Consider the following 524463-nt stretch of genomic DNA (forward strand, 5'->3'; position numbering starts at 1 on the left):
TATTGCAAAGCATACTCAGATTTCACAGCACTGTCGATTGGTTTATACATAAAAAAAAGTAATAAGTACTGTATGAACTCAATCCCATTCGTAATAAATGGGACTCAGGATAGCAACTCTACAACTACGCATGTCTAGTAAAGTTTTGTATTTAATTTTCCATAAATCTCGGTTAGATTTTTAATAGTTGCAGCCGCAATATGGCAATCGCATTGTTTGCTGATTGGCTAGAACTATTCTACTATTATGAAAATTAAGCTTAATTTACTATAATCCACGAAAACTTTTTTGTTTAAATCAAGCTTAATTTTCATAATACCATGGATCAAATCTCCGAACATTGGGGTGTGGAAAGTATCCACAGAAATAATAGCACTACTTATGCACCCAAGATTTGCGGAGTGAACGAAATTAGCACCATTGCATACTATCACAATATTGCACAAACGCGTGCATTAAATACATTAAAATGAACGTTTTAAAATTCTGGACAATATGAAATAACATTATTTTTAAATAAATGTGTAACAACAAACTTGAAAAGTTGAATTTAAATTCTGAGAAACGTTAGGGACCTGACCTTGGGCGAATACAAAAAAGAGTTAAGACTTAATTATTGCAAAATGATTAAACGATTGTGTTGGTCTTTCCAATTCAGTAATTCGATGATTGTACGACTTTGTAGGTCCTAATTTGGGATTTATGTTTATTCCTATTTTTATTATTATATTATTTAAGTCAAAGTCGTCGAAACACCGTGGTAATTATAAGGTCATTGAAATTGCTATGAGAGAGGTGAACTTTATTACCTTGACTATCATCGCTTAAACCAGTTTTATTTCAATATGGTTGTCGTTTTTCCTCGAAAATTGTAACACTTTTTTTAGGACGTCAAGGGCTGTCAAATAAACTCATTTTAAAATAACACTGCTATAAGCGTAGTAAGCAGTTGAAAATTACTGATGATTAACGAATACTTTGATTAAAATAACTTTAAACTTTACGAGTGTTGGAATGGTAAGGTAAAAGTATATTTTGTCACCTAAATTAAAACGAGAAATACATAAAGGACAGTCTTGAATGTCGATATTATAATAAAGAAGTAAAGATTTAGGATTCTTATCACATCTGTGTAACAGGTTGGTCAATATGTAGGTTTCAGGAATTCAAAAGTCTGAGGTGACATGTGTATATGGTTCATTGTCTAGCGTCTCTGAGACTTCAGCCTGGCCGATTAAGATTGTACGAGCTGAATGGGCCTCGGCTATAGTGGCCAGGAGATATTTTTCTCCCTGGGAAAGTAATAAAGGACAAAATAATTATCTTCTCCCACAGCTTTATGAAATCTCCGAGCAATAATATAAATAAACTTCGTAAATACACACATAGTCAAAATTATATATAATATTCATCAGTCATCTTAGTAAACATAACACTAGCTACGCTTAATTTGGGGCTAGAAGACGATGTGTGTATTTAAGTAGTTTATTCATTTATTTATCTCCTGCATATGCTAGCCGAGCAGCACCTTTTAAATGTCAGAATTTAAAACAAAACGCCGCGTAGATATTCCAACGTTATGCCGCATTTTTAATCAGGCCCTGTATGTATTATTTGGGATAAGAACCTCTGCCCAAGCATGGCTACACACTTTGCATTTAGGCGGAAGCTATCGTTCACTTAAAAATTGTGGTCACGTGTCCGACGGTCTTTCCTCGTGATTGTTGGCGTCAAGCTCCTCTAGGGTGTCGCTGGACGAGTGGGTTAAGTCGCTGAGTTCATCGATCTGTTTCTGTTTCTTTCTCACGTTCCAGTGCAGGCATTCGCCGAGGGAGTCAAACCAATCCGAGATTTGATCCTGAGCGCATATCGAAGGCACAGGGTACACAGATGTCGTCACGTACAGACTATAAAACAATAAAGTTGACAGGTAAGTTTCTATTTAATCTTTGGTGTTATATAAGAAGATAATTTATAACCAAAATTCACAGAGAATTTACTAATTTATAATATAATAGATTAAATTAAATTTATATATGATAAAATTTAAAGATTTTCACTATCACAGACTAAAATAAAGAAAAGAGTTTTAAATATCGACATTATAAAGGTAAAGAAAAGGGTTTTGCTTCAAGAAAAAAAAAACAAAAGATGACTCTGAATCAAATCTGAAGCAACGATGCTGTAATTTTATAAGCAACGTTTGTTATGACAAATATATTAATGCAGCTGTATCAGTTTGGGAGTTCATAATTTTTAAGTTACGCGTCAAAATTCCCGTCAAGCATTAAATTATGATCGAATAAATTGTAATAAATAAAAAATAAACCAGTTTAACTAATCAACCAAAATTAATCATCACATAACCTTAGAAAATATACCAAAAACCAAAAACTCCCAATAACCAAGTAAAAGCAAAGCGTGCATAAACAATAAAAAAAAAACATACAAAACGTGCAAACAGAGCAAACAACCGTTTAATACACAGCATTTATTTTTTGCGAGGCTACGATGTATAGAATAACATGTAAAGATCAAACCACTCAATAACTTGCTTCTGCTGGTATCTACATGCCTGCGCCATTAAAGAAAAAATGTGTACAAGGTTGCCGATGTCATGCTATCTCTTTCGCTTGATATTCAATATACGGAGTTACGGAGATTTGGACTTATATTTATTGTAAATATTCATTTTAGTTTGTAATTATTATTGTCCTAGAAAAATATATTTCTCGTTGGTTCATTATATTAATAAAAAAAATATATATATATGTGTATATATATATATATATATATATACATATATATGTATATATGGAGTGCGAATATTGTACGAATGTGATGTAAATCTTATTATATAAAGGCGCGGGCTACAAGGATGCTGTCATTCTATAGTACGCAAATACTGAACCATACTGAATTTACAGTTCTAAAACTGTATATATTTATTATAGTTATAAGTAACAGACCCACGGCCCACTTGATGGTAAGTGGAAAACCATCGCCTAAAAGCAAAATGCATCCATTTCTTACTACACATGTTTTAGATCGAACTAACTCGCATTTCTCCTTTTTTTGTTAAGCATCGTAGTGGATTCAGCCAGTATTCAGTCGACTTTATCTACAAACTACATGCTCATATTAAGTCAGTGGATAGGAAGACTCAAAGGTCGCAACTTTTTACTTTTTGTAGATTTATTATTATCTGTGTATTTCACGGTATAAACTTGGTATGTCATTAATGGGTGGTTGAGTAAACTTTTTTTTTTTTTTACACAATGATTTATTTTATCGCTGAACAACCGTAATTTTGAGGTAGTATTTTTAAAATAGTATGACTTCTAGAGTATTAGAAGATCTTGCGTTTTTAGAAGGTCACAAAAATAACAAATGTAACAATGTTTACGAATGTTAATGCGAATTTTTCACCAAACAACCATGCCCATCGTTTTGATGTTTCGTAAAATGAATCTTTTAGAACCCGTGAATGACAACACTTAGATCAATTGTTATTTATTACCTATCACCAGCCGTGAGTATCAATTGTGACCGTCCATCAAACGAGACGCTCGCCTTGTTATGGGCTTCTAGGCTTAGTTTTATCTGAAACAAGCTCGCGTATTTTAGAAACCTTGGTATAGTGGTGAAATGATGAATAAAATTATTTTTGCTCTGGCAAATCCAACAATCCAAAGTAAACTGAATGCAATGGTAATTCTTGGTTTGAATGCAAAAAAAGAAAAAAAAATGTCTACTCGATTGATGTAAACAACGTTTTGAAAATATAAAAAAATACTAAACCTATAAATTCAAGATTACTATATTTATTTTTATTTATTTCAACACATTAGTTTAATGTCTGATTTTAAAACACACTTTACATTGAAAAGTTATGAAATAATGATGTTTACATACTAAGAAAAGTCAGAAAAAATTGAGTTTACATGCGATCTTTGTATGTTTATTTATTAAAATTCTTTATTGCAAAATATAATCAGAAACATGTACATAGGCGAAACCTAATACCTAGAGGCAATTTCTACCATTTTACCTTTGGTAAAGTGGGCAGGGTTATTATTTTGCGTAAATAAAGAAGACGTAAAGAATATTTTTTGTTTATCTCTTGGGCCTAAAATGAGAGATCTTCTGTCCTTTTTTTTGACACGCACTTTGACATTATTCATGCAAAGCTATAACGCGACAGATTTATGTCAGACCAGAAGGTCAACCTAGGACCTAACAAGGACTCATGTCTCCATTTTACTGAGATACGGCTAAGCAAGCGTTATAGATTTTATCCTACATAGGTAGCCGAAAGAGTTATTTAAATTGAATGTTTTGATCTTTACAAATTATTGCGAATCTGTTCATTGGCAAAAAAATAAAGTATATCTAAAAGTTCTAAACACATTTTAAACTAAATGTCAAAACTAAAAGTAGTCATCAATCTTTTGATAATATTCCATGCTTAAATATTTCTTGATTTAAAAAGGCAAAAAAAATGACTTTTGATGCGTACACTACATACAAATATTTAGGTACGTCGTAGTGCGATGTTGGTGATAAATACATACGTTCACTTAAAACTAAAGCTAAGATTGTTCCAAACGCGCCCTGGGCTAATAAGAAGCCCACAACAAACGAATTGTCATTTAAAACTGTTTAAAAGCAAACTGTTACACTCACATTATTTCTTACTTGTCTTATAATGTAAACAATCTGTTTAAAAATCATAAAAACACAATTATGATAAAATAAATAAAAACACAAAAAAACAAAAACCTTTTCTCTATATGTGTTTTTATTGTCATCTTAGCAGTTTAAACTATTGAAGTTAACACAAAAAATTAACAAAAAGATTGTTTACATTATAAAACGGGTAAAAAAAAAATGACCGACCATAAATCTACGAAAAGAGCTTAATTTCTGATTTATTTAAAAGCATTGCAAGCTAGCTAAAGGGTTAGAATGCGTTATAATTGTATGCAATATAACTGCTGGTAACAAGTACCTATCTCCGTGTTGCAATGCTTGTCGATTGCGGCCGTCGAAAGATACCCACATCGCATTTCTGGCGTCGGGCGATAAGGCAATCTAAAAGGTCAGTTACTGTATTAACGTGATCTGGTGCCGGAAGACCAGTCTTCGGACCAGTGCCAGTGTGGACTTATGACTCCGAAACTTGCTCGCTAACTATGGTCTCATAAAAACGCTCAGGATTCACTCAGCGGGCGATGGAGAGAGCTATGCTTAGAGTATCTCCACATGATCGAATCAGGAATGAGGAGATAAAAGTAGCAATGTGCTGGGCAAAGTTCGGAAAACCGATGGACGACGTCAGTAGCGTGCACTGGGCTTCTTACCAGGGTATGCATACATTGGAAAGATGGGTAAAAACGCCAAAAATTCTGCTACTATACGAGTGATATATAAATTTTAGGGTAGGAAGTGCTTTTGTGAATGTACGAAGTGCACGCCACTGACGTTGGTGTCCCAAGCCGCTGGACTGGCGACCTCAATTAGAGATGGACGGATGATAATAAGCAAGTCCCAAGTGGCAAAATACCGTGGTATTTGGAACTCCATATAAAATACCTAGATCTTTTTATTTTTTACTTTTAGACCTAGATGTCCAGTAGATTGGTTGACAAAATGATGATGGACAGATTTACTGCCTCGGTGGTCTAGGTAAGCTTGTTCGAATGAGGATCCTCGAAAGAGGTCTCGGGATTTTTTTTTCCCGTCTGTCGAAAATGTTCGAAAATATTTTTTCATACCATCTTCGTCTAGAATTAGATTATACTAATTCCTGCGGGAACTTTAAAAATTACTATATAACATTTGTATTAATGCGGACGAAAGTCACTATAGTCGTAAAAATGTAATAGGCCCGTTTTGACATTTGTCATCGCGACGTAACTAGTTATGGAACCATAAGACTCTGTACTCGATACTCACGATAAATCAATTCAAGTTTGTATCAGTACTGGATTGATATTATTATGAATTGTAAAGTGTTCGTTCGTTCAAAGTATTCCTTTAACTTCACAACCAATACGCGTGACTGGCTGTTGATTATACGTCCACTTTTCAACATGTTGAAACAGAGTTAGTACTATATAACAACAAACACAAAAATCGAGTCAAATCACTATGTTTAAATTAATGTCCAAAATAGAAGAGCCATAGTTAACGTAATAGTAAACAATATATATCAAACTTAAACGAGCGCACAGTCAACTTTACAAGATGAGGAACGAAAAACTGCGCAGTGCGCGCGGGGACGCTTCAGTCATGTGCCGCTTGGTCAGATACATCAACTCAGACTCATTATTTAGAACCCATTTTGAGAACCAAGCTCATTCGTTGCAGTAAAAATAACTACACAATATTTAATTTCGATATTCAGTAAAAAAATGGTTACAGCTCTAGTATAAAAAAAAAAAGACTGAGAACGTAACTGTTTTCGGAACGTGTCGCAACAATTATAAATTGCATGCTACTATGAAGTTAGCGTAAAAAGAATACTCGCGATATATTCTTTCGTATTATTTAACGTCCCAAAAAAATTTACGTATTTTTTAAAACACTTTCTTCTTTTGTTTCTTTCAGTTTCGTTCCAAGTTACATTCGTCTTGCACAAATGTCAAAACGGGCCTATTACATTTTTACGACTATAGCAATCTCCATTTTCGAAATTTAGTTTTTTCGAATATAATAAAGAATGCTCCATAAGGGCCTTATAAATAAACGTGACATAACGTCGGAATAGTATTGCAGTGTTTTGTTCACCTTCAATACGCAGTAGGTACTTTTCAAATGACAGAGGTTAAAAAAAAACACGTGATAACGATTTCGACGTTATGCCACTTTTTATGATAAGGCTTTAACCCTATACCAATTAACGTGGTATAGCGTTGTGGTAGTAATGCGGTATTTTAAGTATGTAGTCTGTAGTAGTGCTGCTTTTTTTTATGCTCTGACATTTCATAGGTGCTGTCAGTTGAAGTGTGACAAAACACTGCGTAACAATTTCGACGTTGTGCCACGTTTATAGATAGGATAAGACAAGGATTGTATACGAGCGCAGTTTAGTTACCTTGAGCTCCACTCCAGCCGGTACGACTATCGGCCTGAATGAGAGTGAGTGCGGGCAGATTGGTGTCACCATGATCGCGGGAACTGACGGATGGATCATACTGGCACCCGCAGCCACGGCGTACGCTGTGCTACCCGTCGGCGTTGATACTATTAAACCTGTTAACAAACGTTGCCTTTTCAAAATGAAGCATTTGTTGATAAATTGCTAAGCAAACCTGTTATGTTTTTTGTTTTATTTTTTTTAGGTCTCTACTGAAAATGAGCGTTGCAGTAATCCTTGGCGGGTACACAATGACGCAACGTACGTGTTTTTTTCCCGCCTCTTTTTAACGTTTTTCGTGGTCAACCTAATTGCTTACGATGTTAATAATCGCTTACTATGGGCCTCGTAAGAGGGCTTAGAGTCACTCAGCGAGCGATTGAGAGAGCAATGTTGGGAGTATCTCTTCTTCTCTTCTTGCAGTGCCGACTACGGAGTATCCTTGCAGTATCGAAGGTTGGCAAACATTAAAGCTATCTGGACAGCTGCACGGAACAAAGATTTTCCCGAACCATTGGCGTACATTTCTACTGTAGTATCTCTACGTGATCAAATTAGAAATGAGGAGATCCGTAGGAGAACCAGAGTTAAGCGAGTCGGAAAGCAGAAACGGGAATGGACGGGCACATAGCTCGGAGAACCGGTTCAAAGGTGCTGGAATGGCGATATAAAAAATATAGTTTCGAGAATGTACCAAATACGGTTTATTTCCAAAGGCAAGACACTATTTTTGTTGTCTATGGCTGTCACTGAATGTATTTAGTTACTCTTAGAGACTATATAGTTTTTTTTGCATGCATGCATGTAATTTATATCTATATATTTTTTCATATCTTCTTCTTTTTCCCTTATTCCACGCTATGTGTACACAACACCATCTCAACGAACAATCGATCGGCACAAAAAGTCTTCTGTAATATGTAAACAAATTTTTATAGTGTTTTAACTACATTTTGAGGAAATATCAAATTAATAATATTTTTTATGAAATTTATAAATACTATATACTATAATTCAAATTCGAATTCAAAAATATTTTCTTCATGTAGACCTTATTACAGGCACTTATGAAGCGTTCATACATTTAAAATATTACACTAATGTTAGTGATGGTGATAACTGCATTCGTTAACTTAAAACTAAAGCTAGGAGGGTTCCAAACGCGCCCTGGTCTAAGAAGAGCCCACAACAAACTTAGCCAGGTTTTTTTTTCTTGTTATCACCATCTCACAGTCTAGTTAATGTTGAGCTATGAAGTTATATGTAAAACTATCTATACAAATTTTATATGTCGTTTCTTTTTGACTCTTCCTGCATCATTACTGTAAGCAACAACTGGGATTTTAATTTACTGATTATAGGCTAGTTAAAAAAACTCACCGTCGCCCTGTACAGACGTAATGTGTTTTCCATCGAGGAAGAGATCAATATTGGAGAGGTAGGGGGAAGGCCCTCTGTCCACCACCACCTCATTGAGCACGAGTATCGTTGTGGGCTTCTTCTTGTCTTTACCGTCCTCAGTTGTCTTCCGGAGCACCACGCATTGGAGACGCGACCTTAACGTCAATGCTGCGTGACCTTGAAAAGGAGAAAAATCAGTAAAAATTTGGTCTGGTGGGAGGTCTTGGTCGAAAAGAGTTACTACCCTACAGTAAAATGCTGCATACAAGACGATTAGTCTTATGGTTTTAATATAAGAGAGCTAACACGCGAGCCGATCCAATCCGCCTTCCGAGAATAGTGAATAGTTATTTAACATTTAATTAAACTCAGCTTACCCTCCAAAACATTCATAACTTGATCCTGGAAATTGTTGAACTCGAATGGGGTGAGGAAACCCAACGATCCCAAATGGAATGCCATCACTGGTGGCACAGATTGCTGGAAGAATAAAATCTATCATTAGAATAATAGGTTACATGATGCATCGTGCCTCTTGACCGCCTTACTTTTTAAACTAATAGGTAGCTTGTTTGTTGTTGAATTTAAATTGCCTTTTCTTTTTGACACTTCCAGGGATCGTGATGATGATAATGACTGGCGCTTTATATCTCAATTTACATTAAATTAAATACACAAATCTTTGTCAGACAAATCTTTTACACAAACAATTGTCATCTTCAGCAACACATACATACGTACATATTATCCTTGGATAATAGATATTCGAAAACCAAAACAAGTCTATATTCGATTAAGAAGAAAGCATGATATGTGAAAGGTATTGTGAAAAGGAAAAGAAGTTCATACCTGGAATAAGGAACTGGCATGTAACAGCGTGCCGTCCCCTCCGAGGCAGATTATAAAATCAATCTTGTCAGTGAGATCATCTGTGCCGGCGCGGAACGTCATAAGACGTTCCCTCACCGATGAGAAGTCGCCGTACTCCTTGAGCAGCGTGTCATCTAAAACTGCCGCTTCGACGAACACCACCATGCTTTTGTCCTGGAATTAAGAAATTATATCTAAGCAATGATAAGGTGCTGGAATGGCAGCCCCGAACTTGTAAGCGCAGCGTTGGTCGACCCTCAACGAGGTGGACAGACGACATTAAATGCGTCGCAGGTAGCCCCTGGATCCAAGCGGCACAGAACCGTGTAATTTGGAACTCTGGAGATTGGAGATTGGAGTCTATCGGTTGATGATGAAGCAATGATAGCCTAGTAGGCTTCGGGCTCCCTTTTGGGAGACCAGTTTCGATCTCCGGCACACAACTCTTAACTTTTAGGAGTTATGTAAAGCTTTAACGGTGAAGGAAAACATCGTGAGGAAACAAAGGTACTGAGAGTAATGCATAACGTTCTTAAAAGGCATGTGAAGTCTGCCTATTTGCATTTGGCTAGCGTGGTGGACTACGGCCTTAACCTTTCTCTTTCTGAGGAGGAGAACCGTGCCCTGTAGTGGGCCGCTAATGAGATGACGATGATGATTATCTACTCAAATTTGACGTATTGAGTGTCCTATTTATTAATTTTGAACTACACAATGATGAATTTCCCAATGATAAGGCTACTTAGAAGCAGACCGCGCCGCTCCGCTTTAATCTCTCAGATGATAGAAAAATGATTGTTAAACTATAAAATTATGTTGTTGTAAGAGCAACAGCTGATTTTCTCGCCGGCTTCTTGTCCTTCTTGAAATAAATGAATTTTGAATTTAGTATTGTGGAATAGATTAAGGTTCGCAACCGCATCTGATAAAAAGCAACGTAGAGGTGTTCCTTGATGGTGGACATTAGAAAGTAGGATGTGATTTTATGAGTTTCATAAGAAAAATGTTATTTATAATGTGCAATAGAAAGTCTCATGTTTTTTGTAAACAAATGATGGTATGTAGTAGGAAGGAAAGGTAGTAAGTTTATGAAGTTAAAAATGTATGACGATAAATTTAATAAATTACCTGTTTTGACGCAACTTTAATAGGTACCAGTTCTAGGTGCCACAAATTAGCACAAAAATATTTTTTTTTTGATTATTTTTTACTACACTATACGGTACTTCTGAATTGTTAATGTGCCACATAAACCTAACTTTTTTTAAATCGTAGAGTAGCTTTTTTGTAATTAAATACTTCATTGTTGTGAATAAACATTTATAAAAACAGCCTTGTCTATATAGGATTCTTTGAGCCGTGTTTAGAAACAGCAATTTGACAATCGGAAACCTACTCACTTTGTTCAACTTTTTATACTAATTTATTGTTCGCAAAATCGCGTGTCCCATTGAGCCAAATTTAGTCGACGCGTCATACTATTCTTATGAATTACTTTTGCTGTCAGTCGATGAATTTTATATACTAATTGTAGCCCCCTGACTTCATCTGTTGTTTGTGTTTTAAAAATTCTCCTTCAAAGTAATCCATCTATTTGTCCCCAGAGTGCAATCTATCAGATTGAAATTTTTGGTCTCGGGAATCGTTATTGATACATCCGACGAGAATGCTTCTAGGTCGCTTGCTCGCGGTAAAAAATATCGTATGCCCGTCTCTAGAACGCAAGCTATCTCAGTTTCAAAATTGTCATACAGTGCAGTGCAGTGATTGAGACGAACGTTGGTTACATATAGGTTAATAAACAAACGGACGCACCTTCGCATTTATAGTATTAGTTGGTAGATGTTTTTTTCATGAAAACGGTCCAGGGTCGCTATTTCGGTGTAAAAAGTACCAATCTTTGCCAAATTTTGTCACACAATTACCAGTTGCTGAACAGAATATTGGTTATAATATTAGCTATTGCGGAATCCATGATATATTATGAAAATTAAGCTCGATTTGCTATACTCCGTGAAAACAGGAGTGTATGTATGGTGTAATTTGTAATTTATAATTTAATTTTAATGAATTCAATCCTTTTACTCCAAACCAAACAGATTTTTGGCAATGTACCCTCTACACACGTTTCGCTCCGAAACCGGAGCATCCTCAGGAGATCGATCCTTCTTTAAAATTGAATAATTATTCACTGTAGATGAATAAGAGTATAGCAAAATAAGCTTAATTTTCATAAGTAGCGATTATAGCTGTTTCCAAGGTAAGTATCTAAATCTAACAATACCATATTAAAACGAGTAGAAATAAATATGGTGAAAACGGTAAACGATACGTAAATTACTTATAATAAAATTTACAACGTTGTGTTAGATTGGAAGTGCCGTAAATTTTAATAACAAGGCGCGCCCTCTCTCCAATGAAATATTGATACGGAATTTATTGGGCTAATGGTTTGGCTCGAGCTCGCTCAATTTTGTTTATTTCACAAGCACCGCTAGGATAAATTGCCTTTTAATCCTATATTATGTAACATAATTTATGTTTCCCTTAATCAAGGGGCAATATCGCCTCTTGCGTAATGGAATCGATATTAGACTATAAAGAAAAGAGATTATTATCAACCTTCAGCTATAACTAGGCGAATGATCACCGTAGACGTGTAATAAGAATGTTTTTTTTTTTTTTTATATTCTTAGAAGCAGAGACAGTAGGCAGATTTAACAGAGGAAGATTTTTTCCAGTTATATCCATGATACTGTGTATTTAAGCATTTGGACAGCTGTTTTTTTTGCACAAATGTCCTGAGATATGAGCGATACCAACTACTCCAGCTCATAATGATAGGCAAAGTAGAGGACAAACGACGCGTTTGATGGCGAAAGAAGTCCTGGCTGCGCAACATCCGTGAATGGAGATACATCGTTAGAGTGTAAAAATGGTGTCGCTTGGCGCACGACTGCGAGAAGTTCGCTGGACTGACAGCAAACCTCAAGTAGTGGACATCACAAAAAGAAGGAGAAGAAGACAAAAAAAAAGAAACACGTGTTTTTCAGTTTTTAAAAATAATTGAAACCTTGACGGGTGGAATGGGGAATTAAAGTTCTCAATTAGGTTAGGTTTTAGCTTTCTTTCTGGAGACAGGCATAGGCATCGGGGCAAAGTTTCAAATTCAAATTATAGAACGTGTAAATGAAAACCGAAATTTATGTCTGCAAAGACCAGGACTTCTTTCGCCATCAAACGCGTCGTTTGTCCTCTACTTTGCCTATCATTATGAGCTGGAGTAGTTGGTATCGCTCATATCTCAGGACATTTGTGCAAAAAAAACAGCTGTCCAAATGCTTAAATACACAGTATCATGGATATAACTGGAAAAAATCTTCCTCTGTTAAATCTGCCTACTGTCTCTGCTTCTAAGAATATAAAAAAAAAAAAAAACATTCTTATTACACGTCTACGGTGATCATTCGCCTAGTTATAGCTGAAGGTTGATAATAATCTCTTTTCTTTATAGTCTAATATCGATTCCATTACGCAAGAGGCGATATTGCCCCTTGATTAAGGGAAACATAAATTATGTTACATAATATAGGATTAAAAGGCAATTTATCCTAGCGGTGCTTGTGAAATAAACAAAATTGAGCGAGCTCGAGCCAAACCATTAGCCCAATAAATTCCGTATCAATATTTCATTGGAGAGAGGGCGCGCCTTGTTATTAAAATTTACGGCACTTCCAATCTAACACAACGTTGTAAATTTTATTATAAGTAATTTACGTATCGTTTACCGTTTTCACCATATTTATTTCTACTCGTTTTAATATGGTATTGTTAGATTTAGATACTTACCTTGGAAACAGCTATAATCGCTACTTATGAAAATTAAGCTTATTTTGCTATACTCTTATTCATCTACAGTGAATAATTATTCAATTTTAAAGAAGGATCGATCTCCTGAGGATGCTCCGGTTTCGGAGCGAAACGTGTGTAGAGGGTACATTGCCGAAAATCTGTTTGGTTTGGAGTAAAAGGATTGAATTCATTAAAATTAAATTATAAATTACAAATTACACCATACATACACTCCTGTTTTCACGGAGTATAGCAAATTGAGCTTAATTTTCATAATATATCATGGATTCCGCAATATGGATTTATGGTCTCTGCAACTTATCTGTGAAACTGAAACGCTAATAGTTTGTGAGTAAACCGTTTCCATAGTTTTTGCTGAAAGAAATCTGATACAGTCCTAACATCACATGCAAAAGTAAAATCAAGTGACTCCTATCACTTTATCACGCGTCGCATAGCGTAGGTACTATGCACGTGTCGGTCTTTTATCTTCAAGAGGGTTTTCATAAGTAAGCACTTAGAATGTTGTTGAATTAGTTTGTAATGGAAATAAATATGCTTCTTTTGATATATTTTTGATATAATGATTCCTTCTGAATAACTTATGCACCCTTTAACAGTATATCATAATTCCGTTACACGTTGTATATTCATGAGGGCCTACATGCATGCACTTATGGATCGTTCATAAATACATGTTTCCATCACAACATTCGTTAACTTAAACGTAAAGCTTGGAGGGTCCTGGACGCGCCCTGGTCTAAGAAGAGCCTACAAAAAACTTACCCGGGAATTTCTTCGCTAAAACCTCACGAGACATCAGAAAATTTACGCGGACGAAATATCTGACATTCGCTATAGTAGGTAGTAAATATGTCATTGACAATTACCTCATTCGCTGCGACCGCAAGAAGTTTCAAATTACACACACTTGCTTGTAGCTCATGACTTATATTCAAGTACGGGCCCTTGGCGAATGAGTTTAACCGTGTCATCATTAAATCATTTACGGTCGAAGATAATAATAATATAATCAACCTATTCCAAAATCTTCATATTAGGTAGGTACGTAGTCGAACATTAGGTAACAAAGAAACAAATGAAACTTTTATCTATTCGAAGTATTTTTGTCTGGTGGGAGGCATCAGCTGTGACCAGTTACCACCCTACCGACAAAGACGTGCAACTAAGCGATTTAGCGTTCTCGTACGATGTCGCGTTTCAACCGATAAGGGGTAGGAGTTTAATATAACTGCCCTACTCCTTAACAAGTTAGCCCGCTGCCATCTTAGACTGCATCATCACTTACCTGAAAAGTATAAGAGTACCGAGTATAAATTATGGGATCCTCGTTTTCCGGATGTTTTTTTTTATGTTTTTATGTACACATTTTATGTATACATTTTAAATAATTAGTAATTTAGAGATGCGATATGTATAATTCTATTTTTTGTTCGTAAGGGGTTTATTTTGAAATGGTCCAATAGATCAGATGAAAAGTTTGAGAGACAGACAATGGAACTCTACAAAAAATGATAGCAAATCAACCGCGATTACTGCTATCGAATAAATATGCATTGTTTACGCAATCGCACAACTGTAACATCGCGCTTGTACACTCGAAAGGGTTACGAAGTTGCAGTGGCGTGCAGAGGGTCTTCGACCAGGGTATGCATAAAGCAGGTACATGGAAAAATTCCCTTCCAATACGAGTTATGTAAAATCATTTGGTTAGACAGTGCTTTTGTGCACATATGAAGTGCACGCCTCTGCGCAAATGAATTCAGTATATCGGGGTACATCATTTCTATCAAAGTTAGTAGTAGTAGCATATTTTTCGCATATAGCACATAGTACCTATTCAAACTTGATTTATACATTACTAGCTGTTGCCCGCGACTTCGTCTGCGTTTGATTTTGTATTTTGATGTGGCATTCAATTTAGTTGTAGTTCTAAAAAAGTTTAAAGTATTCAGTATCGCTAAGCCTTAAATGAGGGGTTTGCTGCTGTCCGCTGAGGAGTTCTGTCCTCTATCTCCAACCACATTCATCAGATATTCACAAAGTTTGGGCAAAATTAAACACATATTATAACTTCTATAGTACAAAAATAATTATTTAAATCGGTTATAATTTGTCGGAGTTATGGTGTAAAATCGTCAAACACTTTCATCCCCTCTCCCAAAACAACCGAGCTCAATGTCGGGATAAAAAGTATCCTATATTACATCTAACACTTCCAAGAATATGTTTACAAAGTTTCATGAGGATCGGTTAAGTAGTTTTTGCGTGAAAGCGTAACAAACAAACTTACATTGACATTTATAATTTTAAGTAGGGATTTACTTTTTAATTTGTAGAACATTTATTTCATATGTCTGTTTTAAAAAAAAAAACTGCAATGTTTATGGCCATCATCATTGATAGGTCTACTGCTTTTATATAAATTTAAAATGCATATAAAATTTGTTTTAAACGTGTCTCATTTTAATATGGACCTTTGAAAAAGTAGATCGAATCTGCAACGTTTCCTACTAGATGACGCTACAGTCGCTATAAGACTGATGTAAAAGGCATATACTAATTTCGGCATCGACGGTAGGAGAGCCGTAACTTAATTGGAGAAAACGCTCAGGCCACGATTGCCTGAGTGTCGCAGATTCAAATACTGTCGGTTCCGAAAAAAAATTAAATTTATAAAATTGATAATTTCTCCAAGTTTAGGTAAAAACACTATTAAAAATAATAAAATTATAGGTCTACTGCTACTACTAATTGTATTGCTAAGGCTAAGTACTTAGTTGGGATATCTTACGTGAACAAGCCAATGTACGAGCTGGACGAATGGCACTAGTATTGTTGCGTCGTGCACCTTCTTGATGACCAACACCGTCAGCGGTGGCTTGTACCACGTGAGCCGCTGCGACGCCGGGTCCTGGATCTGCCTATAAAAGTATAACTTATATTATTTTAGTTCAGAGTCAAGTCAAAGTCAAATATTTCTTTATTCAAATGGGCACATAGATGGCACTTTTGATGCATACATTGCATGTAGCATTGGCACAGTGTGTATTGGCGCAGATTGCAGCGACCCTGCTTTCTGAGCCCAAGGCCGTGGGTTCGATTCCCACTACTGGAAAATGTTTGTGTGATGAGCATATGAATGTTTTTCAGTGTCTGGGTGTTTATATGTATTTTCTAAGTATTTATGTATATAATTCATAAAAATATTCGTCAGGCAGATTAGTACCCATAACACAAGCTACGCTTACTTTGGGGCTAGATGGCACACTTTACAATATAATATGTTACAAATTTATAAAATGTTGGTAGCTCCTGCATTTTTAAATGAACATTTTGTTTAACTTGGGTTTTCCCGATTTAGGAATAATTAAAGTTTCTTAAGGCACATACGTATCTTAAAGAAATACAGAGTAGGTACATTTAGTTTTTTTGCATCAAAATGTAAAATAAATTATCTATGCCTATTGAGTTTTTAGTAAATAATTTTATTATAATAATGAACATTAACAGAACCGGACACTGGAACGTAATAAATAATGCTTATTTAAACACTGATTCCATTCAAGGAAATACTATTACACTTTATGGCGTAACATTTGTTAACATAAATACTATAACAAGCGATAATAATGCGAGAATTGGCCATTGTGTTGAAGATATTGAAGTTTACTTTTTAACGGGTTTCTCTTACATAAAGACACGAGTGACAGACCTTAGTCATACAATCGTGTTATTTTGAAAAGTAAAACGCTAACCCAATATACATTCTCACCACCACTGAATTTTAAGATTTATAATTTTCATTATTTTTTTTTGCGTTTCCTTAGGGAGGAAACGTATTAAGATAAACTTAAGCGCACGGAGGTTTTAGTAATTGTCTGTTAAAACTATCAAATTAAATAGCATAAAAAATATGTAAGGTATGGTAAGTTCTATTTCTTTTTTTAACCGACTTTAAAAAGGAGGAGGTTCAAAATTCTTTGGAATCTTTTTTTATTACGTATGTTACCTGATTATGCGATGACATGACCTGAACCGATTTGAAAAATAATTTTCCTGTTTTAAAGGGCATACTTTCCAGGTGGTCCCATATTAATTTTAAATCGGTCGAGCTGTTATTAAAAATTTAACAATAATGTAACCCAAAGTAACAATTTTTGTTTGCTATTTATTTCCTGGGCGTAGGTTGAAGTCGGTTTTTTCATTTATAAATACTTTATATATTATAATACATATACTTAGATAATAAAGACAACAAATAAGGATTTTAGACTTGAGAGTGTATTAAGGCTTAAACGAGTTAAATTACATACTTAGTTAGACTTGGAAGGTTTTTCCGTAGACCGTAGTTAACTTTTAACGTCACGATGTTGCACGTTTCAAATAGGAGAGTCTTATCGGAGAGTTATTTTTCATATTTTTCTCAGTATTCTTAATTCCATCACCGAATTCATGGTGGCTAGGTTGAATACCAACAGACGGATTTAGACGTTCGAAATTGAAATTATGAAATGTACTTATAAATAACTTTGATTGGTCCACAGCATTCGTTCATAGAAACTTTTTTCAGATTGTTACTTTTTGTTACTGAGTTTCTATCTGATGAGATGTAATAGCCAGTGTTTTGCGTACGCGCTAAGTAGTAAATACGTTTATTCTAGCACACTTTGTCAATACTATCATTTCAGTAATAATCTTATTATCACTGAAATAAAATTACTTCTCGATAAAATAGCTTTGCAAGAATTATTAAAATCAGTTTCAGAGTTTATTTTTTTTCTTTCATTTTAAAATAATTAGGATCACCGGAAATTACAGGGAGAATGACATAAAAATATATACTTACATAACCATTGCAGAGTTTTTCATTATTCTGCCGCATGGTCCAAACTGTTGTATTGGAGACGGTGCGTTCAGAGATCTTGTTCTCCTGTAACAATGAAAACCATATTTGATGATTTGGACTAGTCTCCACATTACTAAACTAGATGGCGCCACAGGCAGGAATAACGCACAGCCCCACAATGCTCTATAGGAATTGTCATGTATGGGTGCAATATACGTTACTTCCAAACACGAATCGTCGGATCTTGGTCCTCCGACCACAGCACCACTCAGAGGAAGTTCTTTCTATTTTACGGTCGAGCACATTCCCTAAGCTTCTTAGTCTTTAACTGCTGTTTCCGGGGAATTCCCGTCGCATTGATACTTTTTTCTGCCAATCAATCAATATCTCATATGGTGATACGAGTGACGTCAGTGGCAAACTTAGCCTCGGGTTAGATATATCGTGGATGCAACGCATGCTTTTCCAGTTATTTGCGTAAGCAATATGTTAGGTGCTTTAATTTTTGTTGTTCATACCAGCGCATATTTCCAGTTTTGTGCTTGTGATTCAAGTTAAATTAACTGCCTACGGTCTTTCTGCCTTAGGTATTAGAGATAAACTGCCATTTTAAATGAACTTCAATAACGAATGTTATTGATAATACTAACTAACAAATTAAGGTAAATGGGAAAACCTAATTTAAATAACGCACTTAATGATCCAAGAACAATGATAATTTCATGACAATAATGTTAAGAAAGTGGGTCTTTAATGTCTTTAAGGTAATAAACATGCCGAATACATGTATATGGAGTGTTTGATAGCGTTATAATTTAGAACAAATTCACGATAACATCCGGAACATGAAAAAATACAATTATGTACGGCAGTGAATCAACAACAAAAACGTATATTTTTCAAATTCAAAATTCATTTATTTCAAGTAGGCCTAATATAAGCACTTTTGAAACGTCAAGTCTGTCTGTTTGTAGTGATTCTACCACCGGTTCGGAAGGCAGATTCTACCGAGAAGAAGCCGGCAAGAAACTCAGCAGTTGCTCTTTTCCAACATCAACAATTTACATTTTGTATTTTAACATTCATTTTTCTATCTTGTGAGAGCTGAAAGCGGAGCCAGACGCTTCCTAGCAACCTTGTCATTAAAAAATTCATCAATTGTATAGTAACCTCGCTCTAATAAATGTGTTTTAACAAATTCTTTAAACTATGTATATTTACTCTATTATATATCTAGTAGGTATGCCAGTTTTTTTAAAACTTTTTTTTATGGGTTATTATTAATGGAAAAAGCAGATAACCCACCAGGTGTTAGAATATAGTCAGAGATTATAAGAAAGTATACTTATTTCGGTACTATAATGATTATTTCGTAATCACCGTCTTTAATTTATTTCCTACTAGCGTACCCAGCCCGCTTCGCCGGGCTAGATTTTGCTTTATTTTATTTAAACATCAATCAATTTTTAATTTAAGTCTCATATTATATTACATCATTTATTTCTCTCCGTATTCATTCTCTTCTGTTCTCTTCTCGAGCGGGTGAAGATCATTATCTACACCCATGTAAACCCAACAATAGAATATCACCATAGTAAATAAAAGCTTACATTGACATTTATAATATTATAAGTAGGGATAGGGATAGGGATAGAAGATGTAGGAAAACCACGCCCTTTTTATTAAGTCTTATTTTCCTGACAACTTTGATGTGAGAGTCTAGCTCTGTATCTCTCTTTATCTCTACCCTAAGGGCCTTTTTAACACAGGCATGAAAGGGGCACCTGCAAAGTGTACCCCTTTGTCCATCAACCCCTGAGGCGTAGATGTGAAGGCTCATGTGCCGGTAATGACACCGACAACCACGCCCTGCAGAGCGGACCCACAGCATTGCAATTATACTGTTTAGCGGCAGAAATAAGCATGGTGGTATTACTTCCTCGGAACAGCTGTGGCACAAAGAGCTCTACTACTACAAAATGATTGTATAGTTCTACATATGAATGACATCACGAAAAAGTGAACACAGCGCGGTAGGATCTGTTTTGGTTTTAAATAACATACAAGTCCTACTGATAGCAAATTGTTTCCACATATATATAGTTACGAGCTGTTGCCCGCGACTTCGTCTGCGTTTGATTATGTTTTTGAGCCTTAAATGAGGGGTTTGCTGCTGTCCTCTGAGGAGTTCTGTCCTCTATCTCCAACTACATTCATCAGATCTGCACATAATTTGTCGGAGTCTTGGTGTAAAATCGTCAAACACTTTCATCCCCTCTCCCAAAGGAACCGAGTTTAATGTCGGGATAAAAAGTATCCTATATTACTTCTAACACTTCCAAGAATATGTGTACAAAGTTTCATGAGGATCGGTTTAGTAGTTTTTGCGTGAAAGCGTAACAAACATTGACATTTATAATATTAGTAGGGCAGGGAAGTAGGGATAGGGATAGTTATAACACTTATAGCACTGTCTTAGGTCACAGGCCGTCATCTGTAACCACAGACAGATCAGAATATACCTAGTTGTTACCATCCCACCTCTTGCCGCTGATGTCGTGCGAGGCGACTAAGGGAATATAACTTAGTACGGCCAGCACCGTCCTCTGTGCTAATACTACTATTTATTTATTTATATTCCTTATTTGTACATCATTCAGAAAAGAAAAAAAAAAAAGACAAACACTTAAAGGATGTATAAATATTAAGCGATAAGGCCGCCTTTGGTACCCTACCCAAAGGCGGCCTTATCGCTAAGTAGCGATCTCTGCCAGGCAACCTTAGGATTAGGAAAACTAAAAAGGAAAACGGAAAGGTACTATCTACTGCGATCACCAACCCGTCTGCCCAACTTCATGATTATTAGCAAACTTAAATTGATATTTAACAGAATTATTGACTTTGTAGTTTTAAAAAAAAAAATTAAAATTGTTGGATAAAGTGACATCGTCGATATATAGGTTTTATTCGCGATTCAGCTTAATCAAATCAATACAGCCGATAATAATTAGCGAACAAACAAACTGATCTCTGTTTAGGCACAATAACTTGTCAACACTTTACTTTCGTAAAGTTAGACTGGATTAAATTTCGCGTATGTACATGTTTTGTTTCTTATGTTTAATATTGTTTAAACAAAGTTACTTGCGCTTTATAATATGAACTAGGTATTAGAAAAATACAAATCATACCTGAACGCACATCACCCACACGTCTGGCATAAAACCATGTCAGGAACCAATGGTCGCTGATTCCAACGATTGGTGTATTACCATATGCTACGCTTTGACACTGAATACATTTACAATACAGGCTGTTGTTCTATTAAAATTTTGTTTCATTTTCAGCTCAAAGGAGCTCAAAGTTTGATAAGCATACTTATAGTATTTTAGCCAGCGACTTAATATATTACTATCGATTTTCGGTGTAATTTCAGAACCTATACCTAACCTATAGGCACAATTCTCATGACATGGTCTTTTTGCAAAAGCTTGTAAACAAACTTATTTATTTATTTAAACATTTTACTTGTACACCACAAAAAGAAAAAAAAACTATGGACACAACAAGAGGAAACCTAAAAAGTGGGATACAAAAGGCGGCCTTATCGCTTAGTAGCGATCTCTTCCAGGCAACCTTAGGATTAGGAAAACCAAGGGAAACCGATTGGTGGGGTATTATTATTATATACATACTATAATTAGTAAAAATAACAAAGTTGTTAGACGAAGTCTATTTTTAAGTTCCCGTCCAAACACCGCGCTATCCTGTTTCACTTTTCACTCACCGATTTTGAACTATACTTAAACTAATCTTGGTCGCCACTCATTGATCTCCAGATTAAGCAGTTGATACAAATATTTTACAGTAAAGGATAAATCAGTATTTTTTCAATCCTTTGAGAGAAAAAGAGCAGCCACCTTCCAAGCAGCCTTTTTATTGAGAATATCATCAATCGTGTGAAATCCATTGTGTAGTTCAAAATTTTAACTAGACCACTCGATGCGAGAATATTTTTTAGATCAGCACCATCGTAAAACCATTAGCGACTTACTACAGGGCACGGTGTCCTGTCAGAATCAGAAGGGTTTAGGCCGCAGTCCACCACGCCAGCCAATTGCAAAATAGTAGTTCCTTCACGAAGTTTTCCTTCACCGTCGAAACTGCCTCCCGTAGTGAGGTCGAATTCCTAACCATTAGGCTATCGTCGCCTGTGCAATATCTATTATTAACAACTAACTTAACTATCTCGCACATTCTTGGCGGAAACGCAGACTCGAGGTAGTAGTTATTTCCTCTGATTACGTTAAGTCACGATGACGATGCAAAATAATCACTAAGTATTTTATTACTGGTATTTTATTACTGATATTTTATTTTTATTTCTAATTCGTGAATAGGATAATAATGTATTAATATTTCAACTAAACTTTACAGCGATAGTCGTTATAAATTTATAGACTATTGTTTGCGGCTTTTTCTCGTTTCGAAGATGGCGGCGGCTTTCAATTATTACTATCAACGTCGTCATTATCAACCCCTTATAGGTGCACTAGATAGAGAAATCCTTACAAAGTATAAATAAATGTCCAATTAAATAGAAATGAAAGATCGACTACTAGTTCATGTTCAGACAAGTTTATGCTGTAACCTAGTTTAGAGCTTCGCGAACGATGATAATGTTTTCATCTTAACTGTGATTTCATAGTATAATCATGACGGTATACATCTTAATCACGCGAGCTATTAACATATGAGTTGTCTGAAGCTCAAAGTAAAAAAAAAAATTCAAAATAACCGTGTTATGTATTTGTAAAACGCAGTAATATTCAGGAGGAATTTTAGGGTTCCGTACCCGAATGGGCCCTAAAATCTTAGCTCTATCAGTCCGTTCGCCATTAATTTAATTATTTAATTACTGATATAATTTCTTACATTTTTTATTTTAGTGTTTTTATCTACACTCGGAGGAAATAAATAAGAATTGCATAAATTACTACTAGTAGTAGATATCAATCATAGCATAAATCCGTTAACAGCACTTTTAACAGTAAAAAAAATAAAATAAACCACAATTGGCCGACAGTGTAGGCAGGACAGGTTCTATATTCAAACACCTTGTTCATCATACACGCTTCGTTGATGTCTGATGATCGATATACAAGCATAGTGAACAAGCAATTTTGAATCCCACTGTATAATAACCAAATTAGTCGGCAGCCGTGGCTATGTTTTGCATTAACCCCTCGAACTTACATACGAATAAGCAAAAAGTGAATTCATGCTTAACGACCAGACCAAGAATAAACGGATTTATGGTTTTTGTACGAATTGTAGATTCTAAACTTTGTCGGTACTTACTGAATTACGTTTTTTATAAAGTGTAGTTTTTTTGCTATGCATACAAGTTAAGGATGTATTATAATATGAATAGCATTATTTTATCTTGGCTTACTTTTATATAATTTATTTATTATAGATAATCAAAAGAGTTAATTAGACTATGTAGCGGTAAGCTGCGTACCGTAAATTGCGTGGGCGAAGCCACAGGGCATATCTAGTACATTAATAAATCTATAATATGTATCAAGGTTTGTTCTTTGCAGAAGCATCTTTACCGGCCCCGAATTTGGACGAATGTCAACACCTTGACACCTTTCGAATTTACAAATTCTAGTAAACAGACGCAAAGTCTTGACCCTGTCGGAATCATTGATCCGACATAATCATTGGACCATACAAGACTGATCGTATTCAGTTGAAATTTGATAACCGACCTGTTGGCATAGTACGTATTGAGTATTCATTCACAGACCGTTATACCTACGTTTGGATGGCATAATTAAGAATGATCAATGAATGAATGATTGAATTCTTTGAATATATAGAGTAGGTCAACTCGCTTTGTCTCCTGTCTCTATGCACCTTCAGAACACCGTTTTTGGATATTTTCCTTGCGATACTTGCAGTTGCTTTCACCTGCAAAAGTACCTATGTTTACGATTTATGTTATGCAATAACTCATTTCTGAGGCAAAACATGTTTACCTATCGACTGTACAAAATTGGCTTTGTGAGCATTTAGTTTTTTCAGATTTATGTTCGGAACTTTCACCGAAGTTATTTAATCGTTGTAAATACTATGCCCGACGGTCAATGAGTATTGAAACTTAAAAATTCATTATTTCATAACACTATACCTCAATCTTTCTTTACATAGTATAAAACAAAATCGTAACGAATTTTAGTGAAATTTTAAGCAATAGATAGTGTGATCTAATAGGAAGCTATAAATCTAGTATATTAAATATGTGAATCGAAAACTTAGAACCCTTTTTACGAAAATTGCGCGGATTTATATATTATACTATAGAGAAGAACGAATTTTAGTGAAATTTTAAGCAATAGATAGTGTGATCTAATAGGAAGCTATAAATATAGTATATTAAATATGTGAATCGAAAACTTAGAACCCTTTTTACGAAAATTGCGCGGACTTATATATTATACTATACTATAGAGAAGGAGTGCAGAATGCTCATATTCCTGAATCATGAAGGAACGTACGTTTTCGGGAATTTTAAAAAACTGATACAAATGCAGACGACCACGCGGGCATAAGCTAGTCGTTGACGAGCAGTAATATCTGTCTGGATATTATCACATATATAATATGTAATAACAACTTTACGCTGCTCGTTATAAGTACCTACACACTTGTGTAATGGAATTTATCTTATATCTAAGTATTCATATGCAACTTAATATAACTAACGAAGTATATGTCGCCATGTTTTTTGTTCATATAATATTTCGTAATATTAGCATAATTATTGTATATTTTCACAACTGATAAATGCCGCCGGTTTCGGTTTTGAGCATAATTCCATTCATAAGATTAGTAAAATCAAACAGATCTCTTATGATATATATATGTATATCATATCATAGCTTCGAACCAGTGATGACCTATGGCTCGGAAACATGGTCGCAAACTATGGGCCTCATAAGCATGCTCAGAGTTACTCAGCGGGCGATGGAGAGAGCTATGCTCGATATATCTCTACGTGATGAAATCAGAAATGTGAAGATCCGTAGAAGAACCAGAGTTACCGACATAACTCAACGAGTCGCGAAGCTGAAGTGGCAATTGGCAGGGCACATAGTTCGGAGGCGGGATGGACGTTGGGGTCCCAAGGTGCTAGAATGGCAGCCCCGCACTGGTAAACGCATCGTTGGTCGACCCCCGACGAGGAGGACGGACGACCTTAGGAGCGTCGCAGGTAGACGCTGGATTCAAGCGGCACAAAACCGTGGAATTTGGACTCTCTACAAAAGATCTATGTCCAGCAGTGGAAGTCTATCGGTTGATATTTTAAGTTTTATAATTTAAGTTTTAATTTTAGTCTTAATATTCGTAAAACTGTGTAAATTATTTGTAAATAAGTGTTTGTTCATTAGATAAATAGTCATAAAAAGTGTAATCAACTCAGCGAGCACAAAAAGCGAACTATCCATGTGACAGGAGGTTCGTTCGGCGAGAATTCAAAATCCAACGTCTGTAACGACGTATGATTTACGTTCAAAGGATTTTACTGGGGAGTATTGCTTTTATTTTCTTTATCGTTCTCTGTTATCACGTTATAATATCCCGCTAGATATTAAATACATTACTCCCTACACAGTACATTCTCGTTGATCACGAGACACGTCCCTATATACACTCTGACAAAATCATTCTTGCTTTACTTGACGGAATTGTGGAAGTGAAGAAAAAGAATTATTGAAACTGTCTCAGACAACATTTACAGCATCTACTCATGCACACCTTATGATATAGGTCACTGTTCTAGTAATCTACTTTAGTAATTAATACATTTTAGAAATAACTTCAATAGTCAGCGCAAAAAATAGTATTTGTAACTGTTGGATATGCCAAACTAGTATGTTTTTATATTTCTAATCAGATCTTTAATATTACTCTGTTTAATACTAATTTGAATCCTACTTTTATTCCTTTGGTCTCTCTCTTCTGTAGGTCATCTATTTTCCTTCACTTACATACACTGTTTGGTGTGTTTCAGAGACAAGTTCTATAAAATGGCTCCTCCAATGTTAACCAGAAGAGCGGCTGCATTGGAAGAGCAATTGAAACTAAAGAATGCCCTCCGTGAACTCAAGTCACTCAAACAAGTAAATGCTGACTTGGTGAGGGAACAAGATGACAGTGAAGTTGAACTGAGAGCAATTATAGCCAAGAACTCCCAACTGAAAGGTGAACTAGCAGAGTTGAACAGTGCACACAATCTGGTCATAGAGGAGCGCGACCAACTCCAGAAGGCAGTCAGCTCATTTGAACAATGCATATCAACCTATGAAGAAGCTCTAGGGAAAATTTCTATGTTGGAGGGAGAATTAAGTAGGGCATGTTCAACAATCAATGACCTTCAGTCACAATTACACAGTGCTGAAATACTATCAACAAATAATCTGTACGATGAACTTGTTGCTTCATCCTCAACAATGCCAATGTGTATCGATCTGACTTGTGATAGTCCTTGTATTAAAAACCCCAAGCCTCAGCAACATTCCTGTTCCTATTTAAATAGCCATAACAAAATAAAAAATACATTAAAATAAGTAAAATAATTAAAAAAACTCAAACCTTAATAAAAAACAAAGGGCTGGCACAAAAAACCTGGCATTAAGAAAGGAACGCTCAGTTTTAGTAAATAAATTAAACACCCTTTCATTATCCTCTCAGAGAAGTAGAGAAGACTATGAAAGTGAAATTCAAAGCCTCAATGATGTAATTAAACAATTGGAGGACTCACTTAAAACTTTAACCATTAAATATGAGCTATCACAAAGGCAGATTGATGAACAAATTCTGGCAGCTGATGAGTTGTTAGCCCTAGGTACCTACAACATGGCTCGCTTTGAGTCTTTAGCAAATAAATGTAACTGTACTCATGAGATACCTATGACTAACCTAAAATTATGTGATACAGTATCTTCCAACCAATTAGAAACATGCCTGGAGCAGTGCACAACTGTTATACCAGACCCTTCACCTTTATTAAAAAGTATGCCTGAAAAACAGACAATTATATTTTCCGACATGTTAGGTAAAGGTTTTGGACCTATTATGAACCATTACCTTGATCACTCAGTGACTAATAGATGTTCACCGGGGGCTAGTTTCGATTATCTTATTAATAGTTTGAATAGTGACTATTTAGATGTAAATAAAAATGTTGTTCTCTTAATAGGAGACAGTTTGAATGTCAAAAAGCATCAAATTATAAGATGCATTGATAAATTACTAGCTTTACATAGTAAAACTCAATGTAAATTCGTTATGTGTGCCTTTCCTTACTGTGGCACATTTAGTTCAAAGCAGAATGAACATATTTACAATTTAAATTTATTAATTTATAACCTGACATGCCGTCATAGTGACGCAGTTTTTTATTTTGACATCAATAAATCCATGTCATCCCTATTGTCTAGAGATAGTTTAATTTTATCTAAGAAAAGTAAGCATCACTTGGCATCTTTACTAGCTTACAACTTAAATGATACTGTTACAAGTATTGTAACTAAGTCTATTGACACCTCTACATATTGTACTTCAAGTACCACCAATATTTCTAATATTGACCCTAGTACTTGTTCTAGTACTATAATAAATAGTTATTTAAACTAGACAGTGAGACAACGGGGAAGCTCTGTAATATGAACATTGTACATCAAAACATACAGAGCTTCACCGGCAAAGAATTAGAAATAGAACTGTTTGTTGAAAAATTAAATATACACATATTGTGTATAACTGAGCATTGGCTCACTGGAGCACAAATAGCAGTTAACATCAATAACTTCAAAATGTCAAGTGTGTTCTTTAGAAAGACTGCTATTCATGGTGGATCCTTAATTTTTGTACGCAATAATATAACATGTAAGGAGCGAAAAGATATAGTTAGTCTTTCTGTGGAGCGCATAATTGAACTGTCTTGTGTGGAGCTGGAGCGTTTTATAATAGTGTGTGTGTACCATCCCCCCTCAGGTGATTTCAACCAATTCGAGGATGTAATGGAAGATGTCCTTAAGCGATTGTGTATGTCTACTAAAAATGTAATAGTATGCGGGGATTTCAATGTTGATATCTTATTACATAATAATACTACGACTAGGTTGTTAAACTTATTTAAATGCTTTAATTTGAATAATGCTTTCGATGAACCTACTAGAATCACAGCAACTTCAGCATCTTGTTTAGATAATATTTTCTTTAACTGTGACATCTTAGGTAAATCGATATTAAACAATTTAAGGTCAGATCATTGTGGCCAACAAATTACTGTTGTTGGTACAAATAGAAATAAACATATTGTTAAGTACAGGCCGATAACTCAGAGTAAACTGACGCGATTCGAAGGTGAAATATCAGCCAAAATTCCTGCTCTCTTTTTTGAAAACTGTCATCCCGACAATATTTATCGTACGCTTTTCAATGAAATAGAAAGTGCATTTAATAAAGTATTTACTTTTAAATACATAGATTCTAATAAAAAAATGAGGTTTAGTGATTGGGCGACAATAGGCATTTACAAAAGCAGGGATAAGTTGTATGAGCTATATGATGAAAAACAATACAATCAGACTCCAACCTTCCTTGAATATGTAAAAAGTTACTCCAAAACATTTAAAAATGTTTGTAGACAAGCTAAGTCGCTATACATTAAAGATCGGATAGTAAAATCTGAAAACAAAATACAAACAACCTGGAAAATTGTTAATAATGAATCTGGGAAAACTAAATCTCGAGACGGAAATTTTGAATTAATTATTAATAATAATATGGTAACTACTGATACAGAAGTTGCTAGTACTTTTGAAAACTTTTTTCAGAATGTTCCTATTTTGTTAACAGATTCACTAAATTCCTCACCTACTGCAGCTCAGAATTTATTAAGAGGCAACATTAATGAGTGCAAAGTTTTATTTCATTTCAAACATATAGATGCATCGGATATCAGTAAAAACTTCAAGTTGTTAAAATTAAAGAAAACAGGTGATATATGGGGAATGTCGGTAAAGGTAATATCTCAAATTATTGACATCATTGCTCCTCTTTTAGCCATAATTTTCAATGAATGTGTTGATTTAGGTACTTTCCCGAACCTAATGAAACATAGTAAACTCATTCCTCTATTTAAATCTGGTAATAAAAATGATATAAACAATTACAGACCTATCTCAATCTTACCAGCTCTTAGTAAGATATTTGAAAAAATTATATTAAATCAACTCTTATATCATTTTAATGTAAATAACTTACTACACCCTGAGCAGTATGGCTTCACTATAGGTCGTAGCACAACGGACGCAGGCGCTAAACTTATAAAACATGTTTATGATGCCTGGGAATGTTCACAGAACGCCATGGGTGTTTTTTGTGATCTATCTAAAGCTTTCGATTGTGTTGATCATAAAACCCTGCTTCTTAAGCTAAGCCACTATGGTATCCAAAACGTTGCACTAAATTTGGTTGCCTCTTATCTCAGCAATAGAACCCAAAGAGTTTGCATAAATGATGCAAAGTCTCAGGGTTCAAATACCTCAATGGGTGTCCCACAAGGCTCGATTTTGGGTCCCTTTCTATTTTTAGTGTATATAAATGATCTACCGTACCATGTCAGTGGAACATGCGACATTGTATTGTTTGCAGATGATACATCTCTAATTTTTAAGACTGATAGGAGTAAAGATAACTCTGACGAAGTAAACCGTATTATGTCGCATGTGTCGCACTGGTTTACAGTTAACAACTTACTATTAAATGCAAAAAAAACAAAGTGTGTCGAATTTATCTTACCAAATGTAAAGAAAATTGATAAAAATATAATGATAAATGGTGAATCACTAAAAATAGAGACTTCCACAGTTTTTCTGGGCGTGACCTTGGATAATAAGCTGCAGTGGGGTGCCCATATAGATTCACTAGCGGGTAAACTAAGCTCGGCTGCCTACGCAGTCAGAAAAATTAGACAGATTACTGACGTTGAAATAGCTAGGCTAGTTTATTTTGCGTACTTTCATAGTGTTATGTCCTATGGAATCTTGTTATGGGGTAAAGCAGCTGATATCGAAACTATATTTATATTGCAGAAAAGAGCTGTACGGTCAATATATAAACTTAAATCACGCGAATCCCTCCGTGAGAAGTTTAAAGAAATAGGCATACTTACTGTAGCTTCACAATATATTTATAACAATATAGTATTTGTAAGACAACATATAAGTCTTTATAAACAAAAAGTGGACATAAACAGTCGACTTACAAGAAATGGTCATAAATTAGTGTCATCTGCATATCGTCTGCGTAAGGTACAGGGATCATTTGTGGGATTGAGTATACGCTTTTATAATATGATTCCTAAGGTGATTTTGGACCTGCCAATGCACAAGTTTAAAGAATTTGTTAAAACACATTTATTAGAGCGAGGTTACTATACAATTGATGATTTTTTTAATGACAAGGTTGCTTGGAAGCATCCGGCTCCGCTTTCAGCTCTCACAAGATAGAAAAATGAATGTTAAAATACAAAATGTAAATTGTTGATGTTTGAAAAGAGCAACTGCTGAGTTTCTTGCCGGCTTCTTCTCGGTAGAATCTGCCTTCCGAACCGGTGGTAGAATCACTACAAACAGACAGACTTGACGTTTCAAAAGTGCTTATATTAGGCCTACTTGAAATAAATGAATTTTGAATTTGAATTTGAATTTGATATGATGATGATGATGATATCATAGCTCAGTATTAATATTGCACCATTTTGGTAAAATCATAATATTTGACATTACTAAGATACGAGTATAACCACCAATTGAAAACCATTCAAACCTCTTGAAAAATAATTTAAGTTCTACCACTGTGTTAACTCAAATAAAACCCATTGAACATAAATGAGTTCTACCATTTCGTAAACTCAAATATAACCTAATTAACATCATTCGGTTTTACTACTTGCTCGAACTAACCCACACTTGCCCAACAATTTTTCATAAACCAGCTTAACTTTCCTACAATAAACAAAACAGCCGTACTCAATAGATGACGAAGAATCGAAAAGGTCCGTTAAAAAAAATTTGAAAACATTGTTTTCAATGTACATTCTCTGCACTTAATAAGATAACAAATACTCAATGAAATGTTTCTACAAACCTTCTATCGAAATATTCCTCTCGGGCACGATCCAATGCGGTTTTACCGGATTCGTGAGAAAATTGCCTTCTCAACATTTTTCGATCGAACCTTGACATACCTGATACACTATCGCACACTTTGCATATTAATAATACATTTTATAACATTATCACGAATTTAACATAATTTCCACGAAGGTTGCACCAACCGGAAGAATATATATTACAAATAATAAAAAAAATATATAAACAAATCGATTCAGCACGTGTTTAAGTGTTCTATCAATATAAAACCATAATGGCAGTTATTTGAATAATTTATTAATACTTGTATCTGTAGTAAACATTTGTTTCGCGGTATATTGGATTCGAGTCGGAAGCCACGAGCGACTAGTCGGCTGAACTGCGCATGCGCATCACGGCCTCTTGGCATTCGCTTGTTGAAACTTAAGTGACATTCGTGACCTTGACAATTTGCTTCACAAAGGTACGGCTTTGCGCACTGTTTTTTAATTCCAAAGACGGTCAAAAACTCTACTGAGCAATGGCCTTATTTGATTTGTGCGTCATTTTATATCGAACTATCAAGTCTTTATTATGTCATTAATAAAGACTTGATAGTTCGTTAAATTAATTTTGTAAGAAAAAAACGAATAGCAAAACAAAACACACGCTTTAATACATTTACGAAAGACAAAGGTCGGATGGTACTTAGTATAACAAATTCTGTGGCGCGAAATTTCGAATTTAAGACACGTGCCACGTCGCCAAAATATATAATCAACAGAAAATTGATCTGCCAATTAAAGTTAAGCTTTAATTGGCAGAGTTTTAGGTATTTTTTCTCAAATAGCGTGTTTTAACCAACCAGAAACCTTTGTGCCATTGTCTGATTCTAAAGTCAATTTTTCACTACACTTAGTAGGAATCTACTTTTTCTTCTTCTTACTGGCCTTTAGGTGTTCCAAATCAACACTCTGCTATGTAAGTGCACTAAGCTAAAACTAACTTTTGTTTCTAGAATCTCAAATTGAACCACATCATTTGGCTATAAAGGAATTTTAGTCGTTTGTTAATTTTATAAGTTATTTCAATATCGGGCATTGACATTAAATGGTATCCATAAATAAATATTATATGTAGACCAAGAATATACCTTCTCCTTTTAATAAGAATGTAACCAATGTCTAGATATGAATTCAGACACCAACACTTGGCTCGTTTTAAACTCATTGTACTCGTATCGTACATCAGCATTTCCTTTCAGACGATCTATGAATGCTTTGAATAGAAGATATTGACCGATAAAGATTTTCCATAAATAACTATTATGTGTAAATGAGCGTGGTGCCTTTTGCGTATCAACTACCTATAAATAATGGTACAAAACATAAATAATGGGATCCTAAATCGACCGCGTGATAAAAAAATTAACCATTAATAGGACTTAGCACTAAAATGATAGCGGGAGATACCAAAGAATACAAAGATAGAAAGATCTTCACCAAGCTTATATGGTATTGAAATGATGAACATCCTTTCAAATACGAAATAATAATAATCGAAAATTTAATTGTCTTATATACTTAATTTTAATAAAAATCTGCGTTGATAGAGAACTGGATTTAATTTATTTTTTCCCACAGTGTCTATCCGTCTATGCCTTCAGAAAGCAAGCTGAAGGTAAAACTAAAAGCAAATATTGGTCTACAAACTTTTGTCTTCTATTTAGGACTAGTACTTCTAGAGTGCTTTTACTATGTTCAGCAGTTGGAGCTGTAGGTTGTCTGTAATTTAGTCAGGACAAAGTATTTTATATATTTTGAAGTCGGCTTAGTAGTACAACACGTTTTTCTTTATTGCAACATATTGCACAACTACTAAAACTAATTTAAGATAAAATGGAAGTTACTTTAAGAATTAATTATTATCTGAACTGCATAATAATAATATAAAATATCATTAAAGTACCATGTGCTTTGAATTTTATACGTGACTAAATTTCAAACAACCATAAGCTATCGCATGTCATTCAGCATAAATTATCATAACAAAATAAAAATTCAAAGATCGCAAAAAATTATTTTTTTTGATACCTTTACATGTGTGTCATGTTAATAAGAGGAAGTTAGGAGAACATTGACACGTCCCGCTTTATCGCGTCGCGTCTGTCACGTTTTATGATGTTCAAATTTTGAAACAATTAAATTGGTATATATAAGGTAAATAGACCACTTGGCGACCTGGGTGGCCTGCTAAGCTTCTGAAGTGAGCTCGGCTGGCTGGAGTGACCCAGCGGGGAGCTGTACCAGTGGCACTACGTACAACGGAAGGTTCCGGCCGACCAAGTACGGAGACAAGCCCAGAGAAAGAAGATGAAGAAGGTACATAGACAGACAGAAATGGTAGAGTTTATTGCGCAGGAATGCTTTAGAATTACCTAAATTAGGTAATATTTCAAGAACAATAACAATTATAAAGGATATTATATAAGTATACATTATATATAGGCTGTTTAAAAAGTTATATAGTTTAGGATGTTGCAGTTTATTTATTGGATTTAATATAACTAACTGCTAACCTGACGCCGTTTGATCTTACTGAACCGACGTGAGACGACTCTCGGAGACGTTCCATTTACATATCACCCTTTAATTCCTCAAAACTTTTTCTGCGTAGCCTATTTTAAACGCGCGAAACCATTATAAAAGCCTTTACCATATACACTACAAACCATAATAAAAGATGCTTTATTGTCCAAAAATAGTATTCCGATAAATTGTTTGAAAGACACCCGTGTAATTTCGTCAAGAAATAATACCGGTAATATTAACTGAATACAAGTTGGTTTAAAATTCAATCGATAAATTTCAAGAAAAAATGTTTTTGTAGGGCCGTTCAGTAAAATGGTCAAAAGAGTACTTACATCTATATATATAAAAATGTTATGTTGGTTTGTGTCCGCTTCAAAAACTCAAAAAGTTCTGCACCGATCGAGCTGCATGATATATAATACGCATCAAGGATTGTTTTTATCTATTTTTCTCAACCATTCAATCACAATATGCCACAGCGAAGCGTGGCAGGGTAATCTATATACATATATAAAAGAAAGTTGTGTTAGTTACACCATTTATATTAGATTTTTTGGATTATTCTTAAAAAGTATTACAATATAGTATTCATAAAAAAATTCTTTGGCAGACGAAGTTCGCCGGGACGGCTATTTATTAATAAAGTAAGTTACGCGGTATGTATGGGCCTAATCAACGACGATGTCCAAAACGAACAAGGAAAAATTCGAAAGTGGTTACGTCACTGGTGTGCTGGCTAATTTTCCTACGCAGCAAACTCAAACAAGGCTGGCCATATCGATCGTGTAAGGTGTCAACGCGACAGCATTGACCGACATCACGCGATTGCGACATGGGCAACCTAATCGTAGAGTCAGCAGTGATCATCTAGAGCTAAGCGGTGATAGCTTAGTGGGTAAGGCTTCGGCTTCCCATTTTCCTTTAAGATTAATAACTATACTATAGATAGTGACATAACGAACTTATTTAGTAAAATATTGTTTTTGTTTTAAACATTGTAAACGGTATCTTAGCCGTAGAAAAGTAGGTACCTATAAAATTAATGTTCGACATTGCAGTGTAGATTGTTAAACATTTATTTCGTAATAAGTATATGTAGTAGGTAGAGAGGCGATAACGCACTGGGCAGGAGCTCGTTTTCCCTTTCGGAGGGCCAAGTTCGAATCCCAGCACGCACCTCTAACTTTCTAAGTTATGTCCGTTTTAAGTAATTAGAATATCACTTGCTTCAACGGTGAAGGAAAACATCGTGAGGAAACCTATATACCTGAGAGTTCTACATAATGTTCTCAAAGGTGTGTAGAGTCCACTAATCCGCACTTGGCCAGCCTGGTGGACTAGGGCCCCTATTATTGTGGGAGGAGACCCGTGCTCTGTAGTGGACCGGTAATGGGTTGGTCAGACGATGATTATACACACACAGTAAAGTAAAGGTGTGAACGAAGTATGGGAAAATTTTAATAATCAGACATGTACCAGAAAACCGCTAGTATAAAATAATAACAATGGCAAAGCAATGCATAGGCAATGCGTTTTGTCTACTGTTTGCAAACGAATGTAATAATGTCACGCCATACTAACAACTTCACAATTCCCACGGATACTATGAAGCTCCACATTGCGTGTAGTTTTCTTGGGATCCTTCATTATTATAAAACAGGTAGGTACTAATCAACTTGTATTGCTAATTTGTATTGTTACCTATTACCTTTTGCTCGCTATATCGTCCGCTTTTGTTTCAGATTTCTTTAAAATCCGAACCGTTTATTATTTTGCAATAAAAAGTATCTCTATGCATATTTTTCCGCAGTCGGTTTAGCTGCCAACTCGTACACGTACTCGTAGGTAAAACCCGCACCTTTTATTACACGATGTAGCGTTCTCCTTCGCACAATGTACGGACGTGCGAATTTTGTGAGAATGAGATAGCATGATATCGATAGCCTTTTATTAATCTATTCTTTGCTGGCTAGCATAACAATTTTAACCTTTTTTAAATCCAGATTTTTTTTTAAATTGCTGCAGTGTCAAAACAGGACGGACATCGGTTACAAACAAACAAACAGATACATCGTTGCATTTATATTAGTATGGGTTATTCTATTCGTGGTAGATAACGATCCCCTTCGTTTTTTGTTCATACTGTTATTCAAATGCATTCAATAACGAGCGAGCAATAGTTTACACACTTTGAACGCGCTCTTAATTTTTCACACAATTATTTTGTACCGAGTTTAATCTCAAAAACGGCTTTATATACGTTGGTACTCAAATTCAAATTCAAATTTTGTTTAAACTGCAAGTAGAACTACAGAACTTCTTCGATAACAAGTAAGTTAGTATAAGTTCTGTAGGTTACTGTAGATCTGGTCTACATGAAAAAAATAGCCGGTTGAAAGATAAGCCACAGGTAGAGACAGGTAGGTAGCCCATCAACCCGCGTAGGAGCGGCGTGGTAGGTCAACGCTACGATAGACGAGGCCTGGGCCAGCAGTGGGATGGCTGCGGATGATAGCACGTAGTTTTATAATTTTACGGTAGGTAGCTACTTACTTATGTATATTAATGTTTTATAGTCATAGGCATAAGCAATGGAAATAAACTCGTGTTCCAGCGATTTGTCGATAAATAATTAATGAAATCTATATACGAGGATCACAATGTTGCATTGTGTTAATTACCAGTGGACTCTAGAGCATTGTAATACTCAACTACTGTTGCTTATTATTAGCTAACAAGTAATATTACAAAGATAAATACAAACTTCCTTAGCACTCATGTTAGCCTGGTAGCATTATGTTCAAACATATATGTTTATATAATAAATACGTATACATTTTTTTAATTTTTTTTTCAACTGCAAGTTACCTCTTGACTGTAATCTCACCTGGTAGTTAGTGATGATGCAGTCTAAGATGGTAACGGGCTAGCCTGTAGGCAGTAGCGTGCACTTCATACATCCACAAAAGCTCTGCATACCCTAAAATTTTTGTCTAACTCATTAACGCGAAGGATTGTTCCATTTTATGGCATCTGCCTTCTTTATGCATACCCTGGTCAAAAACCCTGTGCACGCCACTGCCTGTAGGGTATAAAAGTTAAGGATAAACGGTTAAACTTGGAAGCACAGTTTTGTCGGTAGGGCAGTAACTAGCAATGGTCGTAGTCTCCCACTGCCTCTAGTGCAACTCATCAAGTGGGAACTGTTGGAACTGCTTCAACTCTTGAGGACTATAATATATATATAATATTGCATTATTGTTAAGATTACTTCAGCTGATGATAACTTTCGCAGTACTAGTGGACTATAAATTATCTTTAAACATATCTATCAAGTGCAAAATACGCCCAACAAATCCGTTGTAAGTTATCGAGGAGTTTGATAGTACACAGACTGCCTTGGTCGGACCATTAGGTCAAGCTATGCGTCACACTCGAATCAGCGCTTGAGTTTAAAACGACCAATCACAAAAACTTACCGGTTTGAGCAAGAACCTTGTGATTGGTCCGCAAGTAGGTCGCAAATTTCATAGGTGAAGTGGAGAAAATTAATTTTTGATTAAGTCTGAAGGTTAGCAATTGGCCTTTAAAAAGTTTGATAACCTATCTAATCTTATAATAATGACCGGTGTGTGATAATCACTAGGTCAAGATTTTTGCATTCGCGGAATAATTGAAAATGTACGAATTCAACTATACCTATAACTTACACTCTTCCGGATTTCATTACTGTGTGTCTTGCCGAGCAAATAACATTTATTGAGCACTACTTCCTGCTGTTATGAAACTACTCTACGTGACTAATGTGTTTATGAGACTGATGTATACTGAAACTTAGCGCTAGGTCTTCAACGTCACGTTAACTTCATGTTAATTAAACGTTATCACAATCTAGTGGCGAAGCGTGGGTGACCCTGACCTCTTGCATGCGGCAGATTTCAGGGGGCGACATTTCAGAAACAAATGTCACCTGTCGCAATCTTAAATACGAATTAGATGCGTGTTCGACAGATTCAATGCACTCTCCTCCCCACCACAATAATCTTATTACATTTTTATTTTATTACTAGTTGTCCCGGCGAAGTTCGTACCGCAAATAATTTTTTTTGAAGAATGTTATATTCTAATACTTTGTATCCTATTCCGGTCCAAGAAGAATCCAAATTATCAAATATGTGTGAAATATCATGGTACTTTGTTACGTCCACGCAAGTCCTTATTTTATTACAAGTAAGCAACACGACAGTTTTTAGAGTTCTTTACTTCCAGCGATGAAACAGAACCCTTGCAATGCACTCGCTTATCAGTCTGTCCAAAAAAAAAAAAAATTCAAAAAATTCAAAATTCATTTATTTCAAGTAGGCCTAATATAAGCACTTTTGAAACGTCAAGTCTGTCTGTTTGTAGTGATTCTACCACCGGTTCGGAAGGCAGATTCTACCGAGAAGAAGCCGGCAAGAAACTCAGCAGTTGCTCTTTTCCAACATCAACAATTTACATTTTGCATTTTAACATTCATTTTTCTATCTTGTGAGAGCTGAAAGCGGAGCCGGATGCTTCCAAGCAACCTTGTCATTAAAAAATTCATCAATTGTATAGTAAAAGTCCGTCCGTCTCAGTATTATTCTTTAAACTTTTGGCCTTGGTCTTGGACCTTGTCAGTCAGTCAGTCAGTCAGTTGTAGTCTAAGTCTATTCCATCTTAGACTGCGTCACCACTTACCACCAGTTGTCAGGTGAGATTGCAGTCAAAAGCTAACTTTTGAAGTAAAAATTAATTAAAGAAACTAAGTTATACAAAATTTATTGATAAATTTTGGTATAGCATCGGTCGACGAAAACATGAACTATGCCACCACAAAAGACCTACCTTATGCGTAAGCAATGTTTTATCATATCAGAGCAGTCTAGTCTTTTAAGATAGCGGTTATAGTATAATGTTGATGACTCTCACGCAGTCAACATATTTGTTTTTGCAAAGAATTCAAATTTTAATTCAAAAAATGTTTTATTCATGTTGACCTTATCATAGGCACTTATGAAGCTTTCATACATTTAACATGTTACACTAATGTTAGTGGTAGTGATAACTGCATTCGTTAACTTAAAACTGAAGCAAAAAGGGGTCCCAAACGCGCCCTGGTCTAAGAAGAGCCCATAACAAACTGAGCCAAGTCTTTTTTTTTTTTTACGAAAAAAAGAGTAGTACATTAAACTGCCCCACATAACTAAAATTCAAATTCAAAATTTCTTTATTCATGTAGGCCTATCACACGCACTTATGAAGCGTTCATACATACGAGTATATTTTTACATAATTGTAAGGGGATGGTGGTAACTTCGTTCGCCAACTTAGACCTAAAGCTACGAGGGTTCCAAACGCGCCCTTGTCTAAGAAGAGCCCACAACAAACTTAGCCGGGTATTTTTTTTGTTATCACCATCTCACAGTAAATTAATATTAAGCTATTAAGTCAGAGCAATTCACACCTAAGATTTTTTATCGTTTAAGTGATCCTTATAATTATAATAGGATTTTTCTGTAAGCTTACGTTTTATATAAACTTTGAACTTATTGCACACGCGTACTATCTACACTGCACACGTGCGAAGCAATGGCGTATCGCTAGTATTAATATAAACAATGTAATCTCCATGTTATAACGTAACATAATAATATTATGATTGAATGCAAACATGGGGTAAAACATGATTCGCATTATTGGACTTTATTCACGGCTGCTACACTAAATAATATCTTTTGAACTGTCAATGGACAGACAACGTTTCACGTGGAGAATGAAGATAGATAAAAAAGGTCAGAAGTCAAATGTTGGCACCTTTGAGCACACTTGCCAGTATCTTCTATAATATAGGTACAAATAAATAAAGTTAAAGTGTATGTTTGTTATTTTGTACTAGCGTCGCACGCGAGTTCTTACGCGTTTGTTTAGTTTTTAATTTGGGCAGTTTGAAAACAACACAAACGCGGACGAAGCGTGGTATTATGACTCTACCCTTTGGAGACTCCTTTAGTGGACCTTTACAGGCTATTTATTATGATTATATATTTTGAAGTTTAATAGAGACAAGACAGCGTACTGGAACGCTAAATCACGGAAAGGTAGTAACCAGCCACGGCACACAATATTCTGGTGTGGTAATAAAAATAAAATAAAAATTAGTAACTTTTTGGCCCAATTTGAACCTTCGTGATCCGTAGATGAACCTGTTCACCACTAGACCTACGAGGCGTTAGCATCAAGCACAGTGCAAATCTTGCAGGTTTCAATTATCGACTGCACTGTCACTTACGATCAGGTGTGATCGCAGTCACGCTCCGTCCCCAATAAATAACTAAAAACACGAATTGAGAAGCTCAATATTATATTATTTCAAAGGTCATATGGTGGACGTGGAAAGGTGTTAAAAATAGACCTCAGTTCAGGTTCAGTAAAAAAAACTATGATTTCAGCAATCTTTGCATACCTATGGTGAAGGTGTGTGAATTTGGCCTTGCATGCCCAAAAATGGACGGGCGGGCTCCAAATGGAAGGGACCGGTTTCAAATGAGGAATTATTTTCATCACGCATTCCTTTGGAATTTATACTTCAAGGGCCTTGCAAATAAACGTGGAATAACGTCGGAATTGCCTCCAACAGAAGCCGACGGAGGCAATTTACCTACTCGAAGCTGAGATCTCACCAGTACGGCTGTCCTGGACAGGCAATTATTTCCCCGGGGAAAGGATATAAATTTATCTTCTCCCACAGCTTTATCAACTCTCTGAGCACTGGCGCACAAGTGGAAATAATATCCAAATAATATATGTGTAAAAAATAAACGGTGGTAAACTTAATTACTATAATTTTTCCTCTCTGTGCTAGCCCTGCTGAACCACGATCTTCATTAATGTAGTAACGACCATAGAGAGGAAGAGGGAGAGAGAACGGAAACTTTTTCAGTGTTTTATCCCGCTCGGACATTTAAAAGGTTCTCTCTATTGAAGTGTGATAAAATACTGTATAATTATTGCGACTCTACCAATAATTATACAGTACGACCATAGAGAGGAAGAGGGAGAGAGAACGGAAACTTTTTCAGTGTTTTATCCCGCTCGGACATTTAAAAGGTGCTATTAGTTGAAGTGTGATAACACACTGTATAATTATTGCGACTCTACCAATAATTATACAGTACGACCATAGAGAGGAAGAGGGAGAGAGACCGGAATACTTTTTCAGTGTTTTATCCCGCTCAGACATTTAAAAGGTGCTCTTAGTTGAAGTGTGATAACACACTGTATAATTATTGCGACTCTATACCACGTTTATTTGTCAGGAACTCGATTTATATCTTTATTAAATTAATAATATTCGTCAACATCGACTTAAAGTTATTTCCGGGACTTTATCTACAACTTATACTTTTTACGAGTAACGTGATAATGATATCTTCATAACAGCCAATATGTTCCAATGACTTCGAAGTTGGAACCGCATTTACTATTTAGAAGTGTATTTAAGTTGGAAATTCTGTTTTTAAAACGGCGCGTTAAGACTCTCCTATAGTATATTTAATATTTTCGAGCGGTAGTTACATTATTTTTATTTAAAGGAAATATTTTGTTACCTGCCATAATGTAAACAATTTTTTCAATGAACTTTAGACTGAATTTTATTATAAAAATAAATATAGGATTTACAATAAATAAAAGAATTTTAAAAAGTGGTTCTCATACGTATGGTTTTTTGTATTTTTAAAACATTTTTTTTAATGAAGGAAAAAATAGACTATAGATCATAGATATTTTATGCACAGTGTTGGACGGGAAAAACATTTACGATTCATAAAAACCTTTCTAAACCTACATGCTTCCAACCTTTCTAAACATTCATGCTACATAAATATTTCTTTAAAACATGTTAATAGCACTTTATATACATATGGTGGCGGTATGTATATACATTATATTACCATGACAACGCAGTATCAAACAAAGTTCTTTAGTAAGTACCTACGGACTGAAGTAAGTATGTAGTTCAAGGATGGAGCATAATGCTAGGCTATAGTAGTTGATATTTTATGCAAATGACTATATTTTAGAAATAAATAAGATATTATTATTTCGACTGCAGATCACTGGGTCCTGGATCCCCGGGTCGGACCAATGAATAGTATAATATAGTTTTTCCTTCTTCCTCCTGGACCTCTGCAAGGTGTGGACGTGTTAATCATTTAATACATTTATATTTTTATTCATTAATTCAAAAATAATTTAATTAAGAATAAAATTAAAAGGTCATCAAATACTAGGAGTAAATGAAACAGTACGAAGCCGACTTCGCCGTGTGTTGGTTGCGTGAGTACATCACCTACAACACCTGCTACCCTGGTACATTAAACTCACGTTGCCCTAAATAAAAAGACGATTTTCTATCATCATCATGATCATTTGCTGCCATCTTCAAATTGAAGTTCGGAGGTCAGCCGGTGGAAAATCGTACCATGATGTGCCATCTTCTCTAATTCCGAATAGGGATGCCCGGTCCACTCTTCCACTCTTCGGTCCCGGTCGAACCACTTCTTCTCGCAGCAAGGCTAGCATGGGCAGGAGACAATTATATCCCCGGGGTTAGGATAAAAATGTATCTTCTCAAACAGCTTTATCAAATCTCAGAGCATTTGCGCTCATGTGGAAATAATATCTAAATAATATCGGTATGTGTAATAATAAACGGGAGTAAACTTCTCTTATACCATCTTCCCGTGGTTTAGCAGATGGACGCGTTAATTATATCCCCTAACAGGGGATATCATTAATCGGGGGATATAATTTTTGTGCACCTTCAAGGATCAACCTTGGAAACTCGTACAGGGATCCTCTCTGTAGGTGACTGTAAAACGGATGGCTAGAAGCAGGCGTTACTTTGCAGAATTCCATGATATGTTATGAAAATAAAGATTAATTTGCTTTCCTTTTTGAATTTACAAAGTAAAGTCAACAATTCCTGAGGATGCGGAACGAAACGTGCGTAGAGGGTACATAGCCGAAGATCTGTTTGGTGTGGAGTATAAGGATTGAAGAAACTATAAATTACACCATACACATTCTCCTGCTTTTCGCGGAGTAGGTATAGCAAATTAAGCTTAATTTTCTTAATGGCCGAAAAACGTTTTCCGTTTTTCTATCAAGAAACTCTTAATACCAGAGGTACCCAGAGTTTTAAAATTGGCGATGCTCCACACCCGTGCCTCGGAGATCAAGTTAAAGTGTCGGTTCTGCCGTCCTATCGGACTACTACAGTGAGGATATAGAGAGTGCACCTGTGTTTGCACAAACTTATGCACTATCAAAAATCTCCTGCGTAGTTGTAAAACCCTCGGGAGATTGGCCACCGTGGCCGAAATCTGTCAAGAAACACCGTAAAAATTAGAAACTATGGTCGAAAAATGGTCTGAATATAGTTCAATTTTATTTTACCCGTTTCCCTGTTTCCGACGCAATGGTTTCCTATAAATTTGATCTGGTTTGTCTAGTTAAATCTGGGTTACAGTTATAAACCGATGATGAATTATTAATACAGGGAAAATTCTAGGCTGAAGGTAAATTGTCGGGTATTTCCTATTAAGTTTATTTTGATAAACTATTTATAGTAATTATTTACAGTTAACTATAAAACAGTAAATGTAAGATTAGTGTTAATAATAAAGTAGTTAAAAATACCGTGATGTTTCCGGAATTAAGCTGCATTGCAAATTAAATACATTTGCGGTATAAAACCGGATATAATATGTTCGCTTATCTCCGATTTCACCGAGCCAATTTTCATAAACGTGAATATACCATTTTAAGTACTGCAGCTGCCTACTTTCATATAGAACTAACCATTAACCTATACCTACGTAGTGCAAGCAACAGAAATTGAAACAAAATGATCATGCAATCCTGGTAGCTCCAAATATTTCAGATCATGGAAAAATAAAGTGTTTTTATTCTTTTAATTCTTTATTCATTCATAATATCCACTAGCATTGTAATAACATTTATAATAATAATTAATTTAAACTTGAATTAAATAAAGCTCCTAACTATTAATATTATAAATGCAAAATTGTGTTTGTTTGTCTGTTTGTCATTCTTTCACGTCCTAACTAAGCAATCCTAAATAATACAACTTGATTTTTGGCATAGATGGTTGAAAAGACGGAAAGTAACATAGGCTAATTTTTATATCGGGAAAATAAAAGGCTCCCCCGGGTATTTAAAAAACCTGTTCATTTTGTTCATAACTATGTTAAAAGCTGTGTACTTCCTACGCGCTTTTTATTATCTACACCTGCATGTTTGTAACCAACTCCCTAACTCCTTCGGACTTGATTTTGACCCTCCACAAACTTTCTGATTTCGTTCAAACTTTGTAGATATATCAGGACCGACGACAATACACTAATTTGATAAGATTATTCCATTTTTCAATTTGCAACATAAGATTTTCGTTTATATAATTTTCATACGTACTCTATAAGGCAGGAACGGTGTTAATTTTTATTTCTAAACATTATCTTTAGCCGATTTCTCTAATATTAACAAATTTGATAGTGACTGACTAATTTTGCTCTAATAAAAATAATATTTGAAGAAAAAGTAAAAAAACACGCTTTCATAAATAAATTAAAGTAAAAGGTTTGGTTTTCATACTAATTATATGTATTTCTAAAATAATAATTTTAAAATCAGAAGTTCTGTGAGAAGAACCAAACGTGGTATAGTAAACGTAAGCAATTAATGCCAACTGATGCTTCAAAGAACAAAACGTATTAAATACATGATTAGTTAAATGATTAAGATTATTCATCGAAGGATTTCCTCACAATAATTTTAATGGCCCCATAAATGGTTTCATTAACTTGAACCGAGACGTTACTGTCAGGAATAAAAGTGTAATTTTTTTTAACATGCTTGTATAAGTTGAATAATAGATACCTAATGATTTTGGAATGAGTTCCTAATTACTACGTACTTTTACACAGGCGATACTATTATGATGAACGTGTTTTTTTCGATCAAAAATGTACAAAATATTGCTGGGCAAGTGTCGGTTTTTATTAATATTTACTGATATCTGTAAAAATATTGAATACACAATCAATTTTGATGTATTATTAATACATTGTATTTTTTATGGTAAACACAAGAATACATTTTTTCCTTTCTTACATACCAAATAAGTCACGAGACGAAAAAACCATCGGACGGTTTTTTTTTCTAATTATTGAAGCACCAAGCAGGCGGTCCACCTTTACAAGGCATCCAAGGAACACGTCCTGCAAGGTCCTGCTCTGTACCATCGATATTTAAATAATATTTAAACCAACAGATAAAATATGGAGTAAATTAATATTAATATTATTATTGTTACAAAAATTAATACTCTCTATGGTATACGCGCGTTCACACACATAAGATTTGAGAGCGTTTTTTCTGTTTGCCGTGTCGGCATACAGGTCGATTTTATTGCCAAGACGCCCCAATAGATGTTTCAAATCAAAGTCAAGGCTTGAAAGCAACTTTAGTATATTATTGATCGAAAGTTTTTAAATATATTTAACGCCAAGATTCGTAGTAGGTTGACCGAAAGTTTTTTAAATATATATAACACCAAGATTCGTAGTAGGTACCTGCGCATAAGTGAATATTATACTATTCTACTAAGTACTTATTATATTATAGGGAAATAGTTTTTTCATTCGCATTCGCTAATTAGCAATTTGGCAGAACAAATATTAGTACCTTCTTTATGGCATTAATTGTATGACTTGCGATGTATAATCGTTAAGTAATTGATTTAAAATGGTGCAATTATAATATTACATGATGGACAGTAATAATTAAAAAACGGTCAAGAATGTCCTCTTCTTTTTAAGATACAGATAGAAGCGTTAGGGAAAAATGGTGAGAGTAAATTTTTACGATGGGCGCGCACACCGTCACAAAAAACTGACACCGTGTAGTTAGTTAACAACATTTTAGTTTTTCTAAAAAAGGTTTAACAGTTAACTTTCAATAATTTAAACAATACCTTTTTTCTATTGTTAGTGTCGTTTTTTCTACAAACTTAGAATAAGGCGAAAGATAAAATGTTGAAACGATTTTTATCTTGTTACGCCAAAGAAGTATAACTTCTAACACGTGTACATAAGTACACACACCTTTTTTATGGCAATAACAAACAAAGTTTAAAGCCTAAAAGAGATAATCGATGTCAAATTTGTTACTTAAAAGTTCCTGAGTATTATAGCGTTCGTGTATGTGAGTTCCTCGTTTTTATAACGTCGTTTTAGAACAAAAATGTGGTTTAGGAGTGCTTTTATTAAAATCATACTAAAATTATATACGTGCTAAAGTCAAAATGGCGGTCACAGAGTAGGCCCTGTGCCATTACCCAGTGCACTGTATAATTTGACTAAAGGAAGTTATCGACTTCAGACTTCGCATGTACTCGAGTTAATTTTGCATTCAAAGGAGCAGGACGCATGATTTAAGTTAATACAGGAAGACAATTTGCTGCTATTGATAACATACGCATGAGATAGACTATTATGTTGTCGAATCGTCTATCTCATGCGTATGTCGCATCGTCTCTTTGGATGAGGAAACATAAATAAAAGCATGGAGTATCTACGTTCCAGAAGTGTCTGCGAACAATGTTCCTGTAATGAAGACTAATATTTGACGACCTTCCTGGCGTGTAGTCTTCTAAGTGGAAGGTTCAGAGTTCGACTCACGGCAGGGGCAATTTCATCATATCAACCCACAACGCTGGCCCAGTGCGGATTGGTGGACTCCACAAACCTTTGAGAACATTAAGGAGAACTGTCAGGCATGCAGGTTTCCTCACGATGTTAACCTTCACCGTTGATGCAAGTGATATTTTAATTAATAAAAACACATAAAGTTATAGGTTCGGGCTGGGAATCGAACTCCCCCCACCGAAAGTGAAGTCGAAATCCTAACCACTGGGTTATCAGCGCTTCTCAATAGGGGCAATTTAGGAATTAATAACTTCAAATTTTCTCTGGTCTATTCTGGTGGGAGGTTTCGGCCGGGGCTAGATACTACCCCACCGACAAAGCCGTGTTGCCAAAAGATTAAGCGTTGCTGTACTATGCCGCGTAGATAGCACCTAGTCTGTTTCTACGAGTGTTGGTATGGGTAAGATACGATGCGATACGATTGTGTACGAAGGGGTTTCGTTAAAGGCAGCTAATGAAATTCATCGTAATTCGCGTCACTTGGCATGCTAAGTGACACCGATTACGTGTACGGATTAGTAGTGATGTTAAATAACTACTACGTACTTATTGGTAATGCAACATAACATGTGGAAACGTAAGCCCATATTAACTGCTTTAAACAGCTTGTCGATGACCTTGGTCGATAGAGATTTTAAAGAGAGATTGATACGAAAGTTCTGATTTGCATTATAAATAAGAAAGAGCATGCAATGAGCAATGAGCAATGAGCAACATCCCCACGCTGTCTTCCAGCCTTGGGGCTCTTCTCATGGCAAGCTCTCGCGCTCGCCCTACTCTCCCAGTGACGTAACAACCCCTCAGTAGGGCTAGCACAGGCAGGAGACACAAATTATATACCTCGATTTATATCCCCGACAAGGGATAATTAACGTGTCTACGTATGTATTAAAGTCAAATTTAAAAATATCTTTATTCAAGTAGGCCCATAGGTGGCACTTTTGATGCGTACATAAGAATTACACGGTAGTGAGATGATGGCGATAACCACATTCGTAAACTTTAAAACTAAAGCTACGAGGGTTCCAAACGCGTCCTGGTCTAAGAAGAAGCCCACAACAAACTTAGCCGGGTGTTTTTTTTTTGTTATCACCATCTCACAATGTAATTTTAAATTATTAGATGAGCAACCAATCGATTACGTAGTCCTTTATACTATAATAAAAAAAGGACTTTTCTATAAGCTTACGTTTAATACAAACTTTGAACTTTTTAAGAGACATCTCCTAGAAGACAATTAGTAGTTTATTGTAGAATTGTATGCAATTTACTTTAAACGAATTATGAATTTTACGAGTATGTAACCTAGTATATTGCACTGTAATTATTTCCACTTGTGCGCCAGGGCTCTGGCAGTTGATTAAGCTATGAGAGAAGATACATTTGTATTCTTTCCCCGGGGCGATGATTGTCTCTTTTATCTTTATTTATTTGGGACTTTTATCCAACATGGATATGCCAGCCCCATCATCCCTTAAGTAACTAAGTATCAAAAAACTTAACTATTGTATTAATACCTACTATAAGAGAAATGTAACATATACAATCTGTTATTGCTGCCTACGCAAAAATATCTCAACAGCAGACCTGAAACCTTCTGTGGTCGGTAGAGAGAGAAGGCTCTTTAGAGCACCCACGTCAAATCTGTTGATGTTGTATCGCCGCATAACACCTAGTCGCTCCAAATTGTATCTGCTACATTCCACCAGTACATGCTGGACATCATCGAGCGTACCTCAAATATCGCAGTTGGCAGAACTAGCTTTCTTCATTGGAAATGCGAACTTATTAGATGGATAATGTCCAGAACGCAACCTATGAGCTAATACAATACATTTTCTACTTAATGTAATACTAGAAAACCAAGGAAAACGTGCTGGTGGTTATAGAAAAGTTTCCATACGAAAGTTGAATGGGCAACCCTGATGCATCTTATATTAAAATATTCGCCGAGTTACCTACTCGAGTCACCTATTTTCTCATAGTTCAGGGTGAGCGCTTCAGAGAATTTTTGGGTCACTTTACTATGAAACTCGCAGAAAAATATCCCGATAGAAAATTTAGAAACAGAGGCGTTTCTTAAAGTGGATTCGAGTGTAAACAGTAAATTTTTTTACATGGAGAGAAAGGTGATTTTGTTTTTAATTATACGTTTAAGTATAAATACTATATTGGGAATACCCAATATTATATTGGGTATTTCATGCTAAACGAAACACAACAATAATAACTTTAAAAGTTAAGAATATTTAATCCTAGTTCAGTTTCAGAAGAACATTTCCTGTTAATTTATCCATTAGTTTCAAATTTCATTGACACGCGTTTAAAACATTCAGTTACCGATGAAAATAAAAAGCAAAGCAAGTAAGATCAGATAATATTACGCAAACAGTATTAGATTACAAAATCTTATCACTATTAGATAAATATCGGCACAGACAAAGGTGCATTTTTGAATTCAGGAATTATAATAAGAATGAAACTGCGAATGAGTTTGTAATAGCTGTGCCAATAAATATTAGTCTGTGCAATGAATGAAAGAACCATATCGTATTGCGGAAAGCGTTCAACAACTTTAAGTACCTAATAATCACCTGACAACAACTTCGTTAAATGAGAACAAATTATCAGGTTGCTGATAACGTAACACTTTCTTTAAAAAGACATCCGCTCAAAGCTCAAGACAAGGCCATACGGTCTCAGATTCATCTGTGTTTTCTTGGAACAGTCTCTGATCTTGTGAACATTACAGCCAAATGTATTACAAAGGTAGTAGGCATAGACAAACCGCAGCAACAAAGAATTATTCATCGTCAAATTGGTTTCAAACTCATTTATAGATTTGCGATACCTAAGTTTAGAATCGAATAACCACAAAGTGTCAGTCTTGTAAAGCAGTGATTAGGGTCAACAACCGGCTATTACCTGACACTGAAATCCAATTATGTTTGCCCCAGTAAATAGTCCCAGTTAAGGCATCTGGTTTCCCAGAACACGTCTGATTAATTTTGGCGACTTCGTTTTATACTCAGACAACATACACGTTTTACTCATCTAATTAGGTGTTTACTCACTTTAAATAATAGGAAATATACCAAATATCATAAGCCATTTTAAACTAAGATAAACATTTGTAGACGTCAAATTAACGTTATTATAATCCAAGATAAACTTCAATTCTAGAATTAAGAAATCATGTTAAAATAATAATTTGCTAATATACCTAATTTGTCTTTAGTTTTGTGTCTGATATACCTACGACTTCTTCAAATTTAGAGATTTATTTCGTATTTTGTTTAATGTATAGATATGTTGACACTTACGGCCACGTGCCAGAACGTCGCTGCCGGTGTGACCGCACCTGTGACTCCGGAAGGGCGTGGAGCAAGGCCTGAGGGATGAGACTCTTTGAAGATCTACGTCTGAATCTATACTCTGATCTTTCTGAACCCTTGCATCCTCTTAACGTTGACAGTTCCTCCGCTGATCCGCACCACAAAGAATCAATTGACAGCATCGTTCTTGATTTCTCTTGATGACTTTAGCACATCACAGAAACTTTAAAACTAGTTTAGCTATTTAGTCAACTGTAGAGTTGACTAACAATGCATTTTTGGAGCAAATATAGAAAACTAACAATGTTCAAACAACCAAAATAAAGTTTCACAACATAAACGGACAGGCACGGCCTTCTACGCAAAATCGCAGTTATTGCAAAATCTCACATACGTGAGCCAGGTTCGGTTAGATTGTTAAATATTGCAAGGCTAGGGACTTGCAAATTGTTAGTTATACGGAAACGGTCAATGCGGCCAAGCGCACGTTAGCGCGCGCCTGTGGATACTGACGGACTGACAGCCCACAAAAGAGCATGCCGGCGAAGCATGTCAAGCGAACAAGGCACCTATATCCAAAACAAAAGCTGACGATAACGAATATAATAAATTACTTGCATTTCTTTTTAAAAGAAAGAGTCATAAACAATTACTTTTGTGGATATCGCATAGTTTCTTGAATGTCTTTTTACACTCATAATTTTTGATCGACTAACAAAGTGGCTAAAAATGTAACCATGGTCACATCCAAATATAATTCAAAACCAAGCTTGGTGCTTAATATCGGAATTATCATACATTTGTCATTTCGCTGCAGTCACATAATATTAACAATTTATCTATAGCTTAGATACTACGACCTAATATTCTATTAATCTATTTTATGTTATGTGTTATGCAAATTGACACAGATTTTAAACGTGTCGCTAATTATATTGGTACCAGTATTGAGATAGCTGACGATATGGCAACGCAATCGTTTTCAGTGAGAGTAATTAGAAAGATGAAATTTTTCAGTTATCTGGAAATGAAAGTACCGTCTGTGAAAGTGTTAACAAGTATAGAGAATGCAATTCACAAAACCACTCACTGAGAACTAATTGTAATTAAAACAGTCCATTGTCCTGGATTTAAGCTTAGTGAAAGTAGTTGAAATTATCTTATTCAGCGAGTGACTAACCAGTAACGGCTGGATTAGAGTCACATAAATTTCTTTTGTTAGTCACTCCACCTAATAACAACAAACACACTTTGGTGTTGTCATATACGTATGTTTATTTGGTCATTCTCATCCTTCTATGGGATTTTATATGGAGAAAGCTTATGTTATTTATGCTATTTTTAATGTTTTATTTCCCTGTGACATCAGCAGCGTAGTTACTACGTAAAATAAGTAACAGTCCAGTTTGATGTCTGTTTTAATAGAACATACCTACGTTTATGTATTTTACGTTTACGTTTATAAAATCTTGGAAAAACGGTGTCCACAAACTAGTTGGTTAAATAGTGAATCAACTAGACTTGTCGGTAGGTCAAAAGTCATCGTCCTAAAACTGGTACATTCCTGTCACACCGTGAAGCACGGTAGCCGAAAGGCTCTGCTGTTTTTGGGCCTTCAAGAACATGTCGCATGCGTGGGCTGCGCCAATTAATTTGATACGAGAAATTGTTGAACCAAATTGCTATAGCTCACAGCATTAATGGATGAACAAGTTAGTCTATATTCCGCGTCCTTTAACCGTCCAGTAGTCATATTATCTTTGATGAAAAGTTATCGAAGATTTACGAGATTACGACTATTTAATTGTAATGACCAATGACCATAAGCAGATAATAAAAGGTTGATAAATGCTTATTACCTTTTAATTAGGTTTAATGACTAAAGGACAAAGTTTCAGGAAATAATTTACAATTCATTTTAAATTTTAATTTATTACTTTAAAGACGTAAAGCGATTAATGGTTTACGCATTTATTTATAGAAGTTGCAGGAAATCCAACCCGAAGATCGGAGAGATCGAAATGATCAAGTGGTGGGTGTGTATCGATATTGGAATGACCTGGCCCTAAATTGAGCAAACGTTTTCTACGGGAGAATAATTAGTTTGACATAGCCAAGGTTCGCCCAGGTTTGTTAAGCTAAGACAATATTCACTTATCATTATTTTTTATTTAGTCTACTAAAGGTACCGTCCTTATATTTATGACGAAAGAATATGCCATAAATGCTGATGTAGTGATCATTAAAACCATCTATGTAAATTGCAGTTTTGAGAGAGAAAAGAGAAACTTATAATAGCCTCAAAACTATTTAGAAATCTAGGATGAGTCAACACATTTTATCTATTAAGTAACTCTGTTATTATTTTCTAACTTATAGTTTACCTGTGTGAAATCGCGTTTTGTCTGTTAGTCTGTCTATCGGTCCTTTCGCTCAACAGCCCTAAAATTTTTAAATAAAAAACTTAGTTATTCCAAATTCACTAAGGAATTAAGTGGAATGAGGCCGATTATATTAATCATCATTATCATTATAAACGCAATAGTGGCGCACCACAGGGCTCCATGTGATGGGTTTAGGCCGTAATCCACCACGCTGGTGCAGTGCGGATTGGTGGACTTTACACACCTTTGAGAACATTATGTAGGATTCTCGGGCATGCTGGTTTACTCACAATGTTTTCTTTCGCCGTTAATGCAAGTGATATTTAAATGCATAAAACGCACATAACTTCGAAAAGCTACAGGCCAGAGAAAAATTAGGCAGAAGAATCTAACGAATATCCCTAGGGTATCACTGCTTATAAAAAATCTTGCTGAGGGGGGCCCCCTCAAAAGAGAAAATAGGGCACAAAATAATGTTTTTGAGTTTGAGTCTTTTTGGAAAAGACTTTTAAACAGAAACAAAACTATTGTTGGTCTAAATTATTTTGATAACTGATGTTTTAGACTTATTTTGTCTAGATTCTATTGTAAAACTGCTCACACGCAAAGTCTTAGTAAGTTTTGTATAATATCTTATAGCTTGGAAAAAACAACTAACTGACAATATTTCATAATAATGAATTGATTTTCTGTTCTAATAAGTTTCTAATATTAACTTTCGTCCACTATTCCTCATACTCTACCCTTATACAACATGTTGTTTGGTTCATGCTAATACTTTGTTTATTTGTCTCATAAGAATCTAAGCATGATTCACATCATCTTCATCAGCCTATAAAAGTATACTGCTGTATTAAAGGCCTCTCGCAATGGGTTGGTTTGCCCATAATCACCATGGGGTGGTGATTGGTGACTGCAGTAGATTGTACTAGTAGCACAGGAAATGCTGCTGCCCTTTCTCTGTTATATTCCCTAAGTTGCCTCTTACAACAACCAAGTGGATCACCTGATGTTAAGCGATCACCACCACCCATAAATGAATGGATGTATACACTTTTATTGAACACCACATAAAAATTGTAGATAAAAAGTTAACACAAAGTATACAATTTGGCTACATAGCGATCTCTTCCAGATAATCAATGTTAACACCATTGAGCTCAAACCACACAGCTCAAAAAGAGTGGTAGTAGGACATATAAATCTTAATATATATAAATCTCCTGTCACGATGTTTGTCCGCGATGGCTCCTAAACTACTTAACCGATTTTAAATTTAATTGGCACACAGTGAGCAGTCTGCTCCAACTTAAGAGATAGAATAGCTTAGATCTTTAATTATAGTCGCAATTTTATTTTTTTGCAAATTATTTGTCTATAATTAATTGACAGTCACATGTTATACATATATATAACTACTATACTCATTTAAGGCTTAGCGATACTGAATAATTTAAAAACATAATCAAGTCGAAGACGAAGTCGCGGGCAACAGCTAGTATATATATATATATATATTATTTGAATGCAGCAGGAGCTACCAATACATTACCAGCTTTTAAAGAATTTGTATATACGCCCCATTGAATAACCCTGGTTCATAGTTTTAGGACCCACATCAGATGGGATATTGTTGTGCAATTTGCAATTGGTCAGTAGAAATATGAAATTGCTGAAATCTGACAAAACACTGCTTAATGAACTATTGCAATCATAAACCATATTTATAAGCCTTTTGTTGTATCCTTTTTATTTAACAATATCCAATTGTTACTGGCTAGATTTATAGAACTCAGTACTGTTAGTATATATAGTGTATTCGTATGTTTTAGTATATTTATTTATTATACCACCAAGCATCTACACCTTTTTTCTTATCACCCCTTTGGTTGGCTGGAAGAGATTGCTATACATTTTATATTTTTATTTTTGTTTTCTCTGGTGTGTACAATTTCAACTCTTGATAAATATTACATATTTTTACTAGTGGAATAGTCAGCCAATCCAATCCCTATATACTTGGGTCAATGGGGTTGGAGAGAGGCTGAGAACACCTTACGAAGCTGTACTGAGCCTTAAACTCTCCGATCCCATTATATACTGACAGATATAAAGGGGGCAGGTGAAGTTTGCTTTTGGAATGCTGAGTTGATACGCTTACTTTCCCTCTAATGTTATTTTAATGATCCTTTGATTAGTTAATCTATGCCTACCTTTCCTCGTCCTCTTCGGTGTCCCTGCTAGTACCCTGTTTATGCTTAACTTTGCTATCCATCTTCATAACACTTATTGATAAGTAGCCACAAGTTAACTATCATACTTATTTAACTCACAGTGCTTCATTCACTTGATTTTTTTTGGAAAAAATGAATAGTTAACTAAGTGAGACTATATTGTATTTTATAACTTCAAAAATAACGCAACTTTAGCCTTTTATTTTCGAAATTCGAGGTTAGAAAAAGAAAAACATTAATTTCTGTCAGTGTCAATGTCACTGTCATAGTTTTTTTTATGTTTTCATTCCCATATGGGAAAAAGCAAAGGTAGATAAATGTACAGCCTTGTTTTCAGTATTTAATATTCATATCTTATTTGATTGTAAGGCATCAAACCATGTCTTTAGTGTTTAATATTCACGTTCAATCTCATATCCTTAGTCCTAAATATTATATGTCATAATTTATGCCTTTCAAAAAAGGCAGAAGCCCTTTTCACACACGCGTTCCATTTTTTGTACATTTAAGACAATGAGTATACGAGCACTATGATGTAAACAACTGACTCCTTAAGCTGTGTGCAAGCGGTTCAAGCAAACCCCTACGAAGAAAACCGCTTATCTCCATCATCTTTCAGATTAGGTAAGTCCTCTTGCCAGCAAAAACGCCTGTCTGTCACTTTGGCCTGGAAAGACTGTTTATGCGTGTGCGAAACTTGCCATTGAGATAGGTTCCTTAGTCCATCAAAAACTTCCCCCGAGATCTACGTTCTCTCGTAAATACTCATCTTCGAGCTTCCTGAAATGCGTGGACTGAATCGCACACTATTAAAGGTAAATTCATCAGTTCAACCAGATATATCACGCAAACCATGGTTCTTTGTGTTCCGTAATATGAATCATTGGGTGTCGTCCACAATAAGTCGGCTGCGTATCGGTCATGCCCGCACCTGGGGCATGACCGATACGCAGCTCTCAGAAAATTGAGAATAAGGGACCACTCCATGTGTGAATGTGTGCTTGACGAAGGATCGGTCGCTCATATTTTGTTTTCCTGGCCGAAACTTCTTCGTAACTTTACGACGTTCATTAAATGTCCAAAGTTTTCTTATGCTCGTTTTTAGTCGCTATGTAAAAATTTTATATACATATATTCAATCTAACAAAATTAACCTCTGAATATCCTATTACGATTTATAATATAGATTTTCTTTGTGTTATAACACTAACCAAAGACCACCATCAATAGCGAACGCTTTATTTTGGAATACTAAGATTTATAAAAATTATAGTGTGTTATTTATTAATTAATTATTATATTATTAAATTATATTTATTATTTAAATTATGTTTTTATCTCCTTTGTGGATCTTGGATACGTAACATTGGCGAAATACAACGTGCTGATTTGGCACACCTAAAAGCCAAAAAAAGCAAAAGAAGAAGAAGATGATGTAAGCAACGGAAAAGAAAGAAATATAGAACTATGTAGGTATGTATGATGCCATGTATCATTGTATGATGTATCGCAGATGTCAACAATCATTCACGCGCCCGCTACCTTGATATGAGAACAAGAGCGGGGATAATGAGGCGTACAATTTCAAAATTCGGGCCAGCGCACCGGGAAATCCCTTTAGATGACTTGGGGTCGATCTCTAAACATTAGAAACTGTATCTTGTTAACACTAGCTAAACATGAATGTCCGTTGGGTAAAGATAAAAAAAAAAAACGGCGATGGACAATACGGTCATAAGCCCCGTACAAATATCAGTGCCATCAAAAAAGTCCAACCGGCAATACTATTTTAAAATCATATGAGTACTCGTATTTACCTGAATGTATTGAGTTTGTCGACTACGGACTTAAGTGGGTTCTTCCTAAGTGGTCCTGGTGAACCTCCTGGTGAGTTTTCCCTTGATTCAGCGGCCATGGCGCGAGCCAACATTAAATCTTGTTCGTTCAACATTCTGTAAAAAAAATAAAATTTTACATTTCGATTATTAAATTGTTCTTTATAATGGATTGCTATAAAAATACGCGCAGGAGTTAATTATGGAATCTTACTTAAAGCGACAAAATTACCTGCGTAATTTAACCTTTATAAATTTCCAAAATGTACATATTCATCGTTCAAATTGCATAGAGACATAACGCGTTTTCCTTACGTAACAATTTCTAAAATATACTTATGGGTACGCGCTAAGAAACTTCGGTCTAACATTTCGAATAAGGAACCGAGAACATCTCTTTGGAGTAGTTCGGAAATGAAAATAAGAAGTTAGGCACATGACTTATTGCAATAACACAAAATGACCTATTTTTCCAATGTCAAAACAAAAACTGCTTGCTCTATAGATCAACCTATCAAGTCTAATAGACCTTTTAGCCACTGACTTAAACTTTAATATAGATCTTACTCCGTTGCATTAAACGATAAATATCTGCAATTTTGGAACGTGGCTGGCAAGTAAGATGAAAATTATTTCGATCATGTTCTCATATCAAGGTAAACAACTATGGCGTTGCTTCGATCACGAAATAAGAGCAAACTCTGTCTGACACGTAAGTATTACTGTAAGCATAGTTACTTATCATTACAAATGTATCTATCCTTGTTGAAGTTTAAAATAAGTTCTGATAGTTATCAGGCGGAGGGATAAAAACATAATAGTCTAAACTAATATTAGTTATCAATGCGAAAGTTTGAATGGATCTATGTTACTCAATCACGCCAGTTGAACGGATCTGGATGAAATTCAGCACGAAACAGATTATACTCTGGAATAGCACATAGGCTACTTTTTATTCCGGAGAAACGTACAGTTCCCGTGAGATAGTTTTGTTTTTGTTTTTCGCGGGGCAACAGAAGCCATGTTTTTTGCAAAATAGTAGTTCAGGGTTCAGAGAATAACATAAGCTCACACATCAAAATTTCTACATAAACGAAGTCGCAGGAAAAACTTGTAACTATACCGCTATATATACTAATATTGTACAGCTGAAGAGAGTTTGTTTTGTTGAACACGCTAATCTCAGGAATTACTGGTTCGAATTGGAACATTATTTTTCTAATATCATAACAAATTATTATTTGTTTGTATACCTACCCGCGTTTTGTTATATGTTTATTTCTTGTTATGGAAGCGGTGTCTTGTGACACAGGGGTAGTAATACTACCCTTAAAAGAAGGCTCCAGCAATTAGCGTTAACAGTAATTTCATTTACCCAAATAAACTATTTTTATTTTATTATTTTTGTGTTGGATAGTTCATTTATCAAGGAAGGCTATATAGTTTGCCTTTTTAGTGCTTCCTGCACGTTAACGCTTACGTTACGTCAAAACAATGTACGCCAGAATTGTTCATCTGTAAAAGTTAAAAAAGACCCAAAATCGCGGATGAAAGTTCCTTTGAACGCGCTTTTCTCTGGGACGTCGTATATCGGATTTGCAAAATCTTTTTTCTACCTATCTGATAGCCGGAAGGTTAAAGGCAATTTAACAAACGATCGAAGTAACAGTGCGGGCGGTCGACGAAACGCGGTCGGCCGTGGTAGGTATATACGTAAAATTGCGCTGGATAGTGGACAACCACAAGTGCCTACAACATGTAACTTTGTGCCGATAATAGTCTTTATCAATGGACGGATATATAGACGTGTCAAAATCCTACAAAGCTGATTATCCCACCTACTTGCCACAAAAAATAATTTGTTTACTTTATCTCTATAAATAGGAAGACACGTAAACGGTAAGAACAACGTCTTAATGCAAATATTGAGAATGCAAACGAAACACCTATTGCGATTTGATGATTTTAGATTGGTTGTGTGTTATTTCACACTTTTAATGCTTACAGTCACAATATAAGTACCTACCTAAACTTAGTAATCAATAGAAATCAATGTGGGGTAGAAGCATTATACTTACCTTTACGGTAATGAAGATTTATTATTTTAGGCATTAGACTGCGTCATCTCTTACGGACCTACCACCAGTGAAATGGCAGTGAAGGGCTAGCTTGTAGTGTAATAAAAAAAAACTTTCTTTTTTATATCGTGTGTTACTATAATTAACTACTGAGACGATTATGATAACCTAGTAGCAGCGGCGTTCTAACAAGAATCTAATTGAGTTCGAAACCAAACGATTTATTAAGTAAACGATAAATGAGGATTTTTGCGCATATATAAAGAGGATATACTATATTCTAATCATAAAATATTATAGCATAATCAGTTTTCTTTGTTATGTATATAAAAAAAACATAATTAAGTACTTACTTTAATTATTTTACTCGAGTGTAAACATAGTATAAACAAATCACATCTTTTGTGGCAATTTCACATATTAGATTGGTTCGATTCCATAGCGAACCAGATTTCAAAAAATAATTAAAACACTTTTGAAAATAGAACGCGAAAACGTGTTAACAAGAGCGCGATTTGTATAACAATGCACGATGTCTTGATCACGAGACATGAGTATTTTCGCTAGGGGTCGGTGGGTTATGTACAAGCAGTGAACAGCATCCGTCAATGAAATAAATAAGCCACGGTCGCACGGAGCCTCTCACTTCATCAATGGGTCGCGATCGAACTGAGATAGCCTGCGATCTACGCCATGGTGCCTCTCAAACCACGTAACATAGCCATGTGTTGAGGCATTGAGTAGTCTTATAATAGTATTGTTATGGTTAATTATCAGGCTACGAACCCGGTAAGCTAGCCATGATTGCTGTAATAAACAATTTAAATGGCTATGTAAATTACTTCTACTAGTCTGAGAGACGGTCGTCACAACCTGTTCTGAAATGTAACAGGAACACTGGTATATTAAAATAGAAGTGCTAGTGGTACGGTATCTCTTGGTCCTCACGGCTCCCTACTGCTTGAAATGCGAAACATTTTTGGCCTGGTCTATGGGAGATACGAACAGTACATTAAAACGGGATTAAAATCCTTTAATGTGATGTGACTCTCTGGTCAATGGTAAATTATCTTTACGCAAAAAATCACATTGAGCCATTATCCTGCGTTGCGTGATTGAAGGACATACTAACATATCAAGAAAAACTCTTTATTTATCATTTTTATAATTTTCAATATCTTTCGTGCAAATCTTGAACTCCGTTTTTGTACAATTACCAACCAGAGATAGGGCGCTATGCGCATTTTCTCCTGAATACGGGTTATTATTAGTGGAAAAGCATCCTACGGTGTTTTTTCATAACTATGAATATTAGGTATGACATGAAGGTTTTAGCTTTACGTAGGTTTAAACACTTGTTAAGGCTCGAAATCATTCGAGGATGATATTAAGACTCGAAAAATAATAACATGTTTTAGAAACCGTGAATTAGGTTTTCAAATCAAAATAAGACAGAAATATAACAGATATCTAACTTATTATCAATGGTAGTGTTTCGATAGGAAAATCGTTACTTCGAAGGAAATTAGTACGTAACATACCTACGTTAAAAAAATATGAGCTACCTATGTAGCTGCAACCTTCTTGCGTCATAAGTGAAGGCAGTCCTATCCAGTAAAGCTGAAATTTTGAGTAGTTACCGAAAGTTGTTGCCGTTGCAAAGGAACAATTAAGGTAGGGCAGAACAAGGACTGTTGTGAAACTGTTTACGTAACAGCTCTCGATTCCAAAGGGGTTGTTTATGTAGCCTGATAAATTTTACACCTTATTAAAATGCTTAGGATTAGTAATAATTGTCTAATTAATATTACATAAGTATTTATAGTTTATTTGTGGAGTTGTATCAAATAGCTGTTTTATTTCATGGTACCTACCCTTGGATGGTGAGTAGGTAACACCCTACCGGCAAAGACATGCCGCTAAGCGATTCAGCGTTCCAATAAAATGCCCCGTAGAAACCGAGGGTTTTTGGCTTAAAGTACTGCCATTCCCATAACAGGTTAGCTAACTACCAGGTTAGATTGCCTTCTTGGGTTAACTTGTAATTTATTATAAAACCGAATTGTTTATATTTTAGAGAATGGCTTTATGCGTGCACAAACAAAGCACACATATTTTATCTATTTCACGTTGGGAGGCTATACAAAGATCAAGCCAGAGATCGTGATACTGTATAGAGTGAACTGACAGCGAAGACATCTCCTCCAAACACGGATGTACCTATAGAAAATACTGATGCACCAAAACCAGCGATAATATTTTTCTTCGACAACCAAAAAAAATAGCTGTGATTTATCGTGGTCGTGAACCACAAAAATAGAGTGAGATGGAGATGTCTTTTAAAAAGTTCAAAGTAAATAAGAAAGATAATAAACGTAAGCTTATAGAACCTAACTTAACCGGCTTGCTCTTCTAATAATTTTAAATGGTGATGGTGATAAAAAAATAACACCCAGCTAAATTTTTTGTACTTCTTCTTAGACCAGGGCACGTTTGGAACCTTTGTAGATTTAGTTTTATGTATACGAATATAGTTGGATGGCGAGAACCATCTTGCCTATTTATTATTATTATTATAATTTTTGACCTTGACTTTAAATATCACCAAACGCATTTTAGGATTTTAATTCTTACAAAGAAATAAAAAGTAGTTATATAATACTCATATTACTACTGCAGAGCAATATATTCGTTTATAGAGGAATTAAGGTCACATTGAACCACTTCGAGTGAACTACTTAGGTAGAAACAACATTCTGTTGCGTCATAAAGAGAAGGCACAGCTGATTGAGTAGGGCAGCCAGTAAACTGTAGCTTGTTGACACAGTACCTACCACAAAATATATTATCCCTAACTTAACAACTACAGCTACCAAAACGTATGACTGTTTTCACTAAATCTAGGAAACACTTATATCGGATGCCCAATGATTTGGGTGATGCGTAGAAAAAAAAAAGAAAAACGACGTCAGGTGCCATCTAAAATTACGACACCTATTTGGCGGTGCATAATATTTAGGGAACTCTTAAACTGACACTTGACAGATGAAAAACTGATAAGTTCAGTTTTTTTAATAAAATACAAAATCAAATCGAAATCAAAAATTGTTTATTTTCAAACTTTTACAGTAGTAATCAGATTGTAAGTTTAAAACCTTCTTCAACATTTATTTCTTCACCGTTAAAGCAAGTGATATTTTAATAGCATGTGCAGTTAGAGCTACTTGCAACAGTTAGAGGTGCGTGCTGTGTTACGAACTCGGGGTCCGAAAGAGAAGCTGAAGTCCGAACCACTAGGCTATCCACGTTTCTTTTCCTTACATTGATATAGATGGGTAATTAAGTAAATGAAGCTACGTTAACGTGATATTGTGTTAACTTGTGGTATAATTTTTAATCGTTACTTTAAATCGTCTACCATGAATATAATACTATCAATATCCTCAAACTATAAATATCCAACGGCAGGGCTCCTCTCTGATATTAATTAGAGATGGATTTAAAGCTTGCACCCTCCACATGAACTCATCGTCGTGTAACCCGTCATAACCCGGACTGAACGTACGGGGTTGGACCGCGCAAAAACCTACAGGGTGATAATGAATTCCGTAGTGCTGCAAGATATCTGTGGGTGGGTTCTTGGTCTAAGTTCAAGATTAATATAACAAGAAACCCATACTAACTATAATAATAATTTTGATAACTATTTGTAGCTCTTTTAATGTAACCGGTTTAAAATTGAGTTAATCCAACAATACATCTATTAAAAACTGGAATTATTGCTTTTTTTATAGTATTACGTCATTATCATGTTTTAATTATTAAGTTTAGGTGAACAGGACGGAAAAATTCGAAGATATCAACATCGTTCGAAATTCAGTACTTCTGTTCATAATTTTTCTTCGTCATCATAATTCAATCGATATACCGCGGACGCGTACGAAGCGCTTCGCATCTTCGTTTCTGATCCGCACCGCTAGGATCTGGAATGCTCTTCCAGCTTCCATTTTCCCCAGTTCCTACAATATGAGTACCTTCAAATGAAGAGTGAATAGGCATCTTTTAGGCAAGCGCGCTCCACCTTAGGCTGCATCATCGCTTACCATCAGGTGTGATTGCAGTCAAGCGCACGTCTAAAAACAAAAAAAAAAAAAGAAATTGATGGTACATGGTAAAACTATCGTCTTTAAACAGAGCAACCCTTTGAAGAGCATGCAAGTAACACGTCCAAAAAAATGCCGCCAAAACTGAGGCGTAGGTGTGGGCCTGTTATTACACCGGCAACAATGCCCTTCAGAGCGGAACACAGCATTGCGACATTGCTGCTTAGAAGCAGAAATAAACATAGTGGTAGTACAGAGTACTTCTTCGTACTAGCACAAAAATCTCTAAGTATTACTACTAAAATAACATAAGTGCTTTGTTCTTGTCCATGGGATATACAACGAATAAAGGTGCAGATCCTTATGATCGTAGTCTTCGAGGGAATAATATGAAAAAGTTCCTAAGCAAACACTCTGACATATATCTTGTAAAACAGGCGACCTAGCGAAGTGTTTTAAACCTAATTAAATATTTTTGAAATGCCTATGCTTTACGAGCATTGCACTTTTTTGGTCCTTCGAGCCGGATACTTTTATGAAAGAAAATTATTATCATAAGTTACAAGAAAATTAATCGCTGTCATATTTCAAGGTGAGCTTTACCACAATATTTATCTAGCATCAATTTTTATGGCAGCCTGTTTACCCACACGACACTGTTATTTTTCTTTATCTACCTTGGAGGCCATACTACTGAAATGAAAATGATGTAGTGCTTCATTAGTAATTAAAAAGATTAGATCTTCTTTATTACTAATGCCAAATTGTATACTTTGTTTTTTATGCTTTTTTTAAGTACGTTTGTGGTATACAATAAAAGTTTATTCCTTCATTCATTCATTAATTTAACAAGACATGTTACTTTTAGTTTTACTAAGGAATCTTTGAATAAATTGATTATTTATTAAAAACTTTAACTAAATTGCATATTTTATAATATAATTGCGATATAAAAAGGTTTTTAGGAGGTTCTACCCTAATTTTACATTAACTTTAATACTGTAGAAAGTCCTAGACAATCTTCCCGTGGTATTTTTTTTGCCTTGGAGGCAAGGGTGTTTTCAATAAATAAAAAAAAGGAATAAAAGTTAGAACCCTTTTTGTTTTCCTGGGATAATTTCCAGGGGATGCAAAATATTCTTGCGAAATATTTAAATCTCTTTAGTGGTATGGACGCAAAGGTAGGTAACAGACGAACTGACTTACTTTCGAATTTGTAATATGAGTATGGATAATAGGTACAGTGATACAAAAATAAAAAAAAACTTTTTTTTTACTATTTTATTATAAAAAAGAGTCTACGTGTCTACAAATCAATTCCACTTTGTTTGTCATCTATGAGCGTAATATTTATCGATATTGTATGATAGGCCTATTAAATGCGTCTCCATAAATAATATGATAGTCAACTCCATTTTTTTATATTTCTTTTATATGACAAAAATAAGTTTTCTTAATAAACAGTAACATTAATTACAAACACCGAAGCATGGTATATTAAGAAAAATCTCGAGCAGTTTCTGATTTTGCAAATCAGAGTTCGTACGTATCAATGCAGGCCTATCTTAACCTTTTCATGAAATTTTGACATTTCCTTGCATATTTTATAATATAATTGCGATATAAAAAGGTTTTTAGGAGGTTCTACCCTAATTTTACATTAACTTTAATACTTATCATACCAATCATTAATCACCGATATAAAGTAGAGACGTGTAAAACAATCTAGCCACCAAATTTATGCACCCACGTGCTTTGAAACAATACTCTATTTACCACCTACTGTTTGACATCGGTGTTGTTTTAGGCACATTGTTATTCTTGTCAATGATTAATAAGATCAGTAAACTTATTGTTAGAAAATTTCTATTCTTACGGCTTGGCATTTTAATTCTTAGGAGTAAACTTAAATTTATAAAGACACTCCATCGTCTTTCACATTAAAAATATCACGTATCATTCTATTGTCACTTTTATATTGAAAAAGTGTATAATTACGTACTTATGTATTACATTTTTAAACTGAGTTCTATTTTCAACTGCAAAAGATGTATATTAATGTATTTTTTTTAATGATTTTTACTAATTTTACATCAATGCACGTGGTAAATTTAATAAAAAATAAGTCGACCACGTGCGACCCTGATTTTTCGAGTTACTCATTTCTACTCTTTCCACTTTCCAGACACAATTTTGGAAATTCACTAGAGCTACTTAATTTAATTTTTGTGCTAGTATAGTTCTAGTACATTGCTTCTACTTCTAACTATTTTCAGAGTAGACATAAAATTCAACAAAATTTGTGTTCTCATTTTTTTTTTAGATATTTAACTTTACAATAATTACTTTGTTTAAATGGAAATTGACATAACGATTTTTATTATTCTTATTGGATGTAGATTATTGATTTTTATTTGCTTGTTGCTTGCATAGAACAAAATCTATTCATAATAATTTGACTATTGTTTAAATTGACTATGTTTTAATAAGTGGCTGAGCCTATAGTCTCTGCAATATAGCTCCCAAGTCCCTTTTAAACCCATCGCATCCCATAGCAAACTCACGGATTAAAATACGGATATGCTTATTTGCCTAATTTTTCTTTATTCAAATTGCTCCAAATATTCTGACTTAAATGAGACTTATTAAAATAAGATACGTGAAACATAAATGAAAATTAAAAATATGAAAGAATCTTACGTACCTACTCATAGTCTAAATATCATAAGACAAACATTCAAAGATTAAAATATGTAAATTAAACCAAATGGCAGTAATCTGTCATGATACAACGCTAAAAACTTTAAAAATAAAAATCAATTTTTACGTACGTTATTGATGACAATGATTAACTATTCAATAAAAACACGATTAAATGTGGATGTAAAAGTAATAATGATAATTCATATCTTATGAAAGATTTAACTTACTTTTTTTAAAGATAGATTATAATGTACGTACCTAACTACCTTTTATAAAGTACAAATAATATGGAAACTAACTTTTGTGAACTACAAATAAATTCCAATATAAAAAATTTAAATGAAACGATAAACATTTTACGACGATCGTACGAGTATAAATGATTACGACAAAAATACACTATTCATAATATTATATGATATGGTAATATAACATTTTCGAAATTACATTATAAATCATAATAATTTTACTCTTACTAACATACAAATGTAACTTAATTTAAAAGATACAGTCTACAAATTATGACGTGTAGTAATAAAAAAAAAGAAAAAGATTTATTGACGTGCCAGATTTATCCTTCAGTCTTAAAATGTTTGGAGTAACAGCAATACACCTGTCACTCTCACGCATACAATGAAGACACGAGACGCAAAAAAGTTCTGTATCCGTCACTCTCTAGCACACATTGTAGGAGCGAGACAGCGAATGTTTTCGCGGATCGCTATTGTGGCGCCTGTTATACATCCATCCGTGGTCTTTCACAACCTCGATGGGCCTTCGCGTTTCACACTGGAATTCCAGTGGTAATGCTGATTTGGTAGTGTCGGACCGTGGTCCGAAGGCCCGTTGCCTAAAGTTGTGCTTCAGAATTTTGCCACATGTTTGAAGGCAGCGTGTCGTAGTGCGATGGTACCGTTACCAACGCGTCTGCTGTAGTGCGGTTGATTGAGCAGTTCTGCAAACAAAATGTAAATTAGTCAATAAAACTATTAACATATTACTTATAGAAAAGTCCTTTTAAGTACCTATAGTATAAAGGACTACGTTATTGATAAAAAAACTTGGGTGTGAATTATTGTCCTTCTAATAATTTTAAATGACAATGTGATGTGGTGATAACAGAAAAAGCATTCGGCTAAGTATGTTGTGGGTTTCTTCTTAGACCAGGACATGTTTGGAACCCTCGTAGGGTTAGTTTTAACTTTACGAATATGGTTATCGCCATCATCTCACTACCGTGTAATTCTCATGTAATGTACGCATCAAAAGTGCCTACTTGAATAAAGATTTTTTTAACTTTGTCTTTATTAAGTCACCATCTACCAATACTGGTGGATTTTAATTACACTTATTGATTCTACAAAGGAATAGAAGTTTAATTTGCTATGTTCCGCGAAAAGCAGAAGAATCTGTACGGAGTAATTTATAACCTCTTCAATATTTATACACCGCACCAAGCAGATGTTCGGTAATGTAGGTACTCCTCTACGCACGTTCGCTCCGAAATTGAACACTGACAGTTTCTACTGTTTTTGCGGAGTATAGCAAATTAAGCTGGATTTTCATTGAATTCTGCAAAGTAATGCCTGCTTTTACGCTATATTTATTTATTCGTTATTCGGGATAACATCAGGTGAGTCTCAGGGAGCCGTTGGACCCAAGCGGCACAAAACCGTGGTTTTTGGAACTCTCTACAAAAGACCTATCTTCAGCAGTAGACGTCCATTGGTTCACATGATGATAATGATGTTTTAACGTCTTAGTATTCTTGGGATATCACGATCTATACTGTACGATCATTCGAGACAGACTTAATAATATGGGATCTTAGAATCTTAGCTTGTAATAGGATTTTATAAGCAGGTACGCCATTACTCTTAAGTTCATGACGTAGATAGCTACACAAAGTATAGGTACACCTACCTAAGTGTAAGTAGATGTATAATAATAATGTTAAAATAGAATATTATATTGTAAATAACAGTCTCATCGTAAACTGAAGTGTTAGATAATTTCAAATGATAATATCATTATTTAACAATATAACTCGTGCTTCTTGCAACAATGATTTATAAGACACTTTACACAATTATAAATATACAAGAAGAGAATACAAAATAAGGAAGCATGTATCATAAGTAAACAATCTCAAACAAGATGTAAAACGTACGAGTGAAAGCAAAACTGAGCGATAGACAGATTTTCAAAGGTTTTTTAAGAACTCAGCAAATTTAGCAAACCGAATTTAGCAAAAAATTATAATCTCCAGTCACATTAAGATGAATTATATTTCAGTTGTATAGAATTCTTATACAAAAAAAGGGCGTTTCATAACAGAAACCTTTTGTTAAGACTGAGCTAGATTTATTTTCTTAAATTAGGATCAGTTTGATAAAAACAGAAAAAGTGTCTTCTTTTATATTAAAATCGTAATAACTTGGATCATCTGACGATGGAATAGTAGTCAGGTACTTTATTCATACAGCACAAAAAGAGTAGGCATGTGGTATTTTACACGCAGATTTTTTTCCCATGACAGAGCTAAGTTTAAGTTGTATAAAAACGGAAATGCAACCTCTTTAATTATTAAAACATATGATAATCTAAGTAATGATGGTATGGGTATGTACTTTATTTATGCAGCGTCAAAAATAAAACATTATTAAGGCATATGCGGACAAGCTTATCATTATCTGGCATAACACCACGTTTTATTACACGATAAGCTATCTATGGTGTAATCTAGTCAAATATTTGCTAATATCTTATAGACTTATGTGCCTCGCGCCTATGCGCTTTGCCTTGGATTACGTCCACAGTTTTCTGATTATTTTTGTAATTTAATGCGTGCGCGCGATAAAATGATAGATCGTAGACAAAATTAAATCCACGCATATTGTGACTACTTATTTATTTCAAATTAAAAAAAAATATGTTTTATTCATATAAGTAGACCTTATCACAGACACTTATGAAGCGCTCATACATTTAACATGTTAACATTAATGTAAGGTTAGGTTGATGGTGATAATTGCATTCGTTAAATCAACAGCTATCTTAGTACCCATAATACAAGCTACGCTTACTTTGGGGCTGGATGGCGATATGTGTATTGTCGTATTAAGAAAAAAAAAAATTAAAACTAAAGCTAGGAGGGTTCCAAGCGCGCCCTGGTCTAAGAAGAGCCCACGATAAACTAAGCCAGGTTATTTGAAACGGGGCTAAATGTTCGTATGCCAATTAACTCAATAATGTATACAGTATTGTGTGCTGTACATGAAAGCAATAAATAAATGTAATATCCTCACTAGTAATTTTAAAAATGTTAGAAATAACCACGCTTGAATAAGTAATCAATTAGAAATTTTAAAAATTAATTAAAATAAGATCGGTGTAAATAGCGTTACTAACTGCGTTGAAATTTGTTGTGGAATGCGGGTAGTTTTAGGACTTTGCCGTTGTTGCGTATTTAATTTTGTCTCCAATCTTTTCGGTCCCTTGAACCACGCGTAAGCTCACTTTCTGCCCAAAAGTTTGGCACTTTACGTTAAAGCCACATTATTAAGAACGAACAGAAGTCGTGTACACGACTAATATTGATCAAAAACCACTCCACTCTAGATTGGTTTAACAGTTAATACCTTTTAACAGTTGACAGTAATTTTTTTACCTCTAATGTTAGCCGTCACCATCGTGAAAATGGGTAAAAATTTGTGAGCTAGCAAATATTCCGCGGGTTCACTATATTTTGACACAATGCACTGCAAACTATAATTACTGGATGATTCTGTATGTTGTTAATTAAATGGTAAAAGCGATATTTAACTATCTAACCTCTATCACCGCATACTTAAATAACATCTGCTCCATTTCAATATTTAAAAAAAAATACCTTCGGTTGTTTGCGGTGGGTGTCCACGCATTCAATGGGCAGCTTGATCATTTCCAGCTTGTATTTGTAACCGTAGGACGTCAGCTTCACAATTGTATGTAAAGGCACGTTCATGTATGGAAGTTCATCTGCAAAAGATCAGAAGCGTATTTAAAAAAAAGAACACAATGAAGGCAAACAATCAATTCAAAACCTATGAATTTTCGCACTTCAAAATGGAACTGAACAACTGATTTTGACATTTTTCTAAAAAAAATTTACTAACTTCAATGACTCCAAAGCGTTCTTTTAAATAAAAAATGAAAACTAGTGTTGGATATAAAATACTTCTTGGATCCGCTCGTAAATGGCATTCTACTTGTTACAATGTACTTAGGTTATTTACAATTGCCCCCAAAAACATTCTATAAAACATCTTGTGATCTTCTACAACAATAAATGAAATCACGTTTCGGAGAAAAGAGATAATTTAGGGCACAATGTCAAGTTACTCTAGATAATTTTAGTAGGTTAGCTAAAATTAAAATGTAGGTAAGTCATCACTTCTTATTTTAGAGAACATGTTGGTGTTGCTACTTTTACAGACATTTTTTGAAAATGACGAACGCGTTATTAAAAAATATTAAATTCATTTGTAATATAATGACGATAAGGCTTTTGTTAAGTAGAGCTCTGATTTGAAGAAGAAAACAAAATAGATCGCAATGTATCGGCGATCGATCTATGTGATCTAACATTTTACCGAATCATAATAAAACTCAAGCTCTTCAAAGTTAATTCATTTAGCTTTTTAATGTTAATATTTATAGCAATTATGTTTTGAAAAATTGAATATTTGATAAAACACCGCTAAAAATAGTAACTTCTCTACCACGTACTTGTATCGAAGTACTTGTATCTGATAATGGTATGTTAACTTACCAAGCTCGGCATCGAGGAAGTATCCCAACATGCAGCGAAGAACTGCTTGGTGGCCCACGACCACAACGTTATGTTCGTCCTCTAAAGCCGAAAGCACTGGGCGAAGCCTGGTCATGATGTCTATGTAAGACTCGCCCCACGGGTACCGATAACGCAACTTGTCCTGATCACGCCAGGCGAACTCTTGTGGAAAACGCTCTTGCATCTCTTCGTAGGTCAGACCTTCGCAAATGCCCTGGTAAAGAAGAAAACAGACAATTGTAATGACATTGAACATATATCAAATTACATGTCTTTCTTGTATTTTTTAAGACCACTTTATATGCAACCACAATCACAGATTAACTTTTCTCCTCAAAGCAGTGTGGTGACGGCAGATCAGAAAACAGATGGTACTATGTGACTACGGGAATATAACGGAGAATGGGCAGCAGTGTCTTCTGTGCTACTACTACTAAGTAGTCTAACCAGCGCGGTGATTATGGACAAACCCTTCCGATGAGAGAGTCCTTTAGTCCAGCAGTAGACTGTCACAGGCTGTAGATTGGTGATCCCAATAAAATTAATAAATACATTTTTGACAACAGTGCCTTTCAATAATTTAGATAAGTTTAATTTAATGTTTATCTCTATCATTTATTCTTTGCTTAAAAATAAAATAAAAAACACTATTAAAAATGTATTAAAAAAAACATCCACCCTCCGCTTGCGGGGCTTTTGAATGCCCAAGCAACCGGCGGTCAGGGCTCCAGAGTGCTGGCCCAGTGCGGATTAGTGGACTCCGCACACCTTTAAGCACATTATGGAAAACTCTCAGGCATGTAGGTTACCTCACGATGTTTTCCTGCACCATTAAAGCAATTGATATTTTAATTGAATTGAAAAAGATGGCTAAAGAAAGGTAAACTTTGGTAAATTTTTGACTAACCCTACAAAATAAAGCAGAAACAAATTACGGAAGTTAAAACAAGCACAGTGGTTTGGGATTTAAGGAAATCTTTCTTAAAAGACTGCGACGGGCTATTAGTGGCATGACCTGTAATGGGAAAATACATTTCGGGGAACAAGCAACGTCACAATGCCCTGGGTTTTCCTTAGAAAAGTTAGGTATCATTAATGGATCATAATGATCTGTCTTTTGCGAGTAAGTTTCCACGAAGTGAGCATTAGAATTTATCGTCTGTCGTAGAAAATTTCAACACGCCTTGATGTAAATTGTTGCGATCGTATTTCTTGAAGTCTTGCCAGCCGACCGAACAATTTATGGATCCAAAAAGTGAATGAACCAGTCGAATTTAACTGCTGCTCAGATATTTTTATATTATCTTCGTCAATGTCACGATGAGGATTATTAAATCAGAAACGTCATAATAAGATCGTCAATATTTATAGTTGAAATGCAACTACTATTATCTCAATAATTATAATAAGATAATCAGATTAACTCCATAAGTTTTCCATTTCGTTGTAATGCATGACTACTTTGCATAATATGTTATTGATCTAGGTCACTGCTTAGTCTACATATTTGTAATATAAGTACAATGAAAACACATATAAAAATAAAAATGTGTGTGTACTTATGTACCTACACGCGTTAGAAGTTATACTTATTTGGCGTAACAAGCCAAAAATCTTTTCAAAAATTTATTGAAAAACAAAATTGTTGACTATAGCTAACTTCAGGGTGTCGGTTTTTCGTGAAGAAAAAATCGCATCGTAAAAATTTACTTTTATAAATATTTCCTTACGCGCCAAAAGAAGTATAACTTCAAAAATCTTTTGTATGTTCTATTTTCTCCTATTTCACAATTTTTATAGTTATTTTTTTACTTGTGTATGGTACAGCTTTATTTCTATGAACTAATTTATTTTTGGAAAATGTTTATGTACATCTGTAATAACACTGGAAATCCTTGTTTATATTCGCAACGTAATCTAATCGCTCTTAATTAAACTCAGTTGTTTAATGATAGTTTCATAAACAAAACCACGTTTTCGAAGAAGGAGTTTCTCTAATTGAAGCAGACAAGTTAACAAACAAACCAATTAATATTATCATCACGACATTCGACGTACTATCATTTATCTTTCAGAATTAATAATCTGAAGACCGACGTACAAGATAATTACAAAAACGATAATACTTGTCAATCTAGTAAAAATCATTTTATATCAGGAAGTTCATTCACGGCAATAATTTTAACTCGCATGTAAAAAGTAAATTAGAATACAAACAACTTTAAGTTATTTTTCTAAATCATCATCAATTATCAAAGCTAGATTTTTATATGAACATCACCAGGGTCAATGAATAACAGGTTTAAATTCCTATCAAAAACTAAGAAAGTGCCTTCTTCTTTACTTATTTTCTTTACTTTAAAGATTAATACTTCATGAATCTTTTGTTAATAGAATCAGATAGGTAACATTTGACTTTGAATACTGTACACCACAGAGAATATTCTTTTCCTTCTTGCGGTGCCTCTCCGACTAGCGAAGGTTGGCAGTCAGCTTCGTAAATTCTTGTCTATCTTTCGCGAGGCGAAATAATTCTGCTGCACTCGCGATTCCAGTCCACTCTCTGATATTACGAAGCCAGGACTTTTTTCTGCGACCAACGCCTCTTCTTCCTGCAACCTTTCCCATCATAATAAGTTGAAGGAGCTCATATCTCTCGTGCCTTAGCACGTGCCCCAGATATGCAACTTTTCTGATCTTGATGGTGTGCAAAAGTTCACGCCGTTGGTTGACGCGTCGCAGAACTTCCTCATTGGATACTTTGAGAGTCCAACTAATGGCTAACATACGTCTGAATGTCCACATCTCAAATGCTTCTATGCGTTTCCTGAGGTCTTCTTTAATAGTCCAAGCCTCGCATCCATATAGCAGTATGGGCCAGATGTAACAATGCAGGAGTCGAATGCGCAAAGGGATCTTAAGTCTGCAGTTGCAGAGTACTTTTTTCATCTTGGTAAAGGTCTAGCTATTTCAATCCGAGACCTAATTTCCTGATCACTGCTCCAGGTATCATTAAGCCACGTACCTAAATATTTATAATTTCGCACTCTCTCAACTTTTTGGCCTGCTACCGTGATGTAAATGTTATCAACTTTATTTTTAGATATGACCATGAACTTGCTCTTCGAGATGTTCATCTTAAGACCAGCGTTCTCACTACACATATTAACTCGGGTGACAATTCTCTGAATATCTTCCAAAGATGATGCTATTAGGACTGTATCGTCGGCGTATCTTATATTATTTATGTTCCGCCCATTTATTTTGACTCCGCAGTCTAGGCCTTCGATAGCTTCTGCAATTATTGTTTCAGAGTACAAATTAAATAGCGTAGGTGACAAAATACAATCCCTGCCGAACTCCTCTCTTAATTTCGACATCCTCAGTCTCTTCATTACCAACCCGAACTTTAGCTCGTTGATTCCAATACAGATTCTGGATGATACGTATGTCCTTCCCATCTAGGCCTATATTATGTAGTATGGCAATAAGTCGATCATGCAACACTCGATCGAAAGCTCGATCGAAGAGAATATTCGCTAAAATATAAATGCAATAGAGCGTTAATGTAGAAAGTACAATTTGGCGGTCTCCTTCATTTCTTGCACGTAACCAAATACAATATTAGTTCTACTTACGGCATCTAGTTCATTCAGTGCACGGACTGCTCGCTTGGGTGCCATTATTTCAGCCGCAGTTTGCTTGGTGCGACGCAGTTCAGAGGTCCAAACAGTAAGAGGCTCGTGGGCAGCCAGTTCGTTCAAATGTACAGCTAGTCCATGAGCGTAGCTTTCGCCCCTTGGGGACAGGACTGCATCACCGCCTATACGTCCGACTACGTTGTATTCACTCTCACCGTGCTGTAAAAACAATGTTAATATTATGACTGCTCTCGAACAACACTTAGATAGCGAGCACGCTAACAAACAGACAATGTTTTACTTATTATTCAATGAATGCTATACAATGAAAGCTTTAATCCCCGACAACCCTGACTTATCTTGGGAGTGTAATTTGTGTTGTTTACACTTAACAGATCCTCCAATATACGCTGTTGCTAATACGCAGAGTTCGCCTCGATACCGGATCATCGGCGTTTAAAGAAACATTTTGGTTTATCTGATTGACTCGGATTAAAGAAAACTAAATTCGATGTTTATTGCCGTTTTTATAAACGAAAATGTTTCTGTCTTGTAGTTCTCATTAGAATGAATACTTAGGTTTCATTCTATCCCAAATTTAAAACTTTGCGAACAGATACCTATCTAAAAATACTCGACGAATCATTTACAATATCATACGATATTAATTAAGGCGATACCTACGTGTTTTAATGATTGTATTTTTATGAAAAGCGAAACTTTGTTTATCGATGATCGAATAACTTTATTTATTGGAGTAATTGGATTTCGTTGTATCTCGCTAATGACTAATTGTAAATCATTCTGTAACCGATAACGATAGAAGTATTGATGTACAATCCGTTTTTCAAACTTATCTTATAATGTAAACAATCTTTTCATTACTTTTTAGTGTAAAGTATGATTTAAAATTTTAAGAAAACAAGTGTTAAAATAATTAAAAAGATTTTCTTTATGTAACTGGAATTTTTTGGTTTCTTAAAATTTAAAATAAACTTTACACTAAGAAGTTACTAAAAGTTGTTTACATTATAAGACAAGTTTGAAAAACGGATTGTACATCAATACTTCTATCGTTATCGGCTACAGAATGATTTACAATTAGTAACACTCTTAACAGAAAACCCATGTCATAAACAAAAGCATGTTTAGAAATTTGACGGCCATTTAATACCAGCTTTAGATAATGCTCACGTAAAGTTCATAATTACGCCATTTACAGCTTTTATGCTTAGGAACCTACGTAGTTTGATATAGGTATTCGCAAAGTCCTCAAATTTTATTACGATAATACAAGTTCAATTCATGTTTTGTAGTCATAAATTGACGCTAACATATGTTATGAGTCTAACGATGATTTATTACGCGATTACGACTACTGATTCCAATTTCAATATTATGAAAAACCAATTTCGTTGAAGTGCATTTTCAGAGAAACATAAACATTGATAATAATAGACCGTTCTATGTTGGAAATATCTAGTATGAAATATATTTAACCGGATTTAAAATGTTGCTAATTCTTATTTACCAAACGCAACTAAATTTTTTAGTCTAAAAGTTTCATATTTTGGACGACTCAATTTAGTTTACTTATTTTGCTAGAACCAAATTAGCACCGCTGACCGATAACATGTGAAATTATTGACGTACGTTTCGAATGTTAGGATGACTGGCGTATCTTTCCACACATGTTTACACAGAGAATCTTCTCGAACATGTTTACGTATTCAGACTGCATTATATTTTCCTACTGAGTCAAAATGAAAAACAAGCTTATCGCGCCAATTAAAATTGATAAATAGTATTTATCGAGAAAATGATTTCACTGTTTCACTCACCCGTGTAAAATATAAGGTCTGCGGTAAAGCCCTCATGCCAGACAAGTATCCGAGTATCCCTGACTCCTTTTGACCTGATACTTTGTGCGCTGTTACTGTATCGCCCATATTCTCTACGCGTACGAAACTTAACGCCTCCAAACTTGCATCTATGGGCTCATACTGACGCATGTAATGCTCAAGTTTCTTTCTCAAATCGTCTATAGCTTCCTCCTCTGTCATGGTCTTGTAGTCTGCGGAATAATGCAGGATCTCTATGATGTTCCGCTCCAGCAATTCTTGGTCTTCACAGACGCATTCGATGAACAGTATCCTGAAGCCCATGTCGGTGATACATTCGTTCAGTTCCCGACGCTGCTCCCTTGTCACGTTTGTGCCATCAAATATCTGTGCAAAAATGGAAATGGATTTTATAATCAAATTTTTGTACCTTTTGATATAATGGTGTCTATTTAAATGTTTTAAATATTAACTAATTCGCTCGTTCTGTATCCACACAAGATTATTGAGAATAGTTATTATAGAACTCTTTTTTCTATTTTTGTTAGTTAATTTTGTTTGAATGTTGTTTTTTTCTGATGTTTTTTTTTAGTTCGTATTATTATAAAAAGGGTGTTTTTTCACTATAATTTTGGTTAACTAGTAAGTACTTTATACTTATGTCGGTTAATAAGTTTTCAATTATATTTCTAGCACTATTCCAGAACATAAAACAATACAATACAAAAACAAGGTATTGATAATGCTACTTTAGAATATAAACTAAACGCATTATGCGTATTTGCTTCTATACTGCGTATTCCGTTCACACTTGGCATCGTTTAATAAACATCGTAGGTATATTTACATAAGTTTCTATAAATATCATTGTATAACCAATATAGAACCATGTCAGTTTAATTTACAACTTAGAGTGTTGCAACGAAATAATACCGCAAATATCTTACGAGTTGTACCTATTCCATAAATCTTAGTGATACATAAAGTTCTTTGTGTCGCGTCGTGGTGATGTTATCAATGATCTTGCCAAGGTTCTGGTTATTAATTCACTGTTTACAGTTTGATTATTAATTAGTCATGTTTTAATTTTTTTTTTTAGTTTGAAACTTACGATGCGTATTCGTTGTTGAAAAAAGTTATTTTCCTTATCAGGGGATTTAATCAGGGGATATAATTCTGTTCTCCTCTTTATACTAGCCGTGCAGGTTTAGTCAACATATTGAAACTACACGATAATTATCAGTAGCATAACTATAAGCGCGGAGTCGTTTTTGAATATGGAAATACTTGAACATCGGAGTGAAATTGATCTTATCGGTAATGCATTAAAGTTCAAAGTTGCCTACAATTCTTTAGCTCAGGCTTTTGACAGAACGTTTGTAAAACAAAAATCAGAAGTACAGGAATTGAGGCTCCAAAACGATTTATATTACGTCCATTTTACTTTGGCGGTGCATAGTTTGCTATGCGAAAACGACTCGTGTACTAAGGTTATAGGACAGTTATTGGGAGTCCTTCACTCACAGCAACACTGTTTCCATCCTTCAGCCACAGCACGGCGTCCTGCACGGCCTCACGAGCGCTCTGACTGCGGATCGCGGAGCCGTGCAAGTTGTCTGCGCGGAAGATGTCATGGCTGCCGTATAGCGCCATGTGGCGACGCCGGTACTCGCTGCAGTCGAAAACTGAGACAAAAACACTGTATTAAGAAGAGATACAGTACTTCGAAGAATTTGATGAAACATCCCGCATCCGAAAAAAAATCTGTTGCTGTAGTACAATGTATGCTATTAAATACTTTTCGATTGCGAGCGAGCAAATCTTTTACTTACGAAGTCTATTTGCCTAATATTGCTTTATCATTTCGAATGATAGCGTCCTTCTCTCTAACGTAATTTGAATATTGCTATCACGATTTGATGACTGCGACACTTCCAATCTCGAGGGCACGTGTAACCATAGAGTAAAGAGTATCTATAGATTTTTGAAAATTCTTTCCAATACTTTCATCTTATCCGAAAGGTCATATAAAAATCATTAGCAATAGTATTCAAACGGGTATTATCGTCGTCTTGGGCCGCTGTAACACTACACTCAGTAGTATACGCTCGGGAGTTACTCTAAACTACCTCGTTTCGTAACATAAGACTACCTAACTACCACCCTATGTTGAACTACTATTATTATTATTATTTTATGACTTTCGAAATTTGTAAACCACTCAAAATAGGTAATAACATTTCCTGGCCTTCGAGAAGTAGTTTCCTCGTGTAAAACTAAAACAAGCTAACTGATATGAAAGGCAGACTACATAAAACTGTCATAGGTACCTTGACCCGCTTGAAAGCGTCTGTTAATCTCGACATGTCTGCCACTTTGTAGCTACTTGTACTTGTATTCAGCACTAGGCCGATAGGCTGTCCTAGATAATAATAAATACATGATGCGAGCCCACATTGTATAGCCATTTCAGTGTATCTTGTGTCAATAGACCTAGAAAACATGTTTACATACATTACCTACCTACAACTTTATGCATAAATTATATCTAGGCTAGCTAGCTTAATGTAATGAGTGTCCAAGGAAGGAAATTTTAGCAATTCTAAACTATTTTTTTTATAGTTTTTATCGCAGTTGGAAGCATCCAGCTCCGCTTTCATCCTTCACAACTTGTGAAGTCATAAGTCTATGAAAATGAATGCTGAATTACAAACTGTTAATGTGGAAAAAGAGCAACTGCCAAGCTTCTTTTCGACTTTTTCACGGTTAAGCCTGCCTTCCGAATCAGTGGTAGTCTCACTACAAACACAGAGACTTAACGTTTCAAAAGAGTCTTCAGGGCTTGCAGAGTAAGCCTTCTTGAAATAAATCAATTTTGAATTTTAGCAGTAGCAAATCGGAAGAACGTAGAATAGCTATCGACCATAGTTAGGTAGTAATAATAATACAACTATTGCCGCAACAAACTACTAATTATGAATAGAAGATAAAATAACAACCCATACACAACTAAAATACTATCGCCAAAGGTTGTCTGGGAGAGATCGCTTTAGCGATAAGACCGCCGTTGCACACCTAAACTAGTTTTTTATTATTTTTTATTTGTAAATGTGTTTCTTTGTATTTAGTTTTTGTGTGTGCAATAAAGAATTTAATAATGATAATAAAATGTACGTTATGTCATTGCGTTCAATGGGTCACCTTCTAAGCTCTGTGTTGCAGCACCATGGCAGTAGGTACCTGCCAAGGGATACTGCAACGCTGATTTTCAGAAGAAACCCAAATTGTACAATTACTATACAACGTGTAAAGTAAAACCAAAATAATACTGAAGTATTATTTTGGTTTTAGAGGCTTTAGAGGTACTTTATTTACTGTTTTATACAAATAATATGGGCATTATTACCTTTAGTGCTCTCCCCATTCCAGTTGAGGTGCCTGGACAGGCGGTGAGCAAGTTGGCTCTTCCCGCGCGCAGGCAGACCAACCAGGGCAATCAGCAGTGGCGCGAACTGGCTGATGCGGCGCCGGCGCATTGACACTGCAACAACAAAAAAAAAGGTCAAAGGAACACTCAAATCTGTATGGTGTCATTTCGATATTTTTAATTGCTTAAATTCAAAACGCCCATAACTCCAGTTACGTAAGTCTCTTGTCTGGTCTAGTCTGGTCTGGTCTGGAGGCTTCGGCCGGTGCTAGGTACTAACCATCCGACAATGATGTTAGGCTGGATACCGTATACATTTTTAGGAGCTGGTTTCTTTGAGTAGGCATTGTGAATCAAACAATTGAAGTGATTTCAAATCAGTGATAAATAGAACTGAAAAGTGAATAAGTACCAAAACTTAGGTATCTTATTTCTGACGTAAAAACTTATGATGATTTTTCGGTACATAGTTGGTACCGAAAAATTCGGTTCCCAACCAGGTAAAAAATAGAGCTAAAAACTGTTTTAGCATAAATTCGTTTCATATATTCGTTGCATATTTAGAAAACATTGAATTAAAAAAAAGATTAACTACATTTAAATACCAATCAATGTTATCGGAAATTCACTGCATTATTAAAAGTATTAAAAGAACTTACGGGGATTGTAAACGTAATCCATTGTGGTCAAGCACATGTTGACTAGAGATATGTTTATAACCAAGAGTAAATTTTATGAATATGTAATTAAATAACTTTCTCACTAAGTTAATAAAACAACCTTCAGTTATATACTCGGCAACTGGTAATGAAAATAATTTTCCGCGCGATACTATTTATAGGGGTAATCTTAGCAAATATTTATTCACATAAACTTCATATTGTCTTGACCTATCGCGGATATCTGGGGGTCAGTGCGTTATATAAACAGCTTTTCATTGGAATCACAAGATCCGTTTAATCATAAATTATTCCGTCAATGGATAAACGCACACTTGCCAATATCACGCTTCGAGCAAGTGAAAAGTACAGTCAACACCGTATTGATAATTGATATGAATTCGAACACTCAACTATCTTGATTTAGCGACTGTGCGACATCTGAGGATCTACCTAGGTACGTTACTTATTCGATCGTCTACAAGTTTAACTATGACTTATATAGATTCGAAAAAGCGCCACCTAGTGACAGTACGGTTTCTCAATATTGTAACTAGATGGCGCTCGATCGATACCATATAAATCGTAGTTTTTTTACGAAATGTATAATCTTATCTTAAAATTTAACAGCATTCAAAATCGTAGTTGACTTTCGCAGGATTGAATAAGAAGAAGAAACACTTTATTGTACGTATAACATATGGGAAAAGAAACAGTAAGAAGTTTACAGTAAAACACAAAATAGACATGCAATGTCTTCATTGTGTTGTGTAAGTGAATAAGAACCTAATCGAAGGTATAAATAAATCTCACACTTGGCAATCTTATCGACCGAAAATTTCGATCAGCCGAAACAGGTAAACCTGGAGATTTGACAGCAAGAGTTTAAATTCTTAAAAAGGTATTCTAAACGATCACTAAGGATTTTAAGATTCCATCCCCACAGGCCACATGCTTGAAGTCGATTTTAACAAAAGCACATTTTTAATGTTTTAAATGTTTCCAAAAAAAACATCGAACAGATAAAAAAGTTGCTAACGACACCAATATTTCTATAATGTTCGAAAGTAAATAGTAGTTTTATTTCAATTGGATTAAGAAACGATAGAAAAGAGTCATGTCGGCCAAATCTGATTTGGTGAATGAATATATTATGTATTGTCGCTAAAGACAAAGAGAGGCCTCTTCCAGAGGAATTTCAGACTAGAATTACAATGAGAAACTATAAATCTGTGGATTTCGTTAATCAAATCCTTTATAGTTGGTTCCAATTTAAATGTTTGACGTTTGGTTTCAGAACTAAGTACAACGTCTAAAAGTTGTTAGTGATATTTTTTTTTGGTCGTATTTTTACAAACTTATTACATTAAGACTGAAGAAGAAAGATACCATTCTCTTTTTAAATATAAATCAAAGAACATAAAATAATTATTGATATATAATCAATTATATGCTTTTATTATACTCGTCCCACGTATTGCTTAGCTCTGCGTGACCTTAATCAGTAACCTGTATGATCGGCGTGAAAAACAAGTCTTGGTAACACAAACGATCGACCAATAAAAATGGTTTATAGCGGCGCGCCTTCGGAGTTCGAGTGTTAGTTTTTAAAGCAAAACAAACGGTTACGTCAATAGAAACGGCCACGCCTCGATGTGGCAACGTAGCGGCGACAGATAAACATTTGCATAGCTTTTTTTTATTTTTATTATCTGTAATTTTTTCGGGAGTTTCGTCTGACAATAAGGAATATTAAAGCTTATGTGGGCCCATACGTGATTTAAATAATCCCATTTCGTGAGAAACCGCCACCTAGCTGATGGCTCTGAGCCATAGCATTTTTACTACTACCTACCTAACAACTCTCCTTTCTTTTAACCAGTTAGCCCTTATATATATATCTCACACCCCTAAACGGTTTCCATGCGAAATCGTAGCGGAACGTTAAATCGCTAAGCGGCACGTCTTTGCTGGAAGGATTATAACTAGCCACGGCCAAAGCCTTCTACCAGACTAAACACTAACAGCCTGACCCTCATACCTCCCCTAACCCTGAGCTAAGAAAAGGATGTAAAAGATGTCTACTCAATTCCCACAACATTCCAGGACTTAAAAAAGTAGTTCAGATCTAGATACATAGGCGTTATTGCAAGATTATATAAACTGATTATCTTATGTAGAGAAATAATCATGTTTTGAAACACGTGGCTCCTTTGCCACATGTTTAGATGCCCTAGAACGTAGAATACTGAAACCTTAAAATAATGTTTAATCGTTTTGAATTTTCTATGGTCTACCACCCTACCGACAGAGAGCGTAGCTTTCCGCTACGGTATCGCTTAGAGATCCATTAGGGGTCAATCAATCAATCAAAAATACTTTATTGCTCACAAGAAAAAAGAAAAAAGAGAACAAAGGTACAAGTCAATTAAATTTGTGTAACAAAGGCGGCCTTATCATTTATAGTGATTTCTTCCAGGCAACCATTATGAGGAATTGGGTGTCATATGAATCCTTATGGGTATAGGTTTGATACAACTGCCACCTAACAGGTCAGCCTGTGACCATCTTAAATTGCATCTTCAGCAGGTGAGATTGTTGACAAGGGCTAACTTGGAGTAGAATAAAAAAAAAACCTAGAGAAATAACCACGCTTAGAACTACGTGGGAAAGTGTAACTCTGCATCCTTGATCAACTAACTCTATGCCAAAAACCTCGTTGATTCGTTGCAGAGTTGAGCGTGAATGCAAGAACAAACAAACAAACACGATGTTGATAATATAATAGGTATTAGTTAGAATATTGCATGTTACGTACGCAATTGAAGGTATAACCTTCTAACAGAACAATTAAAATGTCAGTAAAGCATTTTAAACATCTAGTATTAGCAGCTTCAAATATTATTTTTCTTATTATTACTATCAGCGTTTTCTTTGGTGTTACTAATAGAAATGGGTGTGTCTACTCTAATAAATTAATAATAGGTAAGTTGGTACATTATGACACAGCAAAAATTGGTTATCTTAACTCTACTACATGTACATAGGTACTTTATAGATATTTCCTTATCCTACTTTAGATTTAATGGCACGTGTATCCAAAAATGTACTTTGTCCGATGACGTAGACACATTGGGTAATTTGGCGTTTGCTATGTCGAACACATACCTAGTGACATAAAATACATAGACCTAAAGCTGTCGATTAATATAAGAAATCACTCTTAAATGTATAAATTATGTTACCATAACCTAATCTTAATTTTAAATTTACAGGAAGCAATAAGGTTAAGAGAATGGGGCAGGCTGAAAACCATCGTAGCGCTTTTTAGTATGCAGCTATATTATACCAGCTCCTTTGTCACTCATTTTTTTTTTAATTCTTTAACATTTTACGAAAATATGTGACAATAAAGACGATTTTTCTTTCTTTCTTTCTTTCTTTAAATTTCTCAAGAATCATTAAAAGATAACAAGCTGTTATATCCCAGTGTGTAGGATCTCGAAAAACCCAGCACGCTCCTCTAACTTTTCTAAGTTAGCCCTTCTCATTGTGGGAGGAGACCTGTGCCCTGTAGCGGGCCAGTAATGGGTTGATATGATTATGAAGATTATGTAAGAAAACAAAATTATTCTTATGTAGCTTACATTAAAAGCTTGTCTTTTAAATATCCAATAACAACGATTCCCTTAGAACATTTACGGAATCATAACTACATTCAATATTATTGAGAAACCGGCGTGCGAGGTTCGAAGGTGTACAATAAATTCAAACAATCCTAATCTATAAAAATAGCTACATATTATAATATATATTTTTAAATAACAGATTCTCAATAACAGGTTGTATTAAATCTAGGATATTGAAATCAGATTTGTTGGCAACATAAATAGCTGTAAGGCAGAGGCCCGAAGCACGGTGAACGTACGCGTGCCAACGCTTGTGGACTTTGGACACCCGTTCAAGGAAACGTGCATCAACTCAAGATCGGAGACTTGAGCAGTTAAACGCTGCAACTAGACCTATATGGGTTAAGGCGGTTTATTTACAAAACATATACGCGTGATGTAATCGTTGATTGCATCTTGTCCGGTTTAGAACCACGGATTATACACTTACGACAAACATTTTGATTGAGATGATTGAACTGTTGCCTAAATCTCCAATGTAATAAACCAACTCATCATCACTCCTCAGGCCAGTGTCAAAAAAGGATTGGAGCATCTTTTCGGCGGTACCCATAGTGGAGATAATAGCTTGGCAAAAAAATAAGTAAATCTTCAAAATGTGAGAAGTAATTCGAGGGTTTCAAAAGTGCTTTTACACGATTTTAAGCTAAGTATCAACCTGTTAATATATTTTTTTAAATATCTTACTAAGAGCTGGTAAGATTGAGATATGTCTGTAATTGTTTATATCATTTTTATTACCAGATTTAAATATAGGAATGAGTTTACTATGTTTCATTCGGTTTGGGAAAGTACACAAATCAAAACACTCATTGAAAATTATAGCTAAATGACTTCAATAATATGAGATATTACCATTACCGACTTAAGTACTGGTACACTATAAAGGTGTATTATAACTTTTGATGGTATAGACTAAAAAAAACAATTGTATGAAGATAAAACTGCCATAAAATAATAAAGATTCTTACTATTTGGACCTTTTATTGGAGCAGGAAATAATACCCTAATTTGATTATATTCATTTTAGGGACTTTCGGATTAGAATGATTGCTCTAGAGAGCATGTAAAAGACTATTTTCTTGATAACAACGATCACCAGTAATTTTTTTTCTGGTTTTTAAATGATGATACTTTTAAATGGGAGTAGATAAATGTTACGTTGATACTTTATTATAGGTACTCGTAATATTCCAGAGCGAGTTTATCTCCGAATTAGAATTCTTAAAGGATCATTTTGTTATGAAATTATAACGATTCTTTACGCGACATACTTATTAAATAAGCAAATTTAAGTCGGGTCTATTAATGGATCCCACGACAGATGACTTGCTATTAATAGTTTAGTGATCTCAGTGTTTAGACTGAAATGCTATTGCAAAAGCGGTCGCGTTGCGATGTACCAACTTCAAAATAAAAAGGTTAGTGAGAGTTAAACTTAACAAAAACCGAACTAAAGGCATTTCCCATCGGGAGGGCCCATAAACCACGCTGGGCACACGGGTTAGTAATTTCAGAAGATGGTGCAGCAAATTTGCTGTATTCAAAACAAATGATGGAAAAATACTTCTTATATCTGTTTGAAAGTTGCCTAAACAAGTCTTGAATTGAATAATAATTGTGCTGGCCCAAACAATATTTTTATCTTTGCGTTACGTCAAATCCGGCTTGAAACCGATCGGACGTAGTGTTTTAATGATATTTTTTATATTTTTATCAAAGTTAAAAATTTAAACTTTTGACACCTTTGGGCGTTATTTAAAAATCGTAATCAATTTTCGAAAAAATTAACCAAGGTCAATATTAAAAAATATATATCTTCCATCTAAATGATATATGACACTTGGTATTTGACACACAAAAGTAATGTTACTACATTCAAAGTCAAAACTTTTACCGTACCGTACACACAAATTTTTCCAGTTTGTCTTGTACTGCAGGTATATTAAAGCCATACCTCTACGCGACATCGTACCGGAACGCTTAATCGCTTAACGGCACGTTTTTATCAGTACACCCTAATGGCCACCGCAGAAGCTTCCCGCCAGACCAGACCAAAGAAAATTCTGTAATAATAAAATCCCAAAAATCCCCTGCGGGGATCGAACCCGGGCCGTCCAGAGCGCTGACCGCTGCGCCAGGGAGGTCGTTAAAAATGCTCAGGTTGGTCGTCAAAAATGCTCTGAGAGTTCCATATACATATATTGCAACCTTATCCTCATTCTCCAAACAACAATAACCTAACTCCTTAAAGTATTTAGATTTATTGCTACCAGGGTTTCTGCGGAAGTTAGCTTTATCCCTGATTTTGTCAAAAGTTATCACTACAAACTAAATAAAAGCGTAGATTTATCAAACAGTAGGCATGTTTGATCCGTCCGTCGTGTCGTTTCATTATGCAATACCAGGTGACACAGTCTAATGGGGTGAATAAATGACGTCAAAGTTCACGCGGGCGCGGCGTGAAAACACGTGCACCAGGCAATCATCATAGTTCATTGCATAGGACAAAAAAAAGTTTTATTCCGCAGGTAAATATACAAACCTCGGCCACAAGATATGAAACGGTTATTGAGAAACTATACCTATTTTTATTATACACCCCTATTGGCGTACCTGAACATAATTAGCATTAGGGTAGTTAAGAAGCTCAACATAAGTTGTAACATAATTACCAAGTTTCTTTTTAATAAATCCCTATGGAAAGTAAATACAGACGCTATTATAATCGTGTGTGCATTTTTCTTTCATATTCTCGTAACTTAGGGTTCATATTTTATTTTCAAATGTAAATTATTTTAGTGAATCCCATCTGGGTAATCATTTCTGTTTTTGCCTAGCCCCAAACGGTTATAATTTTTTTTTATTTTTGTTTATTTGTGTACCTGTGTACCTATTAAGACAACTTGTCGGCTTCTTCTGAGTAGAATCTGCCTTCCGAACCGGTGGTAGAGTCACTACAAACTGACTCACTTGACGTTTCAAAAGTAGGCCTACTTGAAATAAATGAATTTTAAACCGAAAACCTGGATTGTGAGTGCCTCAAGCCAGGAGTCTGAAAGATCTTAATAATTAATATTTCAAAATTAATTTTAACCTATTACCCCTTGTCAATAAACGTGTCATAACGTCGGAATAGTCATAAAATAGTCTAGCCCACTGTGTTCGCGGCCTTGGACCTTGAACCTCGGCCGTGGACCCTCAATGAGCATAAGCCCCTGGCATTTAGTCGATAGTTGCCACCCTATTGTTTCGTCTCTCACCTAACCTATACCTACAGTATAATAAATGCAATAAGTACTTATGCACAATCTCAGAAGTTAAGAGCAATAAACCGTTAATGTTTAATTTATTCAGCATGTAACAATAACACTAAAGTTGTAATCGCTATAACAATATTAAACAAAGCATTATTTGGTTGAATATTCCAGATAGAGACCACACCCACTGATTAAACAAAGGGCGCGATAAAATAAAGCAAACATAATGTTATCGCCACATTAATTGAACTCTACAAACCTGGGAGGCTATTGCGTAATGCAGTCACATTCAAAATACTTACTTAATTAATATTAGCAGTTAAAACTGAAAATTGAGTAAGGACGATTTCTAGAGTAGGTAGGTACCTTATATGTAAGTTTGAAAATCGAGAGCAGATTGACGACTACACCGATAAACCTCCTTTATCTTTTCTCCAAGGCTTTCTTTAAGGTAACGCTTAAATTTTATAATAGGGTCGCATTCGTTCTAAACTTTGTTTGATGAATAGCTTGGTGAGGTGATGTAGGAATTTGAGTTATGCAGTTGATTTTTAAACCACTACGTATGTAAAAATTTCGGTACACAAAGTGGGCAGTTTAGTTTAGTAGTAATATATTGTGATAGAATATACAATTGAATACTATACTATACTAGACCATTAGAATTACTTAATGAAAAAAGTTGCTGGGAAATAGGACCGACAAAAAATATTGGTAAATTTTAAAATGATGTTAAAGAACTGCTGAGTTTCTCGCGGACTTCTTTCTGCAGACTAGCTCGACTACTTCCAGTAAATGAGTATTAGTGCAATAATTGATAATTGGTAGTAATCACCTACTTTGACTCCATTAATATTTTTGGTTATCAAAACTTAATAGTGTTTTTGTAGTGTCATTGCATATTTAAAATTTCGTGTTTGTGTTTTAATAACAGGTAAGTTTATCATGTTATGTACAACGTAGGTAATTAGTGCTCGCATTTGCTTATACATAACTAAATGTTCAGGTTAGCTACAACAAGAAACACACATAATAAGTAATTTATAAGCCGAAAGTTCGTCTAGTGAGGAGACAAATATTCATCCAAATACGGCCAATTTTACGTGTATATAAATTAATTTGTATAACCTTGGCTGTCAGTGGGTTAAATGTATAACTAATATATGTACTTATCTATATATATATATAAATATATAAAAAATAAAATAGCTTAATATAAGCCCCTTGGTGGTCTATAATATTTAGAATTTAATTCTGAATTCTATGGTCTATAAATATTGAAACAGTAATACTTAAGAAGCTAGTATCGTTGGTAAGTGTTTAATTTTCGAATTCAAGATATATTAATTATATATTCCCTTTAAGACCATAACAGACTTTCTCGAATCTTCAAGCAAAAGTTTGAATTGAACAAAATGCTAATAAATTATTTATTTAATACCTACGTGCAAGTTCATGATAAGTTAGTTATTATTGAGAGATTGCTTTATAACTTAAACGATAACATCAATAAGTAAATAGATAATATTATTCAATTTTAAAGACGTACTAAATCAGCCCACTCTACGTAACAAGTTACTTTACAAAAATATAAATCATTATCAATGAAACTCATTACAAATAATTCATTGGAATCCTGACTCTAAACAACGAAGGCCCTTATCTATAGGGCCAGTGCCTTACCAAACATCAATAACTCTTCTTCATCATCAACATTATCGTCTGTTCCACTACAGAGCACGGGTCTCCAGCTCCAGCTCGCATAATTCGAAGGAATTCACACGGCTTTTAGAACGTTATGGTAAACTCTCAAGCATGCAGGTTTTCTCAAGAGGCTTTCCTTCACCGTTAAAGCAAGTGATATTAAAATTTCTTAAATTAAAAACGCACATAACTCCGAAAAGTTAGAGGTGCGTCAATAACTAGTGTACCTTAACAAACAAAATTTGTAATAAGTCGAGTATTCTACGGTAGTTAAATATAATAATCATAGTAAACTAATTTCTTTAAAATTCATTTATTTCAAGAAGGTCTACTAAATGGTATAGATAATATTATTCTAAAATAGGAAACAGAACATAAATTTTAACGTGGTTACAATAATAACGCGATAACCACAGTTTGGAGACGGCCTTGTTGCTGGGGGCGTGGTCGTGACGTCACACGCGTTTCATAATGGCGCATGAGTATGAGGCCTGTGTTGTTGAACTCAATTTGTTTCAATAGGATCAACCGTTTTGACATTCTATTTCTATTTAAGTGGCTTTAGACGCGTATTAATTATCTTACTTATAAAATTATTTAAGACTTGGGATTGTGATTAATTAGGCATTTCTGATGTTTATCTATAAGCGATGATAGCCTAGTGGGTAATGTTTTGGCTTCTGCTTAAGGGGACCGAATTCGATCCCCGGCACGCAGCTCAAAATTTCGGAGTTATGAGCCTTTTTAATTTGAGTAATTAATGTTTTTCACATGCCTGAGAGTATCTTTATGCCTGGGCGGTCTCAATAATGTTCTCAACGGCGTCTGAAGTCAACCGATCCGAACTTGGCCAGCGTGGTGGACTTAGCCCCGAACCCTTCTCATTGTGACACGAGAGCCGTGCCCTGTAGTGCCCGGCGGGTTGATGCTAGATAGTTGCCAGTAGTTGTTGAGAAAAACAGTAATAAAAACGCACACAAACTTGTATACCTGAAACGCACGCATTTTTATTTTATTGCACAATCTACAAAAAGGTGCAATCGTGAACCGAATGCTACGAGGCATATTATTCTAGCTTACCTGATTTTTGCGGTAAAGCTATAGGTAGTCCAATCAACAAAAAAACTACTTATTTAAAAGAAGAAACAAGATTAAATCATGGCTGGTTGGTCGTGGTACGAATAAAGCTAACCGACCTGTCTCTATGATATAGTAGATATTTATTCATATTTTATCTTGTAAACGACCAAAAATTTCTGTAAAATACATTTTTACGTACATAGACCTACGTGCATTTTGGTTTGATGATACTAGGTAAAATTTCAAAGTGGGAAATAACACTGAAGTCATATTTTATGTCTACGACGATGATATAGCAAAAACTTAAAGACTTTTTCCTGTAGCAGACAGTGTTATCAGTACACATAAGTCCACTTAAATTTTCTAATTATAATTAGAATTTAGTTCAAAGGTTCTATCTAAATTAGCATAAATTAGATTTTTGCAGACAAACTTAGGTCTTGCCACGGTAGATATTTATTCGGAGTTTTAAATCCTGCCCCAGCGTCAGTTTCAGATTCTATGCATTCTCAGTCTCAAACCATTTGACGTTTTTCTACCATTTGAGCATTAGTATACATGGTCCGTAAAACTGTAAATATTATCTTGCGAAGAAATTAGAAGCACGAAGCTTTCTCATTTGTGCTTCATCTTAATTTATATTTATTTGTAAAGCTCCAGATGCTTTTCGCAAAATGAAATCATCGTGGGAAAAACTGCACATTATTAAATTATTTCTGGAATATGAATCACAAACTAACCCGGTTTGAGAAGATGGATACTTCCTCCAGTGTTTTTCGAATTAATTTAAATGCATTCTAATTTAAATAGTTGGGACTAGTTAGAATGTTTCAAAAACAACTATATTGTGTGGCTTCTTTATGGATTTTTATTATGGAAACAAATACATCGCTTAAACCCGAAAGTAAACTACAGGTTATTCGACCCAACCAAAGAATTAGCCAGACTCTTCTATTCAGTACTAAAAACTATCTTCGAACAGTCTTATAAAACTTTTTGGTAATATGCTATTAATTTATATTCCTAGGGCACGCGGAGAAAGGGTGTCTTCTTTGGCAATCTGCCATTTACATTGCACGAAACTTGTGTCAACCTAGGTTAGTATAAGTTGCATTCAATTGGAACGTGGACAGCTAGCATAACATTACAAAACCATTAAATGAATGTTATGCACTAATAGCGCTGTGATGAAACTTAAGAAACGGTTTATTTTAATAAATCAATTAGTAGAAAAAGCCAACTTAATTAAGCATTAATAAACGATTAGGTAGCTATTGAGGTCAAAGTGACCAATAAAGCCAAGATGTATATGTATATGGTATGTATCGCGAATTCAGTAACTCAAGGGAACGAGGTGAACTATAGGTGAACTGTTTTTATTTATCTCTAATTCTGTGCTTGGTATCTAGACCTTCCGTTATCACATAAGCAAGTAATAAGTGAAACAGGATTGTATCTTTTGACGAAGTGATTTCTTCAGGCGTCTTCGAAAAACTACTTTATTAACTTAAGTTACAATTGTTAAACTAAAATTGATAAATGTGCCGCGATATATTTCGAGCAATATACCTAGTCTCCGACAGACACTTGTTATACATATTTATTTCTGCACAACGATATTGTTCAGAACTTGTTCCGCATTTAGATAACCCTGAACTAACTTATTCTTTTCAATCTTCAATCAATATTTTTCTACAATCTCTTTGTTTTAAAAGTATGTATTTTCGATATTGTCGAATAGGTACCTACCTACTATGTTTTATTTGCTGTTGTACTGAGTGGGTGGAACTGCACTCACTAATGTCGTAGTGAGAAAATGAAATGATGCAAAATCTGGGATTGGAAGATTTTGTGCGAAATTTGGTACAACGCCAATTTATGTGGAATTGGACTTTGATATTATGATTTATCCTATCTCATTAAGTTACACGTGGATAAAGACGGGGTCGCATTAAAGAGGCTTGAATTTCTTAACCTATCTAATGAGAGGAGGCCTGGCCCCGTTGTGTTAACAACAAAAAACGTTAACCTTTAAATCAGCTGCGATAAGAGTGTCATACAGATAATTTTAACTGCTGATGCTATTGATATATTGCGATTTTGTCCTGATTCTCTCAGTTAATGTCAATAGGATCGGAACTATTAATTTGTGAAAAAATCACACAGGTTTTCGTTTCCTCTACGCCTCAGTAGATACACTCTGGTATCTGTTTATAAATTTTGGTAATACGTAAGTATTTGGACACTCCAACAGTACTATAAATAACTTCATAATTACAACCTTACCAAGCGTGAAATTTAGACAGCCTTGAAGACAAAAACAATACTGAAACTGAGAAGTTCAAAATGCCAATTCAGTCTGAAAGTGTAAAGTATTTATTAACATTAAAACTGATTTGGATAACACATATTTTTGAGCTTTTACTGAAGCAGTTGGCATGTTTAACTTCGCCGGTTTCCTTATTTGCATGAGATTACAGATAAAAAAGACTTTGACTTACCACTGGAAAGTGCTTTCTCCTTGTCCTCCATCATAGCATGGGCAGTGCTAGCTCCTGGTGCCATCACTATTCTCCTCAACGAAGGTCTCCTCACTAGTGCGACGACGTGCTTGTTCCGATGCTGCTGCGGCTTCCTGCGGCGCGTGCGCACTCTGTGGAGGCTTGCGAGCGACTGGCCGCCGGCACCGGCGCTTATCACGGACCGACTCTTATCACCTCGGCAGTGATTGCCAAGCAACCATATGACAGCGGAGTAGATTTTGCGATATATAAGCCAAAGATACAAATACCAATCACCACGGATGCTCAGTAACGCCATCAATAGCGATCTGAAACAAACAAAATAATTATTTAATGGGTGTTACTTTTTGCACGATTAAGTAATTCGACACTATTGTGTATGAAGAAGTTAAAATAGTTTTTATACAAACAAACTAATAATTTAATGGGTGTTAACGATTAAGTAACTCATCCCAAGTATAACCTGTGAGAAATAGGTAAATAAGATTCCTATAACTATTGTTATGAAGAAGTTTAATTGTTTTTACTTTATAGCAACTCTACCACCGCCGTGCTGCCGCGTCGGAAGGCAGATAAAACACAAAGCTCATGTAGTTGTGGCACTAAAGTATGGTGCTAATTGGTATACCAATATGTGGACTAGTCTAGTATACTAAATAATATTATTGAGCTATTAATAAATAACTAATTGAAATGAGTCTGCTACCTGGGTTCCTTGTGTGAGAGATCTACCTAAGTTTACTTATTCGATCGAGTGAAATTTAGCTACGATTTGTATGGGATCGAAAAAGCGACATCTAGTGACAATGTTTTCCAGCATAATAATGAATAAGAGAAACGTAGTTAGAATACTGGTCACACTGGTCTCCTAGATCGAGATTGATTTAAAATTAAGGGTCATGATTTGAATAAAAATGCCTTTTATTATAAGAGATTATGATTGGAGTCTAAATGCAGACTGAATGTGTCGATAAAACTCTCAATTGAGATCATTGTTCGATTAAATTATTTGACAATGCTATTGTTATGGAGGTGCCTTCATCAGGTCAATATCATAAGAGACAATGGATGCAAAAGCAAGTACTTTAAATCATATCACACATTCATCTTTGGATTCATTTATTTTTGACATTAATGCTGCCAATGCTGAAGCACACGAATCTCAAAACTGAACTTTATTGACAGATCATAAAGTACGTAATGCCATTTTTTCACTACATTCTTCGTCGAGAAAGCACTATTAGACCTGACAATTAAGAGATTCATGTACAACAGAATTGGCACCACTATTTTTATCTAATCTAAGGGGTAACTTGTAGTAGAATAAAAAAAAATGTATCTAGTAATCGATTTGGTAAACGTTGCTTACCCCGCTATACCTATTGCTTCGCACTTTTGTTGCTAGGCTACATCGACCTCAGAACTTGGGTCACTCACAGAACTAATTTAAAATAGATCTATGTGAAGGAAATGTTACTTGCAAACCTTGAAAGTAACAGACATATAATATAGATGTTATATTTATTATGCGCCTTCTTAGTTAATACAATATACAGGTTTAGGACGATGAATGTAAAGATCATACTGATCTGCGGCTGTTGGCTTTGTTTTTCTGGTAAGCTGCGCAGATATTGTATAAACAAAGAGTTTATAGCCTCTAAAATAAAATTAAAAAAACGTAGAGTAGAGAATGTTTTGTACCGTTCAACTGTTTTCTCGCTTGATTTTTAACCCAAAAGAAACGGCCAAGGTTCTATCCATAGATAAGTAATTCTAATGAGTATAAAATAAACCATAGATAAGTAACTTCTAACGAGTATAAAATAACGAGCTGTATAGGAACGAAAGTATTAGTTGATCGATAAAAGTCATTGACTTCACTAAAATCTAGTACTAAAAACTAGTACACTATTCGTAGTATATCCTGATGATATTCCGGCCGAAATTCATTCTGTTGCGCATGTCTTTGAATTTTGTGCAATGAGCAACCTGTGGATTTTTAATCCCGATACTGCGAATTAAAAAAAAACGCTCAAACACGAACCATATTCAAATTCTATGGAATCTACGACAAAGAAAGCTTTGTTGGTCTAAACAGATATAAGGCACGATAAAAAAATAAATCGACCTCACCTGGACTGAAAACACGCCAAGAGGAGTAGTGAGGAGAGATTTCAGCCCTTTGTTTCTAAGTGGACAAGCGATTATTCGACAATGGTAATGACGATAACGCCTCCAGTTAATTCGGTATCATGAATCCAAACGTAGCGTGCCAATGGTAGTTGATTATTAAAATCCTGATTACCAGAAAATCATTTTGTAATTCTAGCAAATTACCTCTCATTTTCTAGTATAGCTACTAACTACGTAGGTAAATACTCAAATTACAATGTAAGTACTGTACATTAATAGGTATCAAAAATTCACACAAAATAGTCATTTAATTTACCATTATTGCTTTGGCATTCAAGTATAACTTTCCACTCATTAGCCTATAATTTGATTTAAAATGTTGAATTACTGTTGTAGTTTCTACTTTAGGTTTGTGTTTTAAGCCTCACAAAATTTTAAATAAACCAATTCGAGAAATAAGGAAATTAAAATTATTGTTGTAGGTAATTCAATGGATAGCGGCGTCTTCGGTGTGACCGACTCCCTCCAATACAATTTTATCGAGAAACGTAATGTAGGAATACTGGTTTTGCTTTTAATAAGGGTTTAAAGAACGAGTTTCGAAAGTACATATGTAATACATAAGTACAAAATTTGCAGATTTCTTTTTAATGCGAGGAAACTAAAATGAAATTGCCTTGACAAAATTACAAATAACATATCTATATTTATCCCCAGAAATGCTTCAATTAGCAAATGCAAAAAATCTTTATCCATGTAGGACTATCACAGGCATTTATGCCTTTACTTTCGTTAGGCCAAGTTCGAATCGCACCCCTAACTTTTTTAAGTTATGTGAGTTTCAAGCAAATAAATTTTCACTCGCTTCAACGGTAAAGGAAAATATAGTGAGGTAATCTGGCCTGAGAGTTCTGCATAATGTTCTGAAAGGTGTGTGGAGTCCACCAATCCGTACTTGACTAGAGTGGTGGACTACGGCCAAAACCCTCCTCAGGGTGTCTGCCTCGAAGGAGACTGGTGCCCTGTAGCTTGCCGGCAATGTTGATATGATGATGATAGTTAGGAAAATAATAGTCGGTGGCTACTTTGTATCCCCTAGAAACCTCTTAGAGACGAATGCCCGTTGTTGAGTGTCTCATTGTAGGAGACCTGTGCCCTGTTGTGGGCTAGTATGTAATTTTAACCTTGAGCCTTTGCTTGAAAAGGCGTTCCTAATACCTTATTTATGTACGCGGACGCGTCCGAAGCGCTTCGCATCTTCGTTCCTGATCCGCACCGCTAGGATCTGGAATGCCCTTCCAGCGTCCATTTTCCCCAGTGCCTACAATATGAGTACCTTCAAATCAAGAGTGAATAGGCATCTTCTAGGCAAGCGCGCTCCACCTTAGGCTGCATCATCGCTAACCATCAGGTGTGATTGCACTCAAGCGCTCGTCTATGAAAATTAAAAAAAAATTAAAAAATATGTTTACCACCACTTATTTTTGCTCGTCGCTCTGAAAACTTGATCGAAGCCACTATCACCCTTTTTTAAAACGATTCTAGTTTATACTAACTGCATGATTTGTATGCAAAATTACGTTCATTGAAATTAAGTACCTAATGTTTTACTATTTAAACAGTATAATTCAAATTAACGTAATTTACATATGTATATGTAAAACTAACTTATTTATCGGCCTATTTAGCAAAATATTTTGTTTGGACGGACGTCTTTTACTTAAGAGCTAAGCCGTTAACGCTGTAGCCCTCTCAAACCCTCCCTGTGCATGGATGGTCCTTTCTTTCAACTCTCTCTAAGTGCCTACTATCTATATAAATGGGATAAATGAAACGAAAGGATATCTAGTACCCTACATATCCTTTCGTTTCATTTATCCCCATAATTCAATCTTGGCCGTCCACTTCCCCTTTATTTTTCCCTCAGTTACATTCGTGATAAATTTATCATGACTTATTAGATGAGTAATAATTTTCTCTCTTCTGATTTGTATAGTTTTAAAAAGCAAAAAAAAAGTACTCCAAACAAAAACAAAGAAATGATTTGCCAGTTCCATTAGTTCTGAAGTCTCTGTGCGACTAGTCTCTAAATGAGCGGCATTTAAAGTTGGCATATTTTTTGATTATTATGTCATAATTATTTAATTCGATTTTGTAGCTATCTACATTTTTCAGTATCCGCGTGTCTTCAATATGACATTGTCATTACGATTTTAAGGTGACCTTTAACTGGTTTGATAACATTGATTCCGTATGCCTGCTGTCATACGATACTTTGGATATACCTAAGGATATACGATCGTGAATTGTCACTTCTTTTTCACCTTTTTTCTTATCGCTTCAAGTTATTGCTTTAATTAAAGTTTTAAGAATAAAAAGCTGTTCGTACTCCTAATATTTTTAAGGCACGGACCTTCGCCCCTTTTGGGAGAAAATAATTTAGAGGTTAGAACTCAAAGACAATTTTTACCATTTTTTAAAACATAAAGTGCTTACTATACTATATAGGTACACCAGCAGTGGCGTGCATAGAGGTTGTGCAGATGATATAAAATGAAGAAAATCTCCAGTACGAGTTATAAAAAACTTAAGGATAGGCATTGTAAGAGTTATAAAAAGCCTAGCCTTAAGTATTTTAACTCGTACTGGAGATTTTCTTCATTTTATATCATCTGCATACCTTGTGCATACCCTCTACGCATGCCACTGTACACCAGATATCCCGAGGATTTTATATCAGTTATTTTTACTTAATATAACGGAAAAAGCTTTTGAAAAGGTTCAATTGAAGTATCTTAGGAATAATTTAATCCTTAACAAATTGTTTTTGTGGTGAAAGGTGTGGAGTGTGTGTGTGTGAAGGTGAAGCTTATTGAAAGCATATATTATATTATTTAGCGCTAAACCTCGATACATCAATATTATTATTTGAGTAAAATAAACTAATAGTTTTGTTTACGTATTTTTAGTTGCACGATCGAAAGTTTCTTGATCTCCTGCTGAATTCTTTAGTGTTATTAGATTTCTACCAGCTTAATTTTACAATACGCAACATAGTTTCAACTTTTACTTCAATAATACCTTTTATAACTACCTACCTGGATTGAAGCCAGATGGACAATGCAACAAGGTAAATAATGCATTATTCATCAGCCTCGGTTGCTCGTTCAACAGGCTTCTCTTGTTTTATAATGGACAACGCGGATGTTAAAAGCGCCTTATGTTGATCCTTTTTCAAGACAACAGTAAACCTTAGGCCTTTTGTTGCCTATGGAATTTGAAGTTGGTGCCTAGAAGAATACGATGCCGTTATATTATCACTAATACTGCCTACCATCCTGATTATTATTGCTAAATTTATAAAACTTGGTAAAGTAGCACGAGCTAGAATCGAAACGACCTAGGTGTAAACGTTATATATTATATTTCCTATTAATATAGGTAAAGAAGTAAGTTTCAATGATCCAATTACTTCAACATCTATAATGATTTTATAATGCAATATTTTATCGATGTTACTAAAGCGATAAAAACGAAGGCAAGGTAACCGTAATTAATGGCTGAATGTTTATATTTGCATTTGTAGTTTATGTTATTGAATACATTAAACTTTTTTGATAAAAATGCAAAATTTTAGCCTATCTACAGAATTCATATAAAAATCTTGGGTTACCATCATTACCTATTTCTATTGAATTCTATGGAGCTACAAATTTTATACCTGCGTAAAGGTGGAATCGTCTCACTTAAATCGGATGCTTCAATAATACATTACTTTTCAACAGCAGAGGTTGTTTAAACATATGATCCAATTAGCATTTATTTGCCTTCCAAAAACCTGATAGTGTGAAGCAATGTGAGAAACCAGTATATTTCAAATACATTTCCACTTGTTATTGCCATTGCAAATATCTTGCTATAGAAATCGGAAAACTTTCTGTTGGGCATTGGAAATCAGATATATGGCCTGATGGAAGTGATTTTTCTACCCGCATGTGTTCAGGCGATAAAGGGTCATTAAATGTCGGGGTCTTATCTCTATTAGTTATAAATATTCTGATATGCTTGGAAACATAACCGAATATCATGAATTGTAGATGCTACTATGGTAAGTGTATCCCTTTCTGTTGTTCTTTTGTCCCTTTCTTTTATATTACCAACCTTCACCTGTGTTGTTAAGGTTGGCGTTTTGTATGTTTTTAATCGTATAATTTTATAATTAATTACAAATTTATTCAAGGCTAAGAACGAATTGTCTGGTTGCATTTCACCGGCGCAAATGTGTGACTATTTTGTAAACTAAGCTAATTTTAGATCAGTACTCGACTTTCCAGATGTTAATCCCCACTAGAGTTGACATCTCTGCTCAGGAATTCCTTTCAATACTTCAAAGTTTTCATCAAGGATCGTCTCATCACCCATTATTTTAACTTCCACATGCATTTTAATTACGTGGCTTGTAAATGGAAGCTTTTGATGACATTCTCAGAAATTGCAAGACTTTATCTTTAGCACTAATGACGGATATAAGTTACGCTTACCTGCCTTAGTAACTAAAGTCTTCCTTCGCAGTAGTGATCAGACGAAGTATGTCTTATAAAATGCACTAAATCGTGGCGCATAGCAGTGCGCCCGTGAATCGCGATGAACGTTTCAATACACATTCGCAATAAGTCCCAGTTGACAATCAAATCCAATTTGTTAACCAAAACTTTCCCCCAACATCGCACGGGGAAGATAACACAGTAATTATACAGTTTTAGGCAGTCCTTCACCGGTTTGAGAAAAAAAAAACTATTATTCTGCACGCCTATTTGACTCCGGATCGTATTTTTCTCATTGTAAATACGGATTGCGCTTCTGCAGTCGACAAATAGGTTACTATTTATAATCACAATGCGTCTTTTAGCTTACGATGTGGCAGCACAAAGATAAAGTGAACTGTTGACTGAAGCTTGGAGCTTAGCGAAAGCAAATATGAATAGTAGCCGTAGGGACGTAATGGTTGCTCAGAGCGACACGGGCTGTTCGTGTGACATCGATTCTCGTTCGGCTATCTTCGTTTACTGGTCGATGCACGAGGATATTTGTATCTCTTTCGAACGTTTATAATATTATGATGAAGTTTTGTTTGCGTGTTGTAAACATAAATAAAAGCAGTTATTACAAGGAAAATGGAATGGTTTTAGGAATTAAATACCTAGTAAGAATTACAATTTACAGCTTGGTTTTTTTTTTTGTTATTAAGTAGAACCGTTAGCTGGCAGTACTTTGGAAGTACAATGACCAATTCTGTAACTTAAGAACAATTTTATAGTAAGTGAAATTGGTACCTATAATTTCAAGGGTTTGCGGTACCTATCAGGATTTCACGTACGTAATTTTAGACAGGTAATTTTAATTTTTAATTTAATAATTCAATTCTGGAAATAAGTTTGTTGACAAAAATCCTGAATTGACATCAGTAAGCAAGCACAATTATACGTTATCATATTGAGTACCTAAAGTAAGATATACAGTCAGAATTGGTGATAGCCTCGCCGCTAAGACCTTCCTTTCTAATACCAACCATGTTCGATCTCTGTACTCACCTGACACATCACTTTCGAGTTTTGCATCATGTTCTCAAAGGCAAAGCTAGCAATTCGCACTTAACCAGCGACGTGGACTACGTCTCAAACCGTCTCACATTCATTCTTAAGCCAGACCCATGCCCTGTAATCGGCCGGTCATCTTCATCATCTTCATATCAACCCATTACCGACCCACTACAGAGCACGCGTGTCCTCCTACAATGAGAAGGGTTAAGGCCGTAGTGCACCACTGGCCCAGTGAGGATTGGTGGACTCACACACCTTTGCGAGCATTATGTAGAACTCACAGGCATACAGGTTTCCTCACGATGTTTTCCTTCATCGTTGAAGCAAGTGATATTTTAATTACTTAACTACATAACTTAGAAAAGTTAGAGGTGTATGTTAGGATTCAAACTAAGCCTCCAGAAAGTGAAGTCGAACGCCTACCCAATGCGCTATCACCGCTTCAATAGGCCGGAAATATTTTGATAATGACGATGATGTTACAATCAGACTACACTAACTTATAAATTAATCAAACCGAGAAGGAAAGGAGAAATTGACTAACCACTCAAAAAAAATCACTTACAAAAAACATCACTTAATAAAAAAATCATTTAGGTTTTCCCGTTACCTAATTTTCGTGTTTGTAATGAGAAAATCCCTGACCGACTTCCGGAAAATACCTATAAATAAAATGTCCACACCAGTTCAAGAGAAATCTAATTTGCCAAGTTGTAATCTGCCAAACTATCAGTCAACACCACACTATGTCATATTCAAGTATACATAATCTATTTTGGCTAGGCAATAATTATCCATATTTATCCTTGTTCTGGCTCGTGGTGTTAGGGTTTACCATTTTGTACTCTACGGTTGGTCGGCCTGGGTTAGATTTTCAGTTCGGCCAAGATTTATTTCTGATTTTTATGTTTATTCTGTATAGATTTAAGGTTTTGGTATGAATGAAGCAGTCGCAAGCACGTCTGTGAGCACACAAGGTCTCCCTGAAAACCAGCGCCGCAGCTCGCTACGGCTTTGTGCTGAGGCGGAACCTTATTTTATTTTTTTATATACTTATATATTTCTTTCTTTCTCTTCTTAGGTCTTAACTAACAATATATAACTTTTAGGGTTTAGTCGCATATCACTCTTGAGACCTGAGTCCTGTCGCCATTTCATCCATCCCGCATTACATAAAATTGCTCACGTCTCGGTCTTTACCAATAGTGACAGTGTCCACCCGGAGAACTCTCTGTCCCGATTTTTATCAATAACATTTTATAGTAATCATTATCGCCCGCCCATCGAGGACGCTGATTGGATGATGATGACGAAGATAGTCGTTGCAATGCCATTTACGGCATGCGAATGAAAATTTTAGGTACTGGAAGACACGTGGTAAAGAAGTATGTTTTGTGTTTTGCTTTCAGGAGTGCCTCAAGTCCGGCGGCTCTTTTTGTGTTGTATTGTTTTACGTTTCCTATTCTACACTTTGATGTTTGGCAGGATAGCTATAAAATATACTCTGATAAGACATTAAACATGATCTTTAAATAAGAAATAAATATACTACGACAATACACACATCGCCATCTAGCCCCAAAGTAAGCGTAGCTTGTGTTAAGATTATTAAGATGCCTGATGAATATTTTTACGAATAATAAATGTTATACATAAATACTTATAATATGCATATTACCACCCAGACGCTGAAAAACATTCATGTACATCACACAATCGGTCCATACGGCATTCTCTCGGAGGGAGGCTGAAATCGTAACCGCCTTACAAAGGTAATCTTAAAATAAATAAATGGCTAATTTCGGTTTCATCAAAAGATGAAATCATCAATATCGTAAAGACCTTATTGATATTATAGAATCTGCTTGACGTTATATATTATTTAGTTCTTCGGCGAATAATTAGTTACATTTAAAAAAGGCCTTGCGTTCTACAACGTAGGCCTTTAATTTACTTTATATCAATTTTTTGCAATAAGGTCAAACAAATGCGACCTCCAATGTTCAAACTCGCGATGCTCTGCAATATTTGTAGCGAGTAATTTAGAGCACTACTTCCTGCACAAATTGCCGTGGTTACTTAGTGATTAAAACACGCGTAAATCTGATTTTAATCTATTTTTTATTTACGAGTTTTATGTTTATATTCCCATGATAATAATTAAAAGAATAAATAAATAAACTACGACCCTCAAGCTTAGCTTGTGTTATGGGTACTAAGATAGCTGAGTCAATAACATGAAGAATCATGCTACGTAATAATACTTCCATATGTAATTACTGAGATAAATTGAAATCCTGCTGCCGAAATTTGCAATGCGTCACCTTAATATTTTTATGATTATAATACACATAAATACTTATAATATAAAGATAAATACCCAGATACTGAAAAACATTCATGTTCATCATACAAACAGTTGTTGGAATCGAACCCGCGGCCTTTGACGCAGAAAGCAGGGTCGCTTCCCACTGCGCCAACCGGCTATCATGATATCCCCTTAGTTTAGCTAACTAAGGGAATATAATCGAGAACAGGTAGGCCTCCTCTGTGCTACTACTACCATTTACCTTAACAATCTGTCTGCCCAAACCTTCCGCTTGAGAGAGTCCTTACCTTAAGTCCTGCAGTGCAGCTGAGAGTGGACTGTTAAAAGATATTGATTATGTGTTAGTTTGACCGAGTAGCCCAAACATACGATCCAGTTATGGGTTGGTAGAATTTAGAGAAGGAGTGAAATCCAATAATCCAACTTTTCTAGAAAACTTCACGACATAATATAACGCAGTTTCTTGTCATAATATGTCTTGTAAGTAGGAGTACCTGATTTCGAACGTCGGCAGAGACAATTTGGGAATTTATAATTTCCGATTTTTCTGTGATCTGATGAAGGGAAGTTTCAACCGCGACCAGTTCTCCTCCTACCGACAAAGACATGCTGCTAAGCCATTTAGCGTTACGGCACGATGTCGCGTAGAAACCAATAAGGGGTTAGGGTTTAAACTAACTGCCATATCCAAGCCCACATCGGCTGCATCAACACTTCACATTCACCTCAGGTGAGATGTAGTCAAAGTCCAACTTGAAGTTGAAAAACACGGCGTTCCGAGACCGTCGCTCATGATGCTCCACGTCCCCTACCCAGTCACTTCCCGGATCGTCGGTCTATCGGGCTGAAAGTTGTACTACGCTGCGCTTATTCACGCTCCAGCGACCATCAGTTCTGCAGACATGACCTGTCCTCTGCCACTCTAGCTTGCGAATCCTTTGTGCATGGCAATAAGTATAAATTTAAACTAATAAAAAGTTTTTTTGGGTGTTTATGTTTGTGCTAGTTAATTATACTCAATTAAATTATGTAAAAATATAAAATTAAATTGAGGCCAATCTGTTCTTCTGACTGAAAATCTCTGTACTTGCTCACAATCCTCCACCTTCCCTATCCAGCCATTTCCAGCCACCTTTTTAAGGTCGTCGGTCCATCGGGCTAAAGGTCTTCGCACGTTGCGCTAACAAGGTACCTGTTCTCTAGAACAAATCTGCCGCTGGCCACCGGTTCTGCGACAGACATGATCTTCTGCAACTTCAGGTTGCTGATCATTTGGACTCGGTTATAACTTTATAACGATAAATCTAAACCCACCTTCACCAAATTTTAAATACTGTTAAAAACCGCTGAAAATCGTATTGAAAAAAAAATATCTGCATTAAAAACAATGCAATACATTACTTTCTAAAATTTTACTTCTAAGGTTGTCAAATATGGGATAAATATTTGTATGAAAATTCGTCATTTTTATGATATCAGGATATATGTATATAAATATAATATCAAAATGTTTGTTGCTCAACCACGCATAAACTACTGAACAGGTTTAAATGGAAGTTACCTTACAGCTCACCTCCAGGATATTAATTATATATATTTTTTTTAACATTACACAGACACAAAAATAGCAATACGAAATAACAATAAGAAGTGTGACCTGATGCTAAACAGACCCTCAGCGTGATTGCTGTATGACCTAGCGCTGAGCTTCCATGAAGCAAGGTTTAACATTAGTTAAATGAAAAAAATTAGATAAAAAGTTTAGTTACCTCTGCATGAATTCACAACTAAATCTATTTTGGCAAAAAAAATAACATAGAGATAGCTTGTATACTTAGTAGCTACTTTTAATCCCGAAAAAAATACCTACAAGTATCCGCAGGAGTTTTAAAAAAAAGGCGAATTAAGTCGTCGAAACAGCTAATCACACTGATATTATAAAGGCGAAAATTTAAACGTAACTATGTATTTTGGTACGGAACAACTACGGAACCAATTTGACTGATATTTGGAATGTAGATATATATTATACATATATAGGTATGTATAATATATTGATTTACATATAGGCTACCAGGTCAAAATCCATGGTTCCCGCGATATTGTTTTTATTGACACCTCGATGTTCTATATAACTAAGTAAAGCTATAATTTTCTATAGCAAACTTCCTCGAAATTAGTCCCCACGTTAAATAACTCTTTACACGTAATTGCAATAAAAAAATTACGTGAAGTTATTCGACGCGGGTAAAACCCCAGAGTGCAGCTAGTAGGTACTAAGTAGATAAATTCATATCCTTGAATTATGTTTAAGTCTTTCAGGACATTCCACACGGATGAAGTCGAATTGGCAGCAAATTAATGATTAGCGATGATTTGACAAAATATTCGAGAAAAAGCAAGGTTACGCGAAGTAATATACCCACCTAAAAAATATGCGACACCTTATCCTTTCACCCAATCGGCAAAATATTCTGCATCAGTTGATTCAAAGTTCCGAAACAAAGCAATCGCGATTAGGACAATAACATCCTTAAACTTTTTGCATTTATTAATCTCGAGATATTTGCTCGCTGTATTGCACGCTACCTCATTCCAAGTTGTGTATCGAGTCAGGTTCTACCCGTATCCGTATGTTTATTAGAATACTTAATTTGCTTCGACTTAGATAACTTATCAGTTATAGCGGTCACATTCCATGTGGAAAATCTCGTGAGAATTGAATAAGAAAATATGGAAATGCAAATTATATTTATTCTCGCCTTAGGTCGGTAAGCTTTTTTTATTGTTATTGGTGGTAATGTTGAGATGTGGCTTTCGAACAACGTTAAGATTTTAAGTTTTCTTTGTAATTTATTTCCAACTTATGTAACTGTAAAATATGACATAAATATATTATTAAAGTTAATATGAATATATAATGAACCGTTACAAGTAACACTTGTATTCAAGTATAGAGGCAAGCGTCAACTTGTAATTATCTACAAGCATATTACTTACTGCTCTTTACAAATAAAATGCAAAGATGAGCTAAGAAAAAAATCTCTGAACTGAACACAGGAGCTTTCGTTACAAATTTATATTTTGTTTATGAGGCTCAGTTGGGAAGAAGTTACTAAAAATGAACAAAATCTCGCGAGAATATTTTTTTCAACAAAATTACTTCTTTTTAATTACGACTAGGAATATGATGATAATGAAATCTTTTGTATTGAATTACTTGTTTTTTTTTATAATAATTCCACGAGAGTAGAACTTTTAAAATACTTGAATAATTCTTATTAAAAAACGTTATTTATACTGTCGCTTTGACATTGACTTCTGTCAACTAAAGGAGACAACATATGTTAAATGTCAAAACGTCTAATAATGTTGTTGTTGTGGTTTTAATTATTTTGTTTTTAGACTTTATTTTGAATAAAAGAAATAATATTTAAGTTCTAAAAAAATGCCTATCAAACAATAGTTTAAAAAAGTGTAGTTATTAGACATTGATTAAGAATTAAACTGGTAAACCGTTTAACTTGCAGTAGGCCTGTAGAATAGGTAAATACGACAAGTACTTCTACTAGATCTAAGAATGTTTTTAGAACAAAGGTCCTTCTAACTAACTAGCACACCGCAGAACGATGACGTGATTTAGTTAATTTGATTGAAAAATGCGTTTACGACTCCGTTAATACAAAGTGATTTGTCTACGTTGTTTGTACTGCCTCGTATCCTAGTTACTTAGTATATATTGTGTTTTGGGTTTAAAAGCTTTCCTGTCCCTTGAAATTCGTAGAAAAGGTTCTTAGTTTTATATAAGTTGAAGTTGTAAATGGATGGTTGCTCAAATATATATGAGGAAATAGGGACAAAGACTGTGTTTGTGGTACAAAATATTTCTTTCCAGGTACAATAATGAGCGACAATGGAGCAGCACAAAGTATCGATCTTGAAAACTGGATGAGAGATCTTCCTGAGCAATTGAAAAATATTCCACTGATTTATTTAGCGATACCAGGTATAATAATTCATTTTTGCTAAGTATTTTCAATTAAAAATTATAAATGGCTTGGTTCTTTTAAGTTTCTTTTGTTACTGATAATTGATGGAATAATCAGCCTGTACCTATAAATCTGAGGTGTAGATGTGGAGCCTTGCCCTTCACACAAAAGCAGTATTGCAAACAATTATTTAATTAATTAAATTATTGCTTTGAGGCAGAAATAAGCATAGTAGTGGCATCTCCCAAGACAAGCTCTGTCACAAAAAGCTCAATAATATAATCACTAATTTCAAAGTGACATCATAAATATTTGAATGTGTTGGTTAGTATAGTAAAGTGGTTGTGAATCTTTAATTAGATGGGTTAACTTAAAGACCAAATACTTTTTCTTTCCTCCATGCCTCTGAGAGCATTCATACTAGGGTAACTTAAGTAATTACAGCTATAACAAGCCCACTAACCTTCATGAAAGTAGTATATTAAGATTTAGCTTGATTTCTCTATGCCTATGAGAGGCCTAGACTGTGATTGATATATTTAAGCATGTATGTCATGCCATGTGGTGATAGTAGATCAGAATTCAGTTGTCTTTTGTCACAGGTATCATAGAAATCCTGCTACTTAAATAACCTCCTGCAATCTGTCTGCCCTGTGTGGTGATTATGGCAAACCCTCCTGTTGGGAGAGGCCTTTATTCCAGCAGTGGACTGTTATAGGCTTTTAGTGATATTTACAACATGCTTTATGGCTTTTCTTGTAATTCCAGGCAGTCATGATTCAATGACATATGGGATAACAAGAAACAGTAGCCTGGCGCCAGATGCAGAGCCTGTTCTAAAGAGACTGTACCCTTTATTCCAAGGTACGATTTTACGGTGGACAATAACACAGGCTATTGATGCCTTACAGCAACTACTCATTGGCATTAGGTACTTCATTGACTGTCTAAAAACAGGCTAAATGAATAAGATAGATGCAAACAGCCGATTAATAATCAATCACACAACAATTCTACAAAAGCCAATATAATTAATTGCTATAACTTTTGTTTGCTTTGGCAACTTTATAATTTATATAATTTACTTCAATTTTTATATTTAAAAACACGATTCATGAAGGTCCATCTATCTTTTTCTTTTAATCTGTAATGATAACTATTTAATAATGTAAGCAGAGATAATATCAGTAAATAAAGTAACAAAACCTTTAAAATTTATTTCTACATATTCTAAGAGTGCTTTATTCTTAACTGAACCAGAAACTGAATATTTTGAGGAATGCCTTGTCTGGTGTGAGGCTTTGCCTTGGCTAGTTACTTCAATACCAACAAAGATTTGCTGCCAAACAATTAAGCATTCCCATACAATGTGATTTAGTGTATGGGTTTAATTTAACTGCCATACACCTGACAGGTTAACCAGTTACTAACTTAGACTGCATCATCACTTACCACCAGGTAAAACGGGTAACTTGTGGTTGATTAAAAACAATAGGTCTAATGGCTTGCTTATGTTTGTGTATTTTGATATAAATTTTAACTTTCTATTTTCATCTGGTTTTTCTTCTTTAAATATCAATAAGGTATATTTATCCTTTTAATAATATATTATAACTTTTCAGGTACTTTGATCTGAGGTTAGCAACCAAAACAGGTGTGGACCAGTTTTTTTTCACCCATGGGATGTACGCAGGTGAAATATCTCAACCACTAAATCAAGTAAAGGAGTATGTTGAACAACATCCACATGAGGTTAGTATTTATCTGCCTATAAAAGGGACCATGTCTCTGATCCGTAAGTCATCATGCTCATTGCATGACCCCGCACCGGTAAACGCAGCATAGTTCGGCCCCAAACAAGGTGGACAGATGACATCAGGCGAGTAGCTGGGAGCCGTTGGAGGCAAGCGGCCCAGGACCGTGCATTATGGAACTCCCTACAAAAGACCTATCCAGCAGTAGACGTCAATTGGTTGAGATGATGATGATAAAAGGGATATCATATGACATATCAACCCATTACCTGGCCCTATGCTGTAGTCCACCAGGCTGGACAAATGCAGATTGGTACACTTTACATCCATTTGTGAACATTATGGGGGACTCAGAAAGGCAGATTGCTTGTGCTTCACGTTGTTTTTCTTTACAGTTAAAGCAATGGATATATTAATTGATTAAATTAAAAACTCCGAAAAGTTAGAGGTGCCGGGATCGAATTCCTGAAAGGGCGATCAAACCCATAACCACAATTTCGCTAAATAAAAGAATAATAATTATTAATAGACCAGCAGTTTAGCAGTGATTTTAACCTTCAATTAGTGTAGTTAGTCATAATCTTTAATAAAATGCTGTCCCTTTGTTAGCACAATATAATATAAATGGAATTGTTTTGAAAATCAGTCAATTTCATTGATTTCATATGTTATGAAAACCGAAATATATCTTCACAGGTTTTATAGGTTACATTATGTACTGTCTGTAGGACTTATATGTGAAATCGAAACACTAGTAGTTTCTGAGTAAACCACTGTGATAGTTTTTCCGCATGAAATCAGATACAGCCCTAACATCGCATGCAATATTAAAATGAAGAGACTACTGCCAATTCATTAGGTACGCGTCGCAGTGGTGTAGGTACTATGCGCGTGTCGGTCTTTTATCTTCAGTAGGGTTGTCATAGGTAAACACTTAGAATGTTTTGAATTCGTTTTTATGGAAAAATAAATATGAATCTTTGGATTTGATATTTTTACATGGGTGATTTCTTATGAATTGCACTCTGCAACAGTATTTCGTATTTTTGTCACACGTTGTATATGGCAGGTGTAACGACAAAAATTGGAATTGATGGAAATGGATATTTGTTTCAGGTGGTTATATTAGATTTCCAACATTTCTATGGATTTAGTACAGAAGACCATCAGAAGCTCATAAGATATGTGCTCAACTTGTTTGGCCCTCAACTTGTACCGAGACAGCCTGACTTAAATGGTGTGACGCTTAATTCTCTACAAAGATTAAGACAACAGGTGATTGCTATTATTATTTCTGTCTTTTTTAGCCTCCGATGCAAAAACGGTGGGGTGTAATGAGTTTTTTTCTTGCTTTAAAGGTGAATAAGTTGGGAGTGTTCTTAGCAAGGTTTCATCAAAATCGGTCCAAGATGGCCGCCGTATAAATGGCGGATTACATATTTTTTTAAACTTCTTGAATATCGGTATCAAATGAAAGGGCTTGACTAGTAAAATACAGATCATAAATCCAAAATGGCCGCCACTATAAAATGGCGTTTAATATATTTTGTCACAACTCCTTCAATATGGGTATCTAATGAAAAGGTTTGACTTGTAGGTATGACTCTATTTGTATTATTTAGTGCCGGGGTTCTTTCTCTCAATCATATTATAATGTATGAATTTTATAAATTTACCGACACCAAATACCAGAGTCGCAGGTTCAAATCCTGTAGGTTCAAAAATTTTTATATGCATTTTTTAATTTATAAAATTGACGAGGCCTCCAAGAGTTGTTTTTACACAATTATAATGTATAGTCTAGTAGTCAGTATGTTAACAGCCCCATTGGTCTAGTGGTTACTATATTCAACTGCAGATCACAAGTTTCACAGATTGTTATTTTATTCCTCTGCGTATCACCAAAATTGGCATCCGAATTAATTGTTTCTTTAATGATTTTCATTAATTGATTGATTGTTACCAACTTCAGGTGATAGTTGTGTACCGACACCCTTCGGTACTGTCAACAGGCGAATTCTGGCAGCCGCAAATGCTACCGTCCCCGTGGCCTCGGCAGGACAGCATCCGGGGCTTACTAGAGTTCCTCAAAAATGTCAAGCGACATCCCGGCATGGGTTTTGTTCATCAAGCCGTTTTAACGCCTACGCCTGGCTTTATTATATTTAGGTAAGTAATTTTAGCATACATTTTTCTAACTTAGGGCGCCAGCGACCTATAGTGACGCTTGCAGTTGTCCGTGTTTTATAGGCATGCTATTTTTGACGATCTCCCTTTTCCTTGCGGGTAAATCCAAAGTCAAAGTGAATAAATAATAAATATACTAGGACAATACACATATCGCCATCTAGCCCCAAAGTAAGCGTAGCTTGTGTTATGGGTACTAAGATGACTGATGAATATTTTTATGAATAATAAACATAAATACTTAGAATATACATATAAACACCCAGACACTGGGAAACATTCATGCTCATCACACAAACATTTTCCAGTTGTGGGAATCGAACCAACAAAGTCAAATAATAAATAATAAATAAATATATTACGACAATACACACACCGCCATCTAGCCCTAAAGTAAGCGTAGCTTGTGTTATGGGTACTAAGATGACTGATGAATATTTTTATGAATAATATACATAAATACTTAGAATATACATATAAACACTCAGACACTGGGAAACATTCATGCTCATCACACAAACATTTTCCAGTTGTGGGAATCGAACGCACGGCCTTGGACTCAGAAAGCAGAGTCGCTGCAAACTGCGCCAATCGGGCGTCAAAGTCAAATATTTATTTATTAAAATAGGCACATAGATAGTACTTTTGATGCGTTGAGCCTCATGGATACCACCGTGCCTACCCGTGGCATCTCTTATGTCGGACTCGCACGGGGTAAAACCCCACGGTGTTCCAATTAGTCGCCAAAAAAAAAAAAAAACAAAACTTATTGACCGCTTGGCGCAACTGTGAGCGCTGTGATTTTAAGTGGGAGGTCCCGGGTTCGATTCCTAGCATGATCAATTTGGCAATTTAATTTTTTTTTAATTTGCTCTGGTCTGCTCTGGTGGCTTTAGCCGTGGCTAGTTACCACCCTACCGACAAAGACGTGCCGCTCAGCGGTTAAGCGTTCCGGTACGATGTCGCGTAGATACCGATTGTATTAAACAATTATTAAAGTTAACAAATATTCATTGTAAAGTCAACATCTCCTGAGGATGCTCCGATTTCGGAGCGAAACGCGCGTAGAGGGTACATTGACAAAGATCTGCTTGGTGTTGAGTATAAGAATTGAAGAAATTATAAATTACACCATACAGATTCTCCTGCTTTTCGCAGACTATAGCAAATCAAGCTTAAATTTCATAATGACAGAAAAACATTTGCCACTTTTCTATCAAGAAATTCTTTCAACCCAGAATATTAAAACTGGCGGTGCTCCACGCTTGTGCCTCGGAGATCAAGTTTAGGTGTCGGTTCTGCGCACGTGTTCAATTACGATCACGAGGTAGAGGGTTCAACTCTGGGCCCATGGTCTTCGGACACGAAAAATTTTATTATCATCGTGTACCAAAAATTTGTCTCGACGTCTGGTGACCCCAAGAGCTGGCGCTTATTTACCTACGGGCTAAGTCTAACAATTCAACGGGCCAGCATTTTGGGTACCATGCCCTTAAAAGAACAGTTTTGCTTTGCTTGGCTTTGTAAATATTAATGTTAGTTTTTGATTATTAGGTAGGCCTACATGAAATAAATGAAATCAATTTGGTAGTAAACTATTGATTTTGTGACTGGGTCGGTAACGTAAACGATATGGACCCTAGCTGGCAGAGAATTGGTGTAATTTCAATAATAACCTGTTTCAGGTGGATTTCCAGCTTAAGAGAGAGATGCGCTAAGCCTGTCAGAAACGAAATCTACCCTAGACTAGCGGAATTTTCTCCAGGAAGGCCCACAGACAGAGATGGGATGACACCTGTCAATGTCATTATTGCCGATTTCGTTGAAATGAACGATGCCATATTCTCCAAATCAGTTATTCACCTTAATATGAAACTATTAAGAAAAACAGATTCCATAACACACACCTATGGGTAAGATTAATCGTAAATCTAATTATTTTACAATTTTATTTAAGTTTGTCACAAAAAGAACCAAAAACTTGTACCTGCATTATCAGTCGTTTACAATTATTTGCTATTATTATGTTTGTTAACGATTTTTTTATTTTTATACAAACCAGATTGTGTTGCCTGTTTTGTAGTACAAAGGATATGTAATAAAAAGTGCCTTAATTATATAATAAACAATATTTAATATAAACATCGCCTTTATAATTGCCAAAATTTCACACCTTTGCTTTACGTTGGTCCAAACACACTATTACAAAATTCATCGAGTTTTAACCTTTCACACAAATCTTTAAAAGACCACGGTTTCTGTTTTGTATTTATATCGTTGTGGTCCAATACTGAGAATAATTTATCAGACATTTCGTCGGATATCTCGATGATTCTGCAGATCTTGTCCAAACGATCTAAATCTTCGGTGGAGCTAGTCAAATCTTTTATATCGATAACTTGAGAGGTCTTTTCATTGATTTGGAACGAGTTTTCTGAATCTGTTGCACTTACGCTGTCTATTTTATCATAAATGTCTAAACTTTTATTAGCCTCCCTGGTGCTTATTGTTGTGTCAGTGTTCACGAGACTTGGAGGCATTTTGTCTTCCATGGAATCTGCTGTCAGTATCTTTAATATTCCTTCTATAATTTTCTTCCGTATTTCGTTCTTGTTTGTAGATTTATTGGTTTCCAGTTGAGAGGATTCTGGATTAATATAAGTTACTTTTAATTCTCTATCGCTCAGGTCACTCATAGCTGGTTTTTCAAAATCTTCTTTAGTATTAATTCTCACTCGATCATTTTCTGAATAATTATTTAATTGTCTTTCTTCGTCATGCTGAATATCATGTTTAATTAATTTCTTACAAGGATTAATACTCCCTAAATCAGTTTTATGAGAAAAATAGTTCGGTTCGAAGTTATCATTGCACCCTGTAATAGTACATAGAGATTTTTTGAGGTTACTGATTGTATTTTCAATTCTAAAATTTCGTTGAACTAACTCATCATTTTTTGTAGGTTTATCTTTTTCGGTATTTATTTCGTTATCTTGTCTACCTGTGTGGCGCAGTGTTAATAATTTATCTGGTATTTTGGCATTACATTTAATATCTATTTTCTGATTCGTATCTTTAAATTCTAGTTTAGTTATATCATTTAGCGTATTTGTATCCATTAAAGTGTTAGAATTTTCTGTTTTGTAAGTTTTAAATACATCTGCATAAATTTTGCTAATATTAGTATGGAAATTCATTGAAATACTCTTGCTTTCGGGAGGTAATCTAGGTCTTGTGTTGTCAAATTCGAGTTTCATATCTTTCTTTTCTTTTCTATTTTCAATTCCCTCATTTAATATAATTATTTCTTGACTACTTTTCTTTAATAAGTTTTCAGTCATATCCACCATTTTGGAAAACTCTTTCTTCACTTGGTCTAAACGTTCTTTAGTCTTAGCGAAATTGTTCTTTTGTGATTGCGATGCATTGGTGCCACCCAACGTCATACAACTTTGGAATAACGACTTTTTATTTTCTTTTAGCAAATGCCTCGAGACTGGTTCTTCATCGTTCCACACTTTAAAAATTTCGTTGCATTGTTTAATTTCGCCTAAGGGCGCCTGATTTGAGCCCAAGCTTATATGTGGCAAAGGCCTTTTAATATTTATTTGTTGTTCTAAAGATTTAGCTAGAATACCAGTTTTTTTAGATGCACTAAATAATATTTTCTGTCTTTTAACTGCGTGGCAATCAGAAATTACATGTTCTGTTTTGAAATCTGGTATAGGTTTTGATGAAATTATGCGATCAAAAGGAATTTTGTATCGATTTTCTTCGGAATATTTTATTGATCCTACTACCCGACACGCGTACGAGTATTCATTCTCGTACCAACAAATCAGTTTAAAGAATTTTTGATTCAATTGTAAACTTGAATTTACGTCTAAGATGCAAGAGTTTTCATCGCCCAAGAAGTCCGAAGACACCTCTTGGTCTTTCGATATTTTAATGATACTCCTCATTGTTAATTTACTTTCCATTTCTACACACTTGATTATATCTTGCATCGTTGTATTTTTATTCAACCTAAAAGATTATTTTCTTTATTTTATTCCCAAATCTAAGAAATACGAGATGCATGAGCAAGAAAATTTTCTTTCTGTTGTAACTTTTAGCAGATACTATTCCTACTATTTAATGGACTGGCCATTCATATTTCACTAATAAAGTATTTAAATAAAACATTATCTACTAAGGACTGAAGAAAAGTTAAAAGTACTACATCCATCTACGCAATTGAAAAACTATTTTGGTTTTCATTGCATATGGTTAAATAACGAGTATCATGGGTCAGAACTCATCATGAAATAGGACGTATCATGTAAAAGGACTTATCATGAAAAATACCAATCAACATTAGTCTAGTTTCCGTTATATAAAAGTCGGTTACGGTCGGTATATGTTGATGCCGCTTTCTTATGAAACCGTAGCTTAACTTACCGCACAGTGATATCCAGTACTGAAACATTGACTATGGGCACTCTGAAAGCAAGTCCTGTCAGTTTGTCCTTCACCGATGGTATTATCTTACCTAGGGCCTTACAGGCACCTGTGGCTGCAGGGATTATGTTCTGGTGTATGCTTCTGTGATCACGCCAGTGCTGAATAGAAAAAAAAACTTCTATACGCTTCTGTGATCACGCCAGTGCTGAATAGAAAAAATACTTCTATACCCCTATACTTTTGGAGCCTTAATAATAAATATGGCAAGCCCTTAAATGTTGGACTTTTAAAAGGGGCTGTTAGCTGAAGTTTGGACGACCTCCACGGCGCAGTTTCACTTCTGTAATTTTGGAAAAGTAAAGCACTATTTATATACCTGTTAATTTAGTTTAACTTACGGAATTGGTACAACTATCTATGATTGTTATGGGCTGGAACTTGCCTAACTTAGTCTTAGTATAAGAACTGTGAAAGCTGCTTTATAAGCGGGGGTACCAAGTTCAATCTCTGGCTGGAGAAATTTGGTTGGGTTTAGGCCGCTGCTGGTTACCAACCTGTCGGTAAAGACATGACGCCAAGCGGAAAGGCGTACGATAATTCACTTACCACAAGTAAGGATTGCAGTCAAAGCTAACTTGTAGTGGAATAAAAAAAATAAAAAAATGCGATAAAATACTGCATAACTCTTCCGACGTTATACAACGTTTATTAATAGAAGGGTTCATGTTTGCTTTAAGATTACCTCAACCGCCTGCTCGCTCATATTGTTATTTATGTGTTTTCTCCTTGAATATTTTGTTTTTTTTACGAAAATCAAAATTATTTAAAAAAAACGTTGAAAATCAAGAAATCAATAATTGCCAGCGTTGCTGTTTTTTTATGGAGATAACAGATTTCGTGAAAGTTACTTAATTCAGCTGAGTATGACGGCAAATTGCATAATAATTTATAATCCTTTAACAATATAATCATTACATTGTTCATTAATTAATTTATAATCTTGATTTGAAGGTATTTTTGTAATATAGCACTAATGAGAGGTTGACCTTGAGTAATGCTTATTTTACCTTTCCCTTTAAACACAAGCCGTCCAAAGGTTTTAAAGATGGCGTCATCGCGTGTATGCTCGTAATGAAGCCCTCCGAGACGCCGTAGTTGTCCTCCAGTATTTTGACTATTGGCGCCAAGCAGTACAGCGTGCTTGACGCGCAGGATATCACTTTATGTTCTGGGAAATAAGACACTTTTTTTTTTTTTACTTTCTTTGGATATAAGTATTATATTATTTGTGAATAATGCTTCTTTGCGTTTAAAGGGACAACTTATAGCAGCGATAGCCTATTAGTTATGGTTTGAGCCTTCTTTTGGGGCGACCTTGGGATTAAGATTTCGGAATTTTCTCCGGTTTTTTCTGGTGAAAGGCTTCTCTCCGAAGTTATGTGCATTTTTAAGTTAAGCAATTAAATTTCACTTGCTTCAACGGCGAAGGAAACTTGAATGCCTGAGAGTTCTTCACAATCTTCTCAAAGTCGTGCGGAGTTTACCAATCCGAATTTAGCCAGCGTAGTGGACTAAGGTCTAAACCTTTTTAAATCCTTTATCTGATGAGAGATAACTTGAACTTTGTCCTGACCCCCTACCGGTTTGTGTAACAAAAGCAATATTCATCATTCAAAATTCAAAATTCACACCTTTGTGAACATTATGGAGAACTCTCAGTTTCTATACGATGTTTTCCTTCACCGTTGAAGCAAGTTATATTTTAATAACTAAAATCGCACATAACTTAGAAAAGTTAGAGATGCGGGCTGGGATTCGAACTCGTTCCCCGAAAGTGAAGACGAAGTCCCAAACACAAGGCTATCACCGCTTCTTCAAGCAATATTACGATAATAAATTATTTTTATCCATAAACTGTAGTAGGTACGAAAATATTTTTCATTTTTCTGACCCTATATCGTAATTCGTAACCCATTCAATAATCTTTTGAATATGTAAACATTTTTGGATGTTGATATGTTATGTTTATACTAAATTTATACCAACGAAAAAGATAAGAGGTTAAAAAATTAAAGATCTGTAAACATTGGTAGGAAAGTTTAACAAACTTCACAGAACTCAGAAGGTCTCTAGAGGTCATTATTATACTATCACATCGCATTCTGTTGTAACAAATCTCTAAAATCAACTAAGCTGGCACATATTAATTTGGTAATTTTCTTGCTAATACTATTTTTAAGCCAGTCAATTTAGTTTAGCTTCGAGATTTGTGTAAAGCAGAATAGGCATCGCTATCTTTGAATTTTTAAGACAATCATGGCGCAGTGGTGCATGATGTAAAATGGCCGTGAAGATGAGAAGAGGTTACTACTTATGCCCGCGACGCGATTTAGCATTCCAGTATGATGCCATGTAGAAACAGATTAGATAATAGATTAGGGTTGAATGGAAATGCTATGATAACAGATTAGCCCGCTACCATTTTAGACAAAATTATTTATTTTTTATACTGCGACAGTACACACAACGCCAGTGGCGTGCACAGGTTCTTCGGCCAGGGTATGCATAAAGGAGATATATAGCATAAAATAGAAACATTCCCCTCCAATACGAGCTATATAAAATAATTTGGGTATGCAGTCTTTCTGTGCTTGTATGTAATGCACGACACTGCACAAAGCCATCTAGTCCCAAAGTAAGCGTAGCTTGTGTTATGGGTACTAAAATAACTGATGGCTATTTAAAAATAATATACATAAATACTTATAATATACAGGTAAATACCCAGACACTGAAAAACATTCATGTTACACAAAAATGTTCGTGTCATAAACATTTTCCAGTTGTGGGACTCCCAATGCCTTGGACTGAAAGCAGGGTCGCCGCCCACTGCGCCAATCAGCTGACAAATTATAACTGTAACTGAAAATTGGACCTGCGTGAATTTGCTCCATGTTAACTCCCAATAGAAGCATAGGAACGTCGACGGTTGGTGCTGTAACTATAACCCTTTTAACGTTGCCGCTTGCCAGGTGACCCTGAAATTGTATCGATGGAAGTTAAGTCGTTGCTATCCAACACATATTGAGGTCATGTGAAGTACCTAGCTAAAATAGGTCAAATCTTGCTTTAACAGTGAATGCAAACGTCGTGAGGAAACCTGTATGATTGTGAGTTCTTTATAAGTTCTCAATGGCATGCAAAGTCTTCCAATCAACACTAGGCCAGCGTGGTAGACCCTTTTCATCATGTAAGAATCGCTCCGCCACCGCTCTATATCTAGTGGGCTGGTAATGTCAACTGTCCAAACTGCGTCAAAATTGGTGGTGTTCAAGATTGCGTCAAGCGTAGAACCAAACACGAAGCTCGCCTTTAACCAAGACGTCTTGTGATTAGTGGCGCCTGAGGGCCACTTAATACTTCTTTTTTTGTGAAAAAGGAGGCTGTGCTCATTTGATTTTGACATGTGATTTTTAGGTACTAATTAAAAAAAGAATACCGAAGCCTTTTCGAGGTTAGTGAACATTCCAGAAGCTTCGACCACATACTGCACATCGGCGCTCTGCCAGGGTATATTGGAAGGCAGTTTCTCGCAGAACACCTTGATTTTCTTATCTACGGATACGTTAGGAATGGTAAGTTAGAGTTACTGTTGTTTTCCAAGCTTATCGTCGGCAACAGAGCGCAAACCACATAGCTATCGTGCGTGCTCGCAGCGGTTTATTAACAGGGACAGTGGACTATGGCGACTGTTTCGCTAAGCACACGTATTTGGTTAAATAAATTAATACTAAAATATTAAGAGCGCGTTTGGTACCCTCATAGCTTTAGGTTTAAGTTGGCGAGCGAAGATATCACCATCCCCTTACAATTATATAAACATATATGTATGAACGCTTCATAAGTGCCTGGGATAGGCCTACATGAATAAAGAAATTTTAAATTTGAATTTAATACTGAATTTTCTTTTTTAAATCTTAGTACAAAAGTTGTTAGGTTACATGTTAGAAACGACAAGGCCGAGACCTTTCTGGTATTTTTTATTTAACCCTGTATACTGCGAAAGACACTCAGTTAGTACTTAATCAGACACTCAGTATGTGATGATGCAGTATGACAGTTATATTAAACCTATCTGCCTAAGGATTCTACGCGATACGCGTTTGGCGGTACAGTGGTAACTAGCCACAGCCAAAGCCTCCCACCAGAGCAGACCAGAGAAAATTCAGATATAATGAATTCCCAAATCTTTAAAAACCACGAGAGTCGTCATTTTACTGCTAAATATAAAATATTTTTCTTATGTCCAACAGGATTCCTAAAAATTTCCTATTTAATATAGAAACGGTCTGTTTAAATGATTGTATTACTAAGTGGAAGCGTTTAGGCTCGGCGTTAATAAGACAGCCAGTGAGAGATTAAGCTCTATTCACGTAATGTCTATGTCCGTCCTTAGAAACCAAGCTACAAGCATTGGCAAAATTAAAAAAAAATCAGTTCAGTAGTTAATACGCTTTACGCCAAAAACAGACAAAAAGACGCACTTAGGCGCCGATAATATGCCTTCGAAATACCTACAAAATAGAGAATAAAGTTTTAAGTATTTCTGAACTGAACTACAATAACTAAGGTATTTAAGTCATTAAAATTCCTATGGGAAGGAAATTCGAGGAACCCAAGACTAAAAGAACTAATAAACCTTATGTCCTCACTACCAAGCCCTCACTGCATAATAAAGCTAAGAATGTAAGTATTATAAAACTTATTTCAAGTGAATTAAAACTACCATTTATAGAGATTTCACCATCGGAAAATGTTACAGCACTTTTGAATTTTCCGTGAGTAGAATCAAACTTAATCAGATAGCAAATGTACTCAATATCGATTGCGGGATCGTTTATCGCTGTAACCTGTTAGAAATTTAATAATGAATTTATAAATTAATATCGCTATAAAAATATTTCGTACAACGGTAGATAGGTTGCATCTAAAGTTACCTCTAAATCTTTACTTTCCATACAAGTTCTAAATATCACTCTGCCTATCCGCCCAAATCCATTAATGCCGATTCTAGCTAGCATTTCTATAAACATGAAAAATAAAACCATACGATAATTTAATTAAAATTATTGCTCAAATTAAATTTTTGACCGCAACGTCATTTCAAATCTGGCGCACTTTATTGATTCAGCCATAGACAAGAATTTAACTTTTGTACTGGATATTAGCAAAAGTTTCAGCAGTGTGAACTTTACATTGTTTTTTAATTATCAGTTTCAAATATAAGATACATAATTATGAGATTAAGAAATCGAACTTGTTGCATTCAATAGTAAAGTATTAAGGCAATGTAATGCAAAATAAAGTGTCATAGAACACGTAAAGTTTAGATAGTCAATTATCAACCCATTGAACTCCTAAGGTTTGCAACCGCTTATATTCAGTGACCACTTAAAATAGTGATTTAACTACCAACGGCCAAGGCTGCTGACATTTGTCACCTTGGGTCCATCAGCCGTTTTAGCAAAACAAATGCAACACTTCTTAATTTTTTTTTTTTTTTTCTAATTACTTAGAGATAGTCTAACCATAGCTCTCTCCACCGCTCGTTAATATTAGAAAATATATTATGTTGTAGGTAAAGAATGCAGAGAGCAGCAATAATACCGCTTACACTTTCAGTAAAATGCGTGTTTACAGCGATAGACTAAGCCCATCTTGTTCTTAGCTGAGCAACATAAATTATTACTGGCTATCGGCCAGTGACTGTATATTGAAATTTCTGGTCTTCCAATTTTGTTCCTGCCGTGCTGCCTTGTATCTTTAACTTTGTGTTTGTATACACTTTACAGACACCTTTCTCTGCTGAAACTATAATCTTTGACAAAAACTCTATACTTGTCTATACCTAAATTTCAACCTTCGTCGTTTCGGGTTTGTCCTTCAGCTGACATTTCATTTCTCCATCTTGCGGGCGTGAGACGTGTGTCGTTTGAATTAACTTTCATCTTATTCCGGTATGTATTTTCGTTTATTACAATATTTTTGTTGTTGTTTTAATTGATTGTGTTTAAGTTGCGTTATATCTGACAAATACCGCTGTAATCTAGGTATTTATTACGTCATAATTTGTCAAAGTACTTGTGGCTAGACTACGTGCCGTGCTCGACGTAGTTTTTCGCCTTATATGTTAAATTAACTATGAAATGAAACAAATTGTCACGTTATTTGACATGCTTTTTAGCTATAGTATAGGTACCGTAAGTTTTGACCTTAAAATTCCACTAATTTCGAAGTGTTTGCATATGACCTTCGTTTGACCTCCCGATACCGGTACATCCACAGGGTGAATTCTAAGTAAAAGTAGACTGTTTCATAGAGAGATACGGTCAAGGTTAAATGAATACCGATTAAGAAAAATTATTAAATGGATTTATTTCGGATTGGAAGGAAATTTTAAGTAAAATTTGAGAATGCTCAGAAGAGCCTACCTTTTAAAGGCCAACCTTTACAATATGACCATGGTTAAGCTACAGATTAATTTTAAGATGAACCAAATAAATAGTTATTATTTTGAATAAGCTGTTTCATAAACAGGTTAAGTTTGGTGAATAGATGTGCCATACAATTTTGCCTGTGTTATATTATAAATATAAGAAAATAAGCTATGTAATTAACATAGCTTATAACCTTCCTCCATATGGAAACTTATGTTCACATAACAATATTTTAATGAATTAGGACCCTCAATACTGTTACGCTACCAGTAGATTACAATGTTCAAAGAAATAAACTTGTTAAAGCTAGCTGTGCCTGAAACAAACAAAAAAATAATTAGGATTAGCTGGCAGCCATTAGGTATAAGTTGGTGATTTAAACTTTTTTGGTGTCTGCACTGCTGACTGCTCCCATTGTTCTAGGCATGATGTTATATTAAAGAACTAACTTTACCTATGAACTGTTATAGTAAGCAACAATAAAAAAAACAGTACTGGATAGTTCTATTGCATTTAAACATGCACACAAAGTATAGGTTTCAAATGTGTTTGCCAGCCTACTGTTATGCTAACTGATGATAATTCTTGTTTCAGCTACAGCAAATATGTCCAAGATTGGTATCAATGGTTTCGGCCGTATTGGTCGCCTGGTCCTCCGTGCTGCCATTGAGAAGGGTGCGCAAGTAGTCGCCATCAATGACCCCTTCATTGGCCTTGACTATATGGTCTACCTGTTCAAGTATGACTCAACACACGGCCGTTTCAAGGGCACCGTCGAAGCTGGTGATGGTAACCTCATTGTCAACGGTAACAAAATTGCAGTATTCTCAGAAAGGGATCCTAAATCCATCCCTTGGGGCAAGGCTGGAGCTGAATATGTTGTAGAATCAACTGGTGTATTTACCACAACAGACAAGGCATCTGCCCACTTGGAAGGTGGTGCCAAGAAAGTAATCATCTCAGCACCAAGTGCTGATGCACCCATGTTTGTTGTTGGTGTCAACCTAGAAACCTATGACCCATCTTACAAAGTCATCTCCAACGCTTCCTGCACAACCAACTGCTTGGCTCCACTTGCTAAGGTCATCCATGACAACTTTGAGATTATTGAAGGTCTCATGACTACTGTTCATGCCACAACAGCAACCCAGAAGACAGTAGATGGGCCCTCTGGCAAATTGTGGCGTGATGGCCGTGGTGCCCAACAGAACATCATTCCTGCTTCCACTGGGGCAGCCAAAGCTGTGGGTAAGGTCATTCCTGCTTTGAATGGAAAACTGACTGGTATGGCATTCCGTGTACCTGTTGCCAATGTATCTGTAGTGGACCTCACTGTTCGCCTGGGCAAGTCTGCAAGCTACGATGCTATCAAGCAGAAAGTTAAGGAAGCTGCAAATGGTCCTCTTAAGGGTATCCTTGGATACACTGAAGACCAAGTTGTATCAACTGACTTCATCGGTGACACTCACTCTTCTATCTTTGATGCTGCTGCTGGTATCTCGCTAAATGACAACTTTGTCAAGCTTATCAGCTGGTACGACAATGAGTATGGCTACTCTAGCCGTGTCATTGACCTCATCAAGTACATCCAGACCAAGGATTAATTTAAGAACAAGAGATATAATTGTAATGTTGAGATTACAGATTCTTATATTTTAAGTTTAAGTGTAGATGTGTATTATTATTCTAAATTATAATATTATGTTTAATTAAAACTACTTTGATAGTAGTGTTTGTGCTTGTGTAATTTTATTTAAAGTGTACATGTGTAAAAGAAATGCAAATGTTTAATGAAAAGAAATAAAAATTATTCTCTAAGAGCATTAACTCAGTAATTTATATTTTATCAATATATATATTATAAACCTGTCATGTTTTTATTTTACTTTTACTTTCCATTGCGCATTGTTGTATTATTTTTATTGCATGAAAAAAAAAAGTATTGGAAGAAGTTTTATAATGAAACAAGTAGGTACATATTTTCTTATTGCCAATGATGTTTTAGAGGTATTCTTGAGAACCTAAATTAATCTGCAGTTTACCTAGAAAGTACAAAGTAATGAACATACAAACTATTTTGATTTGCTACATCAATGAGGATACAAGCACTTTGTGACAATATGAATAAAATGTTGATGATAATAATTTTCACAGCTCACAGTAGGGATAAGGTACCTATTGTTTACTATAATTATTCTTTTTTCGTACAAATTTGAATAGATAGTTGCATGGCAATGCTGTATGGTCAGATTTTAATTTTTATTATAAAACATTTAATATTGAAAAATACAAAACATCAGCTGCAAAGTTATTATCATCCTAAATTAGAATTCGCATAGCTACGTTTTAATTTTAAGATTACGTAATTAAACTAGTAACTCTTGTAATTCAAAGTAGAATCTTTAATCTAGGAACTGCGTTTTTTTATTTAACTACACGTTCGCGCCTGCCGAGCCGGACTGTCTGGTATAATGAAATTGCAGACAAGAAGGCAGCGCACTAATCTTTTAGGACTGTGCCAGTTTTTATGTAACTCAGGAATTATAATTTACCAAATTGAACCGAACGGTTAATAAATATTCTAAGTTTTTTTTACTCCTCGATGATTTTGCGACCATGAAAATTTAACACATAATAGCTCCGTTATAATACACAATTTGAGATAGGGATTGTCGATGGGGATTCGTGGAACAACCCGACTAACCTATCATCATCGCCTATACAAATAAATATGACTCGTGGGAGATTTTCTTTTCCAATCGAGTCACACCTGTTTTTCGCTACTACCTTTTTTTTCGTTTCCATTTGGTTGAGAAGTAGCTCTTTGGCAACTCACCTCGTTAACTTTCTAACTTTTTGTTCTAATTACTGACTGTAAAGTAAAAAGCATAAACAGCCAATAAATATATTACTTTTAATAAATTTAAATGAATACTGTAAAATGTACTTTGTAAATATGAATTTATGGTTCACTGATTTGGCTTTAATGGTTTACACAAAAAAGGTAGGCAAAAAAAGTCCGGGACAGCAGTCACTGACTTTTTTTGATCTATTTAAGAGAAACTATGTTATTGTATAGTTTTATAAAAATCTGTTCAGTAGTTTTTGTGTGAAAATGCAACAAAACATCTTTAGATTTTATATACATGATTTACTACAAAATTATCATAAAAATTTAAAGTTGGTAGGTAAATGGTTAGTTACCTAGTACTTAGTAGGAAAATTATAACTAATGCCTGAGCGCGAAGATTGGTGTTACTTTGAAGTGGCGAAGAATGTCGCATTTTTTCAACAGATTAACTATAGAAGGCCTAATCCAAGCTGTTCGACACTGGCGAAGCATTTAATGCTGTGTTTTTGTCCTAAAACAGCATAATATAGGTACATATTTTATAGTAGTAATAGCACTGCATGTAGGAGCTATGCTTTTGTTGCATCAAGTCTAGTCAATGAGGAATGAGGATAATGTATACTTGGAGGATACGAACACTTTTCTTCGATTCATATTATATTTTAACTGTATTTGTAATCAAGTATGGCGGCTCGTTATCGGGCAGCTGTCAATGACATATTCGTTTGCTTCGTGTAAATTTTGTGATGTTAAAATTTCAAATCCGTCTGTTTATCAATGAATATGGTTTACACTAACAGATAATGGTTATACGTGTTTTTTTGGCTATTTTACTACAAACTATAATAGTGATTTATAAGTAAATTATAGTGTTTTTTTGTTATAATGGAGGATCTCAATTTGACAGAGACCGAAATGAGATATTTCGGTGATTTGTTTTTATGTTGCGACGAGGAATCGAACGGAAAAATACCTATATTAAAAGCTACAGAGTTATTTAGATCTTCTAATATACCGAACGATGTATTACGACAGGTAAATATTGTTTTGTTGATGCTAAAAACAACGTAAATTTAGAATGATTGTTGATAGTGTTCATTATTATCTTGCAGATCATGGATATTAGCGTAGCGCCTAGCACTTGTGCAGCACTGAATCATATGAATAGGAAGCAGTTTTATTCTGCCCTCAAATTGATAGCTGCACATCAAACTAACGTGACTCTAAAGCCCGAACTTCTCTCTACTCCTCTGGACCTTCCATTACCTAGGTTTACATGGACTCTTAATTCAGACGCTAATGCAGATCTTATTCAGTTATCTAATTCCCCTAAAGAACAACACATTTCTAAGAGGGATAGAAATTTTGGAGGAAATGTGGGTGCCTATGAGCCAATACGAGTACCCTCAAACTTGTCTGACAGTGATGTTCCACAAGCTCTATCACACGATGCTACCGAAGCTTTAAGCACAGATTCAGAAATGGAGTCTGAAACTATGTCACAAAGATCAGGGTCAATTGGGGTGAGTAAATCCTGATTGTTTACACAGTTGCATCTTTTGTTATACATTAATTTGATAAGATAACCAATACAGATTTAAATTAGTGTCATTGTTATACTGTCTGTGTAAAAATACTTCCTTTAAAAACTTTTATAACATGATCCTGAATGTAGTGTTGGACCTGGCTAAGCGTAACCTTTAACAAAGTCATAATTTCAGCATATTAGTAGCTCACTTATGGCCATAGGCCTAATTTGTCATGGAAAAGTGTCAGGTGAACGCTATCTAGCTAAACCGCTTAAGAATTTATTTTTTATTATATAAATCATAAGACAAATAAGCAATATGCAGTATAGTGACAAGAAATTTGAAGTATAGTGATGATTATATTATAAGATGATTTTTTGAAATAAGCAAAACTAACTTAATGAGCTGTCTTTTCCATTTTCTTTTGATTCTATTTTCTTATTCCATACTAGTACTTTTAGCAAAACCTGCTACCTACTAGGCAATTGAGTCAAGAATGGATTAAAACACAATGAATAAGTTGAGTTTACACTTGATTAACTGAATAAAATATTCTTGGAACCAATTGGCTCTATTTGTGAATGCAGTCAAGATAACATAAGCTGGTGATTTAATTTAAAATATGTACATTGGAAATAAGGAACGGTAGAGTTACTTACAAGCTTGGTAGAATTGCTTCATCAGGCAATATCCACCTGCCAACAAGAAGCAGGCCTTCTAGCTGTCTCTCCTGTCTAGCTGTGGGGAACTAATAGGCTGATGATGATGGTGAAATAGATATCTTCATGATTGTTGAAGAATGGAAGATCAGAATTATTGTAAAACTTGTCAGCCAAACTTTCACTTTTCTATGATATGGAGGCTCTGCAATTTATCTTTTTTCAATAAACTCATAATTAATAGTTTATTGATAAAGTTATGATTTCTAGTGGTCAAGGTCATGTGGATTAATATCATCATGGCCCACTACAAAGCAGGGGTCTCCTCCCACAATAAGAATTGTTTAGTAGTCAGTCATGATGAAGCTGTAGAGGTTTCTAGTTTAACTGCGGAACCCTAAAACATTATATCAAACATTTATTATTCAACTGATTACTTCTTGTGCCTGTTATCAGTCTTTCAATTTGCTCTTGGCACACTAAATTGGAATTTGATAAGACAAACTAAGTGACTACCAGGCGACATTATGATTTGTACATTCTTAAGAATATAATTGGTTTGATATGTTGTATGGTTTGTGTACATATATTCTGATATTAAATAATTAATTTTAATATATACTCCTAATAAAAAACACATTTATTACAGTGAGATTTCTAAACAATTGATAAATTTCTTAATGACATTGTTGCTTGGAAGCATCCGGCTCTGCTTGCATCGCTCTCAACATAGGAAAATTAATGTTGCAATTTGTAAATCATCAATGTTGAAAATAGAATGGTGGAGTATCTTTAGGCTTCTTCTTGGTTGAGTCTGCCTATTTAATTGGTGGTAGTCGCTACAAACATACTAGACATCTCTTTAAATAATTACATTTTGAATTTTGAACAGATGGAATTCAATTAAATTAGTTGTACGATTCTTAATGCCAATGTTGCTTGGAAGCATCTAGCTATTCAATTTGTAAATTATCAATGTTAAAAATAGAATGGCGGAGTATCTTTATGCTTCTTCTTGGTTGAGTCTGCCTTCTTAACCAGTGGTAGTCGCTACAAACATATAGACTTGACATCTCTTTATATAATTAAATTTTGAACAGATGTAATATAATCAAATTAGTTATCCAAATAATACTTCAGTTATACTTAATAGTAACAGGTGTTTCTTTGACAAATTATTAATTTAAATGAACATATATAAGTGTAAGTTTGTGTACTTGCGCAAACAGTAGCATTTTTCACAGATAATCTGATGTATCATTGAGCAACCTTATCACTGTCAATAATTAAAACAATTAGTAAACAGACTGATTCACTTGTAACAAATATAGTTTTAAAATAGTACCTTGAGAAGGTAGTTTTTATTTAGTTAATGGCGCAGTTGGCAGAAACCCTGCTTTCTGAGTCCAATTTATCCAGCGTGTATTGTCATAGTATATTTATTTATTTATTTAATTGATTCGCAATAATAATAGTTATTAAGGATTGAGTCTCTCTGTCAAAGAAATTCATAGAACCATCTTGGAGTTAGGACATTAGCATGATCAACATCCGTACCTTGGAGTTAGGACAGTGGCATGGTCAACATACGTACCTCGGAGAGCACGTTAACGCATCCCGGTTATTATCACTAAAATTGACTGAATGAAAATTAACATAACAGCACAAAAAGTACATAAAAGAAGAAAAATATAACAAACAACGTATACAATTTGACGGCCTTATCGCTTCATAGCGATTTCTTCCAGGCAACCAATGAGAAAGTAGGACTCAACATCAACCTATTACTGGCCCACTACAGAATAGGGGTCTCCTCCCACAATAAGAATTGTTTAGCAGTCAATGACGATGAAGCTATAAAGGTTTCTCGTTTAGATGCAGAACCCTAAAACATTATATTGAAGATTTTGTAGATAGACATTGATAAGCTGTGGATAAGGATTATGGTGAATAGGATCTAGGGAAAATTACTTTTTTTAATTTTTTTATTCCACTACAAGGTAGCCCTTGACTGCAATCTCACCTGGTGGTAAGTGATGATGCAGTCTAAGATGGTAGCGGGCTAACCTGCTAGGGATTATGGTAGTCATACTCCTAATCAGTTTCTACGCGACATTGCACCGCAACACTAAATCGCTTAGCGGCATGTCTTTGTCGGTAGGGTTGTAAGCAGCTACGGCCTAAGCCTCCAGACCAGAGAAAATTTGGAAATTATTAATTTCAAAAAATCGAACCGGGACCTCCTAATTAAATTCACAGCACTCACCGTTGTACCAGGGAGGTTATCAAAACTTGTACTTTGTTTAACAATTCTACTTTGTTCCATTAACAGAGGAGAGTAAAAGCCGGGTCACCTTGGAGCACCGCGAGTGAAAGCCCCACTCCCACCAACAGTGTAGCGGAGCGAGTACATCCAGCGTGGGAGCACAGCATCACAGGACGGGGGGTATGGCCGACTAACACTGCTGAGGAACATACAAGGCTATTAGGTAAACGTGAATTCCAATTATTATGCTACAAACCATTAGGGAATTTTCTAGAATTACCTAAAGGTGCGCCGGCAGGGTGATTACGTATCTCGCGACAGGTTTGCGTCAGGCGTAAATCTTGCAATCACTGCTGTCAAACGTAACTTCTCCTTTTTTTTTTATTAACGATAGACCAGCGTTTGACGACAATCATGCCCGTTAGAAACCAATGATGAGGTCTAGGTTGGAGCACGCTTGCCTAGAAAAAGCCTATTCACTCTAGCCTTGAAGGTACTTAAATTATACGTGGCAGGAAACACAGTTACCGGGAGGGCGTTCCACATCTTAGCGGCACGTATCAGAAACGTGGATAAAAAACGTTTCGTGCGTGTTGATGGAATATCAACCACAGAAGAATGCCACCGCTCACGGTGTCTCGCTGTTCTTTGGTAGAACGGGGAAGGAGGAACAAGATTGATAAAATGTACAATAAATAAACAAAAGTGACGTTTGACAGCAGTGATTGCAATATTTACGCATGCCGCAAACCTGTCGCGAGATACGTAATCACCCTGCGGTTGACTAGAAGCCTTAACTCGTGATCTAAAACTGATAGGAAATGTCGACGTTAATAGTGCAATAGTTTAAAAAAAAGACAATGAAAATTAAGAGAAAGCAACGGTGGAGCAACTTGACTGTATAGAGACTACGTATGCCGAAGTTTCTGTTCTAAATAAGGTAGGTACCAGTCTAAACTTCTGCGTAGTTATTCCAATCTCCGAAGACGTTCGTATCAACTATTTTATAATGTGCATTACTGACAATCCTACCTGTAATGCATATAATTAGAACGAAGGATATAATATGGTGCATTTGCTATATGAATGCGACGGGATATCCAGAAATGGATCTTCCCGGAGTGACTAAACCTGGACCTGAGGATAACTGTGCCTTCAACTAAAAGCTGCATGCAGCTCTTGGTATGGATACTCTTAGCTATTTAGGCTACAATTAAACGACAGATTAAAATTTTTGACGACCTCCCTGACGCAGTAGTGAGCGTTGTGAATTAAAAGAGGATGTCCCGGGCTTGATTCCCGGCAGGCGCCATTTGGAAATTTATAATTTCTGGATTTTCGCCGGTCTGGTGGGGAGGTTTTGGCCGTGGCTAGGTGCCACCATTTCTTTTTTTTATCGGCTTGGTGGAAAAGCTTTATTGTTACCTGCGATCCTTGGGCAGGACGGAGTACCACCCTACCGACAAAGACGTGCCCCTAAGCGATTTAGTGTTGCGGTGCGATGTGACGTAGGGGTAGAGGCGTTAGGGATATGACTACCATAATCCATAACAGTTTAGCCCGCTACCATCTTAGACAGAATCATCACTTACAACCAGTTGAGATTGCAGTCAAGGGCTAACTTGTAATTCAATAATATAATAAAAAGATCCAGAAGGGTCGCTGTGCATCTTGCGAACGATGATTTTTCCGAACGAATGTATTTAAGCGCTTTTCAAGAAGAGGTGAACGCGGGGAGGTAGACGCTCGTGCCTATTGTGTGCCAATTATCTCGCATGGACGTATTGAGATTGACGCGAATAGTAGCTCAATTGACGCAAAACTGCAGCGGTAATGCATCGAATCTGCGCCTCCGGATTTATACAACGTGTAACAGAATTACGAAATAATATTGAAGGATGTATAAGTATATTTCATAAGGAATCACCCTGTAAAAAAAAAAAACAAAAGAAGCATATTTATTTTTTCATACAAACGAATTCAAAATCAACTCTTAAGTGTTTACTTATGACAAGTTTAAGGTGACGTGGTATCGTATTTCCCGAACGAATGAACCAATTTAGTTTTTTTTTCTTAGTCAGAAGTGTTCTTAGCTAAGGTTTGATGAAAATCCGTCCAAGATGGTCCTCAATGCGTGTCAAATTAATGGGCTTGACTAGTAGAATAATGTACACTATATTGAAAGTCGGGGACAATTTTCTTATGTTGTATAGCCGTTTAAACTATCACCGTTCCTTCCTTGTCGACAGGTACGGAAGAGGAGTCTTCGGACCGCCACTCGTCGGAAGAGGACGGCGAGGAGGGTGACAGCAGTGAGGAGATTTTCGCCATCAGCGAGGTCCAAGCGCGGCACTATGCGGCACAGTTCGCGCAACTGCGGCCCGAGCTTGGCCTGCTTTCCGGACAGACGGCCAGGTGTGTTTCCTGGCCATTTCATATATTATATTTTCGTTCAAACTATAAATAAATATACTACGACAATATACACATAGCCCCAAAGTAAGCGTAGCTTGTGTTATGGGAACTAAGATGACTGATGATTATTTTTGTGAGTAATATTCATAAATACTTAGAATAAACATATAAACACCCAGGCCCAGATACATATAAACACACAGACAATGAAACATTCATGCTCGATATTGGATAGAAGCAGGTGTTACTTTGCGGAACATAATACATTCATGCTCATCACACAAACATTTTCCAGTAGTGGGAATCGAACCCACTGCCTTGAACTCAGAAAGCAGGGTAGCTGCAAACTGCGCCAATCGGCCGTGAACTAAAGCTGCTTAAGCCAAAATTGTTACTTCCTTTGTTTGTCCTTCCTTTACGCCCCAACTTAGCAACCAATCAACTTTAGTTGAGAACTTTAGTTTGAGTTAGTTTAAAGAACGGAGAGTAACAAAGGCTACTTACTTATTCCGGGAAAACAAACGGTTCCCCACAGAATTAAGGACGTACAGATTCAGCCTTTATTGTATGTAGTGTCCAAAAACAGTGAAAACTTCCCGCGCACCTCTCACTTAACACCCGCGGAATGTTGCTAGCTAACAAACTTTATCTAATTTTCCCGTAAACGTTTAGAACATTAGAGGTAAAATAACTTTTAATTGCTAAATGGTATGAATTGACTAATCTTTTGTTTGTGAAACAACTCTAAAGTGGAGTGGTTTTTGATGCTTCAATACTAGTCGTGTACACGGTTTCTGTATGTTCTTTAATTCTGTGCGGTTCCCAAGGGATTTGTAAAAAACCATAATAAAAGCGGCCTCGACTTGAGCGACTTAAGCTCGATTTAAGCTAAAGTATGACCTAAGTGCGAACAAATCGAAAGCTTGAATTAAATTAATTCGGCAGATTCCGGACCAATTCAAGGTTCGAACTATGCCTTAGTCTTACTCTTGTACAATCTTTGTTGTTAAGTGCGAAATTACATATATTAATAATACATACATTTTGAAAATATATTGCAATAGTGGATTGGAGATTATGTAATTTTTTTTTGAGTATAATCATAAATAATGGAGAAGCGGGGATAGAGTTCGAATCCCAGCACGCACCTCTACCTTTTCTAAATGATGTGCAGTTTAAGTAATTAAAATATAACTTGTTTCAACGGTGAAGGAAAACATCTTGAAGAAACTTGCATGCCTGAGATTTCTACATAATGTTATCTAAGGTGTGAGGAGTCCACCAATCCAAACTGGGCCAGAGTGGTGGACTACGGCCTTAACCACTTCTCATTGAGGGTGGAGACCCGTACGGGTGTAATGTGTTTATGTGATGATGATGATCAGTGCTGTGCACAGAGGGTATGCACAGGGTATGTAGATGATATAAAATGTCTTCATTTTATATTATCTGCATACCCTGTTCCATAAATCTCCAGTACGAGTTATAAAAACTAACGAGTAGGCTTTTTATGACTCTATTATATCTTCTCTTACATTGGCTTAGTGCATTGTGCGTGCATACACTGTATGCACGCCACTGATGATGACGACTCATGAATGGTTAAGTTCAATTCTTTGTACTGTACATAATGTTTGTATTTTACTTTCAGATTGTTTTTCGAAAAGTCGCGCCTCTCCGTGCCGGATCTACGGAAAATTTGGCAGCTCTCCGATATCACTAAAGACGGTATGTTAACGCTCGAGGAGTTCAGTATAGCCATGCACCTGATCGTCCTAAGGCGAAACAGCATCCCCGTTCCAGACGTGCTTCCCGCTTGTCTGGTGCCACGAGTCGATTCACATTTCTCCCAGCAGGCTGTCACCACTGATCTAGTTGATCTGGGCTCGGATATGTTTGGCTCCGGAACCTCGGCCGACTTCAACTTCGCGCCCAAACCCGAAGTAAACGATCCATATGAGAGCAAACCTGTCAAAAAGTCTGAGGAGCGGCAGCCCTCCCTTTCCCCACCTAAACCAGAGCCGCAAATCAATAACAAGGAGTGGACGAAGTTCGTGGATTCGCCCACATCGAGCGTCTCGAGTCCGGGCCCGAAGCCGGTAAACTTCGATTTTCACAAGTCCGCCCTCGAGAGGGATCCCAAGATATTCCATCCGGTAGCATTACGCGTTACACCCGACGCGAACACCATTCCGCTCGACGGCGATTTACGATCCAGTACGTCTCCTCGTCGAGACGATTTCTCGCACGCGTTCGAACTCGCGAGTCCAAAACGGCTCAACTCCCAACCTCCCCCCGACCAGCCTCCAAACGGCACGTCGGAAATAAAATCGATTCAGCGACCGCAGCCTAAAAAACCAGTGAAGAACGCTGGGGTTTTACCTCCACCGCCCGCTCGAGAATCTTCCGTTCACGCGGAAGACGGACCGCAGTCTTTACAATACGCGCCAAAGAAGGACCCACCTCCTCCACCTCCGCCGCGACCTTTACGGAATCACACCCGCTCGAGTTCGCTAGATCTGAATCGGTTCAAAGGCGCTCCGGCTCCCCCGCCGCAACCGCCTCCAAGAATGTCTCCTTCCGCCACATCTCCACCCGCCCGTCGCCTCATCAACCAACGAAGTGAAGGTGAACCGGCGTTTCCGCCGGACGCGTTCGCACCACGAGAATACGAAGGTGAAGGCTTCGGATACAATAGGGAGGACGCACCAAAAATGCACGGAGCTTTCGAAGTCTACCGTAAACCCTCACGAGAATCTTCCTGCGAGGCCGATCCAGATGTAAAATCCCTTCAGGAACAGAACGCGGTTCTACATCGTGTCTGTCGCGCTCTTTGTGCGGAATTAGCCGACGTACAGAGGGAGCGGGAAGGCTTGCGCGTTAGGCTCGATACGAATTCGACCCCAGTCTAGTCATCCCGTTTGCATTGAACCCTTTAATGTATTTGGTATAGATCTGGTCAGACTATTTGATCGTTCTAATCCGTGGTGTTAACGTGTAATAACTCTGCTTACAATCAGACTTCACTTATTCTGGTTTAAATCGATCGATCGTGTCGTGATCTTTGTCAACTTTGATGGCAATTCGACTTGTATATTAACTGATTTTTATCGTCGTATTTAATACTTTATACCGACCCATTTGTGTAATCTCATACGAAAATTTTCATTTTCTTCTCACGATTATACTTATTATATTTAGACTCATTGTGTTGTATTCGAAAACGGCTTAAGTGTCTCTGGTCCTAATCGCTAAAAAGCTATATTATTAAGTAAATGACTTTTGAAATATTCAATGTTATTAAAAAATATTATCGACATCGTTAATTTTAAGATCGCGAATTTAGTTTTAGTGATGTGTAGAGATTTAAGTGCTTAATCGAGTTCCGTAAAATTTTTGAACGCGTCGATTATGAGCTTCCTACGAGAAATTGAAAAAAAATTCTTTATCAATGAAAAGAGGCTATAGTATTTTTCTAACATTTTGTATTTTAGCTTTTAATTTCCTTCTTGAATATTCGTAATGCATGAATTGATATCATTTGTAGCTCCCAACTATTTTGCTGATCTGCCTGCGTCCTTCTGTACCCCTAGTGCGATTTTAGTTCCCGTAAACGTTTATGCGTGTCAATACTGTGAATGGTCCTTGCTGTGAAGTCGTCGTTATGTAGTCATTATTGTCATTCTCAGCCTATAAAGGTTTCACAGCTGGGTACAGGCCTCCTTTCATAGTAGAATGGGTTTACGTGTGCATAGACCCGTAACGCTGCTCCTTTTTTTTAACTTGCTTTACGGCTCTGGGTTCCAGTGTATTCGTATCATTTTAATTGGACCGGAGTTCTTGGTAGCTTATAGTAATTTATTGAAAAAAATATTATAAAAAATCATAATTATTATTTATTTTTAAAATATATTAATGGATTGGTTGAATGAAAATCTACCTCAAAATTTTTACATTAAAATTGTAATGCCCTTCGTAGCTACCGAAGCTTTGCTAAAGATTTCCAACATTTAATAGGTAGTTACAGGGATTTATATACTCTTATTTATTTTTTTCCTCATCTTATATAAACAATCTTTTCCTTTCTTTTGAATGTGAACTTATGTGAACTTATGTTTTAAAAATATTTAAATAAATTGAAAACATACATACATACACTCTTGTTTCATTTATTTGTTTTTATTTATTATAACACACTTTTTTTTTCTATATTTTAAAACATAATTAACACTAGAAAGTAATTTAATGATTGTTTACACAATAAGAACTGCTAGAAAAAATAGAGTATGCCTATCTAACTTTCTATTATAAACAGTTCATAAGGCTCAAATATATATGATTAAGAATCAACGTTTCACTTTTTTATTATAGTATAAAAGAAAGTATAATATAAATAAATGAGTTTTTTATATGGTTGGTTCTCTTTACAAAAATAATATAACATAGTATTGATATATTTTGTTATATTGTAGAAATTCATAAAGCGCATGCGATTTCGCGTATTTGCGATGCATAATTTATGTAACATAGTATAACAAGAATTTAAATAATTTATTTATTAACCCCGTATTGGTACATTCAGGCTTGTTGGAAAGGGGTACTACGCCGTTGGGATATAGGGCATACTTATTTGCTTATATCAACACTTTTAGAGAAATAACTATCCATACAAAGTTTTCATAAAAAAATCCGCGATGACAACCATTACATCAGCAGTGTTTGCATTTAACTTCAAACGGAGTCCCGGATCGCTATAGCAACTGAAAAAGTTTAAGCTTCTAGATATGATTAAAACAATAACAATATACACAATATTTTCATTTAAAAAATACACGGTCTAAAAAATAAACATCAGATGTTTCATTTAAGGTCAAACGAGGTGGCGAATTACTATGGCCACAGAAAAAAGATTCAAGATAATGTTAAAATTACTATACACACAAAGTTTTCTTAAAAAATACGCGATGACAACCACAACATTAGCTGTAACATTTAAGGTCAAACGATGTCACGGGTCACTGACAACTGCAAATGACTGTAGTTGATTTTTTACAATAATACTGGCTGCATTTTTGAGCAGAAAATCTCGATCCTTCCTCTTTTCTTGAAATTTTAATTATTTCCCTAAATGTATTAGTGAATCTTTTTATATGTTATGACCTATTAACCCCTTTCCAAATAAACTTGAATATACAATATATTAAAAATATTAAGGTCGAATCACACTGCGTTATGCGCCCGCGTACAGCAGTTCTTTATAACGCGAATAGTGAATATGCGTGGCCGTTGACTAGTCTGTTTTTTCATACACATCAAAGGAGACAAATACGTGGAATACGCGGATAGACTGCCCACCCCATATTTCGACCATTCATTTAATTGCAGCGATCTTATTTGTGAAGTAAAAATTCAAACAGTTATATTCCCACTGGCTCAGATAGTAGTTTGGAAACATAAAAAGATCTACATATTATGATTTTTAAAAATATTGAAGTGAATACTTCATAAGGCGCGTTGAGCACTTTTTGGTTCCATGAGCTGTATGACATACCGTGTATATATGTTTAATTTTTGGGTGAGCAAAAAGCGTGAAACTCGCGTCATCGTCACCGAGCAAAATGTATATAATTACATATATTTGGTTTTCACTTCTATCGGAATTCCACAAAGTTTTTTATGGGTTAAATGTATTGACAAAAATAATTGGCATACAGCGTCTGATTACTGAGTCCGAGTACTGTCATGATTCGCAACATCACACTTATTTGAAGTACTTGTATTATTCATTGATCCTAGGGCATACGCACGTATGGCACGAAGTATGGATGCAGTTAGAATAATTCAAAATTCAAATTCATTTATTTCAAGTAGGCCTAAGCACTTTTGAAACGTCAAGTCTGTCTGTGTGTAGTGACTCTACCACCGGTGCGGAAGGCAGATAAGGATAGGAGTTTGTTGCTCGCACACACAACAAATATTTTTGCGAACACGGTGTTGTCGCATTACGTATTGCGCGTATAATGCAGTGTGACTCCGCCATTAAATAAATTGCTTTGTTGTTTTAAACGTAAGTAGTTATTTTTATAAATATTGGATAAAAATGGCGCTAGTGTTGCTTGAATTGCATTCCTTGTTTATTTAATATATCCTTTGTTGTAAAAAAAAACTACGATCTAATAAAAAATTTGAATTAAAAAAAAAATATGTGAATGTTGTATATTATGGTTAGAATATAGCTTATTGTAAAAGATGGAAAGACTTAAGATTTTGAGATGCGGTTTACATGGGATTTGTAATTTGTATGTAGATAGGTAAAGTTTGACGTCATTGCCATTATGAAAAAAAATCAATCTTAAAAAAATATAAGAACTCAAGCTGGCAACTGTTTTTCGCTGATAGACTATTCAGCTTACAGGTGTAACAGAAGATATAAAATAATAACTATGTTAGTATAGTAAAACAAAGTGTGAAAAAACTTGTATGATATTAAGATTATTGTAAAAGTATTTATCTTTTATTTTAGCCGTATTATAAGAATATTATTCTTCTTTATTAAAGCGATTTATCGAAGCCATGTAAATAATTTGTTTTGTCCAATTGCGTATAATATATTTCTTTATGTACTAAGGCTTTACAATTTCACAAATCTGTATTTCGGTCCAATTTTTTGTGAGACTAATAATGTTCACCATTATATTTACTTATTTATGTTACAATATACAGTAATGCATATTATTGTAGTAAATTATGTACAATAAAATAATTTCAAAATAATGCCATGTTTTTGTTCCTTACTCTCTCTTTAGTCGCTCCCTCATGACTGAGGATCGTGATCACTGGTATGGCGAGTAATCTTGTCATATAAGATCTCTCTCCATCGGGTCCTGTCTTTGGCCATTTGTATTGCGTTATAGAAGGTACGGGCACCAGTTTCTCTCAGTTGATCTGACCACCGGGTTGGAGATCTGCCACGGGGACGTTTGCCTTCTACATTTCCAACCACTATCAACTTTTCAATGCTCTCGTTTCCGCGGCGTGTGATATGTCCAAAATAACTAAGGATGCGCTGAAGGCAAATGGTAGAAAGACGTGTTTTAATTTTGAGTTGTGAAAGAATTGATACATTTGTGCGCTTGGCAGTCCACGGTATGCGTAGCATTCGCCTCCAGCACCACATTTCGAACGCATCAATTCGCTGTCTTTCTCTAGCGCGAACAGTCCAAGTTTCTACGCCATATAGGAAAATAGGAAAGATTAGTGCTTGTACCAGTCGCAATTTGGTTCTATTCGTTATGCTACGATTCTTCCAGATATTTGTTAACCTAAGCATCGCATCCTTAGCTATCGCTATTCTTCGTTTTATTTCGGAAACGCATGAGCCATCACTAGAGATTAAGGAACCCAGGTACGTATAAGTCTCTACAGTGTCTATATCCTGAATGCTGCAAATATTGGAAAGTTTACTCGATCGATCTACCACCATGAGCTTGGTTTTGCTTCGATTTATAGAAAGTCCTAGATCTTCGCTTTCAGATTCCAATTTTTTGAGCAATATACTCATATCTTCATAGGAAGTTGCGAGAAGTACAGTATCGTCAGCATACCTTAAGTTTGCCACTTAAGGTTACACTTTTCATCAGGTCAACTAGATTTCGTAATCTCACTATCGTTATTATCGAAAAATCGATATTTCGATAAATCGAAAGATATCAACGGTGACGATAAAGCTGCGTACACAATCAATGCATTTTTTATCAGTTTTATGGGACAAAATATCTGTACATATTATCTAAAGGAAAGTAACCTATTTACTTTTGTTAGGATAAAATATTGGAATGTAAGGAAAGTGAAGGTTTTTACTTCTTACATCTCTTAATATTTTTTTTTTCTACGACTAATTGTGTATTTATATACCTAACGTAAAAAACAAAACTAATCCGGAATGGCAATTCCCATAAAAAGTTACCAATTACGATTCTTCTGATTTTCAGGCTGTTCCTTTGAAGTTTTCCGTTTATCTTTTTCCCCAAACAATCGCATCGAGGTCAAGACTAATAAAACATTAAAATAAGTAAAATAGGTTTTACCAATTTTGGAACGGTCGGTGACACACGGCAATTCAAGTACAGGTCTTCTTTTTAAATGAAGATTATCAAAACCGAATTAAAAAAAATCATCATTAAAAATGCCTAAGGTGTAAGCTTAGGTTAGTTTATCAATGTCATAGGTTAAGTATACAATTGAATAAGATTAACAAAGTTAATTATACTTACTTATACTATTACTATACCTTTATTCTTTCCTATATTCAAACAACAAAAAACACCCGTCCTGTATCAAAATTGAATTTGAAAAAGCAGGTATCTAGTTTGGTACATAGTAAACCATTTACTGAATTTTTATGAATCTTATCTAGTTTCATAAAAATTCAGTAAATGGTTTAAAATGAATTGGATCATCATCTGAGATGCATGCATGCCTACTGCTGAGGTATAAAGTTACAGTTTATCAATGTAACACACATGTCTATAACTTTATCATACGATAACAAGTATCGAGTAAGCCCCGAGGATGTGGACAGTCGCTCGGATAACGAGAGTCACGCCGCTGCGGACACCGACCGTGTCGAAGCTCCTCACAAATTTCCCTCCCTTTCCTTCACTGATACTATCGCCTCGCGCATACCTGCCGACTTTTTGTTTGTAGTTTGTTGGGCGCTCTCCCCGCATCCCCGCCCGGCCACAACGTCTTGAGACGCGCTCCGCAGCGCACTCACGTCTCGCCGAAGCTGACGCGCGCGAAAACATTCACGATACAATGAAAACATTGTTGTGAGTCCGTGCAATCATCCAGAATGAAGTGTTTTGTTGCGTTATTTATAACTGTGACCCTCGCTTTCGAAATCACAGCCGAGGCGTCGGTGAGGACATGTGAACCGATAAAAGTGGCTATGTGCAAGAACATTGGATACAACCAAACGGGAATGCCCAACTTGGCTCGGCACTCTCTTCAGGCTGATGCTGATGTGACTCTCCAAACGTTCAGTCCCCTAGTGCAGTATGGGTGCTCGTCTCAGTTGCATTTGTTTTTATGTTCGGTTTACGTTCCAATGTGTACTGATAAGGTGGCTTTACCGATAGGGCCGTGTAGAGGTTTGTGCGAGAGTGTTTACGGCAGATGTTATCCCGTCCTCCGAGGTTTCGGGTTTCCCTGGCCTGCGGAATTGGATTGCTCCCTGTTCCCAGCTGAGAATAATCATGAGCACATGTGTATGGAAGGTCCAGGGGAGCGTGCGCCGCCTTTAGGGACGATACCTTTGGATGCAACGAATACAATTGGCAGAGGTGCTTGTCGACGTTTAATAAAACCGAATAGCTGGATTCGGGTTCGGGCATCTGGTCGCTGCGCTCAGTTTTGTGACGCTGAAGTGTTATGGGAGTCAGGGGAGCGTCGAGCGGCGGAAGTATGGCTGGCTACATGGGCAGCACTCAGCTTCGCGTGTACTCTAGCAGCTGTGGCTGCACAGCTAGCGTGTGGAGACCGCGGTGGAGCTGGGGAACGAGCCCTGGTTCTTGTAGCCCTCTGCCGATGTGCAGCTGCCGCGGGGTGGGGTGTGAGAGCCGCAGCAGGCAGAACAGCAGCCGGTTGTGCTAAGGACTCCACATCTCCAACCAGGATGCTGTTAGCACATGATGGATTAGCTAATCCTAACTGTGCTGTCGTCTTTTTGCTGCTGTATTATTTCGGACTGGCTGCTTCAGTTTGGTGAGTCTACAAAATCTTCTATTAACATTTCACTTCATATTATCTCATTATTTGTGGTGCCTTATATAACTCATTTAGGGACCTGAAGATGAAACAACCCATGTTTAGGTAACTTATAGAGACACCATAAACCGTTTACGTTGCTACACAATACTTGTAATATTTTGCAATTCTAAATAATAAACATTTCTTTGAATATTGTTAGGACTGCAAAATTTTTTAACAATAAACAATTTGCAAAGCCTTATTTGTATGTAGGTACCCGAACAAATAAATCGTGTTTCGTGCAAAAAAAATGGCATTATTAACAATTGAACTGTCCAAGTTTACCTATTCTATTTGGTAAAGGTAACAATGGTATTTTTACACCATCCGATTTTCGTTACCTGCCAACTGTATTTACCTGCCATTGTTATCGTATCCTAAGCCCTAACTTTTGTCGCCAATCAATTTTGTTTTGTCAAGTCACTTCTTTTAGTTTCTTTTGTGAAACAAAAAGTGTCAAGAAATGCGTTAAGTCGTCGGTACTTTACAAGGCGTACATTCCTACCTACTTAGCAAGGCTGTTCTTAACAATATACTGGGTAGGACCCTAAAAGAAAAGAGCCCTGAAAGCAATTTTTTACACGAGTTATTTTCTGATTAAATAGTTTTAACACGACAATAATTTTATTTAATATACCTAGGTACGAACTACGAAAAGCATATGTCTATTATAATTTTTTTTTTTATATATTAAGATAGGTATTCATATCAATTGAAATGAGAAACGTCATTTGGAATGAAAATATAATTTGTTAGATATTGGAAATTGGTTCAGTTTTGACGGAGACTTTCAGTATAATATTAACATCGTAATGGAAACATTATGAAATAAATAAACCATTTTAAAAAACCACCGTAAATAATTAAAATTGTTGTTATTCATTCGTTTTACACTTTTTTTAAACATACTTTAGATACACCAAAAAGTACTAAAAGATAAAATTGAGTACTCTTATGTACATCATAATGAAGCACGTAGTTATTGCGGTTATATTTCTAACACCGCTTCATTTAAATATCAATAGTAAAGCTCGAAATTTCCTAAAACGCTACTGGAGCTTACCTTTTGTTTTCTCAGCAATAAGTCACGCTCAGTAAAGTAGGTAGGTACCTATTACAGCGAATAGCTTACCTTTAGCTTAGTCAATGTCCAGTTACGTTGCCTCAGCCATTATTTTAACAATGAAATTTTAACATACAAGAGCGGCGTAATTTTTTAAATGTTTGCACGTTTTTTCTTTTCCGTAAATGTATGTCTCGTGTATACGGAATTGGCTTAACTAACATAAAACCAACAGTTGATTTGAATTGGCGGGCGTAAAAAAAAACATGTGATATTTAGACTACAACCTTTTCGCGGATCTTGTTTGGGTTCTTAGAGTTAATATACAACATATCTTACAAAGTTTAATCGATTTTGTATCTCTAATTAAAACATAGCTCGTTATAAACTCACTCATCAATCTATCTGAACTACTTAATAGTATACTGTATACTATACTAACTACAAAGAGATAACTTTTTCAATCTTCCCTTGACACTTCTGTCTCTACTCCTCTGCTGTACCTCTATTTCCCCGCCCTTTTATATGACCTTCCTTTTTTATCTGTGTTCCTGTCATTTCGAATTCCTACTCCAACTCATACCGACCACAGATAATGAATAACTTGATATCGTATATCGTTATTTGGAATTTTTCTATAGTTGCAAGGAAACCCTAGTGGAGTTCCACACTAGGGAATCCTAGTGTGGAAATTGGGAATCCTAGTGTGGAAATCACGGACTTTATCTGTATTCTTTGGATTACTTTTTATGTGTTTGTTTGAAATAAATAAAAAAAAAAAAAAAAAAAAACATTTGGGTAGTGCGAAACACATATTCGTACATATTCGTAACAATAAAAACATGGAAATTGCGACATTTAAACATAGGCATGCCATGGCATCTTTAACAGTAAGTCGTGTAAAATTGTCGATAATCGACAATACACAACCGTCCCTGGAAAATTCAATTAATGGACATTCATGCGACAAAGTTACATGGAAATTCTGACATTTAAAACCGGTTCTTTCTCTGATCTTTATTTATTACCTTCTGCGTCGCGAGAAATTGCTTCACCTAACCTATATCGTCTCTAATGGAGTATGAAAAATATTCTATGACATAATTATTGTGTGGGGCTTTGTCACCTGCCATAACTTTATATCCCTTTTAAACCTATCGTGTCAAAATATGACTTTGTAAATGCCACTATCCTCCGCAGCCTATAAACGTCCCACTTCTGGGCACAAGTCCGAAAGTGGGACGTAGGGGCAAACGGGTAGAAGACCAACAACGCTGCTCTAAATCGGTTAATGGGCTTTAACAATTATCACCACAAGTGTGTGATAACCACCGGGATCGACACAGCTCTCTGAAGCACGAAGGGCTGACGCTACCAATTTTCTGACTCTGGGCTGGTACTGTTTTTTTGTCACAGAAAATACTCCTAAAAATTTTTTGGCCCGACCCGGGATTCAAAGTCAAAGTCAAAAATATCTTTATTCAAGTAGTCACATAGGTGGCACTTTTGATGCGTACATAAGAATTACACTTCGAACTTAATCGGAATTAATATTCGAACGCAGTACCTCGTGATCCGTAGTTGTACGTGCTAACAACTAGACCAACGAGGCAGTAAAAATAAAAGTAGTATTTATGTGACCAAAAAAACCAGTTAGGTATTCCTACAGGCAGTGGCGTGCATAGAGGGTATGCACAGGCCCACAGGGTATGCCGATGATTTGAATAAAGAAAGACTCCAGTACGAGTCCTTAAAAACTTAAGGATAGGTAAGAATTATAAAAAGCCTAACATTAAGTTTTTATAACTCGAACTGAAGATTTTCTACATTTTATATCATCTGCATACCCTGTTTATACCCTTTATGCACGCCACTGCCTACAGGAATAAGTTCACAAACTTAACACACTTACTCTTCAATAATACCACCACATCCACTTTATAGATCCTAACTAATATTATAAAAGCGAATGTAGTTTGTTTGTTTGTCCTTCCTTGTCGCCCCAATCAACTTGATTTTTGGCATAGAGCGAGTTGAAAGGTTTTTATTTTTTTTACCAGGATAACATACGGTTCCCTCTGGATTTGTAACAAGCCGTAATAAACGCGGACGAAGAACGCGAGAAACAGCTAGTAATAAATAATAATAAATATACTACGACAATACACACAATGCCATCCAGTCCCAAAGTAAGCGTAGCTAGTTGTGGGTACTAAGATGAATGCTAAATATTTTTTTGAATAATAAACATAAATACTTTTAATATAATGTACACTGGAAAACGTTTATGTTCAATGCACCAAGATTTTATCAGTCGTTGGAATCGAACCCACGACATTTGACTAAGGAAGGGTCGCTGCCCACTGCGCCAGTCGGCCGTCAATAAGTAGTAGAGATAATAATAATACTTCGGTTCCAACATTAACATTTTACAGTTCTTGTTGTCGACTATAGAAATAAATCATACTGGCTCTTTGAAAAGCAGCCCGTTTCCGAACGGCTTGGAGAGGTCGCTGGTCGGGTCATAAAGGATAACGAATTGGAAACTAAAACGAACGAGGTCCAATAAATCACTTCGATGGCGACTATTCTAGTCGAAGGAGTATAAATAAAAACCGGCCAAGTGCGAGTGGGACTTGGGCACTAATGGTTCCGTACTCTTCATCATTTCTTTTGTATGGCGGCCCCCCTTAAATACCCAGTAGTTTCATTTTAATTTAATTGTTTATTTATAAAATGAATAATCAACTAAATATTCTGTGAATATTTCAAGCGTCTTCCTGTTGCCGTAATAAATATCAAGCAAGATGGAGCTAAATATATGTATACACATGTATACATATTTATTTATATGCACCACCTTCCTCTCTTCTTCATATTGCGTGAACTTGTAATTTACGATTTTCATGTGTTTTATGTGGTACAAAATAACATTCATTCATTCATTCACGAATGACGTTTGTTGTATGGTAGCCTCCTCAAATTTTTATTTTATTATGCTTTTTATTGTTTTTGTTATAGCTACAACAGAAATACATAATCTGTGAAAATTTCAACTGTGTAACTATGACGGTTAATGAGATACAGTCTGGTGACAGACGGATAGCCATACAGACAGGTGGAAGGACAGCGGAGTCTTAGTAAGAGCGTCCTGTTGTAACATTTGGTTGCGGAATCGTAAAAAACGTGGTACGCGTTGCATTGCTCGTTTGAATTCTAAAAAAATAAGTAAACTGAAGAAGGGTTCAAAATGTTCATAGATTTAGCAGTTGCATAAAACATTCAAATTTTTACTTAATAATACTTTTACTTTTGGTTAAATCTACTTCTGTGATGCTATTATAATGAAAATCTATTCAAATAAAAGAAAGTTGTGTTAGTTACACCATTTATAACTCAAGAACGGCTGGACCAATTTTTATGATATTTGATTTTTTGGGTTCCTCTTAGACCGGTATAGGATAATAAGTATTAAAATATAACATTCATCGGAAAAAAAAGATCCGCGGTACGAAGTTCGCCGGGACAGCTATTTAATAATATATCGGTATATCAAATTGTCAAAAATATTGTATATTGCATGGCCTTGTGGTATAGTTTCAATAATATATGAGAACACAACTTTTTTTTCTGTTGCCATAGTAATCCGTGAACGATTTGATCAAAAATGTAAACCCAGCTTATGATCGCTTTGGAAACTCAGAAAGACATTTTGCATTTATAAACCAACAATCTATAAAAAAAACAAAAAAAAAGCTGCGTTTAAAAATGCGTTTCTTATTTTATTCGTTTAGCTTAACTCATGTTAAGATTCACATATTTGAGTTGGAACGTCTTGAACAATCAAAAATAACAAAAGACTATAATAATATACATAGTAGTTTAATAGACATTTCTTGGAATGAACACAAGAAAACGAGTTAGTGAAATGGTGAAACTCGGTAGCTAGTAGGTACTTACCAATATTTTCCAAAGCTTCGCCATAAAACCTTAGGTACCTATACAAAAATGTACATCAGCATTAAAGTAATTTGAAATATTGTCGTTAACTTTTAACGTTCGACAGTTTTAACTATGAAACATAATTTACAGACTATAAAAATAAAAATTGGTAATAAAGCAGTCATAACCTTACGCAGCCGCTTATTTTTCGTCTATGTTATATTACACCAAATACGCGATATCTTTGAATACCCGATTTGTTTTTCGATAAAATTCACTATGTTCAAAACTGTAATGGGACGTGCTCTAGAGACTCCGAGGTGCAGGTCAATTATGGGATATATGGGATAAACAAATGGTCGAACTTCGCGCCTTTTCATCCGGCCAAAATAATGGTATAGTGGTATAGTATACTCTACATTTGCAAAAACACGCCATTTCCGACTATTTTATAAATGGCCACACATCTTTCGCTAGGTCAGTTTGGGATAAACCAATAATCGAACTACCCGTTATTGTATCCGGCCAAATAGTATTGAGTTACTCTACACTGGCGACCGCGCAAATCTTATGGTAAAGTTACCGTACTCGGGTTAAAACATGCCATATCTCTTTGACCTCCCGATTCGTCGTTAAGAAATGCATTTTATGATGCAGGCGGATACAGGCTTTAGGAACAATGCAATTGCATGTCGGTTTGTTAATCAGGGACACAAGTGTAGGGAAAATATCGACGTAAGTAAATAAATTTAAGCATCGAATCAAAACTATCGATAAATAAAACTGTAAGTATAGTTGATTTTTAGGATAATATTTATCAACATTACGTGCAAACGCAGCCTTTCCGAATATTAACACAATGTTAGAGTAAAATTCAAACGTCAACAGCTCTCAGGCCAGCGCTCCCAGTGGAGTGTTAAAATCGGTAGTAAAGTTTTTGCAAACATAAAACGACGTGCATTAAGTCCATATTACTTGGAAGTTATAATTTTTCATCCAAATCTCATACTTCCTTTTTACTGTTCCAGGAATCTGGGTGAAACTAAACAGCAAATTTAAAAAAAGGATCTAAATATTTAATACCCCTATCCAAGTATCGCATGGTACTTAGGTAGAACCCTAAAATCTATTGCGTTTCTTAGATATATTGAATAAAAGCTGTTATAAAAAATATTGAATAATTTTATAAAGTATCGTGTAAGTTATAAAATTATCGATACTGTTCAGGTATCGATTGTTTTCTCGGATCCCTAGTCCCCGCCGATGTGGCTGTCGGGTCGGGAAAAAACTCGCCGTATTGCATTTCTACATAAATATTTGTACAATTACAGGGAACTTACTGATACCCTTCGAAGCTGCCGGTTCCATCGATGGTCCTGTAATTTTTATGTTTTTCTGTTTCTTCGTACGTATGTAGAATTTAAAAGTTTCTCTGGAACATCATGGCTCTTTGTTTTTTTTAGTACAAATAACGACAGACAGACCTTTTAGGTTAGGTTAGGTTATGAAACTTCTTTTGGAAACTCGATGAAACGAAAATGCGTAACGCTAAAGAAAAGACATATAAATCATTAAACTCACTTTTTTTACTTGTCCTAATATGAAAAAAATCTTTTCATTACTTTTTAGTGTAACATGTGTTTGAAAAATAGAAAAAAGAATAGCGTTAGAATAAAAATAGTAAATGGAACAAACAGAGATTTTCTGTCGTAATGTGTGAATTATTTATTTTAAAATAATTCAAAAACCAAAAAAAGGCAAGTAAGAAAAAAAGAGTTTAGGTTTAAATCGGAGAGAACGTGATAGAATTTATGTCATATTTATTTAGCACTAGCTGTTGCCCGCGACTTCGTCTGCGTTTGATTTTGTTTTTTGATGTGGCATTAAATTAAGTTGTAGATCTAAAAAAAATTAAAGTATTCACTATCGCTAAGCCTTAAATGAGGGGTTTTCTGCTGTCCGCTGAGGAGTTCTGTCCTCTATCTCCAACCACAGTTTGGGCAAAATTAAACTCATATTATAACCTCTATGGTATAAAAATAATTTGTCAGAGTTATGGTGTAAAATCGTCAAACACTTATCCCCTCTCCCAAAGGAACAGAGCTTAATTTCGGGATAAAAAAAGTATCCTATATTACTTCTAACACTTCCAAGAATATGTGTACAAAGTTTCATGAGGATCGGTTAAGTAGTTTTAGCGTGAAAGCGTAACAAACAAACTTACATTGACATTTATAATATTAGTAGTGATAGGGATAGAAACTATATACATAACTATAACTATATCATATGTAATAGGTATACCGTATATGTTATATAATATTTTTATTAAAATATTAAATACCTTGTAAGCTTGGTAAAAAAATAATAACCCTTACATTTTTCTAAATTCTCCTGATACTCTTAATCCATCTCAATTTCTCGTAGGCTACTTTTCAGAAGTTTCACTTCTGCCGTGTGTGAGCTGCACAGGATTGTTTTAATGTAATGTACGCATCAAATACCCGTGATACAATCTATATACTTGAATGAAGAAATATTTGACCTATGTCCAGCTGTGGATTTATTATCCTAAGTAGGTAGATACTGAATTCTTAACGCTTCTGATCCGCGCTTTAAGCTGTATAAGAGACATTTTCTGAAATCATAACACGTTCGCAAAATTGAAACCGGTTTATTAATTTGTCGCTAATTATTTCGCGTCATATCACATGATAATTACCACAATTAACTGCTTCTTTATGATTGAGATATTAACAGTTACGCATATTACTGTACATATTTATTATATAGTACCAATTGCCCCTAACTTCGTCCGCCGTAAAATTTAGATTTTCCCTGAAATTAAAAGAAATTCCATAGGGATAGAAAAGTACAAATTCAAATATTCAAATTCAAAATTTACTAATCTTATATCTTTAAACGAGCAATTCTTGTATCTCGGAATCGGCTCCAACGATTTTCATGAAATTTAGTATACAGGGGGTTTCGGGGGCGATAAATCGATCTAGCTAGGAATCATTTTTAGAAAATGTTATTTTATTTGTGTTTTCCGGTAATCGGTTATTGGTGCAACGAAGTTGCACGGGTCAGCTAGTGTAATATAATGTACCAAATTGCACTAAAGTCCGTTCAGTAGTTTTTGCGTGATTCGCGTACAAACCATCAGACAAACAAACAAGCAGACACACAGACAAACAGACAAAAATTCGAAACTTACATTTTTACGTTCTATTGCTTATAACTATCTCCCAGTTATCTTTTTAAAGTACTAATGAATTTATTACTTAGAAATAGAACAAATTTCGTTTTTAGGTTTTATTTTTGCACTATTATAATATATGAAGTGCTATATATGTATTAAATTATTAAATTGAAATTTAACATTAATTGGTACAATTAAAATCTGTGTTTTGGTAATGACTTGATATGGTAACCGAAACTATTAAGGAGGACTAGGAAGACATAATCTCTAGTGCGGTAGATATTACAAAACCCAATACTTTTGCCCGCACCGGGAATCCCAACTAGGACCACGTAATTTATTTATAATACATAATCATATTACAGACACATCGGCTTCCATACATGCACTACAAATTCGCAGCAAAACACATCCACTCACATCCAAAATACACAAACTCATACATGAACAACCAGAACTGCGTTACAAAAATAAAAAATTTAGTCTATTAAGAATACTGTGGCAAAACAATAAACAAATAAAAAAACAGTTAGCATTCGAACGAAAGCTTGTTTTTAATTACCGCAATGAACATAATATGTTTCGAGTTTCAACGACTCGTTCTATATTTAAATCGGCAATGCCTCAAATGACACCCACTTTATGGCGTCAGCTAGACCACGGGAAGACTTTATAGCGGATGTTATTAATATCCAAGAAAGCGACCTTTCTATTCAGGACTGATTTGTTATGATAATTTCATGTGAATTTATGTTTAGTCGGTTCTGTTGCGCGGGTATCAACGGGTGTCAAATTTAAATGTCAAATTTGACAGATATTAATGTTAGCTTAAAGGTAAGTACCTTCTCGGTTGATACATATGCATCCGCTGTTCTAAGTTGTCATCAGATTCTTAAACGCTTTCTCCATCTTAAATGTTTGTTTCCAGTCACATAATATTTTTTTGTTCCTCTACAAGTTAACCCTTGACTGCTATATTATCTTATTGTAAGGTATAATGCAATTTAAAATGGTAGCGGGCTAACCTGTGACAGATAAGGCAGTTATATTGATGCCATACCATGCCCATATGGTTTCTACGCAACATCGTACCGTAACGCTAAACGTGGCGTGACGTGCAACCTAGTGGGTCGGGTGCCACATCTTAGTCCCTAAGTTGGTAACTAACCACGGCCGAAGTCCCCTACCAGACAAGACCAGAGAAAATTCAGAAATTATAAATTCCTAAATCCCCTGTCTCGATCGATCGGGACCTCCGACGTATAAAAACCAATGCACGACGGAGGTCGTCAAAAATGTTTTTTCCTTCCTGTCTGCCACTTTATTTGGGATAGGATAGTGGCTTTTATAGTTTGAGATTTAGGATGATGATAGTACATTTTTACACCATACGGAGTACCTATCTGCCAAATAGTTTAATATCTCGGAAATAAAAACACATCAGGACTTGGCTTAAGAGTAGAAGAACTTTAAAAAGAGTTGGGTTGAGTTTAAAATTAGCAGGTAGTTACTGATTGTACTTTTTAAGTATCAAGGAGTCTGAGTAATACAAACTGACTGACGAATCCCGAATGAGAAAATCCAAGATTAGAATTACCTCAGAGCTTGTTTATGGAATAGGTAAATTACTGTAATGACAGATCACTAGTTAGCCGAGCGGGCTCTGTGGTCGGCGGCGTAATGAGAAATATCAAATTGGTTTTGTATTCATGCGCTCGCGTCGACAGGAATGTTGGCCGAGTGATGATGCGTACACACTATTTTGCAGTTCCGGATTAGTCGATAAGTTAATTAAGTATTTTTTTTTGTACCAAGATGACTCGCCTTATAATTAAGTGGAGACCCATCGCCTACAAACAGCTACACTTTGCAGGGTATGCGAGGGGCACGTCTGAAAAAGTCCTGCTCTTTACTTTACTCTTGTTTTGTTAAGCCTCATGTGCCTATAATCGCCCTTCAGATCGAAACACAGCTATGCTGCTTTGCGGCAGAAATACGAGCAGACGGTTGGACGAGAACATGGTGTTAGTAGCACACATCCCTTCGTCGCCTCGTACGATACCCGCGGAAAGAGTGATGACAACTGTATACTGACCTGCCGTCACCTACTAACAGCTACTTTATTGCAGTTCTGGAACAGTTTTTGTGTTATCAATTCGTTTAAAAATATACCATTCTACATTTAAGTGAATATTGCGTTTTGAAAACTTTTTAATTTATACTTACAAAAACAAACAAAAAAATCAACAAATATGTATACTAGCCTTAAGCGTAGAGCATAATCGTTTGAGCATAGACAATTTAAATCTCTGGTCTTGTAATATTACGCTATTCGTAAATAACAGTAATTTTATTTTCATTTAGACGGAACACCGTAGCTGTGGTTCCAGCAATAAAATATGTGTTACGTTACATCTGGCTGTAGCAGTAAATATTATGGAAATGCCACAGACTTGCACGAAAAAGCTAGACGAGAATACAGGCTGAGATGAGAGATCTATAAAGCGTGCCAAGCTTTTGTCCAGCTTTTTATGTGGAGTACAATCGACTCAAACCCGGCACTAGATTTTTCGAAGAAGCTTGAGGCTTTAACGAGACGATAAGCCTTGAATAGTTCACTCGAAATAAGTGATATAATTAACATATGCCTGCAGTGGCCATGTTAAAAAAAAACGTTCCATTTTTAATTATATTTTAGGTGTCACGTTCGTCTTTGCATTGACTGTGTAATTCATTCGAAGTTTAGTTCTAGACTAGCTATCAATTGCAGCATGAAGTTTAAGAATAGACGAAGCTACTCCACACTGATAAAATGCAGTGGGCTGTTTTGGCACTAGGAAAAGCAAAACAAGAAGAAGATAAACAGATTATTATTTCAAAATGTTTCATATTTCGCCAGCATTGTCTATTTTTTACCGTCTGAGTGTACCTAATACTTTCAAGTTTTTTTTTCTTATATTTACGCAAGATAATGTTGTGTTGATTTAATGATTTGAAAGACGGTGTTGATCGATAAAGAGATGCGAAACTAGATTTGAACGAATGAAGTATGGCTGTTTACTCGAGTGATATATGTATGTGCCTGTTTTGATGTTTGACTTGTGTTTGAGTGGCTCTTGGATTGCTTTCTTGTAAGAGCTTTAAAGTTGAGTTTTTATCACATGTTTCCACTCTGGCAAAATGTGCTGTTTTGGCAATACGATAGGCCACTTATTAAAACAAGAAGGAGAAAAAAAGAATTATTCCTTCATAGATGGTTCACATTTTATGAGCTTTAAAGTTCACACTGCCAGACGCGTAGAATTTATAGAACTGTTTTTTTTTATATAAACTAGTGAATGAAGATACAACCACTAAGGCTTATCTATGGTTCTAAAAAAACTTCTAATAACATCGGATTACAAGCTTTTCTGCGTTAAGTTATTTTTAATACCGATGAAAGTGTTTGTTCTTCCAAAATAAAAAGCGTGCACATTAGGCTTTAAAAGTTCACAGACAAACAGTTCAAATTTATAATATTAGTATGGATACCCATTTAAATACGGTATGCGATCTTGGTGGTGTTCATAATATGTTGTTTATTTTAAGTTTTCTTGCGGCTGCCGATGCAATCTTAACACGAACGCCCCGCCTTGTACCGAGCGAGTCTCGTTAGTAGGGCTTCACTATAGTATCGAATGAAGTATCGATAAGAATATTTACAACTGACGACCATATTAACTTAGGTTTTATTTCACAGTTTTTTTATTTAAAAGCATACTGAAGTAAATGTCTAGTAAGTCGAGTAGGTAGATTCCCTAGATATCCTTTTAGATAGAGTTGGGTTACAACCCCTGGTCCCTAAAAGAACGTTACAGTCTCGCTTTTATCAATAACGTGTGCTAAAAATTCTTAATACCCGCCAAGCCACATTTGATTAGCGTGGTGGATAGACCACGTCCGAAATCACACGTATAAGAGACGAGGACTGAACTCATTCAAGATTGTGATGATAAATTACCCAATTCGAGCTTATATCCTTTTTGTTTATTTTCTACAACGATGAAGAAGTAAACGTAAATCTTCATCAAAGATCCTAATAATGACTTATGTATAAAAAAATTGTATTTATCACTTGCTCGTAATATTCAAAAATAAGTGGATGGATTGATCTGAAATTGTTACACGGCGACGTTGCATTTTGGACGGCTGACTGGTTCAGTGACCCTGCTTTCTAAACACAAGGCAGTGAGTTCAATTCCCATAACTAGAAAATGTTTGTGTGATGAACATTAGTGTCTGTGTACCTATGTCATAAAAATATCGACGTAACCTATTTTTTTATTTCTTTGGAAAATCTGCTTTAAGTTATGACTTAAAGCAGATTTTCCAAAGAAATGCGCCCTAGAAATAGCAGGGCGCACCTAGTTAAATACTGACGTTTTATAGGAATATACACAAAAAATTGTAAGAAAGATATTGGTACTCAACTACATAGTACCTTTTTTTTACTAATAACAAGAGCACCAAGTTAGAAAAATGCAATGTTTTCGATAAATCTTTATTAAACAACACTACGTAGAGGGATTCGATCCCACTGCGCCCGCACCGTAATTGGGATGCTAATCAGATGCTGAGCTATTGCCATCTCTGCCCAACACACAGAACATGTACAATCCATCTCATTCTTACGAGGACCGCTTCGAAGGCGGAGGGTCTTCAATCATCCGACAATAAGCACTGACGTGGTTCCCTAAGGCTCGCGCTGTAATCACTGTAGTTTGCGCCGGCAGAATAATTTTCCTTCGTAACAACCGGGGTACCGAACGACTGCGAATCCTCGTTTGGGGCAATTTGCAGATCGAACGTTGGCAATTTTATTTTGAATTCGAAATTGGAACTGAGGTAATAACGACTGGTCCTGACTTTGTGTTAGTAAACAGAAAAGAAAAAGATATCTTCGCTCATACTTGACAACATTATTACGTAAATAGCGCGTGAGTTTGAACACTTGAGCATTTTGCAAAACTTATTACTTATATATCTCTTAAACGAACAGTCCCGAGTAGTAGAATTCCTGGTACTTAGTTCTTTCAAAAAATCACGGTATCGTTTTAAAACTGTTCTGTCAGCAATTCTTAGCAGAGAGGGAGCCGGTTGTCAGTCTTGGAATTGGTAACTAATGATCAGGAAATTTAGCTTAACTACATTGGCCTACAGAAGAGCATATAATATGTTTTTTTTTTATAAAAACGGAACAAACACATGCTCCAGATGAGCATGTGTTTGTTGGTAAGTGGAACACCTTCGCAAGGCATGCAAAGAGCACATCCTGTAAACTTCCGCCCCGTGTACATTAAGCGTCAGCCTCATGTGCCTTTTATAACACTGGCAACACTCTTATAATACCAAAACACAGCATTGCGACAATGTTGCTTGGCGGCAAAAATAAGCAAGGCGCTTCTTCTTCCCTGGACGAGCTTTGTCGCAAAACGAGAAAAAAAGTACGTACCTCATACATCAACGTAAGGGGAGCCGCGTGAAAAGCTATTATAATAAAAAATACTTAAACATTTCCAGAAAAGTACTTAGGTTGCTTAGTAGAAGTTGAAATGAGAAGAAATTTCTTATTGTTGAAAAATTACATTCCTAAAACGGCAGTGAACTTCTTATATGGACTGTGGTTACACAGGGCAGTAAAAGCAAGGTATAAAACTAAAGTCCAGGTCGGTCGTGTTTACCCGTAGAAACACAAAGGCGCCGAGAAAGGATTCCGCATATCTGGCGCGGGGATCGACTCCGCCCGCGATGCTATCGGGCTCCTCTCATTATTGGAACCCGCTGAAACCTTTGTGGTCCTGGTACACCGAATATTGGGAGACTCAACAATGAATTCATTTATAGCTCTTGTTTAAAATTTATTGGTGGTGGAATTCCGGATAAAAAAAAAAGCTTATATGAGATGTATGGAGTAGGTAGCTTTCGTTAGTAATTCAATACATAGTTCATAATCTCTTGGTCGGTTTTTATTTAGCCTAGGAATCCCGACAACGATTTCGTTGCACACAAATTTCTATAGCAAGCAATATTGTTAACAGCATATACTAAAATATGGATGCTCAAAAATTCAAAATTTGTTGGTATATTCCACTTATTTTTAATAAACGTTTTATACTTTTGGTAATACAACGTAATATTCTCCATTAATTTATTACCCTTAATATCATTCTTTACTAATTTATTATAATGTTTATTAAGAAATGGTTTGTTACATATCATGATTAATTATTAGATAGATTAACATTACGTGGATCTACAAGGAAAATGTTTGTATACTCATTACCTACAAAGTATGTTTCAAAACACTATTTGTCTGTGTTTTGTTAGTAGGGATAGGAATGACGTGGAAGTTAGATGTTGATCTTTGTACACACTTCTTAATTAATAGACAGTAAACGGACCACGATTCATTACTATTTTTTTATTCCTACCCTCGAGGTATCAACAGTGCTAATAAAAATTACACCTTATGTTACTTTTTCTTTTTTTGACTATCGTACTTATTCTAAATACATTTATACGTATGAATAATTATTATTTCTGCACATGGGTACCTTAATACAATCGACTAATAAATAATGCTATCTTATAAGTGTTTCCACCACTCATACCACACGCTCTGATGCTTGTGTCCTAAAACTCTGGTCGTTTGATGACGTGTTTATATTTAAAATAGGGTCTACAAACTCTGCGTTTTTCATCCCAGAGTCGCATTTTAGCACTCCAACGTCCATCCTAATGGTATTACTTCACAGCTATTGATCTTCTCATTTTCGATATAATCACATAGTTCGTTATCTATAAAATGTTTATTTATTTAACATGTTGCTGTATGGAAAAAAAATACATATAAGATCTATTTTGATAACAATAACACGGGTCCAGTCTTCTATATTCGAAACATCGTTTGTGTTCCCAATGCGTACTGCTACGTACTCGTTAACCACGATGCACGCTCCAAGATACCCGCAACACGATGGAGTCTGGACCGGGTGATACGATCTAAGAATATCCATTGTTATATTACGGCTCGAACATGAATTACTCTATTTATCACTTTCTCTATCACATATCTGTACAATGATACCGTAATCTATAATAGGATCAGGTGATCGTTAGTACAATTTTGACGCAGACTTGATGTTGATGGGTTTGTCACGATTATCTAAGAACATGTGTTTGGAATGGAATCTTAGTTTCATATTTAAATATGCTATAGATTCCTATTCTGTACTTAGAGTAGAAAAAAAATATGTAGATAGTTAATAGAAATATTATTCATATATATACATGTATATATTATATATAGTGAATAGAATTACCTATGTTTTGAAATTCATAAAATTAATTAATTTATAAAAAATGGCTGCGCCCAAACTGGGTGTACATGCGTTACATTATATGCTTCGATTTATTTTTAATATTGTATTATAAACGTAACATTATGTATAGTGCTTAATAAATTGAAATTGAAATTAAATGTTTTTCAGTGTCTGGGTGTTTGTCTGTATATAATAAGTATTTATTTATATTATTCATGAAACCATTCATCAGTTAGCTTAGTACCCATAACAAAAGCTACGCTTACTTTTAGGACTATATAGAGTCGTAAAAAAATAATACTTGTGGGGTGTTGTGCCGTGTCGGGACGGCCGATCAGTATGTGTGGCGTGGCAAGATATGCACAGTGGCGTGCATATCTTGCCAGGGTATGCATAAAACAGGAAAATTGTATGAATTTCAAAAATCCTCCTCCTATACGAGTTATATATAAATTTTAGGGTAGGCATTGCTTTTGTGCATGTATGAAGTGCACGCCACTGTCAGTATACATATGTCACTATATCTACTCTTCCCGCGGATGTCGTACGAGGCGACTAAGGGAATATAACGGAGAATGGACAGCAGCGTCCTCCGTGCTACAACTAACACATATTGCGATCAGCGACCCGTCTGCCCAGCTTGATGATTTTGGGCAGAGCCTCCCGTTGAGAGGAACCTATAGTCCAGCAGTTTAGTTAAAGGCTGTTAATGACTATGATCATGATCATGAATTAACTTGACTTGCAGTTGAACATGAGAAGCAATAAACTAACAGTTTCTTAGTTAGTTGTTATCATGCTTAACTACGTCTGCATATCGTCTGCGAAAGGTGCAGAAGTCATTTGTGGGACTGAGTATACGTTTTTATAATATGATTCCTTAGGTAATTTTGGACCTACCAATGCATAAGTTTAAAGAATGTGTTAAAACACATTTATTACAGCGAGGTTATTATACAATTGATGAATTTCTTAATGACAAGGTTGCTTGGAAGCATCCGGCTCGGCTTTCATCTCTCACAAGATGAAGAGAAAAATGAATTTTGAAATGTAAAATGTAAATTGTTAATGTTGGAAAAGAGCAACTGCTGAGTTTCTTGCCGGCTTCTTCTCGGTAGAATCTGCCTTCCGAACCGGTGGTAGAGTCACTACACACAGACAGACTTGACGTTTCAAAAGTGCTTATATTAGGCCTACTTGAAATAAATGAATTTTGAATTTTGAATTTTACGGATTGGGAGTTTCTAACAATAATATTTTATTTTACCAACATCTTAAGAAGCTTTCGCTTGGTCGTTGGAACAAGGGTCGGATACAGAAGGCAGTAGTCCTTGAAACTGCGCGTATTGTGAGGAGGTTCCTCACTCTGGAGCCCTGACCGCCGGTTGCTTGGGCATACAAAAGCCCCGCAAGCGGAGGGTGTTTTTTTTTTCTTATTTTTGTAAGCATTGTTAAGAATTAAAAAAAATAAATGAAAATCAATAAATGATAGAAACAAAAATTTTAGTTACCATAATTATTGCACTGCTACCACCAGTCCAGCGTGCTTAGTGTGGTGATTATGAGCAAAGGCCCCCGTTAAGAGAAGCCCATGGGTGAACTGCTATAAGCAATATATAGGCAATGCCTGAGTGATGATTTGTTAAATCTACCGTTACAATTATAACGCTTTATTTCAAAGACTCTGTCATTATACATCTAAGCTTAAGATTTAATAATTTTATTTAAATAATTTTATTTTATAAATTTAAGGCTCATCACCAATTAAATTTTATTTTTCACTTTTTATTGCGACATTGAAGATAGAGAGTTCAGACAAATAGGCATTGGAGCGACATTATGTCATGACCCTCGTGTTCTGTGCGGTATGCTTATGTCCAACCATGCGTCAAACTTAGGTGTCCTATGTCTTCGGATATCCTTCCGTTAGGGCTAACGGACTACTAGCTTTAAAGGTTTCCTATAATAGTTAAGTATAAACAGTTACCTTATTACTTACCTATTTCTTTAATCGAAGCCGACAACCATTTATAAAGGCAAACATAATTATCTTGTTGATTGATTTCTAAATATGCTCATAACGTAAAACAGGTTCTCATTATTTAACTGGGTAGGTATTATCTACCTTTTTAGTTCGTTCGAATCTTGTGCTCCGAAGGTCATGGGGCAAATTACTTCTGGCAGTGGGTGGGCTACACTGTGAAACATTGATATATATAAAAGGACGGGTCGTTCAGCACGTGACAAATGTGTACCAGGCATTCAAGTTGGGTTCATTTACACTATGTCTTAAACATTAATTTAGATGTTTTATTATTTCTTGAAAGCTTTTCAATAAATTTAAATAAGAATGAATAGCCGCAAACAAAAAACAAAATTTATGATAGGATTTTTAAGTGGCAAAAAATATCATATATGTACTTACTGTAATTTATAAATACAATTTTATTATTTTATAAAAAAGTTTATAATGTTATATATTCTACCGAAGTAACTAGGCTGAAATTAGCCATATCCTTTGTAAAATTGCTAATGTCAGTATAATATCAGGCAGATATTTAGTAATAGTTGTCAAAATTTTAATTACTCACCCACTTTACAAAATTACAGTAACAGTGGTTTTTAAAAATAGGCAGCGTAGGGTTATGTATGTATAAAAACGTCAGGCGAAGAGCCGCAGCGCCATATCTGGATACGTATATCTAAGTATAGTTTCGAAAGCACCTCGTTTGTTGGTTTTGGATGATGTATAGCCATGTAATTATTAAGGGCTGGCATAACTTTTACCTACGTAAAGCCGGCTCGAAACGCGTTGCTTGACAGGAATTTCGAAATTATCTCTAATTTCTAGGTAGACAGCCATGGGCAATCAACTCCTTATTATCTCTGGCACTTTGCTTCAAGTACAAAATAAGATCATGGCATGAATTACAAATGAAATGCCCGCGCAATTATGTACTTACGCGTTATTTTTGTATTATTGGAATAGACTGGCAGTCGGTTATTGGCGGTTTAAGTGCTTTATTTATTGGGTTAACGAGTTACCTGTGGCGGTAGCTATAATAAAAAGCTACAGCTGAATGTTTAATTGTATGTTGTGCAATCTATGGGTTTAATCCGATTATACTTCCGATTGACCTACCTTATACATATTATATCAATTCTACCGATTTTGTTTTTATGCCAAAATGTCTCGTGTTTTTTGTAGTATCTTATGCTGCCGGATTCAATTTGCTGGTCGGGCCCAAAAATGTCGTGTTGAATATAAAACTATACTCAACACGACCAACGGTTATCAGCATTATCATGTGTGATGTGATAATATTCGTTTAAAGCTTAATTATAAATCCCTTTGCTCACAAAGACACAAGCTAAAATCCCGCACTTCTTTGGCTATTCGACATCAGCATTTGTAACCAACGATTTCCTAATTATTGTTTGTTGCCTATGTTGCGACATGTTTTTGTTTATTTCTTTATAATTTTTTTTATATAAATATTCCTCCCGTTGCGTAGGATAATAGACTCTTCTAGAACAGTCAACTATTTTTAAAATTCTTGTAAAAACTCAAATGCATATGTGTAATCGTAATGAACTAGCTTTAATAATATCAGGAACGCTATCGTCTTAGTATAACTGCATTCATTTGTATTATAACCGGACACATGTGTTCATTTGAAAACAGAGGCACTTCTGTGTACAACAGTGTATTGTAACCGCCGCGCCGTGCTGCGCTGAGTCGAGCAGAGCTCTTATCGTGAACAACACTGAGTGGGCTTGCTCAGCGTGCGTAAACTTAAGGACTAGGGTGGCCATGGAACCAACAAAGCTAAAACTAGTCAGAGGTTTCTACAATGAAAACCCGCGGCAGCGTTCCAAGTAAACCGACCACCTTCCATATATCTATTTTCCTTTTTTAAGCTCCCAGTTCAAGTCAAAATTTTCGGAGTTATGTGCATTTTTAAATTAAAGCAATTGAAATAACATTTACTATTAAAATGTCGTGCGAAAACCTGCATGACTGAAAGTTTTTCATAACGTTCTTTAAGGCGTATGAAGTCTATCATCCGTAGCATCAATCCTCACTTGGCCAACGTGGTGGACTACACCCTTCTCATTCTGGGAGGGGGGAACTCGTGTGCGTTGGTGGCAATGGATCAATGATGATGATACTCTTTATAAATACACCACCCCTGTATTTCCCCACCAGGTATTTCCCTAACTGGGTAGTTCTGTATGGAAAAAGGGAATACAACATGTTCCACAAACATGAACTAATTTTTTAATATTTAAATACAGTGGTGTTACCGAACATAAGTAAGAACAAGATAGATTTTATACAAACTCCTAACCCTTAGAAAAAAAATCGTCTTTTTTGACGACAGTCGGTTAAAAAATTAACTATAGACATCATAGCCACCCTACGAACGCGTAGGCATCCGTTTAGCACCTACTTAGTTCAACAAACGGCCAATGCGTTGTTTTAAAAGCTTTCACAGGTCATTTCAATTCCTTCACACTGCGGGTAGGTAGCCTATCTTCACCAGCTTACACAATCTCAATACATTACAGCTTTTTTATCGCAGTCAATACCGTTGTAGTCGATAATTACGTTTATGCAAATTATATGTGTTTTTACAATTTGACACCTTTTCCAGTATCTACCTTTTATACTACATACAACCCCAATAGCAGTAATCTTTTAATGCTTCGTGCATGTATGTAAGTTTCTTTATTTCATCGAATTTTATTCGCGCTTTATTCGGTTTTATACAAATTCTGCGGGCGTTAGTTAGTAATAAAAAATCCCATGTCCGTCTCAAGAATGTTCAGAACCGATCTTGACATTTGCATTGAGATATCACTCACTCTACTCACTCTATACAACATTTCGTCAAGATCGGTTAGACTGTGAAGCTAGGAGTCTTTTATTTTCTATTTTAATTTAGGTATCCTATGTCCAGGATGCAAGCTATCTATTCGCCAAATTTTATCAAGATTGGTGAAGTGGTTTAGCCGTACATAGGTAACCAACAATGAAAAAGACCCGATATTAAGCCCCGTATACGTTATAGGGACAATTTGACCATAGCAAAACTTTGTTATTGTTTAAGACCATGGAATACGCAATCAAAGAGCACATATGTACGTACATTTAATTCAACAGATCACAATAATATTGTTAATCGCAATATGATGACAACAAGTTTTATGTTACTAATCGAAAAGTCGAAGTACTAAGCCTGCTTACCTGTATTAGAACAGCGTGACGGGTTTAACTTATATATCTCTCTCCTATAGAAGACGGCCGAGTGGCGCAGTGGGCAGCTACCCTGCTTTCTGAGTCCAAGGTCGTGGGTTCGATTCCCACAACTGGAAAATGTTTGTGTGATGAACATGAATGTTTTTCAGTGTCTGATTGTTTATCTGTTTATTATAAGTATTTATGTGACTTATATTCATAAAAAAATATTCATGAGCTATCTCAGTACCCATAACACAAGCTACGCTTTGGGGCTAGATGGCGATGTGTGTATTGTCTTAGTATATTTATTTATTTAGTATATTTAGTATATTACCTATAGAAGAGGGCAATGTGACTGTATTCTCAAAATAAGCTCATAATAATCATACTACTAACCGAAAATGAAACCATACTTTTTGACTCCTTGCTGTTCATTCATCAGAAAAATAAACAAATGCGAAATAACTGCCTTATCGCTAAGCAGCGATCACTACCAGACAGCTGTTACTTTTATGTTAAATTAAAATTATAGGTTATACTGACCCACTTATTTATCCATGGACCTATACAAATAAAATCAAAGCCACCGAAAAAAACGGCTAAAAAATAAAGTCCATTGTCTAATAAAAAATAAGATACGAACAAACCTATCCTCCAGCAGCCGATTTTCCATTTCAGATGCGATTCGCATGGTAAATATAATTCTGAGAAATCGGCGATCTTTGTGAGTAAAGTTATTCGTTTTTGAACACAAGTTAAATGTTGCGACGTTCGACCAAATAAATTGGGTTTTGGAAGTTAGGATGCATTGTGTGCCGCGGCGCGGTGGAGGCAACAGGTATCCTTTTTTTGCTCCACTTTTGGGGTACTGGCGGTGAAAAAAAGCCTTATTTATCGTTGCCGGCTGCTTGAACACAGGCTTATGTATAACTGCCACGTGGTTATGTTTAAAACATACGGGAAATATATTCAGGAATATCGCCTGTTAATTTACATTTCCATTCGCGGGATATAAAATATTTGTACTGAAGTTTAAATTTTATATGTTTTTGTTTTATTGTATTTACAAGGAAAACTAACCTAAGAGTTGTAACCAGAAAGCAGACGGATTATTTGAGTATTATGCCTAGATTTAGTTTGCTTTAGAAAAAGGTTACACATTAGTACCAATAGGCATATTAGAATAGAAAGTGGGGGTTTAATTAGTAAGTATAATTAAATCAAAATTCTTCATATCTAATTCAGTGACGGGCTCTACTTATCCAGCTTCTACTTTGTTCATTTTTTGTAAGGTTATGGTTATAACTTTTAACAAAAACATAAGTCTTACAAATTTAAATGCTTCATTGCAGGTAAACTATGATCGTATAATGTTCCGCGCTATGCCAATTAAAACAATACCATAATGTTACAGATAGGTACATATACATATTATCAACCTTAACCAATCGAATAAAATAAACATTAGTTTATAGTAGTTTATAGTAGAATATAGTTTATAAGTATCTTATTCGTTCTTGTGACAAGAATCTATTTATGAGACAATATGAGCTTGGTTGGTGATGTAAAAGATGTATTTGAAACAACTTCCATTATTTTCCAAGGAATTTGAATTAAGATATTGTAATAGGTACTGCGGTGTGTTTTAAATGTCTAGTTAACAATTAAACAAGGAGTGGGACGCATAAGTTTTCATGCCATATAAGCCTCTACCTAGCTGAAATTAATTTTATGAAATGGATGTATTTAGTTCATTCCACTATTTCAAAATGGCTCCCGTTAAATAGCAGTGGGCTCGGTTCGTCCTAAACAAACAATGATTTCCATTAATGTCCGACAGGCTGACGGACACTGCCGCATATACTTATTGATTTATTGATTGTAAGCCGAAATCCCCAGTCGTAATTTAAACACGGTACCAAAACCGACGAATAGTTTTGAAAATGCGTCGGACAGGAATGTTTAGACAGGTTTATGATAAAATGCTCTATCATAATTATAATATGTTTTTTTAAACTAAATAGTAATTTATTGGCAAACTTATTCGCTATTTTTTCTGTAGGTACTAATATTATTCTGTTAATGATAAGGATTACTTAAACGATACAAAACGATAAGAAAGCTTGGTTGTGAATTGCTCTAACTTCATAGCTTAATATTAATTTACTATGAGATGGTGATAACAAAAATAGTTACCCAGCTAAGTTTGTTGTGGGCTCTTCTTATACCAGGGCGCGTTTGGAACCCTCGTAGCTTAGTAACTTCGTTCACCATCCCGTCACAATTATGTAAACATATATGTATGTACGCTTCATAAGTGCATGATTTGGCCTACATGAATAAAGAAAATTTTTATTTAATTTGAATGCGAATATATTGTGTTGTTGGCCTTCGAGCAGGTAACATCTGACAAATAGATTGACTTGATTTTAGGCCTGGGCTGACCTAGATTTATTTTTACCCCGGACGAGTGCAGGCTTTCCACGGGATAGGTCTTTTGTCGGATTCTATTAGCGTTATACCAGTTTAATTTCCTGATACAAAAAATTTGATGTCTAACTCCAGGTTGCAAATTGTATATTTCATCAAGATCGGAATAGCAGAACAGAGAAAATTTACAGACAGACAAGCTTTCTTATTTGGAATATTATTGGTACTACTTTGCTACATTATTTACTTTTGTGTAATGTGTAGGTATGTGAATGTGTGAGATTTCAATGCATTATTTACAGTTACATGCTTCTACTGAAAGTATTAATGCATTATTTTTATTGTACTTACGTTTTACCTCTTACGCAGATATGAATTGAAAAAAAAATAAGGATCTAGGTTAAAAAAAGTTATTAATTGCTTAGCACAAGCGGCACAAGACCGTGGAAATCCTACAAAATACCTGTGTCAAGCATTTAATCCATCGGTTGAAAACATCTAGATAAAAAAAGTTATCAAATAGGTAGCATACTTAAATCTTAATTTACATGACAATAAAGCTTACTTTATCTAAATTTCATTATTTATACAAGAACAGTGATAATATCAAAAAAGCTGTCTTTTAATTCTTTGTACACAAAAATCGCTCCATGGAATCTTTGTTCAATCGCTTCTACGCTTGTTCTAAGCAGATGCACATGTCTGCGCCACGGGATCTCGCTATCTATGCTTTTTGGTTATCTCCGTCCTTTTCACGCTTAACTACATCTTATTATGTTAATAAGGGACAACAGATCCAGTCCCACAAATTATATTACTTTGGAGATATATTTACGTCGCTCCCTACGATCTCGGATAGCCGGGACTAACAAGAATTTAAGTTTATACAAATGGTTTCTGTCATGTCAAAATAATTACGGGCATTTATTTTACTACCTGTTTCCCGCGTTTTCACTCGCGTTAACTAAAGGTGGTTGCATTGCACCAAGCTTTTAGGTAAGTTTAACGTTTTTTTGAATAAAATCGGATTGGGTTTTCAAACGTGTGAAAACAAAATGCCTTTCATATATGATGGCTACCTCATCCAAATAACACATCCACCAAGTTTCAGGGTTCTAATTCGATCAGCAGTTTAGGTTGTGCGTTGACCAGTCAGTCAGTCATTCAGGGCATAGAATATTATGTGTATAGATTAAAAAACCGAAAAATGCGATTGTACAACAAGTAAATTTTCATATTTCAAAGACTTCCCTAAAGTAACAAGTGAAGAAGTACCATCGTCTCATTGTCATATCCCGCTGAAACCGTTTATTTTCCCAGGGCAAAAAGTATTCAATCTCCGGAATTCCAGCTATTTTTATCCCATTTTTATAGTTATTACTAGCTGTTAGTAGCTTGCGGCCGCGCTTGTTTTTGATTTTTAAAAATATTTTGGGATGCTAAATGATATAAAAATAAAAACGTAAAATGTGCTGATGTGCGAACGTCAATGTTTTCGAAAAACTAACCAAAATATTTAGGGGTTGAAAAAATATATTATGACCGTTTCTCTGACCTCAGAATATGAAAAAAATTTGCATAAGAATCTGTCGAGCCGTTTCGGAGGAAGGTGTACCATCAATTATTACTTTAAAAAAAGCATATGACATTTGTGTTTGTCACACAGAGAGACGACAAAAAAAGACTCATTCCTTGGTCGCACCTCTATGTCAAAGCAACCTTAAACCAACATGCCTGATGCCGCCGCCTGCATATAAGCATATCTGATATAGGCACGATTAATATCGAGGCCCACCTTTTCAACAATGCAAACCGAAAACCAGTTTATTAAAATACAACGAGGGTAAGAAATAACAGGCAATTGTATGTTAAAAGACGGCTAGCTCATAAATTTTGTTATAACGAGCCAGTTTACATAGGCTACGAATGCATTCGTGTAGAGTTGGCAATTCAATATATTTACTTGGCCAATCCAGGGGCTACTTATAATCTCTTGTAACTTTTTTATTTGTATCAGCACAACTAGCATAGGTAGGAGACAGAAAATATATAACCCGACTCCCAATTATATTCCCTGACATGGGCTTAACAGGGAATCGGAGAAGTTTACCACTGTTTAAAATTACACGAATATTATTTGGATATTATTCCGACTTGTGTTCGTAAGGGCTATCCTAACCCCAAGGGGGTATTACTGTAGGCTGCTACCTATTCATAATAATGAAAAACTTTGTTCTACGCATTTTACTAAGATGTATGTGCGCAAAGATGCATCCAAATTCGCAGTGACAAACAAAAAATCTGTATTTTATATTATAGCTGTAGTCATAAAAACGGGTCCCGGATTACTTAGGCAATAGAAAAAAACAGGCTATGTGAGATTTTTCTTTATAGTTGTAACTCTTGTTGAATGAGAGAAACACTAAGTACAATGTATATTAGGCAAAACGACACGTTGCATTTTTCCAATTTCACAGGACATGTCGCAGATTAAACGCAGATCACCGTTTTCGAAGTAACGTAGTGTTTGCATCTTCATTGAGTTGTTTTTTTTTCTTTGGAGCTTTTCCTTAAAATATAAGCCAAGTGCTTATTTATCAATGTGTACCGAAAGTTTTGCAGTAAATAGTCTCTAGTCAGTAAGTATATAATCCTTCGCTAGAAATGGTTTCGTTCGAATTTAGAAGAAAATGATACGTTGATAGACACGAGTTGGGAGGTTAAATTGTCTAACCCGTCAGTCGTGTTAAGAACGCGTAAAATCTGATGCCCGTAGCGAATTCTGATGTGCGAACTTCGCATGCCTTGTAATATACCGACTCACGAACGCTGTCATCGGTCAGCAATTATAATTTGATTGGATAAAGAGAAGAGAGCAAAAAATATAAATACGTACAACATAAATTTTTAACTTAAGTACAAACTTGACCTTCCTGGCACAGAATTGTACGCTGTGTTTTATCAACGGCAGGTACCGGGTTCGGTGCCCGGCTGCGGTGGTTTGGGAATTATAAATTTCTTATTTTCTCCGGTCGGTCTGGTCCTTAGGCTGTGACTGTGGCTAGTTACCTCTAAAACGTCAGCGTTCTAGTACGATGTCGCGAGGAAACCGTTTAGGCGTGTGGGTTTAATACAACTGCCATACCCCTAACACGTTAGCCCGCTATCATAGACTGCATCATCACTAACGATGGTAAGATTGCAGTCCAGGGCTAACATGTACCTAAAGTTTATTAGATATTAGATATTTTTTTATACCTGGTGGTATAAAAAATACCTGTACCTACCTACCTATGAAAGTTCTACAATCTATACTTTATTTTGTAATTGCCAAAGTCCACTCTCATAAAAGAGAGGTGGTCTGAGCTCAGCACTGGGACGTTATTAGTCTGATGATAATAATGATGCTACGATATGTAACAGATGTTTAAATAGAGGGCCATAAGTTTGTTCATAAAACAATAACTTTACTGAGAATCTTAATCATGCTTTTCCGCCGATATGGTGCTCGGATACTGTTTTTGGTTTATACCAATAAGAACAAACCGAACGTGGTCGATTACTATGGGCCCCATAAGAAGGCTCACAGCCATTCAACGGGTGGAGAGTCTCTACGTAATCAAATCAGATATAAGGAGATCCGTAGAAGATTAAGAGTTAGCTTTGATCGGGGATGAGGTGGACAGACGACATCTAGCTAGGCGTTGGGAGCCACTGGAAGCAAGCGATCCAGGACCGTGGATTTTGGAACTTCCTACAAAAGACCTATGTCCAGCAGTTAACGTCTATCAACTGAAGTGATGATTACGATGACGATGATAGAAACACTTATGTGTGATTTACTTAGTATTGGTTTTATTTGCCTCCTTACTATTGAATTATTTCTTCTTAGTCACTTCTCTTCACTTAGTTTCTTCTCAGTCTGACAAAAAATTAATCCGTGATCTAATTGGCTCGCTTGACATCCCGTCTCCACTTTTCCCTGAATGTTGCCTTTCTTGTTCATTCATATATCGTAGTGTTAATCCCTGAATCACGGCATATTAGTAATTATTAATTTATTTGTATTCTTTGACATGTGCCTATATTAACTTAATTGTAATTTATTATGTATTATTATATATAAACCTTATTTCATAATTTTAATTAATATTATTGTAACATCAATTAAAATTTAAATACTACCCTGACAACAATTTGCATGTCAATTTGGCGCGGTACAGTTATTACATCTCCATATGTATTTTATTTCTGTAACACCTTTTTACCTGTATCAGCAAATGAATAGAATTGAAATTGGAAATCGTTTAAATACAGAATCAGGGATTAGGGATAAAAAACAAAGCTCGAATAGGCAGAAGCCTTATAAATTCTAAAGACTATAAACTGTGCCCACAGAGTAATAAATAACAGCTAAGCTCTATCTAATCTGTACATATCACATCATACGCCGTGCACGCCCATAACAAGTTCGCGACTCGGGTTATTAATTCAAAAGCAATTTATGTTCCGTGAATTTCACATGGCTACAGGCTAATGCAATCTAACAACGTGGCAACAATATCACACGTTTTACATTGTACATGTTTGATATTAAATATTATTTTTGATGTATTTGCTCGTAAAGTGGTTCTTGTGAAAAGTTTAGAGTCAACTACTAGGCATGGCTGGCCGCGTTATAAAATATTACCGTACAAACTGAATAATTTAGTAGTACTATGTATGATATGATATTCCACCTGTGTGCAATATCATATCCATAGTATAAAAATAGCAAATAAGTAATATTTAATAAATACTATACGTTAAAATAGTGCTAAAAATCAAGTGCATCAAATCTGTAATTAATGAAATCTGTAAATAAAGTGGTATTTTTGTCGTGGTAATGCGTAAGCAACATTATGTGTCTGGTTGAAGGCTTCGGCCTTGGCTAGGTACCACTTTACCGACAAAGGCGTGCCACTAGGCGATTTGTTGTCCGGTACAATATCGCGTGGAAGCCGACAAGGGTGAGGGTTTAATATACCAGTCCTTTTTTTATACTATACAATTGATGAATTTTTTAATGACAAGGTTGCTTGGAAGCATCCGGCTCCGCTTTCAGCTCTCACAAGATAGAAAAATGAATGTTAAAATACAAAATGTAAATTGTTGATGTTGGAAAAGAGCAACTGCTGAGTTTCTTGCCGGCTTCTTCTCGGTAGAATATGCCTTCCGAACCGGTGGTAGAATCACTACAAACAGACAGACTTGACGTTTCAAAAGTGCTTATATTAGGCCTACTTGAAATAAATGAATTTTGAATTTTGAATTTTTTGAATTTTGAATTTTTTATTTACCTTTTTTGTTGGCTTTGTAAGACGCCCGGGGAACAACGCTGCCTACCATCACATTTCATATAACTGGCAACAAAGTAGGATTTTGGCGTTTTGTACCACTTTAATACTCTACGCTTACATTCAAAATTCCTGTGCACGCCACTGCTTAAGGTGCATGCAGCGTCACGGGAGTTGCTAGCTCACTTTGGTAATTTCCTAACTCCGGGCTAGAATGAATTATTTAACCGAAAACTACAATACTTAATTTTTAACCCGACCGATTCGGGCCGAGGACCTGGCGATCTCACACCACCACAGTTAAACATGCTAACACCAAGACCAAAGAGGCAATTACTGGCACGGAAATAATTGTGCACTGGCATGGAATTTATTAACTCACACATAATGTAAGTTATACACCACAAACAAGTTGTTCCAAAACATCCATGTAAAAGTCACTCGAGCCGATGTTAGGCCCTCAAGAGTCACCACTCACCGTCACTCACGTCAAACCTCATTTCACAACGGCTCGTTACTCTATAGATGAAAAACGATAGCAGAAAAAACCTTCGGGGCGATAAAATGACACAGAGCCTAGTACAAATCTTTAGTTAGTTTACATATAAACAAGGTTGGGTCTAGACAGGATACAATGAAGAGACTTAAAAGCTTGTGTAGGTGTGCAAAGGCGGTCTTATCTCTCCCAGCCAACCTATGGTAAAAGTAATTCCTACAAAGGTGTATTTCATATAAAAATGTATGAATTAAAAATTTTAAGAACCCCCTGCCTTTCAATATATTGTACATAATTCAACTAGTCAAGCTCTTTCATTTCTTACCCAAATTGAGGGAGTTGTGAAAAAATATGTGATTCGCTTTTTTTTGGCGGCCTTCTTGTACCGATATTAATCAAACATAGCAAAAACCACTCACGAATAACTCACCTTTCAAACAAAATAAAACAAAATCGGTTTAACGTTCGGGAAATACGATGCCACAAACAGACACACACACAGACACGACAAACTTATAATACTTTTTTGCATCGGGGGTTAAAATATGCATTTAGCAAATCCGATAATGATGTTAATGACTTACTCAAAGTTCAATCAAAATTTAATTTTGTTGATTTCTTATATACATGTAATATTGTCTAAATAAATATATATATTTTTTTTATTTATTTATTTCATGTCCAAATTTTGACCTTTAATAAATTACAGATCGTAGATATATATATGACTTAATAGCCTTGAGGCGTGTAATGTATGGATATAGTATAGATTTATAGCTGACGGCTTCAAATTCGCAACCAATGATTTAAAAAAAAATACTCAGTGTAATAACTTTTATACACAATATACTTTCATATTGAAAAAAGAACGAACCAAGATTAAAGAGTTAGCTTTAACTAGTATTTTGTCTTTCATTTGCTAATTTTAGCTAGTTTCTGGAAACGGGACTTTCCACCCTTGGATATTCCTTAATCTTTAAAATAAAAAAAAATATGAGACCTGTTGCCTAAAATAAAGATCTCAGAAATCTTGCACAATCAAATACAAATTCACATCTCATTTTTTCAAGTAGGCCTACTTTATAAGCTACATTTTAAACACTATCTGCTAGTAGGGACTCTACCACCGCCCAAAGCCTATTGATGTTAAAATTGTTTTGTTAACAAGCAGCATTTTATACAATACTATGTGCTCCTCAGAAAGTTTCGTTGTAGATCATTGGTCGGTGATTATAGCTTTGATGGTGCCGCCACGGAATGCAAAATACAGTTCAAAGTGGCCGACTGTTACGAGACGTGTTTAGTGTGTTATTAGGGTCATATTTTATCCTGGCGATATGAGACTTTGTGAAGCAATTAGCGATTGTTAATTATTGGGTCGTTGACATTTCGTCTTGCAGATAACTTTATGGTAGAAACACATGTGCTACATACACCTTAACGCGCTCCCTACACTCGATATAGGAGGCTCCTTAAACACCAATATATTTTTTTTTAACTTCTTGATATTGTTTTTTTTTTTCATTACATACTTCCTGAAACCTGCATATCTGATGGTTCATCATAATGTTGTCAAGGGTGTGTGAAGTCCACCAATCCTCACTGGGCCAGCGTGGTGGATTACGGCATTAACCCCTTCTCTTTGGGAGAACCCTGTGCCCGGTAGTGGGCCGGTAATGGGTTGATATCATGATGATGTTTTAATCATCTTCACCTTATAACTTATTATTTCTTCTTTTGCGGAAATACTTGCACGTACGCTTAATCATTCTAAGTAACATAATACAAAGTGAACATTATTTTTTTTAACAAAAACATCATTAACCGCTAGGAAAACTTGAAAAAGATAATTCCCAAGAGCATTCAACTTAACTAAGTATGCAGTTTATTGCAAAATTATACAAAACAATAGCATATAAAACTAATATATGTGTAAGCATGGTATTTCAGATAAAACATCTCTACAATTTAATAAGTTATTATTCCACTGTTGTTATTATTATTTTAATATGAGAGGTAACAGCAACATTCATAGGAAATTTCCATCAAAGGCTTTTTTAATATTAATTAATAGTAAGATATAATAAATCCATAAAAAAACTTTACGTAATTTTTAATATATGCATATACATTATATTAGCATCTCCACTGATTAGTCTATAGTCTTTAATTTTGTGTATTAACAGGCACATGAGTCGTAATACCTAATTTGTTGGATACAGGGCTGCATTTTGTGTGTGTTTCTTGCGTGCCCTTACGAAGTGCTGCTTTTTTTATAGGTGATACAATGGTTTTCTACTTAGCAATGCCATCAGTTGCGCCATCTAGCTGGCCCACGTGATTTGTGGTATAGTAAAATAAAAATTAAATCGTGTACCTAGACAGTGCTCAAACCATTGCCCCTTTTTGACGGCCGATTGGCGCAGTAAGCTGCTTTCTGAGTCCAAGGGACAATGTTTGCGTGATGAACATGCATTTTTTTCTGTATCTGGATGTTTATCTGTATATTATTAATTCATAAAAACATTCATCAATCGTCTTAGAACCCATAACACAAGCTTACTTTGGGGTGATGAGTTGTCATATATATATTTATTATTATTATTATTAACTTTAACTTTTACCTTAAAAAAACGCATATAACGCCAAAAAGTTAGAGGTGCGTACCGGGGATCGAACTCGGTCGCCTCAGAAGGAAGGTCTAAGCTTTAACCAGTAGGCTATCACCCATCCGAGTCTTCTTATAGACGTTATAAATTTTAAGCACCTGATTAATTATACAGATAGAGCCTTACATAACCATGGCGCCCGAATCATTAACTGTAAGCTTTAGTGCGAGTTTTGTTCCCTCGCAAGCGAGGAGTTGTTTTCGACTATTAAACTACGTATCGTCAAAGTAGAATGGACCAAACTTCACTCGTTTTAGAGCCGCAAATCCTGAACTTCTGAATTTGTTTTATAAACGTTCCTTCAAAAACCCGAACTAAAGAATAGTAGGCAAATTTAAGCTTTAACTGAATAAAAATAAGAACCATTTTAACACTTGAAAACGGCTCGTTGATTGCGAGCGAGAAAATCTTGTATTAAGACTACAGACGCAGCGGGAGTTAAGTTTTAGTTCAGATTAGTTTTTCATTTGCCTTGTCAGTCTAGCGGTTACTATGTCCGAGGTCCGGATTTTTATTTAGAAGTCGGTTTTTCTATTGAGGAATTCTCAGCAGGTGCCAGATTGATTTAGTTTTCCACTTAGCCCCGTCGTTAAAAGAGGGATGTTATAAGGCTGATTGCTGTTATAATAAATAATAATAAATAAATACTACGACAATGCACACATCGCCATCTAGTCCCAAAGTAAGCGTAGCTTGTGTTATGGGTACTAAGAGAACTGATGAATAATTTTTATGTATATTATTATACATAAGTAATTATAATATATAGATAAACACCCAGACACTGAAAAACATTCATGTTCATCACACAAATATTGTCCAGTTGTGGGAATCGAACCCACTACCCACTGCGCCAATCGGCCGTCAAATGCATGCTGTGCATGCCCGTCTGCGTTTGGTCTTAGAGCTCAAAGAGATTGCTCAATTTGAATGCAGTGTCATTTCTCGAACTTATCACTCGAGGATATAACGGCAACAACGGGGCGTCAGAAACTGCATAAAATTAGGCTCATAGGTTAATTTGGGAAATTGACGCTAGTAAAAAAACACTCGCACCATCGTATTACATTCACACATCAGGTGCTACGTTGCTGCGTGAAAGGAAAACTAACACGCAAACATAATGACAAACATCTAATGAGACTTATTTCGGGCACATATAAAAAATCAGTCAAGTTTCGTAAAAAGTTCACTTAAGTTAGTATCCTATAACTAGACTAAATTAAGCTTTAAGACAAAGTCAAAGTCATAGTCAAAAATATCTCTATTCAAGTAGGCCTATATGTGGCACTTTTGATGAATACATTACATGAGAAGTACACGGTAGTGAGATGATGGCGATTACGATATTGGTAAACTTAAAACTACGAGGGTTCCAAACGCGTGCTGGTCTAAGAAGAAGCCCACAATAAACATGGCCGGGTAGACCTTATCAGGCCTGTCTGTCCACTATTGCAAGTGTGCACCATTCGAGTACCTCCGAAGGGGGTGTCCAGTTTGCCAGCCAATAACACAAGAAAAGATAACATTATCGGTAGCTTCGGCGTTGGTGGTCTGTAATAAATTTAGATTTTAGAATCGGATTAGGGAGTGCACATTAAAGTAACCATTTATGAAAGCGACTTGTTAATCGCAAGTGATGTCTTGCTGTGCTCATTCATGCAGACGTTGGGTTTAATTGCAAAATTAAAACTAAAATAAGGCAGATGCCACAATGTATTTTCAGTACTTATTCTCTAGTTAGTTAGTATAGTGCAGAGCAAGATGGATGTTCGCCCATGCGATGCACTGATCAAATCATGCACACTCATGCATCCCTTACATGACTTTACAAAGCTCTCTACCAGTAGGGAGAAGAAGCGAAAGCTCATAAAACTAATAACATCTACTCCAAACTATGTTAAAACACTTAGAAATCAAAAAAAAACAGTAACATAAAAAAGTAAGTAGAAACCCTAGGTCAAATCAAAAAGGCAGCTTTATTGCTAAGTATTTTCAAAACCCAATGCCTAAAGATTTTGCGTTGTTTGGTAGCTAGTGAGTCATTCACAGCTGTATTTTATGATTGCAATGCGCTAAAATATTAATAGCCTACAAATAAACGTGTTATTCAGTGTTTCGTCATACTTCAACCTACAGTGCTTTTCAAATGTAAGAGTGGAATAAAACCTGATAAACTATTCCGACGTATACTTACGTAAATTTTTGAGTCTATTTTCTGTCTTATATTACGCAGGACTAGGATTTCCGCAAAATAAAACGAACAATTTCGGGCAGAGTAACACCCTGGTTGAATCACACACGTATAATGTCAGCTTATTTATTCTACTACCCTATTTATAGTATTTTCGTCAATGTATCAAATCAACATTTAATATTTAGATAATTCATACCCAAATGATTGATTAGTGTAATAATTCATGATTATAATTATAAACAATTATTGCAATATAAATCATATTATAAAATGATCATAAAACAGTATCTTTTAATAATCATGCGCAAACTACGTAACGTCCTTTTGTCCGTCACGTCCGTCAGGTGCCTTTTGGGTACTTGTTAGCACTATAGAAGTACTTAAAATATTGTATGTTACCTACGTTCTTGTCATGATAAACTCTACTTTAATTTCTCGACATGATAAACTTAAAAAAATGCATATATCTAGAATAAATATCACAGTCCTTATTTTATTGAAGTTTGTAACCGCCCTATAATGCACAGACATCATGCTCATAAAACCAACACAGCAGGGATTTATTTGTAATTTATAGAAACAAGCATTCGGTCTGACAGGTGGGGCGATAGTTTTTGTATAGCTTTCGTGTTTATAAATAATTCACTGGCATACCATTTAACATTCTGTGTGCATATAAAAAAATTACGAATATTTTTTTTATAGGGGTAGGGTAAGCAATGAGTACGCGCGTTGATGTCTTTTGTACCGACTGAATGAGGTGTTTTTAATATTCTTTTTTATTAATTAATTCGTTGTCAATAAGTAATAGATCATTTATACCGGTTTGAAGGAGTTCGTAACTGGATAAAAGAAAGTGGAGTTTTTTATACTTATAAAAAAAAACTTGCAAGTAGGTACAGTCATTAATATGAATTATACCATGAATTATACCATGAATTATACCATGAAATTGAGTACGGCAATACAGGTACATCTAATAACTATTTCAAAATCTAATTTTTACTTGTACTTAGTAGTTTTATGTGAGAGCTCGTATGGGGCAGTACTGCTGCCATGCTTATTTCTGCCGCCAAGTAGCTTGTTCCGATTGTTTGTTATAGGTCTAAAATGTGCCCCACAAGATTCTACTAACAATACAAAATGGTTAGACATCGTAGTCCTATATGGTATATCTAGATAAAGGCTTTTTACCCAGATAAAAATATAAAGTATAGATGTTATAAAAGCTGTCCTTTCAGGTGGACGAGGAAACCAACGCTTAGTAAACAATAGTTGTAGTCTCAAGTATCACCAGTGGTGCTTTTAACATGGTAAAGTACACATACAGGAACAAATACGACGCACTAGATATACGTAAAGGTATGCTTTACGTTGTTTAATGTGTTTGTTTCTACCGTTCCCTTGTTTGTAGAGTCATTTGGAATAGGATGTTATAGCTGATGTTTACTACCGAAGATCATTGAACACATTCTAACTTACCGTTGAATTTAATTTTTTTTTTCTGTAACCATTGAAGTAAAAATAAAATTAATTAAATAATTAATTAAGCTCCAAAGTAAGCGTAGCTTGTGTTATGGGTACTAAGATGAATATACGAGTACACTTAAACACCCAGACACTGAAAAACATTCATGCGCATCTCTAAAACAATTTCCAGTAGTGGGAATCGAACCCACGGCCTTAGACTCAAAAAGCAGGGACGCTGCAAACTGCGCCAATCTGTCTTGTATGGTATTCGAGCTAAAAAAAATCACTTTCTATACTAATATATGTTATTTCATGGAGACAATCTAACAAAAGCAGTGATAGTTCAGTAGTTAGGCATGCGACTTTACTTTCGGGGGGCCGAGTTCGAATCCCAGCACGCTAACTTTTCTAAGTTATGGGCGTTTTAAAAAAATTAAAATGTCACTAGCTCCAACGGTGAAGGGGAACGTCGTGAGGAAACCTGTTTTCCTGAGAGTTCTCCATAATGTTCTAAAAAGGTGTGTGAAGTCCACCAATCCGCACTGGGCTAGCGTGGTGGACTACGGCCTTAAGCCCTTCTCATTGTGGGAGGAGATCCGTGCCCTGTAGTGGGCCGGTAATGGGTTGATATGATGATGATGATTGTTAGAAGCTGTTAACTACACCGGGTGCGGTTAGGTTTTATGAACCTCCCTCGTAAACAGTTGGTTTTCTCGGGATTAAAATATTCTATATCCAAATTTAAGATTTAAGTTATCACATTTCGCTAAGATAAATTTAGCTGCTGTTTTTGTAACCAAAATTGTTGTTAGTTAAGACCATTTTTTATGTGCTAGTTGCACGTAAAAATAGTCTTAACTAACAACAAAGTTGGATTTACGCATAAAAAGTAACTTCTATTTGAATACGAATTTATTTGACTTTGACTTCAACGGATTCGATTTCAGAATCGAACCAAGAATTCCTTAAGTTGGTTTTTGCTAGGTTGTTCTGTCAAGAACTAAGTCGAAGTCTAACTAAGTTGGAGCTACAAATGGTGCTGTGCAGTTTTTTAAATACTGACGATATTTAAAAAAGCCGTTAAGTGTTATTATTTATCCAACTGAAGGCGATGTTTAAATTTATTTACTTTTATCTAAGAATTTATTATATGGTATATAGTTTTTTTTTAAATATTTATCATATTTTAGATGCATTTGTGTATGATATCAGTATTTTATATATATGTAGTTATTTTATATTTTGCATGACCTGTAGTTAGTTCTCTTCTTTTTTCCCAATTCTAAGGTTGCCTGGCAGAGATCGCTACTAAGCGATAAGGCTGCCTATGGTATTCTGTTTCTATTTGTATGTTTCTTTTTTTCTTGTATAATTCTTCATGTGGTGTACAAATAAAAAGTAATAATAATAAAAAATGAATAGCAGTGAATGGTAAAAGTAAAAGAGGTAGGTTTATATTTGAAAAAGAGAAATCTTTTCCCTAAACGAATACTTATTGACCACCACCTGCTGATTACGTGTCTCTATATTATTGTCTAACCATAAACTTTCTCGAAATAGGTCATAAAATAATCCTTAAGATACCGTGCTATAAAATGCCCTAGCGTCACATAATTTATCTGAATTTATAAGAACCCCGCCACGAAAACTAATTTAAATAAATTTCAGTAACATCTTTCGAAAACCTGAATATTGTGTGTTCCAAAATGAATTTAATCACGATACGCCATAGTTTAGTTTTCAAAAGCAAACCCTGCACTAACGCCTGAGTCATTCTCGTTAGTTCGAGTTAACAGCTGTCAAATAACTACTGAATGTTTATTTATTAGAAATAGGGCCTTAAATAAACACAATAAGTTTTATTATTCAGTGTCTAATTGTGGCGTTTAAGATGTTTTCGATTCGGTGAATTCGTCTTGTTAGTCGGATTATTGTTGACCGCGTGGTGCTCCGTCCCTATCTAACATAATATGGTAAATTGTATCGTTGTCTCGTTTCAGTCGTTAAAGCAAGGTCGGCTCGTTAAAAGCTCTTAACGAGAGTCGAAGGAAAAGCACGAGCCTTCCGCCGGTTCCCAAACTTTTGAAGTATTATTGTGACGAACTTCCTCACGCATTTATGTTCACCATTGGTCTTTATATTTAAGGTTACTGGTTCTTTGCCCAAGTCAGGTCAAATTGGAGAAAAGTATATTACAAAATATATGGGTGAGACACATAGCTCGGAAACTGATTGAAGTTTGTATCCAAAGTTGCTGGAATGGTGTCCACGCACCGGAAATATTCGCCCGTTGGTATCCTAGCTTTAGATTTTAAGTTAATGTATGAACTGTTCATAAGCGCTTCTGGTAGACTTTACTTGAATTCATACATTTTGATTTCTTAATGGTAGGATAGTAAGTCATACCTTGGATAATAGATTAAATTTTGATCTCAAGTCATTGGGAGGACAACTACACTCCGGGAAAAAATCATCCATTTAAAACCTCAGTTTCGAGTGTTAAGGTAATGTACCTATGTAGCTATCACAACCACCACCACCTTAATATAATGCAAAAAATATATGTACGAACGATTCAGTTACACTTTTGGTTTATCTATTTGATTTTTGAGTTGAGTTATGAAATATTCTCGACGGAAAGTTTGAGAATCTCTGGATAGGCTGTATAGCATGTATCACGCGTGTCTCTTTCACGCGTTAAACCCATAGATAACGCTATCTCTTTCACACCGTATCTCTATTCTACGCTCCTACAGACACCATTTCGTCACGATAATCGGGATAATTGACTGAGAAATTAGTACCTCAATCTAGATAATAAAGATAGGCCATTGATTAGCGAACACATTTATAATCGTGTTACAAGTCTATGAATAAACAAAAAACATTCCTACGGAGGTTTGATGTCCAACAGGCGCTCGGTCGAGAATATGTGCCAAAAGCAGAGCAACGCATTTTTCTTTAAGTTTGAAGAAGAAATGTTGTCCTAACCCGACTGCTTGACGGCCGATTGGCGCAATTTGCAGCGGCCCTGCTTCCTGAGCCCAAGCCCGTGGGTTCGATTCCCACTACTGGAAAATGTTTGTGAGATGAGAAAGAATTTTTTGCAGTGCCTGGGTGTTTATCTGTATACTTATTCTAAGTATTTATGTATATAATTCATAAAAATATTCATCAGGCATCTTAGTACACATAACACTAGCTACGCTTACTTTGGGGCTATATGGCGATGTGTGTACTGTCGTAGTATATTTATATTATCATTATATTATATTATTAACCCCACTCACCGTGAGAAAAGGGAAAGAAGAAGGAGAAGCTACGAGTACATAAACTAGAATTATTTCATAGAAACATTAAAAGTCAAAAAGCGGCAATAGCCTAAGTTGTTAGGGCTTCGGACTCCCTTTCGGTGTCAGTACTACTCTTAGGCAACAGAAGTCATGTAAAAAGTTAATAGATATTTTGCTCACAAAATTAGACTTTTTTGAGTAACTCAGATTTTTTTCTGACGGAAGTAACGCTTATGTCATACGTCTGTCTAGTTTACGCTATTTTAAAACAATAATTTGTATTGGTCGTAAGTTTATGTCATGTACTCCACGCTTCTTGACTAATACGCCAGCTAGTGGCAAATATCTTAATGAATTAGGATTATTTATTTCCAATATTTTCAAACAGATCAATTCTGAATAGCGAAGTGAATAAAAAGTCAACAGTTTTTAAAAAAACTATTTTAATTGTTTTTTTTTATTTATAAGTAATCCAACAGCGTTAAAAATCATTTTGGCTTAACTTAATACTAAAATAAGGCAAAATCTAGATTGAAAAGCTTAACTGTGACAATGAAGTAGTAGGTAGAATAAAATTCTTTAACATACTTATCCCTAAATACCGATAAGCAAGCATGGCCAGCGTACTTGCTTATAATGGAGGCAATGCTCCCGTGAGCCGAACAAAAATAAGAAGAAAAAAGTGGTATTTCTGTGGAAAACGACTCTCCATCGACTCGTTACCGATCAATTCTAGACACCATATTTGTATCATGTTTAATATTTTACGCGTAATTCGATTAACACGTGTTTTGATTACAATTAGGTTCGCATCGTAAGGTTATACGTATTTAAATCAAATAGCCAGATAGATGGTTCAGACAAAGAATAAAATTATGGTTCCCTTTTATTTTTTAGAAAGGATGAAAAAATAGACATACACATACAAAATCGATTATAATACGGAGTTATATTTTACGGGGACGTTAAATAAGTAACTTATATTTCTAGCGAGTCGATAGTCTCTCTTCGGAAAGCAGATTTTACCCAGTTGAAGCCAGCAAGAATCTCAGTAGTTCCGAATTAAACAGGAAATAAATTTATTTTTGCTGCTTTGGATTGACAGTATTCTCAGCCTCTGTATAAGTACTATACTCCTCCTTGTAGTTTCCAAACATGGAAAATTTAGATACAAAAATTTGGTAATAAGGTACGGAGGTAGGTACTTACGAATTTTTTTTTATGTGTAAATAATTACATAGAGATTCCTTGTTTTATTGGGAGCTGAAGTTTAAAAAACTATACCCTCTTTTCAAATAATGAAAACTATCTTTTTGTTCCTTTTCAGTAAAAAGTCTATTTTAAAACACACTTTCCTTAAGACAATCTCTTTTATTTTGTTTATTTTTATTTATTGTATCACACTGGTTTTTATATATATTTTTAAAACATACTTTGCACTAAAAAGTACTTAAAAGATATTTTACATTATAAACAAGTTAGAAAAATAGAGTTTAGGTAGAAACAGATACAGTAGAGACAACTCATATTTTCGAGCGTAGTGGCGGCGTCTACCAATAACAAATGAAAAATAAAAAGGCTCCAAAACAAGTCTCGGACATTTTACCCAACACAAACAAGCACGAAAATATTTAAGTGTACAATAAAGCTGAGCAATAAAAGCGGTGCCGGTCAATCCGTCAAACGGTAATCACCTATTATAAACCGGTAACGTCGTGCCGTCTGTAACTAGATGCTTAACGCCTACGTTCTTGATCAATCTTGACATCGATTGGGAGTCCCAGTGGTATAAAGGAGAATACGGATTGTACGTAAGCGTCGCATCGTAGAGGAAAAAAAAGAGGTAAAGTAGGTAGTACCAATCTTCTGTGACTGTCTGTCGACCTCCCCCGCGCTGCGTTGAGCGCTGTGGTTTTAAGTTAGAGGTCTCGGAATCGATTTCAAAGTAGATGAGATTTGGGAATTTATTATTTCCGAATTTTCTCTGGTCTGGTTACCCCCCACCATCAAGGACGTGCCGCTAAGCGTTTAAGCGTTACGGTATGATGTCACGCAGAAATCGATTAGGTTTATAGGTTAAATATAACTGCCATACTCCGGAACAGGTTAGCCCGCTTCCAACCAACACTGCATCATCTCTTACCACCAAATGAGATTGCAGTCAAGGGCTTACTTGTAGTGTAATAAAAAAAATGTAAGCGACTGCTTGCCATATTACATTATGTAGTTAATACTTATATAATGGTTTTCGAGGGAGTAAGTTTTAATGTTAAAGGTTTATGTAAATTTGAAACCCGAAACTCAAATGTCTCGATTTCTCTTTCTTCCAACACTGAACGGAAGATCGCGCTTTATAATTCATGTCAAATGTGTAAGCTTCTTTAAGCATATCATGATCGTTCTACTCGAAGCGTTCAATTTTGGCTTTCGAAAGCTTTCTGACTACGAGTACCTACTAGTACTTAACAAATTTTAATAAAAGCCTAGTCACTTTTTATCCGAAATCGATGGCTTCAGAAACGAGTACCGACAATAATTAGAATTTCTTTAAGCTGATTGCTTTACATGTTTTCATTCGAACCAGTTTATTGTGACAGTAAAAAGATAACTTGTCTTATTAAGAGGTGTCTCACACACATTGTTAGATATTCAAATATACTTTGTTTATTACCCAAGTTGATTCGCTTATCTTATTAGATAGGAATATATTAGTTTTAAGTATCTCTAATTAAACTCTTTTGTTTATTTTTATTTTTTTTGGTTAGCATATTCAAGTACGAATCATTAATACTAAACATGGGTCTATTGTCACTTTGGTAGGATCAATAAGTCATGTTGTATGGTACACACCGCGGGGTAATTGACGCACATCAGAAGTGGGAATCTCGGTGAAAATTTTCAAAGGCAGGCCGCTGATGTCTTCTTTTCAATGACAGTGGGAATTACTTCTTAAAGTCGTTTGCCGCAAAAAGTATTCGTAACACCGCGCTTGTGATTGCTTCGGTAGAAAATAGCTTGTTTTTGCTACACTGATGATATTCAGTTTAATCTTTATAGTTTAATGAATATATTTTAATTAACCGTATCAAATATTATTATTTGATACGGTTTTATTATTTATTTATCTACTCAAACTCATATTTAAGTATTTATGGTATATTAGGATATGTATTAGTATATTTATTTTTTTTATATTTATCAATAGTATTTTTAATTTTTTTTTTATTTGTGTAGTCTGGTTTATGTATTAGTATGTAGATATTTGTATGTATGTACTAAATAGTGTACCCCACCTATTTGTTTTCTTTTTAGTTTTCCTAATCCTAAGGTTGCCTGGCAGAGATCGCTACTTAGCGATAAGGCCGCCTTTTGTATCCTGCTTCATTCTTCATGTGTTTGTTCTTTTTTTGTCTTGTTTCTTTGCTTGAGTGGTGTACAAATAAAGAGTATAAATAAATAAATAAATATTTTTATTTTAAGTTTATTTTTATTTTTACTAGCGGTTGCCCGAGTTCTTCGTTCGCGTTTATTTATAGTTTTTTTACAAAACCCGTGGGAACCGTTTGTTCTCCAGGGATAAAAAACCCAGTTACTATCGGTCTATTTAACTAACTCCACGCCAAAAATCCAGTTTATATTTTAAGTGGTTCAATCTAATTAAGGCGTGAAGTAAGGACAAGCAAACAAACACACTTCCGCCTTCTAAATCCTTATTTATAATGAATAATATGTAAGTTCCGTAAAGTTTCTCAATAGAAAATAAGAAATTAAATAGGAAATCTCAACTAACTGTCAAGAATGAACCGTATCCACAGACCATACACAAAATAAAGCCAATCAACATAACACAGCCGCAAAAGAAAAGTTGTAGAGCGAGCTAACGAGCCACCTATAGCTAGAACTGGTTGCCTTCTATGTATGAAAGCTACTTAGTTCTTGGTACTGTGTCCGATCAATATTTATTAGTTCAAAGGAAGATTGTGGAAAGGTAATTAGATACGGTTAGAAACGCAGCGAAAAACCAGAAGAAGGCAATACATCAGCGTTGAATACTTTGTCTTTTACCGCAAATAATTAATTGTTCCGGTCTATTGAAAATACTTAACTATTTTTTTGATCGATATAGTTATACGACGTGCAAATGAAAACCGGAAAAATCTTCAGAGGCTTTAGAGATACATTATTTACTGTATCTAAGACTTGATCTGTGGAACCGCAATGTTTTTAGTTTATGAGTATACCATTGCCATAGTATCAACGGAAAGAAATCCGATACAGCCCTAACATCACATGCAAAAGTAAAGTAGGTACGCGTCGCGTAGCGTAGGTATTATGCATGTGTCGATCTTTAATATTCAATAGGGTTGTCATAAGTAAACACTTAGAACGTTTTTAATTAATGTGTATAGAAAAATAAATATACTTCTTTTGATTTAATATTTTTACAGGACGATTCCTTATGCACCCTTCAAAAATGTTTCGTAATTCCTTTACACGTTGTAAACTCTGAAGTTAGTGAACTGATATTAATAATTATTTTACCATTATAATCATATATTCAGACTGAAATAAAATGTCACTGTTTTGTCGGCTTGTTCGTCACCAGTTTATTTTTCTTGGCTTAATCTTCACATGAATGAACTTATAAATATTTAGTGAATGCGTGTACTCATTAAATAATAATCAACAACTCATAATCAGCACAAAATCTAAAACAGGAATCCTGTTTGTTAATTTTTCAACGTGTGTACGTTCGTCGTAATCCACCATCCGTCATTTTTTCCCCCTACTTTATCATCAATCATTTCAAAATCATCGATCCCATATCTAATCTACGGACCTAAATTTGACCAGCATACCGGAGCTGCTATATAGGTTAGAGTGTGGTTTTTTGTAGATAATAAAACTAAAGCATCAGTCTCCTAACGCAGGCCTCATAAGATTGGTTAATAAAACGTGGTGGTGCGTTCAACTACATCCATATTTTATCCACCTGCTGTGAACTCGTTCGCCATTTTGGGCATACTTAAAACGTGCTTATAAATGTATCACGTGATTGCATTCGACATAATGTATCAATATTCATGTGTTTGATTTCCATGGAGCTAAGGTTCGTTTATTTTCATTATAGTGTTTTTATCTACATTTATAGAAATATCAATTTTAGAAATTTTTATCAACATTTTGGAACCCGCAGGATTTGAACCTGCGACTCTCTGGCAATCGCTGCCTGAGCGCTTTCCCACTAAGCTACGTTTCCCATACCACCGATGCCCAAATTAGCATAGGCCTTTTATATCAGATTAATAGCAACTTTAGCGCTATCGAGTATTAAGCATTTATTAAACTGGGTAAAAATAAACTTTATTCTTTTTAATATCAGGACGATTTCTTCTTACTATGAATTCATCTAGATATCTGTGACTGCATTTTTTGACGGCCGATTGGCGCAGTGGGCAGCGAACCTGCTTTCTAAGTCCAAGGCCGTGGGTTCGACTCCCACGACTGGAAAATGTTTGTGTGATGAACATGAATGTTTTTCAGTTCTGGGTTTTTATATGTATATTATAAGTATTTATGTATCCTATTCATAAAAATATTCATCAGTTATCTTAGTACCCATAACACAAGCTACGCTTACTTTGGGGCTAGATGGCGGTGTGTGTATTGTCGTAGTATATTTATTTATTTATTTATTTATGCATTAACTGTATTACTTCACTATTAATGAATAATACTGAAACAAATTGTTACGAAACCAAAATAATCTTTCATTACTCATACTTAGCCTATTATTAAAAGTTTTATGATCTTCTCATCAGTCCACTATTACTCTTAACTACGAAGTTATAAAATTTCCCTGTTTCTATACTGCTCTTTTATTTCTCATTGCTTTGTGGTTAAAGTAAAGATATCACACGGTCCTAATAAAAACTGCCGTCTGTCCCAGTAGTTTAAAATATGGCTTCAAGAAAAAAGAAAACGAAACAGGTAAGTAGATGGCATAATTTATCGTTTTCCTGCACCCAGTAAGAAACGGGAATGTCTTCCGCATGCAATAAATATTGTGTGCGCCTATAAAATCTTATGTTACAAAAAAATAGCCATGACAAATAAATAGAAAAACATCCATTTCGTTTGAGCTGCTTTTTCTCTGAATATGTGCAAGGGGTGGCCAAGCGGTGCAAGAAATTGTAACTGAGTTTCATTCAGTCACCTTTCTCATTTCTCTCTCAGTATCGTTTACTAACTAGTTTAACTAGTATTCTGTATTAACTAATAGTAGGGATTTTTTTCCAGACTCTTTAAGATCTTTAATTTAAGACACTTACTTAGTATTCCGAAATATAATTAAAGCACTACTACTCATTACTTAATATATGAAGTTCTTCACAGCGAAAAAAATATGATTTTATTATTCTTTGCCATATTTCTGTCAGTGGCGTGCACTTCATCTATGCGCAAAAGCATTGCCTACCCTACTTTGTTAACATAACTCGTAAAGTATAAGGATTTTTCCATTTTATGCCTTTTTGCTCAGGGTATGCATACCCTGGTTAAAACCCTATATGCACGCCACTGCCTACTGTACACGATAAAGTATTTTTTTCTTGACAGAAAAGAAAATCTAAGTAACCTTTAACGGCAGTACCTACTATTTTCTTAGTTATTTATTCAATTATGAGGATTAAATAAAAAACTGTATTATATGTGGGCATTATTGATTATTTTGGTTAAGTTTTATTGTATTTAGGCAACGGAAAATAGCAAAATAATTATTATTAGGTTATCGTTCTGAAATTGGAGCCTAGCAAACGTTTTTGTAATACTTTCACGCCTAGTGCGGCTTTTGCGGAAGTCAGCGGCAACCTTTAGAATCAGCACATTAATATCATACACGATCCCCGTCAAAGCGACGCGTAACAGAAATAGTGCATCCTGTTGAGATGCGTTGCAGACGCTGTTCGGGGACGTACACGAATTGAACGGATAATCGATTTTACGAGCTCCCGAAATAAACCGGGTCCCTCGGCACGGCGCATGCATCATCAACGGGCGTGTGCCGACCGAATTTATTTCAAGTCCGTAATAAACTACGTAAGTCATAACAAACGCCAAAGAACCGGGCGATATATAAAATGGGGATATATAAAAGCCAATTATTAGCTATAATCAACGTAAACACAGTTTTAGTATCCGCTATTTCTCAGACGTCCGCGATAAAACTGGGTGAATTATAGCTAGGTATTCGGGTACTAAAATCTTTCTACGATGTTTTTAAAGACATTATAAATATCATTAATTGTTTACATCTTTTCATTTCAATACGTTACTATACCTATTCGTTTTCTTTTTAGTTTTCCTAATCCTAAGGTTGCCTGGCAGAGATCGCTACTTAGCGATAAAGCCGCCTTTTGTATCCTGCTTCATTCTTCATGTGTTTGTTCTTTTGGTTCGGAACCTTATAAAATAAAAACCGGATACCATAATGGATCAATCTGTTTTACGTCTGTCCGTTAGTTCATGTGTCCGTGATCATTTCATTAGCAATTTTGCATCTTCAGCTGTATTTTTGCGCTAAGCCATTGCTGACAATGTGTTCTGTTCTTCTGGTTACTTATGCTTTACTCTATTACTAATTCGTATTTCTGATCTTTGTTAATAAATTGAATCCAGGAAGACCGTGAGTAGTGGGATACAGAAGTACAAACAGTCTCTAAACTTTTTTGTCGCTCAAAAGAGGGCTTACAGGACGTCTTTACAAAGTAGTCTTCGAACATTTGGTTTGCCTTGAAAAGAGCTTTCGCAAAGTTCAGGGCTGCCAACTAGATTGAAGACTATTGTAGATTCTTAGTTAGATACATACAATATAGATACGAATACTTAGTTAGATACATACCTATACTTGGATACCTATTCTAAGTTAGACGCAACGAATGTAAATTGACAGGCCTGCGGCGTGAAAAATTATATAGAATATTTTTAGACTGACAAAAGATGGCAATTTCACGAATAATCCAAATATACAATAAAATTCTTTGCAATTGGGTATTTGTAATGAAATAGCACCGTATCCCAAGTAGTAAACGGGCTTGTTCACGTAAATAGTGCCGTTGGTGTTACGTTTTATTATTACGATTGAGGCGAGTTTTTACGAGCCTGCTTTATGCCCTGCTCGTCTCGCCTGCATCTCGGGTCTTTTTTATTATTGGACTAAGGGTGTATCCAGATATATGAGGGATTGGGTTGTCTGGATCCGGCCCGGAACAGTGAAATCCGTTAAAATTTTATATTTCAAAATTAATTTTGACTCTACCACTATTGTTTTCCCAGAAATCTGCAATAGTTTTAGCTCAGTAAAACGAATCCAAAAAAATAAAATTAATACTGTAATACTAACTTCGTAGCGATCAATTTTAAAGAAAATGTAACTGTTTGATTACTTTGCTACTGTGTGGCGTTTTAGCCATATTTTATAAAAATTATGTGGAGAAACTTGTTTGTGTTCAACTAAACCAGATGTTCTCGCAAGTTTACAGTTTCTTGCGGAAAAAAATTGGTAATATTTGCCATTTTTAGTTGCCTTTTCTATTTAGATACAAAAATATGACATTACAGGGTGTTCAGTTATACTACAATACTAAATACTATAAGTTATAGTTACTTTCTACTATAAGAGATCGTAAGGCAGGAATTATCTGCGTGAAAATAGACTAAATAATCTGTAAATAGGATGAACCTTAAATGGAAATACATTCAAGAAGTGAAACGGAGCTGAGACCGAATGTAACTCAACTCATCTAGACATTTATGAGGCTCGACAGATTTGAAATACGACGACTGCCTACTTGTGTGGCTAAAAAAGTTACTGGCATTTTAATAAAAAGCCGAATAATAAGTACTTTCTACTTACCTATGCCAACTTATCATCATACAACTGTATTTGTTCCAGTTCCATTGTTCCCAGTTCCATACAGTGCTTTAGTTCTCTCCTCGCTTAGTTATAAAAATATACAAATTTAAAACTTAAACCCCCGACTTTTAATACAGTGTACTATATTCCAGTAGTCAAGCCCTTTCATTCGATACCCATATTGAGTTAGTTGTGAAAAAAAAATTAAATTCGGCATTTTGTGGTGGCAGCCACCTTGGATTTGAAATTTGCCTTAGTATATTCACTAGTCAAGGCTTTTAATTTGATACCCATATTGAGAGAGTTGGGAAAATTTTGTAATCCGCATATTGTGGCAGCGGCCATCTTGGAACTAATGTCGTCAAACTAGCTAAGATCACTCCCACTTATTTACCTTTCAAACAAAAAACCAAATCAAAATCAGTTCATCCGTTTGGGCGCTACGATGCCACAGATATGAGACAGACACATAAACACAAACGCACAAACATGAAAGTTATAAAATCGTTTTTGCGTCGGGTTTAAAAATGTTGAAACACAAAAGTTCGAATTTACATTCTGTATTTGTAATTTTATAGCGTGAAAGGATCGGTACTAGTAAGATAATATTATCAATTAATGGCCGATCGAGGTGCTACGGCGAAGGTATTTAAAAAAACGAAATTTTTAAAGCTCCTTCCATCCCACGCCTCTGTCGTGACAACGTTTGCATTAAGATTCATTAACATTCTGAAGTTTGATTGTGTAATGTTGTTCATTGATTGGTAAAACGTTTTTGTAGTTTATGTTATGACCATAGATACTAGAAACGTCACTTACGTTAGCGACTTTATTGTCATTTATAACTAAAACTAACTACATTGCCTCATACTTTCGGTTCTTAAAAAAAAGAAATGTATGACTTCCAGCGCCTGCGCGTACGCGTAGTGGTATGGCCGCCGAGAGACATTTATCAGCGACGAGTGTTTTCTTATTTTAAATTAAATTTCTAGAGTCTTGTTAATTATATTAATAATGTAATAAATCATTCTATGCCTGACCAGTGAAGCGGTGATAGCGGTGCTTCCCTTTGGGGGGCCGAGTCGAATCCCAGCATGCATCTCTCAGTTTTCTTTTATATGTGCGTTTTAAGTAATTAAAATATCACTATCTTTAACGGTGAAGAAAAACATCGTGAGAGACTTGCATGCCTAAGAGTTCTCCTAAGGTAATGTGAATGTGTGAATGTTCTCCTAAAATAATGTTCTCATAGGCGTTTTTAAGTGCACCAATCCGCACTGGGCCAGCGTGGTGGACTACGGCCGTAACCTTTCTCATTTTGGGAGGAGACCCGTGCCCTGTAGTAGGCCGGTAATAAGTTGCTATGATGATGATGATGATGATAACTGATTGACCTATTAATTAAACTTTCCGGGATTCCCTAAATGCAAAACCCGACATACATTCTGCGTCCTCATTCTGCGTGCAAGAAACAAAAGTTTTGTGATGGGTTGTGTGTAGTGGAGTGGTGTAGGAGTGGCCTAGGATATAACCGCTTCGAGTTTTTTTTTTAATTTCTGGTTTTATACTTTAGTTTATAACTTTTAGCTGTAAAAAAATCTTTATTTATCTATCCACCTATATAAAAATTATATTATACACAAATTGGTATTATGGTATAATTTCAAACATAATGCAATTTTTTGATCTAACTTATAAATTTCAACAAAGCCATATAAAGTGGCAACAGTGTTATTGTTCAGTTTAGGTCATGACCATAAGTGATTATTTGAACGGCATATATTTTTCCTAATAAGTACCTAAGTTATTCTGGTTCATAAATATTTTATTATAATTTATGGTGCAGAACAATAAAATGTATTCAACTGTTACACCATAAAAATTTACGTTTATATTTGAAACTTTTAATGCTATCGCAAATTATATGCAACTTTTAGTAACCAATCTCTCCCTCTGGACTCATCGGGTTAGTTAACTTTAAGAGAAGTCTCCAAGTGAACCACAAACAACACGTGTTGGTAGGATATAGATAGGATAGGCAATTTAAAAATTAGAAGTAAGAATAAACTTACAGTGCAATATACTAGGTTACATAAAATTCATAATTCGTTTAAAGGAAATTGCATACAATTCTACAATAAACTACCAATTGACATCTTGGAGATGTCTCTTAAAAAGTTCAAAGTTTGTATTAAACATAAGCTTATAGAAAAGTCCTATTATAGTATAAAGGACTACGTAAAAGATAAAAAAGCTTGGGTGTAAATTAGTGCTCTAACCAGGTTGCTCTTCTAATAATTTAAAATGACATTGTGAGATGGTGATAACAAAAAAACACCCTGCTAAGTTTGTTGTGGGCTTCTTCTTAGACCAGGACGCGTTTGGAACCCTCGTAGCTTTAGTTTTAAGTTTACGAATGTGGTTATCGCCACCATCTCACTACCGTGTAATTCTATTGTACGCATCAAAAGTGCCACCTATACTTGAATAAAGATAATTTTGACTTTGACTTTGACTTTAAATGGCCCTTAGATCAATTTGCCATTACCAAATATTTGTCATGCGCACAGTTTTCCAGAACTTTATTCAGAAAAAAACTGAAGACTTGGTTTGTCGAGAAGGCTTTCTACAGTTATAATAAATTCTTTGAAAGTAAAATATTGTGAAGATTGACTTTACTTATTTGTTATTATAGAATAATATTATAATGAATTTATGAATTCATATACATTTGCATGACTTGATAATTTATTATTTAATAATGACTATGTGACGTATAATATTAATATTTATGAATAAATGACTATTGACTATTGAACAATAAATTTAGATTTAAAATAACACTACACTCTTAAAATCAAACATTTAAAATACTCTCTGTTCTCTCTATTCATCAGTACATGAAAATTTTCAGTTAGGCGATGGGCGAACGATACCAAAACCTACAACTTTCAGCGACAGTTTGCATCTACATTCTTAGAATCAAATTTTACAATAGCTTAAAAGCACTTTATTCATTTGATCAAAAATAATTTCAAAACTACCTACCTACCTTGAATCCATAGAAATGTCCTTTTACTTTCTTTATGTATTTCTTTATTTCAGTAGTAGTCGAGCTTTTTGTGATTGAGCTTGCCCGGGAAAGCACTGCCGCTAAGCAGCATTGTTGCAATACTGGTTTCCGGTATCAAGGGCGCGGTTCACAGTTTAATTCCAGGCCCATGAGGCTCAACACCTACCCCTCAAATTCATGGACACAGGGCGGCAAGTTGCAGGACGTGCTCCTTTCATGCCCTGTAAAGTGTTGCTCTGTATATAAAAAAATAAAACTATACCTAATTATCACAATGCAAATCATACAAATAAAGACACCCACATTGTTAGTCGACATGTGTTGGTCGTGGACAGTATAAACACGCGAGCGCAGTGGAACAAACATGGGTGTTTGGACTATCGCCACTTTTGGATCTGTTCAAATAAAAACCGCTGTTTGTTCAAGTGCCAGTGACACGCCACTGCGTGGAGCGTTAGCCCAGCTTAACCGTACCCCTAGGGATCCGTAAGCCTCTCCTTAATCCCGTACAACAAAAACTGTGCTCAAGATACCGACAGCTCAAGTTATAACGGTGTCGGTAAAACAAGGCGACACCTTTCTTGTCCCTTCGGGAAGATTTACCTGTCAGAGGCTTTAACGAGCTTAAGTAAGAGCCCTCTAGCGACTGTAATTTACATGAAATCAAGCTGCCAAGTTGGATTAAAAGCTCGTTTAAAGCGATGTGCACAAACGTAGATCTTACCGACACGTAACAAGAATTGGCGATTAGAAATGAATGTTTTGTTTTCATGCCATTTCGCATCCTCTGCAATCACAATCAAATTAATTATTATAATTTTAACACTTTATTTGAACACAACTATGAAGTTAGGGAAACAAAAAATGAAAAGAAATACAAAGACGGAAGTTGAGTACCAATACTTTTTAGTCCAGAAAAGCCGAATCGTTTTCTGCTGTATTGGATAGAAGCAGGAGTTACTTTGCGGAAATCAATAATATATTATGAAAATTAAGCTTAATTTGCTATACTCCGCGAACAACAAGAGAATCTGTATGGTGTAATTTATAATTTCTTAAATCCGTATACTCCCCACCAAACAGAACCTCGGCAATGTACCCTCTACGCACGTTTCGCTCCGAAACCGGAGCATCCTCAGGCATGTTGACTTTACAATGAATTAAGTTAAGCTTGTTCTGTTTTATTTAAAAAAAAAAAACAAAGCAAACGCGATCAAAGTCACGGTCAGCAGATGCTTTTTCCATAAAGAAAAATATCTACCTAGCAAATGTAAAAAAAGTTATTCAATGTTAAAATTATTTGATTTCTCAAAAGATTTAGCATCTACATTTAATAAAACAAATTACAACGTAATAAATGTGTTCACAAATAGCGGTTGACAAGTTACATTTAAAATTCTGCATTCAGTTTTAATTCTTTGCAATTATCTGTAAGCATTAAAATTAATAATGAACTCATTCAAACTGAATGCGCTTTTAAAAGATTGCACCGGTTGCTCTGAGTTATGCTTTATTTTATTTTTAGGACAGGGCAATGCATAAAAACATGCCTAAAATTAGCTTTTATTTTAATTCGTGTAGTTTTCTTAGAAGTTAGCAATCTAGAAATATAAAACTACTGCAGATGTTTCACTAATTTTATTATTCTGTTACGAGAAATGCTAACAAAACGATTTTTAAAACTATAAATGTTAACGTTGTAATTAATATGCATTTCCGACCTAAATAGTGTTTTTATGATCTGGTCAAGGTCCTATTCAGCCCAATAATTACGTGGTAAATAAAAACTAACAGTTTAGAAACTTACACCGTAACTATAATAAGGTCATCCCTACTTAGATAGACTAATTTGCTATTTATATGATCATATCAAGGTCTTATAAGGCCATTTAAGATAACAATTTCCATTCACAATAGTATTTCTAAAATAATGCTTAAAAAAAGGTCTACGCTCTATGTCGTAAATAACATTAAAATGAGGCAACACTTCCAGTTCTCATTAGGGTTGCCTCATTAGCTATTTTAATTATTCTCTAAACATTTCATGAATATGCTAGATTGTTTAAAAAAATACAATTACCACGTTTAACTTTCCACATATGGTTGGATAATTTTCTGAAACACTTACCACTCCCACCTGCTTCAACAGCTGTATTTTTTTGCTTGTATCAACTGCTTAATTAATCCTGTCTTGAATTTATAAGCCCTCTTAATATCATGCAAAAGTTTCAATGCGAAACTTATTTTGCTAAGCCTCATAATAAGAGCGAAATAGTGTCGTGGGAACCTTGTCTTTCGGTTACGAATGCCTTTTGCAGGGCTATCCATATTCCATACAACTTATTATAAAAAAATATTTAAACTCTTTCTCTTGCTCTCTTCGTAAAACATTATGTTGTCACAATTAGATAATAAAGTTATTATGTTTTCATCATTAATAACCTATGACAGTCCACTCCTGGACTAAAGGAGTCCCTCCTTTTGTCACCCCTCCCCCCTTTGTCTTCTCCCTTAATCACCAAGCTGAGCAGACGGGTTGGTGATCGCAATTGATGGAAGTAATAGCAGCAGGACGCTGCTGCCCGTTCTCCTTTATGCTCCCTTCCCGCGGGAAGAGAAAGCGTGGTGACAACTGTATTCGGATCTGCCGTCACCACACGGCACCGCGGCATTATTTTTATTATTAACTAGGTGCTATGTTCTTGGTCCGCGTTTTGGTACTACGGCTTTTAACAAATGTCGTGGTAACGGTATAAAGTAACGGTCCTTGGACAAAAAGCCTATGTTAATCACCATCGTTTTAACTAACTCTATGCAAATCAAGACGATTGGTTGCTTAGATATAAAGTAAAGTAAGCACAAACCAACAAACGCATTTTTATAATGTTAATATAGATTAATAATAAAATGTATCTTTTCCAGGTGGGTGGTGGTAACGGGCGCGTGGCGTGCGAGTGTGTTACGTCCACCATCCAGCAATGGTGGCGTGAGGAACGATCAACACTCTTCGCTGTTGCAATTAGCTGCTTGGGGCGTCCCTGCGGCGCTGGCTGCAGCAGTACTGGTCACTAGGGATGTCGATGCTGACGAGCTTACTGGTGACTATCTTTTTTTTTTTTACCGTAGGGAAATGGCAAAGGTATGTCACCGAACAGCCCTGGTAATTATCCATTTCTCATACATTATAAGAAAATTAAGCTGGATTTGTTATAATAGGCAGCGAAAAGCTGGAAAATGAGTATGGTGTCATTTATAATTTCTTCAATCATTGTATTCCACACATAACAGATCTTCGGCAACTACTCTTTACGCACGTATCGCTCCGACACCGGAACAATCTTAGGAGATGTCACCTTTACAATGAATATAATTGTAATTCTGTTGACAACTTTCTTCAAGATAAATCAAAACTTTGGCCGGCAAAAGTTGTATGAAAATCCATAGATCTGTCGTGCGTGTTAGCGACCAAATAAATTATATAGTAAACTTATATCTGCCGTGTAACAAAAATGGTACGATCGTTTCTGTATAATAAGCACGGATTCAGAAAAAGTCTACTAACATTTAAAAAAAAAATACCCATCTGAACTGCAGTTGACTTGACGCACGAAATCGTAAGTTGCAAGTGATGCAGCTCACAGGTGCGATGGAAGCTTTTGATTTACTGCCAGGGTAGAACTATTTTCGATTTATAAATCGATACGTACATAATACACAAACCTTTAGAACTGAGTGCGACTTAAAAAATATACACAAAAGAAATGAATGGACCGCGATCCCATTATTTTAGCGTACCGAATCAATACCATTCTAATACACATCCGTATCGGTATATCGCAATCGAATCATAACGATGCTCTGCTTAATACGTCCTTTGATTGTTTGATCTGCGGCGTTTTCAAAGAGATTAAAATCTTGTACAAGCGTACGGGAGCACGCATTCACTGTACAGTATTGAAATAATGAATGTTTTGTGGGACTACTGCTCCATTGTAGTTATATAGTGCTAACATGTGGTCTGATGTCCTGAATGAGATGCTGACGTAGTTACGAGCATTTAAGATCCGGTCTGATCTGGATTTGCATTTGAACTCCTTTAATATCAGATTAAGATGGTCATAGTTAACCATCAGAGACCAAATGCCAATTTTTATTTATTTCATAGACAACGAAGTTTTTTTTTGAATTCACTCTAAGTTAGACCTTACCGCAATGACACCAGGCACAGCTTGCTAGCATAGGCAAAAGACAAAAATTGTAACAAGGGATAAAATGTACCTGCCAAAGCACGGCAAACGGGGAAAAGGGAAGTTTATCAACGTTTGAAATTATAATTATTTTGATATTACTTGCATCCGTGTGCCCATGCTAGAAGAATGGACAAAACTGTGGGTGGGAACATATTGTACTCCTTTCCCCGATAGACAAAATTGGCTTCCACGCAATATCGTACCGAAACGTAGGATCATTTGGCGGCACGTCTTTGTCGGTAGGATGGTATGGTTTAGCCTTAGCTTAAGATAAGTTGCCTTTGGACTTTAATAAAAATATATTATAATTGGAACTTCTTAACAAAACTAAATTCTTAATTTAAACAACTTAAGCAACTAATTCCTTTTTCTATTTAAAGTACGGCGGTGTACACTGTGCCACTAATATTATCAAGCGAAACCTCTTATCGCGTAAGCCCGTGATTATTAAATCCTTTATTTAACGGATACGGATATTTGAAGAACACCGCTCTGATAAAATGTTTGGTATTAATACAGCAACACGCAAATATAAAAAAGAACCGACTTTAGATAACTGGTATCAACTTTATGTACCTAACCGTTTCCACAGTTTCTAGAAACAAAACGGTTACATAAATGAATGCTCTTAATCTAAAGTTCACGCTCTTAAAGTTAAAGGAAATAGGGAATTTTAAATTAAATTATTTAAATTACATAATGATACCAATCTGTTGTACATACTTGAAATACACTAAATTTGCAAGTCTGAAAGCATAAACAATGTGGTACTAATAAGTAGAGTAGTAGAGCTGTTTGTGCCTGAGCTCTTTCGGGAAAGTACGACCGCCATGCTCATTTCTGTTATGTTGGTATGCCAAGCAGCATTCTTCCGGTCTGAAGGGGGTGGTTACCGGCGAAATGGACTTCGCAGTTTGCAGGACGTGTTCCTTGCATGCACTGTTTAAGTAGAGGCAATGGTTTTCAAGTTACTATCAGGCGGGCCATCTGTTTAGACTGCCATTTATTATTCCTATAAAAACGAATACAAAAATATAATAATAAGCTTAGAAATGTATGTACAACAGATATGACACCACTTTCTAAAAAATGCATGATTTGGCAAATTTACAATTGACAATCTCCAATTTACTCCAATGTCCATGTAGGGCTGCCTTGAGGCAGAAATTCGAATTTGTAACTGTTTTGTATATTTATATCTCATAGATATTTTTTTATTTAGTTTTTATTATTACTGTTTTTAATTATTCTGTTATATAGTTATTCTGTGTAGATGGATCAAATAAAGAATTATTATTATTTTTTGGGCATACATGAGTCAACGGAAGTATGTGTTACAGGAAAGTGAGATGTTAAAATAACACCTACATCTAAATTATTATTTATAATCCCACAATTTAATTTATAAATCCAGATTAAGATTCCATTTGAGCTGGCCGATAAGACGTCTTAGGATTTCGTGATTTCTGTCAGTTGATCTCTCCAAATTAATAAGTTAGAGTTGTAATCCTCGCATTTTATTTTGAACCCTTCTGAAGCGGGCCGAGTGAAGTGCCACACGGTCCGATTCTCAGGCATATTGCAGTTTCAATCACGCCATCTTGAGTATTGTTGTTTTATTAGGGTTCGGTGGTTTAAATAGGCTAGTAGGAACGCTTCTTCATACCACCGGGCTAATTCTTTTAGTTCAATTTTGTCCAGAGGTATACCAGTATGCCTGCTGGAATTCACTCTTACTCTCTTAAATTTACTTAAAGATTCTCAACTAACTTTTGAGCATTTTAACGGGTTCAAATTCTAGCAATTTTGCATTTAAACTTTTTGGGATCACTCAACTTTATCCGTTATTCCCGTAACTCGTTTAAGAACATAAACGACAATTTTTTATACTTCGATCCACTCTTAGATGTTCATCTCTTACCCACATGATTATGTATTTACAAATATCTTATTTAAATAACCTAATGATTTGTTGTGACAACGTTGTAAAATCACAATCTAATTTGAGATCAGGCTACTGATAAAGTGGATTTGAACCCTATTTGTGCAGTTCCGACTCACACTTAGCCCATTTTTTTTATTATTATTTCCACTTCCATTATAGCGACCGAAAGAAATGCGCGACCATTATTCGAGCCGTTAAATACAACACCTTTCCTCTTCGCACGCTCATATTTCAATTTTAAATCGGTCCTTTTTAACCACTGCCTTATTCATGGATTATTTTTTACCCTTGCAGTCTGTTTGGGTAGGTGTTCACTTTGAGGACCGCTTTATTGGTAAATCGGAATGTTATTCAGCTCGGGAAAAAGAATCCGTATCCGCTAAACACTCGCCGTTTTGGGGCACAAGATATTTTTTTTATTTCTTTTTTTTTAAATCACGCAAACGTGAACATACGATTTATCTTTATTTTTTTATACCTATAAGTTTTTTCTGAGTACCACGATCACATTGGCCCCCAAAACGTAACCCGAGAATTTTTTGTTTCATTTTAATAAATTGATATTTTCTTTTTTCCAGGAACATGCTTCGTGGGTAATCAATCCAGCAAATCATTGCTAGCGTTGGTGATTGTTCCCGAAGCAATATGCTTGCTACTGGGCAGCGTTTTCCTCGCTTCCGGCCTACGTGCGGTGCATCGAAAACCTATGCCTCTACCAGCTCCAGCAACGCTTCTGAATTCTGCACCCCCAGCGCATCCCGATCAGAGTTTACTGAGGCTCGGAGCATTTGCGGCGTTATATGCTGTGCCATCCGCGTGTATACTTGCGACATGGATTTATGAATATATCCTTAGAGAAGACTGGTTGGCTGCACCCGTTCCTTCAACAGAACCTTCAACCCAACCGCGGCCTGCGTTTTGGGTGTTCCTGTTCAGAATATTCGCGTCACAAATACTTGGTGTCATGGTCGCTGTGTGGCTAGCCACTCCACGGTTAAAAGCATTATGGAGGAGGATAAGTGGACCCAGGAAACCAGCGTTAGCGAAATGCCCGTCAGGTCCCACACCTACGCCTTTAACATTACATTGCTACGCCTCCCATCCGCACACGTTGACAAGACATCCACAAAAATATGCTACTTACCGACCGCCCCAGCAACAGTCCTATAGGAAACCGAGACATTACCATTATTCTGCTGGCGAAACAATACTATGACCTAGTAATAATAAGGTGGTTCCTAATATGAGACTGTTTATACAACACATATGCGTGCTTTTTATAATTCCAGTGCAAGTCTGACGTCATCAGAACATACCTATTTATAAGAATGCAAAAGTGCAGATGATATAATATGAGTGCCATTAATTAACTATGAAGAATTTGTTTGAGTAAAATATTTAAATTCTTCTTTAATTATCTTTTAACCCGTATTTTTAATCGGACATCCGGCTAAGGTTTTTCGAATAACGGTCAACCTATATATCTATACTTAACACTGAATTGAGGACCTGTTCCTTGATGACGGTTTAATAATACAGGGCGTAGAAAGCTAAAACCGATAACCTGGTGTTATCCAAACTATGCAGGGTGAAATACATTTCAAACTTAATTAGTCATAATTGATCTTACCTTATGTATATTTTCATATTTTCTTATAGTAATAGCTACATATCATAATTTACAGTTACAAAAAGAAGATCTCGTAATCGACGATAAAGAACTTGCAGCAACTTTGTTAACATACAGCAAATAAAAGTTAGAGCTCCTATAGACAGAGTTTTAAATCAATAGTGAAAAGACTCGATATTTTTTTTAATTGTGGCATGTATTTCGCCCTAAAGTGCATATAACCTCGCAAACTAATAATTTTAATACACACAAATATTTATTTAAATGTATATAATTGTAGATTATGCACAAACTTAAGTTTCTCCAAAAATATGTCATAGATAAAAAGTTGTCTCGCTGTATCTATGACTTGCATGCATTTAACGTTCCCGCGCAAAAGAAAATAAATAACGATAACATCGACCTCTATCAATAATACGGAGATTATTACCTACTTTTGTCACTTTTTTCTTTTCATCTCAAATTACTTCACGCCATTTTGGCGCTGTAGGTTGTGAAGCTGTAATACGAGTGTCCAAGGAACTAAACTTAAACATTGCAATATTGTGACTCTTCAAATGGGTACAAGATTTCAGATGTCATGTCATGTTACTAGTGCAGTGCAAGTATGGGTGACTAAACTGTGGGATATTGCTGTACCTACCTAACTATTGCGAAACAAGACTTTTAGAGCTGGATTACTACCTATTTATGTTTTAATAAAACTGAGGCGAATCCCGTGCCAAATGTGGGAAGCGATTTCGCAAATTCGCTGCCTCTTTCAGGATTTCAAGTTGATGCAACTTTGTGTGCTATTTTTGGTATGTCAATTTGTGCGGTCAATGGGAGGAAATCTCTTAAATTTAAAAACGACTTTTTTTCTATTTTTAGTAGCGTAAGATTCAAAGTTGTTGTATGTAATGTACCTACCTACTTAATTTACTAATTGCGTAAGAACGTATATAGTAACTTCTTAATAAGTCTTAACGCACTGATTACATAAATTAGATAATATAAATTTTATAATAATGTTAGGATGTTAATATTTAAAAACGATGATACTGTAAGTTTGTTTTGTACATAGATAGGAAAGAATTATTATAAAATACTAAGTACTGATATACCTAATACTTAATTGTAATAATTGTACATGATTTAATTGTAAATAGATCATTTTTATATAAGTATTTACTTTTAGGAAAATGTAAGTTACGTGTAAATATAACAATTAAATATTAATAATATTATTTTATTTTTATTTTTGTTTACCCACCCTTGCCTTGCTACTTCTGGAAAGATTAATGAATAATTATTATAGCTGGTAGAAAATTGTTATTACCTAAGCACTATATCCTCTGACAAAAGACGCATCGCTTCGCATCGCAGACAAAGATGCGGGGAACCGCTAATATACTGTATATAAACCAAACTGAAGCTTAAGGGGCGGATAAATAAGTGTCTCAAAGTCTGGCAAAGCATTTGCCGATCCTCTGGTGCAGTTAATGTTCATGGGCGGCTTTGTTCACTTATCATTAGGTGACTCGCTTGCTCGCTATTTATTAATTAAGAAAAAAAAAAACAGCAAAAACTTTCTGTTATTTGTATATACTTTAAAGGATTTCATAAAAAATGTCAGGAATTTTCTTCATTCACATGTTCTTTAGTTGCACTTAGTCCATTGTTAGAAAATCAACTAACAATGCGATTTCGATTCTTAGTGAACGAAAAAAAATACTTTTTAGTTTGATGGATTCTTACTCTAGCAATTCAATGTCTATTTGTAGACTGTGATATTTACAAAATAAATCGCTTGACGAGCTAAGAGACTCATTCAAGCCTCTAAAGTCTGCGGCCCGTCTATTTACAGAGGTCGTCGTATAAAGGCTAAATTGCTCTAAGGCACATCCTTGTCGGTAGGGTGATAAGTAGTTACGGGCAAAGCCACGACCAAATAAAAATCAAAAATTTTAAACACCCACATCGCTCCCGCTGAAAATCGAACCGGTAGGCTTATTAACTATCCCATAACAATTACGTTATCACCCTGCCGGACCGCCACTTGTAAGACACCAGCGCTCGTGAATGTACCAGAGACGTCGTCAAATCTATTTGGTTTACGAACGTATGTGCACATCAATGAAAATTTTAACACTATGTCAAAATGCCCTGATGCCCAAGCTTAATTTTAAGTCAGTAAAATAATTGAACTGTCAAAAGCTGTCAATTACTTTTGACGTTTTTAATTTTATAACAAAGTTGGTGCCGGGGAAGATTTCAATTTTAATGGAATTTAATTAATAAAAGGAATAAAGATAGTCTTCTGAAAAGAAAATGTCGCCAATAAACAATATTTTTCGGCTGAACAGCTGTTTAACAGGAAATTTTAAAAACATTCTACTAGGAAGGTAAGTTTTAGGTTATGACGCCCGCGTATGTTTATTTATGTGCCATAAACAGGTTAAAACTTTATTTAAAATCTACATTACATGAATTTGAACTTAAATAATCACCCATCTCTGTACGAAAATAAAACAAATGATTTGCTCAACTAAATCAATATTCAGTGCACTTTCTACTAATGGATTCCACGATTTTATTTTATTTATAACTGATAAAACAATAAAATAATACTTAGTTAAACCTATTTTATTGAAGGACGAATAGGCTTAGCCCAATACAAATATGTACATACACAAAAAAGTCGGCTGAAGAAAAACTTGGTATAGAAAAGCCAAAAAGGCCTTTGACACCATTTTTTAAGTTTATGACGCAGATGAGGCCTGCTCTACTAGCTAAGAACCCTGGAATTAGCTCTAAGGAAGCTATAGCATGGAGTTCTAAACATTGGCAACAATTAGACAGTGAGGTAAGTCCAACTTTTCTCTATTTCTTACTTACTACTTACAAGTTAAAAAATTACTGATTTTTTTAATGTGACAAACCATTTAGTATTCCCATCACCATGATCAACCCATTACTGGCCCACTTCATTGCACAAATTTCCTGTCTGAATAAGGAGGGTTTAGGCCATAGTGCACCACACTGGCCAAGTGTGGATTGATAGACTTCACACACCTTTTTTTAATGTTATGGAGAACTCTCAGGTATGCAGGTTTCCTCGCGATGTTTTCCTTCACCATTAAAGCATGTGATATTTAAAATTTCCGAAATTAAAAATGCACATAGCTCTGAAAAGTTAGAGGTGCATGCCAGAAATCAAATTTAGTTACCTAAAAGGAAGGCCAAAAAAGGCTCAAACCACTAGACTATCACTGCTTCCTTTTAGTCAGAATAATGGACCAAAATAACACATCTTTATCATTCATTATTACTTATCTATGTAATTGAGTAGTATGTAAGTTTATAATAGCATAAATATATATCACATATATCTATCATAGTATATATAAATTTATGTTGGTATTTGTGTAGTTAATATGTAAATGTAGTATATATGTTCATGTAAGTTTATATTACATTTCTTTTTTTTTGTTTTTTTTTGTAACTTACTTTATGCATCATCCATTTTCCACTCTTTTATCGGCTTCGTACGCTCAGGTTGCCTTTAAAAAATCACTTTTAGTGATAAGGCCGCCTTTGCACCCTAGCACTAAGTACTATTACTGTTTTCCTTGTATTTTCCTTTTTTTTTTTGTTGTGTTGCAATAAAGTTTTTCTATTCTATTTTTTCTATCTTTTTTCACTGTGAAGAACTACATAGATTATTACTAGTTTCTGTTCCCCCAACATCAATTAGCACTGTTTGTGACATTATATATATATCTGAACCAGTATTCACACAAACGAAGATGAAGACAGTCATCTAAACCAAACATATGACTAATTTAAAAAAATCAATATGTATAAAATTTATTAATTTCAAGAAGGCTTACTCTATAAGCATTTTTGAACCATCAAGTCTGTCTTTTTTATTATATACTGGGTTCTTAGATGAAATCATCAATGCCCTTTAACAGCTTGAGTACAGGCCTGGCTAAACAGGAAGGTTTGCCAGTAATAACCATGCTATGCAGACAGGTCGGTGATTGCAGTAGATGGTAATAGTAGCACAGATGAAGCTACTGCCTGCTCTCTGTTATATTTGTAGAAGGTGACCACTTAAATCAGATCTTCAGTCACCACACAGCATAGATAAAAAATGATCTGCATCAAAGAACCTTACATTGGTTATAAGCAGAGCACTGCACTAAAAATAGTGATATTTATATTCCAGACAAAGTTGCAAATGAATAAAGAATATGAAAAAGACATGGAGGACTACAAAAAGATAAAAGAAATATATATGTCATCACTCACTGATGACCAGAAAGAAGATATCAAACGTGTGAAAGAAGAGATGGGCGCTGCCAAAGAAAAACGAAAATTGAAAGCTGTAAGTGGTTTCCTTTTTTTTGATAAAAAGCGAAGCCTATTGTATGTAATACTAGTGTATGGCCATGGCCTAAGTATCCCAGCAGACATAGTTGTCTGCTGGGATACTTAGGCCATGGCCTGGTTACTCTATCAACAAAGATATGCCTCCAAGCGATTAAGAAATGTAGGATCATAGAAAACAATAGGCAAACGGCAGTAATTCAAAATAATTTAAGATGTTCATAACAAGTACGATGTCCGATTAATATTTTTATGAAATAATTATTTATAATTTCAATCAACAAATGAAACTTAAAAATAATCATATTTTTAATCTGTAGCTCACTCCCAATGAAACACAAACAGGTCTGTGATATCATCTGTGTGTAAAAAACTCTTTTGTCGAAGTTTTAAAAAGTATAATTATAACTAAATATATACAACATATTTTTAGGAATATAAAGAACTGGGTAGACCAAAGAAACCCATGTCTTCATATTTATTATTTACCCAATCAAGAAAAGATACTTTTAAAGGGAAACAACTGAAAGAATACCAAGAAACAGTCAAAACAGAATGGTTGAAACTGACTGAGACTGAACGTGTCAAGTATGAAAAACAGGCCCAAGAGCTTATGAATAAATACAAGTAAGTTAAATTACTGATAGCACAAACTATATTTTTTACAGAAAAACAAGAGAAGGATAAGTTTAAACTGCTGTCAGTCTGTCACTATCTGGTGTTATAAAAACCTACTACCCACCATTGGGTGACCACTGTGGATTTATAAGTGGGCAGCCATGGGTTCAATCTTGGCAGGGGAATTGGCTGGTCAATTAGGGAATTGTATAGTATACAGAATGAGGTTTAGTCTGGTATGGTGGAAGGCTTTAGATGTATCTAGTTACCCTGACAAAAATATGTTTTTTCAAGTGACTTAGCGGTTCCCTATGGTACACTAAAATACTGTTAAAATTTTCCAGTAAAATACTTATCGGATTTAGATTATTTGAATTTCAAAAATATGTATTTGATGAACTTCCTAAAGGTGTCACAATATATGTCCCACAAAATGTTCTGTGAACTTGATTGAATAGAAATGTAATAATAAAAATAATTAAGTAATTTAAAAAAACCAATTGGTGTCACACATACATAAATATATAATAATTAATAAATGTATTTCTTGTAAACTAATTTAAATGTGAAAATATCAAAAAAAGTAAGCTATCTGTGTAGGTTAACACTGGAAGTAATACAAATAAATTTAAAATGCATTATTTTGCTCACAGAAAAGAATTGGAGGTATGGGAGATGAAAATGATATCAATTGGACGATCAGATCTTGTCCAGCAAAAAACCTTGCGACTGAAAACACCTAAATCTGAGAAGAAATCACCATAGGAACTCGGGTGCTCTGGCTATGAAACTGACAAATTAAAACTTGAATTGAAAAATAAGGATAGTAAACTTAGTGTACAATATACAGATAAGGAGTCATGTAGTATGAATACTCCAACTGATTCCAAGCCATTTACTGCTAATAAAAGTAAGATACAAAGTCACTCCTTAGTGTCAGAAGAATGTCAGAGCACGGGTGAAAAGAAAATACCTGATAAAAGTCAGAATGAGTCTAAACAAAATGTAAAAATACCTTATAGAAATCAAAACGAGTCAAAAGAAACCTTACAAGAATTGAAAATATCTAAAAGAAATCAAAATGAGTGTAAAGAAAACTTACAAGATGTAAAATTAATTCATAAGGAGCAGAATATATTGAAAGATAACTCTCAAGATGTAAAAAGTAAGACAATAATGAGTAGTATTAAAAGCTTTTTTAAATTTTAGTTTTTTTTTTAGTTTCTAATATTATTTGTAATGCACTGTTGACATAGGTAATTCTTTTTAAGTACAAAGCATTTTCACTATGTATTTTGTGTTCATAAAACTGATACTTAATTATCATTTTTGTTTTATTTCTTTCAGTAGTATTCATCCTGTCAAAGTACAACATGGTATTAATAGAAAATAACCTGAATGATATCAGGTTTATTTTTGCCACATTACTTTTTCAAACTGCTAGTTAGAAAAAAGTTCAGTACATGCGACACCCCATTTACGAGTAGAGTAGAATTGCAGACTCAGACCATATGACGGCCGAGTGGCACAGTGGGCATCGACCCTGCTTTCTGAGTCCAAGGTCGTGGGTTCGATCCCCACAACTGGAAAATGTTTGTGTGATGAACATGAATGTTTTTCAGTGTCTGGGTGTTTATCTGTATATTATATGTGTATTATATTCATAAAAAAATATTCATCAGCTATCTATTACCCATAACACAAGCTACGCTTACTTTGGGGCTAGATGGTGATGTGTGTATTGTCGTAGAATATTTAATTATTTATTTATATTATTTTTTTTAGAAAAAATATAGTCTGTATCAATTCTGTTTTACATGTCTAAACTAAGCTACTTTGACAAGTCCAAAAGTAATGCTATCCTTTTCACAATGTCCTCATAGAAAAGGCCAGCACTATTTTTACACCTGTTGATTTCATTTAGTTATTTATACAACAGAACTAGCATCAATAATAACGGAATACAATAAAATGTACTTTATAAATGCGTAACGGCCATCACGCGTCTTAAATTATACATTATAATCATCAACCTATTATGGCCCACCACAGGAAACGGGTCTCCCTCTCTTAGTATGAAAAGGGTTTAAGCTGTAGTCCACAACACTAGTAAAGTGCGAATGGCATCGGACACACTTGAGAATATAGGGAGAACTCTCAAGCATTCAGGTTTCCTCACGACGTTTTCCTTTACCGTTAAGGCAAACCATATTTAAGTGCTAAAGTTAAAAACGCACATAACTCTGAAAGTAAGAGGTGCGTATCGAACTTTGTTCCCCGGAAAGGGAAGTCGAAGCCTTGTCACCACAAATTAAACATCACCTGCACTCTAATTATAGCATTATAATAGTACCTTACTAAAACCTTTTTTAGTTATTGCACAAATTCCATATAACCACTGACTTAACATGTTAGTATGGTAACATAAAACAAAGTATAGTAATTGACGCAAAAATAATGAAAAACTATTTGCTTTATGTGACATAACATAGAGCTCATATTCCAATGTTTGATTGATGTACCTATCTATATTATTGTTCGACACATCAAGTTTTTGCTAATAGGTATTAATTTATTCGCTCTCAATTCAATGAGTGAAAAATATTAAATTTTGCAGTTCAACTTCTGTGACTGCAAAATTGTTTTTTTTTGTGCTTGATATATCTATATTACTTTAATTTTGATATATTGATACAATTTAAATACGTTGTGATACGATTTTAATTAAGGCACTCCTGCAATGACTAATCACACAACTCGCCAGTTCGAGCCAGTTGTAATTTATTGATTCAAGAGTAGGATACAAATTTGCACGCAATATCATAACTGAGTTAGACTTCAAAAAACAATACTTTTTATTACAGCTCACAAATGGAGGTTGATGGATGTAATGAAACTCAAACAGGAACAACATTAGAGCCATTTTTTATTCAAAGTTTGTTAAAAAATATAATTATAATAAATCTTTATACCTATTTCATTTCATGATTTTACAACAAAAATTAAGCTGGTGTTATGTATGAATTTGCAATAAAATCAAATATGTTATGGACTTACAGAATATAAAAAAAAAAAAAGTAATTTATATTGATGAATTAGTTGGTTAGTTACACATAACAATAATAAATTATAAATACAAAAATCGATCTTTGGTTTGCTGCCAGCTTAATTATCTGTTGTAATTATTTTCAATATGAATTAAACATGATGATTAACACCAAAGACAGAAAGAGAGACAAGACAGCTTAGGAAAAGATAGCCATAAGAAATTTATAACATTATACTTTGAATATATGGGCCCATCTTGTCTCTTATTGCAGCACATCTACAATTAAAACCCACCCATAATAAATAACAAAGGTGATGTACATGTTCTAAAAACCATAACAGCTGTGTTATTCAGAGTCAATTTTTTTAGCAAAAGAAGCTACAAAGATCTCATAATTTAATATAATTCACTGAAAACACTTTCAGTCACAAACTGCCACAATACACACATTCAATACATGTTGTGATTTTAAGAGTCTATAGCAGGTGTAGACAGCTATACACCTAACAACTTTGTTAGGTCTAGATTAATGTACATATAAAGTACCCAGCTTACATTTTACAAATATAAATAAAAGCAACAACAAAATAATTATTATAGTAACAGATGAATTGTTTGAAACACCAAAATAGTTAAAGAATTTGTTGTTTTCTGTTGTTGAATTTGTTTGTTTGATTATTATTTGTGGCTCCAGAAACATCAATACCAATGATTTGATCAATCAACAATACCAATGTGGTAAATACTGATTGCCAACACTAGAGAGCATCACAACTGTGTGCAGAGACTTAAGTAGGTCCCTCATTTCTGCAGCCCGTAAAGTTAATTTCCTTGCCCCACACGTACCACAACTTGCTTGGCCTACCTCTGTATCACTATTCTCCATGCTGGTGTTAACAATACTTCAAATGGTCTATATGTATAACAAAATATTAGAAAATAATCCTAGCTGCAATACTCAACAGTGTAATGAACTTTTATTGGTATAGACATTCAAATGAAAGTAAAATTAGGATAAAAATATGTTTTTAATAAATTGTGAAAAAAGATTTTGATAAATGCAGAACGGAAAATTAGTCACTTATGTATGCTAATGGAAAACATTAGATCACAGCACTTATCATCATTACTAAAAAGAATAATATAGATAACATTTAGCTGGCTGACAGAGTAAACTTTAAATAGAATTTTTTACAAAATTATCTATTTCACTATGTACAAAACATACAAATTTAAAACTAGAATGGCAATATGTGACTAAAACTCACACTTGTCACATCTCACTTATGTATTAAAGGCACAAGCAATCAAAACATACATTCCCAATAACCCTAGCATGCTAAATTAGAAACTGCTCAGTCATTGAAATGCCCTTTAATAATTTCATAAACTACTAAACACTGTCTTCTATAGTTAGCAATAGAGATTGTAAACAAATGGTTGTAAAGAGATAGATGCACACATCTTGGAATAAATCACTAACATATTGTGTAATGGACATAATTTTCTGTGCCTTACTAGGGGACATTCCATTTAATAATAAAAGAACATTAGTAATATTCGAATTGTGCTGCTTTGGGAACAGGTAATTTTTTGTTGTGACATACAAGATAAGGGGTAGAAAAAAGTAGGCTCCCTGAAAGGTTATTAGGGAAAAATAATAGAGCAGTTGGAGAAAACATGACAACAACACTATGTCGTACTTGCAACTACTATAAATAGTCAACATTTCCCAATGTGTAGGTCCAGTCAGCTTTGATTCAGGTGTGGGCGCCGTAGAATTTTGAGAAATAAAAGGTTCATCGTTATGACTCGATATTGTGACATCTCCGTCACCTAAAGCGATACTTTCATGGTTTGTTGACAAGAAACTCTGTGGAGAATCTACACCAGCATTTATCACACCATTGTTCAGAAAATGTTCGATGACACTGCTACTCTCTTTTGGAACGGAATTGTCAACAAATTCGGTAGGTATTGGAGTGATATTGGAAGACTCTGAAAAGTGTGATGGTTATCTTTATTGAGTGATATTTATTATGAATAAATAATTACATGAAGTAGCATCTTAATATAAATACCTTTACATATTTCGTTAGCACTTTTCCCAGAAATTATTTGTAGTCTATTATGAGAATTCTCCAGTATTTTTCTTCTTCGTGCTTCTCGACGTGCTGATGCTGCCTCAGCCATATTAGCAATTTGACAGATATGAAATTGAAAATGACAACTTGAGAAGCGACAGACTGCCTTTGTTGCAAGTTTTTAAGAATTGAAGGTAGTTTTTGGAATATTATCTAAAAATTAACAATAAAAAAACTTTTTATAAACCTATTGTACATATATTGAAATCTCCAGTAGCCGTGCAAATATTTAAAAAAAGAGTGCGTGCTTAAGACCGTGCTAAGTTAAAAACAATAACTGAATGAATGAAATGTTTTTTTCATTATAGAATATTATTATTAGCACGATAAACCGCTTTCTTCACACACTAACCTCACAATATAAACCAAAAATTGGTAAAAAATAATTTTTATAGTTACTAATAATGACTGTTACATACAAAAATGAAATATTTACTGTTTTTTTTTACTCACTACAACTCTTACTTTAATATATTTTGGTTAAGATTTTTACTTGTTGACAATGCTGCCACTGATAATGTTTGAATTATTTATGATATTCGAACATTTTTTAATAACACTTTATTAACATTTTTGCGGTGCAAATAATATTTTTTCAATATAACATAACAGGCAGGCGTAAAAGAAATTTTCCATCTGGCAATACTAACGTAACGCTAGAAAAGGGTTGTTGTTTGGCGCCTTTACGGGGCCGGTTGGGTTTTTGTAATAAATTCACTTTAAATTTGCGAACTAAAGTTCGCAAATTACGTTAAAATGGGTGACAAAGGAGACGGCGGTAAAGTTATTTCTGTTTTTCCACATTCTAGTGAAGAATAACGCTCTAATGGACTGGTTCTTGACTGCTCGTTTTTTTGTTTTTTTTTTGGTTATCAGAAGAGATATTATCTTCTTTTACAGTCTATATTTGTGTCCTTTACTGTCACAGAAACCTTCGATGATGCGGTGGAAGAGAGAGTTATAAACGAAGAGTATAAAATATGGAAGAAGAATACACCATTCTTGTATGACCTGGTAATGACACATGCACTGGAATGGCCTTCTTTGACTGCTCAGTGGCTCCCCGATGTAACTAGACCCGAAGGAAAGGACTACTCTGTACACAGGTAAATAATATAAACATTTAAAATTTATCAAATTAGTGTGGTGATTGAGTAGCCCTGTAGCCTTTGTAGTGCTGGATCACTACTGACATAAGTTTATCGAATTATTTTTTGCATTCATGGGTGATATCACAACAAAGACTTGAGTATAAACTTAAATATCATCATCCCTCTTCGAAGATAAACTTTGCTTGCTAGTGTTGAGCGGAAACGTTTTAGAAAACCGACTTACTAATTTCAGAATAACTACTATTTGCTTACTTGTTTTCTGATTATTTGCAGACTTATTTTGGGCACACACACGTCAGATGAACAAAATCACCTTTTAATTGCCAGCGTTCAACTTCCAAATGAAGATGCACAGTTTGACGCCAGTCATTATGATAATGATAAGGGTGGTAAGTAACATTGACTTGTATATATATATTTTTTTAATATCTTGACAAATGCTTGGCTGCAATCTCACTGCTAAGTGATGATGAAGCCTAAGGATTGCCTAGAAGATTACTATTCACTCTTGATTTGAAGGTAGGTCAATGGAAGTTGGAAGAATATTCCATGTCTTTACAATGCATTTTAGAAAAAAGAAAATTATGAAAAGCTTTGTACATATCAACTATCTCAATTGTCCGCATTGAGAGAGCATGGGGAATTGTGGCTTTGTCTATACTTATCAGATGAGCTTTGCCATATAAAATTTTGTTTAGGCATTCATTATTATTTAGTTAGTTATACTTACAGCTAGCCAAAACATATACTAAGTCAGTTACAGATGTACATTACAAAAATATTAGTTAATTTGTCTGAATATAATTTAGGAACTTAGCTAAACTTATATCAAATATGTCAATTTGTTGGACCTGAGCAATCATATTATTAAGACACGAGAGAACTCTCATAGAGCAGGGAGCTGCAGATTATAGGTACACCATACTGCTCCAATGCTGGTTAGTGGTTATAACTTATAACATGTTAGTTATAATAATGAAGAACAATGCGGTAATGTGCTAGTATGACTTTGCACTGGTACTTTTACAGAATCCTTTTGATCCATAGTTGCTAACAATTAGACATACAAGTTGCCATCATTATCATCCCATGACTGGCCCACTAGAGGGAATGTGTCTACTCTTAGAATGAGAAGGGTTTGAGCAGTAGTCCATTACCTTGACCCATTGCAATTTGCTAGAATTCACAAACTCTTGAGATCATTATGGAGAAGGCTCTAAAGCTTCCTCACAACGCTTCTTCTTCTTCTTCTTCTGTTCCTGGGCCTTTTCCGCACTTGGTTGGTCTGGGACCGTCCGTTGTACGTATGGCCACTGATGCGGCTCCCCGCTGGATCACTCCAGCCAGCCGAGCTCGCTCCAAAAGCTTAGCAGGCCGCCCAGGTCGCCGAGTGCTTCATGGAGTGTTGCTGAGGAGCCAATGTGTGCTGCGCGTTGTTCTGCTACTCCGTTGCATTGGAGTATTACGTGTATCGGTGTTTCCTCCGCCTCCATGCATGCTCTGCAGAGAGGGCTGTCAGTTATACCTAAAATGGAAAGGTGTTTGTTTAGTGGGCAGTGCCCTGTTATCATACCTACAACTGTCCTTAGTTTAGGTCGATTCAGTTGCAGTAATTTTGTTGTTAGTCGTGGGTTGAGAACTGGTACGGCCTCCTTCGTGTGTTTGCACTCTTTTGTTTTAGACCATAGTACCGAGTGTGATGCTTGCGTCTGGTTGTGGAGCCATGTTTTGTATTCAGTGAAGGGTATGGGTATGATGGGTTCCGGTCCAGCTACCCTTAGTGATGCTGCCTGACGCGCTAATTCGTCGGCTGCGTCGTTTCCTCTGTTTCCGTTGTGACCTCGTATCCATTTTAGGGTTACTCTGTTGGATTTTGATAGGGCTTGTAGGTTCTTGTGACAGTCAAGTATGAGTTTTGATGTTGTTGTGTGTTTGGTTAAGGCTTTTAGTACAGCTTGACTGTCACTGTTTATGTTGATGCTGAAGCCTTTTACCTTTCTGTTTAGCATGGCTATGACTGCTGTTGTTATGCCCACGCACTCCGCTTGGAAGACGGAGTTGTTCTTACCAAGCGGCTGGGCAATGTTTATGTTAAGCTCCGGGCAGTATATCCCCGCTCCAGTGCCTGAGTTTGTCTTTGATCCGTCGGTGTAGACCTCTATTACGACGGTTTACAAAGCTGACGCTTTGTCTGTTTTTCCTCCTTCAGCGGCTACTTTATAGTGCCTGTCTAGCACATAGTGTTTCCGCGTCTTGTCACATATCCAGTCTAGTTGTGGGCATTTATTAATTTCTTTTGATAGTATCCTTGTATGTCCTATGTTTGTATCCTTCCACAGCCCGTAAGCCCTCAGTCTAAGGGCTGCAAGTGTGGCTTCCTCTTTGATGTGTAGGTGTAGTGGTGGTATGCATAATATAGCTTCCAGCGCAGTGGTTGGTGTTGTGCTCATGCAGCCTGTGATAGCTAGGCACGCTTGACGTTGGAATTTTTGTAGTTCTAGTTGGGTTGTCGCAAGGAGTGTTCTCGGCCACCATATCAGTGAGGCGTAGTTTAGTGAGCTCCTGACGACTGCTAAGTACAACCATTTCATGATGTATGGTTTAAGCCCCCAGGTTTTTCCTGCCATGCGTTTGCATTGGCTGAGGATGATCGTTGATTTTTGGATTTTTGTATCTATATGTGTCTTCCAGCTTAGTTTGGAGTCCATCGTTACTCCGAGGTACTTTACCTCGGTTGATAGTTTTAGGCTTGTTTTAAACAGTGTTGGTGTTTTTGGAAATTGTGGTTTCCTTTTGTTGGTAAATAATACGAGTTCTGTCTTTTTCGGGTTAACCGTAAGTTCATTTTCCCTGCACCACTGTTCTAGCAGTTTCAGTGCGTTTTGCATTATTGAATTCAGGGTGTTTTCTTGCTTTCCACTTATGAGGATGGTGATGTCATCGGCATATCCTATGGTGAGGAAACCGTTTTTGTTCATTTTTGTTATTAGGTCGTCAACTACCAGGTTCCATAGGATGGGGGAAAGGACCCCTCCTTGTGGGCACCCTTTAGCTACAATACCCTTGGTTGTTCCATTAAAGTCCAGTTGGATGACCCTAAATTCTAGTAGGGCTCTAATCCAAGCTCTTAGTGTGTCCGGTACTTTATGTCTCGCAAGAGCTAAGTCTATGCTCTTGAATGTTGTTTTGTCGAAAGCTCCTTCTATGTCTATAAAAGCCCCGAGAGTCGAGAGTTTGTTTTCCAGGTCGTGTTCTATTTTGCTTACAACAGAGTGCAGAGCTGTTTCTGTTGATTTACCCGTGCAGTAAGCGTGTTGATTTTGGTTTATAGGTATGTGCTTCAGGGTTCCGTCCCGGAGGTATCTATCTCCGAGTCTTTCTAGGGTTTTTAGTAGAAAAGATGTTAGGCTAATAGGTCTGAATGATTTGGGTTGTGTGTAGTCGCTTTTACCTGGTTTGGGTAAGAATACTACTTTTACCTCCCTCCATGTTAGCGGTATGTATCTATGTGCTAAGCATGCTCTAAAGATTTCTGCTAGCCATGGTATGAGTTGTTCTTTGCCCCATTGTAGGAGGGCGGGGAAAATGTGATCTGTACCTGCAGATTTGAAAGGGTGAAAGGATTCGATAGCCCAACGGACCCTTTCATATGTCACAATGTTGTTTGCTATTTCCCAGTCTGCTTTTGTTGGTGTCGTGTTGTTTTCTTCCCACACTGGTTTGTCGACAATCTTACAGCCTGGGAAGTGGGTTTCGATAAGTGTCTCACTCACTTCTTTGTCGTTTTTAGTGTAGTTCCCGTCTTGTTTCTTTAAAGATCCGATGGTGCGGATATTGTCCCTTGACAGGATTTTCCTTATGCGGTTTGCATTATCGTAGTTTTCTATGCTCGTGCAGAAATGTTGCCAGGATTTGACAGTTTTCTGTTGCACAAGTTTTTTGTATTGAGATTGAGCCTCTTTGAACTTGTCCCAATCTGCGTCTTTCCTGGTGTTCTTTGCTCTGTTGAAAAGGTGCCTTAACCTTTGTCTTTTTCTCTCCAGGTCGGGGCCCCACCAACTGTGTTTTGGTGCATGTTTTGTTTTTTGTATTCTTAGTGGGCATGCTTTTTCGTAGCATGTTGTTATGTGTTTTGTTATTTGTTCTACATTTTGGTCTATTTGCATCGTTCCCTTTATTTCACAACGCTTACCTTCACCATTAAAATTAAGTGATAAACAACACATTGTACATATTAAACAGTTTATACAGTACATTAATTAATGTCTCAGAGACTTAGCTTAGCAACCAAAACGCTAATAGTTTTTGAGTAAACAACTACCGAAGTTTTAACTCAAAGAAATCAGATACAGGAAAAATATGCGAAATCAAAATCAAGCAACCCCTGTTATTTATTAAAATTAATCTTTAGGGAAATCATATATATATTATATAAGTATAAATAAATAAATAAATAAATAAATAAATATACTACGACAATACACACATCGCCACCTAGCCCCAAAGTAAGCGTAGCTTGTGTTATGGGTACTAAGATGACTGATAAATATTTTTATGAATTATATATACATGAATACTTAGAAAATACATATAAACACCCAGACACTGAAAAACACTTAATACTCATCACACAAACATTTTCCGGTTGTGGGAATCGAACCCACGGCCTTGGACTCATAAAGCAGGGTCGCTGCCCACTGCGCCAGTCGGCCGTCAAAAGTATATTATAAGTGGTTCTTTTTTGTTTCAAATTTAATTTTATCTTTACTTTTTGCTTAATTTAATTCCAAGTTCTGTACACATACTTTGAGATGTAGCTTAGAACAAAACTTGTTGTTACTTATATTTAGATCTACTTTTTGTTATTACCTGTTTTGTGTACCTAATAACAACAGATTTGTCAGTATAGGCACAGTCATAGGCCGACTAGACGCGCGCGAATTGCAGCACAGCTATAACACAATAGAATGTATTAAATTAGTTTGTATCAAAAAATAAATGTGCTTCTTTATTTAATATATATAAAGGGTGGTTCCTTATGAAATATACTTATGCTCTCAACAATATTCTGTAATTAGGTTACACATTGTATATATAAAAAAAATGTAGACTAGCTTTTTGTGACAGAACTTGACAGAGGAAATACTACCACCATTCTTATTTCTGACACCTGGTCTGAAGGGCCACATCCTGCTAGTGTAGTAACAAGCATATAAAAGCATAAGGTTTAACACCTAAGCCTCAGCGGGATGTGTTCATTGCATGCAGGCGGGGGTTTACAACAATGACGTGGGCCATGTCTGGTCCGTCAATTACTAAATAACTAAAAAATTAATAATGTTTGAATGTCATTCTTTGTAGAATTTGGCGGTTTCGGCTCTGTTTCGGGCAAAATAGACATAGAGATAAAAATAAATCACGAGGGTGAAGTGAACCGAGCGCGCTACATGCCTCAAAACCCGTGCGTTATCGCCACCAAGACACCCTCCTCCGATGTGCTTGTGTTTGATTACACTAAGCATCCTTCCAAGCCGGAACCCTCTGGCGAATGCACTCCTGATCTCAGGTAATAAAGATTTTTTTTTTATTCTCTCATAACATTTTCTCTTACATAAAGTTTTATTTATTCCATCTAAATTTACACAAAATGTTTCAATCCTTACAAACTACTTGTGTTAGTAATTGGTTATTTGGATTTTCAATAAATTCCAAGTTAGTGTTAGTATGTTAGTCCTTATGTTAGATGGATCCCATTGGATAGGTGAAATCCTCCTCCATATCTTTCAACTCCTCCAGCTCGAGGGAAGCCGGTTGCTTAGGTCCAAGCAACCAACAACCTCAATCAGATGAGATTCGTAATGAATTTATGCTCTCCATGCTCAGTCCACCTGCACTGACGCGTTCTTACTGTATAACATGTAATATTCTACTGCTGATTGATTTATATTTAAATAGCTTAAATAGCATAGATTCTGTCTCTTGTTAAAGCTCTAATCAATACGAGCCTTTGAAAGTAGATTGCAACAATATTGTACATTTAGAGAAATCACTTTTGTTAAAAAGAGTAAACTGGTGTCCATGATAAAATTAAAATTGTATTACCTATAGTTTAATCATAGCCGTAGGTAGAGCTAGAGCTTTCTGTGGCAGAGCTTACTTGCTTATTTTTGCCACCAAGCAGAAGTATTGTTGTGCCGGTCTAAATGGTGAGGTTGCTGGTGTAATTACAGTCATTTCTTTTTCACTTCAGGGTGATGAACACATAGTGGTACTAGGAAAGTCATTTGATTATCATGTTTTATATTTTGTTACAGATTGCGTGGACACCAAAAAGAAGGTTATGGCTTATCGTGGAACCCTAATCTGAATGGCTATCTTCTGTCAGCTAGGTAAGGCATAAGTTTTACGTCTTGATGTGAGTTTTTCTTATTACCCTCAATAAAATATATACTGTATCTGTGATGTGTTTGTAATTATATTGTGATGTTAAGTGATGAACTGATTTTGGTTCTGTTTCTGCATTACATACAGGTTTCATCACATCCTCTATTGATTGATTGTTGTTTTTGTCCCACCTGTTTTGATGTTGTATATGATAGTTCCTGGCAATTTTTTTTACTTTGATATGTTAGTTTACCCCATATAAACTAGCGTTCTCAAACAACAGCAACATGGGCTCGCAAAAACATTTTTTAAATCCGGCTGGAAGCATCAGAGAATAGCATGTTCAAACTAGTTTTGTAGTTTGAGGAGTGGCAATGGGCGGGGCACATGGCTCGGGAACCGATGGCCGTTGGGCTCCTAAAGTGCTGTAGTGGTGATTCCGCACCGGTAAACGCAGCGTAGGTCGGAGCCCAATGAGGAAAACAGACTACTCGTCAAATGGTCAAGAGTCGCTGGAAACAAGCTGTCCAGTATCGTAGATTCCATACAAAAGACCAATCAATCGGCTGAATTAGTCTTAGTATCCTCACAAATACATATATCAAACTTTAATATGTTAAATGATTGCATTTTTTTTACAGTGACGATCACACAATCTGCCTATGGGACATCAACGCTACTCCCAAAGAAGGTCGTGTGATCGAAGCCAAGTCGGTATTCACGGGCCATACCGCTGTTGTGGAGGATGTGGCTTGGCATTTACTGCACGAATCCCTGTTCGGATCCGTTGCTGATGATCAGAAACTGATGATTTGGGATACTAGGTAACCTGCCACTTCATTACTAATTCTTAAGAGCCCTTTTTGTTTTAAAATTTACAGATTCTATATTAACAGAGTAAATCTGTCAATTTTTGTTATCACATTCATAGTCATCATCATAGGTCTTATAGGAGACTTAGATCCACCACGCTGCTTCAATGCGGGTTGGTGGTCATTAACAACTATTATAATATTTAAGTGACAGTAACCGGGACCGACGGCTTTACTTACGTCCTCTCCAAGACACTAACACATTTTCTAACTACGGCCTGGTACCAAAAATTCTTTAACACAATACTCCTACGACTGACATGACACTGACGGTGACATCCTTCAACCACGTCGCGGGTCTACCAACGTTTACCGGTGGGAGATCGCCATTCCAGCCCCTTGGGTCCCCAACTTCCATCGGTTCTCCAAATACAATGAACAACTTCTTAAAATAACTTATGTATAGGAATATGTGTGAAATGTTTACAATGGCTTTTTACACTGCAATACATACATTTAAATTTTCCTATGCTCGCATCGAGCTCGAATCGCAGCACACACCTCTTAACTTTTCTTAGTTAAGTGATTAAAATATCACTAGCTTCAACGGTGAAGGAAAACATAGTGAGGAAACCTGCATGCCTGAGAGTTCTACATGTACTCAAAGGTGTGTGGAGTTCACCAATATTGTAATGGGTTGATGTGATGATGAAGATGATGATGCAATGTGACATTTGACTGACGCTTCCATCCACTTTGAATAACGATGTTAAGACTGGTGTTTGTTTTTAGGTGTAACAATACATCAAAGCCGTCGCACACAGTAGACGCCCACACTGCCGAGGTCAACTGCCTCAGCTTCAATCCTTACTCTGAATTCATTCTGGCCACTGGCAGTGCTGACAAAACGGTGAGTGTATGTATGGAATGTGATTTATGAACTAGGAATAAAAAAAGTGAAAAAAGTCAATAACAAAAAGTGAAATTTGATCTCCTCAACACAACAAAATAGCATGAAGTTGGAAAATAAAAGTTTTATAAGATAGCCTTGATGATAAACTGACTCTTCTATTTTTGTAAGGTTTCATATTTTATGCCTAAAAAAGACGACTGAAAAATCGACCAGAAATGCGATATTGTCGCTTAATTATAAGAGATATGAACATCGCTTTGTGTTCTTTTTTAAAATGTATTACCATTTAGATATAGTACTATTTCTAAATGCACAGATCGCGAATGTTTTTTCTTCTGGTTTGTTTTACAAATACCATTAAAATTCAGCCTTTATTACTGAAATACAAAAGTTCATTTATCTCAAGTAAGCCTAATTGGTACTTTTAAAACGTCAAGTCATTCTATTTTTATTGATTTTACCACCGGTTCGAAAGGCAGATTCTATCAAGAAGATCCGGCCAGAAACTCTTTTTCAACACCATTTTATATTTTAATATCTTTATAATTTTTCTATCTTGTGAAAGATGAGAGCGGAGCGGACTGCTTCCAAGCAGACTTGCCTTTAAGAAATCCATCAATTTTATATAACCACGATTTATTATATGTGCTTTTTTAAAACTTATGCATTTGTAGATCCTTAAGGAAACATATACTCAATCCCACAAATGACTTCGTCAATATCTTTGCCGTGCTATTATTATGTGATGTTTATAAATTTATGGTCAGAAAAGTTTATAAATTTATGGTCTGTGAAGTTTATCAATTTATGGTCAGTGAAGTTTGTATGCACTTGTCACCAGGTGGCGCTTTGGGACCTGCGTAACTTGAAGCTCAAACTGCACTCGTTCGAGTCGCATAAGGACGAGATCTTCCAGGTGCAGTGGTCACCGCACAACGAGACCATCCTCGCCAGCAGCGGAACAGACAGACGGTATGTGCCAAATGTGTTTATGTGATCTTGGGGTTACTTTGTATAGCTCAAAGCAATATTATTTTAATATTGTATTAGAAGCGGTGAACGCGTGTTTATGAATGTTGTATTTTTATTCCACTACAAATTAGGCCTTGACTGCAATTGGTAACATGTGATGGTGCAGTCTAAGATAGTCTTGGGCCTAACCAACCAGAGAACGCTCAATTTAGTTAATAATCCAAGGATGAACTAGTTCGCTCTAGTTCATTTGTTGTTATGATTTCATATGATTTGATAAAATTTTAACCATGGGGATGTGAAGTTGTTTAGTATCGATATCGAAATATCAAGGCGCGCACAGAGTAAATGACTCGGTTGGTCTCAAAGCGCCACTGTCTAGTAAAGTGGACGCTAAAAGAAATATATAAAAAAATAAGAGCAGGATTTTCAATGAACTAGTTCGCATCGTTCACCTAAAGGAGCGATCTTCTCACTTAGGTCGTTCGCGAACTACCCAAGACTAGAATAAGTTGGTAACGGGCTAGCCTGTTAGGGGCGTGTGGCAGCCATGTTAAGGTTTTCCATTAAAATGAAAGTTGGTGTAAAATTTATGAAAAATAGGTAAGTGTAGGTAAAAACACTAAAAAAAAATATAAAATTACTAAAGAGCAATTTGTCATCACCTGTTTCAAACGTATCTCATTGTAATATGGACCTTTGAAAAAGTAGATCGAAACGGCAATGTTTTCTACTAGATGGCGCTACAGTCGCTATAAGACTGATGTAAGAGTAAATACAAATTTTGGCATCAAAAGTAGGAGAGCTTAAATGGTTAAAGCGCCCAGGCCGCGATTGCTAGAGAGTTGCAGGTTCAAATCCTGTCAGTTACGAAAAACATTTATATGCATTTTAAATTTATAAAAAAACTTAACTTGACTTAACTTTTCTTTGTTAGGTTACACGTTTGGGACCTGTCGAAGATTGGTGAAGAACAAACCGCGGAGGATGCTGAAGATGGCCCTCCAGAGCTGTTGTTCATCCATGGAGGTCACACAGCCAAGATATCCGACTTCTCCTGGAACCCAAACGAGCCATGGGTTATCTGCTCCGTCTCCGAGGACAATATTATGCAGGTAAGCTTCATAAACAATAAATAAAGGGTAATAAAAAATCAACCTTAATCACCGCGTATTAAATTCGTGTATGCTGTAAAACCTCTTGGCATTTTTAATTTTATCACATTTCATCATCTGAACCATGACCGCGTTCAGCTTCCGAAAAGTAAATATTATCCATACAAACTGCTGTGCTGTCCTACATAATGAACATAGCCTCAAGTATTCAAAATTGGATGCAAAAACTGTTTTTGAAGACTAGCGACTAGGATTAGCGCATTCAATCAAATAAATAAACTGCTACGATTTCCAAGAAAATAAAAACCACACTTAATTGCAGCTAAAAATTCAATTATTTTCTTATATGCTTCTGTCATATTGCCATATGTTTTGCCATGCAAATGTGGCATAGCCATAAAAGGTAATTTTTTTCTAAAAGGATATTTTATTATTCTATTCTTATTAATGAGCCTCGCTGGAACAGTGGTGAGCGTTGTGTTCTCATAAGTGGCAGGTTCCGATTTTGATCCCCGGCAGACACAATTAGGGAATCTATAATTCTGGAATTTTCTTTTCTCTGTTCTTATGGACCTGGCTAGTTACCACCCTAATGAGAAAAACGTTCCGCCAAAAGATTTAGCTTTTCTGTACCGCGTATAAACCTACTAGGGGTATGGGTTTTAATATAATTCCTATACCCCTAGCACGTTATCTTGCATAATCAGGTTCCACCTGTATACAGAGAAAACTTTTATCCCCCGATTATGACCACTCACAAGGGATAAAATTTACTTGTGCACCCGGCAAAGTATGGCAACAGGTAAATAGAGAAGTTTACCCCGTTTACGCGTAGTTTTATTCTGTGGATATAATTATAAATTATAAAATATTTGAATCCTTGAAGAGTGGATAAATCTGTAAGAGAGAAGACATTTTGTCCTTGTTGAGAAAATGTCTCCGGCTCATGCTAGCCTATTAGGTGAGATTGCTGCCAAGTACTAACTTGTAGTGGAATGAAATAAAATGAAATGTATTAAGGTTTGCTGTTTATTTTGTCAGGTATGGCAAATGGCAGAGAACATCTACAACGATGAAGAGCCGGAAACGCCGGCTTCAGAGTTGGAGTCAGGCGTCAACGTCAACCACGGTTAGGCCTCCGCCCCCGGGCCCGCGACGGAGCCCCACGCACGATAGTTATACTACAATACGGTGCTCTGGCAAGAATAAACATTGTTTTAAAACACGTTACTTTTTGTTGCATGTTATAGTAGACTTCTCAAACATATTATGTTGTTGTAAAACATAACAACAATTTTAAACATTGTTGCAAAGTGTAACACTGCTGTTTCGCAACATTGTTTAACTTCTGTGAGCACCTTACGGATGTTACGACGGTCCCTATTTGGAGTTAAGATAAGTGCAAAATTATTTAAACCAAATAAAAGCTCATGAAGTTATCATCTTTCTTTTGAATCTTTAAAAATGTTTCTTGACCAAAATATACTTTTAAAAGTAAAAGCTTAAAAACAACTTATTGATTACAAATGATCATAATTTTTGTGGCGGAATCCTTCTCCTGTCTGACTATTATAATAACTATATGACTAAAGTCAAAGTCAAAAATATCTTTATTCAAGTAGGCGCCATAGGTGGAAATGAGAATTACACGGTGGTGAGATGAGGGCGATAACCACATTCGTAAACTTAAAACTAAAGTTATGAGGTTTCCAAACGCGTCCTGGTCTAAGAATAAGCCCACAACAAACTTAGCCGGGTGTTTTTTTTTGTTATCACCATCTCACATTGTCATTTAAAATTATTAGAAGAGCAACCTGGTTGGAGCAATAATTCACACCCAAGCTTTTTTATTGATTACGTAGTCCTTTATACTATAAAAGGTTTTTTTCTATAAGCTTACGTTTAATACAATCTTTGAACTTTTTAAGAGACATCTCCAAGTCAAAGTTCAAAGTATAAAAACTATCGAGCGTCGATGAAAATGATAAATGTTTTTTTTTTTAATTATAAGTGTGCACGATTGCACGACATTATAGTGTCAAAGTACTTCAATCTCTATGGCGGAACTTCTGTGACCCGGCCACCATTTATTAGGAATCGCTGACTTAGTACATAATGGAATCTCTCTGTGGGGCCCATAAACGCAGCGTCTTGAACTCCGCACCGCCCCGAAGTGGACAACGAATTCCGCCAGGGCTTTTATTTAATTAAAATATATTATAAAACGGTTTCACTTGAAAATTCCTCGGATCCGATGATTTCTGAAAGTATTTCGATTGCTTTGTGAAGTCGTACGAACAAGCTCATTAACAAAATAGTTATATGCTTATGTATGATGAAGTGATAAAATTATAGGCTTCGCTAGAACTGACTGACTATTTTTTATATATTATTAAAATAGACTCATTCGCAAAGGGCGAGCGAATATCGTGCGAAAGAGATAGCACGACATCGGTCGCTGTTTATAAATCGTACTCTTCAATGGCGCGGGTTATAGTTTAATGTGTAGTTTCAAAATAGTATCTAAAGCACATCGAATGTTTCTATATCTAGACTGCCATCAAAGTAACATATATGTTTGTGAGATATATAAACTGCTGAATTCACGTACTTCGCTGCAGTTAGCCGGACTAAGTTCGAAACAAAGTTCGCTTTTGTGTCGAACGAACTCCGAGCATCGAACGGGATTAGAGAAACTCGGACATACTCCGACGAAAGTCCACGTGAGTTCAGCTATTTATTTCTAGTTTAAATCTTTAACGCACTATAACTTATCTGTATTACTTTGATATACGTAAGGTAAATATACTTTATATTTATTTGTGTTATATTTAATAATATTTTATAAAATTATATATCTTTGGATTTTAGTTTATATCCAAAATCCAAAGTCTTATTTTGCGACGCGTATCTTATCATTTAAATAGGGACTGTCTGTTGTCATAATGGCATTTTATTAATGTATCCGAGGCATTGACGTCTGTTAAAAGAGGTCAATGAAACAAGGTCAGTTTTTAAGATGGGTTTCATAATATGGCAACTGCTCTATCTTTACAAAATCCGTTTAGAGTTAAACATTGTGCTTTCTTTTTTAAATCATTATATTACCCAAATATATTTTCCAACGGTTATGCTATAGCCATTCCACTCTATTCCTCATATTGTGTCCGAAACAGCATCCCCATAAACCCTACTTCGCTTTTTTTTTGAACCTGACTATATCTTGTATGTAGAGGTTTGTTAGGTCTTCCTTACTTATGGTATCCTTAAGTTGTAGTTCCCATCTTACCAGCACCTATAAAATGAAATTTGCTAATATCTCTCTATTTTGTTAATAGAGTTTTTAACAACATGATGAAAATCAACGTTTTTGTTTGAAAATACTTTGTATGATATAATAATAAGATAGACTCCTCGAGGATAGAGAAGGGTATTGGCATCAATAACCATCTCAACAGCTGACCATATAAAGAAATGCAACTCTTAATTTGTATTGTTCACATACATATAATCTATACTTATAACAATATCATAATACCGGATGTTTGGTGCATCGTGTGCCAAATCGAATCTGATGATTGGAGGGGTCTTTGGCTATCTCTTCAGCCCTCGTAAAAAAATCTTGCTCAAACGGTTTTTTTTATACTGATTTTAAATTGTTTTTTTAAAAATTGTAAAAATTCTACATTTAAATTTTAATAAAAAATAAAGTTGTTAAGTATTAATTAATTTTCTTTTTAATCTTTAATTTGTAACGTTTTACGCTTCTTTTGAAACTAGAATTACACGCCAGCAACATCTAGTTTTTGTTTTACAGCCCCGCAAAGTTTTTTTTACGTAAAAAAATAAGCTTGAACGTCAACTTTCGGTTTTAATAAAAAAAAAACTAAAAGTGATCATGTTCTTCCAATTTTTTTAAAACATCTCTGGACTGTCCCCTTTCTAATGGTGTGCAATATGCCATGAAAAGTAATTAGTAACATCACTAATTTTCAAATTTTCTAAACTTAGTCACAATTTTCTAATATTCAACAGATGAAAGAAAAACAAGTTTTTGCGTAAATAAAACTCACAAGCAGGTAAAATTTTTAAATTTCGTAGGTTTTACTTGAAATAAAAATAATACATTGCATTTGAAACATTTATTTCATAATTTTTACAAATTCTGCTCAAATTGTTCACCCCTGTTTCGAATGCAGGCCCGACATCTTTGACGTATTGTTACAGTTGTAGTCCGAAGCCGTATTTCGTTCTTAATTGTACCGAAGGCCGCTTCTATGCGTTGTATTAGTACCTCCCTCGTTGGGACTTCTGTGGCGTATACTAGCTCTTTGGCACGTCCCCAGACATAAAAATCTAACGGAGTTAAGTCTGGGGAACGTGGAGGCCATGCAATAGGCCCATCGCGCCCAATCCACGAATTGGGGAACACATTATCGAGGTATTCCCTCACAGTTAAACGCCAATGCGCGGGACAGCCGTCATTTTGAAATACTATGGGCACATCTTCATTAAACACGGGCACCTCGGCCAATAATTCCGGCAGATCATTTTGCAGGAACTCTAAATAATTATCGCCATTTAAGTTATCAGGCAGGTAGTGCGGTCCAATTACCTGATTCCCAATCACTCCTGCCCAAACGTTCACACTAAACCGTCTTTGAAAAGATTGCTGTCTTTTGGCATGTGGGTTTTGCCGTTTCGGTGCCCAATGGTGTAAATTGTGCAAGTTAAGAATCCCTTCTCTGGTAAATTTGGATTCGTCAGTCCACAGTATTCTTTTTAAAAAATCAGGATTATCCACATCTGTGTGTAACAAAAACCGACAAAAGTGCATTCGTCTGTCAAAGTCGCCACCCTCAAGACCTGCAACAACCAAAAATCTTTTTAATTCCCCTTGAGCAGTAATTAATTGCACTAGAAGATTATGGATACCTGCTAAACAAAGGCAACGTCAAACAAAGGTTTTAAATTACGTACCTTGAACCGGAGTCTCGTGGAATGGATATTTTTCGTTTTGTCGAAGGACTTTCCACACTTTCCATATTGAAATATCAAGTTGTGCCGCCACATATCTAATGCTTCTTGTGTCGTCTTCCTCAAAAAGTGCCAGTATTCTCTCGTCCACTTCAACATTATGTCGCACAACATGTCCCCTTGGTTCATGAAAATTGACACTCCCAGTCTCGCGTAAACGTCGGTATGTGTCTTGGAAGACTCTGCGGCCAGGTAATCGTCGACCAGGAAAGCGTTCCTGGTAAAGTCGTTGCGCTGCACGAGCGACACCACGGGCTGCACCATAAACCATTATGATGTCCGCATATTCCTCGTTAGAGTATGTCGTCATTGCAACAACAAAAAAGTCAACAAAGTTTAACAATAACACCAAAAGTAAATAAAACGTAACAAAAAACAACAAAACTTAACGAAAACTAAATAAAAGAATCGTGGAGTACAGTAAGCTAGCACACACGTTAGGCAGCAGAGGCAGTGATGTCTCGACTAAAAAATAAGATGGCCGCCGTGTCGACGCGACGCGGGGCCCGTTCGCGATTGGTTCAAACAGGTTTGCACTATGCAAGAAAGGAATAGAAGATAGATTTCGCTTCACTAGAGTGAAAAAACTATTTTTGCCTGTTTAAACGAACAACGGGCGTATAACTTTATGAAAGAGACAGAAAATGTCATCTGCCTTGTGAATTGTGAGTGTTATTTACGCAAACCCTTGTTTTTCTTTCACCTGTTGAATATTAGAAAATTGCGACCAAGTTTAGAAAATTTGAAAATTAGTGATGTTACTAATTACTTTTCATGGCATATTGCACACCATTAGAAAGGGGACAGTCCAGAGATGTTTTAAAAAAATTGGAAGAACATGATCACTTTTAGTTTTTTTTTTATTAAAACCGAAAGTTGACGTTCAAGCTTATTTTTTTACGTAAAAAAAACTTTGCGGGGCTGTAAAACAAAAACTAGATGTTGCTGGCGTGTAATTCTAGTTTCAAAAGAAGCGTAAAACGTTACAAATTAAAGATTAAAAAGAAAATTAATTAATACTTAACAACTTTATTTTTTATTAAAATTTAAATGTAGAATTTTTACAATTTTTAAAAAAACAATTTAAAATCAGTATAAAAAAAACCGTTTGAGCAAGATTTTTTTACGAGGGCTGAAGAGATAGCCAAAGACCCCTCCAATCATCAGATTCGATTTGGCACACGATGCACCAAACATCCTGTATATTTAAGTAATAATTAATTATTTTTTATAAGTATTGATTTTATTATAACAAAATGATTTGCTCGGCACTACTGTCCTGTCTTAAGAACGATTGCATCTTTTATTAAAAGGAGGTGTTGTTATTTTAAATTCAATGTCATTCAAAATTTATTTATGTCGAAACTTTTATGAAGGATTTTTTTTAAATATGCGTTATAGTAAGATAAAGAAATTTGAGAAAATTCCAAATATTTTGATGTATTTATTTTTCGGAAAAATATTTATGATATTATTAAAACAACATTATTACCTAGTGCATGACGTTTTATTACGATTGCAGGAACATTGTCGTCATTTATCCAAAAATAACAACTTTGCGGCGCCAAACGAAGTACTATGCGGGTGCAACACCTAACCATGTACTGCCGACTTGACAGCTGGTTTTTGTTCTACTTTATCACATTTTAATATTATAAAAATGGAAGTTTGCATGTGTGTTTTGATCTCCTCTTTGAATTTCATTTACTGATAATCGCTCCGAAATTATTGTAAGCTTCAAAATAACTTTATGGTTCATTTGAGACTAAAAAAAAGCAGTCAAGTACTCTATTGGTACGTAACCTCCTAATGTGACCAATAGGATCGAGTGCTCCACTGAATCTACTATTTCGGGATGTTTGATTGGATGATATCTAGTTATTGCAAAATGGTCTGAAGGGTGCGGTTGCCGGTGTAATTACAGGCGCATGAGGCTTACCACGTACGCCTAATGAAGATTAAGGCTGCCAGTCCACCGGATCGGAGCCGAGAAACGGAGAAATATTAACCAATAGGATTGCACAAAATCTCCGCTGCTCTTAAGTGAACCAGACACAGTACGCAACTACGCTCCGCATTAGTCCGTTTCTCGGCTCCGCTCCGGTGGACGGGCAGCCTAATAGTGGGTGGCACTTTTAGGGCGTGTTCCTTGCATGCCATGTGAAGTGCTACTATGGTTACAAGCGATGTTTTTCCAATTACCATCATAAGCCATGTGCTTGGTCCTACAATTATTTATATAAAAAAAGTTATTATAACTACTAGTTCAGTCAATTGAGACGCTTTACTCAAGGTCATTTCAATATATTTAACGTAGTTTAAAAACATGTCAAGAACGACGTCTTCGAATAGCATTAAATTTGTTTTGATATATCTATACATTAGTAACAGTTAGTTAGCTTTAGTACTAATATTATAAATGCGAAAGTTTGTTTGTTTGTTTGTCCTTCCTTCCATGAGCTAACTAAGCGAGCAATTAACTTGATTTTTGGCATAGAGTTAGTTGAAAGGAGAGTAGCATAGGCTACTTTTAGTCCCTGGCAAACAAAAGGTTCCCACGGGATTTGTAAAAAACCTCGGGCAACAGCTTATTACCTATAGGGTTTGTTTTCCTTCTTACCTTTTAATAACAATGGAACAGCGAGGTTATAGGAAACTGAAATTCTAGAACATTCCTAAAAGTACATGTCCTAGAACTCGTTTTTTTTTCTTTTCTGGCTTTACACACAGATTAGCCAATGTCAGATGTCTGTATGTTTAATAAAAGTAAGGGAAACTTAAAATATATAACATCAGGAGAAATTGACTGACGAAAAGGGCGGAAAACTCTCTTTATAATTTTTTAGAACTCACCCATACAAACAGCCAACCACTATGAGAACGACACCAACACCGCAATATGTAAAATACAAACAATACCAATTCTCCCCAAAAAAGCCTACAATATCATCTAAAGAAAAATCTTTAAAAACCGTGTCCGCCAGTCACGAAACCTCCCGCTCTTTTTTGTGGTTTGTTTTGACTTTACACTCTGGAACTCGTTATACATTCGTAACTGGAATTTGTGACGTCAAGCTGAATTCTTGTGTGAAATGTCAGATAGGACGTCACGATTCCCCTACGTCCATGAGGCCGGACTTTGTATTTAATATGATTTAATATGTTTTATTAAAAGCTTAAAATTAAAAAAAAATGGTTACATTGGAAGACGCATATCTGACTATCGCGGCTAGATTGCCACATAACGTACCTTTGGAAAAAGTATATAGAAATTCACAAGTGCAGATAAAAATACTTTAATAAACATTTAAAAGCATAATGTCTTTTATAGTCTCTTGAGAGCGACAAAGAAGCCATGTATTTCGGCCTCCGGTGGCTCAAATTCCGCTGCTTAGTATAAAGTATAAAATACTTGATACTAGAAGCGGTGATAGCTCAGTATGTAGGACTTTGACTTCATGACACTTTCGAGGGGGCGAGTTCGAACCTCCTACTTTTCTAAGTCAGCAATGAAAATATCACGGTGAAGGAAAACACCGTGAGGAAACCTGCATGTTCAGACATGCAGGTTCTCCATAATGTTCTCAAAGGTGTGTGAAGTCCATCAATCCGCACTCGGCCAGCGTGGAGAACTACGGCCTTGACCCCTTCTCATTGTTGGAGGAGATCCGTGCCCTGTAAAGGGCCGGTAATGGGTTGACGTGACGATGTAGATTATAAAAACTTATTCAATTTTCAATATGTAGAAATAGTCTTGATAAATTGAGAGCTTAAGTTATTTAAGTCGGTTTTAAAGTGATTCCATTATTATTAATTAATTCAACAGATAACTACAAATGAGTATGTAAAAGTCAACGACTGAGTGACGTATACTAGGTATTTATATGTTTGTGCATTAATGGAATGTAATTTTAAGTTCTGATAATCATTATAATAAAACTATCTTACTTGTATGCTCGTTTAATTATTGAGTCCTTGTATTTCATATTAAGAAGGTAGCTTTAGTAGTGCTTTTAATGGACAATCGTGTTTGTCTGTGTATTTAGATTTCGGTGAATCTAACGTGAAGCAAAGAGATATGAAAATTTACATTTCTCAGAAACCATTCTCTTATTATAAAGTTAATATTTACTAACGGTGCCCTTGAGCGTTACTTTTACGCCAATGCCTTTTCTACACATGTTCGGCAAAGTTTATAGTTTTTAAAGTGAATCTAATTGAATTTAATTGGTTCAATCGCTTGTTAGCAAATCAACATTTTGATAATTGTCTGGTGGAAGGCTTTGGCCTTGGCTAGTTACCACCCTACCGACAAAGACGTGCCGCTAAGCGATTTAGTGTTCCGGTACGATGTCGCGTAAAAAGCAATTCGGGGAATGAATACCATACTGCCCAACCGGTTAGCCCGTTACCATCTTAGGTGAGATTGCAGTCAAGGGCTAACTTGTATTGAAATAAAAAATAAAAAAAATGGTGCCCTTGCCGCATCGCCTTGCAAATAACAGAGCTGTGAAATAAAAAAACCGATTTCATAAGTAACTACAAAGTGAAAAAACCTGAAAAAAAAAACGTATTTTGAATCGCCTGCTACTGATTTTAAAACTATTTACTGAAATAAGAATAAAAACTTGTTTCGGCGGGATTTAATAAAATTTTAGAACGCAATAGCTGCTTTTGCGACTTAACTATGATAGTGAGATAGATATATTCACCCGGCTAAGTTTGTTGTGGGCTTCTTAGACCAGGGCGCGATTGGAACCCTCGTAGCTTTAGTTTTAAGTTTACGATTGTAGTTAACGCCATCACTACTCACTGCTATGTACACATTTTGTATATAATAACGCATCAAAAGTGCCATCTATGTGCCTTTTTGAATAAAGATATATTTGACTTTGACTTTATATTCCCTCGCGGACTTTTTTGTAGGCAATAATGAGTACCTACTTTGATTCGGCGGAAACTTGTGTACAAAATAGCTATGTCCATATAATGAATTTTATAAGCAAAAATTGCTACGTTACAGGCAAATAATATTTTAGTTCCGACTTCAGGCACATAAATACTCACTTGAACTGCGCGCGTCTGCTTGCTTGTTAGTATTGATTAAATGAAAGCATGTCAGAACCCCAAACCAAATGGGTATCTGCTAGTACATATTAGCCTTCATTGCTAACATGCGATGTTAATAATTAATTTCAGTTCATAGAGACACATTCGTGGATGTCAGCAACATTAAATTTTATGTTTTTCACCCACGTTTCTGACCCGTTCCTACCGCTATGGTTTAGAGCCCTCTTCCGGCATGGGTTTTTGTCAAACGTAAGCCTAACAAATATAAAAAAAGCATTTAGGTTTGAGAGCTAATAGAAAATGTTGTGGCTACGGAGTATATACAGAAACATTTATATTATTATTATTATCTGGTTTTCAATTTTGGTATTAAATGATTAAATGAAATACTGTGATGATAATAATATTTTGTTCCCCTGTACATGTTTAGTAATACAGGGAAATATTTGTCAATTTTATGACCATTCTGTAGGTAATCGATAATTTTATAACTTCCTCGTATCTACATGTGTATCAACATATGTATCTCATTTACATATGTTTCACTCAACACTATTAGGTATAGCACTAATGGACGGCACGAGTTCAAGAAAAAATACCATCTCAAATAAAATGGAAACTAAATGGAATTTAATTAAGCTAATTGAAGGTAAACTTTTTGCGTGCCGATTTGGATCGATTCTAATCATTAGGGATCGGTCCATTCCCATTAGCTTTTACTCGTACCTTAAAATAGAAACTGTCCTTTTTTTCAATAAGCACCACCCTAACTACGTCACTTAGGGTCTTCTCACAAATATTAGCATGAATTCATAAGTGAATCGTTCATTTTAGCATACGCTCTGTATTAAAAACGGCCATTTTTATCGGAGTGGTATCTGCGCACAAAATGCATTTTGTAGCGTTAGCTTTGACATCTACATACAAGGACTGTCACAAATTGTAGTTACGATTGTTAGCGTTGGTTGATTTGTGTACTAGGGAATGTTTACTAAGCACATATAGGCGATTTAAAGGCAAAAATTATTTTGGATGGATACGTCACAATAGATATTGCGAAAGGCGACGGAAATTTTATAAATATTACTTTTTTTATCGATGTTTCGGAATGAAAGTATTGGCGTGTTCATGGTCTGTGGACTCGTGATATTTTTCATTAGTTGTTTCTCTAATGCTTAGGAGGCTAGACCATAGTTGCGCTTGAAAACCTAGCGCGATTAAATCTACCTTTTCATCGCTGCCACTTAATATACCTAAGTTAAATAGGAAAAGCTTTCCCACAAGCTTAGACTATCGGGGGTATATGTTATGAACGAATAATTAAATGCAATCCGAATGAAAGCTAACACGTGTAAATAATCCCTGCAACAGGCGAGAAAAACATTAGTTCTAGCTCAGAGACATCAGTCGAGTGCAGCTTATTAAAGCACAATGTCGCGTTTAAGTTTTCTTTTAGTCATTTGTTTCTTCGCTGTAGTAATCGCGAAGGGTGGTCGTGGACGCGGCGGCGGTGGAAGCCGCGGTCGCAGTTACAGTAGAGGGAGTGGGAGTCACACCTACCCATCATCAACAGGTTTATCCGGAAACTCCGTAAGCAGTCAACGTGCTTCAAACGCACACACCTACCCCGAGAGCAGCGGGAAATCGGGCAACAATCAAAAATCAACGAGCTACACGCAAAATAATGTGCATAACCATTATCATTACTCCCCGCCACAACATATAAGCTACGGATCCCGACAGCATCCAGTCTTCGTTGGTAATCCTCCGAGCTACGTCTACGTATACAAAAACTCGGGGAGTAGATATAACAATTTATTAACTGGCCTCGCTTTGTATAACTTGGGCAGAATGTCCAACAGTCACAGATATTATGGCCATCACAGCGACTACAGTAGCACTCCAGGCGAAATATGCCTGCTGGGCATCAGTAAAACCAACGGAGATTACGAAGAAACTCGCATAAACTGCAAACTTATGTCGAGTTTCATTTGGGATGCAAAACGTGAAAATGAACAATACGTTACCAACGTAACCAAAACTAGCATCATAACTGAATTAAATGACATCGGTAATTCAACTGTTACTCATAAAAATACCACAATAGTAGAAGCTTGGAAAGCTAAAGGACCTTCTATAAAAGTCAGTCCAGGTATGGAATGCTTTATGATACATAAATCGAGAGATACTTCGACGTTGAGGAGGAATGTGGATTGCGGTTTGCTGCAGGAATACGCTTCGAAATCTTTACGCTATCAACATTACGCTGCTAGTTGTGCACGAGTGGTTCCTGTGATATCAATTCTAGTGCCCGTTTTAATAACACTACCGGGATAAATTAGTTTTAGATAAGTGAAAAGTGTTTATCCTAAAAAGTTTCTCTAACAACAAACGTCAGTCTTGTCATCGGACTTATGAGGTAAAATTGCTCGATAAAGAATTAAAAATAATACCTGAGTCTTCAGTGATTTTTTATTACTTACTTAGAACTTAATTACTTTAATTTTTACGTCAAATACTTAACTGTATGTGGCGAAAAAACTTACAGACGTTTAATAAAAACGTGCCAAAATTTGAGCCACTAAACGACCATTCGTCATTTCCCGTTAAACTTTCAATAAAGTAGATAATCTAGAAACATGCTTTAAAAATGTATAAAACTAGTAGACGATAGAGTAAAGTGTGCTTTTGTTTTCATACCGTTATAGAAGCAACAGGTTAAACTATCAGTGTGCAGCAGGCAAAAAACCTGTTGCATCTTGTTTAAATATGGTCGTTGCGACTTCCAACCCGCGATGCAGAATCGTGGATGGTCTAAGCTCTTAATCTTTCTTTCCTATACCTCTGCTTAGCTTCAAGACGTTGATGGGCTCAGATTTATAATCTACACTAATATTATGATGAAAGCTAAATTTATGATGGATGTTTCTTACTCAATTAAGCCATTAAGGCCGAACGAATCTGGACGCCATTAAGGACAGAGAGAAATAATATTTAGGAACAGCAATACTTTTTATCCCGGAAAATTAGTTATCGTGGGATAAATTTGTTTTTCCCAGACCATGAGTTCGTCATTTTTTCGCTTAGTGGTATTATAGGGATCAGAGGTTATCATAGGCATACGAAAAACACGCGTACGAGGTCGCGGACAACAACTATTCTTGTATGTATGGTACAAAAAAAAAGAACTGGTCAAAAATTAGTACTGTTTTTTAGACATGTAAGTAGTATTGTCTGGGTCAACGATTTCACCGTATCTATCCAACGAGTAGGTGACCGCCCTCTTGCCCTTTTTCCTTCAACCTGTCCTTGCACCACCAATCGTTCAATCGACCCCTCATTCCTTGAGATGTGGCCAAAAAACTTGAATATGCGTAACTGCACCGTAGACGAAAGTCGTTCCTTGATATTCAGTTCTTTTAAAATGGAATTGTTGGTGCGGAATGCAGTCCAAGGGATCTTTAAAAGGCGTCTCCAGCACCACATCTCTAGGGCATCGATTTTTCGGCGGTCTTGTAGTCTAAGTGTCCAGGTCTCCGCTCCGTATAAAAATATTGGAAAGACAAGGCACTGTGGTAGAATGTTTTCGACATGCTACCAACCGCCAAAAGTGGAGAAGACTCGCGCGTGAAGCCGTGCAATCCAGTGATGCCTAGCGCCATGAAATTCATCTCAGCAGCCACGACCACTCTGCCAAGAGTGCACGACTAAGAAGAAAGTAGTATTAGCATTTCTGATGCAATAAATTATCTTACTATTTGAGGTACATTATTGTTTCAGCGATTTTATAATCGAAACATAATTTGGTTTACAATTCTTTGCTAACTTAGTGAGAATAAGCTCTTCCTATTTCGCTTCTTACTTAATTATTACTGTTCCACTGCTTGCAAAGATCTCCGGTCTCATAGGAGTAAGTGATCTACGCGCTTGACTATGATGACACGCCTCCGAAAGACAGGGAGGGATACGCCGACTTCCTGGTTCCCTAACGAATCCCACAAACTAGAAAACCTGATTTCTAACAATTTCTTGTCTGATCTTGAAATAATCTATCAATGTTTAGTAAATATTAGACCTTCATGTCTTATTTTTTATAAACAGAAAATTCTGAAGCATGCCATTCCTTTCCGGGGACCAACAGTCTGTGTGATGCTTGCCCCACTAAATTCTGTTGACTTCGACGAACCCATAGCCGAGAATACTGGATAAACTTGCGTTTTCACAGCACTCTCGCCAAAAGTATCTCAGGCTTGAATAAATAAAACTAAATTCATACATAAACGAATATTTATTATTAATGGATCCAGTCTTTACAACATAACCTTAAATATTTATTTTATCAGTGAACAATTTGGGTAAATTCTGCCAGCACTCGTAATATTTCGCGTCAAGTTTCTGGCAAGTCTCGACGCCCCATTTCGTGATCGCCATACTCAGTGACGATTCGAACATGAAAGCCTGGAACAAATAAATAGTATTAAAATAAAGCTAGTATGAAAGGATGCTATGGCCATGCGATATTTTAGTATTCGTAATAACAAACAACTTTCGTTCTACAGCGTTTTCCGGGATGATTTTAGAGAAACATCTGCAAATATGCTAACATAAATACGCTGTGACAACCTTAACATCAGCTGTGTTTAGATTTTAGGCAAAATGGGGACAAAGGCCAAAAGGTTCTAGATGTCGTGGCCAGATTTGTTGTATTAACTTACATATTAAAAGTTACTGTGAGAGATCTAATCCAAAATTATCAGATTGCACATTGAATTTAGTATTACTATCCTCATCAACAGGGATAATCATCATAATCACTTTCAAATTCAAAATTCATGAATGAATGAATACACTTTTATTGTACACCACAGAGAAAATTTACAGAGATATAAATACTATAGCACAATAAGGTAGAACGTACAATTTGGTGGCCTTATCGCTAAATAGCGATCTCTTCCAGGCAACCAAAGGCATACAAGAAAATGTTATATGAAATAAGTAGGTGGTACAACAAACATTAGTAAATATTCATTTATTTCAAGTAGGCCTAATTAATAAGCACTTTTGAAACGTTGTGTCAGTCTGTTTGTAGTGACTCTACCACCGGTTCGGAAGGCAGATTCCACTGAGAAGAGCCGGCAATAAACATCATTTTAAAGTTTAACAATCTTTAGAATTTTTCTGTTTTGTGAGAGATGAGAGCCGAGTGGCCTGCTTCCAAGCACCCTTGTCGTTAAGGAATTCATCAATCGTGTAGTAACCACGATTTGTTAGTAAACCGATTGATACCCACTGTTATACATAGGTCTTTTGAAGTAAGTTCTAAGATGCACAGTTACGCTATCCTTGCTCAGGCAGGTTTTGATTATTATAATAATAATAAAAATATTTATACACCACAATAAATAGATAAATTACAACATACTACAAGAGAACAGAGAAAAAGAAAAATATATATATATATAATAATTTAGGCGTATGTTGCTACGTTGGTGTCAACGGGTCACCTACTCAGCTCTGTGCCGCAGCACCATGGCAGTAAATGCCAAGGAATTCTACAACGCTGATTTTCAGTAGGGACCAAAGGTCACGGGTTTTCGCGGACCGGCAGCGACATGGTCTGACGTAGTGTTTGCATACTCTATTGTTACAAAACATAATATTGGTATTATCATACCAAACTTCAAAGTCCAGTTATATTTGTTTGAAAGTAAACAATCCCTACTTCAATTTAATTGATTCAGCATTATCATGATTGTACCAAATTGTACTCTCTTGATATGTATTTATTTCTTTGTAACTACTTTTTTTTTCTTTGTTGTACAATAAAAGTGTATTCATTCATTCATTCATGATTAACCCATTATCGGCCTACTACAAGGCATGGGTCTGGGTCTTCTTTTAGAATGCGGAGGATGTAGGTTTAGTTGAACCACTGGCCAAGTTCTGATTGGTAGATTTCGCAGGCATTTCGGAACATTATGGACCACTTTCAAAAATGCAGGTTTCCTCGCGGCGTTTTCCAGCACGATTAAAGCAAGTGATATAAATTATAACCAAAACCAAAACGTACATAACTTGGATAAGTGCCTGAGGGAAGGTAGAGGAGCGTTATATTTTGACGACCTCTCTAGCGTAACGGTGAGCGCTGTGAATTTAAGTAGGAGTTCGATTCCAGGTAGAGGTAATTTGGGAATTTATAATTTATTTTTTCTCCATTTTCTCTGGTCTGGTCTGGTGGGAGGCTTTGGTCGTGGCTAGTTACCATCCCACCGACAAAGACGTGCCGCTACGCGATTAAGTGTTCCGGTGCGATGTCGCGCAAAATCCTATTAGGGCTACAATTACCATACTCCTTAACAGGTTAGCCTGCTACCATGATTGCCGTCAAGGGCTAACTTGGAAAAGAATAAAAAATATGGATCGAATTTGGTAAACATAACATACATTCCTTCTTTCACGCAGCAAAGATATAGGCCCTAAAAAATTTTGGAAAGTCACCATACACGGTTACAGACCTGTGTTCCCACTGCAATCTTCTGCGGCACCAACGCGGCTTTGGAAGCACCTTCAAAACAACGATCGTCAGGCCCGTGGGGAGTCATCATCGAGTGTAACGACGCTCCGCCTGGCAAGAACCCTCCCTCCTTGGCCTCGTACGAACCCAGGATCAAGCCCATGAATTCACTCATGCAGTTTCCTGGCGATAGCAAATCGATAATTTATTCACTTACCAACAATTCAAACTAGAAAAAGGGGTTCGAAAATTTAAAAATCGCACTCGGCTAAAAATTAAAATTGCGGTCAGTTGTTTTATTTTTATTTTTTACTATGGTCTTTTTATATGGGTTTCATGATAACACATCAGTAACACACCAGTTACACATCATGTTGCAAGAATTTTAAAAGACTTGCGATTTTTTATTGGATTTACAATAATTGCAGATTGTTCATTGATTTACAATATTGTAGATTGGATTTTATGGAAGAGTTACACACTACTTTCTATTTTAGGTTCTTTTTGTGGTGTACAATGAAATCACATTCTTTAACTCATTAATATATACATTTCACTTCGATAGCTAGGAAAAATAACTTCTAATATAAAATAGCTATCCCACAAACTAAATTTTGTAAAAACTTTCTACACGCGGCTGAATACCGAATCATTGCAAAAGGTTGCAGACATATCCACAGAATAAACATTATTAAAATAAAGTTCTTATAGGACAGTGTTTGTATCCTCTTTGGTACTACTACATCCTATTATTCTGCTTAATGTGATTTTAAGAAAAGGCCAAGTATATTTCTTGTTTTACTTACGGTGGTAGTACGGAGGTCTAAACGTATTTTCTTGAACGGACCAACGCGGGGGGAATATTACGAAGTCCGCGATGGCAACACCGGGTCTTACGGACGGACACGTAAGGACAGTAAAAATGGAAGGATCCTGTAATAAATAATATGAATTAGTTTTCTACAATAATGTTATTGGTGTCGATAGCATAAGTACTCTATTATATTATTGTGAAGTTATTTTTGATACAAAGGTTTTTTCGTACAACCAATAAACACTCTTTCGCATTTATAATATTAACCAATAATAATAATGTAGCGGTGATAGCCCAGTGTTTCCTAACGGTAATGAGAATTGCAGAAGATCCATCCTGCCCAGAGTGTGGCGAGATGGAAACCAGTTTTCATTTCATAGCTGAGTGCCCCATGTACGCGATGGTAAGATGGGAACTACAAGGTAAGGACAGTTTTAGTGTAGAAGACCTAGCAAACCTCTCTTTAGGGGACATCCTGAGGTTCACAAAAGAGACTGGTAGGTTGCAGGGGGGGATGCTGCCGGGACACCAGTAAACCTGTGTCCCAACATGGGGAATAGGGTGGAATAGTCCTTACAGAGGACTGATCACCCGTCTGGCACTGGCAGGCGTCCCCTCTATAAATAATAAATAATAATAGCCCAGTGTTTGGGACTTCGACTTCACTTTCGGGGGGCCGAATTAAAATCCCAGCACCTACCTCTAACTTTTCTAAGTTATGTGCGTTTTAAGCAACTAAAATATCACTTGCTTCAATGGTGAAGGAAAACATCGTAAGGAAACCTGCATGCCTAAGAGTTCTCCATCATGTTTTCAAAGGCGTGTGGAGTCCACCAATCCGCACTGTGCCAGCGTGGTGGAAAACGGTCTAAACCCTGCTCATTGTGGGAGACCCGTGCGCTGTAGTGGGCCGGTAATGGGTTGATATGATCATGATGATAAAACACTTACACAATGATCGAAGGATACCGAATTGATGACCATAAAGTTGCTGAGTTCGTATTTATATGGCACGTAGTTCCCGTGCCACGCTACCACATCGAACGGCGAGTGGTTCTGTTCAGCCTCGAAGATCGCGCCTTGGTACTTGTTTATGATCTTAAATCCTGTTTTGAAATAATTGAGAAACATGAAAAAACTGTATTAAGATTTTAAATTTTTTATATTAATATTAAGCGAAATTTATATTTATACAGTGCCTGCCAAGTGCAAGATTGTAATTCTACGTTTACTTGTTCGATCGTGTGAAAGTTAACTACTACCATATACTATACTACTACTAACCATATAGGTTTAGAAAGGGCGCCATCTAGTGATAACATTCTTTCCCAGTATCTTCTTAAGACACTGAAAGGGTTTACAAAATCATGAGATCCATAGTTTAAAGAACAAATAAATGCCTCGTTTCTTTAGTAGTTGTTATGGTTCTACTACGATCTATCACGATCAGTAGCAACATTGTGGTTAGGTACTGAATATTTCTAATAGATGGCGTTATTTTGTATTTTCTATGTAATGAGCGCCATCTATTTTCAATACTGGGAAATAGTAATAACTTGATGAATCGATTGATAATGATGAAAGATGAATAAAATATTCAAACGCAGCGCTTCTTTAGGTGATATTATAAATTACCAGGAATTTCTCTGTCCTCGTAGTGAGCAACAGGTGTCAGGAAGTCACGCGGGTTGGCCAGGCCGTTGGCGCCGATGGGCCCAAGGTCAGGCAGCTTAAAATGGCCGTCGAAAACCTCCAAAATATAACCTCTGCAAATGATATAAACATCTATCATCTAACATCATCTCGGAAGAGGAGGTGTGGTATATAACTGTATTTAATCTGCCGTCACCACACAGCACGGAGTTTAGGCTATTAAGTTTTACGATGTGATGATTTCTTCTTTTAATGGAAGCAGTGAAAGCCTGGTGGTTAGGACAGGGTCCATTTTGAGGGACCAATTTTGTTCCCGGCACGCCCCTCTTAACTGATTCTTCTTTTATATCGTTCACTCTTGGCCGAGTGGCTATGGGTTATGATCCCTAAAAGTGTATCTTGTTATCTCCCTCTAGCGGCTTCTATTTATTGCATTGCGTGAACAATTAGCCTAACTGATTTACGGAACTAAACGGCTGTACGGTGATATACCTTTGCCTTTTTCATATGAGAAAAGAAAAAAGATACAGAATTAAAAATACAAGCTTTACCTTGTAGGTCCATCTACTGCCACGGAAAATCTCATTCCTAGTTGTATGACAGCTATTTCGTTGGGGCGAACTTGCATCTTTCCAAATTCTGTAGTGATCATCAAAACTCCTTCTTGAGGCACTGAAAGTTACAAAAACATGAGATTTATGGTTGAATAAACAAAGTGTTTTCTTGCCTCGTTGATCTAGTAGTTTTAATTATTTTCTACTATGCATCACGATTCATTGCAACTTGGTGGGTACGTTTTAGAATGAAATGCCAAAAAAATTTTTATAATTCACTTCTTAAGGTGAATGGTCACAGATTAAATTGAAAGGGATGATATTTGACAGACAATAATATCGACACTGGTATCTATCGTCTAATTTAATATAGATGTTTTTACAATTCCACTTCTTGGTCCTCGACTGAAATCTCCCTGATGGTAAGTGATGATGCAGTCTAATTTCGTAACGGGCTAACCTGCTAGGGGTATGCCAGATATATAAAACCCATACCCCAAATAGGTATTAGAGCTTTTTGTGACAGAGCTCTTCCAGGGAAGTACTATCGCCATGATTATTTCTGCCGCTAAACAGCATTGTTGCAATGCTGTGTTCCGGTTTCAAGGGCTTTGTTGCCGGTTGAATTACAGGTTCATGAGGCAAGTGACACCTTTACCAAAAAATAGTATACACGGGGCAGCATGTTGCAGGACGTGCTCCTGGCATGCCCTGTAAAGTGTTGCTCTGTTTATGGGCTTTGGTTTGGTTTTTCACTCGCACTGGAACGCTAAATCGGTTAGCAATCGGTCTTTGTCACAGCCGAAGCCTCCCAGCAAAAATTATATTATGATTAAGAATAAGCGTTACCTATAAGAAAATCTCCGTCGCTGCTATAGAATGCACTCTTTTCCATTGTAGCGTTGCACAGGTACACGTGGATGGCGATACCGTTTCTAGAGCGAGGGTCTCCCGCGCCACAAACTGTATGAAGACCCGCTACGAAATCCACCTGCTTTGTCGAAGGGATATCGAATGGGAGCCAGCGAGACTGAAATAAAAAGGGTGCTAATAAGAAAGGTACCATCATCAATATCAATAACACCCTATTATCGGCCATTACAGGGACCAGGTCACCCCTCAGAATGAAAACAGCTAAGGCCGTATTCTATCACGCTGGCCAAGTGCGCAGTAGACTTCACGCGTCTTGGAGAACGTTATGGAAAACTCTCTGGTATGCAGGTTGCCTCACGACGTTTCCCTGCGCTGTAGTAAGTGTTATTTTTACTGCTTAAATTAAGAACTCGGTCTCCCCCAGGGGAGCCGGGCTAGGCTAACACCTTATGGTATAAACTATGCCAAAGAAAACATTTGTCAATTTACGTTTCACCCCAGTAGGGTTAGATTATAAATAAAGTATTTAGTTAGCGGATATCAAAACGTTATAAGTAACCTCCCTTTTTAGAACTGAAAGAAAACAACCTGTCAGATCCCGTAATGTCAATCCATGTTTGGCTGTCAGTTATCAACGTACTGACAAAATGTGCGGCCAAATTTGTAGCGTTTTAGTACCACACTTTGCAGTACGTATACTGTATTTTTTTCCGTCTGTTTATGCCCATGGCCTTATGAGATTAAATGTTATTTTATCTACGAGCTGATTTTCTCAATCCTTTCTAAATGTTATAAGTACGAAAGTTTGTTTGGTTGTTTGTCTTTCACGCCCTAACAAAGCAACTAAGTAACAAGCAAAAACAGAAGAATTTTGTCTTAGACTTAGTTGGAATGACGGAGAGTAACATATGCCACTTAATATCATAGGAAAACAAACATATCCCACGGTATTTGTATAAAAAAACGTAATAAACGCGGACTAAGTACGCGGGCAACAGCTATTAACAAAATATTTACCTGATTAGGGTCCGGATCAGCTTCGTCCCAATTGTGCGTGAGGTATTTCGAAACATTGGATCGCTTGAACGGCTTGTGAACGACTGACGGGCGAATCCTAAAAGTTCATATAAAAAGTATATTGTACATTTAAGTACAACATTGTATTAATTCCGAGCTAATTTAAAGTGCCTCACGAGTAAACGTGATGTAGCGTCGGAACAGTAGAAAGAAAACTGCATGTCTATCCCCTATTCAGATGCTTATATAAATATGCACCTTAATTATTTAATATTTTACTGACAATATCACTGATTAATTTTCTCGCAATAACGCTCAACTAACGGGTGTATTAAAGATTTTATGAAGAAATTATAAATTACACCATACAGATTCTCCTGCTTTTCGCGGACTACGGCAAATTAAGTTTAATGTTCATAATTTATGTTACTATCGTACAAGCTCACTGGTACACGCCCGCCTTTCGGTAAGCGAAAACCTATAGAGCAAATGAACTATAATGCACTGCGGTTGTACAGTACGTGTCGATTATTTGAAGTAGCCGACGCCCGCCTTTCCGTTAGCAAAAATCTGTTGAGCGAATGAAGTATAATTTTCTATTTAAAAAAATTTAAAGACCCACCTGTATAGCCAAGAGCGTTTGTTGTCGTGCCTGGGGGCGGTAAACGCGCTGCCAGACAGTTGCTCGGCGTACAGCCCGTACGCACAGCGCTGGGGGCTGTTTTGACCAACGGGCAGCGCTCCGGGCCTCCGAGGGTCTTCACTTGTGAACTCAGAGCCGAAGCCCGATAAGTACTAAAAGTAGTTAACTAAGTTTAGAACAGCGAATATTAACATTCATTTTCTATAATTCGATTTCTGTGTGGTGTGTCTGTGACATTTTCTCAAGTCGGGCCCTTTTAAAGCGCACGCGGATAAAGAACGCTTTTTCTATTGACAACCTTAACAAATACCATTTTTCAGGCTAAAATATTATTATGTCTGAAATAAGCTAAGCGATTGAGAGTTCCGGTGCGATGTCGCGTATAAACCGATTAGGGGTATGACTACCATACTCCCTAACAGGTTAGCCCGCCGCCATCTTAGACTGCATCATCACTTACAACTAGCTGTTATTGCAGTCAAGGGCTAACTTGTAGTGGAATAAAGAAAAAAATAAAATATAGCCTATTTCTCGCTGAACATGTAGCTTTTTTTCTAGGCGAAAAAAATTATCTAAAATAGGTTAGGTAGTTATGATTTTATACATTACATACAAACGTTGAAAAAATCTAATCTTTCCACTTTATTATACTGGTAGGTGTAGCCAAATAAGTTAAGTACTACAAGTGAAAAATCGAGAAAAACCAACTTAAAGATATAGAGAAACCTACCTACTTTCCATCACACTGTCATCGTAGTCTAAATAATATAGTGTCTACATTTATGGTATCTCAATAATTTATATCATACTCTACTTTCCCGAGCTACGTATTGTTTTTCAAAGAGATGAGGTAGGTACTATTACATAAACAACAAATGGTACTTACTTTTAACTCTTCCATATCGTAGTATTTGCTGAGACGTGTTTCAAGAGATAGAAACGCGACACGAGTATATAAAGATATTGCGGTGTTTATTAAAGTGTAGCTGGAATCTTGCAGGTATGCAAATTAACGCGACCCGTTTATTACGATAACAGGTATTCGATGGATTGTGATAAATTCAATAACAACACCACAGCCAATGTTATAAATATAACATTAAATAGAAATGTAAATAATTCCCAACACGATAGATAAAAGGAGGTAAGAAAAGTTAGTAGACCGCATTCATCAGCAATGGGTGCTATGATGATTCATCACATCCACCCATTGCCGGTCCACTACAGAGCACGGGTCTCCCCCTACAATGAGAAGGGATCAGGCCGTAGTCCACCACGCTAGCCCAGTGCGGTTTGGTGGACTCCACAGACCTTTGAGATCATTATGACCTTTGAGATCTCTCATACATGCAGGTTTCCTCACGATTTTTTTCTTCACTGTTGCAGCAAGTGATATTTAAACCTTAAAAAAACGTATATAATTTAGAAAAGTTAAAGGTTCGAGCTGGGATTTGAACTCGGCCCTCCGAAAGTAAAGTCGAGCTTCAGACCAATGCGCTATCACCTCTTCCATTCTCCTATTATATCCTCATTGGCTGCTGGAAATTAGGTGATGTCCAGGTTATTAAAGATAAGGTTATCCGTGATAAATTGTTTCAATTTTTTTGATTATTATTTAAGTTTTTTGATATTATTATTATTTTGTACTTATTAACTTTTTATGCTTATGTCATGTCATACCGAATTTTTATAGCGCTGAGAATACGCATTGGGCAACAGTAAGGTCTCTCCGGAGTAGGTTTTCTTACGTTTGGTTAGGAAAACATACCCCGTAAAATAAGAACCCGGATTCTCTTAGCAAATTTTTAGAATTAATAATTGCGAAATAAAGCAAAGTTAAGTGAACAAGTGAAGGTTGCTGTTAATATAGTATGAGGTAAGCAACTGAACTAAAGTGTATATCGTAGTTAGTCTAAAGTGGTAGCTATTGAGGTAAACAAGGCAATATTTGCCACACCTCTTTATACCTTGCGTCCCTATACGAGTATGAAAATGAAACTGGTTCTGTTAACCGGATTATACTTTTATTGTACCTATATTAAAGTATTTAATATCAAACCAATCTTAGTAAAACGAGATTCACTAAAATTAATGCGTTAGACCTAAGTATCGAAAATAAGTTATCGCGTTAGTCACTGTAAACCTTCTGTAAACATGTTTACAACGTTGTTTACTTACTGCGTAGGTTTATTAATTAAGTACTGTATTAGAATATATTATTCGCATACAGTGATTTACTTAAAAGGTGAACTTCGTATCCGGGAGTCTAGTATTAAGATGACAGTGACAATGTCATGGCCGCGAAGCTTTCGACTGGCTAAAAATTTGAGAAAACAATAAATAAACAATCAATAACAACATTACAAAATGATAATCACAAGTTGGGTTCATTATATTTAAAATAATAGTAATATCAGAGTGATAAGATTTTACGCATCTGCATAAATTATAGAAACAAATATAATAAAATAAAATATATATATATATCAATAAAATATATATTTATATATAAATAAATGTGTATGTGTAAGTATAAGTGATAAGATTTTACGCATCTGCATAAATTATAGAAACAAATAAAATGTTTCTATATAAATATATATTTATATATAAATATATATTTTTTTGATATATATATATATTTTATTTTATTATATTTGTTTCTATAATTTATGCAGATGCGTAAAATCTTATCACTTATACTTACACACTTATATATTTATATATAAATAAATATATATATTAGAAACCCCTAAGTGTGTAATTAATTGCAGTACAACATTACAACCATGCAAAGCGTGTCGAATGTAATGACTACCTTTTTGTACAAGGCTATGTGAAAAGGCATTGAAAAACATATTTTAAAGGGTAATAAATGTCATATGGTCAGTATACTTTTTGTACGTTACTAATTGACGATTTGACATATTGGAAAGCTGGGTCAAAATTTAATGAAAAGTGACATACTATGGTTATTCAATTATTTATTTATTTCAACACTATTTCGAAAAAAATCACGGAATATACATAAGTTATAAACATCTAATTGTATGATACAAGGTTTCCATCTATTGCGAAATCATTAATAAGTATTTATAATATGATGTCCCTATTTAATAATATATAAATGACAGATTTTATTGTTCTCATTAATACTTCATCATATATATTTGGGCAAATACAAACGTATTGTCATTTAGGGTGGCTTCTCACAGTTCTCGCAACCACGTACAGTGTGTCCATCAACCTACTACGCAAACCGTAAGGATTTGTGATGCAAATACCGTGCAAATGGTTGCCGCAGGTCGTTGAATATAAATTCCACATCCGCTGTATGGTCAAATGTGCAGAGTGGTAATGGATGGATTTAAATTTTTTTTAGATCAACTTTTGGAAAAAATATATATTATCCATGATCCAATAAACACCCCTAACCCACCTAGAATGTCGTAGGTGTTATAATTTTTTTTGCCGTAATTTCCATAAAAATCAACAACCCCAAGCAGATATTCGAACCGTGTGTGTACCACTAATCAGTACTAATATATGAGGTCCGAGCGTTATCTCGGCTCGTGTAAATATGTATCGTGAGAAGCCACTTTTAGGAAACTATAATACAACAGCATTTTGAAGATAAACAAATTATTGCCAATAATAAATAGCTATTCGATAAAAATATTAAAAATTGAACTAAGCATGCACTGGTGATAATTTGGTAGTAAATTTTCTGCTATAAAAAAAGGCAAGTCTGGGCGATGGTAAAACTTCACTTTAATAAACCTGCCAGTTTAATTCAGAGATTTTCTTGCAACCAAATTATCACCAGACAACAAGACAGTACCGTTGAGATGAAAGTAGTTAAGATTTGTAATGTTTAAAAATACGCGCACTTCATAAAGACAAAAAGGCACTGCCTATCTCATAATTTCGTAGAAATTTCAGATGCATAAATACGTAATTATTTTTCAGTCAATATCTGATCATCACAGCGAAATTTCGGGTAAAGAGAGTATTTAAGAAAATCTGTTAGATGGAATATGGAGTACACAAAGTATAAATTATACGGCCCCACTTCGTTGGTTCGGCTTCAGATTATTTATTTCATTTTATTTATTAACTCATCACACATAATATACATCACAGGTCTTAATTTAAAGGTGTAAGCATAAACTCAAAAGAATTTTTCCGTACACCCAACGTGAACAAAGCCCGTAGATTATAAAGGTCCATTGGTCATGATATTATGGTGGTTACTTATTTTAAAGTATTATCAGAAAAAGTTGGCTGTTTAAAATGCTTTAGCATTAAGTCCGTCGTAACGCGTTTTACATAGTGATATATAAAATTATTTCCATCCCAACGGTACAATAATTTTTGGTGAATAAAATCACAATTTCCAAGCATTCAAAGGCTAATAAAATATTGACTAACAATGAAAGCTCAAAAAGTCGACATATTATAATGCGATACAACAAAAATAATCACAATGGTATAAATAACAATCTCAGAAGAGTAACATCACTTAAATAAAGAATGGCCATCGAGACAAGATACAGAAACGTTCAATAAAATGTTCTATTTAGTTTTCATTTTATGGTATGTATGTAGGCTCGTTGCATGTATAAGGAACTCACCTTATTCACGCAACGAGTCACAGTGCGACACGAATGAGTGATCGATTGTGTGTGTTTTAGTTTCCCATCGAGTCACAACCAATTCGAATTTGAATCAAGGTATTTCAGATTTTTAATCTTAATAGTGTGCGAAAGAAAGGAAAATAATAATATAGTATCTCGCGCCCTATTCTTTCACACGCAATAACGACAAAGTTTGTGTTCTGTATCTCGCCGCGCTGGTCTGGCTTAAAAAGCAATATAATATACACACACTAAAACAGTATAACACATATTTTCATCAAAGTATAAAAAGGTTTTATTAATAAAAAAAATTGCGAGTGAATTTCTAGTTTACGCTAATTTTTTTTACTAATAAGTTGTAAAAATAAAATTATTTACATCGATTATAAATTAAAATTAAGTTTATACAGCGCATCAAATAAAAAAAATAAAAAAATAGAAACAAAATTATTATGAGCGATAAACACGGAGATATTGCGATTGGCTTAACTAAAAGTTTACGAAACTTACACCTCAGTGCCTCAAAAGTATAACACCTGTTATATTCAATGTTTTTTTTTTATTCGATAACTGTCCAGCAGGATATATAATATACATAAACACAAGCTTTGATCTATTAAAATAAATCACATACGAAATTCCTACCATCCTACATTATAAAATAAGGCTCAGTTTACATTGCAATTTTTGTACGAAAATTCTTTGCATCATGATTCATTTATTAGTAAGTATTGGCTGTTTTATTACCCATATAGAATACTTAAGATAGTTTATAAAAGTTCGAGTATGTAATTTCAATTGTGATTTGTCAGAGTCTGAAGCGAACGTTTTACAAAAAAATGTCTAATGTAAAAGAGTGTCAAATAAGCGTGTCGAGATAATAAATACATAAAGGGAATATTTTATAAATTTAAAATGCATTTAAAAAATTTTCGGAACCGACAGGATTTGAACCTGCGACTGTCTGGCAATCGCGGCCTAAGAGACATATGTGAACGACATAATATGTCGTATGTTATATATTATCATATTATCAGTATGCGTCATACTAATTTCGGCATCTATGCATCGCAGTTTAATGTTAAACATACGTACTATTACAGTACCACGTTGACTAAAAATATAAATGTGGAAACTTCTAACTGCCGAACCCGAACATATAATTATTGTATTGTAAATGTACTTTTATTTGTATATATGCAAATGAATACATCTCAATACACAAAATTATAAACTAAGCCTTACTATATATATATTTACTATAGTGGTGCTGCTTCGTTGGCACACAAATTTCTGAACTTAGTTGGCAGGGTTAAAGTTAGTGCCATCTAATGGCAAAATAGAGTACTAATCGCAAAACCATAACAAAAATTTACAGCCTCATGATTTTCGTAACAGATAAAATACTTATGCTTGCGCTTACATCCAGTGGCGTAATGTGAGTATTCGCAAAGCAGTGCCTCATTTTACAGCTCTATGATTTTCTAAGCACTATAAAATATTTACGTGACCTTGAGACTTTGACGTAGAGTATACACTGAGTAGTGTGTTTGAAAACTGCAGGCGATATATAAACAGGTATTTGATATAAAATGGATTAGTTTTTTGACATATTAACGTGGTTTTTTTCCATTAAAAATATAAAGTGATCGTGTATATTAAGAATAATTATGGTGGCGGAGGTGCATTTCATATCTGCGGCAGCTGACTATTGATTTCTGAATTGACGCCCCCTGAAATATGCCACTAAAAAAACCACCTACCCCATTTGTGCCTTTTCGCTGCGAAATAGGAGAGCACTACTCTAAAACCCGCCAGTTTAATGTAGTCAAGAGATTTGTGTACAGCTGAAATAGCTCCAGTGTTAAGCTTCCGAGGCACACTCAATCCTAAACCTACTTTTTTATAATACATTAATATCACAATACGGCCTACAGCGGCCCATTATACACATACAATGATATCATACATTGATATTAGGTAACAGTGTAGAAAGCATTTAAGACAACCATTATTTCATATTAGTAAATGTAGAGTGAGCTCTTGAGACGGGCATCTAACTGTTAGCCACTTGACCAGATTTGTTCTAAGAAATCTATTTAAAGTATGCCAACTTTTTTCTGCTCAAAAACCTCGCGGGGAATAAAAATCAACTTTTTTAACTTAAGAAAAAGAATGAATAGTTTTTCGTGTTAAAACTTTAAGAGCTATTATTTCTTTCTTTTACGGTTTATGAAGCTGACATGTGATGTTCATCTCAAGAATTCACTCTGTATATCTTAGACTTTATGAAAAAGATAGACGGTATGGTAATTCGCAAGAACATGAGTAGGCTTGTGGAATATAATTTGACGTTAAGAAACATACTGCAGAAATAAATCAGTTTATTAACAGATAACGTGATTGTTGCATCACTGTCTACAAATAATCCATATTAGCAGAAACGCAGCCGTGGCACTGGCACATATGTCAGAGGATACTCTACACCACGCCACGGCACGAGTTCACGCAAAATTCAGCGTTTTGGTCGCACACAGCTTAATAACAACCGACCCGAGCTCAAGAGTTTCTGGAAATTTGCGTAGGTTTAAATGAAAACACGAGGCTACGCGTGACGTTTGTGCGTGTTGCGAGAGTTCCCGGCCTAAAGAAAACGTTTGTTAGCGAAAGTTCCGTCTATCTTTTCATTTAGTCTGTGCTGAATATATAATTAGACAAAAAATTCTAACATATATAAAACATATTCGAGTAACCCCTTTTGCACACAAACTAACAATTTCGAAAGGATTCAAAAGAATCCAATTGGCCAATATTTACAAAAAAAAACAACGAAACCATTGAAAATAGCTTTAAATCTTAAAGCTAAATAAGGCTCGCAAAAAAAAATGCCTTTTCACGTACAAATCTATCAAACAACGTAACAGCGCTTAAAGCGGTTTTATTCTGTTGAAACTTGCGAAAGACGTTCAAACGTTGACATCAAGTTTCAGAATAATCCAATACCTAATAGACCATTTTCGTATTGAATCTGCAGGTTTTGAAAGTTTAGAATACAATGAAAAACGACAGTTTGTTTGACATGTTTGAAACCGTTATTCAAATCACGCCATGATCTTAAGCCATGTTAATTGTTTTATAACCGCTCGAAAACGTTTATCGAGCTGCCCGATTCTGTACCTTTTCCAAAAAGTTAACTTGTTGTCTTCCCACAACACGCATACTACGTTACAGCGTCGTTTGTGTACTCATCGCAAATGTTGTATGAAAATCAAACGACGAAACTCGCAACTGGTTTACAACTGTCAGAAAACTTACACAATATGTGTAGGTTTGCTGCTGGATCATTTGAAATGGCCTTTAAATTAAACTTGGATTCTGGGTACCAGGAATTCATACAAAACCTAGCCTAGATCAAAGCAAACTTTTAAAACCCGGTATTCAAAACGTAAATAGTCTTAAATACTCATTCATAAGCATGTCTTTTAATGATGTTGATAACCTTGCTCGGAATTTTATACGGTTTCCATAAAATATTAAAGCTTAGCATATAATCTTTGTCGATATTGAATCTTCGTAAAGCTTTGAGATCACTTTTCCAATAATACCACCAACACAATGATTTAAATGCTCTGGCTCAGTTTCATTTATATTGCTGTTATTATCGTCGGCGGTATCAGAACCCATGGCCGGACCACTTTATTAAAAAAATATTTTTATTCATTTCTACTTACTTTGTTAATAATGATGGTCTACTTTAAAATTACGAGAAAAGTTACCAAAATCAATATGCCTGGGTCACTACTCACCCTATGATATTAACCAGATTTAATAGCGAATATTCGAATAGACACAAAAGCTGTAAAGTATTTTCACACTGGTGCTAGTTTGGCTGTCTATAAATTCTAAACCAAAATGAAATTAACAGTGACTATTTAGTACGCGAAAACATTTATGGTTAAAATCTGCACCACAAGTTGTCATTTGAAAACTCCACCTTTTATATAGATTAATCTCAAATCGCTGTGAAAAGTAAAAACTACTTATGCAATTCTTAAGTCCAGAATTTGCATTCAGCCAAATTGACACTATTTTCTGATGTACCGGGTATAACTGCAGATAATTTATGAAATGCCTTACGGATAAGTATTTATAAATTTTACGCACCTTGTCATCAGATCGTTTAGTGTGAAACTACTTTGACAACTTTTTTTTTAATATAATAATTAATATTGAGAGAAATTGAAAAAATGATTAAATATCCTAAATTATATCAGAATTTTTTATAAATTATGAATAAATCCGATCCTGGCAGACATTCAATTGTACAAAATTCCCAACAAAAACAAAGTCAAAAATCAGGCAAATTACCAAATAAATGTGTGGAAATAACCAAATAAATTACTGTGTAAATTGTGACCAACCGCATTACACAATTCTGACACAATCTGAACTCAAATTTCAACTGTAAAAGTAGTACTATCCAGGACACATCGTTTCTTTTAGTACAATAACGTATGATTCTTATAAACTGAACTGAGACGTACATTAAAAAGTATGACAATATTTTTGAACAGTTACTTTAGTTTAATCGAGGATTTGGTACAAATCAATTTATAGCATTATATTTGTTACGAACAATAATTTAATAGCAATTTCTTTTTTGGTATACTTATACATTAATTTTATATAGCAGCACAGATCCATATTAGTTTATGTATTCAGATTAATACATACTACATACATAACAGTATAATATGAAGTATAATAGTTTACGATATATTTATATGGAAGAGACAAATGTATGAAATGAGCGTACTATTATATTAGTTAGAATTAATATCAGACTCATACAAGATATTCATGAAATACTTAGGAGATTTACCATTCATGCAGAACAGAGAAACTATCTACAGGAAAATGCCAGAACAGTACGCTTAACATAAGATTCACTATCTCGCAATGGAGGAGTCGTTTTCGAGTATCGAAATATTTCAATATCAGTGTACAATGGATCTTAATAAAATTGATTTAAAGCCCAAATTTCCCTACAATTCTTTAGAACTGGCTTTTGAAAGAACGTTTGTAAAACACTACTCTAAACCGTGCATCATAAGTTCCACTTTACTCTGACGATACAGAATTTAATACTCTGAAAACAACTCGATCGCGAGCGAGCAAATCTCGTATTAAGGCTACAGAAGATAAACGCAAGAATATTCACGAATTAAATGTAGGATTTAAGACGAAGTCATAAAACCAACATACTGTATCGATGTGTTCTTTCTACACTAAAATTATTTTAGTGGAGAACTGAGCTGATTAAATAGAGATTTAAAAGTGGTGTAGTTTTAATTATGTCCTATGCACATGCATATTGCATATTATGAAAAAATATTGAGTTCTAAACCAAACGCAGTTTATTTAAGGGCAGGCATACTACAAACATATTTTTTGTGCATACGTTATTCATTTACTGTAGCACTGAGGATTAAACTTTTTATTTTTTTTAGTGTTTACTTAGTACTACAATAAAGTATATTTTAGTGCATATCGATACCAAACGGAGTTTTTTTTAGTTTAGATACGGCAAATTTTCGTGCGTTCTTCGTCTGATATTGTAAGTAGAGTATTTTACAAACAAGCTTTCCAGAAAGTGTGATACAGCTATATATAACGCAGCAACATATATAATGTTAAGGCTTGTTTAACTTATAACTTTATCTATTACACTGTTTAAGATAGTTTTGTTGTAAATTCTAAGACTTATCAGCATTTTTAGCTAGAACTGTGTTACCTTAATCTACGAAATATTACAACCTATCTACATAGCACGTAAGTACGTCGCTAAGTATTTGCTACGAATTTTGTGAATTTTCCATTAAAACTTTCACAAATAAATTATATTGTGCTTTCGAATTATTTTTTTATTTTTTTAACATTTCTCTCTTCCCCTATTTTTTTTTAAAGGTTATAATCGAGCAATCCAATTTGTTACCTCTTAAGCATAACTGCAACTCTGAACAGTATATTTATACATATATTAAAGCATATTTGCCAAAGATATAATTTCGCTTGCATATCTATTGTTTTTTTTAAATAATTATTTCCATATAAATTACTTGGGAATAATATTTTGATTTGTAATAGTATAGAATAACAGTATCCAATTAAACTGATTATAAACATTATTACCTATTACTCGTAGAGTGTACAAATAATTTGTGACACATGCGTATGAGTATTATATTAAACTTCAGGTATATGGTTTCCTTTAGTAAAAGCAACTTAATTTCATTTATTTCAATACAAATAATATATTTTCATTATTTATTAAGTAAGATGAGCTGCCGAATAGTTGCAAATAACATATCACTGGAAAAAATATAAAATATTCATAGGCTGTCTGGTAAATAACACAATAATAAATTGTAATTAATGATCCTGTTAAGGACCTTACTACCATAGAAACTGTATTATCTTAAAATTATCAATTTGCGAACCTTGACGTTCCAAAAATAAGGATTATAAAACAATAACGAAACGTCAACAACAATATAAAAATACTACTTAAGCGATGGCAGTAAGGCCCCTAAACTGCTGGTTTTCATTTTACAAAAGTCCTTCTTAGAGTAACGTTTAAGTGTTTCGATATTTGTATACGAGTACTGTTCTTTGAACATAACACTACCCGCGGATTACGTGGAAAGCAAATAGAGTATTTTTAGAGCCAACGTAAATTCACACGTAACTAGTGGTAGCAGGACACAAATTGCAATGTTTAGATATACCTCAAGGCATTGGGGGTTTCCCGGATCGATATCCAAACATTGTAATCTGCGCTTTGTTAGCACTAATCTTTACTCAACGTAAATTCATACATAACTAGTGGTAACAAGCAATGTTTAACTACGACTTTAGGGCATTTAAGAGGATTCTCGGATCGATCTCCTAACGAAACATGTGTAAGATGCTCCGTCGTCCCCGGTTCGGGGAAATACTACAAGTGCATTGTATTATTTACAAGACAGACAGGGCCTTATATATTATACGCCACATGACGTCGGAATAGTAGTGCAGTGTTTTTTCACGCACTGAGTGCCTCGTATATTTTCTACCTACGTTTACTTATTCGAGGTTAACTACGATTTATATGGTATCGTGGAAGCGCCATCTAGTTAAAATATTGGGAAACAGTATTGTCACTAGATGGCGCGCTTTGATATTATATCATATATCGCAGTTAACATTCACGATATTGTCTAAGTAAACTAAGATAGATAATCTCACACTACCCTGATATTTGAAAGGTACAGTAAGTTGAAATGTGAAAATTGCTTACATAAGAATAGTAAATAGTTATATAGCAAATAGTTTGATACAAGTATGTTTGATATAACTATAATCACTTCAACTGACAGCACCTTTTAAATTTAAGGAACGTGATAAATACACCGCACAGTTGAGTGATGTAAGAATATTTGCTTGTTTAATTCACGCTCTGATATTTGAATGATGCTATCAGTTGAAATGCGAAAATGACTACATTAGATTACTTATGCAGTGTTGTATCACATTTCAACTGATAGCACCTTCAAAGAGTGTAACTATTCCGACGTTATGCAACGATTATTAGTAAGGCCAGTAACGTTTAAAACTAGTTTTAACATAGTATTTATTGTTGCGGCAACATATGGGACCAAGACGCTTCGTATTTGGTGTGGGCAGCACTGCAAGCTGACTTCGAAGCTTCAACTACGCTTAGCGGGAACGGCTCGTGCTATGAGGTAAACATCGGTTTTTATTTATCACCTTTTGAATGTAATTATGTATTAAAATTAAATATGATATTTATTCGCCTAAACTACTGTAACACATACTGTAAAAAAGGTACAGTTAAGGTGCAATGGAATTAAGGGATCAACAAAAATGTTCTTACTCCCGTATTTTAATTTGGCTGAACAGGGCGATGCCTGCGGTCAAAAGTGACAGCAGCGCTGATTATCAGGCATGACGTGTGTGTGTGTGCTTGTGTGTGTTTGTGTGTGTGTGTGTGTGTTTCGTTCCTTACCGTCATCTGGCATGCCTGGCTTCCTCAATAAATTCACTAAGTGACCTTCGGATTAAAAACCTCTTCCATCCTCCACTCTACTTTCCGCTATCGCACTAGGTATCGCCTCAGACAGGTAACTGTTAGGTTGTTAGGTTAGTAAGTTATGTAGTGTAGTAGCGACTACTAGTAACGACTCCCTGTTGGTGTAGTAGATTTAACTGGGATGCGGCCATTATAATGATATGAGTACTTACAGTGAGATGCGCGTAGGCCTGCTCGAGCGCTGCGATAAGCCTCTCAAGCTCGGAACTGCTCGACAACACTAGCGCTAGGCCCGCGCCACGCTCGCGTGCCTCGCACACGCTCCACTCCTGTAAACACAAACATGCGTCCTTTATGAGTACTTACTTACATCAACACTAATACAGTCTCTAACAGATTTCGGCCATAGTGATCATTTTACAACTATGCGGGAGATATTCTAGTGTACAAGTGTGTGCGCAAACGCAGGTGCACTCTCTATTCCTATACTGATGGGATAGCAGCTACGAAAAGAACGGAAAGAGATCAGGCACGGGACCAATAGCTTAACTTGCCCTCCACAGCACGAGGGTGAATCACCGACCAATCACCACCTCGAGGTCTGCAGTCAAACACGCTCACAACTAGACCAACGAAATATTACAAATACGAATGTGTCCGTCTGTTTTTTAGTTACCTATGTTCGGCTCAACCGTTGAACCTATCTTTATAAAATTCGGCACAAGTGTATCTTGCATCCTGGAGATGGACATGAGATAATATTTATCCCGGAAAAGCTGATGGTTAAAAGTACCCAGGGGATTTGCAAAAATAGCATTTGTCAACCATGCATAGCTTGACCACTTCAACTCATGGGTGAAATTTTACATTGAAACAGTTTGCAACCAGCATACGGCCAAAGGATTCATGCCAGGGAAAAATGGTTCCTGCGAGATTTTCAAAAACCCGGACACGACCCATAAACACGGATAATTTGAACAGCAATAAAATTAGTAGTATAAAAAAAGATGTAAAAAGTAGTCGTTCCAGAAAGTATACAAGGTCACGTACAAAATCTAATCAGTGAGCTATTCGCGGATTGAAGTCACGGGGAATTGTTTCAACCCATCAATTCAACCTACAACTGTTAAGAATTAAAACAATTATTGAACTTAACCGAATAGTCACTATTGATGTTTCACTATATAAATTGACGTCCTGATAAAAGTAAGTCGGAACCGAGACTAACTTTTGAGAGTATGTGAATTTTTATTTTACGAAATGCATTAGCAAATCTGCAAGCCTGAGAGTTCTCCATAATGTTCTCGAAGACATGTGAAATTAAACACTCGCACTTGGCCAGCGTGGTGAACTACTGCCGATGGTGGATACCCTTCTCATTCTGAGGGGAAGTCGATAAAGATGTACTAATAAAATACTAACCAAACAACACCAATTTTCATCCGTATCGGGAATCTTGAATGCTGTCAAGTTCTTTATCGAACCACACGCCAGTATTTCAATATCCGTCCGCATCTCTTCAATGTATTCTGGAAATAATAGAATACATATTATTCTAGCTAAAAATAAATTTGGAATCTTTTTTTATTTACGAGTCGCTAAGCTGAGGCGTCAATAATTGGCACATAGATAGAAGCGCCGATATCGTTGGGGTCTAAGCAGCTGGAATGGCGACCCCGCACCGGTAACCGCAGTGTTGGTGGACAGACGACATCAATGGAGTCGCTGAAAGACGCTGAAACCAAGCGACTCTGGCGACTGTGGACCGTTGATTTTAGATCTCCGTACAAAAGACCTATGTCCAGCAGTGGACGTCAATCGGTGAATATAATGATAATGATGATTTTTATCCACAGGAAAGTGTAGGAGAAGGAAAAAAATACTAAAATGAATCCATTTGTAGAATTTGGTTTATATTGCTTAATAATTTCTGTCGTAAATCATTTGTTTGTAAATAATGGGACGAACTAGAAGGTACATCGAAAAACTGACTATCTAAATCAGTACAGAATATTTCATTCATTTCCAAAATAAAAATTCAATAGGAGCTAATTATTTTTATTTTTCTATTTTTATAGTAACTTATTACCAAACATTCATGCAGTCAATCGCAAGCCTATTATCGATCAAAAAACTGGTCGTAAGTAATAGCAAATTAACATACCTTTGAGCAAGGCGTCGGATCCTCTATCTTTAAGATAAGCAGCTGCACCCGCAACAAATGCTAAGTCTAGAGTATCTCGTAAGCTGATCACTTCAAATGGAGTCACCAGGACGGTACAGGCTGGTGGGGGACCACCCGCTCGAAGGTCTGTCTTCTTCGCACCATCTTTTTCTTCTAAGGCCTGGAAAAATCGCATCTTTATTTTGTATGGCTTCTTTTAGAGGTGGAATAGTAATCAACAAAAACATTTATTACCATTCTGGAAGGTCTTTAAGGTAGTACAGATGATTTAAAATGGCATTGGACCAGGCACAACGTATGTCCCCGAATAGCCTGTCTATAGGCTATACCGGGAGATCAGTAGAAGATAAAATCTAGCCTTAGCATTAAATGGGTGTGGAAGAGTATCCAAATCTGGAATCCAGGTGTTTGACATATTATCGTACCCTCTAAAATTCAACCCGAATATTTGAATACGGAAATCAAGGTCAATGTAAAATTACCGTGAGATTGTCTACCTGTGTATCTATCTAAATGCAAAGCTTGAGATCATTGTTACCTGTTTGTTAGTCTAAGGTTACGTGATTCTCTGATGAAGCTAAAGCTACCACGAAAGAGTGCAGTATATGATCACTGTCAATAAAACCCCAGAAGAGGATATGTACTAAACTTATAATGAAAAATACTGGGTTGATGTTACGGCACGGCTCGAAGAAATACTGAAATGTCCATATCAAGTGGAGAACATACATACCTGGGCTGCGTGAAGCAGTAACGATTGCAACCACGAGGAAGCTGTAGGATCATCAGGAGCTGCCAGTAACAATCTGCTCGAGTCAACCAGAGCTATCTCGAAACAATGTGGTCTTCGGGATGCGTCTACGTGTCTTCTCACTCCTACTACTGAACGCAGGGATATATTGTTTGGTAGCGGGGTACCGTCCGGTGAATGTGGACCCCAGTGGAGGATTCCAGCCCTGAAAAAAGAAGGATTATATTATGTGAAGCATTGGTTGCTTGGAAGAGAATGTCATGTAGCTATATAAAGCCGCCAAAGTCTTTTCGTAATGGATATTATCATATCCATTACTCACAATTTCCAGAATAACCTTACACGACGATTTAGTTATTTAAAAACTTCCCGACTGCACGTAACACAAAATGGAGATAAAGTGACTGGACTAATTTTAAGTATACTATTTTAGACAGAACATGATGCTGTTCAGCAAAAAAAACAGACTTCGAATCATACTGCTGTATTCGCATAATGCTTTAGAAGAAAAAATAAATGATTCCATAAAGTTTCCATGTTATGATATTGCTATAATTAATACTGTTTATAATTGGAACTTTTGGTCTGGTCACATAGATCACCTTTATGTTTCTCTATTTATCAGTGATATAAACGTGTTGTCTAGTGACATGTTATAAGATATTATCGTTATAAGAGTAATGTAAGAAATTCTTGCCTGAGTAAGAAATAACAGGGTTCAAAGCGTTTACTCTTTTCAGTCTTGCACATCAAGTATCCTTCAAGAGGTGGTGCGAATGCTCCAGGGGCTTCTATGAGTCTATCTTCAGCGTCGCCTGAACATGCGCGACCGTAGAATAAAATGGGTGGTACCTGAATGGACATAAATTATGAACTTTATAACGGCTGTAAATATATTTGCAGCAAGCAAGCAATTGCAGCTGAATTAACATTAAATCTCGTGTAAGTCAATAAAAAATTATCGCCATTCTTTTATTGACTTATCGGCTTCAAATTCTTTGGAAAGAAGAAGTTTTAATAACATACCCTCTTCTCATGCCTCTGTCGGGTCACCGCAGAGGCAAGATGGCGACAATTTAGCGGCAACATTGCAGGTGGGCGCTGGATTCGAAGCGGCGATATTCGTGCACTCCATTCTAGAGAAGATGCTAGTCTTGCACCAAGGGTCGACTCGCCGGTAACGACGGAGCAAGCAATATTGCCTGCTATATCGATCACTTGAATGTATTGTGCTTCAGGACCAACCTTTGGATTGGAAGAGAATTTACCTCTTTAGTGGGAATAATTATTTTAAACAGAAATATGATAATATTATCTAGAGGTGGCAATGGTTGTAATTGAATAGGTGAACAATATTACACATATTTATATCAATGTTGGGGTAGGGGACAGTTATCATTGAGAATGGTTGGCAGGAGTTTATTTCCCGTTGACCTCTCTTGTTCCTAGTGCCTTTGGAGTACTTCTGGGTGATGGACAACCGCGTTTCCATCACCGCTCACACACACACAGCACAATTCTTGGTGGCTGGCGTGCTATTATTCCGGCACGCCTCAGACTAGCGAAAATGGGAACGTAATGTCAGTCTCAGCGGACAACCGCTGGCAGAGTCGCGGTTGTGTGCAAAAGTGTTCTCCGCCCTCGGGCGGTGAGTAGGAACATCGTTGGGATTTAGTCAGTAAGAGTTTGACCATGATGATTTTCACACGATAAAAATAGGGCACAGTTATCTAGAATTAATATTCATCAGAAAACCGTAACCGTACGTGTAACGTAATTACGAAATAATACTCAAGGATGCATAAGAATATTTTATTAGGAATTACCCTGTAAATTTATTTTTTTTTTTTTATAAATAATTTATATACTACGATAACCCAAACATCGCCATCTAGCCCCAAAGTAATCTTAGCTTGTGTTATGGCTACTGAGATGAATATTTTTATGAATAATATACACCCAGACACTAAAAAACATTCATGCTCATCACACAAACATTTTCCAGTTGTGAGAATCGCTGCAAACTGCGCAAATCGGCCGTCTATTAAATCAAAAGAAGCATATTTATCTTTCCATACAAACCAATTAAAAACATTTTAAGTGCTTACTTATGGCAACCCTATTGAAGATAAAAGAACGACACGCGCATAGTACCTACGTAACGCGACGCGTAACTAATAAATTGACAGGCGCCAAATGATTTAATTTTGCATGTGATGTTAGGGCTGTATCAGATTTCTTTAAGTAAAAATTATGGCAGTGGTTTACTGAAAAACCACTGCAGGTTTCCGGTTTCACAGATAAGTCTCAGAGACAGTACATTATGAAAAAGAAACCTCTTAGGCCTGTCAAGTATTATTTCTGTTTTAATTTACACGTTGTATAATATGCCTTTATCTAGAATAAAACATAGCATAAATATTTTCTTATTTAAAGCATTTATTCGAAGTGTTGATTCATTTATTAATACTTCCTTAAGTATGACCTATTTACATCTTGTAATAATCCATCAAGTAGCATGCAATATTTTAATTCCACAAATACGCAACAGACGTGACCAAAACAATCTTAACATTATCGTATACGCTAAAAACCCAACCACTTCGTCGTTTTCAAAAACTGTGACTAAATAAAAGCAAAACACGCGAGCCGTTGCGTGTAATGCCGAGTACATGAGACCTACTTGTCTTGTTGATATTATCACGAGCGGAATCGTGTGAGTCACCATAAAAAGTGTACCTACGGCAACTTCATGTATATGCAATATGCAAATTATTGAATGTTATTCATGACACCTGTAACAACATGTTGCCGGCGATATAAACAAGACAAAGTATCTACATCTTTTTTTTATTAAGGATTTTTGATTTGATAAATAGTCTGCTTTCTAGACTAGACCTAGTCAACTAAGCAGAATATTTAGCAAATTATCCAGTTACAGGGTTTCTTATCATGAAAAGATTGGTGCAAATATTCAATGAACATAAAAACCAGTCCTCTAAAGATTTTAAATTTTTAGAGGGCTGGTTTTTATTTAAAGTTTTTTTAGTTGTCTTCAACTTATAGTGGTACAAGTTGAAGAAATAAAAGAAGAATAGCTAAACAAAGACACAATCTGAATACAAAATGCGGCCTTATCGCTTAGTAGCGATCTCTGCCGGGCTACCTTATGATTAGAAAAACAAAGTGAGCATTTTCGAAGGAAATAAAAAAAACTATTTTCTCGTTCTAACTTAGCTCATCGCTGCCGCTTGATTAATGTGCAAACAGACAACCCTATTGACTGCTATTGATGATTAAGTTTTTCTCATGGTTCATGGATAGCTTTTAGATAAAACGGTAATAAAATTTAAAACGACTGGTAGTTTCAAACAATCGCTACGAGCGTGTCAAACTAAAACAGACTTTCTTTCTACTTTTATTATTAGTATAGGAAGGTACTAGGTTTATAAATCGGTTGGGGTTGTTGGTAGACGTGCGGGAGCTATACTATTGGTTCCTCGGGCGTCTAACAAAGCAAAAAGGAGAGACACGCCTTATTGGTATTTAGTTTGGGTATACCACCTTTAGAGGGGGGAGTCCCACATAACCTCCGTCCTGCCCAAGGGTCGGTAACAATCAAGCTTTTCCTTTAAGCCAAAAAAAAAAAAAAAGGTTTATATACGACAGGTGCAGTTGGGTTAGTCTAGAGGATGATAAGAGGTTAGTCGGCAATCTTCATGCGTATTAATGCATCGCTATCGACGCAGTTTATTTGTTATTATTACAGCATTGAGATCAATCATTATTACTCACTGTATAAGTAATTAATAGGGCATTGACAAGTCGTTTCAAGTTTATCGTGTTTACTTTTATAGTATGTCTGCGACCCAAGACACCAGTCGTAAACGCCAATCTTTTAGAGCTATATTATTAATTATTTTACGTAAACAATAAATCTCCTTTCTTATTAATAGTTATTATTATGCAAATTATAATAAAGGTAACCTCAATTATGAGGTATGATTGCATTTGCTTACACTCTCTTAATAGACACTTTTAATATTCTTATGCTGAATATCTATTTTGCAGTATCTCGCGGTATAAAAAGCCTAGAGCGCTTCTTTTAACGTCTTCTACCTTCCTGTTGAAAGTTCCTTCAAATAGGATCAGGATTATTACTTTAGTCAGATTAGCTCGGACAAATGGAATCAAACAAAAAAAGCGAAATTTCTAGTTAGGTATATTACTCAATTAACATCAGTCTAATATTCCGAAATCACAGATTGAATCCTGCATAGATAGGAATGCATAGATAACATTCATAACTAGTTACCGGTCCCTACGTGCAAATTTCATCAAAATATGATTAGTTATTTTGTGCTTTAAGGTAGCGCGAAAGCTATAGCTATATAATGTTTACTAAAGCTTTCGCGCAACTATCATATAAAAATCACTCAAACTATTTAGTTTCTTTTTTCAACCTACTTCCCAAATAAGGGCGTAATTAGATAATATATTCCTAAATCAAGTCAAGTGTAAAAATTAAGATTTCTAATCGATCATAATACGTCAAAAAGTAAAAAGAAAAAACTGTAGTATTAGAATCGCACCAAGAAATACCAGCTTTCCAATTGCATATGGCCGAACATAAATGTAAGGGCTGCTTTTACCCATGCCTTAACACTGCTGATCTAAACCCAGATTAACCTAACCGGGTCTAAATCCGGCCTAAGTATAAACCTAAGTCTAGACTTAGGATATATTAGGAATTGAAGACAAAATTTTCGAAAAATTAACTTACCGCGATGGCATCTAATTCGTTGTGAGGTAATCGGCATAGGATGTCATATTCCGTACCACCAGGACTCACGCTGGCTACATAGAGGGCATAGTCTGTTATAAAAACTAGGAGAGGTGTCCATGAACCATCCTCCATGTTATATGGAGACTGGACTTTCATCATCTGTAACAATTATATTTTTTATTAAAACTTGTTTATATTGCACCATGTTGTGTTTAATTTTTCACGTATTCCTGCGGTGTTTGTAATAGTCTAGCTTTTAAAATGCTATCTTCTTTGGCAAATTAAAGAAACATTTATAATCGAAACCGGTTCTAAAAATAGAGCTGCACAAAAAAAAATTCGCACAACACCATGCTCAAAAAGGCTTCAAAAAAAGGATATTTAAAATTATTTCCACGAGTCAATTCTTGGAAAACTAGAATAATCCAAATGCTTTTCGGTTCTAATTATGTATTTTTCAAAACTTTATTCATCTGAGTAAAATAAACGTTCAAATAAATTTTCTGACTGTTACGTAAGTAGAACATAAAGATAAAGTTACGCGATTATGAGAAAGCTTAGTCACGATTTTAATTGGTTCAAATTAAAATAGGTTTCATAACTCTTTCTTACCCTATTTAAAGTTTCATTTGGGTATGAGAATATTTGTAGTCTCAGTTTTTCATTGCATTCAATGGCGACATTGTCTTCAAAACTGTCGAAGTATGATGGCTCCTCGGCTGTAAGCAGTCGTACAGACAGCCTTTTGTTCTCTATCATTTCTTTGTCAATAAGACGGGCCATCCTTGCGGCGGAAATATGGAACGTTTCCGACACATCTTTGAACGGATACACGATACTCGGAAACTGTCGCTCCATTCTTATCTTGAATTGAAAGAATTTGTTATTCTTTATTTTCAATTCTAAGTCTTTCCTTTGGCATACATTTTTAAGATATCTGCTCAGCAAAGCGGATTTGTTCGTTTGCAGTTTCTGCATAGAAGGGCTGTCGAAAAACTCATCAATGAAATCGTCCGCACCCTTCAAGGTTGAGTTGTCTGTGTTAGAACAATTATCGCTAATTGGTTGAGGGGTTTCGTCATTTTTCTGCTGCACCGTTGATGCAGACTTGCGACTGTATCTATTAACATTCTGTTTCTTGGGTGAAGACAAATGTTTTGATAGTCCATTTTTCTGATCTGCCTCATCCTGGACATTTTTGTTAAATTGTCGCTTTGGTGTTGATGTCCGACTTGAGGTATCAACATCGGACTGTTTTGAACTTAAATCCTGTTTGCTTGAAGATGTTAGTAACTCTTTAACTGGTGTAGATTCTGGAATGGGTACGAAAGTCTCCTTGGGTGCTTCAAAAGCAGTTTGGAATGTATCGTGGACATAGCTATATGATACACCTTTGTGCTCATACACAGTGCTTTCACAATTAACGACATATTTGCTGAGTGAGGGTAAAACCTCTCCTTTGTTAACAAGTTTTTTGTCACGCTGTGTTGTCATGTTCAGGGTTAGTTTGTGGCGTGGTGATCCTTCATTTGGTGTTCTATCTCCTGCAACAGGATTTTTTGGTCCGGATAATTCTTTAGGTTTTTCAGCTTCCAGATGTTGTGAGTTCAAATTAATTTCAACAAAATCATCTTCATCATCCATATGGAAACCAGAATCTAAACTTTTAGAAAGCTTCTTGTTTTGATTAACATCACAGGGTAATGCCTCAACTACGGTATTTAGTTCAAAACTGGTCTCCGGTAAGCCTTTTTCAGGTGCAAAATTGAAGTTGAAATTTTTATAGAATTTTTTTAATGAATCAATTATGTTATTAGCATCTAGTAGATTTAACACTTTATTATTATTTTTCCTTTCCTCTACAATATTTGTTGTAATGTATCTCTTTTTCTTGAGGACAGATTTAACTGTAATTGGACTCTGGGTTACTTCAAGAGGTTTATTCTTGCGATCGTGTGATTGATCAATATCAGCTTCAGAGAAATATGTTTTTCTTATAAATGCAACATGTCCACTATTTTCAAATCCATCACAGGAGTATGATTTTTGTGTCTTATCTGTTTTCTTGTGTACTGGCAATGTTTCAGTTTTATTTGAGTTTGAGGATAGGGATTCACTAGAGGACGACTCAGAGTCACAACTAAAATTGGAATCCGAGCTGTTAGAATCACAGTTGTATAACTTGCCATTTGGTTTTGGATCATTGTTGTTATCTCTATCTTTATTGTCATCATTACTCTGTCTATAAACTTGGCAATATTCAAATATTCCACTCCTATCTTGTTTTGAGTCTCCGTAAGTTAAAATATCGGACATTGTTTGCTGGGCTACATCTGCTGCATATTTTGGTGTTTTATCACCAGAAGCACACCATGAAAACCTATCATTAATAGCATTTTTCTGCCTAAACCTATCACAATAAGAACTATCAGGCCCGTAAGATACAAATCCTCGTTCTATATGAATATTGTCTGTTTTAGTATTATTTAAAATATCTTCATGGAAGGATACTCTTTTTTTTTGAGAACTAGCTCCGTTTAGAGACTTTTTTCGACACCTCCTCCTGTACACAATATCTTCAGATAAAGATTTCTTGGGTTCAGATGTTCTTAATGCTGACTTTTTAGTCTCCTCTGTACAAACCTTCTCACTTTCCAGAGCCTTTAAAACCACATCTGGTAAGTTTTCGTATGTAGGCTTTGTGTGTGCTTCAACAAGGAGTTCAGGTACAATATCATCTGGACCACCGACGTTTTGGTTGTCTATATCACTACGAGTCATAATACTGCTGTTGGTACTCTTGATCATATCCTGGGAGCCAGAAGGTGCTGCATCGTAAATACTATCACAAGTGAGCTCCTCCGCTCCAATGAGACTGTGCGACATAAGAGCTTGACTCGTTGCCTCGGAAGCTTCACTATCCAAACATAGAACACCAGAATCACCGGGCGTATCGGCCAGACTGCTAGTTGTACTAGATATGAGATGCGAGTTGCCTTGAAGGCATAACTCGGTAGGTTTGCCGGCATTCTCGCTTGTTGTATCCATTTTCGGGTTCTGGAATGTATCCTCGCTACCTTTAAACACAGTTGCAATAGCAGTTTCGTCAATTTTATGACGACGTTTGATTTTATCGATCTCTCTGCTCTTTATTTCAGGTGCCTTGTCGAACGACATCACGATATCCGTTGTTCTTGCTTAGTAGTCAGTTAAAATCAGCACACCGAGTTAATATATTCTTATTTCATTTATCATGCTTAGATTTTAGAGTTTTCATGACTGATTCACATTTAAATACGGCAAATAACAAGACGAACACAAAGCAGCCATTTGTAACATTTTGACATATGTTTTTATTGCGATCAGAAATTTGACAGTAAGCATTTTTAAACGTTAGATTTTCAAAAATTTAATATATTTGTATTTATTTATTTTTTAACAAGAATATTCGTTAAAAAAAATCTCTTGATAAATAAGACCAGACAATAATCACTACATTTAGAAAATACTATAATCTCAACTGTAATGTGGAGCCCAGAATCACGACCCAGATTTAAAAAAGAGAGTGTTTATATTGGCGTATACTCACGCCACGGCATCGTCCGAGTAGGCCACGCCCCCAAACATGACTAGTCAAGACTAATTCTCTGCTAATTATAGTTTCAATTATGGAGGGTAGAGGTAAGGAGAGTCATCTTATATGGGAGAAAAGTTGAAAAAGTGTCCAGTTTTTGCGCTAAATAACAGTTCAAAAATCCTCCAAAATGGCGCTGGTGGATGCACAGGGTATGGTATGAATTATGGAGGGTAGAGGTAAGGAGAGTCATCTTATATGTGAGAAAAGTTGAAAAAGTGTCCAGTGTATGCGCTAAATAACAGTTCAAAAATCCTCCACAATGGCGCTGGTGGATGCACACGGTATGGTATGAATGTAGCAATCGTAGATGAATTGAAGTATGCCTAGTTAAAAAATTTAATGTCATTATCGACTAAAGTAGTTAATTATTGAGAATTTCAACAACTTACGTTGTACAAAATATTGTGGTAAATATAACCTTACTTCCTTGTATCTCCATACTTCCTTGTTTATTTTTCAAGCCTACTCTAACAATATTTATATTTGGCGCTTCTTTTAAGAGTTACCCTGATGCAAATGTGGCGCCATCCTAATTTAATACATTTTGACGACACTTTTTCATATACACAGATGACTCTTCTTACCTCTATCCTCCATACCTCTACCCTCCATAGATTGCTACATTCATACTATGGAGGGTAGAGGTAAGGAGAGGCTTGAAAAATAAACAAGGAAGTATGGAGATACAAGGAAGTAAGGTTATATTTACCACAATATTTTGTACAACGTAAGTTTAACTGATTGGTTCTCCAGTCACATCCGTCCCCCGTACCGATACGACGCCCCGCGCACTTCCAGTGTACAGTCGCGTTCTAAATTGTATTGTTATATCTGTTAATTTTTGTTGTTGCTCTTTGTTAAGTTTAATTGTATTGTTATATCTGTTAATTTTTGTTGTTGCTGTTTGTTAAGTGTAAGTTTGTTAATTTGGTTTGTTTGTGACTTTATTATATTCACTGTTGAATATGCCTAAAAGATATAATACTGTTTTGAGAAGACAGGCACGGAAAATGGTGTATGACGTGCATTGTTTTTTGAAAAAAGAGTCTAAGGAATTAATTGTTTCTTTACAACAAATTAAACGTGAGATAGACGACGCTACGAGTATTTTACTCAGCCATTCCGACAGCAGCAGCCAGATGAAACAAACTACAGAAGTTATTAAGGCAGAAAATATGAAATTAAATAGTTTAATCAGTGACTTAGGGAAAATCCAAAAAAGGACAGCAGAGTCTACAAAAACTTCAATAGCAACGGTAAGGAATATCACCAATCAAGCCAGTAGTTCCGATTTAATCACAGTGTTCAGAACACCTGGCAAAAAACGTTCCCGAACAAAACCGGTCACAAATATTGATAACTTCGACCAAGGAGTAATAAAGAGGTGCATTCATAATTTTCACAAAACAAATAATGAACTTCCTACCGTCGGAAAGCTGAAACAAAAACTAGAGAAAGACATAAATTTCAACGGCTCAGAACGAAGTCTTCGGCGAATAATTAAGGGTTTGGGATTTCGGTGGAAAAACACCGAAAACAATCGGAAAGTGTTGATTGAAACATCAAATAAACGTTTTCAACGCATAGAATATCTACGTAAAATAAAACAATATCGTCAAGAGGGAAGGCCTATTGTATATACGGACGAATCCTATGTAGATTCATCGCACTGTTCTCGAAAATCCTGGACCGATGGTTCTTGTAAGGGCCTCAAAAAACCAATTTCGAAAGGAAAGCGTTGTCCACGCAGGGTCTGAAACTGGGTTTATACCCAATGCGTTGCTCACTTTTAAAGCTGGTACCAAATCAGGCGACTACCACGACAACATGAATTACGAGAACTATGAAAAATGGCTCAGAACTCAGTTATTGCCCAACCTACCACCCATTAGCGTCGTGGTAGTTGACAACGCGTCCTATCATAATAAACAGTGGGATCTCGCACCGACCTCTAATTCAAAGAAAGCTGACATGCAGGCTTGGCTCACTGATAAAGGCATACAGTACGAGGAATCACTTCTAAAACCTCAGTTATACAATTTAATAAAGGCAAACAAGAAAAGATTTCGACACAACATGTTCGATTGACCGAATCCTAGCTGAACAAGGCCATCAAGTGCTGAGACTACCACCATACCACCCAGATCTAAATCCTATCGAAATGGCATGGTCCGATATAAAACAATATGTAGGCAGCAAAAATGTGAAATGGAGTGTTACTAAATGTATAGAGCTAATTCAAGAAAAAGTTTTATTGATGGGTGCATGGGATTGGCAAAAATTATGCAAAAAGGTGAAGGATATAGAAGAGCAATATGCAATGAGTGACTGTGTCGTGGATTTGGTAACAGAAGAATTCACTATTCGCGTTAATGAAGATAGTTCAGAGGATAGCCTCGGTGAGTCCGATGACGATGACTCTGCTATTACCGACGACCGGAGCAGCCCTGAGTCCCGGCCATCAACGAGCAAAAGGCCCTGTCTAGAAACCATTGAAGGCGTGATACCATTATCTGATTCAGACTATGAAAAGGGCAGCTTAGGTTGTGTGAATGTATGTGATTGTCATTTTGCCCATCTTTAGTTCAGAAACTAGTTTTTTATATCTAAAATAAAAATTGAAAATTCGTGAATGTTTTTATTTTTCTACTTTTAAACTATAAACTTGTTAAAAATTATTATATCATAGGTAACATGAAACTTAGGAATTTGAATTTGGAACTATAAACTTTCATTAATATTACAAACACATACACTCATACACGCACTCACACCACACACACGCACACATTACAGTAAAATAATATCATTATCATTAACAAACAAACATTACTTATTAGTAGTTAATTTATTAAAGTAGCGATTGTATTGCGTGCGCGACAGCCCCCATGCGCAGATATCCCCTCTACGTTTCCTTCAGCGCTAAAGTTACGTGCCGCGATCTGTACTTTAGTCGATAATGACATTAAATTTTTTAACTCGGCATACTTCAATTCATCTACGATTGCTACATTCATACCATACCCTGTGCATCCACCAGCGCCATTGTGGAGGATTTTTGAACTGTTATTTAGCGCATACACTGGACACTTTTTCAACTTTTCTCCCATATAAGATGACTCTCCTTACCTCTACCCTCCATAGTAGAGGTAAGGAGAGTCAATCGTAGATGAATTGAAGTATGCCGAGTTAAAAAATATAATGTCATTATCGACTAAAGTAGTTAATTATTGAGAATTTCAACAACTTACGTTGTACAAAATATTGTGGTAAATATAACCTTACTTCTTTGTATCTCCATACTTCCTTGTTTATTTTTCAAGCCTACTCTAACAATATTTATATTTGGCGCTTCTTTTAAGAGTTACCCTGATGCAAATGTAGCGCCATCCTAATTTAATACATTTTGACGACACTTTTTCATATACACAGATGACTCTCCTTACCTCTACCCTCCATAGTTTCAATATCGATTTTGGAATGTATATACCTATCCTATTGAATTGAAATGACCCGAATGACGGGGTGTCATGACTCGTGACAGTGTTTAATATTAATATGAATGCCTCATGAATGAAAATAAATAAATAATGGTTTCTTCAATTCAGGCGCGGTTACAACACTAGTCGGCCTTTAACTTTTGACATTGACATATGTAATTTTTTCAACTGCCGCCGGTCGCCGAATGCCAAAAGTGTCCAAAAAACTTAATTTTAGTAGGTTAGACTTGTATAAAAATATTAAATTACATTACACATGTAATTAAATCGAGATAACAATGAGGCGTTCAGGGCATGCCTTTGTTATTTTGTTAGCGTTGTATTTTTGTAAATTATCTTGTGACTGTGCTAAAATAAACACGCCGCGAGTATTGCTTCCATGGTTTGAAAATTTAAATGTGAACTTTACCTTTGAGATCATTGGGGGTGGCTGCTATAGTTGGTAAGTACCAAACCATAAGAAACGTGTATAAAAGAGTACATATTCTTCGTTATAAAGATTTAAATCGTATTGCCCTCAGGAGTACTTCAAGAGATGACATCATAGATCTTGAGGCCTTGTACGATGATACGTGGGGCCACTGCTCGCGTGCAGCGCGTGTTACAGTGTCCAACACATGTGTACCCCCGGGTTCTGTAATAATTTTCGCTGAGGAAGTTGACACGGGGGAGGTGAGTTGTGGTTTTATTTGGCGGGAATTATAATTTTTAATAATTAGTTTCCTTTTTCTCAAGAGAAGTCGCATCGTCTTTAGTCTTGCTGAAATTTTTTCAACTTGAGGCATCATAAACATAAGTATCAGAACTCACAGAATTCAGAACACATAACAACTCAATAACAACATTAGAAAATGACTGTCAAAGAGATGGTCCTGCTACATTGCAGTTATTATCATAAGTGCTATCTATACCCTACTTGAATAAAGATATTTTATAATTTGACTGAAAATGAAATAATGTGTGAGTAAACATTTACGTGTAAATTGTAATAAATGTTAGCAAGTCTTCATGCATTGATAATATTATTCAAACCTTATGAGGTGGATTAAAACAATGTTAAAACCTAAGCAAAACTTAAGATGTTAGTGAATGTTTCATAAGCTTTTATAACTTTGTAACTGTAGTTTAGTAGCACCACCTATAACTTTGCTGATTAACATCATGTTCAATTAACAAACAATATTAGTGCATGTCTGTAATTATGTCATGTAAATTTGACATTATTTCCAGGACTATATTTTCATAAACTTCAATTTAAGGCTACTTGGCCATATTTAGTTCTGCTAATTGTAGCTAAAATGTCTTTGACTTAAATATGTGGCACATCAGTTTAGCAGGTCTTAAGTTAAGCTTTCTGAACAGCAGCAAATATACATTTATAAGTTCAAATTACCTTAAAAAATATGTAGGAGTCACATTTTTTTCTAACATGTTAAATAAACATCAATTACTCAATACCTAACTTGAAAGTTTAAAGTGTGCCTAAATGTTTTCAGATCTTACGTGGAGATGTTGATATAGCTAAAATCACTTCCTTGAAAATTGTGAGTACAACATGGAAGCTCTATCTTGAAGAAGCACCAGAGGCCTTTGAGGTTGTTGCAAATGATGATCAAGGTATACTCTTCATTCAATGAGCAGCCTGTCTGCATACATAGCTTTCTTACCCAAACACTTCCCGCCATCTTTTTGAAGTTCATATATAGTGATTCCCAGTATGCAGTCTCCATTCCAGAACACATCTTCTCCTGTGACCAGCAGCTCTGCAACATTCACTGCCAACTGAACTTACTAACCTGACCACGGGCTGTTCGTGATTTCAGTAGATTTCCTGATTCCAGCTTTTCCCCAAAACACCTTGAATTGCCCACTGAATAGCTCTGCCTTCATAGACACTGAGAAACTGAATTTTTGATGTTATGTTAGTTTCATTGTTGTTTAAGTTCTATTTATGGTGGTTGGAACATTTTTTTATTATTGACAGCTGATATAATACTGTAATATTATTATAAACATTTTTATTTCATATAAAAGAAAAAGTACAAACCAATTAATATGTTTAGAAACATGAAACAAACGAGTTTGTAATAATAATATGTATAAGCAACAGGATTACCTTCCACATACCCACTTAATTCACTTTATTATACAACAAACAAAAAAAGTACCTACCCTACAGCAAACCTTAAATTTTTTATTTATTAAATAAGAACTATCTTGTTGAATAATAAAAAAATAAACTGTGATAACAATCGCCTTGCAGCCCCAAAGTAAGCGTAGCTTGTGCTACGGGTATAATTGATGAGTATTTTTATTAATTATATACCTACATAAATACTTATAATAAACACCCAGACACTGAAAAACATAAATGATCATCACACTAACATTTTCCAGTTGTAGGAATCGAACCCACAGCCTAGGACTCAGAGAGCGGAAAGCTGCCCACTGCGCCAATCTGCGAAAATATTATGTATAATTTCATAATTCATCTAACCCACCTACATTTATTAACCAAAATAAATGTACCTACACATACACAACATAATCGTCATCAATTGTTACTAATGGATTGATGCTATAATATAAATTCGAAAGCTTGTTTGATGATTTATAGTGGTTGTAGTTGTGCTGATTTAAGTGTTTGTGCTTTGTAAAGCTCAATAGGTCTTTTAAAAAAAATTACATAGAGATGGCTTGCATCACAGAGACAGTTGCAAAATAGATTTGATGCCAAGAAAATTTACATAGTTAATAGTTTTTTTCTTTTTGCCTTGGTTAATCTGCAATCAGTCTTAAAAAACCATAATCAAACCAGATGTGTTAAATGATGTAGTTATTATATTGTTTCAGATAATACGTTTTCAACTTTAGAAGGAGTGAGTTTCACATGGTCTATCGAAAATGTAGGGAGCACATACGGAGATGAACCCTTAGTGACGTAAGTTGAAAAACCTTACACTACATTATACCTTATTATTTTTTTTATCATGGAGATATGTACATTTCTACCTTTGAATAAGCAATAATTGAAATATTTTGTCCTGTTAGGTTGGTCCGTTGGAGTGACACAGATTATGAAGCACCAAAAGGCATCGCAGAACTGGAAGCTCAAGGTTTACGATCGCATTCAGTTCTACTTTACGGGCAGGCGATGGGAGAATCTCAAGTGACTGTTTGTCTTGGAAAAATATGTACAAGCTCTAATTTACATGTAGCTGCTAGTGTTGTATTGACCCCAGCGGTGGCATATGTTGCACCTGGGGACAGTCTGTGTTACAAGTAAGTGTTGTAAAGAACATATATACATGCAAAAAGGCTTTCTAGTATGGAAAATATATAAAAATATGTTTGTTCAATATGTACAATAAAGAATTTCTTACAGAGTTGTAAGAGTACGGGCTGGACGTTTAACCATACAAGATGTTGCTGATACACTATACACAATGACAGTAGACAACACTGGTGTGGCGATTCTGGAAGATTCCATAAGCTTAGTACGTGGCACACAACTTGGCACGTCACATTTGTATTTAATGTCAGGAATGACAGAAGTGTCCAAAGCAATGTTAACTGTAGTTGAACCGCATTCCATAAAAGTAATAATTCGACCATCCAACCTAATTGTTTACGGAGAGATGTTTAACATACATTGTATTGTGTTTGATGAAGCCGGCCATCCAATGACACCTGGACAGGAAATGTTGATAAGGTAATTTTTTGTATATTTATTTATAATTGATTTAATAATATTTGGTTACTTTTGATGGAATGCCATATGCCACCTTGAGTGCCGTAACAATACTTATACTTATAATTACTAATTTTTTTTCTTTTTTTAAGAAGAACAGCATGTCTGAAGTTTCATATTAACTATTTTATTTAAATTACAATCTCATATTGTATTTCAAGAAAACTTTTGAGTATAATTCTACAAGCGGTGCGGTCTACGGCATAACTTTCGGGAGTTTGAACCCCGTCACCTTTTAACTGTGCAAATTTATGCGGGTTTGAATAAAATTTAAAAAAGTTTTCCACAGTGTTCTCAAAACTATCTTAGGTCACCAATCTGCAGCAGGCCTACCTGCTGGACAGCTAATAATAGGATGTTATGATGATATATATATATTTTATGTTAAGTTAGCCCTTGACTGCAATTTCACCTGAGTACCTGGTAAGTGATGATGCAGTCTAAGATGGCCGCGGGCTAACCTGTTAGGGAGTTGGGTAATAGGTTTCTAAGCGAAATCGCACCGGAACACTAAATCTCTCGGCCAGAGGCCAAAGGCTCCCACAACCAAAGAAAAAGACCAGACGAGAGAAAATGCAGAAATTATAAATTCCCTTATTGCCTCTGCCGGGAATCGAACCTCGGACCTCCTTACCTCCTTACCTCCTTACAAAATTATGATGATGATAAAGGCGATATTTCGTTTTTGAACTATACTCGTTTTACATAGAAGATCAGATCTGTGCCTAGCTGTTGTGGGACATGAATAAATTTAGGGATTCAATAACTTGGAAAAGCGGAATCAAATGGTTACTCGCACTTCATACATGCACAAAAGCGCTGCCTACCCCATTTTCATATAATTGGCAACAGAGGAGGATTTTGACATTCTATGCCATTTTAATGCTTTGCCCTGGTCCAAATTCCTGTGCACGCCACTGGTTACAGGTTTATTTACTTTTTTGATTTTTAATTTTGTCCAGGTTATCAGTAGACGGTGATGCCAACGTAGACTTGTTGAAGTCAAACGAAAATGGGACAATAACGGAAGCTGTGGCTCTGAACGCTGGGGAGTTTACTGTTACTGCGAGATTGTATTCTATCGCCGGTAGAGCTTTGATGAAAAAGGTTTATATCATAAGTTAAAACAAAATTCCCTATCACTGAACTGTACAGAACAGTGGTGAGCCACTGTAATGCTATGTATAAACCTCTCTCGTAACAGAGACAAGGCTTATGCCCAGCACGACTAGCATGGTATAATGCATATGTGTAAATAATGAGTATACACTGTACATTTTTGAGTGAAAGTATGAGAATTAGCGAAAAGTAAATAAAGGAGTAATTAGCCAGATTTGGATGAACACTGCATCAATGAATTAAAAAACACAATTTTCCTAGCGAGGAGTCCGTTGATTTTAGAAATAAAAAAACCCTGTATTCTCACACCATTGAGAGTACCGGAAGTAAAGCCGAGCTCCTCGCTCCGCATCTATTCGTTGGCCGATTGGGCGGCAGAGTTGACTGTCTATGCGCTGTAATCTTGTTTTTTGAAACAGTCCCCGTTAATCTACTTAATATCTATAATTCATTGGTAATGAATAATAAAGAAAAACAAAATATTAAGAAAATTAAATTAATAATTTGGTTCACAACAAACTTCCTATGTAAGAGGCGCGATGCGGGGGTAAATCAATTCAAGAATGATCGAATATATGTATATACTTCATTGGATCATGTGCTTCAATATTTAATTAATGTTTTAATTTTTGATCACTGGTGTAAACTTCAATTATTTTAAAATTATTGCTCATATCGTTATTGCTCAGATCGCATAGAAAGGGTGGACTATAGATTTATGACGATTAAAAAGATAATGTGTATACTCATTAGGGATATGCTCAAAATTTTGAATGATGTGTTGTTTTGCAGATTGAAGGACAGGAATCTGCGGTAGTGCTTGAACCCCTAGCAGTAGTACCTCCACAAGTTTATGTAGCATGGACTGATAGTGTTCAGTATGTATATAACTTTATTACATAATAATTAACATATTCAAAATTAATGAAATTGATGAAATGTGGTACATGTTTTGGTGTAGGAATATGGAATATAACTAAGAATGGGCAGCAGCATCCGATATGCTACTACAACCATCTACTGCGTTCACCAACTCGTGAATGGCGTGGTTATTATGGGCAAACCATTCCGTTGGGAGAGGTCCTTAGTTCAGCAATAATAATAATAATCATTTATTCAGGCTAAAAATGATGGATACAATAATAATATTACATATTATTAATGTATTAATAATATTACATATTATTAATGTATTTCGATAAAATTTGGCACTCTGAAAGACTAGATTAATCTAAGATATGTGGTATGCGTTAACGCATAACATATTTTTTTGTCAATGGACTGTTATAGGCCATTGATGATGTAGGTGGCAAAATATGTGTTCAAAAATTGTATGAAGATCGAACTTATCGTAAGCGAAGACGATAGCTTAAACTAGTTGAGATTATGAAACGTCGTTTTTTCAGAAACATACAACTTCGCCATCGAGGTGGCGGTGAAGAGCCAGTGACTTGGTCGGGGAGTGAGATGGAAAGTGGCGCTATCTCGCTCGCACCGACGGGCGTGGTGACAGTTCGTGACGTCGGCGAGATGGAAGTTCGCGCGCATCTCACTGGATATCCACATGTTCGGGCGGGTGGGAGGTAACGAATTAAACACTTGCATTGTTCTCGTCTGCGATAGGTTAAAAAATCACGCGTTGAGATGTGTTGGCATATACCACTGCCAGTCCACGAAATTATAGTCATCTCAAAAAAATATTATCTCAATTTAAAAGTAATAAGTTTTTTTATTCGATTAGAGGTTAGCCCTTTACTGCAATCTCACCTGATGGTTAGTGATGGTGCAGTCTAAGATGGTAACAGGCTAACCCATCCCCCCTAATCGGTTTCTACGCGAAATCGTACCGGAACGCTAAATCGCTTAGCAGCAACAACACTTAACACTTATATCAAGCAATTTATATCAATGATTGGGCAAAATGGACTATTTGTTAAAAATTAAATACAATCGATGTAAAAATATCGCACAAAGATCGCCTTTGCGCATTATTATTTTTCTTGTATTTATGTTTTCAATATATATTATCTTTATCCCTTAATTGTGTGTAATAAATAATTTATCTATCTATCTATCTAAATATAATTTAAGTAGTATTGGTAATGTATAGTAATGTATAGTATGTCAATAATTCGGGTTTTAACTCTCTTAAGCTTTAATAATAAAATATAACTAACGATTCTCCACAATTTCTGATGAGTTTCCGTCAAAATCGTTAGCGTTTCTGAAGCGCGATCATTCTAGAAGTTACCGCGTTCAAATAAAGCCCATCCCATATACCATTCCATCTACATCGTTAGTAATAATAAATATTACGAAAGATGTAGATGGGATAACACATCTAGTACATTATTAAACATTTTATCCTACATGATATTGTTGCAGAGTTATTTCAGCAGTACCCGATCTAATCAAGGTATCAAGCTCAGGCTTCGCACGCGTGGGCCGACTTCATCAGTTGCACTTGGCGCTCACAGCTACACATCCCGCTACTGGAGAACTATATAATTTCCATACGTAAGGGTATAAAAAGCTTACTCGAAAGATGGACTTTAAGCTGATGACGATAAAAAACTTTAGCTAAACACAAAGATGACATAAAAATGTTGAAAAATCCTGACCTAACGTTTATAAAAAATTAAAAAAAAATTATGGTATCCACCAGTGAAAGCTGACAACACTAGGGATCTTATGGCATCCCTCGCTCACTTGCGCCACGATCGCCTTAGCGTCAACATGCTTTCTTTTTCATTATAGTAACTTGTAAAAGTGACAAATGAAAATCAAATTATTATTAAATAGTAGTTATATTTGTGTTGTTATTCACACACACACAGTTTCAAATGTGCATGAAAATTCAAGTTGTTACGGTTAGTTAGGGCTATCATTAATTTGTTTTATTTACTGTGATAGTTTAGGTTTTTATTGGTGGTATACATGCAATTTATTTTTAATACTACAACAATACACAAATCACCATCCAGCCCCAAAGTAAGCGTAGCTTGTGTTATGCGTACTTAGACCACTGAAGAATATTGTTATGAATAGAATACATAAATACTTATAATATACAGATAAACACCCAGACACTGAAAAACATTCATGTTCATCACACAAACATTTTCCAGTTGTGGGAAAAGAATCCACAGGGGTTGCTTCCTTGGCCGTTCTGTAAGACTTTTTTCGTGGTACATTAACCCAGTTAATCAATTCAATGCTAAAATAAGGTTTTATAAAAAAATATAACTAATTAAAGCATACTTTTAAATTTTTTTTATTTACACATCATTGGCCCAGAGTAATTCTTCAAACAACAGATTGTCATATGATTTGAAGGTTTAACAAAAGTAAATGAGCACACTTCACATGCGCAAAGGCTGTAGCACTGAAATAATTCAAAAAGCAGATCTTAATGTTGTTTATTTGTTTTTAGATGCGACTGTGGTTCGTTTGCTGTATCCTTATTGGAGGGTCCTGAACCACAAAATGTTACGGCTGCTTCTTGGCTACAGCCTGTAGGTGAGTTATTGATCACAGTTTAGAAGTAAGACTTGCTCCCCGATTAAGTAACTTCTCCAATATAACAGTCAAGTTCAATACAAAATGACAGCAAGATTATCGTTAATTTGATGTGGAGATGACCAGTTATTAACCATCAGAAAAGTTACTGAATACAACCTGTTTTGTTGATCACACAATAAAATATTTAATTTCATTATCAACCTGTTACAAGTGAGAGCTCTCTTAAAAATGAGTATGGTTTTGGCGTTATTCTACCACATTAGCAAAGTGCAATCAGGCATGCCGGTTTCTTCACAATTTTTTTCCTTCACCGTTAAAGCGGGTGGTATTAACGTGGAGGTAGAAAAAAAGAGATGGAGAAGTATGTAAATGACTTCTACTCAGTTAATCTTTTAAAGCCCAATGTTTTTTTTATAGATTTTACAGTATTACCGAGTTAAACTAATTGTACCATTTTGAAATTAGTTTAACTCTGTTTTATTATATAGCATAAGCTAAGGTCTCGAGAGCCAATATATTGTCAATATTCAAGCAATATGTGAGCCAATGCTTGCCATATAAGTACAGGTGTATGCGTATCTAGTTGTTTCCATTTATCATTTTGGCCAAATTGGTCCTTGCACTATTAATTATAAGGTTTAAATCTTTACATTCCTTACTTTAAATCCTCGCATGGCTTCTCACGTAGAACTTTATTTCAGATGGTGCATGTTGCGTTCTTCAGTGCTTCTGGAGTGCTCGCGGTGTGTCCACGGTGCGAGTTTCGCGCGGCAGGGCGGGCGTTACCGCACGGATCGCCGTACGCGCCGCACCCACGCTACTGTGGCCGCAACAGGCCGCCGCGCTTGTTGGAGCCACTTTACCGGTGAGTAAAACATACATAGTATGGAGGGTAGAGGTAAGGAGAGTCATCTTATATGGGAGGAAAGTTGAAAAAGTGTCCAGTTGTTGCGCTAAATAACAGTTCAAAAATCCTCCACAATGGCGCTGGTGGATGCACAGGGTATGGTATGAATGTAGCAATCGTAGATGAATTGAAGTATGCCGAGTTAAAAAATTTAATGTCATTATCGACTAAAGTAGTTAATTATTGAGAATTTCAACAACTTACGTTGTACAAAATATTGTGGTAAATATAACCTTACTTCCTTGTATCTCCATACTTCCTTGTTTATTTTTCAAGCCTACTCTAACAATATTTATATTTGGCGCTTCTTTTAAGAGTTACCCTGATGCAAATGTGGCGCCATCCTAATTTAATACATTTTGACGACACTTTTTCATATACACAGATGACTCTCCTTACCTCTACCCTCCATAATACATAGGCTTTAGTCATATTTCTCAGCTTATTACCACAGTAAAAAAAGACATTCTCGAAAACCACAGTAAAAAACTTTGAAAGGTACATAAACTCTTAATATTATAAAATTTTAATAATATAAACCTTTAATGATATTTACTTTAAAATAAAGACAGACAATGCTGTAATGTGTCTTACAACTCACAAAAATGTACGACCTCCGTGGCACATCGACAAAGACGTGCCGCTAAGCCATTTAAGGTTCCGGTACGGTAATGCGTAGAAACCAATTAGGTTTAATATAACTGCAAAACTCCCTCACAGGTTAGCCCGCTACAATTTTAGACAGCATCATCATTTGCCACCAGCACGGCTAGCATGGGTGGGAGACAATTAGCTCCCCTTGGAAAGGATAAAAATGTATCTTCTCACACAGTTTTATCAAATCTCAGAGCACGGGTACACAAGTGGGAAATAATATCCATATTATATATGTATAATAGTAAACGGGAGTTAACTTCGCCCATTCTATGTTCCCGTGCTTTAGCAGGTGGATACGTTTTATCCCCCGTCAGGGGGATATAATCGTGGATATAATTTTTGTCTCCTACCTGTGCTAGCCCTGCAGGTGAGATTGTAGTCAAGGGTTAACGTGTAGTGAAAACACTTATAATTTGGTTACAGGTGTTGGCTGAAGGAGAGGCTTTAGTGTCGCAATCTAGTGAACCGCGAGTCGCTGAGCTGACCAATAGAGAGGGACTTGCGCCACATCGGTATCCTGATGCCCAGCTGTTCACGTTCAAATGTCGGAGGGTAAGTTGTATCCTATCATCATTATCCTCCACTTTTTTTATCAAACTGATCTGCACATATCTCAAAGGAGGGCGGCAGAGATAAACAGAGAAAAAGAGAGGGAGAGTGAGCGAGAGAGAAAGAGATAGGGTGAGGGAGAAGGGGTGAGAGTGCCAACTGCAACACCCCTAGCATGTAGCCCGTTGGCATTTTAATTGTAGTCAAGGGCTAACTTGTAGTGGAATGTATTAAAAGAAAACTCGAGCTTTCCTTTGACAATTTTGTTGCACTTCTCAAAAATCTGAATATTTTGTCTTTGATCACATCATATTAATTTCCTTTCATACACCTCTATTTTTTTATTTATTCCAAACTTTTTTTTATCAGCAAGGCGAAGCTCATCTTAAACTAATATCGTTCATGGATGAAGAGCAAGAATTTGTGGACTTCGAAGCTGTTTGCGCACCGCACGTCTCCCGGATACGTCTGGAACCACCTGACACACCGGGCAACTGCTCTGGTGGACCCAGGTATGTCCACTACATATTATTTTATGACAACTAGGAGTTGTCGAGTTCAGTATGAATTAAATGTTTTTGTTTAAGTGGTTTTAAATTCATTTGAAAGAAATATCAGACAAAACATTTAGTCATCTATATATATATAACGACTGAGGAATGTGGTTGATTTCAACTGCTTAAAAACAATTTACGACTCTCTAGCAAAATCGATCCTTACATACTGCATTACCTGTTGGGGCGGTTCTGGGATATCTGTAATGCTGAGACTGGAAAGAGCTCAAAGGTCGGTACTTAAGGTTATGTGCATTAAACCTTTATATTTTCCTACCACTGAGCTGTACTCAATCACTGGAGTGTTGACGGTAAGGCAGCTATTTGTCCTATCTGCGATTCTTCGTAAACATGCCGAGATGCGCTATGACCCTAACTTAGCAAACACGAAGCGTAGATCATATATGGTATGTAGGATGGAGGCAACCCGCACTGCAGTCGCAAGACGCCATTACCCATTTTTGAGTTGCTTACTGTACAACAGACTAAACAAAGAAATTAATATCTACCCTTTACCAAGACACTCATGTAAGTTAAAATGTTCAAAGTGGCTTCAATTACTATCTTATGAAGAGACGGAAAAACTTTTAATTATTTTGAAATAGGTTCAATTGATTAGATTCTCTCACACACACGCACGCTCGCACACACGCGCGCACACACACACGCGCACACACACACACACACACACACACACACACCACAAAATACATACACTCTTACACACACACTCGAAATCAAGTTTAACATGTTGCATGTATCCCTTTTTTTGTATCTTATTTTATTTTAATTAATATTTTTGAATGTATTTAGATTTTTTGATAAATATCAAGTGAACAGTGGTAAATTTTAAGTTTTGGAGGTGGGCGTGATCACTGTTACGCAGTTTCATACTTTTACAGTGATCATCGTTTCATTCATTAGTGGTTAAGATATGTTATTGTTCACAAAATAAAATAAATAAATAAATAAATAATAATGAAAATGGTCTTCGTTTGAGGCTCAATCACGCCTAAACCACTGATCGTATCGACATGAAACTACCACCATTCGATGCGAAATTTTTCCTAGATGGTTTATGGCTATCTATTTTTTGAATTCCAACATTCCTTCATTTTTTTATTGCTGTTTTACTTTTATGAACATTTATCCCGCTAATAAAAACAAAAGATAAGCATTTTCTCTTGATTCTTTTGTTTTCATGGATTTCAACAGAGTGTATTAAACGGATTATGGTTTTTTACATTCAGCTAAGAATCTACTCACGGTGGTGGAGAAGGGCTGGACCAATTGGGCTTTTTTTATCTTCAGAATTGTCAGGAGAAAGTTTTGTATGTAAGAAAATTTTAAAAAAGCCCGATAAAAAGTTAAAAATTTCGATGATAATCGAAGAATTCCCATCTATATAGTCACTCACCACGAAATCTCGGGAACCATAAGACTTAGAAACGTGAAACTTGGTAGGAATATTACTTTTGCTATGTAGAGGTCAGCTATGAATAGATTTTAAGAAATTCATTCCCCAAAGGGGATTGCGGGGGCGTTAACAATGAACAATTCCCGTTTTTAAACTATAGCTCCTATAAACTTCAAATTTGGTAGGAATCTTCTGTAAGAGGTGTAGAAATAGGCTATGAACGAATTTTACGATAGCTCACCCCACAGGGGGTTGCGGGGGTGGGTATTAACAATTAATATTTTTAATTTTCCAGCTAAAGCTCCTACAAGCTCCAAATTTTGTAGGAATTTTCTATAAGTGATGTAAAAATAATTTATGAACAAATTTTACGATATCCCACCCCAAAGAAGATTGCGGGGGCGTTAACAATGAAAATTTTCAATTTCCAAGCGATAGCTCCTATAGACTCCAAATTTAGTGAGAGTGTTCTATATGTAATATAAAAATGATCTTCGAGCGGATTTTACAATGAATCACCTCCAATACGGTTCGCGGGGGTGGGTGTTAACAATAAAAAATTTCAATTTCGAAATATAGCTTCTAAAAATTCTAAATATGGTAGGAATCTTTTATTATTCACATAAAGAACATCTCAAAATGGATTTCAATAAAGTCTACTTCCGACAGGAATTGCGGGGGTGGGTGTTAAAATCTAAAATTTTTATTTCTAACCTGTAACTTCTACAGACTCCAAATTTGGTGGGGATCTTCGTGTATGTAGGGATATTCGTGTATTTCCTTACAACAATCGTCTTTTTGGCAGCGGAGAAAAAGTCATTGAGAGGTTTCAAAAACTTAACTTTACATGTAGCTATCCAATCAACGGACTAAGAATTTTACATTCATTTTACTTTTGCAAACTACATAACCGACGAATTCTTTTATTGCGGGATCGCGGAAATGTAACAGATTAAAATGAATGCATTTTCCAAGCACATGAGATGTGGAAAAGAAATTTAGTTACTTATTCCAATAGAATTCATAAAAAACATGCACAATTAATTTTCTATAAAAAATTGATGTCACGGAGAAAATTTTAGTTAACAGAAAATTCGGCGCACTTGAACCTAGACAGATTTCAACTTCACATATGAGACTTGCAATGACTTTAACTTAAACTTTCAATGCTCATTTCAAATTTTTTTCTTCATGTCAATTATTAATAATTTTTGGAAGAAAGGCACGGAAATGTTATAATGATTGCACATTGAAAGTTACAATGAATATTAGTGAGAAAAATCACCTGGATGAAAGATACAGGCTAAATCGATGGAATTTGGAATTTGAGTAAGTCTAAACAATATCGATGCTTACAGTTCTATCCGCGGGGCCTATTTATGTTCATACAAAAATAAAAAAAAGGAGAATAATAAAAATATGAAAAAAATAAATAAAAATGAAACATAAAATGTAATTTATTTCCTTTTTCAATTCGCCTAGCGAAGCGGGCGGGAAACGGCTAGTGTCTACATATATAGAACTAGTCTCTTAACACTTACCTACACTTACTTACACTTACTCCTTTAAAATTTCAAGTTCGTAGGCTCTATAGTTCTTGAGATTTCGTTATTAATCGGTAAGTGAGTGAGTGAGTCAGTGGTTTCTCTTTTATATTTTTATATTAGTTATTTTATCCCAAAATTTTAATAAATAACTTAGAAACAAGTACTTACTTCGAATTTTCAATAATTGAGGTCATATTTAGGGTCCCGTCCCAGACTGTGTCTCATGAGCCGTGGTAGTTTGAGAGTTAAAATTTTCAAAGGTGATGTATATCTGTTGCCGCTGAAACAGCAAATACTAAAAAACAATAAAACGAGTATTTTACGGAACCGTTCGTGAGCTAGCCCGACTCGCACTTGGCTGGTCTTTTTTCCGATGTGAAAATTTTACTTAACGGAGCGGATAACAGAGTCAAAATATTATGGTCAAGGATACGTTTCTTTTATTCGCCGTGAAGAACCACATTGATTAATAATAGTTAAAGTTTTATCAACCTCATTTAGCAGCACTTTAATGTGCTAAGGATTTTTTTTTAAATCTTAATTCCGCTTTTGATTTCCTTCACAGAGTATGGTTACGTCCATATCAGGAAGTTTCTGTAAAAGTCACTCTCCAGGATGCGATAGGCCGCGAACTTTTAGATGAAGAAGGGCCAAGCTTGTCGTGGGAAATTCAACCTTACCACGTCGGAATAGAGTATAGATCCTCCGACAGGCTGTTCGTTGAGACCAATCCTGAGTTCGCTAAAGTGCCTGTGCCGCATAAGTATTACCAGGTATTTTATATTTGTTATCTATACTCTATTTTTTCTAACTGGTCTTATTATGTTAACAACCTTTTAAATGAAGCTGTGATAGCGCAGTGGTAGGAGCTCGACTTCACTTTCGGGAGCCCGAGTTCGAATCCAAGCACGCGCTAATATCTTTTGTGCGTTTTAAATTATTAAATATCACTTGCTTCAACGGTGAAGGTAAACATCGTGAGGAAACCTGCATAACTAAGAGTTCTACATAATGTGCTCAAAGGTATGTGGAGTCCGCCAATCCGCACTGGGCCAGAGTGATGGACCGACCTTAACTTCGCCCTTCTCATTGTGGGAGGAGACCCGTGCCCTGCAGTGGGCCGGTAATGGGTTGATATGATGATGATGATGGTTTAAATATGTAAGAAAAACAAATGTGTTGAAATAAATAAACTCAAATAAAAAAATATATATATATTTTTTACGAATGTACGATATAATATTACTTATTGTAAAAATCGACTTAAATAAGTAATAGTTGCATGTCGTGTGCGAAAGGTACAGAACTCCTTTGTTTGGTTAAGTATACGCTTTTACAACATGATTCGTAAGGTAACTCTGGACCTACCAATGCATACATTTAAACAATGTGTAAAACACATCGAATGCAGCGAGGCAGATTGGAAGCAGTAAGCTTCACTCTCATCTCCCGCAAGAAGGAAAAATGATTGTAAATCTTTGATCGAAAAGAGCTACTACTGAGTTTCTTGCCGGCTCTTCACGGTAGAGTCTGCATTCCGAACCGGTGCCAGAGTCACCACTAACATACATACTTGACGTTACAGAAGTGCTTATAAAGCAGGCCTACTTGAAATAAAAAAAAATTATGCTATCATTATTTTCAAAATTATTTTTACGCTAAATAGATATGCTAAAAAGTTACATTGAGAGATTATTTACATAATAAGACATGTGAGGTGTGGTCTGAGGTAATGCCGTCGTCATTCGGCATAAACTCACCGTAATGGAGCATGGTCATGCGCTCGACCTTAACAATAGAAAGATCTTCCTCAGAGCGGGTGATCGTGCGCGAGGACCGAGGTCCCACCATTCAACTTTGGAAGTTGTATATATTATGGTCAATTTTTGTAAACACTTAACGAACACAAACTTACAATACAGGACCTTTGTGGCGCCATCTAGTTTAGTTGAGTAGAGACCGCCACACACACACTACTAGTTAATTTTTAAATCAATTATTTTTCGGTTGTAGATGTTGACAGTAAATGAACAAGCGATAGGGTGGAGTGGATTGCTGAAAGCAAGCATTCCTGATGCTACTGCAACTATTCAAGCCAAAGTTGTAGCGCCCCTGAAGTGTGATCCGTTAAAGGTAAGTTTTTTATGTTTATTGACAAAAAGCTTCCCAAAACAAAAAATAAGATTATTATAATAAAAACAATCTAGATAGATTTTTATTTATTATTATAATCTTATTTTTTCTTGTCTCTATGCCTGTTTTTAAAATATAATAAAACAAGTGCGATAAAAAGAAACCAAAGTAAAAATAGATTTTCCTTACGTAAAGTGTGGTTCTATTATTCATTTAATAATTTGTATACTTCATTTTTTTTATTAATTAACTTTGCACATAATTAAACAAGACTAGTGTTTATATTATAGATTTATAGATAAAAAAAATTACCAATATTTAACATTTGGTTGATTTTGGAACGATATATCAAATCGCTCTTTGTCTATTCCTTGTTTATATTATAAATAATAAGGTCCAAAGGTTGAGATTAAACTGGGAACTTTCTTTTAATATATTATTATACACAGTGTTTTATATCTTATTGAATAAGGACCCTGTTACCTAGCATTTAGTTAGTATCTTTTTTGTTTGCGGAATTATTTGAAGAAATCTGTGTTAAATTTGTGTTCCAGATTAATCTGGCCTGGGAAGGCGAAACTGTGTCTAATATAGCGACAGTAACTGGAGGTAGCGGTAAATACTCAGTGGAGACCCCTAAAGGCGTTTCAGCGTCCATAGATGCTGGCAGTGTGACCGCTTTGGTGCCAGCTCCCGGAACCTACGACTTGGTTGTGACCGATTTGTGTGTTGCTGGAGAGAAACAAGTTGTTGAGGTAATCGTTTTATAGTTATTATTAGCTGTGCGCTGCGGTGTTGCCCGCGGTGAATGAGTCGTAAAACTTATTGCGTTTTTAAAAAAAGCAATTCATTACACATTAACTTGGGAATGTTTTATCAGGACTAAAACTAGCTTTCACTCCATTTTTTTTTCATTTGTCTTATAGTGTAAACAATCTTTTCATTTCTTTTTTGAGTAGTACAGTTTCAAATATAAATAAACAAGAGATTTTCTTAATGTAAGCTTGCTTTTATTATTTTAGTTTCACTAAGAAGTAACAAATAGATTGTTTAAATTATTAGTCAGATAAGAAAAAATGACTTTTTGTTCTCTCCGTACTTTCAACTATCCAAAAATCAAGTCCGTAGTTAGGGTAGGACAAACAAACAAACACAATTTCGCATTTGTAATATTAAGGGGTAAAATTAATCCTTCTGTGAACACTTGGAAATGGTTAAAGTGTCCAAAGAAGCTGGCATGGTATGGTTGCATTAGTGCCATCCTTACAAAATACTTCAACTCTTCAAGACACTCCACGCGCACTGGCATTGTTATGGACAATATGCAGAATATTGTCTAAAATATTATAATATTATATAAATACCGTGTGTGTGTCCCCGCACACGTAGAATATTATAATTATAGCCAAAATTAATCACACCATCCATAGACGCGCCATAGAGTTTCTGTATTAACGACATGTTCGCCGACTCGAGTTTGTTTGTGCCACATGTCATCAAACTTCGGGAAAGCTACCTTTTCGCCGCAAGTGAAGTTGTTTGTGTGCGTGCAAAATTAAAAAGCAAATCGCCGATATTAAAAGTTAAGTTTAAATCGGTAATCCAATTTAATAAGAATATACTTCCATTGTTATAGGTGAACATAGAAGAAGTACTCAGCGTGGAAGTGTCGACCGCACGTGCGGTTTGCGTCGGTGGATGCATACCCATTAGTGCGTTAGTCAAAGGAATATCGCACAGATACTTGAGCACGAGTCGGGAGCCCGATTGGAAGACGTTAGGCGATGTTGAGGTCAAGAATGGGAGCTTGTGCGGCCTGAAGGAGGGCTTTGGTCGGGTTAGGGCTGCTTTGGGTGGCGTTTGGAGCTCTGAAGTTGAGGTTAGTTTATGTGTCACAAAATTAAAAAAATATATATATTACGGGCACATGAGGCTCAACACCTAAGCTTCAGGTTGATGGACAGATGGCGGGACTTTGCGGGACGTGTGCACCTGTGTGTGAGACATTGCATATCCAGCGAAGTTTTGCTCTTTGCTCTTTTCCCCCCTTTATTTTGTAAGTTATTAAAAACGCGATGGTTTGCCACATAATGAACTTAATTCACGGTCCGGTTTTAGTCCGTCAAATTAAAATTCAAAAACTTTTCATTCATTTAGGCCTGTCACATGCACTTATGAAGCGTTCATACATAAATGCTTACATAATTGTAAGGGGATGGTGGTAACTTCGTTCGCCAACTCAAATCTAAAGCTACGACTCAAATATAGACACGATATTTCGTTCTGTGGCTGCATGAAAGAAGGATAAAAAAAAATATATATGAATATAATCCAATGAATCGTTTGACCTAACGTTAAATGAACAAGCGTTGTAGCATATACTTTAAAATATAACCTGTAGAAAATCTTCATTTTCCCGGTATTAAAAGTATCCTGTCTGTCTCTGAGATGCGAGCTATCGCTGCACCTAATTTCATTATGACCGGTGTATTGCGGCGGTTGAATCGAACATAGATAGCAAACAGACAAACAGACACATTTAGAAAATCTCTTTTCGTAATATTAGTATGGATTTGTTCTTGTCTTCAATAAAGATATTATTTTTTTTATTATTTGTAGGTGACAGTGTTCCCCGCGTTGCGTATAGTCCCCGAACATACACGTTTACCTGCGGGTGGACGCGTACAGTTGCGACACGTAGGCGGACCGCCGTCTCACCTCGCTACATTGACATACCATGCCACGCAGGGGAAAACGCATATGCAGGTAACCCACTTCACCATTTTTTAAATTGCATAAATATGCATTGTTTACTCAATAACACACCAAAGCATGACGTTTGTATCTGTAACATTTCCTATCAAAGTTAGTAGTTGCATATTTTTTCGCGACTGGAAACTAGTTGTAGCACGTAGCAGCTAGCCTGATTTATTCATATTTTTTTTACATTTTATTTGATATAACATTTGATTCGAAAGTCGGTTTGTTTACGTATGTTCAGGCACGACTCCGTTATTTATAGACTTTTGCAAAGTCCTTTTTGTAGTTCGGCAGGGGTTTTTAATGTTAAAAAAAATTATCTTGTTTGTTAAATTTTTTTTCTTGTACGATTTGAATTCAATTGAGAAACACTGATTCTGCTTTAACATAAGTTAAAAACTTTTTGTCTACTAGGTGTCATCGTCTGGCTTAGTACAAGGTGTGTCTACGGGCAGTTCGCGGGTTAAGTTAGTGGCATCAGATTTTGCGAATGTGGAACTTGCTGGTGCTGAAGCCGAAATCGAAGTAAGTAAAGAAAAAATCATAATCATTTATTTTATTATGTGAGATATTACAAAAATCTCTGATGATCTATATTTAAAGGCATGTAAATAATAACTTAAAAAAAAAATTTAAAATTTCAGATTTTGATTAATTTAAAATTTTTTAAAAACGTATTGCGCCTGACTATCTTATATACAATAATACATTGTAAATACTCGACTGTATCATATGTGTATTTGACATTTTTTAAATCCAAAAACGTCAATAGCCTATAACAGTCCACAGCTGGACTAAATGCACGGCTAGCATCGCCAGGAGACAATTATATCCCAAAAAAAAGATACACATTTCCTTTCTCCCACAGCTTTATCAACTCTCAGAGCACTGGCGCTCAAGTTAAAATAATATTCAAAAAAATATATATATGTAATAATAAACGGGGGTAAACTTTACCTTTTCCTTTTCCATATTTGCGTGCTTTATTAGCAGGTGGAAACGTTAATTATATCCCCTTTTTTTATCTCTTTTAAAGAGCTGATTCACTAAAGTGACTAAGAGAGACTAAGAGCTCTTGTGGGTCTACAATTACTACCTTACAAACTAACTTATTCTACGTCTACCTACATTAATCTTAAATCTATTATATAAATATTTCGCGGCCTCAGAATAGGGGTTTGACAAACTTATGTTAACATCAGCAAACATTTTATTCTGAACCTCGCTACGGACACATTCAATCAGAATGTGATAAACATCTTCCCTTACACCATAGTCTGGACAAAAATCCCTTGAGTATGAGTTATTAATACTGAAGGGTAGGCTTTTTATAACTCTTACAATGCCTATCCTTAAGTTTTTTATAACTCCTACTGGAGATTTTGTTCATTTTATATTTTTTTTTATATATACATATATATATGTATATATTTACTACGACAACGCACACATCGCCATCTGGCCCCAAAGTAAGCGTAGCTTGTGTTATGGGTACTGAGATGACTGATGATTATTCATATATTGTCTGCATGCCCTGTGCATATAGTGCATATATTTTTTGTCTCTTACCCGTGCTAGCCCTGCTGGAGGGTCTGCCTATAATCACCACGCTGGGGATTTAATAGGTGTCACCACGGGTTGGGTATCGCAGTAGATAGTAGTAGTAGCACAGAGGAAGCTGCTACCCGTATTCCGTTGTACTCCTTTAGTCGCCTTGTAGAGAAGTGGTGAAAACCGTATTCCGATTTGCTGTCACACATGGAATTAATAGATGGTCCCATTCAGGTGGTGCCAATAACGAACCTGCGTGTTCGAGCGGCGACACAGACATTGTTAGTGGGTCGGCCGGGCCCCGTATGGATACAAGCTGCAGGGTTAAGTGCTACAGCACTAATGTCCCTGCAACCCTCGCCGCGTGTCACGTGGAGCCTCCGAGACCCTACGGCTGCGAGGTTATACACCACCCATGCTGATGGTAACTATTCCAATTCAAAGTTTATATTTGTGTCACTACAGAGCACGGCTGTATGGGAAGGGTTCAGGCAGAAGTTCGGATTGGTAGATTTCCCACGCCTTTGTATTATATACCACAATCATATAATGTTAAGGATTACTTAAACGATAAAAAAAGATGTGGGTGGTGTGGGTGTGAATTGCTCTAACTTCATAGCTTAATATTAATTTACTTTGAGATAATGATAACAAAAAAAAAAATTACCTGGCTAAGTTTGTTGTGGGCTCTTAGACCAGGGCGCGTTTGGAACCCTCGTAGCTTTAGGTTTAAGGTGGCGAACGAAGTTATCACCATCCCCTTACAATTATGTAAACATATATGTATGAACGCTTTATAAGTGCCTGTGATAGGCCTACACGAATAAAAAAATTTTGAATTTATCAGACATCCAAGTGTCCCGACAATGTTATAGCAAGTGAATTGCAGTAAACGCATTAAGCAATTACAGCCGAGGATCAAAGTAGGTAGGTAGTACTTGTTAAATTTCTCACTATCTTCGTGTACTTTTCCTTCTGGGTGGCAGAAGGCGTATGTTATTCCTATTCCTAAAACAGCTAATCCTTTAACTCCGTCTCATTTTCGACCAATTTCTATTCTTCCTTTTCTCTCTAAAGTTTTGGAACGTATTGTTAGTAAACAACTTTCTCTTTTTCTTACTAGAAATAATTCTCTCTCCCCGTTCCAATCTGACTTTAGACAAAGGCACAGTACGGTCACAGCGCTGACAAAAGTCTGCGATGACGTACGCAAAGGCTTAGATAATCATTGGTCATTCTTGTTCTTCTGGACTTTAGTAACGCCTTTAATAATGTTGATTTTGACTTGCTTCTTGCGCTGCTAAGGTCGTTGAACATTTCAACTAAAGTAATTGACTGGTTTAGATCCTACCTGTTCGGGCGTCTACAATGCGTCAGATTTGATGGCAAATGTTCCTCGTTTTCTCCCCTCACTGCTGGTGTTCCTCAGGGCGGGGTTCTGTCACCTCTTCTCTTCTCAGTTTTCATAAACTCTATCTCTTCTGTTATTTCCTCATCTTTTCATTTCTATGCTGACGATCTACAGATTTACGCTTCCGAAACTGTTGATGGAATTTCCTCTGTTATCTCCAAGCTTAATTCAGACTTAAACAATATCTGTAGTTGGTGCATATCCTTTGGGCTTGCGGTAAAACCTGCTAAGTCACAGGTAATCGTCATTGGTAATCCAAGGCTACTGACACAACTCAATGATCTACCAGCAGTTTATTTTGACGGTGTAGCTTTGCCTTACTGCAATACGGTTAAAAACCTTGGGCTTATTATGGATAGCTCCTTTTCATGGGCACCACAGAAAATTTTTGCTACTGTCGGTTATCTAAGGCGTTGGAAGAATCTTTTGCCGATTAAGACGAAGATTGTGTTAGCCAATACCCTCTTACGTCCTATATAAATAAATAATAAATAAATATACTACGACAATACACACACCGCCATCTAGCCCCAAAGTAAGCGTAGCTTGTGTTATTTTTTTTTTTTTTTTTTTATAAATTTATTGTTCAAAATAAAAAGTTACAAATATTTTTCCAACATAATTATCCATCCCCTTAGAAACTATGCGTTTATGGTGGGGATGGCAGGTTCGCAAGTGTATATCTAAAAAAAAAAAAGAAAAAATTTATTCAACTACTTAATCTTAATGTAAAAATATTTAAACAATCTTAATCAAACAGTGGCATTTTTGAACTATTAGCTAAAAAATGTCTTTTACAATTTCTTAAAAATATATGTTTTTTTCCATTTACACATTGCAAAGCAGGTGGGAGATCTTCAAATATTTTTGGTAATATGTATTTATAATTCCTTCTTCCGTACACATTATGTGTTTTCGGTAGAATAAACTTTTTATAACTAGGCAGTTTCCGAAAATTACCATCTCGCCCTTTACGTCTAAGATGTTGTATATTACCAAATTCTTCCTTAAGTACAGCTAACGTAACTTTGCTCTGCACTGGCAATAATTTACAATATGTGAATAATTCATGGCATTCCTTTGAGTATTTTAGTTTGATTTTTTTAGGTACTATGGTTTTTAACATTTTTAGTTGTGGGTTGTATATTCGGGTAATATATGTTTTATATGTTCTACCATAACTACTCAGACCGTATCCAATTATTGATTCTGCTAGTGCCAAGTATAGTAATCTCAGCGTCTTGTAAGGAAGTTTATATTTGAGTATGTATAACCTACTTAATATAGCTCTCAGCCTTTCGCAAATATAGTTTATATGGGGTTGCCAATTAAAACGAAAAGCAATTTTGAGACCAATATACATATGCTCCTCAACCATATCTATATGGGTACAAATGCAATGTTGTATCCTGCCGTGCAAGCAGTCGTGCGCATGCGCAACTATATGAGCTTTATATTCTGCTTTATTGTGAGCAGAATGAATATGCATGGCCTTCGTTTTTTTAATATTTATCACCAGCCCTAAATCATGCGCCCATTTGCATAGGGTGTCGAAGTTGGCTTGCATCATGCGCTCGGCCGCCCGCACGTCCCGATTAGCGACAATGATACATGTATCATCTGCGTATTGATACACAGATCCCTCCTGAAATAGGTTACACATGTCATTTACATACATAAGATATTCGGTAGGTCCTAGTATCGAGCCCTGGGCTGTTCCTTTAGTCGTTTTTATCTTGTTACTAATGATGTTATCGATTTTTACACATGTAACTCTGTTTCTATGATAATCCTTGAACCATTCCAGGAGGGGTCCCTGTATTCCGCAATTAGTCATACTTTTATATAGCTTATCATACACTAACAAGTCAAAAGCTTTACTAAAACCAATAAAGACAACGAGTACATGCTTTTTGTCATTCAAGTACTCGTTTACTTCATTTGTAAACTGACATAGTAATTGAGAAGTACTCGATTTTTTTGGAAGCCGAATTGTTTTGTGTTTATAATGTTATGTTTTTGCAAGAATTGTTTTATACTATCACCTAGGTACTTCTCAATTACCTTGTCGATGCATGACAATATGGTGATTGGCCGATAGTTGTTAAAGATTTTGTGACCACCCCCTTTATATATGGGCCTAATTATGCCAATCTTCAGGGCATCAGGATATGATGTATTAATTAGATGGGTTATCACTGGTGTTATGTATTTATTTAAATTCTTTAAATCTTTTGCTCTAATTTTGTCATACCCAGCGCTTTTTTTTTCATCGATATTCTTAATTATTTTAGAGACCTGGTTGTTCGTTGCCCGCCCTAGCCTCATTCCCCCCCACCCCCTTCCCCCCAGATACTTCTGAGATACGGCACAAAGCTTGGTTACACGTAACAGCTGTCAATTTAACATTTTTTTCAAACTCTTTTGCGAAGCTGTTAGCTAGAACATTTTTTTCTAAGTTAAAAGATTTTAATAGTAGTTCATCGACTGATATTCAAAATTTGCCACATATTTCATTTATTAAATTCCATAATTTCTTAGAGTTTCTAAAATATTTCCTAATTTCATCCCTAATGTGTTTATGTTTGAGATAGTTTATGTATTTATTTGTTTTATTTCTATATTTGTTGTATAAAATTTTGTTATCAATATTTTCTGGATTCTTGAGCCATATTAAATATAATTTTTTCTTTTGAGAACACATTTTAAGCATTTTTTTATTTATCCATTTGCAATTACTTCTATTATTACCGTTTAGTTTTGTAACTCGCGAACAGTTACTGTAAATAGTATTAAACTGCTTGCAAATAAAGCTGTAAACTTCAGTAGGGCAGTTGAATGACAGCGCTGCGCTCCAGTCAACCTGACTTAGTTGCTGTGATACATTCTTGTTATTAAATATTGTAATAAGTCGCGATGCCTTTGAATTATCGTTCACGCGGGGCCGGTGACCTTGTCGCTGCACGTCAACTGCGCTCGCGCACATAATCGTGCATGCTATTATACTATGGTCGGCTATAGGTTCATTTATAGTTGCGGTGTATACAGGCATAGCGGAGGCGAGCCGCGTAAATACGTGGTCTATACATGTTTGAGTTATAAGTTGGCCTTTCGTTTCTATTCTAGTGTACTGGGATATACCACAGCCAAGACCTAAGTCTGACATTTCGTTTAAGTAGGTCGCACTTGTACTGGTTATTTTTTTTAAATCTATATTTATATCGCCTATTAGTAGTAAGTCGGATTTATCCGTCGTTCTAGAAATATGCGACGATATCTCTGAAATGAATCTTCTTTTACAAGTATCTGGTGGCCGGTAAACGGAACATAAGCTTAGTTTGTAGTTATGATTAAATTGTATATAACCAGTCACAGATTCAAAGTACTGGGTAGGTGAGGGTAACAATGTAAATGCTAGTTTTTTATGTACGTATACAATTACGCCACCCCCTCTTCTGTATTTTCGCAAGTTCGTGTACATATTATACTGTGGTAATTCAAACAGGTTTTTAGTTGAATCTCTAATATTAACTTCACATAATACAATAATATCTATACAACGTTGACTGTTAGTGATTATATATTCTATGTAGGAAAAATTGAGTAACAGTGATCTTATGTTGACTGTTAATGTAATCAATCCTTCTTTATGTTTTGGAAGAGAACTAATGTACTCGTTCCAAGAATCAAAATTACCTTCTGATAAGTTATAATCATTGTTATTCATTACGATGTAGTACAGACAAAAAGTAAAAAAAAAAAAAACAAGTAGATATTTAAGCTATAAGGTGGATATTCAGACCTTTATATTATTCAGGCTTTGTTTTTTAGCGCCGTTACCCACTTCTCGACGTCACTCTCCGATCTTATTGCAAAGATTTTATCATTTTCGGACTTCCTAATTAATATATTACCGCGTTTACACCATACGAACTGCACTAGGTTGGTATCCTTGAGCTCAGACTTGGTCTTCCATAAAAGGTATGCCGTTGTTGGAGTGAGAGCTTCTCGCAGATGTATTCTGCCTTCTCCATCCTTCCCAATTACTCTTGGAGAGAGTGAACATGCTTTGGCTGCCTCTAGCCATTTGTCCCTGCATCCCTCTCGGAGTGTCAGCACAACGACCGAAGAGTGTCTTTTTTGAGATGCCGACCCTTTACTTTCTTTTCTATAAATCTTCTTGATGTCATTATTATCTTGATTGATAGCATTTCCAATTTTCATTACTATTTCAGATAAATTTTCTTGTTGTTCTTTTGGTATTGCACATCATGCACAAAAGCAGTGCCTACCCTAAAATTGATATATAACTCGTATAGGGGGCTGACTTTTGGCTGTCTCCTCTGTATGCATACCCTGGTAAGAAACCTAGTGCACGCCACTGCTAGGCCCCCACCAGTTTAATTATAAAAGTAATAATCATCGCTAAAACCATCACCTGTAACCCTGTCTTGGATTAATGACGATCAATGCTTTAAACGAGGATGATTGTGGAGTTTCTAAACTTTCTTCCAGATCAGTTGGAGCGATCCGTAGTGGAAGGGTTGTCTGTGCGTGTGGTACCTCTGAAACCCGGCGTAATAGCACTTGACGTCCGAGTCAGAAATATGGGACAGGTGAGTAATTTGTTATTGTACGGTTGTGTCTAGAAAAAGAACCACGATACAGAATCCCGGACAATGTTTTACTTGCCAAGTATCCAGTTCTTTGCTACCGTGTTTGGTTTTTCGCAAAAAAAAAAAAAAAAAACAATTTTTGCTGCGCCATTAATTTAAACTAGCGGACCCGCGCGACTTCGTCCAATGTCAATTTAAAAAAATAGTCTTATGTCCAATATAAATGACTCCTAGCTAGATCGATTTATCTCCCCCGGAACCCCCTGTATACTAAATTTCATGAAAATCATTGGAGCCGATTCCGAAATTCCAATTATATACTCGTATATACAAGAATTGTTTGTTTAAAGATATAAGATTAAACAAAAATGAGTGCTTTTTTGTTATTGCATCCATTTATTATTTGAATCGTTTTTAAACATATTTCCATTATAAAGTAATTTGCTTACAAGATACGGTAGATAAGAAAACACAGATTGTAAGCTTTTTGGCTTTACATATTTGACCTATTTTTGTTATCATCTAAAATTAACCATATCCTGTTCTACAGAGAGCATTGTGAAAAGGATAGCCCCACTTTTAGACACTACAAGTTAGCCCTTGACTGAAATCGCACCTGCTGGTAAGTGATAATGCAGTCTAAGATGGTCGCGGGCTAAACTAATAAAAAAAAGGAGTATGGTAGTCATACCCCTAATCGGTTTCTACGCGACATCGCACCGGAATACTAAATCGCTTAGCGGCACGTCTTTGTCTGTAGGGTAGGGTAACCAGCCCCGGCCAAAGCAGAGACCAGACCAGAGAATATTAAGAAATGATAAATTCCTAAATTATCCCTGCTGAGAATCGAATTCGGGACCTCCTAATTAAATTCACAGCGCTCACCGTTGCGCCAGGAAGGTCGGTAAAAAATAGTTTAGTTGTCGTCATAATTTTTAGATCAAAATCAACACGTATTGAAATTAATAAAAATACCGCGACGAGAAAGGAGCTTTTTTTTAATTAATTTAAAATACGAGAAAGGAGCTTTTTATAGAGAGGTCCTATTGTTTCCCCAGATAGCAGAATCCCGTTTGTGGGACAGCACAATCGAAATCCTCGGCGTATCGGACATCCGTACATCAATCGACGGTCTGTCCCGGGAGTTTAATACCGGGGACCGCCTCTCGATCGCCGCGGGTTCAACGGTTCGCTTGAAGTCCTTGCCCCGGGGCAGCTGGTCCGCGTACGAGGATGGATCGTTCGAGGTGAAGAACAACGGCGATGTGGTCGCAGTGAGGCCCGGACACGGAGTCATATTTGTGAAACACAAGGACGACCGGAATAACATTGACAGACAGAGCGTAAGTGGCATTTTTCAAATTAAACCAAACCAACTCAAGGAGGTAACTTATAAAAGGTTTTATATAAATATCGAACTGGCTTGCAAAGAAAAAGCTGTTTATTGATAAAAAACAAATAGACACTTCGACGCGGAAATAATTATATTGTTGTTCGTTTTTTGCAAAAGTGCCATCTATGTGCCTATTTGAATAAAGAAATATTTGACATTGAATACTTGTTACCGCCAGAAACGAAGATTAGTTTCAATTTACACGCATTATTTGAGAAAATAAAATACCATACAAGCTGATTAAACGTTCGTCCATCAATGCCTCTTTTCTGGCCGCTGCAATAATGTAGTTTATATAGTTTATATTATGTAACCAGGTAATCCACGTGGAAGTATCCAAACCCCACTACTGCACAGCGGAGCCGTCGGGAGAGGAAGAATCTGCAGCGAGGCTTGTACTAAGAAACTCGCTTGGAAGAGAGCTCTTGGCGCCGCAGGCGAACGTGTCGCTTGGCTCGCCGTTCGCCGCGCACGTTCGACGAGCCGTTGACAGGTTGAAAACATACACACACGTACATTAGGGTGGCGCAAAAAAACAGACTATTTTTTTTTATTCGGTTAAAAGTAAATTTAATTATCGGTTTTCGATGTTTTATGAGCTGTCTCCAAAGGACAGCTCAAAAAATTTCGCCCAGATATTTTTAAAATTTTAAAAATCATCAAAAATCGAATTTTTTTTTAATCATTTTCTCGATTATATATTATTAGGTATATTTTTATAGACCAAAAAAAAAAAATTCCTGAAAGCTTCAATTAAATATTTAAAATTTTAAAAGGTCGTTTAGAATTTTTTTTATTTGCAAGTTCGTTACTTTGGATTTTGTCGAGCGACCTTTTAATATTCAAATTTAAATTCTATACATTTTTTTCCTTTTTTATACAATTTTTGTCGATCATTTTATTAAATAAAAGGTTTTTTCCCATGAGACTAAAAAACAAAAATAGTCGTTTTTTTTGCGCCACCCTAACGTACACACAATGCACAGTAGATAACTTGCAATCAGTATATCAGTTCAGTAATACTAATGCTTTTCATTATTATTGGTAACACCAGATAAAATCACTCATTGAACTGTCTTTGGATTTATTGATACTAATTTTGGTCGATAATATTCAAAAAACTATTGTTAGAAAGAACTTCAGAACTTACAGAATGTGTATTGTGTGATTTTCTAACCGTGTTTACTTATTCCATCGTGTGATAGTTAGCTACGATTTATATGGTATCGAAAGAGCGCCATCTATTGACAGTAAGGTTTCTCAGTATTGTAATTAGATGGCGGTCGAACAATTGCGTGACAACGTAAGGTATAGGTACAACAATCGGATACTCGGAATGTTCTTCAAACATTTTTAGACGCGTGATAGTTAGCTACGATTTATATGGTATCGAAAGAGCGCCATCTATTGACAGTAAGGTTTCCCAGTATTGTAATTAGATGGCGGTCGAACAATTGCGTGACAACGTAAGGTATAGGTACAACAATCGGATACTCGGAATGTTCTTCAAACATTTTTAGACGCGTGATAGTTAGCTACGATTTATATGGTATCGAAAGAGCGCCATCTATTGACAGTAAGGTTTCTCAGTATTGTAATTAGATGGCGGTCGAACAATTGCGTGACAACGTAAGGTGAAGGTACAACAATCGGATACTCGGAATGTTCTTCAAACATTTTTAGACGTGTTTTTAGCTAACTATAGCTACGATTTATATGGTATCGAAACATTTTTAGAGCATTCTTTATGTACACTGCTCAAGCGTTTTTTTTTTATTTCTGTTATTTACTTTTCTAGTGCCCTCGGTGACGAGCTACTGATAGCGGGAATGGAAGTAGGAGGTGCTTTTCTGAGCTTCCAAAGTTCCATTGGCGGTGTTACCGTTAACGACGAGGTCTGGGTTACGAGTACAGATTCATACGCGAACAGGGTTATAGGTAAGTTCGCTCTAATTTACGTATATGTATCTTCAGAGTCAAAGTTAAAGTCACATATTTTCTTATTTAAATAGACACGTCAAAAATGGCATATGTCATGATCATCATTTTTAAACGTATAACTTGGATATGTTTGATGTTGTCATTAAACTGTTTCAATTTGTTTTTTGTTTGTATACTATATAATTTATGGCCCAACCTGTTAATCGAATCGTATTCAAGCTATATATTTATAGCAAGTAATTTTTTTATTTTTTTAGCCACAGGTAGTTGGGCGGTATGCGTCGAAGGAGTGGGATGGCGGGCGCCACCCTCCATACGTCTATACCCAGGCGCCGGAGTCACTCTGGCTATATTGACTCAAGACGCTTCCGCTCGTCACGTGCTCCGCCTCGACCGTCCCGCTTCCACATACATCATACACCAGATACCAGTGCAGAAGGTAAGATAGCTTTCTCTTTCACACTTGTGATCCAGCTTCCGGAGTCACTCTTGCGATAATGACGTAAGACACGTCCGCTCGGCACGACCCCCGTCTCGACCGTCCCGCGTCCACTTTCACCAAACACCATATACCAGTGCAGAAGGTTAGATAGTTGTCTCTTTCAAACTTGTGATCCAGCTGCCAGAGTCACCCTTGCGATACTGAATACAGTTTTTTTCTCACCAGATGGAATTTATCTCCGGTGAATGGCCAGCATCCCTTGTCCCACTGTCCATTGAAGCTTCTGGTCTGACGTCAAATCCGCTGATCTGCACGGAGGAACAGAAGTACGCATTGGAAGATGTACAAGTCGAATTGCCTTACTCATGCAGAACCAAGGCGCCTCACACTGCGCAACCCATTTTGGATATTAATACTGGTAAGATAGTAACTAGTACCTAAATCATTTTTAAGATGTACGTTCGGTACATTCTTTTCGATGAAAACTCATTAGGGACAAAACTGACGTGTAACAAGCAAGCGAGCGACCCAAAGTCCCAGCTTCATGAGACAATTCTGAAAACGTTTGCAGAGCGAATTGACGAATGGATTAAATAAAAAACGCTCAATGCCGTAGAATAAGAATAGGTTCATTAAGCATTATTACCTCTCCCAAAATTATCATCCTAAATTAGACAAAGCATACATGTGCGGACGGCACTTCACAAAATTTGTCAAACTCGAACCTTCATAGTATTATAGTATTTTATTATTATGTATGAATTTATCTTTTTCCAGGGCAGCTTGGTTGTACAATAATCCCAGCAACATTGATCAGGGAAGCATCTGAAGTAGAACTGTGTGCGGAATGGGGAGTGGCCCGCACTTGTACCAAAGTACAACTTCTCCCACTTGTACAAGTTTCAAGCATGAAACTCTCACTTCAAAGCCAACCAACCAGCTTCACAGTAACTGGACACCCACACGCCTTGAAACTTGTCAGAATGACCACATCTCCAGGCTTGAAACTCGATATTGACACAAAAGATGGTGAAATCAGTGTTTTAATTAACAGTGAGTCTGTGACTTGTGGTATTGGGTGGGTCAATGTGGTGTCAAAGTTGACGTCTCAAGAGATTAAAGTTGAAGTGGAAAGGGAATGCGAAGTTGGCTGTGGAACATTATTAGGAGCAATCTTCTCGCTTATAAGACCATTTTTGCCAACCCTTGTGACCATTGTGGCGTTAGCGGCTGGTTATACTTATAGTGAGTTACATATTATATATAGTTATATATAGTGAGTTTTATACATATTTTTGTTTTCTTAAGGCAATTGAAGTTTTTCATGGCTATATTATTACAACTACTGCCTCACTTACTTAACCTATATTTCATGTTTATCATTTAAAAACATATAAACCATATCTCTGTCATTTCCATTGATGAACTACCAGAGATAATAGAGATTGACTTTAAAATACTTAAACAGAATATACATACTTATATCTGTTCTGTTTACATATTCTGATATATCTATTAAGAAGTGCCTATTTGTAAAATCTGTTATAAAATATATAAAATTAAAAAAAAAACCTCTGACTGCTTGGACCACTTTTGACGATTTTTTTTTCTCATTTCCTACAGTTCAGTCACGTCTACAACAAAAAGGGCAGATTAAGTTGCCAACTGAACCAGCACAGACTGTGCTGGCTGTAACTCCACCGCAGCGCAATAGAACCTGGTCGAGAAGCCCATACGCGTCCGCCGGGCCCGCTGCCCCGGTCTATGGTGACTCCAGCATGTTGCCAGATGCTAGCTTCTCACCAAACTCAACGAGAATCCACTCAAGATTCCTTTAGAAGACTGTACCTATCAGTGACTAAATAGTAAAAGTGACTTAAGTGTTTTTATAATAAACTGCAAAAGTGACACAAGTGTTAAAAAGGGTTTTTATGACAAGTGATATGGTTAGTTACAACCATGCCATGTACACTTAAGTAGTTGTGACTAAGAATTTCCAAAAGTTTTTGTGTAGGATACTTAGCATAAAGGAAGTGAGGGATGCCAGGAGATGTTATTTTAGGTTTTCTTTTTTCTCATCTTGTGCTAGTAACTATAAAACTTTGGGTTGCTGTTCCATTAGTTTACGGCACGGTTTTTTTTTCATTTGAAGTCATAATTAAAACATAATGGTCATAGTTTTAAGGTGTAGAATTAAATAAAATAGACTTTGTTCTATGTTCAAATATGCTGCGGGAATCTTATTAATATGCTTGTAATATAGACGTCAATGTTAAATCATTGTTGTCTGTTATGATTTTAACTTTAAAAAAAACTACTATCACCGGAGGTTTACTACTAGCAATGATATTAAACGATGGTACAGCAGTATTATTTTAAATTGACAGTTCAGTTGACATACCTTGCTACCCTAAAATAAATGAAAATATAGTAATACTGGTGAGAGTGATAGTAGTAAGAGCCCTGGTGTCTTATCAATGATTGCTTTATGAAGGCACCTAATCTAAGACGGACTAAATATAAGGAGATTAGTGAAAATACTTTTGTGGCAATGTAAATTTGCTAATAGGATAAATGTAGCATGTTTAATAATCTTGGATTTTGTACCTTTTTATACAAAAAAAAGCATTTGTGAAACTACTATATTATAGTTACATAATTATTTTTTTTATCTTATATTTAAAGCCTGACCAGGTAAATAAAAAACCTAGTCAAGGGGCGTCACATTGGCATAAAAGTATATTTGACACGTATTGCCATGCAAATGTGACGCCGATTGTATAGAAAAAAATGGTTCCTGTTTGATCCACAATATGGCAGGTTTTTTATTTTCATATTTTTCATACACATTCAATTATATGTTTAAAAAATGATGAATATATAGCATAAATACCTGCTTTGCTAAATTTGTGAATATTCTAGTAGCAGAAACCATAAGGGTTGTAATTAAAAAGATTAGTGAGTGAAATCATTAAATTATTTTTATATTTAATTTATTTTTTTGAAATCATCCAAAATTGTGAGGATTGGTTAATATAAGAAAAAGTTCAACTTGACTGCATTTGTGAATATCCTAAAGATCAAAAGGGTTGTTATTATAAAAAAAATTGACATAAGAACTGACTTTGTTATTACAACTAATAAGTAAGAAATAAATATTTTCTACAACATTTTTAATTCTGTGCCATGTTACTTAGTATAGATGATATACTACATTTTCCTTTTAGTAGAAGTTTCAGTTATGTTTTTACATTTTACTTGGCACAACTTTCTACAAAACTTTGTAGAAAATATTAATTTCTTGCTTGTTAGTTGTATAACAAAGTTGTTTAGTTAGTGGGTAGGTTTGCTGCAATCATACTAAGTTATTAATAGCCGACTGTCAATTGCTCATAACCTGCTACAAAATATTGCTTTTCCCGAAACCAGGGTGCTATTGCTTGAGTAGTTTTCCTGGCACTTCACCATCAGGTCCTTTATTATGACGAGCATCTACAATATACCATAATCACAGCGCAAACAGTGTAATACTAATTCATATTGTCTAGTTTCGCTGGCCATCCTTGGTCTTCATCATCAGTTGTCGCCCACATCCTCATGACCAAATGGCGCTTTACGATAGAAAATGCTCAAGTTACTTTAAAAATACTCAAATCGCTATTGGTGTCCCTAATTTATTTGAAAAGTTCCCTCAATTTCTCCAGGATCTCTTCACCAGATCTTAACTTTATGAAAATAGGACCACATGGGAAGTATATACAGTCTCAAACAAAAATATTATTATTCAAATCGGTTTATCAGAGTTCTCAGCTAACTAACATAAAAAAACAAGTGAATTGAGAACCTCCTCTTCTTTGTAAGTCTGTTAAAGAATAGCTATAATTAGTGATTTCGTATTTACAATAATAATCCTAATTAATATTACATTCCTTCACGCCCAAACTAAGCCACCAATCAACTAGATTTTTGCCATGGTTTTTGTTGATGGAGGAGGATGGAGATTTACTACTACTAGGCTACTTTTACCCCAAAAAAAAACTTTTTCCATGGAATTTAAAAAAATAACCTTAAAACCGCTACTAATAAAAGGCTACAATAGCTAGTTATATTTTTTGAACACATTGGAAATTCTAATGGTTTTTAAATATATGCTCAGCACATTAGTTATTCCCTGCTGTATTAATAATAAAGTATTCAAGTAACCAAAAAGGTTGTAACAAAATAGACATAGTGATTAAGAAATTGTTTTTATTTTTAATATGTACTGTAGATATGTCTGAAATTGTCATTGTAGGGTCAGTAGAGACAACTAATTTCTTAGCTTTTGTGAATATGTATTCTAAAAAAATTACTTAAGTTGACTGATTATATTTTTATATTGGTTGTTTCAATTTTCAGACATTGTACCTTTATATCCATAATATTCTAGTGACTGTAAGGCTTGTAACAAAGTTTGTCCATTCATATGTTTCAGATTCTTCTTTTGCATATTGTTATAAAAAGTCAAGATACCTTTGTTACTTACCCGAACTAACATAGTTAGTTTTTATCTAATAAAAAAACATATTGACATTATTGTTACTCTTCTATCAGTTCATTTGTTGTAATATAAAATATAAGGGGACTGTTGTAATTTTTTTGTTATGTTAACGTTAAGGTTAGAGTGGCCGAATAGGCTACTCTTCGCTTGACTTAAGAGAGGGTGGTTTAGTTGTAAAATTGCAATTGAAGTTGCATCTAAGCAACTTTTACCCATGTGGTAACTGATTTTAGAGGTCCAACTTTAACATTGACCCCATGAGGAGAACACAGGCTCTCTGACTCCATGACTCAGAGAGCCTGTGTTCTCCTATAAGAAGTCGTCATAAGATCTCATAGCTGATAAATCATTACGTCTTGTAAGTATGATGTTTAACTCAGTTTGGTTCGTCTGCCAGTAAATTTCAGACGTAAATTAGTATTAGTTGTCACTGGATATTTATTAATTGATGATAATGATGATTACAAAACCTTTGAAATGATTATAATTTATAATCATTAGAACATACTTTAATGTTGTTTTAATAACCTACATGAAACTTGTACAAAAGTGCTAAGGTTTTCAATTATTAATTTTTATAAAGAATAATTAAGTACTTTGACACAAAGCTACTATAGTTTTACTTTTTTGTGGTTTTGTTAAAGTTGTGATGTAAATAGTAAGAAAAATAAAAAGGATTTGTGTACATTTTCGTTTTTTTTTAATTATTTCAATAAAGTCGTACATTGGCATAACATGCATTTACCGTCCCAGTTTTAAAACTGAGCGTGAGTTTCAAAATTCGGTGGCTTGAAAGGACGTACATTCAATTAACAAGCAAAAACTGCCAAATATTTTCAAGTACCTACCTATTTTGAAACCTGATTTTTTTACATAGGTACACACAGGTAAGTATATTTTGGCTTTAAAAAATATAAATGTAGAACCGGAAGTGGTTTCTCGAATAATTTTGCATTTTCGGTAATATAAACGTGTTTTCAAAAAAATATTGTTATTTAATTATTCAGTGTTGATAAGAGAGAATTTAAATTCATTTTACTTAAATGTAAAATGATATTTTTACTATCCATCAATAAAGCAATAAGATTTTACTCACTTCGCGACGATTTTACCTTTGTCTACTTCTGTCGTCCATGGTATGTGCGTATGGTTATACTTTATGGTTTGGTATTCCCCATTTTAACTCAAAATAGCTTAACAAAGACCAAAGTTATAGTTGTTATAAAACTACAATAAACAATTATTAGTAGGATTACTTTAAATTCAGACGCCAAAGGACGCGTTTTATTTTAACTTAGGATATTCTTCCCATATTCCTAGTAGGCACTAGTAAAACATAGGAATAAATTGGAACGAAGAAAAAGTTTGAAAGACTTAATCAAATACTTTTGCAGCGGATACATACCTACGTTTATGTTACGTTTACATTACATTAATTTAAGTTAATCATCTTTAAAAGTTTCACCAAGCATTTTTATAAGATCCTGTTGTGGTGAGCTGGGTAAATTGGCTGTGTAAGTAAGATCCATATTATTTTTGTTTTTTATGTGGGCTGTTATATTCGTTTGTCCAATATTCTTATCTAAATTAATAGTCTTATTTTTTATCTTCTCATTTCCTAAGTCTATAGGAAGCTGAAGCTTGACATAATTCGGTTTACACGATCCTACTTTTTCCACTGATCCCAAGAGATAGCTTATTTCGCTCGTTTCAATACAGCTGCTTTCGTATTCCTCAGATTTCTTTGAATCATATTTGTAAATATTTTCCCCTAAATTCATAAGGACAGCCGTATTAAGCGTTGAAGGCATACTAAAAGTGCCGTCTTTCTTTTGTAAACCTAATCTAAGAAGCACTGAAATTTTTGTGTGGTATTCTGAAAACCAGAGTATTAACGTATTGCACAAACCATTGTAATCATCATCAGTAAATGTATTAGAAAGAGATTCAAATTTTCTCAGAGCATCTTCGAAAATGCACGTAGCGAAGTATTGCGGCATAAGTTTATTTACGCTTCGCAAATGTCGCCGACTAATGTCAAATATATTTTGATTTATAGCTACAGAGAGCTGCCATTTGAATATCATCGTCATGAGATCCCATAATTTGCTCATGGAGTAGTCATCCAGTTTCATAATGGATGATGCAGAAATATCTTGAAGCAGTTGTTTAATGACGGCATGAGTAGCGACCGGTTGAGGTATAAATAGCTCTTCCATTAGTTTGGGATGTAGCAGAACAGTCACAATATCTGTAAGTACTGAAAATAAACAAAATTTGTCTAATTGTTTTGAAAAAGTAAAAAAAAGCTGGTACCACAGTTTTATTATGAAGCAAATTACCTCTTTCAGCCTTATCCAAAGGTATGTGCTGCGTTTTTAACCTCTGATCTATAACATAGATCATTTCACAACCTAAATTCACAACAATAAACGGTGTAGCAAAGTGAGACATTTCTTCACACTGAAAGCTGAGCTTTGACTAAATCAATACTGGTTCACTTATAAAGAAAACAAAATGATTATTGATAGCTGCTATGAAGCAATTGTTGCAAAGTTAACAGCACAGGGAAGAATAAAGGAAATCTCACTGCAATTGCGGTTAATGGATACAAATGATAAAAGAGTTCTTTTTGTTTATAAGATTTTTGAGGATTTAAATGCCTTCCCAAAAGTGCTAGATGTTCACAAAAATGATAACCTTTCCTCACACTACCGTAACCTAGGTAACACTTGCTTTCAAGAGTATAAACACCATAAAGCTTGGCAGTATTATAATTTATCACTTCTAAATGCAACTTTGAAGTCTGAAAACTACTGTTTAGCATTGTCTAATAGGTCAGCAGTTTTTTATGAATTGGAAAAATTTCATGAATGTTTGCAAGATATTGAAAGTATATTGCTATTAGAATATCCTAAAAAAATATTGGAGAAGCTTATGAAAAGGAAAGAAATGTGTGAGGAGGTGCTAAAAACAAAAGCTGTTGATGTTGAATTACATGAAAAGCTTGAAATAGAATGTGTAAAAGATTCCAGATATTTGGCTGCAAGTGATAAATTAGAAGTGCTTTACACAAATGAGATGGGAAGACATGTAATTGCGAAAAAGGATATAAAAGTGGGTGAGGTGTTGGCCCAAGAAGATCCTTATTTCAGTTTATTATTAAAATCACAACTTCTTTGTAGTTGTAGCTACTGTCTGTCTCGAAGTTTAAATCTTATACCTTGTGACAGCTGCTGTTTAGCTCTCTATTGTAGTGTTGAATGTAAGAATAAAGCTTGGCAAGAATATCACTCAGTTGAATGCCCCTTAATGGTAACGTTAATGAAGATGGACTTTACAAAATTAGAATTACTTGCCCTAAGAACTGTTATCAGAGCTCGTCATGATCACAACAATTGGAACGATCTGTTAAAAACTATAGAAGCAGCTGATGCCAATTACAATACAGAATTCCGTGGACATGTCAAAATTAATGATAAATGGATATATGATTCCAAATACTATGCATCTATTCACACATTAGCAACAAATATAGACAAGAGATCTATTTCTGATATATTTCAGAAAGCTTTGACAGCTGCAGTCTTTCTTAGATTTTTGGAACAGAATACTATGTTTTTAAATGTTGATTCTGATGAAGACAAGGAGAACATAAGAAGTGTTGTGGCAGGACTTTTGTTGTTGCATATAATGACAAGTCCTACAAATATGCATGGTATAGGTACAAATGTACAGGGTAAAAATGGCGAATATGTAGAGGAAGCAAGTTTAGCAAGTGCACCTTATGCATTTTTCAGCCTTCTCAATCACTCTTGTGCTCCAAATGTTGTGAGGTTCAACAAACTAGGTTCTGCAACAATGACTCTATTTGCTTTAAGACCTATAAAGAAAGGGATGCAAATTTTTGATAATTACGGGTAAGTTCTCACTTAATTTAAATTGAAAGCTTTTTAAAAAAATATATACAAATTTAATAAATAATAGACAGTCCATAATTTACCTATAATAATTAAATAATTAAAAATTACATACAATTTTAATATATATTTTGTTTAAGTAGTAATTCATAGGTATTTCATATATTTCAGTTCACATCATGGATTGGAAGGTCGTGTGGCTCGGCAAGAATCCCTAAAATTTCAGTATAAGTTCACATGCATGTGCGAAGCCTGCGTAAATAATTGGCCCACATATTTTACTTTGGCTTCCTCGCAGTTCACAATAGCACCACCAAACATTTCGAAGGCTAAAAATAAAATTTTGACTCTGGAAACTATAAGAAATTTAAAAAAGGGTGATGTAAAGACAGCTGGACAGGTGTATAAAAAGCTGTGCATAATGGGTGAGATGTTGGAGCCATATGCACCTTGTATGGACCTCTGTGATGTTCAGGAATCTATAAAACAATGTTTATGTATATTCGAAGGCTTGCCCAACTATGGAGGTACTCAATTAATTGAATGGAAAGAAATGGTTCCTGAGGGAAATATATTTTGTAAGGTGAATAATTCTGTTAAAGATACATTCAAGGCTATGGTGTTGCATTGAAAAGTACATTGCACTAACACACAAGATTGGTTTGTTAGATTGAAGAATGTATTCATGTATCAGAACTATTAAACCTTTAACAGTTTATCTATTATAGGGTATAATAGAGTCTTACTACCATTTTTTAAAGCAGCATTAATGTCATTATAATAACGATTACCTGTCTTCTGAACATGAGTGAACATTATTACAATAATACTGCTTTAAGGATACATATATGTATATGCATAAAACATTGTGTTCTTTGTTTTGGTTATAACTTGTATAGGAGAAACATTACTTCTTCTCTATCATGCCTACCACAGTGCTGATGCTGGTCTGAAGATCTGTTTGGTGTGGAGTATAAGGATTGAAGAAGTTATAAATTACACCATTCATATTCTCTTGCTTTTCGCGGAGTACCTATAGCAAATTAAGCTTAATTTTCTTAACATAGGATTCCGCAAAGTAAGGCTAAATTTATACCGCCGCTGAATGGAATGGAATGCTCGCGTATTCTCGCGAATTCCAGCTAATTAGCACGACTACGCCCTGAGGGACGTTCAGTTTCGATCTTTACAAGAATGGTTGACGTGGATCTTTTGACGGCCGACTGGCGCAGTGGGCAGTGACCCTGCTTTCTGAGTCCAAGGCCGTGGGTTCGATTCCCACAACTGGAAAATGTTTGTGTGATGAGCATAAGTGTTTTTCAGTGTCTGGGTGTTTATATGTATTTTCTAAGTATTTATTTATATATAATTCCTAAAAATATTCATCAGTCATCTTAGTACCTATAACACAAGCCACGCTTACTTTGGGGCTAGGTGGCGATGTGTGTATTGTCTTAGTATATTTATTTTATAATAAAAAAAAAAAAAAAAAAATATTTTTATATCGCTCATTTGTGAGGCAGAAGAAAATGATGAGAAAAAGAAGACCCAACCGACTCCCCGTTCACTTCCCGCGGATTCCACAGACTGCGCCGGCAGTAGCTACGGGAATTCTCGAGAATGCGCGAAGATTCTTCGTCTCCTATTTAGTTTGCATGCAATGTACAATTGACATAAAGTTCATAAGGCTATGTACAATTTCGTTGCAAAAAATAGTTTCCATTTCTTTCCGCGGCGGTGTAAATTGCGCCTAACGACTGTTTCTATATGTTACTTACTTATTTATTGATGGACACGGCGGCACGTTGTAGCGTTGCACCTTTCATGCCGTGCAAAGAGTTGCTCTGTTTGTAGACGATGGTTTCCGTCGATTATTACTTAAAAAAAAAGTTCTGATCCAGGTGATGTCCGCCTTTTGTATTCTACTTCTCTCTTTATGTTTCTGTTTTTATTATATTTTGTATATGTTAATGCGATCATATTGCAAGGAGTCACTCCTCACTATGTTACGGTGCACATGCTTTTGGTTTTTTTTTTCTTGCATTCTAAGCATTGATTTGACAAGACACGCGTGGTGACGCTTCGTGGCGTTTTGCCAGTGTCCAGTGCATGACTGCACATTTTACCTTCTTATCTCACCAAGGGAGGGAGTGGAGTGGAGAGCAAATAAAACCCCTAGTGGTTAACAGATGCTCTCAATAAAAAATCAAGGTTTTGTTTTATGTTTTTAATATTCTTTTTATTTTTTACAAGTTTAAAAGTTTTCGTAAATACATTTACGAATAATATCAATCTATGTACATAGTATATGACGCCAAGAATACCTAACGTTATTAATACGAAAAATATGATGATTTTACGGTACCGGTCTGAAAGGCGTGGTTTGCCACAACTACAATACAATACTTCGCCAAAAGATTATGGACACAGGGTGATGTGGTCCTATCGTCCCCGTTTACGGGGAGAGTGGAATTTGAATATAATTATGAAGAAATAGTCTCATCGTCCCCGTTATCTATCCATTGTGAAAAGGATACCTTTGAAACGGTAAATTTAGTAAGATTTGTCTATGGCCTGTTAACTTTTCATAGTGTTATCAAATATATAGGTACCTAATAAAAACCAATAGTTTTTAAAGGTTAATAGGTTTTTTATTTTAATAAGGTTTTATTACTGACGTTTATAATCAAACAAATTATTCTTTGTTATTGAGTTTATAATAATTCTTTATAATCAAACATATTATAGGTAGGTATTCTTTGTTATGAGTGTTTATTAATTTAATAAATAAATGTTTAATCATTGAAAGTTTTTTTTTATTTAACAAACAACCATTTTTTATTATTTAGATAATATAAAATTTGTCTTAATATTAAAGGAATGTAGAATACGTAATAATTTTAATAAGTATTAAAAATATATAACATCATTAGTATACATACTTACACACAAATAATAGTACAAACGACTTTATATTAAAATTTGTTCATGGAAAATGGAAAATGCAAAACACCCTAGATCACCCGTAATCCTGTTTACTCTGTACCTACCCTTGAAACTTACTATAATATATATTGGTATGTGCTTTGAAGTCTAAGCTAAATTAAATCTATCTAGTTGATTAAATTCTGGTCTAAATATTCTTATTTTTAGAATGCACCCTGTGGAAAAGTATAGCTAAATGTAACATGAGAGTGTCTGAAACACCTGTTGGGCTAACATGCGTGCAACTATATAATTAGTTAGGTACCTAGGTACTCTTATTATAACGCGATAGACAAGATTAAGGTGCGAGAAAATTTTAGGTAGTTAGTCGAGGTATTTGGGTACTCCTAATTGATGTTCCTTGGAAACTCGCTTTGTAAAGCGAGGCGACATTTTGGCGCTTTAGTGTAAAGCTGTAGTGTTACTCTAAAGCTCCAAAGGGTGTCAACCTTCCATCAATAATAATTACTGAATAAACAAAATAATAGAGATCAGTTTACAACCTGTCAGGGACGTGCAATTAGTAAAGGAGCGTCCTCATATTATGCAAGGATAATTGGTCCGATTCAATCACTATCCGTATAACGATATTAGTCGTCGTAGGTACCATATAAGTTTTGTATCATCTTGTGATTGCGTAAATTGCCTAGTTAATTGTCAGCTTTTCTTTTATGATCGGACAAATACCGACTCGACATGGAACAGAGTGCCAAGTGATACGCAGTCTTGATACGCCGCTCTTATACGTCATACGATACGCGATAAGTCCGGAGTGCCAATTGTGACATTTTTTGCAATATAAATCGGATAAGTTAGGTATTCGATTTGGTAATGGTTAACTAGGTACCATTTATATCGTATCGAAGGAGCGCCATCTAGTTACATTACTGGAAAACAGTATTGTCGCTCTTCGATACCTTATAAATTGTAGTTAACTTTTACGCGATCGCATAAGTAAACGTAGGCAGAAAATCCCAAAATTAGCACTAAGCCCCTATCACGTATCGTATGGCGAAATAGAATGGAGTATCAATACCGCGTATCTTGACTGCGTACCACCCACATCGAACGATCTATACGCGATACGGATATCGATGATCGAATCGGGCTGATGATACATCTAGCATCGGTATTTTAAGTTTTGATTTCTAGTTCTCGATACATGGTTGACGCTACACCTGCGCCAAAAACGAACGGATGGAAAGTATGCAAACTTTATTAGGTACTGTACCTAACAGGAAGCGAACTTACCCTGATTGTCTGAATAGAAAGCTAGTTTGTTTATTTCTTAATTAATGAATACAATATTTAAACGAACAATATACAATATATACCTACCAATAAATACATTTTAGTATTGAACTCAATTGTTACAGAGTTTGATGGGTCGGAATTTATACGCGCACTTGGAATGGTTGCAACTTTATTTTCATTCAGTATAATAATTCTGTCAGATAACACTGGATGTATAGGACTATATTCAAATAAATAATTTAAAATACATTCAGCTTCGTTAAATGGCAATACGTCTCTTGCAAGTTTTTCGAACATAGTATACCCATCTCCTCCATTTGCTATGAATATGGACGTGATCACTTGGTACTCGTAATCATCTTGAAGATCGCTTGGTTCTGAACATTTAGAGCACACTGCTGTTGCTCTGACTATACGAGACCCTGCGTTTTGGGCTAAATCATATACCACTTCCACGCCTGAATATTGTAAAAATTGGCCGGGAGTATCTACTGGTCGCCAAGCTTGCACTGAATGTTCCAAGGCTTGTCTAAATATTATTCCATTCATTGTTAATACACACAGTGTATCGGAATATGGCACAATTGTTATCAAATCACCTCTTGTGATATTAAAGGGTTTTTCTGGATGGTTTATTGATGTCCTAATTCTGCCTCCCTGAGTAATCGCTATGTAGTACAGTGGAATATTATTAAAATACTTGTTTGTGTAATTTATGATAGCGTCATTGATAAAGTTGCCCATATTACATTCTCTAAGTCGGCATGAATCTCCGTCAAGAAATACAAGCGAAGTACCTACAACTTCGTTGTTTATCCGGTCTACATCCTTCTGATACCTCTTAACGATTTCTAATACGTCTGGGTCTTGCGGTATATCTTTGTTTAATAATATCGGGTATCCGTCATATTTGACGATTTCCCCCCTGCCGTTAAAAATTAGATGCAATTTTCCAAGATATTTTGTGTATGCATAAGCTTGTACTACGAGAACATTTCTTCCCGACTTTTGTTGCACCAAAGTTGGATACGGCCCCTGAGGGTATTCTGGAATTTCTTCTGTGCTGTTCTTGTTGACAAGGAAAGTGTTTGAGTGTCCGCCTATTACTAAATCTAGATCGTCAACTTTTTCAGCTATTTCCAAATCCTTCAAATAGCCTGAATGTCCGAGAGCTATCAAAATTTGAATACCATTGTCTTTTAGTTTTTTTACTTCTCTATTAAGCGCTAAGATTTCGTCTTCGTATTCTACATTATTTTTTGCTGCAAGAAATTTTGTCTCTGGTGTCAAATATCCAATGATTCCTATTTTAACTCCATTTTTAATTATTACTATAGAGTTGTATAAATTTGGTATATTCATAAGCTCAGGTACATTGTTTACTTTGAGATTAGCCGTCACAATAGGGGATGTAAGGTTTCTGATGAAAGGTATTAAACCTTTTACTTCTTCATCGAATTCGTGGTTTCCAAGTGACTGCAAGAAAAGGTTAACTTTAATTAGGTTACTTAGGTTACTTTTAATACATTAGCCGTATTATGAAAAAAAGGGTTTTTTGGGATTTATCATCATTATTAATTTTCAAATGTCTATATACTTTTAATACACTTGTCTAGACTGAGTGTGAGTGACTTGTGAGTTAGAACTTGTAATTTTGACCGTCACTTTTCAAGTTGTATAAATGAGATTGTTATTTGTATATTGGTAATAATATGTTTCAGGATTTCTACAAATTCTATCGGCGTGTTAAATTTAATTTAACAAATTCTATAAAGTGTTAAACAGAGGATGAAAGTTTGTTTGTTATAGCGCTCTTATCTCGGAAACAACCAATCCGGTTTGAGAATCTTTTTTTTTTCAAGCTTATCTTCGAAATAAGTAACAATAGTAACAATTTACAAAGTTTTGTCCAAGACAATTTTTCGTTTATAATTAGGTTAACTATCCGAAGGAATATCCAAAGTCGCGGAGTACTGCTAGTTGTCTATATTTTCATTATTTCTAACATATGAACTCCCTACTACGTTGTCACCGTCAGGCGGCAATTATGCTAGTGAACTAATAGCTTTTAGGAACTTTCAAGCTTTTACGTTACTAAAGACGTGCTATTTTGTTTGTATTTTATTTAGGTCATCATTGATTTAATATATTACTTTTGTATGTTATTATGAAACTCATGTTATTGCTTTACTTAGTATTGAGCAAATGATCGAAATTTGGTTAATCTGCGTATTTAGATCGTTGACCTGATTGATTACTCATATAGGTACCCAAATATGAGAATTTTAAAAGGAATGTAAGTAGTAATAAACGTGACTGCTCGAAATTTAGTAAATCTGCACGATTTATTATAGTAACAAACAAATAAATATTTAATGGGTTTGTAGGAAGGTAACAACTTTGGACGCTATTTTGACCCACTTTTAAAGTCAGATTTCGTTCAAACTTTGTAGACATATCGAGGATCGATCACAATACACTAATTTAAGAAGATTATTCCAATTTTCAATATAAAAAATATTTTTTTTTGTTGTTTCGAATTATTAATTACAATTGCTACAGCGCCATCTAGACCCAAATGTAAAAAACCGATGGCGTTACCAACAGATGGCGTTCGCGTACCTAACAGCGAAATCTAAGGTAAAATACCAAAACTCCACAGAAAACATTAAGCTACTAGATGGTAGAGGGCGTTAGCTGTTACTTTTTAATGGGCTGTTTTAAATAATAATTAGAACTTGCATTTCGAGAGACACTCTGATCGGGCGCTCAGCTTTGCAGCACACGCGTAGGGACTTTATGGTCGTTAAGTCTTAATATAGATTCCTGAGCGCGTAATGGGGCTCTTACCGTACACATTAATAATTTGGAAAATTATTACAGTTACTTAGAGTTATCACGGAATTGATAGTAGATAAGATCAAATAACAGTTTAAAAAAAAACAAGCTATTATAAATAAAACAAACTAAAAAGAAAATAAATAATAGTTTAACAAAACTAAAAAAACACGCTTTTTATAGAAAACCGAACTCAAAAATAGAAAATAAATTTATAATAGTAAAATATAAATTAATAATAGTGTATATAAATAAAAAATATTTTATTTTAAAAAGAGATCAAAATGATAGTCGCTCTACTAACATCTGTCAATAAAATATTTATAACTATTGACACCATGCACCCTACGCTTTTTTTTTACAATAAAATAATTTGTTTTTATTCACACCATTATTAATTTATATTTATTGAAATTTTTAACACTATTCTTAATTTAAATTTGTTAAAATTTATTTTCTTTTTTTTAGTGCGGTTTTCTATAAAAAGCGTGTTTTTTTAAACTATTATTTATTACGGTTGACAAACGGATATCACAATGGAATAAATCACACTGAAAATTCAAGAGACATGAATTTGAGAGAGTATTATCAAAGCACTCAAAGAAGTGATTTAACTATCTATTCCAATGTAGGGTAAGGGCTACGGTAGGTCTTATTTAGTAAAAAAAATCTTAACCAATTCGTGTTTATTTGTATTTTTACAGGATTAAAGAATAAAACAAGTATCAAAGAAAAAATTTATTACGAAATTGACAACTTTTTCCGCTTACTATTACTTAATAATAAACTAATAAATAATTTAGCATAATATTGTACATTATTATACTTATAGGAACGTGAGTTGTAGTTAACGAATTATAATTACTAATAGTTCACTAATACGTTTTAGTGACGAAGTTTATACAAAATAAGCACACTAAAAATATGTATAAAAATTGTGACAAGGTATTGGTGAATCCTCGATTAGCGTTCTGGCTGAGAACGACAACCCTTCCTTCGATTGCTGGAAAAACCGGACTGTGCTGTTTAATATAATTTATTGTACAAAATAATTCACTATAGTTTAATGCTCGGTGTGGTAGATTACTTAACATCGAGTATCCGTCGCCTCCACTGTATATGAAATACGGCAGGATAACATTATATTTTACATCTGGGACTACTTTACTGAATTCTGGTATAGAACAATTCCAACACCTTGCTTCGGCGCTCACGACTTTAGAACCAGCTTTTTTTCTATTATCGTATGTAACTTTCAAGCCCGAAACTTGGAGAAATTCTCCTGGGTAATCTAGGTCACTCAAATTCTCTATTGCATGTTCCAACATTTGAATCAGAATCTTACCACTCATAGTTACAATCACAAGAAATCCCTTAAAGGGCAAAACGCCTACTAAATCACCTTTTGTTACCGTAGTTGGCATTCCGGAGAGTGTTATTGATGATCTTATACCACCGCCCTGAATAATTGCTATAGGTGCATCCGTCCATTGATTCTTACCTTTGAATTCACTAACATACTGATAAACTATGGCGTCTGTTATTAAATTACCCATATTGCATTCTTTGTGTTGACAACTGAGACCATCTAAAACAACTGAAGTTGTACCAATAACTTCTTCTGTATAGTTAAGAATTTGCTCTCGATACCTCTTCACAATGTCTAGAACTTCAGGATCTTGAGGAATTGTCTTGTCTAATAAAATAGGAATACCATCAGCACTCAGCAACTCTCCCTTCTTATTAAATACTATGTGGAGTTTACCAAGGTACTTAGTATAGGCATACGCTTGCACTACAGGCACTTGTTTCCCAGATGCCTGAGTTACGTAAGTAGGATAAGGTCCTTGAGATATTTCACTATCTGGACTGGTGCCATTCCAGAGGAAGGTGTTGGAATGCCCACCGATCACAAGACTCAAGCCTTCTACAGCTCTAGCTATCTCTAAATCTTTCAAAAAGCCGGAGTGTCCGAGACCTACAATTATATGAACTCCTTCACTTTTCAGTTTTTGGACTTCTTCTCTAAGTGCGATGATTTCATCTATGTATTCAACATTATTTTTAACAGCTAACATTTTGGTTTCAGGCGTTAGATATCCTATTACACCAATGGGCGTGCCAGAAATATTAAAGACGACAGATTTTCTTAGATTTGCTTCATTTTCTAATTCAGGTACTTTAGTTAAAATAAGATTTACAGCTAAAACAGGACAAGTTAAATTTTCGATAAATGGAGATAATCCGCTAACGCCGTTGTCAAATTCGTGATTCCCAAGTGACTGTAACAAAGAAGTAAAGGACAATTGAATTATTAATAGTAAAGGTTAGTCACAGATTGATAAATGCTTTAGTACTGTGACACATTGATACAAATGAAAGCTTTAACAATCATGCATGCAAATGGTTTTTCGGGAAAAATAAAACTTTTAACATAATATATGCAAATACCAAAATAAATGTATGCGAATAAGATTCAAAATTAGATAACAGTTTTGCTTTATAGCATAACGGCATAAAATAATAAACTAAACTAAATTGGCAAGTTTAAAAGAGCTTTTCAAAGTAAAGGATAACCGTATTTTGGATCTAACAATTTAGATTAGTTTAGACATTACTAAATTATGTAGTGTTATGTTTGTCTCTAAAGCCAATGCCTCCAGCTAAACTTTAAATTGTTTCGAGTTGATCATAGAACAATCAACAAACATTGCAAAATATAAAATGTTGCTAACGTTGGTATTTTTTTTTGCCTCGCTGATAGGTTATGTCTTAAGTACCTATCAGATTTTCGTCGTCAACACACCTACCATTTAAAAATACCAACTTAGTATGATTATGTGCAGGCGCTGCGATGGACAATGTAGGCAATGAGTATGATCATTAATCATTATAAGGTATTCGTTTTTCATTTTATATTACAATCATCCAAATATTAAGAAAATTGAATTTTCAGTGAATAATATATTAAACACCATATAATAATTTTCAGCAGTGGGAATTGGAATAGGCTAATGATAATGTTAAAAATTTCATACATATTATGTTGGAAGTTTTCAACATCTCAATAAAAGGCTACAAAAGCGTTGTTATGCGCAAAATAATGCAATACACAGAATGATTATCATATTTATATAATTTACAACTTTCAACATACATTGAGGCTGTGTGATGTGTGTTAGGTTACAGTGATAAGCTTAGAATTTCCTGTAAATTTATAAGACGCAAACAATTTTTCAAGAATAGTAGTGATGTGAATTGTAGTGAGATGCAAAGCATATTTATAATCATTCTATGAAAACAATACAACTTCCATAAGACTAGTAATAATGTATGTAGGTATATTATAAATAACCTACCAATTTAATGAGTAGATATAATTACAAGTAAAACAATAGGTATAAAGTACAAAATAATACTGAAAGACAGTTTAAAATTTACAAATTAAATGATTGCAACCATCAATTTAAATTTAACTTAAGATAATCCTTGCCAAGTTAGAGCTAAAAATGTTATGACAAACGAGCTTTTTGTAACGGTGGCTACATTTATAGCTTTAGCATTGTGAATGATTATTCTGCCTTCAACAGAGGGATGAACAAGGTTGGTTGTATTCATATAGTCAAGAGTGCATTGGAATTCGTTATACTTTAAAGGAATGAAAGGCAATTCCTTAAATACAGAGAATCCATCCCCTCCATTTGCTAGGAATCCACTTGTCAGTATATTATACTCCACGGTTTTATTCAGAGGCTCATAAGTAGGTATTTTACACTTTCCACACCGGACTAGAACTTTAACAACCCTTGCTCCAGGTGGCTTTTTGAAATCATACTCTACTTTTAAACCTGAAACTTGTAAAAATTGACCTGGTGCGCGTATGATATTGTAATCAGCGACGGAATGTTCTAGCATTTTTAGAATTTTTGTTCCATTTATAGTTATTTTTACTAGATAGCCTGCAAAAGGCATGACAGTGTAAAGCTCACCCTTAGTGATATTAAATCGTTGATCGACATGACTTATTGACGCACGGATACCTCCGCCCTGTATAACTGCTACAGGAGCGTCTGTCCAACCATCGCCTATATATTCGAAAGCATATTTGTCAACCATTGCGTCAGCTATTAAATTACCTAAATTACATTCTTGTAGGCGACATGACAGGCCATCTAAAACTGATGACGCCGTACCAACTACTACTTCTGATATTTTAGCTATATTTTCACGATATCTATTGACTATGGACAGTACTGTAGGATCTTGCGGTATAGAATTGTCTAAAAGAATTGGGTTTCCATCAAATCGCACAATTTCTCCACGAGAGTTAAATAAAAGGTGTAGTTTTCCCAAATATTTAGTATAGGCATAAGCCTGTACTACCGGAACTTGCCTTCCAGAATTTTGTTTAACTAACGTAGGATATGGACCTTGAGGTATTTCGGTATCGATTGTGTTGCCGTTCCACAAAAAAGTATTCGTATGGCCACCGATCACAAGATCAATGCCTTCCACTTTTTCCGCTATCTCTAAGTCTTTTTGAAATCCAGAATGTCCTAATGCAACAAATATTTGAACGCCTTCATTTTTAAGTTTATTTAGTTCTTCTATGATTGCAACTATTTCATCTATATAATCAACATTATTTCCAATTGCTAAGGTTTTAGTTTCAGGCGTCAGGTATCCGATAATGCCAATTTTAGTGCCGTTTATATTAAATACAACTGATTTCATCAAGTTTTTTTCGGCTTCCATGGTAGGTTCCGATGTAAGAATAAGGTTGGCAGCGAGCGTAGGACATGATAGATTTCTTATAAAAGGAGTTAGTCCGGATACGCCATTGTCGAATTCATGATTCCCCAAAGACTGAAACAATAAAACAATATAAAATATTTCTTAATTTAAAACAAGACAATATCCATCCAACCATGCAAATACTAATATTTAAATAAACATTAATAAGATAAGATATTCGTTAAGCGTATAGTTTGATAAAAGAAGATTTTTTAATCTTAATATCATTAAAGTTTTAGTACAAAGATCAGAAAATTAGAGTTTCATAATATAGCTAAACCAGATGTCAACCCAACCAACCTTGTTTATAGCTTGCTGTACTTTTGTGAGACACTTTTTTTAGATTCTCATAATGTAAAAAAGAATACGTATTGGTTGGTCTTTTTTGTATGTCGAATCCAATATAGCAACTAAAGCTGAAAACTTGCTAAGCTTTTCCGACTTTATCTTAGACAGGAGAGACAGAAATATTGTTCGAAAAAAAAAACTGATGTTCTAATAATTCCTGAATATGGTGTTAGAAAAGTTTTTGGTAAATTATTACCTAATAATTCATTGGGAAATTATTTGGTAGGACTACGAAACACTACTTTAACAAACTTGATCAGTTATTGCCCTCGAAATCCTTGAAGGTGACAACTTGCAATTAAATGAAGTAATTGTTTTATAAGGATAAACGAGAGGAAAAAGGATTACACTAATCAATCAATTTGAAATTTGGAAATTTGGTCAATTTGAAACATGATTTAAAAAAGTAGTACCGACCTTAACACACTTACATGCATGAAATAACTTTTTTAAAGGTACAATATTGAAACACACAGAACATTATTGAAATGAAAACAAACAGTGCTTAATTAACAATTATACGTGTAAGTCTTTCCTTAGTCTTAGGAATAAAAATTTTGATTTGAACTTATAATCGGATAGAATTAGATACCACAACCACAAAATATATTAAAATAAAATGAAATGCAACTACCAATGAGAATGTAAAGCAACTACATATGAGGTCTGACTAGTTATTAAGATAATAATAGATTGTTAATGAGTTAGTCATATTATTATATTAAACATATCGTGTGTATTATATATGGTACTTACAATGAGTTGGATTTGATGAACGACTTTCATTGTGATTTTGACTAAGAATTAATTTTCTATATTTCGATGCACTTATTACACAAAACTATGTAGGAATTTATATAACCTGAATAAGATCTAACAACACTTAATTAATTAATCAATTATTTAATTCTTAAACAATCATTTACATAATTAAGCTATGCAAAATCTTAATAATGCCACCACAAAAACTATTATAGAAGAACTCAATGCAGAAGCTGAGTCAGGTGCGGCGTCTGTGTTGAGCAGTACAACTCGGTCCGCCACTTCCGGGTACACAGGACTTCTCTTTTGAATATATTCTTCAGTACATGTTATTGCATCGTAATTAAGTTCTACACTAGGCAAGTCAGCCAGCATTGAAAATCCGTTGCCACCACTTGCCAGTGTAGACGGCATTATTATTTTGTAATTAGTTGTATCATTAATGGCGAAAAATTCAGGAATGGAACAATCCCAGCAGCGTACGACAGCACTTAATAATCTTGATCCACGTCCTTGCTCTAAGTCATACACCACTCTTATGCCGGAGAATTGAAGGAAACTGTCTTTGGGATTATTAAGGCTATATTCATCAACACTATGTTCGAGGACTTGTTTCAGCACAACACCGCTCATTGTAATTACTACTAAATTTGATGACTCTACTATCGTATTAAATAAATCTTGTTTACTAACTGTGATGGGACGAACTAATGGTCTTATATTACCAGTTAAACTGCCTCCAGTTATAATTGCCACAGGGGCATCAGTCCATCTTTCACTTTGATGTCTGGTTGCATAATAGTAAACTATGGAATCTGCAACTAAGTTACCGAAGTTGCATTCCTCAATTTTACAGGAACTACCATCTAGATAAACAACAGTACTACCAATTGATGCCGATGCAGACACATCTCTTTTGTACCTTTGAATAATGCCGGATATTTCAGCGTTCTGATTAACCGTCTCATCAAGCAGTATCGAATCTACCTCATAATCAGCTATATCTCCGTTGGCATTAAATATAGCGCGTATTTTTCCAAGGTGTTTGTTATATGCGTATGATTGCACTACAGGTACGCGTTTTGAAGACTTTTGGACTACAACGGTTTCTTCTATTGTAGTTTCTTCAGCGGATGATCCATTGGTAAAGAAAACGTTGTTATGACCATTAATAACTAAATCAATGCCATCGACTTCAGTTGCTATTTCGATAGCCTTTGTTAGGTCAGCATGACCCAGAGCAATCACAATTTTAACACCATCAGCCTTAAGTTTTGCTACCTCTTCATTAACAGCTAATACTTCATCGATATACTCAATGTTGTCTGAATTTGATGCTGGAGTGAGATAACCAACAATACCGACTTTAACTCCATAAATATCTTTCACAACAGACTTCTGTATGATTCGTTTTCCTTGCTTAGAATTAATAATGACATTACTAGCCAGAATTGTCGTCTCCAAATTCTGTAGAAGTGGCGACAGTTCGTTATTACTTTTTTCGATTTCATTGTTTCCGAGGGACTGAAAAGATAATATAAAAATTGTGTTAGTACTTGGTGTTAGTCTTAAGGCATATTATAGGGCATGAACGTGATTTGTTTGAAAGGTTGTTTGATTCAATCCGGAACTTGTAATATGGGGTCTCTATCTTTCTTGAATAAATAAAACGTACCTTGCTAACAGGTTCCTGATGAGTTCGAAATAAAAGTTTGATAAATCTTGTTCTTGACAAAAGTTGAATTTGTGGAATAAATATTATAATTGACTAGCGATTCTACCGGAAATAAAAAAGGGGAAACAAATGCGCCATAAAATTTGTGAGGTTATTTGAACCACTCTTTTCATATCGTGTAATATGTGAACCACTAGCCAGGTATCGTGGAAGTACCTTGGTTAGAACAATTTCCTTCAGCTTAATCAAACAACCGCTTAAAAAAGCTTATGCCTTTTTAGAACATAACAAAAAAAATGTTAATAGGTATGCGTGCTTTTTCAAACAGTAACCAAGGTTTGCATCACATAAGTAATGCTTTTGTACATTGAAATATTATTTCATTGTACAAAATTATTTTCTATAATACTATTCTTATAAAAATACTCGAATAATTTCATTTGGCTTACGTATTCTTGGTTTCGGTTTGTGTAAAATAGTTATTTTAAACCTAAAAATAAAGTTAAAAAGTAATATACAGCAGTTAGTCTAAGATTGTTTTATTTTATGATTAAATTAGCACATAAGACAGTAAGCGGCAAAGCACAAAAACAACATTTAACATAATATTAAGTGGTGCAATCTCTTCTCATTGTTAGGTTCATTTGTTACCACAGTGAATACAATAGGTTAATATAAGTAGGTTAATATAAATTCTAGGTGTTCCATTTCATTTTTAGTAGGTATAACGTGCTTATATCTTGGTAACGAAACTTACTTGTATTCGGAAATATTTGCATAGAAGTCTTCTCTTAGTACCTACATATAGTGGTACAGAATAGATAATAGTAGTTTGCAAATTTTCCCTCCAACATTGCTAACGAGATAAGAAGGTAAAGTTGAAGGTCACAAATGCGTGACGTTGCTGGCACCATTTAAAAAACCGCACTGGCCGTTGCTAGCCTGTCTGTTAGTAGACACAATTTATTTATTTTTTTCTTTTATATCGCGACACGTCTTTGTCGGTAGTAGCCACGGCTACTTACTACTACTATTGGGAACTAATCACGGCTAGAAGCGCTCACCAGACAAAACAGAGTATTCTTCTCATTATCTTCTCTTAATGATCACGAAACATGAGTTGAATTAAAAACCTCCTTTTGAAAGTGAGTTTGTTTGATTGTCAGTTTCATTCACACAGTAAGTATCGCATGTATAATATTAAATATAGTTTATGCAAACATTATTATCAGCCTATATACGTTCCATAGCTGGCCACATGATTTCTTTCTTAGAGAATAGTGGGAATAAGGTTTTACAGCATAAATCCTAATGCAGGTTGTTAGATTTCAAGGATTACTAACAACGGCTTAACGTGCTCTCAGAGACATCCTAATTTCAGGTTGGCACTCAAAAAATCTTTGTCCAACCCTATAAATGAACCCTTTACCTCGTGATTGGAATTGAACATTATGAAATTTAAGCTTAGTTTTGTATAAGTACTCCGCGAAAAGCAGAAGAATCTGTGCATGCATCCGAGATATACATGTCCTTTCACTTCTGTACTAAGTGTTATTTAATCCTAAAACACCTTCGTACTTGAACGAAAAATTTGATTTTGTAGGATTGCCTGCTGATTTAAGATCATGTCGTATGTTGACAATTCACATGCCTTTTCTCAAGACGAAGTTCTATAAACTCTCGTTTACAGTGCAAGCTATTGAATTGTGGAATGCGCTCCCACTAAATAAACGTGAGGCAAAATCGCTTGAAACATTTAAAAACGCTGTGAAAGCATATTATCTTGCACAATAATGACGACGTTTATTATACCTTGATTATGTTTATTTTTATTATCTATATGTTCATAAGTATTTATGTATGATTGAGTATATATTAGTTTATTATTTTATATTTATTTATTATATTTTTCTTATTTGTGCAATTTTGTTTGTGTATTTGTATTTAGCTATTTGAATTTACGTTTATAATAATTTTACACCACATGTCCGGTCTCTCTCATCTTGTCCTAATCCAAAGGTTGCCTGGCAGAGATCGCTACTAAGTGATAAGGCCGCCTTTTGTATTCTACTTCTGTCTTTGTATTTCTATTGTTTTTTTTTTTTCCTAACTTCATTGTGGTGTACAAATAAAGAGTTAAATAAAAATAAAAAATAAGTAGTTTAATTTATAATTTCTTCAATCCTTATACTCCACACCAAACTATATGTAGATATCACTTATTTATACAACAATACTCTAACTTACCGTTAAAACAGTTGTTATTTCATCGCTTAAATAGAAAACGCTCATAACGCCATAAAGTCTCCTTTGTCCCGAGATCGAACTTGGTCCCCGGGTAAGCTGAGGTATTAATCGCTAGGCTATCACCGATACAGTTCATTTGTTACAGGCAGGGCTTGTATTTAAAATAAATAATACGCTTTATTATATCCACCAAAAAAACGTTCATATAATCCCTCGGATTACGTGAACAACCGATATATGTTTGTACCTACATATATTATAACCATATAACAAAGAACTCGCAATATGTTCACGGTGTCATTTTCCCACTATGTAACTGTATGACGCACCATGTATTGATTTTCCCGAGTACATAACGCTCGCACACTGGATGTAAAGAGTAATCTGTATATACATTCAAAAATCTGGACTGTCTGTCCATAACTTATTAATATTCTCTCATGTATAAAGTTTTGGTATAGCAGGGACGTACCTATTTTCGTTTGCTTAAAAGAACCTAAGTAAGTAGAATTATGTCCGATTTTAAGTTTTCCACTTTTATAAGTGTAACCAAATTACGAAATAATGCTGACAGATGGATGGATGTATATTTCATAAGAAATCACCCTGTAAAAATATTAAATAAAAGAAGCAAACAAACAAACGAATTTAATTTTTCCATTCAAACGAATTCAAAACATTGTAAGTGTTTATTTATGACAACCCTATTGAAGATAAAAGACCGACACGCGCATAGTACCTACGCTATGCGACGCGTTCCTAATAAAGTGGCAGGGTCACATGATTTTAAGTTTGCATGTGATGTTAGGGCTGTATCTGAATTCTTTCAGTAAAAACTATCTAACTACTCAAAAACTATTCGGTTTCCGGTTTCACAGATAAACACAGAGACAGTACATAATGTACCTCAATGTACCTAATAAAGCTTTTAAAGAAAATTATTTATTAAATTTTCATTTACACGTTGTATACTTATTTGACATTCTATCGCAACCCGTAATATTCGGTTTAAATCCAATTCATTCTTCCTTGAGACGACTAAATCAAAAGGCAGACTCAAGAGTAAAGAGAGCGGCAGAGAATCACGAGTAAAGTTCCTTGTGAACGCATAACACTGAACAGCCCTTCATTTACCTAGCCTATTAGCTTCGACCCAGCTTTGTAACGTTTCATTTTCCTATCCTCCTTAAAATTAGCTCGGCTTTGGATACGAAAATTAAACGATGCCTATTACGGGTAAAGCAATTATTTTCTGTCTTATTGATTGTTAGCTGTTCTCCGCGGTTTTGCCATAGTTAGTGCGTACAAACAAAATGTCACATATCCTCTTTATAACATTAAGAATACATATATAATATAAGCTAACCGTCTTTTTCATAGACATAAACTCGCTCCGTCAGCAAAGGGGTGATCTCGCGATATTTTACATAGTTTTCTAAACTATAAAGACACAGATAACAAACAAAAAACAAAGAGATACACTAACGCACTTATAGTAAGTACTCTTTAGTTTGTATGTAGAGTAGTTATAAATAACGATAAGAAGAAGAAGAAAATGTCTTTATTGCACATACAAATATAAAACCAGGTTAACAAAAAAAAACGATAATATACATATGCACAAAGGCGGCCTTATCGCTTGAAGCGATCTCATCCAGACAACCTTTAAGATAAGAGTTTTAAAAGAGTTAAAAAAATCCCTTTTGGTAATCTCAGTCGACGCAGTAGAGTTCGCTCGCTAGTTTTAACTCGAGCGGTGTGCTGTCAGCGATAGAAAATTTTGCTGCCATGAAAATAGCCAACCCGTTTGTTGATTGACTTACCTACCTACCCGCTTTGAGCTCAGGCGCTTAATTAATTCAGAATTTTAGAGCACCATGTTGTGTCGAGCGTATTCTACATTCTTTTGTTTATTGTTAAACGTCATCGTCAACCCATTACCTATTACCGGCCCAACACAGGGCGTGCGGTGATAGCCTAGTGCTTACGGCTTCGGCTCCTTATCGCGGGGATCGAGTCCGATCACGCGTCTCAAGCTTTTCGGAGTTACGTGCGTTTCTAAATTTAGAATTTCAGCAATACTTCATGCATGACAGGTCATGCACAGAACGAGACGACAGATTTTTATTCTTCTTGTATTTATGTTTTCAATTTATATTATATTTATTCCTGAATTGTGTGCAATAAAGAATTAATCTATCTATCTATCTATCTATTTTTTGCCCAGTGTCCGCCAACCTGAGGCGTAGGTCATGTGCCTGCAATTACACCAGCAAAAACAGACAGGAACAAAGCAATGCTGCTTTGCAACAGAAATAGGCCAGGCAGTTGGTAGTATTTTTTTTTTATAAAATTGATATAGTTTTAAATACAGTAAGGATCTCGTGATCCGTTGATCATCCAAAGGGCTAGACCATCGAGTCAATAGCTTTGCCAAAATTTAATAAAAATTGAAATATACACTACATGCATATTTAGCAGTGGCGTGCAGTGGGTTTTTTACCAGGGTATGCATACAGCTGGAAAATTGCATAAAACTGCAAAAACTCCTCCCCTATAGTCGTTTAGGGGAGGATTGTATATATAAATTTTAGGGTAGGCAGTGCTTTTGTGCATATATGAAGTGCACGCCACTGCATACTAGTCTGTAGCAAGCGCAAGAAATCACGTAAAATAAAAAGGGAAACCTTGTAAACTTTTGTAGAACTCCAACAGAACTTTCTTTAAACTTTAAACTAGAACCATGATCGCATTCGTCTGAATCGCGAAGCCGTTAAACTTAGACGGCTTAAAAGTTTTTTCAAGCCTTTCATAATACCAATCCGTACGTAGACTACCTATACTATATGCTACCCACCTATTTTTCTCTTTTGGAGTACCTACTTACTTTAAACTTTATCATATTGGAAAGAGCTATTTACGTTATTTGTGGAAGAAAAAATACTCCTATATAAGGTACCATCCTACAGGTATTCGCGTAGGTATGTTTTGTTGTATGTGTCACCACGTCACAGATCTACTACAGGGCGCAGATTTGAAAAGCGTTAAGATTGCTTACGTTGGCCAAATACGGATTGGTAGACTTCACATGCCTTTGAGAACGTGATGTGAACAACACATGCAGGTTTCCTCACAATGTTTAACCGATAAAGGAAGTGATATTTAATTGCCTAAAACGCACAAAACATCGAAAAGCTAAAGGTAATCGACCTCGGTGTCCCTCCTCTTCGTAAGAGAAGCTTTTACTCTAACTACTGGGCTATCACTGAGTGTATTTCTGTAGTAGGTTTTGTTTTTTTGTCAATGTTTTTTAATATTGTAATTTTTCCAATCAATCAATCAACAATCCTCGTTCACCCACATAACCCACTTTTACTACTACCACCTACTACTACTTTATCTTGCTACTCAAAATTCAAAAGTCATTTAGTTTAAAAGTACTTATAAGTTGAACTATCAATAAAGTTAAGCTTTGTGCAACAACAGTTTGCAGTAGCCCTAACAACATCTAGCTAGCGTAGTCTTAAATCATCACAGTCTAAACTAATTGCCAGACGCAAATGACATAATTAACAGGATGGGCATGTATTGTACAAGTACAAAGCACATCGTGTTATAGACACGTACTTACAGCTATTGTGGTCAAGTAAAGGTCTTTCCACGTCTAACTAGCTACGTTCTCGGTTGATAATATAGCGATCCTGCTAAAGCTTAGCCTTCTATCTCATAAAGACCGTATTGGCTCGGTTAAAGTTCCGAAAAGGTGACGAATGATTTGTATGGCGTCAAAAGAGCGCTATCTCTGGTCCCTAGATGGCGCTCCTTGGACGCCATACAAATCATAGTTAACTTTTACGCGTTAGAATAGAAAAAAATCGAGCCCAGCACACTGTAGTCGTGTGTAAACTAAGGGTTCGTCCTCGCGACTATTTGCATCATCATGCTTAAGTAGCCGTATCGTCGGCGCTTTTCTTTTTCGCTACTTTGGGCAGTTTGTCGTATTTGCAACGCGAGACAGTGTTTTGCATAGTGTCAATCCAACAACTTCTGCAACATCACTACGACTAGCATAAGCGCAACGAAAATTAAGACTACGAGACGAAAATTATATCCCCCGAATTATTATTATTATATATTATTATTATAATAATTATAATTATAATTATAATTATTATTATTATATAAATTTTATGGGAAGTGCCCATACAAACAGATGTCACTGTGACGCATAACAGACCTGATATAATATACATCGACAAAAAGAATAATAAAACATTTTTAATTGATATAACAGTACCATCTGATTACAATATAGGGCCAAAAGATATTGAAAAGTTGAGTAAGTATCATTTATTGAAAACTGAAGTCAGTCGTTTGTGGAATACTATTTATTTATTTATTTTATTTTATTAACTCATTACACATAATATACATCACAGGTCTTAATTTAAAGGTGTAAGCATAAACTCAAAAGAATTTTTCCGTACACCCAGCCGTTAACAAATTTTTGCTTTCTAATAGATTAATATATTAACATTCACAATTAATGCTACAAAATCGTTACTTATTCACATTACCATTTAGAATGTGGGTAGGTAGACAATGATAAATGTAAAACGACTAAAACGACTGTTATTCCAATCGTAGTAGGTGCAACAGGTTGCTAAGAGTATTACAAAATATATAGATAAGTTAGACTCGAACATTGACATCAGCATTCTTCAAAAACAAGCAGCCATACATACATCAATCATTCTCAGCAAAGTCCTAGGTGACACTGTATTTGTACACAATACTCAACCAGACCAGCGCGTACAAAACACACAACAACCATCAAATACTCAAATGTCTTCAAGGATACCAGGCTCCTCAAACATTACTTACACACAAAAAGCGCGGCAGTCACCAAGCGGAATAAATAGATCTTACCCAAATCATACACAGACTCATCACAATAGACGACGAGGGAAACGCAGAGGGAGGAGAAGAAGTACAGAACACCATAATATAGATACATAGAAGGGGGTGTAGATATCCTTTTTCCTGTGAGTTGCGGGACGGGATATTTATAACAGCCGACATAGGAAGTCGAGAAAGTGAAAATCACCGAATAATAATATTATTATTATAATAATTATAATTATTTCACTGACAAGGGCTAAAATTGACTTGTATTATAAAAAATAATGTATTATATATAAATTTATTTATATTTCCACTCTAATGATTACTGCGCAGTTGCTTGAAGAGGGATAAAACTATTGTAAAAGGAAACGTCTTGCTGTTGTCACACCACTGAATCGCTGTCAAATGTCACCGTTGGCGACCTTCGCAGGTACAGTAGGTACAGTACCTTTAGTATACCTGCCAAATGACTGGAGTAGAGGTGGCAGTGATTTTCCTTAGCTATGGTTTGGGTGAGTATGAAAGCTTTGCCAGATATTAGGGCTCCAAGAAATTGCGAAAAAGGTCTACATAAAAACGCCACCTCTGGGGCTTCTCAACCTCGATTTAAAGCATATTATCTTGCACTATAATGACGACATTTATTATACCTTGATTATGTTTATTTTTATTATCTATATGTTCATATATGTATGATTGAGTATATATTAGTTTATTATTTTATATTTATTTATTATATTTTTCTTATTTGTGCAATTTTGTTTATGTATTTGTATTTAGCTATTTGAATGTACGTTTATAATAATTTTACACCACCTGTCCGCTCTCTCTCATCTTGTCCTAATCCAAAGGTTGCCTGGCAGAGATCGCTACTTAGCGATAAGGCCGCCTTTTGTATTCTACTTCTGTCTTTGTATTTCTTTTGTTTTTTTATTTTCCTAACTTCATTGTGGTGTACAAATAAAGAGTTAAATAATAATAATAATAATAATAAAGTGACGTTGTTTTGAGTAAGAACCTATAGACTGCAGGAGATACATCGATTGCGATATAATATAACTGGTATTAACTGACATAGGCACTTAAAACTAGTATATTAGGACCTAACACTTAAATAGGTATTTATAACAAAAAAACAACCTGGCTGAGTTCACGGTGAGGTTCTATTAGTGGATCATAAATTTTCATTCAACAGCAATGGTAATAAAATATTATACACGTTTCAAGGACTTTAGATAAAATAGGCCGTTATAAAACATGTTTGAGAGGAAAGTTCTGGCTAAACCTTTATATAAGTAGGTAGATATATAGAATTGGCATTGTCCGATGATGCATCAAGTGTCAAAGGAGACATGACAAACAAGATGGAATAATCACAGATTGCGTCCATTGCAAGGCGCTCGCAAGATTGGTCGTAATTGGGCGCTTTGACATTAGCCGATAGCGACACCGATTCGACACCTAAATACGGATCCGATATCGGTGACTGCCAAATTTCTGACTAACGATCAATTTAGTCCAAATTCTTAAGAGTGCCAAATGTGAGGTTTTCTATCTAAGTTTACTTATTAGAACGCGTGAGAGTTAATTACGATTTGTATGGTATCGATGGAGCGCCATCTAGATCATAATACTGGAAAACTATACTGTCCCTAGATGGCCCTCTTTAACTTTAACTAGCCGCCAATCCGCACAAGGCCACCGTGGTGGACTACGGCCTTAACCCTTCTCATTGTTGGATGAGACCCGTGCTTTGTAGTGGGCCAGTAATAAGTTTATATGATGATTGAAAACTTAAGGTTTAGAAATTGACAAAATAAATCTATATTCACGAGTTCATAATATACGGCTATGATCACAAATTTATGAGATTTTAGCTACACAGAATATCGCCATACCTATTGCTTGGCGGTATACCAAAGTAATGGGTCTACTAAGGTAGGTAGTTAGGTAGACATTTGAATTGTCAGACGATGCATCAAGTTTCAAACGAGACGTGACCAACAAGATGGACTAATTACAGTCTGCGTATTACAAGCAGATCACAAGATAGGTTGTAAGTAGGGCTGCCAACCATTTACTCTATTTTCATATGGAGAGTAGAAGTAATGCGAATAGTCTTTTATGCGTGATAAGTCGGAAAAGTTTCCATGAGCAGGAAGCAGCAAATCATAACATAAAAACCCACTAAAATAGCGCTAGTTTGTACCTATATTGAGGTTAAGTGTTTATTAATTCTTACTATTTAATATTATGTTTTATTGTGTTATTACAATATACTAGCTGACCCGTGCAACTTCGTCCGCACCAACTCGGTTATTACCGGAAAACACGAATAAAATGACATTTTCTAAAAATGCATCCTAGCTAGATCGATTTATCGCCCCCGAAATTCCCTGTATACTAAATTTCATGAAAATCGTTGGAGCCGATTCCGATATACTAATTATATATATTTATACAAGAATTGCTCGTTTATAGATATAAGATATTGTGGAGTATCTCTACGTGATCAACTCAGAAATGTGGAGAAACGTAGAAGAACCGGAGTTACCGAAATAGCTCAACGAGTCGCGAAAATGAAGTGGCAATGGGTGGGGCACATAGTTCGGAGAAGGTATGGACGTTGGGGTCCCAAGGTGCTGAAATGGCAGTCCCGCACTGATATGCAGCGTTGGTAGACCCCGATGAGGTGGACGGACGACATTAGGCGCTTCGCAGGTAACCGCTGGATTCAAGCGGCACAGAACCGTGGAATTTGGAACTCCCTACAAAAGACCTATGTCCAGCAGTGGACGTCTATCGGTTTATGTGATGATCATGATTGTGTTATTTCCAAGTGACGGATCAGTCAGGTCAGGAATTCTTTCAGCGGCTGGAATCTAATTCTAAAATTAAACGGATTGTATCATAAGCGATATTTCATAAGCGGTGTTAGCCTACAGCTAAAGCTAGCATCTCTCTCTGGAGGAGAGAGTTCGATCCGTGAGGAAACCTACATGCCACAGTTTCCATTATGTTATCAGAGGCATGTAAAGAAACCAATCCGCACTTGTTAGCGTGGTGGACTACGGCCTAAGCTCTTGTCAGGCTGAGAGGCGACCCTTTCCCTGCAGGACTGTCATAATAGAGATGATTATATGCTCCGCTTAGTAGCTGAGTATACTAAAAAGAAACAACAGCGTCGTAAGACGGTGCATGTATCCAATGAGACGTGACTAACAATGCATATAATTACAGATTGCGTATTACGAGGAGCTCGCAAAATAAATGTATTGGAATTAGGGTTGTCAAAAATTTATTTTAATTTACGACTAGTTTGGTCACACTACATTCTACAACGCCGTTTTTATTATTATTCTTGCAGGGAAAATTACACAGCACATATCCCTGCAAAAATAATACATCAATTTTTATGATACTATTTTGAATAACTAAATTATTAAATACAGTTGCTTGTAAAATATTTATATAAACCTTCTCCTCTAAAATTTGTGTTGTGTCGCTTGCACTAAGTTTGAGTTAATGGTCCGATATATTAGAACATGTATGCAATGTTGATCGGTTAAGTAGTTTAGGCGTAAAAGCGTTACAAACAAACACTCACACTCGCATTTATAATATTCAGCGAAGTTTAGCGAAGCTAGGTATACCAAACAGAACTCTTAGCACGACTCTCGCAATCAATCCTTGGAATGTCATAGTTCGCAATTCTACAGAGCTCGCAAGATAGGTCGTCACTAGGGCTGCTCGCTATCAAACTTTGAAATGTCAGAGTTGAATGTGTTCAGAAATCTAAAGCTAGAGCACTGGGCCGAACCTTTGTACAATGAAAATCTGTGGTACAGAATTTGAGCCTCCAATGGTCAATTTTATTATGTTTACTTCGATACGCGACAGCGAATACGTTAATTAGCAAGTTTTGAGACTTTTAAACAAAAAGAGCTTTAGCTTGTTAAAATAAGTTCTATTTTCCTCCGTCATTCGATACTCGAACACGAATCCACTATTGCGAGCGTACGTATCTCTTACTAAGGGTCAGACATCGGTCGGTATCAAGTATCAATAAAGACGTGACCATTCGGAATATCTAATCACAGAATGTATATCACAAAGCGTTGGTATCTAGGGTTGACACTTTCTACTTATTTATTTGATAAGCATTAATAGTATTTATATAAAAGTACATGAGCGGACAATCACGTAGGGGGGCTATTTGATGTTAACTGATAACCCAGGGTCTCGTGATCTGCAGCAGAAAGTGCTCACCACGAGACCAGCGAGGCAGCTAGTTTAGTTATATCAATCAACCAACTCGCGTCTACATACTCTTTGCCCTCACAATTTACCTCTACACGAGTTGGACACCATTAGCATTGAGGTGGTCACTTAAACATCTTTTCACTTGCTGGGTTTAAGTTCACATGAGGGCTCGCCATTGAGCACCGCACATCCTAACTCGGAAGTCATACGCAAATAAAAAAAAAATTACGCGACTGAAACTAGACAGTACTTTAATTTTTTTTTTAATTTTTATTTTAATCTGTCAAATAAATACGATTGTCTAACACAATAATTACTCAACACAACGGTGGACACCAAGGAGTATACCATTAGCATTGAGGTGGTCACCTAAACATTTTTTCACTTGCTGGTTTTAAGTTCATACAAGGGCTCGCCATTGAGTCCCACACACCCTAACTCGGAAGGTATACGTAAATAAAAAAAAAATACGCGGATGAAGCTTCCCACTAGACCGTACTTATTTTATCTGTCAAATAAATACGATTGTCTCACACAATAATTATAATCATGCAATAGATTGTATATCTTGCGGAAACACTGATCGGTACTTAGTATCACTTTTGGTATAAACTAGGACAACACAGGCTAACATAGCAAACGCATATGTTCTTAACGTCATATGTAACAATATTGGTAACGACATAACATATATCACCCCATAGTAAATTGTCTCATATCGCGTCTCTACCATGAATAGTACCTTAACCATTAGTTTTAAAGCCTTAACATATGGATCTTCAATACCATTCTGTTATATTTTAACTAATTTAACATTTTTAAGTTATCATAACCCTACAGGTTTTCCACAATATGTGTAACTCTTTAGTACCTTGTAGTCGAACTTTTTGTGACAGTTCTCGTCTGAAGATAAAGGTCGCCACTTTGTACGACGTGATCCTTGCATGCCCTGCGAAGTGTTGCTAACTTTATAAGCGATGCATCATCAAATTTACGCCGTAACGTTTCAAATTTAGTTTTTAATTATCAATGTTAGCTACGGGATATGAGACAGTTAACAGCGATATGTGGGTATGCATATAACTCACTGGCCGTACTTATTCAGTACGTTACGGAACTTTTTAATGGCGCCACATGGAGACAAAAGGTCTCGTCGGACAAAAGTCACTGCAGCGAGTTCGAGCCACGAAAGTTTAATGGCACGGGTTTATATGCAACATACCACCCTACCCCCACAACGCTTCACTTCGGGTGTAGGCAATATGTTTCTGGGAATACAAAATGAGGTTAAATTTATTATTTTAAGGTTGAATTTTACTCAATAGACGTCGCGTGGGATAGGGTGGCGTTGCCAAACTGTATACCTATTTATGTTTCCATAACATTCGTCTGTCTCAATCGGTAATAAGGTCCTTATTCGAGAGTTAGAAACCTCCATTGAATGTGTATCGGACATTTTCTGGCGGTGATACACAATTGCACGGCATTTATTTATGTAATAAAAGGAACGAAAAATTTGGGAAGAAAAAAAATATATATATACACATCTAAAATATATAAATATATGTCTAAACATCATATAATTATGAGATATATTCAATAAACAAAATTATATGAAACGAAGGGTTTATATATCACTGTTACTGTGGTACATAAGTTTAGTACTGAAGTTGTTGGGTCGCCATCTTGTTTCACAGTTCACAAACTAAGTTAAGTTTTTGGAATTTGATTAAAGAAAGTTTTGCCTTTGAGTTAAATATTCAGCATATTTTTCATATATTTTTGGTATCTAATTGAATGCCGTGCCGTGCTATGTCACCGCCAGATGTATGACACAACTGACCTCTATTATTACCACTGCTGTCACTTTGTTTTTGACTCAAATTGATTGACGTCATTTTGGCACTGTACTGTCATACGAAAGTCTCATTAATTTCAAAGACATTCGAAAGTGACATGTGGCGCTTGAAATGGCGATACAATTTAAGCTTTCATTTATATAGCCAGTACAGGGTGTTCATAATAGATATCAGTATATTACACAATAAAACGCCAAAGTGCCTAATTATTCCAAGTGAGTTTTTACTTACAACAGCGTCTGGTTGCAACGCGTTAAGGAACTCGGCGGCAACCTTCCATTTATAGACGGTGAACCAGGCAGTTCCCGTATATGTGTCACCGGCATTCAGGTATAGTACTGGGGGCCCTTCGCCAGACGCGGCAGCTTTTCTTGCCTCTTTTACTCTGAAACGTAGTATATATAATTATTAACTAACTTGATTTTTTCAGCTCTGCAACTTCCCGGGGTTTTACAAAGGCTCTGTAACCTTAGTACAAGATTTGCTCGCTCGCAGTCGAAGAGTCGCTTTTGCATTTCAAACTTTACCATCAAAGTAACATGGGCCTTATTTTACTCGTTTTATTACCGTTTCCACTAAACCTAGGAATCGCCTTAATCGGATGCCAAGTGATTTAGGTGATTTCTAGGGATTACAAAACTATTCACGAAATACGTTCGGCGCCGTCTTAAGTTGCGTCACCCATACGTCGGATCGTAATGCTTAGGGGACTCGTAAACTGACACTGGGCAGATGAAAAATAATATAAATTCGTTTTTTATTACTACATACGAAAAATATCATAATACAAACACTATACAAAATAACTATAGACAAGTTTGGTTATATGACTTGCCTAGTGAAAGAGTTTGGTGAAAAGTAAATGTATGCCTAGGAATCTTCCTTCATTAGGCGACGGCCAAGACATATTGTTGTGTGATATTTTAAAACGCACATAAACGAGGAATTGCTTGGAAAAATCTGACTCTTCCTTGACGTATTTTTTCTAAATAATGGCATGCCAAAAAATACATCTGCTCAGTTTAAGACGAGAAGACGTGGGAATACTGAAAATCGATCTCGTTTAAGGTTACAGTGCTATTTTTTATAGCAAAAAATAAAATATTCCATGTAAAACTATTCTGTCAGCTATTATATAAAATGTACACGGGATTCTTACGTTTGAATCCTTTCCTACACGGCACCCTTCGTATTTTCGATATAAAAAATATTCTATTTAAAAAAAAAACAGGATTTAAAAAAAAGTCCTAATTGCCTAATTATATGTCAAAAAAATAATACTTACACATGCGCAACTCTTGGAAATCCGCCATAGCATTTCCCAGCTTCCCGATCAGCGGTGGTGCAAGCGCCACTGAGCTGCGACGTTTGCTCGAACCTTGCGTGCATGTCATTATTGTGTAGTATCAGCAGCTCGAAGTTTTGCCCGTCGTCAGCTGGTGACTTGACGATGCTACTCGAGGATAGCGCCACCACAGCTAGCACTGTTGTTATGTGAGGTAGACGTGCCTGGAAAATATATAATTTAAAAATGATTAACCTCCGACCTTCAATATCGCGTAAGTTATTCTACCAGTCCAGACCTTTCATTCGATACCCATATTGACGGTGTTGTGAAAAAATATATATTTTGCCATTTGATAATGGCGGCCATCTTCGACTTGGAATTTGGCATAGTGTTTATTATGTAAACCGCAATTTTGCAGCGGCGGCCATCTTTGACCGTTTTTCATTAAACATATACTCTCGTTTTCTTCTCTCGTAGACCGTTTTTCATAATACTCCCGACTAATTCATCATTCAAACAGCAAAACAAAGTCAAAATCAGTGCATCCACTACGAGGCCACAAACACACACATATATTTACACGACAAACTTATAACACCCCGACGTTTTTGCGTGGGGGTTTAAAAATGAATCAACTTGTTCAAAATTTGTACTACTGAAAGTGTTCATTGTACTTAGACTGCAAGTTAGCAAGTGATGTTACAGTCTGAGATGCCAGCGATCTCTCTGGTCAGGGGTGTTTTTTTATAGCTATAATTGAAGAAAAGCAAGAGGTGAGTGAGCGAGGTTCGAACATATTTAGTGATTTGGTAATTTCCGTATGTTATTAAACGTTATCCAAAAACGATTTTCAAGTGGAATTTTAATAACAAAGTCGCGTAATAAAAGCTAAAATCAAATCCCGTAAAGCATTATGTTTGTTAATATTGAAAAGCTGTAGCTGGTAGCAAATTATGTAAATGTACCTACATTATGTAAAGCAATCGTACTCAGCGCATTTCATATACCAATTAGTGCGGCTTACGATGGGTTTTACTGTTTCAATTGATTTTTGGAACGTAATAACACCCGCCCACCCTGGCTACCGTATTAAACCTATCGTGCAGACTGCAAAAATATTTATTGATAACTAGATGACCTGATGAAATTTGAACCAAATTTTGTCTTACAAAATTAATAATTGAATTCGAGTTTTTCTTAATGATCCTTTTTTTAAACACTCTGCATTGGAACAAAGTTTATTTAGAGAAATACGTAAAATAAAAACACTGAGGAACAATGGAACGCTTTTTAAATTTAGGTATACGACTTAGGCACAAGTTCAGACTTGTCAGTAACCCTAAAAAGCTGCAGAGATAGCTAACTTTGCGGAGTTATGCAATGCGTTTTAAGCAATTAAACATCACTCGATTTAACGCTAAAGGAAAACATCGTGAGGAAACCTACATGCATGCCTAGGAGTTGTCTATAATGTTCTCAAAGGCGTGTGAAGTCTACCGATCGGCACTTGGCCAACGTCGTGGAATACGGCCTAAGCACCTCTCGTTCGGAGAGGAGATACTTGCAACATTTTCTGAGATGCGGCATTCGTTTCGCTAATTTAAAGAATTGAATTATTATAGCTGCCTCAGGCAGATTGACACAGCTGGTATCTTGAAATAGGTATTATTAGGTGTGGGAGAGTCTTGAGGCATTTATATTCTTAGTATTTAATATAATTTATTTTCTAGCTTAGTTTTGATTCACAATGAATTAGTTATACTTATTACGTTAACAAATTTTTAGAGTACAAGTAGTAGAGTAGAGACACGATAAACAAATATAACAGAACTTTTCATTTCATTTTCTCCTGGCACTAAGACTATGAATTCATAGCCAACAGGATAAATATGTAACACTTTATGTAAGTTAAGAGAATTAAAGGTTTGTTGATGAGAGACATACTTCCGCCGCTTACAAGATTCCGCGAAATAGATATACCAAATGGCTTAAGGTGTCCACTATAAGCGAGCTAGCTTACCTCTCATTTAAGCTTTAATTTGTTATCGTCCCACTGCTGGCAACAGACCTGTCTGGTAGAAGACTGGTTTAATACCTTTTTTACTAGGCTACATGGAATTCGTAATTTATTTAAGGGCAACTGTATGTTATTTTATAACAAAATACCGGATGAAACACTGCAGATATATCTCAATAATTTCAAAGTTTGTATGAAATGTAAGCTTATAGATAAATCCTGTGATTACATTAAGGACAACATAAACGATAAAAAAGCTTGGTGTGAGTTGCTCTAACTTCAAAGCTAATTATAAATTGAATGATTATCACCATGATAATAAAAAAAACCGGCTAAGTTTGTTTTGAGCTCTTTTTAGACCAGCGCGTTTTGAACCCTCCTAGATTTTTTTAACAAATGTAGTTATCGACAGCAACTCACAATAATGTAAACTTATCAACGCTTGATAAGTGCCTGTGATTCGCTTACATCAATAAAGAATTCATGAATTTTGATTTTCAAGAGATTACACCCTCCACCCTTATTATGACATTTAAGTAACAAAGAAGAACGTGAGCCGGTTTGTTATGCGGCTAATCTTGAAGTTACCACCCGCGTCACTCCAATATGTATGGCGGTATGATGACTAATTTTGAAAAAAACGGCCCTGTCATGTTCGGAAGTATCTATTATATCCAAATAATATTTTCACCCGACCCTTTAGGTCCAGGTTTCCTCACGATGTTTTCCTTCACCGTTGAAGCAAGTATATATTTTAATTGCTTAACTTAAAAATATCTTATTTTTGCAAAAATAAAAGGTTTTGTTTTGTCGCGAAAACCCCTATGTGTCATGGCTGCACTCGTGACGTCAGAGGCGAATTAGAGGTATATAAAAACTCCTGGTTCTAAAGATTATGTATTTTGGTACTGATAACACAAAACTGAGCGACTGATAGTTTAAAATCACAATATATTGATTTTTAAATACCCAGTGATTTTCGAAGTTTAGGCGGTATAAAATTATGTTTATATAGACATGACGTCATGCGGCGTTTACCTCTCATGGCGGATCGGTAGATATTGCAGTTTTATTTTTTGAAAATAAATAACAATATCACGAAGATTATAAATACTTTTTCCATAATACATGAATATGTCATCAGATTAATACAATATTTTAGCGATTACTGTCGTACGATCTTTGTTACTGTCATCGTGCCTATTTTACCGATAATTAAGTGACAGAGAAAAATCCAATGCTACCTCAAATGCTTCTATTTGAAGCATTCTGAGGTAGCATTGGATTTTTCTTTGAAATGCATAATTGAACATGCTAATTGCTATTTAACAAGGAGGTTGTTTTTTCCGTGGCCAAATCCGCTTAACTATGTAAATTAAACCATTAGGAAGGTATTGCTACTATGGAGATTTTATTTCCAAAAAAACGACGGTCAATAAACTCAGCGAGACTAATGGAAGGGATGCCTGCGCGTACCCTTACCTGCATTTCCAAGAAGCTCATTAAAAGGATAGTAATAAAAAATTAAACGTCAAGCAAGAACTGGGCAAAGATAATACAGGTTCCGTATACCTTTGCTGCTCTAATCTATAGGACTCTATTTATGAATAAATATTTAAGTATTTGGGCGTTATGACAGCAGATCAGATTTTTTGAAGTTATAGAAGTTATACTTCTTTAGGCGCGTTATGAAAAAATTATGAGAGTGAAATTTTAAGATGCGCGCGCATCTGTGACACAAAATTAACAGTGTGAAGCTGTCTGCTTAACTTTTACGATGCGCGCGCACACTGTCACAAAAAACCGACAACCTGAAGTTAGCTGTAAGGTTTGACAGTGTACACTTTGAATTGTCAAAGTCTGCGGGCTCATTCCGGTGATTTAATTGTACAAAAAGCTTAAATTTTAATGTTGAGTGAAACTTGGTTGTCCGATAACTACGAGTCCATTAGTGCCCATTATTTGTTCATTATGTCCATTGCTTTAAATATGCATAAATATTTTTTTTGTGATACTTAAATAAACTTTATTTAACTAGATAGTGAGTTATTATCAACTTTCAAGGAATGTAATGTATTTTTTTCTATTGTTAGAGTCGTTTTTTCTACAAACGTAGAATAAGGCGAAATGTAGAATTTTTGAAAAGATTTTTATTTTGTTACGCCAAAGTATAACTTCTTACGCGTGTACATAAGTACACACACGTTTTTTTTTATTCCACCATAGGTAAGCCCTTGACTACAATCTCACCTGGTGGTAAGATGGTGCAGTTTAAGTTTGTAGTGGGCTAACCTGTTAGGGAGTATGGTAGTCATACCCCTACTCCCGGTAACGGTACGGAAAAAAGTCAACGGTTCTTAGTTTATGCCCGTTTTCATTAACGACGGACAAGGAAATGCCTTAGTAAGCAGCGGCTCATGAAAGAATATTGCTAGGTCATTTACCTTTCACCAATCGATTTTCTATCACTAAACTTGTATAACCTAACTTGTCTATGGTTCTTGCAACAAGGTGTGGTGTTTTGTGTTTGTATTATCATATTTTTCGTTTTCCGCGAGGAACTAAGGCTATTAAAAAAATAAAAATTATATATTTTTAGCTGTCAAGTGTCAGTTTACGAGTTCCATAAACTTAACGATCCGCCGAAGCGGTGTTTTATACCGTAGACGGCCCCTATTGTCGTTAGACATCAATTTTTTTTTTTATAAATTTTTAATAGTTTTTTATTTTTCTTTTATAATTTCACTGTTGAAATGATAGACATCACATATTATTATTATATTTATACTTTTTATTTGTACACCACATAATTCAGAAAAACAAAATAAAAAGAGCAAACACTGCAAGATTGAAGTAGGATACAAATATCGCTAAGTAGCGATCTCTGCCAGGCAATATAATGAGTTAAATCACTAGGCATCTGATTAAGGTTATTATTAGGTTTAGTGACGGGCATAAGACGTAGTTCATAAGCACAGTAAATAAAATAAAATAATGTTGTTAGGAAAACATATCAGTAAGGAATCCTAATAGAGCGAATGGAAGCGCGTGGCACGTTTTCTATTAGTTAGAAGTATCGGCATGTTAATAGAATCGGAGTTTTTAGGATCTTTTATAAGTTTAGTTATCTATGTAGCTATGGTGTTGTTTCCCCTTTGGAATACTTTAATAATCACCATTAGCGGCCCATAATGGGACACGGGTCTTCTCCCAGAATATAAATAATTTAGGCCGAATTCCACATAGCTGGCCTGCGGATTCGTGAACCTCACCCACCTTTGGGAACATAATGGAGAACTCGCAGGCATACAGGTTTCCTGACAATGTTTTCCGTCACCGTTAAAGCAAGTGATATTTTAAAAGGCGTAATTTTTGTATGTTAGTGTTGCGATCCAAGGTTCTAACTCGGACCCCCGAAAGTGAAGCTGAAGTGCTAACCACTAGGCTAATAATATACACAAATCGTATGAATCCTTTTTGTCTTCCCGAATACTTTGCTTTCTGAGTCCAAGGTTGTGGGTTCGACTCGAAAATGATTGTGTGATGAACTTGATGTGTTGTTTTTCAGTGTCTGGGTGTTTATTTCTATATTATAAGTACCTATTTATGTATCTTATTCTTAAAAAGCGTTTGTGAATGTCCACAATGGATCGTGGTTGATTTTGAGATAGATTTTATTTAAATTCGCTTAAAAACAATCTGTGCATTTTATGCACTTTCCAAGTTAGGTACCTTTCGGGGTAATAATAATCAAAAGCCGCCAAATTGCCTATGTATTCTTATTTTGTGTTTTTTTTACTTTGTGTCCAATTAAATTTATTTTGCCCTTAAAGTGCCCAGATTTTTTAAAGTTTACTTTCATTGGAAAACAAACAGCTGTAATTACAAAAGAGTTCATAAATTATTTGACTTAAAATTAATAATAGGTTTTCACAGATAATTTGATCATGAAGAGTGGACAAGCCGCAAAAAAGATTACGTATTCCTGCCACTGGATACTAATAAAATTTAAATGCAGCATACGATACTCAAGATGACAATCTCGTACCGTTTTATGCCCCTCCGGATGTACCTATAAGTCTATCGTATGATCTAATAATCTTTTAAATCTAACGTTGCTCTAAAAATATGCATGGTACCTTGAAAATATTTATGGGCCATAACCTTCACATAAAATGAAAACCTATAAAATGTTTGGTTGATAGACAACGTACCAGTTGAGAATTGCAATGTGAAGATGTTTGTTACTTTTGCTAAACCCTTATTCAAATATAGCGTCGATTTACGTTTGACCTCTTTATTTGTTCGTCTATACGGGTCTGTGTTTGTTTTTTACTGAAACGACTGAATTACGACTGACCCCTTGTATGGCTAGGCTTGCTTGGATTGTTTTTGTTTTAGAATGATAAAATGAAGTGTAGTTGTGACCGAACACTGCGTTACTATTCCAACGGTATGCCACGTATATTGACACGGCCCTTAGTTTATAATAGGATAGAACTGCTGCTGACATATATTAAGGCTAACAAGGCTTAGGTTAACAAGGCCGAGAAAATCATTCTAAACAGTTGTATACCTACAGTCAGCGTAAAATAATATTATTATTTAAAAATAACGATAAAAAATATATCATCATAGATGCGCAAGCGGTGTGGAATAGCACCAATATGATGCGCCGATAGACTGGACTGTCACTACATCCGGCATTGCTTCGATGGACACGTTGCAATTCCATTGCCGCAGAGACAGTATTGAGGGATAATTCTTAATTTAACTTTTTATTTATTTTTTATTATTTGTTCCGTCCATAATATTAACCTATTACTGGCCCTCTGCAGGGCACGGATCTCCTACAGTGAAAAAGGGGTTAAGGCAAGGTAGTCCGCCACGCTGGCCCAGCGCGGATGGTTGGACACAACACACCTTTGAGAACAATATGTAGAACTCACAGCCATGCAGGTTTCCTCACGATGTTTTCCTTCACCGTCCAATCAAGTGATATTTTAATTATTTAAAACGCACATAACTTAGAAAAGTTGGAGGTGGGTGCTGGGATCCGAACTCTCTCTCTACGTCGTGTTCCTCATTGCTGAGGGTCGTGACCCCTTCCACTTACAACCTTTTGGACGATTTTGTGCCATTTGACTCGGCTTTTAGCAACGTTTAAAGCCATATGCACTTTGGTGTCGAGAGCAGTGCGAATTTGAGCCTACCAACGAATCGGGCTACGTCCTCGAGATCTCTTTCCTTCCACTTTGCCAGTGACCACTATCGTTTCAAGATTGTCTCCATCTCTTCTGGCAATGTGACCGAAGTACTCGAGAATTCTCTTAAGAAAGGTGTTTGATAGTCTTCTCGATAGGGATTCGAACTAGCCCTCCCCGAAAGTGAAAGCCAAAGGTTGTCTGAAGGAGATTCTTGTTCATTTCATTTGTAAATTGTTTAATTGATATGGGTACATTTAATCGATATCTTACAATGTTTAATGTTTATGGGTAAAATGAAATAAATGATTTTACTATCATTTATTGATTTTCATTTTTTTTTAATTCTTAACAATGCTTACAAAAACAAAAAACACTATTAAAATTTTATAAGAAAAAAAAACCAACCTCCTTGCGGCGCTTTTGAATGCCCAATGTCTACTGCCTTCTGTATCCGACCCTTGATCCAACAACTAAGCGAAAGCTTCTTAAGATGTTGCTCGAAGCTTTTCGCGAGAAGACCATTGACTGACACGACTATCGGAACAATAACTGTCGACTCAACATTCCACATGGCGGTAATCTCGTGGGCAAGGTCCAAGTATTTAGATACTTTTTCCTTTTCATTTTTCACCAGATTATCGTCATGTAGAATAGTAATAAATGATTATTATTATAATCATTTGTAGCCTATAACAGTCCACTGCTGGACTAAAGGCCTCTGCCAACGGGAGGGTTTGCCCATAATCAACAATCTCAACGTCCACGACGACCACTGCTAAACATAGATCTCTTGCTCCAAAATCCACGGTCTCTGGCCGCTTCTTTCCAGCGGGTCCCAGCGACTCGTTTGATTTCATCTGTCCACCTCTGACCTCGGGCCGACCAATACTGCATTTACCTAGGCCGGGTCGCCATTCCAGCACCTTGGGACCCCAACATCCATCGATTCTCCGAGCCATCTTATAGCCACTTCAGCTTCGCGACTCGCTCAGCTATGTGGGAAACTCTAGTTCTTCCACGCATCTCGGATATATCTGTACGTGATCAAATTTACGTACAAATAATTCCAACTTTGAGTGACTCTGAGCCTTCTTATGAGCCCCTTACATACATACACTGTATGAAATGGATCGCAAAATAATTTTATGTTTTGTTTATTACCTTGAAGAAGAAGCACCACAACCCCAAGGTACCTACCTAGCTCTTTTTAAACAAGTAAAGAGATAAATCCGAAATTCAATACTATGAATTGTCGTCTCGAATGCAGGAATTTATAAGTGATCATCATCTATATGTATGATGATGATTAAGGCTTACTTATCTGTCGCGTGAAAGTAAACATACATTTATATTTATCATTGTCGACCTACCCGCATTCTAAATGGTAATGTGAATAAGTAACGATTTTGTAGCATGAGTTGTGAATGTTATTATATTAATCTATTAGACTAACAAAGCAAAAATTTGTCAACGGCTCGGCGTACGGAAAAATTCTTTTGAGTTTATGCTTACACCTTTTAATTAAGATGTATATTATGTGTGAGAAGTTAATAAATAAAAAATAAATAAAATATGGTATCGAAAGAGCGCCATCTAGTGACAGGTTTGTTTAACAGTGTTGTAATTAGGCGTTCCTTCGATATAAATCGAAGTTTACTTTCACACGATCGAATAAGAATACGTACGACTTACGAGTAAGTACAAAATCTAACACTAGGCACTCAGGTCTCCTCCCAGGGTGAGAATGGTTTATAAGCCGCTTCGCAGGATGCTTTGACCAATGAAATATACATTTCCTATCAAGGAATGAAACCCTCAGTGCACAAGTTTGAAACAAAGTCCCCAAAATTTTAACCAGTTACGTACTATTTCCCTAAAAGTACCCTATCTGATATTATACGAGAGATATTTCATTACAAAGCAACGTTATACCGGCGAGTACGTCGAAATAGGACATAACGTAGATGAAATCCTACAGAAAATGTCACGAGCTGATATTTGCATTCATACAAACTTAGTTCAAGAGTGAAAACGACATTTGGGCGCGTTTACCGTTCCGAGTTACAGCGGGAGATGGAAAATTTTGTTCAATTCAATCTCATTTACAGGTTTTCCTATTGCAATGTTTTATTATTGTAGCTTTCGTGTTCGAAGTGAAAATCATTTAGATGTGTTAATAAATAAAATGGTCTCCTTACGTCATCATCATCATCATTTACCCATAACCGGCCCACTACAGGGCACGGGTCTACTCACAAAATGAGAAGGGTTTAAAGGGTGTAAAGTGCGGATTGGTGCGGAACGTTATAGCGAACTCTCAGGCATGTAGGTTTCCTTTTAAAGCAAGTGATATTTAAATTGCTTAAATAAAAAACGCACATAACTCCGAAAGGTTAGTTTCGGGGCTCGAACTCGGTCTCCACGAAAGGGAAGCCGAAGCTCTTAGCCACTAGGCTATCCGCGACTCTCGTTTCTTTTCGAGATCGTGTTAATAATATTGGAATGGTAACGTGTAACACTGAAACATGAAACTCATGATATAGCTATGACTTAATATTACTTCAGCATTCGCCTCTAAGCGAGCTAATGGTTTGTCTGGTGGGAGTCTTTGGCCGTGGCTAGTTACCGCCCTACCGACAAAGACGTGCCGCTAAACGCGTAGAAACCGATGAATTCCATACTTCCTAACAGGTTAGCCCGCTACCATTTTAGACCGAATCATCGTGCGTCAGCTTCGTGACTGCAGTCAAGGGCTAACTTGTAGTGGAATAGAAAAAAAGGGCTCATACTCTGTCATATAGGATAAGGTTTAAGAAGTCGGGCTAAGTTTGTTGTGTGCTCTTCTTAGACGGAGGAGCGTTTGGAACCCTCGTAGTTTTGGTTTGAGTTGGCGTCTCCTTACAATTATGTAAACATATATGTATGGACGCTTCATAAGAGCCAGTAACAGGCCTACATAAAAAAAGAATTTTTGAAATTGAATATGAATTTGAAGATAGAACTCGCTAATCGAATGCAGGTTGAATGGCGTTCACGATTCTTATCTAACACGATGTTAGTGATATTAGCCACGCCCGACGAATTGCATATTCAAAGCTAGTATTCAGATTTTCAGTCCAACACCTGAACATTGGATAGAAGCAGGCGTTACTTTGCGGAAATCTATGATATATTATCAAAATGAAGCTTAATTTGCTATACTCCGCGAAAAGCAGGAGAATCTGTGTGGTGTAATATATAATTTCTTCAATCCTTATACTCCACACCAAACAGATCTTCGGCAATATACCTTCTACGCACGAGATCGAGATGAATAATTGTTAAGTTATTTGTCATTGTAAAGTCAACATCTCCTGAGGATGCTCCGGTTTCGGAGCGAAACGTGCGTAGAAGGTATATTGCCGAAGATCTGTTTGGTGTGGAGTATAAGGATTGAAGAAATTATAAATTACACCACACAGATTCTCCTGCTTTTCGCGTAGTATAGCAAATTAAGCTTCATTTTGATAATAAAACACCTAAACATTTTTGGCAGTCCAAGGAATCGAATCCAGGACCTTGTGATCCGTGGTTCTACGTGATACTATCACTGGACCAACGAGGCAGTAATTATCGTCAACAAAATCGGGCAAAATAATCAGTAAATATAAAGCGAAGCCCGTTCGCGCTTGGCCGATTTTTGGTAATTAAATGCGAATTAATTTCCCGTTTTAATTTTGGTCCCGCAATTATCGGGAAACGTACGTAAATAATTAGTTTTGCATGTAAATTAACTTTTAAACGTAAATAAACATTTAGCTGCAATTTTGTCATCGAATGTGACAGGACTGCGCTGTGTGTACTTACGGTAAATAATTGTGTTTTAAATGAATCTCAATTGCCATCCGGCGCTGATGTTTCTACTTATGGCAGCCTGGTACTTGATAAAAATGTATGAGTAACATTGTTAATACAATGTATAAATCTGGTCACAGAAGGGCTGTCACATTTTTTGCGGAAAAGATCAGCCTGGCTGCTCTGCGTGGAAATGCAGCCAGCATTCTACTTGGGCATGCCCTTAATAGTAATCATTTGGTCTAAGTTTTATGGTGAAATTATCAACAAAAAATATAGCACAAAAAAATGCGTCATTTGAACATTATATTAGCTTTCAATGCCAGTAGGGCTAGCATACGCACCGCGAGATAAACATCTTTATATGGAACTCGTTAATTTTACATAGAGATAGACGAGATAATGGTTAGGCTCTCCCGTAACGCATATACTACCCTACTGGGCACTACGTGATCTCCTTCCATCAGAAAAGTATTCTGTAACTGTATCTTGCATGGTGACTTATCATCAGGTGAGATCGTAGGAAACCGAAACGAACGTTGTATGTACAAGTTGTCGAGGACGTAAGCTAGTATGTCTAAGAAATATGTAGGTCACTACACAGACAGTGCTTAAGAGATCGATCTCGCTGGCTGCGTTGCCCGGAGATTTGAAGACGGGCTTTCAATACCTACAGTAAATATTTATGAGATCCTTATGTTGCTAAAACGGCGTAAACGTATTTTTTATCAATCTTTTCGTAGATTTGAGGACGCATTACTTTTGTAGCTTAGTGAAGTAAGATTTTTTCATCCTTAGACACTTAATAGTGTAAATTCAAAAGCAACTCTATTTCTCTGTTATATACCTTTTCGAAGATTTAAAGATGGGCATGCGTTACAGCAAATACTTATTTATTACTTCCTAATATAGCTAAAAAGAAGTTTTTGAAGTAAAACTTCTTTAGGCGCGACTAGGCAGTAACTCAGATTGTTTTCGGAAGCAACGCTTACGTCAGACGTTTACGTAAATTCTGCTATTGAAAAATAGTAATTTGAATTGGTCGTAAGTATATGTCATACACTCCACGCTTCTTGACTTATACGCCAGCTAGTGGCAAATATCATAATCAAATAGGATTATGTATTTCCCATATTTTGAAACGGATCAATTGTGAATAGCAAAGTGAATAAAAATTAAACAGTTAAAAAAAAAAAATTAAATGCAAAGTTTTTTGAAAATTTCTAAATAAAACTTCTTTATTGTTACTTTTGTAATGAATAAAATACTAATAAATTTTCTGACGATTGCGACATTCTATATCTAATAAAAGTTTTACTTCAATCGCGCGTAAAGGTTACACACATGCACATTTTTTTTTGTAAATACCTACTTATCATTTTATAAACTTCCAATTAATTCAGTTTATTATTTTCACGCATAAACCGCTTAATAGATTTCGATTATATTTGACCAGGAGATAGATTGAATCATAATGATTGAATTACTTTACTGAATAAGACATTATAAAAGCAGCCTTTGAAGCAATGTTCAAGAAGGACTGCTTTTATAGGTTCCCTGTTTCAAAAAAGAGATGATAATAATTCTTAACATACGCAAAGAACTCGCTATAAGATATTAGATATATACTCGTATTAATAACAAAAATATCTAGCAATTTTTTAAAATTACATATATATCTATATATAGATATATATATATATATATATATATATTTGGTGTGCGTGTGTATGTCACTGAACTCCTAGACGGCATGACCGATTTGAATGAATTTTTGGTATACGTTTGGGTGGCAGCCTGGATGGTTTAGATTCACAAATCAGCCCGACAGATGGCGCTGTGGTACGCTAGTATATGGTTTGAAAAAAATAAATCTCTTTGAAGAAATTTTTGTTACAGGAAACCAATAAAATAGTGTAAATAAAATATTTTGTAAGTACTTTTTTATTTATACTAAGTTAATCCTATATAAAGAGTCGGAGGGACGGCCGGATAGATATTTATGGTAAATATACCAGTTATTATACCTATTACCAATGTTTTATATAAGAGAAAGCTTATATTTTACCATCTTTACAATTTCGATATAAGGTGGGCGATTCAGGTCAAGTGGCACTGATTTCATAAGTCGATATTGCTCCGTCTTTGAAAAGATATTTCTTGAGATATGTATTTAATACTTCTTCAAAAGATTTTCTATCTAAGTTGTGTACTGAATTGCTGGAGTGCACTCATTTGAGATGGGTGTTCGTAGTTTTGTGAACACAGTATATATGTACTTACACTCCATTTTTTCTTACTTGTCTTACGATGTAAAAATGTTATTTTTCCTCTGCGCTCAGAAATACGATCGCTCACTATGGGATACAAACAACAATCACTAAGATGGGTATAAATCAGCATAGATGATGATTAAAGATTTTAAACTAAGATTTTCGTGGTTAATCAACATTTCTTAAATATAATTCAACGGGAACTTACCACGATAATATTTTGAATTTGTCGATATTTCGACCCAGTTGCATGTATCGTGGTCACGACGGGACCGTGGTCCCGTCGTGACCACGATACATGCAACTGGGTCGAAATATCGACAAATTCAAAATATTATCGTGATATGTACCCGTTGATCTATGCTTAAGAAATATAGATGATAGTGTTATACCCAAAACGAAAACTTAACTAATTTAAAATGTCTGCAGGTAGTGTTATAGCAAAAGGGGTATATTAACTGCCATACCCTAACAGGTTAGCCCCCTATCATTTAAGGCTGTATCGGAAGATTCATTATCATCATCATAACAAACCATTACCAGTCCACTACAGGGCCCGGGTCATCTCCCACAATGAGAAGGGGTTAAGGCCTTAGTCCACCACGCTGGCCCAGTGCGTATTGTTGGACTCCACATACCTTAATCGAGAACTCTGACGCATGCAGGTTTCCTCACGATGTTTTTCTTCGCCGTTGAAACAAGTGATATGTTACTTAAAAATTGCACATAACTTGAAAAAGTTAGAGGTGCGTGCTGGGATTCGAACTTGGCCCTTCGAAAGTGAGGTCGACCTTCTACTTCTAGGAGATAACATTCGGCAAAAATCTAAAATGTGTAGAGGATAAAAAATCCTATATTCGATGGAGGATGCCAGATTTCGCCAAGATTGTTTTAGCCGTACAAATGTAACAAAGGTTTTTAAAATCCCCATGGAAAGCAAAATTTCATCAAGATCGGTCGTTGAGAACAAAAATAATAAACAAATACGCAAGCAATCAGGCACACTTTCACATTTATTATATTAGTATAAGGATTGAACTTAAATTTTTATTGATTGAATATATACTGCCTCCAAGGAACTCCTATCCAATTATAGTGTTAGGTATGATTTAAAAGTACATATTTCAGACGACGTCGCCAATAACCGCATCCCGTGGGACTGAAACTTATTAAGCCACGTAATAATAAGCCGACATAAGTTAAACTAAGCCAACCGCGAGATTGGAAGTCCTTCATAACAGCGCCGCGCGCCGGTCGCTGTGACATCGATCTATGAGTTGTGGCTTTGTGACCGAGAGTCCCGGACAGACGTGGAGTACGCGCCACTTCGCATTACGGAAAAAATAGTACAAAGTCAGGCGCTCTCTTTGTCTGTTTAATATCGCTAATCTGAACAAAGGAACAAACTGAGCGTTTTGTGTTAAGGTTGTACGCATTCCAAGTAGATTTTTTTTATTTTTTATTATTTACTTTTATCAAATGAATATAAACCTTATTTTTAGTGAACATTGTTTGTAAATAATTGTACGAAGGAAACGTATATATACGGCCTTTTCGAGGCCACTTCAGATATCATTTATGTGATTTATGACGTAATTATCAATCACTGATTAAGATGTTTAGGTAACATTAAAAAAAAATCTCGCGAAACAGGTTAACCAGTTTGTTGGTGAGTTACCGCTCAATAAATATACACCTAACACGTAAAGCTAGAATATAATAAAGCTATACATAGTATATCTTATTTTATTTTTCTTTCATTTGAAAACCAACAGTTGTAAATACTAAATAATTAATAAATTTGTTGATTTTAAACTAATAACAGGTTTCCACAGATAAGAAGCATCTAAATAATCTTATTTTTTAAATCTTTGTCTTCGTTAATATATAATATATATATATAAAAGATTAGAAAATAGAATAAATAGGCCAAAACAAATGACTATTCAAGGCTTATTAAACAGTGTAGTAGAGTAGTTGAAGTCCCTAAGTAGGTGTTTCTTCAACTTCTTCTTAAGAACTACTACTCAGACATCATTATCTATACTAGGCAACTAACTAAATTTTATTAAAGATTTTAAGCACAATGAATCGATTCAACCTTTTACCATAGTAGTTCACGTCTTTTGGTACTAGAAATACTGTCTCTGAAGCTATCCCACAATTTTATCGGATTTAAAAATGTGTGTGAGATATTACTGTTAAATTCGATGTACAGAGCTGTTTAAACCAAGACTAAGTAGTATCTTATACTGAATAGGTTCTCTAAACTAAAACAAGCTCTCTGAGGCACGTTTTGCTCCGATACTGGAATATGAAATTGTACATTGTAAGAACGACATCGCCCGAGGATATTCCAGAGCAAAACGTGCCTGTTGCAGCTCATTAAATGCAAAGAAATTATAATTTCTTTACCTTAACCACGAGATTAAAAACGGATTTTCAACAGCAGCGAGCGCCTGCCGCTGTGACATCGATCCATGAGTTATGACTTTGTGATCGCGACACCGGACAAATGTGAAGTACGCACCACTTCGCCATACCGAAAAAAATATGGCAAAGTCAGGCTACTCAATTTCTCTGCTTAATATCGCTTATCTGAACTTGAACAAGCTGAGCGGATGGTATTGAAGTTTTTACCAGTAAACATGACTGCTGATTTTAACGTAGGAACATAGTAAGTCTTTAAACCAATTATAATTATGCTGCTCTATAAAATAAGTATAACATTAAAAAGGTTCTCTAAAATAAGCTTGTTTTGGCACGTTTAAACGTACAAAAAGCATCGATTTGTAGGATATTCCGGAACCGGACTGGAACGTGCGGAGAAAGCTTATTTGGGAGAATCTATGCGTGGTCACACTATCATAATCTCTTTTATAATTCTCATCTAAACAAAAGAACGAGTTGTATTGTTAGTGGAGTTGGATGTATTAAAGCTGTTACCAGTAGTCATTATCTATTAATAACTTCATGTACGCAACTTTTTTGAAACTAACAATAAATATCAAGCAAATGTGCAATATTTTATTTGTTTTCTATAAGCACAATTGCAATTGTACGTTCTTAGGTCAACATCGCATGATGTTTTTCTGGACGTATCGAAACAAGCCAAACGTGCGTAGAAAACATATTTTGGAGAACCTGTGTCGTGTTGCTCATAGAAACTAAAGATATTATAAAACCGCAAGACTGGACACCCTTTACAAAAGCACCCCGCGCCGCTAGCTGTGACATCGATCCATGAGTTATGACTTTGTGAACTGGAGTCCCGGAAAAACGTTATGAACGCACCACTTTGCAATACGGAAAAAATTGTAAAAAGTCAGGACTCTCTCTTTGTCAATTTAATATCGTTAATCTTAACAAACTTACGAATTGAGCGTATGATAAAAGATAATGTCTATTTTTGTGTTAATGTTTATTTTTATATGTATTTATTATAATACTAGTTTATGTATAAGTAAGTAGTTATTCGCATGTATGTTTTTCAAAAAATTGTACCACAAGCAGCATGTTTTCCTCTTCTTTTTTTACTATTTCAAAGGTTGCCTGGCAGAGATCGCTAGTAAGCGATAAAGCCGCCTCTTGTATTCTACTTCGTTCTTTATGTTTCTGTTTTTATTATATTTTGTTTATGTAAAAGTTGTGGTACACGATAAAATTCAAAAAATTCAAAATTCCTTTATTTCAAGTACGCCTAATACTACCACCGGTTCGGAAGGCAGATTCTACCGAGAAGAAGCCGGCAAGAAACTCAGCAGATGCTCTTTTCCAACATCAAAAATTTACATTTTACATTTTAACATTCATTTTTCTATCTTGTGAGAGATGAAAGCGAGGCGTATGCTTCCAAAAATATATGATGATATAGGATGATCTTGTCAGTCTAAAGAGTTGTTTTGACAATAACTACTAAGCTCAATAAACAAGATTAATAACTAATTAATAATAACTACCGTACATTGTTATTGTACGCCACCGACTGCCTAACTTCATGCTGGTATCCAAGAATTAAAAAAACCGATATCGAATCATTCTTGTGCCGACCCAGGAATCAAATTCAAGAACTCTTTGTCATCTGTAGTTGAGCATCCTAGCCTCTTGACCATAGGCATATTGTATACATGTAAACAAACAAACTTACACCTCAAAAACATAACTCGAAAATAATTTTGACGCAATTGGTAAAAAAACTATGGAAGGTTGGAATTAAATTACTGTCAATCAATAATTAATTACAGACACATGAGGCTTAACACCTACGCCTTTATTATAAATGTATTGTCTTTAAATTATGCTTTTTATAACTCTCGTATAACTTGAATCTTCGTTGACAGAGATCATGTCGAAGGCACTGAATCTTAGTTAGAAACATTCCATAGTTTTTAAAGTAATTTTATATTCGAGCGTTATAGTTTAGTATAATATACCAATAGCTTGCATTTAATAAATTGCTAGACAGATACAATCAATCTAATATTCATATGAAAGACCACAGTATTAGTATCTTATTGTGTTTTCCAGTTAAAGAATTTTAAGGACCAGACAAAGTTGCCGGTGTCAATCCCCGTGCCTTGCTGAGCACGTTAAGCAGTCGGCCCTGGTTATCATCACTAACAGGTGATAATAATCGTGAAAGCCCACAAATCCGCACTGGAACAGTGGGGTAGGTCTACGCTTTAAAACCATCCGCCTACGTCTTTGAACAGCAATGGGGCGTTAATAGGCATCGGAAGAAGTACTTAAAGCTTACTATCTACACAATTATTTATTCTGTAATCAAGTTTCTACATACTGTCTTAAAGTCTACCGTTTCCACGGACACGGGTGACCTAGATCGACTACATTTCCTAGAAATTATTAACGGAGAGCATCTAAATGATCCCGGGAACTTCTATCGCAGGTATTCAAATACTCGATTTAACATCTATCTTATAACGAGAATTACCTATGTTACAGTACCTTAAATGAAATTGAATCTCCTATAAAAGTAAACAAGTTCCTTTGTGTTTTTTATAGTAACAATTGACGGACCAAAATAGCCCACTTGATGAAAAGTGGAAATAAATTGTCTAGTCCTGTAGCCGCCCTATGTCCATCAATCGAAGGCGTAGGTGAAAAGCCTCATGTGTCTGTAATTACATCGGACACTAACGCCCGGCAAACCGCATTGCAACAATGTTGGCGGCAGAAATAAGTATGGCGTTGGTACTTCCCTGGATGAGCTGTCACAAAAAGCTGTGCTGGTACTAAAATGAATGGTTCATTGCTACATAAGTATTTTTTTTGTTTTATTGGTGATAATTATATTTTGAAGTATATTTTTAAAAGATTAATGAATAATAAAAGCATAAACACAAAGATTTGGAGAAAATATATTTTATTTGTATTTATTTTATCTATAGTAGATATAGAACCATAGATCTAATAAGTGACGGAAATATTCTAAAAACAACAATAAAATAATATGTATATACATTCGTTTTCCTAAAAAACTTTGTCAGTTTTAGAAACGCCATACTTAAGAAGCGAGTAATTAGGCCGCGTAAGCTTTTTTTTATGACAGTGATAATTCATAGCCAAGTTTTTTATTGCTGGAGTAATTTTTAGAACTACTGTAGTAAAGAACTGAACATTTTATTTTAAAGGGCTACTTATGACAGTTGGGAAAGTGAGGATACAAACACTAACAATGGGATTTTGACACAGGTGCCTACCTGTACACTGCCTACAGATAATATTAAATGAAAAACATTCTCATGTAATACCTACGTACTAAATCTCTTATGACCATGTTTTTTGCACGTGGGACATGCACGCCACTGGTTACTGATAATAACGTTTAGACATGAAATGAAACGTTTAACATATTTACATTTTGTACCTATAGGTAAATGTTTGAACATTTTAACGATAAAAGTAAAGCTGTGTCATAACTATTACGGCTTGTAGTAAAAAGAAACAGGAATTAACAATTTATTGCACGAACAACACCATTTTTTAGGTATGCAAGAACCGCCTTATTGCTGCAAGCAATTGTTTACAAGCAACCTTTGTTGATCTACCAGCGGGAAGAACACGGGATAATGGCATGGTATTAATAACTATACATATTATATTGCTATAGGTAAATTCATATTATTCATAGTATTTTTAACATCGACAGCCCCGAATCGACCAATATTTAAAGTAGGAGTTTACTAAACATATAGATAAAAAAATAAACATTGAAAATGCAGAACATCGAAATTTTGAAGCAGCTGATCAAATTAAGTAGGTGATTGATTTTTTTTTCTGCTGCATAAAACGACCGTGTTGTTGAATTGACCAATTCATGTATTTACAAACGCACCCACGCACGTGCTAAAACAATATAGAGAATGGAAGGCCCAGGTATTCAGATATTCACTGCAATACCCACAATGTTCAGGATGGCACTTAGATCTTTCATTAATTAACAGTATTATTGAAGCTAAATACCTAGTTTCTCATATTAAAGTATTCATTTTATAAAAGACATCATTAAAGCCCACCAACCAGGTTAAGAGCAGTGTTGTGGGTCTCTCCTCTATAAACCTAACTTCCCACGGAGTGAAATAAAACAACTAGACTGACTCTAATACTGTATATTAGGCTTCTCTATAATTCATATTACTTGTTACCTTCAAATGACTCTACTACCAGTTCGGAATGCTGTCTTCGGCAGAGAAGACCACTGGCAAGAAACTCTACCGTTGCTCTTTTATTCAATCAATTAAAACAACTTATAAACACAATTACAACATTGTCATATGTAATAACGCTAGGCCCTTTGATACAAGACATATAAGACAGGTGGAACATAACTACTATTATCACTTATAACATCAGGAACAAGTTGTTTGTATAGAGCAACCTCTGCTACATAAACTGTGTGTGTAAAATAATGCTAGGGCTCCATATATGATACCAATAAATAACCCAAAGGATGAGATATACTTATCTGATGCAACATCAGGTACAACCATAGTACCAACAACTTTTAACAACTTATCTCAACTCCATCACCAGTATATACAACTCTTGTTCCGCCACAACAGTATTTCGTTACGTTTATCGTTTCCATTATAAATCATCTATTCACAATTTGTAACTTTCTATCCACAATACTTTACTTAATCCCCTTTTCTCAATTAATTAATTAAAATCCGTGCTAACTTTTCTTTCCCGCCAATCGATCTTGTCAAACTCGCGTCTCCCGCCATAGATATACTTTTATTTGACAGTCTATTAAAGTCCATTATTCTATTTTCAATACATTATCAATGAGTATACAATCTATGATTTGTTGATATATTTAATATAAACATCGGGTTTATCATAGATAAAGTGCTGTAATTCCCTATTTCCTAACACACGCATGGACGTAAATATATGTGTCATTTTATATAAGGAAAGTGCTATCGCCTATAATACAGGTTGATTCCTTAACTTAGAGACGTGTTCATGCGTTCACCTGTTGTTACTTTTTATATTGGGTTAGACGTTTGTTTAATTCACGCAACAGAAGAAGTAGTAGAAGTGTAGAAGTGTCAAAAAATTTAATTTTTTTGTTTAATAAACTTTAATACTAAACAAAAAAATGTTTAGTATTATTTTTTTGTTTATCGTTGAATATACATTGGACAGGTTCAGGTCAGGTGGTACTGGGTCAGTGTTTTAAGACGAAGTCACGAAGAAAAAAGTCACCTTGTATAAGGAAAAATATAGACATAACAGGTAATATAAAAAGATAAAGTTTCGACGCATGGTGTTATTGCCTTACCTTTATTTACTGTGTTACATGCTACAAACTTTCAACCCCCGTCACTAGGATTTTATTAAGTAGAAAGAGATTCAGTGGCGAAGCGGAATGGGGGCCGGGGGGGCTATGGCTGCGGGCGAAAGATATCTGTGCCCTTAGTATAAGATTTCCACTCTCGCAACAGTAGAGTCGTTTTCGTGTATCGAAACACTGTAACGTGAAAGTAAAACACTTGAATTAAACGACTTGATGACGCTACGGGATCTGTGTTACTGTCTACCATTGATTACAGTTTTGGCTATACAAATTTCCGTTGTCCTTTAAATGACCACCGGAAACCGGACACAGAATGTTGTTTATCGTCTCTACAAGGGAGAGCAAATATACGACGACAATACACATATCGCCATCTAGCCCCAAAATAAGCGTAGCTTGTACTATTTTTCTGAATATAATACACAAAAATACTTATAATATCCAGATAAACACCCAGGCACAGAAAAACATTCATGTTCATCCCACACACACCTTTTCCAGTTGTGGGAATCGAACCCACGATCTTGGACTCAGACAGCAGGGTCGCTGCCCACTGCGCCACTCGGCCGTCAAAGAGAGATATTGCTATGAAGAGTAGTTCTTCTCTATTTTCTATTTTCTGATCGTACCATGCGTCGCAGAAACAAAGACCAGAAACCATCAGAAATTTTTATTTGGGTAAGCAGAAACATATTTCTGAATAGTTTTTAAAAACTATACTTTATCAATTTTAGAATCACACCCAATCGTATCTTTAGGTAATCCGACGAGTGTACAAATTTTTAAGTAAGGGAACAAATTAGGACACTTGAGATACCAAAAGTAAGATCCAATTTGAAATACGCAGTCGTGCTTATCCTTACTTTAAAAATTTCCTTGATGAGAAATGAAATGTATGGAAGAAGATTTGAGCCGTTACGTAAATTATGGGGCGGCAAATGTCGTATCGGCGCGGAAACTCACGCTAAGCCTCTAAAGATATTGTACTGACCTATCTAGTCTAGTTGTATAGATCAGCCAGACGAGGCAGCTAGACAGTGGCAGTATCTTGCTGTCACAATATACCCAACAATACCTCACTTTCAATCTAAAATATTACGTAAGTTATCACTGCAGCCATATCACTTTGTGAATAAAAAAGGCGTTCGAGGCATAATAGTTGATCAGTAGGGCTATGCACGCCACGAGATAGGTATCTCTACCCATTATATCGTCAATCTCCATTTCAAAAAATGCGATCACTTGGAAGAGGTGATTATCTCGTGGTACACATGCTAAGTCTGTAGAAAACTACACTTCCTGGCACAGCCCCATTCCGAGGCACGCCAAATAGCCCGTGTTACGCTGTTAAAATCATTAGGGTTAACCAATCCGAAAAAAATGAGAACTACTCTGATACGGATTATATTCTGATGCGGGATCACCGTCTATTGGTTCTACGCTTATAGCCACTTGAGCTTAGGATAGTCGCGACCTCTGGTTCTTCTGTGATTCTCATTATTTCTAAATCAATCTGATACTCTCCTAAGATTGCTCTCTCTCATTATTCATGCATGACCCAAAAGTAATTGACAGCCTATGCTGTGTGTTAGTTACTGGACGATCAAAGTCATTACATCCGTGCTTCGTAAAGCATAAGTGTGTCCTTACTTTATAACTTTTTTATAAGAGAAATTAAAAAAAACGTTTTCACTTGCGGGAGGCCGAGTTTGAATCCACCTCTAGAGTTATATGCGTTTTAAGTAATAGCAATATTACTTGCTTCAACGGTGAAGGAAAACGTCGTGAGGAAACTTGTTTGCCCGAGAGTTCTCCATAATATTCTCAAAGGCGTGTGAAGTCCACCAATCCGCACCGCGCCAGCCTGGTAAACTACGGCCTAAACGCTTCTCTTTATGGAAGGATAGCCGTACCCGATAATGGTTTGGTGATGATGACGAGTATGGTGATGAGATCAATGCTACTATAAAACTATTTAACTAATTAAAGGCTAAGATATAGTATACAAAACATTGGATATTATAAAATGTTTAACTTTTAAAACAGCAACTGCGAGACTACCAGCTACATCAAAAATTTGCATTCCGAACCGGTGTTAGAGTCACTAAAAACAGACATTTGATTTCTCAAAAGAGTGTGTAGGCTTCTTTGAAATAAATAAAATGTAATTGTATTTAGACTACAACAATGCGACTTGATAAAAGCAAGAAAAAAAAAGGCAGCTTTATCTATTTATTAGAGAAGTAGATAACCAACCAAATCTTTCTCACTACCACTGCACTGTGCACTGTACCAGGATCAGATTATTCGTGAATAAAATATTAATGAATTCTAATCATGTATAATTCAAAGCAAAAAAAAAAACAGGTAAGTATTTAAATTAGTTATAATGAATGATTTGTTATTTTGAATGTTTTATTATATTTGAACGAATGTATAGGTATATAATACGATAGGAAGTACAAGGATTTGATTATTGTTTAGAACATAAAAACTGCTTCCTACAAACAGGTTTAACGTTACCTACGTAACAAGTTTTTAACAAGCTACGTAACAATGTTTTGAGTTTGACCATGAAACCGGCAAGCCTGATCAATAAAAACCTGAGATAATGATTGAGGTTGTCAAGTGCAAGCATGTTTCATTTTTCCACAATGTATTTATATATATTGATGGCTCTTACTACTTATTTATGGCTCCGAAAAGTGGAATGAGGGAGCGACTTGGATTTAGAGGCCTGATCAATAAAAACCTGAGATCATGATTGAGGTTATCAAGTTCAAGCATGTTTAATTTTTCCACAATGTAGTTATATTTAGTGATGGCTCGTACTACTTACTTATGGCTCCGAAAAGTGGAATGAGGGAATATATGTCATCATCATCAATATCATCAGGGCCCCATTACCAGCCAACTTCAGGGCACAGGGTTCCTCCCACAATGAGAAGGGTTTAAACCTTAGACAACTATGCTGAAAAACATTACGGAGAACTCTCAGGCATGCATAAAACGAATGATATTATTTTTGCTTTAAACTCACTTAACTTGGAAAAGTTAGAGGTTCTGGGACTCGAACTCTGTTCTAAACTAAAGCCGTCCTAACCACTAGGCTTTCACTGCTTTGCATATGACTAAGAGCATATATTATATTCCTTTAAATCTGTGTAGGTACGTATTTAATCTATCAAGGAAAACATCTTCCCACGCTGAAAGCAAATTTCCACGTGGACGCACCGCTCTAGATGAGGAAAATATTGATTTCAAGTAGGTATCGTACTGGCGTCGTCCTCGAATCAGAAATAAGGAGAGCCCTTGAACGTTTCCATGACGATCGCGCTTGTAAAGCTTGTAGCTTCATTTAGCGAAGATTGCCTAATGTTTATGATACGATTTGGTATAACAATATTACAATAATGCATCTGACTTAGTATATGTAATTATACTAAGGATATAAATAAATAAATAAGCATGATGATAGTTACAAAGAGTCGCTAAAATATTGAAAAACTTATGTATTTTTATTTATATTCGAAAATGGATTAGTATTTTGTTTCAATAAAAAAAAACTGCAAAATCTAAAAATCCGCCATGACGGGGGAACTCGAAATTATGACGTCACGGTTATATAAACAAAATTATGCACCGCTTGAAATTTGACCTTTGAAAATCTCTGCGTTTATTTAATATTTTGTGATTTCAAACTCTCAGTTGCTAAGTTTTTGGATATCAATACTACGATCAATAATCTTTAGCAATTGTATACTGTGTGAGTATGTATGTGTACATAACAAAGCATCACCGCACGTATGTAAGGTGAAAAATATATTTTGACAATGTAATATGTAGAACTCTGCAACATTCTCCTAAAGCAGATAATTTAAAGTTTGAAAACTAAAACTAAATGTGTCATAGAAACTTCCGTTGAACGGATCGACGAGGAGACAATTATAAATAGGTAGGTATCTTCTTTCCAAGACACTCAGTATCACATTCTCTAATGTAGAGCTGCGAATTCTTCAATGTCTGGGTTGCCAAGCAGTCTACGAGTGAAATCTACAGTCTGTATCTGCCCTATTTATATCAACTAGCCCAGCCAGCGATGGCAAACCTTTTTTTTTACTTTTTAGTGTGGGCGTGAAGCGTGACGTCACGGTTTGCCTAGTTTTTAGTTGGCAATAATTGTTACAAATAAGTATAACTTGTATAAATAGATATGTAAGCATAATGGTACCTAATCAGATTTAAATTACAACGATGTATACTACTAACGAACACGCTTGTACAGTTTTTTTCAGTTCAGTTTGGATGGTCTTTTTTCTCTTTCCTCTTTTCAATATTAAGATTATAAATTTGAATGACACACTATTATCATAACAATTCTAAACCGTTATACAGATATCGCTTAAATTTCCCGAATCTATAGTTTACATCTTGGACTTGGACAAAGGATACTTTAAGATAGGATAGTTTTATTAATAAATAATATAATAAATAAATATACTACTACTGAGCCATACTATATAATTATATTTGAGCCATAACAATAATAAAAGCATAACTGAACTTTATGACGTCATATTTCGTATGAAGTGATGTCCAATTTGAATCACAAAACACGTTAAGTGCGTAGTCACAAGTCGTTGGTAGTTACGTCCTTCATCTGAGGTCGATACACATTCAATCTCATAGATAATAGGAAAAATAGAAGGACAAGTCTTTGTCTATGTCTAGTCCATAAAATACATAAATGAGCAGTCATTAATATAATTATGAAATTATACTGCTCATTATAACTCCTAAGTTGCAAGTGGTTTTTCAAGTACCGGATTATTAGAGTAAAGCCGGCTCGTGAAGTGTTATAAGTTTTTGTAATCTATACTGGTATTATAAAGAGATATGCCGTTTTTTGTACGTTTGTATTACCCAACAGCTTGAACAAAATTTAGAACGTGTTCTCGTTACCTACGAAGCTGCCGTGGTTTTACCCAGGAATTTGTTTTCCCGTTGTTGTATGGGCCCCTGTCATTTCAAGGTTCTTTCAAAACGGTACTTTAACACGTCGCTATATGAAAGAGGTCCGTATAATTGCGTAAAATTTACACAATTATAATAGGTACGTATTGGTTTGATTGTGTTTGCAAATAGTTAGGAACATTAACAGAAAGATGCAGATTTTCTAGCCTCATTATAAATTCTAGAGCGCGCGCGTCATAATCATAAAGTAAGTTCGAAGATAAAACATTTATTAAACCAATAACAATAAGTATTGGAAATTTTCAACACCAATTTGGATTAAATCCATCATCCACGGCCATTGTTTGCCTCCTTCAAGTCGCAACAATAGGGTAATATTAAGAGTATGTTGATAAAAATCTAATACTGCGATGTTTTAGTCGAACAAAAGAAGCGCTAATTTCCTTTTACTATAATTTATTGTGACGGTTTGGTACTGAAGCTTTTATCATCATCATCATAATATCAACCCATTACGTTTCACCACAGGGCACAGGTCTCCTCCCACAATGAGAAGGGGTTAACGCCGTAGTCCACCACGCTGGCCCAGTGCGGATTGGTGGACTCCACACACCTTTGCGAACATTATGGAGAACTCTCAGGCATGTAGGTTTCCTTGCGATGTTTTCCTTCACCGTTGAATCAATTGATATTTTAATTACATAAAACGCACATAACTTTGAAAAGTTATAGGGCTGGGTTTCGAACTCGGCCCCGCGATTGTGAAGTCGAGCTCCTGCCAACTGGGCTATCACCGCTTCTTAAGACTTAAGCTTTAGTAATGGGTTATTTGACTTTCATTTATATTAGAACGCTATAGTTATTAAAGTAATCATCAACAGCCTTTACAACAGTTCACTGCTGGAATAAAGGCCTCTGCCAACAGTCGAGTTACCTCACAATGACCACGCTGAACAGGCAGGGTGGCGATCACGAACCTAGTGGCGTGCATAGAGGGTACATAAAGTCTACAGTAAATAAATACTTAAGAGTAGGATTTTTATAACTCTTACAATGCCTATCCTTAAGTTTTTTATAACTTGTATTGGAGATTTCCTTCATTTTATACCGTCCGCATACCCTGTGCATACCCTCTGTGCACGCCACTGAGTAGATGGTAGTCAAATTCAAATTCAAATTCAAAATTCAAATTCAAAATTTCTCTATTCATGTAGGCCTATCACAGGCACTTATGAAGCGTTCATACATATATGTTTGTAAGGGGATGGTGATAACTTCGTACGCCAACTTAAACGTAAAGCTACGAGGGTTCCAAACGCGCCCTGGTCTAAGAAGAGCCCACAACAAACTTAGCCGGGTAATTAGCGGGTAGTAGCACCAAGTACGCCGCTTCATGTTCGCAGTTACATTCCCCTCCTCGTCACCTCGCGTGACATGAGTCCACCCACCACCACCCCTACGCAATCTACCCGCGGGTACCCTGCCTGCTCAGCGTAGTCATAACGAGGAAACTCGACTGTTGGCAGAGGCGTTTAGTCCGGTGGACTGTTGTATAGTCTGTTGATAATGATGATTACTTTAATAACTATAGAGTTTTAGCTTAAGTCTTAAGAAGCGGTGATAGCCCAGTTGGCAGGAGCTCGACTTCATTATCGGGGAGATCGAATCCCAGCACGCACCTCTTTTCAAAGTTATGTGCGTGGTTGCTTCAAGGTGAAGGAAAACATCGTTAGGAAACCTACATGCATGGATTGGTGAATCCGCCCTGGGCCTGACTACGGCCTAAACCGCTTCTCATTGTGGGAGGAGACCCGTGCCGTGTAGTGGACCGGCAATGAGTTCCTATTGTGTTTAAGATGATGATGAAAGTAGCAAAACGTCATAATTAATTTTAGTAAAAGAAAATACCCGCGGATATATTTATGAGGCAGGGGTGGTGACAATAATTTGTTTTCTGACCTGCCATCACCACACTGCACAAAATTGGATTAATTTGGCAATTTAATTGGAGTTGGACCTGTGCCTCGGCAAACACGTTAATCCATTGGTCCCAATTATTATCACCGAATGTGTAATTAAGGGCACGCTAATCCTAATAGGAGGAACGTGAAAGGTCTAAATTTTCCCTCGCCTCGTCTCGTTCAGATGTAATTAATTTCTGGATTTTTTGCGCCTTATACGGTGAACAGTAGCATTTATTTAGTGAAGTAGGTGAATATTCAAAATTTCAAGTAAGTCTAATATAAGAACAAAGCAATGATTAAAATATCTAGACTAATATGGATTATAAGGTTTAAAGTTAAAAACTAAATAGGTAAAGTATTTAAAAATAAAAGTGTATGTACATAGTAAGTTATATGTACATAGTATTTTAGCAAAATAAAAACAAATAGAACTACACATAGAGAAAAATAAATCCTTAGCTACTACTGTTATAAATGCGAAATTCTGTTTGTTTGTTTGCCCTACCTTCACGGCCTAAATAAGCTACAAATCAACTTCATTGACGGAGAGTAACATTTCTCTTCGTCGACTTTTTATCTCAGCACAACAAACGGTTCCCACGGGAGTTGTAAAAACTGTAATAAACGCGGACGATAACAGCCAGTAAATAAATAAAATGAGTGGTGATTTGTGTAATGAACATTGTCAGATGCCCAGCAAGCCGTACATTCTTGTACTGCAATCGGCTCCATTACAAATTACGATGGAAAATTAAAATTGGCAGTTACTAGGGCTTATTGCCTTACGTACCCACGCGTGCGAGAGATACTCGTAATTAGTGTAAGCGTAGGATGCCGCTTGAAGAGTACAAACGCGAAACCTTGAATCTTCGCTATTTCCGAATATACACGCACGCCACTTAGAACTTTTTTTTATATTTCTCCATTATTCTACTTTGCTAATTACTTTATGTTTTGCTTTTGTGGGATTTTTGTTCATTGACCTTTGATGACTGTAGATCAGAATACAATTTGTGATACGAGGCAACTAATGGAATATAACGATTAAAGATGTATCGTGGGAGTTGGGAGTTTTTTATTGGAAATTTCCTCCTCTTTCAGAATCTTTTTCGAAATTTCTTAAATAATAAGTTTATGAAATATTGGAATATAAAGATTTTTTTTTAATCTACAGTTGTTTATAACTTTTGCAATTTTTTATGTGCTAATACCTTTTTGGCACATTTTTCTAGGCGCTATTCCGGATCCAATGGGCTATCGCACATAATTTTAAGAGCAGTATCTCTATGTTGTACCATTTTTAACTTGTCGACTAGACTACCTTGTAGTCAGCAGCATGTAAAAAGCCAGTTGACATTTGTCTTTGACATTTATGATTGCGTTCAAAAACGAAATAAGTGCTGATTCAGCGCGCCTAAAAGCCAAAAACAAAATTAGAAGATCAGGAAAAAATCAAAGGACACATGCAAATTATGTCGATGCTAACTGTTTTGTTTTTGCTAACAATCGTGCTTTTACGCTTCTTTGTGTTAAAATGAAACCTTCGATAGTCATAAAGGTGATGAAATCTTTAATTAAAACGCAATTATTAATTGCTGGTATAATAATCGATCTAATTCAAAATCGATGGTAGATTAAATTTAACAGCGCTATCCTTATCCTTACTCTAGTAAAAACGAATACTTCTGTCTGCCATCTAAAGTTTTGGATTACCTTGATTGTTATTTTTTTAGGTAAAAAAAATTCATGCTATACATTGGTGGTAAACAAAACTGACCTTATGGAATAGGTTTCATTTTTGTCCTGTGAAGTTAGTTTGTATACAATTGACTAAGGATCATTGTCCTATGATTTACTCATAATAAAACTAGTTCCTAAAACCTACATCTTTTTAATTGTAGACATTATCTTGATGGTTTCTTTCAAATTAAGTGATTAATAAATTCAAAAGCGAGGTAGACACGTTTTAAATTAGAAGAACTCCTACCATTAAATAGATTGATGCTGCATAGAACCGTTTTAATAATAAGAGATTTTATTATCGGGATTCCTGTTTAAGTTCTTATACCCCAGGTAGGTACAGTGTACAATGCCTACAATCCTTCACAGTTTCAAATCTTTCTTTAATAATAAAAGAACTCAAATTCTAAAGCTTTCCGATGTTGAAAAGTGTAATAAAATAAATACAACGTCTATTGTCACGTCTATTCATCTTTATGTTTAAGTAACAAAGAGTTGGTAGACAGAAAAGAGTTAATATTAAACCAGGATAAATTTGTAATAAGCTAAAATCTTTTTCTTTGAAAGAAGTTTATAGAATGCAAAAATATTTTCCTATTTCAAAATGTTTTATGCAATGTGGGGAAATCCAATTCTATACCTACAGAATAAACTATGTGTGTATCTTTTGTACATTATAGTTGCCAGTATGCCTTAAACCCTTTCAATGGAGAATCATATTATATTTTCTGAGACTGGCATTCCGGTCCGTCAGGTCGCACAGCTGGGCAAAGGCCTCCTCTCTCATAAGAGAGTATTTTAGAGAGTAGACCCACCACGATTCTGGCAATGGATGAGTTGATTTTTGCGTTCGACCCTCACCCACCTCAGTGATACATCGAGAGATTTTGCTAGACTTTCTTCTCCCCTCATCTCACGTGAGAGTTTTTACAATGCGTATTCTGAGATTAAATACTTCATTGATGACCTATTTATTTTTATATTTTCCTTATTACTATTACTTTCCTGGCACTATACGGAACTCTACTTGATGCGTGTTCTGAGGTGTATGAACTATTTTTGTATTTTATTTTCTACGACGGTACAAACATCGCCATCTAGCCCCAAAGTAAGCGTAGCTTATGTTATGGATACTATGACTGATGAATATTTTTTATATACTTAAATACTTAAAATATACAGATAAAGGGTCCCGTTTTACCCTTTTGGTACGAAACGAGTACTACGATTTTACTACGATTTATTTTACATTTGATAATGTACGGTCACCATATTAAATTGTTTTCAAATTTTTCGCAATTATCTAAGGACCCTAACGATATCTTTTAACAAACTACATCTCTATATAAACTATAACTGTGGAAAATTTCATACTCCTCAGTCCGCGCAATTTTGGAAAAGATGGGTACAAAGTTTTTGTGTCACGTATTAATATAGAGATTAAACTAGCAGATGTAAGCAAATCCATCTGCGAAGAATTTCTAATATTCCGTGAGATTAAGAATTTTTTCCCCGGGGCGGAAATATGCTCGTCTCCCGAAAGCAAGCTGCAGCAAAGCTAAAAGCAATTAATAAAGGTTAAAATACCGAAATGAATATAACTTGAATAATGAAATACTTTTCTACGATCTTCCGTCTAGTTAGAGACTCTACCTCCCTTTTGGGGGTAGAGTTTTTAAGAACAGTAATAATTCATTTTCAAAATGCCAAATTGACTTAACTTTATAAAACCGAGAAATATCTTGGAAAATTAACTGCTACTTAAGGGGCAGTGTTTTTAAAATCTGAGAAACATATGGTTTCTTATTTTCTAACCAAAAGACCGATACCAAGTTTCGTGGATATACCTTACTTAAAAAAATGTCAGACTATCATACTCGTATAATCTTTCCTTTAAACTTTCCTTTAAAAAGTCCTTTGCTTTTAGAACAATTTCAACTAATATCAAAATATTTACGTTCGACCGGGTTTTTGCTGAAGGTTGTGTGTCAGTCAGTCAGGGCAAAGCCTTTTATAGTTAGATAGTAGTATGTAATGCGTATGTGCTTTATGATTTAAATGTGTATCTACTTGTATGCAAATATTTACACTACTACGCTAAAAGTAATTTATAATATTGTGCAAAATAATTTTTAAAACACGAGACTTGTTTTTTCAAAACATAATTATGTTTAGATAAACACGTCGTGAGCAATTTACCTTTGCAGATAAACCTCGTACAGTTTGCGTCAGGGTTTTTACTGTACGGATTTGTTATAATCCTTACTAATGTTATAAATGCGAAAGTGTTTGTTTGTTTGTCCTTCCTTTCCTTCCCTTTCTTTCTAACTAAGCAACCAACTTAACTGGAGTTTTGGTATAGAGCTATTTAAAAGAACGCAGAGTAACAAGGCTACTTTTTATCCCAGGGAAACAAAGGGTTCACACGAGATTTGTAAAAAAACATAATAGACGCGGACGATGATGAATTCCTTAACGACGAGGCTGCTTGGAAGCAGGCTTCGCTCTAATATCTCACAATATAGAGAATTCTAAAGATTGGAAACTGTAAAATGATGTTGTAAAAGTGTGATTCAAACATTGTGAAACGACAAGGCTTGGAAGCTCCGCTCTCATCTCGCACAAGATAGAAAAAATCTAAAGATTGTTAAAATTTTAAAATTGAAAAAGAGCAATCTTCTGAGTTTCTTGCACACTTCTTCTAGGTAGAATCTGCCTTCTGAATCGGTGATAGAGTCACAATAAACAGCCTGGCGTAAAAAGTGTTTAAATACTAAGCCTAATTGAAATTAATGACTTTTGAATTTTGAAGAACGTGGTTCGTTAGGTCAGTCTATTTGTAGTGACTCTACAACCGGTTCGGAAGGCAGATTCTACCGAAAACAAGTGTGCAAGAAACTCAGCAGATTGCTCTTTTTCAATTTCATTTTACACTTTAACAATCTTTAGAATTTTTCTATCTTGTGAGAGATAAGAGCGGAGCTTCCAAGCCTTGTCGTTTTACAATGTTAGTTTTCAAAGTAATATGCTCTGAATGCAGCAACGTAAACAAAAGAAACAAGCTTTGACGGCCGACTGGCGCAGTGGGCAGCGACCCTGCTTTCTGAGTCCAAGGCCGTGGGTTCGATTCCCACAACTGGAAAATGTTTGTGTGATGAGCATTAAGTGTTTTTCAGTGTCTGGGTGTTTATATGTATTTTCTAAGTATTTATGTATACATAATTCATAAAAATATTCATCAGTCATCTTAGTACCCATACCACAAGCTACGCTTACTTTGGGGCTAGGTGGCGATGTATTTATGGTCGTAGTATATTTATTTATTATTATTGTTATTTAAAAAAGCTATTTTATATGTAAAATTGAATAATATTTAGTTGATTATGAATTCGCATACAAATGTTAACATATTTTTTTCAAAAGTATTAGTTAACAGCATATTAAATACCATCACCAATCCAAAATTGGCCAGCGTGGTGGACTACGGCTTAAAACCCTTCTCACTGTGAGAAGAGAACCCTGCCCTGTAGTGTTTATGTGATGATGATATGATGATGATGCTAAAGATGATAGGTCTGGGTCGCTAGTTTTTCAGGATAAAAAGTAGCCTATGAGTGGAGTTTACTCCATTCCAAATTTCAGCTAAATTGGAATTTTAGTAGTTTTTGCGTGAAAGATTAAAATAAATCCATCCATCCTCATAAAACAAACAAATGTAATTAAATAAAAATATCGCCTTTGTAATAATAGTGGGATGTTCCGATTATATTTGAACGAATCCGTTCTATGAAGCTACACACATTTCCATCTCAATAACTTTTAACAAAGACTATATTAAAATAACAAGCGTCACTTCAGTATGAATGAAAAATAAAAAATAACAATGCGTGATCTATTTGATGTTTATGAGAAATACTTTTTTCCATGATAATAAACTGCAATAATGAATGTTACCTATGCCATTCTTTAAAAGCGCACACATCACAAGTAGGTAGTTACTAATAGCACAGAAGCATACTCGACATTATTTTATTCGTCTGAATGGCATTTTTTAATTTATAAAAGAGAACAATAAACTTTTGTGTTCATTAATATTGAAATATGAGAGAAATTCCAGAGCGACGTGCATGCAAGAATCAGGGCCGCTTTGACTTCATCACGGTAATTTGGTTCTTGCTTTTATTTTATTACGAAATATGCTACATTCCAGTACCTATCTACGTTTAATTTGCTTTCATCTGCTATTTCCACTTACGAGTATGTTTCTTATCAAAGATTGCATATAGTTACAGATACTATATAAATGAATTAAGTACATAGTATAAGCGCTCAAGGTTTCACCCGCGTGTTTTACTTGCATATTATGAATGCCTATTTCACTACAAATTTTAAAAATGCGAAAGGATATACCTACGCGAGAAATTTTTGCTAAATTAGTTTTTTTTTTAAATTTTTATTTACTTACACGCGACTTAAATAAATTTTACAATGCTGACTTTATGGTTATGTAGAGATTCGTGATTACGTTTATAAAGTTTTATTTAACTTTCAACATAAGTATTAATTATTAAAATATTAAAATTTCAACGTTTAAAAAAGGTTTTATGCAGAAATAATTTTTTAAATAAGTGATCAATGTCGATATTTTACATTGGGTTCTACCATGTGTGTATATATAACCATCTGTGGAAAATTATAGCGATGTGGAAAAAAATTGCGTAATATACGAGGAGAGGATAAACATACAGACGCGGAAAGAGACTTTGGTTGATACTATTTTGACGACGGCCTGGTGTAGCGGTTAGCGCTGTGGTTTCAAGTTGGACGGCCCGGTTTCGATTTCCAGCAGGGGCAATGTTGATTTATAATTTCTGAATTTTCTCCGGCTGTGGGTGGCTTCGGCTGTGGCTAGTTACCCTCCCGACAAACACGTGCCGCTAAGAGATTTAGCGTTCCGGTACGATGTCGCGTAAAAACCGATTAGGATTATCGGTTTAAAATTAACAGGTAAGCTTGCAACCATCTTAAGCTGCATTGCCACTTAACCCCAGGTAAGATTGCAGTCAAGGGCTAACTTGTTTTGAAATAAAAAAACTAAACTACGTAGAGATAATAACTATAGTACGAATGTGTAGATGTACTAGAACTCCCTTATTACATACGAAAGATAAGTAGAATGTAGACTATTTTATAATTATGTTGTGAGAACTTTTTAAAAATTTCCAATTCCAATAGTAAACTAGAATTAGAATAGTCTAGAACTTTAGCACGCTCTGAGACTTTAAAGGGCTCTCAGTTGAAGTGCCACAAAGCCTTTCGACGTTCATTTGTAAGAACATTATGTCATCATCAGACAAATATCCCGAGGTTGGTCCAAAGTTACCTCTTCCATAGGTGGAGGGATTAAAGCTGAGACCCACCACATTGCTACAATGCGGGTTGACGTATGTATGTGGGATTTATTTGTGCAGACTGATTTTTCATTTGTGTAATTCAAACTTGGTGTCTACCGATTTCTCCAGAAGAAAGAGTGATTTAAAGGAATATTATAAATCGAGCGAATAATACAATGTGTTATGGCGATAAAATATCACAAAACAAGAAGGAAATAATTAATTTGAAGTGATAATAAATAAAATCATACTAAAAAAAAATAAAAAACAAAGTCAAATACTGATTGTGCGAATTTTATACCAAGTGAGCGACTAAAATATCCGAATCACGCTATATGTTCGTGCTTCAATTAATAGCCATCTCAAGTTAGGTCAGGTATTCATATGGAACATGTTGGTAGTAGCCGTGCTCATTAGCTTTCGTTGTATTTTATATATTCAGTAATTGCGATATCTTTAAAATATGTACATTCATTTTCGGCCGTTTAATATCAACCTATTTCTAAATAGTTGGTTTGTTACATAAAGTAGCTATAGGCTCTTTGCGTAGAACAACTGTTGCTTATCAAATCTTATCTTTGATTTTATTAATATTAGATATGCATTATTGTGCCGAAAACGTTATTGTTGAAGATAAATCATTCACCTTATTATCTAACACTAGTGGTCCCTCGCGACTTCGTCCGCGTATAAGTTAACCTTAAAATATAGACATATGCTGTCTTGGACTTTTTAGAACTTTAAAATGAACAACTTTGTCATACATGATGTGGACGAAACTTTAACCGTTGAACTTTAACTTTTACAGTTTAGTTCTTAACAGGAAAAAGCTTCGAAACATTGTTCATTGGTGTTTTGTTTTTATTGGTCTCAGCGTGATGATAAAATACCTATAGCCTCCCGCGATAAATGGGCTATCCAACATTGAAATAATTTTTCAAATCGGACCAGTAGTTCTTGAGATAATCCCGTTCAAGTAAACAAACAAACAAACTCTTCCGCTTTATATATTAGTATAAGATTAATTTTTATCAAGCAATTTACGATCCCGCTATTTGTCATTACTTATTTTCGTATCAAATAAGAACATTACCTACTTAGTTATCTATTCTAATCCCATAATACTGTGCTGAATGAGTACAACCGCTATAGATAAAAGAAAATTTTAAATCGGATGGCAGCTTATGTAATTTAAATACTAATTAGTTTTTTTTATCTAGAGCTTATAATAGGGATTTAAATAAAAGCTGATTATTTTTCTTGCTTATTTTATGGTAGCAATACATTTATATTATCAAAGTTATTTGAGATGGTTCAAGAATCTGATAGGATATTAAAGAATTATTTTCACTTCAAACACCCCAGTACTGTGTACGAGAATAGTACTTGAAAATGTTTTGTACTTTTTCAATTAAGCGGAAGCGTAGGTGTTAAACCCCATGTGCCTGTTATCACACCGGCAACTTCGCCATTCAGACCGGAACACAGCGATGGTGCATGGCGTCAGAAATAAACATGGCGGTAGGACCTACTTCCCCGGATGAGCTCTGCGATAAAAAACTCTAATACTACTTTGATTTCACTTTTATACTTCCTGTATATGGATGACGTCAAGCTGTATGCATCAAAACGATCAGACCTTATGACATTGTTAAAGTTAACTCAGAGCTTTAGCAATGACATAGGGATGGAATTTGGTGTAGACAAGTGTGCGGTAATCAATGTAGAGCGAGGTTGGGGCGTGAGCTCTGAGAATATAGTTCTTACAGAAACTATTATTCTCAAATCGCTTCGTGAAGGGGAGACTTATAAATATCTTGGAATGTCAGAAGCACTTGGGGTAGGGCACATGACACAGGTAGTGCAGGAACGCTTCATTAGCTGCCTGAAAAAAGTACTAAAGAGTCTTCAGTAGGGCGGACGGCGGTAGGACCTACTTCCCGGGATGAGCTCTGCGATAAAAAAACTCTACTACTTTAATTAAATTTTTATTATGCTCTGTGGGTTAAATATAGCCAAAGGTCGCTGATCGCTGTTCGAGTCCAACATAATATTATTTTCAGGATAATGCTTGACTGCCTCGATACTGGAGTGCGTCTGGCGGAAAACAGAGTTTATGGCTTCTTCGCAATTATTAGGAAAAATATCGCGTCCATCAAACGTAGGATCGAGAGCAGCTCCAATATTGTTCCGAAGGTTTTAGCTGACAGGCAGGATAGTGTATTTAAAGCGCACTGGATGTCAGCTTTAGTACGTAGTAACATTAATTAACATAGAGATATTAAGTTTATGGAATTGATAAAACATGGACCCTCGTAGTCTGAAATAAATGCAATACAATACAATACAATTATTTTATCTGTGTAATCTGGATAAGTATTAGTGTGCAATTATTCGTAAGCACGTATGTAATAATAATTTTCTAAGTCTCAAGTTGCCTGGAAGGCTGGAAGAGATGGCTACTAAGCGATAAGGCCGCCTTTCGTATACTTCTTTTAAAGTTTCCTCTTGTTGTGTCCATTCTTTTTGTGGTGTACAAATAAATAAATGAAATGATTTTGAAGGTGAATAGCTAGCTAGGTACCAAATAGTAAACGCGTTAATTTTAGGAACTAGATACGTTCCAGTCTAAATTGTAAATTCCTTTTTGCATAACATTACCTGTTTATTGAGGAATGTTTGCTAAATTTGGTTGGAATTTTAGAAGGAATTCTACGTAGTTTGCAAAATTGAAAATCAACAGTGTAGCCAGGACGAAATGTGTAATGAATATTTTGACAATAAAATATTAATAATGTTCAAATTAATAATTTAAATTTTTCGGATTTCGAGCAGAGAACGACCACTGGGACATATAGGTTTACAATATTGTGAGGTGTCTGTGATAACTACATTTTAATTTATAACTAAAACTAGAAAGGTCCAAAACACGCCATTTCTAAAAAGAGCCCACAACAAACTTAGCCGGGTTTATTGTACACCAAAAGATATAATTAGTTAGAGAGATATAACCACTAAAGAGCAAGAAGTTAAAATTTTCTGAAGGTCTGAGGTATCGACGTGGATTTCCAACAAAAGAAGAGCATGAAATATGGGTCAAAGTCGCGAATGAAAACCAGTAGGCAGATAAGTATCAATGCTAGTGTAGGATAATAACTCACTATCAGACAAGGATAATGATCTGGCAAAGGCAATAAAGAGCAACGTGATGCCTCCATTGTACGCGTATAATGCGTGTCTGCAAGATACCTTGGTATCTATCACGCAAAGAAAGCCGTAATAAAGTGTAAATAAAATACAGGTTTGGTTAATTTCTTCATACATTTTTTTGTGTTAAAGCTTTTATGCACGATAAAAAAAAACATGGCCACAGGCATAATTGAACGCTTGGAGACATTTTCTGCCAGTGTTACCTGTGGTGAAATGTTTAAAATTATTTTGCACCAAAAGAAGAAGAATATATATGTCGCAGTAATTTAATAACATTTAGGAATTAAATACAAAAAAAATATTGCTTGTGCCTTTTAAACAATATTTTGTATAGGTACTTTGGCGTGCAGTCAAGCACTTTTTTTAAAAAAAAAAAAAAAAAAAAAAAAAAAAAAAAAACAAATAAATAAAAGAAAAATATATTTTTTTAATAATTTTAGACCCATTTTCGATTAAACAATTATGAAAAGATTGTATGCATGATATATATAGAAAAAATAACCTTCCTATTGTAGAGGAGAGCAGACCTACTCGATATAAGGACTGCTGCAGTGGAAGTAAACGTTGTGGACTGTGGTCTAAACATGACCGGGAAGTCATAGTTTTAATTACCGGTTGCAGCCGAATTTGGGAGTTTATAATCCCTGGTCTGATGTGAGAAGAGTTACCCGTACCGCTAGGCCACTCTTTGTGTTACAAACCCCTTTGTCTTCCGGCATGCATCTCGCAGCTTTTTGGAATTATGTCCGCGTGAAGCAACTAAATATTATCACTTACTTCAGTGAAGGAAAGCTTCTTAAGGAAAATGCAACCAGCATTTTGCTAACGACGTTTTCCTGAGAGTTCTCCATAATGTTTTTAAAGCCCATTCTGAGAGGATAGCCGTACCCTGTAGTGTGACGCTATTGGGTTTATATTAACGTTGATGATGAACCTATTGTATTACATGCCTATAATTTTATATTATTATAAATGTAGAAACTATAAAACATATATTGATTAGGTGAATCTACGATCACATACTGAACGCATCACCAGATCGACTTTTAGTCAACAAAGTTTTGCTAATCCTAAGGTTGCCTGGAAGAGATCGCTACTAAGCCGCCCTTTGTATCCTACTTTTTAAGTAGGATACAATGTTTTTGTTGTGTCCATTGTTTTTTTTTCCTATTTGTGGTGTACAAATAAAGTGTATAAATAAATAAAGTTTTGTCATTTGTTAAGTAATAGGTGTAGAAGGCGTATCTTTGTAATGTTACCGGGTTTATATTTGTATACATATAAGTCTTATTATAAAATATCAGACTATTCATAGGTATTATAGGCGAAAATAGTTTAAAAGCTGAGTGTATATGCAGTGAGGTAGGTTACCCTAAAGTTAAAAAGTTAAGTCAATAGGTAATACTGATATGATTAAGTAAGTATATGCTAATAAATATACCTATATTAAAGCTTGTTTTTACACATGCTTGGAAAGTATTATTATTTTATAAATTTTTTGACTAAATGCTATTCCACAGTAGGTAGGTAGTAATTACTTTTATACCTATGAATAACTAATTAATGGACAAATTAATAGAGTCGATAACTACTTTTATGTAAAGAATGCAAATATAAACACTTCCGCGAAAAATTAATAGGTACCTACGCATATTTTACCGATTTTAAGTAAGAAGAATATACGCGATTTTAAGCAACAAAAACAATGTTTTGCAGTTTATTGAATTTTAAGTATTAGGCCTACCTAATACTTATAATACAATAAACTGCAAGATTTGGTGTTAATAGCTCCTAAGCTATTAACACCAAATCTTGCTACGCGATTCCCGCGTCATAAACTCACCGTTTTTATAACGCAGTAGTCACCTATTTGAAGCGTAATTTCGTTATATGCATTTGAAAATTACTAATATTTTTTATGAAATAAAATATGCCATAAAAAACAACTTGGTTCTCATTTTTAAATAACGATTTGACACGCACGGCTGCAGTAAAACCACGTGCCGTAGAAGAACACGATTCCATGAAGCAAGGTGACATAAATATGATCACATAACGATGATTGACACAAGAATTTAATCACAATGCACTCACCATTTTAATTATATGTAAAACGGAGACCGGCCACGAGGTATTTTTGCACCGCGCAGAGCACGTGTGCACTGACCGATAGTTGGCGCGCTACTGCAGTATTATAGTTCGGAACGCGATAAGCGATTGCGCCCGCGCATCTCATCTGATAAATAGATAACGATAACGCCTTTCTTCTACCATTGTTGGAATACCATTGTTTTAAATGTCACAGTGCCTTGACAGGTGTTGTGTAAGTGTAACAACAGAGTGGCATATTCAAAACAGCATAACATTATGATAATATTTAATTGTATTGATGATACAAGGTGGTTACGCATGCACCTACTCGTAACTAGTAATTTTTGCTAAATATCCATACATTTATAAAAATAGCTATGCTATGTTAGTACTGTTGTATAGATTTATTTATATAAAATTAGCAGAGCGGCCTACCAAAAGTATAAAAGCCGTACTCTATATTATATATTTAGCTGGGAACTATTTCTTAGTAGCCGACCTTTAAGCCTTAATAAGGCAAAAGGAATTTAAAAGGTAAAAATAAAAACTATCATTGGTTTTAGAATATCTTTAATGCTTTTTTTATCTACTTTCTTAAAAAATCTGTTACTTCACAGGAAAAATCACTCTATACTGTAAATAAGTCTCACTGTAACGTAAAAAAACATGCTTCTATATTTATTTAAGAGCAAATTAATGAAAAAACATGTTTGTAAAAATACCTCATATATGTATAAAAAAGCATTAACAATGCCTTATTTTTTTAGAGACGGAGACACTTTTTTGGCCTTATCGTTTGTAATATATTTTTATCACGATTTAAAATGATGACGGCAATAAACTCTATCTTCTAGTCAATCTTCTTTTAGTTGTGAGGACAAGTGTTAACGGGCGAGGCACATATATCTAAGGACCGATGGATTATTGGGCCCTAAGGTGATTGGAAAGGCGATTTCTTACTGGAAAACTTTAAAAGATTGGGGATCTTTTAAAGTTTTCCAGTAAGGTTAAGAAAGCAAGGTTAAGTAAGGTTAAGAAAGCACAAGGAAATCCACGACTTAGTGCATCGGACACTATTGGTTGACAACAAAATAATTATTCTGCCGTATGCCATCAGAAAGTTCCAGAACCCACCTCCCATTTTATCAGGTCGGCTCAATGGTATCATACATCATCGTTTAGGCCGTAGTCAGTGCGGAATGTTGGTCTCCACTTTAGGAGACCTTAGAGAACATTAGATACAACTCTCAGGCATGGAGGTTTCCTCACGATGTTTTCCTTCAACGCTGAAGCAAGTTATATTTTAATTCCACCATACCATGCAGTGGTATTATTATGCAAAGGTATCATCAATCTCACAGATTTTCTGTGTAGAACTTGAAAAAATTTTAGTTTTAAAAATTTAAATTTAAAAATTAAAAATTTTTAAAAATTAAAAATTTTCATTTAATCTACCTTAGTACTGTTATGTTCATGCGATATGAGCAGATAATGGTAAATCGGAATATTTTAGGAGCTGTCAGTTCTTCCAAATTAGCTTGCCTACTCTTGCTCATTTACGGAACTGTCTGAACTGGTTAGTTGACTTCTTGAATGGACTGATATCGTTCTAGGGTCGAGCTGTTTATGGAACGATAATGCTTTGACAATCGTTATCGACCACAATCTGGAATAATGGAAACTCTATGTGCCGCTATAAAACTAGTTACATTACTTAGCATTTTGTTTATATTTGTGTCACTCTATGTGATGTAAAATATATTAAAAAGCTACCCATACATACTAGGTGTAATGCGTATAGGAATGGTATATATAGACTGTTGTGGTGTACAATAAAAGTTTATTTATTCATTCATTCATTCATTCATGAACTGTTCGAAGTGGGACCGTGAACCTTGGCCAGGAGATGGGTCCCATGGCAATACATAACTGGGCAATGCTAAGCTGTGTCTATATTTATATCGCTTGCTTAAACCGCATATATGGATGAGAGGTGATTTTTGTCTAGTATTTTTATAAATAAGACGGACGAGGCAGGTGGCCTACCCGATGTTTAGAGTAAAATCATTGCCTATAAACAGAGTAAAACTTCGAAGGTGTCTCCATCAACCTGCGGCTGTGTAAAGATGAATGTGCCTGTTATAACACGAAACCTCGTCACTCAGCAGTGGCGTGCGCTAGGTTTCTTACCAGGGTATTCATACAGAAGAAAAATGCATAAAATGGCAAAAATCCTCTTCCTATACGAGTTATATATCAATTTTAGGGTTGGCAGTGCTTTTGTGCATGTATTAAGTGCACGCCACTGTCACTCAGACAAACATAGAAATGCTAAATAGGCGCCAAAAATACGCATGGCCGGAGTACCTTTCGGATCGCTATCATAAAAAGCTCTACTAACTACTAAGAAAAAGCATTCACAATGGTAGGCACTTACCCACCTAACAACAAAGTAAGTACCTAGAAAAAGCAAGAAAGTCGGTTTTAGGTTTTTTTTGAATATCCCATTACCATATTACTGTTCCATAGAAACATTCAAGATCTTTTGTTGAGTTATAAGAATGAAAAGCAATACTAGTTAATGTTTTTAGAGGCAAAAAAAGGGGATGAGACTAATTGAGGATTTGATGAGGAATAATTGGTATGCTTTAGTTATACCACGGCCCTCGAGAGGGAGCGCTTATGAACGCTGTAAATTATAATGAACTAGTGACCCTGTGACTGTTGTTTATATATTTTATGGAAAACTGACGTTTGACAGCAGTGATTGCAAGATTTACGCCTGTCGCAAGCCTGTCGTGAGATACGTAATAATCCTGCCGCGACTGGCCACGCACGGGTAGATACGAGTATAAAATTGAAAAAAAAAACTAAGTACATAAACTTTTTGTGACTTAAATGTTAGACATACACTGTCCTTGACTTTTTTGTAGGAATTATCAAGTTCTACAAAAAAAGAAGCTTTTCAATTATGAACAAAGTTTGTCTTATGTTTAATAAAAAAAGTGCGACAGTAATTTTGTGCGGAAGTAATTTTTCGGGTTGCTTCTGAATTCTGGTCTTGTTAAAATAACTGTTACTGGATAACGCAGTGTTTGTATACTCTTTGGTCGAATGGGACCATTGCCTTCTGTATTGTATAAGAATTTTCAAAATCGGTTCAGTAGATCCAGAGATTACCCCCTAAAGCCTCACCAACTTTACCTCTTTATTATTTAAGTATAGACTGTATAGGCTTTGGCATGTTAACGTATCTACGTTTATAGTAGCATATTTGTAATGTATACGTTGTAATGCAGTGAAGGCTTCGATGAAGTATATTGATCGAAGAGTGTACAGGGACACTAACTCGAGTTGCTAGGTAGGACCTACTAACTTATTAGATACTGTATATAGCTGTTCTGCGTTCCTTACGTAACCCTCGTTAGCTAAAGGTCACAACGTAATGTTAAACTGGCCACGTGAATAACTAACTGATAGACAGAAACTCTTCCCGTGCGTTCCGTAAAATATTTTTTTCACGATCTACACAAGCTCTATTGTTTGTCTGCAGATTTTTTTGTTAAACTGATAGTTTTTTGTAAGGATTCACGACCTACTTAAAAATCACCTTTTAATTTTTTTTCGACATGCTTTATTGGGATTATTTAAAAGACGACTTCGGTCTAGTGCCCCGTTGGTCTAGTGGTGAGCATATTCGACTGTAGCTGGAGCCCCAGATTGGTCAGTAACTGGTTTTGGGTACCAGTCCGGAGTTCGGAAATTGGTGAAAAATAATAATTTGTTAACTTTCGTGCCTCGGAGAGCCGGTCAAGCTGTCGGTCCTGCATTTGTTCTCTTTCCGGTAGTGTCAGAACTGCTGTCCCATCGGACTAAAAGAGTGAAGAAATAGAGAGTGTACCTGCGTTTGCGCACAAACTTTTGCATATTACTTGCCACGTAGACAGCGCACGCGGATAAAAGTGATAACGATTTTATTACTTCTAGCTTGGTTACAGGCTCAAAACTAATTGCTCAACCGCATAATTTTAAGCGCATACCCTTAAGCTTATATACCATTATATAGTTAATATATATAAAACTCCGATCAATAATTAACTAGATATGGCTCATACAAAATGTAGCAGAAAGAGTATCCAGATTCTTGCTTCTGATGTATTGTTTATTGTATAATTTTTTCCTTGTATATTTTTGATTATAATTTATGTGCTGACTAAAAATAAGTTATTAATTGAAAAATTGACCAAAAATGCAATTAAAGTTATTGAATGGGTCTTTCTACTAGCAAACTCAAGAGAATAAACTACAAATTCGTGAGTAAAATCTTATTATTGACGACTGACAGCGCATTTAATATATTATTGATATAAGATTATTATGGAAATAGCATTTTAGCTGGTTTATCCGAATAATAGATACGCGAAGCCACAGGCACAGATTGCTGTAAATAATTATAGGATTTCGAGGCGTTCGGAGTAGAGTCGCGCACGTCAATCAGATTATTGCGAGATAACGTGGTAAACTCATACGTCATCTCCCAGTAATCTGATTGGTGCACTAAGTTATTCTCGCTTTACCTTTGAGTTGTGGTACGTTCGCAAAAATATTCATAAATAACCTGAGAAAATTACATTCGTAAAAAAATACGAAAACTATTGCGTTAAAGGCCTTCCTCACGATTCAAAAAAAATTGTACAATGATAAATTTTGCACATAAAGCTCGACAGTAATGTTTTACGAATATCCATTTTGTCTTGATTTTTTTTTTATTTGCTTTTAATTTTGGGCTTCGACAAAGGACTGTCACTGGGTGACGTAGTGTTTGTATTTTCTTTGGTCGAATACCTTTGCCTGAACGAAAGCAGATAAATAAAATAAATAATATAGACGGGGAAAACCAACAAAATATTAAATTAAAACTTCATACTCCTGTAAAAATAACGACATATTTCATTATTTCGTAAAAACTGTAGACCATATTAGAGCTGATAAATAAAGTGTTGAATTTAGTGCATTGCTGATTTACTAGGATAGTTAAAGATTTTCTTTTCATTAGTTGTTTACCTAAAGTATCTTCTCCATAAAAACAATTCTTGCATCTTAAACTAATATATAAAGCTGAACAGTTTGTTTGTTTGACTTATGGAAGAAGTTGCAAGGGAGCTCTAGTAAGTCATATGAGTCCCCGCTTCAGTAACTGACTGTGCCCAGATATACTAGGAAATAATAAACAGAAGGTGTTCTTCTTGGCTACATCACGCCTTGTAGGCAAAAACTTAGCTATTAGTAAAAAAGAACACATTGTATTGTCCGAAGCAAGCTTTTACTAGGTGACACAGTCTTTGTCGTATTTGTGGTTTGGACTATTTTCGACTCGTCAATCTTTGAACCTCGTCCGGGTGCAGGTCGTTCACCCGGACGAGAGGAAAAATCAGAAAGCAGGTTAGTTTTTCGCATCGAAGTGGGTAAGTGGGAATACTTTCTGAACAAGTTTTAGTAGGTGTATTCATATGAGGCTCCATGTATTGCGCGACGGTAACACGGATGAATCGCTACAATAGAGTCAAATAATACTATGGTGCTTTTGGCACATTATTTGTTTAATTCGCAGCGTGTAGCGAATACGCAGAATCTTTGGTCCCATTTACACGTTAAATCTCACTACAATGTAATATTTTTTGGCGCGTTAGGGAAAAATGATGAAAGTAAATTTTTACGATCACAGCGTCACATAAAAACGACACCCTGAAGTTAGCTATAAGGTTTCACAGTGTACACTTTTAATTGTCAAAGTCTGCGGGAGCATTCGGGTGATTCAATTGATTCAATTGTACGTAAATCTCAAATTTTAAGGTTGGTTGTCCGATAATGAGTCCAAATGTATTCCAAATTTAATTATCTTTATTATGTCCATATCTTTAATTATATAGAAATATTTTCTTTGTGATATTTGAATAATCTTTATTTAACTTACTGATATTGCGTTATAACTAATAATAAAACTTTCAATGTATTAAATACGTTTTTCTACAAACGTAGAATAAGTCGAAAGATGAAATTTTTGAAAAGATTTTAAATTTTTATCTCGTTACGCCAAAGAGTATAAATTCTAACGCGTGTATAAAAGTACACACACGTTTTTTTGCCCCCTTTGATAGCAATCTCACCTGGTAGCTGGTAGTATGTTATAATGCAGTCCAAGATAGTATCGGGCTATCTTGCTAGAATTTTGACATAGCAAACAAACAGCCAACCTGATATGTGAAAAAACTACAGAATTAAGAACATAAAGACTTTGTACACGACTAATATTGAAGCATCAAAAGCCACTACACTTTAGTAGTGTTTCTTAACCAAACGCTTAGTTAGTTCATACCATAAGCAGTTGACAGTAATTATTTTACCATAAAGTGTGAAAATGGGCAAAAGGGGAGAATCTAAGCCCTTAATCCCTTTCATCTATATAATCTTGTTTTACATTAAGGATGATGATAATCACCAATCATTCATCATCTTCATCATTAACCTCCTGGGTCTCTTCCACAATAAGAAGGGTTTAGCATTTAGGCCGTAGTCCACCACGCTGGCCAAGTGCGGATTGGTAGACTTCACGCGCCTTAAAAAACATTATGTAGAACTTTCAGGCGTGCAGGTCCTCACGATATTTACCTTCACCGTTAAACAAATGATATTTCATTGTACAAATTAAAAACGCACATAACTCTGAAAACTTATGGGTGCGTGCCGGGGATCGAACTCGTTTCCCCCGCAAGGCAAGCTGAAGCTCTTACCACTAGGCTATCACCGCTAGTCACTACGCTAATAAGATTGTTAATACAAATAAATTACATTTTTAATCTTAGTGTTATCACAAGCTACGTAATTTTATCTCAAAAACAAGTTATTATTATTATTATATGCTTGTTGTATAAATCTCATATTAAAAGGCCAGCAGTGGCTTGCTTAGAGGGCATAAATACTTAAGGATAGGCTTTAAGTTAAGTGTCTTATAACTCTTAAGTTAAGTTAAGCGTACGATATGTTTCTTAAAACTCGTACTGGATTTTCTTCATTTTATATCATCTGCATACCCTGTGCATACACTCAATGCACGCCACTGAATGGCAGCCTAATATTTCTTTAGACATTATGTATCGCGCGACATACGAGTACCTGAAGAAGTACAGTGAGTTATAAATCAGACGGATCTCCTCTCGAAACTGTGCAGGAATTTGTACTTTAGATAAATGCTGTAGGTAGGAACAATTTCCAGGAGGAGATCGAACCAAGTTTTCCAAGAACCAACAAAGGACTTCAAACATTGCATAGCTACTACCCGTTATGAATTATGATGCCGAAACGTGGACCATGCCAGCAAAGTTATTGTACAGTTTCAAGTAACTTAACTTGTTTAGACATCATTCATGTGTGAAATCAGAGAGCTCACTACTGCTTTAAGCAGTCTTATTTTAATATTGTTACGTTTCTAAATTACAATTCTTTATTTCAGCATATCATGTTGTCTTGTAAAAATTGTCATTTTTAAAAAAATATTGCTTTAAGCGATGATAGTGGGAACTTAGTATGAAGTATTGGATCTGGATATGCATATAATTTGAGGAATTGTTAATTGGAAAATACAAATACGTAATGTTTGGTGATGAAAATGCAAACATAAAATTATAATAAACAAAAACATTATTACCAACCGTCTCGTAATTATTTGTATCGCGTATTTTTTTCATCATATACGATTACGGTTTCGTACTGTTTTTAATTTTGGATATCTGATAGTTAACAGTACGCACCGCTGCAATATTTCCGCTTGGAATATCTTTGTGGGATTAAATAAAAAAGTGAGGGAGTAATTTCATAAATACCTAAAGTAATAGGCACAAATTAACATTTTGTGCTTTTAACAGTTTATTGTGATGGTCGTGCTAATTCCTGCGGCCATTAAAATCATCTCGCAAGTTCAGGCGATAAATTCCTAATTGAGTGGTAATTGACTGCCAGCATGATGCTGGCACAGTGGGCAGCGACCTGCTTTCTGAGTCCAAGGCTGTGGGTTCGATTCCCACAACTGGTCATGAACATCTGTGGTAATGTTTGTGTGATGATCATTAATGTGACTATTATTGTTTATGTATCTACTCAAACTCATATTTAAGTATTATGGTATGTTAAAATATGTATAAGCATATTTATTTTTTATATTTATCAATTGTTGTATTTGTGTAGTCTGGTTTATGTATTGGTATGTAGATATTCGTGTGTATGTACTAAATACTGTACCCCACCTATTCGTTTTTCGTTTTGGTTGTTCTAATCCTAAGGTTGCCTGGCAGAGAAAGCCAGCTACTTAGCGTTAAGGCCGCCTTTTTTATACTGCTTCATTCTTCTTGTGTTTGTTTCTTTTTTTTCTCGTTTTTCTGAATGGTGTACAAATAAAGAGTATAAGTAAATAAGATGTTTTTCAGCGTCTGGGTGTTTATTTGTATATTATAAGTATTTATGTTTATTACTTATAAAAATATTCGTTAATTCGTAAGTCGTAAGCGTAGTTTCTGATAAGGGTACTAAGACTACCCCAATCACAAACCACGCCTACTTTCGGGTTAGATGGCGATGTGTGTAATGTAAAAAAACATTTCTTCAGATTTCACTTTTAGTAATTTTAATAAATAGAGGTCGTGTTTGCTCTAGGGGGCTCTAGTGCCTTCCAAGGCTTAACGTGCATTCAGAGGCTTAACGGGCACAAGGGATAAACTAGTGACTCGCAATAGGAGACCGGCAAGGTTTGTTGTTATCTATGGTGCAGTGCACACCATTCGGCTCTATACTCTCTTTCTAAATGAAACAAAATGTCAGTGTAGTACAATACAATGAAATGAAATTAAATACAATACCTAAGAAGAAAAGAAATGTAATGAAATACGATGAAATGAAATGAAAGTCCAATACATTGCTAAAATTACCGTTAGGTTTCATTAGTATGGGGAATCCTGTAGCGTTATTACAGAATTTACTCGCATGCAATGGAGGAGTCATCATCTTGGGTTTTTGTCGGAATACAAAAATCAGAAGTACAGGATTAGGTACTTTAAAACTTGTGAAATTAGGTATATTTTACATTGACGATACAGAGTTTCATACTCAAAAACGATTCCTCGATTGTAAGCGAGCAAATCTTGTAGGTACTATGGCAACTGAAGTAAGCTTTAAATAACAGTGTGACAGTGTCCATGCTCTTCATCTTGTACAATTTAATAAATTTAAACAGAAAAAAATTAAGAACCAATTATGTTAATATAGACTATAATGGTTTTTTGAAGTAAAAAATATGTGTGTGTGCATACTTTGTATGTGTGCTATGTATGTGTGATTCAAAGTTAAAAATTAGACTTGCGTTGAGTTATTGGTAGGTACACTAGCTTTATTTATAAAATTAATAATAATAATTCTTTATTTATGTCATTTGTACTTTTAACGAAGCCTGAAAATTGGTGTTTTTATTTTAAATCGTTTATGTCTTAGAAACAAGAAATATGTTTGCGTTTAATAGCCCAATTTATTCAGCAAAAAGAAAAACATAAAAAAAAAAATGCCAAGTGAACCGAAGCGAGCGATTGGTTGCCATTCCAGCACCTCAGTATACCACCGTCAATCGGTTTTATAAGCCATTTGCCACGCCCATTATCTTTTCAGCTTTACAATGCGTACAACGGTAACGTTTATTTTTTTTACTTCGAATATCTCTGTCCATCATCATCATCGGATTGTTGAGGCCAAAAATTAGCAAATACCTTTCAAAACTATCTTACAATGTCACCAGTGACATTGACGGCCGAGTGGCGCAGTGGGCAGCGACCCTGCTTTCTGAGTCCAAGGCCGTGGGTTCGATTCCCACAACTGGAGAGTGTTTGTGTGATGAACATGAATGTTTTTCAGTGTCTGGGTGTTTACTTGTATATTATAAGTACTTATGTGTATTATATTCATAAAAAAATATTCATCAGCTATCTCAGTACCCATAACACAAGCTACGCTTACTTTGGGGCTAGATGGCGATGTGTGTATTGTCGTAGTATAAAAAAAAATATATATATAAAATGCTTTTGTACATGTATGCAGTGCACGCTACTGAATTTCACCCAGGCCTTGAAGGCCGTTGGATAAATAAATGAACCGTTATTTATTTATGTTAAACCGGTTTCATTAGCGTAGTGGACTACGGCCTAAAACCTTCTCATTGTGGGACCCTTGATGATGATGTAACCGGCTTCTTGCTCCTGTTCACGGATCAAAGCCACGTGAAATAAATGGACATCCCGCCGGCTCACTGCTATGTTGCTAAGTGAGATTTAACAACGGTCAATCAACCCAGTCAACGCTTACTCATGGAAACCACTCAGGATTTCGTTCCTCGATGCCGTTTTCAATAATACCGGTACTAATATACTACTTTTCAAAGTATGTACCTTCCTAGTAATAATTGGAACATTAGGTACCAGACGTCACACGATCGATAGTATGTTATCGCCAGATATAACGATAAAGAAGCATGCGAGTTTTCTAAGAGAATTATAAGTACGGACATATCAACTCGTTGGCGGGAATTAATCGATACACGAAGTCTGCTCGTGCCATAAACATCCAATAATGTAAAGATTCAGAAAAAGATTTCCTACCCTGATACCGTTCTTAAATTTTCACCGTCGCCTATAGCTAACTTTTCTAGTTATGAAAACACTACAGTTAAATCTTAGTACCTATCTTGTTATATTAATAAGAACGTTACCAGAAGATCGAGAGTATGTTATCGTCAGATATAACGATAAAGACGCAGACGAGATTCCTTAGAGCAATATAAGTAGGTACACTTCCACACGTTGGCGGGAATTAATCGATACAGGAAATCTGCTCATCCCTTATACATCCGAGGATGTAGTATCTAGTGCGCGCTGAAGATGTTTACTCAGAGCGATCCCTTTGACTAATACCTAATCCAACAAGCTAAGCGCCCGGCTTTAGTGATGTATTATGTTAGATACGTCAGGATAATACCTACTTATTGATGCTGTTTTTTGTAGAGTTATAATTCAAACCGATGCAATAAAGTTTAAATTAAATATGGTATACTTATTAATGAATAATTAATTAATGCTTGTGTGGAATGACGCCACGAATGCTTGAGAGTTATTAAAAAATAAGTCAGGCCTCCTGCCACTACACTTATATATTGTAGTCTATCTGTACAAATGCATATAAAAAGGTCCAAATATTAAATAACTACAATTATTACGACTACCTGCGAATTGCGTCTTTGTTTTGTTTAAACGAGCTATATTTATAAGGAGCGCTCTGTCGTTTAAAACACAGGTTTAAGAATACCAAGCATAGGGGATATGTTTCTGTTTATCTGCGTAATTTAAAAGAATAATTGGCGGCGGTACGTTTTTATCGATTCTCGCCGCAAAAGCCTTCCACCGAAGGCAAATTTAGAAATTAAAAATCCCTAAAACCATAAAATATAGCGAAAAAGTATCCACGAACAAAGTACTGCTTTTTACGAATACAATAGTCGGTCTACAAAATAACTCGATTGCCGATTGGTCACTAGTCTGCTTGCATTTTGATAAAATCGATACCCATAACGTACCTATGTATTGGGTGGGTATATGATATGGTAGGTATATTTGCTGTAGGTAATTCAGCCGCGCGGTGCGGTGAAAAATTGCGTATCGGGCGGTACACACGATGCGTTATGGCGACGCGGCGGAGCGTCTTGTATCCGGTGCGGCTTTGCTGCTTATTTTATATGTATATGTTAGTTTCTATGTTATTATACTTAAGGGTTGTCACTTTTTTTAAAGACCAGAAGAACAGAAGGGGTACATAGCTCGGAGAACCGATGGACGTTGGTCCCCAACGTGGTGGACAGATGACATCAGGCTAGTCGCTGAGAGCCGCTGGAGGCAAGTGGCCCAGGCCCGTGTATTGTGGAACTCCCTAAAAAGACCTATGTCCAGCAGTGGACGTCAATTGGTTGAAATGATGATGATGATGATGATTTAAGCATTTATTAGTAGTTTTGTTTGATTGCTGTTTTGTGTTTTAGCTTAGTTTACTAGAAGTTTTTTTATAGACACAATGGTAAGAAACTAATATTATTATATTACTTCTACGGTCTAGGTAAATGGTTACGTCATCCGTGGTGTAACTTGTTACAAAATGCCAGCTGAAAATCAGCGTTGTGTGCTATAACTGCATGGCGCATGCAGCACAATGCTGATCTGGTACCTTTTTCTAGGCTGTGCTACACTTGGAATCGTTGCCATGGTAATGAAAGGAGTGATATATAAATATACTTTTTCTTTCTTTCTTTTACATAGAATTGAACGGTATTTGCACTGTGTCGTCCAGACCAGCAGCTCATGAACGCCGGGATTACGAGCATGACCATCGATATAAGGTAGGACCCCTTCCACGCATTTGCCTCTATAGCATTGGAGGAGCTGTTGTCACTTGGTTACTGTCTTCACTAATACTATTATTCTATCTAATTTGCGTTTGACGCTTTTATCAGTATCCTAGGAACAAAAAATAAAAATTCTATAAACAACCATATAATTAGTTCCACTTATACTCTAATGACAAATAGGTCCTTTTAAATGGGGACTAAATTTAGGGTGTTAATGTTTAGGTATAGCCAGTCCAGTTTTAATAATTTGAGGTATAGGACATAGAGCTAAGTGGGTCCATGCTTTGCGACGCCGCAGCGGTGCTTTCTAGTGCCTCTCTGTTATTTTATTGTAATAGTATTTTGAAGCCGTGGTGCCGTTGTAACGTTGCAGCTCCGTAACAAAGTTTCGGCGCCGTTGCAGCCCTTTGGCAACGTTGCGGCTCTGTGTTTCTTTTCAGGTCGGCCGCACTGCCGCAACGCGTTGTGTGAACCGGCCCTGGATGATATACGCGTTGTTGAAACTCGCCACATAGATTTGTGTGCGTACTCGTACATCTCGTATGTGAAACAGTGACAGCGTGATGAAGTATTGATTGTTTTTCAACAGTTCGGTAGGTATCTGTCAGATGCATTACCGCTACATTTTGTTTCCACGAATAAAAGCTTTTGTATTCATCTATGTATGCAAAAAATACAGCTGTAGTGTCTGACTTACGAGTAATTTGATTATGAATTTAATGCCTCTTATATACCTAAGCTCAGGTGATTATGAAAAGGTTTTCAAATAATTGTATGTCTGTCTGTCTCCCTTTCCACTATTAGTTAGCCCATAGCCACTGCAATTTTACCTGGTGGTAAGTGATGATGCAGTCTAAATAGTAGTTGCGAACCTGAATACAGTGTAAGGGGTATGGCAGTTATAATAAAACTATATACCTATTCTATTCCTACGCGGCATCTTACCGGGACTGTACATCGCTTGGTGGCACCCATGTCTTCTTCCACACAATGTGTTAATCTCATCTTTGGACTTCCTCTACTTCTTTGTCCTACTAAATAAATAGAAATAGAAATAGAAAGAGAAATAGAAAAATATTAGAAATAGAAATAATAAAATATTCAACAGTCTTCTGTTTGCATAATTTTTTTCCCTTATTATTATTACATGACCATTGCATCTATTAATCTTTATCATTCTGACTCTGGCCTTACTTAACGATTTTGAACTTTTTGGATCGGTAATAACTTTTTTTTTATCTCGCGAAAACAACCGTGGTGTTTTGAAAATCCCGCCCTGTGTCCATCAACCTGCAGCTTAGGTTTTAAGTCTCTAGTGATTACTCCGGCAATCGCGTTTTCCTGACCGGAACACAGCATGGCGTCTTTGTGGCCGAAATAAGCTTGGTGGCTTGGTGGTTAAGAATATATGTTCTTTTCGGTTTTCTTTTTAGTTTTCCTAATCCTAAGGTTGCCTGGCAGAGATCGCTACTTAGCGATAAGGCCGCCTTTTGTATCCTGTTTCATTCTTCACGTGTTTGTTCCTTTTTTCTTTCTCGTTTTTCTGAGTGGTGTACAAACAAATAAAGAGCATAAATAAATAAATAAATAATAAATAGTTGCTAAATTTAGCTAAGATAAGCTGTCAATTAAGTGCATAGGTACTAAATAAACAAGCGCTAGGGGAATTGATGATAACAAAACGTGTTTATGCGACTCCAATTAAATTCCAAACGAATTGAAAAGTTCGGCTTTTGTTTCGGTCAAGTGTTAATCGATTTATGGGCCAGGAAAACATGTTTGTTGTTGATGCCGAGCCACGTAATAGAAATATCAAATCAAGCAAATTAGTTCGTTTATTAATCAATTACGTATTTTTTCAAATTATTTATTAAGTTATCTTTTATAGGATTTTTTTTTTGTAATAGTGCAAGTGAATTAAATAAATATAAATAATATACAACTAAGAAAAAACCATATTTATACCTGTTTATTAAACTACATATTATATTATACCTGTGTGTAATCGAAAATATTGTTAAATATTGATGGAGTAAACAGGATACATAAATTTTTTGCTAATTCTAGACTTCTCAGCAACTAAGAATTAGTTTTGTTCATTGAAAATGTAATTATTTCAAAGAAAGTCTGAAAAAGTGTATAAAAAAACAAAAATGGTGTCTCAAGTTATAAATCTTTATTTCTGTACTAGTGTATTTCTGTATATAAGTGACATTTTCGAAAGTAGATGTTACCTAAACACAGCATCACCCGAGTTCTTTACTGATTATATAAAAGTTAATGATTCCTTGTTTGAATCCGATTCAAATACTTCGTTATAGAGAAGAAGAGTAGTCTTCAGAAATTTTGTCCGCCTAGAAGTCAGCATGCTCGTACATCAGGGCGGTTAAAAAAGATTGAAGACTACTGTTGCAAATTCCAAATAATGACCAAGATAAATTGAAGTTATTTCTAATTATATTGTTTACGTAAATGCAAAAAACGGAACGTGACCTAAAGTGCGCGAGAGAAACAACGCCTTTAATAATAGAGGCAGCAATGTTGCTCTTTGTAATTATTACTAATGAAAAAGTAAAACTTCTTTGGTGTGGTTAAAATAAGTTTAAAAAAGTAGAAGTAATTAGAGTAACTTAAAATTTAGGAATACTGGACTGCACTGTGTTTTGGCTTTTATTGAAGTAACGTAGAAGGTAAGCTCTATAAGCTACTTTCGTGAGAGATAAACTCCGATGCAATAAAATCATCTTACTCACATCTTGGGGTAGCTGGAAGAGATCTCTTATAGAGATAAGCTTTCCTTTTTACACTTCATCTATCTTATGTTCACAATCACAGTTTATGGTACATAAATAATTAATAAATAATTAATAAATAAAATATTATTATCATCATCGTTTCGAACACCTCGCGTCTTGAGCGCCATGATCTTTATAGAGGAAAGGCCCGGGTTCGATTCCAAGCTGGGGAAATTTAGCAATTTATGATGTTTCTCCGGGTTGGTCTGATGGGAGGCTTCAGCTGTGGTTAATTACCAATCTACCAACAAAGACGTGGCGCTAAGCGACGCCTAGCTGGTTAGCATGCTACGATTGTAGTCTTTATCATCATTTGCCACCAGGTGAGATGTATTTTGCAATAACGATGAGTGGAAACAGTTTGAGTAAAACTGTTATCAACTGCTAGTACCCTAATGTCTTGCTACCCCATAAGTTATAACAATGAAAAATGTGGTATTAACCATAATACTTATTTACTATATCTTACTAGGTTTTAGTAAATAACACACACAAAATATTTTATTGGGATATACAACGTGAAAATGAATACCGAAATAATACTTCCGAGGCATTAGAGGTACATTATTTACTGTCTCTGAGACTTATCTGTGAAACTGAAACGTTAATAGTTTTTAAGTAAATGGTAAACCATTGCCATAGTTTTCACTGATAGAAATCAAATACAACCATCACTCACACAACACTCACAAACATAACCATAACATAAATCAAGTGACTCCTGTCACTTTATTAGGTACACTTCGCGTAGCGTAGGTACTATGCACGTGTCGATCTTTTATCTTTTATAGGGTTGTCATAAGTAAACACTTAGAACTTTTTGAATTACTGTGTATGAAAAAATAAATATCCTTCTTTTTATTTAATACTAGGGTACCCAGCCCGCTTCGCCAGGCTAGATTTTGCTTTATTTTATTTAAAAAATAAACTTACATCATCAAATTTTTAATTTAAGTCTCATAATATATTAAATCATTTATTTCTCTCCGTATTCATTCTCTTCTCGAGCGGGTGAAGATCATTATCTACACCCATGTACACCCAACAATAGAATATCATCATATAAATAAAAGCTGTATGTGACAGTTTGACAGTTCAAAAATAGGAGTGCTCCGATCGTCACCAAACTTTACAGGATTACTCGCCAGGTCAATCCGGAGATTCCCTGAAAGTTTCATTGAAATCGGTCCTGCCGTTTCGGAGCCTATACTTAACATACCACATACCTCTTTTATATATATAGAGTTTTACAGGGCGACTCCTTATAAAATATCATTATGCACCCTTCGACAGTATTTCCTAATTCCGTTACACGTTGTATAACCTAGCCCTAATATATTATTTTATTTTTAGTCTACTGATTTGAAGTAATTGGTAAGACTAATTTACTCGACCAACTATGCACAGGGTATTCGACCATGCAATCAAAGGCAGATAGTAGAAAATGGAATAATCTTTGTCTGTACAAGTTTTATAAAGGGTACGTAAGCAATATTTAAAAGCATGTACACGGCACTGCACAAATACAAAGTAAATCCCTTCTGAGTCTGAGTAAAATCTTTTTACCTTTTCTCTTTGCAGGACACTTGCATAATATACGTTAAAGCTTATATAAGTACCTAAATGTAGACCACCCTTGCCCGCTGACCGCTCATAAAGTTCATTTGTTAGTACGTACGTATAGTAGTTACAGTAGTCGCTAAACTATTCCGTAGCTAGACGGGAAACGGGAAAACGGAATTTCTAGTCCATCGGTGTAGGAGGAATAATGTATATTCATAATAATATCATAATGTAAGAGTGCGCCTTCTTATTTTTGGCTTGTTAGCTATTTTTAGCACAACCACTGCACCAATTGCCAGAACTCCAAGAGCAAGAACAGATATATTATTCGACCACACTATCTATCGTTTGTTTAAATATTTTCAAATAGTATCTATACTTAATATCATAGGTTTGCATTTTTGGCACTTCCAATCTACAATTGAAAAAAATATATATTTAAGGTTTTTTCAATTGTACTGTATAAAATGTTTGCTATCTAATTTATTTTGGTAGGTGTAGAATGAAGCAGTACGCTGCGTCCCGTAAAGTAAGCGGGCAAAGCCGCAGGGCACATCTAGTGGTTAAATATTGCTAGATCCTAGCTTTCGAAGTCTTAACTTTGTTTGTTATCTATGTTCGGCTCAACGACCACACTGATAAATCTTAGCACAGAGATAGCTTTCTATCTGGAGACAGTCTTAGGGACCGTTCTGGCAGAATTAAAACCAAAATTACTTTGATACTTATGTAAAACTTCAGATCACGACCGATATTGACCAACATTTGCAGAGAGATTGTTTAAAAACAGATATAGGACATTTAAGAAAATAAACTCATAAGAAAATAAACGGTTCCCGAGCGATTTTTAAAAAACGAAACAAACGCGGGCGAAGTCGCGGGCAGCTGTGAGTACGGGCAACTGTATGTAATAACAACGAGGCAGTATACACATAAGTTATAAATTAATAAACACACTTTTGTACGTAAGGATTAGTAGATTTCCATTATTGAAAATATTGATTATGACTTATCAGTTTTATTAATTACTGTTGCTACATTTAAGCTTTCAGCATACGTACAAAATTTGTTTATTCACTACCATGTTAATATGCGATGAAATAATCTGTAAATGATTATTCATTTGAAAACCTACTGATTCATGCAATTCATGTTTACCAGTGTAGTTACAATATAACTCTATAACTATAGTTTTGGGTTTTAATATTAGCATTTGACTATGATTTCTATTGTATGACTACGATTAATATCTATTTCATGAACTTTATAGTTGCGCACGCGAGTCCGACTAGCACTCGGCTGATTTTTTTTATTCAGGTAGGGATACGATCCGCTAAGGTGAGGAACGCCGTACTGGAATCTGTGTCCTGCCATATATAAGCCTTTAGTATATGTCTATAGTTTTGGGTTTTAAAATTAGCATTTGACTACGATTTCTATCGTGCAAAAATTCTGTTCCCAATTCTTGCCATAGAGCCATACCTTATTTGTATCTTTACATTTTGGTATTTATGTATCAACACTCTTGGCACTATTCCGTTCTCTTGCTGTAAGTCCTATCTACAAAGGTGGCCTGTAAGGGATTGCTTGCAGCAATATGGCCGCCTTTGCATGTCTACATTGTGTACTGTTTACTCCTTACTGTTTCTTTTCCTGTATGTTATACGTGCAATAAAGTGTTTCTCCTTCTTCTTATTGAACACGCTAAGTTGAAATCAGTTTCAACTTAACGTGTTCAATAAGAAGAAGAGTCCCATAAAAGTCTCTAAAAAATAGGTGGAACGTTTCCAAAGATTCGCCTGGACTATACAGCTATAACCAGACAAAAAAGATTATAAACGCTGTTTAAGGCAGGCTATTATTTAAGGCAGCACCGATACAATGTTGCCTGTTTATCGTATTATTTTGACAGACCAAACAGATGGCTCGCAGATGGTAAGTAGAAAAACGATCGCCTAAAACCAGAGCAAAACTTCGCAGGGCATGCAAAGAGCACGTCCTATAAACATCCTATTACAATGTTGAGGGTTGTTTAAACGATAAAAAAAGCTTGGCGCCCCCAAGCTTTTTTTCAGCTCTAACTTAACAGCTTAGTATTATTTAACTGTGAGATGGTGATAACAAAAAAAAATACCCAGCTAATTTTGTTGTGGGCTGTTCTTAGACCAGGGCGCGTTTGGAGCCCTCGTAGCTTTAGGTTTAAGTTGGCGAACGACGTTGTCACCATCCCCTTACAATTGTGTGATATGTATGAACGCTTCATAAGTGTCTGTGAAAGGCCTAGGAAAACAAAGAATTCCTTAAATTGGATTAAAAGTGCCGCCCCGAGTCCATCAACCTTAGGTGTAGGTGTTAAGCCTAATGCGCCTTAATATAAAGGACTTACGTTAACGATAAAAATGCTTGGGTGTAAATTATTGCTGTAACTAGGTTGCACCATCTCACATTGTCACTTAAAAAAGTGACAATGTGATACTTAAAAAAGTGACAATGTGTCACTTTTTTTAAGTGACAATGTGAGATTGTGATAACAAAAAAAAACAACCGGCTAAGTATGTTGGCTTCTTCTTAGACCAGGGCGCGTTTGGAACCCTCATAACCTTAGTTTTAAGATGAGTCACTACAATGTCACGCGTAATGTTCTCATCAAAAGTGTCATTTATGTACCCATTTGAATAAAGAAATATTTGACTGAATTGACGGCAAAAATTAGTATAGCGGTTGTAGTAACCTCAAAAACCTCTACTACTACTGAACTTGTGTACTTCTGGGAGTGTGCTCAGGCATTTCACACTCGTTCCTTCGCCGCCATTTTACCACAGGACAGGAGACAATGTGAGCGATGGCATCCATATGTAGTTAATATTTCATCGAAACGTAGGAAACAGTTTTTGGGGTTCCGTACCCAAAGGGTCAATCGGGTCACAACTACTACGCTGTCCGTCCGTCTTGTCTGTCCGTCTGTCACCAGGATGTATCTCTCGAACTTGATAGTTAGACTTCGTACGCGAGTCCGACTAGCTTTGGGCTGGTTTTTTATATACGTTTCTGATACGATCCGCTAAGGTGAGGAACTCCTTACTGGCATCTGTGTTTCCTGCCATGTATAACTTAAGTACTAACCTACTTACAAGGCGAAAGTGGGAATTTTCTAAGAAAGTGCGCCCCTACCTAGTTTGTAATAGTGGAGCTCTTGTCCTTCCTTTACGCTCCAACTAAGCGACCAATTAACTATATTTTTGGAATAGGGCTAGTTGAGAGGACGAGAACATAGGCTTTTTATCCCATAGAAAAACAATCGGGATTTCTAAAAAATAATTCGTATAAACGTGTATCACATGTCGAACTGGTATTTGGTTAAAAAAAAATCTGATAGACGCTTCAAATATATAAAATATCTAAAAGGACTTTTGGCAATACCTGAAAAATTTATTAACAAATCAGGTTTGATAAATATTACGATACGATTGGACATCGGTGTCTGGTTTAGCGTTCCAATAGCGATATCAATTGGGGATCTGAGTTTCTGGGTGATACACTCTGATATTGGAATCGCAACTACCAACGAGTTATATTTTCTGACGACACTTTTGACAACTTTTTGAACAACAATATAGAAGTTATTTTTCATTATCTCCTAAGTAAGCTATGCGCTGAAATACACCTCCGCCTGCCGCGGTTTTTTTTGTTCTATATTCATAGCAATTTCGGACAATTTAGTACACAACCAATTCAGTTGAATGTGGCATACAGATAATAGAAAGAACAGAGAATAACATAGGTTACAAAGGCTACTTAGCGCGGAAAACATAAATTTCCTAAGTTAGTCTGTTTACTACACTGTTTTTTAATTGCGATTATTTAATTGTACAGACGTATTCAATGCGGGCAACTCCTCGGGGCGCAGCTAGTGGTAACGTAAATCTAAGAAATCTATATTAACTAACTAAAAAAATTAATAAATAAATGTAGTCCTAGATTTGTTACACAATTCTAAATGACTTGTACTTTTGTTCCTTTTTATTTATTTCTTGTGTGCAATAAAGTATTTTTCATTGATAGATTGATTGATAAATATACCACGACAATATATACATCGCCATCTAGCCCCACAGTAAGCGTAGCTTGTGTTATAGACACTAATAATGACTGATGAATATTTTGATGAATTATATACATCAAAACTTATAATATACATTAAAGACACTCACAGAGAAAAACATACATGTTCATCACACAAACATTCTAGTTCTGGGAATCAAACCCCAAAGCTTTGGACTCAGAAAGCAGTGCAATGTTTTAAATTATATACAGGATAAAATTAGGTACTCTTATTTTCATCAATATACACGTATTTTATGATGCGCCTAATATATCAGAATTAACTATATTAGAATAACCTTTTTATATATTTACAACAGTTCTAGTTTTAAAATAAAAATTGCCAGAATAACATCGAGAAGAAAAAAGTACAAAAAAAATTAAAGATACTATATCCACATTTGTAACACGATGGGCTAATATAGGTCGCGCAAGAGGTGGTGCCCACCTGTGCAAATCCCAAGAGGTTTAGTAACTAACCTATATTTAAGCCGTTATTATTTCCAACCGCTAAAAGGAAATATTTTCCGGAAATTGCTTACCTACTGAGTGAAAAAACTATTGCAATAAAACCTGTTGTTTTACTATTATAATCATTATAAAACTATTGCCGCCCTACCTTCAGGTCACAGGTCTCGTCTCAGAGTGAGAAGGTTTAAGGCAATAGTGAGCAGTGGCATGCATAGAGGGTATGCACAGGGTATGCAGATGGTATAAAATGAAGAAAACGTCCAGTACGAGTTATAAACACTTAAAGTTAGGCTTTTAATATGAATGAATGAATGAATGAATGAATACACTTTTATTGTACACCACAGAGAAAATTTACATTGATACAAATACAACAGCACAATAAGGTAGAACGTACAATTTGGCGGCCTTATCGCTAAATAGCGATCTCTTCCAGGCAACCAAAGGCATACAAGAAAATGTTATAAGAAATAAGTAGGTGGTACAACAAACAAAATTAAATATTAAGATTTAAAACTAAATTAACATAAAAAAAAACATAAAACATAGTATATACTAAACATTACATATTAAAGATATGTACAAAAATATAAAATATATTCCATACATATATACAAAAATATAAACATACAAATACGCTACTATAAATACTTAATTAATTAAAAAAAAAAAAAAAAAATTAAAAAAAAAAAATTAAAAAAAAAAAAAAAATAAAAAAAAATAAAAGAACCCTCAAAAATATGTAGAAAACGAAATAAACAAAAAAGAATAACTCTAACAATGTCCATCCTTAAGTTTTTTGTAACTCGTACTGGAGATTTTCTTCATTTTATATCTGCATACTCTGTGCATACCGTCTATGCACGCCACTGGTAGTGAGGACCGGTAGACTTCACACGCCTTTGTGTAGGCTATGGAAAACTTTCAGGCATGCAGGTTTCCTGACGAAAGTCAAGATGTCCTGATAATGCTTCGGTGCGTAGAGAGGAGCTACCCGTACATTGCAGAAGATCTGTTTAGTTTGGAGTATAAAGTCTCCTGCTTTTTTTGCGGAGTATAGCAAATTAAACTTAATTTTTTAATTTAACAAATGTAGTATGTATGTTCTTGTAAGTTTTTTTTTGTAACATACTTTATGCACCATCAACTTTCCACTTTTTTATCGGCTTCGTACGCTCAGGTTGCCTTTAAAAGAACACTTCTAGTGATAAGGCCGCCTTTGCACCCTAGCACTAAGTGCTATTACTGTTTTCTTTGCATTTTTCCTATTGTGTTGTGTTGCAATTAAGTTTTCAAAATTCAAAATTCAAAATTCATTTATTTCAAGTAGGCCTAATATAAGCACTTTTGAAACGTCAAGTCTGTCTGTTTGTAGTGATTCTACCACCGGTTCGGAAGGCAGATTCTACCGAGAAGAAGCCGGCAAGAAACTCAGCAGTTGCTCTTTTCCAACATCAACAATTTACATTTTGCATTTTAACATTCATTTTTCTATCTTGTGGGAGCTGAAAGCGGAGCCGGATGCTTCCAAGCAACCTTGTCATTAAAAAAATCATCAATTGCATAGTAACCTCGCTGTAATAAATGTGTTTTAACAAATTTTCTATGTGTTTTTCTATTCTATTCTATTCTATTCTATAACATGGATTTACGCAAAGTAACATCTGCTTCGGTAATTACACCGGAAACCAACCTTTAGACCAGAAATGAGCATGGCAGTAGGCATGACGGCATAAGAGAGCGTCATGCCATTTGACGTGATGGCATGCGAATCAACTATGTCTGGTTTCGGTCTAGGTTAGTTACCACACTACCGACAACGACGTCGCTAGCCGACTTAGCGTTCCAGTACGAAGTCGCGTAGAAATCGGTATGGGTTTAATATAACACACCCCTAACAGGTTAGCCCGTTACCATCTTAGACTGCACTCACTTACCAGCAGGTGAGATTGCATTCAAGGGCTAACCTGTAGAATATGTATGTATGTAGAATAAAAAAAAAGCAAATAAAGTTGTTTCACATCAAAACATTGTAGAAAAATAATATTTTACATTTCCAACGTACATTTAATACCAAATGAAAACCCATGTTCTGGTTCTGGTTAAACTAAAATGTAAAAGCAAAATGAAATCCTTTTAATAGCTGTGTTCACAGTATCTTGTTTCATTTTGCACAACGTGAATTGTGAAATATAGCGAACGCGGTAAACTGTTGATACCTACCTACGTCGAAAATCGAGGATCTATTTTTAAACTTTGTCCAGGGAACTATTGATTTTGCTCTTATCGCTTTATTTTGTAGTGATTGTAATTTGTACCTTCGCTTTAAAGAGTTATTACTTTGTGATACAATATTTCCAATAGAAATCTTTCCTACCTACAATGGAAATCTATGTAACTAGACAATCTTGATTAAGTTGACTACCGCGTTGGTTTAGGTGGTAGTATCAACATCATCATCATCATATCAACCCATTGCCGGCCCACTACAGGGCACGGGTGTCCTCCCGCAATAAGAAGGAAGGCTATAGTCCACCACGCTGGCCGAGTGTGGATTGGTGGACTCCACACACCTTTGAGAACATTATGGAGAACTCTCGGGCGTGCAGGTTCCCAGATGTTTTCCTTCAGTTCGTTTGAGGAAATTAAATTTTAATTGCATAAAACGCACATAACTGGGAAAAGTTAGGGTGCGTGCCGGAATTTGAACTCGCACCCCAGAAAGTGAAGTCGAAGTCCTGCCCACTGAGCTAACACCGCTTCATAGCTTCGTCGATAGTATGTCAAGCCTATATTGGGATTTGGGTTTTTCTGTGTAGCTATTATTTGTGTCTGCTCGGAGTTAGGATATTGGCACTGTCTACTTTGTGCCCCGGGCCGTCGGGCCCGGTTATTATTTGTAAATATAAAAGGCTTTGTAAATAAAAAAGGCTTTGGCCTGACTGTCATACAATCTAAAGCCCTGAGGCTGAATGTAGTTATTTGGCATGTTGACAGAACTAGATGTGTGGTGACGGAAAATAAGGATACAAGGTAACTACCCCTGCTCTTCCCGTGGGTGTCGTACGAGGCGACTAAGGGAATATAACGGAGAACGGACAGCAGCGTCCTCCATGCCGTTACTACCAGCTACTGCGGTCACCAATTAAATTAAAATGACTCATAGATCCGAAACGTGGCAGCTAACTCACCTCATAAGAAGGCTCAGAGTTACTAAGCGGGCGATCGAGAGAGCTACCCTCGGAGCGTTTCTTCGAAATGAGGATATCCGTAGTAGACAGAGGAGACAGAGTTAAGACAGCTTAAATAGTCGCGGAACTTAAGTGGCAATGGGTGGGGCACATAACTCGGAGAACCGATGAACTTTGGAGTTCCGAGGTGCTGGAATGTCAAAGCACTGGTAGCGTAGCGTTAGTAGACCAACGAGGTGGACAGACGCGTTCAAACACGTCACTGGGAACAACTGGACGATCAAAACTGTCGAATTTGGACGACCTACAAAAGACCTATGTCCATCAGTGGATGTCTATCTGTTGAAATGATGACGATGGTCCAAATGAATTTAAGCTAAATTAAATAATTTCAATAACCTTATAACACTTAAGTGTTATGGGTCAGCCCATAATCACCATGCTTGGCTGACGGGTTGTTGATCGCAATAGATACTAGTAGAAGTATAAAAGACATCCGTTCTCCATTAGTCGCTATACCCGCGGAATGAGGAGGGTTGTTGACGACTGTATTCTTATCTGCGGCAAACGGCATATAACTCAAAATAACTCTCACAAAAGAATCAATTCATTCCGGGTTACATGTGCGCGCGCAACTTTTATTTTAATCCCATCTGATTTTCATAACGCGCAAAAACAAGTATACCTTTATACAAGAAGAAAAAATTCTGTAAAGTTCTTCGATTACCTAAGTAAAGGCTTTCAAGTCGAACGCTGTAGGAAGGGTAATTTGTATCTGTTTGGAACCCGGTTGCCTAAGTTACCCATTAATTATTCGAGTACTTTCTACCTGACAGCGTATGGCTCTTTGGTGTAGTTCATAAGTTTGACTTTCTTTTGTAACTTTTCAGTTTGTTGATTGTCACTTGTTAGTTCTTCGCTCTAGAACTTTTGCCTTCTTCGGAACTGTTTCAAAAAATCAACTTAGTTATTCTAAGTTATAGTCGTCCTGGGAGAGTGTCCCCTTCTAAACTTAACTCAAGTTTGGAAAAGAATAAATGTTAACTGGCCAGATTAGGATCATCAAACAGACATTTGCTAGAAAAACTTTTAAATTTGGCAAATTTAAAATTATTTTTTTTCAATTAGGACTACTGTATAAGCTCTTTTAAAACGTCAAGTCAGTCTGTTTCTAGTGACTCTACCAACGGTTCGGAAGGCAGATTCTACCGAGAAGGGCAGGCAAAAAACTCAGGTAGGTTATAACTTACATGACATGTAACGAAATTAAGACCCATAAATATATAGGTCCTAATTTTGTCGCAACAAAATTGAATATTGATTATTCTTTTATCGCAAACTACTAAAATTATTTATCTATACTAATATTATAAAGAGGTTAAGTTTGGGAGGTTGCAGAGGTTGTTCTCTGGATAAACAAAGCCGATTTTGAATTTTTTTACCAATGGAGAACTAAGTGCATTATTTGTCAGATTGTCTGAGCGTCATAGGCTACTTAGTACCCCGAAAATGGTTAGACTTTTTTGTGGTAGTCGGATTTGTAAACTAAGTCGAAAAAAACCCGACGAATCCTGCCTTAACGATGAGATGATAGTATGATAGATATGTTGTAGAGGTTCATAATGCCTGCAAAAAAGTCAACGGAAGCATAATTAGATTTTTTATTATTTATTTTATTGGATTAGTTCATATTTAAAAAAACATTTTATAATTTATATCTTCCTGTGCGAAGCCGGGACGGGTCGCTAGTAAGTGTGTTGTATAAGATGAAAAATAAATAATGAAATACAGGTCTGTGAGGTCCAGGTATACATTTGCTTATTTATAGAATCTACCCATCCGACGAAATAAAGTTGAATCTAGGTATGAAATACATTATAATCCAGCCGTCCAACCTTAAATGCTTCATGTTTTTTTCCTTAGCTACAAATAAACATCGGTGGTTATATTTATATATTACGTATATTTATTTAAATTATCTATGTATTTGTATCTTTACATTTTGGTATTTATGTTCAACACTCTTGGCACTATCCCGTTCTCTTGCTGTGTAAGTCCTATCTACAAAGGTTGCCTGTAAGAGATTGCTTGCAGCAATAAGACCGTCTTTGCATGTCTGCATTGTGTACTGTATACTCCTTACTGTATCTTTTCCTGTATGGTATACGTGCAATAAAGTGTTTCTTCTTCTTCTTATTTTTTATCTTTGTACCCCCGACGCAAACTGACAGGGTGTGACACGTTTAAAGTGTTTGTGTGTGTGTGTAGTCTGTCTGTTTGTGGCATCGTATTTTCCGGATGAACCGATTTTGTTTTTTTTTGTTGCAAATTCGTCGGGAGTTTTCTTAACTGTGTTTGATGAAAAATGTGTCCAAGATGGCCGCCACACAAAATGGTGAATTAATTAATTTTGTTTAACAATAGTTTAATAAAAATTACTGCTTTATCAGTAAAATATATTACTATGTGCGTCAATTAAGATACACTTCTGTAAACGATTTTTTTTAGTTAAACTGCAGATACACATTATTATAATGTAATTTAAGCTACAAATAGTCAGGTAGGTACCAGTCAACCAACTACTTTCCTCTTTCCTAATATAGTGTATCGATCAGACTAAAACAAAATCGTGGAGCGCGGGCGAAATATGACCCGAGTATATATGCAACTGATTTTCTGTGATGTCGCATGATGTTACTGATAGATTAATTAACCGACTTACAAAGGAGGAAGTTCTCAATACGGTAGTATTTTTTTATGTTTGTTAGCTCAGAACTGTGTTATTTAAAAACCGATTGGAAGATATTTTTTTGTCTTCCAATCGGTATACTTCCCATGTGGTCCCATTTCATTAGGGAAAGATCTGTTAAAGGGATTTAAAGGGATCCTGAAGAAAATGGGGGAACTCTTCAATTATTATACAACTTGAGTATTTGCTATCGAAAACCAATATTTGGTCAAGTATAACAGATGATGAAGACCAGGGAAGGCCACGGAACTATAACAACAATAATAAGTATTACACTGTTTGCGTTTTGATTATGGTATATCTATATTAGGTGAGCAATTTATGCTCGTCACAATAAAAGGAGCTGATGGTGTGCCATTTTGCATATTACGTTGTCTATTGAAAAAACGCATTCAAAGCATATGCATTGGTAGTTGACTGTTGATAATAGAAATTCATTGCCTATAAACAAAGGGACACCCGCAGGAAATGCAAGGAACACTTCCTTTAAAATGTCGCCACGTGTCCATAAACCGGAAGTGTAGGTTAAGGTGTCGGTCTGTAACTATACCATCAACCACACCTTTCAGACCGGAACACAGCGATGCAGCTTGGTGCCAGAAAGCATTGCGGTAGTATTTCCCCGGACGAAATCTTTAACAAAAATCTGTAGGTAGTAGTTTAATCTAGAAAGCTCACTTGGTACAAAAATATGTGTTAATACAATCAAAATTAAAAACCATAATTATGGTTAACACATAAAACAAAACTAAGAAAAAAATATGAATGCCAAAATTAAAATAAATTAAAAAGACAAAAGTTCTTATTTCAAAATTTTTTGGCTAACGTAAACGTTGTCTTTTGGGATTCACAGCGCAATCATTGGGAAGGTTGTAGCTCACAAGCTAGTTTCTAGATTAATATTGTTAATTATAACTTGGTCTAATACGTATTACTCGGCAGCTCAAGATCGGGGTGGGAAGCGGAAACTAGGGTAACTGCCCCGGACGGCGATTCAAGGAAGGCGCTTCATGGGAACAAAATCTAGAGCGCATCCTGGGCGCATTGTTAGTTCAAGACAAGTTTATTTGTTTTTAGAACGCATCCTACGTATCTCCCTCAGTTATTACATTGTTATAAAGTAGATAGTATATTAATGTCGCTAAAATTTCATCATATCATGTTTTCATCAATCATAAAAAAAAGTCACTGTGTATATCCCTCAGTTATAACATTTTTATAAAGTAGATAGTATATAAATGTCGCTAAAATTTCATCATATCATGTTTTCATCAATCATAAAAAAAATTCACTGTGTATATCCCTCAGTTATCACATTGTTATAAACTAGGTAGTATATTTGTGTCGCTGAAATTTCATCATATCATGTTTTCATCAATCATAAAAAAAGTAACTTTGTATTACCCTCAGTTATCACATAGTTATATAGTAGCATTGCGGTAATTAAAACTGGTAAATACGATGGTACGGTAACGTGCAAATAATTTTCACAATCCTTATTATCATGATTATCTATCGCAAATAAGAATGACGTTTTATAACGTTTTATTATAGTGCGCTGTAAAATATTGTAGTGTTTTATAACTTTAAACATACTTATAGTGGTTTTGAAATAACAGTCATAATAAATAGTGATAAATTCAAAATGTTTTATACAAAGAAGAAAACAATAATATTTTTACGTATTAGGGAAAGTCAATACAATTTTTTTTTTTTTTTTTTTTCATCAATATTAGCTTCTGTAGCAAGACATGTAGCGTTCTATTACGACAGTAGGCTACATGAGTAGGGATTTAGGTTAATATAATTACCATACCCTTAACAGCTTAGTCCGCGAGATTTTAATTGCATGTATTAAAAACGCATAGTTACTGCGAAAAGTTAGAGGTGCATGCAGGGAATAGACCTCGGTGCCGCCGCAAGAGAGGCCGAAACACTAACCACAAGGCTATCACCGCTTCCGGTTATCGTTGCTGACGAAATTGTTGATGATGGAAAAAGTAACTGCTAAATTTCGTGCCGCGTTCTTCTCGGTAGAGTCACTACAAATCGACAGACTTGACCTTTCAAAAGTCCTTAAAGAGTGCTAGAGCCTACTTGAAATAAATTAACTGATTAATGTAAACGTAATTAAACTAATTAACGTAACGTAACGTAACGTAACCTAACCTAACTTGAAGCGGTGATAGCTCAGTGTGCTGTGTGGAGGACTTCGACTTTCGGGGGGCCGAGTTCTAATTCTCTAAATTTTGTAAGTTATGTGCGTTTTAAGCAATAAAAATATCACTTGCTTCAACGGTGAAGGAAATCATCGTGAGGAAACCTGCATGTCTGAGAGTTCTCCATAATGTTCTCAAAGGTGTGTGGAGGCCACCAATCCGGACTTGGCCAGCGTGGTGGACTACGGCCTTAACACGTTCATTGTAAAGGGGCACCCGTGCCCGGTAATGGGTTGATATAATAATGATGAACGTAACAGGGCATAAACGAAAGTTTTAGTAAAAAAACAACAAAAAAATGATTGAACCACATTTATAACATCGTGATTGTTCGGCCCAGCCGCTCTTATCCTACGCATGATAACATAATTATTGTTAAATTGTAAAAGATTGATATTGAAAAAGATTTCACGAAAAAAAATCCCAAAAAAAAAACGTTGACCGAACTACATCTTTTTTGCCCAGAGCACACTTGAATCGGGACGGTAAAAGACACATCAAATATAAAAAAATGACCTACATTTAATAATTGTGTAATTATATAGAATATGTTAAATATTTTATATTAGGTAATATGCCATCAATTTTGCGATCCTAAGCTATTAAAAAACCTAGATATTAATATTGCCTCTTTAAAATCCTAGATGGCTAATGTTGAAATTGGATCTTATAAAAAATTCAAAGCAAGTACCTATAGTAGTAGAAAATTAGCGTTTTATTTCCCGTACACATTTTAACTACTAGTCTAGTCTTTTTACTTAAAAACAGTTCTATTTAGCAAACACAGCTTCACCAAAAACACGCGCTGGCGATGCCTTTGCAAAAGCTAGTTCTGTTCTGTAAGCTATGGGAACAAGAATTTAATATGAAATAAATGAGGTTAAAACCTCTTTGGTACTCGTAAGTATGCATTGCAGTGTGGACCGCTGGTGAATTTAATGCTTACAAAGCCAGTGGAAGATTTCTGGGCCTTAAATTAAAAGCCTTTAGTGTTAGTTTGCATAAATTAATTTACTAACAATTGTTACAATTATTTATTGTAAAGTCAACATCTCCTGAGAATTTTCCAGTTTCGGAGCGAAACGTGCCTAGAGGGTACATTAGGTCTCCGAGGATCTCAATGCGCTTTGGTTTTTTTTTTAATACAGCAGAACAAGCCTAACAGTTATTCATTGTAAAGTCAACATCTCCTGAGGTTGCTCCGGTTTCGGAGCGAAACGTGCGTAGAGGGTACATTGCCGAGGATCTGTTTGGTGTGGAGTATACAGATTGAAGAAATTATAAATTACACCATTCAGATTCTCCTGCTGTTCGCGGAGTATAGCAAATTAAGCTTAATTTTCGTAATATATATACAAAGGAAGGCCTGCTTCTATCCAATATTTATATACATATATTTTTTTAATAAGTACTAGACAGGCTTGCGCTTGACAACTACCAAGCTTGATGTAAAGCAATGGTGCGGTCTAAGTTGGGGCGCGCTTGCCTAGAAAATGCCTATTCACTCTTGCCTTAATTCAAGTTGTATGTGTTCCAAACCATAGCGGTAGGTATAAATGAGAAACGTAGACAAAAAGCGCTTCTTGCGCGTTGCCTGTATGCCAACCACGTAAGGATGCCACCGGCGTCTCGCTGTTCTGTAAAATTCAAATTCAAATTCAAAATTTCTCTATTCACGTAGGCCTATCACAGGCACTTATGAAGCGTTCATACATACATGTTTACATAATTGTAAGGGGATGGTGATAACTTCGTTCGCCAACTTAAACCTATAGCTACGAGGGTTCCAAACGCGCCCTGGTCTAAGAAGAGCCCACAACAAATTTAGCCGGGTAATTTTATTTTTTTGTTGTCACCATCTCACAGTAAATTTATTTAGCTATGAAGCTGAAGCAATTCACACCCAAGCTTTTTATCGTTTAAGTAATCCTTAATATTATAATAGGAAAAAACTGTGAAAGAATGGTGCTCTGAATCTATTACGGCACGGTTGTTTTATTACGGCATGTATTTAATTCCGGATATAGTTCTCTTATACTATCTTAAAATAAATTACTATCTTAAAATAAATTACTGTCTTAAAATTAATTAAAAACAAAACAAACGTCAAGTAATAATTAAAAAATTTATTGCATTTTATGTTTACCGCTCAGAATAAAAAACATACAGAACCCTCATTCAGCCTTCGTTGCATTATTATTATTATTTTTCGAGATTTACTCTTACGCCCGTGTACAAAATAAATACATATAATTTACCAAGACAACATTAATACACTTACTTAGGTACATATAGATTAATACACTTAAATTTACATTAAATAAATACAAATTTGGATTACCGACTGTGGTTCCTACCTTTTTTATCCTTAGAAACAGTGGAATTTACATAACATGTATATTATCTGCAACATTTATATTCTTTAAAGTCTTCAAGGTTCTAATAAAAAACCTTTAAATAAACTGATTAAAATTGTATTGTGCTTTAATATATTAAGGTGTTGAGGTGCATTACGTATGTGTGCCGATTAGTTTTCAAATATGATAACAATGAATGCTTACATAGTTAATCTATCGGTTGGTTTTACATACTTAATTTCAACGTCATCTCTTAATAATCCTACTAATATTATTAATGTGAAAGCTGTGCTGTAACAGTAGTAGTAGTAGGTGTAATATATAAATTTAAAATTAAAAAACCCTCCGACTTTCAATAAAGTGTAAATTATTCTACAATTCAAGACCTTTCATTTGATACTTTTACTAAGGGAGTTGAAGATTTCGCGGAGGCGGCCAGCTTGGACCGATTTTTATCAAACACGGCTATGAACGTCTAATTCATCTTTCAAACAAAAAGAACTAAATCAAAATCGGTTCATCCTTTCGGGAAATACGATGCCACAGACGGACAGCCACACACATACATACACGCCAATCTTATAGCACCCCGTCGTTTTTGCGTCGAAGGTTAAATATATAAATAGAACCTAAGCCGAAAACAAAGGGAACCGAAAATAACATACAACCGAAAAAAAAAACATATCATTAGTAATTTATATCTTTATCCTTCATATGTATATCATAGCTTAGCTTATCGTACAACTAATACTAGGCATGAAATATAAATAATTATACGGTTATTAAATCTCAATCAAAGTCTCGGCACCATAACGAGCGCGCGCCATAGCGCTAAAATGGTGGTGAAAATTTAGATTCAGAAATTCAGATTTATTCAATACAAATAATTCGAAAAGGGTCTCCAAATGTCCCAATAAAACCTATATTAACAACAAAGGGTATAAAAAAAATTAGGAGAAGCGATTTATCTTTTTATATTTTTAAAATACGAGACCAGTTTCCAGTGGGTTATCATAGCTTAGCTTATCGTAGAACTACCATTAGGCATAAAATACAAACAATACAGCGAATATCAGCTCTCAATCAACGTCTCAACCACTTTGCGAGCATTCGTCACAGTGCTATATAAATGGAAAAACAAATAGAGTAGTAAGCCCACGCAAATGATAAAGAATAAAACACAAAAACAAACAATGCACTCCGAAATATAAATCCTTATTCTCTCCGCGCGACTGACTCTACTCCTCGGGATGTCCACGCTCGAGTAAGTCCACATTGGATTAGGGTCCGTACGTGCTCTGGAAAAGAAAAGAAATTCACTGAGGTAAAATCGAAATGTAGCTACAAGATCGTTGCAAAGAAATAAGGCTCCAACTGACATGAACAAATTAATTTCTGTAAATGAAAGAGAATGATATAAATTCTCATAATCCAACTATGAGAATTTATTTGGCTAATAGTTATAGCACTTAATATATAATTCATATAATTAAAAGTAATTAGTAACTAATGTAATTATTGTAACATATTTTGTAAATTTACCTATTGCCGTATAAAGTGTGCCAAATGGGTACAGACATTTGGGCTAAGATATAAACTATTATGTATAAAAGTAAGTGAAAATATAAGTTGTATAAAAATTCAAACACATACAAATATCAGATACAGCGAAGTTAAATATAACTCATCACGAAATTTTCGCTAAATAAATAATCACGAACTAATCTAAAACTGGTTGTAAACAGGTTTATTCTCGAGCTCGACGTGGTATCAAATGAACTTTTTATGAAGAGTATATTTTTTGCTAAGTTGGAACAAACATGGGGAAATGAAGAGGAAAACTTTGTTAGTTAGGATTATGGTTTGAGAGTTGGACTTTCTAGTTAGAGAAATTTTAGAAAATAATTCAATTACTTTTGTTATACAAATATGCTTGTAATGAGTTATATTTAGTTGTTTTTCAATATGTAGGACAGTTACTGTTAGTCGAGCTAGCTGCAGAATCATCATTTTAACGTTTCACATTACATTGTTGTATTCATATTTTGAAGCGGCACTAAGAATAGGACCTGTGCATAATTTATTCATTCAAGCGGTGATAAGATTTTTGTCATTTTAAACAAGTTATTTTAATTTGAACGCGTGACCTTGAAGACTAATATTTTGCAACTAGTTGAAGAACTGCTGACGAGTATTTTAAGAAACTTTATAGTTTTATTACTGGTTAGTTCTATTTAAAACCAGTATACACAGAAATAGTTTGAAACGTGGTCCCTTATTATAGACTCCGAGTCGCTCAGCGGGTCATGAACTATGTTCGGAGTATAGAAATCAGGAGATCCGTAAAGGAACCAAAAAACAGAAAAATTCAAACTGTTAATGAACGGGGCGGGGCACATAGCTCGAAAAACCGATGGAGGCTTGGGTCATAGATGTTGGAATGGTGATACTGCACCGTGCCGGTAAAAACAGCATTGGCAGACCCCGGACTAGTTGAACAGACGACATCAAACGAGTAGCAAAGACCGTGGAATTTGGTACTCACTACTTAAGACCTGCTTCCAGTAGTGATCGGTTGATATGTTGATGATGATGCTGACAGCAATTAACTTTTGTTAATATACTTGTAACTCGAAAAACGTACATATTAAAGTAGCCGAGAATAAAAAATAACATATAATTACCATCTTATAAAAAATCCTTAATGTAAAGTTCCGTTTCCTTAAAATCATTAAAAAAAACCACTTAATTTAACTCTTTGAATTACGTCTTGCTGAGTAGAAGAATAACTCACACGTATGTCTGCTCTTTATTTGTGGCACACGTCACTTTAGGTGTATTAGTTTAATTTGTATTACATTCACGATTCAGGTTTTATACAATTCTGCTACATCCACTCGGATGAGACGTACGGCCGCTTGCGCAGTGTGATTGGCAATGACATCCTTATACCATATTATTATGTTTACTACAATTCTTTCATGATACTGTGCACTATATTTGTTTAGTGCTACGTGTGTTTATGCTTGCAATGTCTTGTATGCGAAGCGACTGATAAGAATATGAAATTTATTGTTTTATTTAATTATATAGCAGAGCATTGTACCTAAGTATCTGCGTTAGCTGTAAATTACTTTGACAAATTGCCATTGCAAATAAATGTAATTATAATAATAATGTTTTCAATGCCATCTATTTACGTAAGGGGTTACGTAGGTAGGTGTTTTGTTTTATTTAATCAGGCTTTCTGTCTGGTTGCATTTATGCTGCAATTCAGTATATTTGGAATTATTATTATATCTCCCATTGGCTTTGACATGTCCCTACTATTAAATTGTACTGTCCTAAGGTACTCTTTTTGTATTATTTCGCATTAATAATCCCATCAAAAACTTGAATGTGAAAATTTGAGCCAAGTGCATAATACTAATATTATGCGTAGTTGTTGAAAATGCAGACAAAAGAGAGAGATCTAAATGTGTGCGAAGTTCTTTTAATGATCCTGAAATTTATTTATAAGCAAATAAAAACTTTGACAAATTGCCTTAAGCAAAGAAAAAAAAATTGAATATTTTTTGTTTCTTCATGCTACAGTCGAATTATTTATACATACTTAGGATTACTTGTAGTTTAGATTCGTTTTCTAACCAGCCAACCAAATTTTTATGGAAGCGATAGTTGACAACATAGAAACAAATAGAATAGTCTTTGAAAGATATCATTGAGGTAAAAAAAAAAAAAATACTTAAATATGACAAACAAAAAAGAAGAAAAAAATACAATAGTTCATTACTAGCCTTTAGGTATTATGAAATAAGTAAGACAAATATGTAGGTAATTAAAAGGAATGTAAAAGTATCAATAAGTGTGATAGGTAAGAATGTATGCAGAAAATCTAATCTGCACTTCAATGTAGATGATACACAAAACAGAACAAATAGAAGATAAGTTGATTAGCCAAGTTTTAGAGAAAAGTAGCCAAGTCCTGTGCTTCAAAAATTCGATTTGATGAAAATCACGTTCCTTTATTCTGTTGCGCGTAATTGCGTGAAAAACAATCAAACACTGTTGTATTTATAAATTTCTAGATACTGATTTTCAAAAATCCTTCGTATAAAAAGTGCCTTCTTAAAGATTTCGTTTTTCTAGTTCTTACGAACCCCACGATATGAATATGTAGTATAAGTATGATAACTTTAAAAAACGTATGTTATCTATTACTGAATTGATATTGCTGCACGTTGTAAGTCAGAATTTGGCTGTATGTCATTGTTTTTGTATATAGATTTTACTTATTTATTTATTTAAACAAACTACACTTGTTCGAGTTAAGGAAAAAAAGATAATGAATTTAATTTCGTGTCACAGTAATATCGTAAAGTGAGTAAATAAATAAACTTTTATATAGCTGTAACTGTTCATATGTACCAGATATTTTATTAAATTGACTAGCTTATGCCCGCAACTTTGTCCGTGTTTGTTTAGCTTTTTAAAGAATAGCGAAGGAACAGTTTATTTTCACATTCTTAAAATTTTGCCATGTCTATCTCTAAGATACAAGGTATATCTGTGTGAATTTCAATATGATCGGTTTAAGAAGGTATCCAAGAAAATGTAGAAATTTTCTTGGTTATTTGCAGTCATTTGTTATAGGGAATAAAAGTATTCGCTAAAATAAAATAATAATATGTAAATATGAAAAGCCAATCGCAAATCATTTGCGCAATGTTTACGTTATTGAAGGTTATTTTATTCGATATTGGACAGATTATGGATTCGTCAGATTCATGATTAGGCAGATACGGGATTAAACAGATTCGCTAGTCGGAAAAGCTTTTTTTTATGGTGATAAATTTAGTTTTTTCCATTATCATTTTCTTTACGAGTCGACGGCCCCTCAAACACGGGCATATATTGAAATACTATCTGTACTTAAAATCATAGGTTTACTGTTTATATTTGGCACTACCACTACCACACTGCTTCCCATAATTTATGCGGACGAAGTCATATCTAATATATAATACAACCTTTCCAATAAAAAAATATTTATTAAAATAGTTTGAGAATAGACAGAGTTTATCTTTCATCGCTTATCCTGCGTTTTTCGAATAAAAAAATACTAAAATGTTAACCCTGAGTATCAGCTACAGCATGAGGTATCTTTGCATCGTTCGAGTCTCATACAAGACTGAAATAGTCGTATAAAAAAACCAGCGGCACCATTTCATGAACATTGGCTGTTATTGAAGCATAATTTTAATTATTTCTGGAAAACTAGTCATTAATTAAATAAGAATTAGTACCACATTCGTTAAAATGCTAATCTGTATATATAAAATTTAAAGTCCTGACTGATTGATGAAAGAAGAAGTAGCCCATGCAGAGGCGTAGCTTCCGCCGTATCAATAATACGGGGCCCTCGGGCTACAGAGGCCCCTAACGTATGTTTGGAAAAATTATTCGAATGTTACAAAAATTAATAAGTGACATTGTTTACTCAATCTCGAGATTCCCGGGGGAAAAGCATATAAATATTTTTTACAATAAAGACTGATGTACAACTAAAGAGCAAGAAATTAATATTTTCTTCAGCATTTTGAATCGGTGCTAAGTAAAATGTTAAAAATTACTTGAACAAAGATTTTTTGACTTTGACTTTGACTTAATCAAGTAATATTTATTTTAAATCAATGCAAGCTGTTCTGTATTTTTTTTTAAGAATTGCTTACCCTCATTTGGGCCCCAAAACTAATTTTGATACAGGGCCCGTCCAAGGCACGCTACGCCACTGAGCCCGTGTCTCTTGGGCTCTTTCTTTTCAATTGACTCTGTGCCAAATCAAGTTAATTAGTTGTTTATTTAGGGCGTAAACGAAGCAAACAAACAACACACTTTCGCATTATAATTTTAGTAAGATGTCTTACTGCTATGCGGATGCGTGATCTATTAAAGAAGACTTCAGGAAACGCATGGAAGCATTTGAGATGTGTTAGCCATTAGTTGGACTCGCAAAGTATACAATGAGGAAGTTCTGCGACGCGTCAACCGACGGCGTGAACTTTTGCACACCATCGTCGGGGCACGTGCTAAGGCACGAGAGATACGAGTATGTTATGAGCTCCTTAAACTTATTATGATGGGAAAAGTTGCAGGAAGAAGAGGCGTTGGTCGCAGAAAAAAGTCCTGGCTTCGTAACATCAGAAAGTGGACTGGAATTGCGAGTGCAGCAGAATTATTTCGTCTCGCGAAAGATAGACACGAATTTACGAAGCTGACTGCCAACCTTCGCTAGTCGGAGAGGCATCGCAAAAATAAGTAGAAGGTGTTTTAAATATGTTAATTGAAGAGAAACTAAGACGCATTTATTACAAAGGTTTAACTAGTAGCGGAATTTTTGTCTCACTTCAATTGAGTATCTTGATTCATTCTTTTAGAAACATTTTTAGGAGATCAACTTCAGGAAACGTACAATGTTGATAGAACCCGCATGTTAACAAGCTTTTGTTTTTGTGTAAGTGATTGGCTCGAATAAAGCCTGCCCGAACCAGAAGCTTTTCCAGGCATTTTGTGTATGACTTTTTATTCGTTTGTTCCAACCATGCCACATAGTAACTAACCGTATGACTTCACTTCAATTTTTACTGAAATATTCATGAACAGTATACTCGTAAGATTGGATTTGAAATACCTTCTAATAGAAGAACAAAAAAGTAAAAGTAAAAAAGTAAAAGTTTAGTTTTAAAAGTTCTGGGTGGTTTTGCCAATCACTCTAGTGCAATTTATCAATTCAACTTTGTTTCAACAACTCTGGAGTAAATAAAGTGAATCTGTGAAACCTGTTGTCAAAGATTGACGTTTAAGGTTTAAAGGTTTTGTTATATAAATTCATTGACATCTATTATGCCTACTGTAGCATTGACTTTATATGTTACTACTGTAATCTTATATCTTTAAACGAGCAATTCTTGTATATATATATATAATTGGAATCTCGGAATCGGCTCCAACGATTTTCATGAAATTTAGTATACAGGGGGTTTCGGGGGCGATAAATCGATCTAGCTAGGACTAATTTTAGAAAATGTCATTTTATTTGTGTTTTCCCGTATTAACCGATTTGGTGCAGACGAAGTTGCACGGGTCAGCTAGTATGGTATAAATTGCAATTTTTAAAGAAAAAACATTTCCTGCCAAAACACTCGCCAGGTTTCATGACTTGTGACGTCATAGGAAAATTAGAGCTTTAGTAAGTCCTTGTCCTATAGCTAAAGATTATTGGTTTTGGTACCGATAATAAAAACAGATTTTAGTTTAAGTTTTATATAGATGTCATAATTTTGAATTCGTCGTTTCCCCTGTCATGGTCCGCCTTCGCTCGATTTTGCAGATTTATTTATTGAAAATAAATACCAATATCACTTCTAATATAGAAGTAAATATGTTTAGCATAAAACATGAATCAGTATATAAATACAATATTATTTACTCACGAAAAAAGGAAGTTAGTTGAGTAGGTACGGAAAGGGTTCTCGCTTCACCTTCGGAGAACTCCGCTCGGAGTTGTTTATTGATCGATGTCAGAGGAAGCGAAGTGCGACACCTGAAGTACGGCTAAATAAATGGAGAGTATAACTCTGATTCCCATATGGCCTTCGCTTGCTATGACTTGTTTAAAGGCTCCTTGAAAAGTGTCGGTCTCATATACAAATGATATTCAATGAAAATGTGGGAGAGATATTCTTACTCGTAACTATTAGTTATCGCGAACAAAAACGAGAGAAATGCACAGTAAGAAATATTTCAATCACGTAAAATTCTTGCAGTTGTGACGAATTTAATAAATCTCATGTTCATGAGTTTTTTATAAATTTCAAGGTTCAGATTATGCAATCGTTAGTAATAAGAATCTAAATACATCTAATATATGTAGATTCATATTGAATTTAATATGAATCTATATAACATTTTTCCCCTCCCAGGTCAATTTTAAAGTTAGTTAAATATGTAGATAGTGGTTACCATTGATCTGGTCTGATTATGATAAGAGCTAAGCGAAGGCATTGGGGTTTTTTTAAAATAAATAAATAGCAAGCAAACGAGCAAGCGGGTAGCCTGGGGTACCTGTAGCTTTAGTACAAGATTTGCTCTCTCGCAATCGCGGAGACGTTTTTTCATATCAAACTCTGTATCATCAAAGTAAATTGGACTTAATTTCACTAATCTTAGTGTCTTAGTAGTCTTTCACAACGAATGAACCGATTTGGCTTAAATTCGGCAAAGATACCTACAATGTAGTCTGGAATAGCTCATAGGCTTCTTTTTATCCCGGAAGAGGATACAGCTTCTGCAGGATAGCATCGCTATTTTTTCCTCATTTGTCTTTCAAAATCCGCGCAACAGAGTTTTAGATTGACTTGGTTTTTTGGATAGGCATAATTGAAATGTTATAAAGCTTTTAAATTGTGTCGCTGTCCCTGTCATTCAGATTTCATATATTTTAAAAATTTTGACGTCCGAAGTCCAAAACAGTTTTTTATTTAATTTTTGTCTGTCTGTCTGTCTGTCTGCCCGGGCATCACGCGAAAAGTATTGAACGAATTTAAATAAAATCTGGTATAGTGGTAGCTGTATTCCGGGTCAACATATAGGATACCTTTTATCCCGATAAACAATTAGTTTCCTCCGGGAAACGGGATTAAAAATTTTATCAATTTTACTTCATAGCTCCGTTAAATTTAAACCGATGTTAATAATTATTTCCAAAATATTAATTGCAAAAATCCTGCTCTTATATATAAATTTTAGCTTTTGTGCATGTATGAAGTGCACGCCACTGTATCATATCACTATTCTAGCTTCTCGATTGACTCATACACGGACGAAGTCGCGAGGGTCCGCTAGTTAATAATATTAGTAAAGTTATTTTATAAAACTTAACATTAAGAGGTTGTTATATACTCATAACTTATTCTATACTCATTATAAATTTAAATTATTTTCATATTGGTAACACTTCAGGATACAACTATAATATTATGTAAAGGAGCAGGCTAATTCAGTCTTATTACTTTTTGTTATCTTTTTCATACAATGTTTAAAGAAATAAGGACACGGTAAAAAATATAACCATGAGATACACAGCTGAAGTATTTGATAACCCAAATAATTGAGCATTCGTGAAATGGAGCAAAGATTTTGTTACTGCAATATCTCGAATGGCCGGAATCATGTTGTGGAAAACGTTTAAAAACAGGACTAAAACCAATGTTGATAGACTGCATAGAAAGGGAACTAACTATAATGAATTTTAATTCCAACAAACAAAGCTTTGTATCGCACAAACAAAAATTTGCTCCGCTTCACGATTCCGCTTCTATTTCCTATCTGTATATTCCGTTACGTAACATTTTTCTATCTGTGCACTATCGTTGTAAAATCCGCAGCAATATTCACTTTTGAAGGCAGAGTTTGGATTCATACCCCACTACACAACATGTTGGGGTAAATCACACAAATAGGGCCAGACGGCTTCCAGATGCGCCCCTTAGTTATTATGCGCTGTTTGAAATTGCGTCTTACACCTTCGGCATATGAGTTTTTATTGTTTGAAGGGTTATTTGTTTAAGTATTTGGAAAAAAATTGTACATGAATGAACGCAGGCCGCTTGTAACAGGGCATTTTGCCGACAGTTCCTGCGCGATTAATAGCTCGAAAGAGTAGTGGAGTGTTTTTTTATCGTAATATAAGGTGCGATTGTAGGTTTCATACAAGATATCGCAGAGGGGCAAAGCAGGTGGGTGTTTCTTTAACCTTTTGGGTATGCACAGGATGTCTTGGCAGGTTTCCTTGACATGTGCGCCTTTGAAGTTTTTATTTGGTTGAATCGTTTTGTGGTCGTGGTTGAATTCAAGTTTTATTTGCTGTGGACTTTAGTTGTGTGTTTCTTATAATGTGTTTTATTTAGTTTAAATTTTTTAAATAGCCTTTATTTAAGGACTAATACTTTGTGGTCGTTGATAATGTTACTATGATTGTGCGATGTAAGTGCGGTTTGCGATAGCGGTGAGTGAAAAGTGAGATATTAATTCGGAGACAATTAGTAAAGTCGAGTATAACGTTGGCGTGGCGTGGTTGGTTGGCGTGCTTTGAAGGAAGAGACAAATTCCACATTCTATAGAATTATATATGAAGACGCGTACACTACCTATCATAGTGCCGTGGTCTCGATCGTGTCCTGTTCGTAACCTTAAATGGCTGAACTAAAGTGCGTCAAGAGTGGCTGTAAATTTAAATATAAGCCCACGGTGACATATCTATTCTCGACACGTCATAAGGTCTCGTAGAGCCACGTTTAGCCTGGCCTAGAAATAAACTTTTTAAAAAACCTATCAAAATCTGTACAATGTAAACATAAAATAGTTTTCTTAAAGTTGTTCTTATATATACGTAAATGCTGTTTTAATGACTATTTAAAAAAAAAAATTTAGGAGTTGTGCTTTTCAAGATAAACTAGAGTTAATAGAATTTTAATTTAAGGAACGTATTTGAGAATATTCTCAGTAACTAAATGGATAATAGACAATTTAGTATCTTTTGTCGCTTATTGAATAAAAAAACGCATTAATTTTTAAGGTATTGTGGGAAGGGGGATGATGGGTTCAATCGTTTTTAAAACGTAAGAACGGTTTAAAAAGAATAATTATGTTTATAATTCGAATAAAATATAATTGCAGTTCGTTTGATGTTATTCCTTTCGGCTCTATCTTAACGAATGTAATACTACAGCCCGTTTTAGCGATGAAGAACAAGGCAATGCTCATTATATAACTCCAAAAGTAGGGATACATCCGTTAACCAATAGTTAAAACCTAAGAGTTGGATTAACTTTTTTTCTATAGGCATCTCCTAAATATTAGGCATTTGTTTTAGGCTATTCGTGATAGCGGGCATAAGATACAAGTTCAAATACTAAGTTTAAGAACGTACAGAATCAGTTTACACGAATATTGAAGTATGAAAAACCACTCCACTTCAGTAGTGTTTCTCGAACATGTGGCTAGTCACTTATTTTCATTTAGCAGTTGACAGTAATTATTTTATCTCTAATGTTCTAAACTTAGTGAGTTAGCAACATTTTGCGGGTGTGAATCGAGATGTGCTCGGGGCGTTTTCTCTGTTTTTGGACACAATGCACTGCATATAATAATGGCTGAATTAGGATTCCGTAAGTTCTTAATTCTGTGGATTTAATGAATGAATGGAGAATAAATGAATAAACTTTTTTTCCCATGCAGATAAAAATAGAAAATAAGAATACATGGAGCTACATAAAGGGTACACAATTTGGTGGCCTTATCGGTATATAGCGATCTCTTTCCGACAAGGGCTTAAAAATTTGCTGCACTTAATATTCGATTCGATTCCCACAACTGGAAACTGTTTGTGTGATGAACATTAATGTTTTTCAGTGTCTGGGTGTATATCTGTATGTTATAAGTATTTATGTAGGTACAGGTGTATCAGTCATCTTAGTACCCAAAATACAAGCATCATTTACTCTTGTATTTACTTTGTATTGTTGTAGTAGATTTATTTTATTTATTAATATAGCTAAAAACATAAGTTATCTAAATTTAAACACAAATTACTCATTTGATGTTGGTTCATATAAGTATATATACTATACCTAAGGTTAAAAAAATGTATTGAATTATTGGAGATATCGAACCATTTTCCTCAACGAATAACAGCAAATCGCTCGCATTCAGTGTAATACCTCAGTAAACAGACAATGTAGTTTGATATCTTTGCAAACAGTTTACCAAACTATTTTTCGATCTTTTGTTCTTGGTAATACTTACTTAGGTTTAGTCGATTTCGATAAATGAATATAATTTCAAGTAAAGTATATTTCAGTTTTGAAATAAATTGACAACCCTAACTGGAGTTCGTTGACCTTAACTAATTGCATCACATCGCATATATTGTGCGAGAAAATTATTGTTTTCTAGCATTTTTTTTGGCGCCATAGTAAACCTTTATCTCATTTGAGCTTTACTGCAACACAGGTTAAGTTTATGGTTGTCACCGCGTAATTCTAAATGTTTTATCAGTTGCGGAACTAAATTATTTGATTATCACGATAATCTAAATGCTCCGTAAGTATAGAAATCCCTTGCTAAGCAACTTTGAAATTTTGAATAGGTGTAGAAATTCATTTAGTTTTTTGAAAAATACAATTAATCATAATATAAAGACCGCATTTGTTTTCATTCAGACACCATATTATTACGATAACGGGTGTAAACAGTGGACACTCAACTCAGTGGTCAAATTAATGAAAATTATAATTACGAAGCTGTACGACTTAGCCGCTTTACAAAAAATAAGTTCTGTGGCTCAAGCCTTGGTCAAGTGGAAGTGGCTAGTGGCGGAGACGTGGCTCAGTAGAAAACCAAGTTGTACTAAGAAACGCTAAATACCGTTGTAGCGTTAAATACCAAACAAGAGTGGTTATGCCATTTTTTAGCTCTTAGTGTGGCGTTAGAGTTATGAAGCTCTAGCTCTTCAAAATATATACAATGTTGTTAAATACCTTAACCTATAATATATACCTTTTGCTGTAGCTGTGTCCTTGACGCTAATAATCGGCTGAAAGTGATCGTTATGTAGCGATAAGGCCGACAGATTATACACGCTGTGTTGTGCTTCTTTGTTTAGTGTTCAAATAAAAAGTATTATTTCATTAATTAAACTTGTTTCTTTTTTATATTCCCCTTCACTGCGATCTCATTTAGTGATTAGGCGTGGTGACTGCAAAAACTTCTGTTGATAGAGGTCTTTAGTCCAGCTATAAGCATTGTTGATAATGATTCAGTAAAGATGGTAGCGGCCTAACCTGTTAGAGGTAAGGTATATTTAAACAGCATCATTCTGGAACGTTAATCGGCTTGGTGGCACGTCTTTGTCGGTACGGGAGGGTGGTTACTAGCTATGGTTGAACCAGACCAGACAAAAAAAATATCCAAATTTGCTCGTGCCGGGATCCAACCTGGGGCCTTCCATTTATAAAGCTACAGCGCTCACCATTGCCCTGGGAAGGTTGTGTGTGTGTGTATATTTTGGGTATAAGTGACCAACATTTTCTTTTTTACAGAATGGTACCCGAATCTACGATGGCATTCGAAACGGAAGCACTCCCATCCACGAAGATAACAGCGCAAGAACTACACAATGTACTATCAAAAATATTCCTGACTAGCAATCAAAGAACTGAAAATGGTACGGATGAAGAATTTCCGAATGGGGATTTTAATTTGGATAACGGTGATATGAAGAGAATGCTCATTGAATATGCTTACAGAGGTAGTAATATATCATATTACAGGCCGTCTAACTAGTCAATTTATACTATACTATAAGAAGATTGCTACTTCTTTCGTATTATATTTTAGCAGAAAGGTGTATCAAACAACTTTAGTTATTAGTATTTAGTGCTATACGAACGTTTTTAACTAAAAATAATAGCTTTAAAATATTTAGCTGAAGTCTAATTTAATGAAATCGCTCTAATACATAATGTTATATTTCGTACTGACATAAAATATTTTGTTTCAACATGCTATACTTATTATTTAGCTAAAATATAAAAGTTAAAACTCTCTAACTTGTCAGAGTCAAAAATATGTTGCAAAACGTCATACAATATATTGTCCAACATTGTGTATAGGAATATGGAATTTTGAATTATATAAAAAGTAGTAATAATAATTTCGAAGCACTTTAATGATATTGTATATCTTACGAACTATATACTCAATTAATTTTAAGTAATGCATATGCAAATAGATCAATTATATTTAGTTAGCAAGCAATAAATACCAAAGATAAGCAATTTATTCATAAGGTGATAGTTGAAATATGATGCTCATAGAAAAATATTTGTTATTATTTTATACTTGATTATATTATGTTACGGAAACTTTTAATACCTATAAGTATATTGTCGTGTTTAAATAATTGTGGCAGTTATTTATATACAGCGGACGATAATTTCCGATTTTTGAAGTTATACTTCTTTTGGCGCGTTAGGGAAAAATGATGAGAATAAATTCGCAGACCGTCACAAACAACCGACACCGTGAAGTTAGCTATACGGTTTGACAGTACACTTTCAATTGTCAAAGTCTGCGGGCACATTCCGGTGATTCAATTGATGCAATTGTACATAAATCTTAAATCTTAATGTTGGTTGTTTGATAATGAGTCTATTAGTATTCCAAATTTATTCATGTTAATATTTTTTCGTGATATTTAAATAAACTTTCTTTAACTAACTAAATAACTAACTGATATTGCGTTATAATAAAACTATCAATGTATTAAATACCTTTTCTACAAACGTAGAATAAGGCAAAAGATGAAATTTTTATCTCGTTACGCTAAAGGAGTATAACTTCTAACCCGTGTACATAAGTACACACACGTTTTTTTTTTTTTTATGTTCATTTTTACTGTCCTCCCAACTCATCTGGGATTAAACGAGCTATTCATATGGACTCTCGAAGTTAAGGTCAATTAATGAAGTTAAATGTGTCACGATTTAAATATCATAATGAACAATCTGTACGGTGCAATCCTTTAACAGATCTTCCATTATGTTCTCTCGAAGCACGTTTCGCTCTGACTCCGGAGCATCCTCAGGATTGACTTTACAATGAATAATTGCTAAAACATTATAGAAAATTAAGCTGTTCGTTCTATATGACGCAATTCCCCAAAATTAGGTTTCAGTTCATTAAAGATTCATCTGATTAATATTTTTAAGAATTACACCCCTACCCTAAACGACTTCCTCATTTGAGTGCGTTTGGCGACTTGGGATATGGATGTTAAATTTTTAAACCTGCGAGTATGTGTACGCGGTTTTTAAAAATGTAATGAAACGATAAAATGTAGAGACATCTGTAATCACTATTATTTATTTAATGCCAAAGTAAAAGTTCTAGTAAATAATTTAAATTAAAATATGTAACAATAATATATATAATATGTAAAATGTAATCTAGACATGTAATAAGTATTAATAGTGAATAAATAATTGCTATTGAATGTAAGTTGTGTATTTCTTTACTTATGTAATGCTCTGCAAGAAGTTCCCGTCGTCCGTTGATAAAGATATTTACATATCTATAAAAACACCTCTTTTGTAAAAATAATAAGACCATGTGATATGGTATGGCAATACCATAAGAGGGGGGGGCTCCCTTATGGTCTTACCGCAGTAAAACCAAGGGGGACTAATTAGAACAGCTACAATCGACGACTTCAGGATTTATTAACATCCTCCAGAAATCATGGTCTCATTCATGACTCACTTATACAGATTCGAGCTTGCCAATATTTATCATTTATTTGAAGGAGGCCTAGTTTATAAGCACTTGTTCGTAAACGCCAAGTCAGTCTGTTTGTTGTGACTTGGTTCGGAAGGCAGATTCCACCGAGAAGAGCCGGCAATAAATTCAGCAGATTGCTCTTTTACTACATCATTTTACAGTTTACAATGAGAAAATATATTTATTATAAATTTTCTATCTTGTGAGACATGAGAGTGGAGCCTGCTTCCAAGCAGCCTTGTCGTGAACCATATGGAATATTATATTTTGTAGTAAAATATATAAAAAATCGAAACTTTTTGTATTCAGCTTGTACAATTTTAGGTGATAGCTTTAAAAATAGATCATTTTTAGAATATACTTTGTCAGAGGGTATTTTATAGACGTTCTCGCATAGGATTTCGCCATTGTTCTTTAATTTGCTCACTTACTCACCAAATAATCGTCATACATTATCAATTTAAACTCCGTAGGTCCGGTTAGTATTTTTTCAGAATAGCAATTTCAAACACAAAGGAAGTGCCTGTCTGTAATTTATACTTTATTTGTACTTATTTAAGGCGACAGCCTTTACAAGCGACCCTGTTCTTTTGGGCTCGTCTAACTAGGATAGCCTTTTTATTCATCAGTTCCTTAATAATATCTGCAAACAATCACGTTGATCTTTTGCTCCATTGCTGCGTGAATGAAATACAAACCATTTTACGTATATGATATTTCAAAATAATTAGAGTTGGCGCTGCTTGTATTCATAAGAATATCTTAAACAGCATTCATTGTATCTAGAGCAAAGCTTCGCTTATCAAGAAATCATACACGAATATAATAATATATAAACACGCAAAGCATTATTACATAAATCGCGATGCAATATATTATTATTTATATGTAGAATCGCTTTTTATAGGACAGTTTATTATAGAGTGAAGCTTTGAGCGCGAGTCAGTGATTGATACGTTACTTAAATTATTACTTTTTTTTTACTTAAATTACACGACAGACGCAGCTTTTAATTAAATACAAAAAGCAGATATATCTGTGTGTATTTATTACAAATATAATATTAATATGCCATATTTAATACTATTTGTAATAAATAATTATCGTTAGTATAAATATAATTATGGATATATCCATTATTATGGTTATATTAGCGATTATTGACACCCGTATTAACAAACATTACTTTTGAGTTTCTTCAGTGTGGATTCACCAACTGATTATTAATTAAGGTCATTTTTATTATGACACATAATGTTTGTTAATAAGGGTGTTATTTCATGAAGAAATTTAAAGGGGACAAAATGAAACAGTAATCCTTTCTTATTATAATATTTTATTAGTATAATTGAAACATAATTAAGGTACTTTAATAATTACCCTGGGATGGGGAAATAAGAGTAAACGAAATTCTAAGACGAATTTATTACATTAAATTAAATATCAATACTTTCATTCGTTTAACACATATAACTATTTCGATATTGACTAGTTATGACTAGAACACCCTTGCGGGCCACCTGTTGATTCGAATATTTGATACACAACATCAATTTTACACCGATATATCTTAATCGCTACGCCAGAGCCCCGACTTTAGGAATAGAAAAGTTCTTTGTTTAGGGAGATCACATCGATTGACATTAAATAAACCACAGTAGTGAGGAACGTCCAAGAGTGAAGACTGAAGCAGGATTATTTCTTGGTGGGGTCTGGGCCAAGCATTGCTCAGGCCATCGCCATCTCGTCTATGCCGCGGAGAAGACGCATACGCAGTCGGGAAAACATCGGGTGCTCGGCCACCCCGCGGCAGTGCAGGAATCTCAGCGTCTCCTGAGCGCACACTAAGAAGCCGAGCTGCTCCGGATCCATGTCCACAGGCACCGAGTCCAGCAGCGGGTCGTCGTTCTCGTCACCGTAAGCGTACTGGGTGTCGCTGTCACTCGTGTTGTCAAACAAGTCCGCCGGGATGTTGTCGTTCTCGATTCCCACTGAACAAATGCGCCCAAATAAACGCTTCAGTGCTTGACGCTTCTCAGCGTTATCAGGATCATTCATAAGCGGCACGCTGCGGGAACGCTTGCGGCGCCGCTGACGCTTCAGATACCGCTCAGGCTCATTGTCGCGTTCACGTTTGCGCTTGCTCGTCATGGTTGCTCACAGTTTGCCCGCCGGCGTCGGGATACGGACTGCGAATGAGCTTTTCACAGGGAGCTGAAGGGTCTCGATGCGATTACACTAGTTGCTATCCATCCCACTCGCACTCTAGTGCGCAACCGCGCGGGGAAGTGGGACGGCGCAGCCAGCTGCACTGGGAACAGCTGGGCGAGCAGATGCAGGGTGCGGGGCACGCACGCTTTGTTTGATAAAGTTTATTCGGGAAAATAAAACTGTTAGCCGCGATTGCGCGAGGCGCGGGGCGAGGTCGCGCGGGGCGAGCGGACTAGCCCGGACGACAGCTGCGTCGCATCTGCCGGTTCAGGTGAATTCCAACTGTCTCAAGGTGCCGACACTGAGTAATTAGGTGTGGCGAGGTACTGTAACTAGGCGAGCGTAAACAAAGCGAATCCCTCAGCCTCCCGCCCCGGGGGTTGATACGGAAAACGCCGGCCGACTAGCGAGTTGCGAACGTAATTTACGTGCAAAAATAAAACCTGGCCGAGTTCATTGTTTTACGCTCCGGCTCGTATGGAAACTAATAGCTATCTGCGTAAATTGTAAAAATCAATACTCAGGTTTATGTAGTACCGGGAAACGAGCTGCCAGCCTCGGTACCTAGCGTTATGTACTGTACAGTGTACATAGCTCTATCGCCTTGCGGCACTTCATAATCCGCTTCAAAGTGTGTTATGGACAGACGCTGCAGGGTTCCAATGAACGAGCGTCTTAGACGTATTGAACTACAATGTTAAACTAGCTATGTTCACAATTTCGAATGGGCAAATATGTAGCATTCATCGTTATACTATATTGATGTATAGGAATCTTTCATGTTTAATTGAATGAATACACTTTTATTAAAAATGCAAAAAACAGAAAAACAATAGTAATGGCAGCGTTGTCTTTAATTGTATTGTTTTCTATTCATTGTAGGTTACAGAAAACTTTATCCAAATTGATTCAGCAATTGTGTATAAATCGTTTAGATATGCACACACAAATATATAACGATTTGTGTATCTGTTTGTTGGCTTCGGCCGTGGCAAGTTACCACCCGATTAGTATGTGCCGTCAAGTGTTTGAGCGTTCCGGTACGGTGCGGCGTAGAAACCGATTAGGGCTTTAGGTTTAATGTACCTGCCATACCATTAACGGGGTAGGACGCTACCATCATAGACTGCATCATTGCTTATCACTAGAAAAAAAAAAAAAACTAACTCTTTATTCTTATTATAAATTTGAATACCCATTCCATGACAATGTGATTGTTTAAAAAACACGCCAAAAGAATGGTAGTTTTACAATGTTGGTTTATTCCTTAAAGTATTTAATTAAAACTAAATCTCCCTCACTTAAAAACCGAAGGCTTTTATAAAATCTTTCAATCGCCATTTAACCTCTTTATTAATGTTGGATCCGTTCTTAGAGGATACGTACACCCCAATCGGAACTTACCTTTAAATTGTTGTCTCTGAACTTTGAAAAGCTTTAGAATTATATAGACCTTTTCCCTTATTTTGCAATTACATTAAATTTTAATGATAAAAAAAAAGTCACACCCACATTTTTCACATCACTACATGCAAGTATGGGTATGTTTGCTACATATTTTCCTGGATAAATCAATTTGCGGCGGCACGTCTTTGTTGGTAGGATGTAAACTAGCCACCGAACCAAACAAAGCTTTCTAAGAATTTAAAAATTTCTTATTATTCTCGTGGCTATTTCATAAGTAACTTATCAAATAGGCACTGTTTGCCATTGTTTGTTTAAGAGTTACATGCAATTTAATACCACTGGCTCTAACGGTGAAGGAAAACATTGCGAGGAAACCTGCATGCCTGTGACTTCTCCATGCGTTTTAAAAGTCGTGTAAATTCTACCAAACTGCACTTGGCCAGCGTGGTGGACTACGTTCTAACCCTTCTCATTCTAAGAGTAGACACGTGTCTGTAGTGGACTGGCAGTGGGTTTATGATTATGATGATTACATTGTGTATAGAATCTTCGCACAATTCAGCTATGTCAAATGTCTGACCCCTCATTGACTTGTCTGCCTCTCATAATATTTTCAAAGGCGTGTGAAGTCCACCAATCTAAACTTGGCCAGCGTGGTGAACTACGGCCTTAACCCTCCTCATTCTAAGAGGAGCCTCGTGCCTTTAGTGGACCGGTAATATGTCGATATTGACGATGACATGCCGACGATTGGCGGGGTGGGCAGCGACCCTGCTTTCTGAGTCCAAGGCTGTGTGTTCGATTCCCAGAACTGGACAATGTTTGTGTGATGAACATGAATGTTTTTCAGTGTCTGTGCATGAGTATTTTTATGTAAATATATATATATAATAAGTATTTATGTATAGTACTCATAAAAATATTTATCCGAAACCTTAGTACCCATAACGCAAGCTACGCTTACTTTGGGGCTAGATGGCGATGTATTTATTGTATAGTGTACTTATACTTGTACATAATAATGTACAATATAATCACGACGCTGCAATGCTCGTTACATTGAAGCATCGTGGAAGGTCTAAGCTCCAAAACCCTCAATATCTTCTTTGGATATCAATAGTCGGAGGATGAAGTTTATAAACGTATATTTCAACTCCCGGCTAGCATCTGGGACGAAGAGCTCGAAGTACAAGTACCTCTGAGATCGATATCCGTTCGAGACAAGTTTTCTCTATGGTATACAACTTGGTATATAACTTTCCGTGTCCCTTCACAGCTCAAGTATTAGTCTAACTCGCTCACGAATTATTGGTTCATGACGCAGCAGTGTAAATCGAATGTTGGATGATACATTCGTGTTCATATCTACATCTTGTACTAATACTCGTATATAAAGCTGAAGAGTTTGTTTGTTTGTTTACTTGAACACGATGATCTGAGGAACTACTGGTCCGATTAAAAAAATAATCCGTGTTGGATATTCTATTTATCGAGGAAGGCAATATGTCATCACGCTAAGACCAAAACGAGCATAGCACCAATGAAGAATGTTTCCAAATTTTGCTTTTGAGAGCTTCCGCTGCGTTTGCAGCGTAAATGGTTAGTTTCCAAATTTCATGACAAAGTTTTTCCTCTTTGATCATCATCATCATCATTTCAACCAATTCACGTCCACTGCTGGACATAGATCTATTGTAAGGAGTTCCATAATCCACGGTCCTGGCCCGCTTGCCTCCAGCGACACCCAGTGACACGCCTGATGTGATTTGCCCACCCCATTGGAGGCCGACCTACGCTGCGTTTACCGTTGCACCATTAAAAGTTCTAAAAAAAAGTCCGCATGTCGAATTTTAAGGATATTACACGTGGACGAAGGCGTATATAAACATAACCCAGTAGACGGCCGAGTGGCGCAGTGGGCAGCGACCCTGCTTTTTGAGTCCAAGGTCGTGGGTTCGATTCCCACAACTGGAAAATGTTTGTGTGATGAACATGAATGTTTTTCAGTGTCTGGGTGTTTATCTGTATATTATAAGTATTTATGTGTATTATATTCATAAAAAAATATTCATCAGCTATCTCAGTACCCATAACACAAGCTACGCTTACTTTGGGGCTAGATGGCGATGTGTTGTATTGTCGTAGTATATTTATTTATTTAGTATTTAGTAAGATTTAATTTCATTGAATACCTAAAAGTCGGTATCATGATATTGTGCTTAATTTATACAATACGATTATCTATTGAAACTTAATCTTTACCAATAATATAACTGCGAAACTGCGTTTATTTGTTTGTCCTTACATAACAGCCTAACGAAGCCACGAATCCACTTGTTTTTTGGCAAAGACTTAGTTGAAAGAACGTAGAGTAACATAAGCTACTTTTTGTTCCAGTTAAATAAACGGTTGACAAGGAGTTGGCTCTTTTTTTAAATATTAAAACTTAAAACTAAATGTAGGAGGGTTTCAAAGGCGCTCTGGTCAAGATGAGCCCACAAAAAACTTAGCCAGGTTTTTTTTCTTTGTTATCACCATCTCACAGTCTAGTATGACAGTAATATTAACTGTTATCATTTATAACATCTCGGTTAGTTTTAAAAATAATCTATTTGCAACGTAAGTAACCAAACGCATAATATCAGTTACCAATTCCAATCGAACTTTACTTTAAGTGCCATATACCAAACCTGTCTATTTTTTTTAACAGTAGGAGTATACGACGAATGAAAAACGACAATTTTCTGACAATACTATGTCCTATGACATTATGACATTAGTTTTTTTGATTTAGTTTTTAATTATAACTGTTTTATTTATTCCGTTATATAATAGTGTAGATGGGTCATAGTTACTAAATAAAGAAATATTATTATTAAATTCAATGCTTAAATTGGAATTGAGTTGGTGTCCAGTCGATATGGTGTGCAAAGGTCATTGAACTGTCAAAATATGAAAATGATCACTTATCGTATAAATTAGCGATCCAAATAGTAAAGCATCTATTAAATCCACACACAATTTTGACAGCTGAAGCCATTCGATAAATGAAACCGCACGTAAAAGCTACCAAATGAATACGAGCACTGCGGTATACTTTCCAACTTAGTGCTGCACGGATAGGCACGAGATAAAATTTATATCCCCCGATTATATCCTCGTTATCATCGACAAGGGATGAAATTAATCCGCCACCTGCGGCGGTTCAAAATATTCAACCGGTAATAAAAGAAGTTTAGCCCCCATTTATAATAACGCCCATTTGGATATTATTTCCACACGTGCGCCAATGCTCGGACAGTTTGTCACTGTGGGAGAAGATAAAGTTTAGGGTGAAAAAAATAAAGAAGAGAGAAATAAGAAACAAAGAAGAAAGAAATATCTTTATTAATACATTACCACACATGAAAATTTTGAACACGTGCTTATTAGGTAGTAATTTAAGGTGTTACCAAACACTTCTATTACAATCTATATATATATAATGAAAATGGTCTTCGTTTGAGGCTCAATCACGCCTAAACCACTGATCGTATCGACATGAAACTACCACCATTCGATGCGAAATTTTTCCTAGATGGTTTATGGCTATCTATTTTTTGAATTCCAACATTCCTTCATTTTTTTATTGCTGTTTTACTTTTATGAACATTTATCCCGCTAATAAAAACAAAAGATAAGCATTTTCTCTTGATTCTTTTGTTTTCATGGATTTCAACAGAGTGTATTAAACGGATTATGGTTTTTTACATTCAGCTAAGAATCTACTCACGGTAGTGGAGAACGGCTGGACCAATTGGGCTTTTTTTTATCTTCAGAATTGACAGGAGAAAGTTTTGTATGTAAGAAAATTTTAAAAAAGCCCGATAAAAAGTTAAAAATTTCGATGATAATCGAAGAATTCCCATCTATATAGTCACTCACCACAAATCTCGGGAACCATAAGACTTAGAAACGTGAAACTTGGTAGGAATATTACTTTTGCTATGTAGAGGTCAGCTATGAATAGATTTTAAGAAATTCATTCCCCAAAGGGGATTGCGGGGGCGTTAACAATGAACAATTCCCGTTTTTAAACTATAGCTCCTATAGACTTCAAATTTGGTAGGAATCTTCTGTAAGAGGTGTAGAAATAGGCTATGAACGAATTTTACGATAGCTCACCCCACAGGGGGTTGCGGGGGTGGGTATTAACAATTAATATTTTTAATTTTGCAGCTAAAACTCCTACAAGCTCCAAATTTTGTAGGAATTTTCTATAAGTAATGTAAAAATGATTTATGAACAAATTTTACGATATCCCACCCCAAAGAAGATTGCGGGGGCGTTAACAATGAAAATTTTCAATTTCCTAGCGATAGCTCCTATAGACTCCAAATTTAGTGAGAGTGTTCTATATGTAATATAAAAATGATCTTCGAGCGGATTTTACAATGAATCACCTCCAATAAGGTTCGCGGGGGTGGGTGTTAACAATAAAAAATTTCAATTTCGAAATATAGCTTCTAAAAATTCTAAATATGGTAGGAATCTTTTATTATTCACATAAAGAACATCTCAAAATGGATTTCAATAAAGTCTACTTCCGACAGGAATTGCGGGGGTGGGTGTTAAAATCTAAAATTTTTATTTCTAACCTGTAACTTCTACAGACTCCAAATTTGGTGGGGATCTTCGTGTATGTCGGGATATTCGTGTATTTCCTTACAACAATCGTCTTTTTGGCAGCGGAGAAAAAGTCATTGAGAGGTTTCAAAAACTTAACTTTACATGTAGCTATCCAATCAACGGACTAAGAATTTTACATTCATTTTACTTTTGCAGACTACATAACCGACGAATTCTTTTATTGCGGGATCGCGGAAATGTAACAGATTAAAATGAATGCATTTTCCAAGCACATGAGATGTGGAAAAGAAATTTAGTTACTTATTCCAATAGAATTCATAAAAAACATGCACAATTAATTTTCTATAAAAAATTGATGTCACGGAGAAAATTTTAGTTAACAGAAAATTCGTCGCACTTGAACCTAGACAGATTTCAACTTCACATATGAGACTTGCAATGACTTTAACTGAAACTTTCAATGCTCATTTCAAATTTTTTTCTTCATGTCAATTATTATTAATTTTTGGAAGAAAGGCACGGAAATGTTATAATGATTGCACATTGAAAGTTACAATGAATATTAGTGAGAAAAATCACCTGGATGAAAGATACAGGCTAAATCGATGGAATTTGGAATTTGAGTAAGTCTAAACAATATCGATGCTTACAGTTCTATCCGCAGGGCCTATTTATATTCATACAAAAATAAAAAAAAGGAGAATAATAAAAATATGAAAAAAATAAATAAAAATGAAACATAAAATGTAATTTATTTCCTTTTTCAATTCGCCCAGCGAAGCGGGCTGGAAACGGCTAGTATACATATATGACAGAAGCGCCTGGATTTGGCACAACCTAGTAAAAGGCTAAAGCTAAGCTATGTACTACATACTCTGCAAGGCATAAAAGCATACAGCGCTGATTTTCAGCTGAAACCCTAGTCCAGGTGATGCCACGGAAATATCTAAAACAGCTCCATAAGCTAATAAATTAATTTAATGATAATTAAATATGGTGCTTATTAAAGTGGGATGGGAGGTTTGTGGGAGACGAGTTGTGGAGATATTTTTACCCGCGAAAAGCTCCGGGTAAAAATATTTCCTACCTGGCTGAAGCCTTCGCACGAATCGAATAAGCGTTTCGGTACGATGCCGCGTTGTTAAACTGATCCCCTCCCTCTTCCCAGGTCAATGCGCTTGTAGAAAATATTCCAGAGCTATTGGTAGGTATACCGCTTAGCTGTGTTGTTAGCTCGTTGGTCAAGTGACTAAAATGTTCGATTGCTCCCACCACGCTGACCAAGAGGGAGTTGGTAGAATTCACACGCCCATGTCGCCATCATAGAGAGTCCTCCGACATGCAGGTTTCTTCACGATGTTGTACTCAAGTAAAGTGTATCTTAATTGCCTACATTAAAAAGCACATATGAGTGAATGAATGAATGAACAATGTTATTGTACACATCATAGAAAACAAAGAAAAAAAAATTATGCAAATAAGTTCAAGAAAGAAGAATTAAGGTACTCGTAAATTTGGCGGCCTTATCGCAACATAGCGATCTCTCCCAGGCAACCAAGGGCGTATATAATATACGCACATCAATCCGAAAAGTAAGTTAGTATCTGGGGATCAACTTCTAACTTTCCCCTCGAATGGGAGCCCGAAGTTCTAACCACTAGGCTATCGGCGCTTCCCACCGCTTTATTTATTTACCAATAACTTTGAAATACTTGTCCTGACTGACTAACAGACAAACTACAACTGATATTGGAAATTTGGATAGATATTGTTTGAGCACCTGAAAGGCGGAAGGTGTTCCAAATGATTAAATTTTCCCCTAAGGAGTTTAAACAGGAGAAGAAAGTTTGCGTAGAAGTCGTAATTTATATCTAGTTATAGCCATGAAACTTAGCAGTTCTATGGCTTTGGTGGACTCTTGGTAAAAAGATAAGAATAACTATAATGTCTTTGATGCGCTCGGAAATAAATAACGCAACACGTTTTACAGTTTTTGAAAATACTGGTGAGTGATGTAAAAATGTGTGGTGAAGTGGTTAGTGATGATGCAGTTTAAACGGAAGCGGCTAACCTGTTAGAGAATAATGTAGTCATCAGTGGCGTGCACTTCATATATGCACAAGAGCTCTGCCTACCCTAGAATTTTGGTATCTCATAAATGCGAAGGACTTTATGCATACCCTGGTCAAAAACCCTGTGCACGCCACTAGTAGTCATACCCCTAATCGGTTTCTACGTGACATCGCACCGGAACACTAAATCGCTTAACGGCACGTCTTTGTCGGGAGGGTTGTAACTAGCCACGGCCAAAGCCTCCCAGACCGGAGAAAATTCAGAAATTATAAATTCCCAAATTACCCCTGCTACGAATCGAACACGGGACCTCCTACTTATATTCATAGCGTTCACCGTTGCGCCAGGGAGGCCGTCAAAAGCTTCTTAGTGTCGACGTCTAAAATCCTACATGAACCACGTTCATCCAAATGTTTTGAAACAATGTCCACGTTATTGAAGCTACAAACAATTAGGCAGTAGGTACATCACAAAGGAAATGGAAACGTGCCTCACACTTCGTACAATTGAATTGTCATGCCAAAATGTACTGTACTCCCTTGTTATTAAGCCGGGGTACCGACGTATTAATTTCAAAACACATTCAGCAATGGGATCACAGGCCATTCCCCAAATAATCACTGTGGATCTCCCAGTCACATATCATTTCACACGTGGTTTTGAAACATTCTACCTTGTATTTATGAGTTCCTGGTAGGAGTGAGATTAATTCATTTGCTTTCGTCTTATTTAGTACTAGCTGTTGCCTGCTACTTCTCCGTGTTTGTTTTAGTTTTTTTAAAAGTCGTTCGTTTAATCGTAAACGAACAAACGTCCTCTTATGCAACGGCCAGCATAAGAGGCCATTACACATTTATGTAACATACGAAAATCCTTCAATGCCTAGTTGTGGCCAAGGCTTGTATAGTAGTTTTTTCAAACATGTCTGAACTCATTTATTCAAAGACAACTAGTTTTTAAAATCAATGAGGAACAATGAAGATTTTTTTTCGCTTGAAAGTGTTCATATGTTTTTTTTTTTTTAAAACAGCTTCCTATTTGAAACGCCAGTTTGTGATTTACATAAAACCTTTGATAAGATATCTTCTTGTTTATCATGTTTTGGAGTAAAAGAACGTTCCGTTTTTTAATTACACCACAGATATGAGTTTACTATGTAATTTTTTCGCCGCTATACCATGACAGATAAGGATTTCATAAAAAAAAAAACTGGGCCGTTGCCCGCATGTATTTTGTCAGCTCAGCCATTTATTTCGAAGAAGGTTGTCAAAATAATTAATGCCCAAGCATGCTTGAGAAAAAGTAATGTCCTTCGGCAGAAAGTAAGTTTTCCATTATGCAAAATTTCGCAAAGATCGGTGTAGCTGTACCATTAAACTACGCACAGGTAAAAAGTTATGCTTTTCTGCCCAGAGTGTCTAGCCAAAAAAAGCTATAAAGTTGACAAATTTAATCAATATTGGTGGAGTGTTTAAGCTGAGTGATTAAACAAAACAATAAGTACCAAAACAACATTCAGCGTTTCGAAATTTTAATATTGGCTTGGCCTGTAGATTGCGTCGTTACTTAGGCGTCACACGTAAATCTGTGTGGCCTGTCATAACATGTGGGAGGACGTGGGTACGACGAGTACGTATTGATGTATTGATTGGGTGTAAGGTTTCTCTACCTCTAACTTTTCAAAGTTATGTGCATTTTAAGTAAATAAAATATTACTTGCTTCAACGGTGAAGGAAAACATCGTGTGGAAACCTGCATGCCTGAGAGTTCTCCGTAATGCTCTCAAAGGTGTGTGGAGTCCACCAATCCGCACTGGGCCAACGTGGTGGGCTACGGCCTTAACCCCTTCTCATTGTGGGAGGAGATACGTTCCCTGTAGTAATGAGGGCCGGTAATGAGTTGATATGATGATGATAATGATTAAAGGTTTAATGTAATATCATAATTACTTTTATCTCTGACTTTATCGTCACTTAAAACCAGATGAGATCGCAGAATGCAGTCAAACCCGCCAACTTGTCTGAGCTTCGTATTAGTAAACGTAGAGATACATCTTTTAAGATTTGCGTCAAAAAAAGTATAGATCAATTCCATGGATCAATTCAAGACCGAAATGGGCTTTAAATAATAAGGAGACAAAAATAATTTAAGCTTCGTTTCCGATTGCTTTTTATTTTAAAGTAATAGTTAACGGACTAGCCCAGATAGCTACAGATGCCCCATCTAAGTGGAACCACTCTGTCTTAAACAGAGCGACACTGTGCGACGCAGGACATATTGTAAGGAACCATCGACCTTAGTCATAGGCGTTATATCACGAGTGCCTGTTAGACAACGGCAACCACGCCCTTCAGACCCGAGAACAGCAACGCTGCTTGGTCTACCACCAATAATAAGCACGGTGGTAGTAATTCCACAGACGAGCTCTATTACAAAACGCTGTAGTACTATTGTAGCGGTCTCCACATTACAGAACTAGATGGCGCCACACAATTCCTGCATCGCACTAGCGAAGTGTTCACAAAGAATGCCTATATATACAACTTCCAAAAATGAATTTTCGGACCACGGTCACCGAGCACGGTCACCCGCTCGGAGGAAGATCTTCCTTTCGTTATAGCTCCGGTATACTATTATAAATAACTATAAATATATCTTAATTTAACTAATTTTTTTATTTTTATTTTATTTATTTATTTATTCGTAATCAACAGCGTTACAATAAAAATATATTTATAAATAGTTTCACTTAAAACTAAGGCCACAAAGATAACATAAACATAGCATTTATAAATAGCACGGTCTCGGATTTAACATAAAAAGTATTTTGAATTAATAAATATTTAAAAGAGTTAATAACATAAAAGTGTGAACAAGACGTAAAGAAACAAAGAAAACAATTAAGACTAATCGATCAAAAACAATCAAATAAAAAAATTATTCATCGCAGCATGTGAAAAAGCACATATTTGTGTGTGCGTGCGTGCTTGCGTGCGTGCGTGCGTGTGTGTGTATATGTGTCTGTGTGTGTGTGTACCACACGCGCGCCACTACAAGTTAGGCCTGGACTGCAATCTCACCTGGTGGTAAGTGATGATGCAGTCTAAGATAGGAGCGGGCTAGCCAGCTGTAGAGCATGGTAGTCATATCCCTAATCAAAGTCAAAGTCAAATATATCTTTATTCAAATAGGCACATAGATGGCACTTTTGATGCGTTATTATATACAAAATGTGTACATAGCAGTGAGTAGTGATGGCGATAACTACAATCGGTTTCTACGCGATATCGCACCGGAACACTAAATCGCTTAGCGGCACGCCTTTGTCGGTAAGGTGGTAACTACTCGTAGGTTCGACCTTATAGGGGTCTTGGCCTTTCTTTGGTCTAGGCCAGACCAGACCAAAGAAACGCCAAGACCCCTCTACCAGACCTACTCGGACCAGACCAGACCAGACCAGAGAAAATTCAGAAATTTTAAATTCTCTAATTTCCCCTGGCGGGAATCGAACCCGGGACCTTCTACTCAAATTTACAGCGCTCACCATTGCGCTACGGTACCGAGGTTGTCAAAACCTACAAGGGTACGTATGTCATTAAAATTTTCTAGATGTAATTTGAAAGTTACTTTGTTGAAGAATTCTTTGTTGAACTAGCGGAGTTTCTAACAAAGGATCTTAAGTATTTGGAGCATAATTTAATATCTTTATCAGTAGGCAATAAGCAGTTGGCGTGGCTTTGTTTTTCTTTGAGTAATCATTAAAAGTTATAACGAGTACAATTTTGTTCCCTTTTGTAGTGTCTCACGTTATAAAGTTCTCATCTCTCTCAATCATTGAATTACGCCTTGACTTTATTGCTGAAGGCAATAAAGTCAAGGCGTTTTTCTTTCTAAGTTCTTAATCTTACGTTCAGTTTGCAAAATTTCGTAATGAAAATAAACTATATGTGCAGGAGACTCTGTATGGTGTAATTTATTATTTCTTCAATCCTTATACTCCAAACCAAACAGATCTTCGGCAATGTATTCTCTACGCACGTTTCGCTTCGAAACCGGAGCATCTTCAGGAGTTACGTTCTTAACAGTTATTTTTTGGAAAGTCAACATCTCCTGAGACTCTTGAGATTCCGCACAGTAACGCCTGCTGTATCCAATATATCTTATCCTTACTAATATAAATGGAAAAGCTTGTTTGTTTCTCCGTCTTTGACGCCTTTCTATCCAAGAAAACACAAGGTTTCCACGGGATTTGCAAAAAAAAACTGCAATAAACGCGGACAAAGAAAGCACGGGTTTTTTTATCGATATCAGATACGTTGTAATTTAATAACATAGGTCCATACCGGTATATGGCGGCCATTTTAAAATTCATCTTATCGGTTTATTATTATTATTTGTTATAGCAGCATATTATAATGTAAAAGCATTTTTGCAAACAAACATTATAACAAACATTACCCTAGTGGTCGAGGCGTCCACACCACATGTGTCCCAACAGCACACAAACACAACCAACACAGCGTCTTCACCGGCGAAGACTAGGGCCCTGATTTCTGACATCAGCCGGACGTGGATCCTTACCACGGTCATGGGGGCGTTCGGACTAAACAATGATTAGTCCAAAAGTCCACCAACACTCAGATTAACGTCGAACCGAGCCGAGGTCCGAGCCCTCGCAGGAGGCACCCTCGGGTCGACGTCTCCCACTCTCCCCCCGATGTCGTCGAGCCCTGGGGCTCTTCTTCGCCCCACTCCCTCGGTGACGCCGTAGCAACCCCTCAGGTGGTTAGCGGCAAGTGTCCATCCGAAAATCGAATATAAAAAGTATATTACGCTAAAAGTATGAGAACAGATTAATGACTGCTAGGTCGCCCTTAGTTCTGAGGAGTGGAAGGCAAAAAAACTAACGTTATACCTACGCTCACTTATCGAGCTAATATATCGTAAGTGTTCACAAGGAACAATATATTATTTTTAATAAAAAAAAATTATCGAAAAGGGTTATCGAGCCTGCCGGTGATCCTAGAGCGGACAGTTAGGCCTTACCTTGGCCAACGAATTAGTTTGGCAATCCAAAGGGGCAATGCTGCCAGCATCTTAGGAACTGTGTCTTGCTGCGGTGGTTTCGGAGACGTTTTAGATTTTATTTAGTTTTACATAAATAGTTTATTTTAGCTTATATTTTGTTACAGAAATTTTATAAAGTGGGCAAATATCCAACCATTTGATAACTATAAATTCATATTTGCCAGATATTTATGTTCATGACATTGAGTTGGTGGGTATTTTGATATCAATACGATTGCATTATCGATGCACCGCAGTCCTACATGGACTCGAACGATGCAAAGATGCCTCCCGGTGTCTTAGTCGTTTATCGATTTATAATACAAATGTGAAAGTTATAAACTATATTTAATGTAATAAAAATAGGCCAAATTATAAATATGACAAAAATATTTTTTATCAATATCAATTTGCAATTTGGAAAGTAATTGTGTAATTTAATAACATAGATCCATACTAGTTGGTATATGGTTCATCGTATCGGTTTATTATTATAAGATGTTAAAGCAGCAGAGTTTTTTAAAACAAAATACTTACGTCTGAATCTCAATACAGAAAAAAAAAACACATTCAACCATGTCGCTTTACTACTCTGCTTACACGTAATAAGTATCTTTTACGAAACAGTAATTAAAAAAGGGAAAAATGCAGACTTTCATCGGGTCCATTTTCACTGAAACCGGGCGACTAGTAAGTCTGTTAGAGTTTGGTCGACGTTTCCTCATTAGGGCGCCCTTTTACGCTGCTGTATTTTTCCTTTGCGTCGATGTAGTTAGATTATTATAATTAAAAAGAGCCAACCAAGTAAAATCTAGCACAGGCTTTACAATTACATTAGGTATAATTACATTTTTCTTACCTGTCTTATCACATAAGCATCTTTTCTGATACTTTTTGTGTTAGGCATCTGAATGTTAGGTTTGTTTTGGCGAAGATATTGCTTTTTTCTGTGATTAAATTATCATCGTTTTATATTTTTTTTTTCATAAACGCCGAGCGTTTTCAATTCCAGAAAAAAACATTTTTATATGATTGGTATTTTTAAATGTTAACGTAAACATTTTTGTTTTTGATATAATCTGTCTTTTTGATATCATTTGACTTATGTCGTACGTTAGTACGATATTCTTTTTTTTTCATTCTAAAATAAAATCATTATAGTGTGGCCAATTTAATAACTAACTGTTATCATCATAGCCTTAATCCTAGAAGCAATAAATGTCTGACTTAACAGCACATGTCTCTTCTCTCACTGTAAAGAGAGATTTAGCCTTTAACGTTTATCATCACACTATCATTAAGATAATAATAATATGAACATGGGGCTTAAGCTTAACGAGCTCTTAGGCACAGAGGTGGAGTGGAAATTTCATGACTCCGGGCTAGTAGGTACAAAAAATATCTACAGAATCGTACTATATCGTATCGTATACGGTATACGTACCGTGGATCTTGCTAAATGTTGTGACACAGGAGTTCTACATGTCACAACGTTTAGCAAGATACACGGAACCGAGCCCAGGTCCCCTATAACTTTTTAACCACTAAACCAACGAGTAACTGCCTCGTTAATCTTGTAGTCATAACTTATAGTTTATCAAGTAAACATTATTTTATATATACAACGTGTAACAGAATTACGAAAAAATATTGAAGGATGCAAAAGTATATTTCATAAGGAATCACTATTTAAAAATATTAAATTAAAAGAAGCATATTTATTTTTCCATACAAATGAATTTAAAACATTCTAAGTGTTTACTTATGACAACCCTAGTGAAGATAAAAGACCGACACTCCACATAATACCTACGCTACGTGACGCGTACCTAATATGTAAGTGACAGGAGTCGCATGATTCTTATTTTACATGAGATGTTGTCTGATTTCTTTCAGTAAAAACTATGGCAGTGGTTTACTCAAAAACTATTAGGTTTTTGGTTTCACAGATAAGTCTCAGAGACATAATGTACCTCTAAAGTCTGTGAAGTATTATTTCGGTTTTCATTTACACGTTGTATATTTCATTTTGGCCATTACTTATCAACTAGCTAGTGACAAGTATCAAGGAATTTATACGGCAAGTCAGTATAAAAACTCCTCGTTAGCATTTTGAACTATTTAGACATCAAAGGAAGAAAGAACGGAAAAGCTTCCATACTTGCAATTAAAAAACATTAACGAGAATGTACCCTACTTAATTCGAGCAAATGAGAGGAAATCCGATTATATCGGGCTTACACTGAAATCAAATATCATTTAATGAGTAAAACCTTTGCCGGCGCATTTTGAACTGTTTTTAATTACGCGTTTGTCAGTGCGAAGGCTCCCGAGATCAATACTCGATTCACTGTCTGATAGACTATTGTTTAGTAATGTGATGGGGATTAAAAATCCGGTGAAATTGTTTACAATTCTATTTTGCATTAATCACAATGTGAGTTGTGATGTGAGTTTATTGTAGAATATTAAAGGCGTTTTAGATTTAATAAAAACAATTTGGGAATTTATAGTTTCAGAATTTTCTCTGGTTCACCAGAGTGGAAGCTGCCGTTGCTAGTTACCACCCTACCGACAAAGAAGTGCCGCTTAGTGATTTAGCATTCCGGTAAGACGTCGCGTAGAAACCGACTAGGTGTATGGGTTTAAATAGCTGCCATACCCCCTAATTTGATAACTAACCTGTTAGTCCGTTATTGTTAGTTAGTTATGTTCTAATATATATAGTTAAGAGTATGTGTATTCTAATTTTTCAGCACAAGAGTGGCAAAATTATATAACCGGACTTACTTCGATGCTGTGTAAGTGATAACTGTACTCGGACCATAAACTATAATCTAAAATGATGATTGATAATACAGTGTATCGTTGGTATGTCTAATGAAATAAATAAATAAATATTTTGTTTTATGAAATTTAGTTTTATGAAAATGCTACTGGTGATCCAGTCAGGCTGTTCTTAGAACTCGGTCTAAAACAAAAAGATACATTTCAAGCTTTAATAAAAGTTTGAAATGTATCTGCATTAAATATCTTTTCGCAACTTTTAGAATCTTTTATGAAAAGAAACGAAAAGTGTGTTGAAATAAATAAAACAAAACCAATTTTCAGTAGTAGAGCATTTAGCTCTTTCGGGGAAGTACCGATTGTGCTGTGTTCCAGTCTGAAGGGCGTTGCTGTCAGTGTAATTACAGGCACATAAAGTTGAATACCTACGCGTCAAGTTGATGGACACAGGGCGCCACTTGTAGGGCGTGTTCCTCGCATGCCCTGAAAAGTGTTGCGGTTTATACGCGATGGTTTTCCACTAATGATAAGGTTGGCCGTCTGGTAGGTCCATCAAGTATCGCTTGACTATAATCATACCAAATAGATTAGGTTGGGGAAAAGGTTTCTTCGCATTTTTTAAGAAAATTCAAAACATTTTTAATATTATCTGTTATTATTATTTATTTATTTATTTATATTCTTATTCTAACACTATCATTACAGAATAACTTAAACCTAATGAGACAGTGTAGCATTTTCTAAAAGTGAATCCTAGCTAGATCGATTTCGCCCCCGAAACCCCTGCATATTAAATTTCATGAAAATCGTTGGAGCCGATTCCGAGATTCCAATTATATATATACAAGAATTGCTCGTTTAAAATTATAAGATTCCTGTTACAAATAACGCACATTGCGATCCTTGTGAATTCACTCATAGCGCAACAATATAAATCAGTAAAGTTTATTTACATTTAACTAGAGTATGTAGGTACCATTTTGTTCGATAACTTTTTGCCATCTTGTAGGTAGGGACATAATCCCATTGCTATAGAAATTTTGGGGCTTCTGATAAAAAAACCGCGACAAGTAGCTTTGGCAGTCGTCTCGTGATGTTAAAACCTGACACTGCCTAAAGAATTCTGAAGATACCGAAACAGGTGAAAATCTGAAGGTGCAAGGTCAGGACTATACGGCGGATGCATTAACACCTCACAGCCAAACTCTCTTAATTTTATCGGTAGGGCGGAATTGTTTTGAATATGCCAATTCCTTTGAAAAACAACGTTGACATATAGTTTTGAGGAAACACCGTAGATTGGACATGGCTAGACAACTTGTATGCTCAAAATTTAAAGTACCTTGCATATCTTCAAGCCCTTCGAAGCCACATTGTTAGGTGGCACGCAGTCACGACAAAGTGCGAGAGCGTGCTGGAGCTATTTTTCATAAATAATTAATATCATCCTTTTAAACTATAAAACAGTACCCACGTAGAAACACATGAAAGTGTAAATAACGAGAAGAAGAAGAAAGTCTCGTAAAACGAGTTTTACGAGAGAGAGTAAAACTAACGAGAGCACACGAGAGGAAGTTAGCTTTTGGTTCACGTAAAATCAATAATGGATGCAATCTACGATAGCGCTTGTCCCGTACTGAAATAAGGAGATTAAGAAAGGCGCTTCAGTTATATAATGTTTTAAATATCATCAATAATCATATTATATGGTAAATAAAATCAATGTTTAAAACCGGGTATCGTAGATTAACTTTCATTCAATATCACTTGTTCGCTGTATAACATAGGGGACAAGTTATAATGAATGGACAGTAACGAAGCAAGGTAGTAGCACATAAAATCAGTGAATGAAGGAGTTAATTTATCTTCCTTTGCACGCGATCCTTGACTTCTGTCTTCTAGGTATGTTCATTATACTAGCATGATTCTCTATCGCACTGATAGTTAAACAATAACTAGCCTGCAAATTAAAACGAATAAAATTTCCTGATGCTTTTCTTTAATTTTCATCATAAATATTATATATATGTATGTTAATCGTGTGGTAGTCTAGCCACTTAAATACTCGTGAAAATACCGAGATAAAACCCACCAAACTGAAGGTATGGGGTATATAAAACTTAATAATAATCCATCTAAATCAAATACTCAGATAATCCTTTAGTCAACTCTTTTATGATCTCTATGTAATTTTGTTATGGAAGGCTGAACTAACTTAATTTAGTGATCTGAAGGTGTAAGGTCAGATTGATAATTTCGGACATACGTTCACGTTCTCATAGCTCCAACGATCAATAAGACGTCTGTATTCCTAAAGGGCTCTAGTTATTCCACCTGTGTTTACTGGTTTACAACCTTCGCGTTGTCTGGTTTGTTTATAAGTACGAATACTGAGGCTGCGAATAAGTTTCGTCCTGTTTCTCATCTAGTTCCGGGGACTTTGTGTAGATGGCGCTGTTCATAAACATTATTTTTCAGAACTAAAAATTATAGTAATTACAGATACAAAACGTAGCGTATCGCTTATTTTTTTTTTTTTGTTTTTATAACCCAGCTATTTATATTTCTTGCATAATACCCTATCGTTATCCTGATATTTGTATTATGGAACAAATAAGAACTGGTTATTTGGGTCGAGACAACGGCTACCTACGGTGAGTTATGAAGGTTTAAATCCTCATTTCCTTAACCTGACAACCGTTCTATACTCATTTTTTGAATGACATAATTAAAGATAAACGAATAATGTGCTCTGCGTACACGTATTATAAATTTACAAGGAACATGTCCGAACTTGTCATAAACCGCAGGGTGAATACGTATTTCAAAATAGGCTTTTTTTTCTCGTGGGGAAATCCTCATGGATACCACCGCGCCACGGGGAGGCACGGTGATTATGTCGGACTCGTACTGACTAAAACACTACGGAGTTCCTACCAGTCGCCTGGTGGCCGAGCCACGGGAACGCTTTCGCACACATCCGCGAAGGCTTGCGTCAAGCGTTAATCTCGCGATCTTTGCTGTCAAACGTCACTTTTGCATACAATAAAAATACAAAAGTGACGTTTGATATCAAAGATCCCAAAATTAACGCCTGTCGCAATACTGTCGTGAAGAGATCGATGCGCGCGATGATCAAAAAGAAAAACCGCGTGCATACGCGAAGACGGGGTAGTACTGTACATTCTAAATATAAACTAAATTTAATAATATTATATAGGTACATTTTGTGCTTACATATAAATTTGATAAATAATTAATTTTCTTTGAGACGCTAGTAAGCAAATATATTTTAATTTGAATATTGGGGCATGGACTAAATTAAATTTGTCACTCTATATTGCTCTCATAAACGACGCTTTACCTCCTTTGTGTATTTTGATGAATAATTCATGGAATAACTTTCGTGGGCCAGTCCCAATTCGTTCTAATGGAGGCTTAAAAAGGTTTCAATCTTAATGACGTTTACGCAGAAACGTTATATTATTATTATTATTAAATTCTTTATTGCACACACAAAAACAAAATACAAAGAAACACATTTACAAAAATAATTAAAAAAAAACTAGTTTAGGTGTGCAAAGGCGTTCTTATCGCTAAAGCTTATTAATTGTTATATCATAATCTTTATCAAACCAATACCGGTCTGATACATGATCATCGTCATTATCAAACCATTACCGGTCTGATATAGGGCACCCTTGACCGTGTGGCTCTACAACAGGTTCGGAAGGCAGAGTCATCACACTCTTTCCGCGGTTATCGTACGAGCTGACTAAGCGAATATAACTGAGACAGGGCAGCAGAGTCTTCTGTGCAATACTACTGTTTGACGACCTCCGTAGCGTAACGGTGAGCTGTGAATTTAAGTAGAAGGTCCCAGGTGCGATTTCCGGCTGGGGTAATTTGGGAATTTATATTTTCCGAATTTTCTCTGGTCTCGTCTGTTTGGAGGCTATGGCTGCGGCTAGTTACCACCCTACCGACAAAGACGTGACGTGACGTGACCATCTTAGACTGCATCATCACTAACTACCAGATTAAAGATATTAAACCCATACACCTATTCGGTTTCTACGCGACATCGCAGCGGAAAATTAAATCGCTTAGGCGCACGTCTCTGTCGGTAGGGTGGTAACTAGCGGCCAAAACCTCCCAACAGACAAAACTACGTCTTTGATATATCTTTAAATCCTAATATTTCACTAATGTTTGTTGTACCACCTACTAATTTCGTATAGCATTTTCTTGTATGCCTTTCGTTGCCTGGAAGACATCGCTATTTAGAGATAAGGCCGCCAAATTGTACGTTCTACCTTATTTTGCTAAAATACAGTAAAAGTGTATTCATTCATTCATTCATCTTCTACTCTTTGATACAGTTATAATTTAGGTACAGTTATATAGATGAAAACGCAATTATTATCTATTAGATGCGTACCTAACCCCCTGTTTGAATTGGATGTTATTTCACCGAATGTATAGAGAAAACCAAATAATTACACGCTAGTGTCTAAGGAGGCGGAGAGTTTCTGCGAGTGCGGTGCTCGACGGCGCGTGAATCTGATTTGACAGTCAACAACGAGCGTCGCTGCATTGAGATATATCGAAGACAGCTTTAACGGGCTCTATTTACAGTGAGACTGTCAGGAAATAATAAGGACTTTATTCGGATTCATTATTACACTAAATTGTCTTGTCGTCTGCGTGTAAGAGACCTAGTAACGTCTGAACTTTAGATTTAAGATGGAAGCTATGTAAGTTTCATACAAGATGAACGAGGTTTGCTATTTTTTACCCATTACATGTTAACGCAGTAATGTTGGAAAGTAATTTTTATGTTTTTTTTTTATATGCTTTGTAAACTAAGATTCAAAGTTTCTATTTACAATTCATAAGGACACTATTCGGATTAATTATTACACAGATTACTTTGTCCTCCGTCCGAAGCCCTAGCCCTGAGGTAGTATTTAAATTTAAAAAAGTTGGGAAGTTATTTTTATGAATGAATGAATACACTGTTATTGTACACCAAAGAAAAAAAGCAGTCACAGAGATATAAACATAAAGCAAGAGAGTACAATTAGGTGGCCTTATCGCTACATAGCGATTTCTTCTAGGCAACCAAAGTTTTCGAAGTAAACATTCTTTAGGCGCGACTAGGGAGTAATTCAGATTTTTTTCAGATATCAAGTGTAGTTTCCACTATTTAAAAATAATAATTTGGATTGGTCTGTATATGTTATATACTCCAAGCTTCTTGACTTATACTCCATCTAGTGTCAAATATCATAATCAATTAGGATTATTTATTTCAAATATTTTCAAACGGATACATTGTGAATAGCAAAGTGAATAAAAATTCAAAAGTTTTAAAAAAATATTTTAAATTGCAAAGTTTTTTAAAAATATATAAATATACTTGATTATTTATTTCTTTTGCAATAAATAAATAAAAAAAAAAATCTGACGATTGCGACATTGTATAATATTCAAGGTTAGATTGACATGTGCTGATCTACCCTCCGATTTTCTACTCTCAATTAATCCATTTAACAAATGATATATATAATGATATATATATATAATGATATATATATATAAATATTTATAAAATGTTAAAGTGAATATTAATGAATTTTAATATAATGTAAAATAAAATTAAAAGAAATGGCGGAGTCCCAGGAAGTTTTTACACTTTCATCAATAAATAATAATAAAAGTTTTGCTTAAATCGCGCGTAAAGGTTACACGCACACACTTTTTATCTATTATTTTAATATATATTCTTAAGAAAAAGATTCAAGTACAGTTATATAGATGAAACCTATTTATCTTCTAATACGTAATCCCGCTGTTCGAATTGGATGTTACTCTACCGTATGTATAAAGAAAACCAAATAATTACACTCCAGTATCTGTGGAGGTGGAGAGCTTCTACGAGTGCGGTGTGTTCGACGGCGCGTGAAACTGATTTGACAGTCGACATAAACAAGCGTCGATGCATTGATAAGATAGAGATAGACGAATTAGGCAATGCCTAAATAAGTGACGCCTAATCTAAGGAGGCGTACATCAACAGTTCACCAATAGTTATCACCTAAGAGTTGGTTAAACGTTTTTTTTATATACATCGCCTGAATCATTAAACATTCGATTTAGGCGGTGCCTAGGTTTAGTGAAATAATAATAACATTAATTTCATTTATTTGCATTAAATATGGGTTACATAATATATGCAAAATAGCTACAAAATAAAACTGATCCAAACATGTTTTGCCATAAAGGCGTGCAAATTTTTTTACGGATACAAATCTATTCAATTAGGCAATTTATTTGTAGTTAAGCTCATCTGGGGCCATTTTAGACCCCAATGGATTGAAACACTACTAAAAATAACTTTGACGCATTCTAGCTGAAAGAAAGGAACTGCGTAGGTTTTTCATTATGTCTTTTGTGCTAAAGACTCAAATACAGTACCTACTTACCGAAGGAATGAGAGTTATTTTCATTTCTTTTTTCACTGAAGAATTCCAAGAAGGGCAAGTAAGTTTAATTACATATTCTCCTTCATCCGCCCGTCCTTAATCAAGTTTTACTCGCTCTTTCTAGTGTAAACCTCATAAATATAGTCTGTTTTAATACCATAGCATTATATGACGACCTCTTTGGCACATCGGTCTAAGAGGTCTTAGAGTTCCGGGTGCGATTCCGGCTAGTTAATAATGATAATTAATATTATACTTCGACAATACACACGTCGCCAAAGTAAGCGTAGCTTGTTTTATGGGTACTAATATTTTTATGAATAATAAACATAAATTCTTTTAATATACACACAAATATGTGCATTTTCACATGCTGCGACGAATAAATTTTTAGGTATTTGATTGTTTTTGATCGATTAGTCTTAATAATTTTCTTTGTTTCTTTACGTCTCGTTTACACTTTTATGTTATTAACTCTTTTATATATTTATTAATTAAAAATACCTAATTATTTTTATGTTAAATCCGAGACCGTACTATTTCAAAATGTTATGTTTATGTTATCTTTGTGGCCTTAGATTTAAGTGAAACTATTAAATAAAAAATAAATAATAAATATACATAAACACCATATAATATATATAAATATATATATATATATATATATATATAAGATAAACACCCAGATACTGAAAAACATTTATGTTCATCACACAAACTTATTTCCAGTTTTAGGAATCGAACCCACAGCCTTGAAAACACAGTAACACACAACTCAGAAAGCAGAGTCGCTGCCACTGCGTAAATCGACCGTTACAAAATTCAGAATTTTCCCCGGTCTAGTGCAGTGGGAGTCTTCTGCCGTGGCTAGTTACCGACGAAGACGTGCCACCAAGCGGTTTAGCGATCCGGTACAATGTCGCGCAGAAACCGATTAGAGATACCTAGGGGTTTTAGATAGGTGCCATACTTACTATATCTACCATCTTACGTGTAGTCAATGGCTTAAACTTGTAGTGAAATAAAAAGTTCTTGTTTTTTCTTAAAAAGCATCGTACTGAATCGACTTGGTGGGTAGAGTGGCAACCCCAGCAGAAGCCTCCCATCAGACTAGAGAGAAAATTAGAAAATTGCCCCAAACCGGACCTCCGACTAAAAAACCACAGCGCTCACCGTTGCACCCACCATTTAAACTATTATGACACAATTGAATTAGTAGAACACCGAGATGCAATAGCAGACTTGGCCCCCAGGGAGGTTGCCAAAGTTAAAAATAAAGTTATGTGAAACGTGGTCCCAAAGACAATATAGATATTTCTCGGCCCTGTAACGTCGTTACACGAGTTCCAAAGGCAAAAAGAGATGGAACCATCGAAGTAAAATATTTAAATTCGCTCCGTGAACTTGTGGCATGTTTTTTGCTTTATTGCCTGAGTATAAAAGGCCTCGCTTGTTTGTTAGAGAATAATTTTCCTTAAAAACAAGGGACGAAAGTTAGGAACAATGGTCAAAGTTTATTGGGTAGGCGTGTAGATTTTTGACGTTCTTGCTCGCAAAATATGTTAATAAATCGATTACCATTTTGTTTTTGGTTATATTATTCTTATAATAGACAAGTTTTTAGCCTTTATCCTAACCTCCAGTAGGTAATGGAATGTTAGTGGTGGAAACACAGTCGCTGACTATGGGCCTCATAGGAAAAATCCGAGACAACCGGATGATGGGGAGAACTATGTTCAACCCAACAATTAATTACTTGCATATGAGAAGGGATTAGGCCGGAATCCACGCTCACCCAGTGCGGATTGGAGGACTTCACTTTGAGAACATTATGGAGAACTTTGAGGCATGCAGGTTTTCTCACGATGTTTTCCTTCACCGTCAAAGCAAGAAATATATTAATTGCTTAAAACGTACATAACTTAGAAATGTTAGAGGTGCGTGCTGGGATTCAAACTCGGCCCCTCGAAAGAAAAGCTGAAGTTCTCTAGAGATACTATGCTCAGTTAATAACATTAAATCTAACACCAAAGAGATCTGCTTTCAAATGAAAAAAAAGTGTATTTTGTAATGCGAAAACATTTTATAAACATGGAACAAGAAACCATAAAATGTCCGTTAGATAGTTATATGGCTTCCTTTGCTCCTCAATCTCGTTAAAATGCACTCGTAATTTCTTTCATGATATTGAATGAAATATAATATTATGACGGCATTATCCTTGCTTTTTTACCACAAGTTAGCTATTGACTGCGGACTTAGTTGGTAGGAATTGCGGATGCAGTCTAAGATGGTAGCGGACTAATCTCTAAGGAGCATGGCAGGTATTTGTAAGACAACATATTAGTCTTTATAAACAAAAAGTGGACATAAACAGTCGACTTACAAGAAATGGTCATAAATTAGTGTCATCTGCATATCGTCTGCGTAAGGTACAGGGATCATTTGTGGGATTGAGTATACGCTTTTATAATATGATTCCTAAGGTGATTTTGGACCTGCCAATGAACAAGTTTAAAGAATTTGTTAAAACACATTTATTACAGCGAGGTTACTATACAATTGATGATTTTTTTAATGACAAGGTTGCTTGGAAGCATCCGGCTCCGCTTTCAGCTCTCACAAGATAGAAAAATGAATGTTAAAATGCAAAATGTAAATTGTTGATGTTGGAAAAGAGCAACTGCTGAGTTTCTTGCCGGCTTCTTCTCGGTAGAATCTGCCTTCCGAACCGGTGGTAGAATCACTACAAACAGACAGACTTGACGTTTCAAAAGTGCTTATATTAGGCCTACTTGAAATAAATGAATTTTGAATTTTGAATTTTTTTGAATTTTGACTGCCGGCCGCAGTTGGTAGTAACCCTGCTTTCTAAGTCGAAGGCCGTGGGTTCAATTTCCACAACTGGACGATGTTTGTGTGATGAAAATGAATATGTTTTAGTGTCTGGGTGTTTATCTGTACATTGTAAGGATTTATGTGCTGTCCCGAAGCCAGCAGAAGTAGTAAATATTAACGGTCTTTGAATCGGAACCATCAATTCAATAGCAAGCTCAACTTGAATTGAGACTGTTACAGGATTAAGCTGCTAAGAAGTACTTTATCAAAATGAATGGATGTTTAATACTCTGTCTCTGTGTAATGTCTGAGCGACGGAGTTCTGTTGGACTTCAAGTGAATTTACGCATTGACGGAACGATATAAAACGATCGCGATGAGAGTTGCTCGCAAATGGAGAGCTGTCTTACAGAAAGACAGACTAGAGGATTATTCGATTGGAGATCGAAAATAGTTGCGATATTTTAAATGTTGTTTGTTTGTTTCTCCTACCTTCACGCCTTAACTTATCAACCAATGAACTTGATTTTTGGCAAAGAGTTGGTTGAAATGACGGAGAGTAGATTAGGCTACTTTTTATCCCTTTTTTTCGGGATGCTCGCAGCTGATAGTAAATCTGTAGCGCAAAGCTCATCAAGTATTAGCCCAAGGGATCGACGATATTTTTTTAGCTAGAAGGATGATATTAATCCCATAACATCAGTTTACCCTCGCATATTAGTACGTTTTTATATTTTAGTTTATATAATTATCTATATTTGTCTTAGGTTTGGTATTATTTTTATTCTTGTGAGTTTGGTAGTATTTTTTTTATTGCACGACTCATGATGCGTAGCATCAGAGTGCTTGATTGATTTACTGCAATAGAATTGGAAAAAAACACCAAAATAGGTCAAAAAAATTTTCCTGTCCGTCATGTGTGAAACCCGAAAACACTCTAACTTGTGAAAAAATCCATTATTTGAGTTAATTTTTTTTTTTTTTTTTCTAATCGATGATTGTAGGTCACTGAATGCGAATGATTAATTAATTCAGTGTAGTTTAATTGCAATTAATAAAAAACGAAAACTGCAAGACCTTATATCTATATATATCCATGTAAAATTAACATGGATGGTGATATATCTATATCTATACATATTATGTACATTTTATTCCACCAGGGGCGCCTGTGCATCACTTTCCTAGTATAGCTGTTATTTCGGCAACTAATTTTGAACGACTTATGTTTTTTTTTTTTTTTCAATATTTGATAATTAAATGAGCATTATTCGTGCTCTTGCGTGTCAGTGCGTGCACTTTTGGATTTTCCAAATTTTGCTGTCGGATTTGGGACTCTAAAAAAATGGGTTAGGGTCACAAACAAACAGATAAACTTCAAAATAATTATGTTTGCATTAAGATAGGCACTAATTTTTCCACGTAGGTTACAATAAAAATTCTAAAAAGAAAATTGCGAATTGTTCAATTTAGTAAAATCACAGATCAATTTATATTTAATTAGGTTGCCTCTGCAAATTTATCTTAGCCACGAAACCACCGAAATGAAAATGATATTTAAATCACGTCATCTACAATTGGTCTTATGTTGGAATTTCCAAATTCCGCGGTCTTATGGCATCTGCGTTCAGGGATCCCAACGTATATCGGGTCTTCGAGCTGTGAGCTGTAAATCCACTAGGGGCATGTGTTTAATATGCCTTACCCATAAAAGGTTACCCCACTACCATCTGAGACACCAGACTCTGTGATCTAAATGTTTGCCGGGCCTGCTAACTAGATTATTTTATTTAAAATAAATACACTACGACAATACACACATGGCCATCTAGCCCCAAAGTAAGCGTAGCTTATGTTATGGGTACTAAGATGACTGACGAATAATTTTATGAATAACTAGCTGTCCCCGCAAACTTCGTACCGCAGATCAGTTTTTTTATGAATGTTATATTTTAATACTTATTATCCAATTCCGGTCTAAGAGGAATCCAAAAAATCAAATATCATCAAAATTGGTCTAGCCGTTCTTGAATGGTGTTGCTAACACAACTTTCTTTTATATATATACATTATACATATACATAAATACTTATAAAATACAGATACTTAGAAAATGCTTTATACTGTACAGTTTACACCATATTTATAAACCAAAGTTATTCGTATTAAGTACGTTGTTTATGCAATGTTGTGGTTTAACTTGTTTTAGTAAGATTATATAAAGTCTGGATATTTCACTTGAATTTTGTACTAAACAGTAAAAGTCGTGGTCAGTGAATAAATTTAGCGTTTAATAATACAGGCCCTATTGCGTTTACAGTTGCTATCGTAGGTATTCCATCAGATACAGGTAACTATACTATTGATGAATTTCTTAATGACAAGGTTGCCTGGAAGCAAGCCGCTCCGCTTTCATCTCACACAAGATAGAACAAAGATTGTTAAATTGTAAAACGATGTTGGAAAAGAGCATCTTGCCGGCTTCTTCTCGGTACAATCTGCCTTCCGAACCGGTGGCAGATTCTACAAAGAGACATACTTGACGTTTTAAAAGTGCTTATATTAGGCCTACCTGAAATAAATGAATTTTGAATTTGAATTTGAATTGATATCGTCATCATAACAATTGTCATGTCTATGCCACTATGTGATCGCATAGTTGTTTTAATGTATTAAAATACTTCATAGTAAAGTTTACTTCATATCCATCGTTTGTAATGTTAAGTTTGAATACTCGGTACCTATTACTTCTATATATATATATAACATTTAAAGTCTAGACTGACTGATAATCAACGCACGCCACGAATTGGGTCTAAAGGTTCGCTCGTTGACAATTTTTAATTTTACCACGACAACTATTTGAGAGAGTGATATGATCGGTATGATACGGTACTACTTAAAGGTGACGTACATACAAAATTTCAAAGCTTTTTGCCCGAGGATTAGCTCGTAAACAATTTTCAATTTTCCCTCGGGAACTGCATACGGAATCGGGATAAAAGGTAGCCTGTGTTCTTTTCCATGTCGAAGGTTACATACATGCCTAATTTTCTTACAATCCGTTTAGCCGTTTTTGCGTGATTGTAACAAACATCCACACTTTCACATTTATAACAATAATAATAAATAATAATAATATAGTAAAAAGTAAGATTTGATCTCATTTAATAATAATTGTCATTAATTACATGAGATAATTTAAATTACTTAGCGGAATCTCAATCGGAATAAAAACATAATTTTAATTGGCAAATGTTTGCAGGCTGTTTGAAATAGTTCTAGAAAACTTCCTATCAAAAATTTTTGTCCTTTTTGCTATTTTTGCTTCTATGAGAGGTCAGCACTGTCTTTTTTCCATTTATTTCTATCAGCCATCAACCATATTATCCGCTTCTTATACGCATATTCTTTTTAGACATTCTATGTATCTCTTCATCTTGTCGAGTCTTCCTTGACTCCTTTGTCAGGTTATTGTAATCCTCATTATTATTATAATTGCGAAAGTGTGTTTGATTATTTGTCCTTCCTTTACACTCAAACTAAGCTAGATTTAATTGAAAGGTCCACCCTTCCTACTAACTCTAGTATCATATGCTACTTTTTGTTCGTAGAAAACAAACGATTCCCAAAGGAGCCGTAATAAACGCGACGAACGACGCGGGTAACTGCTAGTAACAATTGACATTTTTGTTTGCGATGCCAGTTGGAATCAGGATACGCAATAGAATCAAAAGCCATGAAGTAGTATGTATAAAGTGCGAGGTAAGTCTTAAAGAAAACTTGTTGCAGTTTTCTAGTGAAAGGTGCAAGTGTTAAAGAAAAAATAAAATTCACTATGTGCTTTTTTTCTGCCAGTAAAAAATGTTAAGTGTTGGTTTATTGTTTTTAAGCTGTGCTGTGCTGGCTGAAGCTTTTTTCTTTTCTGGGGGTAATTTTTTTTTTGTTATTGTAATGAATTTAAAGAATGCGACTGTACGAATACATTAATGTTCCATTTCCGGACACAAGGACACAACCTCTTTCTGAAGATATATGGATTTCAAGCAAGGACTCGCCACGCTGTTCCAATATGGGTTTGCGAGCTATAACAATTCTTATTGCGATGTTAAGTATGCTTGATTACTTTTAAATATTCAAATGTAAAAAAAATAGAAAAGATATCCTTCAATATTACTTCAGCCGCAGTCCGGACTAACGTTTGAAAAATAAAAATTATCATCAATTTTTTTTTCCGAAATAATAGACCAAATGTTTTTGTTATCAATGCGTCTGCCTACGAGTTTGTCCGCGCATAATACCGCATACCTACCATACATACCGTATCACATGGCTTGCCCCTTGCTTCACTTATTTGTATCATATCTATACCCTTTCTAAATATAGAAAAATAAAGTGTTATCAAATGCAAAAGAGATTTTTCAAATCAAAAAATTAACGCGTTCAAACAAAAAACTATCTGAATAGATAGTTAATTTATATAGAACCAAAGATTACAAATGAACAAAAAATCATCAAACCGATCTAGAAATCGGTGCCAACGTATTAAAAAGCTTGTCATATTTTGAATCCGGTGTGACTTCATGAAATAAAGAGTTTTCTAGCGATGTAGCAAAATAAAACGACACGAAAAAATAAAACAAACATTTATTCACTCCATTCTATTGGCGCATAATAAGATAGTTACATTGACTTCATTTCTCAAGCTGACACCTTTTGGGTATAAGATATATCCAGTTTTATCTCCTGGAGCAATATTATAGCAGTCACATCTCTGTCTGAATTCCTTCATTACGTGACCTGAATAGGCATATTCAGAAGGATACGTTGACGACGTCGTGTCAATGGAATTAATTCTTTGTCCCTTTTTATGGTTAAGGCGGTGATAGCGCATTGGGTAGGAACTCGACTTCACTTTTGGGAGGAAGAGTCCGAATCCCAGCACGCCCCTCTAACATTTATAAGCTATGTGCGTTTTAAGTAATTAAAATATCACTTGCTTCAACGGTGAAGGAAATTATCGTGAGGAAACCTGCATGCCTGAGAGTTCTACATAATGTTCTCAAAGGTGTGTGGAGTCCACTAATCCGCAATGGGCCAGCGTGGTGGACTACGGCCTTAACCCCTTCTCATTGCGGGAGGAGACCAGTGCTCTGAGACCACTCCAAGTAGTGTTTTTTTAGTAGTGTTTCTCGAACAGGCGGTTAGTCACTTCGTTCACTTAGAAAAAGTAATTATTTTATCTCTAAACATTTACCATAAAATGAGGAAAAGTTTTTGAGATAGCACCATTCCGTGGGTGTGAAGTGAGACGTGCTTGGGAAGTCTTCTCCTTTTTTGGACACAACGCACTGCATGCATGGTTGAATGAGGATTTTGTATATGTTCTTAAATAGATAGATATATAGATAGATAAAGTCTTTATTGCACTTTAAAAAATTAGAGGTGCGTGCTGGGATTCGAACTCGACCCCCCGAAAGTAAAGTCGAGCTCCTACCCACTGGGCTATCACCGCTTCCAGTATGGCAATATTAATTATTATTTAAATAAATAGTTTTATCATCAAGAAAATTATTTGATGTTACTTACTGAAAAGTCAAAGTCAAAGTCAAATATCTCTTTATTCAAATGGGCACATAGATGGCACTTTTGATGCGTTAATTATATACAAAATGTGTACATAGCAGCGAGTAGTGATGGCGAAAACTACAATAGTAAACTTAAAACTAAAACTACGAGGGTTCCAAACGCGCCCTGGTCTAAGAAGAAGCCCACTACAAACTTAGCCGGTTGTTCTTTCTGTTATCACCATCTTACATTGTCATTAGAAAATATTTAAGAAGCAACCTGGTAAGAGCAATTGTTCACACCCAAGCTTTTTTATCGTTTACGTAATCCTTTATACTATAAAAGGACTTCTCTATAAGCTTTCGCTAAATACAAACTTTGAACTTTTTTAATGATCCCCAAGATATCAACATCCCCAAGATATCAACCGGTAATTTATTGTAAAATTGTATACAATTTCCTTTAAATGAATTGCTTATTTTGTGTAGTCTAGTGTACTGCACTGCAAGTTTATTTTAGCTTCTAACGTTCAAATTATTGCGGTAACATTTTCTTTTAAATTTTGATATATTTTTGTGAACATAAATTAAATTTTCAAATATGTATTGGCTAAAGAAATATGCAGTGTACAAGATAGAATGTCATTTCCTAAGTGGGCTGTGGCCTTATACTCTTACCTGCTAGCTCAATCCTCTTGCAGTTACATGCCTGACGAAATATGCGGAACGGTTCTATATTTGCAAATACACGAGTAACCGCCTCTCCCACACGTGTACTGAATTCGGTCGGATAGTTTTCACCTAAAGCAAAAGGTTATCTCGAACGTATGTATAAGTCAAGTTATTCTTGACATATACTCACCCTTAATCATTTTTGATAGATATAACTTTAAAATGACGCAATTTCAAATACATATTTTTACTTAGGGATGAAAATTTCAAGTTATATTACTTATAAGCCTATAAATAATAAATATACTACAACACTACACATATCGCCATCTAGCCCCAAAGTAAGCGTAGCTTGTGTTATGGGAACTAAGATAGCTGTTGGATTTTTTTTATGAATATAATGTGTATTACACATAGATACTTATAATATACAGATAAACACACAGACACTGAAAAACAATCATGTTTATCACACAAACATTTTCCAGTTGGGGGAATCGAACCCACGGGCTAGGACTCAGAATGCAGGGTCAGGCCCACTGCGCCAGTCGGCCGTCATAACTATGTTATGCTAACTGATCGTAAGAATTGGGTTATCGAATGCATTAACGATTTTTCAAATTCAACTGGTTGTTTCAGAGATAACCGCAATCAAAAATAGAAACAAAAAACAAACTCTTTAGCGTTAACCTATTAGTAAAGTTATAATAATGCGCAATTTCGAACCCCTGCTCGTACTTCAATAGACACCTGACCGTAATCCATCCGTCGTCAACGTCTACTGTCGTTAAATTCCCAGATGCTTGTAAAAATTACTCTAACTAAGGAAATAAACTATAGTTATATATTTTGATTAACTCATTTTTTTTCTTTTCATCGGCATCTTAATGAACGTTTTATCGTTTGGCGCCACGTCTTTGCTAGTAGGCTGTTAATTATCAACGGCCGAAGACTCAGTCCTGACCAGGGATCAAACCCGGGACCACCCAAATTAAAGGCCACACCGCTGTACCATTGAGGTTTGCGTTACAAACTTAGGATGGACTAGGGTTGCAAGGGGCGATTTTTTTCATATTGAATTCTAATTTCAAGATCGCAAATACCGATGATATCATCGACATACAAGACCATTTAGAATTTTTTTACTGGAACAAAATTTATGTATAACGTACGTACGTGATCTTATAGGAACAGCAGTACTGCTTTTGTACTGAAAATTAATATATGCCACCCACCTGAGGCGAACCAATCCACAGACTTGGTGAAGCGTCTCTAGATGTGATGAAGGCTTTCGACCGGGTCTAGCATAAAGGCCTTTTAAGCAAGCTTCCTAGTTAAGGGATACACTCTAGTCTCATCAATTGGATATAAGAGTTCCTGAGTGGACGATCTTTTCAAGTTGTTTACAATGGCACCTCATCGGATACTATGGTAATTAACACCGGTGTCCCTCAGGGAGCAGTTCTATTGGCTACGTTTTTCCTGCTTCACATTAAAGAGATGTTGAAATGAATCATCAAAATTTCAACGTATTATTCATATAAATGTAACCAAACAAAAATGTAAGGAATAAGTGTGGGTTGATTGCTTTAGCTTTATTTTGCAAGTGATCCGTGGTCCCATTTGATCCGAAATGTAACTTCAGCTTATTTCAGCTGGTTGTCACCTCGAACTTTTTTATAAAATATGTCTTTCTCTGTAGAATTATTATTCATGTATTTATCTCAGGAAAAAGTTGTAAACAGAAGATTTTAATGAATTCTGTAAGACCCCGTAGGCATAGTTCAACTTTTTTTAAACAGCGTTGAACCTTCTCAGCCCAAAACGAAATTAATTCAAACATTAATAACTTTTCAGATGAAGAGCCTGTGTTATTCTGCATAAAGGTCTGCCCTCTGTACTGCCCGACAAGGAAACATGACGACGGTAAGGTTTTTTCAAACTTTCAAAAAAACGTATTCATTTGTATGTAAATATATCATCATTCTCGTTCTTTTAATGATTCACCGCTGAGCACACGCCTTCCCCCTTCACGCTTCTCCGTTTTCAGTGCTCAAATTTTCGTTTTAAATGTTCTTTTTAAAGTCGGACATGCGTATATCGAAATTCTGTTTCATGATTTTCTCGTGAATAGACTTAAGCTTTGTATTGTCTAGGTATATTCTGAGGGACAATGGCCTTTAAAAAAAAAAGGATTGTAAGAGATAAAATCATTTGTTTTTGTAAGTGTTAATCACCTTTCTTCTTAGAGGAAGGATCCTCTCTAAGGCGGAATTAATTGTAACTAGTTACCGAAGGCTATTTTTATTTATAACCCATAATATATGTGATTTAGTTTGTAGTCCTCATAAAAAAAATGTCCACGTAACATAAATAAAATAACCGGTAGAAAAGAAATACACAATATTCGAACATTGTGTTGCTTTTTAAAATAGATCACTATAAGCACCTATACTGTACGTTTTATTCTGAATCTTTATTTCGTGCGTATCAGTGAAACTGCCTAAAGAGAGCACCCATATAAGTATGTACAATAAAAAGGCCGTTAAAATAAAGCACCATGATATTCTGCGGTTTCTAAACAAAGAAACTTCCTCACGTTTCATAAAAACGGTTAATGTTTGTAATTTTTCACATTCCGGTCTGCCGTTTACACATAAAATGAAGTACTTATTGGAATAAACCAAAATACCTCAAGGTATATACAAGATATAAAATACTTGAGGTATTTTGTTTTATTTTAATAACAAATATCGTTTCTTGCCTACTTGAAACTAGAGGGATTTATCAAGAAACATAGCTTATTTAATTATTGCACTTTATTTATTATTATTATTACTTAACTGTTATCATGAAGTACAAAAATTCTAAGAACGAAGCCATGAAGAAAAAAAGCTAGAAGAGTTAGTATTTGTTATAAATATGTTATAAAATAACCGACGCTTTGTGGCGCACGGGGTAGCAAAAAATAATTTCCTAATACATATTCTACGTCTGTTTCAGATGCATCGTCGCTCATCTACGTGGACAAACCACATCCTCAGATACCGTACCACCACGGAGACCGCGGGTATTATGAAGACCATGGGTATAAAGAAGACCAGGGATATCAAGAAGTCCGCGGGTATAACGAAGACTATGGGTATCACGAAGACCACAGATATCACGAAGTTATACCGTACCATTTTGACCCGTACTACTTCTGCAAGCCACATAAATCGACCACCACACCAGCACCAACCACGACAACTACTGAAGAACCAACTTTCATCTGTATGATATGCATAAAGAACTGTACTAAATATCCTAAGACGAAGAAGAGCTAAAGTGAGGGTAGATTCATAAAAAAATGTTTATGTTTTGTTTTGTTATTTTTTAACTTACATAATGTTCTTTCATTATAAATGTTATTTTTCACAACAATGTAGTCTTTCAATGCAATCTTAGATAGAAATGAAGTTCAGTTTTAGATTATTAACTTTAAAGCACACTTGTCATATTCCGGGTATATGCGATAAAGAAGTTAATTAAAAGTTCTTAAAGAGCTTTCAGTGACAGAGCCCGTCAGAAGTAGTACTGTGATAAACGTCTAAGACACCGGGAGGTATCTTTGCATCGTTCGAGTCCATGTAGGACTGAGGTGCATCTTTTTGCTTTTTCGGAAGGACATTTGCCGATAACCACCTGAGGGGTTGCTATGGCGTTACCGGGGGAGTGGGGCGAGCGCGAAAGCTCGCCATGAGAAGAGCACAGGGCTCGACCCAAGGGTGACTCCAGCGAGGACTCGGACCTAGGCTCGGTTCGACGTTAATCTGACTGTTGGTGGACTTTTGGACTAGTCAATGTTTAGTCCGAACGCCCCCGTGACCGTGGGAAGGATCCACGTCCGGATGACGTCAGAAATCGGGGCCCACGTCTTCGCCGGCGAAGACGCTGTGTTTGTTGCGTGTGTGTGTGTTGTTGGGACACGTTGTCGGTAGTCATTTTATCGTCAGGGTCGTCAAGGACATGCTTCGGACGTCGCCGCTTTGGCTCGACGTCGGGGACGGGGGTAAAAGTGGACGCCTCGACCACTAGGGGGTTGGGGTGTCGGACTGCATTTTCAAAGTAGGTATTTGATATTACTTTCATGTGAGGTGCATCGATAATGCAGTCGTATTTATATCAAAATACCCACCAACTCAATGTCATGAACATAAATATCTGGCAAATATTAATTTATAGTTATCAAAAGTTTAATTATTTACCCACTTTATAAATTTACTGTAACAACTGCCATGTTTAATTCTGCTGCCATGCAATGCTGTGTTCAGGTCTGAGGGGTGTGGTTGCCGTTTTAATTATAGGGAAACGAGACCTAACACCTACGTCTCTTTGGAAGATGTGTTCTTTGCACGCTCTGCGAAGAGTTGCTCTGTTTATAGGTGATGTTTTTAAATTTTCCACTTACGATTAGGAAGGCTATCTGCTCAGTCACTCAATTATTACCATAAAAAATATCGCAAATATTAAATATTTTGAACTATTAAATATTTACTGCACTGATAATGAGAGTGGCTGGAGTGAAATACCGCACTGAATCGCTAAATTAATTACTACCGGTTTTTCGCATTAATTAATATGAGTTCACTCATCACTAATGTTTAATGCAAGAATGTGCCGTTAAAACACAAATAGGTATATACAAAGATCCGTGTGTATAAACCACTTTTATGTTGATGATATTGTAACAGTTTTCAAGGTAAACCTTTTCACGGGGTTCAATAATTTTGTAGAGAAACAATTTGAACATTAAGATCAAATGCAATCATGGAATAAAATGGCAGCAGAAGAAAAGATTAAGGATAGATACATCCTAGATACATCGACAAGTATTTGATTGAAGTCGTTGCCTAGAGGTATACAAATTAACGTATCTCACACTATTACACTTAGTACAGGTATAATGCAATTGATATTAATAAAAATATTTTAATTTCTTTTATTTAAATATAAATAATAGTTCAAAAAAGCAAAAAACACTTGCTTGGTAGGAAAACCGAACCGACTAATTTCCAGTTAAGTTTATTTATAAAAGCGTGATTTTTAGTTTTTCTTAAACTATCAGTTTTATTAGAGCAAAATTAATCGGTAACCCATTTACAATCAAATTTGTTAATATTAGAGAAATCGGCTAAAGTTACTACTTTTGGAAGTTAAAATTAACATTATTCCTGCGTCGAAAAGCGACTATAACTAGATGAAAATTATATAAATTTCGAAAAATTTTATTTTGCAAATTGAAAAATGGAATATTCTTAACAAAATAGTGTCATCGGTCCTCGATATATTTACAAAGTTTGAACGAAATCAGACCGATTGAAGAGGGTCAAAATCAAGTCAAGCCTTACTGTTTCTTTTCCTGTATGTTATACGTGCAATAAAGTGTTTCTTCTTCTTTCTTCTTTCAAAGTTACAAACATACAGGTGAAGCTTAAATAAAGCGTGTAAAATGAAATGTGTTAGAGTGTTATGAAATAAGGTATATATATAGTATATAGTATAATATAGTATAGTAATATAGTATATAATATAGTATTTAAATAATTGCTGTTGGGTTGTCGTTAAAAGATTGCTTTCTCAATAATACCGCTTGTTCCAATGTTTTTATGAATTTATTATTGCATCTTATATTATGTGTTGTTTCTGACGAATTTGTGTGCAATAAAGTGTTCATCTATGTAACTATATTTTCTCTTAATTTTACCTTTTCACGCCATTCCCAAATGACACTATGCCACTTCCCATATTTGCCTACTTGCCAAATGTAATCAGTTATTTAAGTCGTTTTTTTATTCTTTATTGCTTTTGTAAGTGAATATTAATAGAGAAATGTTGAGAAAAAACATCATTTTGGATTTTCCAACTACATATTTGTATTTTAAATGAAATCTTTACGGAAACATTATTCTTCAAATCTTCTTTAAATCGACGAGAGGGATATCCACGGTTTGAAAACTTTTGATTTTATGAGAACGTATCTAGCACCGCATGAGTTTTAAAGAAGGAAAACTTCTTGAAATTTCTAAATTATCTCAAGGAAAACTCTGAGAGACTATTATATCTAACGTAAGCCCGCAATAAAAGTGGTGAGGATAAGCACCATATCAATCTCATAAATGGACCATAAGTGAGACATAAATAAGCTGTTACTCTCCGTAACATACTTACTTGGGTTTTATACTGAAATCTATAGGAATAGTCGGCCGATTAGCGCAGTTTGCAGCGACCCTGCTTTCTGAGCCCAAGGCCGTGGGTTCGATTCCCACTACTGAAAAATGTTTGTGTGATGAGCATGAATGTTTTTCAGTGTCTGGGTGTTTATATGTATTTTCTAAGTATTTATGAATATAATTCACAAAAATATTCATCAGGCATCTTAGTACCCGTAACACAAGCTACGCTTACTTTGGAGCTAGATGGCGATGTGTGTATTGTAGTATATTTATTATCATTATTACCGAGACATGACATTCGACGCCTCCCTGGCGTAACGGTAAGCGCCGTGGTTAAAAGTGAGAGGTTCTGGGTACCCTCCTCGACAGGGGTAATTTCGAAAAAATCAAAAAAGAGAACCGATTTGCAAAACAACTAAAAAGCAAGAAATATATATTTTTTGTTTTTTATTTAATTTTAATCAATATTTTCCACTACATTTTTAAGTCGGTGCCAAGTAAAATATAATGCCTTTTATGTAGAAGCAAGGAATTATCTACATTTTACTTGGCACCGACTTAAATCTGTTGTAGAAAATATTTATTTCTTGCTTGTTTTAGGAAGTCGGTTGGTTTACAAAAAAAAAATAGTGGTTTGCTATTATATCCAAATTTCAACTGCTCATCATTTTATTATTCCATTTTTCAATTAGCAAAATTAAATTGTTAATTTATATAATTTCATCATCTATAGTAGTAGCAGGAATGATGTTAATTTTAATTTCTTACCATTATATTTAGCCGATTTCTCTAATATTAACCAATTTGATGTAGAATGGATTACCGATTAATTTAGCTCTAATAAAATAAAAGTTTAAGAAAAACTTAAAAACACGCTTCTATAAATAAACTAACTAAATAAAAATTAGTTTTGTATTTTTATATCAAGCGCGTTTTTTACCTTTTTTGAACTATTAATTTATTTTAGGTCGCTTGAAATCGTTTATTTGAATGTATATATTTGAATTCGTTTTTGCAGTTAACGCAGTCAAAGTTACCAAATGTCTACATATTGAAGCGGTATGTATCGCTTAGCACGCAGCCCAAATGCACTCTACCGAATTTATTGGAGCATTTTAGCAAATGGCTCGCTGGATATCAGTAGCCCTAGTACAAGATTTGCACGCTCGCAATCGAAGAGTCGTTTTGAGTATGGAAATACTTGAACATCCGAGTAAAATGGATTTTATTTCCATTGAACTAAAGCTCAAATTTACCTACGATTCTTTACCTCGAGCTTTTGACAACAATTTGTACAACAAAAATAAGATGTACAGGATTTGCGACTCTGAAACGAGTGTTATTAGGTCTATTTTACTTTACGGTACAGAGTTTAATACTCGAAAACGACTCATCGATTGCGAGCGAGCAAATCTTGTACTAAGGCTGCAGAGATATTGTGTCCTTCCGAAAAAATGAATGGTTTTTATTGCAATAAAATATTTAACAGTGAACTGACATCAGTTGCCGGGTTTGTTTATTTTTGACTAAATTATTTAAAAAAAAAATATTTTGCACGCACCAGCACCAACGCCTAAAGCATGTACTCCACGCGACCTACGTACCCACTCGTCTCGACACGATAACTCCGACTACTACTAAATATACTTCGATAATAGCTTAGGGCCTCGTAAAAGTATGCATCTGTTTCAGTGTGCTGTTTCGGACGTATTTGTAGTTTCTAGTAGTGAATTAACCTTCCCCTGGTTGTTCTTTTTATTTTGTTCCTGGGCCGTTTCCGTACTTGGTTGGTCTGGAACCGTCCGTTGTACGTATGGCCACTGGTGCGTCTCCCCGCTGGATCACTCCAGCCAGCCTAGCTCACGAAGCTTAGTAGGCCGTCCAGGTCACCGAGTGCAAAATGTTCCCCTGCTTATAGCGTATTGCAAATTTTTTATGTTAACTTCCGGAGGGCGGTCCACACCCTAACAATGTCCGAAACGATTTTTTTTTGTTTTTCTTATTCCACTACAATATAGCCCTAACTGCAATCTTACCGGGTAATAAGTGATGATGCCGTCTAAGATGGTGGTGACTACGCGACATCGTACCGGAACGTTAAATAGCTTAGCGGCACGTTTTTGTCGGCAGGGTGTTAACTAGCCACGGCTGAAGCCCACGAGACAAAACGGTGTAAAATTTTTAGCTGTAAAACGTATCGCTACGGCGACATGTATATATATTTGAACAGCATAACTTGCCCTTTATGTCATGTCCTTTCGTTAAGAACAAGATAGAAATAGAAATAGAAATAGAAAATATTTATTAGAACAACTCAGTACAATAAATTTTTGGAATCCTGACCCGTAAACTAGGAAATCCTGTAGTTAGGGGGCAGTGCAACTTTAACAAAGGAAACTTTCAAAGGTGTGTTGAGTTATCTAACGTTTAAGTGAAAATAGCATGCTGACTGGAACGCGTGTGTGTGTTTATGTTTGTGTGTGTATGGGTCTGTGCGCCCATCTGTACGTGAATGTTGTGAGTGTATGTTCATATGTTCAAATTCCGCTTATAAGGTTATATGATGTTGGAAACTAAATATGTATTTATAATTTTTTCTGTTTCGTCGTAGTTATATGTTATGAAGAGATTTTTTTAATACTTTGTAAGTGTATGCTTAGTAAAATGAGAAATTTATGTCTTTTTATTCAAGCATCTATACAGAAACGGGCTTATGTAAGATCTTCTACATTGCATAACATTATTTACATACTAGATGCACTTAAGTAAATAAGGAAATACTTAAGAGACTTCGTAGTTGAACTAAAACCACTGGTGAGTTTTTAGAAAGTGAATGTTGTAACATTTATAGGAAGCTTCCTTTGTATTAATGCTAAACGCAAAATCGCAAACATAAATTGAATAAGTATTAAACTAAAAACTTATGTACATGTGATAGCCTATTTGAGTACAGTCATTTTTATTTTATTTGTTTTATTAGGAGCTTTTCGATTTTAAATTCACAAAATATCTGCTGGCTGAACAAAGGTCGGGACTTTGTTCGTGCCACTGTGCCACACTATAAGCATCCGGCTCCGCTTTCAGCTCTCACAAGATAGAAAAATGAATGTTAAAATGCAAAATGTAAATTGTTGATGTTGGAAAAGAGCAACTGCTGAGTTTCTTGCCGGCTTCTTCTCGGTAGAATCTGCCTTCCGAACCGGTGGTAGAATCACTACAAACAGACAGACTAGACGTTTCAAAAGTGCTTATATTAGGCCTACTTGAAATAAATGAATTTTGAATTTTGAATTTTTTTGAATTTTTGAATTAAATTTTATTTCACTTAATAAATTTTCGGTTTTTTATAATGCAAAGGAGAATTCTTAATTTTCAGCCCTAAGTCCGGCTCGAGGGCCAATTAGGATTCAATTCAACATTAGCTCTCATTTTAATCTTGAATGAAGTCTCCATGCCTGACTTCATACAGCCTTTGAATGCTAACCCGTCTTTATTATTACCAAGAGGTTTTGAGTGAATGAGGCCAGTAATGAGAAAGTAAGATTTATTTAAAGTGTGGTCCGTTCCGTTCGTCGTCTGTCCGTTGCCCAAAAACCTTTTACGATTAGACCAACAATGTGTGTAATGTTAACGAACGTGTTAAATACACGTTCGTTATCTTTTTTTTGAAGGAAATAAGAAAACAAGAGGAAGTAGAATTTCTCGAGAAAGTTTTCTTTATGTTGCTTCTATCCAATATTAAAAGCGTATCCACATTTTGTTACTGATTAGAAGCAGGTGTTATTTTCCAGAAGCCAATATAGACAATTGTAAAGTGTTGACTTATTACGAAGTAAAGTCAACATTTCCTGCGATATTCCGGTATTGGAGCTAAATCGTTAATAAAAATTTGATGTTGCTTTTGCATAACAAAAGTAATCATATCAACCAATTACCGGCCCACTACAGGGTACTCCTAAAATGAGAAGGGGTTAAGGCCGTAGACCACCACGCCAGCCCAGTGCGGATTGGTGGACTTAAGAACATTATGGAGAACTTTCAGGCATGCAGATTTCCTCACGATGTTGTCCTTCACCGTTTAAGCAAGTGATTTTTTAATTGCTTAAAACGCACATAACGGAATTTAATCTAGGCCCACGAAAGTCGAAGTCTTACCCACTGGGCTATTACCATTTCAAGAAGCTAAAGTAATTAAAATGCAAAAAAATTAATACATTAGTACTCAAATATATAAACTAAATTAGATAACACAGAGCACACAGATTTGTGTAGTTGTGCGTTTTGGGAGTATTTTATCTCAAACAGGAAGACACGTCCAAGCGCAATTTCAGTCCAACAATTAGGAAGCGGTAAAGTGAATTTCGTGGGAAAACTCTGTGATGTATGGCGCTTTAACAATAGGTGATTTTGTAGGTTCCACACTTTCCTTTTTCTCATAGGTGTGCCAAATTTATGTTAGTACACTTTGTTCTTTGATATATTATGAGTTTCCAGAATCCGGTAAGCGGCGCAAGTATTTCTCTCATCGAGAATGACAATATTTGTACCTTTTTCTGTGAAAATTTTGGTCCGTGTAACCTTAGTGCCAAATACCATGTTTGATGGTTTCATCTGGGTTTTGTCTCAACTAGATGATGAAAAACTAGTTTTCAAATATTGAATTCAGCGAGCGCGTTAAAGTGACATAACTTTTATTTATTTTGTCTCGAAAGTATTGATAACCACTTGAACAGAAAAAAGCAACAGTAGGGCCAGTATCCGCTGGGTTTAAGTGTGAAGTATTGCATAGCAGGAGCCCCCACACACTCTATCAGAACTGAGGAAAGTTTTGATCTTCTTCCGAAAGAGAATTGTGCGTGCACGTATTTTCCCGCGGAATATAAAAAATAAATTAATAAAACCATTTGAAGGGACGTAGCAGCGTCGCCTGGGATTGGGCCCGAAAGCTCGACAACACAAGGAATGGGGGACGTCGATTTAAGGGTGCCAACTGGGAGGGCTCGGACTAGGGTTTAGTCCGAACGCCTCCGTGAACTTGGAAAAGACACGTCCGTATGACATCAGATATCGGTGCCCAACTTTGACAGTAAAAAATTTAGATATTTTCATCATCGACCCATTACCGGCCCAAACCAGGGTCTCCTACTAGTCTACCAAGCTGACCAAGTGCGGATTGGTAGACTTTACACGCCGTAGAGAACATTATGGAGAACTCGCAAGCATGCAGGTTCCCTTAGGTGGTTTTCCAGGTGTTGTTTCACAGTTTAAACCAGGTGATATTTAAGTTGCTTTAATTTAAAGCGCACGTAACAGTCAGTGGTGCGTGCCGGGGCTAGAACTGGCTTACCCACTACCCGCTTCTTTCGTTGGAAATGTTAAAATGAATTAAAACGACAATTTCTTTTTTTTTCTTCCACAACAATGCTATTAAACATATGACCTTTGAACATACTTAGCAAGCGAAATATTTATATAAAGCAGGCCACTTAGCATTAATTGTAGCTGAAGATTTTAATTACCAATCAAATTGACAGTAAACCCAACCTCTAGTGAACGAATTTCTTTGACTCAAAAAGTTACGTTAGTTGGACTTGAAAAGTACCTCAGTGTACAATCTTAATCTAACTCAGATTGAGTTAAGTCCTCTACAAATAAAGTAAGGGTGTTAGCACAAATTAACTTTGTAGACGAAATAGTATTTAGGTACCCGTTTGCTCTCTAATGGAGTGAACTCCCGTACTGTATTTACTAAGTGGTAAGTATTTATGCAGTGGTATATATTTTTTCAATTTATTTAGTGGTATTAACCTATCCTCATGCACATAATTTTTTCTCTGCTGGGTATAGGCCACCTCTGTCATAGGCCGGAGAACAGAGATTAAACCCCCCAAGCTATCCTTTATGGCGGGCTTTACTTGCTCTCTGAAGCACGGCGGTGGACCACGCCAACCTCGTTACTCCAGGTACTAAAAATTACCTAGCAGTAAGAACAAAATTGGACTTGCTCTTCTGAGAAAGTTTCTCAATATCGGTTTCTACTGGAACGCTAATTCGAATAGCGGCACGACTTAGTTGGTACTACTAACAACTTGATAAATTACGTCGTCGAACACATAAGTACCTACTTACTAGTTAATACACATCCAAGTATATAATATTCATTCATCATCATCATCATCATCACCTTCAACCGCTTACCGGTCCACTACAGGGCACGCGTCTCCTCTCACAAGGAGATGGCTTAGGCCGTAGTCCACCATGCTGACCAAGTGCGGATTGGTAGACTTCACACGCCGCTGAGAAAATTGTGAACAACTCTCAGGCATGCAAGTGATATTGAATTACTATAAACTCCGAAAATTCAGTGATGCGTGCTGGGGCTCGAACTCGGTATACCCGTAAGGAAAGCCGAAGCCTTACCAACTAGGCTATCACTGCTTGTAATATTCATTAAGGGTAGGTAAATACCATCAAAAATTAAAAAAAAAAAAACCAATGAGTATACAAACCTCAACGCAGTAAGTAAATCAAAAATAATACAAAATGCTTGTGCCATATTGTATTATTATACATTATGCGGACCGTGTTGGCTTTTTTTAAATATTCTAATCAAATTCTAATATTATAATGTAAGCGGTGATAGCTTAGTGATTTGATCTTCTGCTTCCACTTCTAACTTGTGCGGTTCTGATTTGATTTAACGGTAAAGGAAAACATCGTGAGGAAACCTGTATGCCTGAGAGTTCTCCATAACGTTCTCAAAGGTGTGTGAAGTCTACCAATCCGCACTTGACCAGCGTGGTGTAGCACGGCCTAAACCCTCCTTAGTTTGGAAGGAGACCCGTGCCCTGTAGTGGGCCTTCATTGGCAGTGACGTGCATAGAGGGTATGAACAGAGTATGCAGATGATATAAAATTAAGAAAATCTCCAGTACGAGCTATATAAAACTTAATGACAGGCATTGTAAGAGTTATAAAATGCCTACCCTCAAGTATTTAGAACTAATGCTGGAGATTTTCTTTATTTTATATTATCTGCATATCCGGTGCATACCCTCAATGCACGCCACTGTTCATTGGATTGACCAGGATGTATATTAGGTATACTTGCGAAAGTGTCTTTCATGTTTAACAATTTAATGGTTTTCTTATTGTTTTGCATTGAGAATGTATAATAGCTGAGACAATTAATAACACCTAGTACGTGATAAAACTGTCATCGCTGAAAATTGCTCAGAATTAATGATACATACTTATAATAATAATTGTGCTTTAACGCAGTAGGCCGCTTATCTCAATGTTTTCGTAAGTAATTTTCAGGACCGTAACTTCGTTATGTCAGGGTGAAATTACATTTATTTTTATCGCTTTCAGTTGATTCTTTTTGTAGAACAATTTTAATGTGGCATTTAGTATACAGAGAAACGACCGTTTTCGACCTTAAACGATTAATGTTAAAGGCTAAATAGCCTTATAACATGTTGCACGGTGGTAAATTTAAGTTTGCGATCATGTCTTTAACTATCCGACCTTGTCATGGTAGCTGGTAGTAAAATACAGATCCTGGTAATCGTTTTGCGAATGAGCTCAAGGCTTACTTTCACATAAACTGTAATTGAGATAGTTATAGCCGCAATAATTGGTGGTAGAACTGAGGGTGGTACCATCCCCGCGAAAGACACTGTGTAACATTATTACAGTAATTTTATAATTTTTTATTAGTATTTTACCTTCACTATTTACGATTATAAATTTTTTCAATTTAAAAAATTATAGAAAAGCAATGAGTCATCTCTTGTTTCAAACGTTGTAATATGGACCTTTGAAAAAGTAGAACGAAACTGCAACGTATAGGCATATATATACACTAATTTCGGTTTCGGCGGTACGCGAGCTCTAGCTTAATTGTTTGAAGCGCTCAGGCTGCGATTGCGAGAGAGACGCAGATTCAAATCTACAATAAATAAAAATTAAAAAATAAACAATTAGTAGTACAGAATATAGCAGCACAGACGAACGACCGCGATCGTAGTGTACATTAAGCATTTAGCATTAAGGATTCACCTTAGAGTTTCATGTCGAGACGCGTTTCTAGGTACACTCAACAACAGAGTGAGTTTTGTACCCCTTTTTTATAAGAATAATTGGTGGACTAAGCTGATGGCACTCCTGATGTTATGTGAAAATCCATCTACCATAAACAGCATGTCCAAGTGTTCCGTGGACGTGCTGTGCTGTGTCTACCAACATGACGACAACCATGCTTTTAAGACAGGAACGCACCAATACTGCTTGTTGACAGAAATAAGCATAGCGGTAAACTTGCCTGGAAAACTTTGTCACAAAAAGAAAATAAAAAAACCTAATCGATTGTGCGATTGCTGGAATCAGGCGGCCCAGGACCGTGAATTTTGGAACTCCCTACAAAAGACCTATGTCCAGCAGTGGACTTCAATTGGTTGAAGTGATGATGATACTTCGTGTTGTGCGATACGTGTTAGTCCATTTCAGATATGGATAGGTTTGCAAGGCACACTAACACGTATCGCACAACACCGAACCTATCCATTTCAGATATGGATAGGTTTGCAAGGTACACTGCTGTGAGCTATTTTGTGTGTTTAATTGCGGTGCGAGGAAATAACCTTTATTGTTCTCAGAAGTAAGTCCTACAAAACTTCTGTACACTATCCCGACAATAACTAGGCGATGTGGGCATTTACCAGATCGATTGCGTCAAACTTCTGTATTTTCAGTATACTGTGGTATAAGTGAAGCTGCATGACATGCATGTACAAACAGTAGTGGAGCTTTGGGTCGTCCGTTCGGGGAAGCACTACCACCTTGATGATTTCTGCTGCCAAGCAGCATATTATGTTTTGGTCTAAAGTTAAGGCTTCCTGTTTAATTTCAGGCACATGACGCTTAATACCTACGCATTCCTCACTTTCTTGTACTGTGACGGTATCACTATTTATAGGCGATTGTTTTCCACTTACTCGTACCATCAGGTGAGCCATCTGCTTTACTCTCTATCTAGTTTCTCCTTCCTTACTGAAGATCGTGGTCTTTGTGTAATTGTAACCCCGTGTCTCTTCATTTTTTCCTTCAATGTTAAAACAATAAATGATAATGCTAATATTGCACACAGGTAAAATATTTTTACGTACTGGGGAAGTTGCTGGTCCGGGGATCATTCTTGCTCCCGGGAAATGGACTTAGTGTCAAACACTATCATCTCTTATGGAGCAGGAAACTTTAATAATATTAACGGTCTAAATTTAAGGATTCCTGTATAATTTCAGGCACATGACACTTAATACTTACACATTCCTCACTTTCTTGTACTGTGACGATATCACTATTTATAGGCGATTGTTTTCCACTTACTCGTACCATCAGGTGAGCCATCTGCTTTACTCTCTATCTAGTTTTTCCTTCCTTACTGAAGATCGTGGTCTTTGTGTAATTGTAACCCCGTGTCTCTTCATTTTTTCCTTCAATGTTAAAACAATAAATGATAATGCTAATATTGCACACAGGTAAAATATTTTTACGTACTGGGGAAGTTGCTGGTCCGGGGATTATTCTTGCTCCCGGGAAATGGACTTAGTGTCAAACACTATCATCTCTTATGGAGCAGGAAACTTTAATAATATTAACGGTCTAAATGTAAGGCTTCCTGTATAATTTCAGGCACATGACACTTAACACTTACGCATTCCTCACTTTCTTGTACTGTGACGGTATCACTATTTATAGGCGATTGTTTTCCACTTACTCGTACCATCAGGTGAGCCATCTGCTTTACTCTCTATGTAGTTTCTCCTTCTGTACTGAAGATCGTGGTCTTTGTGTAATTGTAACCCCGTGTCTCTTCATTTTTTCCTTCAATGTTAAAACAATAAATGATAATGCTAATATTGCACACAGGTAAAATATTTTTACGTACTGGGGAAGTTGCTGGTCCGGGGATCATTCTTGCTCCCGGGAAATGGACTTAGTGTCAAACACTATCATCTAGCCCCAAAGTGATCGAAGCTTGCATTAACGGTACTAAGTTAGCTGATGAATATTTTTATGAATATAATACACATAAATACTTATAAATACCTGGGTATTGAAAAACTTTCATGTTCATCACATAAACTTTTTCCAGTTGTGGGAATGAAACCCACAGCCTTGCACTCAGAAAGCAGGATGAGCAGGATCGCTGCCCACTGCGCTAACCTGATGTCAAATAAGTCTCAGTAATATCAATATTAACGCTATAACTTGATATTCATCAGTATGTCGCTTATTCACAACTTAGATGTGTTATGTTAACCAAGTGTATGCAAATCATTAGTAAAAGGGGTTCGCTGTGACAAGTGCCATTGAGGATTACGAGTAAACGGTGGCGTCTGCCAACAATTCGTGTTTATTCACGTCAATTTGGTGTGCTTGTAGACTCCACTGTAAGTGTGTAGACTCCAGACAGAATGGCCATCTTATCATTTATTTATTTATTTATCTATACTCTTTATTTGTACACCACTCAGAAAATCGAATAAAAAAGAACAAACACTTGAAGAATGAAGCAGGATACAAAAGGCGGCCTTATCACTAAGTAGCGATCTCTGTCAGGCAACCTTAGCATTAGGAAAACTAAAAAGAAAAAAGAATATTATCAGTGAAGTACATTGAATTTATTTTCAACAAGCTGTTGCCCGTTCTTTATGTTATTTACAAATTCCGTAGGTATCGTATGTTTTTATTTGACGGCCGACTGGCGCAGTGGGCAGCGAACCTGCTTTCTGAGTCCAAGGCCGTGGGTTCGATTCCCACAACTGGAAAATGTTTGTGTGATGAGCATTAAGTGTTTTTCAGTGTCTGGGTGTTTATATGTATTTTCTAAGTATTTATGTATAATTCATAAAAATATTCATCAGTCATCTTAGTACCCATAACACAAGCTACGCTTACTTTGGGGCTAGGTGGCGATGTGTGTATTGTCGTAGTATATTTATATTTATATTTATGGAATAAAAAGATGCTTGTTAAAACAATAAATGATAATGCTAATATTGCACACAGGTAAAATATTTTTACGTACTGGGGAAGTTGCTGGTCCGGGGATCATTCTTGCTCCCGGGAAATGGACTTAGTGTCAAACACTATCATCTCTTATGGAGCAGGAAACTTTAATAATATTAAAGGTCTAAATTTAAGGATTCCTGTATAATTTCAGGCACATGACACTTAATACTTACACATTCCTCACTTTCTTGTACTGTGACGATATCACTATTTATAGGCGATTGTTTTCCACTTACTCGTACCATCAGGTGAGCCATCTGCTTTACTCTCTATCTAGTTTTTCCTTCCTTACTGAAGATCGTGGTCTTTGTGTAATTGTAACCCCGTGTCTCTTCATTTTTCCTTCACTGTTAAAACAATTGATAATGCTCAAATTCCACATAGCAACGAAAAAATATTTTTACGTACTGGGGAAGTTGCTGGTCCGGGGATCATTCAAGCTCCCGGTAAATGGACTTAGTGTCAAACACTATCATCTCTTATGGAACAGGAAACCTTAACAGTATTAACATTATTAAAATCGTGCGAAAAACATTAGAAAATACGTTTCTGATTACTTTTCATCTCTTTATTTTTGTTATCTTTATAGCGGCAATACACATTCGGTGTAAATTATAACTATTATTTTGACGGATCTCTCGAGACACCCGAAATGAATAGCGTCTCGTTGGATACGGAACTGGAAATCAAGAAAACTAGCCCTATAAAAAATAAAACATTTTGACCTTTAACTTGTAACTAATGAAAAGTTCAATACTTCATTGGATTCTTAGAAACATTCCTTTCAACAAGATATACCCAATTAGTCTTAAAAGGTTCCTATATAGATCTTTGAAAATATAGGTTGAGTGGAGTTCTCTCAAAATAAAATAAATATGTGAGTGTTAATGAACTTCAAGGTAAAGGTATAAGGTTGCCTGGCAGAGATCGCTACTAAGCGATAACGCCGCCTTTTGTATACTGCCTTGGTCTGTGTTTTTTTTATATTCTTCTTCTGGTTTTTTTAACTTGTAGTGTGCAATTAAAGAGTATAAATAAAATAAATAAACCCCAACTGACAAATAAAGCTAGCTTGCTTTTAAAAATAAAAGGAGTGCTAAATGGTCTGTAATTTAATATCTCTTTCATTCACCTTATAATTAACGAACATTTCGCGTATCATCATTGTATGTGTCTGTACGTGATTGAAACAGGAATGCGGAGATCCTTAGAAGAATCAGAGTTACGTACATAGCTCAAAGAGTTGCGAAGCTAAAATAGCAATGGGTGGTGCTGTGTCCCGTGTGGTGGTGATGTGCACGGGGTCCGTAGGTGCTGGAATGGCTATCACGCAGCGCTGGTAGACCCCGACGAGGTGGACGGTTGACATCAAGCGAGTTGCAGGGAGCCGCTGGACCAAAGCGGCACAAGACTGTGGTATTCGGAACTTCCTACAAAAAACCTGCAGTGTCCAGATGTCCAGTGATCGTCCATTAGTTGACATAATGAAGATGATGATAAAATCATTCCACACATTCATCATTCCTTAAGATGCTGAGTATCAAAAACAGGAAAAGATGTTTTTTTGACTGTTTTAATTATAAGTAAATAGTTATCCGCTGTTCACTATTCATTTAAATTTAATCGACAGATTAAAATTACACGATTTCATGTAACGCGCATTGAGGTTTTCTTAGTTTATATGTCCTAGTTTGGTTACATCAACAATTTGATAAAATAAATACTTTTTATGTAGGTTATCCGTGTTATTTTGAATATGTTTAATTAAAAAAAAAATGGAAACAATAGTGCACGGAGCGCCATTTTAAGTGGCGTTTTAGTTATCAAAATTCTGAAATCTGGTCATCGCACTATTTTTATATGTAACTCAAATGCCTTATTAAAAGAATCGTCAAAATAATGTTTCACATGTGTGGCTCGACCTGGTCCAGCTCAACCGTGTGCCAATGTATTTTTTGCTTTACTTAAAATATGAAATAGTATTTCATTGTAAAGATGTCAACTATTGTATCAAAGTATTTCGTTTTGATTTAATACTGGAATGGTAATTGCATCGTATAGTTAATTAGACGGTAAATTATATGATTAATGATGGTACAACCACCGACATATACAACGTTTTATTAAATGAGACACATGTGTCAATTGTGACACAAATTTATTTGATGCGAGAAAACGTTTAGGTCTCAGTATCAAGTTAAAAAAACACTATTTTCAAAACTCTTGAAGAATAAGAAGACTTATGTAATGGATCCCGTCTTATCCTCAGATAAAACTTAATTTAATATTGAATTGGTAGGTATATTTTTTTTACACATTGTCAGTGCCATCACACCTATATATAGCTTATGACAGAAGACTAGTACAGGAAAATTAATGAAAGAATTCATACCCCTAATCGCTTTTTACGTAGCATCGTCATTTGCGCAAGAACTAAACTAAATTTTTAGTACTATTTGGCTTATCACGGCATCCATTATCGCTAAACAAGCGGGTAATTTTAGTAATAATGGTAGAGCATTATGTTTTAAAGTATACTCCCGTTTATTATGCGCACTGCTTTTAAATAATCATCTTTAAATGGCTGCTTCTGTTATCTACACTTTCCTTGGCAATTATTACGGAAAATAATATAAATAGGTTGGAATATTGTTGACAGTGTCAGTGATATTGGAGATTTCACCATGAAGAACTTGACTGCTATTTTGCTCCTGCTTGCCTTAGCTTTGACCGTCACTGTCGATGCTGGTAAGAAATTTACGAATTTTAGGTTAATAATTTTAACTAAGTTTTATACATCCAGAGCCTTTAACAGTCCACTGCTAGACTCTCCCAATCAGCAGACGGGTTGGTGATCTCAGTAGATGGTAGTAGTACTCCATTATAGTCCCTTAGTCGACTCGTACGACACCCAAGGGTAGAGGAGGGGTTTCAACACTGGCTATTAAATTCAAACTTCGCAGTAGATCTTTTATATTTTACCAGCAACAATCTTAAATTTAGACGAAGGTAGAGCCAATTGATTTGACAACAATTTTAAGTTCTTTATTTGTGTGTTAGTCCAGTTCACTAATCTCTAAATCAATGCAATATAGCACGGCAGCGTAAATTTTCTTTCCAAAGAGCTTTTGAACTCTACTTTTTGTATAAAATAATAAAACAAACAAGTTTTAGCTACAAATTTAATGCGGTGTTGGACCTCATTTTGAAAATGCCTTCATTTTATAATGTTATCCGGAAACTTCCAGATGAACCAAAGGGAAGTTTCAATTTATCTGGATCTTTCGATCCAGGCTTATCATTCGGACGTGGTAAGAACTTTATAATGCCAAACTTTACTTGTGGGATAAAAACTTAATGGAATTATAATAAAACATCTGAATTGATCTCTGATGAGGTAAACTGAAATATCTCTTCCCTTCTGCATCCTATTCAAACAGCTATTTCAAATCTATTTTGTACTTCATGATCAATATAAGTTTTGAATATTATAGTATTAAATTTAAACATTGAAAATGTGCAATAATAATAATAATGCAATAATACAATTATTGCTATATAAATAAATTTCTGCGACATGCGCGTGCATTTTGTAACAGATATGTAAAGTATAGCTCTATCTCCTTAAGTTATAGCTATTCTCTCCCACGTAACAATATGTGTCTAAACTTGATGCTTCAAATTATCGTCCAAGGAATAGTTGTTTCGCCGAAAATCCTCTACAAAAACTGGAAGTGTTTCTCAAGAAATAGAATTAAAATTAGCAAGTATTAGTCCGTCTTTACGAATTACATTTAAAGTATTATAAGGTTTTTGGCTAAGATTATTAAGCTTCGGAGGATAAATAACCTTATTTACATTATGGTAGCATGAAATATATTAAGCGGATTTAGGGCGGTACGGCAATATATCAAAGAGCGAGACCGCTTTGACACTAAGTACTAAATGCTTCCGTACATGAGCTACAATATTATTTCGAGCACTAGAGAAATCACTCCAATTATTCTAGCTAATATAGTAAATAGCTCCTTCATACATGGTTCACGCCAGTCAACTAAAGCATCAAGGAATCACATACAAAGCAAAAATGTGACTTAACATTAATTCAGGAGGGTGGAGGATGTGATGGCTGGAGTTAATTTTTTTTTCATACGATGTTTGTTATTTTATATTTTAAGATACTAACTACTACTTATCGCATGAAAAGACAATGTATCTCGCAAGTAATGCGTAATAAGCATGTTATATGAAAACACACTCAAAAACACGCAACACTCACAAACACACACACAGACAAACACGCATACACGAACGCGTACATTATAAAATTGTAAGTTGTATTGTTTTGGTTGTTTTTAATTTTTTTGTTTTAGTCTTTTTGTTTTTAAGCAAACCCGGAGGAGGGCGTTAGTAGCTGTAACACCGTTTTTAACTAATACAGTTTTTACCGTTCCTTAGATTATAAGAATCCGTTGTAAATGAGACACAATTATTCTTATTATTACTAAAGGAGATTACATGGTGCGATTGCCAAGTCAATGTATTTTACTTATATTACCGATATAAGATGTCGTTAAGTTTGCTAATCTTAAAACAGAAAGTACCTTAACAGGGACTGAATAAAGTAACCCACTTGGTATTATATGAATCTCACAACTTTATACAGTAGACGAACTGAGCCACGCGATATTATTTTTTTACAAGTTTTGTTTTCGTCGGCATATTATTCTCAGATAATTTTTAAATGAAAATTCTAATCCCTACTAATATTATAAATCTCAATGTAAGTTTGTTTGTTACGCTTTCACGCAAAAACTACTTAACCGATCCTCATGAAACTTTGTACACATATTCTTTAAAGTGTTAGAAGTAATATAGGATACTTTTTATCCCGACATTAAGCTCGGTTCCTTTGGGAGAGGGGATGAAAGTGTGTGAAGATTTTACACAATAACTCCGACAAATTATAACCGATTTAAATAACTATTTTTGTACTATATAGGTTATACTATCTGTTTAATTTTGACCAAACTGTGGTTGGAGATAGAGAACAGAACTCCTCAGCGGACATCAGCAAACCCACAACCGAACCCACATTTAAGGCTTAGCGATACCGAATACTTTAAATTTTTTTAGAACTACAACTAAATTTAATACCACATCAAAAACAAAATCAGACGTAGACGAAGTCGCGGGCAACAGCTAGTTATTAAATACAATGCACTCGACTTTTTAGTAAATACACGTAAAATAACATGGAAAACAAGAGAGCCGCAACAATGAATTGAGATGTTATACGTAGATTTGTTATTCTTCGGTTACGGCTTTGGGCTTTAATTTCTTGTTTATCAAAAAAAGTTTGTTAGTCAAATTCATATTTTTCTGCTTATACAGGAGGCCATAATAGAAAGCATAGATCTAATGTAAGGGAAGAAGATGGTGATGACAACACTGACGATAACACCGATTGGCCGAGTCCTGCACAGATACATAGCTTTGATGTGCCCGAAGAGTTTACACATGGAGGCTCACATGGTGATCCAGATGAAGAACATGAAGAAGTAAATTCTTATCCGTTCTCATAAAAGTTCTAATATCCGAAAATATAAGAAAAACCTCGTCCTTTCTATGCCTGTTCCCAGAGAGTAAGCTACAGGCAAATGAAAGGCAAAATACCAAATTTCTTGCAAATAGCTTGAAATAATACAATACTTTTCTACAAACTTTCAACCCCGATTAATCCCCTTGAAAAATTATTTCTTAGTACAACTCTTTTTGAATTTGTACGTGTATCCGTTTTGACTTCACGTTGCCTGTCAGTCACTTTAACAAAAAATTTTTCATAAGTTTGTATGTATAGCATTTTGACGGCCGATTGGCGCAGTGGGCAGCGACCCTGCTTTCTGAGCCCAAGGCCGTGGGTTCGATTCCCACTACTGAATAATGTTTGTGTGACGAGCATAAATGTTTTCCAGTGTCTGGGTGTTTATATATATATTCTAAGTATTTATGTATATTATTCATAAAAATATTCATCAGTCATCTTAGTACCCATAACACAAGCTACGCTTACTTTGGGGCTAGGTGGCGATGTGTCGTAGTATATTTATTTATTATTTATAGCAGTTCCATCATTTTCGTCGGGCGATAGTTCACTAATTACAGACAGAGAGATTAGACAAAATGTCCTTTAATATAATGTCTCTTTGTCTTGCTCTAGTCCTAATTTATGCAGCGTTGTGCTAACATGTTTTATTCAAACTATAAAACGGATTTGTAGTTTTGATTTAGGCATGTTTTTGTTTTGCATACGCTCGATCGCCTGTGTAAGCGCCATCTTTTGGCTCATAGGGTAAAGTTTACAGTTTTAAGTTTTCTTTTACATACAAAATACTGCCTCAGTTTAGGCTTAGTTTGATACAGTTCTTCCATTCACGTTCAATTTATTCGTAATATACAGTTAGGATATATCTTTTAGTAGCTTTTCTCACTAGTTACACCCGAAATTTGTAGAAAAATTCAAATAAAACATATCCTTCCAACTTTTAGTTTAGTACGATTAGAGAGTATATATACGAACTGTTTATTTTATTAATTTTTGTATCGATCGCCTGAATTGAAATATCCTACACCTTTTGAGAAAGCTTGATAAAGATTCCAGACTCTTTTTGCAATGCTAACTAAGAATGAAAACTAAGAAATCTGTTTATTTTCAGCACTCCAGCCACAATCATAGGAACCACGGGAAGCGTCACAGTGGATAATTTATAATTTTTACATAAACTAATGTAGATGATGGTTTTGAATATTTGAGTAAACAGTGCCGCAGCAAAAATTTTGTTTTATTTTGGCTTCAGTAGAGCTTTGTGTGACAGATATCGTCCGGGAATTTCACTTAAACACCAGTATAAGAAAGATACAGTAGTTCAAGGTTTGTGATATCGTGGTAAATGCATCAATCATCATAACATCTAGACAGCATCGCAACAATGAATAAAGGGTCCCTTATGTCTGAGACCAGTAAGTAAAATATCTCACCAGCACTTCTCCCACGATTGGAGATGTCACTAAAAAGTTCAAAGTTTGTATTAAACATAAGCTTATAGAAAAGTCCTAGTATAGTATAAAGGACTACGTAATCGATAAAAAAGCTTGGGTGTGAATTATTGCCCTTACCAGGTTGCTCTTCTAATAATTTTAAATCACAATGTGATATGGTGATAACAAAAAAAACACGCCGCTAAGTTTGTTGTGGGCTTCTTCTTAGACCAGCTCTCTGTCTCGTAGCTTTAGTTTTAAGTTTAAGAATGTGGTTATCGCCATCATCTCACTACCGTGTAATTCTTATGTACGCATCAAAAGTGCCACCTATGGGCCTACTTGAATAAAGATATTTTTGACTTTGACATTGTACTTACAAAACAGCTTCATCAGACATAGATGGGTTTCCAAGGCTAACCATTATTGCAAAACACGAAGTTTAGAGTTTTTTTCTGTTGTAGTGGAGCTTTTTTGGCAGAGTTCGTCCGGTGAAGTACTTTACCGTCATGCTTATTACTGCTACTATCCAGCACTTCTGCGTTCCGATGTAAACTGCGTGGTTACTGGTTTAATTATAATAATAAAATAATAATATATAGGTACTAGGACGTTATTCTTGCATGTCCTGGAAAGTGTTACTCTTTTAAATTTAAAGGGTTTTCCCGTTACCATCCGGACGCCATCAGGTGAGACAGTTGCTTAATCCGTCAATTATAACGATAAAAAAACCATTTAACAAAATCAATCTTGCTGAAATTTGGTACAGATATTGTAACATTCAACCATATATATTCAATAAATGAATTGCATACCCTGGACTGGACCTTCAAAAATATTACTGGTTTTAGTAGACCCGTTTCCGCTGTCCTCTAGCTATATTTACAAAACCCAAAATGATTGACCCAACAGGCCGCCGCTAACATCTTGTGAACCCACATTTTAATTTTACACCAACGTAGATTCCCTCCTCACATTGACCCCTGGGGATTGCATGAAATAAAAAAAAAATTGCATAAAAATCACACATAATTTAAAAAAAAATTGAGGAGTGGTCATCTAACTTGGTTTCCCCCGAAAATAGGCTTAACAATTTGCAGTCGGTATACGAGTATACGAGTATAGTTTGCAGTGCAGGACCCAATTTCATGCATCACTTATTACAATGCTATAAATTCTAGATAGGAATTTTGTCACGGTGATTGTGATTTCCTCGTGGTTAGCTTATTTGACTACGGATGACAAGATCCAGAACTCTATTTCCAGGTCAATTATTGATTTTCGGGTCAATAACAACACATAATTGTCGCTGCCACGGCCTCCACTAAACCAGACCAGAGAAAATTCTGAATTTTTAAATTCCAATTGTCCTTGCCTAAGATCAAAACCGGAATCTCCAACTTATAAGACTCCAGCTTTCACCGCCACCCGCGAAAGGTCGACAGCTAGTTCAGCTAATAACGTAATCGGAAAACAATAGAGAATGAGTTTTATATGGATCGGCGAACTGATGTGGGCGGCAATCCAATCATGTGCTAGAGAATTGCCTATCACTTCTGTACATGTTGCAATTTGCTGCTTGATTAATTTTAACGTAACGCCTTAGGACATGGGTGTACCTCTAACAGAAAATGTATGAATTGTCTTAAAAATGTACAAAAATTCAAAAAATAATTTTTTGTCTTCAGTATAGATTATAAAGGTTCCCTACAAAAGACGTATTTTATTTTTGGTCTCCTTAAAAACTTGAGACTACAGTTTTGTCTTCAGTATAGATTATAAAGGGTCCCTACGAAAGACGTACTTTATTTTTGGTCTCCTTAAAAACTTGTGACTTTCTACATCCGACCGTTTGTTTTTCACGACCAGAGAAAGACGAAACCGATATTGTTAGATCTCTATTCGTGTGTACATTAACTTATACTCATGCTCAGAGACATTGTCTTAGCACCCATAATTCACTTGTCACAGAACATTATCTGCAGGTTGGTGGCCCTGTGCTGACAACTATACAATTATTAGTTCAATGTGTCGTTTTTTTGTGAAAATTTCATGTGTTACTTGGTATACAATAAAGTATAATTCCATTCTCTTCTTATATCATGATGAGTTTTTTAAAATGTGCTGAAGAACTACACAATCCTGGTAACCTATTCACATCATTCACCTCACTCATGTTGCTGACATATCAATAGTTTGTACAAATCACTTCGTTTCCCCGCGTTGTATGCGTTAAAGCGAGCAGCCGCCATTTCCATTTAATAGAATATTGAGTGTCGTCCTAAAGAATTAAAGACAAAAGTAATGAAATAATACACATTGCTATTAAAAAGGCGAAGGCGTATGTTTATTCTTTCATAGAGACCGGAGTGACATAGACATAGATTTATTGTACTACTGCGATTGATTAGGACATTTTACACGAATTCGTGTGAAATATTGCACACGGGGCCATATATATTAATTGATAGCGATCGACAGACTAAGTTTTATTGAGTCTCGCTAAAAGCACGGTTCCGATATAATGGATCTAAAATTATATAAAATTAACTACTTCTTTGCAGAAATTGATGAACGGATTCAAACGAAAGGTATAGTTACGATTGACTAAAACTAGTTTTAGTAATAAATTTGTGACAAATGACTCTCAGCAATATTGAATTTTGTAACGTTACTAATCTAATAACACACCACTTCTCTCCAAAATAAAAATAATTCATCAAGCTAAAACATCAATCATTATAAAAGTAGATTGTAGAATCAACATTACGTTACGAGCACCGGAATAAATCCCAATCGTAACGAGGCGTCTTAGCAGCCAAGATGAAGGTAGCAGCATTACCTCTTAGTTTGATATTCTACTTTTCACATCTCGCAAGACAGTAAAATGAGGCTTGTAGGCCTAATAAAACATGTTCACTTACTCTTCTAATTCAATATATCTTAGAAGCGTGTTTTTTACATCACGTTACCACACTCGTGTTTAATGATGTCCCGAAGTTAAATTTACACCTGTGTAAATTGTAGAGAAGTTACACAGGTGTGAACTTAACTTAATGTAACAACGTTAAATGATTTATTAAAATAAATACTTTACGTATTAAATTACGTATTTAAATAATGCTGCCTACACAACGCCAGATAGATTTTTTTATAACTAATAAAGAGTTTTACACTGCTTAAAAATATATTTGTATTATACACAAATAAGTTTGTATTAATAAATTGAACCCATGAACTCGAATTATAAACCATTAATATTTTATTTTATAAAATTATTCAGAATTAACATAATATGAAAGTTAAAATCACGATAAATAATAAATATGAAAATACTCGTTTTTTTTCTTGGTAAAGATTAGAGAGAGCATTATCAAACCCAGAGGGTTTATGGACTTTAGTACCTAATACATTACAATCCCGCTAAGCCTTATGAATACATTTTTTGAAGGTTTTTAATAAGAAATTGTCTAACAAATGCTATGAAAGGTATATGTATATCATACATCGGAAAGCCTTCTGCTGGAGTTAGGTTTAAAAGTTATTTAAAATATTGTTTTTCAATCAACTTTATTTCATTATTTTATGTCAAATAATGTTAGCATATGAAAATAATAGGTACATCAGAATATAAAAGCTGGAGTGGAATGTTTTAACAGATAATTATGTCTACAATTTTCTAGTCCTGTTTCAATTATTACTGACAGCGAAAAAGCACAATTATTACTCACAGCAGCGAGGAATAAAGAGCTTTAAATAACACTGTGATAATGCGGGTTGGCGAGCTTATATTAATAGTTGGGATTGGATAGCTTAAGGTACTAAACAAGTGTTGACGCGGAACAAAGCAAGTTGACGTCCAAACCACTGGACTAAGACCGCGTTGCGTATTCTAATAATATTCTTATTTATTAATTATTTAGTCGTATAATAGCATTATCGAAGAATAAGCGGTTTAAAATATTTATATTATCTACAAATTAATAAGGTCAATGTTCAGATTCTCCAACCATGTTACAGTCCGAGCAGGGAGATCAAAATGGTCGTTCGGCAATCCCTGAGTAGATGGGGCAGCGCTGGATTATTTACTCCATCGTCTGATCTTCTACGCCACAGACACTGCAGCGGATGGTTTTGGAATCTTCTTATTATATATGGTAAGAGTAAGAGGTCATAATTTAGAATATTTACGGTACCTATGCGATCCTTACGAATACATACGTAATATAAAACAAAGTCGCTTTCCCCGTCTCTCCGTTTATCCGCTAATTCCCGAAACCACGTAACGGATTTTAATGCGGTTTCGTTAAATGATGATTTTTCACAGATGATTTATAAGCCATTAGTGAAAAATCATCATCATTAGGCTTTATTATATGTAAACATAAGCCTTATTATTTTTTTTTCTTTAGCAGATCAAAAATAATATTTTACAATCAAGTATTTCAATTTTGTTGTTATAGCGACAATAGCGACATATATTTCAGTTCATGAGATACAACCCGCAGAGAGACTGACGGACGGATGGACGCACAATGAAGCATAAGGTCCTATTGCCACCTTCTGGGAACGGCACAAAAAATATGTGCAAGCTTAATTGTGTGTATTTTCACTTCTAAGGTTTTAGTAACATTAATACCCGATTTCACTCAATCTAGGAATTGCCTAAAAACTTTTCACCTTCTCTTAGGTAATAACTATCGGTGAAAAGTTGATTTATGCATATGAATCTCCTTAGATTAGATAGAGGCGTTAATTATTAGGGGACTGCCTTGTTCTTCTTTAGACCGGGTATAAAGATCCTTAGAAAATAGTTAGAACTGGTAGGCTGCAAATAAGTTCTTCACTATTCTGTTGACTCCGCAGTTGTAGTTTTAGGTGTCGTCGAACTTGTAGTAGAAGCAGGGATCGTCGTGCTCCTAGTTGTGGTTGAAGCAGGAGTTGTACTTGTAGTTGTAGAAGTAGTACTAGTTGTAGTTGTTGTAATACCGAAGCACGTTGGATCTAGTCCTTTGCATATTAAGCAAAAAAGCTGTAAAACAGTAAGAAACTAAAGCTTTTCGATTGATAATAGTTGGTTAAGGCAATAAATAGATCTAAGGTGCAAATAGATGTACGTGAGCAATTAATCAGGAATTTAAAATAAATAAAATATATGACGATAAAATCCGACCCGTAGAAAAATCAGAGCTACCAACATACTCGTAGCTCAACTAGTCGCATAGCTGCAGGACACAAACACAACACAAACATATTCACACACACCTACATGCACCCACATGATAACTTTATTTTAATTTCGATTATTTATATTATATTTAGATTTTGTTAAATATTTAGTGAACAATAGTAATTTTGTGTCGGCGTGTTTACTGTAACACAGTTCATTAATTAGTGGCAAAGAAAACATTATTGTTCACGAAATAAATTTCATTAAATTTTATTTCAATTCTATTTTTAGAATTCCTCTACGAGTTTGCCTTTGACTGCAATCCCACCTGATCCACCTGTAAGTAACACTTTATTGCGTAACCAAAAATTGCTAACCTAACCTAAGTAGGTATTGGTAAACGCAGCGTTGGAGGGCGGATGATATCAAGCGCGTTTTCTCTTCATTCTGCTACAAATAAGACTCGTCTCCCCTCTTTAGAGGTACACGATGGAGCAGGCTAACTTGTTGGCAATAACCTATATTAAACCGTGTGGGTTTAATATAGGTTATTGCCAAAAAGTTAGCTTTTATTATATTGATTTAGTATTTCTAGCGAAAAAAACTTTGACGTCATTTATAGAGGACAGAAACGTTTCAGACCTTTGAAGACATTACATGATTTATTTCGAAACCTTTCAATCTTACTGTTTTTTCTACGAATGTCCTGAGTAAATAAAGCGTGAACACATTAACGACCCTTTCGAGGGTCAGGAGGTTGGGAGTTATGTTAAGGTGGCGCCATCCACTAATTTCTTAATACAAATTACGATGAAATGAAAGATGAAAACTCTATGGTTTATTGTTCTAGATGCCAAACTAAGGTACACATAACTTTATCCTTTTTTATAGTAGGGGAGAGTGGGGTAACTAAGAACAGCGGGTAATTGGGAACTGCCCACTTTCCCCCGCACCGTACCATCCCACATATGTTCAATGGTCGAATGGACCTGATGTTAAGTGGAAAACCATATTCTATAAATTATAAATGTGTGTTAAAAATTTCTACATAGAATGTTGTCCCATTGTCTCTGTTAAGCAAAAGAAACCGGCAAAATATGGGACTAAGAGCAGACCAACCATTTGTTGCCACTGCCAAGTATGTCTCCTCTATGGACCCCAAATAACTGGATATAACTTTACGATACAGGATGTGTGTGCTGTAAACTGAGGAAAGAAAAGCTGGCAACAAAACAACCGAAATTTTGCGGATTCCAAAACCACCATTTCCAAATAAAAGAGGCCCGGGTCAATGTCTGAGCTGCTTGGCGAGGGAATAAGCATTGCATTAGTAGGTACTTCCCCAGATGAGCTCCGTTACAAATTATAGCTCTACTACTATTATTAAAAAAAAAAATTTAATCATGTACTAAAATCTACTTATATATATTATGTCTGTTGTATATTTATATATATTATATTTATTTTAAATTTATATATTACGTATATCTATTTAAATTATCTATGTAATTGTATGTATATATTTTGGTATTTATGTATATATATCAACACTCCTACTAGCCCGTTCTCTTGCTGTAATTCCTGTCTACAAAGGTTGCCTGTAAGAGATTTCTTGCAGCAATAAAGCTGCTTTTGCATGTCTACATTGTTTACTGTGTACACCTTACTGTTTCTTTTCCTGTATGTTATACATGCAATTAAGTGTGTCTTAAATATACCTACTACTAGTCAAATTGTCTAGACGGTGTCCAAACTTTATCTTCATTATAGCTTTACCGTTTTTGTTTTTCATTTTTTGTTTTAATTTAATTTTTGTTTTTTCTTTTTTTGCATAATAATTGCTTGGTAGGTTCTTATTCCTAAGCAATTGTGGTTAATGTTATCGAATTATATGTATAACCAAGTTGTGGAAACTTCATTGGTTTATGTGATACAAAAATACGGCATTACTTTTATGTGTAATAGTACTGTTTGTTTCCCTTGAAAAGCTAATAAATAAATAAATAAATACTGGCAGATTGCCCTCTATTCTCCACGTTTTACCAAACGTAACAGTATAGTCATTTGTGACGTCAAACTTGTTCTTAATAATATTAAACGGAAGCTAAGTATACGTCAGTATCAGGAAGAGGCTTAATTTTAATTACCTTTCTGCTTCTGGCGTAAATGATGCTATTGTTCGTGCATAAGCCGGTCGCGTCGTGAAAGGGTTTGACGATTTTCACATCTGCAATCAACATGGTAAAATAAATGTATTAATGTATGTTAATTTATAAAATTTGTATCTATCTATTTATATAGCTTGTCAAAGTCAAAGTCAAAGTCAATTATATAATCAAATAGCACTGACCTCTATACTATAGTATAATAGAGGTCAAAGAGGAATGTGGAACAAATAGGCACACAGAAGGCACTTCGATGCGTACATTTAAAATATGACCGAAGTGAGTTGATGGCGATAACTAAATTCGTCAACTAAAAACTAAAGCTACGAGGGTTTCAAATGCTCCCTGGTCTTACATCATTTCTTTCGAAACTTTTCAACTTTTTTTTGTCCTGCGAATGCCCTAATAATCCGAAATAATGAGCTTTTCAAGAAAAATAAATAGTAGCGACACTAGATTTTGATAACAACTAAAACACTCAATAAAATGATTGCTCTAAGAGACATTATCCAAGAAGCAAAAAATGGAGGAAATACATTTGTATGGAGAGTCTTGCTTATACTAGTCTCTAAAGTACTCTTATTCGTAGACGAACTTCTCACTTTTCGTAGTAATGTTCTTTTGAACGGTGAAGGAAAACATCGTGAAGAAACATGCATCCCAGCTAGTTCTTCACAAAGTTTTCAAAGGGGCGAGAAGATTACCATTCCGCATTCGCTCTACGGCCTAAATCCTCCTAAGAGCCCTGTACCGGGTGGTGTGTGTTGACCGGTCATTTGTTTATAATGTTCATATGATAAACGAGTATGCCTCCAAAGAAATAGTTAAATACACGTAGTCTTAGATCTAATAGAGAAATACTTAATCCTTAGCACTAACCTTGTCTTTGTGGCAGCGAGCAAGAAACCGCGAAACAAATTACCGAACATAATATAATAACTAATAACTGAGCCATTGTAGGGTACACGTGCCAACTGAGCAATGAAAAATGGAAAACCTCTAAACCCACGCTCCAGTATATACCCAGTATCTAGACTATGCGTGCACTATATAGGAATGGGCTACGCGAGTTGCATATGGATGTGACGTTCAGAATAAATTTCATATTTCATTGGAAATTTAATTGAATGGCAAAAATAGTTATACCGCGCGATATTGGATTTTGATTGGGTATTTTGAAAAAGTGAAGGCCGGTTTATGAAAATTTTCTGTTTTGATAATGTTTGAAATGTAGAACCAGTTTATTGACAGAATAGCGGATTGCTATAACGCTATGTCGAACGAATAAGATGCATAAAATAATGTTTATTTTGAGTAGTTATTGGAAAATGTTTGCAGTGTTTTGTCCCACTTCAACTGAGGGTCCATATCAAATGTCGGAGCGTGATATAACACTGACATCTGCACACTGAAATCCAACGACATGTCCACACTAACAATACTGAATAATAAAACATAATATGTAACACGTTTGTGTTACTTGGACAGTTACGAAAATTGTCTAAGACATTAAGAATTATCATGTCCTTAATTTTGCACGTATGTTACCCACTTACTATTGTTAACATGAAGATAAAATATTAAGCTCTCAACCTTAATGGCCGCCGGTATTTACTCTTATAATACATTTTAGCTATTCAAAAGGATTATAGTATGCTAGCTGTTCTCCGCAGTTTCACGCGATTTAACAATCGGTTGTAACGAAATGTTTTATTAAGGCATTAATATAGACACAATTCTAAAACAAGCTACGCTTACTTTGGGGCTAGGTGGCGATGTGTCGTAGTATATTTATTTATTTATTTTTGTATTTATTTATTTGTTTATTGTGGGAGGAGACCCGTGCCCTGTAGTGGGCCGGTAATGGGTTGATATGATAAATCACAATTTCGTGATAGACGTAAGAGTTCATTTTATCCTATTTTAGTAACGGAACTCGAAAAAGAAAACTTTTGAGTTCATTTGTCTGGTTCATTATAACATTTGTCTGGCTTATCCATAAAAGGAAGTTTTAAAGTTTAAAAATATGAAAATAATGTTTGTAGCGTTGGTTTTGTATGAATGTAAAGTGGAGCAAGAATGTATTTTAGTAATAAATCTTACACTGAAAGTGTCACGAACCTCGTCTAGTTATGCGGTGTGCTCAGCCTGTTCACATTTTATGCTAAAACTTGCCATTTTAAAACTAGGTCGTTCTTGTAACGGAAGTTGTAATAAATTTTATGGGAAAATAACCTGTTGCTACAATTTATATTTTCTTGATTTCAATTTATAAAGCCTTCCTTAATATCAAGAATGCCGATTAAACAGTTTTATGCAAATGTTATGTAATATAACGAATTCAAATTTGCCAAAGTAATAATTTACCTAAATAAATAGTAAGTAAGTTTATAATATAAGAATTGTGACGACCTCCTTGGTGCAGCGGTGATCGCTGTGGATTCAAGTGGGAGGTCCCGGTTTGATCCTCGGCAAGGGAAATTTGGGAGTTAGTATTGATGTTGTTTTCTTTGGCCTGGTCTGGTAGGAGGCTTCTGCCGTGGCTAGTTACCACCCTACCGACAAGGACGTTCCGCTAAGCGATTAAGCGTTCCGGTACGATATCGCGTAAAACCGATCAAGGGTATGGGCTTAATATAACTGCTATACCCCTAATAGGTTAGCCCGTTACCATCTTAGATTGCATCATCATTTACCAGCAGGTGAGATTGCAGTCAAGTGGAATAAAAAAAAAACAAAATATACAGCCAAGTATTTGATAATAATAAAACTGAAACTTATGCTTACTAATGCAGGTGAATTTCTACGTTTCGCCTAGTTTATATACAGTGATATTTTTTATAGTATACTAACGTACCCAGCCCGCTTCGCCGGCCTAGATTTTGCTTTATTTTATTTAAACAATAAACTTACATCATTGAATTTTTAATTTAAGTCTCTTAATATATTAAAACATTTATTTCTCTCCGTATTCATTCTCTTCTATTCTCTTCTCGAGCGGGTGAAGATCATTATCTACACCTATGTACACCCAAAAATAGAATATCATCATAGTAAATAAAAGCTGTATTTGAAAGTTTCACAGTTCAAAAATAGGAGTGCTCCGATCGTCACCAAACTTATTCCCCTGAAAGTTTCATTGAAATCGGTCCACCCGTTTCAGGCCTTATACGGAACATACCCACACACTTTCTCTTTTATATATATATAGATAGATACAGTGGCGTGCATAGAGGGTATTTACGGGGTATGCAGATGATGCAAAATGAAGAAAATCTCCAGTACGAGTTATAAATACTTAAGGGTAGGCTTTTTATAACTCTTACAACGCCTATCCTTGAGTTTTTCATAACTAGTACTGGAGATTTTTTTCATTTTATATCATCTGCATACCCTATGCATACCCTCTATGCACACCACAGGATAGATAGATAGATAGATAAGCAAAGAACGGACTAAACAGATGGTTCACCTGGTGTTAAGTGGATAAAAATCGCCTATAAATAGATCACCTCTTCGCAGGGCAACGAACGCTTCCTACAACCTACGCCACCCTGTGACGCACGCAGGGAGCAATCGTGACTTCAAACTGAGGCGTAGGTGTTCAGCCTCATGTGCCTACAGGTACAGCGGCAATCACGCCTTTCAAACCGGAACAAAGCATTGCAACAATGCTTAGCGGCTTCGCGGCAGAAATAAGCACGATAGTTGCAAGCACGTTGAGATGTCTCAACAAGTTCAAAGTTTATATAAAACGTAAGCTTACAGAAAAGTCCTATTATAATATTAAGGATTACTTGAACGATAAAAAAGCTTGGGTGTAAATTTGCTCTAGCTTCATAGCTTAATATAAATAAACTGTGAGATGGTGGTAACAAAAAATAAATTACCCGGCTAAGTTTTTTGTGGGCTCTTCTTAAACCAGGGCGCGTTTGGAACCTTCGTAGCTTTAGGTTGAAGTTAGCGTACGAAGTTATCACCATCCCCTTACAGTTATGTAAACATGTATGTATGAACGCTTCATAAGTGCCTGTGAAAGGCCTACATGAATAAAGAAATTTTGAATTTGAATTTGAATTTGAGTAGTACTTGAGCAAACTCTTTCACAATAAGCTCTGCTACTCTGCTACTATTTTGTATTATTATTATTTTTTTTTTATGTTAATAGCGGGCAAACGATCACCGCCGCCAATAAACATCTGCAGCACCAGAGTAGCCGCCGATGCGTTGCCGGCTTTTAAGGAATTTGTTTATCCGTTCCTTGAATAACCCTAGAGATATTTAAAGCGCCGGAAAGTATCCGGATTTCTGTCCTGAGATAAAAAATCCAAAAAAGACGAATTCGTCAGCAAAAGCATTCATAATATCTATAAAATAAAACCACGGATTATGAAAAGAGCTTAGTATAGAGGCGGAAGTTTCTGAAGATAAGACGCTGAGAGTCGGCGCTTGTGTACGTACTAAATGTCTATTTCCGACTAGCTTCCTGATGTAATCGAGAGTATTAAAATGAAATCATCACATTAACTCATTGCCGGCTCATTTCAGGGCACGGGTCTCCTCATATACTGAGGCCCAGTTCGGTTTGGTTAAAAAAAAAAAAAAAAATAAGTAATAAATAAATATAACTTCGTGACATCTTCTCGTCCAAAATCCCTCAGTGCCTGAAGACTAAAGTCTTTGAACAGTGCGTGTTGCCAGTGATGACTTACGGAACTGAGACATGGTCGCTAACTATGGGCCTCATAAGAAGGCTCAGAGTAAGATCTATTTCCAGCAGTGGACGTCGATTGGTTGACAGGATGATGACGATGAAATAAATATAATACGACAATACACACGTCGCCATCTAGCCCTTAAATAGACGTAGCTTACTAAGATAACTGATGAATATTTTTTATAGCATACATAAATACTTAAAATATACAAATAGACACCCAGACACTGAAAAACATTCATCTTCATCACACAAACATTTTCCAGTTGTGTTGTTGTTTCCAAAAAGGTAAAACGGATTCGTATTAATGCCACTCTGCTGTGATCTCTCTTCGCAGGGTCATGTCACAAAATACGAAAAATAAATAAAAAACACTATTGCTGAACTGTTAAGCATAGCGTTGTTATTAACAATTATTCATTGCAAAGTAAACATCTCCTGAGGACGCTCCGGATTCAGAGCGAAACATGCGTAGAGGGTACATTGCTGAAGATCTGTTTGGTGTGGAGTATAAGGATTGAAGAAATTATAAATTACACCATACAGATTTTACTGCTTTTCGCGGAGTATAGCAAATTAAGCTTAATTTTAATAACCCTCGTAGCTGTAGGTTTAAGTTGGCGAACGAAGTTATCACCATCCCCTTATGTAAACATGTATGTATGAACGCTTCCTAAGTGCCTGTGATAGGCCTACATAAATAAAGAAATTAAAAATTTGAACTTTTGAACTTTGATCTCAATTATGTTTCTATTTACCATGCCGTGCCTTTAAAATTACTTAATAATTATTTTCCCCTAAAACTAAGCACGAATTTAAATGTATTTGTATGGTTCATAAAATTTTCAACAGCTTGCTAATCTTACTCTTTTATCTTTTAGCGTGTGCCACGGTATTTATTCTTCTTAAGTATTCAATGTATGTTTTGATAATATCAAAGTATAACAGCTCATTAAATTATGTATTCTAACCTTCGTAACGAACTTAAATACTTGTGGAATAACTAAAAAGCACATTTTACACGCACAATTCCTTTTTTCGTTTCAATATGGTGCGGATTAGTCATCATCATCATATCGACCCATTACCCGCCTATTACAGGGCATGGGTCCACAATGATAAGAGATTCATAAAGAAAAATCAAAACTCAAAATTCACTTTTTTATGAGCAGATTACATTGGATCAATAACAACAGAGACGATGGCGTCAGGAAAAGTTTAAAACTGCGTTCCAGCCGCCACGCCCACCTCGAAAACTGAAGCTATCATTATGTTCCAAACCAAGTTGTTGTATGAATAAAGTATACAGTTAGTTCAGCATGCAAGAAACATAATAATTGTTGTGTGTGTACGTGTGCGTGTGTGTGCATCTGTATTTGTGTGTGTAGATTGTGGCCGTAGTCCACCACGCTGGCCCAGCGCCAGACTTAGGTAGACTTGCATTTTTTTAACAAAGGTTGACTAAGGAATCAGGAGGCCTCGTGATCCTTAGCAGAACATCATGATCACCTGACCCACTCTACCGACAAAGCTGTGCTACCAAGCGATTGAGCGTTCCAGTACGATGTTGAAACCGATTGGGGTACTATGGGTTTAAACCCATAGTACCCCAATCGGTTTATGGTTTTTTTTTTTTTTTTTTTTTTTTATTTTTTTATTTATGGTTTTTTTTAATAATATGGGCCATATCTCTAACAACTTATCCCGCTGCCATATTAGACTGCATCATCACTTATCACTTTATTATTTTGTAGTGGAATAAATAAAACACTATATCAATGAGCCCACATACGTTACTAATTTAGCTCAATCGAATGAATTCGGCTTAGCGACTAAATCGTGAAGAAAACAGCAATTAGAATATCTCATGTTTTAACGGTGAAGGAAAACGTCGTAAGGAAACCTGCATGCCTATAGGTTTTCCATAACGTTCTCAAAGGAGCGTGAAGACTACCTATCCGCTCTTGGTGGACTACGACCTAACGCTTTCATTCTGTTGAGTAATGTGTTGATAATAATGGTGATGAATCAAAACAATGGAATATTTCCAAATTGTATAATAATTCAAAAAAAAAATTTGTTTTGACATGAGAACATTATTTTTTTTTATGTTTATAGACGAGCGCTTGGCTGCAATCACACTTAAGGTGGAGCGCGCTTGCTTAGAAGATGCCTATTCACTCTTGATTTGAAGGTACTCATATTGTAGGCACTGGGGAAAATAGAAGCTGGAAGGGCATTCCAGATCCTAGCGGTACGGAGCAGAAACAAAGATGCGAAGCGCTTCGTACGCGTCCGCGGTATATTTACCACGTAGGGATGTAAATCCTTACGGTGCCTCGCGGTTCGATGGTAAAAAGGCAAGGGGGGGACCAGGATTAAATAGTTCTAAGGCATACTCTCCGAAATATATCCTATAGAACACCGAAATGCCTTTCGGCGACCTTGCGACGATGTTCCAAACTCTGAAGTTTTTTATTGGCTAGGTCACCGATGAGCCTTCTAGCACGGCGATCCACCGAATCCACGGCATCAAGCTGATACTTGGCAGAGCTATCCCATAAATGGGAACAGACATTATCGTAATATTTCTTATTACTTCAGTGAGGTTTTGTTTTTGTCGTAATCATTTTGAACGAGAGTAAGAATTTAAAATAGAGTTTAAATGCCCTTTCATTCGATAAACCTATGAGTTTTAGGCCAAAAATCAATAGAAAGAGCCACAAACCGCAAACCGACGGGTAGATTACTTGACATAATTGAATTGAAGCCTTAAGTCTACAAATTGCCCTTGACACCAAATTGGAAATAAGGAAATTTTCTCAGCCGAGTGATACAATAAATAACTATGTATTTATTTAACCAGGATGGTTCACATGGTATAGGGAAAACCACAAAAGAACAAAATTTAAAATGTCAAAAGATGTGTTAAATGTTTTATTTGTCGGTTAATGGTAAGTTTTAAGATTACATCCAACCTCAATCGGAATTCAAATCGCTGGAGTACATCCACAATTTGCCTCTTCCGTACACACTTTCTTGGTCATACTTGCATTCTTGTTTCTCTGGCCAAACTTCGGATGAGGGATAAATGTAATTGTGAGGGTAGCTTAGATTACTTTTTACTTTAGATTATTATTTTGATACACTGAACTCCAGTGTATCAAAAACTCAAAATTCATTTATTTCTAGGAGGCCTAGTATCAGGCCACTTTTGAAACGTCAAGTCAGTCTTTTTGTAGTGACTCTACCACCTCAAGAATTTTCTCTTTTCTAACATAATTTTATAGTTTAGCAATCTTTAGAATTTTTGTGTTCTGTGAGAGATAGCAGCCTTGTCGTTTTTTATTTCATCAATCGTGTAGTAACCACGCTTAGTAAAATGTGTTAAAATTCTAGTCTGTCCCATTATCTCACATACTATTTAACTGTCCCAAACTCATCCATCCTTTCTATGACGTCTTTAGGCCTAAAGTCCCGCGTCCATTAAGTGTCAAATGCTTGATAATGTTGGTGCTGGTTGGTACAATCAATATTGTAAATGAATTATTTATTATCAAAATTAAGCTTAATTTGCTACACTCCGCGAAAAGCAGGAGAATCTGTGTGGTGTAATTTATAATTTCTTCAATCCTTATACTCCACACCAAACAGATCCTCGGCAATACACCCTCTACGCACGTTTCGCTCCGAAACCGGAGCATCATCAGGAGATGTTGACTTTACAATGAATAATTGTTAAGTCACTATGTATGTTACTTCTCCTGCTTTTTGCGGAGTATAGCAAATTAAGCTTAATTTTGATAATATATCATGGTTTTCCGCAAAGTAACGCCTGCTTCTATACAATGATTAATTATTTTACTTGTGTAATTATATAGAAAGTTATAACATTAAAGTGTAAATTCTTAATAAGTTTATATTTGTGCTGTCTGTGCTTATGTCCTGTGTGTGTTTGTGTGTCTTAGTGCTTAATCAAAAAAAATCTTGTCCAATTTTGAAAACCGATGAATCTTTATCTATGCTCAGTGGCGTGCATAAAGGGTATGAGAAAATCTCCATTACGAGTTATAAATACTTAATTGGCTTTTTATAACTCGCGCAAAGTTTTTTTAAAACTCGTACTGGAGATTTTCTTCATGTTATATCATCTGCATACCCTGTGCATACCCTCTGTGCACGCCATTGTCTATGCTATAACGGTTATGCACCAAATGAACTAACAAAATATTTCGTTCGCTGGATACCTAATCCGATGTTACTCATCAGATCCGAAACCGACTAAGATTGAGGGTGTAGAATCTGTCAGTAATAATAATGAAAGGTAATGAAAAGAAAGGAGGCAGGACTAAAAAAGCTTTAATATATTACGAGAGCACACGCTTGGTACTCGGGTGCCGTTATAAAGAGAGCCCGTGCGCCCTTCGAAGAAGTCGTTAATGTTTTTTACATTCTCACATTTATTTACTTGACATATAAAACACTCGTAAGTAATCTTGTTAATTTTATACCCTTAGAGGTAATTTTACCGGGAAAAACAGAGACTGGGGATTTAGGTTTTTTATTCCCGTGGGAATTTTAAAGCTGTCTGCCCACGGCTTAGCTCGTAAACAATTTTCAATTTTGCCTAAGGTACTACTTAAGGAATCGGAATAAAAGCCTATGTACTTTGCCTTGACAAAAGCTACATGCATGCCAAATTTCATCCAAATCTGGTCAGCCGTTTTTGCGTGATTGAACAAACATCCACACTTTCACATTTATAATATTAATAGCTGTTGCCCGCTACTTCATCTGCGTTTATTTTTGGTTTTTAAAATAAATGTGGCATTCAATTTAGGTGTAGTTCTACAGAAATTTTTAAGTTTTGTACTCTTAAAAAATACTGGTGTACTAAATTTTGAAAAATTTTGAAAATAAATTTTTCAATTCACATAGTAAACAATATCTAAAAAGAACTGTCTTATCAGTCTCAGCTCTTTCTATACTTACAAAGATTAGTACCTAATCGTTAAAGAAAGAATCGAAATCGCATTGATAATTGATTCATATGCTAATGGCCCAATGTGTAACTAAGAATATTTCTAAAATTTTTTTTTTTATCCTAGCACTAGTTAGTCCTCATAAATAAGGTAGCACTTTATGTATTCATTATCGCCAAGCCTTTAATGAGGGGTTTGCTGCTGTCAGCTGAGCAGTTCTGTCCTCTTTCTACAGTCACATTCATCAGATCTACACGAAATTTAGGCAAAATTAAACAGATAATATAACCGCTATGGTACAAAAGTAACTATTTAAATCGGTTATCATTTGACGGAGTTAATGTGTACAATAGTCAAATATTTTCATCCCCTCTCCCAAAGGAACTGAGCTTAATGTCGGGAAAAGAAGTATCCTATGTTACTTCTAATACTTCCAAGAATATGTGTACAAAATTTCACGATGAGTAGTTTTTGCGTGAAAGCGTAACAAACAAACTAACATTGACATTAATAATATTAGTAGGGATATTTATATTTATTATATATGTAGTAGGAAGTAGGATAATTTTAGCACAATTTGTGACGTAAAAATTACCAGTTCCAGTACCTATTAGGAGTATTATCAAAATTAACGTCTCGAAACGCATTTCGTACAGAGTTTAGGACCTTGCTTGTATTTACTTTGGGCAATTTATTTGCTTAGGACAGCCAACAAACTTCACAGGAAATCTTTTGAAAGGAAATGTCTTGAAAGCTTTAGCAGTGGTTTCATGCATTCACAAACAATTTATTATTCCATCATATACAGTGAACATAATTTGCTATACCTCCTGAGGATACCCCAGTTTCGGAGTGAAACTGACGTAAGCATTTTGAAAGATCTGTTTGGTATGGATTATGAAGAATGAATAAATTATAAATTAAACTGTATAGATGTGATTTTGACGACCTCCTTGGCGCAACGGTGAGCGCTGTGAATGAAAGTAGGAGGTACCGGGTTCGATTCCTGGCAGGGGCAGTTTGGAAATTTATAATTTGTGATTTCTCTGCTCTGGTCTGGTGGGAGGCTTTGGCCGTGGATAGTCACCACCCTACCGATACAGACGTGCCGCTAAGCGATTAAGTGTTCGGTCGCGATGTCGCGTAGAAACCGATTAGGGGTAGGTTTAGCTACCATACTCCCTCGTCCGCTACTATTTTAGAGTGCGTTATCACTTACCACCAGGTGAGATTGCAGTCAAGGGCTAACTTTTAGTGGAATAAAAAAATAAAAAAAAATCGTGGTTTTTGTGGATTTAAAGAATGCAATTAAGTTTAATGTTTGCTGTATAAAAGTATTTTCATTAAAAATGTTTTTTTGATCTTTTTAAATTGGCTGGTTTCTAAGTCCTATAGAAACCAACCGTGGTCCAAACAATAATCTTGTCTTTTCAAACTTACAGATTACTGGGACGTGGTTCACAGTTGTTTGAAAGTTCTCAAAACATTGTTAACTAACATTATCTGAAAGAAAAGAGTTTTCACAAAGGGTGATACAATGAAATTAAACTCAATCTCTCAAATTGAAATACAACTGGGGAATAGTCATATTTCGATTAGACTAGTGAAGTAACCTAGTTATTTAAGGCACTATTTATACAAGAGGCATAACGTGGCATATTTATTATATGTTATGTATTATTTTATTATTAAGTCTAGTCTAGATTAAGTCTAGACTTATTAGCATGTATTTATTCATAATGTTGCCTGAATGATCGCGTCTAATCTGATTCTAATCTGTTACAATATATTGAAACACATTTAACAAATCGTGGTTACTACACGATTTATGAATTCCTTAACGACAAGGCTGCTTGGAAGCAGGCCACTCCGCTCTCATATCTCACAAAACAGAAAAATTCCTAAGATTGTTAAACTATAAAATTATGTTGGAAAAGAGCAATCTGCTGAGTTTCATGCCGGCTCTTCTCAGTGGAATCTGCCTTCCGAACCGGTGGTAGAGTCACTACAAACAGACTGACTTGACGTTTCAAAAATGCTTATAAATAAGGCCTACTTGAAATAAATTAATTTTGAATTTTTGAATTTTGTATTTTGATTCGCTCTCACTTTTGTATTCTACTTCTGTTTTTGTGTTTCTGTTTTTTTTTCTTTACTTGTAGTGATGTACAAATAAAGAGTAGAAATATATATTAAAACTTGGAATAGTAATGTAGTGTTTTGTTACATTCTGACATTTCGTGTTAGGTAAGTGAAAAAATAATAACTAAAATAGTACTTATACTGGTCATTAAATTACTAGATTCTATTCTTACTAGAATGTTTGTTTTCAAACGATACACTTGTATTGCTATTTAAACGTAAGAACAAGATGCGAGACACTTTTAGGAAACTATTGCCTGAAAAGTATTTAAGAAAATAATGGTTTAGAGATCACAAAGTTTCAGTGGTGCAGCGGTGCTGTGGATTTAATTAGGAGGTCCTGGGTCCCAGGTCAATGCAAGGGCAATTCTGAAATTTATAATTTCCAAATATCTCTGGTCTTGTCTGGTGGCCAATTTGGGAATTTATACAACTACGAAAAGGTTTTTGTGTGCCATATCAATTAGGTAGCTTCTAATCGAGTAAAAGATAAAAGTAAACATGGCTTTTGTCACATAAAAAAACTAGTCCTCTGCGAGTATATAAAAACTCTTTTTCCAAAACCGAGACAAATACGAATCAAACACAATTATTCGCCCGAAAAGGCACAATACGATAATGCTTGCCATTATCTAAGATTGGTATTGTAATACGTTGTTTGGTCGTCGAGTTCCAAGATCTCATTCTTGTAATAAGGCCATTAAAACGAAAGGGACCTCGATTCGTCCGCTCGTATTACGCGAGCATTGCTTTTTCTTTAGCGTCTGTTTTATCGAGTACAATTTAATAAAGCAAAGCGTATCTTCTGAGTGTATTAGCTTTATCTAATGAATGAAGCGACTACTACACAGTTTCATTTGGTATTAAATATAGTACCTACCTGTGACAATTTTTAACAATTTATTTTACAGTTATTGTTTGATTTTTATTTTATTTTCTTATTTTTTAGCTTTTAATTTGTTATAATAAGTAGATTTCATAAAACATCGGTTTAAAATAAATAAGCACCTTTTACCCTTGAAGGACCTACCCTCTGTAACACAGGTTTTCCTTCCGCAGAGGTTAGGGCATTCAAGTAATTATTGTATCCATTATTTTTAGCCTGAATAAATGATTATTATTTAGTTATTATTATTATTGAAGTGAATATTTCTTTAATTTTATTTAATTTAATTTATTTTGATTTAATGTTTAAATTGCTAGAGCATTAAAAATAATTTAGAATGGGTAATGCATAAAATTACATCCAGTTTAATTAAATTTCATCTAACACAGGTTAATAATATGTTGTATAACATGTATGGCCGATTGGCGCATAGTCCTTGGCCGTGGGTTTGATTCCCACAACTGGAAAATGTTTTTCAGTGTCTGGGTGTTTATATGTATACTATAATTAATCATGTAGATTATTCATAAAGGTATTCATTAGTCACCTTAGTACCCATAACACAAGCTACGCTTACTTTGGGGATAAATAGCGATATGTGTAAATAAACGAATGGAAGGAACGCTTCAAAGGTACAAATTGATAATTTATGTTACGAAATAAGATTAAGATAACTGTATGCTTCGTCTTTTCGTACAGATGGTTTGTCTACAGAGGCAGACCGTGCACTCGATGGGATTATGATATTAAGAAAATCGCGGGTCCACAATGGATCTAAATAATACATTTATTTATTAGACTCAGCTTAGACTAAGGTCGATATAAATTTTATGGATATCGCCACCATCGATCTCATCGTTTAGTATCCACTAAAAGCATTAATAGGGGCTCAAATCTCAGCGCAAGACTTTTTTATGACGCATTATGTATATGTTATGTAACGTAAAATTTATCTACCCCTACAATTCGATGGGATCTACGTACAAGGGGAAAATTTGCCAAAGTATATATATCTTCTAATCAGTATCAAAGAATAAAAAAATAAATAGAAAAGTACGCTAGTTAATTTATTTTGTTTGAAATTCTATTAGATAATAAAAGGTTTTCGGTTCCGCAACAAAAGTGCGGCATAGGCTTGTTTGTAAATGGGGTACGAGATGTCAAACTGAATTTACTAAACATTAAAGTGCTTAGTAAATTCAGTTTACTGTCTGAGCCTTGAGTGTTAACACACACGATATTGAAGTGTACGCTGTATGCTGTTTCTGTCTCAAGAGTAATAAGCAAAGCGCTAGCTTGTATGCTTAAATAAGTGGTTTTAGATGGAGTATCTCAGATACCATAGCAGCACACATAAACTATATATTATTTGAATAGAATATTTGAGAGATAAAGGAATATTACAGGACAAATGCGTACATTATAGGGATAAATACGTGTACACTACTGGACAAAGACCTCTTTTAAGCGCCAAGTCTTCCTACTCCCAGCCTTCTGCACCCAATGGATGCCTGCAACTTTCCGGAAGTCGTTGCATCACCGAGACGGGAGGTGCCGCACTCCGCTTACCGAGTCGTGGTCTTCACTCGAAGACCTTTAGGTTTAGAAAAACGTGGCGAGTTCACTGCCATTTCAGCGTACTACCCCTTAGAGCTACGTTGGTTACTTTGGTTCTGTGGCGAATAACTTCGCTCCGAACTTTGTTCCTCAAAGAAATTCCAAGCATAACTCTCTCCATATTACACTGAGCAACTTGAAGTTTATAGCTTAACCTAGCTGTCAGTGACCACGTCTCGGAACCATAATTTTTAACCGACCAGACGCACTGATTGAAAACTTGTATGGCTCTTTTAATGTATTTTTACTTTTATTTTTTGTATCATAGGCAGCGTGGCTAGTTACCACCCTACCGACAAATCCGTTCCGATGTCGCGTAGAAACCGATTAGGGGTTATGACTACCATACTCCGTAACAGGTTAGCCAGCTACCATCTTAGATTACATCATAACTTACCACCAGGTGAGATTGCAGTCATGGATTAACTTGTAGTGGATAAAAAAGCTTATTATTTCTAATACCGGATGATAATTCTTACCTTCGAAAGAGCCTTTTTTTGGTCTAACATTTATACGAGTGAATACACCTGTGTCTCTTGGACACTAATCAGCCTGATGATGATCGCAATACTAACACCAATCAATATAGATCCGGTCAGATAAAAGCTGCGCATTTCAGATAAACTACTTGTGGCAAAGTTTTCTCTAGAAAAACTAGACACTTATAACAATTTGGTGAGGCATCTGTTTTATAAAGTTGGCTACACTCTCACCCGTCTTGTTACTGCTTTAATGTAATAAACAAGTCAAAGTTAATACCTATTTCTTTGCAGTTAGTTGGTGGTGTTGTTGGAAGTTAAAAACAACTCGGCTACACTTTATAGCGGTTGGACAAGGTAATACCTAATTCTTGCAGACGTCTCTGTTATTTATAAGTTTCTTTATTTTCTTAGTCTGCGCGTATAACTAGCTGATTTCCGAAGTATTTTTTATTCCTCCACAAGTTAGACCTTGAGTGTAAGTTAGTAAGCCATCTCAGAAGGTAGCGGCCGTTAATATATCACACACACCACATCGCCATCTAGCCCCAGAGTAAGCGTAGCTTGTGTTTTAGGTACTAACATGACTGATGAATATTTTTATGAATAATGTAGATAAATTTTAATATACAAATAAACACCCAGCCACTGCAAAAAATTCATGTTCAATTACAAAAACATTTTCCAGTTGTGGTCGAACTCACAATCTCAACTCAGAAAGCAGGGTCGCTGCGACCGTTAGGGGTATGGCAGTAGCATTAAACCCTCACCCCTAAAAAGCCACTCTCCCTCGGTTTCTCCACGTCCTGGTACCGGAGCACTGAAACGTTTGGCGACACGTCTTTGTCGGTGTCGTGGGAACTAGCCACGACCGATCAAACCCGGGACCTTCCACTAGTATACCTAGTCCATTGCACTCGTCCCATTAGAATGATTTTAAAAATCGTGTGGAAGCTTTTTAATTTTCCTGGATAGATAGTAATTAATGATTTTTTTAGGTTGTGCAATAAAGTGAATAAATAAAAAAAACTATAGCAATTTTGTCAAGTAGAGCCCATAGGTTAGACCAGCATTTGAACGAAAGTATACTTGTTAATCTAATTTAAATATGCAGCAGTATTCGTTTTCAATTATTTTCTACGAAATATATAACATTTTCAGAACCGGTGCTTTTAAAACCAATGTCTCTCCAGCAATCTCGGCCTGAGTGAGTTAACATTCAAGTCACGGTCCTCATACCAGCGATGCTGAAATTATTGTATGCCTTTTTAACAGCGACTATTCATTATGACATATTGTTCAGTAGGTGGCCTTGTTTCAGTAACAGTTTCATTTTTAAATGTCTCAAGAGAATAAAGAATTGTTTTTCTTTCATCCACGTCAAGATAAAACCTGCAATGTCACCTGTTAAGTGATGCTGCAGTCTAAGATAATAACGGGCTAACCTGATAGGGGTATCCAGTCAGATTAGGCTCATAATCGGTTTTGTACCGGAACTCTCCAGCGCTACGCGACGCGTCCTTGTCTACCGACAAACGGGTGGTAACTAGTCTCGGCCGTAGCCTTCCACTTCCAAATGAAAAAAATCCTTAATTGCCTCGTTCACCGCTGTGCCAGCAGAGTCACCTGTGTTACTTGGCAATGGAGAGAGCTGTGCTGGAAGTATTTTTAAGTGAATATTTACAAGTATGCCATCATCATAATTTTATCAATCAATCAGTCCGCTGCTGGAAATAGGTCTTTATACGGAGTTCTGCATTCCCCGGTTTTGTGACGTGCTTGCATCCTGCGACTCGTTCGATGAAGTCTATACACCTAGTCGAGGTTCTGTCAACACTGCATATACCTACCATTCCAGCACCATGGAACCCATCGGTTCTTCTATTCTAACAGAGCCATAGTAAGCGACAATGTTTTGGAGGCAAAAGTTCAAAGGCAATACGCACTGTTTGAAGACTTTGGTAGGTATTTAGCTCAAGTACACATTGTTAAGTTAACTTTAGAAACCGAGTTAGAAACCCAACTGGTCGGTTTTAAGCATACCTATCCGAGTAACGCATCCTCGCGCTTTTAGAGAGTGAAATGAGTGGATTCAACTTCAGAACGTTGCAAACTACGCAATAATGTAATGGTAACACCATCATCATTATTAATTATAAATTTTTCGGTAAAAAGTACTGACAAATCGAGACTTGCTAGCGAGCACAATAATAAGCTCAGAATAGTGTGTTTGTTAGCGATTAAATTCTTTTGTGTCTTATAACAATACCTACCTAATGTATGTAACAAACCAGTTGTAATGTTGATGTTCAAATAAACTTTTTCCTTTTTCATTTTCATAGTACACACAACTATGATTGCGTTCGGTCGCATTTGCGTCTTTAGCTTGGTCCACAAAATAACCAATGAAAAAAGTATAGTTACTGAAATTCTATGTAAAATAACTGAAACTAAAATTTTCCCCCTTTTTAATGCAATTTTTAGTTAAATATAATTAAATTTTATCCCAAAATTTTAATAAATCACTATGCAAAACCTTACTGCAAATTTTAGTAACCCAAACTGGGTAATTTTTTTTTTGAGAATTCTATCTTATCTAGTACATTGTATAACAATTTATTCAGAATTATGGTCATAGACAACGTATTATTATTATTACCTGTTTTCCGCTATTAAAAACTACATAGTTTTAATAATTGTTTGTGTTATTTGAATCTCATTTTTTAATACTCATCATCACTTGATACCGGGGGAAGGTATTTGTGAGCAAGGGTCTCCTCTCATCCGGCTAACGTGAATGGGTATTCATTTTCTGAAAAAGTGTTTTGTATAACGTTTCTATAGACCCATTTTCATGAAATATGTATTAACATGAATACGCTAGATCTTTTTGCTCTTATCATACTAATTTCGAGTTATTGGTATTGCATTATTAGTAAAGATAAATATACTAAATAATAAATATACTACGACAATACACACATCGCCATCTAGCCTCATAGTAAGCGTAGCTTGTGTTATGGGTACTAAGATGACTGATGAATATTTTTATGAAATTATATATACATAAATACTTAGAAAATACATATAAACACCCAGACACTGAAAAACACTTAATGCTCATCACACAAACATTTTCCAGTTGTGGGAATCGAACCCACGGCCTTGGACTCAGAAAGCAGGTTCGCTGCCAACTGCGCCAGTCGGCCGTCAAAGATGAATGCACGAAATGGTTTATTTATTTATTTATTAGTAATCGAGCAGCGTTACAAATGATTTTGGTTAAGGGTTTATCTTATTACTAAAATAAGGCCAAATCTAGATTACAAATCTAAACTATAACAATTAAACAATAGGTTCAAGTACAACATATACAAAAAAAAAACAATTTACAACAGCATGAATGAGTGTGAGTGGGAGTTTATATATGTATTCTCGGGCAGTATACGAATCCTTAAACCTTGGCTCTTCAAAGCTAGCATAGCGACAAGAGTGCAGCAGTCGTGGGACAATTAATAAGAAACTGTGGAATTGAATCCTGCGTGGTAACGGCAGATCAGAGTACAGCTTTCACCACCCCTGCTCTTCTAAGACTAATGAAACTAGGATTAAAGCGGCTATTCTCGACTAATGGAATATAACACAAAACAGGCGGCAGCGTTCTCTATGTTAATACTATACCATATACTGTTATCAGCAACCCGTATGTTAAATATGGGCAAACCCTATTCTCAGAAGAGGCCTTTAGCCCAGCTTTGGACTGTTATAGGCTATTGATATGGGGTAAAAGAGTCAACCGGTAGTTTTTCTCCTGACAGCAATCTCACCTGGTGGTAACTTTGTAAGTGATGATAAACTTTAAGGTTATGGCGTTAAACTAATATCTTACCCCTTAGAGGGTTCTACGCGGCATCGTGCCATCTACCAGACTGAAGCCTTAGACTCAGTGGATCGTCGCGCTAGAAGAATCATCGGCAACGAACCGCTTACTCAGGCGAAACTAAGCACCGACGTAATGTTGCCTGCCTGGCTGTTTTGAACGGGATATACTTCGGCGATTGTGCTCAGGAACTTTATAATCTTTTTCCTCCGGCACCATTCTACCACAGGACAGCGAGACGCCGTGAACGGTGGCATCCTTTTGTGGTTGACATTCAGTCAACACGTACGAAGCGCTTTTCGTCAACGTTTCCGATACGTACCGCTAAGGTTTAGAACGCTCTTCCGGCATCGGTTTTTCCTGTGAATAGGTATTTTCTAGGCAATTTAAACCGCATCATTGCTTTCCATCAGGCATGATAGTTGTCAAGCGCAAACCTATCTAGAATAAAAAAAAACACATGGTCAAAAAGAAGCCCACAACAAACTTAGCCGTATTCTATTTGTTTTCACTAATTAGGTGACTAGTGAGATCAATTCATACCCAAGACTTTTGTAATCGCTGTATATAATAGGAATTTCAGCCTTACTTCTTATAAAAACTTAAACTGAGCGACACGTAATAGAATTCAACACTATCCACACCAAACACACCACAGAGCCAGCTGGTTGTTTAAAAAGCCGCGAATATACCCTTTGAAAAACGCAAACAATATAACTTGTGCAGTATCATAAACGTTCTATGTAACAGACTCCCAGCGCAAATAACTTTTTGCGGACAAAGAGGCAGATATAAATGGGCCCACAATGAGGTTTATTTTTACCAAGTTATAATATTATGGAGAAAATAATAGCGTGAATATACGTGCGACGTGTCGCAGTACAAAATGCTCCGTTTTTCACCCCTGCACGGCACGGGCAGGAGACAATTATCTCCCCGGGGAAAAGATGAAAATGTACCTTCTTTATAAAAAAAGTTACCTGGTTGGTTCTGGTTTATGCTTTCTCACCTACCAATGTAAAATCGGAGGAGTAGTCTTGCAATATTTACAACATGAATTTTACCAAACAATAACATGACAACTGTTAAACGACATTTTTTTTTCAAAACACTAGTTGTTGAAACATTTTTTTTCTAATTTCATCATGTTTTTTTTAAACTACTTTGATGCGATGGGAACTAATAACCTTATACAATTTTGAACTATAAATAATTATAAATACTTCAAAATTGTATTAGTTTATAATTTTTAAATAGGTTAATCAAGTGAAAAACTTTGACCGCTGTTGATTACTACTCTACTGGCAAAGACATTACGGAAAGGTATAGGTACCATAAACTACCTCTCCTTCCACATTTTGCCGCTTCTATCTTACAATGCATTGTCAATTATAAGTTAGGTAGCAGTCAAACCTTTATATGTCATTAAAAACCACAATAAACTTGTCGTGTGGTTTATGTCGTGTCTTCGTGTGCAGGAATGCGACAAGACAAAATGTCGCGAGACCGTTTGTCTGTGTGTCGGAGCTCTTAAAAAGGGCCTTTATTATGCTGAGCAGCGATGATGTCAAAACTTGAATAGGGTATGAGTTGCTTTCTTACTGGAGCTGCTAATATATGATCAACGTATATTTCCAAACAAACTGTTTAGTGTAGACGAATCTAAGTTAGGTCTGACTCTAATTATATGAAATTACATGGTGTATATCTGTCACCCCCCCACAAACGCAAGCGGCGATAGCCCAGTGGATAGGAGCTCGATTTAACTTTCGGGGGGCCGAGTTCGAATCCCAGCACGCACCTCTAACTTTCAAAGTCATGTGCGTTTTAAGCAAAGGAAACCATCGTGAGGAAACCTGCATGCCTGAGAGTTCTCCATAATGTTCTCAATGGTCTGTCGAGTCCACCAATCCGCACTGGACCTGCTTGGTGGACTACGGCCTTAACCCGTTCTCATTTTTGGAGGAAACCTGTGAAGGGCCGGTAATGATTGATAATTGATATGATGATATCTGTCCGTCTTTTTGTTAGAGTCCCATATGTTTAGAATAAGGACTGTAGTATTAACTAAGTAATGTAGTGTAGGTTTTCATGTAACAAAATGTAATAACATTGTTTTTTTTAACCTCACATAGGCTCTTGGTACCTCATTAAACCAAGCAACTACTATAGAGAAGCCTTTGTTATAAATTCTGTCTTTAAGATAGATTAGTCTTGAGGAGTTGTAAAATAGAAGTAGCCAATTTCTACTATATTATTTGTTGCATAACTATATCAATAAAATATATACTCAAACTTATGGCAGATATTAAAAGTTAAAGCTTTAAAAAATCGTATTGAAGTTAAATCACGTGACACTCTTCAGAGCAGGTGTGTGTCATAGGATTTTTTTTATATTGGTAAATATTTTTTGTAGATAGTTTTGCAATGATCTAATATATATCTATATATCAAATCTAATATATATACATATATATATATATATAATATATATATATATATATATATATATATATATATATATATATCAATAATAGCCAAGTGTCAGCTGCTCGAAACCTTTTACGAGATATTGCTTTTTCCGAGTCCGGGGTGTTAATGGTTGAGGAGTTCTCTCAGCACTTCACCACTGATTTTTGATGAGCATAAATTGCTTAACAGCCATATACCATATTAAAAGTGCCACCACCTGTTGTTTGTAACCTCTGGTATTCTTTGTATATAACACAAAAATGTATATTAAATGCGGGGTATGTATTGTGAGCACTGACGTAATTATTACGTCAGTGATTGTGAGCACGGAACACAAGAACCTATACAACCCTATTTGCGGACAAAGTTGTTGTTGTCATACGTGCACACACAAAATGCCACTGTAGCATCATAGGTGTGGTGTGGCGTTTTGGCAATGTGTATCCGGCTTTAAACCTGTCAAGTTACTATCATTCCCTACCGCCTTTATGTATCCATGACCTTAATCTTGCTAACTACATCGTTGCCATTAATTCTTTTGTTACATTTTAACAAGGTGAAAAATGAGGATACAAACAACATTTATTTTAATTTGTTGTAATTCGCAACAACAGCCAATTTTTGCGCTGAATTTTATATATTAACAAAAATAATTAACGCGTCTCATCAAAATACGCAGTTTACGTACATGCTTTCGTTGGAAAATCCTCAGGAGACTTTTCCATGCCAAGCAAGCAAATTGATTTCAAAGTTTATTTCGGTAAGAAACAAAGCAGTATCAATCTATCTATCTATATATATCGCTGAAGTCTTCCTTTGAGAGTATTATTACTACCCCTGTAAAGTATATATGCGTGTGTGTGTGTGTGGGTGGGGGAGTGTGTGTGCGTGGGTGTGCGGGTGTGTGTTGTGTATGTGTGTGTGTGTGTGTGCGTGCGTGTGTGTTTTTTAGTGTGTGTGGGCTCGTGGTTTATGTACAACCGAATGTGTGTATCGGCTAAGTTTGTTGTGGGCTCTTCTTAGACCCTCGTAGCTTTAGTTTTAAGTTGGCGAACGCAGTTATCACCACCCCCTTACAATTATTTAAACATATTATATGTATGAACGCTTCATAAGTGCCTGTAATAGGCCTTCATGAATAAAGAAGTTTTGAATTTGAATTTGAATTTAAAGCTACGAGGATTCCAGCGCCCTGGTCTAAGAAGAGGTCCAAAAAAAACTTAGCCGGGTCTTATTTTTTGATATCGCCATCTCTTATTGTCATTTAATATTAATAGAAGAGCAACTAGTTAGAACCTATTGGTTTGACCCGGAGCGATGGCAAGAGACCTGATGGTACGACGCTCATACCTTGGAGGCTGGGAAGGTGACTTGTGTGGGATGCAACTTGTGTCGATACCCTAGCTGCATCACACATCCAGGCCACCTTGTCAGTGGTGGGTTCGGCTGTTACCAGTGCCGAGCAGGCCAAGAGGCGTAAATATGAAATCCTGGATACCAGTTTCATTTTGGTGCCTTTTGGAGTAGACACTTTGGGACCGTGGGGTCCGGGGGCACGACTACAGTCTACCGTAGATCCTAGAGCGGGCAGTATCCTTGGCCAACGAATTAGTTTGGCCATCCAAAGGGGCAATGCTGCCAGCATCTTAGGAACTGTGCCTCGCTGCGGTGGTTTCGAAGATGTTTTAGATTTTATTTAGTTTAACATAGTTTATTTTGGGATATGTATTATGTGGTATAAATAAATAAACTACCTGGTTAGAGCAATAATTCACACCCAAGGTTTTTTATAAATGAGAAAGTTTTGTGTTTGTTGGCTCATCCATATGTAAGGTTGCGCAGAGCGATGGATTGGCGATATTAAAAAGCTGGACGCACTAAGAATTTATCTTGCGAAAACAGAAGTCCTCAGGGATTTAAAAAAATCTATATCCACGCCGACAAAATTGCGAAAAAAAATTGCGATTAAAATGTATATTAATAATTTTATAGCTAATAATAATAATAATAATAATAATAATAATGTCCATCGATACACAATTAATAGATATACACACCGTTATATACTGCACAGCGTTAGTCATATCTGAAGAGCTCAATTTTAAAATCACAGAATACACTGAAAATTCTAGATCAAGACACAATAATAAACCACCATGGCAACAAAGATTAGAAAAAGACATTGAAAAATTAAGAGCAGACTGCGGTAGACTTACACAATACATTAACAATAACAGATCAAACAAAGTAGTTAAAAGAGTTGAAGCGATTTTTAAAAGCAATTTTATTCACACAAGACACGAAAATAGTAATACAAAACCTGAAGAATTCTTAGATACATTCAAACAAAAACTTGCCCTCAAGGTTCATAGGCTCAGAAGATACAAAAAAGCCCAACAACGCAAAAAAGATAACGCCATATTTGCTACAAATGAAAAAATGTTTTATAGGAACCTAAATAAACCACACACCGACAGAATATCAGATGAAAAAATTGAAACACCTACTATAGAACATTTAGAAAATTTTTGGTCTGGCATATGGGAACAACAAGTGGAACATAACAATGAAGCAGCTTGGATAACAGAAGAAGATTTTAAATGGAGAGGAATAGATGAAATGGAGTTTAAGGAGTTTACGGAATCTGATATCACAATTATTACAGCTAGATTACACAATTGGAAATCACCTGGAATAGATAAAATACACAATTTTTGGTACAAAAAGTTAACCTCACTACACAAAATTAAAGCAAAAGTTTTTACTGATATTGTATTAGGACGTCAAAATATACCTGAATTTATTGCAACAGGAATAACATACATGCTACCTAAAACAAAGTACACAACACAACCTTCCCAATACAGACCAATTACATGCCTACCCACTATTTACAAAATTTTAACATCAGCAATCACAACTAAAATCAACTTGCACGTCGAACGCCACAATATAATAGCAGAAGAACAGAAAGGATGTAGGAGAGGCCACATGGGATGTAAGGAACAGTTAGTTATAGATTCAACTATTCATAAACATGCAACAGCAAAAAATAGAAACCTTCATTGTACCTATATAGATTACCAAAAAGCATTCGATAGTATCCCACATTCTTGGTTAATAAAAGTTTTAGAAATTTATAAAGTTAATCCAAAAATAATCATTTTTTTGCGTAGTATCATGTCACATTGGAAAACTACATTACAGCTAAGTAACCGCCTCAATACACTTGTATCTCGACAAATATATATTAGGAAGGGTATCTACCAGGGCGACTCACTGAGCCCCTTGTGGTTTTGTCTTGCTCTAAATCCCTTGTCAGACCTGCTGCGTAAGTGCCGGGCTGGATATAGCTTTAAACACAACTCCAAGGAAACCATTATTTCACATCTTATATACATGGATGACATCAAATTATATGCAAAATCCGAAAACGAAATGAAACACCTAATAAATATAACTACAGAATTTAGTCAGGATATAAATATGCAATTTGGAATAGATAAGTGTAAGGCAGTACATATTATAAAAGGTAAAATAAAATCCGGTGATTATATAATTAACGAAAATGATACAATTTTCTCTATGGTAACAACAGATTTATATAAATATTTAGGTTACAAGCAACTGAAAGGAATCGACTATACAGCAGTCAAGCAAACACTTAATACAGAATATCGAAGGAGAATAAACGCTATTTGTAAAACACAACTATCAGGTAAGCATCTGATAAAAGCACTTAATACATTTGCCATACCAATTCTTACTTACTCATTCGGAGTAATCAAATGGTCTAAAACAGACATCGAACAAATAGAAAGGATTACACGCACTACACTAACAAAACACAACAACCATCATCCTAAATCGGCAGTTGAAAGACTCACGATCAAAAGGCAGAATGGAGGGAGAGGCCTCATTGACATTTATCACCTTTGGCAGAAACAAATATCTAGACTAAGAACATTCTTTCATTCAAAATCTCTCACTAGTGACATACATAAAGCTATTACTATAATGGATCTCAATTACACACCGCTAAACTTAAACGAAAAAATAGATACCCAGAACACAAGTATCACTGTCCCGCAAAAACAAAAACTAGAAAACTGGAAAAAGAAAGTTGTTCATGGAAGGCATCGCCATGACTTAGAGCAACCCCATATAAACACAGTAGCCTCAAATAAGTGGTTAAAAATAGGAAACCTGTTTCCAGAAACCGAAGGATTCATTATAGCCATACAAGATCAAATCATCAATACCAAAAACTACAGGAAATATATCATCAAGGACTCTACCATTACAAGCGATAAATGCCGAAGATGCCACATTCAATCAGAAACCATTCAACACATTACAGGAGCATGCACAACACTCACTCAGACCGACTACACTCACAGACATAACCAAGTCGCCAACATCATTCATCAAAAACTGGCATTCAAGCACATGCTTACACAAAACACTAACACACCTTACTATAAATATACCCCTCAAACATACAAAATTTATTATGATCGCGCTATTCTTACAGATAAGACCATACACTATAATAGACCAGATATAATTCTACAGGATAAATTAAGAAAAACCACTTACCTCATAGATATTGCAGTTCCTAATACCCATAATATACAGAAAACAGTAAGTGAAAAAATTTGCAAATACACTGAACTTAAAGAAGAAATTACGAGAATCTGGAAACAAGCCAAAGTGTATGTGGTACCTATTGTTATCTCTACTACAGGGGTTATTCCCAATAGTCTTCTACATAGCTTAAAAATAATAGGTCTGGAAGAATCTCTCTACATCGGTTTGCAAAAAGCTGCCATTTTAAATACGTGTAGAATAGTAAGAAAGTTTTTGCAGGTTGACGAAAGCATTGGTTTAACATAAAAACACACCACTGCATTTACTTGGTTAAGGCCCGTAAATGCAGTTAAAACCAGCCAAGAGCTGAGAAATACAAACACTTCCAAATAATAATAATAATAATAATATAAATATACCCCTCAAACGATACTAGAAAATACCACATACAAACTTTATTATGACCGCGCTATTCTTACAGATAAGACCATACACTATAATAGACCAGATATAATTCTACAGGATAAATTAAGAAAAACCACTTACCTCATAGATATTGCAGTTCCTAATACCCATAATATACAGAAAACAGTAAGTGAAAAAATTAGCAAATACACTGAACTTAAAGAAGAAATTACGAGAATCTGGAAACAAGCCAAACTGTATGTGGTACCTATCGTTATCTCTACTACAGGGGTTACTCCCAATAACCTTCTACACAGCTTAAAAATATTAGGTCTGGAAGAATCTCTCTACATCGGTTTGCAAAAAGCTGCCATTTTAAATACATGTAGAATAGTAAGAAAGTTTTTGCAGGTTGACGAAAGCATAGGTTTAACATAAAAATACAATATAAAAACACACCACACGCTGCATTTACTTGGTTAAGGCCCGTAAATGCAGTTAAAACCAGCCAAGAGCTGAGAAATACAAACACTTCCAAATAATAATAATAAAAATCCTTTATTGCCATACACTATTGTTAATACAAGATTAATAACTAAAAGAATCATCAATAAATATTAACAATATGGCAAATGGCCGCAAACTCAGCCTTATGCTGTGCATTAGCAACAATGCTCAGCGCTGATTTTCAGTCTGCACCAGTATCAGACTGAGCAAACAACCGCGACGCCCGACTAAATTTTAGAAAGAAATTTAAATAATAAAAATAAAAAAATCCAAATAAACTGTAAAAGAGAGCCAATAAAACTAAAACTAACACAAACTTAAATTAAACGAGTAGGTAAATAAAAGTAATTAAAGAAAATAAAATTAAATTGTAGAAAAAGCAAAAAATAAATACATAATTATTCCAAACAGTACTCATTTTGCATAGACAAATCTCGCTGCTTCAATTTGTAAGCTAAGGTATAAATTTTTTAGCTTGTGTTTAAATACTATTTCGCCAAGAATATTATCACATGTACGGAACGGAGGAGGAAGATCATTCCAGATCTTGGCCGCAGCGAATCGAAAGCAGCCCCTGAACCCCCCCTGAAGCTTAGTTATTACATCCATGATTTTACTTATTTTTAGGTTCTCACTGATAAGCAATAGCATCAGCTGATGTTGAGTGGGTAATCTTTATTTGTTCAGTATCCTTATGGTAATATAATTCAAAATTCAAAATTCGAAATTCATTTATTTCAAGTAGGCCTAATATAAGCACTTTTGAAACGTCAATTCTATCAGTTTGTAGTGACTCTACCACCGGTTCGGAAGGCAGCAGTTGCTCTTTTCCAACATAAGCTAATTTAATTTTACATTTTAACATTCATTTTTCTATCTTGTGAGAGATGAAAGCGGAGCCATCATCAAAGAAAATCATCAATGGTTTAGTAACCCCACTGTAATAAATGTGTTTTAAACTTTAAGCTTTACCTTGGGAATCATATTATAATAGCGTATACTCAATGCAGATGATTTTAATTTATGACAATTTCTTGTGATGAGAGCCGAGCTTGCGCAAGAAAATTCAAAGGACGGAGACCTCCCCAAGGTATCAAGTCATATCAAAGTCAAAGTCAAAGTCAAAAATATCTTTATTCAAGGTGGCACTTTTGGTGCGTACATAAGAATTACACGGTTGTGAGATGATGGCGATAACCACATTTGTAAACTTAAAACTAAAGCTACGAGGGTTCCAAACGCGTCCTGGTCTAAGAAGAAGCCCACAACAATCTATGCCGGGTGTTTTTTTTTTGTGATCACCATCTCACAATGTCATTTAAAATTATTAGAAGAGCAACCTGGTTAGAGCAATAATTTACACCCAAGCATCTTTTATACAAGTAGCAGAACACCTGTGGCCTTTTCAGAAACTGAAGTAAATAGAAAATCTACTGTTGGACTAAAGCTTTCTCCAATCAAGGGATTTGGCTATAATCACCACGCTGGGCAGACGGGTTGGTGATCCCAGTAGATGGAAGTCATAGGACGGAAGACGCTTCTATCCGTTCTCCGCTATACTCCGTGAGTCGCTTCAAACGACGACCACGATAGGTAAAGTGATGGTGACAACTGTATTCTGACCTATCGTCACCACACTTTATCTAGTACGTTGGCACTGCGAATAGTTTGTATTCCTAGTGACACAAATGTGCGTCTTTAGCCATATCAACATTAGTCTATCACAGTCCTCAGCAGCTAAATGCCTCTCCAAACGTGAGGTGCTGCCCACGATCATCGTCGTAGTAGATGGTAGTGCACTGGGGACGCTGATGCCCGCCCTCCGTTATATTCAATGAGTCGCCTCGTACGACACCCGCGGGAAGAGCAGAATGGTGACAACTGTATTCTGCCCTATCGTCACACCATTTTATGGCATGAATAGGTTTTATTCTCAATTAAATTAAAGTGCGTCGAGCATATAATTTGTCATATAGTCACATAGTTCTTATTAATTATTCTTTGGCGGCGAACGCGATATTTTATTTTCCATTCTATATTTGAAGCTTTGTGCTTGCTATATGCAATGTTTCTTTTGTGTTACAGATAAGCTTTTTCACATTTCAAATTCTTTATTTTCTATTCGTATAAAAGGGTATTACGCTCTATTTTCTTAATTAAATTATTTCATTTATATAATATCATCTACTACTCACACATGGGTCTCATTAAAAGGCTCAGAGCCACTCAGCGGGCGATGGAGAGAGCTATGCTCGGATTATCTCTACGCGATCGAATCAGGAATGTGGAGATTCGTAGAAGAACCAGAGTTACCGACATAGCTCAACGAGTCGCGAAGCTGAAGTGACAATGAGCCGGGCACATAGTTCGGAGAAAGGATGGACGTTGGGGTCCCAAGGTGCTGGAATGGCAGCCCCGAACTGGTAAGCGCAGCGTTGGTCGACCCCCAACTAGGAGGACAGACGACATTAAGTGAGTCGCAGGTATCTGCTGGATCCAAGCGGCACAGAACCGTGGAATTTGGAACTCCCTACAAAAGACGTCCAGCAGTGGACGTCTATCGGTTGATATGATGATGATGATGATGATTATATCATCATCAGCCACAGCTTTATTTATATCCTATCAATAAGGCTGATTATAGATGATTCTAGCCCCAAAGTAAGTATAGATTGTGTTATGGGTACTAGGATAACTTATGAAAATAATAAAAATAAATACATCTAATAAACAGATAAACACCCTGAAAACGTTCATGTTCATCACACACACATTTTCCAGTTGTATGAATCGAACCCACGGCCTTGGACTCAGGAAGCAGGGACGCTGCACACTGCGCCAGTCGGCTGTCGGGAATAGTCGGTAGTCGAAAAAAACAAGATTTTAAAAGGAGAGATGACACATTGCTTTTTGGTAATTTCATTTATCATACTACCCCTATCCCTATCCCTACTAATATTATAAATGTCAATGTAAGTTTGTTTGTTACGCTTTCACGCAAAAACGACTAAACCAATCCTCATGAAACTTTGTACACATATTCTTGGAAGTGTTAGTAGTAATAAAGGATACTTTTTATCTCGACATTAAGCTCGGTTCCTTTCGGAGAGGGGATGAAAGTGTTTGACGTTTTACACCATAACTCCGACAAATTATAACCGATTTAAATAATTATTTTTGTACTATAGAAGTTATAATGTGTTTAATGTTGCCCAAACTGTGGTTGGAGATACAGGACCGAACTCCTCAGTGGATAGCAGGAAACCCCTCATTTAAGGCTTAGCGATACTGAATACTTTAAATTTTTTTAGAACTGCATGTAAATTTAAAAACAAAATCAAACGCAGACGAAGTCGCGGGCAACAGCTAGTAATGAATAAACGAGCTTAAAACTGAAATGAAATAGGACCATTTAAATAGGCTATTTTACGACTAATTACCCTAAAATGATTAATGAACGACTTAAGTCACAACTATTATACATTCATTTGTCACTCCGGACTATTGATGTGCGACCTTTTAAGCCAATAAAGTTTGTCCTTTAAAACAACGAAAGAATTTGTTAGTAATTGTTCCTATCTTTATATGACAGCCAAATTGGTTCTAAAGTGCACGTACCGACGTCTTGTGATAATAGTATGATTACAATTATATGGCCGACTGGCGCAGTCGGTGCTTTCTGAGTCCAAGGCCGTGGGTTCGATTCCCACAACTGGAAAATGTTTATGTGATGAACATACATGTTTTTCACAATCTGGGTGTTTATCTGTATATTATTAGTATTTATGTATATTATTCAAACAAATATTCAACAGTCATCTTAGTACCCATAACACAAGCTACGCTTACTTTGGGGCTAGATGGCGATGTGTGAATTGTTGTAGTATATTTATTTATTTATTCTTATTATTTACAATAACTGATAAGATAAAGCCCACCATCCCACGCTGTCAAGCTTCTCTTACTACTGTCGTTTACGAGATGTCTCTGACAACTAACTCAACTAAGATTGATTCTTTGGATTCGGTGTGAATCGAATTGGTATCCAATGAGACGGCTTGACTAGTAGAATAGTACGTATGTAGTATGACATATTTCAAATCCAAGATGGCTGATACCCCAAAATACCGATTTAATTATTTTATATAATACTCCCTGATTATAATGAAAGGGCTTGCCTAGTAGAATAATGTACACTTAATCGGATTCGGGGATTTTTTAAATATTAAAATAATATTTAGTATTTGTTGTTATAGCGGCAATAGAAATACATTTGTGAAAATTTCGACAATCTAGTCATCACAGTTCATGAGATACAGCCTGATGAGAGGCGGACAGACAGACGGCCGGACAGCGGATTGTTAGTAATAATATAAAACCCTAAAAATAATGGGGCCGATGGTGGTAATGTAGACAATAGCTGAATTATAAAAATAAATAAAACGGAAATTTTATGCTTACCGATTCTAAAAATAAAAGGATCCGTTGATACATCATTTAATATAATCCGTCTGCTTCTGGGCTTCGGAAGTAAATAAAAAATGTAAACTCATATTCTGTACAAAAATAAAGTTTTTAGATGCTCGGCACCTTCCCAGGGGATTTAGGAGATTATAATTTAATGCTTTCCATAAAAAATATTGTATCTACTAGGTAAAGAGGTACTTAATAATATTAAAACAATACATGTGCCTTCCGAATTGGTAGCGTCACTACAAGCGAACAAACTCGACGTTTTTATTGTACCTAGGTCTCCTTGAAATAAAAGAATTTAGAATTTTAAATAATACCTGAATGAGCCACGATGAAAAATTTCACTTCGAAGAAAATGAAATAATTAAAATACGATTTACCGATGTCGCCTTTTGGCATAGAATCTTTCAAATAAGGCATTTTATTACTAAGACAAAGTCATGTAGATAACCCTTGCCATTTGCAGCGTGTTCTTTTGTCGCGCAGACAAATTAATATATAAGCAAACAGAGATAAATAGGGGTTTCCGTCTATGGATGAGTAAAACATTACGAGTATGTTTCGACCCTCACTGAAACTTTTCGTCTATTTATAATTATAAGATCATCAATCTTGACTAATTTTAGTGCTAATAATATATGTAGCTTGTATTCTGAAGATAGATACAAGATACTTTTATCCCGGTACAGAAACAGGGTAAAGTTCCAGGGGGAATTGAAATTATAGACTTTGTTACACACCCGTTTGAATTTGGTAGATACTAATAATAAATGTAGCTTGTATTCTGAAGATGGATGTATCATACTTTTATCTCGGAAAAGCAACAAGGTAAGGGTTTTTAAGGGATTTATCTACAATCGAATGTCGTCTTTTCACACACATACGCTCGGCCTATTTTCGTCCCACAGCTGGGCAAATGCTCAAAAAGCTCCCCTCTCATAGGAGAGAGGGTTTCGGAGCATGGACCCACGACGCTGATCCAATGCGGGTTCCTGTTGATTTATCGCCAATTATCACGCGTTAAAGATAAGAAAGAAGATGGACCGACCACTTAACGTGCTCTCCGAGGCACGGAGTTGGGCACCGCTTATTTTCTAACTCAAAAAAATTGCGTGATTTTTCCCCCCTCCCCAACGTAAGATTAGATAGGATTTGACTCGACCCCCTCCTCCCCTTAAACATCTCACGTATTTTATGAACACCCCCGAACCAATTTCACACAGAGTTCCATATTTTTAGCTATATTTTGCTTAGAAATGCAGCTTGTATCCTGGAGACAGATACATCATACCTTAACCTGGTAAAACAAATGGCTCAGGCGAGACTTAAGTTAGGAAAATACGCGGACGATATCGCGGTCAACACTACCTTGATTAAATACTACTTAAAGACTGTATGGTGTGTTGTTGTTACTTTTATTATAGCTCGTAGACAGAAATACCGTAAGAATGTACAAAAAAGTAAAATTGAAGAACATAAAACAATATGAATATGCATTTTTGAAACATAAATATGCATATCAAGATAATTAACACATTCTGATGTACACCAGACTTAAAAACGTTTAGAGACGGAAAAGTAATGAATGGAATTCCAGCTCTCTATAAATAGGGCATTTATAAATTCACCAGTGCTGGATATCGCCGCAACACATTGCAGTATCCATTTCCAATAAATGTTGGCGAAGTGAACTTCAGAGTTTCGTTGAAAGGGTTCCGTGCCACTATAGTATTAAACTCGTAGTAAATAACAAAGCGATGATAGCCTAGTGGGTAGGAGCTCGAC

The 524463-nt window shown here is 35.6% G+C and overlaps 18 protein-coding genes and 1 long non-coding RNA gene across 31 annotated transcripts; 8 read left to right on the forward strand and 11 right to left on the reverse strand.

Annotated features, from left to right (window-relative positions):
• Window positions 1-1449: 1449 nt before the first annotated feature.
• LOC120630800 (NAD kinase-like) lies at window positions 1450-59259 on the reverse strand. 8 transcript variants are annotated; one of them, XM_039900085.1, is made up of 10 exons: window positions 58974-59259; window positions 56525-56659; window positions 18135-18218; window positions 16080-16209; window positions 9392-9586; window positions 8920-9022; window positions 8522-8719; window positions 7100-7257; window positions 5012-5094; window positions 1450-1907 (listed from the first exon to the last, which is right to left on the reverse strand). In XM_039900085.1, exons 2-10 carry the CDS (start codon window positions 56656-56658, stop codon window positions 1694-1696), a joined length of 1299 nt encoding a protein of 432 aa, XP_039756019.1. In that variant the 5' UTR covers window position 56659; window positions 58974-59259; the 3' UTR covers window positions 1450-1693. The 8 variants fall into 8 exon arrangements, with proteins under 8 accessions (XP_039756019.1, XP_039756021.1, XP_039756018.1 ...); XM_039900087.1 differs by lacking the exons at window positions 56525-56659; window positions 58974-59259 and adding an exon at window positions 54687-54918; XM_039900084.1 differs by lacking the exons at window positions 5012-5094; window positions 56525-56659; window positions 58974-59259 and adding exons at window positions 3521-3603; window positions 50078-50589.
• Window positions 59260-64559: 5300 nt separating this feature from the next.
• On the reverse strand, window positions 64560-99198 carry LOC120630806 (6-phosphofructo-2-kinase/fructose-2,6-bisphosphatase-like). 4 transcript variants are annotated; one of them, XM_039900094.1, is made up of 9 exons: window positions 98762-99198; window positions 92063-92391; window positions 79149-79283; window positions 77267-77427; window positions 75743-76129; window positions 73899-74120; window positions 70240-70474; window positions 69319-69446; window positions 64560-66381 (listed from the first exon to the last, which is right to left on the reverse strand). In XM_039900094.1, the coding sequence occupies exons 2-9, from the start codon at window positions 92379-92381 to the stop codon at window positions 66277-66279; spliced, it is 1692 nt and encodes a 563-aa protein (XP_039756028.1). In that variant the 5' UTR covers window positions 92382-92391; window positions 98762-99198; the 3' UTR covers window positions 64560-66276. The 4 variants fall into 4 exon arrangements, with proteins under 4 accessions (XP_039756028.1, XP_039756027.1, XP_039756030.1 ...); XM_039900093.1 differs by having other exon boundaries at window positions 98758-99198; XM_039900096.1 differs by lacking the exon at window positions 98762-99198 and adding an exon at window positions 97315-97466.
• A 5642-nt stretch (window positions 99199-104840) lies between these two features.
• On the forward strand, window positions 104841-112206 carry LOC120630934 (PI-PLC X domain-containing protein 3). 3 transcript variants are annotated; one of them, XM_039900292.1, is made up of 7 exons: window positions 104841-104912; window positions 106041-106151; window positions 106903-107065; window positions 107757-107886; window positions 109005-109163; window positions 109861-110057; window positions 111761-112206. In XM_039900292.1, the coding sequence occupies exons 1-7, from the start codon at window positions 104879-104881 to the stop codon at window positions 111990-111992; spliced, it is 1026 nt and encodes a 341-aa protein (XP_039756226.1). In that variant the 5' UTR covers window positions 104841-104878; the 3' UTR covers window positions 111993-112206. The 3 variants fall into 3 exon arrangements, with proteins under 3 accessions (XP_039756226.1, XP_039756227.1, XP_039756228.1); XM_039900293.1 differs by lacking the exon at window positions 104841-104912 and adding an exon at window positions 105571-105691; XM_039900294.1 differs by lacking the exon at window positions 104841-104912 and adding an exon at window positions 105772-105934.
• A 49-nt stretch (window positions 112207-112255) lies between these two features.
• LOC120631241 lies at window positions 112256-119599 on the reverse strand. Its single transcript, XM_039900723.1, has 8 exons — window positions 119516-119599; window positions 119305-119428; window positions 118018-118133; window positions 117454-117556; window positions 115586-115746; window positions 114516-114676; window positions 113374-114101; window positions 112256-112950 (listed from the first exon to the last, which is right to left on the reverse strand). Exons 1-8 carry the CDS (start codon window positions 119597-119599, stop codon window positions 112256-112258), a joined length of 2172 nt encoding a protein of 723 aa, XP_039756657.1.
• Window positions 119600-120421: 822 nt separating this feature from the next.
• Window positions 120422-122749, forward strand: LOC120630911 (glyceraldehyde-3-phosphate dehydrogenase 2). The gene is made up of 2 exons (XM_039900253.1): window positions 120422-120535; window positions 121610-122749. The coding sequence occupies exon 2, from the start codon at window positions 121621-121623 to the stop codon at window positions 122617-122619; it is 999 nt and encodes a 332-aa protein (XP_039756187.1). The 5' UTR covers window positions 120422-120535; window positions 121610-121620; the 3' UTR covers window positions 122620-122749.
• Window positions 122750-124573: 1824 nt separating this feature from the next.
• On the forward strand, window positions 124574-134783 carry LOC120630880 (ralBP1-associated Eps domain-containing protein 1). Its single transcript, XM_039900198.1, has 5 exons — window positions 124574-124901; window positions 124979-125389; window positions 128387-128543; window positions 130570-130735; window positions 132387-134783. The coding sequence occupies exons 1-5, from the start codon at window positions 124752-124754 to the stop codon at window positions 133645-133647; spliced, it is 2145 nt and encodes a 714-aa protein (XP_039756132.1). The 5' UTR covers window positions 124574-124751; the 3' UTR covers window positions 133648-134783.
• Window positions 134784-139494: 4711 nt separating this feature from the next.
• Window positions 139495-200130, forward strand: LOC120631309 (frizzled-4). Its single transcript, XM_039900812.1, has 3 exons — window positions 139495-140500; window positions 194162-194337; window positions 198013-200130. Exons 1-3 carry the CDS (start codon window positions 139590-139592, stop codon window positions 198648-198650), a joined length of 1725 nt encoding a protein of 574 aa, XP_039756746.1. The 5' UTR covers window positions 139495-139589; the 3' UTR covers window positions 198651-200130.
• A 1146-nt stretch (window positions 200131-201276) lies between these two features.
• On the forward strand, window positions 201277-205380 carry LOC120631210 (transcription factor A, mitochondrial). Its single transcript, XM_039900688.1, has 5 exons — window positions 201277-201448; window positions 201699-201909; window positions 203278-203436; window positions 203872-204065; window positions 204710-205380. Exons 1-5 carry the CDS (start codon window positions 201375-201377, stop codon window positions 204819-204821), a joined length of 750 nt encoding a protein of 249 aa, XP_039756622.1. The 5' UTR covers window positions 201277-201374; the 3' UTR covers window positions 204822-205380.
• Window positions 205381-208114: 2734 nt separating this feature from the next.
• On the reverse strand, window positions 208115-209342 carry LOC120631141. Its single transcript, XM_039900589.1, has 2 exons — window positions 209187-209342; window positions 208115-209103 (listed from the first exon to the last, which is right to left on the reverse strand). Exons 1-2 carry the CDS (start codon window positions 209296-209298, stop codon window positions 208499-208501), a joined length of 717 nt encoding a protein of 238 aa, XP_039756523.1. The 5' UTR covers window positions 209299-209342; the 3' UTR covers window positions 208115-208498.
• Window positions 209343-209898: 556 nt separating this feature from the next.
• Window positions 209899-221997, forward strand: LOC120630982 (chromatin assembly factor 1 p55 subunit). Its single transcript, XM_039900363.1, has 10 exons — window positions 209899-210027; window positions 210178-210355; window positions 210635-210750; window positions 215723-215927; window positions 216676-216750; window positions 217387-217569; window positions 218350-218467; window positions 219312-219442; window positions 220380-220557; window positions 221599-221997. Exons 1-10 carry the CDS (start codon window positions 210006-210008, stop codon window positions 221689-221691), a joined length of 1299 nt encoding a protein of 432 aa, XP_039756297.1. The 5' UTR covers window positions 209899-210005; the 3' UTR covers window positions 221692-221997.
• Window positions 221998-234937: 12940 nt separating this feature from the next.
• LOC120631215 (homogentisate 1,2-dioxygenase) lies at window positions 234938-243633 on the reverse strand. Its single transcript, XM_039900695.1, has 10 exons — window positions 243619-243633; window positions 242712-242884; window positions 242090-242186; window positions 241049-241229; window positions 240197-240317; window positions 239628-239758; window positions 238944-239098; window positions 237985-238111; window positions 237180-237361; window positions 234938-235122 (listed from the first exon to the last, which is right to left on the reverse strand). The coding sequence occupies exons 1-10, from the start codon at window positions 243631-243633 to the stop codon at window positions 234988-234990; spliced, it is 1317 nt and encodes a 438-aa protein (XP_039756629.1). The 3' UTR covers window positions 234938-234987.
• An 8079-nt stretch (window positions 243634-251712) lies between these two features.
• Window positions 251713-266510, reverse strand: LOC120630947. The gene is made up of 9 exons (XM_039900313.1): window positions 263796-266510; window positions 263181-263342; window positions 259424-259642; window positions 259095-259249; window positions 258380-258602; window positions 257626-257806; window positions 256884-256990; window positions 255674-255790; window positions 251713-255146 (listed from the first exon to the last, which is right to left on the reverse strand). The coding sequence occupies exons 1-9, from the start codon at window positions 266358-266360 to the stop codon at window positions 255042-255044; spliced, it is 3834 nt and encodes a 1277-aa protein (XP_039756247.1). The 5' UTR covers window positions 266361-266510; the 3' UTR covers window positions 251713-255041.
• A 3957-nt stretch (window positions 266511-270467) lies between these two features.
• On the forward strand, window positions 270468-305522 carry LOC120630828 (nuclear pore membrane glycoprotein 210). Its single transcript, XM_039900122.1, has 29 exons — window positions 270468-270762; window positions 270842-270992; window positions 271817-271937; window positions 273174-273261; window positions 273372-273602; window positions 273706-274032; window positions 275034-275178; window positions 275983-276068; window positions 276597-276773; window positions 277576-277707; window positions 278624-278709; window positions 279414-279577; window positions 280700-280828; window positions 281195-281337; window positions 284909-285116; window positions 286357-286476; window positions 287031-287231; window positions 288113-288355; window positions 289096-289242; window positions 289651-289761; window positions 291022-291211; window positions 296714-296814; window positions 297873-298157; window positions 298525-298700; window positions 300006-300145; window positions 300406-300587; window positions 300816-301008; window positions 301368-301835; window positions 302214-305522. The coding sequence occupies exons 1-29, from the start codon at window positions 270599-270601 to the stop codon at window positions 302426-302428; spliced, it is 5124 nt and encodes a 1707-aa protein (XP_039756056.1). The 5' UTR covers window positions 270468-270598; the 3' UTR covers window positions 302429-305522.
• Window positions 305523-306237: 715 nt separating this feature from the next.
• Window positions 306238-307606, reverse strand: LOC120631084 (protein OSCP1). Its single transcript, XM_039900512.1, has 2 exons — window positions 307473-307606; window positions 306238-307390 (listed from the first exon to the last, which is right to left on the reverse strand). The coding sequence occupies exons 1-2, from the start codon at window positions 307582-307584 to the stop codon at window positions 306573-306575; spliced, it is 930 nt and encodes a 309-aa protein (XP_039756446.1). The 5' UTR covers window positions 307585-307606; the 3' UTR covers window positions 306238-306572.
• Window positions 307607-307633: 27 nt separating this feature from the next.
• On the forward strand, window positions 307634-310314 carry LOC120631083 (SET and MYND domain-containing protein 4). Its single transcript, XM_039900511.1, has 2 exons — window positions 307634-309050; window positions 309222-310314. Exons 1-2 carry the CDS (start codon window positions 307648-307650, stop codon window positions 309679-309681), a joined length of 1863 nt encoding a protein of 620 aa, XP_039756445.1. The 5' UTR covers window positions 307634-307647; the 3' UTR covers window positions 309682-310314.
• A 1607-nt stretch (window positions 310315-311921) lies between these two features.
• LOC120630815 lies at window positions 311922-378964 on the reverse strand. The gene is made up of 8 exons (XM_039900106.1): window positions 378797-378964; window positions 338266-338489; window positions 337212-337365; window positions 322299-323555; window positions 319809-320993; window positions 317444-318409; window positions 316044-316046; window positions 311922-314765 (listed from the first exon to the last, which is right to left on the reverse strand). The coding sequence occupies exons 1-8, from the start codon at window positions 378797-378799 to the stop codon at window positions 313344-313346; spliced, it is 5214 nt and encodes a 1737-aa protein (XP_039756040.1). The 5' UTR covers window positions 378800-378964; the 3' UTR covers window positions 311922-313343.
• A 32443-nt stretch (window positions 378965-411407) lies between these two features.
• On the reverse strand, window positions 411408-413726 carry LOC120631310. The gene is made up of 2 exons (XR_005659053.1): window positions 413408-413726; window positions 411408-412021 (listed from the first exon to the last, which is right to left on the reverse strand). It is a non-coding gene; the product is annotated as an uncharacterized LOC120631310 (long non-coding RNA).
• A 13806-nt stretch (window positions 413727-427532) lies between these two features.
• On the reverse strand, window positions 427533-428567 carry LOC120631047. The gene has a single exon (XM_039900444.1). The coding sequence runs from the start codon at window positions 428271-428273 to the stop codon at window positions 427851-427853; it is 423 nt and encodes a 140-aa protein (XP_039756378.1). The 5' UTR covers window positions 428274-428567; the 3' UTR covers window positions 427533-427850.
• Window positions 428568-488616: 60049 nt separating this feature from the next.
• On the reverse strand, window positions 488617-492490 carry LOC120631133 (integumentary mucin C.1-like). Its single transcript, XM_039900580.1, has 3 exons — window positions 492408-492490; window positions 491511-491590; window positions 488617-489225 (listed from the first exon to the last, which is right to left on the reverse strand). Exons 1-3 carry the CDS (start codon window positions 492481-492483, stop codon window positions 489040-489042), a joined length of 342 nt encoding a protein of 113 aa, XP_039756514.1. The 5' UTR covers window positions 492484-492490; the 3' UTR covers window positions 488617-489039.
• Between the last annotated feature and the right edge of the window lie 31973 nt (window positions 492491-524463).

Source organism: Pararge aegeria, chromosome 17 (assembly GCF_905163445.1).
Source record: "Pararge aegeria chromosome 17, ilParAegt1.1, whole genome shotgun sequence".
Lineage (NCBI taxonomy): Eukaryota > Metazoa > Arthropoda > Insecta > Lepidoptera > Nymphalidae > Pararge > Pararge aegeria.

Excerpts from the sequence above, each read along its gene's own strand:
- LOC120631241 (XM_039900723.1), bottom strand. The coding sequence starts at position 119,599 with ATGCTAGCTAGAATCGGCATTAATGGATTTGGGCGGATAGGCAGAGTG. Across the intron at positions 119,429-119,515 it reads TGGAAAGTAAAGATTTAGAG|GTTACAGCGATAAACGATCC; the intron begins GTAACTTTAGAT and ends AATTTCTAACAG. Across the intron at positions 114,102-114,515 it reads GTACTGGATATCACTGTGCG|GTTGAATAAAAATACAACGA; the intron begins GTAAGTTAAGCT and ends ATAATCTTTTAG.
- LOC120630806 (XM_039900094.1), bottom strand. The coding sequence starts at position 92,381 with ATGGCGTTACTGAGCATCCGTGGTGATTGGTATTTGTATCTTTGGCTT. Across the intron at positions 76,130-77,266 it reads AGGATGGAAACAGTGTTGCT|ATATTTGATGGCACAAACGT; the intron begins GTGAGTGAAGGA and ends ATTTTTGCACAG. Across the intron at positions 70,475-73,898 it reads CACTGAATGAACTAGATGCC|GGCATTTGCGAAGGTCTGAC; the intron begins GTAAGTAGAACT and ends CTTCTTTACCAG.
- LOC120631047 (XM_039900444.1), bottom strand. The coding sequence starts at position 428,273 with ATGACGAGCAAGCGCAAACGTGAACGCGACAATGAGCCTGAGCGGTAT.
- LOC120630982 (XM_039900363.1), top strand. The coding sequence starts at position 210,006 with ATGGGTGACAAAGGAGACGGCG. Across the intron at positions 210,028-210,177 it reads GGGTGACAAAGGAGACGGCG|AAACCTTCGATGATGCGGTG; the intron begins GTAAAGTTATTT and ends TTACTGTCACAG. Across the intron at positions 219,443-220,379 it reads AGCAGCGGAACAGACAGACG|GTTACACGTTTGGGACCTGT; the intron begins GTATGTGCCAAA and ends TTTCTTTGTTAG.
- LOC120630947 (XM_039900313.1), bottom strand. The coding sequence starts at position 266,360 with ATGTCGTTCGACAAGGCACCTGAAATAAAGAGCAGAGAGATCGATAAA. Across the intron at positions 257,807-258,379 it reads TACTGCTTCACGCAGCCCAG|GCCTTAGAAGAAAAAGATGG; the intron begins GTATGTATGTTC and ends CGATTTTTCCAG. Across the intron at positions 255,147-255,673 it reads AGGCCTACGCGCATCTCACT|CACGAGCCGTTCCCGCTAAG; the intron begins GTAAGTACTCAT and ends TTTACCTCATAG.
- LOC120631133 (XM_039900580.1), bottom strand. The coding sequence starts at position 492,483 with ATGGCTCAGTTATTAGTTATTATATTATGTTCGGTAATTTGTTTCGCG. Across the intron at positions 491,591-492,407 it reads CTCGCTGCCACAAAGACAAG|ATGTGAAAATCGTCAAACCC; the intron begins GTTAGTGCTAAG and ends TGTTGATTGCAG. Across the intron at positions 489,226-491,510 it reads TTTACGCCAGAAGCAGAAAG|CTTTTTTGCTTAATATGCAA; the intron begins GTAATTAAAATT and ends ACTGTTTTACAG.
- LOC120630934 (XM_039900292.1), top strand. The coding sequence starts at position 104,879 with ATGGAAATGCAAATTATATTTATTCTCGCCTTAG. Across the intron at positions 106,152-106,902 it reads GATTTATTTAGCGATACCAG|GCAGTCATGATTCAATGACA; the intron begins GTATAATAATTC and ends TTGTAATTCCAG. Across the intron at positions 109,164-109,860 it reads TACAAAGATTAAGACAACAG|GTGATAGTTGTGTACCGACA; the intron begins GTGATTGCTATT and ends TACCAACTTCAG.
- LOC120631210 (XM_039900688.1), top strand. The coding sequence starts at position 201,375 with ATGTCGCCAATAAACAATATTTTTCGGCTGAACAGCTGTTTAACAGGA. Across the intron at positions 201,449-201,698 it reads AAAAACATTCTACTAGGAAG|GACGAATAGGCTTAGCCCAA; the intron begins GTAAGTTTTAGG and ends ATTTTATTGAAG. Across the intron at positions 204,066-204,709 it reads GAGCTTATGAATAAATACAA|AAAAGAATTGGAGGTATGGG; the intron begins GTAAGTTAAATT and ends TTTTGCTCACAG.
- LOC120630815 (XM_039900106.1), bottom strand. Across the intron at positions 337,366-338,265 it reads TTTCCAAGAGTTGCGCATGT|AGTAAAAGAGGCAAGAAAAG; the intron begins GTAAGTATTATT and ends ACTACGTTTCAG. Across the intron at positions 320,994-322,298 it reads CGGAAGTGGCGGACCGAGTT|TCTTTGGGGAATCATGAATT; the intron begins GTACTGCTCAAC and ends TTATTGTTTCAG.
- LOC120631083 (XM_039900511.1), top strand. The coding sequence starts at position 307,648 with ATGATTATTGATAGCTGCTATGAAGCAATTGTTGCAAAGTTAACAGCA. Across the intron at positions 309,051-309,221 it reads CAAATTTTTGATAATTACGG|TTCACATCATGGATTGGAAG; the intron begins GTAAGTTCTCAC and ends CATATATTTCAG.
- LOC120630911 (XM_039900253.1), top strand. The coding sequence starts at position 121,621 with ATGTCCAAGATTGGTATCAATGGTTTCGGCCGTATTGGTCGCCTGGTC.
- LOC120630800 (XM_039900084.1), bottom strand. The coding sequence starts at position 50,271 with ATGCTGTCAATTGATTCTTTGTGGTGCGGATCAGCGGAGGAACTGTCA. Across the intron at positions 9,023-9,391 it reads ATGCCAGTTCCTTATTCCAG|CAATCTGTGCCACCAGTGAT; the intron begins GTATGAACTTCT and ends TTATTCTTCCAG. Across the intron at positions 1,908-3,520 it reads ATACTCACGGCTGGTGATAG|TCTGTACGTGACGACATCTG; the intron begins GTAATAAATAAC and ends ATTGTTTTATAG.
- LOC120631084 (XM_039900512.1), bottom strand. The coding sequence starts at position 307,584 with ATGTCTCACTTTGCTACACCGTTTATTGTTGTGAATTTAGGTTGTGAA. Across the intron at positions 307,391-307,472 it reads TTTGGATAAGGCTGAAAGAG|TACTTACAGATATTGTGACT; the intron begins GTAATTTGCTTC and ends GTTTATTTTCAG.
- LOC120630880 (XM_039900198.1), top strand. The coding sequence starts at position 124,752 with ATGGAGGATCTCAATTTGACAGAGACCGAAATGAGATATTTCGGTGAT. Across the intron at positions 128,544-130,569 it reads GGAACATACAAGGCTATTAG|GTACGGAAGAGGAGTCTTCG; the intron begins GTAAACGTGAAT and ends CCTTGTCGACAG. Across the intron at positions 130,736-132,386 it reads CTTTCCGGACAGACGGCCAG|ATTGTTTTTCGAAAAGTCGC; the intron begins GTGTGTTTCCTG and ends TTTTACTTTCAG.
- LOC120631309 (XM_039900812.1), top strand. The coding sequence starts at position 139,590 with ATGAAGTGTTTTGTTGCGTTATTTATAACTGTGACCCTCGCTTTCGAA. Across the intron at positions 140,501-194,161 it reads GGACTGGCTGCTTCAGTTTG|GTGGGTGGTGGTAACGGGCG; the intron begins GTGAGTCTACAA and ends TATCTTTTCCAG. Across the intron at positions 194,338-198,012 it reads CGATGCTGACGAGCTTACTG|GAACATGCTTCGTGGGTAAT; the intron begins GTGACTATCTTT and ends TCTTTTTTCCAG.
- LOC120631215 (XM_039900695.1), bottom strand. Across the intron at positions 242,187-242,711 it reads AAACGCTCTTGGCTATACAG|GATTCGCCCGTCAGTCGTTC; the intron begins GTGGGTCTTTAA and ends ATGAACTTTTAG. Across the intron at positions 238,112-238,943 it reads CGGTATCCTTCGATCATTGT|GATCCTTCCATTTTTACTGT; the intron begins GTAAGTGTTTTA and ends TATTTATTACAG.
- LOC120630828 (XM_039900122.1), top strand. The coding sequence starts at position 270,599 with ATGAGGCGTTCAGGGCATGCCTTTGTTATTTTGTTAGCGTTGTATTTT. Across the intron at positions 274,033-275,033 it reads GGACAGGAAATGTTGATAAG|GTTATCAGTAGACGGTGATG; the intron begins GTAATTTTTTGT and ends AATTTTGTCCAG. Across the intron at positions 288,356-289,095 it reads TTTGGAGCTCTGAAGTTGAG|GTGACAGTGTTCCCCGCGTT; the intron begins GTTAGTTTATGT and ends TATTATTTGTAG.
- LOC120631141 (XM_039900589.1), bottom strand. The coding sequence starts at position 209,298 with ATGGCTGAGGCAGCATCAGCACGTCGAGAAGCACGAAGAAGAAAAATA. Across the intron at positions 209,104-209,186 it reads TGCTAACGAAATATGTAAAG|AGTCTTCCAATATCACTCCA; the intron begins GTATTTATATTA and ends CACACTTTTCAG.